This window comes from Chiloscyllium plagiosum, unplaced genomic scaffold, assembly GCF_037043375.1.
Source record: "Chiloscyllium plagiosum isolate Xiang-an unplaced genomic scaffold, Cpla_swu_hap1 HiC_scaffold_11, whole genome shotgun sequence".
NCBI lineage: Eukaryota > Metazoa > Chordata > Chondrichthyes > Orectolobiformes > Hemiscylliidae > Chiloscyllium > Chiloscyllium plagiosum.
This window is the reverse complement of record NW_028270149.1, coordinates 26,314,814-26,891,529: the sequence shown is the minus strand read 5'-3', so window position 1 is coordinate 26,891,529 and position 576,716 is coordinate 26,314,814. Positions and strand designations below refer to the sequence as shown.

The 576,716-nt window shown below is 41.2% G+C and overlaps 3 protein-coding genes and 1 long non-coding RNA gene across 8 annotated transcripts; 2 read left to right on the top strand and 2 right to left on the bottom strand.

Annotated features, from left to right (window-relative positions):
* Window positions 1-41,497: 41,497 nt before the first annotated feature.
* On the top strand, window positions 41,498-94,171 carry LOC122557355 (dolichyl-diphosphooligosaccharide--protein glycosyltransferase subunit MAGT1). 2 transcript variants are annotated; one of them, XM_043704984.2, is made up of 10 exons: window positions 41,498-41,604; window positions 52,762-52,931; window positions 53,033-53,150; window positions 58,738-58,878; window positions 64,968-65,108; window positions 65,777-65,866; window positions 77,395-77,458; window positions 84,847-84,921; window positions 87,063-87,153; window positions 88,851-94,171. In XM_043704984.2, exons 1-10 carry the CDS (start codon window positions 41,521-41,523, stop codon window positions 88,864-88,866), a joined length of 990 nt encoding a protein of 329 aa, XP_043560919.2. In that variant the 5' UTR covers window positions 41,498-41,520; the 3' UTR covers window positions 88,867-94,171. The 2 variants fall into 2 exon arrangements, with proteins under 2 accessions (XP_043560919.2, XP_087848046.1); XM_087991920.1 differs by lacking the exon at window positions 41,498-41,604 and adding an exon at window positions 44,655-44,674.
* Window positions 94,172-113,969: 19,798 nt separating this feature from the next.
* LOC122557357 (uncharacterized) lies at window positions 113,970-124,200 on the bottom strand. Its single transcript, XR_006313811.2, has 3 exons — window positions 124,094-124,200; window positions 121,904-122,000; window positions 113,970-114,160 (listed from the first exon to the last, which is right to left on the bottom strand). It is a non-coding gene; the product is annotated as an uncharacterized LOC122557357 (long non-coding RNA).
* On the top strand, window positions 123,057-361,085 carry atrx (ATRX chromatin remodeler). 4 transcript variants are annotated; one of them, XM_043704988.2, is made up of 35 exons: window positions 123,057-123,157; window positions 163,922-164,034; window positions 184,823-184,875; window positions 187,065-187,111; window positions 203,342-203,472; window positions 205,798-205,914; window positions 210,811-210,920; window positions 213,349-213,416; window positions 218,200-220,871; window positions 225,115-225,190; window positions 241,050-241,183; window positions 246,082-246,270; window positions 246,626-246,740; window positions 251,071-251,167; window positions 254,699-254,902; window positions 256,703-256,844; window positions 259,778-259,887; window positions 261,749-261,895; window positions 265,670-265,847; window positions 274,854-274,991; window positions 277,250-277,425; window positions 277,784-277,901; window positions 283,327-283,454; window positions 290,200-290,288; window positions 291,836-292,002; window positions 292,435-292,588; window positions 295,164-295,264; window positions 322,366-322,474; window positions 324,277-324,454; window positions 328,752-328,946; window positions 350,569-350,718; window positions 351,796-351,921; window positions 352,724-352,819; window positions 354,553-354,681; window positions 356,557-361,085. In XM_043704988.2, exons 3-35 carry the CDS (start codon window positions 184,861-184,863, stop codon window positions 356,854-356,856), a joined length of 6,906 nt encoding a protein of 2,301 aa, XP_043560923.2. In that variant the 5' UTR covers window positions 123,057-123,157; window positions 163,922-164,034; window positions 184,823-184,860; the 3' UTR covers window positions 356,857-361,085. The 4 variants fall into 4 exon arrangements, with proteins under 4 accessions (XP_043560923.2, XP_043560921.2, XP_087848044.1 ...); XM_043704986.2 differs by lacking the exon at window positions 123,057-123,157 and adding an exon at window positions 123,490-123,643; XM_087991918.1 differs by lacking the exons at window positions 123,057-123,157; window positions 163,922-164,034 and adding an exon at window positions 123,574-123,643.
* Window positions 361,086-391,179: 30,094 nt separating this feature from the next.
* Window positions 391,180-404,895, bottom strand: fgf16 (fibroblast growth factor 16). Its single transcript, XM_043704989.2, has 3 exons — window positions 404,136-404,895; window positions 401,547-401,650; window positions 391,180-391,604 (listed from the first exon to the last, which is right to left on the bottom strand). Exons 1-3 carry the CDS (start codon window positions 404,419-404,421, stop codon window positions 391,359-391,361), a joined length of 636 nt encoding a protein of 211 aa, XP_043560924.1. The 5' UTR covers window positions 404,422-404,895; the 3' UTR covers window positions 391,180-391,358.
* Window positions 404,896-576,716: the final 171,821 nt, after the last annotated feature.

Genomic DNA, 576,716 nt, shown 5'->3' with positions numbered 1-576,716 from the left:
ACTCTATGCTTGGAGACTTGGATTCAAATCCCATCTACTCCAGAGTTGTGTCAAATACAGCTGAATAGGTTGATTAGAAATATTTCCTCTGAGGAGTTTCTGCAGTGATGCTGAGATGATTGACCTCCAACCACAACTATGGTCCAATATGACTTCAGCCAAGAGAGAATTTATTCTCATTTACTCTAGTTGTACTTGGGGTCTTGGTGACAAACCCAGTCCAATGTGGTCTTGACATTAAGGAATGCCCCTCTCACCTCCCCTCTGGAATTCAGCTCCTTTGTCCATGTTTGAACCAAGGCTGTATTGAGGTCAGGGATTGAGCGGCCCTGGCGGATCACATACTGGGTGTCATTGAGCAGGAGAAAGTGAGGACTGCAGATGCTAGAGATTAGAGTCAAGTGTGGCACTGGAAAAGCACAGCAGGTCAGGAGCAGGAGAATCAACGTTTCGGGCATTATCTTTCCTGATGAAGGGCTTATAGCCTTTGCAGTGCCTTCAGCTGTTTCATGACATCAGGAAGAGTGAATCAAATAGACTGAAAACTGGCAGCAGTGATGCTTGGGACCTCCACAAGAGGCTGAGATGGATCATCCATTCTGGCTGAAGTTTATTGCAATGCTTCAGAGTGTCTTTTGCACTAATGTTTTGGGTTGCCTCATCATTGAGGATCCAACTTTTTATGGAGTCTCCTTCTGCAGTGCATAGATTCCTTGCCTACCATCATTCATGACTGGATGTGGCAGGACTGTAGAGCTTAGATCTGATCTGTTTGGTTGCGAAATCACTTAGTTCTGTCTATAAGTTGCTGCTGTTGCTGTTTGGCACATTAATAGAGTAGAAAGGAAAGGAGATGATGTTGACCTTGTGTTAGACACTTGTTAGACCTCAACTGGAGTATTGCGTACACTTTTGGGTGCCACATTATAGGGCGGATGTGAACGCATTGAAGTGAGTGCATAAGCGGTTAACAAAAATGATTTCAAGGATGAGGTGCTTCACTTCTGAAGACATACTGAAGAGATTGGAACTGTTCTGGAAGAGAAAAGGCCAAGAGGAGATCTGATAGAGGTTTTCAAAATTATGAGGAGACTACATAGAGTGAATAGGGAGAAACTGTTCCCAGTCATAAAAGAAACAAGAACAAGAGGGCATAGGTTTGGTGGGGGAGAATTTCAGGAACAGTGACGTTAATACCATAAGGTTTAAGTAACTTAGCAATAAAAATAAGAGTAGTCCTTGGGTGAAAGTACTAAACTGAGGGAAGGCTAACTATGACAATATAGGGGAACTGGGGAATGTAGATCGGAGGTGGCTGTTTGAGGGTAAATCCACATCAGTCATGTGGGAATCTTTCAAAGGTCTTTTAATTAGAATTCAGGTGCAGGATATTCACATAAAAGTGAAGGATAGGCATGGCAAGAATTGGATGAAAGAGAAAGTGTGAGCTTAGTCAGAAAGGGAAATGAAGCACAGAAAGGAAGACAGACAGAGACCTCAAGGAATATCGAGAAAGCAGGAAAGAACTTAAACAAAGAGTTAGGAGGGCTGAAAGGAGCCATGAAATGACCTCGACAAACAGATTAAGGAAAATCCCAAGGCTTTTTTATATGTATATAAGGAGCAAGAGGGTAGCTGGGGAAAGGATAGGTCCACTCAAGGACAAAGAAGGGAACTTGTGCATGGAGCTGGAGCATGTGAGTGAGGTACATAATGAATACTTTGCATTGGTATTCACAAAGGAGAAGGATATGTTACATGGTGAATCCAGAAAGGAGTATGTTGATATTCTAGGGCATGTCAATCTAAAAAAGGTGGAGGTATTGAGTGTTTTGAAAAAAATGAAAGTAGACAAGCCCCGAGGACCTGATGGGATCTATCCCAAAATATGAAGTGAGGCGAGGGAGGAAATTGTTGGGGCCTTGTATGAAATCTTTGTTTTCTCTTTAGTCACAGGCTAGGTCCCAGAGGACTGGAGAATAGCTAATGTTGTTTGTTAGTTTGTTTAGTAAGCACAACAGGGATAATCCAGGAAATTACAAGCTTGTGATCCCAAGGTCAATTGTAAGGAAATTATTCAAGAAGATTCTTAGGGGCTGGAAGTATTCACATTTGGAAATATATGGACTTATTGGTGTCAGGCAGCATTGGCTCGGCATGGGGAAGGTCGTGTGTCACAAATCTTTGAGGAAGTGACAAATATGATTGGGCAGAAGGGTGGCTCAGTAGTTAGCACTGCTGTCTCACTGTGCCAGGGACCCAGGTTCAATTCCACCCTTGGATGACAATCTGTGTGAAGTTTGCACATTCTCCTTGTGGCTGTGTGGGTTTCCTCTGGGTGCTGTGTCCAAAGATGTACAGGTTAGGTGGACTGGCCATGGGAAATGGATTACAGAAATAGGGTAGGGTTCTTTGGAATGTTGGCTTGTACTTGATGGGCCAAATGGCCTGCATGCACACTTTAAGGATTCTGTGAATGATGTAGGCAGAACTGTTGATGCTCTCTGCACAGACTTTAGCAAAGCCTTGACAAGGTCCCTCATGACAAACTGATATGAAAGATGAAGTCACATGTGATTTGCACTGAGGTAATAAGATGGATATAGAACTTGCTTAGTCATAGAAGACAAGAGTAGCAGGGAAGAGTGTTTTCTGACTGGAGATCTGTGGTTAGTACTGTTTGATAGGATCAGTGTTGAGGTCCCTATCATTGGGGATATGTATAAATGATTTAGAACAGGATGTAGGTGGTCTGATTCGTAAAGTTGCGGACAATGCAAAGGTTGAGGAAGCTGTGGATAATGAGGACAATTCCAGAGGATACAGCAGGATATAGATAGGGTGGAAACTTGGGCGGAGAAATGGAAGATGGAATTTAATGTGGACAAATGCGAGGTGATGCATTTTGAAAGGTCTAATGCAGGAGGGAAGTATAAAGTAAATAGCAGAACCCTTAGTAGTATCAAAAAAAAACCAGTGATCTAGGCATCAGGTCCACATTTTCTTGAGAAAGACAACATAAACGGATAAAGTGGTCAACAAGGCATATGGCATGCTTGACTTCATCGGTCAGGCATAGAGTATAAACATTGGTAGGGCACATTGCAGCTGTATAGAACTTTACTTTGGCCACATTTGGAATATTGCGTACAGTTCTGGTTGCAACACTACCAGAAGGATGTGCAGGCTTTGGCGAGGGTACAGAAAAGCTTTACTAGAATGTTGTTGGGTTCGGAGGGTATTAGCTACAAGGAGAGATTGGACAAACTCTATTTATTTAGACTTAAATGTTGGAGGCTAAGGGACGATCTGGTAGAAATTTACAAAATTATGAGAGACATAGATAGAATGGATAGTCAGGTCTTTATGCCAGGTAGAAGTGTCAATTACTCAGGCACATAGATTCAAGGTAAAAGGAGGATAAGTTGAAGGAGATGTGAGAGGTAGGTTTTTTACAGGGAGCATGGTAAGTGCCTGAAAATGTGCTACCAGAGGAGGCAGTGGGGGTGGATACAATAGCAACGTTTAAGAGGCATCTTGACAGATATATGAAAAGGCATGGACTAGAGGGATATGACCCAGATATAGACAAAAGGTTTTTAGTTTGGAAAGAAGCATGTGTTGGCTCAGGCTTCGTGGGCTGAAGAGCCTGTTCCAGGGCTTCAATTCTTTGTTCTTTATTCTTTGTTTAATATGTTCTACAAAAGAAGCCAATGTGAAGTGAAGAAAAGCATTTCACTCAGCATGTGGTTAGAGTTTGGAATGCAATGCCTGAAGTGTGGTGGAGGCATGTACAACTGAGGTATTCAAAAGGAGATTGGATGATTACTTGGATAAAAATGTGCAAGAGTATGGGGAAAAAGCAGGAGATTGGCATGAGATAATAACGCTCATTTAATGAGCCATTGATGGCATGATGTTTCCAAATGACCTCCTTCTATGCTGTGACAATTTTAGAACATAGAACAGTACAGCACAAAACAGGCCCTTCAGCCCACAATGTTGTGCCGACCACTGATCCTCATGTATGCACCCTCAAATTTCTGTGACCATATGTATGTCGAGGAGTCTCTTAAATGTCCCCAATGACCCTGCCTCCACAACTGCTGCTGGCAACGCATTCCATGCTCTCACAGCTCTCTGTGTAAAGAACCCGCCTCTGACATCCCCTCTATACTTTCCTCCAACCAGCTTAAAACTATGACCCCTCATGTTAGTCATTTCTGCCCTGGGAAATAGTCTCTGGCTATCGACTCTATCAATGCCTCTCATTACCTTTTTTACCTCAATTAGGTCCCCTCTCCTCCTCCTTTTCTCCAATGAAAAAAGTCCGAGCTCAGTCAACCTTTCCTTATAAGATAAACCCTCCAGTCCAGGCAGCATCCTGGTAAACCTCCTCTGAACCCGCTCCAAAGCATCCACATCTTTCTTATAATAGGGCGACCAGAACTGGACGCAGTATTCCAAGTGCGGTCTAACCAAAGTTTTATAGAGCTGCAACAAGATCGCACGACTCTTAAACTCAATACCCCTGTTAATGAAAGCCAAAACACCATATGCTTTCTTAACAACCCTGTCCACTTGGGTGGCCATTTTAAGGGATCTATGTACCTGCACACCAAGATCCCTCTGTTCCTCCACACTACCAAGAATCCTATCATTAATCCTGTACTCAGCTTTCAAATTCAACCGTCCAAAATGCATCACCTCACATTTATCCAGGTTGAACTCCATCTGCCACCTCTCAGCCCATCTCTGCATCCTGTCAATGTCCCGCTGCAGCCTACAACAGCCCTCTATACTGTCAACAACACCTCCAACCTTTGTGTCATCTGCAAACTTGCTGACCCATCCTTCAATCCCCTCATCCAAGTTATTAATAAAAATTACAAACAGTAGAGGCCCAAGGATAGAGCCCTGTGGAACACCACTCACCACAGACTTCCAGGAAGAATATTTTCCTTCTACTACCACTCGCTGTCTTCTGTTGGCCAGCCAATTCTGTATCCAGACAGCTATGTTCCCCTGAATCCCATTCCTCCTGACCTTCTGAATGAGTCTACCATGGGGAACCTTATCAAATGCCTTGCTAAAGTCCATATACACCACATCCACAGCTCGACCCCCATCAACTTTTCTAGTCACATCCTCAAAGAACTCGATAAGGTTTGTGAGGCATGACCTGCCCCTCACAAAGCTGTGTTGACTGCATTTAATCAAGCCATGCTCTTCCAGATGGTCATAAATCCTATCCCTCAGAATCCTTTCAGACGACAGGCGTGAGACTTACTGGTCTGTAATTGCCGGGGATTTCCCTATTTCCTTTCTTGAAGAGAGGAATTACATTTGCCTCTCTCCAGTCCTCAGGTACGACTCCAGAGGAGAGCGAGGATGAAAAGATCTTTGCAAGTGGCGAAGCAATTGCATTTCTCGTTTCCCAAAGCAGCCGAGGACAAATCTGGTCCGGGCCTGGCAACTTGTCAATCTTAATGTTTGACAAAATTTTCAGCACATCAGCTTCCTCTATCTCTATCCATTCCAGCATGCACATCTGCTCTTCAAAGGTTTCATTCACTACAAAGTTCGTTTCTTTCGTAAAGATAGAAGCAAAAAACTCATTTAGGGCTTCCCCTACCTCCTCAGATTCCACACACAAATTCCCTATGCTATCCCTGATCGGACCCACTCTTTCTTTGACCATGCTCTTATTCCTCACATAAGTGTAAAATTCCTTTGTGTTCTCCCTAATCTGTTCTGCCAAGCCTTTCTTGTGCCTCCTGGCTCTCCTCAGACCGTTTTTAAGCTCCTTCCTCGCCTGCCTGTAATCCTGTAGAGCTGAGCTTGACCCTAGCTTCCTCCACCTTACGTAAGCTACCTTTTTCCTTTTGACGAGAAGCTCCACTGCTCTCATCATCCAAGGTTCCTTTATCTTACCCCTTCTTGCCTGTCTCAGAGGGACATATTTATTCATCACTTGTAACAACTGTTCCTTAAACAGTCTCCACATGTCTATAGTGCCTTTACCATGGAACAATTGCTCCCAATCCATGCTTCCTAACTGGGATTCTGGGATAAATGGGCTTGTCATACAGTTATTAAGATGTACAGCATGGGAACAGACCCTTCGGTCCAACTTGTTGCAGCTTCAACATGTTGATACCTCATTTTTAGGTATACCTAGTGCTATTCCTCCTGGTGCCCTCCTGCACTCTTCATTGTATCAGGATTAATCTCTCAGCCTGATGGTAATGGCAGAGAAAGCCATTTGCCAGGTCATGAGGTTGCAAATTGTGTTTGTATGCAATTCTACTGCTGCCAATAACCCACAGTGCCTCATGGATACCAATCATGAGTTGCTACACCTGTGCAAGATCTATCACCTTTAGCATGGTGGTATTGCCATAGAACATTATTAAATTGGACAGGGTTCAGAAAATATTAGCCAGGATGTTGCCAGGATTTTAAAGTGTGAGTTATAAAGATAGGTTGGAACTTTTTTCACTGAAGTGTAGGAGGTTGAGGGTTGACATTATAGATGTTTATAAAATCATGGGGGGCATAGGTAAGGTGAATAACAAGGGTCTTTTCCCCAGGATGGATGCATTCAAATCTAGGGGCTATATTTTTAAGGTGAGAGGAGAAAGATGTAAAAAGGACATGGGGCAACTTTTTAACACAGAGAATGGTTCATAAGTGGAATAAACTGCTAGAGGAAGTGGTGGATGCAGGTACAGTGACAGCATTTAAAAACATGTGGACAGGTTCATGAATAGGAAAGGTTTGGAAGGATATGGGTCAAACACAAACAAGTGGGACTAGTTTGGTTTGGGGACATGGTTGGCATGGACTGATTGGACCGAAGGATCTATTGTCATGCTGTTCGAGTCCATTAGTCTATGACTTCATAACATGATGAAGATATCCTCTGTATAAAGAAGAGTCCACATCTCCATGAAGACTATGTGGTGTCATTCATGTCAATACTATCATGGTCAGATACAACAGCAGCTAGCAGATTAATGATGATGAGGTCAAGTTTTGTTTCCCTCTTGTTGGTTCCTTCACTACCTGCCACAGACTCAGTGTCTTTTAGGACTCAACCAGCTTGATCAGTAGGGCTGCTGCTATGCCACCTCTAGAGATGGACTTTCAAATCCTTCACTCAAAAAACAATCTGTGTCCTGTTCATGCTCAGTGCTTCCTCTAAGTATTGTTCAACATGGATGAGTACTAATTCATCAGCTGAAGTTGCGGGGCGGGGGGGTGTGTGTGAAGTGACAGTATGCGGTAATCAGCAGGAGGTTCCTTGCCTGAAGCTATGGTGTCCACAGTCAATGTTAGTCATGGATAATATTCCTCATTTCTGTGTATTGGAGGAAGAATTTCTTTGTTGCCATCTTAAATGAACAACTATTTCATCTGAGATTATGCCCTGCAGTTCTGAACCCTCCCACAAGAGGAAACAAATTACCAACAACCGCATCTACCTTGTCCAGCCCCCTAAGAATCTTGTTTGTTTCATAACAGCCACCTCTTTTTCTTCTGAACGCCAGTGAGTACAGGCTGAACCTACTCAACCTCTCCTCTATACAGGTAGTTGTCCTATAACGCACCTTGATTAAATGCAATTTGGCTGTAATGCGCTTAGTGATTTGCTGACCCTTTTATCGATGAAGCAAACTCCTGTTCGCTGTTATGCAATTCCACTCTTGGCACTTACCTAAACAGCAAAATGCAGACTCATGATCTCCCATCTGCAAAATGTGAATTCAGTGTGTTCAGCTGAAACAGCAATGCAATCAGCTCTGCAAGCCTTGAAACTGGAAACTGGAAACAGCTTGAAGCTGGGAATTGTAGTCTACATTGAGAAGGAACTTAATTTCAAACCAGAGGGAGAATCCTGAGGAGGATTGGACCTCTGCCTCGGCATCACGTGGTCAGTCAGCTTTGGGTGCTTTCTGGTGGAGAGCTTTGTGAAAGGTATAATGCTGTAGTCAATGATTTAGTGTTAATGTGTTACATTTACTGTATTATTTTATTAAAATATATGATTTAAAGATTCACTTATATTGTGCTATTGTTTGTGTTAGGCTAACTATTATTTTTGTTTTGATTTTTACTGATATTTTTGGTGGTTAGCCCCTAACCCGAGTTTTCTCAAAGGCCTCATTATTTATATTGCACAATTTTCAAAAACACGATGTTGCACAGGAATGCAACTGCCACATTATTGGAGAACTACCCAGACCACCTAGTGAATCATCCCTGGATTGCTTCTAATACCAGTATATCTGTTTAGATTAGATTAGATTACATTACATTACAGCGTGGAAACAGGCCCTTCGGCCCAACAAGTCCACACCGACCTGCCGAAGCGTAACCCACCCATACCCCTACATTTACCCCTTACCTAACACTACAGGCAATTTAGCATGGCCAATTCACCTGACCTGCACATCTTTGGACTGTGGGAGGAAACCAGAGCACCCGGAGGAAACCCACGCAGATACGGGGAGAACGTGCAATCTCCACACAGTCAGTCGCCTGAGGCAGGAATTGAACCCAGGTCTCTGGCGCTGTGAGGCAGCAGTGCTAGCCACTGTGCCACCGTGTCGCCTGTTCTTAGATAAGGGGACCAAAACTGTTCACAGTATTCCAGTCCACCTTATTCCTTGTATGGTTTGACAAAAAAAAACTCTCTTTTTTCTACCCCATTCCCTCTGAGATATAATCCAACATTCCATTTGCCTGCTGAACATATATGCTAGCTTTTTGTGATTTATGTGCAAGGGCTCCCAAATCCATTCCCTCCAATGCTTACTGCTGTCTTTCTCCATTTAAATAATATTCAGCTCCTCTAATGTTCAATTACCGCAGCATGCTCCCTGTAGGACTGTACAAGTTGTCACTCTGAAAATGCTGTCCTTATATCAACTCTTTGTTTTCTATTCATTAGTCAATCCTCCGACTATGCCAATACACGACCTCCAATATCATGGGCTTGTATCTTAAAAAGTAGCCGAACATGAAATTCCTTAACAAATGCATTCTGAAAATTCAAATATATTACAACCACTGCTTTCCCATTATCTACCCTGTTTGTTACTTTCTCAAAGAATTTAGCAGGTTTTCAGGTATGATTTCCCCTTCGTGAAGCCATGCTGACTCTTCTTGATCATATCATGTATTTCTAAATGCTCTGCCATTACATCCTTAATAGTGGACACCAATAACAGTGTTAAGCTCACTTGCCTATTTATTTGTCTTCTTCCTGATTTAAATAAAGGTGTTGCACTGGCAATTTTCTGTTCATCTGGAACCCTTGGGACGGCATGGTGGCTCAGTGCTGAGCACTGCTGCCTCACAGCGCAAGGGACCCGGGTTTGATTCCAGCCTCGGATGACTGTCTGTGTGGAGTTTGCACATTCTCCCTGTGTCTGACTGGGTTTCCTCCGGATGCTCTGGTTTCCTCCCACTATCCAAAGATGTGCAGGTCAGGTGAATTGGCCATGCTAAACTTGCTGATAGTGTTAGGTGCATTATTTAGGGGTAAATGTGGGGAATGGGTCTGGGTGGGTAACTCTTCAGAGTGTTGATGTGGACTTGTTGGGCCAAAGGGCCTGTTTCCATATTGTAGGGAATCTAAGGATTCTTAGAAGATTGCTATCAGTGCATCCACTATCACTGTAGTTATTTCTTTTAATATTTGATGAGGTCCGATTAATTTAATAGGCTTCAGACCCATTAGTTTCCTAAGTGATTTTTCTCTAGTGATAATTATTGTGTTTATTCCTTCCCTTACTTTTGCTCCTTATTTATCTAAAGATTTTGCAATGCTATTACTGTCTTCTACTGTTAAGACTGATGCAAAGTATTTATTCAACTCCTCTCCCTATTCCTGGTTCCTCATTATTATTTTCTTAGCCTCATTCCTTAAGGGCCTTGACCTAACTTTGGCCTCTCTCTTCCTTTTAGTATAATTAAAGAAGCTATTAAATTGATATGACAGCAAGTTTGTCCTCAAAGTTTATCTCCTTTTTTCTTTGGTCGCCTTTTGTAGCTTTTTAAAACATTCCCAAGCCTTTGGCCCATCACTAATCTTTGCTGTATTGTCTGTTTTTGTTTCTTTTAATTTGATGGTTTTAACTTCCCTGGTTAATCATAGTTAAAAATCACACAACACCAGGTTATAGTCCAACAGGTTTAATTGGAAGCACACTAGCTTTCAGAGCGACGCTCCTTCATCAGGTGATGATGAAGGAGCGTCACTCCAAAAGCTAGTGTGCTTCCAATTAAACCTGTTGGACTATAACCTGGTGTTGTGTGATTTTTAACTTTGTACACCCCAGTCCAACACCGGCATCTCCAAATCCTGGTTAATCATGGCTGCCTTAATCCCTCCCTTGAATCCTTCTTTCTCACTGGGACGTATCTTTTCTATGTGTCATGAACCACTTTCTTAACTGTGGTGCCATTGTTCCTCCAGCTAACTCTATTCTCATTCCTTTGTAATTATCCGTATAAAAGTTTAACATAGTTATTTCCAACCCATGTTTCTCCCTCTCAGATTGAATGCTAAATTCTACCAAATTGTGCTGACACCACACCTGAGTACTGTGAATAGTTTTGATCTCCTTATCTGTTAAAGGCCATGAGCGTGACAAAAGTTTACAGACTGATTCCTGGCTTGGCAGGATTGACATATAAAGAGAGGCTGGATCAGTTAGCACTATATTCAATGGAAATTAGAAGAATGAAGGATAACATGTAGAAAACTATAAAACTGGGACTAGACAGGAAAAACTCAAGAAGGATATTCCCGATGATCACTGAATCAGAACTAGGGTCATAGTATAAGGATATGGGGTAGGCCATTTAGGACTGAGATGAGACATATCTTCACCCTGAGAGTGGTAAGCCTGTGGAATTCTCTGCATAATTCTATATAAGCCACCGAAAGCAGTTGAAACATTAAATGTTTCCAAGAAGGACTTAAATATGATTCTTAGGGTTCATGGGATCAAAGGGTATGGGGAGAAAGTGAGAACAGGCTGATCAACTGTGGTCATATTGAATGGTGGAGCAGGATTAAAGGACGGAATGGCCTACCACGCTCCAATTTTCTGTTTCTATTCCCACCCCTTCCCTTTTCCACGGGTTTCAGTCCCAGTTATAGATTACTTGCCATTCCACCTCTCTGCTCCTATAGACTAGACACACACACACACGTCTAGGACCTCAGCAATTCTCAAGCACCAATGAATGTGGTGGGAAATCAACTAGTATATTGTAATCTCTTTATGCATTTAGATAAGTGAGAATGCAATTTAATTTGATTATTAAACTTTGGTTATGATAGTGTGGAAATTAAAATGTCTCTGGGGGAAAAAAAATTCTTCTGGTGGCCATGTGTCAGTGACATCATAATCGACATGGGGGATATTTACTCTGATTGTTGCCATGAATACATTAGTGGTTTCACTAGAAATAATGAACACAGGAAATCTCGCTGCTTTCTTTATGACTTTTCAACACAATGTGATTAGCAGAAGCTTTTCCTTTTACATTGGAAGTTTATATACTTAATACAGGACTTGCACTTCACTCCTAGTGCAATTAGAATTAAAGGTATATTTAGCAAACCTGAACAACAGTTACTTTGAGCATTTAAAACTAACATTTATATGTTGCAATTCACCCTAATAGTTTTCATTGAATTTCCACAGCTTCTGTCTCCTTTCTTCGGAGATCTAGAGTTGGAACTGTGTTTGGAGTAATACAATACTTCAGATTTGTATGAAGCGTGAGGAAGTTTCTCAAAGGCTTTAACCTTTTAAAATTGGAAACATCTGTAAACTTTCCACTGGGACAGCTGCTTTCATGGAGAATGATATGATCAGTCAAGATCATCACATACCTTTTCTAATACCAAACACATGTTCAAGCTTTTACAAATAGCCGCACTGGAACTGCGATAAAATAATTATTTGCTGAAAATTGCCAGTGAGTTTGTTTATATAACTTACAGGTATGAGACAAATAAATCATTCAAAAACGTGTGTGGTATATAATGTCTAAATTTCTAACTGCAATTCATCATCAATTCCAGTTTACTTTCACAGTGAAATCCGATAACTATTGAGAACATGGCTGGATTAAGTAATACATCAGCAAATGATGGCAATAATATCCTAACATTTTAACAGACAATTAATGCAATCATGAGTGACATGTTTATTGTAAAGGTAAAAACAATGACTGCAGATGCTGGAAACCAGATTCTGGATTAGTGGTGCTGGAAGAGCACAGCAGTTCAGGCAGCATCCAAGGAGCTTCGAAATCGACGTTTCGGGCAAAAACCCTTCATCAGAAATAAAGACCAGTATTAAAGGTCTGAATAATGAAGCTGTAGGCCATACGAATTGTTGTTCAGCTTTATACAATTGAAAATTCTCACAAAGGGGTAAAACATTTTTGCATGAAAATAAATTGCACAATAAAACATGGAAAATTCAAACTTGAGGTCAACATTTTCATGATGATTTTCATTGTAGGCTTTCTTAAAAGACATAAAAGGAAAGCGGGAATTATGGTGAAAGTGATTTACGTCATTAGTTAAGCCTCACCATGTGGTTAAGGTGGTGGAGTTGAAGTATGCAGGCTGCGGTGAGGGGAGTGATGGAGGAGAGTACCTAATGGGAATAGGACACCTTATCCTTCCCATGTAATTTCTCATGGCCATGAAGAATGGTTTGTTTCTTTGGCTCCAGGTCCTCTCACCCACCATATTTGTTGCATGAGACATACTCACTAGAGTCACCTTGGTGACAGATACATCAGGTAGACTTGCTATCACCATCCTCCTTTTAAGTTAGGACCTAAAGGATTTGACTGGTCCAGTGTGGGAGTGGAAAACCACTTGGTAGTCTAATAAGAAAACTCCTGTCTTAAACAAGAGATGGGTTATTGCATGACAGCAATTGGGTACAAGCTATATTTATTTAATAGTATTGTTAGAGACTGTGACGGAAAGTTTGATGTTGGGTCTGACTCCTTTGAGAATCCAAGGTTGGTCTCCTGCCTCAGCCCATCATTGTATTGAATAGGCTTAATGCATTTTCTTCAGTGTTAATTCTTTCAGATATTTACCAGCAGCCCATCCCAGACATTTTTAAATCAATCTGTTCAAAGATGTTTTATATACCTCTGGAGCAGGTGGGAATTGATCCTGGGCCTCCTAGATCAGAGGAAGGGACAGTATTACTGTGCCACAATATTGCTCCCTTTCTCTCCCATTTCCCACACTACACTATTATTTTTCATTTAACCTATTTTTCTAATTAACCTGTTCAGAGATGTTATTACACATTTTGGAGGAGGTGGGACTTGAACCAAGGCTTCATGATCCAAGGATACAAAAGGGGTCCCATACAACACTCTTTTTGAGCCTAAGTAGCAATAGCTCCACGAAATACAAGACTGACCAGTTAGCTTAGGGCCAGTCGCTACAGTGAGGACAATCCCTGAGACTCCTGTTTATTTTTTTCTCACTCACTGTTAGTGCCCACTATTAATGCTTTATCATCAACAGCTCAATATTGTGTGACCATATCTGAGATAACCTCTGAAATAACTCTACAATGGCCAGTATCACACACCAAGTCACCCTTTATTTACACATGCACAGTACATGGACTCTCACCAGGTAACTCAGAGTCAGTTCCTCAAATGAGGAGAATCCCTGAGACGTCTGTTTATTTTTCTGTTTTTAAAGTTGCCCACGCTACCACTGCATCCAAAGGGACCCGGCAGTGGTGCTTATATTTTCTCCAAATTACTCATGGCTGTGAGCGTATGTAAAAAAGACCCCCTTGTGCAAGGACTTTATTTTATAATCTCCTCCATCAGGAAAACACCCACGTAGCTAGTGAAGCATTAACAAACAAAGCCTAATAATGGCAACTCTTATACAACACTATTATGATGAAAGACAGAATGAGGCCTTGAACGAGACAGTTAACATTTGGCAGTTAAAGGGCTCAATAAGTCTAAGTTTGGGAAGGTGTTACAGTGGACAGCTTGGAGTAAGTGGGACAACAGTAGGCTAGACACTCATTCTATTTTATCTATCTATATGCGTATGGGGAGAAAGTGTAAAACCACCCCTGCATAGATTTTCTGGGATTACTGCATTGTCATGGCCATTCTTTTTCTTTTTAGTACTATTTCAATTATATTTCTGTATTTGCAGTGATTGTTCCTTAGAAGGGAGCAATAGATTTGAAACAGTACCAAAAACAGTTGCATGAAATAAACTAGTGTGGAAGATGTACCAAGAGTTGTTACAAAGAAACAAAAGCATAAATCCTCAAATGCTGGACAACTAAAAGGAAACCAGGAAATGCTGGAATACACAACAGGCTAGGCAGGATGTATTCATAGAAAATTAGTACTCACACTTCCAATCATTGATCTTTTATCAGAATTCAATTTACAAAGAACGTTGATTTTCCTTACGTCATTCAGTGGATGTGGCATTCAGCTGGTAGACATTATTAGCCGTGGCAAAAGTGAGGACTGCAGATGCTGGAAATCAGAGTCTAGATTAGAGTGGTGCTGGAAAAGCACAGCAGGTCAGGCAGCATCCGAGGATTAACTGTGCTTCAGTTGATAGGATGACCTCTTCTCAGTTAGAAAGTTGTGGGTTCAAGTCCCACTCTGGAAATTTAAGCAAAAAATTCTAGATTGAAGTCAAAGTAGAAAATGCTAGAAATACTTTGCAGCATTTGCACATTGCTGAAACTGCAAGCTTAGCAATGGCTAAGGTGGGACTGGAGAAAGTGAGGTCTGCAGATGCTGGAGATCAAAGTTGAAACTTTATTGCTTGAACAGCACAGCAGGTCAGGCAGCATCCAGGGAACAGGAGATTCGACGTTTCGGGCACAGGCCATTCCTGAAGAAGGGCCTGTGCCCGAAACGTCGAATCTCCTGTTCCCTGGATGCTGCCTGACCTGCTGTGCTGTTCCAGCAATAAAGTTTCAACTAAGGTGGGACTGAGGTGGAGAACATCATAGTTACCTTAGCCACTTAGATTTTAAGGATAGAGAAAATAACAGGATGGTAATAGAGTTTGAAGTTTAGTGCATTAGAGTCAAATCAAATACAGAAAAAAAATGAAGAGAGAAACAAAAAGATGAATTAAGACAAATGAAATATGATGAAAGACAAAAAAATCTGTAAAATGTAAATAATTTACAACAAATAATACTGGTAAATGGTTTATGGAAATAGAATGACAGGCCCAAGGAGATTGACTGCCATGGTAGGAAAATAACTTTCACCGCTTTAGAATATTGCACTAAAACTTTATAGTGAGTTTAATTGATAATTAATGCACAAATACAGCAATTTCATGAACTCATGGGGGCTAGTTAAGCGAGGTTATGGGCAAATGATCCAATAACTTGTGGCATCTGTTCCTTGGTAGGTCACCAGGTGATTTATACATTAATGACTTGTAGACATCAGTGTTGTATATGAGTTTGAAAGGGTTGGTACTGAGGAGAGCAATAGCTCCCACCCACTATGAAGATGTAATATGCACATGTGGCCAGAATAGCTTAGGATCTTGAAAGTGTGAGAGTTACATCTGGTCCTCCTCAAAATCTCAATAATAAAATGTGCTATATTAATGTAACCTGTAATGAGATGCTAACATCCAATAAATCATTTCTTAGGCGAAAGTGAGGACTATTCCGCATTCCTGATGAAGGGCTCCTGCCCGATACATCAATTTTCCTGCTCCTTGGTTGCTACCTGACCTGCTAAGCTTTTCCAGCAACACTCTAATCTTGTCATAAATCATTTCTTGTTAACTAAAAGAGATCCATAATATCCCTTTGTAGTCATTTCAGACAATGGGTTGCAGTTCCAAAGTGAGTGCTAAGCTAATTTGCAGTTAGTTCCAGATATGACCATGTCAAAAACTTAATGAGATATCCTCAAGCATATAGGAAAGCCGAATATGGAGTCAGGACAGCTCAGACACCATTGAAGGAGAGTACCAACTTCAACATGGCACTGCAAAATGATAGGTGCACCTCACTCCAATATGATCCAGAACCATCAGAGCTGTTAATGGGCAACAGCTAACAATTCGGTTCCCCATTCTACCAAAGAAGTTGACTCCACATTTGCGTCCGTGGAACTATCACATACTTACATAATAAGGAGCAGTCCTATCATGCACTTTGAGGCACACACTACAATTGGTTATAGCATTGCAAGACAGTTGTCATATTTAATACAGAGAAACCGGTGTGGATCAGTGATTGAACAGAAGAGGTATGATCAGCCAAAAAGCTGAAAACTAGTAGAAATTGGATTTTTTTTTATTGCCAAAGGGGTCAAGGAAACTGCAGGAAACTTGTCTGATTACTGGATAATTGCTCATTACTTGATTAATGGGATAAAGGAACTGAATAAGATACCCAAGAGACCTATAGATATCAGACAGTCAGGTAGAGAATGAAAAGCAACAATCTTCCATTCAGTAAACCACAGGGCTTTTCTCTAGGGTGGGGGAGTTCAAAACTAGGGGACATTTTTTAAGGTGAGGGAAGAATGATTTAAAAGGGATCCTAGGGGTAACCTTTTCACACAGCGGGTGGTTTGTATATGAAATGAACTGTCAGAGGAAGTGATGCAGGTACAGTTACAATATTTAAAAGACATTTGGATAGGTACATAAATAGGAAATATTCAGAGGGATTTGGGTCAAACACAGGCGAGAGGGACTAGTTTACTTTGGCAAACTTGGTCGGCATGGATGAATTGTACTAAAGGTTCTGTTTCCATTCTGTAAGACTCTATAACCAATGACCCCCAATCTTACCAATCCAAAGATAACAGGACTGATTAGGGATAGTAAACATGGTTTTGTGCATGGGAAATCATGTCTCACGAACTTGGTTGAGTTTTTGAAGAAGTAACAAAAAGGATTGATGAGAGCAGAGTGGACATGATCTATATGGACTTAGTAAGGTGTTCGACAAGGTTCCTCATGGGACACTGGTTAGCAAGGTTAGATCTCACGGAATACAAGGAGAACTAGTCATCTGGATACAGAATTGACTCAAGGGTAGTAGCGGAGGGTTGCTTTTCAGCCTGGAGCCTTGTGACCAATGGAGTGCTACAAGGATCAATGCTGGGTGCACTACTTTTTGTCAGTTATATAAATGATTTGAATGTGAGCATGAGAGGTACAGTTAGTAAGTTTGCAGATGACACCAAAATTGGAGGTGTAGTGGACAGCGAAGAAAGTTACCTCAAATTTCAACTGAGGTAACTTGATGGGCTGTTACCTTGATGGGCTGAGGAGTGGCAGATAGAGTTTAATTTAGATAAATGCATGGTGCTCCTTTTTTGGAAAAACAAATCAGAGCAGGACTTATACACTTTATGGTAAGGTCCTAGGGAGTGTTGCTGAACAAAGAGACCTTGGAGTGCAAGTTCATAGCTCCTTCAAAGTAGAGTCACAGGTAGATAGGATAGTGTAGAAGGCGTTTGGTATGCTTTCCTTTATTGGTCAGAGTATTGAGTACAGGAGTTGGGAGGTCATGTTGCGGCTGTACAGGACATTGGTTAGGCCACTGTTGGAATATTGCATGCAATTCTGGTCTCCTTCCTATCGGAAAGATGTTGTGAAACTTGAAAGGGTTCAGAAAAGACTCCCAAGAATGCCAGGGTTGGAGGATTTGAGCTATAGGGAGAGGTTGAACAGGCTGGGGCTGTTTTCCCTGGAGCTTTGGAGGCTGAGAGTTAACCTTATAGCAGTTTATATATCATGAGGGGCATGGATAGGATAAATAGACAAAGTCTCTTCCCAGGGGCAGGTGAGTCCAGAACTAGAGAACATAGGTTTAGGGTGAGAGGGGAAAGATATAAAAGAGACCTACAGGGCAACGTTTTCATGCAGAGGGTGGTATATGTGTGGAATGGGCTGCCAGAGGAAGTGGTGGAAGCTGGTACAATTGCAACATTTAAAAGGCATCTTGATGTGTATATGAATGGGAAGGGTTTGGAGGGACATGGACTGGGTGCTGGCAGGTTGGAGTAGATTGGGTTGGGATATCTGGTCGGCATGGGCAAGTTGGACCGAAGGGTCTGTTTACACCTCTGTGACTCTAGGACTAAATAGGTCAGGAGAATAATGAAACCTCCAAGTCAGCTGAATTTTTAAAGTTAAGAGATTGATTGGGAGAAGGGTCATGGTAAATGCAATTATGTTCACAAATGTCTAATAATAATAATGAGAAATAATCTTGGGGAAGAGATGTTTTATATGAATCTGAAAGGGTTAGTGCTCAGGAGTGCTTCAATAATCCATTATGATGATTTCAGATGGACTTGTGGGCAGATCAGCTCAGGATCTCAAAGCAGTCAGATCTAAAGTCTGCGAGGAGAAAGTGAGGACTGCAGATGCTGGAGATCAGAGCTGAAAATGTGTGCTGCGCTTTTCCAGCAACACATTTTCAGCTCAGATCTAAAGTCTGGTCCTCCTCAAAGTCTCTATAACAATTTCTATCATATCAATGTAATCCATAGCTAGTTGCTAACATGTAACAAACTGTAACTTGTTAACTTCAAGAGACCCTTCTCATTAGACCAGAAATTAGCTTTCCCACAGCACAGTCAGCCAAGCAGGCCCTGTAATTTCCTCTGCCTAAAGAGGACAGTGGCAGCAACCTTCATCATGAGCACAGTAAACTGGCATGGCCATACAACAATTAAGATCACACTCAATTTGGCAGTAAAATCTGGATCATAATCTGTCACTGCAATGGATAGGACCTTTGCTGCACCAGAGCCAGGTGCTGATCCAGCACATGAGGCACTAAAACCACATTGTGAATTTCCTTGGCAAGGTTATTTGATATTGCATATATTATCATGTGTAATTTAACATCAGTGCAGGGTGGTTGGCTTTTCAAGACCATTGGATCTCTTGATCACTGACTGTGTGGAGTTTGCACATTCTCCCCGTGTCTGCGTGGGTTTCCTCCGGGTGCTCCGGTTTCCTCCCACACTCCAAAGATGTGCAGGTCAGGTGAATTGGCCATGCTAAATTGCCAGTAGTGTTAGGTAAAAAGGGGTAAATGTAGGGGTAAGGGCCTGTTTCCACACTAAGTAATCTAATCTAATCTAATCTAATCTAAACTTGACACACTTGGGAAAGCGAACTCTCCCTTCCAAGCTGTCAAAAAAAAGACTCAGAATTACATATTTGTATAGCGATCACTTCTGCAAAGATTTGTAGTGCATGATATAACCAGGGTCTCCTTGGGTAAGGAGGACTTTCAATATCCCTTTAGTTACGGACTATACATAGAGGAGCAAATGTTTTATGTATAACACTCAGCAACATACAGGTCCTTCAGTAACTTCATAAGCTGGGACTGGTACCCCTACTTTAGCAAGGTAAAAACAATGACTGCAGATGCTGGAAACCAGATTCTGACAGCGATTTTACTGTTCCTCGGATGCTGCCTGAACTGCTGTGCTTTTCCAGCACCACTAATCCAGAATCCCCTACTTTAGCAGCTCCATTCATGAAGATATAGAAGAGAAACTTAGTATTCATAGGACAGCATGAGTTTGTATTGATTCCAATTCATCACTTCTGCTAACTCAGGAATCAGTATCTGAATCTGTATGTATCAATTAATAAAGGGTTACTTCAGCTGTGATCTTGGTTCAGTACAGTAGTACACCAGGACAGATCTCTACACATTTTACTTTAATTCTTTCACAATCACATCACCTGGCATTGTTTTTTGTTACGGTTGGCAGGAAATTTGAAATCCTGACTGCCGTGGACAGCCCGGAGTGCTGACTATGATTGATAACAGTGGGTAATTTGCTTGATATTTCTTCTTCCTACTTAATGCAAAGGCTCAGAAGTTTTAATACAGTGTCCCAACCTCACCAAATTTATGGCAGTACATTTACCATTGAGCCGCTGAAACGTTTGGCGCTCTTTGGTGCCATGCTCATTATTAACACGCATTAGAAATGTCCCAGTGCTAAGACAGCAAAATTTACTATTCAGCAGCAAGGACTCAACAGAGGATTCAATCGTTTTTTCAAAGTTTGTTTTTATTCTAAGTACGAATTGCAAACAAGACTTGAATCTGGTGGTATCTGTCATCCCTTTTGTTACTAGAAGCAAGATATGATGTGTGAGACATGTATTGAACATTTCTACATGTTACAGCACCCTCACCTGGCCAACAAGTGGTTTAACCCACTCAGTTTTATATCGAACATCCTTTCAAGGAAATTAGATTATGAGGATTATACTGTCCAGCTGACGCAGGTGCTCATAGTTTGCCTTCCAAAGCTTTACTAACTTATTACCTAAAATGCTTTCAATTCAGAACAGTTTATGATTAACTTTACATTCATTATTTGATGGAACATTTTTGCCCTTGTTAGTGAACAGTCTGAGCACTCTGGACAGTTAGGTATAGATTAAAATTGCCTTTGTACTAACCCAGCAATGTCTTTTAATCCCTAGGTCTGAAAAGCCCCACAATTGCATTTGTATGACATTTCTACTTCCCACAGCAGCTGTCCTGTTGCCTCTTTCAGTGATGCCCTGTTTATAGTAACATGTGTGAGTTAAATCTACCAAAAAATCATCTGTTGTTTGCTCCTATAAATGTCCTGAATTAACACCTTCTGAACCGCATTCAGATCAATGAAGACCGCCAGAAAAATGGCTTCAATCCCAGGATAGTTTGAAGGGATATGAGAGAGATCAGACCCATATAAACAGACAGGTGGTCTTTGTTCTTGGATTATTGGCGGCACCTTAACAAAATGATCACTGCGAATCCCTTGGCTAACTCCACTGCTTGCCCACCCAATCAGATTGCTTTCCCATTTTGGGTTTACTTTCACTATCCATGGGGAAAACAGTTATTACATTCCCATTCTTCATTTTTAAATATGTTTTTTTTTCATTCATTACATACAAATGCTTCACCTTCATTTGACTTTTAGCTTAATGTCCACTGCACTGGTACAGTCATCTTTGAATGAGAAAAGTGTAGAATTGAATCTTACTCAGAAACTTGAGCACACAATCCAGGCTGACACTCATGAGTGCTATGCTGACAAAGTCTTACACTGTCAAGAGTGCATCTTTAAGATGCAATGTTAAATGTGTTCTCTTGGGTGCGTGCAAATGATCCATGGTGCAATTCAAACAAGAGCAGGTAAGTTATTTCTGGCACGGTGGCTAAATCCACCCATCAAGTAGCATAACTAAAAGGGAACTTGCTGCATTCACAACAGTGAATGTATTTTTAAAGTAGTTTACAAGCTGCAAAATCCTTTGTGATGTCCCTGGCTCATGGGAGGTGCTATAAAAATTGTGAGTGCTTTCTTTCAAATTAGCACAGAAAGATTGAGAGAATGACTGGTTCAGCTAAACTGAGATATAAATGATGGGGGAAGGCAGACGAGCTCAGGAGGTCAAGATCAATAAGGATGATAGCACTAGCATTACTCATCCTGTGACAATGCTTGCAGTAGAATAAGGGTGATTTATTGAACCAATGTGTGAATCATTTGAGACTCAGATTGCGGAATCCTGTTCTGGGTTCAAGAACAGCATCTGAAACTCTTAGACTAATTTGAGATGGAACTAATCATATGCCAATTGAAATATTGTCTTACTGTTTTAGATTCTTGGAAATTCAGTTTGATCACCTTTATTACAAACTTAAATGGATAGCATTTTACATAGGCCAAAGTCAGTTCCTAACATTCCATCAAAGACTAGGATACAAAAACTTAGCATGTACTTAAATTCTGCCTTCACCAACATTTCAGAAACTGGTAGTTTGTGTTTAGAAAGATACTAGTGCTGAGAACTGTAAATGACAGGAAGGTTGGCACACGTTACCCGCATTTTATTATGAAACCACTGAATTAATGTAGTTAAGTGAATAAATGTACTAGAGGGACTCAGTTCCAGCCACTTATATGTCTTGTTTTATCTTGTCTTCTTCTGCCTATGCCCTTCTGTGAATGTCAGTATCTGCAAAAGCTGACATTTTTAAAAATAATGTATAATGTTCTGGAATTTTGAAACAAACATAAGAAGAAAATGTCTCTTATGTTTTAACTGTTGGCACCCATTCAGACTGAGTATAATCCACTACACTCTGTTTGCACAGATCAACAACTCTCACAGTTGAAAGATGAAAGTATGAATGGGGGAAGCAACTCAACACAGATAAGTTAAGCAAGGAAGTATTATAAAGTGATGTGCTTTTATTGAGTGCATGAAATGCCACTTGCTCATTCCTCTGCATAAACTTTGCTTGGTGGTAGGTGGCCAAAGAACACTGTCAACTTGTTCCCAAGCCTCTTAGCTGAACACTAAAATGCAACGAGGACTGACACAGCTACAACAAGACACTTGGAGTATTGACCCTTGACTGGTCTCTGTTGAGTAGCTCCTTGTAACTGTAGAGACCATCAATAAAAGGAAGAGGAATGAAAATACAATCATTCTTCTGTGGTACAAAGAATTGATTCCCAAAAGAACTGCATTTCCAACATGAAGTAGATTAGATTACTAACAGCTTACTAACAGGCCGTTCGGTCAAACAAGTCCACACCGACCCGCTGAAGCACAGCCCATTCCCCTACATTTACCCCTTCACCTAATACTACGGGCAATTTAGCATGGCCAATTCACCTAATCTGCACATTTTTTGGATTCTGGGAGGAAACCCTTGCAGACATGGGGAGAATGTGCAAACTCCACACAGACAGTCACCTGAGGCGGGAGTTGAACCCGAGTCTCTGGAGCTGTGAGGCAGCAGTGCTAACCACTGTGCCACCATGCCACCCACTTCATTAAAGCAAATTATTATGTCTCATTTGTTTCATGACTGAGACAAAACAAAGGACAATTTAGGACAAAGAAGACTGGGATTGGTGGTGTATGATCTGAAGAGGAAATTTTAATTCTCTGGTTTGTTTGAGTATTCCAATACTGACTCCCATCTCAGATTGTAAGAATGATGGTACTGGGGCCTTATATAAGTGATTCTCAGAACTGAAGTGAGTAAGGATTGACCATGGGGTGGGAGAGGGGTGCATTTTACAAGCCAAATACACTAACTCTGCTAACCAAGCAACTTGCCAGTGAATCCTACAGCCAGGACACTACCTTTCCTTCCCCAGTGAGTCCCAGACTTTTCAGAACTCAGTGAGGTTTGCAGTTACAATGACATGCCTGTCTCTCTGATATCATTAATACAGGAAGTTACATTTAAATTAGGCCTGTGTTTCTTTGAGATGAATGGTCATCCCACTCCTGAATCCCGGCAAGCTAAATCAGGATGGTGTGGATGCAGGAATGCTCCAAGAACCAAGCACATCATAAATATGTGCCCATCACTTGTATTCCTTTAGCTGGAAGGTAAGGAAGAAAAGTTCAAATCAGTTCTCCTGATACAAAGTACTCCACTTATATTTACTTCAAGTTGGTAAAGTTAACTGTTGTCCGCAATGTTTGTTTTTACTTTCTAACTCAAAATCTTCTTATTTCAAAAACTTCTTCAGAGCATAAACCTTACAAACTGGGGAAAAAAATTCTGAAAATCTTGACCAATGTCATTTTGATACAAAATCTCCACCCCATTTGCCTGATCACTTTAAAATTTAATCCAATCACTTCTTCAACTAAGATAAACAGTCCCATCATAGGGTTTACCTGGTAACTCATTCCAGAAGGGACTGACACAGATGTAATGTAGTCTTCTCTCATTCATAACCATGTAACGTGAATTCCTTTCCATCATTGATTGATTGTTGTCACATGTACAGAGTATTGTTTTGCATGCTATACAGACAGATTGTATCATACAAAGTGCATCAGGGTAGCAGAACAGAGTGCAGAATACAGTGTTATAACTGCAGAGAAGATGCAAACAGAGGGATTAGAATTAGCACTTGAGACGTCTGTTCAAACGTCTGATAACAATGGGGAAGAACCTGTTCTTGAAATTGTATTCAAGATCAATATTGAATCTTTCCCAAAGTAATCAAATTCTTGTCCATGCTACAAAATTATTTCCATTATATTGAAAACTTTAATTTGACAACTGTTGTTGGAAGCGATTACAAAGATGATACGTAGCTGAAATTGAAAGGAAAATGAAAGATGAAAGTAACTGCAAATAAATGTAAGCCCCTGAGGCTGTTTATTCTTATTATGATTAAAATGTATGCAGATTGTAACAAGGTGTGAGTTTTATATTAAAAACTAATTGATCCAGTGGTGTTGGTTGAATAATATGCTAGTCTTTAGCTTAGGAATACATTGTTGGAATTCCATAAATGAAATATTAATGAACAATCTTTAATCTGATTGAAATTGCATCTGAATCTTACTGTTACCCTGAGTAAATATTTGAATATAAACATGCACACAAGGTTCTAAGGATAATGATCAAACAATTATTGGCAAAAACTACAAAGTAACCAGGGAAATGTTCTTTTTGATGACCATCTGGGCATGTTGGCATATGTTTAATTTGAGACAGTTTACTGGCAAACATCATTACCATGGGCTTTTCCCAAATAATGATCTCACACAGCGAAGTCTCCTGTCTACTGTACATTTGCTGAGAAAGAGCAGGGAGGAATGCATTAAATTAGTAATTAACAATGATTCATTCTGGCTAATACAGCTGATTTCAGTGGAAGATTTTTCAAGCTAAATGAAAAAGACATCCAAAGCAGCATTTTTCTGTGACAAGGTTGTCAGCAAATTCTGAAGCTACGATAGCCATTTCTATTTGTATAATACATTTTTGTTTGCATACATCAAATGCACCAAATAAAAAATGCACAGCAATTTTAATGATTAACAGTTAGAGTCATAGAGATGTACAGCATGGAAACAAACTCTTCTGTCCAACTCGTCCATGCTGACCCAGTATCCTAACCTAATCTAGTCCCATTTGCTAGCACTTGGCCCATATCCTCTAAACCCTTCCTATTCATATACCCATCCAGATACCTTTTAAATGCTGTAATTGTACCAGTCTCCACCACTTCCTCTGACAGCTCATTCCATACAACCTCTGTGTGAAAAGATTACTCCTCAGAGCCGTTTTATATACTTCCCCTCTCACCCTAAACCTATGCCCTCTAACTCTAGACAACCCACCTCAGGGAAAAGACCTTGTTTATTTATCCTATCCATGCCCCTCATAATTTTGTAAACCTCTATAAGATCACCCGTCAGCCTCCGGCACTTCAGGGAAAACAGCCCCAGCCTGTTCAGCCTCTCCCTATAGCTCAAATCCTCCAACCCCGGCAACATCCTTGTAAATCTTTTCGGAACCCATACAAGTTTTACACCATCCTTCCAATAGGAAGGAGACCAGAATTGCACACAATATTCCAACAGTGGCCTAACCAATGTCCTGTACAGTCACAACATGACCTCCCAACTCCTGTACTCAATACTCTGACCAATAAAGGAAAGCATTCCAGAGCCTTTTTCACTATCGTATCGACTTGTGACTCCACTTTCAAGGAGCTATGAACCTGCACTCCAAGGTCTCTTTGTTCAGCAACACAACCCAGGGCCTTAAGATTAAGTGTGTAAGTCCTGATAAGATTAGCTTTCCAAAATGCAGCACTCCTCATTTATCTAAGTTAAACTCCATCTGCCACTCCTCAGCCCATTGGCCCATCAAGATCCTGTTGAAATCTGAGGTAACCTTTTTCGCTGTCCACTACACCTCCAATTTTGGTGTCATCTGCAAATTTACTAACTGTACCTCTTATGCTCACATCCAAATAATTTATATAAATGACGAAAAGTAGTGGACCCAGCACCATCCTTGTGGTACTCCACTGGTCACAGGCCTCCAGTCTGAAAAACAACCCTCCACCACCACCCTCTGTCTTCTACCTTTGAGCCAGTTCTATATCCAAATGGCTAGTTCTCCATGTATTCCATGAGCTCTAACTTTGCTAATCAGTCTTCCATGGGGAACCTTGTTGAATGCCTTACTGAAGTCCATATAGATCATGTCTACCACTCTGCCCTCATCAATCCTCTTTGTTACTTCTTCAAAAAACTCAATCAAGTTTGTGAGACATAATTTCCCATGCACAAAGCCATGTTGACTATCCCTAATCAGTTCTTGCCTTTCCAAATACATGTACATCCTGTCCCTCAGGATTCCCTCCAACAACTTGCCCACCACTGACGTCAAACTCACTGGTCTATAGTTCCGTGGCTTTTCCTTACCACCTTTCTTAAACAGTGGCACCACATTAATAATCACGCACACTTTAATAATCACCCACCTCCAGTCTTCCGGCACCTCACCTGTGACTATTGCAAGCGGGCATCAGAGCCGCCCTGCTTTTGCCACGGGACTATGTCTACATCAGGAAACGATAAGAATTCATTTTGTGTTTTAAACAGCAGTCGCAGCTTTAAACCCACAGAACTCAGCAGCTGCCGGTCCGCCCACGTGACCGGGAGATAGGAGACAGAGGACAGATAAAATCCACACTAGGCCAACACTACCCATGACTCATGGACCAAAACTCCGGAATTAATTAATATGGAAATCCATCTCCTAATCACATAAGAGACTGACTGAAACACACCCATACCCATCGATACGGAGCCACCCTGACACAAAGGACAGGCATCCACCAGACAGGAACGGACAGACCAATACACACCAACACCCCAAGGGAACAAAGGGGGGTGCTAGCCCCTGCCCTCACAGAGAGAGACAAGCAGATAATACCCGGACCCGTTTTACATAAACCAATTAGCACCCTAATGTGTGTGCCCTGTAACTCTCCTGGGACGGCAGGAAACATTCTATTTGCACCTACTCCAGTGATGATGGGGAACTATCATCCCATTCATCCTCAAATTCCACACATCCTGACAACTAAAAGTATATAATATGTAGCTGCGCGTGGGAACAGCAGAGCAGCCAAGATTCGGACCTCGGTTGGTCCGGCGTTACTGCAGTAATAAACGTTACCGATTGTTGAACCGCACTCTGGGCTCGGACTGATATCATTTCATCCGCGCTAACAATTGGGGGCTTCGTCCTGGTTAATGACAGCTGCTGGATCCCTGTGACGGCACTGGGTGAGTATCTTTACTCTTTTACTTCTCGCATAGCAGTCTCCCAGTGCCTCACAAGGGACTTCACTGCCGGCCGTTATCTGAACCTGTGAACAGAGTGAGTCCGGCAGTCGTGTAACGGTAGAGTACTCTTTAAAAGTGTGTGTGTGTGAGTGATCCTTCGCGGGTGGGCGATTGGGGTCGCGGAACACTAGTGAAAGTGTGCGTGATTATTATTATTGTCGTTTATTGTTAACGTGCTACTGTGATTGACGGACTATCCTTGGACCAACGACTTTAGGTACGAGACCCCGACAGATTGACCCCCCCTGTTTAAAAACCGACCAAACAAGCCTTCCTGGTTGACCTCTGCAGTGGGAGTTAGGAGACCCCATTGTACGTTGAGCCCGGTTTTAGCGCTTTCCTTGCGTACGCGGTAGAGGCTGTGGGCGGCACGGTGGCACAATGGTTAGCACTGTTGCCTCACAGTGCCAGAGATCCGGGTTCAATTCCCGCCTCAGGCGACTGACTGTGTGGAGTTTGCACGTTCTCCCCGTGTCTGCGTGGGTTTCCTCCGGGTGCTCCGGTTTCCTCCCACAGTCCAAAGATGTGCAGGGTCAGGTGAATTGGCCATGCTAAATTACCCGTAGTGTTAGGTAAGGGGTAAATGTAGGGGTATGGGTGGGTTCGCTTCGGCGGGTCGGTGTGGACTTGTTGGGCCGAAGGGCCTGTTTCCACACTGTAATGTAATCTGTAATCTGTAATCTAATCTGTAATCTGTAGGCTGGGAGGTCTACACGCGCTACTAGAAGGGAAGTCCTCCAAACCAGCCCGAGACGCGGGGCCTTTGGGCCAACCGGCGGTTATACGCTCTGCCCATTGATCTCGCGGTCTCGAGGTATTGGCCTCTGTAGGATCAGGCGCGGTTAGGTCTGACTTCACGCCCCCCCCCTTGCACTCGGGCCCCTGTTCACGCCCAGTGTTTGTGGGGTACACACGGCCGCTGAACGTCAGGCGGTGAGAGAGAGACTCACGGAAACCCGGGGTTGCGCGCTCAGGAATCGACACCGCCCCGTCTGTAACTATCCCCCCCCTGCCCAGGTTGACCCACAGGGCTGGGGTTCGACTTACAGGGGGTGGGCTCCCCGACTGGGAGATTAATAAGCCAGTGCCAGCGACATCCCTTAGCACACCTGCTAGCTTTACTTTAAATTAGCTTCTGTTAAGTTACACCCGCTGCGCCCCTACCATGGGTGGGAGCGCGGCCGAAGACCTAGATTGGGGGCCAGAGGGTTCCCTTATCCGTTTTATAGCCGACAAGAATAAGACACTTATTAAGGCTATGCTTCACTCAGGCTGGGAACCCGCTGACCCGCTGGATGTACAGCGCGAGTGGTGGGCCCGCCAGAAGAAAGATAGGTACGAGAAAGCTAGCGTCCTGGTGCTGCAGGCACACGTCAAGCTTGCTGGCAAGGTTCAGCTTTATGTCCAAGACAAGAAGCAGCAGGCCACGGAGCATCTAGAAGCCCAGGCGCTTGCTGCCCGTACGGTTTTACCGACCTTAACCGAAGCGCCCAGCGCCCCGCCGTCCCCCACCTGGGACTGGGAGGGGCTCACGGACAATCAGGACCCCCGGGAATCGTGCTCGGGCTATGCCCGTGCAGCTCCAGTAAAAGTTGAATATACCCCCGGTGGGGGGGGGGGGGGGGGGGGGAGGGGACGGGCCACGACCCTTGCCCATAACCCCCACTTTAAGATGACCTACTTCTCCCTGACCCCAGGCGACACCATGAAACTTCTAGACAGGCTCCCCGCCCTTAAGCCCCGGCACAATAACGCTGAATTTTGGCAGAGGCTTAGGGAGATGCAGATCTGCCACAACCTTCACAATAGGGACGTGGCCGGCCTGGTTCGGACCAAACTCCTGGAGAACCTGTGGTCCAGGCTCCGGCCCGCGCACCAGGCCGGGTCCTGGTGCGCTGACCTCAGCGACAACCGTCGCGAACAGGAGGTTGCCCTCGCCAACTTCAAGGCTGATGTCAGCGAGGTGCTCGGCCACACACCGGTCGACTGGAACGCCATTGTGGGTATCACTCAGAAGCCTGGGGAGTGCGCCCAGGAATATGGGGTCCGCAAGTTTGAGGCATTCCGAGCACACAGCGGGGTTCCCGACGCTGATAGGCAGAACCCCGCATTCATTCAATTATACAAAGACGGTCTGAGCCCCACACACCAGGCAGTCCTACAGACGGGCCTGGTGCCCTATGTCACCTTTGCGAAGCTTGAGAACTGGGCCATGTCCCTTGACAACCGAGTGGCGCCCGCTGTTGCGGCAGTTTCAACGGTCGGACTAGACGTTTGCTTCCGCTGCAAACAGCCGGGACACCGAAAAGCCCAATGCCCGCTCTCTTTCCGACGTCCCTGGGGCCAAAAGGAGGGCCGGCCACCCTCACAGCCGCACTCTTCACGCCTCCACGACCAGGAACGCTCCAGACAAGGGGTCGACAGCGACCCCGGACCCCACAAACCCCGCAGCCCAAGCCCGAAACCCACCACCCCCGGCTGGGATCAACTCAGTCGGGGCCAACTGATCGAGCTTTTACAGATGCTCGCTCGACACAAAGACTGAGTAGCGTCGACCCCCATCTCGGGAGCCGACCCCCGTATCTGGGTTTCCGCATCGCTAGGGGGCCGCCGATGCAAGATTTTGATTGATACGGGGGCGTTGGTCTCCCTCACCGACCTCGACCTTCCCTCAACCCACCACTCCATTTCCAATAAAGGGGTTGGGGGGAGCTCGGTTATTGCACGCCGAAGCGAGGGTGTCCTCTTAGAGGTAGACAACATTTTACTCCCCGTACATTTCTGGGTTTGCCCAAACTCGGAGGGGACGATCATGGGTATCGACCTCCTGGGCGAGCTGGGGGCGGTGGTGGATGCGTTCCACCGTCGCCTCCTGTGGACATCCCGCGATCTTCACAAGAGCTCCCACGAGGGGAGATGGGTGCCCACTAAATCCGTCGCTACACTTGCACCCAGTGTGCCCATCGCCCGGGACTGGGCCAAGGATGGTGCCTTCGGGGCCGTCTGCCAACTAGTCCCGGAAGTGTGGGCCATGAGCAAACAGGACTGCGGCATGCGTGCCACTGAGGCAATCGTTGCCGAACTCACCTGACACGGCGTCCTGCGCCCGACAGTGTCCACCACCAACTCCCCTATATGGCCAGTCCGGAAGCTGGATGACAGCTACAGGCTCACCATCGACTACACGGCACTCAATAGGGTCACCCCCAAAGAACACCCTATCGTAGCCAGCCCGACCACCATCTTCAATGGCCTCGAACCCTCACATCGGATATTTACGGTCCTGGACGTGGCAAATGGCTTTTGGTCCATTCCCCTGCACCGTGACTCACAGGACAAGTTTGCCGTCACGCTGCGGGACAGGCAATACACATGGACCCGCCTGCCACAGGGCTTCCACAATAGCCCTAACATTTTCCACAGGGTCATGAGCCGGACCCTGGAGGGGTGCGACCTTTCCCCCTTCTCGAGCACCCTCCTACAATATTTAGACGGCCTTTTGATCGCGTCCGCGGACGTCCGCCAACACCTGGGCACCCTGGCCGCCGTCCTGCGGACACTCGCCCGGGCAGGATTCAAAATAAGCCCCACGAAGGCTCAGGTCGGACTGGCTAAAGTCCACTACCTGGGACATGACATCAGCCAGGGGAGCAAGACCTTACCCGCCGACCACAAGTCGGCCATCGCTGACATGCCGCGGCCGGACACAGTCAAGGGAATCCGCCGCGTCTTGGGGCTTTTTAACTACTGCCGCCCCTTCATTGCACATTTCGCCACTATCGCCGAACCCATTCAGCGCCTGGTGAAGGGGGGCAGGCCGAGAGCGGAGAGGGTGGTATGGGGACCCGAACAGGACGGCGCTTACTCTAGGTTAAAGTCCCATCTCCTCAGCACCCCGGCCCTGCGCCTCCCCGACCTATCGAAGCCCTTCCACATCTTCTACGGACTCGAGGGGGGGTTTTACAGCGGTGTTATCACGCAAACCTCAGGCGACCACATGAGACCAGTAGGTTACTACTCCACAAAGGAGTCCCCGGTCGTGAAGGGCATGCACCGCTGTGTGGCGGCGCTGGATTGTGCCGCATGGGCGGTCCGGGTGTGTGAGCCGGTCACCATGTCTGGACAGATAATACTACACACTAGACCCACGATAGTTGAACTCCTGAACACGGGCCGCCTCCGGACGGTCTCGGATGCCTGCAGGGCAACTTGGGAGGTGGTTCTCCTCCCCCGGGACCAGTCCATTCAGATCGTTAGGGACACAGGGCCAAACCCCGCCGACGAGATTATTGCGGTAGGGGAACCCCACCATTGCCAGGCCGCCATCGACTCGGCGGAGGGGGACTGCATGGCCGACAGCCCGGTCCCTGATCCCGACCTGACCTTGTATGTGGACGGCTCACGTAGGCTTGTCGAGGGGTCCTGCCAAACGGGATGGGCGGTGGTCAACCATACCGGGACCACCCGAGCACAGGGAACGATGGGGGGGGGTGACACCTCCGCTCAGGCCGCGGAGCTGGTCGCCCTCACCGCCGAACTCCGCCTGGGAGCAGGCAAGCGGGTAAACATCTTTACCGACAGCCAGTACGGTAGTATGATTACATGGCAGCGTGGAACCGCCGGGGCTTTATCACGGCTGGCGGTGGTCAGATTAAACACGAAAATACAGTCCGCGACCTGGTGGCGGCCGCATGCCTCCCCCTGCTCGCTGCGGTGATAAAAATCAAAGCACACCAGCGGGCCACCACCGCTGAACAGCTTGGGGATCATTGGGCCGACCTGGCCGCAAAGGCCGCCGCGGGCGCAGCGCTACCGCCCGCACATGCAGCACCCGCTACTGAGGTCCGGGACGTGAATGTCCTGGACGTCCAGAATTGCGCGCAGCCCGGTGAGTTAGAGGACTGGCTGGCAAAGGGCGCAGCCCGCGACCCCGATGGGGTGTGGCGGCACGGCAACAGAGTCGTGGCACCCGCGGCTATCAGAACGACCTTGATGCAATTACACCACGAGCCGGACCACGCGGGACGTGACGGTACACTTGCTAGGCTCCAGACTGACTGGTGGTGGCCCGGCCTCGGCCGCGACGTGGCCAAACACTGCCGCCGATGCGTTGTCTGCACCCAGCACAACCCGGGGCGGCCCCTGCGCATCCCTCTGGTGCACCAGCCACGGCCCAAGAGGCCCTGGGAGAACCTCCAGGTTGATTTCACAGGCCCCCTACCCTCCAGCCGTGGCAAGAAGTATTGCCTGGTGATCGTTGACCATTTCACGCGCTGGATAGAAGCCTTCCCTACACGGGACTGTACATCCACCACCGTGGCCAGAGTGCTGGCCTTCAACATCTTCCCTCGCTGGGGGTTCCCTCTCCAGATTGACTCAGATCAGGGCACGCACTTCACCGGACGCGCAATGAAACTGGCCTGCCGCCTCCTAGGCATCAGACAGCGCTTCCACGTCCCGTTCCATCCCTAGAGCTCCGGGATGGTCGAGCGCATGAACCGGACCCTCAAAGCGGCGATCGTGAAGGCGATCACCGAAACAGGGCAGGGCTGGGTGGACATTCTGCCCTGCATACTGATGCACTTAAGGGCCACCCCAGGCCACTCCACTGGCCTCACTCCCTTCGAGCACATGACGGGGAGGGCCATGCGATTACCAGAGAACATCATGGTCAGGGGGAAAGACATGGCCCCCCTGAGGGACAGGATGACACGCTATATCAGGCAGCTGGACACGCACCTGCGGGCCCTTAGACAAACTGCGCACGACCAGCAGGACATTAGGGACCAGACAAAGCAGCAACCGCATCTGCCCGCCCAACCCCTTCCCGGCGTTGGGGACAAAGTCCTGGTCAGGGCCGCCCTAACCGGCCCGGCTTCGCCCCCCCGGTGGCTAGGACCGCACAAAATCATCCTCACCAGCGACACGTGCACCTGTGTCGACATGAAGGGAAAGGGCAGGTGGAAACACTGGTCCCAGCTTAAGCCCTACCCTTAAGCCCCGACCGGACAGACACCCCCCCCCCACGCCCTTGACTTGACTCTAACCGCCCCTCTTTCTCCTTACAGTGCAACGGGTGGACCGGTTCCAGGGAGACCTGCTCCTACACACACTAACCCTACACCCTTGGTAAGGGTGCCTCTCTCCCTTTCTTCCCACAGATCATGCTTCACCGGTGCACCGCTCTCCTCCCTGCTCTCCTCTTCACCCTACGACCAGCGCCTTCCTTCCCCGAAATACATGACAACTTCTACCGCCATGGTGTTGCTTTCAACGCGTCCGACGCCATCTGTATTCCTGCAAGGGACAAGCTCGATGTGATCGACGCGTTCTACAACGCCTGGCTGGAAGTTCTCCCGGGTGTACAGACACTCTGTTTATTCTGCACGTTGGAGCGCGACCCGCGGCCGACGTGCCTCCGGCGGGCTGAGGCGATAGACTTGGGGGGGTTGCATGTTCGGGACAATGTGTGCCATGCCAGAGGACCTCTCCTCTGCCCCAGCCTTTGATGCCTTTACTGTACGGGATCTGTCTGTTTGCGGATATTACGAGCCTACTGATGCCGTGGTAGTCTCTTTGTATTTGTGCTTTCCACCCGCCCCGACCACGACTCCCGAGATATTGCCGTGCCCCTCTCTGGGACCAGGGCCCGTGGGGAGACCGGTTTTGTGGGATGAGGGAGAGGGCCTTTATGACAACGTCCAACACGAGGTCGTATCTGTGCTGGTCAATATATCGGGCATCCAGGTACCGGACTATTGCACAGCACAGGTACGCAACCTATACGCCATGATGGGGAAGGAGGTTATAGAGAGGGCCATAGACGCCATGGGGGTAACCCACCACCGAAATGACATACATAACACGCACACATAACGACACAGACGGGACATAGTCAACGATGCTCTCACAGGACTCAACACGGGGACATCCGTAGTAAACTCCCTAGACATCCAGGGCCTTAACGAAAAGGTTGAGCAACTAAAAGGGATAATGAGGGACCTGCTACAGAGGTCTCTCACAAATCAGGTAGACCAGGCACGCCTGGGGGAAGAGGGAACATACACCCAGCTTGACGACACACGCCCACACCATTAACCACCTTATAGACCGAGAAAGAGAAAACATGGTCCATATCCACGAGGGGCAGCTGTGCCATGCTGGCCTGTGGATGGTAGCCCAGATCCGGCATAATCTTGACCAGGTCCAAAGGGGGGAGGTGCCCGACTGGATCGACAGCGCCAAACTGGCCTCACTGGCGAGGCACTCCGGTCCGCTCGACAGCCGGACTCTGAAGGGTATGACCAGAGTATACCCAGTGGTTCCCGACTGTGAGGTCAGTGAGGCGACAGGAGTCGGGATTGTCCTCCTGATCCCTGTGGTCACCCCAGAGTCGGGGCCATTTCCCCTGTTTCACATTGAGAACATTGGAGTCATACGGGAAAACGCTTCCCTCAAATATCGATTAGCTCACCACACAGCCATATCTCGAAACGGCGCTGTGTACGGGGTGCCGCTTACAGGCTGCAAGCAGCGAGGGGCGATTACCATCTGCCCTCACCCCTTACGAAGGAGTGAAACAGCGGACTGCGGGTTCAACCGGACAGATGGCTGCACCCTTGAAATCGTACCCACGGGCCCCCACTTCACTAGGGCGGGATATGGTGGGGGGGGGACGATATTGTGTCTCCACTCTTGAAACCTCATTTTGGTATAATGGACTGCAGTGCCTGATCCCCCAGCACGAGTTCTGCTTCACCCCCAGGCGCCCAGTCACGGTTGGGCAAGCTCACATCTCAGAGGTCCGACGACGGAACCCCGAGTCCATACAAATTACTGATAAATTCAGGGACACCCTCAGGGAATATCAGGAGCCCGAACAAGCCCCCATCCCACATTTGGCTGAGGTCTTACGGGAGCTTAGGACCCGGGTAGGACACTCAGTGAAATTGTATCACCAGTTGCAGTCGCATGTAAAGGACCTAGAGGAGGACACAGACACAGCTCTGCAGTCCCAGGGGTGGGCACAGAGGTTGTGGGATTGGGGCCTGAACGTAAACATACATCCCTGGATCCGAATCATCTTGCACACCATTGTAGGCATACAGTTACTGCTGGCTCTGGCCTGACTCCTGCTGGCGTGTCTTTCATGCCGCCAGCACAAGAAGCGAAAGGCCAGGAAGACCATGCTCCACGCCATCGACTCCTGGCGGGCGATCAGGCATCGTGAGCTCACAGGGCTCGAGTTAATGTGACCATCTCCTGGGACTATCCAAAGGCCCCATGACTGCAGCATGACGGCCGGCGGAATGTACCGGGCGAGGAGCCGACTTTTAAAATATCGGCATCGGGGGTGTGGACGTGTCCAACCCCTTGCCGAAAGGGGGGACTGCAAGCGGGCATCAGAGCGGCCCTGCTTTTGCCACGGGACTATGCCTACATCAAGAAACGATAAGAATTCATTTTGTGTTTTAAACAGCAGTCGCAGCTTTAAACCCACAGAACTCAGCAGCTGCCGGTCCGCCCACGTGACCGGGAGATAGGAGACAGAGGACAGATAAAATCCATACTAGACCAACACTACCCATGACTCATGGACCAAAACTCCAGAATTAATTAATATGGAAACCCATCTCCTAATCACATCAAGAGACTGACTGAAACACACCCATACCCATCGATACGGAGCCACCCTGACACAAAGGACAGGCATCCACCAGACAGGAACAGACAGATCAATACACACCAACACCCCAAGGGAACAAAGGGGGGTGCTAGCCCCGGCCCTCACAGAGAGAGACAAGCAGATAATACCCGGACCCGTTTTACATAAACCAATTAGCACCCTATTGTGTGTGCCCTGCAACTCTCCTGGGACGGCAGGAAACATTCTATTTGCACCTACTCTAGTGATGATGGGGAACTATCATCCCATTCATCCTCAAATCCCACACATCCTGACAACTAAAAGTATATAATATGTAGCTGCGCGCGGGAACAGCAGAGCAGCCGAAATTCGGACCTCGGTTGGTCTCCGCCGGCGTTACTATAGCAATAAACGTTATCGATTGTTGAACCGCACTCTGGGCTCGGACTGATATCATTTCATCCACGCTAACACCTTCCTTGCCTCTGTGTCCTTCTACCTTCTATGATCTATCATACCATCAATATCAGTCTATGACCTCTACTCACCTCCATGATCCTTCATCGCTCCTACACCAACTTATTGTGGTGTACCCACCATCCTGGCCTTTAAAACCCCATGATAATTTACATCAAATACTCATCACTGTCTCCTTTAATAGTCCTATGCCAAATTAGTGCAAACAAAACCAACACATACCATCACCACCATTTGTTCTCCACTTCCATGCCAACTCACCTAGTATTCACCATCAGCAAACATTAGGAGCCATGACAGCAATTATGGTTGTATTGGTGATATCATTATTTGAACACAATACTGTTTAATGAAAAATTTCAAGACAGTGAAAATCCTTAAACTCTTATGAAAACAAACATTTCTTACATACTTTGACAGCCCATCGACAGTTAAATGTAATAACAATGATAATGGCTGTTATGGTGTATATATTACAATTGACAGTGTGTGTATTTTTAGACACATGCTTGAATGTTTTTATCACAATTCCAAATATTACTTGATATCCAGGGGCACCCAACCCACTCCCAAGAGTGCTTGACAGCTCCCCCTCTGAAGGTTTCCTGGTGCCTCATGTGGAGTAGTAACTCACCTGCCCAAAGGAATACACTAGCTACTCAAAATATATTCTGCTCTGTGTACTCCAGATTCCAGATGGCAGGGATACCAAATCCAATCGAAATGAATGCTGGTTACATTCTCAAGCTGTCTCTGAGAACCATGCATGCCCGGAATCGAAATTGTCAACAAAGCTGTCCTCACAAAAATCAGAAATCATGCATGTCATGAGGGATTTCCAATGTTTGGGATTTTTAGTATTTTCACCAATATGGACAGTCTGATCATTACAGTGAAACTCTAGGCTCATATCTCCTAAAATAGTACTGAGCATTACTAAAGGATCAATGAGTAATAGTGTCTCCAAGTGCTTTAGTGAACCACATAGACCATGAAATTCCAGGGTAATACCTGAGATGAAGGTCAGATTTATGAAGAAAGGGCAGCTATAGTTCTGAAGAAGAATCACATAGAACTGAAAACCTTAACCCTGTTTCTTTCTCCATTGCTGCTACCAGATATATTGTTTATTTCCAGCACTTTCTATATTTTTTCAAGTAAACAGAACTGTATTTTCTTAAACTGCAAAGATTCAGAAAGAAGTTGATAGAATTATGCAAAAATATTAAAAAATACAAAAACTAAGATATAAATAGTTTACTATCTTTCAGTAAATATATCAAATGGTATTTTCAGAGATAATTTGAAGCCATAAAGCAATAGTTTCAATGTTAGTACATAAGGGGAAAGGAGAAATGGAGATCTTTAAAACTGTTCACAAGTTGGTAAAGTGTGGTGCTGGAAAAGCAGAGCAGGTCAGACAGCATCCGAAGAGCAGGAGAATCAACATTTCGGGCATGCATCCTGATGAAGGGCTTATGCCCGAAACGTTGATTCTCCTGTTCCTCTTATGCTGCCTGACCTGCTCTGCCTTTCCAGCACCACACTCTCTACTCTGATCTCCAGCATCTGCAATCCTCACTTTCTCCTACAAGTTGGTAAGTACAGATAAAGCAAGTTTAAGATCAAACAAAGAATGGGTGATATAAATGTGAAAAACACTGTCACATAGATTAGTTGAACAAAGTGACATTGAGTAAATAAGGACATGAGGAAGAATAGAATAGTAATGTGGTGGGAAAGCTAATTAGAGTGAAAAGAGACTTGTGTGGAGTATAAGCATGTTGCATTTAATTCATAATTTCTGTGCTATCTAAATTTTGAGGTTTTATAGCTCCTAAATAGAGTATCTAATTATTTTGACAGTAATCCTCACAAGTTCATAATTCTTAGAACCTAAAATTGAGATTTGCTCACTTTACATTTTTTTTTCCTGTTTATATTATTTTATTAAACAAATTACAAAAACAATTTACAACAAACAGTTACATTTCCAGCTGCATACAAGAGACAGCAATTTTACAAGGGAGAGGAGCAGCAAAGCCAGGCCCCAAACCCTACCATTCAAACAGTTTACAGGGACATGAGGACAAACCTAAAATCCCAGTTTCACAAAGATATAAAGAGACAACAGCAATGACAGTTGTACATTAGACAGTACTGTTACATACAAAAGTTGCTCACTTTACATTATGTGCCAAGTGATTTTCTTTTCAGCTTATTAGCATGCTTTGAGGTGGTCAGCATTAATTGCCCAGAGTTTCAGGCATTGCTAGTCTCTTACTTTTTCTGGGAAATGAAGAGGAAATATTCAGACATCTAGACAAGTTTATGTTTAATTTTATGTTTAAATATGAGAGCTTGTAGCCCTCTTACACTATCTGAAAGTGGTGTTCCTCAATGTCTGGCTATTCTTCAGCGAAATGTTCCTGATACTTGTCACCCAATGCAGATAGGAATGGGTAAAGGTTGGAGTATCTCCTCTGTGTTTCTTCCTGAACCTGGTTGAGGTGGTCAACTACTGGTTTGGATTGGTTGCGGCCTATAGTAGTTGTTGTTTTGGCTGATATTCTGTCTAATCTATACCTTGACAACACTGGAGATGTAGTATGGCTTATTAGTACACTCAAAGACTTCTGTAATTGATATTCCTGCAGCGAATGGGCTGTAGCATTAACATAATCATTTGTAAGTGTTCCTTCATTTTGTGAGTGAGTTGATCATTGTGCCTTTGAAAAGGGGGATAATTTTGTTGGGTTTTCTGTTGGTATCTCCTTATAGGTTAAAGAATAAAGAAAATTTACAGCCCAGGAACAGGCCCTTCAGCCCTCCAAGCTTGGGCCGATCCAAGTGCACTGTCTAAACCAATCGCCCAGTTTCCAAGCATCTGTATCCCTCTGCTCCCCACCTACTCACGCATTTGTCCAGACTCACCTTAAAAGAATCTACCGTGCCTGCTTCTATTACCTCGGCTGGCAATGTGTTCCAGGCACCTACCATCCTCTGTGTAAAGTACTTCCTGCGTGTACCCGCTTAAACTTTTCTTTTCTCACCTTGAATGCGTGATCTCTCATTGTTGAATCCTTCATTCTGGGAAAAAGCTTATGTCTATCCACCCTGTCAATACCCTTCATGATTTTGTAGACCTCAATCAGATTCCCCCCTCGATCTCCTTTTTTCTAATGAAAACAATCCTAACCTACTCAACCTCTCTTCACAGTTAGCTCATTCCATACCAGGCAACATCCTCGTAAGCCTTCTCTGCACCCTCTCCAAAGCATCCACATCCTTTCGTAATGTGGCAACCAGAACTGCACATAGTATTCTAAATGCAGCCAAATCAAAGTCTTGTACAATTTTAACATGATCTGCCAGCTCTTATACTCAATACCCCATCCGATGAAGGCAAGCATACCATATGCCTTCTTGACCACTCTATCCACCTGTGCAGCCACCTTCAGGATACAATGGACCTGAACTCCCAGATCTCTCTGCTGATCAACTTTTCCCAAGGCTCTTCTGTTTATAGTATAGTTCACTCTAGAATCAGACCTTCCAAAATGCATCACCTCACATTTGCCCAGATTGAACTCCATCTGCCACTTCTCCGCCCAATTCTCCAGTCTATCTATATTCTCCTGTATTGACAGTCCCCTATGCTTTCTGCCACTCCACCAATCTTTGTGTCATCTGCAAACCTACTGATCCTATTTGATGGTTTGATTAGTTGGTCTCTAATCTTCTGGGCTTGGCAAACCTCAGCTCATTCAAAATTCTGCAGTGTCCTAACTTGCTCCCATATTTGGCTCCCACTCCAGCAATGTCTGAATTTTAAAATTCTCATCCTTGTTTTCAAATCCTTCAATGGTCTGATCCCTTGCCATCTCTGTGACCTTGTCCAGTTCGATAGCTCTGAGGTATTTGCGTACGTTCAAACAATGACCTCGTGAGCAAATCCAATTTTAATTATGTCATGCATTGGCATCTCTATCTTCAGCTGCCAAGGCCCCAAACTTTGGCAGTATTTCCCCCAAACTAGTCTCACACTTCTCCTTCCTCCTTGACTACACTCCTTAAAGCTATTGCTTTAACCAAACATCTTGTTACCCGCCTTAATCTGTCCTTCTGTTAAAGAAAAACAGAGAGTGATTAGATTACTTATAGAGTTGAAGCAGGCCCTTCAGCCCAACAAGTCCACACTGACCCTCTAAGGAGCAACCCCCCCGACCCATTCCGCTACACCTAACCCTACAGGCAATTTAGCATGGTCAATTCTCCTAACTTGCACATTTTTGGACTATGGGAAGAAACCAGAGCACCTGGAGGAAACCCACGCAGACACAGGGAGAATGTGCAAACTCCACACAGTTGCCTGTGGCGGGAATTGAACTCACGTCTCTGGCGCTGTGAGGTAGCAGTGCTAACCACCGTGCCACCCACGGTGTGGATGCTGGAGAACCGAAACAAACAAAAACAGACATTGCTGCAGGTACCCAGCAGCATCTATGGAGAAAAAGCAGAGGTAAAGTTTCGCATCTAGCAATGCTTCTTCAGATCCTTGTGTGGTTTGGTGTCAAATTATGTTTCATCATGCTTTCTTAGAGTGACATAGTCGGCGAGTTGAAACGGTTCTATACTAAATCAGAGTTAAAAACCACACGACACCAGGTTATAGTCCAACGGGTTCAATTGGAAGCACTAGCTTTCGGAGCGCTGATCCTTCATCAGGTGGTTGTGGACCTGAAACCTGAAGGAGCAGCGCTCTGAAAGCTAGTGCTTTCAAAGACTATGACCTGGTGTTGTGTGATTTTTAACTTTGTACACCCCAATCCAACACCGCCATCTCCAAATCATACTAAATCAGGCTCTTGCTGCCGACGCCAGGCCTTGAATGGATCAAACCATGGCGCATGCTTAACCCTCTGAACCAAAGAGGGAAGAAAGGGCCAATCACAAGGCGCGAAACCGAATTCGACATGTTGTCGGGTGGGCAGGGAAGACTGACGCTAGCCGCAGTAGCCAATCACAAGATGCCATTGTGGGCTGATGGTGACGCGCCGTGCGCATCTGCGTCATGGCGTTGCCGGTACTCTGTAGTTGGGGGGACGCCAAGATGGCACCTGGGCGGATGTTGGCGGTTTTAGTTGTCCTGTTTGTGTGCTGCGGAATCCCATCTGATGGGCAGAAGAAGAAAGAGGTTTGAAACATTGGGGCGGGTTAAATCTAATTTATTAATTTAAAATAAATGGGTAAGGTGCCAGGGAGTGTGTCGTAAAGCGTGTGGGGGCAGATGATCTGAGGACGAGTAGTCTCAGCACTGTCTGATCACTGGAGAAGTGAGCGCTTCTCACTAATAACACTGATATAGTGACCCTTTGTACACCTTAATGACAAAAACCTATCCACGTACAGTTTACACAACCGCAGCATTTTCCCCGATCAGGTTTTTTTTTGTTTGTTAGTTTATTGAATTGTATTTTTAAAGCGGCCACCCTCACAAGCTGGGGAATCCATTTTTCCTCTTGACCAGGAAAGGAACTTGTATCGTTTCAAATTGACTAACAAAGCAGTAACCCATTTTAACGATTGAAGCTTGCTGTTTCTTACGCTCCGATGGGTTGAAATTAAAAAGGCAGTTGCGGTTTGAACTCGGCTCAATTTTATTTTGGGTGTGTGTAGTATTGCTATATTGGGTTCACAGTAATAATGTCACATTAAAATTGTGTAATGTCTGAACTGACATAATGGCATTCACGTGCTATACTGAAGTATTTCCGCTTGAAGAACTGTAATGCATTAGCGTCCTCTTGGAATGTAGAGCCAGAGGAAGTGGTGGAGGCTGGTACAATTGCAACATTTAAGAGGCATTTGGATGGGTATATGAATAGGAAGGGTTTGGAGGGAGATGGACCAGGTGCTGGCAGGTGGGACTAGATTGCGTTGGGATATCTAGCTGGCATGGACAGGTTGGACCGAAAGGTCTGTGTCCATGCTGTACATCTCTATGACTATGATCATAGTAGTGGTTATTAATCTTTTTAACACGGCTTTTTAAGTAACTGGGTTCTCACTAATTTTGACTTTCATATAATTAGTTTTTGCTAATGTAGTGATGTAGGTGAACAGAGTCTGGTTGAGAATAGACAGATGAGAAGTGATGGTTATTTCACAGATCATATATGTGAAGAACAACTTAAAGTTGTGTAGAACCAGAAATAGCTGATTTTGAAATAAGGTGGCTAAAATTCTACTTGACTCCAATACCTTTGCTGTCTATCTTTATGTTTTAGATCTGTTGATTTTGAAATCTATTGAAGTATCAATTCTTGATTACTGTAGAGTTCCAAGCTTCCATTCCAATTTGTTTATAGAAATGTTTCTTAACTTCAATCTTAATGCCTGTTTCTGATTTCTAAGTTGTCTCTAAGTCATAGATGCCCAGCTCCCTGACCCCATTCGGTGAAACTGAAGTATTTCTGTTTACCCCCATATGTACCCATTAGTCTCTTAAACTTTGATCAGATTTCCCCTTTACCTTTCTGAAATCCAAAAATTTCAAACGTAGTTTCAATAATTGCTACTCATGGTATGATGACATGATCCAGAAAGCATTCTGGCTAATCTATGTTGCAGTCTGTTAGTTTTTAAAATAAATTATTTATAGGCCATGGGTGATGCTGGCTGGCAAGCATTCATTGCCACACTTAGTTGGTGTTGAGAAGGTGGTGAGCTGTCGCCTTGAACAACTGCAGTTTGTTTGTCGTAGGTAGACCCATAATGCTGTTATGGAGAGTATTCCAGGATTTTGGCCCAGTGACAGAAAAACATCACCATTTCTTCACTAAGTCAGGATGGTGAGAGGATTAGAGGGAAACTTGCACATGGCATTGTCCTGTTAGATGGAAGTAGTCATGGGTTTTCCAATCTGACTAAGCATCTCTTGTGAATTTTTGCAGACTATCTTGTAGATAGCAGCAGTGCGTACTAATGGACATTGGTGGTGAAGGGAGTGGATGTTTGTGGATGAGATGGTAAGCAAGTGGGCTGCTTTGTCCTGGATGATTACAAGCTACAGTATTGTTACGGTTCAGGCAAGTGGGGAGCATTCCATCATATTCCTGCCTTGTACCATGTCATATTCAGGAGAGCCTGGGGTTGTTTTCCCTGGAGCGTTGGAAGCTGAGGGGTGACCTTACAGAGGTTGAAAATATCATGAAGGGCTTGGATAGGATAAGCAGACAGGGGTTTTTTCCCTGGGGTAGGGCAGTCCAGAACTAGAGGGCATAGGCTTGGTTTGAAAGGCGAAAGATATAGAAGGGACTTAAGGGGCAACTTTTTCACGCAGAGGGTGGTGCATGTATGGAATGAGCTGCCAGAGGAAGTCGTGGAGGCTGGTACTATTACAGCATTTAAAAGGCATCTGGATGGGAAATGCATAGGAAGGGTTTAGAGGAATATGGGCCAAATGCTGTTAAATGTGACTAGATTAGGTTAGGATATCTGGGCAGCATGGGTGTGTGGACTGAAGGGTCTGCTTCTGTGCTGTATATCTCTGACTCTATGTAGATGATGGATAGGCTTTGGGGCATAAGGAGTTACTCACTGCAGCCTTTGACCTGCACTTGTAGCCTCTGCATTTTATCTGGTGAGTCCAATTGAGATTCTGATCAATAATAATTCCAATAGTGTTGATTGTGTGGGATTCAGTGATTAAAAATGTGTTGCTGGAAAAGCGCAGCAGGTCAGGCAGCATCAAAGGAGAAGGAGAATCGAGTTTCGGGCATAAGCCCTTCTTTAGGCTTATGCCCGAAATGTCGATTCTCCTTCTCCTTTGATGCTGCCTGACCTGCTGGGCTTTTTCAGCAACACATTTTTAAGCTCTGATCTCCAGCATCTGCAGTCCTCACTTTCTCCCTGGGATTCAGTGATGGTAACATTTTTGAATTCCGGGGCAGTGGCTAGATTGTCATATTGAAGATAATCAGTGGTATCTGTGTGATGTGAATGTTACTTGCCATTTGTCAGCCCAAGCCTGGATATTGATCAGATCTTGTATTTGATCATGGACTGTTTCAGTATCTGAGGAATCCTGAATGCTGCTAAACACTGTGAAATCATCCATGATTGTCCCCACTTCTGACTTTGTGATGCAGGGAAAGTAATTTGAAGCAGCTGGGCCTAGACACTATCCTGAGGAACTCCTGTAGAGATGCCCTGGAGCTGAGATGACTGACCTCTATCAACCACAATCATCTTGATGTTGCCAGGTTTGACTCCAACCAGCAGAGAGCTTACCCTGTGAAACCAATTGATTCAAGTTTTGCTGTGGCTCCTTGATGCCATACTAGGTCAAATGCAGTCTTGATGTCACTCTCACTTGGAATCCTTCTTTTGTTGTCCATGTTTGAACCAAGCCTTTAATGAGATCAGGAGCTGAATAGTCCTGGCGGAACCTAAACTGGGCATCAGATTCTGCACATTGCACTGTTGATGATGCCATCCATAACTTTTCACCATTTATTTAAGAAAAGACCCTGGGCTATCCTTAATGAGTCCAAAATAGATAGATTCCACCAGGATTCTAAAGGAGACAATTTTGTCATTCTCGAGTGCCTTTAGTTTCTTTATCTTTGTTACTTTTACTTCTTTTTTGGTGAGACTGTGTACCTAAATCAATGTTAGCTTCCTTGTGAAATTTGATTTTGTTTTTATTAAGTTCATTCATGGGATGAGGCCATCACTGGCTGGGCCAGCATTTATTGCTTTTCCTTATTGCCCAGAGGGCAATTAAGAATCAATCACATTGTTGTGGGTCTGGAGCAGGGTTTTTGCCCAAAATGTCGATTTTCCTGGGCACGGTGGCTCAGTGTTAGCACTGCTCTCTCTCAGCACCAGGGTCCTAGGTTCAATTTCAGCCTTGGGCGACTGTCTGTGTGGAGTTTGCATGTTCTCCCCGTGTCTGCGTGGGTTTCCTCCGGGTGCTCTGGTTTCCTCCCACAGTCCAAAAATGTGCAGATTAGGTGAATTGGCCATGCTAAATTGCCCATAGTGTTAGGTGCATTAGTCAGAGGGAAGTGGGCCTGGGTTGGTTACTCTTCAGAGGGTCGGTGTGGACTGGTTGGGCCGAAGGGCCGGTTTCCGCATTGTAGGGAATCTAATCTAATCGGGTGCTGCCTGAGCTGCTGTGCTTTTCCAGCACCACACTCTTGACTCTAATCTCCAGCATCTGCAGTTCTCCTTCCGCCTAGTCACATGTAGACCAGAGCAGATATAAATGGCAATTTCTTTCCCTAAAGGGGTATCACTAAAGGACATTAGTGAACTGGATGGGTTTTTCCAACAATGGGCAATGGATTCATGGTCGCCATTAGATTCTGGATTCCAAATTTTTAATGGGTTCAATATTTCATTATCTGCTTTGTCAGGATTCAAATTCAGGTCCCTGGAACATTACCTGGGTTTCTGGACTAACCATACTATCATAATACCACTAGGCCATCATCTCCCGTCTCTGATCATGCTGACGTCATCCTTGACAGTAAACACTGGTAGAAAGTAATAGTTCAAATCTTGTCTGCCATTCCCTTATTTAATTGACAATATCCCAGTTGTTGGTTTATTATCCCTAACCGTTTTTCTTCCTGATATGATAAAGTGTCAATTCATCTTTTGGAACTCTTGTTTTGTGATTTTCTTTACATTTTATTTTTAAGTTTTTGAATTGACTGTCACTGATTATTTGTACAGTTTCCATGGCTGCATTTTTTGGAAGATAGTCCTTCTCCCTTGGACATTTAATTGGTTGAAAATCATCACATACTTTTGCTTTATGCCCTTCTCTGTTCTTGTTCTTTTACCCATTGAGAGATTTGTCCCCATCATATTTCTATCAGCCTTAATTAATTAACTGAATATTACCTGTTTTGCATTTCTTTCTTTCCCACACTACATTGAACTCAATCACTTTAAACCTTCATTAAAGGGTGTGGGAATTGCTGACTAGTTCAGCATTGCCCTTGAAATGGTGTGGTGAAGTCCTGCCATGGGGGTTCATTAGCTCAGTTGGCTAGACTACTGATTTGTGGTGCAGCGTGATGCCAGTAATGTGTTAAGTACCACCACCAGCTGAGGTTACCATGAAGGTCCGTCGTTCTCAACCTTTTCCCCTCACCTGAGGTAGGGTAACACTCCGGTTAAACCACAACCTCTTGCCTCTGTCTAATGAGAGAGCAGACATGGTCAAGTACAACTGTGGGGCTCCTGCCTCGAAGCACGGCATTCCATCTGGTGTAGGTGTATGCACAGTGCTATTGGAAAGAAAGTTACAGAATTTTCAACCCGTGATAATGAAGGACTGGTGACATAGTTTCAATTCAGGTTGGGGTGTGACTTGGAAGGGAACTTCCAAGTAGTGGTGTTCCCATGTGTTTGCTGCCCTGTTCTTCTAAATGGTGGCTGTTATAAATATGGAAGATGCTGTCAAAGGAGGTTTGGTGAGTGCATCTTGGAATGAGCGTTTGATTTTTTTTTTTGGATGGGGTATAACTCAAGTGACCTGCTTTGTGCTGAATGTTGTTGAGCTTCTTGAATGTTGGAGCTGTCTTCATTCAGGCAAGGGGAGAGTTTCACCACATTCCTGATTTCTGCCTTCTACATACAAGGCACGACATGGGCAGACAAGTGGTGAGTTACTTGTTACAGAGATCCAAACCTCTAATCTATCTTTTATTTCTAATTCACCTGCAGCCTGGAGAAGGAGCTGGTGAACTGTCCATTTGGTGTAGGTGCATTCATAGTGCTGTTAGAATGGGAGTTCCAGGATTTTGATCAGGCAACAGTGAAGAAATGGTGATATCTTTCCAAAATCCTGTTGAGGGGGTCTTGTCAGTGGTGGTGGATCCCTTATGTATCTACCAGATGGTAGAAGTTGTAGGTTTTTTCGGAGGCTTTGGTGTAGTGCATCCGATAAATGGTACACACTGCTCAAACTGTATTGTGGTGCAGGGGGTGAATGTGGAAGATGTTAAATGGGCTGTCAGTCAAGTGCATTATTTCAACCTAGATTGTGTTAAGCATAAACGTGGTTGATGTTGATTTGCCCAGACAAGTTGAAAATGTTCAATCACATTCCTGAATTATGTTTTGTAATTGGTTGATAAGTTTTTAGGAGAGGGGAGACTAGTTACTCTCTGCAGAGTGTCTATCCTGTGATCTATTCTTACGTCCACATTATTTATGTGGCTAACTTATTTCAATTTCTGATTACTGGTAATCTTAGTATTGACAATGGGTGTCTCCACTTGAAAAGCCAGTGAATGCCAAATCCAGAAATATGGTCTAGCTTAAAAATAAGAAACAGCTTACCTAAAACAGAGATGAGGAAATTTTTTTTGTTTGTTGAAGGTCTTTGGAATTTCCTTCGTGGAATGCCAGTAGATGCAGAATCTTTGAATATTTTCAAGGCAGAAGTAAATAGAATCTTGATTACCAAGGGGACAAAAGATTATCAGGGATGGCTATTGATGGGCAGTCTATCCCCCAAAATGGAATTAATCAAATAGTCAGAGATGGACCTGCTGGTAGTAAGACAAGGATGGAAATTAGAAGCACTACTAATGGATTTTTCCGAGTTTGAAATGAGACCAAGGCCTGGACCCATTACATTATTGGTTTATCAGTGAAAGTTGTGGGTCTGGGATCCAAGTAGAAATAGAAGAAATGTTTCACATACTCCTCAACAAGACAGGGAACAATTGGGAGCAAGGATTTGATTTGGAGAAAATCATTTTCTCCAAATCAAATCCTTGCTCCCAGTTGTTCCCTGTCTTGTTGAGGAGTATGTGAAACATTTCTTCTATTTCTACTTGGATCCCAGACCCACAACTTTCACTGATAAACCAATAATGTAATGGGTCCAGGCCTTGGTCTCATTTCAAACTCGGAAAAATCCATTAGTAGTGCTTCTAATTTCCATCCTTGTCTTACTACCAGCAGGTCCATCTCTGACTATTTGATTAATTCCATTTTGGGGGATAGACTGCCCATCAATAGCCATCCCTGATAATCTTTTGTCCCCTTGGTAATCAAGATTCTATTTACTTCTGCCTTGAAAATATTCAAAGATTCTGCATCTACTGGCATTCCACGAAGGAAATTCCAAAGACCTTCAACAAACAAAAAAAATTTCCTCATCTCTGTTTTAGGTAAGCTGTTTCTTATTTTTAAGCTAGACCATATTTCTGGATTTGGCATTCACTGGCTTTTCAAGTGGAGACACCCATTGTCAATACTAAGATTACCAGTAATCAGAAATTGAAATAAGTTAGCCACATAAATAATGTGGACATAAGAATAGATCACAGGATAGACACTCTGCAGAGAGTAACTAGTCTCCCCTCTCCTAAAAACTTATCAACCAATTACAAAACATAATTCAGGAATGTGATTGAACATTTTCAACTTGTCTGGGCAAATCAACTTCAACCACGTCTATACTTAACACAATCTAGGTTGAAATAATGCACTTGACTGACAGCCCATTTAACATCTTCCACATTCACCCCCTGCTAAAGGAGAAATTGTTCATCGTGAGAAGAGCTCATCCAAGACAAAAGATGGAAAATTATAGATCGATTAGCCTAACCTCAGTTCTAGGTAAAATTCTAGAATCCATTGTTAAGGATGAGATTTCTAAATTCTTGAAAGTGCAGGGTCGGATTAGAACAAGTCAGCACGGATTTAGCAAGGGGAGGTCGTGCCTGACGAACCTGTTAGAATTCTTTGAAGAGGTAACAATTATGTTAGACTTGGGAAACCCGGAGGATGTTATCTAACAAGACTTGAGGTGTCTCAAGGGAGGCCGCTGAGTAAGATGAGGGCTCATGGTGTTTGAGGTGAGCTACTGGCATGGATTGAGGATTGGCTGTCTGACAGAAGGCAGAGAGCTGGGATAAAAGGTTATTTTTCGAAATGGCAGCTAGTGACAAGTAGGGTCCCATAGGGTTCAGTGTTGGGGCCCCAGCTGTTCACTTTATAAATAAATGACCTGGATGAAGGGACTGGGGGCATTCTGGCGAAGTTTGCCAATGATACAAAGTTAGGTGGGCAGACAGGTAGTTCTGAGGAGGTGGGGAGGCTACCGAAAGGTTTAGACAGTTTAGGAGAATGGTCCAAGAAATGGCTGATGAAATTCAATGTGAGCAAATGTGAGGTCTTGCACTTTGGAACAAAGAACACAGGCCAGGCCTATTTATAAATGGTGAGAAAATTCATAAAGCCAAAGTAAAAAGGGATCTGGGAGTGCTAGTACAGGATTCTCTAAAGGTTGACTTGCAGGTTGAGTCCATGGTTAAGAAAGCAAATGTGATGTCATTTATTTCAAGAGGGTTGGAATGTAAAAACAGTGAGGCGCTCCTAAGACTTTATAAGGCTCTAGTTAGGCCCCATCTAGAATACTGTCTGCAACTTTGGGCCCCACACCTCAGGAAGGACATACTGGCACTGGAGCATGTCCAGCGGAGATTCACACGGATGATCACTGGAATGGTAGGCCTAACATACGATGAACGGCTGAGGATCCTGGGATTGCACTCGTTAGAGTCCAGAAGGTTGAGGGGAGATCTAATAGAAACTTGCAAGATAATGCATGGCTTGGAAAGGGTGAACGCTGGGACATTGTTTCCATCAGGTGGGGATGCTAGGACTCGTGGGCACAGCCTTAGAATTAGAGGGGGTCAATTTAGAATGGGAATGAGAAGACGTTTCTTCAGCCAGAGAGTGGTGGGCCTGTGGAATTCACTGCCACAGACCGCAGTGGAGGCCAGGACATTGAATGTCTTCAAGGCAGAGATTGATAAATTCTTAATCTTGCAAGGAATTAATGGATACGGGGAGAATGCAGGTAAGTGGCTTTGAAATGCCATCAGCCATGTTTGAATGGTGGACTGGACTAGATGGGCTGAATGGCCTTACTTCCACTCCTATTTCTTATGGTCTTATAGTCATCCAGACGAAAGAGGATGGTGAAGACGGGCAATTGCTTACATTCCTTTCATGTAGAAATAAAGAACCTTCCAACTATTGTGGTGAGACATAGATGTGTGTTTTTACATCCAGTCCACGGTGAAGAGGAGGCATCTAGGGCCAGGAAATTGTGGAACCCCTCCATAAAACATCAAAAGAATCCCAAAAGTAAATGGAAAGAGACTGCAAATTGGGTAAAAATAGTTGAGTTAGGAGTAAATACAGTGGGACTAAAACAGGCTGAACTGAAGGGTCTGCCATGATAGTCTGTGGATTTTGGAAAGAATGTAGACTGTGTGTAGTTCTGCTACTGTATAAGGTTGAAAGGGGTGATTCCCAGGAGTCAGTGACAGTCCTGGAAGGAACATCTTGATATTCAGAGGTAATGTCCTGTTGCGGACAAAACCAAATCTCATTCAAATATGTCAAGGATCGTAACCTGATCCTAGCTTTCCTTATTTAAAGTGATGTATAAAGTGCTATGTTCCAGATATAATTTGCTTAGTTACACTATTTGGTTTTAAGCAAAACACACTTTATTCTTGCATCCAAACAAAAGGAAGAAGAACTGGTATAACTGGTAAGTCAGTAAAATAGATTTTGACATGTGATTCTGGCAGGGTAAAAACAATAACTGCAGATGCTGGAAACCAGATTCTGGATCAGTGGTGCTGGAAGAGCACAGCAATTCAGGCAGCATCCAACAAGCAGCGAAATCGACGTTTCGGGCAAAAGCCCTTCATTTGTTCCTGATGAAGGGCTTTTGCCCGAAACGTTGATTTCGCTGCTCGTTGGATGCTGCCTGAATTGCTGTGCTCTTCCAGCACCATTGATCCAGAATGTGATTCTGGCAGCAGAGAGAAAAGTCTGGTCAAGAGGAGAGACCGTTTCCTTATCCAACATCAAAACTCCAACTACTGTTGAAAGTTAAAAGAAGCCCCTGGTTCTGTGGCAGCCTGACTCCATCCATGTCTGCTGCTTCTGCTGTTCCAACATTTTTGAAAAAAAAAACAAGGTGCCTCAAGCTGTTTATTTTATTGGCTTGGACGAGATAGCTTGGCACCCATTGCTTAAAACTTCTCTTTTAAGAAAAAAGGACAAAATGCATCTCTTAAAGCCATATCATTGTCACAGTACTACTTCCCCTTTATTGACTACAACTATTTCACCAATCATGTTTTGTTTCACGTTGGTTTGGCTGTTAGCAAAGCTGACACATTTTCTCCTAGTCATGTATGTTGGATGCTTTTTAAATGTTTCTCTTTCACCACCATTAACACTCCCTATTCCTTCAGCTCTGACACAATCACCATCTGTTTGATTTGCTCCTCCTTCCTCTATGTTAACAGCATAAAAATCACTGTTTTCGAGTGCCTTTCAGTTCTAAAGAAGTCATGTTGGATTCAAAATATCAACTATTTGAAAGATGTTCAAACCTATTTTGGAAATTTGGGAGCCTATATTTCTGTTTCTTTCTTCATTGCTGTAATTTGACCAATGAGCAACAATTTGTCAACCATCCAGCACCTTTGTTTTCTTTTCTATTGTGAATTATTGTGTTTTATTTTGAAATTTTTGCACCTTTGCATTTGTAATGATAATGACAAGATATAAAGCTTCAGTAATGTCCTTGTTTTTAGCAATATTCAAAATTGTGCACTGTTTTGGGTCTTTTATAAGTTGAAACTTTATTGCTGGAACAGCACAGCAGGTCAGGCAGCATCCAGGGAACAGGAGATTCGACGTTTCGGGCACAGGCCCTTCTTGGCCTGTGCCCGAAACGTCGAATCTCCTGTTCCCTGGATGCTGCCTGACCTGCTGTGCTGTTCCAGCAATAAAGTTTCAACTTTGATCTCCAGCATCTGCAGACCTCACTTTCTCCTGGGTCTTTTATAAGTCAAGGTAGAAACTAAGAACCAAGATGCAGTGATAAATTCCACTCACCTTCCATAGATTTTTTTTAAAGACGAATTATGTCCTTGGATTTCCTGATTGGATTAATTATTCTAACACTCAATTGAAGGGTATGATGTCAATTTATACATGCTGAAGGACAATCATTGACTATATTTGCACTTTAGTTTTTTTGAGGATGTTCTGAATCACCCATTTAAAAATACTTGATGATCTGCTACTTCATACTTCTCATGAATTAAACTGATAATTATCCTCTTAAAGTTTGAGGAAAGAAATGCCACTATATGGTTGAAATACCTTATTTTAATTATTTGCTTTACAATTGGCTAAAGTTGGTATGTAACTGCAGCTAGAAAAAGTCATTTCAAGATTCTTTGTCACAAGGGTTACATTGATTGTTGTTTCTTTGCCTCAGACTCTGCTGTCTGAAAAAGTTGGGCAGATGATGGAATGGGCAAACAGGCGAGCTGTAATTCGGATGAATGGCGAAAAGTTTCGTCGATTTGTGAAAGCTCCTCCAAGGAACTACTCTGTTATTGTGATGTTCACTGCCTTGCAGCCACAACGCCAGTGCACTGTTTGCAAGTATATAAACTAGCTTTTTTTTTGTGCTTAACATAAAATGTGATTTATGTTAAGTGTTGAATTGCAAATTTTCCTAAAAATCTTACTTTAACTCTGGATAGACAAGTGGATGAAGAATACCAAATTCTGGCTAACTCCTGGCGTTATTCAAGCTCCTTCATAAATAAACTTTTCTTTGCTTTGGTGGACTTTGATGAAGGATCCGATGTGTTTCACCAGGTGAGGCAGTTAACTTATGATTTAGATATTTGTAACGTTTTGCACTATTATTAATAGAATTAGTACATACAAGGGTAAATGGTATCTACTAAACAATTGTTTAGGCTAATTAAAGTTTAGGCATTGATTTTGTCTATGTCTGTCTTCATTATCTTCAAGATATTCTTTGCTTTATCCAATTCTTTCTCTAACTTGAGAGCCTGATATTCTTGTTGATCATCTAAAAAACATTGCCTGATATATAGGAACTATTTCACCTGGTGCCAGTATGTTTCACAAGCCAAGCTATTGTTGTGAATGTGTCTTACTAATCAAGTGAATATCCTAATAGGTTGTTGGAAGTCATTGTTTTTCCTTCTTTCTCAATTCCTAGGATGAAACCCATGAAGGCTGTTGATTTGGTTTCCACTGTCTTTGTTAATCACTATATTTTTTTGACAGCTTTTACCAACCATCTACCCATTCTGTTTTACTTCAAGGCAGTGCGAAATACCTCATTAGGTTCAACCTCTGCATGGTATTATGGTTGTGATGAAAGGTGTATGATTTATAAATTTTCTAGAGTTTAGAATTCAAACTCTTACAAATGTCTGTCGGTTACTTTTCATGAGCGGTTTAGAAAATGAGGTCAATCAGTCTTTATGGATCCATGATCAAATCCAGTATGTGTCACGAGCAGAGACCTCTCAAATGTTAATAGAAGCTTGTTAGTATGACTCTGAGCTTATGACTTGAAGTGTAAACATTTGAGGGCCATTAGCTTGTTTTTTTTTGATTTGGGATATTCAAGGGTTGATTTTGGGGAAACTAGAAATTGTCTGCTTTCATTTCTTTACTGTGACTTCAGAGATTGAATCAATTGAGTGGCTTTCTAGACAATTTCAGACGGCAGTTGAAAGATTGCTGTGGGCCTGTCACAAGGAGGCCAAACCAGAAATTAGAAATTTCTAAGCAGTTTTGTAGGAGATCTGACTGGGAGCAGAAGCGCAACTCAATTCTAGAAAGGAGTAGATAATAAAAGTAGTAGAAAGTTGAATATCTGATTAATTAAAAATGTTTAGTTTGTTAAAACACCAAGGAAGGAGTCTTGTGAATATTCATGTGACAAGACTGCACAATTCGAAGGCAAGAATTGGAGAAAAATCAGTTGAGTCAAACTTAAAGAATTGACATAGAGGGATAAAGTAATGGTGCTGGGGATTAGATGTAAACTGTTTTAAGATCTTTCAAACTGTGTTCTACAGTTGGTTTGTATGACACTTGACTACGGAAATTTTTTTTTTAGCATTGCCAGTCCACCTAACTGGTACATCTCTGGACCATGGAAGCGAACTGAAGCATCCCATGAGGAAGCAGTGCTAACCATTATGTCATCGTGCCTTTCAGTTTATGTTTCAGCAAAGTGTTGTCTGACATCAGTAATCTGCTGATAATGTCTGTGCACATTCACCTCTATTTAATTTCATTCTGCTTAAATGCCATGACAAATGGTTGAATTTGAATTCAATTCAAAAAATATCTGTCCATGTTTAAGAATCTACTGATGACTGTGAATCTATTGTCGATTGTTGGAAAGGAAAAAACCTTCAGGGAAGGAGATCTGCCACCTCACCTGGTTTGGCCTCCTTGTGACAGGCCCACAGCAATCTTTCAACTGCCGTCTGAAATTGTCTAGAAAGCCACTCAATTGATTCAATCTCTGAAGTCACAGTAAAGAAATGAAAGCAGATAAGCCACCTTGCATCAATTTAGATACTGGAAACAACAGCAGAATCGGACCTGTTGACCTTGCAAAGTCATCCTTGCTAACATCTGGGGCCCAGTGCCAAAATTGGGAGAGTGGTGTCACAGAGTAGTCAAGCAACAGACACAGTTTGTCAGTTATGATTCTGTGATTATGACTATGTCCCAGGCACCACCACCACCACCATCCTTGGTTAAATCCTGTCCCACCGGCAAGATCGACCCAGCAGAGGTGGTGGCATAGTAGTATACAGTCAGAAGAGAGTTCCCCTGGGAATTGATTCTCGACTTCGTGAAGTCTCATGGCTTCACATTAAACTTGGGCAGGGAAACCTCCTGCTGATTACCATGTACCATCCTCCCTCAGCTATGAATTAGTACTCCTCTGTACTTGGAGTACAGTACTTTGAGGAAGCACTGAGGGTCGCATATGTATTCTGGTTGGGGGATTTCAATGTCAACTGCTAAGAGGGGCTCAGCAGCAGCATGACTGACTATGTTGATTGGGTCCTAAAAGACACATTTGCTAAGCTGTGCAGGTGGAGATGGAACCAACAAGAGGGAGAAACGTACTTGATATTATCCTCACCAATCTGCTGGCTACAGATATATCTGTCCCTGATAGCATTGGTAAGAGTGACCACCGCACAGTCCTTGTGGAGACACAGTTCCACCTTCAAATTGCAAATAGCTTTGATCATGTTGTGTGGCACTATCATGTACTAAATGGACAGACAGCAAACAGATCTGGTGACTCAAGACTGGGCATCCATGAAGTGTTGTGGGCCATTGTGCTGGAGTACAACTCTATCAATCTTCAACCTCATGGTTCAGCATATCCTCACTTAACCATTGCCATCAGGTCAGGGGATGAACCCTGCTCAATGGAGAGTGCAGGGTGCATGCCATGAGCAGCATCAGGCAGAGTTGAAGATGAGATGTCGATGCAATGAAGCTCTTAAACAAGACTACATACATGCCAAACAGCATAAGCTGTAAGTGATAGACATGGCTAAGCACTTCAATGACCAAAATATCAGATCTAAGCTCTGCAGTCCTGCCCAATCCAGCTGAGAATGATGTGGACAATTGAACAACTCGCGGGAGGGGGAGGCTCCACAAATATCCCCATCCTCCATGATGGAAGAGCCCATTGCAAAATATTTGCAACAACCTTAAGCCTAAAGTGCCGAGTGGATGATCCATCTCCACCGCCTCCAGTGATCCCCAACATTATAGATACCAGTCTTCAGCCTGTTTTGATTTGCATGATATCAAGAAACGGTTGGAGACACTGAATATTGCATGTGATTATAGTCACATTCCTGATTATAATCAAATGACTTACTAAACTATGATTGAGATTGCTATCGTGAGTGAATGGAATACTCGTGGGTCATCGGTATGGGCCCTGATAACTTTCCAACAACTGTACTGAAGGCTTGTGCTCCAGAACTTAACTCCACCCTAGCCAAGCTTTTCCAGTACAGTTATAACACTGGCATCCACCCGACAATGGGAGAAATGATCCAGGTGTATCTTGAACATAGACGTATGGACAATTTGAATGCAGCCAATGACCACCCCATCAGTCTACTCTTTTTTTTCTTCTTTTTTATCAGTAAAGTGATGAAAGGTGTCATCAATATTGCTATCAAGTCACAGTAATACCCTGCTTAGTGACATCCAATTTGAGGTCTGCCAGGGCCACTCAACTCCTGTCCTCATTGCAGCCTTGGTTCATACATGGACAATAGAACTGAATTCCAAAAGTGAAGTGAACATTACATCCCATGACATTAAGCCCACATTTGACAAGTGTCATCAACGAGCCCTAGCAAAATTGGAATCTTTGAGTAATGGGGCAAACTCTCCACTAGTTGGAGTCAAACCTGGCACACAGCAAAGTTATTGTGATTGATTGTCCATCACCTCAGCTCTAGGACACCTTTACAGGAGTTCCTCAAGGTAGTGTCCTAGGCCCAAATGTCTTCAGCTGCATCATCAATGACCTTTCTTTCATCATAAGGTCAGATGTAGAGGTGTGTGCTGATTCCATAATTTTCAGCCCCATTCACAACTTCCAGGTACTGAAGCAGTACATCTTCAAATGCAAGAAGATCTGAACAATATCCAGGCTTGGGCTGACCAGCACAAGGAGGAGATAGTGAGGACTGCAGATGCTGGAGATCAGAGTGGAAAAGTGTGGTGCTGGAAAAGCACAGCCGGTCAGGCAGCATCTGATGAGCAGGAGAGGCGAAGTTTCAGGCATAAGCCCATCATTAGGAATGGGGCTTGTAACATTCGCACCAGACAAGTGGCAAGTAACATTTGAATCACACATGCCAGGCAATGACCATCTCCAATAAGACAATCTAACCACCACCTCTTGATATTCAGTGGTGTTACTGTCACTGCATTTCCCACTATCAACACTTTCTGGTCAATGATAATCCCAACAGTCAACTGGACTCCCCACAAACAGAGGCTACAAGAGCAGGTAAGAGGCTAGGAACACTGGTGAATGTTTCACCGTCTGACTTCCCAAAGCCTTTTCGTCTACAAGGCACAGGTCAGAAGTGTGATGGAATACTTCTCAGGAGACTGGATGGGTGTAGCTCCAAAACTACTCAAGTTTGATATTCCAGGATAAAGTAGCCTGCTTAAATTGCATCACATCCACTTCATCCAAAGATGCTTAGCAGTGTGTATTATCTACAAATTGCACTGCAGAAATTTATCATGGCCTTCCATACCTATGACCACTTACACCAAGAAGGACAAAGGCTGCAGATACATGGGAATGCCACCACCTACAAGTTCCCCTCCACACCTGACTTTGTCACTAGGTCGAAATGCTGGGATTTCTTCCCTAATGGCAGAGGACTAACCTACTGCGCATGGACTTGAGGTTCAAGAAGGAAATTCGCCACCACTTTCTCACGGGCAACTCTGGATGAGCAAGAAATGCTGACCAGCCAATAACACCCAGGTCCCATGGATAAATGGAAAAAAATACATGTACGATTTTAAAAAATGCCCATTTAAAATTACAAAATACTATTTTGCTTGACACTCTTTTTTCCATGTAAAAAAAACTTCCATTCAAGTCTTCTAATTTTTGTTTGCTCGCATTTAATTGCTTTTAAAAAGATTTGTTTGACACTTGTCTCTTCTACTGTGGTGTCTTTAGTGTCAGCTGACAGCGTACGTTTCAGTGAAAGACATGAACTGTCAAAATGAGTTTCATTCTGGGGTTAGGTTTGTTTATTAATAACTTCATCTGGGATCATAACACTGTGAGCTGTGAACACATTTCCTCTCTAGCTAAGTCAGCGAACCAAAGTCCAAGAGTGTGGGTGTTCACAGGCTGGTGTTTAGATCAGAGTGGTGCTGGAAAAGCACAGCAGGTCAGGCAGCATCTGAGGAGTTCACAGACTGGTGACAGGAAAACTGTCACATTCCTGATTATAGTCACATTCCTGATTATAGTCACATTCCTGATTATAGTCACATTCCTGATTATAGTCACATTCCTGATTATAGTCACATTCCTGATTATAATCAAATGACTTACTAAACTATGATTGAGATTGCTATCGTGAGTGAATGGAATACTCGTGGGTCATCGGTAGCAGCACAGACCATTTGGGCTGAATGCCCTTTGTTCTATGCAAATAACATTCTGGCATTTGTTGATAATAGCCACATGGATTTTAAAAATCTGGAGGACTGCTGGCACCTATAGAAGTTAACATTAAATCAATACAATAGGGAGAAACCTAGCGAAGAGGGAAATTAAAGAAATGTAATACTTTTTTTAACATTTGTTCCTTTTGAACAGCTCAATATGAATTCCGCTCCAACATTCATGCATTTTCCCGCTAAAGGAAAACCGAAGCGAGCAGACACTTATGAGCTTCAAGTTCGGGGATTTGCAGCTGAGCAGATTGCACGATGGATTGCTGATAGGACGGAGATCAATGTAAGTTGCTGTGTATGTGAATTTAGCATGTTAAATTCTCTATCAATTGTAGACAGGCAATTGTGTAAACTGTGAATTCAGTTATGTCCCTATAAATAAGGCATTTGCCTAAGCTCAGGTACTTGGCTTACTCTATTCTACTTTCATGAGCTTCCCTCTCCAGTCGGTTTGAACAGCCTTGTTTTTAATTTCAATGAGCACAGCAATTTACAACAGAAAAAGTGCATGAGCTGGTTTCCTTTTACCTTCCTTGTGTGTTTAAAAGAAATGTAAAGTCCTCTTCCCAAGTATCCTCCAATGATAAGGCGTTGTCCCTCAAGGTTCTGCGTTTTCCGTAATCATGATAGGCATTTCATTGGTTCTGCCATTGACCCTGTTCAGTATAGGACTCCTTCTTGGCCCTGGGATGCTTAACAAAAGGGCGTGATCACTCTTGAGATCTGTTAACCCCGCTAACTAATTTGTAAATGGTGGTTGTTAGACTAGGGTTTGCATACTTGTATTCTGTAATTCTGCAGATAATTTTTCTACTCTTTCATAAGCACTTAACTGTTGTTCTGTTGTTCACCAACAACATTTTTTGCAGAATATTGCAGTATCAATATATATATATATAGTACGGCTGGCTAGAAGTTGGAAACTAACAAAGAAATTCTGTTTGAAATCTTTGTGATAGTTATGCAAGAGAAATGGTGGGCAACAGCTGCCAGGATATGGCTATTCTGTTTTTAGAATCTGAACTATGAGATCAGTGGTGGCACGAAGTGTACGCAAAGCCAATGGTTTTGTGCCTTGAAGTTGTAAATTCAAAAGTGAAATATTTTGAGAGATTCCGATCACTTGGATAATAATGCAGGACTTTCTGTTCTTCCATGAAACTTGCGAGAAGCAAAATCTGTTAGATTCTTCTGAGGTATGGTAAAGCATTGATGCATATCTGAAACGTTTGGTCTTTCCACAGATTGCTCAATCTGTTGAAGTACAGTGAACTTAAGTTTAATTTAAATCCCTGCTTCATTAGTCATATTTGCATCAGTGGAGTATATAAATGGCACCCAGTATTTCCCGTGTCTTTTTATTTTTGCTCATTTGTAGACACATGTATCATTGGCAAGAACAGCATTTATTGCCCTTGGGAAAGTGGTAGTAAAACTGCACTTCACAAGGTGTGGATCCACCACCAGGATCCTGTCCCATGATGGTGAAGGAATGAATTCCAAGTCAGGATGCTGTGTGGCTTGATGGGTAATTTGCTAATATTATTGTTCCTATGCGTTTGCTGCTCATACTTTTCTAGGTAGTAGAGTTTGTGCTTGAAAGTAGCTGTTGAAGGAACGTTTGAATTGTGCAAACTAAGTTAGACATGGTATGCAATCCTTCCTTAATGGCAGTGGTAGAGAAACTGAGTGTTTAAATGGTGGATGGGGTGCTGGTCAAGCTACTTTATCCAGGGTGGTGGTGGGATTCTTGTGTTATTGGAGCTGCACCTCACCAACGTTAGTAAACACTTCTTGACTTGTATGTAATACAGGGTAGACCTGCTTTGGGAAGTCAGGAGGTGAGCCAGTCACTGCAGAATTCCTAAACACACTCTCTCTTTGTAGCCACACAATATTTGGATGACTAATCAATCAAGCTTGTTGGTTTGAGATTCAGCAATGATAATACTGTGGAATATCTAGTGGGGCTTATTTGATTGTGGCTTGTTGAATTTAATCATTGGTTGACATTTGTCAGATGAATGATACCTACCACCACCAGAATGTGGTCCAGGACTTGCTGCGTGTGGATTCTGGTATCGTAAGTATTTGAAGTTTTTGTGAATGACATTGAACAGTGCAATCATCAGCAAAATTTACACTTTGAGACCTTGTGTTGGAGGAAAGGTCATTAATAAAGCAGCTGAAGATAGTCCCAGGGCATTACTCTGAGCAACTAGAATGATTGCCCCCACAACCATCTTTTGTATTGCCATGCATGACACCAAACAGAGTTTTATTTAGCTTTTATTATGCTAGGGCTCCTTGATGCCACACTGTATGCCTTGCTGCAAAGTGTGCATTCTTAACTTGTGTTGGTTTCTCTGAAAGGATGAACATTTTGGATCAGTTTTTTGAAATCTAGAGTTCTGATGTCACTAAAGTGGAAGGACTAAAGACCGATGAATAAGGATGAAAATATTGTTAGCAAGTTCTGTTGTTCGTTTAAAACGAGAGAGACTTGGAACAGTTAAAATTGGCAAATGAATTCCAAGAATGCCCAAAGATCAGTTAATAGTTGCTTCAACTGTTAATCGTATTATTATTCAGTAAACTGCAAAGTGGAAAGGCGAGGTGCTTGAAACAACAAATGTTGAAAAGGATGAAATAATAACTCAAGCTTGCTCACATATTAGTCTTATGATGTATGTTAATTGTAGATTTCTTTTTTAATTGTGTGGTACTGGGCATTGCTCATATTTCAGCATATGGAGATTAACACGATACTACATTAGACAGCACAAGTTTAAGAATAATCTTGGTATTGACAATATATTGAAGTCACTATAGTAATATTTTTGAATCATGTAAAATAGCTGGAGTAAGTAGTAAGTCTCTAGGATGATACTTCTACAATTGAGCATACTTCTATGAAAAGGGAACCAATTACAGTACTTGATGGCAAATGATAAGGCAATTAATTTTGGAAAGCCAGTGGATCTGGAGTTCATCTAGTCCGGGACATGATTATATATCCCCAATAAAAGCTGGTGACAAAATATTATGGTCCCTATCAACTGGTTTGCAGGTAGTGTGAAGGGTGAAGGCCTTGAGTGGCCTGGTGGTGACCTCCTGAATGAATGGCGGTTTCTGTCTGGCATCTGTTTTCAGGCTGGATAGTGGAGTTCAGCAGAAGTGACATTGTTCAATACTTTTTTGTGGGGAAGTACACTCCATCAATGATCTTATTTCAACACCCCTACCCCACACCCTCAATCAAATTCTGCCCCCTTTGAGGTTTCTACTCCCTTTAAAGATCTTGTGAGCACCCCCATATTCTATGTCCTGGGACCAAAGATCTGTGGTCAGTCTGACTGGTCAGCAGCTCTTGAAGAATGGACTTCCTCCCAAGGGAAGGGATAAAGTTCCATTTTGAAGCAATTACAGCTCCTTTTAGCCTAAGTGGCTGTGCGGCTTTGGTGGGAGCACATTTCCTGCTGACTTTGGATGGTAGGGTGGGAAACTGTACTATTCTTAAAAATCCCATTGGCATTGGACAGCATTAGTGGTATCAGGTGTTAAGAATTGGAGCAGAAAAAGTATCTGAAACTGCATAAAGAGTTGCCCTTTTCATCAAATGATAAGTGAATGATGAAAATCATGATGAAAGATGAAGGTTTGGTGGTTGGAGTATATTTAATATTTGTAGAGATCAGAAAGGCAAATTAAATCTGTGTTTTGTTTAAGAAGTGGTATTGCAGAAATTCACCACTTTCTATTTATAAGCTTCACATTGGCCTGTGACTTTAACAAAGTAGTTGCTTTGGATCTCATGGTATGTGACCAAGATAGGAAATATTTTAATTCTGTATTTTGTAGATCTGGTGATTTTGGTCTTTCTGCCATAAAATTTAAAGATTAAAAACATTGATTTTCAAGAAGTTATAATCCTTGGAGCTAAAGGGATCAAAAGATATTGGCAGAAGGCAGATCAAGGTACTAAGTTAGATGATAAGCCATGATCATACCGAATAGCAGGGCAGGCTTGAAAGACCAAATGGCTTGCTCGTGCTCCTCTTTATTGTGTTTCTATCAGAAGATGGAACTTGGCAAATTGGCAATAAAATGTTTAAGGCTTCTTCCTAACAATGAATCCAAATTAATTGCAAAATACCTGGGCATCAGCTGAAAGAAGTAAATGAGACATCTGAGACCTCAGGTGCATCTGTGTTTGTGATGAAGGTCCTGAAGACCAGTATGGTGAGTCAAAGGCTAGGAACGAGAGTGGTCCTGATACACATGATGGATCTATAGCTTAATTGTCCATATTGGGAAGTCTCATCTAGTAAATGATGAATCTGATAAATGTGAGTTTTTAAGAACTGCTAGTGACGACTGTTAAATATTGGTTGTGTAATTAGGATGGTGGCTAAGAAGGCCAGCGGAGTGGAAAATAAGAAAGCAGGGGTCCAAAGCTGACTCGCGTCAGACAGCATCTACCCTTGGAGGTGGAGCCTCCAGTAGTGCAAAAAGTAGGCTTCTACTTTTTGAGAGAATTGTTTTTGGTCAAAGGGGCAGCAGATGTAGAAGGTAAACAACAGAAATTAAACAATTTTATCTGTGGCCTGAATGATGTTTCAAAAGTATGGTTGTTTTTGGTGAAGTCTTTTTCAGAAAATAGGTCATCTTCAACTAAAGGAAGCTCCTGCATTGCTTTATTGGGAAGGAAAATATACAGGCACCTTTTATGGTGAATATTGATTTCTTAAGAAGTGGTGTTATCATATTTGATATATTGTAGGATTACATTAAAATTTAAAATTTCATATTATATGCAGAAAAATCTGACAAAAACCAGAAAAGTCTCAAATGGGTTTGGCAAAGGGACAAATAGGGAAAACAACCTTCGAATAAAGACAAAATTCTGTGGATGTTGAAAATCTGAAGCAAACAGTGCTGAAGAAACTCCACAGATTGGCAGCATCTGTGGAGAGAGAAACAGAGTTAATATTGAGTCTGATGACCGAAATAAACCCATTGATCTTTTAAGAACTTCCACTGAGAATTTTTCTTTATTTGTTGTAAAGGTGTACCTAGCTTTTACTTAACAGTCATCGCGTTATTCCTCAAGATTGCAAAGTAGCTGGACAAAAATAGGATTTACATCCTAGCGTTATGATGCAGTGCCCAATATGTTCACTGACTGTAATAGAAATTATAAATAGTACAAGCTTCGAATTCTAATGTTTAAAACTGAAACTGAGACAGTAACTTTAGAACTATCATAAATCAAAAAATGATTTATTTTAAATGCACTTGGAACTTTTAAAACTATTTCAGCTCACTCTTTTTAATAAACTCAATGATTGAGCCTCCACAACTTTCTGTCAGTAAGAATTCCAAAAATTCACCCTTTTGAGTGAAGATATTCCTTCCCAACTCCAAACTAAATGGTTGACTCCGAATTCTAAGACTGCTTCTAGATCCCAGCCATCTAAAACACGAAGCAATTACAAGAATGAGACATTTCCATCCTTTTACAAGTATCTGACTTTTCTTTGTCTTGAATCTGTCATTTCACCTGTTCTGACCAAGGTTTAAAAAATTATAACTGTGCAGTCAGTGATCTTGGTAACTTTATTGAAAAGCTGTGTTTGGATGAAAAATCAGCATGGGTGAGACATAACTACTCCTCCAATCGTAGCTTCTGTCTAATTCAACAGGCTGCCTCTCTCCTGATTTTGCTGCTCCTTCAAAGAACAATTCTGATGGGATGGGCAGTCAAGGGTGGGAGAGAGGGAGCCCACGATTGGAGGAGCTGGCCTAGCCTAATGCAGAGACTTTAAGAAAAGAGATTGGAGAAGCAACTAGCAGCATTGTTATACTAAGGAGATAAAGGGAAAGAAAATCCAGTGAGTATTCTCTTTATTTTTTTGAGCACTAGACTGTGTACATTCATATGTGACTTTTATATTTGAATAATATCTCAGCATTTTGCAGCCAGTGAATAATTGTTTTAAAAGAGCAGCCACATATGTGGGCAAACACTGTAGCAAATGCATGCTGAGGAAGGTTCCTTAGGTCTGTTTTCGTGATGTTGTTTGAGGAAGAAATTGGCTAGGATACTAGGACTTCTCTGCTGTCAAAATAGATGGTTTAACCACGTCAGCATGTCAGATTTAATTTGACATTATGTATTGCAGATAGATAAAGTGAATAATGTTGCACTGAATAGCTCATTGGACTTTGTGTTTTTATTCAGTTAAAAATGAAGGTGTAATTTTACATAAGTGTGGTACAAAGCAATATTATCTGCATATAACTAAAATATCAACAGTTGTCATGCCAAAATTTTAGTGACTTGCTTTTCTTTTTGTTTTGAAAAACCAGATCAGAGTGATTAGGCCTCCAAACTACGCTGGTCCCTTGATGCTGGGATTTTTACTTGCTATAATTGGTGGACTTGTGTATCTTAGGCGGAATAACCTTGACTTCCTATATAACAAAAATGGCTGGGCATTTGTTGCTTTGGTAAGTGAAAATGCAATTAATTATTCCAAAGGTTTTTCCTGTTTTTTGTGCACTCCCTTTAGAATTATCATATCTCTGAAAATTATTTATCAAAAATAATTCATTGTAAATCAATAGTATTCGAAGTAGTGAGATTTGGAGTGTTGAGATTTTGTTTTTGAGTTGTACTTTAAGGGTCACACTTGGAGAAGAAGCCTGCAGTTTAAAATAAAATTTGGCACGAATTAAAAATGTCATTAATGACCAAGGATGTCTGCTGTTAGACATGTCTTGGGTAGATTTGATATTGGGGTGGTGATTCCAGATTTGAAAGGAAGATGATGATGGGACTTGTGGAAGTGAATCATTGACACTATGTCAACTTGGAGATGGAATGAGAAGAGAGAGAGAAACTAGAAAAGAAATTAGATCTGGTCTAGGAAGAATGGAAACCTAGAAATTTGACCTGATGAACAAGTAGGGAGGAAGACTGAGGCACCTTAGACGATGGCTGTAGTTTCTTTGCTAAAGGAGGCTATGAATTCATGTGTTGAAGCCAACAGTAAAGGAGACAAATTCAGTATTTTCTGGTTAATATATGTTTCAACCATGCAGGAGCAAGTCTGTCTAACTGATGTTGTGATTTGTCAAAACATGGTCTATTAATTTTCTGTTATATGTTCGCTCAGTGTTTTGTACTTGCTATGACCTCTGGCCAGATGTGGAACCATATCCGGGGTCCCCCATACGCACACAAGAACCCTCATACTGGTCAAGTGGTGAGTAATTCGATCACCTTTGATTTTCTAGGTATTGTATCCTTGCTTTAGCGAATTTTGCTGTTTTGAATAAATTTAGATATACTTTAAATGATTTAACTTTTGGTGTTGTAGAATATGAACTCCTAGTGACCAGTTTTTTCTTTAATGCCATATTCTTCAACAGAATCTGCGTAGGAGCACCTGTCTTCCACTCATCCCCTTATTTTAGTGTGAGGAAAGTATGGTACCATAATGTTCAGAGCTATCTCCTTGTCCAGCAAAAAGAAGCATAGAGGGATTTTTTTTAAGAAACCAATAATTCACATCCAGATGGTAGTTGGAGATAACTCCCACCTCCACTTCCTTTTCAGAGTTTAGCAACTGCCATTAGAAATAAAGCTGTCCAGTGGAATTTCATGTAACTATCAAGATTCATTAAGAACAATTCTTCAGGAAATGACTTAGAAATCAATATTTAAAATCTATTCTATGCATGGTCTTATTGCTTTTTTTGATCCGGAACTGTATGTACAAAATCTATTACATACAACTAACCCATAGAGTCTTACAGCATGGATACAGACCCTTCAGTGCAACCAGTCCATGCCAACCATGCTTCCAAACTAAACTAATCTCACTTGCCGGCGTTTGGCCCATACCCCTCCAAACCTTTCCTATCATATACTTATCCAAATGTTGTCATAAATGTTGTAACTGTAGAACTCTAAAGATGTGCTGGTGGTTTTATTCCACCATATATTGTAAATCATAATTAGGCTGGGGAGGAATATAGTGTCATTTTAAAGGAAAGTGGAGGAGTCTAGCTTTCCATCATCCTGTCATGTATCTCAAATGACTCTAGGCAGAATAGCCAAAGAATAGACTATGCCCCTTTTGAGTAGGAATTTCGAAGAGCAGAACTGAACACCTACATGAATATATAGACTATGATTATTTTGAGAACTAAAGATCAGTTTTTCTTAAAGTTATCTTCATGAAGTAATATCACTAAAGATCGTGACCTAATTTTAGCATTCCATTTAAGTTTCTAGCATGCCATTTTAGAAATCTGGTGATTGTATTTTCATCAATAATAGTAATTTTGACAAATTAGATTAAAATAAACATTTAAGCATCACTACAGTACATGTTGAGATTTGGTCAAGTTGCTGTCCTGTTTTCTGTTAATCTGTAAATGCTAAATTCCGTATCCTGGATTTATAAAAACTAGATTGATTGAGTGCTGCCAAATGCTGCTCATAAGAGGGTTGGACTGTCCCCTCTGGAGCAGTATTGAGGGACAAAGAGATAAGTAACAATAACGCAGTCAAAATTAAAATCTTTGAAACTATTTTGTTCAATCCTACTGAGTATGGTCCAAGATTGGATGCATTTAATTTCCCATAATAGTAATCTCATTTTTTCAATTTACATATTGTCAAATTTAAGGTAGAATCATGAGTTATTTCTGTTTGCAGGACTCAGACTATGCTATGATTGAGAACATGCTAGTTGATACTGCTGTAAAATAGACTGTCTTTGGAAACTAACTAAAGTGTGCACTTCTGTCATGGAGTGTCAGCTGTGACTCAGTTAATAAGCTTTCTAACTCCTGTATGGCAAGTTTCTTGTTTCAAGTCCTTCTCAAGGATTTGAGCCCAGAAAGGTTGACATTCTGGTGTGGTGTCAAGGATGTGCTGCACTGTTGGATGTGTTCTGTCTTTGTGATAAGATGTTAAACTAAGATCTTGTCATCTGTTCCGGTAGTTGCAAAGTTTGCCTGGTATCATTTTGACGAGCATGTGAGTTAGCCTTGGGGGTTCTGGCCAATATTGATTCCACGATTCCTGTAATTAAAATCAATGATCTGATCTGATCATCACAGTGGGAGTTTGCTATGTTAAAATTGTCTGTCATGTTTGTTGCAGTATGACTGTGTAGACCTCAGAAAAAGGTCATTGTTTATAGAGCACTACGTAAAAGCAAATCATTTTTTAATGGAGCCACCAGCTTACTCTCCACATGAGAATTAATGTCAACTTAATTCATGTGCTAACTTTTTTTATTGAATGTAGTTTAATTGAGTGTAGTTTCCACTCTGGATTTTGTTTTAACTTGCAAGTTAAAATGCTATTCAATTGTTCAGTTATGATTGAGGTATACTATTTGGCAATGATTGAAATTCCCTGGATTGATGCTCCTATGTGGTGTTATGTTTTCAGTCTGAAAATACTATTGCTGTATTTAAGCAACATTTCCAATGCATTCTGTTCCCTTGTGGCATAGATTTCTATTTAAAAAAATTTGGTACTTTTATCATAAAGCTCCCTAGTATTCAAAACTGAGGTCAATCTAGTGAACCCACTTTGTATTGGAAATGAGATTGAAGATTACCTGCTTACTAGGAGCTCTTATTTAGGAATGAGAGATTCTAATTTTATGGAACACTGGCACTATTACTGCAACAGGAAAGAACTGTATTGCTGAACTGAGTTTCACTTAAGTCCGTCTTCACGGTAAAGGATGCGAATAGTGTTCGAGATGTATGAAAAACATTTTCTAAATAAAAGGGTGAAAGTGGCGAGAATCCAGGTTGGTGTGAGTTATAGAGTTACTCATAGGGATATACAGCACTGAGACACAGACCCTTTGGTCCAACTCATCCATGCCGACCAGATATCCCAACCAAGTCTAGTCCCACCTGCCAGCATCCAACACACATCCCTCCAAACCCTTCCTATTCATATATACATCCAACTGCCTTTTTAACTGTTGCAATTGTGTAAGCCTCCACCACTTCCTCTGGCAGCCCATTCCACACGTGCAACGCCTTCTGTGTGAAAAAGTTGTCCTTAGGTCTCTTTTATATCTTTCCCCTCTCACCCTAAACTTATGCCCTCTAGTTCTGGACTCTTTCTTCCCCCCCCACCCCCCCCCCCAATTGTCACCTTTTTATTGAAAAATTGTCAGTCTCCTGCTAGCTAAGATGTTAGAGAACCATGAAAGTTACACATCTTTACATGTAATGTCAACCATGGGGGAAAATGATTACAATCTTATTAGAGACAGTAATTGAGCGTTTTGACAAATATATGAACTGATCAGAGACATCCAACCAGAATTTGTAGTGTTAAAATAGCTTAAAATATAAAGGTTGGGTAACATTTGTGGAGAGAAAAGTGTTAACATAATGGTGGTTGATCTTTTATTAAAACTGAAGAGTAGTAGAAATGTAAGAATTTTAAAGCTTATGAAGAGTGGGGGGTGAGGAATAAGAAGAAAAATGTCTGCAGTGAGCACACATTTTTCCCTGCCCTCCCCTAACAGCATTCTCCCTGCAAATCCTAGTCCTTGCCTTTGTCATCCCTAACATTCCCCCCTCCCTATTTTCTCCTCATTGTACAAGCATAGATGTATAACAAGTGCCCTGTCGTCCCCTTTCATCTCATGTCCAAGGCTCCAAAGATACTTTTTAAGGGCAACAGCAATTTACCTGTACTAATTTCAATTTAATACATTGTATTTGCTCCTCATGACTAAATGCACAGTGGATGACTGCTTTGCATAACACTTCCATCAGACCCTGAGGTTCTGATTCTTTGTTATTTTAATTCTTCAACTTGTTCCCATCTTGACCTTGCTATCCATGACCTGCAACAGTGTTCCAGTTAAAGTCGAGTGCAAGCTTAAAGAGCAAGACTTTCTTTCGAACTGCACATGGTTGCCTATAGGAATCCATGTTTAGTTCAACAATTTTGATCATAACCTACATCCAGTTATTCCCTTTTTTTTGTTTCAATAGGCTGATGGCCTTTACTTTCTTTATACCTTCCTAACACATGAAGATTTTTTATAGTAATTGTGCCTCATTTGGGCATCACCTTTGTTTATTAACTATATTTATAACTATTGCCAATTTTTGGTTGTTGAATCATGAAATATTTTAAAATTTTATTTCCTTTAGCCTCTACCCTGTCACAGACTTCTCCTTTGTTCTTCCTGTCTTCTCAGTTAACTGGTTTAAAATCTCTTACATTTCTGTTTCTCTTCAGTTCTGAAGAAAGGCATGGGCCTGGAATGTCAACTCTATTTCTCTCTGCAGAACAGTGTACTACAGGAGCAGGCCCCTTGGCCCAGCATATCTGTGTTAAACATGATGCGATTCTCAAGTAATCCCATATGCTGACACATAGTCTGTATTCCTCTATTCTCTGCATGTTCATGTCTGTCTAAATGTCTAATCCTAACCCTCTTAAACTTTGTGATCCTATCCGCTTCTCTTACCTACCCTGTAGTGCATTTCCGTGCCTCCTAAACTCCATGTAAAATAACTTCCCTCGCGTATCTCCTTTAAATTTTTTCCGCATCACCTTAAACCTATGTCCCCTAGTATTTGACATTTTCACCCTGGGAAAGAGATTCCACTATCTACCCTATCCATGCTTCTCATAATTTTATATACTTCTATCAGTTTGCCCCTCAGTCTCTGATGTGTTGCTGGAAAAGCGCAGCAGGTCAGACAGCATCCAGGGAACAGGAGAATCGACGTTTCGGGCATAAGCCCTTCTTCAGAAACGTCGATTCTCCTGTTCCCTGGATGCTGTCTGACCTGCGCTTTTCCAGCAACACATTTCCAGCTCTGATCTCCAGCATCTGCAGACCTCACTTTCTCCTCAGTCTCTGATGTTTGAGGGGAAAACATCCAAGTTTGTCCAACCTCTCTTTGCAGCTAACACAATCCAATCTAGGCAGTGTCCTAGTAAATCTCCTCTGCACCTTCTCCAAAGCTTCCACATCCATCATATAGTGCAGTGACCAGAATTGCGCACAATACTTCAAATGTGACCTGACCAAAATCTTAAAACCGTTGCAGCAACTTTTTCTCTCTGAGGGTAGTGTGTGTATGAAATTAGCTGCTAGAGGTGGTGGATGCTGGTACAACATTTAAAAGGCACGTTGTATGAATAGGAACAGTTTAGAGGGGGTACGGGGCTAAATGCTAGCATGTTGATCTAGATTAATTTTAGAGTATCTGATCAGGATGGACAAGTTGGATCAAAGGGTCGGTGTTCGTGCTGTTCATCTCTGACTCGAAAACATGTGCCAACATTTTTACTCCATGCTCCTACCAATGAAGGCAAGTGTGTAATATGCTACCTTTACCACCTTATCCATTTGTGTTGCCAGTTTCAAAGAGTTGTGGGCTAGGACTCCAAGATCCCTCTGTATATTAATACTCCTAATGGTCCAGCCATTTACAGCATACTTTCCTTTCCCATTTTGGGAGGTCAAATGGACCTCTTCATGTCCAGATTAAATGCCACCTACCATTTCTCTGCTCAGCGTTCCAGCTGATCTATATTCTGTTTCAACCTTAGAGATCCTTCCTCACTATCAACAAAGCCAGCAATTCTTGTATCATCTGCAAACTCCACAGGATTGATGCTTGTGAATTACAACAGATCACAGACCTTCAGTTAGAAAAACACCTCTCCACAGTTTCCCTCTGTCGTCCTGGCTGAGCCAGTTTAGTATGTAACTTGCAGAGTCACCAATTTACCAAGAGGAACCTTGTTAACTACTTTAAAGTCCATGTAGACTACACCCACTTTACTCTTATCAATCATCTTTGTCATTTCCTGAGAAAACTCAATGAAGTTTGAGACCAGAATATCCTTGCATAAAGCCTTGCTGACTATCCCTAAAAAGTGTATCCTAGGATGTTAAAAGAAAGTATTATGTAGTGTTATGGACCCAGACCAAAGCCTGTGGCCTCCTCTATATTGGAACGTTTGCGGAACGTTTCAGAGAACACCTCTGGGACACCCAGACCAACCAATCCAACCACCCCGTAGCCCAACACTTTAACTCCCCCTCCTACTCCACCAAGGACATGCAGGTCCTTGGACTCCTCCATCGCCAGACCATGGCAACACGATGGTTGGAGGAAGAGTGCCTAATCTTCTGCCTGGGAACCCGCCAACCACAAGGGATGAACTCAGATTTCTCCAGTTTCCTCATTTCCCCTCCCCCCCACCTTGTCTCAGTCAAATCCCTCGAACTCAGCACCGCCTTCCTAACCTGCAATCTTCTTCCTGACCTCTCCGCTCCCATCCCACTTTGGCCTATCACCCTCACCTTGACCTCCCTCCACCTATCGCAGTTCCAACGCCCCTCCCCCAAGTCCCTCCTCCTTACCTTTTATCTTAGCCTGCTGGATACACTTTCCTCATTCCTGAAGAAGAGTTTATGCCCAAATCGTTGATTCTCCTGTTCCTTGGATGCTGCCTGACCTGCTGCGCTTTTCCAGCAACACATTTTCAGCTCTGATCTCCAGCATCTGCAGTCCTCACTTTCTCCCCTCAAAACATGCCAAGGAGATACAATCTAGGCTAACGTTTTCTTATTTTAGTGTTGCAGTTCAGATGCAATTCGATTGATCAAACTGTCAGGCTTGAAACAAAATGTACTTTATCATACACTATAGTTAAAATACAGACTAAATAAAATAATTGACTTAAGTAGAAGTCAATTGAAATATTTAACAAAAAATAAACTACTAATTAACTATTCCAGTATAGTAACCTCCTGTAAGCACACCCTTGGGAAAGGCAAATTCAGTAACATTGTCTCTCGTGCAATTCTAGCAGCAGGAAGAGCATCCAAGCTTTTAGCTGTAGTAGAGAAAGATGTAGCGTCTTTCACAACCCCAATAGCTACTGAAAGCTAGATTAAAATTCTAGTTCTGTGATAGCTTGACCCTGCACATTTAGGTTGCTTCTATTGCTCCAATGTCTTTTTAAAAGAAAATCACCCAAGGTCTTGAGCTGTTTATTGGCTTTGAGCAGACTGTTTGGTCCCTCTGTCTAAACCTTGTTTTATTTTAAAATAAAAGGACAAAAACACCTCTTAAAGTCATAGTATTGTCACAAGAGATACTGGATACATTTGTAGTAATCTTCAAGTCCCAGAGGATTGGAAAACTGTTGATGTAACACCTTAATTTGAAACGGGAAAGAGACAAAAACAGGCAACTGTAGGCCAATTAGCTGAATTGTACGTTACTGGGAAAATCTTAGTCTGAGGTAAAGGACGTATTAGCAGAGCATTTAGAAATACATAATATGATCAAACAGAATCCGACTGGCTTCATGAATTGGAAATCATGCCTGATAAATGTATTAGAATTATTTGAGCAGGTAGCAAGTATGTAGATGAAGGAGAAACAGTGGATCTGTATATTAATGAGGTACGACACATTGGATTGCTTAATAAAACAAGACTTCTGTAGTGTTGACTACTATCTTGGCATGGATAGAAGAAAGACATTTTGAGATGAGGGCATTTTTCAGGATGACACCTCTTACTAGTGGTGTGCCACATGGATCAGTGTTGGGTTCAATTATTTACAATATACTAATTGCTTTGATGAGGAAAGTGAATGTACTGTAGCTAGCTTTGTAGATGACACAGGTGGGAACGCAAGTGATGATGACACAATATCTATAGAGGGTATAAACGGCTTAAGCAAGTGGTGAAAGCTGATAGAATACAGTGGAGGGAAAATGTGAGTTTATGCACTTTGGCATGTTATTTAAATGGAGAAAGATTTCAGAAATCTACAAAACAGGGGGATTTAGAAGTCACCATTCCCTAAATCTCTCCAGCTAGCAAACAAGTGCACTGGGTAGTAGGGAAAAAAAATGGAATATTATCCTTTTATTTTAAAGGGACTAGTGTGTGTGTGTGTGTATGTATGTATGTATGTATATATATATATATTTTATTTTTATATATATATAAAGGTTGTCTTGCTAAAATTATATAAGGCACTGGTCAGACTCCAGCTGGCATGCAATGAACAGTTTTCAGCACCTTACCTAAAGAGAGATTAAATTAGCGTTAGAGGCAGTCCATAGCAGGTTCATTAGACTGATACCAGGTATGGAGGGACCGTCTTTTGAGGAGGGGTTGAATGGATTAGTTCTGTAATTATTGGCATTTAAAGAATGAGAGGCGATTTTTAATTGAAATTCTTAAGGGACTTGATAATTTGGATGCAGGCTGAATGACCGCCTCCTCTAACCGAGATAATCTTCCTGAGGTGTTTACAACAATTAGAGGAGTTGGAAAGATATTAGAACACTGAGTACAGGAGCAGGAACGTTGTTGTGGCTGTATAGAACATTGCAGAAGCCGCTTTTAGAATCCTGTATAGTTTTGGCTGCTCTTCTGTAAAAAGGATGTTGTTAAACTTGGGGTTGCAGAAAGATTTATAAGGATGTTGCCAGGATTAGAGGGTTTGAGTTACAAGGAGAGGCTGAATAGGCTGGGGCCTTTTTCCCTAGAGCATCGGTGACTGAGGGGGTGACCTTAAGCGATCACTAAAACCATAAGGGGCATGGATAGAATGAATAGGCAGTGTTGTTTTCCAAGGGTAGGGGAGTCTAACATTAGAGGGCACAGGTTCAAGGTGAGATTTAAAACTGACGAAGGGGTAGTTTATCACGTAGAGGGTGGTGTGTGTATGGAATGAGCTGCCAGAGGAAGTGGTGGAGGTTAGTACAATTGTAACATTTAAAAGGCATCTGGATGGGTATATGAATGGGAAGGATTTGGAAGGATCTGGGCCAAATGCTGGCAAATGGGACTATGTCAGATTGAGATGTCTGGTTGTCGTGGACGAATTGGTGAAGGGTCTGTTTTTGTGCTGATGACTCCATGACTATTGACAATACTATGGCTTTAAGAGGTGTATTTTGTTCTTTTTTTAAATGAAGCTGAGATAGAGGTGATGGGTGGTCTGCTCAAAGCCAACAGAGTAAACAGCTTGTGACACCTTGGGGTTTATTGAATTTGGAACAATAGAAGTAGCCTGAATGGATGGGGTCAAGCTCCCACAGAACTAGAATTCGTAATTTTAGTTTTCAGCTGAGGTCTTGAAGCTGGATGTGGAAGCTCTTATTCCTCTGGCTCTCACAGCTAAATCTGGGGTTCTCTTCCTGTTGCTAGAATTGTATGTGAGACAATATATTCTAATGAATTTGCCTTTGCCAAGGGTGTGTTTTTGGGATGTTATTATATTGGAACAGTTAATTAGTAGTAATTTGTTTGTATTTTAACTGTATTATAAAAAGTGTGTTCCGGAAGTAGAGTAGTTTGACCAATCAAATTGCGTTTGAAAGGCAACACCTTGTACTTAAATTTTAAAATAAATAAAAGTTAGGATCCAGGCTATCATATTAAGATATTTTGAAGGGGTTTGGTCTGGTCCATAACACTCTGGTATGGTAGACAGAAACTTTGGTGAAGGAATCCATTGCAATCTTCAGGCAAGAACTAGATAGGTCAAAGGTGATATTAAAGTGTACTTCTTCACACAGGCTTGTGTAAAATATGGAATACTCTCCCTTACATGTTCAGCCATCGTTCCTTCCTGTATAAACCCCTGATAAAATCGATTCACCTTAGGTCATTGAAAAATTTCAGGACTGATTTTTTAAAAAACAAAACCTAAAATTAAAAACGTTGTGCCGGGAATTCATGGTGGGTCTGACAGCACGTGTGGAAAGAGAAAAAGTTAGTTTTTGGACAATGCCATTTCATCAAATTAGTTCTGATGATCACAACAGTAAACTCTATTTCTGTCCATTCTTAATAAAATTCCAACAACACACTAAAACACAATAAGATCTTGACGTCTTCCAGTACAATACAGTTTGATTGCTCAATCCACAACCTTGAATATTCACTTCTTCAGCACTAAAGGACAATGACAGCAGTGTGTACCATCTAGCAGTTGTACTACAGCAATTCTTCACGCTTCTTTGAATAGCATGCTCTGAGCTGAGTAGAGAGTGTGGCACTGGAAAAGCGCAACTGGTCTGTCAGCATCCGAGAAGCAGGAGAGTTGACGTTTCGGACATAAGCCTTTCATCAGGAAGCCCTTCCAGCTTTTCCAGCAACCCACACTCGACGCAGATGTTGGAGATCAGAGGTCCTCGCTTTCTCCCTGAACTGTGACTTCTAGGTAGAAGGACAAGAGCAGTGGATGCCTGAGAACAAGACTTAGAACATCCCCTCCAAATTGTACACTTATGATTTAGTACTTGATTGTTGTTTCTTCACTTGCTAGATTAAAATCCTGGAAGTTTTTTCTGATAGCGCTGTTGCTATATTTGCCCTAATGGACTGCACTGGTTCAAGAAGGGTGCTCATCAGCTTCTTGAGAAATTGGGGATGCACAATAAATGCTTGCCCAGCCAGTGATGCCCACATCCTGAAAAAGAGTAAAGTAAAATAATGTTTGTTTATAACACACTAGTTCAGCCTCAACTGGAGTGTTGTATTTAATTCTTGGCACAACACTTTAGAAAGGCTATGGAGACAGAAAAGATTTTCACCAGTTCAGTGAATGAGAGACTTCAGTTATTTGGATCGTGAGGACAAGGTTAGAAGGGGTTTTGATGGAGATGTTCAAAATTGTGTAGCATCAAGACAGATGAATGAGAGAAACTGACCCTGCTAGCAAGGAATTTGAGAAGTAGAACTTGACTTGAGTAGTTCAACAAATTACTTTGATAAGATGCATTTTCCTCTTGTGTGAAGAACTGGGGATCTCTACTTAAAAATTGGTGGCTGCATATTTAACCAGCAGAATTATTTAAGACCCCTTCTCTTTGAGGTCTGTGTTTTCAGCAAGAGTGTTCTTGATTTTTTTCTTTAAGGCCAAGGTAGATTTTTGTTTAGCAGGCTGTTGAAAGATCATTAGGGGTATGTGGAAATTAAGATTTGAGGTTGTATTCAATTTAGCATTGATCATATTGGAGAGTGGAGCAGAATTGAAGGGCTTAGTGGCCTTTTTTATAATTATCTTATAGGATGTGGGTGTAGCATTTATTGCCCATACCTAGTTGTCCTCCAGATGTGGTAAGCTGCTTTCTTGAACTGTTGCAGTCCATGTGCTATAGGTAAACCACAATGCCCAAAGGGAAGAAATTACAGGATTTTTGACCCAGAGACATGAAGGAACAGTGATACATGTCCAAGTCAGGAAGAGAATTTCCAGTTGATGGTGTTTCTTTCTCTGAGGTTCATCTGTTGTCTACTCTTTGTATGGTTTGTGTTTTTATTTTATTTTTATATATATATGTATATATCAATGACATGAAAATATTATACAGTTATAGATGGTTAGGATTTCATGTGCACAGCCTGTGTGTGGGATAGATTCAGATTCAACTAAGCTTTTGCACGCAATTTGGATAAGCACTTGAGGAAATTTACAGCACTACAAGGATTAGATGGGGAATGGGACTTGTACATTTGTTATTGTTGACAGCTGACATATCTGACTGTCTAAATTGTTTTCTTCTGTGCTGTTGTATTTTCATGATTTTGATTTTCTGCTCATGAATTTCTGCTAAGAATTCTGTGATGATCCTTAGTACATTGCACTATTTTGTAAACTACTAAAGCTGTAAGTTGCTTTAATTGTAACCTTGAATTAATAAGCCTTTAATCATTTGTTACTTTCTCATTTACAGAGTTACATTCACGGAAACAGTCAAGCACAATTTGTAGCTGAAACACACATTGTTATTTTGCTGAGTATCCTTTGGCCTTCATTGTAACACTTTGTTCTATATATTGAAAAGCTGAACAGAAAAGAAATATTAATGACCATTATTATTTACAGTTTATCATTTTTGGTGAGGCCCCTATTTATGTACATTTCTACTTCTGGTTTACTTGTTTATGAAAATGTAGTCACCTTGCAAGGTTGCCAGTCTGAAACGGAGTTTGGTTTGCTCGTTGACGGATGTGGACTCAGCTGCTAGTGATTGAACATGAAATCTGGTGATAAATCCAAGAATAGGAGAGCTGAGGCACGGTACCACAAGGAGAGGGTTTGGGACGGGTTCATGAATCAAAGATTTCTACACTATTTATGACTTATCTTGAATATTACTTGGCTGGAAGAAATGGTACAAAATGCTGAAGGAAAAGTAATTAGAATGGGACATGTACAAAGTATAAAGGTCAATGAGAGCAAAATAAAATTAAAATTGGCTTTATCTACAATTTCGGGGAAATCAATCAGATTTCAAAATCCTATCCTGATTCAGTACCAAAGGAAGCTATTCAGCCCATTAGGTCTGTGCTGTCTGTTTGTAGATCTGATGTGGAGGTGCCAGTGGTGGACAAAGTCAGAAGTTATAGATTGATTTGAAATCACAAGCTTTCAGAGTGCTGCTCCTTTGTTAGGTGAAGATTTCATCCAATGAAGGAGCAGCACTGTGAAAGCTTATGGTTTCAAATCACCCTGTGGGAGTATAATCTGGTGTTCTGTGACTTCTGTATTTGTAGTAGAGTGTGGGGTGCTGGAAAAGCACAACAGGTCAGACAGCATTTGAGGATCCTGTCCCCCTTAGTCTGTCTGTCTCTTGCGCTCGCTCTCTCTCACGCTCTCTCTCTCCCCACCAACCTCCATTCAAGGCCCCAAAGGATCCTTTCACATCAGACAGAAATTTACCTGTACTCCACAAATGTCCCTTACTGTATCCATTGCATCCGAAGTGGTCTCCTCTACATCAAGGAGATAGGACGCCAACTTGGGGATCGTTTTAGACAACATCTTTGGGACACCTGCACCAAACAACCCCACCGCCCCATGGTTGAACACTTCAACTCCCCTCCCACTCCAGCAAGGACATGCAGGCCCTGGGCTGCCTCCATCGCCAAACACCACCCAACGCCTGGAGGAAGAATGCCTTATCTTTCACCTTAGTACCCTGCAACCACACCAGGATTAATGTGGCTGTCACCAGTTTCCTCATTTATCCCCCCACCTTATCCCAATCCCAAGCCTCCAACTCAGCACCACCATCTTGACCTGTCCATCATCATTCCCATCTATCCGCTCCACCCTCCTCTCTGACCTATCACCTTCTTCCCCCACCTTCATCTACATATTGCATTCTCAGCTACTTCCCCTTCCCATTTATCTCATTTCCCCCCCCTGCCCACAAGCCTCATTCCTGATGAAGAGCTTATGCCCAAAATGTAGATTCTCCCAATTCTCGGATGCTGCCTGACCTGCTGTGCTTTTCCAGCACCACACTCGTGACCCTGATCTCCAGAATCTGCAGTCCTCACTTTCTCCTTCTGTGTTTGTAGACCTATCTAGTTAATTTACACATTCTTTACCTGTTGTTTTCTTTCTTTTAAGTATTTGCCCAATTTCCCGTTCCTTCAGGTGCTTTGCCAAACACTGTAAATCTATGGCGTTCATTTGCTAAATGTTCTACAATGGGACATGGTTCCTGCTTATTTGCTCAATTCAAACTGTGCATAAAATGTTTTTATCAAAACTCCTCATACCATCTCTAAGCAGAACAACTTCTACAGTCTTTCAACTTAAGTCGTTCATTTCTAGTAGCGTTCTAGGAATTTTCTCCTGCATCCTCTAAGATCTTGACTCATTTAACGTGTAGTGCCCAGAACTTCATCTGAAATGTTTTCGAAAGGCTTGGCATAAATTCCATGCTTTACCCCTTTTAATAGAGCGAAGCAGCCCATGTACTTTTATTTAAATAATTTTCTTCACTTGTTCTGATAGTTTTAAAAATTTGTGTACACACAGCAGTAATGTTACTGGACTAGCAATCCAGAACCCGAGGCAAATGTTATGGCGATGGTAAAATTTTAATTTGTGGAGTCGTCGAGGTCTACAGTTGAGAAAAAGCCCCATTGGCCCATTCAGCCTGTTTTCGCAAAAACCAACACCTAACTATTCTAATCCCAATTTCTAGCACTTGGCCCATAGTTTTGTGTACCTTGACATTACAAGTGTACATTTAAATACTACTAAAATGTAATGGGCATTTCTGCCTCTACCACCCCTGCAGGCAGTCCGTTCCAACTTCCCACTCCCTTATGGATGATTTTTTTTTCCCCTTTAAACTTCCTGCTTCTTACTTTAAATCTCTGCCCCCTAGCCATTGATCCTTCCATTAAGGAGAAATGTTCCTTCCTGTCTGTGCCCCTCATAATTTTACATATTTCAATCATATCCCCCCTTCAGTTTCCTCTGCAAAGAAAACTACCCTAATCTAGCCAATCTGTTCTCATTACAAAAACTCTCCAGCCCAGGCAATATCCTGGTAAATCTTCATTTTTATCACATCCCTCCCAATAATGTGAATTCCAGAATCGCGCACAATACTGTAGCTGTGGCCTAGTTAGCTCTCTATACTGTTCCAACAAACCTCCCTGTCCTTGAACTCTGTGTGCTTCAGCTAAATAAGGGAAGTATCCCATATGCTGCCTGAACCACTCTACCTACCTATCCTGTTGCTTTAAGTGACCAGGGAATGTGCACACTATGGTCCCTCTGATTCTGTGCTTCACAGGGTCCTACCATTCATCAAAGGTTAGGAGAGGCAGGGTGCTGGATCCACTACTTTTTTTTGTCACTAATATAAATTATTTGTATGTGGATCCAAGAGGTTTGTTTAGTACGTTTGCAGATGGCACCAAAATAGGTGGTGTAGTGGACAGTTTAGAAAATTCTCAGTTCAATGGGACCTTAATTAGAAGGGCCAGTGGGCTGAGGAGTGGCAGATGGAGTTTAATTTAGCTAAATGAAGTGTTGTGTTTTCGTAAGAACTTAATAAGTAGGTGCTGGCCAGGAGGATTTGAGCTATAAGCAGAGGCTGAATAGTTTGGGGCTATTTTCCGTGAAGTGTTGGAGACTGGGGTATTTATATTAAAAAAAACATGAGGGGCATGGATCGGGTGAAAAGCCAAGATCTTTTTACTCTGGTGGGGGAGTCTAAAATTGGAAGACCGGTTTTAGGTACTCGGAATGGTATATATATTAGAAAAGGGGATGACTGTGGGACTCCTGCACTACCTGCCTTCCTCGACTCTGGCTGGTGGTCACTCACGCTATTTCTGCCTGTCAGTCTTAACCTGTAGTGTGGCCATCTTGTTGAACATGTTATCCAGGACGTGCTCAATATCACAGATGATCCACAGTGAATTCACCCACAGCTCCAGCTTCAAAATGCAGTTAGCCAGAAGTTGCAGCTGGACGCCCTTCCGGCACATGTCGGTACCAAGGTCAATTAAAGCTTTCATGATTTGCCACGTAGCACAAGATGAGTATATCACATCTGTGAGCTCTGCTGCTACAACTTCCCTTAAACCCCCTAGTTACTCGCTTTCTGAAAAATAAAGTTTGTAAGCATACAATTAACTTATTTCCCTTGTCCCAATTTTGCTTTCTTATATTACAGAAGTATATTGGCCCCGATTTGTCATTTATTCCTGTTGTTTCTCAGTTAATTGCTTCTTTCAAAAAAAATCTCAAGCCCATTAACCCACCACTTTGTATTTGTATTTCCAAGCAACGATCCACTGAAGCTGCAACTGTTAACCAAACTCACTTCTATTTGCTGTCTCCATGTTAACCTCTCCACTCTGATCCTGAGCTCGTTTTATCTTGTTGCTGACTCTCTGCCCATTTGAAGATGAAGTGTTGTGCCCTTGATTCTGGACCTTGGTTTATCCTGTTTTTGACCCCCTTCTCTCTGCCCAGTTGAGTTCACTAAAACTCTGGAATAAAAAGCTAGCCAAAATGTGACCATGTAGTCACTGTCAATTGTTGTTAAAATCCATCTGGTTCACTAATGTCCTGTAGGCAAGGAAATCTGCCATCCTTACCTAGTCTGGCCTACTTGTGACTCTACCCCCATAGTAATATGCTTGACTGCCTTCTGAGCAATTAGAGATGGGTTATAAATGCTGACTTAGCAATGCATATATCCCAGAAATTAATTTTATAAAATACACCCACAACTTTCTGTTCTTGACAGTCTTTAAAATTTATCATTTAGTCTGTATTGCTCCCACCCATTCTTCCTATCTAAACATATCACTCCACACTTCTTAAACTTATTCTGCAGTTTTGCCTGTCTGACCATTCAAGTGCCTTATAACATTTAAATTTTCAAATTATGCAGCTGTGTCCAGGACCGTGTTCCTAACGTCAACCACTGAAGCATTGCATCTTTTTATCTTTTAGTCTTTATAGTTTTATGAACCTTTTACATTTGTCATTAACCACCTTATTCTATCTTGTGTTATTCAGAGAAATCTAGTTTTGGGTATCCTTTTCCTTTTTTCTCTTTCGGGCATGTACCTATTCTAACCTTCCGTTGTTGAGTCACTATTTAGTCTATTATTATAAAGGGGAGGTTAACCCCCAACCCCCACCCGAGAACTAAATCCAAAACCCTCAGTGCGAAAAGTGGTATAACCTGCTTTTTGGCAACTTCTAGTGGTTAAATAAAATAAAAACCCCTACACTCACTTTAAAGTCAACAAGTAGCAATCTACTTATCTAACTCTAACAGTGAACAAATTAACTAAACTCTTAATGAACCGAATAAATCCCTTCTAACTGTCTGAATAAAGCAAGATTCCAGTGTTATGCTGTTCCAATAAGTACAAGTCCTACTCATAAAAAGAATTTACACACTCAAAATTACAGCCAGGTTATGTCTTCCGGAATGTTCTGTGCCTCCTCCCTTAGTTCTTCTGTCCAGAATATTAACTAGCTGTGCCGTTGATACTTAGATGCTGCTTTCCCTAAGACACAAAGGAGGCTATGAGAGCTAGCGATTCTCTTGTGAGAGCGGAGGATCACTAGCTCTGGCAGATGGCAACTAGATCTGGGGTCTTTGTCCAGCTCCCCCTATCTTTTTCTACCTGTGGTGACATATCAATATTTCTTGTAATAGGATTTGGTAATTGAGTACCTGGCTCAAATTGGCTACATTTGAAATATTGTTGTCATGGTTTAAAAAAAACCTACTGCTTGGCCTGCTAACTGTACTGCCTTTTGATATAAATGTTTCAATTCGGTTGCTCTGTGTACTTGCAAACTTTCAAGCTGCTACTCAGAGACATCCATTTTAAATCTCTAAGCACAGAAAATGCACAATCTTTTAAAGGGACCACACAATGCTTTCTCCCAGCACTTTAGAATCACCAAATTCTAAGTTCTTGCCTCAATCTACAAGTACTCTATCCAACTTTGCAACACCGATCAATGTTTTGATTTTGATCCACCTTGTCTAAATCAATTTGTAGCTTCCTAACTGAAGATAGGTATCATCCAGTTAAATTTTTTATGCTTGATTATTTCTTGCCCTGTTCCAAATCTTCTGTAAACTTGATAGGATGACTTCACCTACATGATCCCACTAAAACATGTTGCGCATGCTCCTTACCTCATTCTTGAAATCAATATGCCTCCAACCAAATGTGGAAAGCAGTAGTGTTGGATCGAATTCTGGCGATTATTTCTCACAAGTTCTTAAACAAATTGCCACCTGTTATTCTCAATCTTTATTAAAATAACATTTCTTATTTTCACTAAGCGCTATATTTGTTTATAATGTGTCTATAAAATGTCTCCAAATTTCATGCCTTTGAATTGGGGGCCTTGGTGTATGTACTCAATGATATAACTGTTGTTTTGAAATGTTTGCAGAATCCTTCTCCAATGCTTTTACAGTTTGTCATTCACTCTGTTCATTCATTTTCTCGCCCCGTATTTCCAGAAGACCTTGCAACCAAAATGCTACATTCCTGGTCATCTTGGTTGATCCAGATATTGTTTATTATTATAGTCCGATATGACATTTCGTGCCTCATCACCAACTTATTTTTAATTGTTACCACTTTCTATGCATTCTCCAAACCCAAGTTTGCCTCACATTTTCCTCAACTGATCTTTCCTATTTCTAAACTATTTTACTCTAGAGCTACTTTACCTCTCCCTGTCATGTATCTCTTCCCTTTATCCCAGTGCTCATCCCTGCCATGTTAAATTTACATACATGTACCGAGAGCCATCTATTTGCAAAACAAATGCTGCTGCCTCCTTAATATAAAGAGTGCATAAAGAGTGGCCCAATTTGAACATCAGTCTGGCAGCATTCTAAGTGATCCACTGGAATGTAACTTTCTAAACTTCTAAACTGCTGCAGATTTGATAATGGAAACTATTGCCGAGCTTTTTCTTACACTGGCTCATAACAAACTTGAGAATTGAGTGAAATAGAGGTCAGACATTTATACTGTTTTAGGGGTACTTGTGAAGATCTGTTTTAAAGACAACAAAAATTCCTCAGAATTTGAGGAAATTAATAACATTGGTTTCTCGTATCAAAAGTTGACTTTCTCATTTTGATAACTCCAAAGTGATACACTTGAAATGTTACTAAACAATTAGACCAGGATTCCCTTGAAATGATCATTCCAAGATGTAATACAATTGGTGGTACTTTATATCATGAGAAAATATTTTGAGTGACCACATATTCCCTTGACACTTAACAGTAAGTTTTTAGTAAATGTGTGCACATTAAGTGTACACTTTAAAGATCCCCTGAGGTGGAAGTCCTAAAATGCAAAAAGGTAGATAAATCTCTGGGACCTGATTAGGTGTTTTCCAGAACAATTCTAGGATTCTGTTTTGAGTTGTCGAGAGAGGCTGAAAAGGTTGGTGCTTCTTCCCCTGGAGAGTTGGAGGCTGTGAGATGACCTTCTCGAGGTTTATGAAATCATGAGCATGGATAGGATGAATAAGCAAGGTCTATTTCCTGGGTAGGGGAAGTCCAAAGCTAGAGAGCATAGGTTTAGAGTGAGGGGGGAACAGATTTAAAAGGGACCGAAGGGGCAACTTTTTCAGGCAGAGGGTGGTGTGTGTATGGAATGAGCTGCCAGAGGACATGGTGAAGGCTGGTACAATTACAGCATTTAAAAAGGCATCTGGATGAATAGAGGGTCTTGGGCCAAATGCTGGCAAATGGGACTAGGTCAGGTTGGGATGTTTGATCGGCACAGACAAATCAAACTGAAGGGTCTGTTTTTGTGCTGCATAACTTATTTGATACATGATTTGTCTTAACTACCAAATGCAGATGCTGCTATAACATTAGGTATGGTACTTCTTCATGAAGCAGCAACATCTAAAATGGAAATAGGCAAAAGGAGAAGTAAGTACTCAATACATCTGTGGCTAGTTACTTGAAGTGGATTAGTTGAGAAGTATTGGTATGATTTTATTTATCTGAACATTCATTTTGCCAGTACTTTATTATTTTAAAAAAGCTAATAATAGCTTTTTAAAGAACTTCAATAAAACTCCCACACTTGCAACCATCCAAACATTTCAGCCAATTACCCCCTCCTTGAAGGCTTTTCTGCAAAAGCAGAAAGTAATTATTTAACTAGTTTATCTATTCCTCACGTTGACAAATTTGACTTGCATTGCAGCAACAGGAGTGGTTCATTTACTTAATCAAACTATTCAATCAGATGTCCCCACCCCCAATCCAACCCCCACTTCTGCTCCTAACTGATTCCTTGCACAGAGCACTAACATCAGTAGTGTGTGCACTGATGCTCCCTTTGGCCTGGTCTGTCCTGTCCTGTCTTGTCCTGTCATGCCCTGCATGTGGATAGTGGCCATGATGCATTAAGAATAATTATTCCATTTGTATTAATCCAACTGTCATCCATTTTGTTAGTAATCCATGGTACAAAGTACAGTAAGTTTATCCACCAAATAGACTTGTTACATTCTTATGTTGAATGGAAGGGTGTAAAGATGAGCATTTCTGTAAATTTTTCTTCACTTGATAATAGTGAGAAAGCTGTTCTGAATTTGTAGTGATTAGCTGTCAGTAAAGGTGTGTGTGGCATTGTGATTTAAATGTAGTACAGTATTGCATGCTTACAATTAAGGAATAGATATCAGCACATACATGGACAACACTTTTGCTATAATTAAGAGAACAGAAATAGAGAACATACACTGGATTATCAACACACGGATCTGATTTACGAGCGAGGAGTAAACCAACAATCAACAACTCCCATTCCTGGATGTGATGGTACAGTGAACAGAGAATGGTGAATGCACCACAAAAGTGTACAGAAAAGTCATACACACTGACCCAGGTCCTACATTACAGCAGCAACAACCCAAACACATGAGAAACTGCATTCGGATCCTGTTCAAAACAGCTACAACACATTGCAGCATTCCCGACCTATAAAGGGAAGAAAAAGAAGAGCACCTCTACAGAGTCTTTGCCAAGAACGGAAATCCCCATGACTTCATCCGTAGATGCTTAACAGACATACGATGCGATGAGGATGTGCCACGACCTAACTCACTAGCAACACCACCTTACATTTAAAAAAAAGTCTCAGAACTGACAGTCAGAGTTCTCTGACTACTGGGATTCATGACAGCCCATAAATCGACAGCCCACACTCAGATAATGACTCACAGGACAAAAGCCCTACACCCATCATATTCAAGACAAACTTAAATTTACAAAATTCCATGCAAAGACTGCACGAAACACTATATAGGACAAACTGGCAAACAACTAACAATCTGCATCCATGAAAATCAACTAGCCACTAAATGCCACGACCAGCTGTACCTAGTAGCCATATGCCTGATAACAGGGATCACATTCGACTGGGACAACACTATGGTCGTAAGATAAGCCAAACAGGACAGCCAGAGAATTCCTAGAAGCATGGCAGTCATCCACGGATTCCATCAACAAGAACATAGACCTAGACCGGCCAATACAACAAACAACCAACTGGAAGTAGCAGAATGGATCCAAATAAATTCCAGAAGAGACAGCATAGCAGCATTTCTTGGAGGTTTCAAAGCACTGAAGATGTCATCTAGACAGGGGATGGAACGTCTGCAAATCAACTTCCCGCCTCGGTGAATATATCCACAAGTTCGAAAACTGCTAGCATTTTCAATGCTATATATATTTTGGTAAAAATTTTATATTTTCAGCTGGTCCTCTTTCCAGTCTAAGATCCTACAGTTTAGTACCACGTATGCACATATTAGCATAGTATTCTTGGGGGGGAAAATTTGGTCTGAATTATTTCTACCTAAACTCTTTTTAACTAATGGTCTATTAAGGGAACTGGGGTGAAGAAGAAATAGTCAATATAACTCCAGGAGAAATTTATGCTAAAATGGACTTTGCGGAAAGGATAGTAAAGACCTGTTGAATTCAAATGTTCATGTGATTGTGGTAGACTAATATGCTGCAGTGGTATGGTGATTCATCTTTGTGTTTTCTCTTTGCAGTTTTGTGCGTGGCAGGACTAGGACTGGTTGGGTTTTTCTTCAGCCTGATGTTGTCCATTTTCAGAGCAAAGTACCATGGATATCCATACCGGTAGGTTATTGATAGCATATGCAGTTATGTTATGATGACTGAATACTTTGTCAAATGTAACTATATATTTGTCAGATGTGTATTCGGGCATTTTCCATTTCAAACATTGTAGCTCTTTATTTCTGTTAGCAGGGTTTCCTCTTTCAGTATCTGTTTAATCCATTTTAGTAGCTTGGTGGAATTTATGCACAGCTGTGATTAGCTACGTGGTTATTGCATTACACACAAATATTGGCAGTTGCGATAGGCAAGTTTTTTGAGGTCTGTCTCAAGTAGATTTTGTTCCTCCTCCTCTTTTACTGTTTTTTTACTTCATAAATTTTGATGTTACCCTGTTGTCAACAAGGTAAGCCAGAAGGTACTACCTTTCTAACCCCCCCTCTCATGCTGCTGCATCATTATATGGTCTGATGGCAAATTGATAACAATGAGAATCCTATTATTTAGGTTTATCTCTGCTTCTCTTTTCTAACATCCACTAGTTACCATTGGAGTTAAGGTACTGTACCTTGAAGGTGTTATGCTACAATCTCATTTTAATCTGACTGCTAAGTATTGCTCATTGGGCAGACTGTTTGGTTTGTTAATGATTTGGAAGAATGGGTCTCTGAGAATCCTTTCCATTCTTGAAAATAAATACCCCAAAAGGTCGGTTGATCTTATCTGAATGAGAACTGGGAAGCCTACACTTCTGCATTTCAATTTTAGCTCTTTAACCTCCAACAGCACTCCATTACATAACTTTTGTCAGTCTGAAGCTCTGCTTTTGGGAGGGGTGGCACAGTGGTTAGCACTGCTGCCTCACAGCACCAGAGACCCGGGTTCAGTTCCCACCCGTGTCTGCGTGGGTTTGCTCCGGTTTCCTCCCACAATCCAAAGATGTGAAGGTTAGGTGAATTGGCCATGCTAAATTGCCTGTAGTGTTAGGTGAAGTGGTAAATGTCGGGGAATGGGTCTGGGTGGGTTGCTCTTCGGAGGGTCGATGGGGACTTGTTGGGCCGCAGAGCCTGTTTCCACACTGTAAGTAATCTAATCTAAGATGAGTGAATATTTATATAGATATTCTTCAGGCAAGCGTGTTTATAGCAGTGCAGATTTCCTGAGCATTTTAAAAGATAATTAAAATGCTTGTCGTACATGTAGCTGAACAAAAATGCAGCTGGTTCAGTGAAAGAGCCTGAATTTCAAATGGAAACATATTTGAGTATGTACTTATATTAAACCCCACTTCTGATTAAATGGCAAGACTACTCCAGAGTAGATATTTACAGTTTGAAATGTTCCTTAATGTTGCATAAGGAAATACATTTTTCTTGGAATAACTTAGTTTATCCCTTGATATATCCAATTTGGAGACTCTTGGTTGAGATTTCCTTGCTGCTGGAGCAATTTGATGCTTCTGTTTAGGAAATGGCAGAGGCCAAGACACAGACTGGAGCTGTGGAATTCTACAAGTCCACATTATAACTTTTATAAAATAATGGTGAGTCTTCTAACATCTCTGCAAAGCAAAGGAACAATTTATATGATTTTAGTTTTGTGTACGAGTGGAACTGAAGAGCTGCTTTGAATATTTTGCTTGTTTTAACCTTTTTTCTAAAATGTATTAGTAAAGTTATCATATAGTTAACTTGTCCAGAATGTTTGCTAACTGAATCTCTTTTAAATTCTGCCACTTTATCTTTTTTGCCTTTTAGCTTTCTTATTAGTTGATCCTGGAGACATAGACAGAAACTAGAAGGACGGCACCATGGCTTGAGAAATATACACAAAAGAATACATGAAGTTAAGAGTTTTGTTGTGTTTCAGACTACCTTCCAAAGTTATTGCAATCAAGGTCTCTCAAAGGAAGACTTGAACCAAAGAGAGCCTACAGTGCCTTAGCAGATTTTTAAGTTTACTGTCGGACCTGAAAAATATTTTTAAAATGGAAGAGATTTCAAGGTATCCTGGGAAAAGTAGACAATAATTAAAATTGTTTGCAATTTTCAAAGAAGTATGCCAATTCTGTTGATTGATGAAAGTGCCTTAACCTGAATCATACATCAAAACCGAAGGGCTGATCTGCATACTTGTAAATTTATACTAGCTGGTGTAATGTGATATTGAAGTATCATTTTCAATAGTTTGACCCAATGTACACATTCTATTGTGTACATTGGGTCATTTTCTTCAACAGATACTGTGAAACTGGCTGTTGCATTTTGCATTTACAATAGAGAGCTTGATGACTGTGGTATCAATAACTGGGCGTAAACATTAGTCTGCAGTAACTTCTTTTGAAGTGCATTGATGCTTGTTTGATCATTTGGAAATATTTTAAAATGTGATTATTGATTCAAACTGTTCATGAAGAAAGTTTGGTGCAAAATATGAATGCAACTATGTTTAATTAAATAATTGGGAGTGCATGGTGCCTTGGGTCCTAGGTTCAAAATCAGAAAGCTATAAGTTGATTGAAATGCAGTGTAGAATGCTAGCTCAATGCCTTATTTTTATATTAAATGTAAATTGGATGAAAACTGAATTAAATATTGCATCTAATTGCACAGTTAGCGTTGATGTCTGTTTTTAAAATATTCTGAATGTAATTTTGTGCACCATTAAGGAAACAAATATTAATCACATTAAATAACATTGATTTCCAATATTTCTGTTTCAGATAATAGCCTAGTACAATTGCAGAGGTTATGCTGCTCCAGTTGTAGATCAACAAATCCTTAGTCAGAACCCCTGGATGAGGAAACTTTGCCAAAGGAGTAACCAATTTTGATCACAATTCATTGAGCACAGCTACAAGTAGGTTTATAAATGGAGTCTGACTGACTAAGCTATGTAGGCCTTGTGTGGAATAACCTCCAAATAGATATTTGGAAGTATACCCAAGCAAGATGTTGATGCAGTTAGAGAAGTAAAGAGGAACAATCAAGTGAGGAAAAATTGGGTAACCAAACTTTTGAACAAGAAGTAAAGGAGGAAATCTATTCTACTGAAGCTCTATGTTCAACATGTAGTTGTAATTGCTTTCCCTTTTATAACCAAACCTTTCAGTTCCCTCAAAGTTCGAAGACAATTTATATTATGTTTGAAAAACTAGTGTGTTGATAACATATTTTGGCAAATACTTTTCTTGTTTATATTCATTCAATTTATCATGGCAAATACATAACCAGATGTCTTTTCCTTCAAGTAAGTTTTTAATTATCTCATTTTTTGAGACACAATGAAAGTGTAATTGTGAAAGGTTATCTATTTGGGACCACAAGAGGATAGACCAGGGTACTTTGTAGAAATTAATTACAGTGGATGTTCAGAGAGACTTGGAAGTTCAGGTGCATCTTTAAAATGTCACAAACAGGTCAGGAAGTAATCAAAGCTAATGGAATGCTGGCCTTTATATTTAGAGGACAGGGGTATCAGGGTGCAGACGTTATGCTGCAACTATACAAATCCTGGTTAGATTCTGCCTGGAGTACTGAGAGCAGATCTGGTACCACATCTTAGAAGGGATATATTGGCCTTCAAAGGAATATATCATAGATTTATAAGAATATCTGGCCTTCGGGGTTATGTTCTGAGGAGAGACTACACAAATTAGGACTTTTTTTTTCTCTCTAGAATTTAGAGGGCTAAAGGGTCATTTGATCTAAGTCGTCAAGATATTAACAAAAGACGGGGTAGGTGAAGATAAACTATTTCATTGGTTGGAGATTCTAGAACTAGATTTAGGGTTAATTAGTCTATATTAGGGCTCGATCATTCAGGACAGATGTCAAGAAATATTAGTGTACATGAAGGTTGGTAGATATTTGCATCTACCTTTGCTAGATTAGTTGTTAATTGAAATTTGAGGATTTTTTGTTCAGCGAAGATTTTAATGGATAGAGCCAAAGTGAGAAATTGATGTTAGGCCATAGATCAACCATTATCCCATTGAATGGTGGGGCAGGCTCAAGGAACTGAATGGTTTACTTCTGTTCCTAGGTTCTTTGAAAACAAATTTCTATATCATCGCAGTGATTTGAGCAAATTGATTGCAAGTCCTTTCTCATGGGAAAGGATGTGCACATTGCAGCTATGTGGTGAATGTAGAACTTGAATAGAATTTTATTTTTCCTTCCTCTTCAAAAGATTTTTTTGCATTTCTTTAAATAGCATCATTTACAATCTGTTACCTTCAGAAAATTATAATACTATGCTATCTAAAGCCGATAATGTAAGAATGTGACTGCTAATCTACGGTTGCACAGTTCCATACACCCATTAGTAGGCTATTCCATTGCAGAAACTAACATAACTAAGTCAGTTATAATTGATATATTCATTTGGAGCATTGCTTACTATATTCTGATCAGGAATGAAAACACTTGCGAATTTTCCTGAATCAGAGGATTACATAGGTCATTCTGATCTATGTCTGAGAATCTTCAACCTTGCATTTGTATCCATGTCTCTTGAAGTGCAGATGTCTAATATAAGTAATGGCTGCAAATTATTTGTAATTCCAGTGTCAAAATGAACATGAGATTCTGTCTTGTTACAGATCTCAGTTGGATTGACAATGATTAAATTACCAATGCTGTTGGCCCCCCTGACCTTAAGAAGTGAAAGTAGTTAGGATTCCTACTGTTTGATACCCAACGGCATTTGCTATAATGTGTGTATAACCATTGGGTAAGGACCCAATTAAGCTGATATTTACTGCATCTTGTGTTTAAAATAGCCCATTCTCACAAAGAATGACTTTGGTCAGAGGGCATGGTATTTAAGGATGAGTGAACACTTTTTCAGAAGTTGAAAGATGTTTTTGGCTTGGGTTTGTTCAAAAGGAGCATTTGGGAGATGATCATCATTATGTTACAACACTTTGTTTAGAAATGGAGAGTGATGACAATTAAGGGCTTTTATCCCTATGTAATTCCTTATGTAGCTTTTGGTGCCAGGTTTTAAAAATGTCCTAATATATCAACTTTTATTATTATGATTTGGTTTATGTATGCTTTCTGGCTTCTCAGTGGTAGTTTATGGACAGTTTTGTTTTGTACGATCTGCCCATTATTTCTAGTCAGTTAAACAATTGATGAAATTATAAAAAAGTAAATGTTAGACTTGCAGGAAGTGTACACTGTTGACAAGATTGTGAATAGATAACTATGGCATTATGCAATGTTGGAAGATGCACTTGATTTGTAATGCCCCAACTAAATAAAGTTTTTGAAACCAGGAAGTGTCACAGAATTTAAGTGTGATGCTTATAGAAAGTACATTAAGTGCCCTCCCTCCAGTTGTAACATTCCTTTCCACTATTACCATATCATGACCTCACACTGACATGTCTCTACCATGGACAGAAATACACAAACATCTGCATGCACACTTTCCCCATCAATGCTAAAACCCATTACCAAATCACATTTGCCTCTTTAATAAAAAGAACCTAAAACTAAAATGAACAGTCAATTATCACTTTTTTGGCTTGGAAGCCAAAATTGACAGTCATTGAATTCAATATTCAATGTAGTAATGATCACAGATTATGTAAATCATGTACTGTGTATCACTTGGCAAAATATCCTTAATTCTATTAAATGACACATTCTGATAACTATAATATTGCGGGAGCCAACAGTGTATATAGTTACTTTATAACTAAATATTAAATGCTGGACCAATGCAGTCATGGAGATATTTTTGAATATCTGTTTGTCTGAGAAATTACCAGTTACTAATTGTGATAATTGAAAACTGGATAGTGCAAGCCTACTTTTCAATTTTCTTAAATATCCACAGTATCCTGTCGTCAATTTCTTGTATATTTAGATCTGTTTTTACATAATGAATTTTATTTTGAATTAGCTTATGCTAATTATGGGGTAGAAGTTGAGGGGCACATGGCTCTATCTGTTGTCATGGTGATACTATCTTGCTGGCAAATAAATATGAAGCTTTCTTGCAATGCACTAAAATAATGCTGGAAGTTAACCCAGTGTACCCACTACCATAAAATATTCATAAAACAAGGAACCAGATCAAATTCAGATTTGTTGCTTTTAGAGTACTGTCCAGGTTCATGAGCACAAATAGAATGCATACTGGATTAAGATTGATTCCAGCTTTGGTAAAGTGTGTTCTGCATTTCAGAAGATGTTTTTTGTGCTGTGAATCAGTTCATGGAATATTTTTCTAATATTGTGTAGTATTTCTTTTTTCTTGTCAGCTGCATTGTTTTTTTGGCTTACCTATGTAGCCTTGGCTTCAGCACATGAATTATTTTAACTCAATATCTTAATCTTTCAAGGCAAACCTAGACTGAAGCAATATTTGTTTTACCAATACACTGTCAAAAGCCCATATTTTCTCAACTTAAAATGACAGCATGTTTTGTGTATAATAGCTTTGTAATTATGCTACAACAATACCTTCACTGAAGAAGTGGTTGCTTCATATGGTACTATAATGTAATACCTCACTTCACATTAAAGACTGTGTTTTCTATTTGTTTACCCAAGTAATTACTTAATTACCAATTTGGCAGGTCACTTTTTATACAATTCAGAGACCATCTGCAGAGTTAACTTTCTATTTATTATCATATTAAGATAATTGAAAATGAGGAACAGTAATGAGTTTAAATTGTTCTCCAGGATTTCATTCATTACCTCAGACCAACCTGAAGTACTCCTAGCATATTGTCAATATTTCTCCATCTATGTTGTAATATCCCTTCCATGTGCCCTGTGAGGTGCATAAGGTTCTGTTTGTTTTTAGAATAAATATTTAAGTAGAATCTATATTCTGTTTATTGCAGTTTGAATATTCTAATTTCATCAGAATATTCAGTCCTATTTACAAAGGTACTGGTCTCTGAATTGGCTTGTGAAAGGTGACGTTTTTGAACGATGAAAGTGGTAGCCAGGCTTTTAGTTAAACAGTCTGAAGCAAGTTTGACTTTGATTCTGATTTTTTTTTGAAAAGCTGTACACTGAGCTACTACTCTGAATAAAATGCCTCTCATCAATATTGTATTTGTTTTGTTGAGTAAGAATCTTAAAAAAGCAGAAACTAATCACTGTGGTCAAGGATCTTCACAGCAAGCTATTGAGAAATGCGCAGTTTCTTTGTCCTGCAGAGAATGAATGCATTCCTTCCAAAAGTGACAATTTTTTTTTTAAAAAGTAAGCTGGCAAAAAAGGACTATTAAAAATCTAAATTCCTGTTTATCTAACATTGCTCCCAATGTCATCTCCTCTAAGAAAATCAGACAATGCAGTCCTCAAAGGGCCCATAAGTCTAGCTTTTTGAGCTTTGTATTTATTGTTCAGTAGTTTATTCTCATCAACGTTTGTCAGCCTGAAGATTCAGAAACAGCTATATTTGGCATAGGTGTACCATTTGATGGTTAAATCCTAAATCAATGATTTATATTTGTTAATAGCTTAACCTGTATGCAGTTTGGGTTTCCAAATGAATGCTCTCAAACATATAAATAGAAAGCAGGAAACATCAGCAGTGCTTCGTCCGGAGGCTTACTGAAGATGTTACCTAGTATGGTGATGAAACATCTGAAAACAAACCTTCCAGCTCAGCGAGCAAACCTACATCCAGCATTCATTTAAATAGAATAGAATAGAAGAATACAGCGCAGTACAGGCCCTTTGGCCCTCGATGTTGCGCCGATCCAAACCCACCTAACCTACACTAGCCCACTATCCTCCATATGCCTATCCAATGTCCGCTTAAATGCCCATAAAGAGGGAGAGTCCACCACTGCTACTGGCAGGGCATTCCATGAACTCACGACTCGCTGAGTAAAGAACCTACCCCTAACATCTGTCCTATACCTACCACCCCTTAATTTAAAGCTATGCCCCCTCGTAATAGCTGACTCCATACGTGGAAAAAGATTCTCAGTCAACCCTATCTAAACCCCTAATCATCTTGTACACCTCTATCAAGTCACCCCTAAACCTTCCTTTCTCCAATGAAAACAACCCCAAGTGCCTCAGCCTTTCCTCATACGATCTTCCTACCATACCAGGCAACATCCTGGTAAACCTCCTCTGCACCCGTTCCAGTGCCTCCACATCCTTCCTATAGTATGGCGACCAAAACTGCACACAATACTCCAGATGCGGCCGCACCAGAGTCTTATGCAACTGCAACATGACCTCAGGACTCCGGAACTCAATTCCTCTACCAATAAAAGCAAGTACGCCATATGCCTTCTTCACCGCACTATTTACCTGGGTGGCAACTTTCAAAGATCTGTGTACATGGACACCAAGATCCCTCTGCTCATCCACACTACCAAGTATCCGACCATTAGCCCAGTACCCCATCTTTTTGTTACTCTTACCAAAGTGAATCACCTCACACTTAGCTACATTGAACTCCATTTGCCACCTTTCTGCCCAGTTCTGCAGCTTATCTATATCCCGCTGTAACCTGCCACATCCTTCCTCTGACTTTCGTATCATTCGCAAACTTGCTCACCCAACCTTCTAGCCCCTCCTCCAGGTCATTTATAAAAATGACAAACAGCATTGGTCCCAAAACAGATCCTTGCGGAACACCGCTAGTAATGGCACTCCAAGATGAACCTTTACCATCAACTACTACCCTCTGTCTTCTTCCAGCCAGCCAATTCCTAATCCAAACCTCCAACTCACCCTCAATGCCATACCTCCGTATTTTTTGAAGTAGCCTACCGTGGGGAACCTTATCAAACGCCTTACGAAAATCTATATACACCACATCTACCGCTTTCCCCTCGTCCACCTCCTTAGTCACCTTCTCAAAGAATTCAATAAGGTTTGTGAGGCACGACCTGCCCTTCACAAAACCATGCTGACTATCCTTGATCACATTATTCCTATCCAGATGTTCACAAATCCTATCCCTTACAATTCTCTCTAAGACTTTGCCCACAACAGAAGTGAGACTCACCGGCCTATAGTTACTAGGGTTATCCCTACTTCCCTTCTTGAACAAGGGAACCACATTTGCTAGCCTCCAGTCTTCTGGCACTACTCCTGTAGACAACGAGGACATAAAAATCAAGGCCAATGGCTCTGCAATCTCCTCCCTTTGTTCCCAGAGAATCCTAGGATAAATGCCATCAGGCCCAGGGGACTTATCTATTTTCATCCTTTCCAGAATTTCCAACACCTCTTCCCTACATACCTCAAAACCATTCATTCTACTTAATTGTGACTCAGTATTCACATCGGCAACAATATCCTGTTCCTGAGTGAATACTGACGAAAAGTATTCATTCAGAGTCTCTCCAATCTCTTCAGTCTCCACACGCAACTTCCCACTACTATCCTTGACTGGACTGAACCGCCCCGTGGCTCAACATTTCAACTCCCCCTCCCACTCTGCCGAGGATATGGAGGTGCTGAGCCTCCTCCACCGCCGCTCCCTCACCACCAGACGCACGGAAGAAGAATGCCTCATCTTCAGCCTCGGAACACTTCAACCCCAGGGCATCAATGTGGATTTCAACAGCTTCCTCATTTCCCCTTCCCCCACCTCATCCTAGTTTCTAACCTCCAGCAAAACTGTCCCCTTGACTTGTCTGGACTTGTCTGACCTGCCTAGCTCCTTTTCCACCTATCCACTCCACCCTCTCCTCCCTGACCTATCACCTTCATCTCCTCCCCCACTGACCTATTGTACTCTATGCTACTCTATCCCCACCCCCACGCTCCTCTAGCTTATCTCTCCACGCTTCAGGCTCTCTGCCTTTTTTCCTGATGAAGGGCTTTTGCCCGAAACGTCGATTTCGAAGCTCCTCGGATGCTGCCTGAATTGCTGTGCTCTTCCAGCACCACTGATCCAGATCCTGGACCTATTCCTACCCTAGTCATTCTTTTATTCCTGACATACCTATAGAAAGCCTTAGGGTTTTCCCTAATCCTACCAACTAAGGACCTTTCATGTCCCCTCCTTGCTGCTCTTAGCTCTCTCTTCAGGTCCTTCCTGGCTACCTTATAACTCTCAATCGCCCCAATTGAACCTTCACGCCTCATCTTTACATAGGCCGCCCTCTTCCATTTAACAAGGGATTCCAATTATTAAACCACGGCTCCCTCACACGACCCTTTCCTCCCTGCCTGACATGTACATACTTATCAAAGACACTCAATAGTTGCTCCTTGAACAAGCTCCATATATCAATTACGCCCTTGCCTTGAAGCCTACTTTTCCAAGCCATGCATCCTAAGTCATGCCTCACCGCATCATAATTTCCCTGCCCCCAGCTATAACTCTTGCCCTGCAGTGCACACTTATCCCTCTCCATCACTAGAGTAAAAGTCACTGAATTGTGGTCCACTGTCCCCAAAGTGCTCACCTACCTCTAATTCTAACACCTGGCCTGGTTCGTTACCCAGAACCAAATCCAGTATGGCCTCACCTCTAGTTGGCCTGTCTACATATTGTGTCAGGAAACCCTCCTGCACGCATTGGACAAACACCGACCCATCTAACGAACTAGAGCTATAGCTTTCCCAATCAATCAGGAAAGTTAAAGTCCCCCATAACAACCACCCTATTACTTTCACTCTTCTCCTGAATCATCCTCGCAATCCTTCTACATTTCTAGGACTATTAGGAGGCCTGTAAAAAACGCCTAACAGGGTGTCCTCACCTTTCCTATTCCTAACCTCAGCCCAAACTACCTCAGATGGCGAGTCTTCATCCATTGTCCTTTCCACTGCTGTAATACGATCTTTGACAAGCAATGCCACACCTCCCCCTCTTTTACCCCCACCTCTGACCCTACTAAAACATTTAAACCCTGGAACCTGCAACAGCCAATCCTGTCCCTGTTCTACCCATGTCTCCGTAATAGCCACAACATCGAAGTCCCAGGTACCAACCCACGCTGCAAGTTCACCTACCTTATTTTGTATACTTCTTGCATTGAAGTATACACACTTCAAGCCACTTTCCTGTTTACAGGCACCCTCCTTTGAGATTGATGCCATGTTCCTAACTTCCCTACACTCCAGGTCCTGCACCCTGAAGCTACAGTCTAGGTTCCCATGCCCCTGCAGAGTTAGTTTAAACCCCCCCCCCCCCCCCCAAGAGCACTAGCAAACCTCCCGCCAAGGATACTGGTGCCCCTCAGGTTCAGGTGTAGACCATCCTGTTTATAGAGGTCCCACCTTCCCCAGAAAGAACCCCAGTTATCCAAATACCAGAATCCCTCCCAAACTTGAAAATGACCCTGAAACATAGGATCATCGAATCCCTACAGGCCATTTGGCCCAACAAGTCCACCCGATCCTCCGAAGAGTAACCCACCCAGACCCCTACCCTATTACCCTACATTTGCACCTGTCTAGTGCACCTAACTCTCTCATCCCTGAACATCATGTACAATTTAGCATCACCAGTTCACCTAACCTGCATAGCTTTGGATTGTGGGAGGAAACCAGAACACCCGGTGGAAACCCGCGCAGACACAGGGAAAATGAGCAAACTGCATACAGACAGTCACCCAAGGTTGGAATTGAACCCGGGTTCCTGATGCTGTGATGCAGCAGTGCTGACCAGTGAGCCACCGTGCTGCCCTATGAAGGTACCCAGCATAGGACATGAACCCACGACTCTGAGTTAAAGGGTTTGCACACTATTGTCCATTTAAGATCGTGCAGGTTACAAGCACACAATTTACTAACCATCTGCAGCATCTCTAGCAGAATGGGCAGCACAGTGGCTTAGTGGTTAGCACTGCTGCCTCGCAGCGCCAGGGACCCAGGTTCGATTCCAGCCTCTGGCGACTGTCTGCACATTCACCGTGTGCGCGCGTGGGTTTCCTCCCAGTCCAAAGATGTGTGGGCCAGGTGAATTGGCCATGCTAAGTTGCCCATACTGTTAAGTGCATTAGTCAGAGGGGAATGGGTCTGGGTGAGTTATTCTTTGGAGGGTCGGTGTAGACTTGTTGGGCTGAAGGGCCTGTTTCCGCACTGTAGGGAATCTAATCTAATCTAACTTAAACCATGTTTGACTGAATATATTGGTTTACAAGATTATATGACCCCAAATAACAGATTATTCTCCGGGATACCTGCACCAATCAACCACACCGTCCTGTGGCCCAACATTTCAACTCCCCCTCCCACTCTGCCAAGGACATGGAGGTCCTGGGCTTCCTTCGCCGCTCCCTCACCACCAGACGCCTGGAGGAAGAACGCCTCATCTTCTGCCTCGGAACACTTCAACCCCAGGGCATCCATGTGGACTTCAACAGTTTCCTCATTTCCCCTTCCCCCACCTCCCCCTAGTTCCAAACTTCCAGCTCAGCACTGTCACCATGACTTGTCCTACCTGCCTATCTTCTTTTCCACCTATCCACTCCACCCTCCTCCCTGACCTATCACCTTCATCCCCTCCCCCACTCACCTATTGTACTCTATGCTATTTTCTCCCCACCCCCACCCTCCTCTAGCTTATCTCTCCACGCTTCAGGCTCTCTGCCTTCATCAGGAATATAGGGCTTTTGCCTGAAATGTCGAATTTAATGCTCCTCAGATGTTGCCTGAACTGCTGTGCTCTTCCAGTACCACTAATCCAGACTCTGCAAATCTCTGCCTTTATTCCTGAAGAAGGGCTTATGCCCGAAACGTCGATTCTCCTGTTCCTTGAATGCTGCCTGACCTGCTGCGCTTTTCCAGCAACACATTTTTAGCTTTGCAAATCTCAGCCAAGCTGATTGATTAATCAAACACAGTGGCAAGGAGTATTGCAGATCTGCTTGCTTCAAGATTCCTATCACTAAAGATTAGCTCTGATCCCATTTTGTATCACTTAGTATGTCACTGAAAGACATCTTGCTTATTACTTAACTGATCACTGGAAAAAATATTTTGAGTATAATCACCCAAATGTAGAAATAGATGTGACCAAACGTCATAGAGATGTACATAGAAACAGCCCCTTTGGTCCAACTTGTCCATGCCAACCAGGTATCCTAAATTAATTTTGTCCCATTTGTAAGCACTTGGCCTATATCCCTCTAAACCCTTTCTATCCATATACCCATCCAGTTATCTTTTTAAATGTAATTGTACTCTCCTCCATCACTTCCTCTGGCAGCTCATTTCATACACTCACCACCCTCTGCATGAAAACGTTTCCCCTTGGGTTCCTTTTAAATCTTTCCACTCAACTTAAATCTATGCCTTCTAGTCCTGGACTCCCCAACCCCAGGAAAAGACCTTGTCTACCCTATTCATGCCCCTCATGATTTTATAAATCTCTACGTGGTCACTCCTCAGCCTCCGATGCTCCAGGGAAAACAGCCCCAGACTATTCAGCCTCTCCCTGTAGCTCAAACCCTCCAACCCTGGCACATCCTTCTGAATCTTTTCTGCACCCTTTCAAGTTTCATAACAGCCATCCTATAGGAGGGAGACCAGAATTGCAAACAATATTCCAAAAGCTGTCTATCCAATGCCCTATACAGCTATGCAAAGGCTAAATAGGTAGTTTCCCTGGGGTGAGGGTGTCCAGAACTAGAGGGCATAGGTTTAGGATGAGAGGGGAAAGATATAAAAGAGACCCAAGGGGCAACATTTTCACTCAGAAGGTTGTGTGTATGGGATGAGCTGCCAGAGGAAGTGGTGGAGGCTGGGACAACTACAACATTTAAAAGGCACCTGGATGGATATATAGGCCAAGTGCTGGCATATGGGACTAGATTAAATAAGGATATCTGGTTGATGTAGACAAGTTGGACTAAAAGGGTCTGTTTCCATTCTGTACATCTATGACTCATCACAAAAGTGATATTTGTCAAGCCAAATGCACTATGTTGTCAGTCATATGGCCAATCTGCTTTAGTCCAATAAATCTGCTGTGAAATGAATGTGTTGTATATGTAGTGTTATAGAAACAGGCCCTTCTGCCCACCATGTCTATGCCAACCAAAACTAAACCACACTAATCCTATTTACCTGCACTTGGCATACTATGCCCTGGCATTTTAAATGTTCATCTAGATGCTTCTTAAATGTTGTGAGAGTACCTAGTTGTACTACCTTCTCAAGCAATGCATTCCACATTTCCACTACCATCTGGGTGAATTTTTTTTTCTCTCAGATCTCCTCTGAAACACTTATTTCTGACCTTAAATTGTACCTTCTGGTCTTGGGCATATCTGCCGTGGGGAAAAGATTCTCACAATCTAATCTGTCTTTCCTCTCATAATCTTGTACACATCAATCGGATTGCCCTCAAACCCTGGCAACTTCCTTGTAAATCTTTTCTGCACCTTTTCAAGTTTCCAAGTATCTTTCCAATTGGAGGGAGACCAGAATTGCACGCAATACTCCAAAAGTGGCCTAACCAATATTCTGTACAGCTGCAATATGACCTCCCAACTCTTCCGCGCCTTTTAAATATTTAGATATTCTCTAAAATTTCTCATCTAGATTTCAAGCTTCAGTTCCTAATTCTGTTGTCCATTTCCTATACTAAACAAATCATGTTTAGTTCTTACACTTGTCCTTGCAGATCAATGTTGGCTCTCATTTGCTTCATTTCAAATTGTCATGAAAGTAATTTTGGATTACGTGTATCATATTTATTTCACAGCATGCATTAGTATAAAAAATGATCAAAATAGTTTGGATTGGTTAAGTTCCCTTTGTTAAATTACTAATTAGATCATTGCTGATATGGCAACATTTTAAAAAATGGTATGGGGACTGTGCAATTTAATAGAACTTTGTTGGCCTTGGTCTCTGAAGACAATTGGGTATCTTTGTCAAATAGCTTGTAGAAAATTACAAAACTGCAGCAAATATTCTCTGGTCCTATTTTTTCTTGGTTAAAGCTGAAAACATTCTGTGTTAATATTACTAGCTTCTTTGTCAACATGTATGCTGTTGGAACTCTCTTCCATGCTTTTAAGTGTTTAAATGATCTCCAAAATTTCTGATCAACATTTAAAGTTTCAGTTCCTAATTCTGTTGTCCATTTCCTACACCCAGTGAATCATGTTTAGCTATTACTCTTGTTATTGCAAATCAATGTTGGCTCTCATTTACTTAATCACAAATGGTCACGAATTGTTTTGGGTAATCCTTATTTTAATTACATTTATGCAGAGAATTTTTTAATTTATTCATGAAATGTCAAAAATTGATCTCTGGATCAGGATTTATTGCCAATCTTTCATCAAAAGAGATGAAAGTTTTTTTGTGACTGCCTTCAACCCTATAAGCTCCTCTTTCCAAGTGTACTCTGTGTTTTAACTCTAGCCTCTTGGGTATTAACAATCTGTACATGCTGAGCCTAAAACGCAACATGCTCTGAGGTGTAAACGTTCCCATCTTCTAGCAGAATACGTGACTACGGTGATACAAGTTTGTAATTATAATTTGGGAATTAGGATTTTAACATAAAAGTAAAATTGCTGTCAGTTTTTTTTTCAGTTCTGTGAAGGTGGCTAGTTTCTTTTACCAAAGGTGTGAACAAAAATTCAAACGTTGTTTTCATTACAGTATGTGCATTAAGGTAACTGACTAGAAAGTTACCTGGAAGGTTAATCAATGAAATATTTACTAAGTTGAACTTTTGTGATAAACAGAACCAGATTAGGGCCACAATTGGTCCAGTTATGATAGAGTTACAGCTAAAACAACTTGAACGTTTTTTTTAAAAAGCTAGAATTTCAAGGAACAGAGAACATTGGAATCAAAATAGATAAAAGTGGAAATGCAAAATTAATGACTTGAACTAGTGGAGGAAGAAAAAGTGACAGTGCTCAAGAATCTGCAACTTGAATTACAAAGGGAGGGGGAAAGAAAAACAAGGGGATACCAGCTTGGGAGGATTGGCAGTAAATAGAGACACCTCTGATGCAGAGCAAAGTTCTGAAGAGGAAAATTGTACTTCCAACCTAAACTTCAGTGAGGAAATATTTATGAGTAAAAAAAAGGAGGCATTTGTTACGTTGCTTGAAAATTAAGCAAAAAGAAGCATTTGTTACATTATTTGAAAATTAAGCAAAAGAAATTAAGTGATTGAAGGAATTCTGATTACGATTGATGCAGAGCAGGTTGAAAGGTAGAGCATTTGAGATTTATTCATCACTACATGGGAAGATTTTTTTTGATGGATTATGATGAATTAAAAAGTTTCATGATTGGTTTCTGAGGCACACAGGCAAATGTATTGAAACTTTAGGAAATAGTTTGAGTGGGGTAAAGAAAAGTAATTTTGAAAATAAAGATGGCCGTTAAGAGTACATGCATCACGTTGCTTTTAAGGAAATTATTTTAGAAGAACTTAAAAGTTCACTTCTTCCAGTAGTTAGTACCCGTACTAAAGCTGATTGTAACAGCTAAGAGGCAATAGTAATTGCTTATTAGGATGAGTTGATCCATAAAACTAAGCCTTTTATCCTTTACCCCCACTAACCTGAGGATAGAAGTGAGGGAGTAGAAGGAAGGCAGACCACCAAGTTAAAGAAGCATACCAAAACTTCGAGAGTTCGGGTCAGAGGTGAGTATGTTGGCCATTACTAAGAATAAAGTTCTGGGGAAGCTGAAAGATCTGAAGATTAATAAAGCATCTGGGCCAGAAGGACTACACTCCGGAGTTCTGAAGGAGATAGCTGAGATTATAGAGATGTTGGAATCAAGGAGGGACCTCGAGGAATGGAAAATGGCTAATGTAACATCCCTGTTTAAGAAGGGAGAGAGGCAGAAGACAAACCTATGGGCCAGTTAGCCTGATCTTTGTCATTGGTAAGATTTTAGAGTCAATTATTAAGAGTGAGATTGTGGAGTACTTGGTAAAATAGGACTGAGTTATTACAGATTTGACAGGGGAGGTTATGCCTGACAAATCTGTTAGAATTCTTTGAAGAGGTAACCCACAAACTTGATTGAGTTTTTTTGAAGAAGTAACAAAGAGAATTGGTGAGGGCAGAGCAGTAAATGTGATCTATATGGTCTTCAATAAGACGTTCGACAAGGTTCCCCATGGGAGACTGGTGAGCAAGGTTAGATCTCATGGAATACAGGGAGAACTAGCTATTTTGGATACAGAAATGGCTCAAAGGTAGAAGACAGGGTGGTTGTGGAGGGTTGCTTTTCAGATTGGAGGCCTGTGACCAGTGGAGTGCCACAAGGATCAGTGCTGGGTCCACTACTTTTCATCATTTATATAAACAATTTGAATGTGAGCATAAGAGGTATAGTTAGTAAGTTTGCTGATGACATCAAATTTGGAGGTGTAGTGGACAGCGAAGAAGGTTACTTCACATTACAACAGGATCTTAATCAGATAGGCCAATGGGCTGAGAAGTGGCAGATGGAGTTTAATTCAGATAAATGCGAGGTGCTGCATTTTGGGAAAGCAAATCTTAGCAGGACTTATACACTTAATGGTAAGATCCTTGGGAGTGTTGCTGAACAAAGAGACCTTGGAGTGCAGGTTCATAGTTCCTTGAAAGTAGAGTCTCAGGTAGATAGGATAGTGAAAAAGGCATTTGGTATGCTTTCCTTTATCGGTCAGAGTATTGAGTACAGGAGTTGGGAGGTCATGTTGCGGCTGTACAAGACATTGGTTAGGCCACTGTTGGAATATTGCGTGCAGTTCTGGTTTCCTTCCTATTGGAAAGATGTTGTGAAACTTGAAAGGGTTCAGAAAAGATTTACAAGGATGTTGCCAAGGTTGGAGGATTTGAGCTATAGGGAGAGGCTGAACAGGCTAGGGCTGTTTTCCCTGCGGCGTTGGAAGCGGAGGGGTGGTCTTATAGAGGTTTATAAAATCATGAGGGGCATGGATAGGAGAAATAGACAAAGTCTTTTTCTCTGGGGTGGGAGAGTTCAGAACTAGAGGGCATAGGTTTAGGGTGAGAGGGGATAGATATAAAAGGGACCTAAGAGGCAACTTTTTTACTCAGAGGGTAATGCATGTGTCGAATGAGCTGCCAGAGGAAGTGGTGGAGGCTAGTACAATTGCAACATTTAAAAGGCATCTGGATGGTTATATGAATGGGAAGGGTTTGGAGGGATATGGGCCAGATGCTGGAAGGTGATACTAGATTGGGTTGGGATATCCTTTTGGCATGGATGAGTTGGTCTGAAGGGTTTGTTTTTGCACTGTACATCTCTATGACTCTATGATGTAATGAGAAAGTTAGGCAAAGGAGAGCTAGTGGACGTGATTTATTTGAAATTCTAGAAGGCCTTTGACCAAGTGTTAAATAAGTTAAGAGCCCAAGGTGTTAGGGGAAAATTACTGGCATGGATAAAGGATTGTCTGAATAGGGACTGAGGATGGGAATAAAGGGTCTTTTCCAGGATGGCAGCCTGTGACTAGCAGAGTTCTGCAGGGGTTAGTATTGGGACCACAACCATTCACATTATACGTTAATGATTTGGAGAAAGGAACAAAGGGGTTGTTGCTAAGGTTGTAGATGACACGTGTGGAAGGACAGGTAGTGTTGAGGATACAAGGAGGCTGCAGAAGGACTTGGACAGGCTAGGAGAATTGGTGAACTGGCAGATGGAATATGATGTGGGAAAGTGAGGTAATTCATTTGGTTAGAAGAATAGAGGCATGGACTATTTTCTAAATGGGGAAAGGCTTTAGAAATCTGAAGCACAAAGGGACTTGGGAGTCCTAATTCAGGATTCTGGTCAGGTTAACATGCAGGTTCAGTTGGCAGTTAGGAAGACAAATGCAATGTAAGTATTCATTTCAAGAGGGTTAGAATACAGGAACAAAAGTGTACTGCTTGGACTGTATAAGGCTTTGGTCAGACCACATTTGAATATTGTGAGCTGTTTTGTGAGCTATATCTCAGGAAAGATGTGCTGACATTGGAGAGGGTCCAGAGTAGGTATACAAAAATGATCCTGGGGATCAAAGGCTTGTAATATGTGTACAAAGTTAAAAATCACACAACACCAGGTTATAGTCCAACAGGTTTAATTGGAAGCACACTAGCTTTCAGAGTGACGCTCTTTCATCAGGTGATAGTGGAGAGCTCGATCATAACACAGAATTTATAGCAAAAATTTACAGTGTGATGTAACTGAAATTATACATTGAAAAATTGATTGTCTGTTAAGCCTTTCATCTGTTTCATGTGTAAATCACAAAACCTTTTTTTAAAGTTGCATTCTCGGGTTAGCTGTTAACAATGGTGATAGCTTGACAATATGTTGAAGGTGTTGGCCCCCTGTGTTCTCTGTCTATGCCATGATGTTTAGATTGATTCTAATCTAAAAAGTGAGATAACAGAGTTTTACATAAATTCATGCAGTTTTTGAGCTCCGAGTTCTACATGAATGCATGCAGTTTTTGAGCAAAGTACAATGTAACTCTGCAAATAAAAATTCACCCCACAAAATATATGTGTGCATGTGGGTCTTTGTCTGTCTGTGTGTGTGTCTGTCTGTCTGTCTGGGGTGGGGGTTGTGAGTGTGAGAAAGTGTGTGTGTGTGTAGTGAGTGCAGAGTGTCTTAAGTCAGTGAGGGGGTGAGCGTGGGAGTGTGTGTGTCTATAAGGGTGTGTGTGGGTGTCTGTGTGTACCTGTGTCCGTGTGTATGTGAGAGTGTGTGTGTGTGTGTGTGTGTAGGAATATCTGTGTGTGTGTGTGTAGTGCATGGTGATCACCTGTAATGTGACATGAACCCAAGGTCCCGGTTGAGGCCCTCCCTATGGGTACCAAACTTAGCTATCAGTCTCTGCTCGGCCACTTTTCTCTGCTGCCTGTCCCGAAGTCCACCTTGGAGGATGGTCACCCGAAGGTCCAAGGCTGAATGTCCTGGACCTGAACTGAAGTGTTCCCCAACTGGGAGGGAACCCTCCTGTCTGTTGATTGTTGTGCGGTGCCCATTCATCCGTTGTCGTAGCCTTTGCTCGGATTCCCCAATGTACCATGCCTACGGGCATCCTTGCCTGTAATGTATAAGATAGACAACGTTGGCTGAGTCACATGAGTACCTGCCATGTACAAGGTGGGAGGTGTTCCCACGCGTAATAGTGGTATCTATGTCCACAATCTGACATGTCTTGCAGCGTCCACCATGACAGGGTTGTGTGGAGTTGTCCTGAGAGCCGGGTAGTTTGCTACGAACAATGATCTGTTTGAGGTTTGGCGGTTGTTTAAAGGCAAGTAGTGGAGGTGTGGGGAAGGTCTTGGTGAGGTTCTCATCCTCATTGATAATGTGTTGCAGGTCACAAAGAATATGGCGTAATCTTTCAGCTCCTGGGAAGTACTGAACAACGAAGGGTACCCTGTCAGTTGCAGCACGTGTCTGTCTCCTGAGGAGGTCATTACGGTTCCTTGCTGTGGCACGTCGGAACTGGCGGTCGATGAGTTGAGCATCGTACCCCGTTCTTGTGAGGGCATCCTTGAGTACTTCCAGGTGTCCGTCACGTTCCTCCTCATCTGAGCAGATCCGTTGTATGCGTAGGGCTTGTCCATAGGGAATGGCTGTTTTAATATATTTTGGGTGGAAGCTGGAGAAGTGTAGCATTGTGAGGTTGTCTGTGGGTTTGGGGTAGAGTGTGGTGCTGAGGTGTCCATCCTTGATGGAGACGCATGTGTCCAAGAATGGGACAGTCGAGAGTAGTCCATGGTGAGTTTGATGGTGGGATGAAACTTGTTGATGTCACTGTGTAGTTTAATCAGTGACTCCTCGCCATGGGTCAGAGGAAGAAAATGTCGTCAATGTACCTGGTGTACAATGTTGGTTGGAGATCCTGCATAGAGAAGAAGTCTTGTTCGAACCTGTGCATAAAAATGTTGGCATATTGTTGTGCAAATTTGGTCCCCATGGCTGTTCCGTGTGTCTGGATGAAGAACTGGTTGTCAAAGGTGAAGATGTTGTGATCAAGGATAAAGCGGATGAGTTGTAGGATGATGTTTGGAGACTGGCAGTTGTTGGTGTTGAATACTGAGGCTGTTGCCGCGATGCCATCATTGTGGGGGATGCTGGTGTAGGGTGCGGAAACGTCCATTGTGACGAGGAATGTTCCCGGTTCGACTGGTCCGTGGGTGCTGAGTTTCTGTAAGAAATCCGTAGTGTTGCGACAGAAGCTGGAGATGTGTGATTTTTAACTTTGTACACCCCAGTCCAACACCGGCATCTCCAAATCATTGTAATACGTGGAACAGTTGAGGACTCTGGGTCTGTTCTCAATGGAGTTTAAAGGATGAGGGAAGATATGATTGAAACTTAAAGAATACTGAGATGCCTGGATAGTGTGATTGTGGAGAAGATATTTCCACTAGGATGTGAGGGCACAACTTCAGAGCAAAGGGACAAACATTTAGAATGGCTGAAGAAATTACTCCTCATTCCAGAGAGTAGTTAATCTGTGAAACTCATTGCACAGAAGGCAGTGGAGGCTGTCATTGAGTGTATTTAAGACAGACAGGTTCTTGATTGGTAAAGGAATCAAGGGTCATAGGGAGAAGACAGGAGAATGGGGTTGAGAAGCACATCAGTCATGATCAAATGGCAGAGAAAGCTTGATGGGTCAACTGGCCCAATTCTGCTCCTTTTTCTTATGGCCTTAAGATCTTATAAACAGCAGGAAACATCCTGGGAATTCTTCAGGCCAGAAAGGAAGGTGCTGAAATCAAAATCAAAAGCCTAAATGTTTCCATTATCATAAAGTAGGTGACTTCATTCCTAATATCAGAATTATTATGGTGCAGGAGACTATTTAGCACATCATGTCTGCACCAGCTCTGATAATTACTGCCAACCTCCTGTCTCTTGTCCATTTCATCACCAGAGGTCAGAGTGATACCAGAAGCTGTTATTAACATATCCTAAGGTTTTCTTTAGAAATTGTTTTAAAAAAACCTGGTATGTTGTCTTTGATTGACTTCAGATCTGCTTGTTGAGCTGCAATTAACTTAGCATAATCAACCATCCAGAGAAGCTAAGGCTGAAGGAATTCTTAAGTGTTATTATGTTTAAAATGGAATTGTGATAAAGAAATGGATACATCCTTACAGGCCAGCTGACGAAGAGTGAACAGTTGCATATCAGATAATGGTACTGCCTAGATACCATAACGAAATACAATTTGGCACATGAAATTGATAAACTGTTTATATTTACTGGCTAGGACTTACTAACTTACAGGATAGTTCTATCTTCTTATTAAGAATAAATAATTAATACTTAATCAACTAGCGCTGTTAATACCCCCAGTACTAGTTTTTAATGAACCTCTTGATACCTTTTAATAACTGTATGGGACCCTTAATTGAGAGAGAATGGTAAATCAATAAATCCTTATAATATGGTTATGGTAACTTGATTTTAAGAACACATTCCTTTGAAGACAATTACAATAAAATTAGTGCAAAAAAATTTTTTTTTTGCTTGTTATGGACAATCAATAATACAGACTACCTTATAAAAACTTTTCATAGTGCTGGAAAATATCATAGTGCATCCACAATCAAGAATATGATACTGGAATAGAATGGAAGTTAAGAAGGTGACAAGAAATTGTATAAATTTTGGATAATGTATGAATGAAGATGAATTAATAGAATTCTGGGTTTTTGTGCTTCTAATGTGTATATGTTTTCAAGTCTGTATCATAATGAAACCCAATTGGAAATGGTGAAAGACGATACCCTTTGGACATTTTGGATTAAAAGGGGTTTTTACAATGTGACTTATTCAGGCCAACAGCTTAATAATGCTGTACGCCACCTACTGATTTTGTGGAAAGCAGATAAATAAACTTTTTAAGAGAGATGTGGCTTTAATTGTGGACAGACTAGTTTTGAAAGCCTTCGGCTGCAGGTTGCCTTGCAAAAGCCTCAACTGAAGTTGATGTATTTTCAGTAGAGACTTGGGTGTGTGGTCTGAAGAAACAAACCTCCAAGAAGCTTCACAGAAAAAGTAAGGTTGGTCTTTTTCCTGAGAAAGCAGAAATATTACAGCAGGACAAGCTGCACAGATTGCTGTCAGTGATATATCTTCTGGTAACCTGAAAAAGTTCCAAAAATTGGTGTTTCTTATTAACTCTCATTTGAGTCTGTCGCTATCAGCATTGTGGTCTCATTGACAGGAAAACAACTGGACTGGGAGAAGTTTTGATGCTTTGAGTTTAAAGACTGAGCACACCAAGGTGCTTTACCCATCTGTCATTTATTTTAAACTGACTTTATCTTTACAGAGTTGCATTGTCTGTCTGTATGCATGTATGTATAGGAAGCAGTTAAGTATCAAATCAAAGGTTGGAATAGTAATTCACTGAAGTTGAATGTCTGAAGAGTATGGGTTGAGAGTGTGATGCTGGAAATGCACAGCTGGTCAGGCAGCATCTGAGGAGCAGGAGAATCAATGTTTTGAGCATAAGCTCTTCATGCTCGAAATGTCGATTCTCCCGCTCCTCAGATGATGCCTGACCGACTGTGCTTTTCCAGCACCACACTCTTCTGCTCTCCAGCATCTGCAGTCCTCACTTTCTTCCTGTCTAAAGAATATTGCTGGGGGAGGCTTAATTGTTTGCTTTTAGCTGTATATGTTAAGATCTTTCTAAGTTGTCATATCTGTAGCTTTGCTTTTCTTCATTTGTGTATTGATGTGCGCTTTTTGTTCGAACAACATTGGGAGTCTTCTGTGTATTATTGGTGATTGACTACGATGAGTAAACTGCAAAAATAAAACTTAAGATTTATCCAGTCAGGTTTTACTCTGAGATTTGAATTGTCCAAAATTACCAATAGTGGGGATCATCACACTACTAAGGTCACAGTAACATCACATTAAACTCAGAGACACATCTACATATTCATTAAACCCTACCTTTACATTCCCCCCACCAATACTTTCTCAATTTTCAACATAATAAATAAAAAATATTTTCTTAACATTGTCAACAACACATTAAGTAAATGATTGCCATTTAATTTAATTCGTTTCCACAACATCAAACTCCAAAAAAGTCATTGTTTACAGGTACAAATCTCTCAGTTCTCTTTGGTCTGGTCATTCAAAATACTATAGGAGTGCAATGGCCAGAGGGCTCATCTGAAACCAAAATTTCAGGTGTTGGAAAAAACAGAATAGGATCAGTAATATCATCCCAAATCTTCCAGAATGAAAGGGATGGTTTCCAGTTATCTTCGCATCAGGACAAACCTAGGTCTGGCTCACACCTGACCAGTTGCCAATTAAGGGAACAGGAGATTCGACGTTTCGGGCACAGGCCCTTCTTCAGGAATGACATTCCTGAAGAAGGGCCTGTGCCCGAAACGTCGAATCTCCTGTTCCCTGGATGCTGCCTGACCTGCTGTGCTGTTCCAGCAATAAAGTTTCAACTTTGATCTCCAGCATCTGCAGACCTCACTTTCTCCTCCAGTTGCCAATTAAGACTTAACTCATTCATGACATCCTCCAATGAAAAGTAGATTTGACAATGAAATACTGCTGAATGGTGAAGGTACATCATGGAAGAAAAACTGAACAGTACCACAATTTAACTGCTTGAGCAGAACAATGACATTTTGAGTTCCTTGCATCAAATTCTGAAGAGTAGAGTCATAAAGCACAGAAACAGATCCTTCAGTCCAAATCATCCACACCAACCAGAGATCTCAATCTGACCTAGTCCCATTTGCCAGCATTTAGGCATATTCCTCTAAACCCTTACTATTCATATACTTATTCAGATGCCTTTTAAATGTGATTATACCTGCCTCCACCACTTCCTTTGGCACTTGTTTCATACATGCATCACTCTGCGTGGAAAAGTTACCCCTCAGGTCCCTTTTAAATCTTGCCCCTCTCACCTTAAAGCTATGCCCTCTAGTTTTGGACTCCTCTCCCCTGGAGAGTAGACCTTGGCTACTCTCCCTATCCATGCCCCTCATGATTTTGTAAACCATTATAAGGTCACCCTCTCCCTCCCCCCCCACCCCCCAGACTCTTGACACTTCAGTGGAAAAAGCCCAAGTCTATTCAGCCTCTCCCGATAACTCAAACCCTTCAATTCCAGCAATATCGTTGTAATTCTTTTCTGTACCCGCTCAAGTTTAACAATATCCTTCCCATGAAGAGAGGAGTGAATCATTGGGAAGACTGTACAATATTAAGGACTGCAACTGTATAAGGAAGTCTCATCAGAGATTGCTGTTTGTACCAGAAGATTTGCTTCAGGACTGTTGAGGGCGCATCTATAGTTACTGTGAAATACTGCTGTATAATAAAAGATTACATGAGAGGGAGTTTAACATCAACAGCTGCTATTTCAAATACTATGTTTGGGCCACTAGATGAAAATGAAGAATTTTCTGAGCTTTCATGATAGTAGAACAATATTCTAATAATTCAGGGTTGTCAAAGAATTTTCCTACATGGACAGCTTTTTGTGTTCTCTGCAATTTTGCACCCCCCATTTCGTCAGACACACATTATTTGTTGTTCATGGAGAGATCATTGTGACATCTAAAGTTGGAAGTATTTAAAGTACTCTCAAATATTCAGTAGACAAGTGGCATTTCTTCATTAACACTGCTGGTCATATATATTGGCATCATTATAGATGGCCCAGTGGTATTATCGCTACACTGTTAATCCAGAGACCAGGTAATATTTTGGGGACCTGAGTTCAAATCATGCCATAGCAGATGATGGGCTTTGAATTCAATAAAAATAAAGAATTCATAGATTTAAAATTGGATTTTATTGTCATGGGTATTCAAGTACAGAAGTACATGAGGGCAGTAAAAAGGTTAAATATTGCCATTCTCAGTGCCATCTCAGATACAAAGGTACCTAGATACAAAATCTTTGATAAAAAGCAGAAAAAAAGAAACAATATTAAAAATTAAAATATCACAGTGCTTCTTGGTATTAAGTAGAAAAATAAAGAAAATAATGTTAAAAATTCAACAGTCTTTAAGTGTGATGACGATGAAACGGTGTTGATTGTTGGGAAAAAAAATCCATCTGATTCACTAATCTATTTCAGGAACTGCTATCCTTAACTGGTCACATCCACAACAGTGTGGTTAAATGGTCACTGATTCTTAAATAAATCTTGACCTAGTCACCGATGCTAAAAATGTGTTGCTGGAAAAGCGCAGCAGGTCAGGCAGCATCCAGGGAGCAGGAGAATCGCGTTTCGGGCATAAGCCCTTCTTCAGGAATGAGGAGAGTGTGCCAAGCAGGCTAAGATAAAAGGTAGAGGGGAGGGGCGTGGAAATGCAATAGGTGGAAGGAGGTTAAGATGAGGGTGATAGGTCTGGCGATGGAGGAGTCCAAGGACCTGCATGTCCTTGGTGGAGTGGGAGGGGGAGTTGAAGTGTTGAGCCATGGGGTGGTTGGGTTGGTTGGTCACCCAACCCCCCCGTGGCTCAACACTTCAACTCCCCCTCCCACTCCACCAAGGACATGCAGGTCCTTGGACTCCTCCATCGCCAGACCATAGCAACACGATGGCTGGAGGAAGCGCACCTCATCTTCCGCCTAGGAACCCTCCAACCACAAGGGATGAACTCAGATTTCTCCAGCTTCCTCATTTCCCCTCCCCCCACCTTGTCTCAGTCCCAAGCCTCAAACTCAGCACCACCTTCCTAACCTGCAATCTTCTTCCTGACCTCTCCGCGCCCACCCCCACTCCAACCTAACACCCTCACCTTAACCTCCTTCCACCTATCGCATTTCCAACGACCCTCCCCCAAGTCCCTCCTCCCTACCTTTTATCTTAGCCTGCTTAGCACACTCTCCTCATTCCTGAAGAAGGGCTCATGCCTGAAACGTCGATTCTCCTGCTCCTTGGATGCTGCCTGCCCTGCTGCACTTTTCCAGCAACACATTTTCATGTCTGATCTCCAGCATCTGCAGTCCTCACTTTCTCCTAGTCACCGATGCCCACACCCAAAATAATAGGAGTATGTGAAGAGTTCTACTGACTATCATTTGGAAGAGCGTCAGAGGGATCTTGATGCACTGCAACATTGAAGAATCAGGTAAACAGGATTTTCTTCCTGAAATGACAAAATGTGGCCTGATAGTAATGTTATTAAGCTTTACCTCTGGGTGTCTTTTCAGTAACATGTGAAGGAAGGTCTTCACTCTATCATAAAGTTGATTGAACTCCTGGAAAAGCTGTGAAGAATCTTCACAAGATGTCATCCAATTTCCTTCAGATAAAAGTTTATATTCCTAGGGAGGTAAGGTAATTCTAAAGTGCACTGTAATCATCATAGAATGTCTTTGACCTGAGCTGGAATGCCTGCAAACCACGATATAAGACCTAGTTGGACACAAACTTTCCAAATCAATAAAGATTTGTCCTGATTCTGTAAGACATAAATAGGAAATTTGGCATTGTAGGTAATTGTTTCTTTAAAACAACCTTCAACTGAATAAGTGTGGCCTCCAATAAACTCAATATTAACTTTGATGGCCAAAGCCGAATCATGTCTCTGGCATTGTGCTTTGTATCCAGCCTGTCTCATACACTGGACTGCCTGTTTGAAATCAAATCTTATACTGACTGCAATAAACCAGGGAGAATGCCAACAAGAATTTGAACAAGCTCATTCCTCAATGTAGCATCATCACATGAATTGACCTTTCTGAGACAGCTGCCTGCTGGTACTTATGTTAGACCAGGCGCATCCAATAGCAAGGTTGTCAAGACTACAATAAACATTGAAGGATTTCAAGACTGACTGAAAGTCTGTTTAGATTTCATCAACAACTTGTCTGAAAGAGATCACTTCGTAGTGAAGTCTTCTGCATATTAGAACATAGAACAGTACAGTACAGGCTCTTCGGCCGTCGATGTTGTGCTGACCTTTTATCCTGCTCGAAGATCAAACTAATCTACATACCCTTCATTTTACTATCATCCATGTGCGTAGCTAAGAGTCACTTAAATGCCCCTAATGTATCTGACTCTGCTACCACTGCTGGCAGTGCATTCCACACACCCACCACTCTCTGTGTAAAGAACCTACCTCTGACATCTCCCCTAAACCTTCCTCCAATCACATTAAAATTATGCCCTCTCATGAAAGCCATATCTGCCCTGGGAAAAAGTGGCTAATCATTCTATGCCTCTCAACATTTTGTACAGCTCTATCAAGCCACCTCTCATCCTTCTTCACTCCAATGAGAAAAGCCCCTGCTCCCTCAACGTAAAACATGCCCTCCAATCCAGGCAGCATCCTGCTAAATATCCTCTCTAAGGCTTCCATATCTTTCCTAGAATGAAGCGACCAGAGCTGAACACAATATTCCAAGTGTGGTCTAACCAGGGTTTCAATGAGCTGCAGTATAACCTCATGGCTTTTAACCTCAGTCCTCCTGCTAATGAAAGCCAAAACACCATACACCTTCTAAACAACCCTATCAACTTGGGTGGCAACTTTGAGGGATCTATGGACGTGGACCCCAAGATTTCTCTATTCCTCCACACTTTCAAGAATCTTGCCTTTAACTCTGTAATCTTGTCTTCAAATTCAACCTTCCAAAATGAATCACTTTCCATTTTTCCAGATTGAACTCCATCTGCCACTTCTCAGCCCAACTCTGCACACTGTCAATGTCCCATTGCAATCTACAACAACCTGCCACAATTCCACCAAGTTACGTGTTATCGGCAAACTTACTAACGTACCCTTCCACTTCCTCATCCAAGTCATTTATAAAAATTACAAAGAGCATAGATCCCAACCAGATCCCTGAGGAACACCACTGGTCACTGAGCTCTAGGCTGAATACTTTCCACCTGCTACCACCCTCTGTCTTCGATGGGCCAAACAATTCGGTATCCAGGCAGGCAAATTTCCCTGTATTCCATGACTCCTTACTTTCTGAATGAGCCTACTATGGAGAACCTTATCAAATGCCTTGCTAAAATCTATATACACCATATCCACTGCTCTACCTTCGTCAATGTGTTTTATCACATTCTCAAAGAATTCAATAAGGCTTTTGAGGCATGACCTGCGCCTCACAAAGCCATGCTAACTATCTCTAATCAAACTATGATTTTCCAAATAATCATAACTCCTGTCTATCAGAATCCTCTCCAATAATTTGCCCACCAGTGTAAGGAGAAAGTGAGGTCTGCAGATGCTGGAGATCAAAGTTGAAACTTTATTGCTGGAACAGCACAGCAGGTCAGGCAGCATCCAGGGAACAGGAGATTCGACGTTTCGGGCACAGGCCCTTCTTCAGGAATGAGCAGAGAGTGTTCAGCAGGAGAAGATAAAAGGTAGGGAGGAGGGACTTGGAGGAGGGGCGTTGGAAATGTGATAGGTGGAAAGAGGTCAAGGTGAGGGTGATAGGTCGGAGTAGGATGGAGGCGGAGAGGTCAAGAAGAAGACTGCAGGTCAGGAAGGCGGTGCCGGGCTGGAGGAATCCGGCTGAGACAAGGTGGGGGGAGGGGGGATGAAGAAACTGGTGAAGTCCAAGTTCATCCCCTGCGGTTGGAGGGTTCCCAGTCGGAAGATAAGACGCTCCTCCTCCGACCGTCGGGTTGTTGTGGTTTGGCGGTGGATGAGTCCAATGACCTGCATATCCTCGGTGGAGTGGGAGGGGGAGTTGAAATGCTGTGCTACAGGTTGGTTGGGTTGGTTCGTCCGGGTGGCCCAGAGGTGCTCTCTGAATCGCTCCGCAAGTAGGCGGCCTGTCTCCCCAATATAGAGGAGGCCACACTGGCTGCAGCGGATGCAGTAGATGATGTGGGTGGAGGTGCAGGTGAATCTGTGGCGGATATGGAAGTTTCCTTTGGGGCCTTGGAGAGAAGTGAGGGGGGAGGTGTGGGCGCAAGTGTTGCACCTCCTGCGGTTGCAAGGGAAGGTGCCGGGAGTGGTGGTTGGGTCGGTGGGGGGTGTGGATCTGACAAGGGAGTCGTGGAGGGAGTGGTCTCTACGGAAAGCTGATAGGGGAGGGGAGGGAAATATATCCTTGGTGCTGGGGTCTGTTTGGAGGTGGCGGAAGTGACGGCGGATGATGCGCTGTACATGGAGATTGGTGGGGTGGTAGGTGAGGACCAGTGGGGTTCTGTCCTGGTGGCGGTTGGAGGGGCGGGGCTCAAGGGCGGAGGAGCGGGAAGTGGAGGAGATGCGGTGGAGGGCACCGTCGACCACGTCGGGGGGGAAATTGCGGTCCTTGAAGAAGGAGGCCATCTGTGTTGTACGTATTTTGAACTGGTCCTCCTGGGAGCAGATGCGGCGGAGACGAAGGAATTGGGAGAATGGGATGGCGTTTTTACAGGGGGCAGGATGGGAGGAGGTGTAGTCCAGGTAGCTGTGGGAGTCGATGTCCGTGTTGATTCGGTCGCCTGAGATAGAAACAGAAAGGTCTAGGAAGGGGAGGGAGGAGTCCGAGACTGTCCAAGTGAATTTGAGGTCGGGGTGGAAGGTGTTAGTGTAGTGGATGAACTGTTCAACCTCCTCGTGGGAGCACGAGGTAGCGCCGATACAGTCATCTATGTAGCGAAGGAAAAGATGGGGGGTGGGGCCAGTGTAGTTGCGGAAGATGGATTGTTCCACATACCCTACGAAGAGGCAGTCATAGCTGGGGCCCATGCTGGTGCCCATGGCTACTCCTTTTGTTTGGAGAAAGTGGGAGGATTGGAAAGAAAAGTTGTTCAGGGTGAGGACCAGTTCGGTCAGTCGAAGGAGGGTGTCGGTGGAAGGGTACTGGGTGGTACGGCGGGAAAGGAAGAAGCGGAGTGCTTTGAGTCCTTCGTGATGGGGGATGGAGGTGTACAGGGACTGGATGTCCATGGTGAAGATGAGGCGTTGGGGACCGGGGAAGCGGAAATCCTGGAGGAGGTGGAGGGCTTGTGTGGTGTCACGAACGTAGGACTAATGGGGACAGGACCGTGTCGAGGTATGCCGAGATGAGTTCGGTTGGGCAGGAGCAGGCTGAGACGATGGGTCGTCCGGGGCAGTCAGGTTTGTGGATTTTGGGCAGGAGGTAGAAACGGGCGGTGCGGGGTTGTGGGACTATGAGGTTGGAGGCGGTGGATGGGAGGTCCCCTGAGGTGATGAGGTTATGGATGGTCTGGGAGATGATGGTTTGGTGGTGGGGGGTGTGGTCATGGTCAAGGGGACGGTAGGAGGAGGTGTCTGCGAGCTGGCGTTTGGCCTCAGCGGTGTAAAGGTCAGTGCGCCAAACTACTACTGCGCCTCCCTTGTCAGCTCCTTTCTCAGCACCTGCCTACGGAACCGACAAGCAGCCGCGTTATCAAAATACACCTGTTGGACTATAACTTGATGTTGTGTGATTTTTAACTTTGTCCACCCCAGTGCAAAACAGGCTCTCCGTATCGATGTGAAGAAGGAGGGTGTGCTAGAAATTTTGAAAAACATGAGGACAGATAAGTCTCCTGGGCCAGACTGGATAAACTCAAGGTCACTACGGGAAGCAGAGGTAACAGATTGCTGCAACTTTGACAATGATCTTTGCATCCTCATTGTGGAATAGTACCAGAGGATACCCTCGGAATTACAGACCAGTCAGTCTTACACTGGTGAAACTTTATTGCTGGAACAGCACAGCAGGTCAGGCAGCATTCAGGGAACAGGAGATTCGACGTTTCGGGCACAGGCCCTTCTTCAGGAATGAGCAGAGAGTGTTCAGCAGGAGAAGATAAAAGGTAGGGAGGAGGGACTTGGAGGAGGGGCGTTGGAAATGTGATAGGTGGAAAGAGGTCAAGGTGAGGGTGATAGGTCGGAGTAGGATGGAGGCGGAGAGGTCAAGAAGAAGACTGCAGGTCAGGAAGGCGGTGCCGGGCTGGAGGAATCCGGCTGAGACAAGGTGGGGGGAGGGGGGATGAAGAAACTGGTGAAGTCCAAGTTCATCCCCTGCGGTTGGAGGGTTCCCAGTCGGAAGATAAGACGCTCCTCCTCCGACCGTCGGGTTGTTGTGGTTTGGCGGTGGATGAGTCCAATGACCTGCATATCCTCGGTGGAGTGGGAGGGGGAGTTGAAATGCTGTGCTACAGGTTGGTTGGGTTGGTTCGTCCGGGTGGCCCAGAGGTGCTCTCTGAATCGCTCCGCAAGTAGGCGGCCTGTCTCCCCAATATAGAGGAGGCCACACCGGCTGCAGCGGATGCAGTAGATGATGTGGGTGGAGGTGCAGGTGAATCTGTGGCGGATATGGAAGATTCCTTTGGGGCCTTGGAGAGAAGTGAGGGGGGAGGTGTGGGCGCAAGTGTTGCACCTCCTGCGGTTGCAAGGGAAGGTGCCGGGAGTGGAGGTTGGGTCGGTGGGGGGTGTGGATCTGACAAGGGAGTCGCGGAGGGAGTGGTCTCTATGGAAAGCTGATAGGGGAGGGGAGGGAAATATATCCTTGGTGCTGGGGTCTGTTTGGAGGTGGCGGAAGTGACGGCGGATGATGCGTGTACAGCGCATCATCCGCCGTCACTTCCGCCACCTCCAAACAGACCCCAGCACCAAAGATATATTTCCCTCCCCTCCCCTATCAGCTTTCCGTAGAGACCACTCCCTCCGCGACTCCCTTGTCAGATCCACACCCCCCACCGACCCAACCTCCACTCCCGGCACCTTCCCTTGCAACCGCAGGAGGTGCAACACTTGCGCCCACACCTCCCCCCTCACTTCTCTCCAAGGCCCCAAAGGAAACTTCCATAACCGCCACAGATTCACCTGCACCTCCACCCACATCATCTACTGCATCCGCTGCAGCCGGTGTGGCCTCCTCTATATTGGGGAGACAGGCCGCCTACTTGCGGAGCGATTCAGAGAGCACCTCTGGGCCACCCGGACGAACCAACCCAACCACCCTGTAGCACAGCATTTCAACTCCCCCTCCCACTCCACCGAGGATATGCAGGTCATTGGACTCATCCACCGCCAAACCACAACAACGCGACGGTCGGAGGAGGAGCGTCTTATCTTCCGACTGGGAACCCTCCAACCGCAGGGGATGAACTTGGACTTCACCAGTTTCTTCATCCCCCCTCCCCCCACCTTGTCTCAGCCGAATCCCTCCAGCCCGGCACCACCTTCCTGACCTGCAGTCTTCTTCTTGACCTCTCTGCCTCCATCCTACTCCGACCTATCACCCTCACCTTGACCTCTTTCCACCTATCACATTTCCAACGCCCCTCCCCCAAGTCCCTCCTCCCTACCTTTTATCTTCTCCTGCTGAACACTCTCTGCTCATTCCTGAAGAAGGGCCTGTGCCCGAAACGTCGAATCTCCTGTTCCCTGGATGCTGCCTGACCTGCTGTGCTGTTCCAGCAATAAAGTTTCAACTTATTTTGATAACATCAACTTGTTCGAGCATATAGCCTGTTTCACACTGTCCTCACAAATGACAAGGTCCCTTTTACTAATGAATACAGAAGCAAAGTATTCATCAACGACTTCCCCTACCTCCTTCGACTCCAGGCATAAGTTTCCTCCACTACCCCTGAAAGGGTCTATCCTCACTCTGGCCATCCTCTTGTTCCTCATGTAAGTGTAGAACATCTTGGGGTTTTCATTAATCCTACCCACCAAGGCTTTTTCGTGTCCCTTTCTAGCTCTCCTAAGTCCATTCTTCAGTTCCTTCCTGGCTACTTTGTAACCCTCTAGAGCCCTGTCTGAACCCTGCTTTTCAACCTTAAGTAAGCTTCCTTCTTCCTCTTGACCAGATGTTCCACATCTCTTGTCATCCAAGGTTCCTTCACCCTACCATCCCTCCTTTGCCTCAGTGGAACAAACCTATCCATCACTCACAGCAAGTGCTCCCTAAACAACCTCCATATTTCTGTTGTGCATTTCCCTGAAAATATCGGTTCCCAATTTATGCTCCACAGTTCCTGCCTAATAGCATTGTATTTCCCTGTCTGCCAATTAAATACTTTACCATACTGTCTGCTCCTATCCCTCTCCATGACTATAATAAAGGTCAGGGAGTTGTGATCACTATCACCAAAATGCTCACCCACCGAGAGAGCTGACACCTGACTTGGTTCATTGACAAGCTCTAAATCCATTATAGCCTCCCCTCTAGTTGGCCTGTCTACATATTGAGTCAGGAATCCTTCCTGGAGACACCTGAGAAAATGTGCTCCATCTAAACTATTTGCACTTAGGAGGTTCCAATTAATATTTGGGAAGTTGAAGTCACCCATGGCCCTGTTACTTCTGCACCTTTCCAAAATCTGCCTCCCAATCTGCTCCTCTGTGTCTCTGTTGCTATTGGGGATCTATAGAAAACTCCCAATAAAGTGACTTCTCCTTTCTTGTTTCTGACCTCCACCCCTACTGACTCAGTCGACAAACCGTCCGCAATGACCTCCCTTTCTGTAGCTGTGATACTATCCCTGATTAGCAATACCACTCTCCAACTGTTTTACCTCCCTTTCTATTCCTTTCAAAACATCTAAATCCCAGAACATCCAACAACCCTTTCTGCCCGTGTGATATCCAAATGTCTGTAGTGGCAAGAACATCGTAGCTCCAAGTACTGATCCATGCTCTAAGTTAATCACCCTTATTCCTGGTACATTTTGTGTTAAAATTGGCACACTTCAACCTATCACATTGACTGCAACTTTGCCCTATCAACTGTCCTTCCTCACAGACCGTCTGTATGCTGTATCTCCTGTTCACCAGCTACCCCATCCTCTGATCTGTAGCTCCAGTTCTCAAACCCCTGCCAAACTAGTTTAACCTCTCTCAAAGAGCTGTAGCAAACATCCCACCCAGGAAATTGGTACCCTTCCAGTTCAGGTGCAACCCGAAAGTACTCACTTTGAACTGTTGTTTCCAATGGACACCTGAGGCTGTTCTTGTGGAACTGCGTCTTGCACAATAGACATCCAGGTGCTGCATCAGACCACCCACAACCCTTTGGAAAGAACAGGTCCTGTTAAATGTTTGACTGGCAACAACAAGCTGCAACTTTAGAGTTCGCCTCATTTTAAGTCACTCAGTCACTATATTCTTTGAGAAATCAGAATTTTCAGGACTTTTTGCTTTGCTTATCCTCTATTTTGCATATTGGTTCTTCTGATTTCTTTGAGAAAAAACATCATCCACCCAGAATTGTTGCTACCAAGTTTTAACATGGGCCAGGTGTCAGCTCTCTCGGTGGGTGAGCATTTTGGTGATAGTGATCACAACTCCCTGACCTTTATTATAGTCATGGAGAGGGATAGGAGCAGACAGTATGGTAAAGTATTTAAGCTCAGGCCAAGTAATATATATATATATATTTGTCTGTATATGATTGTTAGGCTAAAGAACAGCATGCACCTGTACGAGTTCCAACTTCCTAGCCTGACAACTGGTATCAAAGTTACAAATGTTATCTCAGAGACCAACCAACATATTTATTAAACTCTATTTCTACAATACTATGGTGCTGTGGAGGCAGATGCTCGTGAAAATAGGGGCAAATGTATGGATGCCAAATGTTACACTGTAATCTTATGACATTTTGCACTTTTAAAAAATATAGCTATCATTAGCATTATAAGTGGATATGTGGAGAAGGAATAGGATATACACCTAACATAGATCATTAACAACATTTATTTACAACTATTTAATTGCTCTTTTGCCTGTCCTACACAGCACCATTAATTAGATCATAACCGTGAAGAAAATGATGAACATTCCAACCACAGCGTCTGTTCTCCATAAAGTCAATTAAATTTTCAATATCTGATTTCCCCTAAATTATATTTTCTAGTTGGCTTTCTCCCTGAACATCCCAATAGCCATAGCAACAGTTACCATAGTAACGTCACTACCATCCAATCAATATGTAGAAGCTGCAAAAGTAGCCAATAGCATCAACGTTTACTGCCCGGGTTGATCTTTCCATGACGTCGTGTGTCAACCCGCGAGCCAATTGGATGAGGGGGCGCGGCACATGACCTTTGCGGCTGACAGCCTCGGTCACCATAGGAACTACCTCCTTTTCTCGATGGCAATGGCGATGACTCGAGGTGGGAGGACAGGCCGACTCACGATGTAGTCGGGCCGGTGAGCGGATGACAGGTGGGCATTCCTTGTTTGGAGAATGAGACGAGGGTCTGGGACGGGAGGAAGGTGGAGGTTGTCTCGAGGTATCCTTTGAATTTGATTGTGTTTTCTCCTTCTCGGCCCGTCCTCATGTGAAATGGTAGGCCCGGGGCTCCGGGTACCTCCGGAGCGACCAATGGGCGCAGAGGATACTGGAAGCATCGGGTCCAATTAGAAAGTGGGGAAGGAAGGAGGTGGGTGGAGGGTTGTGCGTCGGTGAAGCGAACGGAGAAAGAGAGCGAGAGCGCGCCATGGCGCGGTATTGTCTGTTCGGGGTGTAGGCGGACAAACAGCCGGGAGTGGGGGGAGGGGAGGAAGAGGAGAGCAAGTAGCAGGCCGGAGGCTTTGAAGAGTGACGCGGCGGGAGAGGGAGAAAGGAGGGAGAGCCATCGCCGCCGATGAAAGGAGCAAAGCCGCACCTTCCACGGGAGCCGCGGGAGAGATGACAGCAGAGCCGCGCAGGTACTCCTCCGGGCGGGAAGGAGGGAAAACCCAGCGGTGTCGGCCCCGGGGCTGAGACGGGCGAAGTGCCTCCATTCGGCCCCCCCGCCCCCGTCCCCGTCTCCTCCCACAGTTGATGACCGCCCCGGCCGCTCAACCTCACACCCCTCCCCCACCCCTACCCCTGTCCGATCCCCGAGGCGCTCGCACTTGTTTCCCCCCCCCCGATCACATTCAGTGAGGCTCCAGAAGAAGGCCCTTTCCTTAAAAAAAATGGCGGCCTTGTTGCCTCCGGTGCACGTAGGAAACCCCCCGCCTCCTCCGTTAGCGCGCTCTCTGCTAAGCTGCATCGAGGGGGTTCACATTTAGGAAGCCGATTATTCTCCCCAAAGGAAATCCCCAATTCCGCGTTAGGCTCCCTTTCAAGGCCGCGCACTGATCATTGAAGTTTCGTATCATAAACACACATACATATACATTCGTATGTAGCGGGTCTGGTGTTCGTCAGACGCTGTTGCTTCCTCACTCGATGAGGAGTGGAGAGAGATAGTGATGCAAAGGCCAAACGTCACTTTCACTGGACAGCTTTTTCTCGGATTCTCCATTTTGAATCTAGCACTGGCTTCTGCCAAGTGGGTTGTTGGACCCGTGCAACGTTGCCGTTAGGTTAGCGAACGAAACTTAATTGCAGTCAACTGTGAGAACAAAAAAAAGTAACCTTCACCTTGGGTAGAATACTTTTAAATTATTAGTAACATTTCAACTGAATGTATTTTTAGGCGCAATGTTAAAGGTCTTGAAGGCCTTCACCCTACGGAATAGAAGCATACATCGTTTCTTTTCAGTTGGAGTCCATGAAAGTTCACTTATTAACATATCCTGCTTCTGAGTTGTGGAGTTTGTTTATTGATATCAGAACACCAGACTCTGAGGAATTGTTTACAAGCTGTTTCAGAAGGATCAACTAAATGCTTGCTTTTATCTTTCTTTTAGTCATTTGGGAATGTTGTTACTGATGTGTATTCCTTGTATGTTCTTGCATATTTGAATATTATTCGTTTGTGTAATCTAGTTCATCACCAAATATAGCTACCTAATGAGAGTGAAAATAATATACTTTAGGTGAAGTGAGGGGTGTACTTGTATTGAAGGTTATGTTGGCATAATGCTGTTTATGAGATTGATGTTGATGACACATTGTCGGATTGAGAGAACTGGAAAATGGAAGCTTTAGTTGCAAAAGATTTGCCGTGTAGTTTACTAGAATGCAAAAGCTAAAGGAATATAGAATTATAAAAAAATCTGAGCGACTTTGGGAGAAATGCTTTTACACAAGCAACAAGAGGATGTTTAATGGAGTAAAATTGGTAGGCAAACAAATGGAGCCAGATGAAGGGCTTTTGCCTGAAACGTTGATATTCCTGCTCCTAGGATGCTGCCTGTCCTGCTGTGCTTTTCCAGCACCGCTCTGATCTAAACAGATTGAGCCCCATCCAAAACTCTGAACATTGTCTAATAACAGCCTCTGGTCTGAGTCAGTGTGTTTTTGTAATATACGATGAAATTCAATACATGAAGTAATTATGAATAGTTGGAATAAGCTGGAAAGGGGTAAAATGTCTACCCCTTTACTCCCTAGATGGCAATATAGTCTTTTAAAGGGAACTAGTTGGAGAAATTTTTTAAAGTACTGTGTTTGCTGATAATCAGAGCTCTGTGGATCACTATGTCTGATCTCCTCATACACTCTGAAAGGTGAACTGTTAACTCATTAAAAGGATCTGTGTCCATTTGGCCTGCCACCTGGCTGACTGAAATATGATCCTTGGAGAAAGTGGATTGCAGATGCTGGAGATCAGAGTTGAGGATGTGATGCTGGAAAAGCACAGCAGGTCAGGCAGCATCCGAGGAGCAGGAGAATCAGCGTTTCGGGCATATGTCCTTCATTCCTGATGAAGGAATATGATCCTGTCGACAAGAAACTGAAAGAACTCTGAGAAAGCAATCTATATTACTCTTAGTTTGGACTCCTATTCAGCTGCGTTTATGCCTGTATTTCCATTCATAATTTCTGCGCAGAACTGTTGTCTTGTCCTGTGGGTGGGGGAGAGGGGTATGGAAGAGTTAGTACTTTTGTCCTGCATGATAGTTTGGTTGATAACCAGTTTGGCCGATAACCAGTTTGGCCAAGTGTTTAAAGCATAGGCTCTTGGTTTTAATGAATTGTATATTTTTAAGTTTATTGAAGCAACCTGATGAAAGCTGCTTATTCTAGGTAGCAATGATAAATTGAGTATTTTGGATATAAAATTGGACATTTATACTTTAGGTATAACTCATTAAGTAGTGAGGTTTAATCTCCATTACTCGTCTCTCTTCAGAGTTGTAGAGTTATAAGGTTGCCCCAACTCACTGAACCAGCATGCTGGATATGAAAGCTCACTATACCCAGTCAGGACAAATGTAAAGATTTAATGAAACTACCAAAATACCCAAGTTGCCTCTGACTAACCATTCCTGAAGAAGGGCTTATGCCTGAAACGTCGATTCTCCTGTTCCCTGGATGCTGCCTGACCTGCTGCGCTTTTCCAGCAACACATTTCCAGCTCTGACTAACTGTTACCTGGAATAAAAGTGAATCATACTTTGTAATAGTAAAAACAGCTCATTATTTTTTGAGGGTTATCGTCAAAAAACAGGCTTTGAAATTTATGTACCTTTAAACTTTACCTGTTTTTAAAATCACTCTTAACTTCTCTTGTGTTTATATACATACACAGATAAGCAAACACAATATGAATGGAAGGGGAGAAAAAGTCATAAATAGAACTAAGTTCTGATTCACCAGTCCAAATCGCAAACGTAGATAGGTTGGTTTTATGATTCTTTGATGCCTGACATTATCTGCACAGTGATGAGTGGACTTGCTGTTTGCTTAGTGGCTCCGAGATCTTTCCGGTTGTCTTTCGGTTTAAAATGACTTTTTTTCAGTGTTTATCTGCTCTTCCTACAGAAAACTGTACACAAACTTTATAGCCGAAAGGGAAGATAGAAAGATTGATATAGCTAGCTTCTGGAGGTCTCTTTGCTTCTCTCTGTTTCATTCCCCGTGGCATTTTAATGCATTCTGACCAATCAGAGGCTTGTTACTACTCAGAACTCTCCTGAACCTATCACAAATGTGCAATTTGTCTCGATGTAATGTTCCTGTTGTTTCATTTGCATCAGTTAGCTTTGTTTCTTTCTCTAAATTACAAATGACTCTTTGTACGTTGATAAAAAAATGATGAAAGTGCTGTGGCTTTGAACAGTGTCATGTTATGAGGTATGATTTTAATGTTTATAATATAATTGTAGAGTTTGGATTTGAACTGTCATGAGTTTTGTTATCTGAAGGGGTTTAATGATTAACTTGCCATTTTTATAGCAATGAATTATTTCAGAAAGTGAGTGTAGTTTGTGGAGGTTAATGGGAATTTGTCTACATTAGTATTTAACAGCAAGCATTAGGTTTTCAGTTTAGAAGGTCAGATTGATTTTTCTTTGCTTTTTGTTTCAGAGAAACACCTGTAGCTTGGAAAAGCTTTGTTTTTGCAGAAGGCTTGGCTGGAGCTGGATGTATGAGAAAGTTGCTCCTAAAGAAGGGAGATTGTTTAAAGTTAAGAAATGGATTAGCTCAGTGTAAGGATTTTAACATTCCAGATCAGCATTTGGAAAAACCCGAAGGGTTATTTGGAGCCCAGAAAGTCTACACTGTTGTATGAGCGCTTGAGAAAAGGTGATTGGAAATTGCAGTCATTTGTCAGATACCGTGGAAGGGAATTCTGTCTGACGTTTAAGTAAGCAAAGTGCTGCTTGAATTAATAGAATTGTAGTTTACCATGTGTTTCAAAATTTGAGCTTCTATACTAAACTTAGATTTGGTTAAACAAAATTACAACATTATGTGCTTGTGTGTCAATGATATACCACCTCATTCAAACAGAAAAGAAACAACTATGATATTTCAAGCCAAATTCCTGATTGGGATTTCAGTTGTTCAGTAATAACATCAGCTGAGATTGTTGCATTTAGTATTTCTTCACGGTTGTAGATCTGGAAAACCTCCCATGGATAATTGAAAATTGTGATAGGATGAACTTTAAATTAATTACCATCACTTTGGAAAGGTACAAGGAAAGCTGTTGGACCTAAATACTGATAAGTCCCCAGATCAGGTTTGCATGCATTTTAGGATCATTAGTAGTGGTACAGATTGTAGATGTATTGATAATAGTCTTTCAAAATTCCATAGACTCTGCAACATTCTAGAATTCATTATTAAGGAGGTTATAGCAGGATGCTTAGAAAATATGGTCAGGTAGAACCGGAACTTAAGGGAAATAGTTTTTAACTAATTGATTTAAGCTTTTTTGCATGCATTAACATTCATAGTAGGTGGAAGGGAATTTATAGATGTGGTTTACTTTGAGCCTAAAAGGAAGGATAGACTGGGGCTATTTTCCACGGAGTGTCAGCGGCTGAGGGAGTGACTTTATAGAGGTTCATAAGATCATGGTCTTTTCCCCAAGATAGGGGAGTCAAATCTACAGGATATATGCTTAAGGTGAGAGGGGAAAGATTAGAAGGGACCCGAGGTGTAACTTGCTCATGCAGAGGTTGGTGAGTGTATGGGATTAGCTGTCAGAGGAAATGATGGAGGCAGGTACAATTACAACATTTGAAAAGCATCTGGATGGGTATGTGAATAAGGTTGGGGAGGATGTGGGCCACATGTTGATAAATGGGACTAGATTAATTTAGGATATCTGGATGGTGTGGACAAGTTGGATAGAAGGGTCTGTTTCTGTCTTATATAACTGTAACTCTACATCACCGCATCAAAAGTTAATGCACAAGATAGCCCATGGTTCAGCAGTTAACATATTAATGTGAATCAAGAATTGATATACTAACTGGAAGGAAGTTGTAAACGGGACGTTTTTGGATGGCGAGTTGTAATTATTGGAGTACCACAGAGATCAGTGCTGTGTCTTCACTTTTTAAACCCATATTGACGATTTGGAGATGAGGGGGTGGAATGTATTGTAGCTAGATTTAAAGTGAAAACCAAGGTAGGCAAAGTAAATTATCGGTAGGAGGTAAAGAGTCTTCAGAGTGTTGTGGACAGTATTATGATCATAGCTATTGTTTATAGCTGGCAAATCAGATTCTGGTCTAAAATCTGGTTTGATAGATCTTATTCTATGGGTTTTTTCCTAATTTTAATGAGGTTTTCTTTTACTGAAATACAAATACTGGGTGCTGCAGGTCCAGTTTTAACAGTACAGAAGTCTCCTGTGTAGAAGAGATGATAGAGTAGAATAAACCAAGTTTTTTTGCATTTATCACAACTTAAGACCATAAGACGTAGGAATGGAAGTAAGGCCATTCGGCCTGTCGAGTCCACTCCGCCATTTAATCATGGCTGATGGGCATTTCAGCTCCACTTACCCGCATTCTCCCGGTAGCCCTTAATTCCTTGTGACATCAAGAATTTATCAATCTCTGCCTTGAAGACATTTAGCGTCCCGGCCTCCACTGCACTCCCGCGGCAATGAATTCCACAGGCCCATCACTCTCTGGCTGAAGAAATGTCTCCGCATTTCTGTTCTGAATTTACCCCCCTCTACTTCTAAGGCTGTGTCCACGGGTCCTAGTCTCCTCGCCTAACGGAAACAATTTCCTAGTGTCCACCCTTTCCAAGCCATGTATTATCTTGTAAGTTTCTATTAGATCTCCCCTTAATCTTCTAAAGTCCAATGAATACAATCCCAGGATCCTCAGCCGTTCCTCGTATGTTAGACCTACCATTCCAGGGATCATCCGTGTGAATCTCCGCTGGGCACCTCCAGTGCCAGTATGTCCTTCCTGAGGTGTGGGGACCAAAACTGGACACAATACTCCAAATGGGGCCTAACCAGAGCTTTATAAAGTCTCAGTAGCATAATGGTGCTTTTGTATTCCAACCCTCTTGAGATAAATGACAACATTGCATTCACTTTCTTAATCACGGACTCAACCTGCATGTTTACCTTTATAGAATCCTCGACTAGCACTCCCAGATCTCTTTGTACTTTGGCTCTATGGATTTTCTCACCGTTTAGAAAGTAGTCCATGCTTCTATTCTTTTTTCCAAAGTGCAAGACCTCGCATTTGCTCACATTGAATTCCATCAGCCATTTCCTGGACCACTCTCCCAAACTGTCTAGATCCTTCTGCAGCCTCCCCACTTCCTCAGTACTACCTGCCTGTCCACCTAACTTCGTATCATTGGCAGACTTCGCTAGAATGCCCCGAGTCCCTTCATCCAGATCATTAATATATAACGTGAACAGCTGCGGCCCCAACACTGAACCCTGTGGGACACCGCTTGTCACCGGCTACCATTCCGAAAAAGAACCTTTTATCCCAACTCTGCTTTCTGTCAGACAGCCAATCCTCAATTCATACCAGTAGCTCACCTCGAACACCATGGGCCCTCGCCTTACTCAGCAGCCTCCCGTGTGGCACCTTATCAAAGGCCTTTTGGAAGCCTAGATAGACCACATCCACTGGGTTTCCCTGGTCTAACCTACTTGTCACCTCTTCAAAGAATTCCAACAGGTTTGTCAGGCACGACCTCCCCTTACTAAATCCATGTTGACTTGTTCTAATCCAACCCTGCTCTTCCAAGAATTTAGAAACCTCATCCTTAATGATGGATTCTAGAATTTTACCAACAACCGAGGTTAGGCTAATTGGCCTATAATTTTCCATCTTTTGTCTTGATCCTTTCTTGAATAAGGGGGTTACAACAGCGATCTACCAATCATCCGGGATTTTCCCTGACTCCAGTGACTTTTGAAAGATCTCAACTAATGCCTCCGTTATTTCCTCAGCCACCTCCCTCAGAACTCTAGGATGTAGCCCATTGGGGCCAGGAGATTTATCAATTTTAAGACCTTTTATCTTTTCTAGCACTTTTCTCTTTTGTAATGGCAACTATACTCAATTCAGCCCCCTGACTCCCTTTAATTGTTGGGATATTACTCATGTCCTCCACTGTGAAGACTGACGCAAAGTACTTCTTAAGTTTTCCAGTTATTTCCTTATCTCCCATCACTAGGCTTCCAGCATCAGTTTGAAGTTGCCCAATGTCTACTTTTGCCTGTCGTTTGTTTCTTATGTATTGAAAGAAACTTTTACTATCATTTCTAATATTACTGGCTAGCCTACCTTCATATTTAATCCTCTCCTCCCTTATCTCTCTCTTTGTTATCCTCTATTTGTTTGTTTTTGTAGCTTTCCCAGTGCTCTTGGCCACTTTATAGGATCTTATAGGATCTCTCTTTTTCTTTAATACATTTCCTGATTTCCTTTGTCAGTCATGGCTGTCTAATCCCTCCCCGGATAATCTTTCTTTTCTTGGGGATGAATCTCTGTACAGTGTCCCCAATTATACCCACAAACTCCTGCCATTTTTGCTCTACTGTCTTCCCCGCTAGGCTCTGCTTCCAGTCTATTTTTGTCAGTTCCTCTCTCATGCACTCATAATTACCTTTATTTAACTATAACACCATTACATCCGATTTTGCCTTCTCTCTCAAACTGCAGACTGAACTCTACCATATTATGATCGCTGCTTCCTAAGTGTTCCCTTACTTTAAGATTTTTTATAAAGTCTGGTTCATTAAATAGCACTAGGTCCAGAATAGCCTGCTCCCTTGTGGGCTCCATGACAAGCTGTTCCAAAAAGCCATCCTGTAAGCATTCCATGAATTCCCTTTCTTTGGATCCACTGGCAACATTATTTACCCAGTCCACCCGCATATTGAAGTCTCCCATGATCACCGTGACCTTGCCTTTCTGACATGCCTTCTCTATTTCCGGTACATGTTGCGCCCCTGGTCCTGACCACTGTAAGGAGGTCTGTACATAACTCCCATTATGGTTATTTTGCCTTTGTGATTCCTCAATTCCACCCACACAGACTCCACATCATCCGATGCTATGTCATTCAGTGCCATAGATTTAATTTTGTTCTTAACTAACAAGACAACCCTGCCACCTCTGCCCGCCTCCCTGTCTTTTCGATAAGTTGAAAATCCTTGGATGTTTAACTGCCAGTCCTGATCCCCCTGCAACCACGTCTCTGTGATGCCTACCACATCATAATCATTCATGATTATCTGTGCCATTAGTTCATCTGCTTTGTTACGAATGCTACGAGCATTCAGGTAAAGTGCCTTAATGTTAACTTTCTTATCATTAGAGATATTGGAAGTCATAAGATGTCCTAAGTTATCCTTCCTTTTTGCTGCATTCCCAGTCTGCCTTAAGTTTAAATCCGCCTGCACACATGCTATCCTACTGCTTATCTTTCCATTTAATTCCATACTCCCTGTCGCTTTCACCCCCCCTCCAACTCAAAAGTTTAAAGTCCGACTGACCACCCTAGAACATTGGTACCTGATCGGTTCAGGTGGAGACCGTCCCAACGGTACAGATGATCCCCCCCCCCCCCCCCCCCCCGTTCCAAAACTGATGCCAATGCCCCATGAAGTGGAATCCCTCTTTCCCACACCAATCCCTTAGCCCCGTGTTTACTTCCCTAATTTTCTTATCCCTATGGCAATTGGCACATGGCTCGGGCAGTAATCTGGAGATTATGACCCTTGAGGACCTGTCCTTCAATTTCCTTCCTAGTGCTTGATAATCCCCAAACAGGTCCTCCACCCTGGCTTTGCCTATGTTGTTAGTCCCAATGTGGACCACAACAACTGGATCCTCACCCTCCCGCTCCAATATCTTTTCAAGTCAGTCGGAGATGTCCCGCACCCTGGCACGGGGCAGGCAACACACCATGTGAGACTCCTGATCCGGCTTGCAAAGGATACTATCTGTCCCCCTAATTATAGAATCCCCTATAACAACTACTTGTCTTTTTGTTCACCCCTCTTGAATGGTCTTCTGCACCATGGTGCTGTGGTCAGCTGGCTCATCCTGTCCAGAGCCCTTTTCCTCATCCGTACAGGGAGCAAGAATCTCATACCTGTTGGACAAGGTCAAGGGTTGAGGCTCCTGCACTTCTGAACTCAGGTTCCCCTTACCTGCCTCACTTACAGTCACACTTTGATGTCCCTGTTCACTAACTTAATCTCCCAGGTGTGACTGCCTCCTGAAACAAAGTGTCCAGGTAACTCTCCCCCTCCCGGATGTGCCGCAGTGTTTGAAGCTCAGATTCCAGATCATCAACTGTTAGAAGATTTCTAAACACAGTAAACACATTCCCCTCTTTCCTGATGGTTTCCCTTTACAGTACTCAAACTCCAGAGTTTACATCTCTGCCGTCCTCCCCGCCCCCCCCCCCCCCCCCCCCCCCCCCCCCCCCGGTCGAAGTAAAATGCTCTGACGTAGTATGGCTTTACCACCTTCATCTTTATTCCAGGCCCTGCAAGGAGAGAACAGTTGCCTATGTGCACAACATGAGTTCGTGGTCTTCTCTCTCGAACAGCAGTTTCTCAATAAATTATATAGTCATTTTGCAGGGAGGAACATCCAGATAAGGCGACAATCATATCGATTGAGTGACCGTTACAATTAGCGAGTGTCAATAGTAAAGATGAAGCCATCTGCTGTTACACAATGAATGTACTTAACCTTCATTGGCTTCACATAATGAATATTTTTCACCTCATTACACTCACCTTACGTACTGAATGCTTCCAACATTGTTAAATGTCTGTACGTAATGAATGCTTTTCCACCATGTTAACCCAGTACCCTTGCCTCCAGTACCCTATTGTTAAGTGCAAGTACTTATCTGATCTGAGTCGTGTTCAGCTGGACCTCTTGTTTCACAAAACTCAACTCTTGCCCTTCACTCGTTCTTAAACCATGTTTGTTGATTTAACTTAACTGTTTCTTTCAGTTTGCAGTCTTGACAGTGTGCTAGCCTCTTTAATGATTAGAGTCAAAGAGTGTGGTGCTGGAAAAACACAGCCATTCAGGTAGCATCCGAGTTGCTGGAGAAATCGACATTTACGAGCATAAATCTATGCTCTTTGGCTCTGATCTCCAGCATCTGTAGTCCTCACTTTCTCTTTATTAGGCATAGTTTCAGCGGAGGTCTTGGAAACTTTTGAGGGTTAATCTCCGTTTTTTAAAAAAATCTGTTAAGCCTTTTGCATTTAAGGTTTACTGTTTTGGTTAATTTTGAAATCTGAAGTTTGTTTCAGGGTTAAACAACAAGCTATCCTCAGTACAGCGCTTACTTATGTAGTCAGAGGACTTATCATGGGTAATATGAATACGGCCTGCATTGAGTCCAACTAGCACATAGTGGAAGGCTTGTGAGTTTGGTTTCATGGCTGAAGGTGGTGTACTATTTGCTTTTCCTTTCCTAATACAGAGGGACCTCAATTATCCAAACGAGATGGCGGGCCCTATTTCGTTCGGATAATTGATTATTCGGTTAATCGATTCATTGCCTTTCTTCTGGGGATCGGAGTTTTCTATTAAGTCTGCTCCCCGGTCAGAAGACTAGCAGCAGCACAGCGTGCGCAAGCCCCTGCCTACCCCCAAAACTGCTCCCTGCCTGCCCCCGTCCCCTCTCGGGGGCAGCCGGACTGGACACCAACAACAAGACTGCTGCTACTGCCTTTTGGGGGGGTAAGTTTCCAAATTGTGTGTACACACGCACACCAACTTTTTACTGCAACCTTTGACAGATTCCACCTTTACAGGACAGTGTTAGGAAGATTCTGGGGAAGGGGGTTTACGGTACACGCCTGTGTAGAAATCCAGGGAAAGTTGGGGGGGGGGTGTGGAGAGAGGGCGCGGGAGGTCAGTGATTTAGAGCTTCCATCAGTTCTGGACTGTTCTCAGCAGCACTTGTAATCACTGTAAACAAAAGATGCGATCAATGTTGGACACACAGGTCTTTGTAATGTTTCTGACGGGACCTCAAGATCTCCTCCAGATAATCTGATTTCTGATAATCGAGGTTCCCCTGTATATTCTTGGAGTGCACCACTTCGTCTGCTTGGAGCCAGTACACAGGCAGTTTGACAAAAAAGTGACATCATGGTTTGGTAAGCTGATTGGCCAGCAAGTGCTTGCAAAAAAACTTTTCAGTTCTTAGTGATATCAGCATTTAATGCATACAGTAAAGCTGCAGTAAATAATAGCTATTAAATGTTAGGATGTAACATTCTTTAACTGTATTGAAGAGGTTTATTTTTGACAACCTGTGTCCAACAAGACTAGGCTTAATTCTAGATTTAGTCTTACAAAGTGATGTTGGCTAAGTGGATGAAGTAATAGTGGGTGACTGTGTTTTAGGAGATTATGATATTAAATCTAATTGCATTATGACGATTAGGTAAAAGTGGACTGGTTGGAACTAATTGAAGGGGAGTGATTAACAATCATTTGACGGTGTTTGAAAGAGATTCTACAGGTATAGTGTAGACATGTCCCTACAAACTAAGGGTGATACTGTTCTGGTTATTCAGAACCCTAGAGGTTAAAAAAGCAGCAAAGCAAATCTTATGGCAGCTCAAAAAGTAATGCGTTATTAAGTCTGGAGGAGTATAGAAAGGGAGATTAGGGGAGAAAAATTGAGGAACATCCATATGTTTTACCAGTACATTAAGTGTAAGGGATGACTGAGGAATGCAGGGTAACTTGCGCATTGATGTGTAAAATGGGGACTTGGTTCTTCGAATGCTTTCCCTTTGTTCACAGAGAAAGGAGATGATGCACACATTCTAGTTACTGAGAAATATTAGATAATGAAAAGGAAAGTACTGAAGGAGTTGACTACCTCTAAGGTGCATAAATCACCAGGGCCAGATGTATTGTATCTTAAGCTATTAAAGGAAGCCAGGAGGGAAATAGCATGTTTTTTTAATTCTTTCTTGATGCATGTGAGGTATGGCAGGACTTGGAGGCCTGTGAACAGAGGCCAAATAATTAGAATCATTTAGTACAGAAGAAGCCCATTGGATCTGCAGTGACAAAAAAACCTATAAATCAACAGTAATCCTATGTTCCAGCACATGTCCCATAGCCATGAATAGTATGACATTTCAAGTGCTCACCAAAGTCGTTTCTTGCTTAACAAATCTCCCAAGCAGTGCATTCCAGATGCTCACCATCCTCTGGGTGAAAAGATATTTAGCAACACCCTCCCACCCACATCTGCTCTTCAGGTTAAAGTTATGTTGTTTTATTATTGGCCCTTCAGCTCAGGGAACAGCTGCTTTATATTCACCCTGAGCATCCTGATCATTATCTTATAGACCTGGCTTCATTTAACAGCCTAGGATAAATTCATCTGGTTACCTGTAAACTAGGAGGCCTGGGTTCAAGTACCATCTGCTCCACAAGTGTGTAATAACACCTCTGAAAAGGTTGATTAAAAATACCTGATATACAAATGACGTGGTGATTTGTCCACCTTTTTAGAGGTGGTCTGTCAGTCCCTCTAGTATTTCCGTATTCAGTGTGTTTTTATGTAATATTTGTTACTTTTTAATTAGGTGGTCAGTATTACTGGAGTATAGACGAGATCACATGACCAATCTGTCAGTAAAATGAAAGACAGATACAGAGGATTGTGGCAACAGGCAATAAAGGATAATGGTTGCTGGATGTTTTTGAGAATGTATAGTGGTTTCCAGTGGTGTTCAACAGGGCTCCATATAGGGTCTTTTGCCATTTGTGGTACATGTATATAATTTAGACTTAAATGTGGGAGGCATGATAGGGAAATTCGCAGGCTAAGTGCTTGTTTGTGAAGAGAATGACTAGGGTGATATCACTGGTTGAGTGGATGGAAAGTGGCAAATATACCTCTAAAGATTGAGCATAAAGCTTATATGTGAGGTCACAAAGCAATAGAATATACATTAATCAGAGTATTGAGAGAGGTAGCTGAAACGGTGTCCACCTGAGAATGTTTATCGGGTATGAGCTTTGACTGAGGGGGGATCGAGGCAACAATATTGGCGTAGTTGGCAGGATCCAAATGAATAGTTACGATTGAATGGTGTCAGCGATCGCCCAGAACATTAGGTATTTCGAGATGGCGGGGCGCACAAGGTAAGATTTTAAACCTTGGTCTCTCTCGATAGTCTGGTGTGCCGGAGACAGTCTCCTCGCTCGATCACACTCTATTCTGCGGATTCCTCAAATGGTAATTAGTTCAGTTGCGAGATACAGTTTCGCGTGCTGGCAGGCAGAAGTTCCAGACCTCTGCGCTGCATTGGGGGAGGGGAGAAAGAGGGTGTGATTTGAGGTTAGAGTGCTCTGTGCAGTACTGGGGTTTGAGTCTCCTGGGTGGGTTTCAGTGAGGCTTGAGCCCCCATGCAGAGTAAAGTGAGAAAGGGGTTAAAGTCCCCTAATGGTGAAATTTGAGACTGTGCGAGTCTTTGTTCTGGGGAAGTGTGTGTCTTGGATTGCAGTGCCATGTGGTCCGCTGCGAGGACTTTCTCTCTTTTATAAGGGTAATTTCAATGAGAGGATGGAAAATAAAATGAGAAACACTGAAATTAAGGTTGTACTAATACTTGGGTTGGAAAAGGAAAATTTCAATGTAAATTGTGCCATGCTGAGAGTTTTTGATGTTTAAAAATTTTAGTTTATTAAAATACTGGTTCAGAAACACTTTTAAGTAACTGTTCTGCCTTATTTGAATTAGGAACTTAATTCTGAGAGATTTATGGGCTATGTAATGGGCAGATTTTGTTTTTACATTGAAATTGTACAACGTTATGTCCTTTTTAAAATTATCAAACTTGTAACCTTAAAACAAATTGAGTGCCTTGAGCCCCTGATTTGTTTGAAATTCTACAATGCCTGTTTAAAAAAAACAGTTGGGTCTGTGGTCATGTTTTAACCAGATGAGAGTATGTATAATAATATCTTTGCTTTTAATGCAGAATGTTCGCAAAAAGCAGAATGCATATTGAGTTTGATGTTTTAAGATTTTAGAGAATGTTAAAGCTGGAGGCTGAGCGGTTTCAGTTCTGTTAATTATTGTTAAGGCTTCATTGGCCCCCTTCGTATTGCAAATTCAAAGAATGTTGATCTCTACCAAATTTCCACTGTCATTCTGACTGTTCTATTTGGAGAACATATTTTAAAATATTCAGCATTTGTTTCCCACGAATATTTGAGATTTAAATCTGAACTGAAACTGCCTCTTCAACTGCTAAAGCACATTTTGATCTTTTCTTGCTGTTCCAGACTTCTGAAATACTTTTCATGACAGCTTTCACATAGCCAAGTATTAATTTGTGAAAGGAAAATAATTTTTGAATAACCTGAATGGGGTCCCCCAGGTTATAATTGACTGAATTGTTTAGGCAGTACAATTTAGAAGTTTATGGATTGTATAAAACTTGATAATTTCATAAATAGTGAACAGAGTAATAGATTTCAAGAATTCAAAGAATATCGAAGAAATCAGATTTCTCCATGGTGTGATGCAGAAGCAGACACCAATTTAGTGTCGTTAACTGTAACTGTCTTCATACTGATAACCACCTTGGCAAGGAAGGAATGAAAGAGGAAATGCAATAATATTTTCAGTAGCTAACATGGTCTCGAGAGTTTCTCCATTCACAGGTAAAGCACACTTTTGGACCACCGCCCACCCCTCCACAACCTGATCCAATGGATTCAGTCAGCTCCCTGGTCATGAGCACGAAAAGTGAAGACGCTAACAACAGTGAAGAGGAGGTCGGTACACTTTTTGTCAGTGACCTCCCTACGAACATTAAACCACGTTAACTGTACCTTGTAATTTAAGGGATATGAAGGTTCACTGATCAAGCTAACATCACAATAGCCAGTTGGCTTTGTTACATTTAACAGAAGGAGCAAAGAATGCTGTGTTCACCTAGCCTGCTGCTACAGTTGCTGCACAATCAGATGCACTGGTATCCTCCATCTGAAGCATTCCGGGAGGATGGAAGTCTCATCAGCTTAAGTATTCAAAGTTTGTGAGAAGATTTGTATTTAACTGCCCATATGAAGAAATCGGATTTCTTCATGGAGTGATGCACAAGGACAGACTGAATTTTTTTTCAGGTTGGACTTGAGATTTTTGAGAACTGGCTCATTTCTACTCCACTTGGAGGGGATGGAGTGGTCACTAAGGACTGTGGATTTAAGAACTTTCTGCTGAATTATTTTTTCACGTGGGAGGATTCTTCAAACTTTAATTACTGTAACAGACTAGAATTTTTTGTTATAATCATTGTATGCTGTGTATCATAACTTAAATACTGGCTGTCAGAATTTTGGAAAATCTGGTAATGCCATTGGTTATCATGAAATGATAAAAAGAGGGAATGAGAATGTGTGTAGGGAAGGGAGTCAAGTTTTGAGCTTTGAAACGAGATTCAGCTGAGCATGACTCAGATCAGGTAAGAACTTGCAGTTAACAATGGGGTGCTGGAGGCAAGGGTAATGGGTTAACAAGGTGGAAAAAATTCCATTATGTAGAGCCATTGAACAATTTTGGAAGCATTCAGTATCTAAGGTCAGTTTAAGAAGGTGAAAAGTATTCATTGTGAAGTCAGTTAAGGTTAAGAACATTCTTTGTGTAACAACAGATGGCTTAATCTTTACCGTTGACACTTGCTGATTGTAATGGTCACCTAATCAATATGTTGCCTTATCTGGATGCTCCTCCCTGTAAAATGACTATTTAATTCATTAAGAAACTGCTCTTCCAGAGAAGACTGAGAACTCATGTCTCTGCACATGGGCGATCGTTCTCTCTCCCTGCAGGGCCCGGAATAAAGGTGCAGGTAAAACTACACTGTGTCTCTGAGCGTTTTGCTTTGTCTGAGGGCGGGGGGGAGAACGGGATGACACACCAGTCCCTAAAGGACAGATAAGATAGTAGAGAAGGCATTTGGAATGGTTTCTTTCATTGGATGAGGTATTGCATACAAAAGGATGTAATGCTGGAAATATGTAAGACACTGGTTAGGCCATGGCTGGAATTTTTTAATAGAATTCTGGTCACTGGGTAGCAGGATAGATATAATTCCTCTAGAGAGGGTACAGAGGAGATTTACAAAAATGTTGCCAGGGCTTGTAAATTATAAATATGTGGCAGGATTGGAACAGCTAGGATTTTCTTGTCTCCTTTAGAACAGAGGGGGCTGAGGGATGATTGTAAATGAGCTGTACAAGATAATGGGAGACTTGGATAGGGTGACAAGGAACATCTGTTTCTCTTAGTGGTGTGGTCAGTTATCCGGGACCACAAATTTAAGGTGATTTGTGGAACGATTGATGGGGAGATGAGGAAAAACCTTTCTAGCCAGATGTAGTGATTGTCTGGAATTCACTACTTAATATTAGTTGAGCTAGAAACTGCAGTTCATTCAGAAAGAACCTGGAAGTGTACATGAAGCTGTGTAAGCTGCAAAGCTATGGACCAGATATTGAATGCAATTAGAAGGGGCAGCTGTTTATTTATGGTGCAGATATGGTGACTGGACTCTTTCTGTGCTGTGCACTTCCTATGGCTTCTGATTTATGTGGTTAGTAAGATACAGACTGATATGTGCATTAGTAAGGGAGGTAATATATTTGTAGTGTGGGAACCTCAACATTTGGAAATGTCTAAGATTGAGATTTTGCACCGTGTTGATGAAAGAAAGGTCTGTAGAATGAAAGAGCTGGTTGGTTAGACCCCTAGGATTGTGAGGTCTTTCAAGTTTTGGGTTGAGGGGGGAAATATAGGGAGAGTATAAATGAATATATTCGTAGTCAGGGATAGTTGAGAGGAATGGATGCTTCTGTACAGCTGCATGAGTGCCAAGACATTGCTGAGGACTGAACAGAAACTTGGGTAGGAGCAGATCTAGCTGTCATGATTTAATGTCTGTATCAGTGACATAGGTACGATAAAGAATGTGGTTCTGCTTAGTTTAAGAAGCTAGGCGTCATCATTAAGAGGAGATCCTCAGTCATAATCTCTGGATAATTACTTGAACAATGTGCTCATTGACAGGTCACAAGATTAACACTTTTCAAAGATTGTAGGCAAAGTAGATTTGGGTACTTTTGAGTACTGGGGAATGTTGGTCACGATGCTGTCGGGGCAGCCTACCCTTGAACCGTGCTGGGGTTAGTGTTCTTGATAACTGTGTACCTAAGGAAGTAGAGACTGGTTTAAACTAACAATGGGAAGTGACCAAGCTTTGGTATATATACCAAATCATACATGGTACAATCCAGGTTGGAGAACAGTGTATTATAGGAAATGATGGTCAGAAATAACAATGCAGGTAAATAGAGCCCATTTGGTCCTTCAAATCTAGTGTAACCCAATAAGGTTGTGATAGATCTGTCCCAGGCCCAATTTCTTGCCTGCCTTTGTTAACCAAGTTCGTCCTCCAGTGACCTTTTTGACCAGAATAAATTTTGGCAGAGCGTTACAAAATATCTGATTTAAAAAGTCTGCCCCTGATCATCTACTGACCTTCCCCTACTGTCTTAAACTTCCATTTTAAACTTCCTTCATACCTCTGTAATTGCTCTTATTTGAGAACACTGCCTTAAGACATAGGTTGCTCTCCCTCATACTGAACTTGACATTCTGCTATGTTATGACCACTATCCTGAGAGGATCCTTAACTGTGAGGTCTCATCTTCATCCTTGCTCATTACAAATTCCTAGATAAGTGGGCGGCACTGTAGCTCAGTGGTTAGCACTGTTGCTTCACAGTACCAGGGACCCGGATTTGATTCCAGCCTCGGGTGACTGCCTGCGTGGAGTTTGCACATTCTCCCCATGTCTGCATGGGTTTCCTCTGAGTGCTTCAGTTTCTTCCCACAATTCAAAGACATGCAGATTAGGTGAATTGGCCATGCTAAATTGCCCAGAGTGTTCAGGGATGTGTACGTTGGGTGCATTAGTCAGGGTTAAATGTAGAGTAACAGGGAAGGGGAATGGGTCTGGGTGGGTTACTCTTTTTGGAGGGTTGGTGTGGACATGTTGGGCTGAAGGGCCTGTTTCCACACTGGTAATTTCAAGGTTCCGGGGAGATTACACAATGTACAGCTGTAAGAAACCAATCCCTGATGCAGTCTGCAAATTTGTCTTCCTTGTTGCCCTTGCCCACTACAACTGCTGAAAGATTTGATTTCACCAGTAAGAATGCCAGTTCAAATCTCTCACCAGTTGTAGTGGCCCATTGCATACCTCCATTATTTCATGATTTATACTTTAATTTACAATGAAATAACGTAAGGACAGAAGATTCAGATGTGAGGAAAACCGTTTCGCCCTGTTGTGGTGGAAATCTGGAACTCACTACCAGTAAGGATGATGAGCAGAAACCCTCTAAATATTTAGATGTGCAGTTATAATGCCAAGGTATGCAAAGCTAGTAAATGGGATTAGCATAATTAGGTGGTTATTTTTGACCGGATACAATGGCTCAAAGGGGCTTTTTTCTCTGCTGTAGATCTCTACAACTGTATAGATAACTCCCAACAATGACTTAATTTTCTTGTTATTCCATATTTCCATCCAGCTGAGAGTAGTATCCATTCCCTTGTCTGTGCTATCCCTGATTACTATATTTCTCTTTTCCACCCCCTACTTGAATGGCACTTTGGTCAGTTTGCCTATAATTCCTGTGTTTTGTGCCTTTTGTCCACATAAGAGGCATGGGTCTTGCACCTTTAGGGCAATGGCATTGGTTGAGATTCCTGTAAGTCTAAATTCTGGAGTGTTGAAACTTTATTGCTGGAACAGCACAGCAGGTCAGGCAGCATCCAGGGAACAGGAGATTCGACGTTTCGGGCACAGGCCCTTCTTCATAAATTCTGGATCCCATTATCTGCTTCACTCAGTTTCATCCTTCTGACCCTGATAATGATCAAATTTGATGCAATCAATCTGAGGAGTGTGACTCTGCTGTAGTGGTGTCCAGATAACTGTCCCCCTCTCTGAGATATTGTCATCTAGGCATTTCTGAGCCCAATTAATTAACTGAGCCAAAGTTTCTTAAGCAGCCAGCATTTGAAGATGTCACCATGGAATCAGAGCAGTGTTTGGTTTCAGTATACTTCAGCTGCAACTGCCCAGCCATCTCCCTTTAATTAGGGTGTTAAATATTTTAATTGAGTATCCTAACAGTACTCTTCAACAATAAAGTCAGCTGATTTAAACCACTTGGCCAATCAAAAGAGACAGAAGAGATACCCTTTGTCAATCATCTGATTCCCTGTGATGTCACACTCTAGCTCAGACAGATAGAAACAGGTTGAATTGACTCTCTGTTGCTGTTCTATTGAGATGGACCTGTTGCATGGTCCTCCCAGTTTGCATTAAAGTTATTTATGTATAAGGTGCCAGTCCAGATATATTTAGGGCATCACTTATCACTTTCTGCCAGTCCAAAGAGCTTCTACAAAATTTGCGTTGTAACCATCTTTCAAACCATGGTATTTCATGTTTCCGGACTCTGTAACCCCTGTCTGTTGCTATAATGTTTTTGTGATAGCTTATTATTATGGAGCAGGCCAGACACCCTCAAAACATTTCAAGAAAGTGGCCCAGACCAAACATTTCTAGTTGTTTTAAGCAGGTGTATTGTGGATATTTCAGGAGAGATACAGTTGGTCAAACTGCTTAGTTTTAAACAATTTATTTACAAGATTACTGAATGAAACATAAACAAAAGAGAACGGAATACAACCTAACAACTTGTTGAAACCCAATAGATTATTCAAGTTTAATGATGCTGTTCCAAATACTTGCAACAATCCCCATAAGCACCCCTTGGCACAAAAGGTAAAATCAAACACTGGGTCGTATTGGAGAGAGAGAGAGAGAGATGACAGCATGGAACACCCTCTTCCATGTAGCTATTTCTTGGATTCGTAGCCTCAAAACGTATTGGTTTTAGTGAACAGCCAGACGATTTAAAACCAAACCAAACCAGAGAAAAGCTGAGCTGGGAGAACTGGCCACTCAAGTTTCCTTTAAAAACTTGAAAGCCTTTTGCCTGAGGCAGTATCTGCTAGCTATAATAAAGTTGGCTCTAAAACCCATCCAAGCCAGACTTTTCAGAATCGCTGCTTTTACATTTCTCTGGAAAAAATAGCCAAGGATAGCATAACCTTGTTAAAGGAGGAACATTATCAGACTTATCAAATATTTTCTGAAATCAGTTTGCTGCATTCGTTCCATTGCATCTAGTTACTCTCTGCTGCTTTAAATAATTCTGCAAGGTTGTTTAATCATATTTCAGAAATTCCCAGTGACTGTTACATTGTTTTTCAGATGTTTGGCTATCTGAACATTTTCCAAAAATATTAGTGTCTTGTTTTACCTAGAATGTGTAGAGGGTATAAGCAGGCAGGGAAACACAGTTAAGTTCTGTGTTTTGTGAAACAAGAGCTTCAGCTGCGCATGACTCAGATCAGATAAGACCTTGCAGGTAACAATGGGGTGCTGGAGGCAGGAGTAATGGGTTAACAAGGTGGAAAAGCATTCATTATGTAGAGCCATTTAACAAGATGAGGTAGCATTCAGTATGTAACATCAGTTAACAAGGTGAAAAGTATTCATAATGTGAAGATAGTTATTCATTGTGTAGCAGCAGATGGCTCAGTCTTTACAATCAACGCGTATCAATAGTAATGGTCTCCGAGTTAATATGTATGTTGCCTTATCTGGATGTTCCTTCCTGAAAAATTACTATGTTCATTGAGAAACTGCTGTCCCAGAGAAGACCATGAACTCTTATCCCTGTGCACATGGGCATTTGTTCTCTCTCCCTCCAGGGCCCGGAATAAATATGGAGGTAAAACTGCACTGTGTCTCTGAATATTTTGCTTCAACTGAGGGTAGAAGCAGGATGACATTACCACTGATGTCAAGCCAGTGGTTCTGTAATTTCCTTAATGAAAATCCAAGTTAGAATTGTAACCTCGTACTGAATTACAGAAGTTTCATTTTACAGTTAATGAATGCAAGCAAGTTCATTTCCCGTTCTGTATTCTGTTTGTACTATAGTCTTTTGCTGGACTAATCTATAGCAAATATGGTTATGAAGGTAAGGTAAATATAGTCCAGCTGGACTACAGGGCTGCTGTCTCAATAGAGATGAGGGAGATGTGACTGGTGATGGTTTAACTTGAAGGTCACCACACCTCAAGCAAGGGAAAATGTTGAGAAGGAAAGCCTTTCATGGTAATCTCCAGAAATTGGCATAATTCTGCATGCTAGCCATCCAGTCAAGTGAGTTTGCCGACTGACTAGAACCCTCTCTCCCCCCCCCCCCCCCCCCCCCCCCATTTGGAAAAGTAAAACATTATTACACCTGTTCTTTGGGTGTGGTTAAAAACTACTGGTGGCAAAAATCATCTTTATCCGGTTAAACGTGTTGGTTTCTGTGACCTCCATTCCATTAAATAAAGTTGAGAAAAGGTCAGTCACTGAACTAGGTGAGTCGTTTTGGGCAGACACTGGACCATGCAACCTGGTTTTCTGGGACTGAAAATTCCAATTAATAACCAATTAGATATGACCAGAATCAAAATCTCTAAGCCTGAAGTGATATTATGGCAGTATGGTATTGTCCATACCTCTGGCTGAGAAAGTCAGACTTCAAGTCCCAGCAAGTCATGGCCACAAAGGTATATTATAACACATACAAGCAGGATTTACTTTATTTTGAAATAAAAGTCTAGTTTGAAGAATACATATAATTCAAATACTTATAAGGCAAAGAACTAGCATGGGCATAATGGTTAAAATAGTCCCTTGTTATATTATTTTATATATTGAAAACTATAAGTTCCAAGAGCGAAAGGATACAATACCAGTGATTAATGCCAAAGCCCTGTTGCCTGTGGAGGCGGTGATGTTTGACTTTCTTGTACAGCTGCAGTTTGTGTGGTGAAGGTGCTCTCACAATGTGGTTGGCAAAGAGACATTATAGATTATTCATTCAGCAACAGTGATGATTTGAAGATAATGTCCAAATCAAGAACAGTTTGTAGTTTTATTATCATGCTTATAATTTCACAAAAATATTATTGGGAACTTTAGACATATGGCCAGAAAAGGAGATATTAGGTCAGGTGACCAAAAACATTGCCAAATAAGCAGGTTTTGAGGAATGTCTTAAAGGAGGAAAGCAGACCTGTGAGGTTTTGGCTGCGAATTTCACACATTGTTGCTTTGGCAACTGTAGAAACAGTCACATAGGTGAAGTAATGAATTAGTTGTGGGCGGCACGGTGGCACAGTGGTTAGCACTGCTGCCTCGCAGAGCCAGAGACCCGGGTTCAATTCCCGCCTCAGGCGATTGACTGTGTGGAGTTTGCACGTTCTCCCCGTGTCTGCGTGGGTTTCCTCCGGGTGCTCCGGTTTCCTCCCACAGTCCAAAGATGTGCAGGTCAGGTGAATTGGCCATGCTAAATTGCCCATAGTGTTAGGTAAGAGGTAAATGTAGGGTATGGGTGGGTTACGCTTCGGCGGGGCGGTGTGGACTTGTTGGGCCGAAGGGCCTGTTTCCACACTGTAATGTAATGTAATCTAATCTAATCTAATCTAATAACCACCCTATTATTCTAAATGAAAGGATATTATTCCGCAAGGCATTGGAAATCCTTGCATTCAAATGGAAATCCCAACATTAAAGGTCATGTCGAGATGACCAAGCCACTAACTGATCTAGTCTCGATCAGAATGGGTTATCGAGGTCTCAAAGGGTGTGTGATGTAGTGAGCTAGGAATTAAATCAAGGGTGAGAGTTTTAAATTGTGTGTTGGCAGGTGAGACCGGGATGTGTGTTGGTAGGTGAGACTAGATTGGGTTGGGATGTCTGGTCGGCATGGATGGTTTGGATCGAAGGGTCGGTTTCCATGCTGTACATCTCTATGGCTCTATTAGTAACTTGATTTGAGTTACAGCAAGGTCATCCTTTGTTTAACTGGAATGCTGGAATATCTTCTGCAATACACATTTCACCCACAGGGCGGTGCATTGTGCAAAAACTGCTTCATAGCACTACCCAGTGTATTAAGATTATAAGTAGCTTAATTGCATTCATCATCATTAGATTTCAAGGAGACATTTCTAGTACTTGGATTGCAGGAGCAAAGTTTGAAAAGATAGCTTCACAAAAGGACTGCAGAATAAAGAGTTATTTTGTTGCAAGGCTACATTTCTGGATGCCTGTTGCCGTTTCATACGATCATGTAGGTGCCCATTTTCCTGAGCCTGGGAAGTGAATTTATGCTATTCTTCAACCACCTGAATATTAAGAGCACCATTATACTGAACTTGTACATGTACCCTTTTACACTGAGAAGTCTTGCACTCAAGTTGTATGCTCAATACTGTGCTTGAAATTCCCCCTCCCAATCATTGAATTTGCTGAGAGTTAGTAATCTTGTTGGCTTTTCATTGTTTTCATGTTATTTAATTGACTTTGATTTTCAACTGTAAACCAGGATCTGAGAGCTAAAGATGGCTTTTGAACTGTGGGTAATAGCCTGTGTTGAAAGGGAAACCAACCAAACAAGCTTCTGTTTATTCATGAGAGCGGGCCTGGGTGTTAACTGCAGATCCTATTCAAAAGATTCTGCAGCTGCTTCATCGCTGGGGAAGAGCATTGTTTAAACACATCTTAAAAGTTGGCTATTAACGAGGTCAGTACCTGGGAATTGCTTCCAGTAAGTCTGGTAAAGACCTTTGTGCTCAAGCAGATGACAAATGTTGAATTGTAACTGCGACATCATGGAGGAGATAGGAAGTCTTCAGGTAGTGGTCAGAATTTGAATTGGGTTTGGGCTTGTGGGTTTTTTCGAGATTCTACCTGTTGATGTTAAAGCATGAATGTTTAACCTTCCATGAGTAGCTCTTGAATGCTCAGAGTCGTTTTAAATACAGTATTATTGACTTTATCTAAATGAACTGAAAAAATGACCCAGATCGACATTTCAAGAAAATCAACCAAAAAAAAATCATCTCTGCCTATGGCACAACAGATTGTCAAAACTACTTAAGTAAAGTGGACAGGTTTTTTTATTTTAACTGTTGACATGAATGGATATTTTGCATTTAAAGCATAGACCAATTAGATTATTTTGCTTAATTTAACTCTGCTACAGTTACTATCTTTTTAATAAATTGAAAAGCTTTAAGGTACAAACCAGTATTGGAAATTGATTATTCTGTAGTTGGCTTTTCAGAAGTCTGGTTGGGAACCATTGGATCAATTTTGAAGATTTTAATTTAGTTGCTGTAAGTACAGAAGTAGGCTGATTTGGTTCCATTCTGCATGTTGTAACAGAGTCCGCTAATTTAGCACAGTGAGTAAAAACCAAAAAAACTGTGGACGATGTAAATCAGAATGAAGACTGGAAGTTGCTGAAAAAGCTCAGCAGGTCTGGTAGTATCTGTGAAGGGGAATCAAGAGTTAACGTTTTGGGTCCAATGATCCTCCCTCAACAGTTCTGGTCTGTCTACCTTCTCTCATTGAGTTTGAAAGTTCGGGGTTTGCTCTTGGATTTGAGGATGCAATCAATGCACTCTGGCGCAATACTGAGAAAGTGGTCCACTTTTGAAGCTTTTTTTTTATATACCAGGATGGCCTGCTTCAGATGAATGCAGATCACTTGGCACTTTTCAGGAAAGGTGGAGTTTTCCGTTGTTACTACCATTCACCTCACTTATTTGTGGGAGCTTATTAAATAACTAGTTGTCTTTGGCATTTTGTGATATTTCCAGAGACCAGAAAATGCAAATTCTCTACATTCAGTTCCATTTTGCCTTTAGTGCAAGAAATTTGTAGTCAGACCTTGTTATCGTACAAAATTGTTTTGTGCTGTATGAGAGCAAGTTACTTGTGATGATTTAGTGAAAAGGTACTGATACTTTATTGGAGAAGAAAATCAGAAAACGGCTTTTGTATGCAAAGTTGTGGTCATGGACCTGCTGTCACAATTAACATCAATGTTTGCAGATTGATTTGACTCTTGAATATGTTGCAATCCTGCTACTTCATGTTGCATTATAATGGAGCAAGGCAAATTGCAAAACTGTCTACCCTTTTTGTTTGATTTTCCTCACTCGTAATGCCTGATGCTGGTGTTTCTTGGTAGATGGCATAAGGTCTGCAATCTTGTTTCAGCACAGACTGCTTATTGACTTCCTCTTTCTATTGTACCAATCCATCCCAGTGTGTCACAATAGTTTGGAAGTAGAGTCCTACAGCACAGAGACAGACCCTTTGGCCCACCCAAGCTGGTCCGTGCTGACCAAAATGTCCATCCACCCTAACCCTATTTCCCCGGACTCTGTCCATATCCTTCTGAACTATTCCTATCCATATATTTGTGCAAATGCCTTCGAAATGTTGCTAATGTACCTGCCACAACCATTGCTGTTGGCAGCTCATTCCATTTGTGTGCCACCCTCTGTGTAAAACTGTTGCGACTCCGGTTCCCTTTAATACTTTCCCCTCTAACCTTAAGCTGATGTCCTCAAGTCCTTGATTCCCCAACCCTGGGAAAAAGACTGAGTGCATTCACCCTATCCTTGCCTCTCGTGATCTTATACACCCCCTCAGACTTCTGGACTCTAAAGAAAGAAGTCCCAGCTTGTCCACTTCTCCCTACAATTCAGACCATTGAGTCCTGGCAGCATCCTTGTAAATTTTTCCTTACTCTTTCCAGTTCAATAACCTCTTTGCTATAGCAAAGTGACCAAAACTGAATGCAATACTCTGTGTGGCCTCACCAACATCCTGTACAACTGCAGCATAGCTTTCCAGCTTCTATGCTCAATGCCCTGACTGAAGGCAAGTATGCCAAAAGCCGCTTTCACTGTCAAGTCTATATGTGACTCCACTTTCAGAGAACCGTGCATCTGAACTCCCTCTGTTCCACTATGTTGGACTGTCCTGTCTACTACTAACTGGTTTAGTGCCTGCCTTTTGTAATGTGCTGCAATCCAGTGCTCCACTGCTCTCTCGCTTGTGGTTCGGTGACCAAAGAGTTGTTAATTTGAGCAAAGGAGGAGAAAGGATTGAAGTAACAGGTGAGTAAATTTGGTGGTGAGTGAGTGAACACTTAAGCATTTGGGACTTTGAATAGAATGCAGTTGGGGTAGTCTGAAATGGAAGACTCCAAGGGAAGCAGATGCGGATTGGAGATTGATGGAGGGAAAAGATTGTTACAGATGTGAAGCAGTCATATTAAAATTGGTTGAAGGAAGGGTAAATGTTAAGTTAGGCTGCAGGTGTTGCTAAGGGCCTGAATTGAGAGACACTGCTAAAGTAGACGTTATGCTGAAAAATGAATTTGAGTGAATAAGCATGTCACAGATGTGGCAGGGTGCTGGAAACCTGGATTAACATTGGGTCAAAAGTGTTCCATCTCATTAAAAGGAAAATATGTGGGGAAATGAGAGAAGACAGTAGTGATAAAATGCAAAGAGAGGGCACCATGGATATGAAGTGATGCAAAACAGTGGTAATTAATACTTGCATTGAAGAGAAGAAGGGGGAGGTATGAAATAAAACCAAGGCTATGACACAGGTGATTTGGAGCATGTACTATCTGTTTTTCGCTGTGCCTCATGTATCGCCTTGAGTTCCCAGAGCTCATTACAAAGCTGTCTTCATCTCAGCTGCCGTCTGTAAACCTCCTATCACTTTGGAACCAACAGATAGCTGGTGTCCAGAAAAGAGTAATAAAGGGCAAAATGACCAAGGAAAGTGTATATGTATACATCAGCATGCATGCTGAGTGCACATATTTAAGATGCAGGTTGTACTCTGTGACTTGCCCTGACAAATGCCAAACAAAATATTATTTGATCTCCACTACGTCACATCTCTTTCTTTATATCAAACTGTTCCCTCATGTACCTTGCTATGTCCAATTCTTAAATCTTTCCTCTCCACCAACATGACTTCAGCAGCAGTGGCATAGGAGTAAAAGCAATCATTGTAATTGAACGTTGTCTTTCATACTTCAGATAATGCACCAAACTGGATTTTGCATTGAGAGCAATTGTAAAACTATCATGCTTCATTGTTTTGAGTCTAAATGTGTGAACTGAGAAAATTTTAGACGTGAAATTTTGTCCAAATTAACTTGCGCCTTCACAGTCTGTAAATTAACTACCGCTTTTACAGGTGGTAATAGTACTTTTGCCAATGGATTCAAGTGAAATCCAAATGAGTAGATTTTGTTGTATGGCAAACCTTTATTAACTGGTACCTATGGGACGAAGAGTGTACCAGTTGATCAAGAGATCCACATAATCAGTGTAAAAATGAGCATTTAATAGTAGAGACATAATATCGGAGGTCTGCATGTCACTGTTATACTTGACTTTACAGCATAAATCACTTAAATATGAATGCAACTTTGCCTGAAATAAAATTACCAGCAGAGAGCCTTCTCGCTTGTCTCCTCAACTGACAACTCTGCCTTGCAGATCGCAATAATACAATAGACTTCTGGTACCTCAGGTCATCGAGTCACAGAAATGTACATGTATAATTTTTGGCAGTTTATTCAGTGTTGGTTCTTGAGTTGCTGATTAAAACAACATTTGCTGTTTGCCCACTAAAGACACGAGCATATGGCTGCTGTATTCATGGCATAAAGGTCTTGCGTTAAAATTCAGATAACTGAATTTTATTTCAATATGGAGTCTGATTTCTTCATAATCTTAACTGTCTTCAAGATTCAATTTCTTTTAAACTTGAGTCCCTTTCTCTTTTGTTTTGTGTATGTTTAATTTGACATGGACTAAAATCTTACTCATAATTTCTAGTTTGGTCTGCAGTTTGTGAGGGTTTTTGCCATCTGATTGAACTGCAGTGTTTGCTTTCTGTGGCTGTAAATCCCACAGATCCTCTGTAGAGGGCAGTCTTTTGAAAATGACCTCAAAATACTAGAGTCCTGCACAGAATCCAAAAACGTGTGGGGAACAGGCAGTGAGATGAATGATAAACATTGACCCAGCATATGAACAAACTCTCGTGGGGAATTAACTTGAAATTTTTTTTCAATTATGCTTTACTGAAGATCATCATTACATTTTACTTTATGTACTTCGGTTGTTGTGTGTTATACTTTTAGCTCTAACATGTCTGTGCTTCTAACAGATGTGCCAGTTCATCATTAAATTAGCTGCTATTGGATTTCTGGATACTGCATACATTGCCTATGTTTGGTGTTAAATCAGGCATTCCTGATAGTTACTTGGACATTTTTTTATTTTTAAATTGTCCTAAAGATGTGTAGTATTTCATATTTGCATTAAGCAAAATAGATTGCTGAGCAGAAAGCATGCTTTTGTTTTCAGGAATTCGATGTACAGTTAACTTGGATTAAAAAGCACTTTTTGTGAAATCCAATTACATGATACAAGATTTGTAGTTTTGGAAAGATAAATCCTCTAAAAGCAAAATCTCTCTTTTCTTTTCCTCTCTGCTTAATATGTTATGAACTCTTGAAATCTTTTTACATAAAATTTTGTTCAAAATTCTTGGTCTTATAACTATTTTCTGAGAGGTTTTTGTCATTCAGTGTAGAAGGATTTCATTTCCTAGTCACTGTTGTTGCTGGTTATCTGATGTTGCAGTTTTGTTAGAATCAACAAGTTCCTGTAAGAGCGCACACTTTTGTATGTTCAGGTCTTGGTGTTAATTGTGTTGTGTTTATATTTCAATCATTGCCAGTTGTTTTAATTTCTTCTAACCGCTTTCTGCTTCACACCTTTTCATTGTAACCAAGATGAAAACGTCTGATGGTTTTTTAGGAAGTGTTTCTCCATTTAATGTCAAAAACAACTTGAAACCAAACTGAGATCTTATCCCTTAAGTGTCTCTTCAGTACTTTTTCCATTGTTGTATTATGATGACTTCCAAAAGACTAGATTAGATTAGATTACAGTGTGGAAACAGGCCCTTCGGCCCAACAAGTCCACACCGACCCGCCGAAGCGAAACCCACCCATACCCCTACATTTACCCCTTACCTAACACTACGGGCAATTTAGTATGGCCAATTCACCTAACCTGCACATCTTTGGACTGTGGGAGGAAACCGGAGCACCCGGAGGAAACCCACGCAGACACGGGGAGAACGTGCAAACTCCACACAGTCAGTCGCCTGAGTCGGGAATTGAACCCGGGTCTCTGGCGCTGCGAGGCAGCAGTGCTAACCACTGTGCCACCGTGCCGCCCACTAAACTAGTGTTGATTCGGGATTGTTGTGGTGGGGTGCAAGTTTAAAAACATTGCAATGGAAAAGACTTGGACTTAATTTCTCTTGTCCTCTTGTGGGGTAATGGATAGCAAATCTCTGATCCTAGTCCTTTGTCATTTTATTTGGCTCATTCCCAGGTGGTGTCCTGTTCTTGAAGTCTGCCCTTAAATGCACTTTATCAAGTCTTTTCTTGGCAGGTCCCTTCTTTGGCTATTGTCAGATTGGCATTCTGCCTCTCTGATGTGGGGTGCATCTGAAAGAAGAAATGTGTCCTTCCAGTCTTGGTCTTTTCTCTCTCACTCGTGATGTCCCACAGGTGCTGCAACCAGTTCATAGCAGTTTGATGCTGCGTCTGTGATGGCTAGGATCTTATGTAACCAAATGGTGAAACTGTTGATGATATAAGATGCCCAGATCATGTGGAGCCACTGGAAAGTATGTACTGCTTTACAGATTCTTGTGCGGATTTTGATCACTTTGTTTTATGTGGGTATAGATACAGCACCTCACCTGAATGTAATACAGAAGTGAGAGTGTAGAGTGACCCAGCAGATAAGCCAGAATACAGCCACACCACACAAATACAAGTGTAGGAAGAAGGATGAGAAACTTTGACAGTTAGTAGGAAAGAGGTAACCACAAGCTTGTTCTGTCCAGTCTAAGTGAGAAAGTGTTTCAGGTATGAGCAGGGAGGGATAAAGTTAAGTTTAGGATTGCTTGACAAAAGGCTCAGCTAACATGACTTGGATCAGATAAGAACTTGCAATATACAATGTGGTGCTGGAGGCAAGGGTAGTGGGTTAACAAGGTGAAAAAAAAATTCATTATGTAATTGAACAAGATGAAGAAGCATTCGTTATGTAAAGTCATTAACAAGGTGAAAAGCATTCATTATGTGAAGCCGGTTAAGAACATTCATTGTATGATGCCAAATGGCTTAATCTTTACTGTTGATGCTCGCTGATTGTAACGGTCACCCAATCAATATAGAAGTATTATTTGGATGCTGCTACCTGTAAGTGACTATATAATTCCTTAAGAATCTGTTGTTCAAGAGAAGATTTAGAACTTGTGTCTCTGTGCACATGGGTGATTGTTCTCTCTTCCTCCAGGGCCTGGAATAAAGATGGAGGTCAAACTATACTTTGTCTCTGAGTGTTTTGCTTCGATTGACAGTGGGATAGGGAAATGGGATGACAGAAGGAATGACCGTAATTGTGATTTATCAGGATGCCATATAAACTAAGTCCCCTCAAATTTCTCGTGTCTTAATTGGCCACCCTTTTTAAACAGTGACCCTGTGTTTAAGATTCTCTCTGCAAAAGAAGCTACCTTTTCACATCTACCTATAAAGACCCCTCGCAATCTTGTATATTTCAATCAGATTGCTTCTTTTCAACTTGAGTGGATACAACCACGTCTGTCCAATCTTTCCTCGTTAGGCAATCCACTTGTTCTAGGTAATAGTCTGATAAATCTTCTCAGGGTTTCTTTAAAACCATTCTTCTTTTTGAGTAGACTAATACTGGACCTAGTATTCAGGTTTGGTTTCACGAGTCGTTTGTATTACCCACCTCTGTGTTTAATTCCCCTTAATAAATAACGTTCTGTTAGAGAAAAGCAAAATACTGTGGATGCAGGAAATCTGAAACAAACACTATGGAGAAACTAAGCAGGACTGACAGCATCTGAGGCGAGGGAAACTTTTAAAGCTGAGTCAAGTATGGCTTCAGAACAATACATTCTATTAGCTTAATTACTTGTCCTATCTAAATCTTTGAGATTCATGCTGTAGGACATACCGTTACTTTTGCAGTGAGGTCCACATTAATGTTTTGGATGAGGAATGTGAATTCAGTAGCAAAGTTTGTGGATGACACAAAAGTGGATGGAAAGGTACGTAGGATGAGTATAAAGTCTGTAGAGGTTCGTGGACAAGTTAAGCAAGTGGTGAGAAACTTGGCTGGTGAAACATGATGTGGGAAATGTGAGATTATGCACAGTAACAAGAATAAAGGGACTGAATGTTATTTAAATGGGGAAAGATAATTGTAGAAGACTGCAGCACAGATGTTTGGGAGTCATTGTGTATGAATCTTCAAATAATAGGGAAGACCAGGGTCACGTTGGCTTTGGGAGTCTTTATTAAAGCTAGACTATAGGTGGAATACTTGGAGCAGTTTTGGTTCCCTTATCGAAGTTAAGATATACTGGCATTTGAGGCAGTCCAGAGAAGGTTCACAAGGCTGATACTGAGCATGGAAGAACGGTCTTGAGGTGAGATTGAGTAGGTTGGATCTGTATTCATTGGAATTTAGAATGAAAGGAGACCTTTTTAAAATACAAAAGATACAAAAATGCAAAAGAAGGGGCGGCACGGTAGCTCAGTGGTAGCACTGTTGCCTCACAGCACCAGGGACCAAGGTTCGATTCCTGCCTCGAGCGACTATCTGCATGGAGTTTGCACATCCTCCCAGTGTCTGTGTGGGTTTCCTCCAGGTGCTCTGGTTTCCTCCCGCAATCCAGAGATGTGCAGGTTAGGTGAATTAGCCATGTTAAATTGTCATTGGGATATGTGGTTTAGGTATGTTAGTCTGGGGTAAATGTAGAACAGTAGGGGAATGGGTCTGGGTGGGTTACTCTTCGGAGAGTCGGTGTGGACTTGTTGGGCCGAATGGGCCTGTTTCTGCACCGTAGGAATTCTATATCTATACTTAGGGACTTGACAGTTAGATGTGGAGTCTAAGCCCAGAGGGCATAATCTTAGAATAAAGAGTCATCCTTTTTAAGGTTAGAGACGAGGAGGAATTTCTTCTGATGAGTAAATAAATGAAATTATTTACCATATTAGAAGGGCTGTCGAATATATTCACAGCTGAGATACAGGAGGTTAATCAGTACGGTAATTGAGGATTGTGGGGAAAGGTCAGGAAAATAGTGTCGAATGGCGAAGCTGACTTGGTTGGCTGGCTAACTAGCTTGCTTCTGCTTTTACATCTTTTGGTGTTAATGTATTTTATTCCTGCCAAAACATCAACTTCATAGTTTGCCTCATTATACCATTTTGCAGATCTTTTCCCCATTCATTTAACCTATGGTCTTCTGTAGCAACCTTTTTGTCCTGTTCCCATCTTACCCCAATCACTTTCATATTATCCGCAAATATAGCAACCATAGCTTTCTGTCCGTTCATGTCATTGTACATTGTAAATTGTCAAAAAAAAAGACTTTAGGCTCCAGCACTGATAACTATAGCACACCACTTGTTATGTCTTGCCAGTCAGAAAATAACACGTCTCCTGTGTTTCTCATCATCTTTTCAGGTCATTGTTGCCTATGAACTTTTTTTTGTCATAATATCTGTGGCATCAAATATCTTGTAGATTATCTCTGTAATTCAGTGACTCCATTTAGGCGAAGTAGCATGAGGTGTAAGAGTAGATCATTCTCCACTTTATGCTGGTACCACTTTCAGCAAGGTCATGGTTGAACAACCACTTTCATATGCAGTGTCCAAATCCCTGAATTGCCGAAAGATCTAAAAGTCTTAAGTATGCTTTTGGGCATCCATAGCTTATTAGTACAACTGTCCAAAGATTCCTAATTATGTGAGCAACGAAACTTCTGGTTCACAGTCCTAAATATCTGACATCATATTTGAAGATTTATGAGCCCCCGTTCTAGACTCATCAGCTAGTGGAAACATTTCTTCTAGCATCTACTCAATTTCTTGTATCTAAAAATAACCAATGCCCTCATCCCAGGAATCAGTTTTGTGAACCTTTATATTCCTTTTTACTTTGAATATGTTCTTTTGGGAAAGGTGACATAAAGATATGGTTAGTATTCCAGAATGTGGCCTCAAAGTCCTGTCAAAATATTTTTTGCTTTTGCTCTTGACCTTTGCTACAGAGAAGTTAGACCAAACATCAAAATATGCTTTGCTAATTCTAAATGTGAGTGCAGATAATGTTTTTGCTGTTTTCTAACAAGTCAAAAGTATTTAACAGATCTCAATGTAGCTTGGTACATTGGATATGACTTCGAAGAACTGATTAGTTTTTGGAGATGTAAATTTAGATTCTGTATATCTTTAAAAAATCTGTTAACATGGGATGTGGTGAATTGCCTTTCTTACAGAATATGGCTTGAGTCAGCTGTTCTAGTGTTAGGTTATTTTTTTCTTGAGATTCTTACACTTGATGCAACTGTAGACGCCAATTTCTGTGATGACCAAAATTTTATTAAGCATAGTACAGTACAAGCTTTCTGGAGAAACCCTTTAACCCACTTCGCAATGCTTGCAAAGCCATGTCAAGGGATCTCCCTGAACAAAGGAAACAGTCCTACCTGTATTCAAAATCTTTACATCACAGTCAGTAATGCCTGCAAAACAATCCCAGTCACTCCCCCATAGTCACATGCCACTCAAGACACAATGTAGTGGCCACATCATTTACAGAAACAGTATAATGTAAATCATCCCCTAGTGGTCAAATCTGTTGTAAATCGATTTTTTTTTTAACTACAGGGAGTAGTCAATATTCCAACTGCGCTGTTCTTATTGATTTTAAATAGGATGATGATGCAGTCTTTTTACTCTGAATAACTAGGAAATGACCATGTAAATGGTTCTGAGTGGCAAGGGATGGGAATGTAAATTCCTTACAAACTACCTGTAAGGCAGATACATCCCACCTTAGCCTCAGGACATCCAACTTCCATTAATATCTCACTGGTGCAAATTGCAGTTTTAAAATGTGAGCAGTGTCTTCAGAATGGGTTTAGCTTGAAGTAGCTTCAGTAGAAGGGAGGCTTGTAAAACATTTGTAGTGGAGAATGTGGGCCTATTAAAGAGTTGTATTGCCTGTTAAATTTATAACTTTATAAATTATACTTTGTATGCAGTTCTTGTCAGGGGACAAAATCATAGTGGGCGGCACGGTGGCACAGTGGTTAGCACTGCTGCCTCACAGCGCTAGAGACCCGGGTTCAATTCCCGACTCAGGCGACTGACTGCGTGGAGTTTGCACGTTCTCCCCGTGTCTGTGTGGGTTTCCTCCAGGTGCTCCGGTTTCCTCCCACAGTCCAAAGATGTGCAGGTCAGGTGAATTGGCCATGCTAAATTGCCCGTAGTGTTAGGTAAGGGGTAAATGTAGGGGTATGGGTGGGTTGCGTTTCGGCGGGTCGGTGTGGACTTGTTGGGCCGAAGGGCCTGTTTCCACACTAAGTAATCTAATACTCCACTATTGTATCCAAGGGAGGATTGGTTAATGTGTAAGAAAATAGTAATGAAACATAATGGTGCTTTCAGGGTACAGGTCTTCAAGATCTAAATTTTCATGTCATTGAGTAAATTGTATAAGCACTGGTTATAATTTTCTTGTACACTCTAGATATTGGAATTGTGCAGTTAATTTGGAAAATTGCAGAATTCACTTTCCTTCTAAAGGAAAGGTGGGAGATACCAGGTGGCTACAAATTCACCAGTTTAACTGAAGTTGTGGGAAATTGAATTATGTCCAAGTGCTGTGCTGATTAAAGTAATAATTTAACAGAGTTAGCATGACTTTGGTGAATATTCTGATGTAATATTTTGAACTAGTCACAAGTGTTTGCTCACAAATTTATCATTATTGGGGGAAAAATTGAAACTTTAGGTTTGACAGATTTACATTTGGGATTTTTTGTATGGATTCCACTGAGGAAGAATGATAATGCAGATTTCTAAAGAAGGGTTATTCAATGCTCTGAGTTGATAAACTGGACTCTGAGCTTAGAACATTGCAATACATCAGGGAATGGGAGAGTTACCTGGACTCTGTGTCTCCAGGTGACACTCACACCTCTTGGATTAACTATCTCAAATTTGGCCATGCAGTTAGGACAGGAAAGTGTCACTGTGAGCGAGGCAGCTGGTGGGACTTAGGAGATAGTGTTGCAAGAGCCTTAGTCATTGAGTTTGTCTTAACAGGTTTGAGATTCTTGCTGACTGTGAATTAGAGTCAGGAACTGGGGCTATAGGAAGGATGAATATACTGAGCACAGCACCATGGCACAGGGAGCCATTCAAGAGGGGGAAGAAAATAGAAATGTAATTGTAATTGAGAATAGTACTGTCGGAGAAAAGATTCTCATCTGTGCAGCAAGGATCAAGAATCCCGAAAGTTGTGTTGCCAGCCTGGTGCCTGATACCTTGCCTCATCTGGGCTGCAGAGGAACTTAGATTGGGAAAGGAAAGATTCTTTTAAGTCCATTTAGAAACCAGAAATTTAGGAAGAAAGATGGAATATGAGAAGCTTGTGGCTAAATTAGGTAGTGTACCAAAAGGTGGTAATTTCAGATTATTATCTGAGCAACCAGCTAATTGGCCCAGGGTCAACAAGATTTATGGGGTAAATGTGTGATTGAAAGATTGGCAGGGAGAAATGGGTTCAGATTCACATAAAATTGGCACCAGTACTTGAAGGGGGAGTTGGTGGTGGTGGTGGAGGGGTGAAGAGTTTATTCTAATGGAATGGTCTCCACCTCAATCATGCTGGGACCAGAGTCCTGACACATCACATGGTTAGGACTGTAGATTGGGCTTTAAACTAAATAGATGGGGCTTCAGTTGCATGGGGAACTTTTAAAATCAAAGGCGAAGGTACTTGATGGGGCTGATTGTTAGCAAAAATTAAAAGGATGGGACAGAATGCGAGTGCCATATTTATACTAAGCAGCCATAAAATTGTAAGGAAGTTCGATAATAGAATAAACTTAAAAGTCTTAGTATTTTAATGCACAGAGCATTTGGATTAAGGTTGACAAATCGGTGGCACAAATAGAGGCAAATGAATATGATTTCAGCCATTACAGAAACATGGTTACAAGGAGATCAAGAACTGGGAGCTGAGCATTGAGGAGTATTTCTCCTTTTTTGGAGGGACAGGAGGTCTGTAAATGGTGGTGGAGTAGCACAGTTAAAAAGAAATGAAATGAGAGTTGAGAGAGACATTATAAGCGCGGAGTCCATTGGGGTAGAGGTAAAAATCAGCAAAGGAATGTAGACATTGGAAGGAGTAATGTACAGACTCCAAACAGCCACTTTGTGGGAAAGGCTATGAATTAACAAATAACGAGTATATAAAAAGAGTAGCATAATTATGGTTGACTTTAAACTGCTTTTTGATTTGGGTTAATCAAATTAGAAAAGGTAGCTGCGACAATGAATTCAAAGAGTGCATCAGGGAGCAGGCTATATTTGGATCTGGTAATGAGGCAGGTTTGATAAATTACTTATACTACTTCCAGGAGATCTTTCACTCATAACATGATAGAATTTAATACTTAGAGAGTGAAAAACGTGGCTCAGAAATAACTGCGTTTAACTTAGGGTAAATATTAAATGAAATGAGGATATAAGAATGTGTATAGGGTACAAGCAGGAAGGGGAAGAGTTAAGTTCTGAGGTTTTTTTAAACGAGGTTCAGCTGAGCATGACTCGATCAGATAACTTGCGCTTAACAATGGGGTGCTGCAGGCAAGGGTAATGGGTTAACAAGGTAGAAAAGCATTCATTATGTAGAGCCATTTAACAAGATGAGGTAGCATTCAGTATGTAATGTCACTTAACAAAGGGAAAATATCCACTGTGAATCCAGTTAACAAAGTTAAGAACATCCCTTGTATAACAGTAAGGGGCTTGGTCTCTGCTATTGATACTCGTTGATTGTAACGATCACCTAATTAATATATGTTGCCTTATCTGGCTGCTCCTCCCTGTAAAATGACTATATAGTTCATTGGGAAACTGCTGTTCTGGAGAAGACCATGAACTCGTGTCTCTGTGCACATGGACGATCGTTCTCTCTCCCTCCAGGGCCCGGAATAAAGATGGAGGTAAAATTACACTGAGCGTTTTGCTTTGACTGAAATGGGAACAGAGAGTTATTGATAGATTAGCAGAAATAACAGTAAGAAGCATTGGTTGACATTTAAGGACTGAGCAAAACATGTACATTTGACAAAGGAGGAAAGATTCTAATTAACTGTAGCGAACCAAGGAAGTCAGAGTATAAACTTGAAAGAAAAAACATTAAGGAGGCCAAATTCAGTGGTAACCCTGAAGATTGGCATAATTTCAGAATCCAGCAAAGGAAGATTAAAAATATAATTAAGATAGAAAATAAACTTAAGGCAAATTAGTGAGGGATATACAAACTAACAATGCGGCACGGTAGCTCAGTGGTCAACACTGCTGCCTCACAGCACCAGGGACCCGGGTTAAATTCCTGCCTCAGGAGTATGGAGTTTGCACATTCTCTCTGTGTTTGTGTGGGTTTCCTCTGGGTGCTCCGGTTTTCCCTCCTCAGTCCAAAGATGTGCAGGTAACGTGAATTGGCCATGCTAAATTGCCCATAGTTAGGTGCATTAGTCAGGGATAAATATAGGGAATGGATCTGGGTGGGTTACTCTTCGGAGGATCGGTGTGGACTTGTTGCACCGAAGGCCACACTGTGTAGGGAATCTAATCAAATCTAATCTAATACATAAGAAGCAAGATGGGATCAAAGTGAACATCGGTACCTTAAATGAATCTGGAGAAGTAGTTCTGGGGAACAAGGAAACGGCAGAGGAGTTAAACAGGGATTTTATGTCAGTCCTCTCAGTGGAATATACTCCAAACATCCTATTAATACTATTGAATATGGGGAAGAAAGTAAATACCATTGCCACTTCTAAAGAAAGAGTATTACATAAACTAAAGGCAGAAATGTCCCCTGACCTGGATGGCTTGCATCCTCAGATCTGAAAAGAGGGAGCTACAGGAATAATGTGCATTAATTTAATTTTCCAAAAATCCTTGGTGTGCTGGATAAGTGACACCCTATTTGGCCGTGAGGTAGAAAGTGGCTAAGTAAATGCCGATTAGCCTAACATCTATTGCAAAAGCTTTGAACCAAATACGAGGGAAGTGAGAGCACATTTGGAAAATCACCTAATCAAGCAGTCTGGCTTCGTGAAAGGAAAATCGTATCTGACTATTTTATCAGAAACTTTTGAAGTCTCAACCAAAGTGGACATAAGGAAACCAATAAACGTATTCTGACTTTGAGAAGGTGTTTGACGAGGTACTTCACGAGAGGTTAAGGCAGAAGAGCCCATGATAGTATGTTGGCATGGATAGAGAATTGGCTTGTGGGCAAGAAACAGTAAGTGGGGAGAAGGAGTTCTCTTTCCCGGGTTGATGGCCGTTGAAAAGTGGGGTTCCGCAGGGATAAGTGTTAAGACCACGGTTATTTACATTATGAATGATTTGGAGAAAGAAGTGAATGTAGTGTTGCCAAATTTGCAGGCGATAGAAAAATAGGTGGAAAAGCAGTTGGAAGAGATGCAAACAGTTTCCAGAGCAATATTGATAAGTAAGTGGGCAAAAAGTTGTCAAATGGAGGACAGTAGGGGAGAATGTGAAGTTGTGCATTACAGAAGGGAGAACAAAAGAATGATTGATTGGGAGAGCAAGAAAGAAGGCAGAACAAAAAGTCCCTGGGTTATGAATGAGTTCTGTTTTTAAGTCCGTTCATATGTCGAATTTGTATGGAAGTCGGAACAGTTGCATACAGTTCACATCTAGAGTCAGTTCGTCAAACGTTTGTCAGAGTATATATTTTGCCAAAAACATCTTAAATATAATACGTAATGTAATTTCAGTACAGTATTTATAATTGAGAATATATGTGTATAGGTATAAAAAACCAAACTGGCCTGTCCATTGGTATGAACCATTGTATGTAACTTTATTTTTAAAAAAAAATAGGCTTTACAGAGGTCGGTTCGACATCACAGTTGGGACCAGTTACCTTAATTTTATTAGTTTTAAAATAGTTCTGGAAAAGGAAAGGCCTGATCCACAAGTTAATGTTCTAAATTGGGAGTAGACAAATTTTGATGGGATTAAACAGGAAGTTCCAAAAGTTGATGGGGGGCGGGGGGAATGCTGTTCACAGTGGGAGTCTTTCAAAAGTGAGAAGTTCAGGGCTAGCATGTTCCTGTTAGTGTGAAGGGGAAGGCAGGCAGGATAACTTTATGTTGAGGCTGTAGTCAAGAAAAAGGAGGAGGCATATGCCAAGTATAGATAGCTAGATTAGATTTAGATTACTTAGTGTGGAAACAGTCCACACCGACCCGCCGAAGCGCAACCCACCCAGACCCATTCCCCTACACCTAACAGTTTGGGCAATTTATCATGGCCAATTCACCTAACCTGCACATTTTTGGGTTGTAGGAGGAAACCCACGCAGACACGGGGAGAATGTGCAAACTCCACACAGTCAGTCGCCTGAGGCGGGAATTGAACCTGGGTCTCTGGCGCTGTGAGGCAGAAGTGCTAACCACTGTGCCACCGTGCCACCCAGAATCAAAGTGAATCCCTTGAGGAGTATAAGGGCAGTAGGAATAAACTTGAGGGAAGTCAGGATGTCATGAGATTACTTTAGCAGATTAGGTTAAAGAGAATCCAAAGTGATTCCACAGGTATATTAAAGGCAAAGAATAACTAGGGAGACAGTAGGACCCCTTAAAGATCAACATAGCTGTCTGTATGGAACCACAGGAGGTGGGTGAAATCCTAAACAAATATTTTGCATCAGTATTTACTGTGGAGAAAGGTACAGAATCTATTTTTTTTGTTGTTTGATGGAAAAATTAAGTTTGATTTTTATGACCTTTGCAAAATTTCATTGCAGATTTTGACAGTTTTCATGGCATCATGGTTGAAAACCGCTGACGTACATTATACACTATTTTCTGATCACTTGGGCAGGCATATTGTCTTTCTGAAAATCTGTGATGGTCCTTTTTGTTGTTGGCTGCCAGAATAGTTCTTTTTTAAAATGCCTTTCTCCCCTCCTAATTTGCTTATATTGGGAATCTGTAGCTGCACTCTGAAGAAATGCAAATACATTGGACAACATAGTACTTTATAAAAATATATATAACGCTTCCTTTTACAGTGAAAGCAAGCTGAATACATTAGTGCAGAAGCTTCATGAATATTTGGCTCAATCAACAGAACAAGGCGAAGAAACTGTATCCTCTCCAAAGCTCTGTCTAAATCAGTTTTCAGGTAACTTTTTTTCATGATCAATCAATAAGATGCAGTGGATCCTTTTTGCTAATTATGGTCTATGATGTGTGTTTTATATATATTTTAATGTCATTTATTTGAGTTTTAATTTTTAGTTAGTGGCTTATGGATTTTTGTATGAGGGGGCTTAATGATGGACTCATCAGTATCTGTGCAGCTTTTTGTTTTGAACAAGTATGCGGGGAGTTGCTGAAGTGGTGTTAGGCATTTACATTGAGAGAATTTTAGGATCCAGAACGTAACTAAGGAAAGATAAATTAGCATTTGTGGCAGTCAAGGATGCTCATCCTGGATTTGGTGCTTTCTTAGAAGTAGTGGTTGAGTAATTTGGGCTTATACTCATTTGAGTTTAGGAGAATGAGAGGAAACCTTTCTGAAACAAGTAAGATTCTTAAGGGATTCACAGGGTAGATATGGAGCGGGTTTTTCCTCTTTGGAAGAGTCTAGGGCAGGATGGCAGAAGGAAGAACTGTCAAGTTGTCAAGACCAGGAATTGAAAATAACAGTTTAAGTCAGATCTAAAGCTGTGGTAAAGAGAATTCTCTCTGGTGTTTGCATAATATAGTATGACGTTGGGTTAGATGCAATATTGTGCTCTTGTTTGGAAATCTTTTAAATATTAATAGTTTTTTGTTTTATTTCTTTTGTATAATAAACTTCTGTTTTGTTCTTAAATCAGATCTTTCCGTGCTTGTGTTTCAGTGAACCATGACCTTGTTTAATAGATTGAAATAACACCTATCAAACCGAGCTTTTATCTGGAATCTGACTTGACCAATCATCATATCAGATGGGATCATAATATAATCAATCAGGAATGTTGATGAATTTACCATAGTTGCAGAATAGTTTAGCGAAGACTTTTCTCACTTAGTTGACCAGTGATTAATTTAAATTCACTTTTGCATGCTTAGATAATGAGGCTGGTGTAATTTTTAATCATGAAATACAGTACCTTAAAGAGATTATGACTGCACAGAACAAAAAGAGAATGCTTGTGGAACAAATAGCATTTGCATCTAATTTCTGTGCTTAAAAGAAAAATAACTAAACTTACATTTCACATACAGATTTTGCTCCCAGATTTGCAGTGAAAACCTTTTAAGGAGTTTCACAGTGTGGTATCAAATTATGAGAGCATTTCCACTTGCTGACTTGCATTAGGTCTGATTTAAAAGTTGTCATTCATGACAGCACATGGTTGTTGTGATGGCTGATGTGTAGACATTTTATTCATTCTTGAAGTAGTTTTTGTATTACTGTTGTGAGCTGGTTGATGGTGGATCTCCGTGAATGCTGCTCCTTCAATTTTTAGCACCAATTAACACTGGCAGATTTACATTGCTCAGGCTTTGTCTATATACACCTTTTTTATAAACATACCAGCATTAGCTGGGCTTCATTCTTTTAGATTTGCAATTTCATTAGTTTAATCTTTATCCCCAGTTCAAATCTTTTGAAGGTCATCCCTGAGTTTTTTTGCTCATGTTTGAATCCCCTGACTAGTTTTTCTTTTGTTGAATTCATGTTGATATAACACTTGTGTTCCTTTGGTAATTTGATTTTGATTTCTCTTTTGCTTACTGATCTGTTGTCAACTTCTGTCCCAAGTTCTTTGTGTGCCCTTTTGAGCTCTCCTATTTCCAAGCACTACTGAAGTGCGTGGGCACTAGTGGATGAACTATTGAAACTTCTGGGTTCATATCTTGTGATTTATGGACCTTACTTTTCAGATTTGCATCAGGCCATGCACCTTTGCTGTTTTTTCTCTTCACTGTGAAATGAATTTGCTGATTGGGAAAATTGCTGACCTCCGTTGCCTGCGTTTCCTATACGTTACCTGAGGTAATTAAACATGAGTTAGTATTCCCATTTATTCTGTCACCTGGATGGTTGTCAGTCGAGGTGGTTGTGACCACACCAGTTCTAATTACCAGAATTCTAAGTTTGATTTGGCTATAGCATTCTGTGGAAAGCTTTTCATTAACCAGTTCATCACATTGAGCCTTATTCTATCAACAGCTTCTGCCTATTGATGCATGGCTGAGAAGAGAGACAGTGCAGTAATTCTGACTATGGTTGGATAGGTAGAGTAGACCAACTAAGATAACCTCTGAGCTGGATGGTGCAGTAGATTTACATAATTGTTAGAGGCTGTAGAGAATTCAAGGAGGATAATGACTCAAGGATACATGGCAGTGCTATTTGCAACTTTTTGTTCACTCATGGATGTTGGTGGCATGCATTTACTAGTTGCCCTAGAGAAAGTGGTGATCTGCTTTCTTAAGCATCTGCAATCTTTGGTTTCGGTACATCCACCATCTCATTAGGAAGAACTCCCAGGATTTTGAGCCAGTGACACTGAATGACCAACAAAATATTTAGGATAATGCATAACTTAGGAAATCTGTAGATAGTGGTGGTCCCATGTACCTGTTGCTCTTGTCTTTCGAAATGAAAGTGACTGTGGGTTTGAAAGGTGATGTTCGAGGAGCTTTTATTAAACTTCTCCAGTGCATCTTCCAGGCTGTACATTGAGTGCAGTGGTGAAGGGAGTGAAAATTTATGGCTGCAATGCCAGTCAAATAGGCTGCTTCATCCTGCATGCCATCATGCTGCTTGAGTGTTGTTGGACCTGCACTCATGCAGGCAAGTAGAGTATTTCATCACTTGATTTGTGCCTTCATAGATGATGGGCTGGCTTTGGAGAATCTAGTGGTGAATCACACACTACAGAATTCCTTGAAGCTTCGGAGTTTATTTCGCTATTTCACTTCAATTTGTGCCTAGTAGTAACCCCCAGAACGATGATTATGCCATTACATGCTTAGTGTTTGTGATGCATCAACGTTATTTGCCACATTCACGGTTAAGATAGAGAGAAATTCCTGACTGAAGCCGCAGAAAATAGTTCAGCCTAGTATGCTGCCCATGTATGGAGCTCTTACAGAGATGTCCTGAAGTACAGATGACGGACCTCCAACTGTTAGGTTCCTTTCTTGAGGTTCTTACACGCTTGCTGCAATTGCAACTTTTGTGAACAGCCACGATTTATTTCAGCAAGTACAAGCTTTTGGAGGAGCACTTAATACTCTTTGCGATGCTTGCAGAACATATCAAGTGAGGTTCTCCAAACAAAGGAACCATCCTCTCATTATACAGGGTTTTGCATCAGTCAGTCATGCATGCATGCAAGACACAACCTCTACCACTTCCCCATAGTTGCATGCCACCCATGTATGAGATGAAGTGGTCCTTTCAGGCAGCACGTGAGAGATGAGGTGGTCCCATCAGGCAGTGTGTGAGAAGGGAGGTGGTCCCTTCAGGCAGCGTGTGTGTGATTGAGGTGGTCCCTTCAGGCAGTATGTGTTTGATTTGAGGTGATCACATCCTACCTGCAAAACAGAAAAACGCACCACCCAGGACATCCAATTTCTTACATGTGAGCAGAACAAATTAACCCTTTAACATCTTACAACAACCATGATTTTTGTGCCAGTTGGGTGTATTCCTGCATTCCCATTGACTCTAATTTTACTCTGGCTCCTTGGGTGCCACACTTTCAGATGTAGCCTAACTTGTCAAAGGTTTTGGTATTTCGGGAACTGGTTGGAGGGGGTGTGAGTAGTGAATTGCAAGGAAGATCTGAAAGGGAGATTAAGTATCCATAAACGTGAATGGAAGGGTTGAATATTTAGTGAGTATGGAAAGGGTTGCTTTCCAAAGTAAGGGCTAGATAGATGAGAAACTATTTTATAATCCTGGTGAAGTGGAAGCTCTCAGAGGGAAATAAATTGCCTAAGAGTTACGTTAGGAAAGGATTGAGGAAGCAAATTAGATTCCTGGTAAGGTTAGTTTGGAAAGGATTGAAGTAGAAACAAAATAAATTGGTTAGAGAATGGAATAGCTTGGATATTTTGGTGGAGTTTAAGTTTATAGTGAAAGGAAGTTAACCACCAGGGTCTCTGAATCTGTTCTGCTAAATGGCCTTCACTTTGAAGGAATCCTGTAATAAATCTAGATCTGACCATAGCCACCCTAATTTGGCCTATTGTCATTCCAGAGTGAGGAAAATCTCCTCCTCTTGGACTCTCAAAGACACACGAATTGCTAACTCTTCTGTTTGATTTGAATGTTTTGTAGAAGGGCACCACTTTATTTAATTATATCTTCCTTGGGTGTGTGGTGTTCAATTTGATGCAACATTAAATTTGCTAAGGTGATTATGTGAATAAACATTTCTCCTCATTTATATCCATAAAATTCTGCTACAGGTAGTGTTTAAATGTGCTTTGGGAACTCGTGTTGTTAGGTTCTTTTTCTTGAGATTCTTACACACTTGATGCAACTGCAACATGCCAACTAATGTGAACTATCTAAATTTTATTAAGCACAGTACAGTACAAGCTTTCTGGAGAAACCCTTTAACACACTTCGCAGGGATTGTGGAGCCGTATCAAAGATCTCCCTGAACAAAAAGAACCTGCCCTTTTATAATGAAATCTTTACATCACAGTCAGTAATGCACATGACAATTCCCAGCCATCCACTCTCAAGTCACATGCCACTCCAGGCGCAATGCAGTGACCTGATCATCTCCAGAAACAATGTAATGTGAATCATCCCTTAATGGCCAAGTCTGTTGTGAATAGTCTTTTTAACTTCAGGGAGTAGTCAGAATTCAAACTGCAGTGTTCTTATTGGTTTCTGAATAGGGGATGATAATGTAATTCTTTTATTTTGAATAACTACGAAATGGCCATGCAAATGCCTCTGAATGGCAAAGTAAATTCCTGACATTCTATCTGTAAGACAGAGACATCCAACCCTTGCCTTGGGACATCCAATTTCCTGCAGATCAGCGGAGCAAATTAATCCATAATGCCATTTTATCATGCTATGATAACCACCTAGATGGATTAGATTTGATTACATTACAGTGTGGAAATAGGCCCTTCGGCCCAACAAGTCCACACCGACGAAGCGAAACCCACCCATACCCCTACATTTACCCCTTACCTAACACTACGGGCAATTTAGTATGGCCAATTCTCACATCTTTGGACTGTGGGAGGAAACCGGAGCAACCGGGGAAAACCCACGCAGACACGGGGAGAACGTGCAAACTCCACACAGTCAGTCACCTGAGGCGGGAATTGAACCCGGGTCGCAGGCGCTGTGAGGCAGCAGTGCTAACCACTGTGCCACCGTGCTGCCCCGATGAGAAAGGCACTACCATCTTATTCCTAAGAATCTTACAGCCAGTACTTAAACAAGTTATTGGCACACAACATACAATGATTTATAACAACAAAAATCTCTAGCCCATGCAGTAGATAGGATCCTCCCTGTAGCCATCGTAGCCAACCATCTTAGCCCTTGTCTAAAATTATCCAGTTGGTTCTGAATAGACTGATTGGCATGGGTTATGTTATATGATTCATCCGTAACCTGGGTGATGCATTTGCCCCCCACTGTTGTAAATCCCCGCCTTGTTGGGCCAATAAATAGTCTGAGGAGAAAGTGACTCTGCAGATGCTGGAGATCAGAGCTGAAAATGTGTTGCTGAAAAAGCGCAGCAGGTCAGGCAGCATCCAGGGAACAGGAGAATCGACGTTTCGGGCATAAGCCCTTCTTCAGGAATGAGGAAAGTTTGTCCAGCAGGCTAAGATAAAAGGTAGGAAAGAGGAACTTGGGGGAGGGGCGTCGGAAATGTGATAGGTGGAAAGAGGTCAAGGTGAGAGTGATAGGTCAGACTGGGGTGGGGGCGGAGAGGTCAGGAAAAAGATTGCAGGTTAGGAAGGCGGTGCTGAATTCGATGGATTTGACGGAGACAAGATGGGGGGAGGGGAAATGAGGAAACTGGTGAAATCCGAGTTCATCCCTTGTGGTTGGAGGGTCTGGTTTGTTCTGCGTAGTGCCTCAACTCCGCCAATTCTCGATTAACTGTGCCTAGTGCCCTCATTGTACTGTTTCTCAGGATGGTTAACCCACAAATAAGATAATTTTGGTTTTTTGCTGTCATTGTTCCCGCCAGTCTTCTGAGGGACAGTGCCCTCAAGAACCCGTAGCCTAGAGTCACTGGGTCCTTCCAATCTGCACAAAGCTCCAGATTAATAGCTGGGTTACTATTTTGCAGCAGGTCGGTGCCTTCTCTGGACATGGGACAGTGAGGAGTCCCTACAGCGAACAGGACAGGAAGAGTCAGGCTAGCTGTAGTAAAGGCTGCACGTTGGATACTGCCTGAACTGCTGTGCTCTTCCAGCACCACTGATCCAGAATCTGGTTTCCAGCATCTGCAGTCATTGTTTTTACCTGGCTGTAGTAAAGGTCCCGTTGAGAAGGAACACAAACCTTCTTTTGGCCCGGTAGAATTTCACCGCCTGGCAGTTGCAACCTGTTTATATCTCCAGTTTCTCTCCTGACTGGAGTTTTCTCCTGATCAGATCAGATGGTCATCATAAAAAGGATACAACCAAAAGGCTGAGCGTACATGGATTCAGTTGCAATGCCCACAAATGAACTGCCTTCCTGCAGTAACATTTAAGCATCTTTCCTTGTCAGAGATTAGATTACCTAAGTGTGGAAACAGGCCCTTCAGCCCATCTAGTCCACACCGACCCTCCGAAGAGTAACCCACCCAGACCCATTCCCCCTAACTAATGCATCTAACTCTATGGACAATTTAGTATGACCAATTCACCTAACCTGCACATCTTTGGACTGTGGGAGGGAACCAGAGTACCCGGAGGAAACCCACGCAGACACTGGGAGAATGTGCAAACTCTACACGAACAGTTGCCCGAGGCTGGAATAGAACCCGGGTCCCTGGTACTGTGAGGCAGCAGTGCTAACCACTGAGCCACCGTGTCGCCCTGGTGCAGGTGAATATTCCACTGCTCGCCTGGTAATGCCTGCGGGCACATTGTTTTTGGGCACAAGAGGTATTTGTGGGACCCAAAGTGTAGGCACAGCCCCACCTCTACCCCCGTACTGAGAAGCAAAGTGGATAGCTCATGGGATCATAGCAAGTTGTACCATTTCTTTCCATGGGCAGCCAGGGGGCTGAGTCTTATCTGAATCTATCAGCTCTACGCACAGTTCCGATTACATCCTTTTAAACTTCCCACTCTGACCTACACGGGTGTGTGAAGTATCTATGATGTATAGGTTGAGGGGGTTCCACCCAAGACTGGCTACAAATAATGCTTCTACTGACTGGGTAAATGGGTTATACACAGTTCACTTACCATGCAAAAGTATAAGTCTTATAAAACAAATTGTCCTCTAGGCCTAATACTGTGACGGTGGCCATGATACCGTAGAATGAGAGTGCAGTCTTCAGGCCATCTGAAAGGCCCGTTGTTTACAGTTACACAGGTGGAGCCAGAGACTCTGTCCTTGAGCTTTGACTGCCATTGGTGTCTTCAGGAGCATTTGGAATGGTCCTTTCCATCTGTGTCTCAGTCTTTGGTCAGTACGAGTTCTTCTGTTTGTACTCTGGGGCGGCTCACTCTGGTCTTCTGAATCTTGATCCGTCGGTGGTCTGAAGGCATGCTTTCCCTATGCGAGGAGAGACTTTAGGGACTATATTAGCTGCTGGCAGTATCTATGCATTTCCTCTCCCATAATAGTTAAATCCACATGGGTGGGTGGGTTTGAGTTTGCATCCCAAGGGGTCCTCCTGGGTTGGCCATAAGTTATTTCTGCTGCCTATCGTCCAGTGGTAGAGTGTAGGGTAATGTGATGCAGGGCTAAAGGCAAGACCTTCAATCAGTTGAGGCAAGTTTCATTGACTTAGTTTAGTTATAGGAATCCCATTTGCCCTTTCCACTATTCCTGCTGCTTGAGGGTGGTAAGCCCAGTGGAATTGCTGTTGGGTATGCAGAGCCTCACAAAGTTTGATGTTCGTTTTTCCCTACAAAGTGGAGGGATTTTGTCTGAACTAACTACCAAGGCACTCCAAACTTCGGTATGATCTCTGTCAGGAGTAATGTTACCATCGTTGAGGCTTTATTGGTGGTCGGAAAGGCTTCGATCCATCTACTAAATATGTCAATAATAACAAGTCAATACTTATAACAATGTACTTATGGCAGTTCAGTGAAATCAAGCTGGATACATTCGAATGGACCACATGGGAAGGATGTTCTCCCTGTTACACACTGCACCCCTGACTGGCATTATTTTGCTGACATGTTAAACATGATTTGACATGCTTTTGGGCTGCCTTGGCCAATCGGGGATGTCATCAGGTACGCAATATGATATCAACTCATTCCCTTCTTGTCAAGGTTGGTATTAGTATGAAGACAGCGAATCAACATTGGTAACAAAATATCAGGTATACAAACTTGACCAGCTGGAGTGATCCAGAGGCTTTTTGATGCAGAGTGCGAACACTCATGCATCTTCAATATTTGTTTTTGAGTCAGCGGCGTTCTCCCTGCAAACACTGCACAGTGACAATGTCTGGTATGCCTGTTGTTTTCAAGGTAGGTGAATGATTTAGTGCCTGCCAGTTCCCAGAGGACACGAGAGAATTGCGACCCATTGCTGTGTCTTTGTCAGCTCTGGCATTGCCATTGCTGGTATCATTGCCTCTATCAGCGGCAGTTAACTAGGCCTAAGAAAGCACACATTTGCTTGGCGCTTGTAGGCAGAGGAGTCACTAGGATGGGTGTGATACATTTTGAGGTTAACTGTGTCAGTCAGAAGCACTGCGCAAGGCATAAGACATGGCGCTAGGTGCGCTGCACTTTGCTGGCTGGTATGACATACCCCCAAGAATGGAGGGTGTTCTGGAGACAGTTGTTATCTGTAAAGCTAGCAGTTTCTGAAGGACCAGTTAGGAGCAGGTCATCAACATAGTGGACAATGGTGGAGCCACCCAAAATCTGAAACTTCGAAAGCTACTTGTGCAATACCTGGCAGAATAAAGTAGGCAAATGGACAAATCCCTGAGGGAAGAGTTTCCAAAGTGTACTGCTGACCTTTGAAGGTAAAGACAAACAAATATTGGGAATCTGCTGCTAGAGGGAGAGTGAAGAAAGCATGCTGTAGGTCAACCAGGGTGAAAATGCAGGCGCTAGTGGGGATGCTGCTGAGAATCGTTGCAGGGTTTGGCACGACCAGGTGTAAAGGCTGGGTGATTCTATTGGTCTGCCTGAGATCCTGTACTAATTTCCATTCTGAGCATCCTGGCTTTGGGACAGGTCGAATGGGGGTGTTGCAGGGTGATTGGCAGGGAACTAGAATGCCTTGTTGGAGGAATGACTGTCAATATTGATATCTCTTCTATTGCTTCTGGTCTTAGGGGCTACTGGGATATTGAAGGCGGTTTTGCCCCGGTATAATTTCGATATCTATAGGCTCCACGGGGGTGTATCCTACTTCATGCTTAAAGGGTGACCAGAGATGGAGAAAGGGTTCTTTCAAGGGATCATGTCGGGGTTGATGGTGGCAAAGTATGCCTGCTATGGTGAAGGGGCTTGGAAGAAAGTTAAATTCCCCCTCAGTCAGCTGTTGGGGGTATGTCAGTGACACTCAAGTCTGATTGCTGCTGTAAACAGTGTGCTAAGAATCCCAGGCCTTTTTCTTTAATTCCATTCTTCACAAACAGTGTAATATGGGGAGCTCAGACTTTTTTCATTGGAGAAAAGGAGGAGAAGAGGGGACCTAATTGAGGTAAAAAAGGTAATGAGAGGCATTGATAGAGTCGATAGCCAGAGACTATTTCCCAGGGCAGAAATACGAGGGGTCATAGTTTTAAGCTGGTTGGAGGCAAGTATAGAGGGGATGTCAGAGGCAGGTTCTTTACACAGAGTTGTGAGAGCATGGAATGCGTTGCCAGCAGCAGTTGTGGAAGCAAGGTCATTGGGGACATTTTAAGAGACTCCTGGACATGCATGTGATCACAGAAATTTGAGGGTGCATACATGAGGATCAGTAGTCGGCACAACATCGTGGGCTGAAGGGCCTGTTCTGTGCTGTACTGTTCTATGTTCTAAATCAATCCTGGTTGATGCTATAGGTGGACGGGAGCTTCCACCAGGAGGGCTGATCTCTCCTTACCACAGATTCAATCAATAAGCACATCGACCTGGACCCAATATACCGGCCACTGCAGCGGACAGCGGGAACTGACAACCGGAAGCGGCAGATACAAATCACTATAAATGCCGGAGGAAACATCACAGAAGCGCTTCACAGGCGGCTCCCAAGCACTGAGGATGTCGCCTAGACAGGGGACGAAACATCTGCAACACAAATTCCCAGCTCGGTGAACAGAACCACAACAACGAGCACCCGAGCTACAAATCTTCTCACAAACTTTGAATTAAGCCATCTGTTACACAGTGAATGTTCTTAACCTTAACTGACTTCACAATGAATACTTTTCACCTTGTTGAACTGACCTTACATACTGAATGTTTCCAACAATGTTAAGTGGCTGAACATAATGAATGCCTTTCCACCTTGTTAACCCCTTACCCTTGACTCCAGCACATTGTTAACTGTAAGTTCTTATCTGATCTGAGTTGTGCGCAGCTGAACCTCTTGTTTCACAAAACTCAGACTTAACTCTTTTCCTGCCTGTGTATACCCTATACACATTCTCACTCCCAGCAACCAAATTTCATTTCTCACCTTCGTTATTTTAGCATCCTGACAGGTGCCTAAACCTTTCCTCATTTTGGGGGTCATCCAAGCAAAGGGGTCCCGACCCAACTTATCTAATATTTGTCCCTTTTTTTTAAAGGTCTGAACTTCCTACTTATTTCTATATACTAGTCTTGTGCCTTTTGTCTCCATACCCATTTCAGGGCCCTGATTTTCACATAGGAGATTTCCCCTCTTTACAACTGGTCTAAGGCACGGCGGTAGAGACAAGCACAGCAGTTATTTTTTATATTGCACTCTGTTCTGGGACCTCAACCCGAGTCCAGTGCTTGTAATCTTCACATCCACTTAAGGGTCCTGACCTGTGTGTGGGAGAGTTTCCACCCTTAACAACCAGTCTAAGACAGGGTGATAGAAACAGACACAGTGCAAAAAATAAAAAATTACTATGCTCCTGAGCCTCAAACCTCACCAGTAGAGGACTCTCCTTCCTTTTTCCAGGGGAACTGTAACCTCCTTTCCCAGTAACTTGTGATTCTAAAGGTGAACTCGTTGGCGTGCAAGTGCATAAGTTACCTCAGAGATTCCGTCACTACAGAGTCCAAGAGGACGAGGGGCCAACTGAGTGGTAGGTTAAGGAGAGAGATCAAGGTAAATCTTATCTTGTGGGCCCATCCGTCTCATGCAACAGGCACTCAGACAATCACTTATTTAGTCCACCTAGAAGCTCGGTATATGTTGGAATCCCATTGCTGCCATCAAATGTTCTTTTTATTGAGTTTCTTAACTTGATGCAATTGTAACCTGCCAACCTTTGTGAACAACCAAAATTTTATCAAGCACAGTACAGTATAAACTTTCTGGAGAAACCCTTTAACACACTTCGCAAGGCTTGTGTCGTCCCGTTCTCTCTCTTTTTTTCTTCCCCCCGCCCCCCATCAGTCGATGCAAAAAGCTCAGAGACACAGTAATTTTACCTCCTTCATCTTTATTCTGGGCCCTTGAGGGAGAGAGAACCATCGCCCATGTGCACAGAAATGATTTTGCTGTCTTCTCTGGAATAGCAGTTTCTCAATGAACTATCTTATCATTTTACAGGGAGGAGCATCCAGATAAGGCAACATCCATATTAATTGGGTGATCGTTACCATTAGCAAATGTCAGTAGCAGAGACCAAGCCCTTTTACTGTTATACAATGAATGTTTTTAACCTTGTTAACTAGATTCATACAATGGGTACTTTTACCCTTGTTAGCTTACCTTGCATACTGAAAGCTTCCAGTATGGCTCTACATAATGAATAGTATTCACCTTGTTAACCCAGTACCCTTGCCTCCAGCACCCCATTGTTAACTGCAGGTGCTTATCTGATCTGAGTCCTGCTTAGCTGAGCCTCTTGTTTCACAAAACTCAAACTTAACTCTCTTTCCCTGCCTGCTTATACACATTCTCGCTTGTGGAGCTGTGTCAATATCTCCCTGAGCAAAGAGAACAGTCCTTCCTTTATACAAAATCTTTACATCACAGCCAGTAATGCCCACAAGACAACCCCTGTGCCCCCCAACAGTCCCATGCTACTCAAGGCGCAATGCAGTAATCTGATCATCTTCAGAAACAATGTAATGTGAATCATCCCTTAATGGCCGAGTCTGTTGTGAATTATTTCAACTGCAATGTTCTTCTTTGTTTCTGAATAAGGGGTGATAATGTAATTATTTTTTCTGAATAACTAGAAAGTGGCCATGCAAATGGCTCTGAATAGCAAGGAATGGGAATGTAAATTCCTGACATTCTACCTGTAAGACTGAGACATACCACCCTAGCCTCGGGACATGATTTCCTGCAGGTCAGCGGAGCACATTAGCCCTTTAATATCTGTGTCAGTCTCTCCAAAACTAAGCTGCACTAATTATAGATGGTAAAGAAAGGGAATGGGGATTTCAGTTTATCTCTGTGTGTAACACCTAAATTGATCAAGATAGTTTTGTCTATGGATGACTAAGCTGGTTGTGTGCTAGGTATGTGCAACATGTGAGAGTGACGACTGTACTAATAGGCAATGATCTGAATGGTAGATATTGGGGCTGTACATCAAAGAAGGGGCTGAGTTAATGGATGAGTAAATCTGCAGCTATGCCACATGGGTGGACAACATTTTGGAAGTTTGATTGTGATGGTGAGTGAGAACATTTTCAAGGGGCAGACTCGAAGGAATTGAGTTCAAAGGAGAATAATGGAATGTGACCATAAAGGTTGTAGAGTGGAGAAGCTATTGTAAGTGAAGTTGATTATATGATCATGAATATGGGCAGAAGTGTTTTTGTGCAGAATAAGATGGACATTTTGAGAGTAAAAAGCTACAATGATAATAGGAGTTACTTCAAATTGTTCATGACAAAGGCAACTGAATAAATGTCTCTTAGGAACTCCGTTGTACATTGGGAACATGATAAATTTGATTATTTTTAAAAGACAAAGAGGATTAAGGGTGGCGGGGGGGAGGAATGTTTTTCTGTCTTCCAGGCAGGATGTGACAATCTAATCATACTCTGTAAATGCTGCAGTTTGAGAAATAACCTAATCACGCACAGTTTTAATGAATAATCTAATCACATCTTGTTTCTGGAAATAATCTAATCACTTTACATTATTTTTGGGTGGCATGTGACTATGGAGAATGGCAGGGGTTGTGTCTTGTTTGCTTGACTGACTGTGATGTAAAACCCTGTTTAAAGCATGGACGGTTTCCTTGTTTGGAGAGCCCCACTCGACACACTCCGCAAGCATCGCGAAGAGTGTTAAGTGAACCTCTAAAATCTGGTATTTGCTGAAATAAATTGGGACTGTTTACAGAAGTTGGCGTATTGCAGTTGCATAAAGTGTGTAAGAATCTTAAGGGAACCAAACATGCCTTACCCTCGGCCTGGCAGATCACCTGTCGTATCCTGTCGCTGTTTTCTTTTTAGAAAGTTTGGTTCTGCCACAGCAAGGTGCAGAAACAATTTGCCTACTCATGTTTCTTTTAGCCTAACTATTGATCTGCAGCATTGTGTTGGATCGTTGCTGATCTTCCTCTGTGCCACTTTATGTTGCATTACCTCCATAACCCTTGATGTAATCAATTTTCAGTAATCTATTAATTTCTATCTTGAACATTATCAATGATTTGAACTTCCACAGCCATCTCTGGTAGGCAATTTCAAAGATTCATCACCTTTGAATGAAGAATTTCTTCCTTCTCCAGGTTGAAAATAACTGTCCCTAGTCTAGACTCACTAGCAAGCGGAAGCATTCTGTCTGTCATGCTGTCATTCTTCAAAACTAGAGAATACAGACTCAGTTTTCTCAATCTCTCCTTAAGAGACCGTCATCCATCCCAGGGATTACTTTATTGCTGGAACAGCACAGCAGGTCAGGCAGCATCCAGGGAACAGGAGATTCGACGTTTCGGGCACATGCCCTTCTTCAGGAAGGGCATGTGCCCGAAACGTCGAATCTCCTGTTCCCTGGATGCTGCCTGACCTGCTGTGCTGTTCCAGCAATAAAGTTTCAACTTTGATCTCCAGCGTCTGCAGACCTCACTTTCTCATCCCAGGGATTAGTCTGGTGAACCTCCTTTGTACTGTATCCATGGTCTGTATATTCTTCCTTAGACCAAAACTCTGCACAGCACTAGATGTGCAGCCTTAACAAGTTCTATAACATTTAAGATATGTTCTGCACTCAAATCCCCCTTGTTTTGAAGGCCAACATAAAATTTACCTTCCTAATAGTTTGCAGCATCTGCATGCAAGTTCTTTAAATGCTTGTTCACAAGAGCAGGTTGCTTTGAAAGCTAGTAAGACTGCTGTATTCCCTTTTTACTATGTTGCTTGTATTTTCTTTAAGTGCTAGGGTCTTGCTTTCTTGCTCCACAAATGCTTTGGGCAGTTTAATGTACACTCAATACCTATCTGAAAAGTACTAATGAAAGATTGCTCCATTCTTTGTAGCCCTCTACTTATTCTGTAAATTTCAAGAGAATCCTGGACTAAGACTCTCCAGTCGCTTCAGATTTGCAAAGTGTTTCCCATTTAGAAAATAACCTGCACCTTATTATCCCTACCAAAGTACACAGCCTTACATTTTCCTACATTGTATCCCATCTGCCATTTTTTAATTTTTTTTTAGATTACATTACAGTGTGGAAACAGGCCCTTCGGCCCAACAAGTCCACACAGACCCGCCGAAGCGTAACCCACCCATACCCCTACATTTACCCCTTACCTAACACTATGGGCAATTTAGCATGGCCAATTCACCTGACCTGCACATCTTTGGACTGTGGGAGGAAACCGGAGCACCCGGAGGAAACCCACGCAGACACGGGGAGAACGTGCAAACTCCACACAGTCAGTCGCCTGAGGCGGGAATTGAACCCGGGTCTCTGGAGCTGTGAGGCAGCAGTGCTAACCACTGTGCCATCGTGCCACCCACTCGTCTAGCCTGTCCAAGTTTTTCTGCAGCCTCACCACTTCGTCAACACTATCTGCTCCTCCATCTATCTTCGTGTCATCTGCAAACCTTGCAACGAACCCTCAGTTACTTCATCCATTTTGTTACTATATAACTCAATAGTTGCAGTTTGAACAGTGCTCCTGAGGAACAATCACCGTTGCCGTCCTGAAAATGGCCCCTTTTATTCGAACTCTGTCTTCTGCTAGACAGCCCATCCTCTATCCATGCCACACTTGCCTCTGACAATATGGGCTCTTATCTTAGTTAACAGCCTCCTTCTATAGCACTTTGTCAAAGGCCATTTAGAAATCTAAATCTATCATACTCACTAGCTGTCCTTTATCTATCACCTCAAAGAATTTCAAGAACCTGCCCTTCAACCCACCAAGCCTATAGCAATTCTAATCCTTCTTCAGACCTTATTGCTCATGTGCAGTTTCTATTAATCTGTTCACCTCCCATTCATGTGTATCAAGATACACCTTCCACATTGCTAACATGCATGTATGGAATGAGCTGCCAGAGGAAGTGTGGAGGATGGTATAGTAACTGAGGAAAAATCAGTTTTGTTTTTACAGTATATAAGAATTATTGGAAACAGTCTTATTACACTTATAAGAAATAGATTAAACTTTTTACCCTCAACCTACTTTTTCTTCTATACTGTTATCTTATTTTACTGCATATAAGCAAATATATAGACAATCTTGTATCATGTTCAGAATTCGTGAATCTAAATCTTACCCTTCATAACTCACGTGTGGATATACGATTGAAATTCAAAGCAACACGCTTCCATCTACTTTAGCACTTAAATTGCCAAATAATATTGTGCCATAAGTCTCCATTGCAAGGTATAGAATGATGGAGGTTTTTCCAGTATTTTACTAATCTTTGATCTTTTGGATTCTGGGTAATCCAAGATGGAGGTTGGGGAAAAAATTTAGATGTTGGAGGTGATTTCCTTAAATTCAAGGAGCAACAATTACTGTTTTATATGCTCTTGCGTTGTTTTGGAACTTTGGAGGAAAAAAAGAGTCAAAACAGCAGCACTTTTAAAAGGGAAAAGAACAGACAAAGAAAGCACATGGTGAGGTCAGTGCGAGAGAGAGAAAGAAACCCACATTGCTAACTGATATGGTTAGCAATTACTGTCTCTGCTGTTGAATTCTTGTATCGCTGGACATCGTAGTGCATCTGGGAAAATTTTTTAAAAAGTGAAATTCATAACTGATCTTGGAGGAATCGGTGTGGGAGAGGTCACAGCACAGAATCAGAAGTGGATTATAAGCATGGCATTAAAATAAGCCTGCAGCAGTGAGTAGAGTGGGTTCTTTCTTGATTTATATGTTGTATTGAGTTATCTCTCTTGATTAAACATAAAATATAAGCCATAAGTATTAATTTAACCTGGAGCAGTGTTTTGTCGAAGAATAAGACAGTGCTATTTTAGATTAGATTAGATTACTTACAGTGTGGCAACAGGCCCTTCGGCCCAACAAGTCCACACCGCCCCGCCGAAGCGCAACCCACCCATACCCCTACATTTACCCCTTAACTAACACTACGGGCAATTTAGCATGGCCAATTCACCTGACCTGCACATCTTTGGACTGTGGGAGGAAACCGGAGCACCCGGAGGAAACCCACGCAGACACGGGGAGAACGTGCAAACTCCACACAGTCAGTCGCCTGAGGCGGGAATTGAACCCAGGTCTCTGGCGCTGTGAGGTCTGTAGATTGAAAGAAGCAAAAATGGCCTTTAGAGTGATCTGCTCTTGTTGGATGTGGGAGTTCAGAGAGAGTTTACAGGTTACTGCCGTTGGTTGCGAATCCTATCAGATCGAATGGATTGGTTGTAGAGGCAGAGGAATTTATAAAGGTAAGGGGATGTGATGGATGGCAGTTATAGGAAGGGGGTAAAATCTCAGATACAGTCACATAGATGGGTTAAGTCCAGGAAAGGTAAAGGGAGGTAGCAGGTAGTGCAGGAATCTTATGTGGCTATCCCCATTTCAAAAATGGTGGGACCCAAGGAGATAGTGAGGAAAGATTTCAATCTGAGACTGGTACAGTTGACAACAAGGTTGAGCCAAACAGAGAACAAAGTAGGACTGATAAATTAAATGCATTTATTTCAATGCAAGAGGCCTAACATGGAAGGCAGATGAACTCAAGGCATGGTTAAGAACATGGGACTGGGATATCATAGCAATTACAGAAACATGGCTCAGGGATAGGCAGGACTGGCAGCTTAATGTTCCAGGCTACAAATTCTCCAGGAATGATAGAAAGGGAGGCAAGAGAGGAGGAGGAGTGGCGTTTTTGATAAGGGATAGCATTACAGCTGTACTGAAGGAGTATATTCCCGGAAATATATCCAGGGAAGTTGGGTGGAACTGAGAAATAAGAAACTGATGATCGCCTTATTAGGACTGTATTATAGACCCCGTAATAGTCAGAGGGAAATTGAGAAACAAATTTAGAAGGAGATCTCGGTTATCTGTAAGAATAATATGGTGGTAATGGTAGGGGATTTTAACTTTCCAAACATGGACTGGGACTGCCTTCTGTTAAGGGTTTCGATGGAGAGGAATTTTTTTTGTCTGTACAACAAAAGTTTCTGATTCAGTACGTGGATGTACCTACAAGAGAGGGTACAAAACTTGACCTACTCTTGGGAAATAAGGCAGGGTAGGTGACTGAGGTGTCAGTGGGAGACCATTTTGGGGCCAGCGACCATAATTCTATTAGTTTTAAAATAGTGATGGAAAAGGATAGACCAGATCTAAAAGTTAAAGTTCTAAACTGGAGGAAGGCCAATTTTGATGGTATGAGGCGAGAATTTTCAAAAGCTGATTGGGCTCAGATGTTCACAGGTAAAGGGGTGGCAGGAAAATGGAAGCCCTCAGAAATGAGATAACGAGAGTCCAGAGGAAGTATATTCCTGTTAGGGTGAAAGAAAAGGCTGGTAGGTATCGGCAATGCTGGATGACTAAAGAAATTGAGGGTTTGGTTAAGAAAAGAAGGAAGCTATATGTAAGATATAGACAGGATAGATCATGTGAATCCTTAGCAGAGTATAAAGGCAGTAAGAATATACTTGAGAGAAATCAGGAAGGCAAAAAGGGGATGTGAGACAGCTTTCTCAAATAGTTAAGCAGAATCCCAAGGGATTTTACAAATACATTAAGGACAAAAGGGTAACTAGGGAGACAATAGGGCCCCTCCAAAATCAGCAAGGCGGCCTTTGTGTGGAATCGCAGGAGATAAGGGAGATACTAAACAAGTATTTTGCATCAGTATTTGGTGTGGAAAAGGACATGGAAGATGTAGAATATAGCGAAATAGATGGTGACATGGTGAAAAACATTCATATTCCAGGGGAGGAAGTCTTGAAACTCATAGAAGTGGATAAATCCCCAGGACCTGATCTGGTGTACCCTAGAACTCTGTGGGAAGCTAGGGAAGTGATTGCTGGGCCTCTTGCTGAGATATTTGTATCATCGGTAGTCACAGGTGAGGTGCCGGAGGACTCTGGGTTATCTAACGTGCCACTGTTAAAGGTGGTACGGAAAAGCCACGGAATTATAAACCAGTGGGCCTGACGTCTGTGGTGGGCAGGTTGTTGGAGGGAATCCTGAGGGACAGGATGCATATGTATTTGGGAAGGCAAGGGCTGATTAGGGATAGTCAGCATGGCTTTGTGTGTGGGGAAACTATGTCTCTCAAACTTGATTGTTTTTTTGAAGAAGTAACATGGAGGATTGATGAGGGCAGAGCGGTAGATGTGATGTATATGGACTTCAGTAAGGCAATTGACAAGGTTCCCCATCGGAGACCGATAGCCAGGTTAGATCTCATGGAATACAGGGAGAACTCGCCATTTGGATACAGAACTGGCTCAAAGGTAGAAGACAGAGGGTGGTGGTGGTGGAGGGTTGTTTTCCAAACTGGAGGCCTGTGACCAGTGGAGTGCCACAAGGATTGGTACTGGGTCCACTACTTTTCGTAATTTATATAAATGATTTGGATGCGAGCAAAAGAGGTATAGTTTAGTAAGTTTTGCAAATGACATCAGAATTGGAGGTGAAGGGGACAGTGACGAAGGTTACCTCAGATTACAATGGGATCTTGATCAGATGGGCCAATGGACTGAGAAATGGCAGATGGAGTATAATTTAGATAAATGGGAGATGCTTCATTTTGGGAAAGCAATTCTTAGCAGGACTTATGCATTTCATGGTAAGGTCCTAGGGAGTGTCGCTGAACAAATAGACCTTGGAGTGCAGGTTCATAGCTCCTTGAAAGTGGAGTCGCAGATAGATAGGATAGTGAAGGTGGTGGTTTGGTATGCTTTCCTTAATTGGTCAGAGTATTGAGTACAGGAGTTGGGAGGTCATGTTGCGGCTGTACAGGACATTGGTTAGACCACTTTTGGACTATTGAGTGCGATTTTGGTCTCCTTCCTATTGGAAAGATGTGAAACTTGAAAGGGTTCAGAAAAGATTTGCAAGGATGTTGCCAGGTTCAGAGGATTTGAGCTATATGGAGAGATTGAATATGCTGGGGCGGGAATGTCGGAGGCGGAGGGGTGACCTTATAGTGATTTATAAAATCATAAGGGACATGAATAGCATAAATAGACAAGGTCTTTTTTCTGGGTTGGGGGAGTCCAGAACTAGAGGGCATAGGTTTAGGGTGAGAGGTGAAAGATATAAAAGAGACCTAAGGGGCAAATTTTTCACGCAGAGGGTGGTCCATGTCTGGAATGAGCTGCAAGAGGAAGTGGTGGAGGCTAGTATGATTGCAGAATTGAAAAGGCATCTGGATGGGTATATGAATAGGAAGGGTTTGGAGGGATATGGACCGGGTGCTGGCAGATGGAACTAGATTGGGTTGGGATATCTGGTTGGCATGGGCAAGTTGGACCGAAGGGTCTGTTTCAGTGAAGCATCATCTGATACTAAAGAAGTGCATGCCCTTTTTTATGTCTCTTTTTGGAGAGCTCAGGAGAGGAGCAATTGGGATAGTGGAACCGAGGGCACAAGCAGTTTTCACCTTTCCACTTGTATGAAATTTGGGCTTTATTTCTGATCAGTTTAATGGTCTATGTTGCTAATTGCATAAGAATTGAATAAATGTTTCTGTACTGTTTTTAAGCAACAAGCCATTCTAACATAATACATCAGGTGTGTATACTTGAGGCCATCACTGTACATCTAGAAAACAGACTTTGCTAATAACTCCATGCAAGCTTTCAAGTTAGCTTTCAGGCCGGAATGCACATGCTCCATGCAAATTGTATTCCCTCTTTTTTTTTTAGGGAATGTTTTTAATCAATCAACTTACTCATATCTGTTGCATAAGTGACAGTTTTATCAACAAATTGTTTGTACACCAGGCATTTTAAGGCAAGTGAAATACAATTGTTGTTAACATGGTGTACAGATTAAATCATTGAGTTAGTTACTATTACTGACTTTATAATCTCCCCCAAGCAATTCTTTTAAAATTAAATTTTGAGTTAGCGAACTTTATTTATCAAGTACCTTCTCAAAGGTTGCTTTAGTTTTAGCAAATTTATGCATTTTTAGCAAGTCTTCTGACTGAATGTTAATTGCTTTTTGGTTTTTTTTCCCCCCAGGTAAAGGGAACATAACTGTAATTTCCACTTCATCACATATGGAGGATAAAGAGGTTTGTTCCAGTTTTGCTCTGCCAAAGAAATGCACGTAAAAACTTTATTGGGCAAATCTCCCAGCTTCTAGTTGAGTATTGGATTTAAGTTGTCGTTTCATCACTTTCAGATTACTTACCTAGCAAACTTTAGGTACATTCAATTAATCCAAAACTTCATCCCATACTTCTGAATCAAAATGAATGTCAATATAAAATGGTACTTAATTTTATTCCACAGAGTTTTTGTTTTATTTGTGTAGGAATGAATTGAATAATTTTTCTTTTTTCCGCACCGTCTGCAATGTTCCGGGTCATCTGTTGGCATCATGCTGATAATTTTAGTACTGTCTCTGTGTGCTTTTTACATAGTGTAGTTACTTTATGGATATTCTCTTTGCAGACAGGTCCTGTGAATTTAATGATTTTGTTTGTTTAGAACTTGTGGTGCCATTTTATTTCAATTAATTAATTTTCTTTTCTCTTGCTCTTTTGCATTCTATTAGCTTCTCCACATCTGTGGTAATAAGACTAAAGTTTTAAGGCACATTTAAGTTCTTGCCCATTTAGTTGACCCATCTACCTTGTATCTTAAATAGGAAAAGTATAAATTGTGGAAGACAAGATCAATTATTCTTCCCTTAGACTTGCTGCTTAGGACAGAATAAAGGGTTTCCCTGTTTTGTAGAATTGTATTCCTTTGTGGCAAAGATTAAGATACATCCTGGAAAGTTAGACAAACATATGTAATATTTTGAATGTTTTGCAAAAGACTTTCCACCCTATCTGCTCGAAGCAAAACACTCTGCAAGGCTGGGTTTTCAAAATAAAAATCTGGCATGTTAGTAAGCAAAATTGAATAAGCTGTCTCTGTATACATTTTAGCAAAAAGGAGCTCTATCTGAGTCATAAGGGTTAAGGTATAAAAGTCGAAATGGTTCCAAGCTTGAAACAGTGATCCCACCCCTCCCACCACTGCTACTCTCATCTTGGGCAGTTGGGGGCAAAGTATTATTTTGGGAGAGTTATTCCTGTTTTTAAAAATACATATCAAGTTATACCATTGCTATACAATCTGAGTTTGTTGGAATTTTTGGTAGCAATGTTATTCACAATTGATAGAATTCCAATGCAGTGAGCGTTTACAATTTCTATCTGTGCTTTGTTTTCATTTGGGAGTCAAAAATTAACTGTGTGGATATTTTGGTGAATAGTCATATTGCTTAATTAATAATAGAGATATCAAAGGACACTCATCCATTCACTTCCTTTTCTAAACAGTAACTATGAGAGACTTCATGGTTGGTTTGTGTGCACTCTTGATTTTTGCATTAGGTAGGGTTAGGTGTCAGGAGAATTGTGTGGGGCCAACAGTAATAATTTCATTTGCAAGAAAATTTTAAATTGATGATTATTGAATGAGCTTGAAAAATCTTAATTCATAAGTACATTTTTTGTATATCAGTATTTCTGCAATTTTTCAGCAAGACTCAATGCTTGAGAAAATTTATTAATAGCAACTGCTGGCTTAGATAGCCTTAGAGAAAGATATGGGGAATCATAATCTCTGAGAAAAGATGGATGCCATAATGTGATCTAGAGGATTTAAGTAACTAAACATTTCCTATGAATATAGCATTGGCCTCTGTTTTGTTTGTTTCTACCATTTATAATACAAAGCTTTGAAAAGCGTCTTGATTGAATTCTAAAAAAAATTCTTCAGTTTCTTCCCAGAACTTTGGAATCTGTGTCCCATGAGAGCCCTAACACATTGTATTAAACAATCCTCACCAGCTCTAATGGACTTTCCTACTCTGTCACGATTGCGAACTTCTCCTGTTTGTGATTCAGTTAGAAATAAATATTTTTGGATTTTTTTTCTTTAATGGGCAGATTAGAAGATTTCTGATGTGTTGTTAGTGTGATAAATTCCGTGAAACTTTCTCATCCTTTATAGGTTATCTAGAATTGATGCCTTTTACTTTACATTCTCCACGTGGAGTCTTGTTTTAGCAGAGCAATGCTTTAGCTATCATTAATCCATATTCACTTCTGAGAAGCAGGCTTGTTTTTTTTTTAAAATACTGAATATTACAATGTTTTTCAAATTTAATTCAATTTAATTTTTTAAAAACCTGCATTTGTTCTTATTAATTACTTTGCAATTAAGCATTTGAAAGCCTAAATTTAGATTTTTTTTTTGTTTAAAGGCCTCCAGTCAAAAATCGAAGTCTTCGGGAACATCCCGTTCAAGAAGGTTAGTATTTTTGGAGTATAGTGCATAAAGCAGTGTGGTGCTGTTAATGTTGGGCACCAGGATTAACTTTTTGCATTCCAGTAAACCCACAAGCTCAAATCCCTAAAGTGCTGTACTACTGTGAAGTGATGCTTTAATCATCGAATAGTTTTATCACCAGGCTGTTGCTACACGTCTCTTTAGTCTTCGGCTAACACAAGCATTTTGAGGGGTCTGTTGCAGAGTGTGGTTCTGCATGAACTGTAAAATAGAAAATATTTTGTCATATTTGCTATTTCTAATTGCATTACCTTTAGCCAAATGCTAAAGCCAGAGTACAAATTGTTTTTTTTTTGACAATCTTGGTTACTGAATCGTAATAGTTATTTATACAAATGTATATATGTAAGGGATATTTGGTTGTATTGTATACGAAAGCAATTTCCTACGAGTCAACGTGGATAATGTTGCCTCCATAGCCATACTTGTTTCAAGTCAATGATGTTTATTGGACAAGGAATTAAAACCCGAGGTGTTCATTGACAGGTGAAATGTTGGAGGCATTTGTTTTCACCACATGCTGTCTGTGTAACAATAATGCATTGGCACCCTTTGCAGGTCAAGAATCTTTTAGCTACATCCCTAGTTTCTTATAGTGCTGGCTGTGGACATATTAGATCTGTCCAAAACTCTGCCAGCGTGAGTTATTGTAATTTTCATGATGTTCAACTCTGAACTGAATATAAGATGAATTGGTCAATATATGACAGGGTTTGTAATTGATATGTGCACCAAAGGTCAAGCTCTTTGCTGTAGTTTAAATCAGAAATGATCAGGTACTTCAATATTTTTGAAGAGTTTTTGGTGATAAGTCACTTTGTCAGATGCATTCATTGAGTCATACAGCCTAGAAACAGACCCTTTGGTCCAACTAGTCCATGCCAACCATGTTCACAAACCAAACTAGTCCCACTTGCCTGCGTTTGGTCCGTATCCCTCCAAACCTTTCCTATTCATGTACTTATCCAAATGCTGTTTAAATGTTGTAACTATACCTACATTCATCAATTTCTGTGTCAGTTCATTCCACATATGAATACCTTTTTTTTTAGAAAAACAAGTTGTCCCTCATGTCATTTTTGAATCTTCCTCCTCTCACCTTTAAAAATACGCCCATGAGTTTTGAGTTCCCCATCCTAGGGAAAAGACCATTGCTATTCGCCTTATCTATGCACTTCATGGTTTGATAAGGTCACCCCTCAAGCTCCTATGCTCTAGTGAAAAATGTCCCAGCCCAATGTTCCAGGATACTCTTGGGAAATAAGGCAGGGCAGGTGACTGAGGTGTCAGTGGGGTAGCACTTTGGGGCCAGTGACCATAATTTTATTAGTTGTAAAATAGTGATGGAAAAGGAGAGACCGGATTCAAGACTTAAAGTTCTAAATTGGAGCAAGGCTTAATTTTGATGGTATTAGGCAAGAGCTTTCAAAAGTTGATTGGGGGCAGATGTTCTTATGGCAAGTCTTCAGAAATGAGATAACCAGATAGTATATTCCTGTTAGGGTGAAAGAATTGGCTAGTAGGTGTAGAAAATGCTGGATGACTAGAGAAATTGAGATCTTGGTTAAAAAAAAGAAGGAAGCATATGTCAGGTATAGACAGGAGAGATAGTGAATCCTTAGAAGAATATAAAGGCAGGACGGTAAAGAATAGGGCCCATCAAAGATCAGGGCAGCTTTTCTGTGAAGCCAGGAGATAGAGATGCTAAACGAGTATTTTGCATCAGTGTTTACTGCGAAGGACATGAAAGATACAGAATGTGGGGAAATAGATGGCGACATCTTGAAAAATGTCCATAATACAAAGGTGGTGGTGCTGGATGTCTTGAAATGCATAAAAGTGGATAAATCCCCAGGACCTGATCAGGTGTACCCCAGAACTCTGTGGGAAGCTAAGGAAGTGATTGCTAGGCGCCTTGCTGAGATATTTGTATCTTCGATAGTCACAGGTGAAGTGCTGGAAGACTGGAGGTTGGCTAACGTGGTGCCACTGTTTTTAAAAAAAGTGGTAAGGACAAGCCAGGGAACTGTAGACCTGTGAGCCTGACATTGGTGTGGGCAAGTTGTTGGAGGAAATCCTGAGGGACTGGATGTACATGTATTTGGAAAGGCAAAGACTGATTAGGAATAGTCAGCATGGCTTTGTGCATGGGAAATTATGTCTCACAAACTTGATTGAGTTTTTTCGAAGTAGTAACAAAGAGGATTGATGAGACAGAGCGGTAGATGTGATCCATGTGGACTTTAATAAGGTGTTTGACAAGGTTCTGCATGATACACTGGTTAGCAAGATTAGATCTCATGGAATACTGGCTATTTGGATACAGAACTGGCTCGAAGGCAGAAGACAGAATGGTGGTGGAGGATTGCTTTTTCAGACTGGAGGCTTGAGAGTAGTGGTGTGCCACAAGAACTGGTGCTGGGGTCACTGCTTTTCATCATTTATGTAAATGATTTGGATGTGAACGTAGGTAGTATTGTTAGTAAGTTTACAGATTACTCCAGAATTAGTGGACAGTGAAGAAGGTTACACCCGAGTACAGTAGGATCTTGATCAGATGGGCCAATGGGCTGAGGAGTGGCAGATGGAGTTTAATTCAGATAAGTGTGAGGTACTGCATTTTATAAAAGCAACTCGGGGCATGACTTAGACATTTTAATAGTAAGGTCCTGGGGAGTGTTGCTGAACAAAGAGACCTTGGAGTGCAGGTTCATTGTTCCTTGAAAGAAGAGTCACAGGTAGGTAGGATAGTGAAGAAGGCATTTGGTATGCTTTCCTTTATTGGTCAGAGTATTGAGTACAGTAGTTGGAACGTCATGCTCAGGCTGTACAGGACATTAGTTAGGCCACTTCTGGAATATTGCATGCAAATCTGATCTTCCTATCGGAAAGATGTTGTGAAACTTGAAAGGGTTCAGAAAAGATTTACAAGGATGTTGCCAGGGTTGGAGGATTTGAGCTATCGGGAGAGGCTGAACAGGATGGGTCTGTTTTCACTGGAGCAAAGGAGGCTGAGGGATGACCTGAAAGAGGTTTATAAAGTCATGAGGGGCATGGATAGGATAAATAAACAAAGTCTCTTCCCTGGGGTGGGGATAGTCCAGAACTAGAGGGCATAGGTTTAGGGTGAAGGGGGAAGGATATAAAAGACCTAAGGGGCAATTTATTTTCACACCGAGGTTGGTGTGTGTATGGAATGAGCTGCTAGAGGAAGTGGTGAAGTCTCGTACAATTACAACATTTTAAAAGGCATCTGGATGGCTATATGAATAAGAAGGGTTTCAAGGGATATGGACCAAGTGCTGGTGTATGAGACTAGATTAATTTCAGATATCTGGTTGATATGGATGAGTTGGACCAAAGGGTCTGTTTCTGTGCTGTACCTCTCTATGACTCTAACTCAATCTTTCTAATGTAAACTTTGCATTCCTAGCAAAATCCTGGTAAGCCTTTCCTGAACCTTTTCCAATTTACTAATGTCCTTTCTATAGCAGCGCAACCAAAACTGTACAAAGTACTGCAAAAATGGCCTCACCAACATCTTGTACAACCACAACATGACATCCCAACTCCTATACTCAAAGGTCTGAGCAATGAAGGCAAGCATGTTAATCGCCGCATAACTGTCTGTATACCTTTGATGCAAATTTCAAAGCATTAGGTACCCATTTTATCTAGTGCCTTATCATTAACTGTATAAGTCCTACCCTTATGACAATCCTGATGAAGAGCTAATGCTCAAAATATCAACTCTCCTGCTCCTCAGATGTTGCCTGACCTCTTGTGCTTTTCCAGTGCCACACTTTTTGACTTGGCTAAGTCCTGGCCTTGTTTTACCAAACTGATTCAACTATATGTTGATGAGTAGCTTGGTTGCATAGCACTTGTATGCCCCTGCCACTTAGTCACGGAGATAGTGGAAGACTCCTTGACCCAGGAAACTACTTTTACTCATTATTTCAATAATTCTGGCAATTGATCAGAATTTCTCTCTCCCTTTTCCTCACATTTTTTTACACTAGTCATTTCCATATCACTTTTAATTCTGAGGGCATTGATTCTTTCTTTGAATTTTGGTATCTTTTGATACCTGGTAGCATTGGCCACTCACCATATGAGCCAAGTGGTGAAGACTGATTGAGAGAACTATATTGACCAGTAAGGTAGAATTCTCACCTTTGCCTACTGAGTTCGTTGATTATGGATATGGTGGTGATGGGATAATTGGAATAATTCCTTGAATACGGAGAGAAAATCTTATGTCTGAGTGGATGTTAGGGATAAGATTTAGTTTAGTTTTGATTGTTCCTCTGGCTTTCCGTCTACCAGCACTTGCTATTTGGATTCATGTATGAACATTGCCACTTCCAGATCCAAACGAATCTGGATTTTGTAAATCTCTGCTGTCACAATTAGTTGGGTCTCACCAATGTGGAAAGAATAAAACTACATTTGGTATTCAGTGGGTGGAAGGTATCAAGGTATCAATATGCAAATCTATTTGGGGATAGTCTGCTAAAGAATACTGTTAATGGCATTGAGTAACACTGCTGGAACTACCCCACCTAATATCTCTGATCCAGAGTTGAATCTGGGATTTTCTTGATTTTAGCAACTTAGCTGCTGATTGGTTTAGCTGGATAAACCACTGAAGCATTGGCAGAGTTTCTTTTGATACAGAAATAATTTAGCATCTGGAGCGACATTTCACGGTGTTCATGTGAAGGGGCTAATGTTTGACAGAAAAAACTTTCTAGATCAACCTCTGCTTGTTTAAAAGAGTATCTGAGTAGCTGTTGACTCTACCTCGGTTCAAAACCTTTTGGCTGACCGTTAGTCTTCACATGCTTTTAATAAAGGTCCCCAGACGGTTAATTGTAAAGTATGTTCTTGAGGGCTCATATATTGGGTTTTATAACGTATAACTTTTTCTGGTTTTTTTTTTTGAAAACTGATCAGGAATGGAGCATAGAGAAGAGCTGTTGGAAGGGGGATCCAGCTCAAATGTGTTATCTGCATGGACAGCCTACCAGCATCGATATATGGCATTGGAACTTATCTGTCAGTATTAAGAAAGTTGTCTTCAAGAGAATTTCCCCACAATTTAATCATTTGACCTTTGGTCTTTCTTGCTTCATTGGGCATTTTCTACTGAACATTAGAGCTTAAAGTTGAGCCCTGTCTCAGTTTTTAAAAGCTAGTTGAGAAGTTCATCCTAAGGATGATCTTATTTTTCTTTTGTTTTCCTGTACATTGTTTTTAAGTTTTTCCCTCTAAGACTCTGAAAACCTTTTTTTATATATAATAGACATCTTTGTTTCTTGACTTTGGGTTAATTTTACCTCTTAATTCACTTGCTGCCTTTAGTGATTGCAGACTGCATCAGAACTTTTCACTTACGAACCTAGATCACAGTATGAGCAGCTACTTTGATACTTAGCATTGCTTTCTTTTATTTTTAGTGCCCTGTCTTCTGAACCCTTCCTAATCCCATTTCCCATTTTATCATCAATATTAAAATTGATTGGAGAAATGATAGAATGCAATACACAAGCAAAAGTTTTTGATGAGTAATTGGTATGGCTGCATATTGCATCTTGAAGAAAAGTCTTAACTATGCATTATTCTTCCCTGAATACATTTGGGGGATAAAAACACAATGTTCCTACATTCTTGTTCATATCGTAAAAATGAAGCCAGTTTCCAGCTTAGCAACTTTGAAATTCTGTATAGTACAATAGATTTTGGAATATATGATCATTCACCATTTGGGCTACTGTTTATAAAGATGATGAAATTCAATTTTTGACTAAGGTCACTTAGTGACCTTAGTTGGCATCATCCAAATGTGACAATAAAATAAATTGCACGTAGAATACGACATTGTAAAGCCAACAAAATTCCCAGAATATCAAAACTTAGTGACCTTAGTGACTCTGTCCATTCCCTTTCCACGTGGTGAATCTTGTTAAACTTAGCAAATTTCAGCTGTCCACATTTTGGACATTTTCACTGTTTGTGGTCAATTGATAAAGTGCAAAGAAGGTGCCATTTTTCTAATGGTGGGAAAGAAAGGTCCATTGCGTTTGCATCAAGGATACTAATTAACACTAAGTATTACGCACAGCAAGGATTGAGCATAGTGTTTGGCATTGAGAATTTCACTGTTTCCTTTACAGCAGGCACTGTGCTCCTCATAGACCACAGAACTCTTACTTCCATTTTTGGACCGTATATGGGGATACCGTCAATGGCAGCAGCGTGCTTGCAGAGTTGGGAACTGACCAATTCATATGCGGTCAAATACCACTGTTAGAGAAGCATGGCAATGCAGCTGCCCTGTCAAGGCTGCCATACCAGGGAATAAAGTTGTTCCCAACTAGAACCACAAAATTACGTATTTCGCCCAGGATGATAAAATATTGATGTCAGCAGATCGGGTGCAGAACGTTACTCGGAACCACCTAGTTTTGAGTCGTATGGTGAACTTAATCCTGAGGGAGAAGCAGTAATGGGACAGCCCGGAATTACACCCTTACCTGTCTGGGAAGTGGGAGTTCTGTGTTGGAGCATTGTTTACTGTGGGGAATGAGTGTTGTTATTCCTCCCCCCATTTACAGGAAAGTTGCTGGAACAAGGGCACCCCAATATGGTGTGAATGAAGGAGACAGCCAGGAGATATTTTCGGTGGCCAAATGTGAACTTTCAGGTTGAGGAGAAAGTGGGATCATGTGAAACACTCACTTTGGTAAGAAAGATGCTGCCATTATTGCTCCATTACCCATGGGGATAACCTTAAACACAGTGGCAATGGATTCATATCTATTTCACAGGACTGGTAGAGAGACAGAAGCTACAAGTGATCATGGATGCCCATTTCAAGTGGCCCATGTTGATGGTCTTTAAGTTGATCTTGGCGGAAGCAATAATACTCTGAGTGGATGAAATATTTGCCAGGCTTTGGAGCCCCAAACAAGTTGTGTGACAATGGTTCGATTTGTTGTGCAGGAGTTTGAGGACTACCTGGAAAATCACCAGAGTCAAATGTGCATTCGCCCTGAGGCAAAGGGCCAGTTGGAAAGATTTGTGCAAATCCTGAAGCAGACTTTCAAGGCTTCAGAAGGTGAAGGGTTGCTAAGACATTGAATTAAGTTTCTCAGCATGTACAGGACCAAACCACATTCAATGACTGAATGCGTCCTTAATACTCAACTGCCAGCTGAGAACCATGTTTAACATTGCAGCTGGAAGAGACCAAAGAGGTGATAGTGAAATCAAGAAGGACAAATGGTCAGAAAGGTGAGAACTGCAAGTTTGAGGATATTCCAGAGAGTGGAGAATGTGCTAGCCTGGAATTGTATGTCTGGGGATAAATGGATCCCGGTGGTGGTGGTGGCTCAAACAGGATCATTGTCACATATAGTACAAACTTGGGATGAGCTAGTTTGGAGGGGAGGCATTCAGGTAAGCTTGTCACCATCCCTCACCAACAGGGGATGTCCCTCTGAATACTGAATTGTTCCATTTGAAACAAAGGGTGTCGACTGAGCCATGTGTCCCCGAGCCAGAGTTGCTCATAACCAGGGAGGAGGCAACAGTGTCACACAGCAACAAGAGTGGACCAGAGAGGGACGTATCTGCAGAGCAGCAGGGGCTTCCAGAAGGCTGGAAGACTGAACTAGATGAGATTCCTGATACTAGGAGATGGTCGTCAAGGAATTGCTATATCCGAAACTCATCATATCAACATAGTCTACGGACAGAATAGCTTGTGTGTGTCTGGGTGGGGGGCAGCAGGGGGAGGGGATCACTTTTCAAAGATTGCCATGTTTTTGTAAGTAATCCTGACTATGTACATATGCTGGCTGCAATGCCTGTACATATGCTGGCTGCAATGCCTGTATAGTTTATAATTTTATATGTTTATTAATGGAAGCTTTCAAAATAAAGGGGAAAGAAAGGTGGTGTTTATGTAGTTGGAGAGCTGGTCAGGTGTCCTGGAGGGGAAGAGCTTGATCGTCCAGAACCAGCCAATATAGGTGTAAGCAATGTCAATAAAGTCGTCTTATACAAATTTACCATTGGTCTATCATGTGTATAATTCCTGGTTCCAAAGGAAGTACCAATCTAACTGTTGACCCATGTTTTTCCCTCAAAATTCATGCTGGCTACTTTCCTTGATCTAGCCAGTGCCTTTCTTGTGAAGATTTATCATGTTCTGCAAAATTAAATTTCCTGCTCACAATTGAAGTTAAGTAGCGTATGGTCTTATCCTCTTTTTAAACAATACATTAGCAGTCCTTCTACAATATGGTCAGAACCTCCGCTGTTTCATTTCTTCTTTTAACAACCTTAGTTATGTATCATCTGGATATTCTGATTATACAAAATTTGAAAGACATAAAAAAAACTGCGAGTACTACTTCATTTCAAATGTTCACCTCCTCTATTTGTTTTAAATTCCCTTCTTCCTTTGATATGTTGTCATTTACATAACTTTAAATTGGCAAGTACTTAAACTCAGAGAGCCATATAATATAATGCTTAAACTAACATAACTTTCACTTAAAGTGCTTTAGTTTCACTTTGTTCTCAATTGAGGCAGTCATACTAATAAAGAACTAGTTTTTTGTGCCGTTTTTAATTTTATAACAAAGTAGCATAGACAAGAAACACACCATCCCAATATTTTTGAACACTTGAGTGACAGACAAATGCAAATGCTTAACTGATCCTTAGAATGGAGAGTTGTTAACTATTCCTAATGTCAGAAGTTCTAACACTATACATAGCCTCCAAAATTAGATGAGGCAAGACTTGATAATTAGGGAACTTACATGCAACCTGATTGAAATAAACTGTGGTAGGAGTCTATCTCACAACATTAATGTTTTAATAAACTTTGTTCGGTAGGTGGCACAGTGGTTAGCATTGCTGCTTCACAGCGCCAAGGACCCGGGTTCAATTCCCGCCTCAGGCTACTACTGTGTGGAGTTTGCACGTTCTCCCCGTGTCTACGTGGGTTTCCTCCAGGTGCTCCGGTTTCCTCCCACAGTCCAAAGATGTGCAGGTTAGGGAGATTGGCCATGCTAAATTGCCCGTAGTGTTAGGTGCATTAGTCAGCGGTAAATGTAGGGGAATGGGTCTGGGTGGGCTACTCTTCGGAGGGTCGGTGTGGACCTTTTGGGCCGAAGGGCCCGTTTCCATACTCTAACTAATCTAATCTAAAAAAACAATTTAGCACTGTCTGGCAGTACTTTTAATTGATAAGATAGTGTCATAGAGACCTATAGCACGGATACAGGCCCTTGGACCCAAACTGGTCCATGCTGACCAAACCACTCTCAACCCATTTCCCTCCACTTGGCCCATATACTTCTAAACCATACCTGTCCTTGTATTTATCCAAATGCCTTTTAAATGTTAATGTGCCTGCCTCGACCACTTCTGCTGGCAGCTCATTCCATGTACGTATCATCCTGTTTTTAAAAAAAGTTGTCTGTCAGGCTCCTTTTTATTCTTTCCCGTCTAACCTTCAATTGATGCCCTCGTGTCCTTGATTCCCCAATCCTGGGGAAAAAGTGAGTGCAATCATCCTATTCATGCCTCTCGTGATCTTGCTTCTATAAGATCCCCCCTCCTATGCTTTAAAGAAAAAAGTCTGAGCCTGTCCAACCTCTCAAATAACTCAGGTCATTGAATCCTGGCAACATCCTTGTAAATGTCTTCTGTACTCTTTCCAGTTTAATAACTTCCTGACAAAAACAATATTCCCAGTGCAGTCTCACCAACGTCCTGGACAACTGCAGCATAACTGCAATCTAACCTTCCAGAGCCACCTTGTGGAACCTTATCAAGAACCTTACTGAAATCTATATAAGACTGCATCTACCACCCTGCCCTTGTCAACCTTCCTGATCACTTCATCAAAGAGCACTCTCTTCTTAAGTAACTTGCCTACCACAGATATCAGGCTTACTGGTCTTTAGTTCCCAGCATTTTCCTTGCAGCCCTTCTTGAATAATGACACAGCTTTTGCTACCCTCCAGTCGTCTGGGACCTCACATGTGGCTAACAGTGACTTTGCCCTCATTTAATTCGTTGAGTTAAATTTTAAGATGTTCGAGGATCGAGCACAGGTTTCTGTGGATGCATAATGTCCTGCTAATCTGAAGAAGCCTAATTTTGTTTTCTGTTAGGCTACCAATCTTCCACCTTGCCAGGATATTATCCCCCATACTGTGACCTTTTTATTTGGCACATTGTATTTTATGTAAAACCTAATCTGATGTCTTCTGGAAATTTAATTTGATGTTCTCCTTAACTTAAAGTGATAGATTTATACAGCACAGAAACAAACCCTTCAGTCCAGCTCTTCCATGCTGACCAGGCATCCTAAATTAAGCTAGTCCCATTTGCCTGCATTTGGCCCATATTCCTCAAGCCCTTCCTATCCATGTACCCATCCAGATGCCTTTTAGATGCTGTAATTATATCAGCCTCCTCCACTTTGTCTGGCAGCTCATTCCATGCAAGCACAACCCTCTGCATGAAAATGTTGCCCCTTAGGTCTCATTTAAATCTTTCTCCTCTCACCTTAAACCTATGTGTTTGGGATTTGGACTACTTGATCCTGGGAAAAAGACTTTGGCGACTCCCTCTATTCGTGGTCCTCATTTTTAAGCCTCTAAGGTCACTCTTCAGCCTCTGTCACTCTAGGGAAAACAGCCTCAGCCTATTCAGCCTCTCACTATAGCTCAAATACTCGAACTGTGGCAACATCCTTGTAAATCTACTCTGAACCTTTTCAAGTTTCACAATATCTTTCCTCTAGCAGGGAGACCAGAATTGAATGCAGTATTCCAAAAGTGGCCTAACTAATGTCTTATGCAAACATAACATGACATGCCAATTCCAATAGTCATTGCACTGACCAATAAAGGTAAATGTACCAAACTCCTCCTCCGCTACCCTATCTACCTTTAACTTCACTTTGAAGGAACTATAAACTTGCACCCCAAGGTCTCTTTGTTTGGTAACACTGCCCATGACCTTACCATTAAGTGTATAAGTCTTGTACTGATTTGCATTTCCAAAATACAGAACCTCACATCTAAATTAAACTCTCATCTGCCACTCCTCGACCCATTGGCTCATCTGATCAAAGTCCTGTTGTACTCTGAGGAAACATTCTTCACTGTCCACTTCACCATTTTTGGTGTTATCTGCAAACTTATGAGCCATACTTCCTATGGTCACCTCCAAATAATTTGCTCCAAATGACAAAAAGCAATGGATCAAGCACTGATCCTCGCAGCACATGACTGGTCACTGGCCTTAGGGTTGGTGCGCCCCTTAAAATCTTTCTTAAAAATTGAGATATACTGGTTCTAAATATTCTGAAATATCCCTTTAAATAGTGAGTTTTGAGAGGATTTGTAGCTCAGGTTGAGATTCTGGATGTAGGTTTGCTTGCTGATCTGGAAGGTTCATTTCCAGGCATTTTTTCAACTAGGTAATATCTTCAGTGGGCCTCAGATGAAGCACTACTGATAAGTCCTGTTTTCTAGTTATATGTTTGGGTTTCTTTGGGTGGGTGAAGTCATTTCCTGTGGTGAAGTCACTTCGTGGTCCCGTTGGAATGCCATGCTTCTAGGAATTATCATGCATGTCTTTAGCTCATCCTAGGATTGATGTGTTGTCCCAGTCGAAGTGGTGCCCTTCCTCATCCGTTTGTAAGAATACTAGTGTGAGAGGGTCATGTCTTTTTGTAGTTATTTGGTGACCCTCTCTCGCTAGTATCCTTACATACGGATGAGGAAGGACAGCACATCCATCCTGGACAAGCCAAACCAAGACACGCGTGAGAATTCCAAGAAGCATGGCATTCCAACCAGAACTCTACCAACAAACACCTCGAGTTAGACCCCATCTACCATTCCCTGAGAAAAAGAGCAGGAAGTGACTTTGGCATAGGAGATGACATCACCAACCCAAAGAAACCCAAGCATATAAGTAGAAAGCAGGACTTACCAGCAATGCTTTGCCTGAGGCCCACTGAAGATGATTACAGAGAAGGGTGCTGAAATGTCTGGAAATGAATCTTCCAGCTCAGTGAGCAAACTTACATCCAGATCCCTTTAAGCATGTTCCACTGCCCCTCTCTTGTTCTATCTCCTAAAATAATATCTAGTTCACTTTAGCTAACTTGGCTTTCCTCTCATGTAGTTGACCATTAAGATGCCCATTTTAAACCCCCACTTTCGAACTGGGTACAAAGACATAATCATATTGTGATTACTGCTACCTAGAAATGCCTTTACTCTTGAGATCCTTAATTAATCCTGTCGTATTAGGCAGTAACAAGTCTGGCCTGTGGTCAGCTTCAGAGTGTGCTGCTCTGTGAACAATTTCAAAAGCATTCTATGAGCAATTCTTCGAGGCTAATATTATTATGAATCTGATGTTGCCAGTTTTGATGTAGGTTACAAATATCCATTAGTGAAATTCCTTTTATTGCAACTGCCAAATATTTTTGCTTGTTTATTGCACCCCCCTCTCCCTGGAACTCTTCTCGGGTTCCAATACCCCCTTTTCAAGCAGGAAACTTGAGTGGGTTGTATTTCAAATAGATTCAAAATTCAATCTGGGATACAGAGGTTTAACAAGTCATTAAATCTTTCTTGCGTATCCTTGTGTATCTGTTTTAAATATTTCACATAAACAGTGAGGTCATTGTCCTTCGGTTCCTCTGTGTTTGCCTACAGATTTAGAGATTGTAAAAATTCTTGACGTCCCGTATTGTGCCAATAGACCAAGTTTCTGAAGGAAAGAAACAATGGCTTCCTTACAATCTGAGTTTATTGTTTTTGCCCTGTAAGGTCTTGCTTAATTAAATTTCAGAAAGATATCTGCCAGATAAAATATGTCCGCCTTAGCATCCAATGAGTCTTTCTCCATGCTCTTTATCAGACGTGAAGGAAACTATGGCGTCCCAGAATGTAACAAAACGTTGAAGACAGTTTCCCTTGGAAAACCACCTCACCTCTATGCAGCAACGGCATCCGGAAGTTGTCTTAATTTTCTTCACATTGCTGCAGGAAAAGACAATCCTGAAGAGCCTGGGATTTGATGAAGTTTACAGTCTTTATTTCAACTGAAAGCAAAAGGTGGAGACATCCTCAAGTTTTTAGCTATTAATTGCACCCTGTAAATGACACCATGAATAGTAAAGACAAAAAGTGTAACAATGAATCCTCTGTATTGACCAACCACAGCAACAGCACCATCAATTGCACAAGCAATCATATTCTCCATTGTTCTCGCTTATGTAACTTCTTCAAAAATAGACAGTTCCTCAGTATCTGTTCTAATTCTCCTGGGAAACAACATCTCTTCCATTAGTTTGTTTCTGTTCTAGAATCTCTCAAGCCATGATAAGAGTGCCGTTACCTTCTAATTGTAAAGAGAATTTCTTGGATTGTATTGAACTGACAGATCCCTCTTCAATGTTCCATGCCATTTCATCGATTCTTCTGGCAACAGTAGAATTACTGAATGGAATTGCCTGAGTTGCGTCTTTGGCACTCAACTTCATGACATGAGATTATTATGGACACTGAAAGCAGGATAAGCGACTCACCAGTATTGAGAGAACTTTCGGTTTTAGCAATCAGTTTACTAATTTTGGGTAATGCAAAAACACCCTCCAATTTCTGTGATGTTTGAGTAAGTATTTGTTTCAGCATTGGCCTTCTCTTAGAGATAATGTTAAGGTTTTTGAAGAAATCTAAGGGGCTTATCCTCCTCATCTTCGTGCAAGATAGCCAAATGTTTTCTTCAATTTGCTTGGCCTCATGCTTTCATTTAACAATGTAGCCATGCTGTCCAAACATGTGGCCAAAGATGGGTTTTGCAGAGATGCGATAAAACCATACGATAAGTATTCCACTGAATACTACTGATGGTTTTTTTCGCCAACAAATTCATGGGTAGAATTATTTCTGAAAATAATAAAAATAATCATGAAGCACTTCTTAGAAGGAAAATAATGAACTAGGATAAAAAAGGCCTAACAAGAGACACTGTTATTTGGATAGTGAAGTATGACGATAATGGATGAGAGATTGAATATGTTGCAGTTTGATTTGAGACTGACTCTGAAGTGAGGCTGTGTGGGAGGAGCTTAATCCATTAATTTACCAGGTGTGCCTATTTCAAAGAGTGTGTTGGAAAGATATTATAAGTACGAGGGAAACTATTGAAGGTTGTTGCTTGGGTATTTCATTGGTTCAGTTACCAGGGTCCCCATAAACCGTGGGGGTTCCCCTTCTCTCAGTTTTCAGTCTGTGGTCCCTGTTGAGAATGGTTGCTGTAGCTCACTCCCAATAGTGATTTCTTTGACCAACCATTACTCAGCTCCCTCAAACCTATTCAACATTCTGATCTTCTGAATCAAGGTCAGCTCTAACAATGCAACAATACTTTGATTAGGAGTCCCACCCCTCTGCCTTTACCTAGCTTTGTTTTTTTAAAATCAGTGTTTACATCCCAATATTCGGAAGCCAATAAGCCAATCCTTCTCACTCAGCACCCCCACCCCCACCCCTGTCTTAAGTTTGAAGCCCTCTTATTTTCTTAGTTTTGCAGCTTGCAAAAACACCAATCCATTGCTGCTCTGGTATAGACCATCCCATTGGTATAGATTGTACTCCCCCAGTACTGATACCAGTGTCTCCCAAGCTGGTCTTTGAACTATGATAAGTCAGTTTTCACCTGAATTAATTTAAAAGAACCTATTCCACGTATAACAGTGGATATTACCTGGAATTTAGAAAGTTAAGATGGTATAACTTAATTGAGGTTAAAAACAATGACTGCAGATGCTGGAAACCAGATTCTGGATTAGTGGTGCTTTGAAATTGACGTTTCGGGCAAAAGCCCTTCATCAGGAAACGTCAATTTTGAAACTTCTTGGATGCTGCCTGAACTGCTGTGCTCTTCTAGCACCACTAATCCATAACTTAATTGAGGTTTCTAAGCGATGCAAGAGCACCAATATGGTTGATATATAGAGAGATCTTCTTGCTTGTTGGGAATTCTGGAACCAGGGAGATGTAGTCTAATAATCAGGGCTGGACGTTTTTGGTGCAAAAATAGCAAACTGTCCACGTGCTGAGAGTGGTAGAACTTTGAACACCTGCAAGTACCAGTTGAAATGCAAAGCTTTGTTAAATTTAAAACTGATTTTTTTAAATGAATCATCAGGAGATCAATAGCAAAGCTGGATATGTGTAGTTCACAGAATACCTAGATTTTATTCAGTGGCATCAGACTTGAATGCACATTACCGTTCTTGAGTTCTTTTATTCCTAAACCCCTTGTGTTAAGGCAGGAAACATCAGCCAAGGTTTTTACTTCTAAGACCATTCAGCCCATCAACACTTCTCCACCATTCAGTGGCTTGTCTGGTGATCCTTAACTCTAGTTTCATGCCTTTTCCCCATAACTCAGTTTCCTCACTGATTAAAAATCTGTCTATCTCAACCTTGAATATGCTTAATTGCCTAATGTCTATAGCCGTCTGCGATAAAGAATTTAACAAAATCAAAACCTCTGAAAGAAGAACTTTCTCTTCATTTCTGCCTTAAATTGGCGACCCCTTCTGAGATTATCCCTTTTGGCCCTGGTATTTCCCACAAGGGGTAACAGTCTCTTCTCATTTACCTTGTCAAGCCCCCCTAAGAAACTTGTGTTCCAAAAAAGATTGCCTGTCATTCTTAATTGCAACAAATTCAGATCCAACTACTCAGACTCTTTGAAAATTGTTTGTTGATACCTTCATCTCTGCTGTAAAGAGATTTAGCTTAAATGTGATGCACTCAGTGACATAATAAGTTTATTCAAGAATAGCCACTTAACCTGAAGAGCTGTTGTCATCTGTAAAGGCATGATCCAGCAATTTAGCATTAACAGGAGTGTATGAAAGAAAAAATTTGAATGGAGGCGAGAGGAATTACTAAAAATGTTCAAGGTTGCTGGTAGTTTAACTTGTTCATAAAAGGTAGAACACTCTGCCTATTTGAAACAAAATAATGTAATGCCAAAATGTAATGTGATGCATGATGGTATATTGCTGATTACAATCAAAAGTTTACAAATCTTGAATGTAATTTAATTGGGTTTTATTAGGAAGCCCTCCTTTGTGACAAAACATGTTATATCAGATGATGAAACGTCAAATGAGAATACCTCAGACGGTGAAAAATTGACTTCAAAGACTGAGGATACAAATGACTTGGATGTGAATAGTCTGCCTAAAGGTAGGTCAAGTGAAGGGTGTAATTCTGCAGGTTTCTTTTAAATGTTTGGAAAAGCTGCCATATATAGATCTGCATTTTTGTAATTGACTATAAACGTGACCTGATTTTTAAAATAACTTCAGTTAGAAAGGCCTTTAAAAAATGTGAATGCAATAAGTAAAGAATAGCTGGCTCTGAAAGTCTTAGAACACTGCAAGTGTATTGTTGTCTGCTGTTTAGGATACTGTAAGAAATAATGTAATGCTAGTTGTGTTGCAACTATCACATTAGAATGATTAAATTTACTCTGAAGACAAAGTCATAAATGTTTTTGTGCACAAATGTTCTTTTGACAAACTGCTTATTCTGTTCTAGTGAGCATGGTTTCTGTGAATTAGAATGTGCTTTGGAATAGTGGAATACAATTTCACTCTGATGAATCAAGACAGAATGGGGATATATAAACCAAGCTTTATTTTTGCAGAACGCAAACATGAAGCAGGTAGTCTGTTGTTTGTACCTAATATGTGACTGTACAGAGCTGGTTCAGTGTAGTACAAATATTTCACTAAGTAATTGGCTTCTTCTTCAGACTTGGGAACAGAAATGGCCATTTGGCCCATCAAATCCACTCTGCCATTCAGTGAGATCATGGTTGATCTGGTAATCTTGAACTCCACTTTATTGTCTTTACCCCAAAACCCCTGGATTCCCTTAATGATTCTAAATTTATTTCTCAACTTAGAATATGCATAATGACCCATTATCTGCAGCTCTGTGTGGTAAAGAATTCTGTGGATTCGCAACACGCTGAAAAAGTTCCACCTCATATTTATCTGACATGGGCGAATTGTCGCTCTCCGATTATGCCTCCTGATCCCAGGCACTTCCACAAAAGTGAATAGCCTCTCCATATCCACCTGTCAAGTACCTGAAGAATCTTTTTATGTTTCAATAAGGTGTCCTTTTATTCTCCTAAGCGCTAATAAGTACAAGTCCAAGTTACTGAACATCCCATTGAGTTTTCTTCCATAACTGGTACCAACCTAGTGAACATTCTTTGGAATGCCACCAATGCCAGTATATCTTGATTAAATGGACCAGAACTGACCGGTTGTCTGACCAATGCCTTGTATATTTTTACAATACTGTCCAATTTTTATAGTTCATTTCCTTTGAAATAAAAAGCCAACATTTGCCTTCACTATTACCCACTGAACTTGGATGCTAACTTTTAATGGTTCATGCCAATGACCCCCAAATCCCTCTATGCTGCCTATTTTTCTTGATAGGTATATAATATTTTTTAAAAACTCTTCTATTCCTCCTGCCAAAGTACATGACCTCACATATTCAATCAGCTAAGGTTTTGACCACTCGCTTCACCTACCGAAAGCCCCTATAGACTTTGTCATTCTTGTAAATTCCCTTTACACCTGTTTTTGTCGCCTGTAAAGGTGGTAGTACATTCACTTTCCTTACCTAACTCATTAATATATGCCAATAATTGTGGTCCCAACATTAATCCTAGGGAGATTCTGAGATATAGGTCACCATCCTGCATAATGACCCATTATCTGCAGCTCTGTGTGGTAAAGAATTCTGTGGATTCGCAACACGCTGAAAAAGTTCCACCTCATATTTATCTGACATGGCGGCACGGTGGCACAGTGGTTAGCACTGCTGCCTCACAGCGCCAGAGACCCGGGTTCAATTCCCGACTCAGGTGACTGACTGTGTGGAGTTTGCACATTCTCCCTGTGTCTGCGTGGGTTTCCTCCAGGTGCTCCGGTTTCCTCCCACTGTCCAAAGATGTGCAGGTCAGGTGAATTGGCCATGCTAAATTGCCCGTAGTGTTAGATAAGGGGTAAATGTAGGGGTATGGGTGGGTTGCGCTTCGGCGGGCGGTGTGGACTTGTTGGGCCGAAGGGCCTGTTTCCACACTGTAAGAAATCTAATCTAATCTAATCTAATCCTGAAAATGCCCCCTCTGTCTTATCTACTTTCTATTAGTTAGCTAATCTAATATCCATAATTAATGTACTTCCAGCACCATGGGCTCTTACATTAAGTAATTTGGATGCGATACCTTTTATTGCATGATATTTTTTGGAAATCCAAATATATCACATCTACTGATTTCCCTTTATCTACCTTGTGTGTTTTTCTTTTACCCCTTCAAAGAATTGTAATACATTTGTCAGGCATGGCTTCCCCTTGATGAAGTCATGCAGACTCTGCTTGATTGCATTATAGTTTTCTGTTTCTCCTTTTCAGTAGATTTTGCACTTGTTATAAATCTTTTAGTGTATATCCTACAATTTCAAAGCCCTTTTCACCTTTTAGGCACAATAGTGGTACAGCCTGAACCAGCATGGAATGAAGACAAAGATAACTTTAGAGGCCCTGAATTTAGAAGCAGAAATCCTAAAAACAAAATGGAAACGGCAAAAAAACGTGGAGGTAGGTATATTGTTGAGCATTTGTAACTGACCAGCTCCTCAGACATTGTAAGATTGCTCTCCGCAGTTAACTAGTTGCATTTGTTAGTCATAACAGGTACAGTGCTGAAGAGGGCATGATTTTAATTGATTATTTTTCCTAATTGTGCACCTGTAAAATGTACTGTAACAAATAAATGGAAGATGATCGAACAGGTTTGGATGTGAACAAGAATATGAGAACTGTAAAGTCAGCCTTTCAGGCCAGTTCTATATTTTACTTCCCTCCATTGTAATAACCAGCAAAAATCTATCAACCTCAGATCTAAAATTTATTAATTAAATTAGCTACTGGTCTTTTTTCTTTGTAGGAAAGATTTCAATATCTTATGTTGAAGTAGTATGTTCTAACTTTTGAGAGGCTGATACTGATTTTAAGATTTCATCTTGTTCTAGGCTCTATTGTCAGTGGGAAAGGTCTCTGACTTGATTTTTTAAAAATCCAAGATCCAAACACCTCAATCAAGTCACCCCTAATCTTCCTTATTCTGAGCCGTGCAACTCTGGCGTATATAATCTATCACTCCCCTGAGGCCAAGTGTACCCTTTCTCAGATGGAATGTATGGAATCCAGATATGCTTTAATTTCTGCTTTATGCAGAGAACTTCGCTCTCCAATATATTCCAGTCCTCTAATTATAAAGGCTAAAATTTAATTAGTTTTTGTTCCTGATTTAGTGATTTACTTTAGTGATTTGTGTACATGGATCTCTAAGTATGTTTGAACTGCCAGTGTTCCTAGATTTGCACCATTTTAAATATTATTTAGATCAGGTGAGGATAGGCCCAAGCATGCGGATTTCACCTTTCTCTTTATTGAAATTAGTTTCCCTTAGTCATTAAAGAAATTCAGATCTACTTCATTTTGTTTCATACCTGTCTATTTTGTTTGAACTTCAGGATGAAGCTAATACTGTGAGGACATAAAAGAAGGCAGACTTATCACGTCCTAATTTTTAAATATTCTTCATATATCATTGATAACTTGGAACCCTTGGAAAAGCTTTGCATCAAAGATCTTGCAATTTAATTGGGTTTAAAATATGGCTTGTGATACTAATAGTTTTACCTATTGAAGTTCTGTATAGCTTGTAAGTTCAGTATTAAGTCACTTTGATTTTGTTTGGGTTTGACTCAGGAGTAGATTTCTTAGATCTGAATCACAGGATTGCAGGATAAATCTTTACTTACAGTTTGATCACATTCTAAAATGGCGCTCACTGTTGTCCTGTTTAAAATGTGGTGTTTTGGATCAATTGAACTAGTGTCTGCTTTTTTAAGTTACTGAAATATCTTGTAGCCTCGTAAGAATAACAGGATCATTCTCCCAATGTTCTGTCCAATTTTTTAACCTGAAAGTCAGCAAAACAAGGCCAGGTGGGATTATACTTGGAACCTTGTATTCAAATCTGTTGTTGTTTACTGCACATTGATTTAATTTTGAAGAGTTTAAAAGTGTCCTGAGGCCAGGAAGGATGTCTCTTGCCTCAGAATGATAGAAGAATTATGCATCTTTTGCCTGGATCAATCTGGCCAAAAATAAAAATGCCCTTCATAAGCTCCTTTAGATTCACACTGATTAAAAACTTGATGAAGATAAGCAGGTTTGCAGATTCTCTCTAGGAGAAAGTGAGGACTGCAGATGCTGGAGATCAGAGTGGAAGAGTGTGGTGCTGGAAAAGCACAGCAGGTCAGGCAGTACCGGAAGAGCAGTAGAGTTGACGCTTTGAGTATAAGCTCTTCAGAAGGAATGAGGGAGTCTGGGGGCAAGGTAGCTGGGAATGTGATGGGTAGATGAAGATATGGGGGAAGGTGATAAGTTGGTAAGGAAGGTGGAGCGGGTAGGTGGGAAGGAAGATGACAGGACAGTTCAAGAGGGTGGTGGCGAGTTGGAAGGTTAGATGTGGGGTAAGATGGGGGGGGTAGGGGAAATGAGGAAACTGGTGAAGACTACATTGATCCTTATTGGTTGGAGGGTCCCAAGGCATTCTCTCTCTATGCGTTGGGTGGTGAGAGTTTGGCAGTGGAGGTGGCCCAGGACTTGCACGTGCTTGGCAGAGTGGGGGGATGGAGTTAAGCAGTGGCCACAGATTGGTGGGGTTGCTTAGTGCGTGTGTCCCAGCGATATTCTCTGAAATGTTCTGCAAGTTAGCATCCCGTCTCCCCAATGTAGAGGAGACCACATCGAGAACAACGGACACTGTAGATGAAGTGTATGGAAGCATAGGCAAATCTCTGGATGTGGAAGTATCCTTTGGGGCCTTGGGCGAAAGTGAGGGGGGGAGGTTTGAGTGCAGATTTTGTGCTACTTGCGGATTCACAGAAGGAATGGTCTTTCCAGAGCGCAGATAGGGGTGGGCAGTGAAATATATCCCTGGTGATGGGGTTTGTTTTTAGGTGGCAGAAATGGCAGAGGATGATGCAATGAATGTAGTGGTTGGTGGAGTGAAAGGTGAGGACCAGGAGCGTTCTGTCCTTGCTGTGATTGGAGGGGTGGCTTTCAAGGACAGATGTGCGAAGTCGATGAAATGGGCTTGAGAGCATCATCAACCACACGGGAGGGGAAAAAAAAGAATACAAGCATAGAGAAAATTCATAAAGCCAAAGTACAAAGGGATCTGGGAGTGCTAGTCGAGGATTCTCTAAAGATAAACATGCAGGTTGAATCCGTGATTAAGAAAGCGAATGCAATGTTGTTATTTATCTCAAGAGGGTTGGGATATAAAAGCAGCGATGTACTACTGAGACTTTATAAAGCTCTGGTTAGGCCCCATTTGGAGTACTGTGTCCAGTTTCGGGCCCCACACCTCAGGAAGGACATACTGGCACTGGAGTGTGTCCAGCGGAGATTCACACGGATGATCCCTGGACTGGTAGGTCTAACATACGAGGAACGGCTGAGGATCCTGGGATTGTATTCATTGGACTTTAGAAGATTAAGGGGAGATCGAATAGAAACTTACAAGATAATGCATGGCTTGGAAAGGGTGGACGCTAAGAAATTGTTTCCGTTAAGTGAGGAGACTAGGACCCGTGGGCACAGCCTTAAAATTAGAGGGGGTCAATTCAGAACAGAAATGTGGAGACATTTCTTCAGCCAGAGAGTGATGGGCCTGTGGAATTTATTGCCGCGGATTGCAGTGGAGGCCGGGACGCTAAATGTCTTCAAGGCAGAGATTGATAAATTCTTGATGTCACAAGGAATTAAGGGCTACGGGGAGAATGCGGGTAAGTGGAGTTGAAATGTCCATCAGCCATGATTAAATGGCGGAGTGGACTCAATGGGCCGAATGGCCTTACTTCCACTCCTATGTCTTATGGTCTTAAATTGCGGTCTTTGAAGAAAGAGGCTATGTGGGGTATTCTGTGGTAGAATTAATGGTCCTGGGAGCAGTTGTGGGGGAGTTGGAGGAATTGGGAGTAAATGGGAGTAAAGGATAGTGTTTTTTACAGGGAGGAAGTGTAGTCCAGGTTGCTGTGGAAGTTTGTGGGTTGGTAGTAGATGTCGATGTTGAGTCAGTCTTCGGAAATGGAGATGGAGAGGTCCAGGAAGGGAGATGTCCGAGGTGAACTTGAGGTCGGGGTGGAAGGTGTTCAAGAAGTTGATGAACTGTTCAACTCCTTGTGGCGATACAGTAATCGAAGTAGCAGAGGAAAAGGTGGGAAATGGTGCCGGTGTAACTGCGGAAGATGGACTGTTCCACGTTCCCGATGAAGAGGCAGACACATCTGGGGCCCATGCGGGTGCCTATGGCTATCCCTTTGGTCTGGGGGAAGTGGGAGGATTCGAACGAAAAATTGTTGAGCGTGAGGACCAGTTAAACCAATTACATGAGTGTGTCAATAGAAGGGTATTAGTTGGGTCGGCAGAAGAGGAAGGAATGTAGGGTTTGGAGGCCTTCATTATGGCAGATGGATGTGTACAGGGACTGGATATCCATGATGAAGATGAGGGGTTAGGGAGACAAAACCCCTGTAAAAATGCTATCCCTTATTCCCAATTCCTCCGCCTCCGTCGCGTCTGCTCCCAGGAGGACCAATTTCACCATAGAACATCGCAGATGGCCTCCTTTAAAGACCACAATTTCCCTCCCACACGGTTGTCGATGCCCTCCAGCGCATCTCATCGACTTCGCGCACCTCCGTCCTACATATCGATCTTCCTTCCCACCTGTATGCTCCACCCTTCTCTCTGACCTTTCACCTTCACCCCTACCTTCATGTACCTATTGGCTTCCCAACTATCTTGTCCCCCGCCTGACTCATCTCCCATTTATCTCTCAGCCCCTTTGGGCTACCCCCTCATTCTTGATGAAGAGCTTATGCTTGAAATGTCGAATCTCCTGCATAAACTCTGCATTCAAAATAAAGTAACAGCAGTAATTGTGATGCATGGCTATCTCCATCTTACAACCTTCACCTAATAAAGAACCTGTGCTCTGAAAGTTTGGGATTTCATAAACCTTTTGGACTATAACCTGGTGTCATGTGACTTCTGACTTTGTTCACCCCAGTCCAACACAGGTATTTGCACACCTTGGAAGCAATCTAGAATATCTCAGGAGAAAAATGACTTACTAATTTACGCCCTTCAATTAAAACAGCATTATGATTATAAACAGCATAATTTGTGTGAATCCGAAGGAGCTTATATTTATTTTTATGTTTTGATTAGAGATTGTTCCAAAGGTGTAAAATGCCAATTCTAATTGGGACAGGGAATGAATTGCCTTATCGAGAGTGCATTGTGTCCATTTAGATTGCATTGAAATTTTAATAGTGTACTTGAAATCTAATTTTGTTAACTGTGTGAAACATTGAACCAACATAAAAATAAAATTTTTTTTTGTTTCGTTAGATGAGAATTTGCATGGAATTGTCAGCTGTACTGCTTGTGGACAGCAAGTGAACCATTTTCACAAGGATTCAGTCCAGCGGCATCCGGCATTGAAAGTTCTCATTTGTAGGGTATGAGTTGTTTATATTTTCCATTAAAAGTTGCGCATGTTGCCATTTGTAGCAGTATTATTGAACATTAACAGCAACATATTCCTTACATAGCAAGTTTATTGTACTGAAAGGATCAGTGGTGTTTCACAGGTTCTTTGAGCAAATTTGAAATTGAACCCCATAAGGCAATATTAAGATAGATTGGACAAGTTTTAACCATCTTATTTTTGGAAGAAAGATGGGAAAAGATAGTGTTATAGTTTGAATTCCAGAACTTGATCTTGACCTGCTGCGCTTTTCCAGCAACACATTTTCAGCTCCAGTCATCTGAAGGCATAGTGACAAGTATTGAAGCTTCAGAGTGCAATGTTGGATGAGTATTAAGCTGGAGCAGTTCTTGGTGAGGTAGGTGCAAGGCCAATAGGTACACAAAAACGGGCATTAGAGTTTTAAAATTGAGGCATAAATGCAGCTGCCAAAAATGGTGGAAAGACGATGCCGATACTTTGAAAGTTTCCCAATGTACATTACAAGGCTGGAGTTAAGATACCCTTGACATCGGAGCTGCATTGGACAGTGTGACATCAGGGAGCCTGAGCAAAAGCAGAATTAATGGAATCCGAGGAAAATCTTTTCACCCTGATTAAAATCAAGTAGCATAAAAGAAAGTGGTGGTGATTGGTGATCAATCATATCAACCATGGAACATCTCTGCAGTTCTTGGGGTGACTTGGTCTAACTGCCGTCAGCTGCTGTTTCAATGACCTAACCTCCAATATTAGGTCAATAAGTTGGGATGTGCAATCATCTGTGTTCACCACCATTCGTGATAATTCTGATATTGAAGCAGCCTGTTCAAGTGGAGCAAGCCTTAGCCAACATTCAGGCTTGGATTGGTAAATGGCAAGTAACACTCATCCTACATGGTTGTCAACAGTGACCATCTCCAGTGAGAGAGAATCCAATAATCCTGATGTTCAATGGCCTTACAATGGCCTTGCCCATCAATATCAGCATTCTGACCAGAAACTGAATGGGACCAGTCAAGTAAGTAGTGTGGCTACAAGTGTAAGTCAGAAGCTGGGAATTCTATGGTGAGTAACCTGCTTCAAATCCTATCTACCAGCTGCAAGGTTCGAAATGAAGCACAGACCATTTGACAGGATGATTGCAACTTCAGTAAAATTCTGGAAGCTTAACACCATCCAGGACAAAGCTGCCTTCTTTATTGGTATAGTATTAGCACCACAAAGCCCACTGGCATCTTTAACATTCACTCCCTCCACCACCAATACACAATGGTAACATTGTATGCAATTTACAAGATGCACTGTGCACCCCTCCAGGGCTATTTTAACAGTACCTTCAAAGCACACATCTAGGAGGTCAGCGAAAACATATGCATGGGTATGCTGCCACTTGGCCAGTTTCACGACATACCACACACCATCCTGACTTGGGGTTATCTTACCTTTCTTTCACTATTGCTGGTCAAAATCCTGGAACTCATTTACACCAGTGAGTCTACTGATATGGTATGCACCTGCAGCATTTAAGAGGGCTGATTGTCATCAGCTTGAGGACAGTTTGAGATGAGCAATACTTGCTGACCAAACCAATGATAACCATTTCCCATCAACAAATGTAAACAAAGTTGTTATTCTTTAAACTGTGATACCATTATGCTGCATATAACGTTAATGACGATGAGACAGAAGGGTAATTGCAGGGGTGGCAATGTTTTTGTTTAGAAAGAAGGAAAAGCAAATTTAATTAAAAGGTGAATGCAAAAAGAAATCATGAAGTGTGCAAACTGAGTAGTTGCCAATAATTATTTAAAATGTGACTTAAAAACCTGTATTTGCAGGTCATGTCTAACTCTTAAGAACAGTTTAGTGAAAAGAGCTTCCTGTACCCAGGAGGGAGTTGTAGTGTTCATTGAATCCTTGGGCTAAGGGACCTTTGATACTCCGCCCTTGTTATCCTGTTGGTGTTTAGAGCTTCTAAAACTCTTTCTGTAGGGTGTACAGTAGACTTGCTGTCTGACCTGGAATGTGGTTGCTAATGGTTGCATATTTAACAATGGGCATTGCTACTTTGGGACTCCAGGAAAGATGATGGGAAATGCTGTAACCTTAAAAAGCAGTACTTGAGAGAGGTGATAGTTACCTGTCTTCAGCATGCATTGTATTCTTGGATATATACATATTTTAATGCATTGCTCCTACCCTGTTAAGTATTTGAAGGTGCTTGTTGGCATATCCCTCTTTAAAAAAAAAAAATCCTCTGTTTAATGTGGCACCATGGTAATCTAATACAATTGAGGATGGTCAACATACTAAAATCAAAATTTTTACTATGTTTTATCCATGGTCATTTTTGTGTCTATTACCAACAATGATCTAAACTGGTTTCTAAGATTTTTAATGTATTTCTCCTTTTTTAGAGTTGCCATAAATACTATATGAGTGACGATATTAGCCGAGATGCAGATGGTATGGATGAACAATGCAGGTGGGTAGTGTATTTTATTTTCTAATCCTTTGTTTCTCATACTATCATTTCACTAACATTCGTTTACACTTCACTTGAAAGGGTAGGATTCATTTAAATAGCTTTCTGGTCAGTATCATGCCAATTCAGTCTTTTATAAAAAGGTGAAAATAAAACTGACATCAGTTAAGTATTGTTAAAGAAAAAAAAATTACTTACCAACTGCCCAAAACTATGCCCAGGGTTAATGCTTGAAATGCTTGTCCTGTAGGGACTTGATCTCTCCTCAGTTGGTACCATTACTCAGTATTTATTTGGATCTGTCCAGAGATTTTCTTCTGTGGCTGGATTTCGCAGCATCATTGTTTCTAAGTTTGCAGCATTCTGTGCGGAATGGTTTCCTTGTTTAATTGATGGTAGAAAGTTGCCATTGGTGTGCAGAAATCCTCTGTGAATCACAGGGTACATTTGGTGAAACTGAGCTCTGAGGAGAATTTTTTAATATGCAGCACCTTGAAAGAACTTGGGTGTTTGGAATTTTATCCTGAAGCTTGATGTTGCAGATTTTAAGCAGCAAAGGTGAAATTTGTTTTTGTGATGCAAGTAGTTTGTCCATGCCTCTCTGCTATTGGGAATGTAAAATTTCCATCTCTTGATGCAATTCTGGCTTTTTGATTCTGGAATTTCAACTTTTCAAATGTCTTCCCAACCTCTTCCGTCAGCACTGGATTTCAAATATATATCATAGTTTAACTATTTTTAATTAACTCAATGTGACTCATTTTCTGAAAGCATCAACAGAAAGAGCAGACTTGTTTTTGATTCTGGATGAGATGGATGTCTATGCAGTTTACCTATTCTTGGATGTCTGTGAGATCTATTGATTTGTCAGATGCGTCAGAGAGAATGTTGCTGCCAGTTTATTGGATGTATAGATCAGTTAGTGGCTTGGTCATCTCGACATGACCTTTAATGCTGGGATTTCCATTTGAATGCAAGGATTTCCAATGCCTTGCGGAATAATATCCTTTCATTTAGAATAAAAGGGTGGTTATCGTAAGGGATTTTAACTTTACAAACTGACTGGGACTGCCATAGTGTTAAGGGTTTAGATGGAGAAGAGTTTGTGTGTGTACAAGAAAGTTTTCTGATTCAGTATGTGGATGTATCTACTAGAGAAGGTGCAAAACTTGACGTTCTCTTTGGAAATAAGACAGGGCAGGTGACTGAGGTGTCAGTGGGGGAGCACTTTGAGTCCAACGACCATAATTCTATTAGTTTTAAAGTACTGATGAAAAAGGATAGACCAGATCTAAAAGTTGAAATTCTAAATTGGAGGAAGGCTAATTTTGACGGCAAAAACTTGAAAAAACTGATTGGCGGCAGATGTTTGCAGGTAAAGGAAAATGGGAAGCCTTCAGAAATGAGATAACGAGAGTCCATAGGCAGTATATTCTCAGGGTGAAAGGAAAGGCTGGTAGGTGTAGAGAGTGCTGGATGACTAAAGAAATTGAGGGTTTGGTTGAGAAAAAAAGCATATGTCGGGTATGAACAAGATAGATTGAGTGAATCCTTAAGTATAAAGGCAGTAGGTATACTTAGGGAAATCAAGAGAGCAAAAAAGGGACATGAGATAGCTTTGGCAAATAATTAAGGAGAATCCAAAGGGTTTTTAAAAAAAACATTAAGGACAAAAGAGTAACTCGGGAGAGAATAGGACCCCTCAAAGACAAGCAAGACAGCTTTTGTGTGAAGCCACAGGAGATGTGTATTTTGCATCAGTATTTACTGTGGAAAAGAACATGGAAAATGTAGAATGTGGGGAAATAGGTGGTGACATCTTGAAAAATGTCGATATTATAGAGGACGTGGTGCTAGATGTCTTGAAACGCATAAAAGTGGATAAATCCCCAGGACCTGGTCAGGTGTACCCTAGAACTCTGTGCGAAGCTAGGGAAAGTATTGATGGGCCCCTTGCTGAGATATTTGTATCATCGATAGTCACAGGTGAGGTATTGGAAGAGGGGAGGTTATCTAACTTGGTGCCACTGTTCAAGAAAGGTGTTAAGGACAAGCCAGGGAACTGTAGACCAGTGAGCCTGGCGTCAGTGGTGGGCAAGTTGTTGGAGGAAATCCTGAGGGACAGGATCTACGTGTATTTATAAAGATAAGGACTGATTAGGGATAATCAACATGGCTTTGTGCATGGGAAATCATGTCTCACAAACTTGATTTGAGTTTTTGAAGAAGTAACAAAGCAGATTGATGAGGGCAGAGCGGTGGACGTGATATATATGGTCTTCAGTAAGGTGTTCGACAAGGTTCCCCATGGGACACTGGTTAGCAAGGTTAGATCTCATGGATTACAGGGAGGATGATCAATTTGGATACAGAACTGGCTCAAAGGGAGAAGACAGAGGATGGTGGTGGAGGGTTGTTTTTCAGACTGGAGGCCTGTGACCAGTGGAGTGCCACAAGGGTCGGTGCTGCGTCCACTACTTTTCATCATCTATATAAATGATTTGGCTGTGAGCATAAGAGGTATAGTTAGTAAGTTTTCAGGTGACACCAAAATTGGAGGTGTAGTGGACAACGAAGAAGGTTACCTCAGATTACAACGGGATCTTGATCAGATGAGCCAATGGGCTGAGAAGAGGCAGATGGAGTTTAATTTAGATAAATGCGAGGTGCTGCATTTTGGGAATGCACACTTTAGCAAGGCTTATACACTTAATGGTAAGATCCTATAGACTGTTGCTAAACAAAGAGACCTTGGAGTGCAGGTTCACAGCTCCTTGAAAGTGGAGTCGCAGTTAGATAGGATAGTGAAGAAGGCATTTGGAATGCTTTCCTTCGTTGGTCAGAGTATTGAGTGCAGGAGTTGGGAGGTCATGTTGCGGCTGTACAGGACATTGGTTAGGCCACTGTTGGAATATTGCGTGCAATTCTGGTCTCCTTCGTGTTGGAAAGATGTGAAACTTGAGAGGGTTCAGAAAAGATTTACAAGGATGTTGCCAGGATTGGAGGATTTGAACTATCAGGAGTGGCTGAATAGGCTGGGGCTGTTTTCCCTGGAGCGTTGGAGGCTGAGGGGTGACTTTGTAGAGGTTTATAAAATCATGAGGGGCACGAATAGGATAAATAGATAATGTCTGTTCCCTGGGATGGGGGAGTCCAGAACTAGAGGGCATAGGTTTAGGGTGAGAGGGGAAAGATATAAATGAGACCCAAGAGGCAACGTTTTCACGCAAAGGGAGGTGCATGTATTGAATGAGCTGCCAGAAGTAGTGGTGGAGGCAAGTACAATTGCAGAATTGAAAAGGCATCTGGATGGGTATATGAATAGGAAGGGTTTGGAGGGATATGGGCTGGGTGCTGGCAGGTGGGACTAGATTGGGTTGGGATATCTGGTTGGCATGGACAAGTTGGACTGAAGGGTGTGTTTCCATGCTGTACATCTCTAGACTCTATTTCAAAGTAGTTTTCATTGTTATCTTCTGAGATAGCAGCACAGACTTCAGTTTTCTTTCTCTGTATCTTGGTAGAGTTTTCTGGCTGGTTGTGTAAACGATGGAAAATTAATCTTTGTTTTCTGTTTAATTGTAATTTGTTTTCCCTACTGGAAACAGTTATGGCTCTGTTGTCCTCCAACTCAAATCTGGTCCTGACCTCTGTACAGCAAAGAATAGTCAGAGTTTTGAGTAGATTTATAGCTCAGGTTGAGGTTCTGGGTGTAGGTTTGCTCAGTGAGCTGGAAGGTTTGTTTTCAGACGTTTCATCACCATGCTAGGTACCATCATTAGTGAGTCTCTGGTGAAGCACTGGTGGTATGGCCTGCTTTTTATTTGCCTTTTGGTTTCCTTTGATGTCATTTCCTGTGGCGATGTCAACACATTGACTTGGATTCCATTTATCACTCCAGAGAAAACGGACAGGAAATGACATCACTGACTCAAGGAAACCTAAAAACAAATAAAAAAGTGGGCCATAGCACCAGTGCTTCACGGGAGGCTCACTGGTGATGATACTTAGTATGGTGTTGAAGCGTCTGAAAATGAACGTTCCAGCTGAGTGGGCAAACTTAAATCCAGAACGAGTAGTCATTTGTGAGATTGAAAGATAGTAATGGGGGGTGGGAAGAGAAATGAGGAAGCTGTTGAAATCCACATTTATCCCGTGTGGTTGCAGGGTTCCAAGGAGGAATATGAAGCGTTTCTCCTCCAGGCGTGTGGTGGTAATAGTTTGGAGGTGGAGGCGGCCCAGGAACCTGCATGTCCTTGACTGAGTGGGAGGGGGAGTTGAAGTGTTCAGCCACGAGGTGGTGGCGTTGGTGGGTGCGGGTGTCCCAGAAATTCCAGCACCAATCTCTTGATTCTGATCTCGAGCATCTGCCGTCCTCACTTTCTCCTGGTCCATAACAACCATCTGAGTGGCTGTAATCTCCAAAAGGTGTATAGATATACAGCACAGAAACAGACCCTTTGGTCCAAAGTATAGCAATGTTGGCCAACAGGGAGCTGAGTTTGAGGCAAAAGTATCCTGATACCCTGCCCTTTCGAGCCAGCAGCTTCAGTCAGGAGACAGATAAAGATGTTTTTAATGAGAATTCATTTCCAACATCTAAATGAGTTCAAAAAGAAAAAAATAATTAGGTGCTATTCACTAAAGTGCTGTGTAGATGATGTGGATAGATCTTTCTGCATTGTTCTACCTGTTGCAATTGATAGCTGAGAAGATCCAAAACTCTGGTTCTTTCTTGATGTATATGCTTTGTTTTTATTCTTCATTTCCTTCTGTATTGCAGATGGTGTGCTGAAGGTGGAAATCTGATTTGTTGTGATTTTTGTCACAATGCATTTTGCAAAAGCTGCATCTTGCGAAACTTGGGCAGGAAGGAACTATCCAATATTATGGATGAAAACAAAAAGTGGTACTGCTATGTATGTAACCCAGAGCCTTTATTGGATTTGGTGACTGCATGTGACAGTGTATTTGAGTGTCTTGATCAGCTGTGGCAACAAAACAGAAAAAGGAGAGACTTTGATAAATTTAAATTGGACAGTGATAAATGCAAATCTCCAGGTCCTCATGACAGTGACAAGTCTATGGATCATGAGTATAAAAATACTCAGAGAATTTCCAGTAAAGGTTGTAACGGTCAAGAAAAGGATGAAGACACGTTAACAACCCTTCCTCCAGGTTCTGGAAGCATTTTATATTCTTATAAGGCACTGAAAGTGCCAAAAGAAATTCTGAAGAAGGCTCGCAAGTTAATAGATACAACAGCTAACTTGAATATGAGTTTTGTTAATTTCTTAAAACAGAAAGATTTGAATGAATCTGAGCCTAATGTAAGCATGAGACAATTGAAAGCTTTTAAGTCTGTGCTTGGAGATCTAAAGAAAGTTCATCTTGCATTGGAAGAAGTTGTAGATAAAGAGATTCAGGACTTGGAAAAGGAAAAGAGTAAGAAACATGCTGGATCATTGCAAGATTGTGTTAAGAAATTTGAGGTATTGGATTCCACTAACAAGGAGAACGATTTATTACCTGATCGGACAATTGCAGAAAACTCTGTTTCAGCTGAAGATGAATCTGATCAGATGGAAGTATCCTTAGTGCCAAGTGAACCAGACAAGATTACTGAAGAACAACAAATGTCAGTCGAACAAATCAGTCCACTAGTACTGGATTCAAGAATGCCTAGAATTGAAACTGATTGTATATCAAATGAAGATCTGTTGGTCAAAAACGAAGTTGTTGCTAATACTGAAAATACAGGTCTTGTATTAGAGTCCGAGATGGGTGAAGCAACATTGCTTAACAGTTTAGATGAAGCTTTAGATATGGGTTCTGTTGCTTCATTAACTGAAGGTTTGTTTGGGGCAACTGACTCGTTGCTACCAGATCTGGATGCAATGGATAATTCTGCTAGTAATAGCACACTGTTAGATACTACATCAGCTAAAGCACCTGCTGAAAATCAGAATTCTGAAAAATCCTCAGAGTTTGACTCTGATTCCAGTGCTAAATCTTCAGCTAAGTGTGAATCTTTAAGTAAGTTGACCCCAGCTTCACTTAAGGGAGCTAAAAAAAGTGCAAAAGATGCAGGCAAGAAAAAAATGTTTAAGGATAGACAAGGTGCTGCAACAATAGATGATGCTGAAGGTGTTGCTGAGATGGAGGATAATGGGAGGGACACTACTGAGGCAGAGGATAATGAAGTTGCTGAGGCAGTGGCTAATGGGAGTGATGCTGCTGAGGTAGTGGATAATAACGATGGAAACAAAGGGCATGTGGTAGAGAGTGATGCAGGCAGTGATGGCGACAACGATGGAAATGAAGCTGATGGCGATGACACTGGATATGGAGTGGATAGTCATGACGACGTCGAAGGTGGAGAAAGAATCAGTGCTGCAGAAGATTCCATTAAAGACAAAAAAGTCAGGAAAAAAATTCAAAGCGGAAATTTAAAAATTTCAAAAAAGAAGAAAAAATCAGATGAAGTAATTGAAGATGATCTTGAAAATGATCCTGTAAATGATACTTCAGTTCTATCAGAAGATGCTGATACCAGGCGATCACCTCGCATAAAAACTACACCCCTGAGGCGTCCTGGTGGAACAGGAATTGTGAACTCCAGATCTGAAGAAGACACTGATAGTACTGGTGGTGATAAAAAGCGTAGAAGATTAAAAAGGGAAGCTAAAGGTAAAGACAAAGTTGACTCTTCAGGGAAAGTAAAATCTGGCCAATCAAAAACGGTCAGCAAAAGTCTCAAGTGCGAGATGCAAGAATCTGATCCTAATAAGTCAGATACACCACATCAAGCTAGTGTGCAAACTACCTCTGACTCAGATGAAATCCCTGAGGTATTGAAAAAGGCTGCAGTGAAGTGTGGGAGTTCCTCAGAGGTGGATAACAAAGATAGTGATTCATCCCAAAAAATTATTAAAAGGACTAGTTTGTTTGGCTTAAGAAAACGAATGCCACAGTCTAGTAGTCTTAAACGGAAAAGGAAGTGCTCATCCTCAAGCTCAGATTTTGGTGGAAAAGAGAGAAAAAGATCCAGTAAAAGGATAAGTGTTGCTAACAAAAAAAGACAGCATCGTTCAGACTCTTCGAACTATGATTCTGACCTAGAAAAAGAAATAAAGAACTTGAGTAAAATTGGTGCTGCTAAAAAATCAGCTTCAAAGAAAACAAAAAGACAGATAACCAAGGATGATAGGGATGATTCATCAAAAGATGAGAAAGTTCCCACAAATTCTGCTCCAGAAAAAGCAAAATTGAAACGAAAGAAACGAGGTGTGGAGAAAAAGCAAAGCTCTTCTTCATCGTCAGATGACGATGAAGGAACTGAACAAGAGGACAAGCAGGACATGCCTGGAGAACGTAGCAGTGATGAACAAAAGATACAGCCTATCATGGAAAACATTGTTCTCACTACAGGATCAGGTTTTTGCCAGTCATCAGGTAGGTGTGCTTCTATTAATGTGATTTTCTTTTCATTAGTCATTTTTCAACGCATCACATATTTTCAAAGATTTGTAAATTCCTAGTGTGGAAGCAGACTGTTCAACCCATTGACCCTCCAAAGAGCGTCCCACCCAGACCCACCCCTCTACCCTATCCCAGTAACCCTGCATTTCCTATGGCTAATCCACTTAATCTGAACAACATTGAATTGTGGAAGGAAACCAGAGCAAACATATGGAGAATGTGCAAACTGCACACAGTCGCCCAAGGGTGATCCCTGATGCTTGAGATGGCAATGCTAACTACAAAATGACTCTGTTGTCTACTTTGTGGACTTTTTCAAATAACCTTATCAAACAAATCATGTCTTTTCTGAGCTCTTATTGATTGGGTTATCCTAGCAAGGCAACAATCAAAACAGTTAACCTCAATTGCATTATAGTATTGACCTAATGTTTTTGATGCTATTGCAGTTGCTGTCTGCTGAAGATGGAAATATGCTACACCAGGCATTTATTAATGCATGTATTTGTTCACATTAGCTGAAACATTTGATGATTTATTGCACATATAAATGAAAATAATTCCCTTTGAACGTCCTCTTGGCCAACTTGTCTTTGGAAATATTTAATCCCTGGTTATGGACTACTGTCACATGAAACCAGTGTTGTCATTGTGGATTAACAAGACTGCTGAACTTTGGCATATTCTAGAATTAAGATTTGTCACAGAATCTCAGAATTATTAGGGTGCAGGAGGCCATTCACCCTTGTTTGCAACAGCTCTCCGGATGAATAGTTCAGAATTCTATTCCCTGGCTTCTGCATGTAACTTTAAACGTTCTTCTGAGAACTGATTCCTTTTTGAATGCTTTGATTGTATCTGCCTTCACCACCCTCTTAGGCAATGCATTCCAGACCTTAACCAGCTGCTGTGCAACATGAAGAAAAACTTCCTTTGTTTGCATGTTACTTTTAACTTTGTGTGCACTTGTTCTAAATGTTTTCGCAAGTAGAAGTTTTAATTGGCTTCATTTGTGACGGTATCATCTCACTTCATTGCATGGAGTATCATTGTACTGACTTGACAGTAGCTCTAATTTTAAAACCATGTATGGTGGAGACTGAATTGTTCTGCTGCACCTGTGGGGATGGGTTAGGGAGGGTGGGGGAGCGTGGGTGAGGAGTACGTATAATATATGTAAAGTATCAGGTTATTTTGGAAGTACTAGCTTTCAGAGCGCTGCTCCTTCATCAGGCAGCTGTCCAATAGCTAGTACGTTCACAAAAACCTGTTGGATGATCAACCTGTAAAAGATGATCAGAGGATTAGATAGGGTAGACAGAGAATGACTTTTTCCTATGATGATGACATCATCTTGTACGAGAGAGTATAACTACAAATTGAGGGGTGATAGATTTAAGACAGATGCCAGAGGCAAGTACTTTATGCTGAGTGTGGTAAGGGCGTGGAATGCCCTACCTGCTAAGGTAGTCAACTCAGCCGCATTAGAGAGATTTAAACAATCCTTAGAGAAGCACATGGATAATTTTGGGATAGTGTAAGGGGACGAGCTGAGAGTAGTTCACAGGTTGGCGCAACATCGAGGGCCGAAGGGCCTGTTCTGTGCTGTATTGTTCTTTGTTCTTAAAATAACATGGTATTGTGAGATATTTAACTTTGTCCATCCCAGTCTAACATTAGCACCTCCATATATATATATATATATCATATATGCTGAGATACTGTAGCATTTTCTGTGTTTGTTTCAGATTTCCAGCATACTCAATATTTTGCTTTTATTCTGGCTTTGTAATATGCCAACAAGTATCGTGACCTTGGATTAATGATTTTACCGGTTCATTTTTTTTAAATTAGCAATTTGCAGAAAACAGAATTAGCCTATCCTAATGGTTGCCACAGGTTGGTAAATATATATTAAATTATGTCACATTTCTAAAATGGGGACCAAAATTGGATGCTCCACACTAACTGAGGTCCGAGCAAGGTATTGTAAGAGGGTAGATTAGCATGCTTTGCCTTTTAGTCAATTGACTTATCAATCTTGTTGCTTTAGCCATTACTCCACAGGCGGGCTTGTAAACCTTGAGAGAAGTAACACTAGAATGACCAAGTCTCTCCCACTTTCTTAAACCATTTTTGCTTTTTATCATTTAACCTGTTTTTCTAATCGACCTATTGAGAGATGTTATTACACACCTGTGAAGCACCTAGAACTTTAACCCAGGCCTCCCTGGTCCAGGGTCAGGGACACCACCACTGCTCCACAAGGTGGCCCTATGCTTTATTGCTTTAGAGCATTTATTCCGTCCGCACATACGGTGTAGTACCTCCTACATATTCAGCATAATTTGCTGGTCAAGCGCAGTCACCCAGCACATCACAGTCGACTTGAAGTTAGCAAGCATCATCTAGATTCTTTGGAACTCCTTGCCACAGAGTGCGATAGGGGAGAGTCCTTAAGTATATTTTGAGGCTGAGGTAGATTCTTGGATCAGTTGGGGAATCAAGGGTTACATGGAAAGGGCCAGAAAGTGGATGTAAGGAATGTCAGATCAGTCATGATCCTATTTGAATGGCAGAACAGGCTCAAGCAGCCGAAAAGCTTACTCCTATTACTGTTTCCTACAGTCTTGTGGAATGATTCCAAGATCACTATTAACAACAACAGTAATGAAGAGTAATGGTCTCAACCTGAATTCCTGATGGATGTCTCAAGATTGTCTGTTTAGTTTCCAAACATTACTAGAGATACATGCAACAAATGCTTCCTTGTACTTTCTGGCTAATTTTCAGTTCAGTTCAATATAATTGCCACTAATATCACTGACTCCCATTTTACAAAGAAGCCTTTCATACATTAGCTTGTCAAAACCCTTTTAAAAGGCTTCCCTCATTCCACACTTTTGCAAGTAGTGCCCATTGCAAAACATCATTGATTATGTAAAGTATAACTTTTATCAGTATGTATTTTAAAAGAAAGCTTGAATTTTTATTCATCACTTAGTAGCATTAGCCAACTAACTTGTTAAACTCTGTTCCATTAATTATTGGTTTCAACATCTTTTTGGGTTGCAATCCCTTTGTCTAGAACTTCTCCAACTGTTGTGCCAATGTCATTTTTTTCAGTATAGTTTGTGCCCAGCACAATGTCAATATAGTCTCTTGATGAGACATTAACACTGAGTTATTACACAAGTAAATTTTCTGTTCAATGTAATGTTTTTATATTACATAAAATTTTAACAGCTTCGGAGAAGTTTTTTGATTTTACTGTTGAAGTTACATTAAACTCTAATTTCAGTGGCTAACTAATTAATAAAATTTATTTCATTTACCTATTGCTGAAGGGAAGAAATGCACTGTTGAAACTTTTTGTCTTGATGCATTGAAGCAAAACATGACTAAGTTTCAAAGGGAACAGCAGTGTATACTGAATGAGAAGAGGATGCAGATTGGCTGGCAAGTGAATCTTGGTAGGGAAGTTGCCATTTGACAAAATGCTGAAAACTGCAGGTTCTTCCATGTAATCTTGGAAATAACTGAACTTCAATTCAAATTTGAATTGAAAGGTTTTATGGGCACCCAACTAGGTTTTGTTTTGAATTTGCATAGCCAGCGCAGGCTCCACTCCTTGCTCAACAATGCTGTTGAGTTATGTTGCCCAATTCATATGTGGAACAGGCCTTGTGCCGCACCTGACATTCTGGGTTACTTCGCAACAAGATGAAGGGCCACAAAATAGCTTAGATTAGTGATTAAATTCTCCGTTCTGATATTCTAATGCTAGAAAAAGAAAATTAGGAAATAGAAATGAGAAGTTGAGGCATTTAGGTTAATTTTAAGATTGGACCGTAATTTTCAACCTGTCTTCACTTGCCAACGAAGACAAAATTCTGCAGATGCTGGAATCTGAACTTGGAAACCTAACTCATCAGTTAGCAGACATCATTGTGGAGGGGTGGGCAGAATGCAATATTTCAGTTGAAAGTTCTTGTACTGTAACTGGAATAAAACTTAAGCCTGTTGTACCTAAAAAAAAAAATGCAGTTGGAGGTAGGAGAAGGGAAGGGACAAAAAATCTATGAACGGTAGAGAATAAAATTCCAAAAACGTTGCTAGATTGTCGCCGTGTAATAGAGATCGCTCTGTTTTTAAATTCATGAATATTCTGAAAATATGGGAACTCTCAACTAAAATGTAGCCTTTATCATTACAGGTGATGAAGCGGAGGGAAATTCAAAAAATATTCCCCCATGTACCAGTGATGACTATGACGATGACCCTGAGAATAGGTAATAAATTCCACAGTGCGGACTTTACACAGACTTATTTATCAGAAAAGCATTTTGTGTAGTCACAAAAATTTCTTTAAATAGTTCAACCTGTTGGTGCTAACATTTGCTGCTTTATTAAAATATATGATGAGTCTTTTTCTGTTTGTAAAAGATTTTTAAACAATTTGAAACATTTTCATGTTTACAATTTATGCAGTAAATATGATTTTATGAAATTACCCGGTCCTCAGCATTTTTTTTTCTTGAAACTATTAATGATTCAAAATGTTATGTGGATTTTGAATCTACCAAATTAAAAATGTCTAATTTTAGTTATTTCATGTTTATTCATAATGTCATTGCGTTCTCTGGACGTGCTTAATTCAATATGTAAGCAGACGACAAGATAGTTTTGCGTTTAGTTTGTACATGATGTTTTTCGGCTTATGATTAGAAGCTCTTCCAGTGCAGAAGCTAATTGTTTGTAGAATTGTCCACCTTCGACTGGAAAAGAGATTCTTGATCAGTTTCCCTTGTGGGAAACTGTGTGGAATAATGTAGAGGATGAAAGAGAATTGAACATTAACATCTTGTCAGGTGACCTTGATTTTAAAATTAAACATTGGAATATATATTTAAAATGTTGGATTATCATTGCAACTTCTCATTGAAACTTAACAACATTTTTAAAAGGGTGAGACAGAATGGGTGCAGAAATTATGCTTCCTCAGTCAGAAAATGTGTAAAACCAATGGATTCAGTCTCAGAATAAGGAGCACGCCTCTTAAGACTGAAATGAGGAACGTCTTCACTCGGGGTTGGAAGTTTTTAGAAATCTCTGCTAGAGGGCTGTGAAAGATCAGTCATTATTTTCTAGACAAATGTTAGATTTCTAGGTACTAATGACATTGACAGATTTGGGGAAACTAGGGAAATGTCACTGAAATAGATGGTTATCCATGGCCTAGGATGGTATGCTGGGCTTGGGGCTGAATGAATTGTTTCTGCTCCTATGTTCCTATATTCCGAAATTGCCTTGATGGAAAATCGTGTCGTAATGTGGTAGCCCATTTTAGGGAAATGCCTGGATCTCATTGTAATTTTTTTAAAACTACATTTCCAATACCTGAAATATATATTGTCCTAGGACCATAATTTTAGAAAAGTTTATGGAATACGAAACCCACAAATAAAAATGTATGGTAGGGGGTATCTTGTGAAACTTATTAAAATTATTTCAAAAAAGGGGTTGAATCTGTAGTATTTTCTGATTTTGATATTGGTTTTGAGTTAGTTCGTACCCTCTGGTATATTCTGATATCTCATCCAGATTTTTGGGTAGAATTGAACTTGTCTATTAAAGGGATGTGGGAAGTGATTACTTTGCAGTTGTGCTGTCTTGTACGTTGGCCAGAAGAGGAGGAGAAAGCACTTTAGTTTTAAGGCTTGTCTTGTCATTGATTTTGAAGTTGCTATACAGAATTACTGAACAGGGGATAGTCAGAAAATCAGAATTCTTATGTATGGCCAGCATGCCATCATGCATTGCTGTGTCCTTTGCCTATCCTCTTATCCTGTTCCCATAAACCTCAGTAAATTTGTGTGGTTAGCTTATTGACATTTGTATGTGTTGCTTCAGTGGTAGCTGAGGGTCTGTTTTCATATGCTTTTCCACCTATATGCTTTGACCAAGTTGGGCGGGTAAATAAATCACTTTTTTTTCACTCCTGAAGTTGCTTAGAACATCTTGAATTTTTAAAAGCATGACATTTCTCAGTTTTCTCTTGATTTGTCCATGTGTAAAACTATATGAAGAAATAAGAGTGACAGATCTTTTAAGATGACAAAAAAATGCACTTTTATTTGTAAACTTGGTTAAGTTTCAGTCGTGTTATAGTTGACAGTTGGCACACTGGCAGAAATCCATGTTAATGAAGGGCTTTTGATCTCCGTGTCAAAACTTTTAAGAACCCATTCAATTAAATGGAATTTTCAGCATCTTTTTCATTATGGGCTTTGTTAAGTTTCCTTCATATTTGGCAGTTTCTACACACACGGTGGCTGTTGCGTATTGTTCATGGGTATTTTCCAGATAGCTCAAACAATAGCAAATGTGAAATTCTGCAGGAAATCCAGCCAGAGATGTTTATTATAACCCAATTGGGAGGCTTTATTGAAAATTAGCATCTCTTCTAGACCACATGACTTCTGGAGCTATTTTAAAATCGTGTTATAGCTCATTTTACTGCAATCATGGTCCCTGATGTTAAAAACTCTTGGTGTTCAAAATTCCAAGTTCATATATTACAACTTCATGTCTTTTATATTGATCAGTATGCCTAGGCTCTGCAGGTTCTTTGACTTTAATATCAAAAAGAAACCTACTTCTGGAGCTTTTTGCATTTCATCCCTCCAGACAAAAAGCCAAACCATCACAGCATATACTGGCGATGACAAGGGTGCTGCATTGGTTGGCATTTGGATTCTGACTGAGGCATTTCATGGGGAAAGCAACAGGAGCTTTAAGCTCATCAACTCTTGGTTTCCTGATAATTACATTAAAACCCAATTTAAATAATCAGTCAAGCAGTCAGTAAAAGAATGTATTACTGTCTAGAAAGCAACATAATTTCATTGGCAGTTCTTTGCAAAGAAAAAGAGAAAATAGTCAAGTCTTGTGCCTTTCTTGAATTAGCTCAGACCTTGATAAACCAGCAATTCCTGTTTCTTTCTCCATGACACATGGCCAGTTCGTGTCACCTTATTATCCAATTAGTAGTGTTTGCCTGTAGTAAAAATTATGATAATGTGAATTTGGCATTCTTAGGTTTGTCTTGAGTTCAAGGTAAAACGCTTTGACAACAAATTCTCTCTTTCCATCATATTCATGATTTATCACTTTTTTGGGGGGGGGCTGATGTAGGACAGTGTGCAGACAGGAATTTATTGTAACAGCTATGGTTAGCATTAAGGGATTTGGTGTTGGCACACCGTGGCAGAAATTTTGTCATCATTGTTTCAGACGCAAAGTGACTCTGTCCTAGTGATTTATGATGCACTATCCAGTTGGAGGTATCAGATCCTACCATGGCAGATTGTGAAATTAAATTTTTACAAATCTGCTAATTTTGTTCATGAGTAGGATTAGAATATATTCAGGATGTATCCTCACCACTACCCACAATGTTTTATGAGACATTGATGGAACAGCTGCCACCATCATTTTCCTGGTAGGCATCTACAGGCTTTGCTTCGTTAATGAGATAGAGGATGACTATTCGATCTGAAGAGAAAGGTCTCTTGTCTGAAACAAGATGTAGTTTATTGTATGATCACCACTAAGTACAAATTACACTGATGTGATAGCCATTGTTATAGAGACTGAGAAAGACTCAGACCCAGATGGTGGATCTTACTTCTATTACTGTTCCAAAGGAATTCATAGTCCAAAGCTGTTTTCCAAGTCCATGCAATGACATCATAGTGGGTGATGTTTAAGGTATTCTTTGACATTAATTCTCTTAAACCTTTTGCAGTTTTTATACAATTCTGCTGAAAAATTGCTTGTATCGATTGCATTCATGCCCACCATTAATACATTGAATACTTCTAAATGCATGCTTGTGGTTAAAACATCGTTACCTAAATTCAGTAAGGCCAAAAAGAAAAGTTAAAAATCAGATTGATTTATTTTTAAAATGTTAAAAGCTACGTTAGGGTGGCAGAATGGCTCAGTGGTTAGCTGCCTTGCAGTGCAAGGGATCTGGGTTTGACTCCAACCTTGGGTGATTGTCTGTGTGGAGTTTGGACATTTTCCCCATATCTGCATGGGTTTTCTGCAGGTGCTCCAGTTTCCTCCCACAATCCAAAGATGTGCAGGTTGGGTGAATTTGCCATGCTAAATTGCCCATAGTGTTCATGGATGTGTAGGTTAGGTACGTTGGTTAAGGGTAATTGTAGAGTAATAGAGTAGGGGAATGGGTCGGTGTGGACTTGTCGGGCCAAATGGCCCGTTTCCACATTGTAGGATTCTATGATTAGAAATGGAATCCTGTGATTTTGAGCTGGTTTATCCAGAGACCTGTAGAATGTTGCTATCTGGAAAGATAGGCCTCATATGTAAATTGCGAAGCTCGTGATTACTAAGTGTACAACAACTTGCTTTCGAATAATCTCAAATAGTTTGTTGAAGTCTATCACAGAAACAGAGGTGTGTAACATTTCATAATTTTAACTGGTTTTAAATCTTGAAAGAATACGCCAGTTTAACCAGTATCTGTTTCCTTGTATGCTAAAGTATTAAGCACCTTGGTTAAGTATTAAATATTGTATTTTTGTTATTGGAAATCACAGTAATGAGAAAAAACTATGGGCCATTTGTTTAAAACTAATTTTCTTTTTGTGGATGTAAATTTAAACTGTTATGGCAAAAGGATGGGTTTACCCAGATTTTGATGGACCTAGAAAGAGTTTAAATATTTTTAGATTTGAGAGGTAAACTACAATTTTATGACCAAATGGACTGATTAGCATTTCTAATAAAGAATAACATTCAATAAACAGTTATTAATTATCTAATTTATGGAGTCAAGCACAGCAAATCTTCAATAAAACTTAAACTAATTAATCGCTGAACTTTACAAAATATCTTTTGTGACTTTCGAATATCAAGCATATCAATATTTAAATGTTTTGCAATTGGGACTTTTCCAATGCATGTTAACACAGCACTATTGTAAGACCATATGTTCCATGAGTTCATAATGTTGATATTAAATTTTTAATTTTTTTGTTGAGAAAATTTTAGTATCATGGAGTTTTTAAAATTTACGACAGCTGTGGGGGATAAAAGGGATGGTTATGGTTTTTAAAAATGGCAGTTTTTTTTTGATATTGCAGATTGTATTAAAGCTTTGTCATTGTGTTATACAGGGTGCAGTGAATCTGCTGGAAGTTTTTGTTTAGAAGGGAACTGGGAGTACATGAAAGCAGTAACTTTAATGTGTCTCTATGGGATCATGAATCCTGCTATGCATGGTTGAACAAATCCACATTTTAGAATATCACCCTAGAGATTTTCCAGTGTTCAGTTGAATTGCACCTGTCATAACATGAACCAATAACTATGTACAGTAAAATAGCAGTAAGCCAAATACAGGACACCTGTCCACAAATTTGTCAATTGGAGGTTTAAGATAGCTAAGCAAGTCCTGACAGATGCAGTGTTGAAAATAAAACAAATAGAAGTGCTGTGGTAAAAATGTGAAAAATACCTTAGTTTTCAATTTAATCACACCTTACAATGATCTGACCATGTGTAGTTAAAGCCATTGAAAACTTTTTGAGGGTTAGCACTAGGAAGATTCAATCTTTTTCTGATTAACAAGCTGTTTTTAGATGAGCCCATCATATTATGCATGCAGTCAACTGTGTGCTCATGCTACAAAACAAAGCCAGAGCATCTCTGGCATTGGTGACTTAAGTTTTGGAAATGGGCAAGTGAGCGTGTAGTTAGTTTTTGGTCTGTTCGGGATATTAGGGTGATAATTTTCCTTGTCCATTGAATCATTCTGTACATTTTCCTGATCAGTGCCCCTCAGATTGACAGGCATCAGTTTATTTTGTTCTTCTCATTGTGTGGTTAGTGCTTTGACATTTGCCAAAGCAAAGTGATGACTTGGACTATTCAATCCCAAGAAATAGCAGCTTTTTGATACCATCCTTGTTATTACAGATATTAGCAATGACATGTGTTTATCTTTGTTTTCAACCATTATGCATTTCACCTTTAAAATTAGCGAACACTTTGATAAAGTGGTAAAGCAGTCTAGTTTCATTTGCATTAAAGATGTCTTGGTTCGTACATTTCTTTTCAGGGTTTGGACAAAAGCATTTGCAGATATTACTGCAGGCTTGTCCCAAAATTTGCACTCTGGTGCAGTTGTACAACAGTGCAGAAGTTTACCTAATCTGGAATTACTGCTCTGGAACTGACTTTTTATGGGTATTCTTTTATTGGGTTTCCTTTTGGCAGGGATGGCAATAACTTTGCCACAACTGGGATTTAGGGTTATTTGAATTTGACTCTGTGATTTTATGTAAATTCAAGCTTTTGTTTGAACCTTCAACAGTGTTTGTAATAAATTAAAAATCTTCCGGAGCATTCACAACCGAATTTTCATTAATGTTTCTATGTGGACTTGATAGATCAGTAGCAGCACTTTCTTGCTAAGTTGAATTTGGAAAATAAAGCACGAGTCATTTCCTTCTCCTCTTGTGTACACTTTAATTTACTGTGTCACAGACTCTGCAGATTTCAAGATCATGAATATCTGTAAGAATGTTATCACTTTCTCTGGATAATTTAAACAAGATACCAAGAAAAGGACCAGCTATAGGCTGATCAGCCTATTGTGCCTGCTCCACCCATAACCTCAAATCCACTTCCCTGAGTACCCCATATATCCTTCCAACCCCTTGCCTAACAAGAATCTATCTACCTCTGCTTTAAATTATTCAAGGTTTCGGTTTCCGCCATCATTTGAAGAAGAGAGTTATAAAGACTCAGGACCTTTTTGAGAGAGAAGTTTTTGCCTGATGTGTTTTAAATGGTAAGCCCTGTTGTTTAAACAAGGTAACCCCTGGTTCTGGATTCTCCCATTTAAGAGACATAATCTCTACATTTATCCTGTCATCCTCTGGATCTTTTATGTGAGCTTTACTGCTAAACTCCAAACAGTATAGGAGTGTCCAACCTCTGCCAACCTAACCACTCCAGTTGAAAATTATTTAACTTTGTGAAGTTAACAACTTAATTTTGAATAAGAGAACCATTTTTATCAAAACTTGTAATAAGCTCTCATTTTAACATCTGTGAAAAGAAAGGATGTTCGTATCAGATGCAGTTTGCAACTGATCGTGCAGATGTTCAGATTTTTGGAGCCCTATACTTTACTTACTGTTCTAACTGATATGTAGGGAATGTCTTAAATTTGGGCCAAAAAAACTTCTTCCTTTGCTATTTGAAGTGATAGTTGATTTGGTACCAGTGTAGCTCCTGAAATGTTCAGAATAGTTGTATTTGACAGTTTTACTGTATTTGCAGGTTTTTCTCATTATTCAGCCTTTGTACAGCAGACTGTTGCAATTCTTGCAGGCAGTTAAAGTGAAACATTGGTTAGTTTCTTAAGAGTTTCTATTTTGTGATCTTGTATGTCTACTCTTAATGTTTTTGTACTGTCAATGATGAATCCCTATTTTTCAGGCCCTACCATGTGATATAGATTTATTATTGGTGCAGAATTTGTTTTTGATGAATGCAGTCTCAGATTTTGGAGAAAGTTATGATCTTCTGATGTTGCTGGCAGTAAAAGGAGCACAGCATTTAGACTTCATGGTTGGCAATGTTTTTATTTCTTCACGTGTAAAATTGTTAAGAGTCCCCGCAACTGAGCGTTTCTCCACAGTGCTGCAAAGCAATTAGATTGTTGAAAAGCACAAATGGTTGAAATCCAAAGCCAATGTCTGTTGGTGAATAATCCTTCCTTTTTATGACTGGAAGTATAATCTAAAATGATGAGCAATATTATGACTTTGGCTTTGTGTGTTAGCAGATAGGGCAACATTCATTCATCTTTCACTTCCCCTTCAACAGTGCAAGTATGTTATGTTTATATTAAAGTCAAATCATATACAGAATTAACACAGGACTTTGTGGATGAACAGAATGCAGGAATTGATGGCTTCACTATGAGTAAAATTGATCTACTTTATTGATGATCGATTTGGATGTATTTCAGTTAGTTGTTAACTCCGTCAAAAAGAACTTTTGTGGCAATATTTTAATCTGTTCTTATCAGAACTCTAAAATGGTGTAGTGGGACATCTGCCTGTGTCTAAAAGGAAGATTTCTCTGCATTTATTACAGCTTTTGTTAGAATAAGTTGGCAAAGCATTAGACTATACTGATAGCCACATGCAATAGAGCTAGATCACTACAACCATATACAAATCTATTTAGATATTAATGCCAGCAAGACTAGTTTGTTAGCAAATGGAAGCTAAAATTCTGAATTTTTTTTCTTTTTTGGCATCTTCCATCCCCCTCTAAACTAAAGATATTAAGATCAGTTGCAGTGTCCCTACTTTAGTAAAGTAAATTTGCAGTATGATGAGAGAGGAGTGTGTAAAAAAAAAAAATAAAAAAATAGTTTGCTTCTGCTTTCAGATTGGGATGTTTTACTCTGGTTTTGAAATGATGCTCAAATTTTGGTTCAGATTATTCAGCCTTGTGTTCATAGGACAAGCACCTCATCCCAGGGGCCAATATCGTAAACCTATGCTGTACTGCCTTCAATGCAAGTGTGCTTTTTTTTTAATGTGAAGTACAAATCTTGCCCAAAGTATTCCAGAGCTATTACCAAGCTCACCAAGCTATTACAACAAGTTGGCAGAAGACTTTATTTTTCTACTCTAATTCCTTGCATGTACTGCCTTAATTGTTTGCTGCACCAGCACCTTTCAGCATTCCTTATTATGAGCCCGCCAAACTTCTTCAAACATCAGCATTTGAACTTTTCACGTGAATCTTCTCTCTCCTTACCCCACCCCCAGTTTACACTCAAAGTTAAGGCCACTAAATTACACTGTAGTGATTCTTCCAAGGATTCTGACAGTGGCTAGGGAATGCAAAAGAGGCTCTGACTCCCTAACTCTGGAAAACCTTTCTTGTAGTGACCTGAAGGAGCTTTAATTAAATAATTTTTATCATCTTATATTGAGAAAATACTGGAGTCCATGATATGGAATGAAATGCTTGAGGACAGAGAATGATGAATTGTTCAGGTCACTCAACTTAGAGTGTCACTTGCCATGGCTGAGGGACTACTGTTATGAGATTTAAGAAATAGAGTCTCTTGTATGATTGGGGAAAAAAAAATAGCTGGCACGGTGGCACAGTGGTTAGCACTACTGCCTTACAGCGCCGGAGACCCGGGTTCAATTCTCGCCTCAGGCGACTGACTGTGTGGAGTTTGCGTGGGTTTCCTCCGGGTGCTCCGGTTTCCTCCCAAGTCCAAAGATGAGCAGGTCAGGTGAATTGGCCATGCTAAATTGCCCGTAGTGTTAGGTAAGGGGTAAATGTAGGGGTATGGGTGGGTTGCGCTTCGGGGGGTCGGTGTGGACTTGTTGGGCTGAAGGGCCTGTTTCCACACTGTAATGTAATCTAATCTGTAATGTAATGTAATCTAATATGTTGATCAGGATTTAAGTGATAAAATTGTTTTCATTGAAGGTGTAAGTTGAAGCGAATCACAATTGAAAAAGAGTATTAAGAACAAATATTTTTAGTGGTTGCAATGCTGAATTCCCTGATACAAATTAGAACTGAAATAGTATTCTTAAATTCTTTTAAGTTTGTTAGTTGCTGATATGTTAAAGGGTTTTGGACTGAGCAAGAGGTTAGACTTAGCCTATGAGGAGAAAAATTCCATCTTGCACTTGAGCTGAATGGCTTGCTGCTGTCCTATTAACATTTCATGACTCATTGGCAGCATGAGCTGTGATTGCCAAAGGCTCGTGCTTGAAAATAGATCGTATTCACTTTTATTGATAACTATATACTACTTCAGTGGATGTATCTATCTGCCAAGCCGTCACATGAACTTGGGCAACTTCTAAAAAGGAGATGTTACCAGATGATGATCTTTCATAATAGAGACTGTATCTTGTTTATGGAGAGGTAGAAAGGTCGGCAAACAAACATTTTGCTCTGCTCTTCCTGCTTGAACTTTGTTTTGAAATCATGAAATACAATAAAGGAAAGTAATTGTCAGCAGAAAAGAAGAATTATTCTTAGAGCAACTTTTTCTCATCTAGAGTACGATGACATGTTAATCGTTAATGTTGTCCTTTCAGCGTACACTTCACCTTTTACTGTTACTTTTAGAGATGTATATTTGAGAGATGCCTAAAAGTAATCCCAGGATTTTGTCTATGAAGATTTGATGTCTTCCTGTGAAGATCATTGGAAGTTTCTGAATAGAGCTGTAGAATTTAAATGCTAAACTACTAGATGTTGAGATGTTTGGTTTCTAATGCAGCACCAGATTTTCAGAAGTTACGTTTGTAAGTTAACTATTGAAATAGAGCAGAATTGTTTCACAGTAAATATGGCACAGTAAATATGGGCTGACAGAAAGGCCAGCATTGACACATGAAAAATCTAGTTATCACCCCATGATACCTTTAAGAACCAATCAAAACATCTCTTCCTTGCTCTTTTAGGAAAGATATATTGCTGAAAATGTACCACTTGTTATGCTTTTCAATTAACGTTTTGAAGCAAGCTAATTTAAAATGCAAACGTTATTTCAGTTATCCTACCTTTAGTGTAGAGCTCAAAGATCTGGTTCTCTGAATTATCACATAGTAGAGGAGGAAATGTTTTGTTACAACTTTTGCAGAATTTATTGTGAGCCGTGATTTGGTTTCCCTTTTTCATTTATTTAGCAAAATGATATTGTTCATAATCTTTTGTCATGCCTTGAGCAGGCAACTTTATTGTGCTTGAGTGTTCCTGGCACTGTTTGAAATTGGATGAGCTAATTTATAAATTAAATTAATGTGTGTATTTGTTAGACAAAATATATCAAATCTTATGTTTTTGTTATAATATTTTTTTAAAATTGTCTTGTGAAATTGTGGTTCCATTGTAACCACAGGGAGCTGCAGCGCACTTTTTATGATTTGGAATATTTGGAAGTTGTTTGTTTTTTTTTATTAATACTGCGTGAAATTAAAAATCAGTTGAAAATTGTCATTACAAATATTTAATGGAATGCGAGTTTTCCATGAGGTAGTTGTAAATTTGAATTGTATTTATAATATGATTGTCAAGTAATGCTGGTGAATTTATTTTGTTTTTGTGATACTTCAAATCATTTTGTATATGTTGTATTTCTAAGACTCGAATTACAACTTTTTTTTGTTTCTAAATTATTGTTTTGAGAATGGATGGGCAATGAACTTTTGAGCCTGACCTGAATCGATTTTTTTCTGCCAATGTGAGGTAACTGCATAAAATGGATTCAGTTTCAGCCTTTGATGTAAATGAGAATGCAAAACATTGGCATCAAATGAAATTGTTCCTATGCCCCTTCAGCATTTGTAGGAAGAAATGTTCTCTACTTCGTCTGAGTTAAAGTCTGTACATTTTGAAGTTATGTAGTTGAAAGGGGGAGGGAGCAACAATTCCATCATCTTGCACATTCGGCTTTTGTGAAATGAACTTGATGAAAGGAAACTGTTTAAGGAAAGCTACAAAAAAGAATTTATACAGAGTCAGAGGCCTTTGAACACTCACTTGATGCACAGAATGAACCTGCAACCAACTGGTGGAAGATGTTTGGCTCAACTGACTGAACAGTGACAGCTAACGTTTGTTGCCCCAGTGTATGCCTTGGATTGGGTTCTGAACTGCTGATTAGTTGACTTGACGTGAAAGTTCAGTCTTCAGTCTGGTGGCCATCTCCGGATTCGGTGTGCTCCAAAAGACCAGAAGAACCTGCACATCACACTATTGATACACTGTAAGTATATAGAAAGTGTAAGACAAAGGAAACTCAACTATTTACCTTCAGGTGAAAACTTGTGCTAAATAATCAGACCTATCTATGATTAAAGATATTGCATGCAATTGTTTCTTCGTTTAACTATTCTTGGCGCAGTGATCAGAATCAATTTCTGTATTTCTCTGCAATGGATAGTCTTTGCAAATCTTAAATGTTTAGATATTAAATTTTAATTTCTTTACCTAATTTTGCTGAAGTATCTGACAAATTCCTGTGTCACATTTAATCATATTAGCAGCTAGTAACAAAAATAGAAGACGTTTTGAAAATGCTCAGTAGATGACATTCTTTGAAAGCAAGATCAGTTAATGTTTCAGAAGTCTATTCTTGGACACTGTAATAGGCCCAGGTCTGAAAGTTAACTATCTATTTACTTTACCTGTTGTCTGAACTGATCATTTTCAATATTGTTTCCTGCTGGCATTGCAGGTTTCCACATTGCTGTAATTTTTCTTACTTGAAGAACATTTTAAGTGGTTACAAAGTTTTCAGAATGATTTACTTTCTCATTCTTGAAGAAAATATTTTGTCTAAAGGCAAAATGATATTTGAGATACAGGAATTGAAATATAGAACCAAAAATGGCATCATTCATAATTGCTTGTCTTTCAGTAAAGCAAAATAGTGGTCATGTGAAATTCTGTTTACTTGAATTTTGGAAGCAGCCCTGTGTATGGGGAAAAAAAATTGATTGCTGGACTGTATCTAATATTTATGGTGTAGTCCATTTGAATTAATTCACAGTACTGCACAAAAAATATAGCGAGAAATGTTTCTTGATTCCCATAATATATGGTCAGATTGTTGTGGTCATTTAAGCCAGTTGAGATTGCATTCAGATGTTGAACAAATTAAATAACTTGAGAGAAAATGTTCTTGCTATAGAACAAATAGTAACAGAAGCACACAATTGGCTGCCTTTAACATTTATTTTCAATGACCATGAAAATGGTAATTAAGGATGACCATAGTATTTCTATTTATTTATGAGCACATTGATGGAAAGTTGGAGTTTATTGTCTAGCTCCATTTGCCTTTGTTGGTGGTGGTGAGCTACCAATAATTGAGTGGCTTGCTATTTTAGAGGATTCTTAAGACTACTGCATTGCTGTGTCTGAAGCTACACATCACCAGGCCAGGTAAGGATGACAGATCTCCTTTTCCTAAACAATGTGGGTGAGCCAGATTTTTTTTAAAAATATATCTTTTGGTAGTTTCTTGACCATTGCTTTATTCCAGATTTGTTTAATTATTTAAATTTAATTACCCAACCATCGTGGGACTTAACTTGTGACTCCAGATTATTAGTTTGGATTCCAGGATAATTAGTCTAGCAGCATAATAACTCTGTTACTGTAATCCTGGAGGTTGGTCAGTTTAATTAGATGGAAGGCTATTTTATGATGCTGACAGCGTTGGTTGAATTCCCATACTGGTAGAGGCCTCCATGAAGGATTCTTCTTTTCAACCTCACCCTTTGCCTGAGGTGTGGTGACTCTCTGGATAAACTCCCCACCAGTCATTTCTAATGAGAACACAGCACTATAGTGAACTTGATCTTTCAAACCTTAATCCTGAACTTGGCTGAACATAGTTTCTAGTTCTGTGAGAAGTATCCCTATAATGCCTGGAATGGTAGTGTGAAATGTGTTTTAATAAAAGCGGGTGCAGGTAAGATTGAATAATTTGGAAACGAAGCTTGGTTTATAAGGAAATTGTGTGGTTTTTTTAGTTTGAATTGCTACCTTAATTGTTTGCTACAGCTTGTAATGGTCTAAATAAAATGGTCTCTAATTAGAATGTGGAATAAAGGCAGTTGTCTGCTTAAAGTGATGATTTTGGCACTCCTCCATTGTTTGTGAGGATTATGAATCTTAGCTTTTCATTGGTGAATAAACTTAGTGTGTTAATCTAGCACTTAAATCTGCAGTGTTATGCGGCCATACAAGTTTATCGACACGAAAAGTAAGTAACAATTCTGTTTTTTAAACAATGATGGGGTAGAGGGAACAAGAGCAGTATTTGGCACAAAGGAGAAAATCTGCTGTCTTACAGGGAAAATGCACAGCTTTTAGTACCAGTTGAAGTTCAAGGAAACGACTAGCATTAACTACACAAGTGTAGTCAAAGGCAAGATGAAAGCTGTTGAGCAGGCTTGCAAGAAACATAAAGGAGCTATTGGAGTAATTGAAAACAAATTTTTCCTGTATTTATGGGAGACCAAAATGATTCACACTTTCAAGAGTATTGGGAGAGGATGCTGGAGATTTAAAGCTTTTGCATTGCAATCTGGAGAAATTTTCTGATGATGGGTTGATGGGTAAATTAAGAGAAGTAGAGGGTAACATTGCACACTTAATGCATTAGTTGAAAATATTGCTGTTGTGGAACATATTGAAAAGGTGCTAGCTTGGTAGCTAAATACCGTTTGTGGGTGGTCATGTAACAACTGGTTTGGAAGTGAGGGTCTCTGATCCTGTCTGAAAATCACAGGTGATAACAAGTGCAAAACAAATTCTCATTAGTTTGCTATTACATTTATTTTTTGACTGTTACTGTATTTTGATATCTTGTTAATTTATATACACTTTTAAATTTAGGTGGTACTTAAAAAATTATTTAGTGTGAAGCAGTTCTAATGCTGAAGTTTCCCACTCCTTTCTGTTGACCCATCATTAACTAAGTAAGATAGAGTCCTCTCCCTTGAGTCAAGGTGATGAGTTCAGGCCTCACTCAGACTTGAGTGCAATATGGTTGGTACTTCAGTGCAGAATTGAAGTTAGCTACATTGTTCAGGATACTATTATTTAAGTGAGAAATAATAAGAACACCTCTTTATCCAAATGTATGTAAAGATCCTGTAATATTTTAAATGCATAGTTTGCTCACTTCTTCTGGCTACATTTCACCCTCAATCTGCATCAATAAAAATAATTATGTCCAGTCATCTGATTTGTTTGTGATATTGCCTTGCTGCCATATTTTCCTATGTGCAAAATTAATTGTTTGTGCAATATTGTGTATCCTGAAGATCTGATAAAGATGTAAATGTGTCACTTGTCTTCTCTTTTACCTGCTCATGGTTCTTCCTTCCCTCCACCAAATGACCTTGCTTTAATTCTATGCTTTGGTAATCGAAGTTAAATTTGTTCATTTCAGCTTTTTTACAGAAGAATTAGTGAAGGAATAGGATTTATAAAATAATTTGTGGTATAGATAAGGTGAATAGCAAAGCTCTTTCCCCTAAGGTGGGAGATTTCAATAATTGGAAGCATGTTTTTAAGGTGAGAGGTGAAAGATTGGAAAAGGACATGAGGGTCAACGTTTTTACACAGTGGTTACTGTGTGGAATGAAATGCCAGAGGAAGTGAATGATGCAGGTACAGTTACAATGTTTAAAATAAAAATAATTAGAAAAGATTTGGAGGGAGGTGGGACTAGTTTAGTTTGGGAACATGGTCCCATGCACTAGTTGGACCAAAAGGTCTGTTTTTGTGCTCTGTGTACTCTATAAATAGATTGCTGATTATGTAATTCTTGGGTATATGATGCATTCATAGCCACTGTTCAGAAAATTGCACACTTCAATCAGTAGCAACATGAGCTTTGAAAGCAATAGCTTATTACTAAACTAGATACATATGCATGTACATGTTTTGTAATGTGTTTACACTGTTGTGAATTTATAGTACTTTACCAGTATTGATAGCCACATATTTGAAACAACTTGAAATAAAGCTTTAGAAAATTTGTCCAAGATAATATTTGAAGGTCCTTGTGTATGCAAGTTCTGTTTTTGTATGAAAAAAATACAAGATTTCATAGCAACCAAAATAATTGGTGCATATAAATTTGGAAAAGTTTATAAACCAGGAAACTTACATGGGACCTATGCATGTTTTGTCCTTTTATTCCTGCCAACTACTGTGTGTAAGTAATACAAGAAAGTTGTTACTAATGGTTGCGAAGCAGAAGAATAGTAGAGCTTCTAATGTAAGGGATTTCTGTATTCTATAAATACTAAGTGAATCTATATTATTTGGCGTAAATTGTTACAATTCATGTCCCGAATTATTTTTTCTGAGAGACTTAATTTTGTGCAAAATATGTACAACAAAATGTAATTAGTGAAGAAACTTTTCTTTGCATAGACAGCAATGTAAAGTATCCTTTTTTTGGTACTGATCATTAAATGTGATGTTTTCAAGTATAAATAGTTTTTTTCAACAGTTTTTCTTTTTTGCCAGAATTGCTAAGAAGATGTTGCTTGCTGAAATAAATGCAAATTTGTCATCTAATGATGATAAGTCTTCAGAAGAGGAATCTGAAGAAGAAAAGAAGAAATCAGACCCAAAAAGTGAGGCAGAAGATGATGAAAATGGTAAGGAGGAGCAGGCTTTGTTTAGTGCAAGAGGACAATTTATTTAACCCATTATCCAGGGTAAAGTTTTTACCTGTAATATTACATACATCAAAACTTTTGGACTTTTTTTTAATGGAAAGGAATTGTAGATGTTTGCTAAATTTTAGTTATTTCTTAAAGGGCCTTATTTCTAGTCAAATAAGATTTTGAAGTTGTGATTTTTATTTCCTCTCTCACCCTAGGTTTCTTGCCTCCCCCCCCCCCCCCCCCCCCCACCCCCCAAACCTCTTGCCACTGTAAGCACCATATTGGTTAATTCATCTGCAGGAGATCATAGCTTTCAAGGTTTGGGGGTTTGTGAAATATGCATGATAACTGAGGTGAGAAGGCAAAATAATTTGAGTTGAGAGCAAAAGTTAGCTAATCGTTATATTTTAAAGAACAAATTTGAATTTATATAACATTCCCTTGAGTCTCAACTATCTTCATGGCCTTAGAATTGTTATTATATTTGGAAAGCTGAGCATCCAATTTGAATGCAGCAAGGTCCTATAAAAAGTTTTGAGATGAATAATAGGATAATTTGCTTGTGATGTTGATTAATAGTTACATGTTAATCAATATATAATTGAGTAGTGCCATGAGTTGTCTTTTATTCATCTAGGAGCAGCTGAATCCTCAGTTACTTAATGAAAGGCAGTACCCCTGGAATTCTAAAGAAGAGCCATGTTGGACTCTGTTAGCTCTGTTTCTCTCTTCGCGTGTATTATCAAACCTACTGAGTTTCTCAGCACTTGTTTTTATTAGCCCAAGAGTCAGTGATTAATCTTTCCAGACCATGTGCCTATCCTTGGAGTGGGTTTTGGAATCCACAGCCTACTGAATCAAAGATCAGAATGATATCACTGAACCATTGCATGTCTGGGGGATGAAATGACTCAACAGAAATAGGCTATTCAGCCCATCAAGTTGCTCAGGCATTGAGAGAACATGGCTGTTGTGATAATCCACAACTCCACTTGCCTGCCTTTTTTCTTAACCATTAACTACCTTATTGATTAAAGATTTATCTCAGGCTTGAATACACTTAGCAATCCAGCCTTGGCAGTGTTCTGCAGTAAAGAATTCTTTAGGTGAGATGCTGGAATATTGGGCGTGGCTAATTTGGTGCCATTATTTAAGAAATGTGGTAAGGAAAAGCCAGGGAACTGGTGAGTCAGTGACTCTGACAACAGTGGTTGGGTAAGTTTTCGAGTCCTACAGCAGGAAGACAGGCTCTTTGGCCCAAGCTGGTCCATGTCCATCAATGCTAACCCCATTTCCCTGCACTTGGCCCATGTCCTTCAAAACCTTTCTTATCCATGCATTTGTCCAAATGTGTTTGAAATGTTGTTAATGTACCCACCTCAACTACTACTGCTGGCAAGTCATTTCATATTCTGTGTAAAAATGTTGTCCCTCAGGTTCCCTTTTATTCTTGCCCCCTCTAACCTTAAGCTGATGTCCTTGTCCTTGATTCCCCAACCATGGGAAAAAGACTGAGTGCATTCACCCTATCCTTGCCCCTCATGATCGTAAACACTTCTATAAGATCCTCACCCCTCTCAGTCTCCAACACTAAAGAAAAAATGTCCTAGCTTGTATAACCTCTCTCTATATCTCAGACAATTGAGTCCTGATGACATTCTTGTAAATTTCTTCTGCACTCTTTCCAGTTTAATAACATTCTTCCTCTAGCAAGGTGACCAGAACTGAACACCATACTCCAAGTACAGCCCCACCAATGTCCTGTACAACTGCAACATAACTTCCCAACTTCTATACTCAATGTCCTTATTGAAGGCTAGTGTGCCAAAAGCCTCTTTCACTGTCCTGTCTACCCTTGGCTCCACTTTGAGGGAACCCTGCACCTGAACTCAAAGGTCCCTCTGTTCCATTACACTCCTTAAGGCCCTACCATTCACTATGAAAGTTGTTGGAGGTGATTCTAAAGGACCTGATTTACTTTTATTTAGAAAGGCAAGAAATACTTGGGGATAGTCATCATAGCTTTGTACGTGGGAAATAATGTCTCACAACTTGATTGAGCTTTTTGAAGACGTGTCAAAGAAAATTGAAAGCAGAGCGGTGGACATTTGTCTGTATAGACTTCAGCAAGGCATTTGGCAAGGTTCCGCATGGTAGACTGGGTAGCAAAGTTAGATCACATGGAATCCAGAGAGAGTTGGCCATTTGGATACAAAATTGCTTTGTGGGTAGAAGGCAGAGGGTGGTAGTGGAGGGTTATTTTTCAGAATGGATTCCTGTGACCAGCAATGTGCCGCAAGGATTGTAGCTGGGTCCACTGCTTTTTGTCATTATATAAATGATTTGGATGGGAATATGAAAGGAATAGTTAGTATGTTTGCAGATGATGCCAAAATAGGTGGTGTAGTGGACGGTAAAGATGATTATCTCGGTACAATGGCACAGTGATCCGAAGGGTTCAGGAGTGACAGGTGGACCTTAATTTAGGTAAATGTGAGGTGTTGAATTTTGGTAAGGCATATCAGGGCAGGACTTATACACTTAATGATAGGGTCTGGGAAGTATAACCGAAGAGATCTTTGGGTCCAAGTTCACAGTTCCTTGAAAGTGGAGTCACAGGTTGACAGGATAGTGAAGAAAGCGTTTGGTACGCTTGCCTTTATTGGTCAGTGCATTGAATATAGTTGGGACATCATGTTACAGCTGTACTGGACATTGATTAGGCCTCATTTGGAATACTGCATTCAATTCTGGTTGCTTTGCTGGGGAAAGATGTTAAACTTCAAAGGTCTAAGAAGATTGACAAGGATGTTGCCAGGGTTGAAGTGTTTGAGCTACAGGGAAAGGATGAATAGTCTGGGGCTATTTTCTCCGGAGTGTCGGAGGCTGCAGGGTGACATTATAGACGTTTATAAAGTCATGAGAATAGATAGGATGAATAGCCAGAGTTTTTTTCCCTCAGGATGGCGAGTCCAGAAATAGAGGGCATAGATTTAGGGTGAGAGGGGGAAGATTTGAGACCTAAGGAGTAACATTGAGAGTGATGCATGTATGGAATGAGCTGCCAGAGGAACTGGTTGAAATGGGTACAATTACAACACTTTTTAAAAGGCATCTGGATGGGTAAATGCATAGGAAGAGTTTAGAGGGATATGGGCCAAGTGCTGGCAAATGAGCTTGATCAGTTTGGAATATCTGCTTGGAATGGAATGAAGGGCCTGTTTTCTTGTTTCTATATTTACGACACTCAGGAGAAATTCCTCCTTTTGTGTACAACCCGTTATTGAGATTGTCCTCTGTCCTCTGGTCCTGTATTCTCCCACAAAGGGAAACAGGCTTTCTATATCTACCTTTAGGTTCCCTAAAAAATCTTGTGTTTCAATAAGGCTGCCTCTCATTTTTCTAAATTCTGATTACAGCCTCAACGTCTTTTCCCCATAAGATAGTCCCTCCACAGCGGCAAATAGACTAGTGAACTTTCTCTGGGTTGATTTTATAGCCAGTTCTTTTCCTTATATAAGGAGCTCAAAACTTTTCAGCTTTGGTCTGATCAGTATCTTGTACAGTTTTAGAAAAACCTCTCCACTATTAAACTCTATTCCCTCTGAAATAAAGGTCGGCATCCTGGTTGCCTTCCATGTTACTTGTTGAACATGGATGTTAGCTTTTTGTGCAAGAGAACTCTCCAAATTCCTGTGCTCTGTAGCTTTCTGCCGTCTTCCTCTGTTAGATCAGTTTGTTAGACTGCTGGTTTGGAATACAGTAATGTTGACAGCACAGGTTCAATTTTTGCATGTTTTAAAGAGCCTCACCTTCTCAACCTCGCAATTCACTGGGGGCATGGTGGCTCTCAGGTTAACTTCATCTTCAGATGTTTCTGAAAGAACTGCCAATGGTCCTTACGGGCTATGAAGACTCATTTTTGCAGCTTTACTAAAAATGCATTCAAAATGAGGCACTTTCGAATGAATTATTTACTTTGCAAATGTTGTACTAGTTGGATAATATGTCAAGGGAAGCCAATGTTCTTATCACGAATTTAAAATTGTGGGTAAATGCTTTGGTTAAAATTAAGATTTCTTCGACTAAGGTACAAAAGGGCTTTGACTTTTGGGGGGAGAAAATTGGAATCCGAAATGAATAAATAAAACCTTGGTTCAAACTACCAGTTAAATATCCTTATAAACCAACTGATTCAGCTACTTAGATGTACATACACCACAGAAACTTGATGCCACTGATGATCATGCACTACACAAATTACTTTGTATTGTCAGGCAGGACACCTGCCATTCCTTGCCCAGTCTAACCTAGTGTGAGGCAGCAATACCTCAACAATGTGGGTGACTTTTTTATCCCCTATTTTGCAGGTTCTTCTCTTCGTTCTCTTTCTCTCTGCTCATGATTTACATTTCCTCCTCTCCGTGAAATGTATATTATCTCACTGACTGAGGTTACAATAAAGAGTCGTCCTTCTCAACCTCCTCCTCTTGTCTAAGGGCATAGTGATCCTCAGGTTAAGCCTCGACCAGTTGTCTCTCTTTAATGAGAAAGCAGCTGATAATCTTGTAACACCATGATGATTTATGTTTCCTCAACATTTCTTGAGTTGATAGTGAAACAAGAACTGACATTTCATGTGTAATGATCCTTCTTTTGATCATGTTGCCATACCTATTGAGTTTCTCTACAGCTTTTACTTCTGTTTCAAACTTTTTTTGCTTTTCTGATTTACAACCAAAGTATGTCTGAAACAATACTTAACAACTGAATAGAAGTCAAATAATGAGCTTGTGTCTTAGTTTCATATGTCCAACCTAATATTTTAGACCAAGAATGCTACTTTTTTGTAAAGGCTTTAATAAAACAGTGCTGAATTATTTAAATAGATGAGGAAGAGGATGCTGAACCAGATTCTGATTCAGATTCTGACTTTGAAATGACAAAGAAACCACGCTATAGACATCGACTTCTGCGACACAAGCTCACAATGAGTGATGGTGAATCTGGGGATGAAAAGAAGGGATCTAAAGTCAAAGAGCAGACAAAAGAAGGCACACGAAAGAGCAGAAGAAAAGGTAATGCAGATATTTTGATATGTTTTGTTTAAACAATGGCTGCCGATCCAGTTGTGATGTTGAATTAGGGTTAGCTCAGTTGACTGGATGACAGTGCAGAGTGACACCAACAACGTCCTTATCCCTTGCCTGAGGTATAGTGACCCTTGGATTAAACTCCCCGCAAGTCATCTCTGAGGGAGTAGCCCTATGGTCCAGTGGAGCTATGGTGAATTTACCTTATTTTAGGAGAGTCCTTGGAAACCAATTGTGTTTCAACGTGATGTTATTGATACAAACATTAAATCTCCTTTTTTCAGGATTGTCTTTGTATTTCCTCTGTAAATTTTTAAAATCACTTTGATTTTCTTTTCAGCAAGTAGTAATGAAAATACTACTGAGCACGAGAGTGATTCTGATTTTCAGGAGTCAGGATCGAGTGAGGAAGAGGAAAGTGATTCTGATGATAAACGGAAGCGCCCAAGAACAAGGTATAGGATCTGTTCATTAAAACTCCCAAAATGCACTATGCCATCAACAATAATAGGAAATTAGAGAAGCAGATGGGTGTTTTTGTAGCTGTAGACATCACTCTTGGGTGGTCTGTTATCTCCCTGGTATCAAGGACAAGGAGGTCACTGACTGTGGGACATTATTCTGTGGGCACATAAACACCCAGATGTCGTAGTCCATGTCGATATCATTGTAGATAAAAAGGGGGATGAAATCCTGGAATGAGATTGAAAAATATAATCTTGAAAACAGTAACTTCAGGGTGATCTCTAGTTCCATAATTTAATGAGTGTAACAAAAAGAAAATTGAGCTGTAGAACTGGTGTGGGAGGGAGGCATTAAAAATTGGTTCGGTGTCATGTGAGGCCATTGGACGTTGAATACGCTGCGTCTTAGGACTGGGGCTGACGTCTTCATGGAGATTCCTTTAGTGCAGTTGGGAAGCATTTAAACCAACTTGGTAGGGGTTGGAAGCATGAGCAGTGATTCAAGGAAAGTGAAACCAGTAAAAGGAAGCAGAAAAGTAGAAATACAGACAAAGCATAGGTAAGCATCACATCAGATCAGAATATAGTATTGTGTTAGAAAACTAGAATTAAAGACATTCTTTTTGAATGTACATAACATTTGCAAAATTGTTGCTGATTACAATGAGCAGTTTGAAGTAAATAGATGTTATTAATTGCCATAATTGAGATGTGACCACAGATTAGTCGAGACAAGGAATGGAATATCCAAATATATTCCACATTTAGGAGGAACAGGCGAAAAGGAGGTAGAGGAACACTCTTAAGGAACAAGATCAGTATTCCTGAAAAAGAGGATCTTGGATCAAAGGAACAAAAAACAGAATTTTTTGGGTGGAGCTATATTTTTAAAAAGTGGGGCAGCTTACATAGAGAAGTTATTTATTGGCCATCAAAGTGTAGTGGTAATGTTGATATATTGTGACAAATAAAGATATTAAATTGTGCATGTAGCATGGGTAATACAGCAGAGCAAGTGGTTAACCAAATCCGCACTAATTATTTAGAAGGTAAATTTCCTTGAGTGTTTACAAGGTGAATCTATGAAACCAACAGGGGATCACATTATTTTTGATTTAGTATATAATGAACAAAGTCTAATTAAAATCTTGCTATAAAGGAACCTTTAGAAAATAGTGATCATAATACAGAATTTTCCATTTAAGTTTGAATGCAATTTAGTTCATTCTGAAGCTAGAATCTTGGCACAAAGGAAGTTATGAAGGATAAGATAGCTATGGTATGTTGCGATAATGCAGCAGAAGATGTGGCAGTAGATAGGCAATGGTTCATTTTTTTTCAAGAAATGTTTCACAGCCTCAAACAGGCATTCTTTTGAGGCTTAACAACCATCTGTAGCTAATGAAAAAAGTTAGAAGGACATTACTGAGGATTAGAAAATAGTAAATGTAACCCTACAGTTTACGAAAGGAAGAGGAGGGAGAATAGAGATTTGCAGACCTGTTGGGTTGACTTTGAGTAGAGAAATTTTATGATTACTTATAAAGGATGTAGTAACTGGACATTCAGGGTAAAAAAATGATAAAATTGGGCTTAGTCAGTGTGTTTTTTATGTTTGACAAACCTGTTGGAGTTCTTTTGAGGATTTGCTTGTAGTATTCATAAATGAACCAAATGACTATGCTGTATTTGGATTTTTTTTAGAAGGCTTTGATAGCATCCTGCGCTAGAGGTTAGCAAATAAAATTAGAGTGCACTGGCTTGAGGAAATCCAAGCATGGATTGAGAATTGGTTAATAGTTAGAAATTAGAGTAGGAATAAATGGATTATGCTCAGGATGGCAGACTTGTTACTGGTGAGGTACCGCAAGTTTCAGTGCTAGGTCCATAGCTATTAATGATCTGTGTTAGTGATCCAAATCTAGAGACTAATTGTTATGTTTTCAAATTTGCTGTTGGCACCAAATTGGGTGGGAATGCAAGTTGAGGAAGATGCAAGGAGGCTTTGAGGTTTTGGACAAACTGTGGTGGGGTTAGAGTATGGCCAGTGGAATACCATTTGGGTAACCTTTCATCTTTGGTAGAAAAATCAAAAATGCTAAGTATAGGAGCGGAAGTAAGGCCATTCGGCCCATCGAGTCCACTCCGCCATTCAATCATGGCTGATGGGCATTTCAACTCCACTTACCCGCATTCTCCCTGTAGCCCTTAATTCCTTGTGACATCAAGAATTTGTCAGTCTCTGCCTTGAAGACATTTAGCGTCCCAGCCTCCACTGCACTCTGCGGCAATGAATTCCACAGGCCCACCACTCTCTGGCTGAAAAAATGTCTCCACATTTCTGTTCTGAATTTACCCTCTAATTCTAAGGCTGTGTCCACGGGTCCTAGTCTCCTCGCCTAACGGAAACAATTTCCTAGCGTCCACCCTCTCCAAGCCATCTTGGAAGTGCTGGTGTCACAAGAGAACCTGGATGTATTTGTTCATGAATCACTAAAAGCTAACATGCAGGTGTATTTCCCTCCCCTCCCCTATCAGCATTCTGTAAAGACCACTCCCTCCGTGACTCCCTCGTCAGATCCACACCCCCCACCAACCCAACCTCCACTCCCGGCACCTTCCCCTGCAACCGCAGGAGGTGCAAGACTTGCGCCCACACCTCCCCTCTCACCTCCCTCCAAGGCCCCAAAGGAAACTTCCATATCCGCCACAGATTCACCTGTACCTCCACACATATCATCTATTGCATCCTCTGTACCCGATGTGGCCTCCTCTATATTGGGGAGACAGGCCGCCTACTTGCGGAGCGTTTCAGAGAACACCTCTGGGACACCCGGACCAACCAACCCAACCACCCTGTAGCTCAACATTTCAATTCCCCCTCCCACTCCACCAAGGATATGCAGGTCTTTGGATTCCTCCATCGTCAGACCACAGCGAAACGACGGTTGGAGGAAGAACGCCTCATCTTCCGGCTAGGAACCCTCCAACCACAAGGGATGAACTCGGATTTCACCAGTTTCCTCATTTCCCCTCCCCCCAGCCTGTCTCAGTCAAATCCATCAAATTCAGCACCGCCTCCCTAACCTGCAATCTTCTTCCCAACCTCTCCGCCCCCACCCCAATCTGTCCTATCACCCTCACCTTGACCTTTTTCCACCTATCACATTTCCGACGCCCCTCCCCCAAGTCCCTCCTCCCTATCTTTTATCTTAGCCTGCTGGACAAACTTTCCTCATTCCTGAAGAAGGGCTAATGCCCGAAACGTCGATTCTCCTGTTCCCTAGATGCTGCCTGACCTGCTGCGCTTCTCCAGCAACACATTTCCAACATGCAGGTGTAGCAAACAATGAGGAGAACAAATAGTACGTTAGCATTCATCACAGGATTTGCATCCAGAAGTAAATAGTCTTTCTAGAGCTCTATGCAACCACGGCACTGTAGCACCTGAGGTGTTGTGTATAATTTTGCCCTCTCTTGTATGAGGATGGCTAAACTTGTCTTTTGAGGAAGCATAACAATGGTTCACCAGATTAATCCCTAAAATGGTGGGGTTGTTCCACTGGGGAGATTTGAGAAGACTGGGTCTGAATTCCCTAGAGTTTCAAAGAATGAGGGCTGACCTTATTCTAACTTAGTTCTTCCTGGGGCTGACAAGATTGATGTAGATGAGGGGTTTCCCTGGCTGGTGATTCTAAAACTGAGGTATTATCTCAGAATAAAGGGTAAACCATTTAAAACCGAGTTGTGGTGATATTTTTTTCATGCAGAGGATGCTGAATCTTTGTCCTCTGTAATTGAGAATTTCAGTGCAAGCTTAATCATTGATTGCATACAAGACAAAAATTAAAAGTTTTCTGGAAACTAATGACATTATGAGAAAGTGGCATTGCTGTGGATGATCAGCCATGATTTAATTGAATATGGAATAGGCTCGATAGACTGAGTGAGTGGCCTACTCCTGTTCCTATGGTTTATGTAACGTCTCCACGTTTGTCCTTTCGATAGTTGATCAGTGAATGCTACTGAACCATAGATGGTATTAGCCCGTAGTTTCAAAACCTTTTTTCTTAACTTTGATAATTTGGATGGTATAGGCATTCTGGATATTACTTGCCTTATACTGGAAAAGATCCCATTTCAAATTTATGAAATTCTTGTGTTTTTACCAATTACTATTGATTCAACCAATTTTGGCACACACTTTCCACTGGAGGAATCAGTAGAGTAATTGTCATTTGGGAGCAAATATTTACCATTGTAACTCTTAAAGTAGAGGTTTGAGCAAAGTTAAATATGTAATTTTACATTTTGTATGCAGAGCATCTAAGAAAGAGGCAGAGGAAAATCAACGTAGCTACCTTCAGAAAAAGAAAAGAAGGCGAATTAAAGTTCAAGAAAACTCATCAAGTGAAAAGGTATTTTAAGAGATCCTAATTGTGACACTAAACCCTGTTCCATTTTATTTTGGACTGATGGCTACTCAATTTTGGTTTTGGCATTTAGAGTTTAAAAACAACATCCTGCAAGTTCCCCATTGTAATAGCCAAATATTGTTGTTTCCTTGATACAATCCTTTGGAGAGGAATCAGTTCAAATTTTGAAACATTTCTAATTTCTTCACTTGTAGACATGACAGCCACTATTCCCATTTAAACTAAATAGTAAGGGGTCCTGGAAAGAACCATTATTTGGTGAATGCAATTCAAAATAATTTATAGGGACATTACTGTTGTCTTTGTGCCAGTCCCTTCTCTCATCCCTCTGCCTTATCACTTAGGATTACATTGTAATTTCGTCATCTTGCTCAAATCTAAAAATTTTAATCATCTATGCTTCCGATTTCCAGTTGTCATTGTTTTCATGCGGTCCTTTTCTGATTCATTCCTTTTCTTCTTCAACTTCTGTCTTATTTGCTGTCAGCTTTCAGCTGTTTGGTGGTACCATCTTGATACCAAAATTGCCTATATGGCTTCCTTCATCTTGTTTCCTCCCGAGTCTTTCTCCTCTTACCCCCACAATAATTGGCAAAGCCTTTTTTATCATCTTCATTTGCAGGATGTGGACATCACTGGCTGGCCAACAGTTATGGCCTTTCCTCGCTTGATGTTGAGACTCATAGAATCCCGACAGTATGGAAGCATGCCATTCAGCACTGACCCTCCGAAGAACATCCCACACAGACCCACCCCCTACCCTATCCCTGTAACCCTGCATTTCTTGTGCCTAATCCACCGAGCCTGAAAATGTTGTCGAAGGATCTTGGACAAATGTCTGCGGTGTATCTTGTATTTCGAAAATATTGCTGCTACTGAGCGTCGCTGGTGCAGGGAGTGGATGTTTTGGAAAATAGTCTGTTCCATTTCCTGCACACTGCTGTCACTGTTTTCCTCCCATCTAGAAACATGAAGTGGTTTCTCTTAGCCCAACAGACTGGTAAAAGCACAAAAATATGTCATTCAGCCAATCATATCAGGTCAGCCGGTCCACACTCTTACACCCCAAAAAAATTTAGTACTGTAATTACACTACTTCAGATATTTATACATTGTGCTCTCAAAAGTCACAATTGCTTTTCATCTTCTCAGGCAGTGCATTCCAGACCTCCTTTCATATTTCTCCCACCTGTTTTGGTTCGTTCTTCATTCTGCTTAAACTGGTGTCCTCTGCTAGGAGCAAGCAGGACTGCAGATGCTGGAGAGCAAAGTCGAAAAGGGTGGCGCTGGAAAAGCACAGCAGGTCAGGCAGTATCCAAGGAGCAGGAGAGTCAGTGTTTCAGGCATAAGCCCTTCAGGAGACGCTAATGAAGGGCTTATGCCCGAAATGTCAAATCTCCTGCTCTTCAGATGGTGCCTTACCTGCTGTGCTTTTCCCGTACCACACTTTTGATTTTTTTGATTCTGGTGCAAAGGTGAACAGTTTCTTCCTATCTACTCTCTTCTGACCAGTTGTGATTTTTAATATAAAACCAAAAGAACTGCAGATGCTGGATATCAAATGAAAGCAGAAATTGCTGGAAAATCTTAGCAGGTCTGGCAGTATTTGTGGAGAGAAGTCAGTTTTGTGTCCAGTGACCCTTCAGAATCTTTTTTCCAGCAATTCATAATTTTTAACACCTATATCAAATCTCCAATCAGCCTTCTCTTTCTTGAGAATAATCCCAGCTATTCCAATTTATTCGAGTCATACAACACTGAAACTGACCCTTCGGTCCAGCTTATCCTTGCTGACCAGATATCCTAAATTAATCTAGTCCCATTTGTGTAACTTGGTCCATATCCCTCTAAATCATTCCTATTCATTCACCCATCCAGATGCCTTTTAAATGTTATAATAGTACCAGCCTCCACCACTTCCTCTGGCAGCTCATTCTATACAGGCACCATCCTTTATGTGAAAACGTTGCCCTTAGGTCCTTTCTAAATGTTTCCCCTCTCACCCTAAACCTATGCCCTCTAGCTCTGGACTTTGCAACCAAGGGAAGAGATCTTGTCTATTTTACCCTATCCATGCCCCTCATGATTTTATAAACCTTTATAAGGTCATCCCTTAGCCTCTGATGCTCCAGGGCAACAGCCCCAACCTATACAGTCTCTCCCTACATCTGAAACCCTTCAGCCCTGGCAACATCATTGTAAATCTTTTCTGAACCCTTTCAAGTTTCGCAACATCCTTCCGATATGAGGGAGACCACAATGGCACGCACAATTCCAGAAGTGGCCTAACCAATGTCCTGTACAGCCGCAACATGACCTCCCAACTCCTTTGCACAATGCTCTGACCAATAAAGGAAAGCATACTAAATGCTGCCTTCACTATCGTATCTAACTGAGACTCTACTTTCAAGGAACAATGAACCCGCACTACAAGGTCTTTGTTCAGCAATACTCCCCCCAGGACCTTACCCTTAAATGTATAAATCCTGCCCAGATTTGCCTTTCCAAAACGCAACGGCTCACGTTTATCTAAATTAAACTCCATCTGCCATTCCTTGGCCCATTGACCAATCAGATCAAGAATCTGTTGTACTTTGAGGTAACCTCCTTCGCTGTCCACTACACCACCTTGTAATTAACTGAAGGCCTTAGCCCCTGGAATTGTTCTTGTGCATCTTTTCTGCACCATTGAAGAAGCCTTCAGATCCCTCCTAAATTGTGGTACTGAGAACTGTACGCAGTACAGTTGAAGCCAAGCCATTTTGCAAAACCGTAAAGCATTTATACTCTGTCATTATTCCTAAAGCCCAGGATATTTGCCATTTTGTTCTGACCTTGCACTTCAACTTCTGAATTCAACACAAAATCACTTTCATCTCCTTGTTTTGTATTGGGCAATTACTAGGCTCCTGTCAGGACTAAAGAACATAGAGGTTCGTTGTTTGCTGAAACCCAATGGGGAGGCTTTATTCCGAAACCAAACACTCTGTAGGATTCCGAACTAACTAATGAAACTGGCTAATGTCTCATCAGTGTGATTCACCTCTTAAATGGACACTGTCCCAACATAACATATCCTAAATGTAACATATAATGTTCTCCATCGTGATTGTAAATATATCATTTTATCCCTCCTCTTCCCTTTGTTTATGAAGGAACCTTCCCCATTGACAACCTGAGCACTCTTCAATTACCCACCATTCCTACCTCTTCCCACAACAACTCACTGTAAAAGTGCAGGAAATGTTACCCCTTTACTACCTACTTTCTCACCATCAAGGGCCCAAACACCCTTCCAGTTGAAACGATGATTGTACTTCTAACAATCAATTGTACTTTTTAATATACTGTGCTTGCTGCTAATGTTGTAGTTTCCTGTTCACCAGACATTCATTAGGTCATTAGTTTTCAGAACATTTCCATTCTGTCTGTTACCCAAGTGTATTTCATATGTTGTCATTGTTCTTATATATGCATATCAAATTAGATCCTGTTCTTTTTTTTATCCTTCAGCAAAGTAACTCAGAAGATGAGGGTAACAGTGATAGTGATGACAATGATATTGATTCCAAATCCCCTGGAAAAGGTCGGAAGAAGATTAGAAAGATTTTGAAAGATGGAAATTTACGTACAGAAACTCAAAATGCCTTGAAAGAAGAGGAAGATAGAAGAAAACGCATCGCTGATCGAGAAAAAGAGAGAGAAAAGTTGCGAGAGGTATTGAATTATTTTCTATATGCACGTTCATGTAATTGGCATAGTTATGGATCATTGTAAGATAGAAGGGGCTCCAAAGCATTGCTTGTAATTAATTTCTTGTTTTTGTGCTGCCTTAGGCTATAAATTGCCGTGCATTCAAAGTTTTTTCACTTAGTCCAAGTAAATAATAATTTAGGCATTAAAGACATCTTATTGCAGAGTGCCACTGCATACTCTTGTTAAGGAATGCAAGTTAGTCAAGATCTAGAAGAAACTTTTCTATTTTGAATTAGATGCTTAATTGTGAATATTTCATTGAGCTGTATTCAGCTTAACAATTACTGGGTTCTTAAACAAAATTCACTTTACAGTTATTGATTGGTTGAAATGGGGGAGAAAAAAAATGAAGGAATAAAGTTTAACCAACTGTTTCTTGGCTTGTATAAATAAGTTGTAATTTATTAGTCTAATAGGAAGGTGGTACAACTTTATCTACTTTTTTTTAAAAGTACTAATCTTGTATATTGTCATTGAGTAACAAACTAGTTCTAGGTACTGTGGTTTGGTTTTTTTCAATTATAGGGAGGAACCATATAGAAGTAAGATGAAGTGTCTGTTTTCAGACATATGGTAGATTATAATGAAGTTAATTTTAAATATGTTATGCAAGTGTTAACTAAGTGGCTTTGGCGGAAGAACTGCACAGTTGAACTTGCCTGTCTTGAAATTATTCGTATGAAATTATAAATTGTAGTTCCAAGATGTAGACAGCTAAGAGTAGATTGTCATCAGTGATGTGGGTCAAGTGTTATTTTAAACTTTTCTTTGTGAAAGACTTCCTACAAATATTGATACTGAGATCCCTTTGGTCAAGAAACAACTGAAACATCATCACTGGTGGGTGCTGCGACTTGCCCAAATACACCTCTTATTGCCTGTCGGTAGATTTTAACATGTATGAGTTACCAACTTTCAAGATCATAACTGGCACATGGAAGAGACTATGCTGTACACTTGATGATCACTGCATGAGTGTGAAGTTGAAATCCTGAGGAATATATAGCAGTTCCATCTATAGAAATACAAGATACTTGTGAAAATAGTTTCCTGACAAATTAAGCTCACTCGATTTAAGAGTGTGCAGCATTGCTTGCCAAAATGAAGAGTAAACATTTTCTCTAGTAAAGCAGCTCACAACTGAGCATGCTGACTGCAATTAATGGTATACTTATATTACTGTACATCCCCTTTTGAATTTAATGTGAATGGGATCTCATTATCTTTGAATAACTAGTGGGCAAAGTAAATTCACTTGAGGTGATTGCAAACAGCACTAATAACTGTCTGTGTTTTAAATTTGCATTCAAAAATACTGGATTCATTACCTTAATTCAAGAAATTCCCATGTTTAATCAGATTGAAAATACTGCTCCAGGAGGATATTTCGAAATAACTGACAAAGGAAATTTCCTTCTTTTTTGGTTGCAATGTGTGTGTTAGCTGAAGACTTGTATCCTGCCAAATCCGGTGAAGGAATATGAAAATGTTGCCACTGCTGTAGAAAGCTTTGAAGGGCAAGTTGGTTTGTCTATGATATAACCCTTCACCTTTTGTGGGGAGAAAGTTAAACAGTTTGCTTGCATGTGTATTATTAAATAACGTGATCCATAAGCCCTCCAATATTGCTTCTGGGATTATAGCTACACAATTCTCAAACAGGTTCACCAAAGACCTTTCATTGTGAGCAGCATGCAAAATGATAATTTGTGTATGTTCTCCAAAATTAAGAATTGTCCAAATTTCATTTAAAATTTACAGCAGGTTGTGTCTGAAGATATGTCACCAATGCAGTGTCCAATAACCACTAAACTAGTCCTTGATGAAGACAAGGAGACAAATGAATCTATTGTCCAGGTCCATAGAAATTTGGTGAGGAAGCTGAAGCCTCATCAAGTCGATGGTAAGTCAAGTATTCATATCCTGCCTAGCAGTAAAACCTCAATTGATAGTTTGTGCATGGACCTAATTTTATAAACTGAAGGACTAGCTCTTCCTATCACTGTCTAGGTCATTGTACAATTGCATTTCTATAGTACTGGATCCATCCATGTTACAATAGGCATCAGCCAGTATAAAATTCATTGCACAAAATCAATGAATATAATGTTTTCCACAAAATGAGTGGGGCTGAAACATTATCTGATGGGTAGAAAAAAATATTTAGCAAATGCTAAAGGAAGACCACTTTTTTCTGCAAGACAGGGGAGGTGCAAAGCATTGGATAGAGCTCCTTGTGGTCTGTGGAATCACCACGTGTTTGCATTTGAATCGGCAGAGATGACATCATTTGTCAGAAACCCACATGCAGACGAATTAGTGTGTTATGCATTGCCTATTGCCAGTGAGGAATTGTCATTCTGCTCTTCTGCATTCTTGCCTGTACAGTTTGGTGCTGACTTCCTACAAATCTTGTGGGTCAGGCCTCTTCGTTCCTGAGCTCATTAATAAATAGGATAATGATCATAGGTGCAAAGAATCTATTATACAATCTAAATTGTCATGAAGTAATTCATTAAGATAAATAATGCACAAATAGATGATTTGTTTATGCCCCTTGCTAGGTTGGTAAATTAGGTAAAAGGGTCTAGGTAAATTGTCTACTGTTGTGGTTCTGTTCGCTGAGCTGGAAGTTTTTGTTGCAAACGTTTTGTCCTCTGGCTCGGCGACATCATCAGTGCTTGGGAGCCTCCTGCGAAGCGCTTCTTTGATGTTTCCTCCGGTGTTTATAGTGGTCTGTCCCTGCCGCTTCCGGTTGTCAGTTTCAGCTGTCCGCTGTAGTGGTTGGTATATTGGGTCCAGGTCAATGTGTTTGTTGATGGAGTTTGTGGATGAATGCCATGCCTCTAGGAATTCCCTGGCTGTTCTCTGTCTGGCTTGCCCTATGATAGTAGTGTTGTCCCAGTCGAATTCATGTTGCTTGTTGTCTGTGTGTGTGGCTACTAAGGATAGCTGGTCGTGTCGTTTCGTGGCTAGTTGATGTTCATGTATGCGGATTGTTATGAACTTTGAAAGTTCATATGTAACTAAACTATGAAAGTAACCACCCAAACGCACACAAACGAAGCTGCATCAGGACACTATTCAAAAGGGCCACAACACACTGCAGTACACTAGGACTGCAAAAAGAAGAAGAGGAACACCTATACAAGGTATTCGCCAAAAACGGATACCCGCGCAACTTCATCAACAGATGCTTAAGAGAAAGACCACGGAACGAGGACATACCACAACCAAAAGGACTAGCCACACTACCATACATCAGAAGCATCTCGGAACTGACTGCCAGATTATTGCGACCCCTAGGACTCATAACACAAACCAACAGCCACGCTCAGACAACAACTCACCAGAACAAAGGACCCGATACCCAACATGAGCAAGACGAATGTAGTGTACAAAATATCATGCAAGGATTGCACTAAACACTATATAGGACAAACAGGAAGACAGCTAACAATCCGCATACATGAACATCAACTAGCCACGAAACGACACGACCAGCTATCCTTAGTAGCCACACACGCAGACAACAAGCAACATGAATTCGACTGGGACAACACTACTATCATAGGGCAAGCCAGACAGAGAACAGCCAGGGAATTCCTAGAGGCATGGAATTCCTAGAGGCATGGCATTCATCCACAACCTCCATCAACAAACACATCGACCTGGACCCAATATACCAACCACTACAGCGGACAGCTGAAACTGACAACCGGAAGCGGTAGGGACAGACCACTATAAACACCGGAGGAAACATCAAAGAAGCGCTTCGCAGGAGGCTCCCAAGCACTGATGATGTCACCTAGCCAGGGGACGAAACGTTTGCAATAAAAACTTCCAGCTCGCGAACAGAACCACAACAACGAGCACCCGAGCTACAAATCTTCGCACAAACTTTAAATTGTCTACTGTATACAGCACAACTTTGTTGCCAAAAACCGGGTGAGGGCAATGGGCAGCAAATCCAAATGAAGACAAAGATGTAAAAGATGGAAGTTATGATCTAACAACAAGATCAGCCTGAAGCTAATTCCAGTAACTAATGCCTTCTGCTTAGCACTTTCATATATAGTTATAATATACTGAGCTGTGGGAGCTTCAGCACCAACATATTATCTGTTTACTCTGTCCGGTTGTCTGAGGTTCTCGACAATTTATCTTTGCAAGCAGCATTGGAAGAACATTTTAAAGAGAGAAATCAAGTTTCATAGTTTATTTGCATGTTGAAATTATGACACTCTGTACACCTGTCTGTCTCCTTCATGACAGTTTGTGCTTACTCATTTCAACCTACGTTTGCTATGGGATTTCTTGGATAACTGGATTCAGTTGACACTGTAACATTTAGATCCTTGTACATTGGCAGTCAACCTGTTGGTGTCTGCTTGCTCTTGAGACAGTTGCTGAGACTTTTCAGGATTGTAGGAGGGTAGTGGACATTTTGACAATTGACCACCTAATTGGACTGACCTAAAGCTACATGAATGAGTCTAGGCACGCAGCTGGGTTTGCTCTACTGTATGAGAGCAGTCTAAGGTGTGCTTCACGTGCTGAAATCTACTGTCACTGATCTTTCCAAACAATCTCATCTTGCTGACCCAATGGTAGTTAATTTTGGAATTGAGTGCTTGAGTCATCTTCTGTTGATGCTTGAAACTGTTGTGTTCCACAAATGGTCTCTCCCTGTTTTGAGACACATTTAACAATAGCTGCAGATTCAGTTACTTCATATTACAATAAAATGCACATTTTCCAAAATTGACATTTTGATAACTTTTCACTTTTGATTTCAAGTTATGTAGATATTAAAAATTCATGTTTATTTTGCAGGTGTGCAATTCATGTGGGATTGTTGCTGTGAATCGGTGAGCAAAGCCTTGAAGGAGAATGGGTCTGGGTGCATTTTGGCACACTGTATGGGACTTGGAAAGACACTACAGGTGAGGGTTTAGCCTGCAAAGAACTTGAGCACAGAAGCTGATGATACATCATGTATGCTTGCAACTTTTTCAAACTTTTTGGTTCCTGCAAAAAGTGTAAAATTCCTAAGAATCTCATTATTGATATTATCAAGGTTGCTGTGGGTCCATGGCGTACTAAATGTTTTGTAATATGTCTTTTAACATGGAAGTTTGCTGCTGTAGCATTCCCACAGGGAAATATTATCTTGCAGCTAAAAAATGAAACATGAGTTAATCTGCTTTAACACACAGCAATGTTTCATATTGGAAGTGTGCACTCAATCAAATTGAGTTCAGGCATCTAATGTTGAAATCAGTATGCGCTGTTTCAGTGAAAAAGTGTTCATAATCATAACATTATGAGTATAAAATGAAGTGATTTATTTCTTCAGACAGTGCATGTAAGTGCAGAATGGTAGATATTGGTTACAAATTGAATGAATTCAAAATTCCTTTTGTTTATGCCAAAAACATCAGAATTTTTTTAAATATTTCTAGATATACTAATAAAGTGGGTCAGCCACAGAGAAGCAGTGAAAGGGCAGCAAGAAACACACTTTAGTAAAATAGCAGACATGGGGTTGAAATACCACATTCACTGTCTTCCTCTGAAAAACAGACAAATATTTGATTTGTGGCAAATTGGCCAAATTTATTCAGAACAAACCTCCGTTCACTATTGAAAAGGTGGTTTTCTCTCTGCCTCCTGACAGAAGTGGTGTACTGAAGCAACAGATGAAGGGGGAAAGAACAGCTTTAGTTATGTGGAACCGCTCATCTGTTGTGAATAAGGTTCGCTTTTTGCTGTGAAAAGTGGGGATGGACCTTAATATAAACGCACGTTAAAAAATTAAGTTCAGATATGTTAGAATTGAACAGTTCAATCAATTGCAATTTACAGGAAAGATTTTTTTTTGCTGACTCTTACAAATCTGAAATGTAATCAGGTCTACATTCAAAATAGAATGTCAGTGTCAGCACCCACTTCTCAATCAGTTGTCCAGTAATGTTGAAATATGTCTGGCCATGCTGTTATGATCCAGACTTTTCGATAGTATGGGTAGGCATATATGAAGTAATGAACTGTGATCAGTTTGCTTTACAAGTGTGAAAGACATTTTTTTTTTGTCTGTATGGATCTGAGCTGCTGAAGCACATAACTGTCCACTCTTGACGAAAACTGAAAAATTGGTGCATTGTAGTGGCACACACAACCAGAATATATCATTGAGTGAATGGCGAAGGTCTTAAAATTCTGCAGAAGAATGCATTTCATTGAATTGTTCATTAGACTGTTCAGTGAAGTGCTTTGTACTTGGTTGGGATTCCAGAAATGCTGCTTGTCAAATTGCCTGACTATTCTTTCTGAATAGTCTGTTTCTCATGGTACTACAGTAAGGTGTTCAGTGATTCTTCAGATTATTAACTGATACTTGAATGTGTAAGTATAGATTTGTACTTTAATATACATTGCCCTCGGCTCCATAATTGTGTTCTGTTTCCTGTGAGATGGACTTTACCAGAAACTTAATGTGATTAAATTACAGCCATTTCAACATATCAATTTAAGTTTTGAAGATCTACTTAATGTTTTGGGTTTCTTAACCCATACCTTTTGAACTTTTTTTTAAGTTCTTTTCAACCGTTTTAGGAAGTTAGTATCCATAATCTTAAAGATAATTGCTCTACATACACGAAAATGGCCTGTTAGTAAATCTGAGCCTTATGGTGTAATTTGTTCTGTTGTCTTTTTGTGCACTTAAAATATGTGTTGGTATGAAAAACAATTACAAAGATACAGTAAACTTTTGAAATACAACTTATCATGTTTTGGTTGCAGGTGGTGACCTTCTTGCATACCATGTTGTTGGCTGAGAAGCTGGACTTCAGTACTGCCTTAGTCGTTTGTCCACTTAATACAGTTCTTAATTGGATTAATGAATTTTCCAAATGGCAGGAAGGACTGGATGATGATGAATGTTTAGAGGTACTGTATACTTGGATTTTTCTATCAAGCTTGGGTTTTTGAAGTTATAGTTTATAGGCTCTACCTGTACATCAAATTAAAATGTATAGTGAGCCCTACAATAACCTGGTTTAGTTTTATTGTCTTCTGACCTCCATCACTTAAGCTGTAGCCATGTTATACCTAGCCTACTGCATCTTCTCTCTCTTGTTTTTGTCACCAAATATTGGTACAGCTGCAGGTCATTCAGTCCTTCAAGACTATTTTGTGGCAGGGTTGGAAGACAAAAAGGTAATGGAGAGTCTAAACTTTTTTAAAAGCAAAACGTAGGTGACGAAAATTTGAGAATGGAGTGGAGACTTTTATCTCTATTTGAACTATGAATGGCGTTGGCAAGGGCATCATTTGACACCCATTCCTAATTGCCTTGAACTGCTTGGTTGCTGCTCTTAGAGAAGCCATATAAAGTTGCCCTGTTTTGTATCTGGGGTTATGTAGGCCAGTCGAGGTAAGGCACATTTCTTTCCCCAAAATACATAGTTGAACCAGATGACATTTTGGAATCTATCGCTTAATTATAATGGTCACCATTACTGACTGACTTTCAATTCCAGATTTATTTGTTGAATTTGTGCTATGGTAGAATTTGAGCACATGTCTCCAGAGATTAAACCTAGGCTTCTGGATTGCTAGTTCACTAAGCCACCATCTCCCTATCTAATGTCTGTTAGAAGCTTAAGTTATGGTGCTGGGAGTGAGAAATATAGTGATACAGGCTGCTGTGGCATGAGTTTGCTAAATTAGTTTATGGTGTTTTAAAAACCAGGATAAAACTTCTAAAATCAAACTATTGGAGGCTGAGGGATGACCTTATAGAGGTTTACAAAATCATGAGGGGCATGGATAGGATAAATAGACAAAGTCTCTTCCCTGGGGTGGGGAAATCCAGAACTAGAGGGCATAGGTTTAGGGAGAGAGAGGAAAGGTATAAACGAGACCTAAGGGGCAACTTTTTCACGCAGAGGATGGTACTTGTACGGAATGAGCTGCCAGAGGATGTGGTGGAGGCAAGTACAATTGCAACATTTAAAAGGCATCTGGATGGGTATATGAATAGGAAGGGTGTGGAGGGATATGGGCCAGGTGCTGGCAGGTGGGACTAGATTGGGTTGGGATGAATGAATTTAGGACATCTGGTCGGCATGGATGAATTGGACCGAAGGGTCTGTTTCCATGCTGTACATCACTATGACTCTATGATGCAAAGCAAGCAAATGTGGATCTAATATTAAGTAAATGTTATAGATTAATAGAACTCTACAGCATAGAAACAGACCCTTTGGTCCAACATGTCCATGCCAACCAGATGTCCTAAATTAATCTAGTCCTCTTTGCCAGCATTTGACCCATATCTTGTTCCCATCCAGATGCCTTTAACATGTTGTACCAGCGTCCTCCACTTCTTCTGGCGGCTCATCCCATACACACAATACCCTCCATGAAACCATTGCCCCTTAGGTCCCTTCTCAATCTTTTGCTTTTCATCTTAAACCTACGCCCTCTAGTTCTGCACTCACCCACCCTGGGGAAATAACCTTGGGTATTTACCCTATCCATGTCCCTCATGATTTTATAAACCTCTATAAGGTCAGCCCTCAGGCTCTGATGCTCCAGGGAAAATAGCCTCAGCCAATTCAACCTCTCCCTATAGCTCAAACCATCTAACCCTGACAACAACATTCTTGTAAATCTTTTCTGCACCTTTTCCAATTTCCCAACATCCATCCTATAGCAAGGAGTTCAGAACTGAACGCAGTATTCCAAAAGTGGTCTTACCAATTTCCTGCACAGCTGCAACATGACTTTCCAACTCTTATACTCAACGCACTGACCAATAAAGGCAAACATACCAAACACTTTCTTCACTATCCTATATACCTGCAACTCCACTGTCAAGGAACTATGAACCTGCAGACTCTTTGTTCAGCAGCTCTCCCCATGACTTAGCATTAAGTGCATATGTCCTGCCCTGATTTGCCTTTCCAAAATGCAGCACCTCGCATTTATCTAAATTAACTTCCATCTGCTGCCACTCCTCGGCCCTTTGGCCTATCTGATCAAGGTCCTGTTGTAACCTTCTTCGCTGTCCACTACTCCAATTTTGATGTCATCTGCTAACTTACTAACTATATGTTCTATGTTCTCATCCAAACCATTTATATAAATGATGAAAAGCAGTGAACCCAGCACTGATCCTTGTGGCACACCATTGTTCACAGGCCTCTGAAAAGCAACCCTCCACCACCACCCTCTGCTTTCTACCTTTAAACCAGTTCTGTATCCAAATGGCAATTTCTCACTATATTTTGTATGATCTAACCTTGCTAACTAGTCCACCATGAGGAGTCTTGTCGAATGCCTTACTGAAGTCCATATAGATCGTGCCCACTGCTCTGCCTTCATCAATCCTCCTTGTTACTTCAAAAGAACTTAATCAAGATAGTGAGATATGATTTCCCCCACGCACAGCCCCCTGTTGCCTATCCCTAATCAGTCCTTGCCTTTCGAAATACATGTCAATCCTGTCCCTCAGGATCCCCTCGAGCAACTTGTCTATTACTGATATCAGGCTCGCTTGTCTGTAGTTTCCCAGCTTTTCCTTGCCATCTTTTTAAAATAGTGGTATCGCGTTCGCTAACCTCCAGTCATGGCACCTCACTTGTGGCTATTGATGATACAAATATCTCAGCAAGGGGCCCAGCAGTCACTTCCCTGACTTCACACCGAGCTCTAGGGTGCACCTGATCAGGTCTTGGGGATATATCCATCTTTGCATTTTGAGACCTCTGTAATACAGATGTTGTTGTTAACTTCTAATTAATACATGCAGCACAAAATCAGTATTTTTAAAAGTTGAATTATAACCAGCCTTTTGTCTATTACCAGCTTTCTTTCCTCCAGTACTTGTCTGGCATTACACCCCTAGCTTCAGCTCAAAACTCTCCAATAACTGCTCCAGTCGTTCTTTCTCTCTCCATTTGTATGTATGACAAGACAAGTATTGCTACCAGTTTCCTCAGCCTTAATCAACACTGACAGTGGAAAACAATTATTAGATACTTAATACATTGGTTTGAGAGCATATTGAGCGTTAAAAAAGCCACTTGCTATAGATCAGGTAGTCTGTCTGTCTGCACAGAATAACTATTGTAGTTACCATGGTTCTATCAACGTTGCAGTTCTAAAAATGGAAGCCTGTTGAATAGATTTAATTTTTTTTATTCATTCATTCATGGGATATGGGTGTTACCGGCTGGAATTTATTGTCTGTCTCTTGTTGCCCTTGAGAAGGTGGTGGTGAGCTACTTTCTTGAACTGCTGCAGGCCTCCTGGTGTGGGTTGACCCACAATGCCATTCGGTATAGAATTCCAGGGTTTTGATCCAGCTTTAGGAAATGATTGGCAATATATTTACAAGTCAGGATGATGAGTGACTTGGAGGGGAACTTACAAACGGTGGTGTTCCCATGTATCTGCCTTGTCCTTGTCCTTCTAGATGGAAGTGTCATGGGTTTGGAAGGTGCTGTTTGTGGATATTTGGAGCATAAATGATCATTCATCCAAAAAAGTCTTCTGCAATTGAAGATGTATTTCAGCTCATTTGTAAAGATGTCCTTTTGGACATTGTTGTTCAGAAATGCTATTTTAAAATTTGCTTTACACCCCTTTTGAATCATTGATTTGTTGACTAAATTCAGAAATATAGTTCTGTTCGTGTTGTTTTCTGTTCTAAAGGTAAATGAATTAGCAACAGTTAAACGTCCTCAGGAGCGGGCCTACATGCTTGAAAGATGGATGGAAGACGGTGGTGTCATGATTTTAGGTTATGAGATGTACCGTAATCTTGCACAAGGCAGGAATGTGAAAAGTAAGAAATTGAAAGAACTATTCCAGAAGACTTTAGTAAATCCAGGTGAGCTGTTCCTTTTTTTTTCCTATGGCTTTAGTACTCTTTGGAAAATTGCAAATTTAATTACCAAAAATGGTGATGTCCATAATATTACTGGGAAAAAAATCTATTTGAAAATTTAAGAGAATTTGGCACAAAATTAAACATAGTTTGCCATTAATTCATTTTAAAATGATCAATTATGGAAGAGATTCATTCTCAATAAGTCACCCTTGTGTAAAGAATTAGAAGTTTCATTTCAGTAACTGAGTATATGAGATTTGTGATGTATCAACACAAGTATTTTTAAATTCCAAATTAAAATACTGAAAATATACTCCCATAGTCTTTTGTTATTTGTGTTATCTTAAAAAGAAAACTTCCAACAACTCAACATCCAGGAGTAAATGTTATAATGTGAAACTCCTGAAAATCGATATATAGTACCTGAAAATCAAAGCAGTCCTGAAAAATCTGAGTCTTCAATTCAAGAAGAAAAGTTGATTGCTGCTATGGGATGCATAGGTATTTTGCTGGGACAGCCTTTCTAGTTTTGTAGTTTCCTCCCCTAGCAACTCTGGTCCATCTCCAGAGTAGGACTTTTTTTTTGAGGTCAAGCATTCAAAAGAAAAACTCTAAAGTTCTGCAATTTGAATTGTAAATTCTACTTGTATATTGATGCCCACTCATAGATGGAAATCTTAGTTGGACCAAGTTATTTTGATAAATTGAATAAATACTTGAATTAAATGTCTGCCATTCTTCCATAGAGTACCTGAAACTCCTGGTACATGTAGTTTGATTTTGAGTACCACATCAGAACAGACAAGAGGTGCTTTCACAATGTTTAGATGAAAGTTGGAAGCAAAAAAGGGTCTCGATTCTGTGAACATTTTTTCGAAGAAACATCATTTTTACCATGACTGAGTACCCCTCATTTGCATACTGACCTCAACCAAAAAGGAGCCCAAAACCACTTGATCGTTCCAGCAAGTTTTGACGGTCCTACTCTTGAATGTTTCATTCATTCATAGTTTGCAGAGATGATTACTTACACCTTGTTCCACATAAAACTGAAATGACGATTTAATCGAAATTTAATTCTATAACACAATAGTTTGTACCATACATCAAATAGGGCGACACGGTGGCTCAGTGGTTAACACTGCTGCCTCTCAGCAGCTGGGTCCCAGATTTGATTCCAGCCTCAGGCAACTATCTGTGTGGAGTTTGCACATTCTCCCCGTGTTTGTGTGGGTTTCCTCCGGGTGCTCTGGTTTCCTCCCACAGTCCAAAAATGTGCAGGTTAGGTGAATGCTAACTTGCCCATAGTGTGAGGTTCATCAGCCAGAGGGAAGTGGGCCTGGGTGGATTACTCTTCAGAAGGTTGGTGTGGACTGGTTGGGCCAAAAGGCCTGTTTCCACACTGTAGGGAATCTAATCTAATCTAAATTCCCTTGTGTAGAGTGTTTTAAATTTGCATTTAATGTTCTGTCATTTTTGAGTATTACCTTTGAAAGTTAAAATATGAGTTACTTGGATGATGCGCAAGATTCTATCCTCTCTAAGAACTTTCTAGAGCAGGTTAAAAGAGAATGCTCTATCTGTTTACTTGTTGCTGTAGCTACCTTTCTCAGACACACATCAGGGAGCTATCTATTTGACCTCATTTCAGTCCATAAGAAATGAAAAGAGAAAAGTTGGTGCTGAAAGTTGTTTGAGAGCCTGGAAAACATGTTGCTGTCCATGATACTGACCAAGAAACATTATTTGGCCTGCCAGTGGTGGTAGTAGGGTGATGGTTTACAGCAATTAATTCACAATCGCAAATAGTTACCAGCTTGCAGCAGCTAATTTAATGACCTCTTCATCTTCAATTCCAACAAGTTGAAAGATCAGGTTCTTATCTTGAAGTTTCGACTGTACACAAAGGCAAATTTTTCCCAAAACTTTAAACTCTTTAAGGAAATTGGTCTTGTTAAATGTGGTTGCTTTGATTACTTTCCTCTATATTTTAACTGCTATTTGTTAGATAAAAGATGTCTGATATTTTTTGAAATGGAGCAGTAGTTTTGGACTTTACTTGTTTTTAAAAAAATGTTCCCAATCCATATCCTTTCAAACACTCTCTATACCTGTTTTCCCACACATGTCTCTTCCAGCAAAGCAAACAACTAGCTGTTTGTATGAGTTGCTCACTGCATCATTATGTCTGACCCTTTATCCCACTTCACTTCTTGATGTTAAATATTATTTTAACCAGCCCTTGTAAGGGGAAAGAAAAAAGCCATATGATTATATTTCAGTAAATGATAAGGAGCCACTGCACCTAGTCTAGTGATTACTACAATTATTCAGCAGGTTTATTCAGTGAGTACTGCAGCTAAGCTTAACAGAGAATAACTCAACATGGAGCTAATGTGTAGCCTCTGCTGAATTATTTAATCTAAACCAGAATGTTACTCAGATTAAAATGAACTGAGTAGTTGTTATTAGTGAAGAAAATCAAAATTGCGTCATCTAAGGATTTATCTTACACTCCCTCCTTTCCTCTCACATGATTTCTTCCCTTGAAAGCAGCACATACAAAAATGTAAACTGTTTTCAAGTGCTGATGAGAATCCAGTTCTAACTCTGCAATTTTGTCCCCAGAATTGCATAATTTTTGTGGCACAGATGAACCCCATTTGGCCTATCTTATCTGCACTGCCACTTCAAATCAGCATGATAACTTAATACTATTCTTTTTTTCCCTCTATTGCCTTGCACATTGCTTCTATTTAAATACTAGCCCATTGTCCTTTTGAATGTCTCAATTGAACCCTACTTCCAGGCATTCCAACACAAGCCACTTGTGAAGAAAAGAATTTTCTCCCATTATATTTATTTCTTTTGCAAATCACTTTTGAATTGGTTTCCTTTTGTTCTTAAACCTTTTAGAACTGTTTCTAAAAGTTTTAAGACGAAAAGGAGACCAATTCAAAAGTTTCTCCTCATTAACTCTTTCCAGCCCCTTATGATGTAAAGTATCTTCTTAGCTGCTTTCTTTCTATGGAGAACACTCCCAACCTGTCCACTCTCCCTCATAACTGCAGTTTCTCAGCTTTGGAATGATGCTTGTTGCGCATCTCCAGTGCAGTACATCCTTTATACAGTGTGGTATCCAGAACTATATACCCCACACTAGCTGAGGTCTAACAGGTGTCTTCTCCAAGATCATCAGATACATTTTGAAAAACTAAAGCTAACATCCTCACCACAAACTTCATACTTTTTTTGTTGGTACAAACACCCTCCACCAATGTTTGTTTGGCTGAATCAGACAGTTTGTAACCTCTTTGTCCAAGCTTTGATCTGAATTTGTTAGCATATTTCTATACCTCAAAGATGTCCTACATTGCATTTCCATATCCTCTGCGTCTGTATCTCAACATGTTTGCCATTGAAGCACGTCACTCTTTTGTCATCTTTTACAAATGGCAATGGATGCAGAATCAGTTGTTAATTTTAAGTCTGACATACTTAAATTTTGTTAAGTGAAAGTATTAAGGGATATTGGTCGAAGGCAGGTAAGTTGAGTTTGAATGACAGAACAGGCTTGAGAAGTTGATGGCCTACTCCTGTTTCTATATCCCCCTATACTCTTCCAATGTTTATCTGACTGGCCTCTCCTGTCAACTTTACTTCATTCAAAGATCTAGTACCTAGAAGTGGTCCTCACCTATCACTCCTGTGCCTGCTGACTTGTATTGGTGCTGCATTTATCATTCTCATTCTGTGTTTAAAAACTAGCCTTGTTCAGCACTGTAACTTTGCCATTTTCCCCTCTATTGTGTCCCTCTGAATCTTACAGTTTTGTGCATTTTCTGCTTCCCTTGCCCCATCATAGATGGCAGGAGCTTATATTGACAAAGCCCCATATGTTGAAATAATTCCTGAAACATTTACACTTTTTTTCTCCCTCAGTCCTTTTTAAAGATTCTCCTTATATTCTGCTTCAACCAAGCATTATTCTGGTGAATTTTTTCTGCATGTTGTCTGCAGAAAGCTATGATTTCTTTCAAACTATGAAAAATGTCGTTATTAATCTCAAATCAGTTTTAATACTGTATAGGTAGTGGTATGAATCCAGTAATGGTTTATAACTTGTTTATTTTGTTTATACGCATAACATAGAAATGCATGTTTATTTTACCTGGTGATGGTGCATAAAAGTACAACTATATTCATGAAAAGCTGCATACTGTTTGATATAAGAGGTGAGCATGTATTCATAAGACAGTGGTTCCTTTCAAAACGAAAGCAAGTTTTGAAGAAAGAAATGAAAGTTACCGTGAATAAGTGAAAAATACTATTCCAGGCTAAACAGATGATAGAAACTGGTCAGTCAACCTATTTTGCAAGTTTTAAAAACACTTATGTATTTATTAAAATACTAAATTTACTCATTTTAATTAGAAAAGTTATTTGCAAGTCATATAGTAGACAAAAAAAGTTAAGTGGTAGTGATTAGATAAGGTTGCAGAAAACTTAGTAAGATGGTGCAACAAATTTTCATTTTGTTGCTACAAGTATACAGAGCAAAATTAGTGAACCCAAGGTGTCATATTTTGTGCTCAAGATGAAACAAGGGCCCTGGCAACTTAACTGATTTTTTTAACACTGAAATGGTTTAAATTAAAACAGTATTAAAGGGGAGGTGCTGTGTTGCGTGAATTGATACACTTCTAGATATTCTGGTAAAATTTGCTTATTCTGCAACACATTCGATTCTTAATTCAAAAGTTGCTGCTTCATATAATTGTGAGCCGACACCAAGTTTCTATTTGCCTATTGCTTGATTCAAATTATTGAATAACTCAGCCTCTAATTTAAAGCATGAGTTTTATCAGGGTAGTTTTATCATATGCTTTGGGCACAGGTATTATTTGGCAATCTTCGAACAATAAAGTGATCTGTCTTTAGTGGTGAAAAGATACCTGTTGGTCAAAGTTCAGCTTTGGTACATCAAATGGCAACAGTTAAAATTGAGACATATAAGTGTGCAATGTTTTCCAGAATTGTCTTGGGAATTATAGGACAACTTACAGTCATAGAGTCATACAGATGTACAGCACGAAACAGACCCTTCTATCCAACCCGTCCATGCCGACCAGATATCCCAACCCAATCCAGTCCCACCTGCCAGCAGTCGGTCCATATCCCTCCAAGCCCTTCCTATTCATATACCCATCCAGATGCTTTTTAAATGTTGCAATTATACCAGCCTCCACCACTTCCTCTGGCAGCTCATTCCATACACGTACCACCCTCTGTGTGAAAACGTTGCCCCTTAGGTCTCTTTTATATCTTTCCCCTCTCACCCTAAACCTATGCCCTCTAGTTCGGGACACCCTCACCCCAGGGAAAATACTTTGTTTATTTATCCTGTCCATGATTCTCATGATTTTTATAACACTATATAAGGTCACCCCTCAGCCTCCAACGCTCCAGGGAAAACACCCTCTCCCTTTAGCTCAAATCCTCCAACCCTGGCAACATCATTGTAAATTTTTTCTGGACCCTTTTAAGTTTCACAACATCTTTCTGATAGGAAGGAGACCAGAATTGTGCGCAATATTCCAAAGTTGGCCTAACCCTTGTCCTCTACAGCCGCAACATGACTTCCCAACTCCTGTACTCAATACTCTGACCAATAAAGGAAAGTATACCAAACACCACCTTCACTATCCTATCTACCTGCGACTCTACATTCATGGAGCTTATGAACTTGCACTCCAAGGTCTCTTTGTTCAGCAACACTCCCTAGGACCTTACCGTTAAGTATATAAGTCCTGCTAAGATTTGCTTTCCCAAAATGCAGCACCTCACATTTATCTAAATTAAACTCCATCTGCCAATCCTCATCCCATTGGCCCATCTGATCAAGATCCCGTTGTTATCTGAGGTAACCTTCTTCGTTGTCCACTAACCCTTCACTTTTGGTGTCAACTGCAAGCTTACTAACTATACCTGTTATGCTCACATCTAAATCATTTATATAAATGATAAGTAGAGGACCCAGCACTGATCCTTGTGGCACTCCAGTGGTCACAGGCCTCCAGTCTGGAAAAACAACCCTCCATCACCACCCTCTGTCTTCTCCCTTTGAATCAGTTCCGTATCCAGATGGCTCGTTCTCCCTGTATTCAGTGAGATCTAACCTTGCTAACGAGTGTCCAATGGGGAACCTTGTCGAACACCTTACTGAAGTCCATATAGATCACATCTACCGCTCTGCCCTCATCAATCCTCTTTGTTACTACTTCAGAAAACTCAGTCAGGTTTGAGAGACATAATTTCCCACGGATAAAGCCATGTTGACTATCCCTAATCAGTCCTTGCCTTTCCAAATACATGTACATCCTGTCCTTCAGGATTCCCTCCACAACATGCACACCACAGATGTCAGGCTCACTGGTCTATAGTTCCCTGGCTTGTCCTTACTTTCTTAAACAGTGGCACCATGTTAGTCAACCTCCAGGTCTTCCGGCACCTCACCTGTGACTATCGATGATACAAATATCTTAGCAAGGGACCCAGCAATCGCTTCCCTAGCTTCCCACAGACTTCTAGGGGATTTATCCACTTTTGTGTTTCAAGACATCCAGCACTTGCTCCTCTATAATATGGACGTTTTTCAAGATATCACCATCTAGTTCCCTGCCCTACAGTCTGTATCTTCCATGTCCTTTTCCACAATAAACACTGATGCAAAATACTCATTTAATATTTCCCCCTCTCCTGCAACTCTGTACAAAACAGCCTTGCTGATCTTTGAGGGGCCCTATCCTCTCCCTAGTTACCTTTTATCCTTAATATATTTGTAAAAACCCTTTGAATTTTCCCCTTTTTGTCCTCCTGTTTTCCCTGTTAAGTATACTCCTGTTGCATTTATACTCTTCTAAGGATTCATTCGATCTATCTTGTCTGTACCTGACATATGCTTCCTTCTTTTTCTTAACCAAACTTTCAATTTCTTTAGTCATCCAGCATTCCCTGCACCTACCAGCCTTTCCTTTCACCTTAACAGGAATATACTTTCTCTGGATTCTCATTATCTCATTTCTGAAGACTTCCCATTTTCCAGCCGTTCCTTTACCTGCAAACATCTGCCCCAATCAGATTTTGAACATTCTTGCCTAATATCATCAAAATTAGCCTTCCTCCAATTCAAAACTTCAACTTTTAGATCTGATCTATCCTTTTCCATCACAAGTTTTGCACCAACTTAGAGTGTTGAAAATCAGGTTGAGCAGAGTAAGAAATATGGTGGGACAAAATGTGGCAGGTTGTTCTAGGACCTTTTGGGGACAAAGAAAAGCAATTAAAAGGTTTATTTCGAGGGTTTGCTGGTTCACAAAATTGTATCAACATGAATGCTAAGGCAATTGTTGTGCTCAACAGTGATGCTTAGTGGCCAACATGTGCAACTACATGCAAGCACCTTTGCTTCATTCCATGTAAGTAAAATCTCTAGGAATCGCTTCCAAGTTCATTAAACTGAGCTTCGTGACAGCTGAGGTAGCCTTGGTCCCACATGAACCTCTATGTAACCTGATATATCTACAAATTCAGATTCTGATAAACAACGATAAATGTGGAAAAAATCTTCTCTTCAATTTTTTTAAATTTACAATGTCCTGATCTTGTAAAAGGCTTTTTCTGAAGTATCTGCAATCCTCCTCTGCTTAGACTGCTGCTTTCAGGCATGTGCTGTACAATTAAATGTGTTTTCATGACGCAGCATGAAATTCTCTAATGTCTACAGTCTTCATGATCTTGTCTAGCGAAGCACATTTTCAAGGCCATTACTTCCATTGCCTCCCTGGCTATGTTAAAACACAAAAGAAAATCCTCTATCATGCCAGGTTTCAGTCAAGTTTGACTTGTCCAGTAATAACATCAGCTGGGATCATTGCACAATCTTAGGAGTATCCTCTCCAATATTTGGACATGCCGGTGTTGGACTGGGGTGTAACTGATTAACAAAATCAGCCATCATTTGTTAATAGCAAGCTCAGTATTTAGCAAGCTCATTTATATGTTTGGGAAACGAATGAATCTCTTGACAAAGTTCAAAGTCTCCAAGGCAATGGACCTTGCATCACTTTTCTATGGGTGCAAGACTTGGGCAACCCACTGGCAGCACACATAGTACCTGGAGACACTGCATCTTCTGAGTCTGAGATCTATTTACAAAATCAGGTGGCAGTACAAAATCTCCAGCGCCCAGGTTCAAGTTCACATTGTGATGGTTATGTGGTTCACGTGGAGAGTTCCTGAATATCGACGTATACTTATCACACTGGATTGCATCATGGGACATCCCAAACTGAGATACAAGCACAATATGACTTTCAAGTTGGATCCCAATGCATGAGGGGGAAAAATACAACTTTGAATAGATCCAAATGGAAACATCTGTCATCAAATAACTTTAGCATTTTGAGAACAAAGTCAGGTGCCTTCAGGACAAGCAAGCATGGCATCAAGGCAATGGTTCCATTCATTCCTTTTTGTATGCAGTACTTGTAGATGGTTATGCAATTTGTGAATTGGCCAAACCTTTCATGAGACATCAACCTAGACTTGTAGACCATTTTTAAACTGAACGCTCATTTGTCAAAGCAGCTGAAGAATTTGATGGAATTGAAGTACATTTATCTATAATGCATGTTTTTTTTAATCCTTCTGTTCTAGCTTTAGGGCACCTTGTCTATCAGTATGTTATTAATACTAGGAAATTCTATGCATAAAAAATGAATTTTATATGTAAAGTATGTCAAGAGTTTTTAAATTAATTAATTAATTAATTAATTAATTAATTAATTAGGATTAATTTCTACCCACTGAGTTGTTTTGCATTCCACCTTTGCACTTTATCAAAACTGGAACTCTATGATTTTAACATCTTATGGACAAAGTGATTTTTACTAAGGTTTTTGAGTTTCTTTTTGTATTTTTACAATGACTTTGTTTCTTATGTAGGTCCAGACTTTGTTGTGTGTGATGAAGGCCATGTACTTAAAAATGAAGCTTCAGCTATATCAAAGGCAATGAATTCTATTAGAACAAAACGGAGGATTATTCTTACTGGAACGCCATTACAAAATAACTTGGTAGAATGTAAGTATAACTTCCACATGGTTCTGCCATGAACTTTGAATTATGAAGGCATATTACTAACTGTTTTGATTTTAAGTAATGTAGAACAGGGGAGCAAGTGGCAGACCTATGCAATGTTGGCTCCTGTCCTTCCAGACCTCTGAGCACAGCTTTCTAAGCCTTTCTCTATCTTAAATGTATCTATTTTGAGTTGACATGTTTTCTATAGTTATTTATAGCTCACTATATGATGTGTGAAGATCAAATACAGCAAAAGTAGTCTTGCAATAAATACCAAGCCAGGTTGTACCATGAAATCAAAATTTCATCTGACTGCCAAATGCACAATATAGTGAGATTGTTTGATAAAAATGCTGCAATCCATTATAATTTAGTCCTTGTAAAGATTTCTGAGTGCTGGTTAGGATGCTTGTAAATTGAAAAAGTATCACCAAATGCTGATTTGTTCTGAATCAATTCCATCTTGTATTCTGGTAGCATCTTGTCAACAAGTTGGGGGGGGTTACCCTCTGAATGTTTGGATTTCATTGCCATAAGGACTATGCATGGTCATTCGTATCAGTGATGTCATGGACAGATAGTCTCTGACAGGTAGATTGGTGAGGAATGGTTCAATTGAGAATTATCCCTTTTGTTTTTCCACCATCTGTTGTAGTCCCAGTCTGGAAGATGTGTCTGTCACGACTTGACCAGCTCAGTCATGGGATGGACGTTAAAATCGTCCACCCAGGTTATGTTGTGTGCCTTTGCTACTTTTATTGCTCTTCCAAGTGGTGGTCAGTTTGCAGGGATAGTGTTTTGTTAGCTGAGGAGAAATCACATGTTGAGGTGGGCTTTTTTGCCCATGTTTGACCAATGCCATGAAGCTTCGTGGGTCCAGGGTCAATATTGAGGATCTCTGGGCCCATTTCTTTCGAACTCTGTACCATTGTGTTGCCACCTCCTGATTATTGGGATAGAATGTGCCCAGAGTTAGTAATGGAAGAGTCTCAAACATTGTATTTATTGTATAACTTGAGTGTAATTTCTGGCTGTTTCTCAACTATTTGTGGTGCAGCTAGGCTCGGCAGGTTGATGCAACAGTGTGATTATGTGAGATCGCTTGGGTGACAATTCAAAGTCTGTCACATTAAGCTGATCTCATATCAAGCCAGATCAGGTCAGGACAGTAGATTTCCCTCCCTGAAGGATGTGAGGGAACCAGATATGTTTTCAAGACCATGTGGTCGTTTTATTAGCATACTAAGACAAGTTTTTCAATCCAGATTTGATGATTAAATTCCTCCAGCTGTTGTAATGAAATTTGAATTTCAATATCAACAGCATGAGTCCAAGCTTTTGGATCAGATTTATGATCATTGTTCATGTTAAATCTTTGATCTGGTTTCCATCTTTACTTTCACATAAAATGGATGATGCACTGTCATCCTCCTTTTTGACCAGTCTTGTGCTTTACGTTTAGTAGACTACATCATTGACTGCATCACTGTCCAACCTTTCTTCTGTTGTTCGGCTGAGTCCAATTGTCTTTGTCGTTTATGTTTTTAGCTATCTAGTTATAGCTGTTTCCTGCGATGTCTCTCCATCACACCACCTTAGCACAAAATTAATTAATTAAGGCCACAAATAGAGGCAAATGGGAATCCTCTTTATAGCTATCATGGAGAGATGACCTCCAGGTCAAGTCTTCAGTTAAACTTCAGAAAAGACTGAGGCTATTATCTTCAGCCTTTTCTGTAAATTACATTCTCTCAGTCTTTTAACTGAGCAACCCAAGTGTTCAGTTTATCCATGAGCTAAACTCATGGTCTCATACCTTTCCATTACACAAATTATTTATTTACACCTCGGTTATATTACCTGTTATGTCGCATTTCAGCATATCTGTTGAAATCCTCCTTTTGTGCACTGTCTACAACCAAGCATTGACAGCCATGAGCTTAAGTTCTTAAAGCCCCTTCTGAGATTTCAGCACTGCTATACCTTTCCCTTCATTAAACTCTTGAAACGTGCAGTTTCGAAAAAGATTTTGGTCACCTTGTGATTGTTTTCTTTTGTTGTTTTGTATGTTTACTCCTGTTGGTCACTATACAAATGCAAATAGAGGGAATTTTGGTTATACGATAGAAGTAACATTCAATTCTTTACTACAGCATGGGGAAGAGCAGACTATTGTCTTATTGTGTTTCCATATATATGGATTAGATGAATTAGTCCTGTTGTGAAAAGATTAAATGCTTGAAATATTTCTCCTACAGATCACTGTATGGTGAATTTCATTAAAGAAAACCTTCTTGGTTCGATAAAAGAATTCAGAAACAGGTTCATGAATCCCATTCAAAATGGCCAGTGCGCTGATTCCACTTTAGTGGACGTGCGAGTAATGAAGAAACGTGCTCACATCTTGTATGAAATGCTAGCAGGCTGTGTACAGGTATTTACCATCATCATTGGAACAGTTTCTGTTTTAGCTCCTCTACCTTCATACTTTTGGCTGCTAATGTTCTTCTGTTTCTTCTTATTTTGTGCAGTTAAACCTGCATTGCTTGTTGCTGTTTTGCCTTGGGTTTTCAACCACTAATGCTCTTAACTAGATGTAATAATCTAAGGTTGGGGACGAAGGGTTGCCATTTGTGTCCTAATTCTTCTCCTGATAACTCTGTCTTGTTTATATTAATTTTAAATATTTGGTTTTATTTTCAGAGTTTTGGGGGTAATTTTCTCTACCTGTACATGTCTGTCCAACCCTCCAATTCTGATTATAAAATTTTATACTTTTTTGTATCAAATAGCGAAAGGATTACACTGCGCTTACAAAATTCTTGCCTCCGAAATATGAGTATGTTCTTTCTGTGAGAATGATGCCAATTCAGTGCAAACTTTATCAGTACTACCTTGATCATTTTACAGGTATGTAACAAAGTTTTTTTTTAATGAACGATAATTGCAATTCATTAATATCAGTTAGGGCTGTTGTAATTTCGTCTAGTTATTGTCTTAGAACTGTAGGAAATAGCTGAATCTGATCATTTCCACATGTTATTTATAAAAGGAGTGGGTTGTACTAGAGGAAAAAAAAAATCTCTGGGAAGTACAGTATGGTTCCCTATCTGTGTTTTCAGAGTGACAGAGGAATTGCATCGTAATGTGTGGTAATTTGGAGTTGGGTCTTCCTGCTGTCTAGACATTGCAGAGAGTGTACTGGAATGTGGATGTAGATCCAAGAGTTATTCTGTTTCTGTTGCTGGCTATCAGTTCTTTCTCCCTGATTTATTGGTTTGCTGCAAGCTGTATCTTTGAACCATGTCTTAAGGCATCTCTCAATTTCACAGAAACATCCTAAAATTGAAAATGTTTTAGATATGTCAGCCCTCTTTGAAAAAAAACAATTTAAACAATTTCAAGGAGGTGACCTTTGTGTGTGATACAGTGAGCAGACTGTGCCTGGTCACTGCCGAAAGGAGTCAGCGATACTTGGTTGATTTTCATTGGCCTTCATTATAATTATTATTGGTGAACTGCCAGGGTGGAACATGATTCTATAAGCAACTTGCCGATTTTGAAGATGGATTGGTGCAGCTGCTTGGGTGTGTATTTAATGTTGGCAACAAAAAAGAGTGGCACTGAAGCAACAATAGGTATGAGTTCAGAACCTACAGATTTAGATGGGAGTTCTGATTGTGAGGGTGTAGATCTGTCCATAGTCTGTTCAAAAGAATAAATAGAAAAGTGAAGAGACGTGGGAAAATATGTAGAGACAATGAGACAAATCTGCAACATGGAGGGAGAAAATGAAGTCATCTGAAAGACTGAGAACACCGTTTGTGTATTTGTATTTATGCAGGGCCATTAATATAAGAAATCACCCAAGGTGTTCCTTAGGAATATTGTATTACGAAAATGACATGGAGCTGCATGAGACCTTGACCAGATGACCAAATGCTCAAAGATTTAGTTTGAAGAAGTATCTTAAGGAGCAAGGTGAGGTAGAAAGGTGGTTAAGTTGGGGAGGATATTCATAGCCTAGGTAACTGATTGCACTGCCACCAGTGATGAAGCAATTAAGATTGGGGATGCTGAGGAGGCCAGAATTGGAGCAAAACCTGTCTCATGAGGTTTGTGGCATAGTTGGCAGTTATATGGAAGGACAAGGCTTTGGAGTGATTTGAAAACCAAGGATGAGGTGGTGATGGTCATCTAGCATGAGTGATAAGCGAGTGTGATCTGATGTGACTCATGGTGCTTGCGATCAATTATATAGGAGGCTGGACAGAGAAGTAATTTTCAAAAATATAAGCTAAACACTGGCTGAAGAGAATCTTCATTCACAGCAGTGTCTCAATATTGAAGAAATGTAAAGAGAGGGTGAAATGTATTTAGTACTCAAATAGTGTTCCCGGAGAATTGGTAACAAGTGTGTGCATTAAGATGGCACAACTCTGCAACTTGATATGAAAGTGATAGGGTGTTACTGAATCACTAGTTTTGAACTCAAATTTGGATTCCTGCAAAATAACTCTTACTGAAATACTGCCATGTTGGTAGAGATCTAACCGTTTTGTTATCTGTTTGTGATAAATCCATTTTAAACTTTCAATGATTAGCCAACAGCTTAGACTTGTATAATCAGTGAATACTTGTACCACTAGCCCCAATTGCCTAATCAGAATAACTTGTGCAATATTTCACCAAACACTGGCAGTAACCACTAAGATCTGTTTTGTAATCTTAAAGAACCATGAAGCATTCAACCTGTGGCTTTTACTTAAGTGATGTTTCATAATTATGATTGAACTTTTTTTGCATTCAAGTATATTATAATATAACTGTGGGCATACTGGGGTTACACTATGGTGAACGTAAACTAAACATTTTTGGCATGAAATAAGGAAATACATGCCTAACTGATCTGCTTAGGGCTATTTCGGAGAGGAAATGCCAGAATTTAGAAATTATTTTCTTGGTACAGTCCCATTATTTAATTTTAAATGATTCAAAACGAATACTGTTTTGTTCTAATTTTTGGGAGATTATTGAAACTAAAAATCTGTGTGCTTGTGATTCCAGTTGGAATTGCATCTGCTGGCACCCTTCAGCTCCTGCTCTACTGAAGTTTGCAATGATTCAGGTTACTTCATTTGCATGGTTGCACTGCAGCTGTTGTACAATGAATGATCTTGCATTGTCATTTTCATTTAGTGTCTGCAAACCAGCTGAGAGTTGTTTTCTGGTAATCATTCGGGCTGCCTCTGTTTAAAAGAGACAGACTGGCCTGTTATTGTCCAGGCTGGATCTGTTCTCGAAGTGGCTCTTCGAGGTTTCAGTTTTGGCTTAAAATAAAACAAAGAACTGCAAATGCTGGAGATCTGAAACAAAAACAGAACTTGCTGGTGAAACTCAGCAGGTCTGGCAGCATCTGTGGGAAGAAAGAGTTAATGTTTGGAGTCTGGTGACTCTATCTCTGCTTTCTTCCCAGAGGTGCTACCAGAGTTTTGCTAGCAATTTGTTTTTCAGGTTTAGCTTCTGTCTATCTCTATCCTCACTGATTTCATTAGCATTCTCCCCCCCCCCCCCCCCTTTGTGACCGTGCCCTGGCCAGCATTTATTCTTCAGCCAACATGAATAAAACAAATCATTGGTCATTATCACCTTGTTATTTCTGAGTCATTACTGTGCACAAATTAGAAAAGTCATGGCATGGAAATGTAATGGCATTTAATTTTGAAAATTATAAAACAATTTGAGGAAGTAAGTAGTCCAAGATAGCTTCCAGTGATTGGCAAAATGGTAACAAATTACACAAGTCTAAGGATTAACACTAGAAGAACAAGGAATAAAGAAGTCTCTCCACACAAACATGGTACACATTAGGACTGGCGATTTTTTTTTGAACTAGTGGGTATAAAATAATTTAAATCCAACTTGTTTTTAAGTACAGTATTCAATGAAGATAAAACTAAAAAGTAAAATGTGTGAAAGAGCACAGCTGATATTAAATTGATTGCAAATCCAAAAGCTAGCACTGGTACATACATGAATTTATAAGGGTCAACTTCAGGCTGAATATCTGTGAAATCCCCTTTTTTTTTTTCCTTTAATTGCTCAAGCAAATGTAGCAGAGAACGTTCATTTTTACTGAGTGGGGCTTGTGTCGCTAGTGTCGCTACCCTGCTGTCAAAAAGAGATTTAATTTAGAGAATAAGAACTGAATTTCAAACAATGACTCCTTAAAGACATGATGTGGAGGTGCTGATATTGGACGGGTGGACAAAGTTAAAACTCTCTCAATACTAGATTATAGTCCAACAGGTTTATTTGGAAGTACAAGCTTTCGGAGCGCTGCTCCTTCATCAAGTAGCTTGTGGGGCAGGATCATAGGACACAGAATTTATAGTAAAAGATGAACGTGTCATAGAACTGATGGGATGTATTAAACAAACCTAGATTGCTGTTCAGTCTTTAATCGCTTAGAATGGGTTACAGGTTTCGAATCATTAATATGTAAATCCCAGAACTACTTTCAAGTCACAGTTCCAAGATAACTTAAGGTTTTATATTTTAAAATGTGGTATCTCAGCTCAATGCATTAAAGATGTGAGGTTAGATTCTGTCAGTATTGCAACTTTGAGTCAGACCGGTTCTCTTTTCAAAATGGGAATGTATAAAATGTCACACCTGCGGATCGTGTGCCTTTTGAAGTACAAATTCACTCCATAGAGTTGTGTGTGTGCATGTGAGGGAAAGTATGTGTGAGAGTATGATCATGTGTAAGAGTGTTGTGTGTATGCACACACAACACTCTTACATGATCACACTGTTACAATCACATGACCTCATACACAAGTTGTCCCCCATCCCCAACACACGCGTGCACAAGTCTGTGGGTGAATTTGTATTTGCAGATCATTCTATTTTGTTCAAAAAGTTCACAATCTGTAGGCAGACAGTCCGGGTGGCATTTTATAAATTCCTTCTTTGGAAATAGAACCGGTCTGACTCAAGGTTGGAATACAGACAAGATCTAATCTCCCACCTTTACTGCATTGTCTGAGCGGAGATGTCACTTTTTTTAATACAAAACCTTTAGTTGTTTTGGGAATGTGACTTGAAGTTCTGGGATTTACATATTAATCAGATTAGATTACCTACAGTGTGGAAACAGGCCCTTCGGCCCAACAAGTCCGCACCGACACTCCGAAGAGTAACCCACCCAGTCCCATTTCCCTCTGGCTCATGCACCTAACACGATGGGCAATTTAGCATGGCTAATTCACCTGACCTGCACATTTTTGGATTGTGGGAGGAAACTGGAGCACCCAGAGGAAACCTACGCAGATATGGGGACAATGTGCAAACTCCACACAGACAGTCGCCCGAGGCTGGAATCGAACCTGGGATCCTAGTGCTGTGAGGCAACAGTGCTAACCAATGAGCCATCGTGCTGTCCCAAATCAAATGCAGGCTGCACACTTGTCAGCAATCTAGGTTTGTTCAATACATTGCATCAATCTTATGATACTTTGATCTTTATTATAAATTCTGTGTCCTATGATCCTGCCTCACCAGTTATCTGATGAAGGAGCAATGCTGTGAAAGCTTATAAATCCAGATAAACCTGTTGGACTGTAGAATGGTGTTGTGTGATTTTTAACTTTGTCATTAAAGATAGCTCTAATTTGAGCACGTGCACACCCTCACTCCCTAACCCCTTCAAGTTGGGACTCAAATGTGTCGATATGGCTTTTTTAGTGAAATGTTCAGCTGTCCTTTTAAGACCAGCCACTCTAGAGGTGGTAGAGATGCAGATTGCCTACCTCAGGAGTTCCCACATTCACACTTATTCAATGTCATAGCTTAAGGAGGCAAGTGCACATGCATGTAATCAAATGGGAAATCTAGCCTTTTGAAGCCTAGAAGAGCCACTCGTCTTACCTGAAAGATGGCAGCTCTTATAAAGCATCATTCCCTCAGTGTTACACTAAAGTGTCATTACTGAAATCTCTGTAGTAATACCTAGCTTCTCAGCTTTCTCATTCTGAAGTTTGCGATACAGAAATACAGGATACAAGATCAGTATAGGATTTTAAAAATTTTTCTTATTGAATGAGTTGTTGGTTTTCTTATGAAAATAGTCTTACTTTAAAATATTTTGTACTTGAATACCACTATCGGTTAACAGATTAATATGTGCATGTTACAAAAGGCTTTGTCTAACTGCTTAGCTGGATGTTATTTTTGCTAAAGCTGAAAACATTTTGAGGTAAACTAGCTTTCTTACCTCTTCAAAGGAGTGTACAAGATTTCTCAATCTCAAGGTTACAGCTTTTACTTTCAGGAGTGGGGACTAATGAAGGTGGAAGGGGGAAGACAGGAACAAGACTCTTCCAAGATTTCCAGATGCTGAGCAGGATATGGACCCATCCTTGGTGCCTGCAGTTGGACTATATTAGCAAAGAAAACAAGGTACTGTAAATTAATAGGGAGGCAAAGGCCTAGTGATATTATTGGACTGTTAATCCAGAGACCCAGATAATGTTCTGAAGAACCGGGTTCAAATCCTGCCATGGCAAATGTGGAATTTGAATTCAATAAAAATCTGGAATTAATTACCTAATGATGACCACGAATATGTTTCCACTTGTCAGGGAAAGTTCCAGTGATTCACATAATGTCCTTTTGAGGAAGGAAGCCGTCATCTTTACCAAGTCTGGCCTACCTGTGACACAGACCCACAGCAATATGTTTGACTTTTAACTCTTTAGGCAATTAGGAATGAGTGAAGCCTTAATCCTTTGAATGGGGGGGAAAGTGAATATTAACTATTTCAATTTTATGTAAAATATTCTGATGGATAACGATTTTGGCTGAAGTTTTTTTAAAAAGAACAAATCAATTACATAAGACAGTTGGTGGTCATATGTTTCAGTTAACCCATGAATCTTTCTGGTTTGAATGGAATTAATCTTGCAACATCGCAGCAGACATTTAAAAGTGGTGTTGGGGGAAAAAATGCCGGTGTTGGTTATCTGCTTTCATTAGCATTTGGGTTTAGTAACTTAAACAGTAACATCAGAAACCCATCAATGATGTTTAGAATGGCCTAGAGATGCTATTATTTTTTGACTATCTTTAGGTAAATTTGGCTGAAATCACTCAAACCAGTAAAAAAAAATGGAATTTCAAATGCAAACTGAGTTTGCAGTCTTTTACAGTACTTTGAAAATCATTGCACTGGAAGCCCACTCCATTTAGTAAGTTGACCATGTTCTTAGAATGGACTAATTTGAATATTTGCTCTCAATACCCATTTGTAGATCTCATAAGGGCGTACAGTGACCATGACTCTAGCTGTGATGGACTGAATGTGTATCTCTAATGCTATAAATCCTTATGCTTGTGAATCGCTTGTCCTGTCTGGCTATAGCTATGTCTTTTGAAGATAGTGGCCAGAAGTCAAATCTTTAACTGATTTTTAAAAATATATATCTTTATTGCCGAAAGTTAATTTGTTTTAATAAAACTATTCACAAATTTACAGGAAAACAATTTAAACTCACGAATAAATACTTTTCCTTTGCAGCTATTTAATTTTACTTCTAATTCATTTGGTGATTAATAAACATTGCATCATTCAGCAGTATTCAATCAAATGAAGCATGTAAATGAAGAACACAACATAATCAAAACTGAGTTGACAGTAAAAACCAATCTGGAAGTTCTCATGTGAAGGGGAACCAAGTTGAAGGTTCAAGTCCATTAACTTTTCTGATGAAAGGTCATTGATCTGAAGCGTTAACGCTTCTCCCCACAGATTCGATCAGTTTGCAGTGTTTTCTGTTTCTATTTTAAAAACATGTAACTTGCTGTCAAGACTACAAACACTTCACGTATGGAAAGTTAAATTTTGGTCTGTTGGAGGGATTATTTTCAGTTTGAAGTATCACTCCTACCTGCTGGGAGATAATGTTAGTTTAATAGGAAAGGAAAAAATCTCCCTAATGGCAGTTACGTACATGCCACCTCGCAGTAGTCAGGATGTGGGGCAGAAAATAATTCATGTGATAGGCAAGGCACTATTACAATAATCATGGGGGACTTCAATATGCAGGTGGACTGCTAAATAAAGTTGGTAGCAGATTCCAAGGAAAGGAATTTGTGGTATGTCCATGAGATTTTTTTTTGGAGCAGCTTCCGGTAGAGCCCACTAAGGAACAGGCCACTCTCGATGTAGTGATGTTATGAGGCAGACTTGATTTGGGAGCTTAAGGTTAAGGAACACCAAGGGGGCAGTTACCATAATATGATAGAATTCACCCTGCAGTTTGAGAGTGAGAAGTTGGAATCCAATGTTATGGTACTACAATTGATTAAAGGTAACTGTAGATATGAGGGAGGAGCTGGCCACAGTTGATTGGAAGGAGAGCCTAGCAGGGAAGATGACTGAACAGCAATTGGAGGAATTTCTGGGGAGTAATTTGAGAAGTACAGGAGACATTCAGCCTAAGGGAAAAAAAGGCATACTAAGGGGAAGACTAGGTAATTGTGGCTGACAAGGGAGGTCAGGGACAGTATAATGTAAACAATGGTATGAAGATTAGTGGGAAGCCTTTAAAAACCAGCAGAGGACAATTTTATTTAAAAAAGCAATATGTGATGGAGGAGATAAAATATGAAGACAAGCTATTTAGTAATATGAAAGAAGATTGGAAGAGTGTTTTTTTTAGATATATAAAAGGTAAGAGAGATAGGAGTGGACATTGGACCACTGGGAATTGAGGCTACAGAAGTAGTAATGAGGAACAAATAACAGGAACTAAATACATACTTTGCATCAGTCTTCATGGAACACACCAGCAGCATACCAGACCTTTGAGAGTGACGGGGCAAAGGTGAGAGTTGTGAACATCATTATGGAGAAAGTGCTGGGGAAGCTGAAGGTAGGTGAATCACCCGAATGACTTGGACTACACCCAGGGTTCTGAAGAAGATAGCTACGGAGATTATAGAGGCATGGGGTGCTGATCTTTTAGGAATCATTGGAGTTGTGCAGAATCCCAGTGTATTTGAAAATGTCTAATGTAACAACCTCGTTTGAGAAGTGAAGAGACCAGAGATGGGATATTATGGGTCCATTAGCCTGACCTCAAACCTGGATCCCCAGAAAATTACCTCAGTCTCAGAATTAACAGTCCAGTGATGATACTGTAAGTAAGAATCTGTGGTGTTGAGGGCAAGGTACTGACATGGATAAGAAGGTAGGCTGACTGGCAGAAGGCAAAGAGTAGGGATAAAGGAGTCTTTTCCAGGATGGCAGCTGGTGACTAGTGGAGTTTCACAGGTTGAGTGTTGGGACCACATCTATTCACATTACACGTTAACAATCTGGATGAAGGAACTGAGAGCATTGTTTCTAAGTTTGCAGATGATGCAAAGATTGGTGTAGGGGCAGATAGTATTGTGGAATGAGGGAGGCTGCAGATGCACTTGGACAAGCTACGAAGTGAGCATAAAAGTGTGAGATGGAATATAACATGGGAAAGCATGAGGTTATGCTCTTTGTTAGGAAGAATATGGATATAGATTATTTTCTACAAGGAGAAATGCTGTGAAAATCTGAAGCACAAAGGGAAATTGGAGTCCTAGTTCTCAGAATCCTCAAGGTCAGCATGCAGATTTGGTTGGCAGTTAAGAAGGCAAATGTAATGCAAGTATTCATTTTGAGAGAGCTACTACAAGAGCACATTTTGAGAGAGTTCGAATACAAGAACAGGGATGTACTGCCCAGGCTGTAGATTAGACTGTGTTTGGAACTTTGAGAGCAGTTTTAGGCTCTGTATCTAAGAATGAATTTGCTGGCTATGCAAGGAGTCCAGAAGAGCTTTACAAGAACTGTCCTGAGAATGAAGGGCTTGTCATACAAGGAACAGTTGAGGACCTGGGTCTACATCTGATGGAGTTTAGAAGAACGGGTGTGGGTGGGGAGGAAGGAGAAATCTCATTGAAATTTAGAGAATACTGAGAGGCCTGATATAGTCAACGTGGAGAAGTAGTTTCCACTAGTAGGAGAGACTAGGACCCAACGAAGTAGCCTCGGAGTGAAGGAACAGCCCTTCAGAACAGAGATGAGGAAGAATTTCTTCAGCCAGAAGGTGTAGTCAATCTATGGAACTCAGTGCTGCAGGAGACTGTGAAGGCCAAGTCATTGTGTGTCTTTAGGACTGAAATAGATAGGTCCTTGATTGGTAAGGGGAACCAAAGGTTCTGGGGAGGAGGAGGAGAATGGGATTGAGAACCCTATCAGCCATAATTGAACAATGGAGCAGACTCGGCGAATGGCCTAATTCTGCTCCGGTATTGTATGGTTTTGTGGTCGAATAGCTCTTGACACTCATTGGCACCTGCAATTTTAAAATTTAGCTGTACCCTGGAGCAGACCAGTTCGTTCATTAGATTCGGCAAAAGCTGTAGTTTTCCTGAGAGATAAATAGTACAGGTAACAATTTTGTTCTAAGGGCACTTCTTGCATTTCTTCCCCTCCTCACTTCACTGGTGGCTGTCATGCTTTCAGGATCATTTGAGAGATATGAATTTCACCATCTAATTCAAATCTGCTGCTCAAAAAAAAAGGCTTGTAAATGTAAAGTAACTACCAAACCTCATTAAATTGAATCTGGATGTTAAGTGGAATAAAATATATGACAGTGTCCTTGGTCTTGGCCTTTGCCTTGAATGGTCAGTAGACTGGATTCTCTCCATTTTAAAATAGCAAGGTTATATGATTAATATATTTGATTTTTGTTTTGCTCTCCAGACATTGTATCTTTGAAATAACCAATTTTCTACAAACTGTGCCTTGTCCAAATAGGAATTGGATGCTTTGTTAACTTCAGCATTATGTTGCATCTCTGGAATTTATAGGCTATATTTGTTTCTTTAAAAAACCCTTTAATGCAAGTGATTTCTACTTTTTTAAATAATGAAATCTTCGGTTTATTTGCTAGTTCTGATTTAAAGAAGTCATAGTCTTGGAGTCATGCAGCATGGAAACAGACCCTTCGATCCAAGCAGTCCATGCTGACCATGTTCCTGAGCTAAACTGGGCCCACCTGCCTGTGTTTGGCCCATAACCCTCCAAACTTCTTTTTATTCATGAATTTATTCAAATGTCGTTTAAAAGTCATAACTGTGCTTGCATCCACCACTTTCTCTGACAGTTAGTTCCCCCTTGTCTTTTTTAAATCTTACGTCTCTCGCCTTAAACAAAACTCTTAATTTTGACCTTCCCCATCCACAGAAAAGTCCCTTGTCATTCACCTTAGCTATGTCCCTCATGATTTTATAAATCGCAATGAGGCCACCCCTCAGTATTTTTCACTCCAATGAAAAATGTCCCAGTCTTTCTGGTCTATTTTTACATCACAAAACCTCCATTCCTGGTGCCATTCTGGTAAATCTTCTCTGAACCCTTCCCAGTTTAACAATATCCTTTCTACAGCAGAGTGACAAAAACTGCAGAAGAGGCCTTACCAGTGTCCTGTACAAAATTGACATGATGTCCCAACCTCTATGCTTACAGGTCTGAGTGAAGAAGGCCCCAAACGCCATCTTGGCAAGATGCAAATTTTAAAAAATTATGTGCCTCAACGCAGAAGTGTTTCCATTCTACAACACTACCCAGTACCCTGCCATTAACTGTGTAAGGTCTGCCCTGGTTTGTTTTACCAAAATGCAATGCCTCACATTTATCCAAATTAAACTTCGTGTTAGTCTTCAGTCTATTACCCAATTGATCAAGGTCTCTTTGTAATCTTAGATAATCTTCTTTACTGTTCACTATGCCACCAATTTTGGTGACATCTACAAACTTGCTAACCATGCCCCCATACAAAGGAACTTCGATTATCCGAATACCGATTATCCGAAAGAGATCTCGAGGTCCCGATGGAAATTTTACATCAAAGACGTGATTCCAACAGTGAGCGCGTCTTTTGTTTACAGTGATTAAACAAGCACCGTCTCCAAATGACTGACTGCCCGCCCTCTCTCTCTCTCCACACTTTCCCTAGAGTTCTACACGGTGGTGTACCCTAAACCACCACCCCCCTTCCCCCACATAATCTCTCCAACATTGTGCTGTACAGGGCAAAGGTGGAACCTGTCAAAAAGATGTTTGTGTGTGTGTATGCGCACATGTGCGCGCTATTTGGAGACTTACCTCACATAGACAACTGCAGCAGTAGCAGTCTTGTTGGTGTACAGTCCGGTTGCCCTGGAGAGGGGGCGGGGGTGTGTTGGATGGGGTTGGGGGCAGGGTCTAACACGCTGTGTGCTGCGTGTTCCTGAACTGGGAGCAGACTTTAAAATCTCTGAGCCCCCAAGTAAAGGCATTTAATTGATTAACCAAACGCAATAGTGCCCCCCCCCATCGGTGTTCAGATAATCAAGGTTCCACTGTACTCTCATTCAAATTATTTATGTAAATGATAAACAAAAGAGGACCTAGAACCTATCCCTGTGAAACATTATTGATGAAAGACCTCCACTCTGAAAAGCAACTTCTACCACCAATCTGTCTCTTGCCATTAGACCAATTATATATCCAGTTGGTAAGTTCACTTTGAATACAGTGTGACCGAACTTTAATAATTAGTCTACCATGCAGAACCTTGTCAAAGACTTTCCTAAAATCCAAATAAACAATGTCTACCAATTTGCTTTCAATCTTTTTGGTTACCACATTCAAAATTCAATCAAGTTTGTAAATCGCGATTTTCCTTTCACAAGGCCATGCTGGCTATCCCTAACCAATCCTTGCCCTCCAAATAAATGTAAATCCTGTCTTTTAGAATCACCTCCAACAACTTACCCATCATTGATGTCAAACTCATAGGTCTATATTTTCCAGGTTTCTCCCTACAGCCTTTATTATACAATGCGAAAAAAGTTTTACTCATTCAAGAGATAAATGTGACATTGGCTAGACCAGCATTTATCATCCATCCTAATTGCCTGGAGGAGGTGGTGGTGGTGACCTGTCACTTTTTGGCCTTTTGCAGTCCTTGGGAAGGTGTATTGTCCATACCCTGTTGAAGTTGATTGGAAAGTCATGCAATGGCTATATTTATTTGCATTACACTTCAGTGATGATAACTTGAAGCAAAATGAATGTCATGTGCAACAGTAGATTATTAATCTCTCTCCATTTTAGGGATACTTTGATGAGGATAGTATGGATGAATTCATTGCATCAGACTCAGACGAAACCTCAATGAGTCTTTCCTCTGAAGATGAGAAAAGGTTTTTGTCTTTTTTTTTACTATGTTGGCTGAAAGAATGGGTTATAATGTATTGTGTAAAGACATAAAAGTTGTTTCTTGTACATAAATATATGGAAAATTGTTTACCAACGATTTACTACTACATAATGTTGTAGTGCAACATAACTCTGTCTCCTTCCATCATCTACTGTTGTAATTCTAACATTCAACCCCCTCATATAACAAATGAGGCTGAGGATATATGTGATTGAAACACCAAGAATGGTATGTTTTCATTCATCAGCTGAATGCAGATTTGGCATTTCAATCCTTTTTCATTACTTTTATGTACAGTCTTGAAACAGTGTGGTTTTGAGTTGGGAGATTTGTTTATATCAATTGTGAGGCAACTAGTAATATGTTGGGGGAAAAAATTCCACTTGTTTGCATTAATGAAACAAAAACTGTGGAAACTGGAGATCTGAAACAAAAACAGAAACTCAGCAGTGTCTGTGAAGAGTCACTGGACTTGAAACATTAACACTTTTCTTCCCAGAGATGCTGCCTGACCTGCTGAGTTTCTCCAGCAATTTGTTTTTACTCCACTTGTTTGTTTCCAGCCTCTTTGAAAGTCACTTGGGGCAATGGGCAATGTTTAGGTGCTCTTTGTACTTCTGTCAGTCATAATTAAATTTTGTTAGAGCTTTATTTCCACATTATTCCTGGAGTTATTCTAATCCTGAAATACTGAACAGTGAATAATTGAATATTAAATTTGCATTTTGTGAAATCACCTTCACTAGTCAAAAGTTTACAGTGTATAATTTTCCCTTTGCATTAGAGAGAGCTGGCCAGGATGAGAAGGGGGGTGGGCAAAAGGCCAACTGAGTTATGAAGAGTCTTTGCTTATCCGTTTTCCCCCTTTCCTATATACTGTACACTTCAAGTCAATATTGTGGGAGCAAGTTCCATATTCTAACCACACTGGGAGTTTCTGTTGAGATCTTTGTGAATGTATTGGTAAAACTGTTGGCTTTCCCTTTTGAATTAGCATTCATGTGAATTGTCTTAATAAGTGCAAGATAAAAACTTCATCAGAATGTATGAATCTTGATTGCAGGAATTGATTCTAGCACATTCCTCCCCACCACAAAGTGGTGAATGGGCTTTTCCTACGAATTGTACTTTTTCATTCCACATTGTGACATTAGTGTTGGGAGCAAATGTGATTCACTTTTGGAATAGAATACTATTATAATTTCACAACCATCGGCATGAATGGGACAATCATACTCCAAATGGCCTTTTAAATACATGCATTAGTTTAAATTTGATTTGATTTATTAATTGTCTCACATTAATTGTCTCAAGACTGTTGGTAAGATTTGACATTAAATCATTCATTTCCTTTTTTTTTTAAACTGTTGGGCAACAAAATAACTAATATCAGCTTAATTAATTTACATTTTTGTATTGCCATTGATGGCTTAGACTCGGCTGTTTACATGAGATTGTCAACAGAGTGGAACAGTTGCAGGAAGTAGTTGTAACATTGAGAAAAATTACATCTAAACCTATTAATTTTAGTAAAAAGAGAAAAAAGCGTGGAAAGAAAGATGAAAGCAGCTCAAAGGAGAGTGGCAGTGACAATGATGTGGAGGTTATCAAAGTTTGGAATTCAAGATCGCGTGGTGGAGGAGAAGGAAGTACAGAAGAGAAACCTGCAGAGTCCAGTGCTGCAAAAGCAGATGATGGTAGAAATTTAATTCTTTATTGGGCTTGTTCATATTTTTCTATTTGCATTTTTGAATAATCCACATAATCCATACTGTGTACATTTTGCAAAGGGCATTACGTTTAATGCATAACACCTTTTAGTGCATTTATGTTATTACAGTTGCTTTGATGTGGTTTATTTTTAACTGCCACAGAACTGGCCGATCATAGTCATTCTGTATTCCTTTTTTTTTAACTGATATTCCTAAAACGAGCTGGAACTTGAGTGTTGCAATGTAATGATCTGTTTCCTAACCAGTAGTGTGGTTAATGTTGTATTTATGAATAAAATTTATGTAATTATAAATGTACTGTTTCATGGCTTGTATTGTATTAATGCCGTTCTATGCGATGTCTGATGTTTCTTCCCTTCCCCCCCCCCCCCCCCCCCCCCGTCTCATTCCTGACAGCAAAGCCTTCTACTGGTTCCAATCCAGGTAGCCCAGCCGCAGATTGGTACAAAGAGTTCATCACAGATGCTGATGCAGAAATATTGCAGCATTCTGGGAAAATGGCCCTTTTGTTTGAAATTCTATACATGTGTGAAGCAATTGCAGAAAAAGTGTGAGTTGACATTTTTTTTCTTGGTTTAAGGAGAGGTTTTTGAGTTACTAATTGTCGCATATATCTAGAAAGATAGTGAAAAGTATTTTGGCTCTACAAACCGGTGGCATTTTGAATTACAAAAAAAAATTACATAAATAGAATTCATCTTCTGTACAAAAGGTCTTCAAATCCCCACATGTCCTGGGCCTTCTGCAGGGTCTCAAGCAGTCCCTGCTCTGGGTACAGGAATGTTAACCCAGCCAAGAGTCCACATTTCAGGCATACCGCAGTCCTCCCTGCTCTGGCCTCCGCTGCAGCAATCTTGCTGTTATGAGTCCCCACTCCAGGTACTGCCACCGCTGCAACTGATGCCTCCCACAAGACTTCCCCTTGACATCAGAAGATGAGGGGAAAGAAGGAGAATGAAAAGGGGGAGAGAGAGAGAGAGAGAAAAAAATGCGGCTGGCTGAAGTGAACGAGCTCACAAGCCCGATCACTACCTACCATGTTGGCACTGCCATCTTGCCTGCCTTGAGTTGCTTTTGAGAAAAGCATCAATTAATTGCAATTTGTTTTAATGCCACTGCACTTCAGCTATGAAAGTTCTTATAACCCATGTTAACTTTGAACACTTCCTAAATTTTTGGTGCATTTAGTTGGGAAAGAGTTCTGTTAATCCTTAACAATTCAGACTGCATTAATCAGGGTTCCTTCTAACATTACCTTGTATATGTTAATTTGTTAGGAATTTCTGTGTCGAAAAAGTTAAATTGCCAAACAAACAACTTGATGCAGTGGGGATGGGGATATCTAAGGATTTAACTACAATTGCAAAAACATCGAAAAGAGAGTGAAAATTGCTTTCATACTGTTTGTTTACATCAAGGTTAATGGAAAATGTCCAGTGTATACCTACTGAAATTCACATTTCTAACTGCGCTACCAATATCCAGTTGGGATACTGGGGGACCGTAAAAGAGGATATATTTCAATGTAAATGTATAGGGATATGTCTAATATCATGCAGCAGTATTTAACAGATTAGAGTCAATTAGAATAAGGATCAAAAATTTGTAGTCTGCTTCATTAGGTCAACTATTTTTCTGAAAATTTCAAGAATGGAAACATGTATGGACTAGTTCTGTTCAGTGTCTTTCTTGGCCATTTTATTTCAACAGAATGATGACATTTATATTTTTGCATATTGGTTTAATGTGAGCTCAGTAATTAAACCTTTTGAGTCCTTTGCAAGTTTCAAGATGTGCAACAGTTTACTGTCTTCCAAGTGCATCTGGATTTTCTGTACATTTTTGTACCTACTGAATTCATTAAAAATGTAGTACGATGGCCCTCAGTTTCCATTCTTTGGACTGGTGATGGAAATGTCTTACCTACCTTGAAGTAATGAAGGTTATTGATGGCTGTTCCATATAATCTAAGAGAAACCAGATGACTGTTCATTTTAGCACCTTACGTCCCAAGATGGATTATTTTGGGATGATGTGACACTATACATCATGGGCTGGTGAAGACTTTGTCAGAGCATGTTCTCGGGCAGCAGCAACAATGCTCAAGTGACAGTCTGTCCTGAACCTCAGGTCCCTAGCCATAAGATTAAGTTGTGCAGTTTCCAACCTTTTGAATCAATTTAGTTGCAATTTATTTGGTCCAGCTTTTAGGGTTGAAAATCATGCTGCTTTTCCCTGTGGGTTAATTGAATGCATGTTTATAGATTGAGTTCTTTGTAAAATTGCAGCTATTATACATATTGCCTTGTCTAATGTTTTGACTATTTTGTTGTGGCAAACCAGGGCATGGCTTATATAATTAATGGTAGGGCCCTGAGGAGTGTTGCTGAGCAAAGGAACCTAAGGCTGCAGGTACATAATTCCTTGAACGTGGAGTTGTAGGGAGCCAAGGTGGTGAAGAAGGCGTCTGGCATGCTTGCCTTCATTGTGCAGTGCATTGAGTATAGGAACTGGGCTTGTCATGTTGCGGATGTACAGGAATTGTTTAGGCCACTTATAGAATACTGCATTCAATTCTGGTCTCCCTGTTACAGGGAAGATATTATTAAACTTGAGAGGGTTCAGAAAAGATGTTGCCGGAAATGGAAGGTTTGAGCTATTTGAGAGACTGAATAAGCTAGAATTACTGGCCAAATATTGGGACTAGATTAGTTTAGGATATCTGGTCAGCATGGACGAGTTGGACCAAAGGGTCTGTTTCCTTGCTGTATACCTCTATGACTAATTGTCTAAATTGAAGTTCAAGTCATGTTTATTTGAAATGATTTTAAAAGCAGTCATGACAAATGAGTTATTGGTGGCAGTAAAGATTATAGTATGTTGCTTGATACAACATTCTGTTTGCCTAAGGTGCCAAACCTATTCAGTAAAATAGAGCAGGAAAGCATTATTACCGGCAGGTTTCCAGAAGCATCACTCAAATCAGACTGTGCTAAAGCTTTTCTTTCTTCTCTTCCCATCTATCCTGTACCCTCAAAAAATGGCATACAGTCACAATTTCCTATTGAACTGAGTAGTGTTGGCATTTTTGTTGAATTTCATAACATATGTGTATCCAATTTCAGACTTGTATTCAGCCAATCCCTTATATCATTGGATTTAATTGAAGACTTTCTGGAGATGGCAAACAAAGAAAAGTCAGAAGATAAATCTGAGATTTATAAAGGTAAATTTTAAATTCATTGTTCTCTTGAATTAGAGTTTAGATGCCATGCATGTAATCCTTTGGGCTGGCTTGAATTTTGTATTCAGAATTGTGGAATTAAACTATTAATCGAGAAATTTTATTTCTTTAGAATAAGACATAAGATTACATTTGGGACTGATATTGAAGATGTGCTTCCTGGGCAATTGTGTTGAGTTAAACTTTCATGTGTCAGTGCTTCAGTATTTTATTTGACATCCACTTTGGTTCATGTTTTATACTTTCTCGTTTGTTGTGTTTCTGCTCATGACATGAAAGATTCTCCTTCTCTCCCACTCCCCTTGCCTAAGATGTTGTGATCCTTGAGTTAAGCCACCATCATTTGCCCCTCCCTCTCTACTAAGAGTGCAGTCCTGTGACCTGATAAGATGATGACAACCTTTACCTTACCTTAAGCACTAGCTTTTAACCTAGAGATTTGATATTTTCTTACACAACACCAGGTTATAGTCCAACAGGTTTAATTGGAAGCATTAGGTTTCGGAGTGCTGCTCCTACATCAGGTGGTTGTTGGACTATAACCTGGTGTTGTGATTTAACTTTGTACACTTCAGTCCAACACCGGCATCTCCAAATCATGATATTTTCTTCTTTTGCTTGAGAGCTTCCATTTAAGTATGACGGAATGGGCAAATTTCAAGCATTAGTTACAGTAATGTGAGGTGTGCAGTTTAATTACGAGAAAAGGCTGAGGGACTTGAGGCTGTTTTTGTTAGAGAGAAGAAAGTTGAGAGGTGACTTAATTGAGACGTACAAGATAATCAGGGTTAGATAGGGTGGACAGAGAGCCTTTTTCCTCTGATGGTGATGGCTAGCGCAAGGGGACATAGTTTTAAATTGAGGAGTGATAAATATAGGACAGAAGTCGGAGGTGGTTTCTTTGCTCGTAGTAGTACGGGTGTGGAATGCAGTGCCTGCAACAATAGTAGACTCGCCAACTTTAAGGGCATTTAAATGGTAATTGAATAGGCATGTGGAGAAGAATGGAATAGTGTAGTTTAGATGGGTTTCGGATTGGTTTCACAGGTTGGCGCAACATTGAGGGCCAAAGGGCCTGTACTGCACTGTAATGTTCCATTATATAAATTTATTCTGGATTGTAGATTTTGACTGGGTGTCAAATCGCCTTCCATTTGTATTCGGGGGGATTTAATGTCTGTAGTTTTCAAGCCATGACTTCCTTTTAATAAACTAATATATGAGTGTGTGTCCTTGTGGTAGTGATGGGAATTTGTTTCCATTGTGGGAGAGATTTATGAATGGACAGACTAAGCAAATTAATGCACAAATGCTTACTGTTTCGAAGTAACAGGATTTAGCTATTGCTTGAGGTAAGAACAATTTGGAAAGCTCGTATTTTCAGTTCATAAAAATTCTAATTTTAAGTTAGATGTACAAAATAGATTTTTGGGAAAAAAATGAGTTACTTCCAAACAGGCTACCTGAGTGTAAAGATTTTAGTTTGAAATTTTCAGACCTGAGATGTTTGGTTAGAGCCCTGAAGGGGTTATTTGAAACTGAGGAAGTTTAAAGTTAGTTGTGTATGAATCCAGGAAAAGGCTACCAAACTCTCCTGACTGGGAATTGAAAGAAACTGTTAAGCTAAACTTATGATAGAGAGGCAAAGTCTGTCTAGTATTTGATTCTGAAAAGTGCTATCAGGATTGTATTTTTGCTCTTTCAAAATTTCAGTTGTTATAAATTGATTTGTTCTATTTTATTTTTCAATTTTTATTTTATTGTTAAAATCAAATCTGCAGCATTGTATGTTTGTTTTCAGTGAAAAACAATTTTGTATTTAAAAAAAGATTATCAAGCCAGATTTCAGTCTGGCATCTGACTTTGTCCATTACTGACATTAGCTGAGATCATAATGCTGCCGTGTGTTATCAATTGTATGTGGTAAGTTAGTAATGTAAAACACTTTGTAAGGCTTTGGTGAAACTTGATTGGATAATGCTTCTTAGACTCACCCACAGTTTGTATAAACTATGATCTGCCTTTCCTAGCACCATAAGAATAGGATTGGTGATTAAATCCCTTGAGTTTGTTCACTCTTCAAAGAAGAGAAAGTGAGGACTGCAGATGCTGGAGATGAGAGTCCAGAGTGTTACTGGAAAAGCACAGCAGGTCAGGCATAAGCCCTTCATCAGGAATTCCTGTTGTGCTTTTCCAGCACCACACTCTCAACTACTAGTCAGCGAACTCTGGTTGAACTCCACATACCTTCAGCCCATATCTCAAGGTTTTGAACAAAACCACTAGGTTTAAATAAAACATTGCTTTACAAAAAGAAGTACCAGTGGAAGAGATTTCCAAATTTCTGCAACCTTTCTAGTTCCAAGTTTTAGACAGTGCCCCATTCTAGATAATGAAACTGGGGAATTAATTTCTTCCCAATTACATCATCAATTTTTCGTAATATTTTGACAGTTTCAAATTCTCCCTGAAATCTGTGAACTCCAAGGAATGTGAACTCAGTTTTTATAATGTCTTCTGTTATTTAGTCTTAATCATCCTGTAGGTGTACACTATACTCTCACCAAGGCCAGCCATAACTAGCCTGAGGTACTCCTCCCAAAATTGGTCTAGAACTTTGCATAATAGAAGTATGACTTTTACTTCCTTGTCTAATGTTAAGATACAAAGCTAGCATTCAGTTAACTTGATTGATTTGTTTTGTGGCTGTTAAGAACATAGGAATAGAAGTATGTTATGCAGCCCCTGGAGCCTGTTCTGCTATTCAATGCAATCATGGCTGATTTGTGGTGTAACTCCACATGCCTTTGGCACATAAGCATGTGGACCTTACACAATTTCTAGCTTTTCATCAAGTCTTCTCTCCTTTTTCTTATGTCCAACATGCATAAAATTCTAACTGCCTAAGTTGGAATTTATTTGCCACCTTTGTCTATTTTCAGTCTTTTTACATCTGTGTAGCTTTACGGTTATATCAAGACTGCTTACAATACCACTTATCCTTGTCGTCATCAAATTTGGACTTTTTTTATTCCATTATCTGAGCCATGATAAATATGGTAACTAGTTGAGTTCTGAACACAGATGTCAGTGAAGCACCATTCGTTACATACTTCCACTTTGTACTTACCCATTATCTCTACTTCTTGTGACCTCCAATTTTCTAATTAAGGTAATAATTTGTGTGGAGTTCTTCGAATTTTATTAGCAGCATTTAGAAGTTATAGGAACGAGAGTAGACCATTCAGTCCCTTGAGCCAGTTCCACTGCTCACTGAGATCATGGCTAACATATAGCCTAAATCCAGATATCTGCCTTTGATCTATAACCCTTAAATATTTTTGCTTAACAAAACTTTATCTGTCTCAGATTTAAAGCCAACAACTGATTCTGCATCCATTGCCGTTTGTGGAAGAGACTTCCAAACATCTACCATGTAGTGTGTCGAAGTGCCTCCTAGTATCCCTCCTGAATGGCCTGGCTCTAATTCTCGGACTATGCCTCCCTAGTTGTGGAATCCCCAACGTGGAAATAGTTTATCTTTTATAAACCCTGACTTTTCTTACTAATATCTTGAAGACTTTCATCAGATCACCCCTTAACCTTTCAAATTCTAGAATGAGCTTCCTAATTTATCTAGTCTCTCTTTATAACTTAATCCCTGAAGTCCAAGTATCATTCTTATGAGTCTGTGTTGTACTCCATCGAAGGCCACTGTATCCTTCCTCAGATGTGGTGGTCATATTTGTTCACAGTACGCCATGTAGGTCTAACCAGGCTTTTGTATAACCGCAGCAATAACATCTGCATCCTTCTAGTGCAGTCCTCTAAATATAAAGCTCAGCATTCCGTTAGTCGTCATGATTAGTTTCTGCACATTTGAGATATATTAAAGATCCATGCACCTGAACCTCCTAGTTTCTTTTGACATCCACTGTACTTTACCATCCTTTTTCAATCCAAAATGGATAGCCTCTTATTTGCTGACATTTTCTACATCTGCAGCAGTTTTGCTCATGCACTGAATCTACCAATATCAATTTGTAATTTTATGCTCTTATCTACATTGGTATAATTCTACCTAATTTTGTGTCATCAGCAAATTTGGAAAAATAACTTTGTATAATGTGAATAATTCAGACCCTAACACTCATCCCTCTGTGACGTCACTGGTCACCTGTTAATTTAAGTACCTACCCATTATCCCTACTTTGTCACTTGCCACTCATCTAATTTCCCAGTCATGTCAGTAATTTGCCATCAATTTCGTGGACTTCTACCTTAGCTAGCTCTCTGTTATGTGGGACTTCTATCAAATGCCTTGTGAAGTCCATATGAACAGCATCCATAGGCATTTCCTAGTCCACTACCTTAGTTACCTCTTCAAAAACTTCAGTGTGGTTTGTCAGGAATGACCTAGCTGTTACAAATCCATGTTGGCTCTCCCTGATTAGCCAGAAAATTTCAAGGTCTTCAGTTAAACCATCCTTGATTATCAACTTCAATTATCCCCACTGCTGATTTTAGCCTAACTGACCTTAATTCCCTGGAGTTTCTCTTCCGGCCATCTTCAATAGAAGACTGACACATGCACTTTTCCAGTCCAGGGGATCAACTCCTGTGTCTAGAAAATTCTGAAAGATTATAGTTAGGGTGTCTCATGCCCTTGGATAGAAACTGGTTTGTCACCCTTCAATTCCATCAATCACCTGATGAAGGAGCATCGCTCCGAAAGCTAGTGTGCTTCCAATTAAACCTGTTGGACTATAACCTGGTGTTGTGTGATTTTTAACTTTGTACACCCCAGTCCAACACTGGCATCTCCGAATCATTAATTTCCTCATTACTGATATTTTGCTTGTGTTAATTTGATTCAGCCCCTGTTCCTGATCCACTACTAATTTCCTCAGGGCTTTCAACAAGCTTTTCTACTTTTAAATACTGAGGAAAAGTAATTATTCACCATATCAGCTATTTCCCCATAGCCAGTGGGGACTTTCTGTCTTTAGTGGGCCAAAATTGCTTCTGCCCACCCACTTTCCTAGGCACCATTCTTTTCATAATTCCTTTCAGTATTTGTTATAAGCTACTTTATGGCCCTTTGGTCTTTCTATCTTTTCCATTCAACAGGATCTGTGCCATTTCTTTCCATTTTTCTAAGTCCTTGTAGTTTTAAACTATCCCTTATATCTTTCTTGTCCAATAATTTTCTTCTGTGAAGCAGAGATTTTCCCTCTTGGAGTATAAACTGGTTTTATATTGTTAAATGTTTCTTTAAACATCCTTCACTGTTCTTCAGTTGGTTTACCTATGAGCAAATTTACTCAGTTGGGTGTCTGTCTTACCTAAATCTAAAACTCTAGCAACCGATTCATCCTTTTCATTTTCAAGTGCTAAAGTTAAAATTCCCCACTGATACTATCTGGCTTTGCTACACATTTGCCTAAGATTTTCATTTATTCAATCTAGCACTTCAGAGCTGCTACTAGGGGTCTTGTACATAATACTTTCTGCAGTTTTATATCCTTTACTGTTCCTCAGTTCCACCCAAATGGTCTGCACTGAATTCTTTCCTCTCATTATATCCTCCCTTACCATTGAATCAATTTTGTTTCTAATCAGTCAGACTACTTCACCTTCTGTGCCACTTTCCTTATCTATCCTGTAACCTTATAACCTGGTTTAATTAAATCCCAGTACTGATCATCCTGCAGTCAAGACTTAGTAAAGGCTACAATGTCGTTATCTCCAATTTGATTTTGTCCTTGCAGTTCATTTAATTTATACCGTTCTGTTCCTTTATTTGGGCCAAACACTGTAACCTGTCCTTCAGTACTAATGCTTTCTTCACATGTTCATTATTTCTTTCCTTCGGTTTAATTAATATACACTTACAGATTTGTCATTGCCTGATGTACATGAAGTAGGATTCCTGACTTTTCCTTTATTCTCTGACTTGTTACTTGCTTTTGAAACTGTATTGACTTGCCCCTCCGTCTCACCTCACTTCTCCCTGTTTCTCCCTCGCCCCGAACTCGAAACCTTAACTCTGCTTTCTTCCCACAGATGCTGCCAGACCTGCTAAGTTTCTCAAGGAATTTTCTGTTTTGTTTCAGTTCTCCAACATCTGCAGTTCTTTGTTTTATTATAATACTGTGAGCAGTTTTGGTCCCCTTAGTTATTCAAAGATATTTCATTTGAGAAAATTCTAAGAAGGTTCACAAGGATGATCCCGGGTATGGAAAATGTGTCTAATGAGCATAGATTAAATAGGTTGAGACTCTATTCATTGGAATTTAGAAGAATGAGAGGTGATCTCATTGAAACGTGGCAAATTCTTCCATGTTTCTCTCATGGGAGAGTCTAGGACCAGAGGGCATTGTCTCAGACTTAAGAGGCAGCAATTTAAGACTGAGATGAGGAATTTCTTCTTGAGGGTTGTAAATCTTTGGAACTCCTCGCCACAGAGAGCTCTGAGGGCAGAGTTCTTGTGTATATTTGAAGCTGGATTAGATTGTTGATCAGTAGGGGAATCAAGCGTTATGGAGAACATGCAGGAAAGTGGATGTCAGGAATGTCGGATCAGCCATGATCATATTGAATGGTGGAGCAAGCTTGAAGGGCTGAATGGCCCGCTCCTCTTCCTTTTTTGTTCTGTTATGTGGAAGGATAAAACAGCAGCTGTAGGAGCATGCAAAAAATCAAATTCTTTGCTGAATTAAGTGTGAAATTAGTTTGAAGTGAGTTGTAGAATTATCTAAAAGCAACGAAGAGGAGATTGTGGTTCAGAACGACTTGGAGTAATACTAATGAAATGCAAGGATTATGGTTGAGGAAAGGTTTGAAAGTGAAAGCTTGTTTACCCAACAAATCGCATTTTTCTCATTTTTACATGCATTCAAGTGATTGACTTTTGGCTGTGAAGAAATGTTTTCTATTTTGGGCATCCAATGTCAAGCTAATTAGGCACAGAGAAACAATTCCTACTCTGGCCTGACCACAGCCTGCATTATGAAGGATAATTCCATCGTCTGTGCCCATTCTGGGAAGTTTCAGTTAGTGCTATAATAGGGATAGTTCTGTTCTTTGTGCATACTGGCTATTAATTTGATTAGGCCATTTGGTTATCTAACATCAAATGAAAACTGATGCAAGAAATGAGACTATTCGGTAAACCGTATTGTTATAAGCTTATAATCTTACTCTTGTGCCATTGGAATTGCTGAGTTAAGAACTTCTCTAATATCACGCTTCTAATCTGCTACGTTCTTGGCAAAAATAACATTTAACATTGGCTATTCATGTCCTGGATGAGACTCCTGTGGAAAGCAGACAAGAATATGCTTTTTGCTTGCAAGCACAACTCAATAATTGTGGAGCCCAAGGAATGTTTCAAACTTCCCTCCTTGAACTCATAACCCCGAAGGGATTCCTGATGAAGGGCTTTTGCCCGAAATGTTGATTTCGCTGCTCCTTGGATGCTACCTGAACTGCTGTGCTCTTCTAGCACCATTAATCCAGAATCTGGTTTCCAGCAACTGCAGTCATTATTTTTAACCCGAAGGGAACATTGTACTCTCACCCTTGCGTAATGTACCGTCATCACCATCTCTGTTTTCATAGAATTCTTTGATCTTACATGTTCCTCAGGCCAATTTCAGTGAAATAATAGTATCTTACTGGTGTTCAAGAGATTTCTATGTCTCAGGATTCTACTATTCCGATCCCAATTTCACTGTGATGCAGGGAAATTCCTGCCATTCCCACCAGATGGAATTGTTTTCGATTTCTTGGCTCCCACCCAGAATAAATCTGGACAGTTGTTGGGTGGGAGACTTTTTAAATTACTTCATGGGATGTGAGTATCGCTGGCTAGGTGAATATTTGTTGCCTATCTGATATTGCCCTTGAGAAGATGATGGTGAGCTGCTATCTTGAACTGCTGCAGCTAGTATAGTACAGGTATACTCTGGAGAAAGTGAGAACTGCAGATGCTGGAGATCAGAGCTGAAAATGTGTTGCTGGAAAAGCACAGCAGGTCAGGCAGCATCCAAGGAGCCGGATAATCGAAGTTTCGGGCATGAGCCCTTCAGGAATGAGGAGGGTGTGCCAAATGTCCTGTATGCTGTCTTAACTGCCCTATTAACCTGTCTTGCTGCCTTAAGGGACGACGCTGTTTCTCTGAGCTTCCTAGTGTCTTGCCATTGGAATGTTCCCTTGTCTTGTTACTTCCAAAATTCAATACCTCACATTTACCACAGTTAAATTGCATCTGCTATAAATCTGCCTATCTAACCAATCTGTCTATAGTCTCCTATAACCTTAAACATCTTCCTCACTGTCAACCACCGAGTCATCTTTATGCCATCTGCGCATTTTCTTCTAGATTATTGATATATGTCACCAACAATAAGGAACCCAGCACTGATCCCTGGCTTCCAGTCTCAAACACTGCTCTGCTGCCACCCTCTGTCTCCTTCCGCTCAGGCAATTTTTGATTCAACTTACCAAATTACCTTTGATCCCGGGTGATTTTACCTTCTTGACAAGGTCTCACAAGGGAACCTGTTGAAATCCATATTAACTCCCATCTTGTGCACAACCCTTGTCTACGTGCTAGAAGAATTCAGCTGGATTTGTTAGACATGATCTCCCTCTGACAATGTCATACTAACTACCCCTGATTAAACCTTACCTCTCTAAATGAGGATTAATACTCCCTTTAAAATTTTCTCCCAACAGTTTCTCCATCACTGATGTAAGACTCCCTGACCTTTTATTCCCTGGTTTATCTCTACCACCCGACTTGAAAAGTGGATCACATTTGCGGTCATCCAGTCCACTGGCACCTCTGCTGTGGCCAGGGAAGAATTAAAAATTTGGGTCAGGACATGTCTGATACTCTCTCTCATCTCTCACAACAGTCTGAGATACGACTCATCCGGACCAGGGGATTTGACAGCTTTTAAGTCTGCAAAATCTCTGGTATCTTCTCACTTACAGTATCGACCTGCTCAAGAATCTCAGTCTACCTTCCTGAATTCTGTACCTACCTACTTCTCCACCACCTACTGAAGACAGATGTGAAGTACTTGATTAATACTCTACAGTATCCTCTGGTTCCACGCCCCCATTTCCTCCTCAGTCCTTAATGGGTGCTACTCTTTCCGTGGTTGTTATTTCCAGTGATATGCATGTTTATATAATTAGGGTTGTCCTCAGTCTTGCCTGCCAGTGTTTTTTTTAATGCCCTTTCTTTGCTCTCTAATTGCTTTCTTTAGTCCCTTCGTGCACATACTGTACTCCACTAGGGCCTTTGTGAATTTCTTCCCTATTATCTGCCTCTCATTTCCTTTTTATACAGTTCTGAATATTCCTAGATATACAGGTTTGCTGGGTTTGTTGCTGCTACATTTCACTCTAAAAGGAACAGTTGGACCTGTACTCTTTCCCAATTTCTTTTTATATCCTCCCACTGTTCTGTTGTGCATTTACCCTGAAGTAGCTGCTGCCAGTCTATTGTGGCCAGATTCTGTATTACTTTGATAAAATCTGCCTTCCCCCCCCAATTCTTTTGCAAGCCATCTTTCTTTATTTTCTTGTCGCAAGCCATCTTTTTTTCTGTGGCCTCAGAAATACCTGACTGTTCCCCTAACAACAAGTGCATTCCCTCACTATCACTCCTACTTGCTTCCTTCCTATACAGGCTGCTTTTGATGTCCAGAAGCTTGGCTTTGTTTGCACTCATGTTAGGAACTGACACGCTCCTCTTCCAAAATAGAAAGCAGCTTTATAAGCAGGACCCCTGGGGTCTCCAGCATTACCTGCTGAATTCTCTTGAACTACCTGGTGATCACTCATTTGTTTCTTCAATCCCTTGACCTGCAGTGTAACCACCTCCCCAACCATGCCATCCACTAACTCTGTCTCGAGGATGTGCCATATTGTGTCCACCGACTGCTTGAGCTTTGAAACCTGGTGCTCATCTTTCTGCTGTTCGGAGTGCTTTCTGCACGTGTGGTCATCTCAGATGCCAGTAGGATCCATGACTTCCCTCGTTATCAGGTCAAGCATCTCACTTGGCTGACCTCACCTGCAATGACTTGAACTTGCTTTGTCTTCCTTGCTGACTTTTTGAATTGTAGCAAACTTATTATTAACCAGCACCTGTGGGACCAGGAATGTGCCGGTTGATCAAGAGGCCCACATAATCTATGTAAATATGTGCTCTAGAATATACATGACTCTTCTACTTGATTTACAGCATATATGATTTAAATAATAAAGCAGCTATGCCTTAAATAAACTTACGGCCAGAATCCCTCCTTTCTTGCACCTTCACCTGATTACTTCCACATCACAGAGATCGTGATAATACAGTAAACTTTCAGTGTTTGAGGTATATATTCTTTGCTAGTTTCAGAGTGCCAAGTTCAAAAGATGCCAGATAAAACACATTTTGCTGTACTTAATCTTAAAAATACTACATTTGGCTCAACTTTAATCACCTTTTATTTGCCCTCTTTTTCCTTGGTGCTTCTTGGGTAATCCTGTAATAATCTCCCAGCTGTTCGGTTTTGGTTCACTCCTGCCGTTACTAATCTGTGAAAGTAGTTAGGAAAACGACAGCAGAGAAAAACAAAATAAACATGCCTCTAACTCCTTCACGTACTAAAATATGATGTAACTTCACCAGATTAATTCATTTTAATGTGCCTGATATTGTTACTGATATTCTTTCTGCACTTCTACAATACCAGGATCGATTTCCTGACTTGGTGGTAATGGTTGAATGAGGGAACTTATTAGGGCAAGTGGTTACATATTGTGGTTCAGTGCAATTCTGTTACTTGTAATGGCCCACAGCACCTCATTGGTGCTCTGTTTTGAGTTGATAGATCTTCTCTAAATCTAAGCCATTTAGTTCAATGAAGGTTTTCCACAAATGGTGGCCTTCATCTCCAAAATGACTGTGTGATGATCAGTTAATAACAGTGCAGATTCATCTTGGACAGGTAGATTGGTGAATATGTAGCCATATAGTTTATTACTTTTTATTGGTTCTTGCAGACCCAATCCAGCACCCATATCTTTCAAGACCTGGTCAGTAATGGTACTGTTGAGCCACTTTTGGTGATGGACAGTGAAGGCCCTCATCCAGAGTACATTGTGTTTTCTACCCTCAGTTCGTCTTCCATTTGGTGTTCAACATGGAGATGTTCACCATCAACTGAGGTGAGGGCAGGGGTAGGGTGGTTTCCTTGCCCTTGTTTAATCTGGTGCTACAAGGCTTCATGGGGTCCAGAGACAAGTTTATTATTCAGAGGGAAACTATCTCCTGACTGTGTGGCACAGTAGTACACACCCTCTGGGGTTACCATGCCAGTGGCGCAAGACATAGGGGGGTGTCTGGGATCTTGTCTTTAAGAAATGATTTGGTGATTTAGATTTTGTCAGGCTGGTGCTTGACTGGTCTGTGGGGCAGTTGTTTTAATTTTGGCACATGCCCCTGGGACTTTGCAGGATTGCCAGGGCTCCGTTTGCCATTATTATTTGTTGTCTCAGTTCATGCTGGGTCATTCCTTTTTGACTTTCCATAGAGGTTTGGTATAGCTGAGTAGATAGCTAAGCCATTTGAGAGGGCACTTTTGAGACAACGTCAGTGTTACATCTAGGCCAGACTAGATAAGAATGAGTTTTTCTTCCCAAAAGGGCATTAGTGTATCAGATGATTTTTATAACAATTGATAGTTTTATGGTCACTTATCAGAACTTTTAATTGCAGATTTATTTATTGGACTTAAATTCCAGGGCTTACTGTTGTAGCATTTGAATCTTTCCCCAAATCGTTAGCATCAGCCTTAGGATTGCTAGTCCAATGACATACCACTGTACCACTGCCTCCTCAACAAAGCTCTAGGAGCATGCACCAAAACCAAAATAGCTGTTCCACAGGAGAAAGTGAGGACTGCAGATGCTGGAGATTAGAGCTGAAAATGTGTTGCTGGAAAAGCGCAGCAGGTCAGGCAGCATCCAAGGAGCAGGAGAATCGATGTTTCGGGCATGAGCCCTTCTTCAGGAATGAGGAGTGTGTGCCAAGCAGGCTAAGATAAAAGGTAGGGAGGAGGAACTTGTGGGAGGGGTGTTGGAAATGCGATAGGTGGAAGGAGGTTAAGGTGAGGGTGATAGGTCGGAGTGGGGGTGGGCACGGAGAGGTCAGGAAGAAGATTGCAGGTTAGGAAGGTGGTGCTGAGTTCGAGGGTTGGGACTGAGGCAAGGTGGGGGGAGGGGAAATGAGGAAACTGGAGAAATCTGAGTTCATCCCTTGTGGTTGGAGGGTTCCTAGGCGGAAGATGAGGCGCTCTTCCTCCAGCCGTCGTGTTGCTATGGTCTGGCGATGGAGGAGTCCAAGGACCTGCATGTCCTTGGTGGAGTGGGAGGGGGATTTGAAGTGTTGAGCCACGGGGTGGTTGGGCTGCTTGGTCCGGGTGTCCCAGAGGTGTTCTCTGAAGCGTTCTGCAAGTAGGCGGCCTGTCTCCCCAATATAGAGGAGGCCACATCGGGTGCAGAGGATGCAGTAAATGATGTGTGTGGAAGTGCAGGTGAATTTGTGGCGGATATGGAAGGATCCCTTGGAGGGAAGTAAGGTGGGAGGTGTGGGTGCAAGTTTTGCATTTTTTGCGGTTGCAGGGGAAGGTGCCGGGAGTGGAGGTTGGGTTGGTGGGGGGTGTGGACGTGACAAGGGAGTCACGGAGGGAGTGGTCTTTTCGGAACGCTGATAGGGGAGGGAAATATATCCCTGGTGGTGGGGTCCGTTTGGAGGTGGCGGAAATGACGACGGATGGTATGATGTATATGGAGGTTGGTGGGATGGTAGGTGAGGACCAGTGGGGTTCTGTCCTGGTGGCGATTGGAGGGGCAGGGCTCAAGGGCGGAGGAGCGGGAAGTGGAGGAGATGCGGTGGAGATCATGTCGATCACGTCTGGGGGGAAATTGCGATCTTTGAAGAAGGAGGCCATCTGGGTTGTTCGGTATTGGAACTGGTCCTCCTGGGAGCAGATCCGGCGGAGACGAAGGAATTGGGAATATCCACAGACCAGTCAAGCAAAGGCTTGACAAAACCTAATCACCAAATCATACCTAGGTAGCTTTGAAACCCTGCTGTTTTTGATCAGTAGTATCTCCACATTTAGCTTCATTAATTGACTTATGGCATTATCTTTAGCAAAGTAACAATATTTACCATGTCATCTTGTACGCATGCACAAATATCTGTATTTTCCAAGTGAGAATAAATTGGTTTGTCAGCTTTTCTTTATTCGTTCCTGGGATATGACATCACTACTTAGACCAACATTTGTCGTTTATCCTTTATTATTTGGAAGCTGGTGGTGGTGAGTGCCTGTCTTGGACTCTTTGGGTGCTGTTTGGAAGGGTGTTCAATGATAGTGAAGAAACAAAATAGCTCCAGGTCAGGAATGTGTATGGCTTGAAAGGGAACCAGCAGGTTATGGTATTGCCTTGGATCTGCTGCTCTTGTCCTTCCAGATGATAGAGGTTGCAGGTTTAGAAGGTGTTGTTGAAGGAGCCTGGGTAAGTTTAATACAGTTTATCTTGTAGCTGGTAAATGGGCCACTTTGACCTGGATGTTGTTAAAGCCTCGCTTATACAGTTAAGTGGCCACTATTCAGTAACACTCCTGATGTGTGAACTGGCTTTGGGGAAACAGTCCATCAGGTACTTTTTGTAGAACTCCATAAGACCACAAGAAGCATAAGCAGAAATTGGTCATTCTGTCCATTGAGTCTTCTCTGCCATTCACTGAGATCATGGTTGAGCTGATGGTCCTCAGCTCCACTTTCCTGCTCTTCTCCCCCAATAATTCTTGATTCTCTTGCTAATTAAAAATCTCTCTTAGGCCAGATGTACTTAATGACTCAGCCTCTACAGCCCTCAGTAGTACCAAATTCCACAAACTCACTACCACCTGCGAGAAGAAATTCTCTCCTCTCTGTTCTAACTAGTCAACTCCATACTCTAAAATTGACTTCTGGTCCTAGACTCTCCTACAAGGGGAAACATGCTGTCTGCATTAACCTTGTCAAGCCCTGTAAGAATCTTGTATGCTTTAATAAGGTCTGAAAATGTGTTGCTGGAAAAGCACAGCAGGTCAGGCAGCATCCAAGGAACAGGAGAATTGACGTTTCGGGCATGAGCCCTTCTTCAGGAATGAGGAAAGTGTGCCTAGGCGGAAGATGAGGCACTCTTCCTTCAGCCGTCGTGTTGCTATGGTCTGGCGATGGAGGAGTCCAAGGACCTGCATGTCCTTGGTGGAGTGGGAGGGGGAATTGAAGTGTTAAGTCAAGGGGTGGTTGGGTTGGTTGGTCCAGGTGTCCCAGAGGTGTTCTCTGAAACGTTCCGCAAGTAGGCGGCCTGTCTCCCCAATATAGAGGAGGCCACATCGGGTGCAGAGGATGCAGTCACCTATCGTTCTTCTAATCTTTTCAATGAGTACAGGTCTAGGCTCTCCTCAAAAGAAAATCCTTCCATATCTGGGATCAACCTAGTGAAGGGGAACCAAAACTTTCTGACTAGTGCCTTGTATAGCTTTAGTAAGACTTCGCTATTTTTATATTCAACTGACTTTGAAGTAAAGATGACAATCCATTTGCTTTCCCTATTACCTGCTGAACTTCGATACTCGCTTTTTATGCACCAGTATCCCCAAATTCCCCTGTGCTGCAGCTTTGTGAAATTCTTCACTGACCAAATAATATTCAGCTCTTGTGTTATTTTTGCCAAAGTGCATAACTTTATTGTATCCCATCTAAGTTTTGCCCATTTGCTTAACTTGTCTATATCTCTCCATTAATTCTGTCATCCTCCCTATCTGCCTTCCTACCTATTTTGTCATCTACAAACGTAGCGATAATGTATTCATTTTTAATGTATATTGTAAATAATTGTAGCACCAGCACTGATATCTGTGATAGTGCACTAGTAACAGGTGAAAATGCCTTTTATATTAGTTAGCCAATCCTCTATCCAAGTTAATGAGAGCCTTTAGTGTCGGGAGAAATTTATTAAATACCCTATCATATGGTATCTGTCAAGCAGTTCTTGAAATACAAATATATTACATCTACCGGTTCCTCTTTATTTAGCTTAGCTTTTACCTTATCACAGATTTGGAGGGCATGATTTTTCTTTTGTGACGCCATGCTGATTCTCCTTGATTTATCGTGCATGTTTCTAAATGCTCTGCTATTACATACTTTGTAATAGACAGTAAGATTTTCCCAATAATTCCAAATTTGACCAAGCTCTTGCAGGCTACAGTATTTAAATAACTGGTCCAGTTCAGTTCTGGTCAGTGGTTACCCTCAAGTATGTTGCTATTGAGGGATTCAATGTTAGTAATGCTTTTGAATATCAGTTGGTGATGGTTAGGTTTTGTATTGCTGAAGATGGTCTTTACTTGAAAAGAGAGAATCTACTAACAGTATTTGAAAGACAAAGTGACCTTTCACTGTCATTGTAAATAGAATATGAAGTGCAAAAGTAGATGGTATGTTTGGTTTCTTTCTTGTTTTTCAAGGAGGCAGTTTCGTTTTAAAATACTGCTGTGTTCAGCATAATCAATTTGGTGATTTGCCACCCAAAAGGAACTTAATACATTCTGCATTCATATTGAATAAATAAACTTTAACCCAATGAATTAAAGGTTAGTGAACCATTGCCTTCCAGCAATCAGCTGTACGCCTTTTGTACATCTGGCATTGGGTAAATGTTGTTTCGCAGCATAATTAAACTACAGCTGTTCTGCATTTCAGTTCTTTTGTGATTAGACCTTAGAAGTTTGATTCCTGAAAGTATTACTTTGGGGATGCAATTTGTCTGAGAGATTGTTGTCCAGTAATTGCATGGAAGGAATAAAAAAAAATAAGGTTAATGCAGTAATTTGGAAGGTTAAATGTGTTTTTTCTTTTGAAATTAGTTGTTATATAAAGACAAATATAAAAGGATAGTTACTAATTTGAAAAATTATGTCCTGTTTTCCCATTTAAGTCCCTTTTGATTGCAATATTCGGCATGAAACTTTAAGATTTGATGACTTGAACTGTAGTCATAAAGCTTTTAGTGGAAGTCTGGTTGTGAGATATAAAGGATGTGCTAGGCACTTTCTCAAATTGTGGCTTGCTATTTAGAGTTTAATTTAGTGAAAAGCTCTGATGATTTGACATGACTAATTATTACTGAGGTTCTTTGTTCATACAGTTTTTATTTGACTGCTTAACCTCTCCATTTGAATTCAGTTCAAAAGTAGAGAGACCGTAAAGGCAGAACAGATATTTCGATGGTTGCTAACAGTATCATTCAAGAAGCCTTGTAATAGATAGGAGGGATGTTTCTTCATTCACTCTTGAAGTATAACTTAAGGGATTTGTATTTGAAGCTGTAATTCTGTGTGGTACTTAGTCCTCATTTTCCCTCTCAAAATTAACAGAGCTGAAGCACCATCGGAGACTCTATTTGCAGATTATTTTGCTGATTTAATTGAATGAAAACAATTGGAAATACAAAAGGATTTTCTGTCTGTTTGTTCTTGGAATTTAAAGGTTCTGGCCTGTCAATTGAATTTCAGCAGGATGCCATGACTTTGGAATGACTAGATGTAACATAGAGCTGTCAGTATGGTCTAAAATTGAAGTCCCATAATTATTGTAACTTGTCTGGGACTCTGCAATCATTGCAGGTGCAACTTGCTAGCAAGGCAGGCTAGTTAGGCTGGCCTCTGCTGATGTAAAACATTTTAAAGTACAGTTGGTTCTGATGTAACAATAGCAATATTCTCACGCAATCCAGCGTTATAAGAAAATCTGGCAATAGCTGTGCCATTCAAACTAATGGGGCCGGAATTGCATTATAGCCACGATAGAGTCATAGTCATAGAGATGTACAGCATGGAAACAGACCCTTCGGTCCAACCCGGTTCGCATTCTACAAATAACAGTCGAAACTCTTCAATTGCGCTAAAACAAATTCATGCTAAAGAAACATGCATTACAGCAGTACAGACTGTATTGATTTGATTTATCGTGAAAGTACAGTGAAAAGTTTTGTTTTGCAAGCATTACAGGCAGATCATAGCAAACAAGGACATACAGATGTACTTGGATAGAATGTTTTCTGTGGTGCATCTGTAAAAGTTGATGAGGGTCATTATGGACGTGCAGAATTTCATCAGCTGCCTGAGGAAAAAGAGGCATTGTTGTGATTTCTTGATCATCATATCTACATGGGAGGTCCACGACACATTTTTGGTTATTGTCACTCCTAGGAACTTGATGCCGTTGACCCTTTCCACCTCAGCTCTGTTGATCTAGATAGGGTCATCTCTTGTCTTCCTGAAGTACAACTATAAGATATAGGTGCAGAAATTAGGTCATTCAGCCCATTGAGTCTGCTCTGCCATTCAATCATGGCTGATACGTTTCTCAACCCCATTCTCCTGCTCCCCATAGCTCTTGATCACCTTGATCCCAAGAACCCATCTATCTCAGCCTTAAATATACTCAATGACCTAGCCTCCACAGCCATCTGTGGCAATGAATTTTATAGATTGACTGCTCTCTGGCTGAATAAGTTTCTCCTTATCTCTAAAGGTTTTAGTCTTTTGTCTAAGTCAGAGTCTTAGCCTTTAGTCTAAGACTATGCCCTTGTGTCCTAGTCTCTTCTACCAATGGAAATATCTACCCTTTCCAGGCCATTTAGCATTCTGTATGTTTCAATTTAGATCTCCCTTCATCCTTCTAAACTCCATAGAGTATAACCCAAGAGGCCTCAAACATTCCTCATATGCTAAGCTTTTCATTCCTGAGACCATTCTCATGAACCACCTCTGAACACGCTACAGGACCAGTACATCCTTCGGCGATATGGGGCCCAAAACTGTACACAATACTCCAAATGTGTTTTGACCTGAGCTTTAGCGCTTCAGGAGTGCATCCATGCTTTTATATTCAAGTCCTCTCAAAATAAATGCAATCATTGCAATTGCCTTCCGAACTACTGACTCAACCTGCAAGTTTACCTTGAGAGAATCCTGGACTAGAACTCCCAAGTTTCTTTGCATTTCTACTACTGAATCTTTTCCCCATTTAGAAAATAGTCCATGCCTATATTCTTCCCACCAAAGTGCATGACCTCGCACTTTCCCACATTGTACTCCATCTACCAGTTCTAGCCCACTCTCCTAACCTTCTGCAGCATCCCCACTTCCTCAATGCTACCTGTCCTGTTACCTATCTTTGTATCATCTGCAAACTTAGTCAGGATATCCTCATTCCTACATCTAGATCGTTAATGTATAAAGTGAAAAATTGTTGTCTTAAAACTGACGTTGGCGCGACACTACTTGTCACCGGCTGCCATCCTGAGAAGGATCCTTTCATCCCCACCCTCTGCTTTCCACCAGAATGCCAAGCTTCTGTCTATGCTAACACTTTGTCTCTGACACCATGGGTCCTTATCTTACTCAGTAGCCTGCAGTGCAGCACCTTGCCAAAGGCCGTCTTGAAGTCCAGGTGGATAACGTCCATCAGCTGTTCTTGGTCGAACCTGCTAGTTACTTCCTCAAAGAATTCTAGTAGGTTTGCCAGGCATGACCTCCCCTTGATGAAACCATACTGACTTTCTGTATTTTGCCATATACTTCCAAGTATTCAGAAATCTCATCCTTCACAATGGATTCCAGGATCTTACCCATGACCGAGTTTAGGCTAATTGGTTTGTAACTTTACATCTTTTGCCTTACTCCCTTTTTAAGTAGGGGTGTCATGTTAATATTTTCCCAGTCCTCTGGGACCCTCCCTGATTCTAGAGATTCCTGAAAGATCACCCCGATGCCTCCACTATCTTTTCAGCTATCTCCCTTCGAACTCTGAGGTGTAGTCCATCTAGTCTAGGTGATTTATCCACCTTCAGGCCATTCAGTTTTTCTAGCACCTTCTCCTTGATAATGGCCACTATACTCAATTCTGCCCCCTCACTCTCTCGAATTTCTGGGATATTAAGCATGTCTTCCATAGTGAAGACTGACGTGAAGTAATTATTCAGTTCCAAAGCCATTTCTTTGTTCCCCATTACTATCTCTCCAGCATCATTTTCTAGCAGCCCAATGTCCACTTTTACCTCTCATTTGCCCTTTATGTATCTAAAGAAACTCTTACAGTCTTCATTTATATTACTGGCTAGCTTACCCTTCTATTTAATCTTCTGTCTCCTTATATTGTTTTTTGCCCTCTGTTGGTTTTTGTAAGCTTCCCAATCCTCTGGTTTCCCACTACCCTTCACCACATTGTATACCTTCTTTTCTGCTTTTATGCTATCCCTGACTTCAAGTTAGCCTTGGTTGCCTCATTCTCCCTGTACCATGCTGCTTTTTCCTAGGGATGAATCTTAACTCTGTTTCCTGAATTACTCCCAGAAACTCCTGCCATTGCTGTTCCACTGTCTTTACTGCTGGACTCCTCTCCCAGTCAATTCCACCTGCTCCGTCGTGCCTCTGTAGTTGCCTTTATTCAGCTGTAATACCGTTACCTCTGATTCTATCTTCTCCCTCTCAAATTGCAGAGTAAATTCAATCATATTATGATCACTGCCTCCTGAAGGGTTCCTTCACCTTAAGCTCCCTTATCAAATCTGCTTCATAGCACAACAGTGAATCCAGTGTTGCCTGTTCCCCAGTGGTCTTGACCGCAAGCTGCACCAGAAAGCCATCTCAGACATTCCGCAAATTCCTTTTCTTGCAATCCACTACCAACCTGATTTTTCCCAATCCATCTGTATTTGAAATCCCCCATGATCACTGTAACTTTTCCTTTCCTACACATCTTTTCTATCTCCTGGTGTATCTTGCGCCTCAGCTCCTGACCACTATTTGCAGGCCTGGACATAACTTCAGCTTTGGTTCTTTTACTTTTACAGTTCCTCAATTCTACCCACACAGATTATGCACCATGTGACCCTACTTTGTTTATTACTATTAATTTAATTTCATTTCTTACTAATAAGGCAACCCAGCCATCTTTGCCCACCTGCCTATCTTTTTGAAAGCATGTATATCCTTGAATATTAAGCTCCCAATTCTGATCCCCTTGCATCACGTCTCCATGTTGCCTACCACGTCATATCTACCAATTTTGATCTGCGTCACATGCTCATTTAACTTTTGTTATACTACGTGCATTCAGATATAATTCCTTCAGTCCTATATTAATTGTCGCTCTTCTCATTGTCATTCATTTGTCCAGTGTGCTTGAAGTTTGATTGTTAACTCTTTCCATACACTGTCCTATTTGTGTCTGTGCTGGAGATTTTAAAACTTCTCCTGAGTTCTGCACTCTTACCACCACCTTTAATTCAGGTTTTCTAATTTCCCCTGTAACTGAGCTCCTCCCGCACCATTTAGTTTAAAGTCCTGTCTATAGCCCTAGTTGTGTAATTCTGCTAGGACTGTAGTCCCAGCACGGTTCAGTTTAAGACTCTCCCATCGGAACAGCTCCTTTTTTCCCCAGTACTGGTGCCAATGTCCCATGAATTCAGTGTTTGGCAAGTGTTCTTTTCAAAAATTGAGGTGTTTCATTAAGATGAAAGTAGCTTTATGGACAGGGAAAGAAATGGATAAAAACTAGGATATAAAGTTAACTAAACATAGATTTCAGACAGTCCGAGGGCGATTACTGTGGAAATATGCTTGATGCAAATAATGAAAGGCAAGATTCCTAATTGGGTGGAACTGTGTAGAGACTTCGCTTCAGTTATGTGCCGTAGTCACATGGACAGAGCAAATGATATTCTCTTGTCACATGTTGTTACAATGCAGAACAGGGCCATTTGGCCAATTGTATCTGGTTCAGCTCTCCAAATGAGCATCATGACTTGGTGCCATTCTGCTCTTTTTTTCTCATACCCTTGCATGTTGTTTCTTTTTTAGATAATCATCCAATGCCCTTTTAAATGCTTCACTTGAGCCTGTCTCCACCATACCTTCACACCTGAACCACGCATGAAAAAGACTTTTCTCGCAACACAGTTGCTGCTTTTGCAAATCATTTTAAATCTGCCCCCCCCTCCCCCTTAATTCTTGATATTTTTACAAGGGGGAAGAACTTCTTGCTATCCACCCTATCGAGCCCTCTCACAAGTTTGAAAATTAGTTCTCCACTTAGCCTCCTCTCCATAGATGTTCCCAGCATTTCCAATCTGTTTCCATAACTGCAGTTTCTCATTCCTGAAACCATTTTCTTAAATCTTCTGTGCACACATTCCAGTGTGTTTATATCCTTCTTACAGTGAGGTGCCAAGAATTGTATGCAATACACTAATTGGCGTTTAACAAGAATCTTATGGGGGAGATCCAAGATGGCAGCGACTCAGCAAGTCTGAGTCTATAGTGCTCCTCCCAAGACTTGGGCAAAGTGGGCCACCCCCCTCCACCACACTCACCAAATCATTTAAAATAGTTTTTACTTAATGTAATTAGTTGTTCAGTACTAAATTTAACCGGTCTGGTCTCCTGTAAAAATGACTAGGGGGAAAGGAACCCGCAGTTCTCAGCAGGCAGGAGCCCCACCCTCCCCAGCTGCAGCACAGGTGTCCGCAGCCGTCCTGGGGGACTTACCTACGGTGGCGAGCCTCGTGAAGTAATCTCTAAACTCGATGCGAAGATCGATGCCTTCATTGAAGAGTCCCAAAACTGATGGAATTCACTCTCGGCCGCGCTACAAAAGCACGGCCGAGACATCGAGGAAATCGAGCGCTGAGTTGGAGGGGCGGAGCTAAAGGCCGCGACCTTTGAGACCATAGCAGAATCGGCCGTGGATCGGGTCCAGACTCTCGAACAGCAAGTCCGGACCTTAGAGAATCACATTGACGACCTCAATGTTTGCTGGGCCTTCCCGAACAGGAAGAAGAAGGCCAGCTTAGTGTTCCTTGAGCAGTGGCTTTCACAGCTGTTAAATCTGGAGGCTGCATCAGGCCAGGTAAGGGTGGAATGGGCCTACCGGGTTGCAGTGCACGGGCCCGACTCGAACCAGCGCCCCTGCCCAGTCCTGTTCTGGCTGCAGAGCTACAAGGAGTGGCAGATGCTCTTGGAAGCTTCCAGAAATCTTGGGAGAGATCCCCAAGCCATGATTTATAAAGGATCCAAGATTGTTATTTCAGGACTTTTCCCCAGCTTTGGTCAGAAAGAGGAAGGTGTTCGACGAAGCGAAGAAGCATTTAAGGGACTTAAACATTCAATACTCCTTGTGCTACCCAGCTATGCTACGCTTCAGCCATGAAGTGTATAACTTCGGATCACTGGAGAAGGCCAAGGAACTTTTGGACTCTCTTAGATAAATTGTAAGAGTTAATTGATGTTGTTCTGCCCACCCCCCACCCCGGTTTACCCCCTTGTTTTTCCTTTCATTAGCTTAGTGTTTAATATTATCTCTGGAGGGTGGGAAGAGGGGTTTATTTATTTATTCTTAGTGATTTTCTTCACCCCCTTTTTTATATACACACATATTTAGGCCAGGGGGTCTAGTAGATGGGGAGAGGGTGGTTACCTTATCCTATTTTATCTGTCCTTAGGAACGAAGTTGTCTTCCCCTGTTATTTTGTATTACTATATTTAATTATTATTTGCTGAGACTGTAATTTTACAGTTATATATGTTCATGGTATTAACTTTACCAAATATATCCAGGTGTTGGTGTGGGGGGTAGGGTACTCATTTCCTGAAGAAGGAGTTATGCCTGAAACGTCGGTTCTCCTGCTCCTTGGATGCTGCCTGACCTGTTGTGCTTTTCCAGCAACACATTTTTCAGCTCTGATCTCCAGCATCTGCAGTCCTCACTTTCTCCTACTCATTGTTAACTCTAGCTCAGTAGTATATTTGAATTTTCTTTATCCTATCGTAGGGTGCCTGGGTCAAGGGTGGGGCACTGGTTGGGAGAGGTTATGATGGATTTTTGGGAAGGAAGTGATGCCCCCTGGGAACAAGGGGGAAGATCTCCGTTTAAATACGTTTTATAGTTTTTTATTTAGAAATAGTTTTTTATTATATTGATCTGAGTGTATTAAAGAGCCTTTATTTTTGTAAATTTTATATGCTCTATGCTCGGGATGTTTTGGATAGGGTTACTTCTCCCGAGGGTTCTTGGACTTGCCTGGACAATTATGGTTAATCAGTCGATTAAATGGTGCACCTGGAATGTCACTGGGAGTAATTCACCAATCAAAAGGAAGAAAATATTATCAAGCCTCAAAGAAAGAAAGCGTTGATATAGCTCTCCTATAGGAGACACATTTATTGGATAAAGAACACCTGAAATTACGACAGAGAAGAGATTATTTTCTATTCTCTCTTTCTGTGCAAGGAAAAACATTTTGGTAAACTGGGTGGCTGAAGGCCCTCATGGACTTTCAAATTGGCACAGAATAATTATGGAATATGCTCCCCCTGACTTCATTACAAATATGGTGCACCAAAAAAAAGCCGAATTACTCCATAAAATATGGCAGCCCTTCTTGAATTACACAAATACAGATATCTCGGTCATCCTAACAAGGGCTTTTACTTAATTGAGAGGGTGAACCTAGCTGGTCCGGAACCCCTTAGGAGAGGAATCCCGCACGAATATGGGTTTTGTTATGATCTGATGTTAACACATTCCGAGCATGTATATCACGACTCAATTTCTGTGTTATCAGTTTTTATCCAGTTATCTCATCCAGTTCTGCCATCTTGTCAACTTTTAAGAACTAGCTGTCTAAAAACGCTTCTTCCATAGCAATTTTAAGCCCATTTTCTGTTTGTCTTCTCCTCTGTCATCAAGACATAGATTGCATCTACCTTTGGTGAAGACAAATGTGAAGAACTCATTTAATACTTCATCCATGCTCCTATTAAGATTTCAAGTTTTCCATGAGGTTGGCTGACAGGCTTGTCACATAATTCATCTTTGCTTCCCTTCACCTGCTTTTGACCAGACCTGGAAAATTCAATTGACTTTACATCCATCTTCTGCCATTCTTGCCCTCATGCAATTTTAATCCAAATTATTTTCCTCTTTGAGTATTTAACCTCTAAAAATGGAAGTAATAAGCCAATATACCACTTATTTTCATGTTTCCTTTGACCATATTTTTCACACCTTGCCTACTATAAGGGCGACTGCAATCTGTTTCATGGTCTTGTCACGACATCTTCCTTACTCCGTAAGCAAGAATTTTCCCCACTGGCTGGTAGACCTCTTAGTATTTTCCCCTCCCTCACGGACCCATTGCGATTATATGACCATGCGATATAGGAGCAGACTTAGGCTATTCAGCCTGTCAAGTCTGCTCCACCATTCGATCATGGCTGATATATTTTTCAATTCCATTCTCCTGTTTCTCCTTGTAATCTTTGATCCCCTACCTAACCAAGAACATATCTATCTCTGTTGTTTCTCTCTTCCTCTTGTCCTCTTTTTTTTTTCTACCCCACCCACCTCAATATTGAACTGATGTTCTGGATGTAGGTTTGCTCACTGAGCTGGAAGGTTCATTTCCAGACATTTTGTCAGCCTACTAGATAACATCTTCAGTGGGCCTCAGGCGAAGCACTGCTGGTAAGTCCTGCTTCCTATTTAAATCTTTGGGTTTCTTTGAGTTGGTGATGTCATTTTCTGTGGTGAACTCACTTCATGTTCTTTTTCACAGGGGTGGTAGTTGGGGTCGAACTCTGTTTGTTGATAAATCAGTCAACGAACACATTGAGTTAGACCCCATCTACCACCCCATCACTAGCCCAAAGAAACCCAAACATATAAATAAAAAGCAGGCCTTACCAGCAGTGCTTTGCCAGAGGCCCACTGAAGATGTTACCTAGTAGGGTGACGAAATGTCTGGAACTGAATCTTCCAGCTCAGCAAGCAAACCTACAACCAGAACCTCAACCCCCACCAAGCTACAAATCTTCTGTGACCTGATGTTCTTACATCACTTCCATCATGATGCCACCACCAAGCAATGTTTCCTTTCGGTCCCTTTTCAACATTCTGAACAGGGTTCCCTTTGGTGTACTCTGGTCTGCTATTGTTCACCCTCAGCAACCCAACCTTTTCTGAGAGCACCTTTTCATATGATTGCAGGAGATTTAACCTGCTCTTGTATCTTCTGCCTTCTCACTGTAACGCACCTTACAAGTGCAGTTGTGATTTATTTTGTGCATCTTTGCACTTTTTGTTACAGTATTGTATTTTCTGCTGAGGGTGTAGCCTCTTCGACAGTGAGAGACCAAACACAGGCTGAGTGACAACTTTGCAGAACACTTATGTTCAGCCCATTATCATAACCCCAAGGTCCTGCCATGTCACTTCAATTTTCCATTTTGCTGTCCTTGGCTCCTGTAATGTTCCACTGAAGGTCAACTAAAGGAGCAGCACCTCATCTTTCAACTGGTCCCATTTCAGACGTCTGGACTTAACAAGTTCAGCAGGTTGTAAGTTTGCTCGCTGACCTGGAAGGTTTGTTTTCAGATGTTTCGTCATCATACTGGTAGCATCATCAGTGAGTCTCCAGTGAAGTGCTGGTATTGTCCTACTTTCTATTTGTGTCTTGGTTTCTAAAGGTGGGTGATATCATTTCTGGTTGTTCTTCTCAGAATGGTAGATGGAGTTCTGGTTAGAATGCCAGGCCTCCAGGAATTTCCGTGCGTGTCTCTGTTTAGCTTGTCCTAAGATAGATGTATTGTCCTAGTCAAGGTGGTGTCCTTCCTCACCCGTGACTTTGACTGGGACACCTCATCTATCATAGGATAAGCTAACCAAAGACACGCACAGGAATTCCTAGAGGCCTGGCATTCTCATCAGAACTCCATCAATAAGCATATCGATTGGACCCCATCTATCATCCCGAGAAAAAGAACCGGAAATTATATCACCTGCATTGAGAAACCAAAACGCATAAATAGAAAGCGGAACATAACACCAGCATTTCACTGGAGGCTCACTGATGATGTTACCTGGTATGGTGACTAAATATCTGAAAACAAACCTTCCAGCTCAGTGAGCAAACTTGCAATCTGAGCTAGAAATCTTTCAAAAATTGCTCACATGTTGAGCAATTTTAGATTGGAGCCTTTGTCCCCATCTTATGGTGCTTCTCTCACTGCATTGGATTTTTTTTTTAGTGTCTCATTTACTTGATTTGCTTCTGCCATTTATACCATCTCTGCAAACGTTTTTTTAAATTTCCTTTATATCCCATATATTCCCTTTGGCCTTGCACTATAAAAACTTCTATACTTTGATCCCTCCTGCTTTCCATCTAAACACAAACCTCCTTTAGTTTTTCTTTCTAGCGTGCTCCCTTTCACTTGTTCAACCTGTTGTATTTTTGGCTGTTCAAATAACGCACATCCCATATTTACTCTCTTTGCTAGATGCCACCTGAGTAAAAATTTTCATATTATGTTTTTTCTGTAGATTTCCATATTCTGTTGTGACCAGTTATTGCTTCCTAAATGTTTAGGGCTATTTTTGCCTTTTTTATTTTCATGTTCCAAAAAATATTTATGAATGTATTCTGTAGTTACAGCAGCACTACTAATTGCTAGTCTCCCTTTAAAGTGAAAATATAATTTGACAGGTGTCAGAATTTTTTTTCTTTGGTAAATCTATAGCTTGAATGGTAGTGAAAACCCAGTTGAGATTTTTTTTTAAACTGTCACCCAGGTCCTTTTGCCTGATGGTTCGAATGCAGCAACTGTAATTGAAAGTGCCTGTGACTGCTGACAAGCTTTTTTAGACTCCACCCCTTTTTTCCCCCATTTGCACACTCGACCACTGATGTTTACCACTCCACAAGGATGAATAACAATGCAACAATTGTGCTATTATTCTATCCCTGGATCACTACTTCACCTGGATTACCACTTCACCTGGATTTCTGGATAATTTGATTCTTGAAGAACCAGTGCATTTTAATTTTATCAATGTATTCCTTTATCGAAAGATTGTTCATTTACAAATGAGTATTTCAACTTGCAGGTAGTGGGAAATGGTACAGAAATGTAGATTACTATCGAATGGATGGCTCTACAAGTGCGCAGACAAGAAAAAAATGGGCTGAAGAATTCAATGACGAGAGTAATATCAGGTAATTTACACTAAAATAGTTATGAAGCGTTTGCTATTTTTAAAAAATCTGAAATCCCAGAACTGACCTAAATTCGCTATGACATAGAAAAGGAGAAAAGGAGAAAACTTTAGTTCTCTAAAGTAATGGGGCAGGTTATAATAACTGATGTTTAGGATAGTGATACATTTGAGCATGATTTGAACAGGTTGGAAAATGCCCAGTTTTTAGCTAATTCTCATACTAATTCAAAGGTGCTGCAGAAAACTCAACCTGTGCAGTGCAGATACGAAGTTAGCATGCGTTGAATTTTAGATTTGTTGCAACATTGAGCTTGTTGGTATATTTTAGATAAATAGCTGTGTTTATAATGGCTGAGATCTTGTGGTCTCAAGTTAGCAAATACTAAGAGGCTCACTGTTATTGAGGGCTTCTATGGAGTCCCACTTACAATCCAATCTGGAAGTTATGTTGCACGTGAAAGAGCCAGTGCTGATGTTTCCTCAGGGATCTGCCATGCATGACTAGGGCTGGTTGCCTAGTTCTTTCATCAATTTTTGTGTATTTTTTTTTAAAGTGCTACTCCTAGCAGGTATAGAACCAGCTAAAGTGTTTAGGTATTTATATCAATAGAATGTTAATTTGGCACCACCAGTTCCTCTTCTCTTGGCTTTTCCTCAGTTCTCTTTAACATCTCTGGCTTCGTTCACCCCTGTATCTGTTACACTGGAATCAACACTTCATAAATTGGAGGAGATGATGTCAGGGGGCTACAGTTACAAACACATCAAGTAAAAAAAAAAGAGACAGACAACAAGAAGTGTGACTTTAGCTTTTGACATCCAAGGGGGCTTGGCTTCATTGACTATTTGCCACTGGGCCACTCCAACCAGTTTGGTTCTGGATGCCAGCTACAGCTAGAAACGTAAGTCCCTATTGCCATTTACAGGAGAGGTTGAGTTTCACAATCAATGGCACATAACTGAGGGGTCTGGGCCAACATGTTTAGCCTGGACAGTTCTACGGATTTACAGAGTATTACGTTTCCAAGATGTACCATATAAGAAATTCCAAACAACTCTGCACACAGCAAATTGCCCACATTTTACAGTAAGCAGTGAATAAATGGTAGGTTGAATCCTGACTGATGAATGCAGAACCTATTTAAAAATCTTAGTTTGAATATTTAATTTGATGTAAAGGATTAACTGGACATTAAATGTTTAAAAACTATTTTCTTGCATTTTTAAATCCCCAATGATGAGTAAACTCTGATGGAATAACATTCTACTTTTGTAAAATTAATTTCAGTGCCTGATTGATTAGTTGGCAGTATTGAAGACCTGGTATGCCGTCAAAAATTTTACTTGCACTTGAGTGGACAGCCCTAAAAACTTAAAATATATTCAGTGCTTTCTAATGGATAAATATTCAAAATTCACTCTACTTTCCCATACTAGAAAGCCTAATTTCTCACTGAAATTTCAGTTTAGCAGCTTGCTGATTTCCACATTTGCTGCACGTGTGCAGGTACAGGTACTCTTAAAATTTTTCAGTATATTTTATAACAAGTTTTGGAAACTTCACCAGTGGCCAAGATTTTGAAGTCTGTATGGTTTGCTAAGGACGTAACTTGAGCAAAATCCATTCAACCATCTTCGTAGTGCAATTTTCTAAAGTTAGTACAGTTTTGGTGGTTGTATGGGGAAGAAATAGAACCACTGTCCTGGTGAAAGAAATGCAAAATGTTTGCCGTATTTTTGACTTTATTACAAGTTTTAATGTCTTGAATTTTATTGATTGTTAACATTTGTTCTTTACAGAGGCCGTCTGTTCATTATTTCCACCAAAGCAGGATCGCTGGGGATTAATCTGGTCGCTGCCAACCGTGTTATTATTTTTGATGCCTCTTGGAATCCTTCCTATGACATCCAGAGCATCTTTCGTGTTTACCGTTTTGGACAGATAAAGCCAGTCTTTGTCTACAGGTTCTTGGCTCAGGTAAAATGATGACTTCCTTTTGTATCTGGAAGATACATGTCTGTGGTTTTTTTTTTAAATGCTAACACACAAATTCTCAAGGGAAAGTAAGAGGCTAAGTTATCGAGCCATTTTGAAAATTTCTCCAATCCTTATTTTGTTAAAACTAAAAGTTGAAATGCAATAGGTGCTCTTCTGCCTTTTTTTTAATTTAATGTGTAAGATTGCTGTGAAGCTATCTGAAGTACAAATGTTCTTATTTCTTTGAGTGAACAAGTTCTACACTTGAATTGCTATGAAAACACTTGATTGTTGTTCCTTTCTGCTTACGCGATGTATCAAACATGGATGAATGGAAGTAAATTTTTTTATCTTGCCTTCTGGTTTACCTTTTCACAAAAGCTGTGGATGCAGATTTCTTTTTGGTGATAACAAAATATCCTCATTTTGGTTGCCCTGTCTAACATATGCACAAACATTTAACAGTTTTGAAGTTTAAAATGAACAGTTCTGAATATTTTCACATTTTTCATTCAATGTTTAAAGTTTTCCTCCATTTCTGATACCATGACTTCCTCTGAATATGGAAATAATAAGCATAACCTGTTTGATTAGATTAGATTACACAGTGTGGAAACAGGCCCTTCGGCCCAACAAGTCCACACCGACCCGCCGAAGCGCAACCCACCCAATACCCCTACATTTACCCCTTACCTAACACTACGGAGAATTTAGCATGGCCAATTCACCTGACCTGCACATCTTTGGACTGTGGGAGGAAACCGGAGCACCCGGAGGAAACCCATGCAGACACGGGGAGAATGTGCAAACTCCACAGTCAGTCGCCTGAGACGGGAATTGAACCCGGGTCTCTGGCGCTGTGAGGCAGCAGTGCTAACCACTGTGCCACCCATGGTGAATTTAGTATTTGGTTTGAGAGGAAAGAACTTTGGTAAGAAGCAACTGTACTAAGTTTTAAAGAAGGGTAATTACAAAGGAATGAAGGCAGAGCTAGCTGCAGTGGATTAAGAAAGGAGTTCAGAAACAAAGGCTGTTGAGAGAGAATGGCACACGTTCCAGAAAATTGTTCATGGCTCACAGCAAAGTCATGTATTCCAGTGAGGAAGAAGGGCCCCAGGAATGGGATAAACCAACTATGGTGAGCCTTGGGATTAAGGATAGCATCAAATTAAAAGAATAAAATCATACATTGGGGCCAAAATTGGTCATAAGAAAAGGGATTGGCAAAGACACCAAAAATGACTAAAAAAAAGAGGGTGAATATAAACTGAGGGCCACTTGCAAATAATATCAAGATAGCAAGAGCTACATTAAATATATATAAATGAAGAGAGAAGCCAAAGTGAGCATAGGCTTCTTAGAGACTGAGGCTGGGGAAATAATGGGGAACTAGGAAACGCAAAGTTATACTGCAACAGGCTTATTTGGAAGTACAAACTTTCGGAGCACTGCTTCTTCGTGACAAAAACTAGTGCTTCCAAATAAATCTGTTGGATGATAACCTGGTATTGTGATTTTTAACTTGGTCCATCCCAGTCCAACACTGGCACCTCCACATTATGGGAACCAGGAAATGACAGAGGAGTTGAATAAATATTTTGCAGCAGTCTTCACGACACAAGACACTAATTTCATCCAAAATTATTGAATATTTAAGAGGCAAAAGGAAAAGAGGAACTAAATACAATAGTTACTGGAGAAAAAGTGCTTGGGAAACTAAGGTGTCTGTAGGCCAATAAGTATCCTGGAGCTGATAGGATACATCCTAGGCTACTGAACTAAGTAGCTACAGAGATAGTGGGCACACAGGTAGTAATGTTCTGAAATCCTTTAGATTCTGGAGAAGTCCCAGAAGATTGGGAAGTTGTCAAGATTACACCTTTATTTGAAAAGGGAAGGAGGCAAAGAACTTAACATTTGTTATTGGTAAATGTTAGAGTCTATTATAAAAGATGTAATAGTCAACAAAGCATTTAAAAATGTGTATTGGGAACAAACAGAGTGGGCATGGCTTCATGAAGTGGAAATTATACCTGACAAATTTGAGAATTCTTTGAGGAGGTAACAAGCAGTATAGTTAAAAGGAAAATATTGGATGTAATGTATCTGGATTTTCAGAAGGCTTTTCATTTGGTACCACACATTAGGTTACTTAATATGTGGAGAGCTAATGGTATTAGAGATAATATATTAGTATGGATAGAGAATTGGCTAACTAATAGATAAGGGGACATTTTCAGAACAGCAACCTGCTAACTAGTGGTGTGCTACAGGGATCAGTGCCACGGCCACATTATTTACAATATATATTAATAACACGGATGAGAAAAGTGAATGTGTAATTGGCAAGTTTGCATATGATACAATCTTAAATGGGAAAGGCAAGTGTTGAGGGATGCAGGCAGGTTAGGTGAGTGGGCAAAAACTTGGCAGATGGAATGTAATGCAGGAAGTGAGAGGTTATGCACTTTGGCATGAAGCATAGAGCATCTGAATATTATTTGAGAGAGAGAGACTGCAGGAAGCTACGAAACAAGGATTTTGGAATCTTCATGAATGTCAGAAAGCTAAAGATCATCAGATCAGCCATAATCTCATTAAATGGTGGAGCAGATTCGAGCTAAATGACATACTTCTGCTCCTATGTCTTATGGTCTTGCGGAATGTTCCGAATTCATGTATTTCACATTTTGTCATTGAATCATTCCCTCCACTTTTTTTCCAAGATCTAATAAAGAATGCAGTTTTCATTCTGTACAAGTAAGCATGAATTTTAAAAAAGGGGAATATAATATTGTGATTTCACGAATGGATTTGGGTAATAATTTTGGTTTGCTTTCTCATTGGATACGAGCATTGCTGGCACAACTAGCATTTGTTGTCCATTCTTAGCTCCCAGTGAAAGGTGGGTGGTGAACTGTAATCCAACTTTCTGACTTTAGTTCAAAGTATTATGCAAATCTTTAGGACTACAGTCCCCTGTTCTTGCAATTCAAGTTAATGTAATAATTGGAGTATACATTTTTTTCATCCCGTGGAATATTTTATGTAGCTTCATATGATTAAAATATTTTGATATTTGCAACAAGATTTAGTAATGGTTAATAAAAATCAATAAAGTTGAAAAGCAGAAAATATTCAAAATATGTCAGTTCAGTTTTCTAAATTTGTGTCCCTTTAAATTCAGATAGTTGCTAGGAATCTAGTTTTGCAGTTGATTTTTGGGTAATTCTCTTTAGATTATGAGCAAATAATAACCAGCAGAGTACTTAAGCATATGTAGTAAAGGAACTGAATTGATGTAAATGTGGATCATTTTTTTAACTAAACTGCTTCAATGTCAACTAAATATAAACCTTTTCCTTGTTTAGTGAGTTTTAGTAACCTTTGAATGTTTCATATCTTCAGTATTAGTTGTTTAAGTACTCAATAAGCTGATGGAAACAGAAAAATGTTTGGTTATTCTTTGATTTGTATAATTAAAATTCATAAATTTTAGTGCAGTTCTTGTATAGTTTCTGTTCCTTGAGGGGATAATACAAGATTATATCATGTCCTATGGTTGTCAACACTTTGTGGTAAAACAATTTACTAAAGCTTTTGTGGGAATGCAGTAATTTTAAAAGTTTGATTCTTAATCTGAAACATCTTGCTGTTGTAGCTTTTGGTACCATGTATTAGGAAATATGTTATTGAGTTAAATATCGCTGTCTCTCAGATTAACTGCTGAAAGCATAACTGTTCTGTCAAAGACTTAAGGGTATAAGGTTTGCCCAGTTCTGATCTGCCAGCCAGTTGTGATTTTTGAACTAGCTGCTACTGGCTCACAGGCAAGACATGACTCCATAGGTAGGAATACCACTGTAACCAGTAGAGATCAGGTAACAGCAACTGCTCCAAAAAGCATTTGTCTATCCTTTGATATTTGTATAGAGAAACAAATTCAAAGTTATTCAGCTGACTGGCATTTCTACTTAACGCTTAACTTATTCAGTGGTGATATTTGGAATAATTTCAGCAAATTAGGCTTGATGTTCACTGCTATAAATTGCTGTGCCAGTGATTAAATTGATTTGACAATTTGGTCTGCTGTTCAAGTTATATAATCACATCATTTCAGAAGTTAATTATCCAGTGGAAATCTTGTATAAATCCAGAGAGAACAAACTAGTCTATTGTTCACTAAGGATGATCTGTGAAATTTAATTATTGGCCATTATGGTGGGTGATTGGACAGGATTGGCAGGTGACATCTGGCAAAGCACAAATTCTAACATTGTGTTGTTTTCAAATACAGGGAACTATGGAGGAAAAGATTTATGATCGTCAAGTAACAAAGCAGTCACTATCATTCCGTGTAGTTGACCAACAACAGATCGAGCGACACTTTACAATGAATGAATTAACTGAGCTCTACACTTTTGAGCCAGATCAACTGGATGATCCAAATTCTGAAAAGAAGAAGAAGAGAGATACTCCTCTGCTGCCTAAGGTTTACCACTTATGCTTGTCAATAATTTTTTTTTGGATTGGTTGCAGTCTCAAATGGATGTATTTCAATTAGCAATTGCAATGCCATTTAGACCAAATAACATTAGTGATGTCTCATTTTGATCCCCCCCCCCCCCCCCTCCCCATCCCTCTGTTCAGTTTCATTTTTAAGACCAGTTTCTGTATAATTCCAGGAAATTTTAGCATTTTATATTTGAAAGCAAGAAAGGAAAGAGAAATTGAGGGTAAAGGTGGAAGGTGAGGTGAAAGATAAGGTGGAAAGGAACAGGAATGAGGAGGGATCAGGCAGTTGAATGTTGGAAAGTGGATGAATGATACAATGGGGCCAGTGATGAGCTGGAGGAGAGAAGAAATTGTGAAGTGGCCAAAACAGAAGAGTAAAACTAAGTGGAGAAGGTGGAGATTGAGGTAGCAATGGTAGAGAGAGAGATTGATTGGGTTGGAATTAGAGAGAATTGGAATAGAGCTTAGGGATGTAGGAAAAAAAGTCATGGAAAGATCGAAATTGATGCACTACAGTGTTAGATAAGGGTGTGGGGACACATGATTGCAGATAAAAAGTGAAAAGCATTAAATTTGAAAATAGTGAAATGTCAGTGATGGAAAAGTCTGAGAGAATTGAGAACAGATGCTGAGATGGAAATAATGGATGGGGGAAGATGAGGCACCAGGAAATAATAGAAGTGTTGGTTAAATCTGCAAAAAGAGATGGACGATGAACGTGGATGAGAGTTTATTATTTGCAGATGCTTTCTTTTGGGAGCTGTGCCACTTGCAATATTTCATAGCTGAAGATTGGTTTTTTTTTGGTGGTCCAAAAGTTGGGGGGAAAAAATTAATATACCGCTCCATTGCTGTCCTTTTCATATTTTGGTTGTGTTACCATTGACTGCCAGTAAAGGACTGTACACTAAAGGAAAATGTTACACAAGATACAATGCAATGTTTGAGTGACAAGATATAGTTTCTGTATGATTTTTCTACAACATAGAGCAACTGGTGGCCTCAAAACTGTAGACCCCTTTTTAATTATAACAAATTCACATTGATCCATTGGACATTAGCATTGTGCTCATACTAACTAGCCATCTCATCCAATGATTTAAATTTAGGATTAGAGATTAGAAAACTGGGTAGTTTGAATATTTGCTTCTTTGTCATCGGTAGTGAAATTGTAATTATAATGTACCTTTCCAGCTGGAACCTATGAACTATTAATTTGAAAATGAAGCAAGATCACACTCATAATCTGAACATTGTTTTACAATAACTCTACCTAATAAGTGTGCCAATTGGGTTGTGTTAGGAGATGGAGGAAGGGAATGTTTAAGCAGCTGTAATTGATACCAGGCAAGCATGCATATAAGTGGGTGGTTAAAGGCTAGATTTCTCCATATGAGCATAAAATAACTTTTTTAAATGGCTTTGATAAATAGGTACGCAATATTTTGAGTATCCCAGTCATGTGACCTTGAACAAAATGAGATTTTTTAAAAATTGCATTCTCAGCAAAGCAATTCAACAGTGATTTGCATACACTTTCAGGTAAAGTTTGTTTACCTGAATTGGAGCTTTAAAAATAGATTTTCAAATATTGTTTTGAGTGCTTCAGTTTACCAAAACTGTAAGAAAACTGCAAAGACTTGCGTGTTGTGCTTCATTTAACTTTGTCCTTCACGATCTTGATTTGTTTAGACCACCTACATTATATTTAACAGATATCAAGATGGCAAAATGCTGTCATTCTTTGGTTCTGCTTGGCAACCCTGAAAGAAACTATTTGAATTATTTTGAAAATCTGTGTAATGTGAAATGCACAACTAATGATTTCATTGGCATGTAATTAAAATATTATGACATTAGTTGGATGTTGGGCAACTTGAAAGGGCTCTTTAAAGATTTACAAGGATGTTGCCAGGGTTGGAGGGCTTGGGCCATAAGGAGAGGCAGAATAGGCTGAGGCTATTTACCCTGTAGTGTCGGAGGTTGAGGAGTGACCTTATAGAGGTTTATGAAATCATTAGGGGCGTGGATAGGGTAAATAGACTAGGTGGACGCTAGGAAATTGTTTCCGTTAGGCAAGGAGATTAGGACCCGTGGACACAGCCTTAGAATTAGGGGGGATAAATTCAGAACAGAAATGCGGAGACATTTCTTCAGCCAGAGAGTGGTGGGCCTGTGGAATTCATTGCCACAGAGTGCAGTGGAGGCTGGGACGCTAAATGTCTTCAAGGCAGAAATTGATAAATTCTTGATGTCACAAGGAATTAAGGGCTACGGGGAGAATGCGGGTAAGTGGAGTTGAAATGCCCATCAGCCATGATTGAATGGCAGAGTGGACTCGATGGGCCGAATGGCCTTACTTCCGCTCCTATGTCTTATGGTCTTATGGTCATTTCCCTGAGGTTGGGGAGCCCAGAGATAAAGGGCACAGGTTTAGGGTGAGGGGAAAGATTTAAAAGGGACCTAACGGGCAACTTTTTCTCACACAACGTGATGTGTGTATGGAATGAGATGCCACAGGAAATGGTGGAGGCTGGTACAATTACAAATTTAAAACTCATCAGGACGGGTTTGTGAATGTGAAGATTAATTTAGGATATCTGGGTGGCATGGGTGAGTTTGACTGAATGGTCTGTTTCCATGCTGTATGTCTCTATGACTCTCGTCCCAAATAGATTTTGTGTATTATGACAATTCCATTTGCAGTATTTTGTATACGTGCAATGCAGTATTAATTGGACCTGCTAAGCTCAAGATTTATGATAAGTTTATAAATAACGTATAGGCACTTTTTACTGAAGTACGGATCAAAACGTAGAGTTTGTTTTTAATTCTATTTTTGACATAATTCCTTTTTCTAATATAATATACACATTTTAAACTATTGTTTGCGAAGAAGGAAAGTTATTTCCAGCTAAGTGTCGCTCATTTCAGGAACTATTATACTTAACAAATTCTGCATCTAAAGTAAGCGCCTTTGTAAAGCAAGAATAAATGAAAGTATTGAGGAATTAAGTTTGACGACTCCCAAGGAGGAGATTTGATTTCTCAAATGAGTCTTCGATCTTGTCTCTCAATCTTCCAAATTACTTAATTTGTTCCATGTTTTACAGCACATTTACCAAGCACTTTACAAGAGCTATTAAAGCATTTTCAACTTTTGGGATATTTTGCAGCTTGAAAAGCTGGATCATTCTGCAGTAAAATTACTTTAGTTCTACTTTTAATGCAGTGCATCAATTATGATTTTATGGAGATTTTGATTCTCTCGCCTGTCAGGCAGAAATGTTCGCATCCTAGAGCTACTCTACTGGAATTTTTTGTGAAGTTTATCGACCTTGTGGCACAAATTCAAGTTGGAACATTTTGATGCCAGTGAAGGGAGTCCTTTCATTTATATATATTTCACCTTGAGAGACATTTAAGAATCTGACACTTGTAATATTGAATATAAGTTGCCTTTTTGGAAGTTGAGTAGAACGTGAAGAGCAAACAGTTTTCCCACACCATTGAATAATGTATGGGCATGTTAAAGCTCAAACAAAAAGGTATGGGAACCTTCAAAAGTGGATATCCTGAAGAAAAAATGCGTTCTGCTGTAGTATGTAAATTTCAACATGAAAAGCAACTGGGTACTTGTCTATAAATGGTACTTTTGGATTTATTTTGTATAGCACAAGTTTTATTTTAAACCTAAGGATTATTGTTTTAAATTTTTAGCACAAAATAAAGTTAAAAGAACTTGTATTCGGTAGACTGTCTCTAATTATAGGGAGAAGTGGGTACTGCAGATGCTGGAGATCAGAGTCAAGATTAGAGTGGTGCTGAAAAAGCACAGCAGGTCAGGTGGCAGCTGAGGAGAAGGAGAATCGACGTTTTTAAAGGGCTTTTGCCCGAAACGTCGATTCTGCCACTCCTCAGATGCTGCCAAACCTGCTGTGCTTTTCCAGCAGCCCATTAATCTTGACTCTAATTACAATAGAACCTCCTTTATGTGTGGCTTGTTACCTATTATGTCTTTACAAGCAAAAGTCTAAAACAAGCTGCTAACATCAAAAACCAATCAAAATATTAATTCTGGTTATATTGTCTGTCTCTTAATTTGTGTTTTTGATATTGTTTTACTGTATTCACAAGATGGAAAGTTGGAATTTTTGAATCATCTACCACTTTGCAATATCCATTTGAGTTTCTTCCATTATGTAATTGATGGCAAAGTTGTGAAATTACCTTCAGTCACTTAAATGTAGGAATTTGTTTTAATTGTTGTGCTGCAGTAATTAAAGCATGAAAGGGGCATAATGAGATTTTGTTCAATTAATTTGTTTCTACACTTGGTTTTATGATTAGATTAAAAGACATGAAAAATGGAAGAATTTTAAAATTTATTCAGTGAAGAATTGATTTAGTTTAACTTGCTTTTACTATGCTGAATTACAGATGATATAGTTGACCTCTGAAAGAGATTATTGTCTAACCATAGTTTGTGGTATTTGCTCCAGCACTTACCAAAAAGTAATTTATATTTTGGATATAGTTTCAAATTTCCTGACTCCAAAAGATGTGGTTTACTCGCAATATAACACTTAAACAGATGTTCCATGTTCTTTTAGCCAACACTTGATACAAGATCCTATGGCTCATTTTTAACCTCATTTAACATTTGTTTTGACAGTGTTGTAAGTTATCTCTGAATTGCTGAGAGGATCAGTCAGTAACCTTTCCCTTAGTGGTTTGAGGATTTTGCAGTAGATTTGTTTTTGACGTTCAAATCTCTGTGGAATTACTGACAAATTCTCATTTGAAACCATTGTCAGTATAAGTGAAAGCTTTTTGACTTTTGGATAAAATTCCCAATAGTGGCCTTGTCTTGAATAGGTAAGTAATTGTTGTCTTCTCAGTATGCATATGAAAACCTCTGGTGACTTCATGTCCATTAGAGTTCTCAGCAGGAAAATTAACACCCAAATAGCAAAGCTGTAAGCAAGCACCCTCTTTGCTGCTCACCCTGGTGCAACTACAGTGATTTATCCTGTTGATGAATGGTACAAAAAATAGCAAAATCACATTTATATGTGCTTTGTTTAATATTCTGTTGGAAGCAAGAAGTGTGGAAGTTGAAAGAGTAGGGAACATTTTGGTGAAAGGATAAATAAACTTTTTGTAATCTTTTTGTTTTACTGATTTTTATTTAACCAATCTTAGATATTGGCGGGTATAGTATTTTAAGTTCATGATTGAGTTCTGTATTAGTCAAAACTGGAATGCTTCTTCCTATGCATCAAAAATTTCTTGTTAGGTCAGTGATATGATTTGGTTGATGCATTTATGCTGATCTCTTAAGTTACCGGATCAATGAAGAGCACTTCAAAGGTTAAGGGAAGGCCATTTAAGCCATTACAGTTCTCCTGTTTCGATTAGAAGAGTAGGAAAATACCAGTGACATCTGTCAAGTAAAAATGTGAATGGCAAGGAAGTTCCTGCCCCTGACACTGTTCTCTTTAAATGATGCAAGTAATTGAGAGTTCAATCCAACAATTTGTTTCCTGAGAAGTAATCTGCATCACAGAAGCAATATTATGCTCAAGACAACATGAGGAAATTCTCTAGGGACTTTGCTTCCCTAATTACAAAGAGTTATTTCCTTTACACTTGGTACTTGCAATGTCTTAGTCTTAGATTATGAAATGCAAAGTACCTTTTAAGGCTTGACCCAGACGATTTACTTCGATATAATATTGTAGTAGAGGTGAATCTCCACATCTTGCATTAAATATCTACTAAATATCTATCTAATAATTAGTTTGTTAAGTAATTGATTCATGAGGGTAATTGATTTGTAGACAAATATTTTAATACTGGGAAAATTCCCAACTGTGCACCTTAATGGAAAAATCTTTCTGCCGAAGCATTTTTGAAGCAATTTGTGAATGCTATTCAATATCTATTCTCTGAAGTTCCTGTGCTCCTTTGCAAAAAGAACACAATGGTTTAAAACTCTCTTCCTCTCTCCTAACACCTCCCTCCACCCACCCCACTTCCCACCTCACTACAAACTGTCAAGTAGACAGATTAACTGCCATCTTCTGGACAGCAGTTAGGGCTAGAAAATAAATGCCCTTGCCTCCAAAGCCCTTGTCCATAAATATGGAAAATAATATAATTTTCAATGGGAATAGTGAGAATAAGATGCAGTTTTTTTTACAACAACATTTAAATCTAATCTTAAATCTTCCCAAAAGGACAGAGGCCTCCAACTCAAATAAATCACTGGTGCCCATTGGGATCTTCAAGTCCCAAAATGCGCAAGGTTGTGACATGTACGTGGAAAGTTTATTACTAGTTTTACCCTTACTGCATTGATTGATAAGTCCTATAGCAATGTGATCACTTGGCTAGAATCCAAAACTTGTTTATGCTTTACTTAGAAGAATTTATTTGGAGCTTTTTATAACAGTTGTAAAACAAATGCAACTTGAGTAAATCAACTCGTGTCAAAGCACTCCACTCATCAGACGTTGTGTCCATCCTCTCAGACAGATCCTGAGAGATGTATCTTCAGATCGTGATGAGAGGAGGAGATGTGGCTGTCCTGGAATTATACTTGAAAATTAACCTTCCAACTATGTACACAAGTTCATCCCTACTGCAGCAAACATCAGAAGGTGGAAAGGCTTCAGTGTAAATGGACAGATTAAGTCACAGTCAGCATCAGATATTGCTTCTTCAATAGTGAGTGGAAGACCTGGGCCTCTATATCTGGTTTTAAAATTGAGATGGCTTAAACAATGCACTCATTATTAGGTTTAGTTTCATTAAGGTGTGGTGGATTCCGGTAGTAAATGAAATGTATTTTCAGACAAAACTCTTTTAAAACCTCATTCACCCCAAAATGTGTAAGTTTGGTTTTACAGTTAAGGGGAATTGGTCAGTGAGGTAAAATCCAGTCATGATAAAAAAAAACTGTAGGTATGGCAAAATTGCTCAAAGATAATATTTCAAACTAAATGTTTTCATGATTGACAGATACATCAAAAACTAAAAGTAAGGAGAAAATTTCAATGATCTTGATAGCATCTATCTGGCAATTGAAATCATTAGGTGTTGAAAAGAGGTTGTTGATAGCATGTTAAAGTTTTACTTTTAAAGAAAATGTCTCCATGCTATTCCCCTTTCCTAAAGGGAAAAGAAATCTGCAGCCTTTTAACTGTACAGCCAGTCATCTTTATTACGTGTTCAGTTTGTTTGAACCATTGTTGTATATTTGTAGGCCTTTACTGCTTTCAGAACTTACTGTTTTTGGTTTTAAAGTAGCTCATGTTGAACAAAAAAGTTTGCTTGCAAATGTCAGAATCATAAGCACCTGAATTAATTGTTATTGAAGCCAGATGTATTCATTTTTATATCATGGAACACGTACAGTCATATAGATGTACAGCACGGAAACAGACCCTTCAGTCCAACTTGTCCATGCTGACCAGATATCCCAACCCAATCTAGTCAACACCCGGCCCATATCCCTCCAAACCCTTCCTATTTATATACTCATCCAGGTGCCTCTTAAATGTTGCAATTGTACTACTCCACGACTTCCTCTGGCAGCTCATTCCGTACATGTACCACCCTCTGCTTGAAAAAGTTGCCCCATAGGTCTCTTTTATATCTTTCCCCTCATACTAAACCTATGCCCTCTCATTCTGGACTCCCCAACCAGGGAAAGGACTTTGTCTGTTTATCCTATCCATGCCCCTCATGATTTTATAAACCTCTAAGGTCATCCCTCAGCCTCCAACGCTCCAGGGAAAAGAGCCCCAGCTTATTCAACCTCTCCCTGTAGCACAGATCCTCCAACCCTGGCAACAACCTTGTGAATCTTTTCTGAACCCTTTCAAGTACCACAACATGGGGGCAGCACGGTGGCTCAGTGGTTAGCACTGCTACCTCATAGCACCAGGGACCCAGGTTCGATTCCAGCCTCGGGCAATTGTCTGTGTGGAGTTTGCACATTCTCTCCCTGTCTGCATGGGTTTCCTCCGGGTGCTCCGGTTTCTTCTCACAGTTCAAAGATGTGCAGGTTAGGTGAATTGGTCATGCTAAATTGCCCGTAGAGTTAGGTGCGTCACTTAGGGCAATGGGTCTGGGTGGGTTACTCTTTGGAGGGTCGTTGGACCGAAGGGCCTGTTTCCACACTGTAGGGAATCTAATCTAATCTAATCTAATCTAAAATATCTTTCTGATAGGAAGGAGACCAGAATTGCACACATTATTCCAACAGCAGCCTAACCAATGTCCCATACAACCGCAACGTGACCACCTGCCTCTGACCACTAAAGGAAAGCATACCAAAAGCTGCCTTCTCTATCCTATCTACTGCGACTCCACTTTCAAAGAGCTGTGAACCTGCACTCCAAGGTCTCTTTGTTCAGCAACACTCCCTAGGACCTTACTATTAAGTGTATAAGTGCTGCTAAGATTTGCTTTCCCAAAATGCAGCACCTTGCATTTATCTGAATTAAACTCCATCTGCCACTTCTCAGCCTACTGGCCCATCTAATCAAGATCCTGTTGTAATCACCTTTGCTGTCCACTACACCTCCAATTTTGGTGTCATCTGTAAACTTTCTAACTATACTTTTGTGCTCACGTCCAAATCATTTATATAAATGATGAAAAGTAATGGACCCAGCACTGATCCTTGTGACACTCCACTGGTCACAGGCCTTCAGTCTGAAAAACAACCCTCCACCACCATCCTCTGTCTTCTACCTTTGAGCCAGTTCTGTATCCCCAAATGGCTAGTTCTCCCTGTATTCCGTGAGATCTAACCTTGCTAACTGTAATACTATCCCTTATCAAAAACGCCACCCCTCCCCCCGTCCTCTCTTGCCTCCCTTTCTGTCCTTCCTGTAGTATTTGTATCCTGGAACATTAAGCTGCCAGTTCTGTCCATCCGTGAGCCACGTTTCTGTAATTGCTATGATATCCCGGTCCCATGTTTCTAACCACACCCTGAGTTCATCTGCCTTCCCTGTTAGGCTGGTTGCATTGAAATGAATGCAGTCTTGTAGTTGAACAGACTGCCACAATTACAATCTTTTTGCTGTTTGACATTTTCCCGAAGAGGGAAGAAATCAGTAGCTATGGGTTGGGAGTTTTGTAGGTTGGTAATACCCCATTTTGACAGCATTGAGGCAGTTGAAGAAATGGTTGAAAGGTAGAGATTGGTATCGTCATGTTTCAAAACTTATACCATAACTGTATGGTTCATGTTGCTGTGTGTCGGCAAGGTGATGAATAAACAGGTTAAGATGAGATCCTGACGGTAGCAATGCAGTGGAAAAAAGATGGTGTTATCAAGTTCTGCCTCATGAGTAACGATAATCCATCAAGGTTGTAGAATGTGACTTATCATTAACTTGAGGTGCTTTGCTACTAAATTGGGTTGAAGCAAAACTAATGGATTCAATTTGGGTGGTTCTGGGCAGAGACCCCAGCTGTGGGAGAATAACATTTATGGACCTTAAGGGAAAATGGTATTTGTGTTGAAATAGATTGAAACACAGTTTTATTACATCACATACTTTTCCTCAAATGATTTGTCTTTTGCTTCCTCTCCTGTACCCAGAGTCCATGATGAACATTCTGACTTGATTCCTAAGTTTTTCTATTTAGCCTGTGCCTCCACTGCCTTCTAAAAACGTTTCATTGGAAGTAAATTCTAAAATTAATGTTTCAAAGTAACTCCTTATTTTGTAGAGCTCCAATATCATTTGTGGCTGGCAAAAAAAATGTTTCATTCGGCTTTTTTCTGTACATCAATCCCATGATGCTGGACATCAAACTCATAACTTCCTGTGATTGTACTGGGGCTTCCTTATCTGTGTCTCAGTTGCTAGAATAAATTATTGCAACAGTGCTAGAATTATCTTGTGCAGAGAGAAAGAAGAAACTGCACTAATATCACACCTTTCATTACCCCTGAACATCCCAAGAATCTGCATCACCAGTTTAATTATTATAAAGTATATCCACTGTTGTAGTGAAGGCAAAATGTCCCACGTTGCTACAGTGACAAATGGCAAAATCAATGCCGAGCAAAAGGAGGAAAGGTTAGGGCTCAAAGCTTGTTCCAAGCACGATTTTTAATTTGGCTTTAACAGAGGAGAAGGAACGAGGGGATTCCAGGTGTCTCCACAGCTGAAAGCACAATTGTCATCCTCTAGGAATGTTCTGGATTATCCAAGAATAAAAGATTAATCCACATGCTGCCATGAGAAACCTAGGAGATTGATCATAGTGGCATTTAAAATGGATTTTGTCTCATTTTCTTAAAACTATTATGTTGGGAGTTCCAATGAGAGATGAACTGAAGTAGGATAGAGGGATGCAAAACAAAGACATTACTGGGATGGAGAGAATATGGGGTATGAAGCTTACCTTGGAATTGGACTGGAAACAGCTTGCAAACTCTAATTCAGTTTAAAAATTGCTGGAATGAGGCTTGCAGTTAATGGAGAAGGTTTGTTTGTAAAAGTAAGTTTGCAAACTTAGTTTGAGAAAGATTTGTTCTGACTGTTTTGACTATCTAGTACAGCATTTGCTCTGTCAATCAAGATCTCTTTTCTGATTCACCCTTAACTATTTTAAAATATTTATCAAATCCTTATGTTGCCCCTTTTTTCTCCTCTCTGCAGCTATTTATACTTGTCAGTATTAAATTTCTCCCCTACTGTTAGCCGATGCTGTTTCATCCAACTTTTTAGTTTGCAAGTTGTTTCCTCAATCATCTGCCTGTTTTAGCTTGGTGTTTTGTGAATTTGAGTAGTTTCTACGAGGTTCCTGATAACCATCAATGGACATAAATTAACAATTGTTCAGTCTCTCATTTGATGGCTGCACCCAAAATCTCTAATGAGTAACTTTTCTCTGCCCTTATGATTTCTTAAGCTCCTGACAAGTATTGTTTCTTAATGAGTAGCAGCAAAGAAAATAAATGAAGATTTGGCTAATACAAATGAAATGAATAAGAAAACACTTTCGAAGTATCAAATATTTTTATAAAAAAACAACACTTTGAGTTGTGCCACAAGCTGTGAATTTAAATTGATGTCTTGCATTTGAGAATTTTTTTACTGGCGATTGTCAGCCTTCCGTGGGAGATCATTGGTCAGGTTATTTGATGACTTCATGAATTATGATTGAACCGGGAAGTTGGGTAGGATCCAAGTGTGTCATCATCAAATCACAGTGAGGCAGACTGGGAAGAATGAACAGCAATCAGCTTGCAGTGAAGAGTGGTCTGATGTGGGAGAAGTCAGTTCTGAGTTAGAATAGCATTGGCACCAGTACTGGGGAAAGTCTCTTACCTGTACCATTGGGATGGACTACATTGAATAATACTGGGGTTGGTGTTTTTGAAAACCACGTAATTAGAGGAGTTAGAGCAGGTTTTAAATGAAAAGTGGAGGCATGGGCCAAATTTGTAACATTAGTGAATCAGATTAGGGAAAACTCAACAAAGGAGGGAAGCCATGTGGGAAATGATAAACAGATAAAATGAAAGGAAGGAACAAAAAATGCAAATCTAAAAAGCAAATCCGAAGATTGCAAGTTGCAAAAATAAAAGATAAAGGGCAGCTGAAAGCACTGTATTTGAAACAAAACAAATGAAATAGTAGCCCAAATTGAGAAAATAAGTATGATCTAGTGACCATTTCTGATGTGTGGCTGCAGGCTGACTTAGATTGGGTCCTGAATATTGAAGGGTGTATGACTTTCAGAAAGAATGGGAAGTTATGAAAAGATGGAGAAGTGACTGTCAATTAAAGATGATATCATCATCATAGACAAAGACAACCTAAAAACAGAAGATTAGGATATGGAAGCAGTCTGGTTAGAGTTTCAGAACAATGAAGGCAAGAGGTCATTTGTGGATGTTGTGTGTAGATCTCCTAACAGTAAATACGTGGTAGGGCAGGATATCAAGGAAGAAATAATAGGAGCTTGTTGAAAGGACGCAAGTATTATTGTGGGGGATTCTAACCTACATACAGACCATGAGACACAAAAGCAGAATGAAGCGATTTGGCCCTTCAGGTCTTCACTGTACTCATTCGTGGCTGCTGTTTCTCAACCCCATTCTCCTGCCTTCTCCCCATAACTCTCGATGGCCTTTCTCATCAGTAATCAGATGAGAAAAATCACACTGGAAAAAGTAGTCTAATTGAGGAATTTGTAAAATGTTTTTGGGACAATTTCTTAGAAATTTTGTGGCACCAGCCAGAGAGCAGACTGAACTAGATCTGGTTTTGACCTGGGTAGCAGTAAGCATAATAAGTTTTAAATTTGAGGACTGTTTAAGGGAGAGAAATGTAGATCCAAGGCTGTTGTTTTGAATTTAAACACTGGCAATTACAAACATATGAAAGTAGAGTTAGTAAATGTGAACTGACAATGAGTATTAAGGGATATTATTATTAGTAGAGTATTGTGGCAAATATTTTAAAGGATATTCCAGAAAGCACAGAATCGATGCATTCCAGCAAATAAAAAGACAAAGATCAGAAAATTAGGACATAGAAGCAGTCTGGTTAGAGTTGAGGAACAATGAAGGCAAGAGGTCACTTGAGAATGTTGTGTGTAGACCTCCTAACAGTAATCACGTGGTAGGGCATTTTGGGAAAGCAAGTCTTAGCAGGACTTATACATTTAATGGTAAGGTTCTCTGGAGTGTTGCTGAACAAAGAGACCTTGGAGTGCAGATTTGTAGCTCCTTGAAAGTGGAATCGCAGGTAGATGGGATAGTGAAGAAGCTGTTTGGTATACTTTCCTTTATTGGTCAGAGTACGGAGTACAGGAGTTGGGAGGTCATGTTGCGGCTGTACAGGACAATGGTTAGGCCGATGTTGGAATATTTCGTGCAGTTCTGATCTCCTTCCTATCGGAAAGATGTGAAAGTTGAAAGGGTTCAGAAAAGATTTACAAGGCTGTTGCCATTGGAGGATTTGAGCTATAGGGAGAGGTTGAATAGGCTGGGGCTGTTTTCCCTGGAGCGTCGGAAACTGAGGGGTGATCATATAGGGGTTTATAAAATCATGAGCATGGATAGGATAAATAGACAAAGTCTTTTCCCTGGGGTCAGGGAGTCCAGAACTAGAGGGCATAGGTTTAGGGTGAGAGGAGAAAGGTATAAAAGAGACCTAAGGGGCAACCTTTTCACGCAGAGGGTGGTACGGGTATGGAATGAGCTGCCAGAGGAAGTGGTGGAGGCTCGTACAATTGCAACATTTAAAAGGCATTTGGATGGGTATATGAATAGGAAGGGTTTGGAGGGATATGGACTGGGTGCTGGCAGGTGGGGCTAGATTGGGTTGGGATATCTGGTCGACATGGACGAGTTGGACTGAAGGGTCTGTTTCCTGCTGTACATCTCTATGACTCTAAATAAGAAAAATTCCAAAGGCTGATGCTGCCACTTATAATTAACTAAAAAGACAAAGATATTATCAGACACATTGATGTCAAAAAGATCAATATAATTGCAAAGATAGGTGGCAGATCATAAAATAGGCTAGAGTACATAAACAGTAAAGAGTTACATAAAATAAATCAAAAAAATTAGTACAACAGAAAATTAGCCAAAAATTTCAAAACAGATAGAAGTTTCTTCAGATATTTAAAAAAAAAAGACAGGTTAACAAAATAAGTGTTGGTCCTTGAAAAAAAGAGTCTTGGAAATAGTGATGGAGTAGAAAGAGGTGGCAGACAAGTTGAACAAGTATTTTGTCAGTCTTCCACAAATCAGGAATTTACTTTCCACCTTTTCAAGAAAATTACAGTTACAAGGGGAATTGAAACTGAGTTCCACTGTGTTGCTGATGGCACTAGACAACACGTTATCAGTGGCTCTATAATTTTATGCTCTGTGAATAGGCAAAACTATGGCAGAATGAGTTCAGTGTATGAAAGTGAAAAAGGACACTTTCTGAATGGTATGAAGTTAAATGCAGGGAATATCCAAAGAAACTTGAGGGATTGGTGGTTTAGGTGCATGATCTTTAAAATGTCACAAACAGGTACAGAAAATAATTGAGTTAACTAATGAATGCTGGCCTTTATATCTAGTGTATGAGAGTACAAGGCTATAGAAGTTATGCTTCAGTTATGCAAAACCCTGGTTCGAACCCATTTGGAATACAGTGAGCAGATCTGGGAATCGTACCTGAGGAAGGATATATTGGTGCTGGAGGAAATGCAGCATCAGCTTACAAGATTGATACCTGGTGGATTTCAGGAGCTATGAGGAGAGATTATACACATTAGGCCTGTTTTTTCTAGAATTTAGAAGGTTAAGGGGTGATCTGATTAAAGTCTTCTAGATGTTAACAGGAAAAGAGGGTTGATAAAGATGAACAAACAAATTATTTCCACTGGCTGGGGATTCTAGAGCGAAGGGTCAGAGCCTGACAGTTTAGGTCAGACTGTTCAGGAGAGATTTTGGGAAATCTACAAATGGTGATATATATTTGGAACTCTGTACAAATGGCACTGGATGCTGAATCAGTTGTGAATTTGAACTCAATTTTATTAATCAAAGGTATTGAGAGATATTGGCCAAGAGCAGGTATATGGAGTTAGGCCACAGATCAACCATGATCTCATTGAATGATGGAACAGGCTTGAGAGGCCAAATGGTCAACTTGAAACAGGAATGGACAAGATCTCAGGTGCTTGCTCTGACTAGCATGAAATCAGAATAGGTATCTTGTCATTAAAGAGGAAACTGCAAGACTTTATTAAAATGAAATTTATTTTAACTGCGTGTTATGATCCCAGCTGATATTACTACTGGACAAGTGTGATCGCAGAATTTAATTTGGCAAAATGAATTTTTAATTTAATGTGGTCATTCATAAACATAAAAAGCATTCATGACACCTTGTGCAAGGCTGTAGATTTTCTTTAACAATAAAACAGTAATTTATTGATTAGGAACAAAAATTATACAAAACAAGCTATCTAAATACGCATCAAAATGTAGAAAGATCTTAAAATGCCAGCAAAACAGTTTTCACGGAACTTTCTAACGCCACTTTACAGAAAATTTTATTGAGAGATTACCCTTTTACTTCAAATATTTGTTTGACTTCTCTGATCCTTCCCAGCTCTTTATTGTGAACTGTGAAGTTTTCCTGCATGTATGCTTACAAAACTGAAAGCCTGGACTTCCTCCGTCTTTTAATAATCTGCAGATTTATAACCAAAAACTCTGGTCCAGAAGTTTCACAAACAAAATTTCTGCGAAGATAAATTATTTCTGGAGCTGTTCAGAACTCCTTTCCAGGAGAGAACAGATATTGTGCTTCTGACCCCTAATCAGGACTTTAAGCTGTTCTAAAACATCATCTCTGGGTTTCCTAAGCTAAAATCAATCCTCCATAATTATTCTAAAACAAGCCCTTGATGTTTACGCTGTTTGCTAATACTATTTGATAGGTTTATAACAATCTTACATGAATATTTCAGGGGTCCCTGCTTTCGCTAACATATACTGTATTAGACCAATATTCTAGAAGAACAAAATGACCCTGTTATTTGTAAAAGCCTTTCAAAAAATAAGTAACCAACACACAAATTCTCAAGATTATATTAAAAGGTATGTCTGTATAGGGCAAATACCCTTGCTATAGAATCAGTATTAAGAAAGGTTTATCAGAGAAATGTAGAAAATTTACAATTGGCTGGTTGGTCAATATTGTTGACTACTTAACCTTTCTTTGAAAATTGTAACTAAAAAGCACATTTTCCTCATCAAAAGTACAGAGCTTTGTTAAAGTGATATGCAAACAAAGCAAGATATGAGGAATAAACTTGTTTGCAGACCGTAGTTAGTGTATCAAATCCACTGCCTGGAAATGTGGTAAAGGCTGGCTGGAGGCATACAATACACCATTGGATGATTATCTGGGTAGCAATTATGTTCAGGGATATAGGGTAGAAAGCAAACAGTAGTCAGTAGAATTGGCTCAAAAACAATGTAACTGACTGGCCCCCGCATGCACCATAATGATTCGGTGATTAGCCATTCTTGCTGTGGATTAGCTATGTATTACAATGCAATTGATTGACATTTCTGACTTCGTCTTCTGTTGTAATACCCTTCAAAGTAGCAGTTCTGGAAGTTAAAAGTATGACCCAGAGCATTTGTCTCAGCTTTACATGATTTTTTTTTTAAAATTACCTTCGGGCAGATGGATTCCATCTGGGAATGCAGTCCATTTTCTGAAGTGTTGGTGGTAAAGCCTAGATTGCTTGAAGTCCAAGAGATGATTTGTGCTAGTGGCTCTGTTTTGAAAGTCAGTTTTACAATAAGGCCATTTGATCAGTCCTGGGTTCTTGATTTAAAAACATGAGTTCCAAACAGCTTTTGAAATATTTTTCCACATTGTTTCTAGTATGAAATTCTCTTCAATTGTTCTGATTAACAATAAAGCTAGAACAAGCTAGAATGCAGAGAGTTCAACCAGTGACAGCCACATTCTGTGATTGAATATAAAAAAGTGAAACTTTGTAGTCATGGTGAGTTTCCAGTAACTGTAGACTAGAACAGTGATTCTCAACCCATTTTTTGGCCACGACCCTCCTAGGAGCTCTTCTCAGGTTGCAAGGCCCCATCTCTCTCTCTCCACCCCGCCACCCCCCCCCCCCCCTTCAAACAGGGGTACAGCACGAACAGATAAATAGAAATTACTCAAAGGAATTGCCTGAATTGCTGCTTTGGCATTCAAATTCATGACATGAGATATTATTATGGACACTGAAGACAGGATAAGCGACTCATCAATGTTGTGAGCGTTTCAATTTTTAGCCATCAGTTTACTAATTTTGTGTGATACAACACAAGACCCTTCTCTACTTTCTGTGATGCTTGAGTAAGCATTTGTTTTGCCGTAGGTCTTCTCTTGAAATGATCTCCAAGGTTTTTGAAGAAATCTAAGGGCTTATCCTTCTTATCTGGATGTGCGGTATCCAAATTTTTTTTCAATTTGCTTGGCTTCATGCTTTCATTTGACAATGTAGTCTTGCAGTTCAAATACATGGGCAAAGATGGGTTTTGCAGAGATGCAGTGAAACCATACAATAAGTATTCCACTGAATACTGCTGACACTTTTTCGCCAAGGAACTCCTGGGTAGGATTATTTCTGAAAATATTATAAATAGTCATGAGGTACTTCGTACAAGGAAAATAACGAACAAATGAGCTAGGATACAAAATCCTAGCAAGACATGCTGATCTTCGGATAATGATATATGGTGATAATGGACGCGAGAATCCTTGATTCAATACGTTGAGCCGGTGTAGTCTGATTTCCGACTGACTCTGAAGTCAGGCTGTGTGGGAGGAGCTTAAACAATTAATTTACCAGGTGTGCCCAATTCAAACTGTGTTGGAACGATATTATAAATAGGAGGGAAACCATTGAGTTCAATGAAGTTTGTTGCTTGGTTATTTCATTGTTTCAATTACCAGGGCTCCCATAAATCCTTGGTGCTCCCCTTTTCTCAGTTTTCTATCTGTGGCCCCCTTCAAATGTGCCAGGCCCCCTAAGGGGGCCATATGGCCCCCATTGAGAATGGCTGGACTAGAAGGCAGTCTTAACCTACTCACTGAAGTAAGGGAGAGTTATCAAAAAATTCCTTTGCACTCTTCATACTCATTTGCATAGTAATGTTTACCTTTTTTTGGCAGCAATGTTAGCCAAGGAAGTTAAATAAAAATTAAATCTTGATCCGTGCAGAAACTTGGAGCAGTTATGCAAAATGGAACTAAATGTGCCTGTATATCACTCCATTTATACTGGACCAGTCGGTATGGAGGGCCAAGGTGCCTGTCTCCGCGCTGTAGGACTCTATGACTATGTTGTTGATTAAAAAAAATTGTCCACTGTTTATCGAAACGCTGTGTGAATGAAGTATGGATCTCCAATTTTGCAACCAGCGTTCTAGGTTGGCTTACAGATTTCAAGAAAATTTGTTATTAGCATATCAACCCAGATGCTGTGGTGGTCATGAAATTGTTGGCATTCACCTTATTCCTGTGAAACAATCAGTTTCTGCAAATGCTCTGATTAATAATGATTAGATTACTTACTTAGTGTGGAAACAGGCCCTTCAGCCCAACAAGTCCACACCAACCCTCTGTAAAGCAACCCACCCAGACCAATTCCCCTACATTTACCCCTTCACCTAACATTACGGGCAATTTAGCATGGCCAATTCACCTAACCTGCACATTTTTGGACTGTGGGAGGAAACAGGAGCACCCGGAGGAAACCCACACAGACACAGGAAGAACGTGCAAACTACACACAGTTGCCCGAGACGGGAATTGAACCTAGGTCTCTGGCGCTGTGAGGCAGCAGTGCTATTCACTGTGCCATCGTGCCGCCCACAATAATGTTAAAGTTGACTTCAGTGATTCTGTTTCTCCAGGAGATGCCCCCGCCGCTTCAATTTGGGGGTTCTTTGGAAAAAGCTGCACCTTTCTCAATGCAATGAAACTGAGGGGTTTTTATTTAGTGGTGTATGAACTTCATAATTGCTGCTAAATCCATCGCTGGCCTTGTGAAACCATTTTATCGAGTGTTGAATTACACCCATTTTTTAAAAAAAAATTCAAACTGAAAGAACTTGAGATAGAAACTAATGATTTTAATTATAGAGATATCCCTCGCTTTTTGAAAGTTTGCTTTACGCCACTTTTACAAAAAAACCTACATTGGTACCTGTTTTTGCTAGAGAAATTAAGAATTATGGGACTGGGTGGGTTACTCTTCGGAGAGTCGGTGTGGACTTGTTGGGCCGAAGGTCCTGTTTCCAAACTGTAGGTAATCTAATCTAATTGAAAGAAATCTGAAGAGGATTTTTGCTTTTGCGGAGAAAGGTGACATTTTTTCCATATAAATTAATGCTGCTTTGCTTTGCGCCTTTTCAGCTTATGAAAAGCCTCAAAGGAACGCTCTACTTTTGGATAGTGGGGGATACCTATATGAACATTGAAATTAAAATTAACCATATTAAATGTCTGTCATTTGCTTTGTTGTCTGTCAGTAATTTCATGTGATAAGTTACATAGTTGCATGCTGACATGACTGCACCTGCTTCCACTTGACTTGTACCCAAATACTGGGGGGGATCATTCAATGGTACCAGTCCTTAAGATTTGATGGACAGGGTTCCTTTTGTTTCGCAAGTCTTTCAGTTTCCTTTTTAGAGGAAGATCGATTCCTCCTTAAGTTCTTTATTGTAGCACAATCCTCAAGCCAATTCAGACCACAATCAAGAATAAAATAATAAAAAAAGAATTTTTATAGTAACCTGAATTGTTTTCATCCTTTGATTATTGCATTGTGGAAAGGGATTTGTAAGCAGTGAGTCCTTTCTGTGAAGAATTTGCATTTCAGTGTCTTGCTGTTCCAAAATGAATTAAGAATTATATTTGTTTGAAGGGGCTTTCACCTTTTCATCACTTGCATCTGTTAAATGAGCAGTAAAGCTTAGACAAAGAAAAGCAAACAGAGACAATTGAATGTAATATGCATCATATTTCAGTCACTTTACTGCCTGAATAGTATGTATTGCATTCTAAGACATTGTATTCAATAATCTTGCATTGGTTGCAATGGTACTTTTGACATTTTATTTGTTTAAAAAAAAAAGCACAGCTTTACCTATAACGTATACAAACCCTACAAGCAAATGATTTTATTTTCCCAGCAAAAATGTATTTGAATCACCTAATGGGTGAGAAGTTGGTTTTATTTGAAAATATGAAACATTTAAGTCACTTCTTGAGCTGGATGCCTTATCCATGTTTCCACAGTGTGACTTCGGTGATCTTCTCACTCATGTCGTTGGTAACGTTAAAATTTTGGGGAACATACATTGAACCTGTTTGACAAACAGCCACCTTTAGGACAGAATTGTTGTTCAGTGCAATTTTCATTTGCACCAGTTTGAATTACTAATTTGGAACCTATGGCTTGTATATACCAAGGACCGCAATTTGGCTTTTTTGTAAAATTGTTTTAACTCATACTTTTTATAAGCACAAATCAATGTAACAGTCCCAGGAATTGAACATAAATTATCCCTGCAAGCTAATGGTTTCTAACTAAATAGATTCTCATTTGCAAGGTAGGAAAACAACCATCATTAAAGACACATACCCTTTTTAAAAAAGGTTGTCTTTTGTTTTCTGCATCATCTAGGACACGTCCATCAGTTAAATTCTGCATTGAATAAAACCCCTCCAGTGTGGAAATAGATCATTCAGCCCAACAAGTCCACACCAACTCTCTAAAGAGTATCCCACACAGACTGTCACCCCTATCCCTATAGCTCTGCATTTCCCATGGCTAACTCACCTAACCTACATATCCTTGGACACTGAGCAACTTACCATGACCAGTTCACCAGTCTGCACATCTTTGGACTGAGAGGAACCTAGAGCATCCGGAGCCACACAGAAGCAGGAAGAATGTGCAAGCTCCACACAGGCAGTCACCCAAGGCTGGAATTGAAGCCAAGTCCCTGGCAGTGCTGTTCACTGTGACACCCCATTTCTCTAAGACTGATCTTGCAAGTAATTTATAAGAATGCATCTTTATTTAGATTTATCAGTACTGTACATCATTCACCAAAAATCGGTTTGTGACAATTAGTGTACTGCAGCCAGCTAATAGTGACTGGTACTTTAGAAGTATAAAACTGGTAGTTATTCTGATTATGGACATATATCTAATACTTATGTCTTTAAATTCTTGATGCATCTTTGAAGAATTATTGAAAGGCTTATGTCAATTAAGGAGAGTCAGCCCGGATTTGTGAAATCAGATTGTTTGACTAATCCAGTGACATTTTTGGAATATGTAACAGAAAAGGTTGATGTAGCTAACACATTGCTGTCCCCTTGGCTTTTATGATAGTGTTGGCAGAGAACCACATAAAAGGGTGAGTGAACAAAGTTGATACTCCCAGTCTTGACTGCATGGATTTTTTTTTTGAAAAAAAGACTGAAAACAGTGAGTTGTTTTCCAGACTTTGTGATTGTAACCAGTGGATCAGTGACCATTATCTTAACAAATGACTGTTGAATCTTGCTGACTGGCCTGTGTTGTTGCAAGTTATTGTGTTAACTCTTCGAATTATTTTAATCAATGTCTTAAATTTTCAGGATAATTCATGAAATATTTCTGAATTTGAAAGATGTTGAATATAATTATAGATAATAGTATGCTCTGGTTCTCCCAAGAGTCAACTGACTGGTTTTTAAAAAAAGTTCAGAAATGTGATGCATGTTGCCAACTACTTACTGTATCTACTGATTTCAGCTAGGATCACAGAATTATTGAATTGAACTCTTCTTTTTCCATAAAGAGCAATTTAAAACATGAACGAGATGTTAGTAGTTTATTGTTTTAGTAGTGATCTTGAGATTGACCGAAAGTGCAGGATTGAGTTTTATTTTAAGCAAAATATTCTAATTATTGCTAGCATTGCTTTCGCAGCTATAATGTTTGCATTTTTTTTTAAATAGGATCACATTTTAGCAGAGATACTTCAAAACCAGAAAGATTTCATTGTGGGCTACCACGAGCATGACTCTCTCCTGGACCACAAGGAGGAAGAAGAGCTAAGTGAGGAGGACAGAAAAGCAGCATGGGCTGAATATGAAGCAGAAAAGAAAGTAAGGAACATTAACTGCAATGTAATGTCAAACATTTAAATTCCGATAGAGAATAATATATCTGGCCTAAAATAACAATTCTGTGCAAATTTAAAAATAGAGGGAAATCACCCTAACGTTGATAGAAAAATTGGATTAATATGTATAGAACCATTTAGTTTATTGGCACAATTAATCTTGAAAAAGTTTTAAATCCTATAACCAAAATGTAACTGTTACTATTGGCAACATTTTTAAACTTGAACATTTAATTTTCTTGTTTCTATTTTGAAATGATTGGAACTTGGCTTTTGTGGGAGTTTTATTGAAAAATATGGAGGAAACCATTTTGTTACCAAATGTAAACTTGTACTTGAATGCACTTACTTATGCAGATCATGTTACAATAAATCATCTCAATAAAATCTCATAGGCCCACCTAAAAGGAATAGTAACTTAGAAAAGGAGGAATCCAGATACCATGAAGCTCGCTAAAATAGATGGAATTTGAAGACCTTTGTAGCACAAATAGGCTGTCAGACAGCAGTGGTGGGGGGAGGGTTTGTGGTTTTCTTTAAAACTACAGATTCTTGATTGTTTCATACCGTTGCAGTCATAGGAAATGTACAGAAAGTTTGGATATAAATTGTCAGCAATCTGGGCAACTTCAAGTGTGGGTTCCAACTGTTTGCTGTTTCACAGCTCCACAGGATATTCTAAACCTACATATACCTATAGAGCTCTATGAATGCCAATAATATTAGAATACTATTCAGTCTGGCCATGACCACATGCTTTCTGATTTAAGCACACAACAGAAATTAGTCTCTATCAAGTTGGTCAGGTAATCAGAGGGAAATGATCGAAATGACCATCTTTAAATTCCTGTTTAAGCTGAATAATTAAAATGCAACAATGGAGATAACAGGAAAACAGTGAAGGAAGTTTCATTGTTCATGGATAGTTGGTTTTAAATTTCACTTTATTACAATCTGAATAAGAAGATATTGTCGGGCTGTAAGATAAACTTTTAAGTTTTCATGCCATTGGAAGGTTTTAGAATGAAAAACATGACTTTTTTTAAAAATCTCCTCCCAGGGTCTCTCCTTGCGGACTAACGTTGCAAGCGGGATTAATTTCCCTGCTGTCAATTTCGGCTTGCAGGCTGCACATTTTCCGTTCAACATAGCAACTTTGTCCACGATGAGTAATCAACAGCTGGAGGTGGGTAATATGATCTACATCTTAACTAGTGATCTCAATACCTTAATAGTAATTAGGTTGGCTATTTGAGGCTAAAAGCACTCTGAGATTAATATGTTCTAATACAATATAATACTATATTGTAGCGTTACATCTCTGTTTGTTAATTCTCAGTGGAAGGGCACTTGTTTCGAGTTGTAAAGTACATAAACTTAACTGCATTTACAGAACTAAGCCAGAGATGTTGCTGTTTCTTAAATTGCTTTTGAAGTTTGCTTTGGTAACTAGTATTCTATATAAAAAGATGTAACTTTACAGTTATGTTTGATTCTATTCATAGATATTGTGATTTGGTGTGTGATTCCTGGTTGACTTGATTTTCCTTCCTTCCCTGCTCCAAAAACTCAACAGTTGATCAGTCGTAATGCTGACATTTTGCACACAGCCGGTTTACTGTGTTTCAGTAGTAATTACATGGTCAGTATAATTTGCATGAATGATGGCTGTGACAATTTAATTTTAAAGGTGAGATGGATGATTGGCACTCCTACAGTCCTGTTAGGAAGGGAATTCCTATATGCAATATATTTTGGTCAGCATTCAGAAATCACTTCAATTTTCCTGATGCGAATAATAAAAAAATGCCCAAATTAGTCTGTCCTCCTGGTTCACACTTAGAGCAAGACATGATTGTAAGGATTGCTTCAGTCTTATTTTGTTGATCATATAATGATTAAGTTATTGCAAGTAAAATTTAAGTATATTGTATATATGTGATCTTTGCTGTACTCCTTCTTATTTGAGATTTTTCTTTTTTCTTAAGGATCTTATCAATCAAGGCAGGGAAAAGGTCGTTGAAGCCAGTACTAGTATAGCAGGAGTGAGAGCAGAGGCTCTTGAAGACCTAATTGCACAAGTGGTAAGGCATTTAAGCATGCATCCCTTGAAGGAAAAAAAAGAGTAATTTATTTTAATTAGCAGTAGACTGTTCAAATATATCTGCATTTTGTTGCTGCTATCAAGTTGATCTTTTAGTAGCAGTACGTAGTTTCTCACCATCAAAGCCGTTTTTTCATAAAACACATTACATCATTTTGTGGTTTATAACTTTGCATTGATCTGAGACTCAAAAGTGCTGTATGTTGGAGCATTTTGTAAGTGCTTCGGAACATTAAACACAGAAAAGGTTATAAAAATGTTTAATTAAAAACAAAATAATTCACCATTTTAATACTGTTAATCTTGGCTTTTGTGCTGGCTATTTTAGAGCAGGCTGATTGTTCACACATGGTTTTGGTCAAAATAAAAGATATTTGGCTGAATTCCTGTAGGTTTTTTTTAAAAATCATTATTACTCATTAAATACTGAAGGACTTGTAATAAAGACAGTCAATCTCTGGTGGAAAATCTTTTTTTTAGATTTTTTTAAATGTAAATTGAGGAAATTGCAGAGTAACGATTTAAGAACTCTTTCAATTGGAATGCAAGTTAGTTGTTCCTTTTTGATGGAGTGTTTGTCACACCTGTAAGACAAACTAAGCTTTTTCCTCAAAAGAATTCTTCAGAAAAATCTGTTTCTTGTTTAGTTCTTTGCCTACCGTAGGAAACTTCTGTCATGCCAGACACCTCTACTGCCTCTCCTCATGCCATGCTTTTAGTCTAGGTTTCAAAGTCTTCATCGGAATTTGGAGGCACTGTGTGGGTTTGGCCGAGAATGCTAACCTCGTGTTTTGCATGAAAAGGAGACAAAGTTGGCTTGTCTTAGTCTTTTTATTGCTAGACAAAACCAAAATTGAGCGGCTTTGTTATTTAATTAATTATGCTTTAGACCCAATTCTGTTTTTGTTAGTTTGAAAGTTATTATTTGATTAGAATAGCTTATGATCTCAACACCTTGACTAAAGCATAAAATGCAAAGAATTGTCTTTATATATAATTGTGACAAATTAACCCTGTTTAAGCCACATCTGTAGGCATAAGAACAGAGTTTAAAAATTCATCCTGTCAAGTCTGAAGATTTCCATTATGTTGTGGTTCTGTTCGCCGAGCTGGGAATTTGTGTTGCAGACGTTTCGTCCCCTGTCTAGGTGACATCCTCAGTGCTTGGGAGCCTCCTGTGAAGCGCTTCTGTGATGTTTCCTCCGGCATTTATAGTGGTTTGTCTCTGCCGCTTCCGGTTGTCAGTTCCAGCTGTCCATTGCAGTGGTCGTTGGGTCCAGATCGATGTGCTTATTGATTGAATCTGTGGATGAGTGCCATGCCTCTAGGAATTCCCTGGCTGTTCTCTTTGGTTTGTCCTATAATAGTAATGTTGTCCCAGTCGAGCTCATGTTGCTTGTCATCTGCGTGTGTGGCTACTAAGGATAGCTGGTCGTGTCGTTTCTTGGCTAGTTGGTGTTCATGGATGCGGATCGTTAGCTGTCTTCCTGTTTTTATTGACAAAACGTGAACTAGTTTCAGATAAATTTGTTCTCTGTTCATGTGCTTTGCAAATATGTAAGCTGCAAGTTACTTAGGAACTTGTTTTCAGCCAGAATTTTCTGGCCACTTGTAAAGAAACCAACCAGGTTGAGATTAACTTTTAATTCCGCAAGTCTTTTTTGCTTGTTTTCCAGGTTGGTAGTCATTTTAACAGTTGTTTCTTTTCTTTAGTGGAAAGAGAATCCCAACCTGACTGAGGAACAAGTTCAAGCAGTATCACTGACGAAACAAGCCAGTCAAGAACTTGAAATAAAACGCAGAGAAGCCATGTACAATGATGTCCTTTCAAAGCAGCAGATGGTAAGAACTATACTCCTCCTGTGACACAGTGGTGGTGTCCCTACCCCTGACCTGGAAGGCCTGGGTTCCATTCCCACCCATTCCAGCATCGCTGAACAGCTCGTGTTTTTTTTTTAAAGACTTGTCATAGTAGCCCTTTTTTTCAATAAACACTGATGTCAAAAGTCTAAATCGCAAAAACATTTGCTATCTTTATTCAGTTAACTGACTGGGTAAAGAAGAGTTGGTTTTTGGGGCACATCTGTCTTTGCCAATTTCTTCATTAAAATTGAAAATTCTTCATTGTTCAACTAAGGTTGGTTTGAAAATGTTTTTTAAAAATGTCAATTCACAATTTCAAAAACATAAACCCTTTAGATTGGAAACAATTAGATAAACAAGCTTATCCTGTTGAATATATTTATTCTTTATCACTGACTTTATATTTTTATATTGAATATTGATTGAAAGGATGCATACAATTTTCACGTTTCTATTCTAATTGCTAGTTGTTTATGCAAAATGTGTTAACCGAATTAATGACTAACTTTCAGTAACGTGGTCCACTTAGTTGCTATATAGGTAAAACTTCATGTAGCTGACATACAGCAGAGATTTGAGATATAAATACAATTTTCAGGAGCTCCACAAGGCCACTTAATTAATTACATTTCTTAGTAGAGCACATTTGCACAAGTTACTATGGTGTCATTAAAATGTACAACTTGTATCAAGGGATTAATTTCCTATGAAGACCTGTGTTAAGACTGGTTACAAATTCTGAAGTTACTGTTTAAGATTATAAATTATCTTCTGGAAATTGTCAAGTGTTTATATTTTTTTATAAAACAGTATTATCAAATTGGTAAAAACAATGACTGCAGATGCTGGAAACCAGAGTCTAGATTAGAGTGGTGCTGGAAAAGCACAGCAATTCAGGCAGCATCCGAGGAGCAAAAGCCCTTCATCAGTATTATCAAATAGTCAAATCTTTTTAATAACTATAATTCATTTTACTGAAAATTGTACAATTTAATTCACTAACTCAATTTATTTACTTACGTATTACACAAATTGATGTTTCCTTCTCAAATGAGCTTTTCTTGGAAATATCCACCTTTCCAGTTCAGGAACTGTCATCCAGAAATTAATTTCTGTACCACATGCAAAATAAACCTCTTGCCACAGGAATAGGAATCACTGTTTGAATAGCTTCTTCTAGAACAGTTTGTATCCAAATGAGTATTGAACATCTGGATAAACTGAACATCTTTGAGGATTCCATTTAGCAGTGTCTAAGCAACTTTATTTTCGAAGATCTGAGTTGAAATTGGGTACATCCTTGTGGGTGGAAAAGCATTTTATGTAATGGTTCCCCAAGCATTCCTTCAGTGGTGATTTGACAGTTCAGTACCATTAAAGTGGTTCTTTGCAGATAGAGATAAACAAGCTACTTTGATTACTGCAGCTGTGTTAACTGATATAGGTTTGGCCAATTGGACATTCTAATTTTAATTTAATTGGATAGCACCTACTTTGTACTGTAATGTGTGAACAAGTCAAAGTGAACAGGCCAGTGTATTCAGGTTTTGATGTTATATCGCACTAACCTAACTTTTGATGACATCTTTTTAGGTATTCTAGGTCACAAGGTTAGGAAGTAAACTTTTACCTACGCTTACTGAGTTCTGTAGCTCGCACTACTCTCTCAATTAAACCTATTCTTCTCCTGAGAGAATATCTAGCTTCTACTCCACACCTTCCTCTGACAATGGTAAGATCAGAACTTCTTAGCATAGGGATCTGAGAAATGCTGTGACTGAAAGAATTTAGAGTCACGTTGCAGGTTGAACCCTGTATACATATTCTGTTCTCACTTCTGCTTTTCTTTCACAGCTGATAAGGTCTGTGCAACAAATATTAATGAGCCGAAGGCAGCAGCAGTTCACCCAGATGACAGCACAGCAACAGTTTCCAATGAACCCACTTTTAAACCAATTTATGACTTCAAGAAATCCTAGTTCAATGATGACTTATCCACACATTGGTTTAAGAGGATTACCAATGTATCCACAAACTCCACCTGGTATGCGACCTCCTCCTTTGCAACGGGCACCACCTGCAGCCATGCAGATGAAGGGACAGTCTCCTGGACCCCCACAGCTCAAACAAGGAATAAAAAATTCAAAGAAATAGTCATTGCTGAAGAGATTATAGAAATGTAGTTTTGTGCCTTTGCTACGGTAGCAAGCACATTGCTGAACTGAAAAAGAAAAGCTTCAAGTGACCAATGTATAACTGTAGCTTGCAGTTGGGACACTACTTAAGTGCATAGAATCGTGCTGAAATCATCAGAGGTAATATTGTCATAGGAGATTCCACGGAATCTTTAAACATTGTATATAGCCTTAATAAATATGTGACTGGTAGGGAGAGAACATGTTTTCTTCCAAGTTTTTTGTTCTGCCAATTATTTTGTTTAATTCTGATGTATGTGAAAATTTTAAAAAGTTTTTTGAGGAGATGAGAAGTTGAGAATCCAGGACTCGTCGACCATTGAAATATAATTTAACAAATGTTATCTTTGCCACATTACTTAATGAACTTCAGATATAAGACCAGTTGATAAAGGAACAAATGATGTTGCACCTTCATGTATTTCTGTTTTGGTGATAACTCCTGTGTCTCAATCTAACAAATGAGTACTTTTCCACAATCTTTGGTAGTTGAGTTCCTCCATCTATTGAACCAAAAGAAAATGATTTTCAGAACTGCTGAAATGTAAAGGGTAGACTTAGTGGATAATATCATTAAATGCTGACTGGAAGACTTATTTGGTGTCATCTGGTGATGAGGGTCAGTCTCGTAAATGTGTGGATTTATGCCTTCAGTCTTGATAAAAGTAGTTAGGTTCATCCTTTGCAACCCCTCTGCAATGCATTGATGTACTGACAGTGTTTCTTCCTCTCAACCTCCATATTGCATTCAAATCGTTTTTCTTAATTTAAGCCCAATTCGAAGTGAGCTGAATGTTGCTTTTCATATGCGCTAGACAATAATTGGATGCGAAGAAACTCTTTGTTATCTATTTCATCAATTTTAGGTATACATCCAGTGATGATCTGTTATGGGAGTGCTATTTGCCTTCCCTAGATGTTGATTTGATTTAATCCATGTCATTTGAATTTCTTTACTTTCCTGGAGTTGGTTTCTATCCAAAATGTGGATGTTCTAATTCCACAAGTAACAAGACAGGAATTTCTATATTTCCTCTGGTCCTTGTTTAAATGCACTCATAGAGTTACTGTTCCAAGGATATGTTCCAACTGGACAGAACCTGTCATTTGGTATGATGTAAAGATGTCACCAGAAACATCATTGATCCTTGAACTAGCCACGTACTTGTCACAAAAATGTTCTTGTGGTCTTTATAGACAGTGGGTAACCTCAGTTTAAGCAAAGATCGCTAGCTTTGTCATCATTGGTCTAAAGTTATTGTGGCTGTTAATCCAAGAGCAGCAACATTTTTATTCTACCAGATGGACATGATTGCATAATTATATATGTTGTCCCCTGGAATTACTCAGCAATTTCAGTTGCACCAATAATTTGTTCCGTCACCTCAGTTGTTGAGCCATTTACTGGTAACTGCTGTTGGTCCCTGACAGGCTGGGAACCCAGCATGCAACTCTTGCAGCTTGCTTGGAAATTCAACTTCATAGCTTTTTTAATATAAATTCAAATAATCTGTTCTGGAAACTGACGGTTCATCAACTTTACATGATCTGAGCTAATTTCTAGGCTGTTCTTTTAAAGAATTTGTGCAGTTTAATTGCAAGGAAAGATTTACCATTTGGTCATCACCAATTAAGATGGAAATAGATTTTAATAGACGAATGCATAGAGAACCTAGCTTATATCTATAAACCTAGACAACATGCATCTGCTTAGGCATTTAAAACACGTAGCTGTTTAATGTGTTCTATGTTATTGTCCATGTGGATAGAAAATAGATTCTGTGAAGCCAACCAAATCTACTTCTATTCTTGAGGTCACTTTATGGAATATCTGCAGAGTTGCACTGTCTGGCAACTAGTGTAATGAAAAATTGGTTTTCAATCAAGTAAGTCCTGAAATTCATAAGTATCCTGAAAGGTGTTGTATAGACTGCAAGGGCATCCAGCTTGGGCAAGATTGGATCAAGTTATTGAATGTTATGGTTTTCATTGTATGGAAGGTCATTGCATTATATATCTGAAAATCTGCTCCTTTTGAATGGAAGCATTTCCATGTAACAGAATCGCACAGAATTAATTCTACTTTTGAGAGTTGCTGCTTATGGAATTTAGTATTTTGTTTTCTAGTTTTGACCCTCAAAAAATTGCCAGCTTGCAGTGAAATCCTAATTGTTACTTAATTTTGTTAAAAGTACTGTATGGATTGAATTCCTCCTGGGAATCTTGGCTTCCTCCTGTGGTTTGTGGTGGATACTTCTGATTAAAGACTGAAGAACCCTTAGAGGACAAATGATATAAAATTTAGAAGCCTGTCAGGTTGTTTCTGTTCATATTATGTAGTTATATACTTTATTTAATTTATAGATTTACAGTGTTAACCATATTTTGTGCTAATCCACATTTTATTTTTCACCAATACTGTCAGTCTGATGTAAACCAAAAATAAAGCTATTCTGCACTCTAGGCTTCAACATTTATTTTAAAATCTTCGCAGTTCATGGCTATTTTGATATTGGGGTGATTTATGAAATATAAATGTTTTCTAGTCTTCAGGCCTTGTAAGACTATATTCAGATGATCTTATTTGGAATGTGCAGTGAAATTAACTGTTTCTAACTTTTTTCTGTTGTGTAATGTTCTGTCAAATATTTCCATTGATTTAAGTTTGTCTAATTGAAAGGTAAGACTTTTAGTCGACTGCTCATTTTTTTTAAAAACAAATCCATTTGCTCAACAGTTATTTGCTTTCTAGTAAATTTCAGTTGACAGACTCTATTTTTCCCATTGTGAAATCTTGTCAGTCATTTTTTCCCCACTGCCTTTCTAAGATTGTGCCAAAGCAGTGATTTGCTAAGTTATCAAACATTCTCATAATGTTAAGAATGGTCTAATACAACCAAATTTCTGTCCAGATCTTTAAAAGGTACATAAGTTCTGTTGTACCAGACACTTCACTGTTCATTCAGTGGGATGATGTTTTTAGTTGATTTGTGTCATAACACCTTATTTTCAAATTAGAATTTGACTTTTTGTCAACATGCTTTAAATCAGTTCCCATTTTCATTTTACAATTGGATGACACAAAATTAAAAGATAACATAATATTGTGCACTTGCAGAGGCATTTAGATTTAAAATTTAAATCTTTAGCAATTTGATTTCCATGTGTTTAAGAACCCAGGAGAAATAGTTTCTGAATGTCTTTCAGGTAAAGGCATGATGGTGGGGCCATGTAGCAACAGAGGGCAGCGGATGGAATTTTAAACTCCAAGGCTGCAGCAGTTTATGGTTTTTATTTGCCATTGCTGTCCTTCACTTTGCTTCGTTTTATCTTTTAGAATTATTATTTTGTAACAAACAGTACTGCTCAAGATCTCTTGCAGTGTAAAAATTATCAGCAATTGTTTTAGCAGGTATTCTAACAATATAAATCAAAGGTGTTTGCTGGTCTCATTAAAACAAAAGGTGAAGCCATGGGTAGCACAATAGTGGTATAAGGCCAATGCACAGAGTCAAACTTTTGAGACGAGATATACAACAACAATTGGACTTCTCCTATGTTTCACTTTAAATTTTGGGTTTTTTTTGTTTATATTCTATCAGTGCTGTATTTAGCACTGAATTTGACCAGGAAATAGTTTTGAAACTATAATGGTTGTGGTTGAAAAAAAATTTAAATCACTCGAATTGTTCATTTTTATAAAGTTAGATGTGATTTACATAGTTGCTGTTGCTTAACCAATAAATATGTTGCAGCTTGTATTAAGACTGAAAATGGTAAATACCATATTTTCTAACTCGTATTGTCCTTAATTTTGGATGTAAGGCATTCTTTGCTTAGTAATATGTTTTTGTATCAAACGTACCCTAGTTGATTAGCAAAAGGAGAGCCCAAAAACCATTATTTGCTGTTGAATTCTAACAGCTTTGAAGATGTAACAGTCTTGCTTGCTTTCTATATATTTTAGAAATTGTTTCAACTGTATTTATTCACTACCGTAAATACCGTAGAACTGATACAATTTCATCCCATAGGGATCATCGTGTGTAAAATAAACTGGCAGTGTGTTTTGATAGAAATTGTAGTGGATGAATAAGTACGCACACTGTTGTGTTGTTACCTTTGCAAGTGGTATCAAATCATTTAAATTTTAATATTTAATATTCAATAAAAATGACAAAATTGAAATTATGCCTAGATTATTTATTAATACAAATACTTCCTAGCAATTGCATTAATTTAGTCCCATGTATAGTATAGGTCGTTTCTCCCCTTCTGTATATAAATAGCCTTTTCATATCTGCCGTCACAGTACAATCTTCCTCTGCCTTTGCTTGTGTATAAAGCACCTTTGAGAGTTGCACTTGTTTTTGCCATCGCTGAAGTTGGTTTTATTTTTGACCCACTCCGGTCGGTAAACAAGATCTGAAGTTTATTTTTACAATCTGTTCCAAGTTCTTGTAGTTCTGCCTTGACGTGTTGGTTGTGGACAATGTATGTCCAGAAAAACTTACATCATGGTATTTAGGTGAAAACATTCATTGAGCTGCTGTTTGGCCTCTGGTCACCTCTTTGCTGGTGGTCAGATTGAATTATCACACATATTGTAAGCAATATGTGTGATCTTATTTCAACTAGGTCTCCAGAGGTCAGCTTTTTCCAGACTGAGAGAGAACTTGCTAGTAGCATTTGACATTCTGAAGGTAATCTCTGAAGAAACTGTTGGAAGAGTACAGCAGTACGTAGTGTAGATGGTACACACTTGCTTCTACTTTGTCAGTGGTGGAGAGAATGAATGTTGAATCTGGTGGATATGGTGCTAATCAAATGGGTAGCTTTGTCCTGGAGGGTGTCAAGTGTAGAACATAGAACGTTACAGCACAGTACAGCCCTTCGGCCCTCAATGTTGCGCCAACCTGCGAAATTAATCTGATGCCCATCTAACCTAAACTGTTCCATTATTATCCTTATGTATGTCCAATGACCATTTAAATGCCCTTAACATCAGCAAGTCTACTACTTTTGCAGGCAGGCCATTGTACGCCCCTACCACTGAGTAAAGAAACTACCCCTGATATCTGTCCTAAATCTATCACCCTCAATGTAAAGATTAGATTAGATTACATTACAGTGTGGAAACAGGCCCTTTGGCCCAACAAGTCCACACCGACCCGCCGAAGCGAAACCCACCCATACCCCTACATTTACCCATTACCTACCACTACGGGCAATTTAGCATGGCCAATTCACCTGACCCTGCACATCTTTTGGACTGTGGGAGGAAACCGGAGCACCCGGAGGAAACCCACGCAGACACGGGGAGAACGTGCAAACTCCACACAGTCAGTCGCCTGAGGCGGGAATTGAACCCGGGTCTCAGGCGCTGTGAGGCAGCAGTGCTAACCACTATGCCACCGTGCCGCCCACAAAGCTGTAAAGCTATGTCCCCTCCTGTTAAACCTTCACCATCTGAGGAAAAAGTCTCTTACTCCACCCTATTTAACCCTCTGATTATCTTATACGTCTCGATTAAGTCACCTCTCAACCTTCTCTCCAACGAAAACAGCATCAGTTTCCTCAGCCTTTCCTCGTAAGGCCTTCCTTCCATACCAGGCAATATCCTAGTCAATCTCCGCTGAACCCTTTCCAAAGCTTCCACATCCTTCCTATAATGCGGTGACCAGAACTGTATGCAACACTCCAGGTGTGGCCTTACCAGTATCTTGTACAGCTGAAACATGACCTTGTGGCTCCGAAACTGAATTGCCCTACCAATAAACACCAACACACCATATACCTTCTTAACAACCCTATCAGCCTGGGTGGCAACTTTCAGGGATTTATGCACCTGGACACCCAGATCTCTCTGCTCATCTACACTGCCAAGAATTTTACCATTAGCCCAGTACTCTGCATTCCTGTTATTTCTTTTGAAGTGAACTACCTCACACTTTTCTGCATTAAACTCAATTTGGCACTCCTCAGCCCAGCTGTGCATTTTATCTACATCCCTCTAACCCACAACGTCCTTTGGCACTATCTTCAACTCTGCCTACCTTAGTGTCATCTGCAAATTTACTGACACATCTTTCTACGCCCACATCCAGATCATTTATAAAAATGACAAACAGCAGTGGCCCCAAAACTGATCCTTGCAGCACACTACTGGTAACAGAGCTCCAGGATGAACATTTCCCATCAACCACCACCCTCTGTCTTTCAGCTCGCCAATTTCTGATCCAATTCACTAAATCACCTTCAATCCCGAAATTTAGTATTTTTTGCAATAGTCTATCGTGTGGAACCTTATCAAATGCCTTACTGAAGTCCATATACACCACATCACATGTTTTACCTTCAGCGTTTGAATATTGTTAGAAACTATATCCTTCGAGGCAACTGGAAAGGATTTCACTGCGTTCCTGTCTTGTACTTGGTGGACAGGATTTGGGGTGTCAGAGGTGAGTTACTTGCTGCATAATTGAAGCCTCTGACCTGCCTTTGTAGTTGCCATATTTATATGGTCAGTCCATAGTCCTTGCAGTATCCAACACCCTCAGCCATTTCTTGATATCATGTGGAGTCAATTGATTTGGCTGATGACTGGAAGCTGTGATAATGGAAGATTCGGAAGAGCAAGAAGAATCATTATTTAATATTTCTTCCTGAAGGTGATTGCAGATACTAAAGTCTCTCCTTTTGTATTGCTGTGCTCCCCCAGCACACTCGCAAACCCTGGGATGGGAATAAATGGGGATAGTCCTAAAAGTTGTAGATATTGTTTTTTAAATAATAGACTAGACTGGTGTGTCATAAATGAAATATCTCAACTTTTCTGACTCCTCGCACCACAAGTTACCAAATAAATTCTTATCAATATCAAACAAATCATTTGAATGCTGACCTTTTAGCTGAGCTGAAAGATCATATTATGAATGACTAGTACAATTCACTGCAGAGACTCCCATCATGTTTTGAACCTGTTTGTTTTTGTTGACAGTTTGCTTGATGCATTCTTATACCTGTCAGATACATTAGGGACATTTAAGCGGCTGTTGGATAGGCACGTGGATGATAGTAAAATGAAGGATATGTAGGTTAGTTTGATCTTAGAATAGTATAAAAGCATCAAGGATCAAAGGGTCTGTACTGTTCTGTGTTCTGTCTTGTGTACTCAGTGCGTGAATTATCTGAGATAAATAGATATTCTAAATTTTTAGATTCATCTGACTATTAAGAATAAACCTCTTCTTGTATTTGTGATGCTTCTAAGTAGATACAATATCTGACTGTCGAGTCTGGGAAATCCAGGACTTGGTGAAAGCAAGGGCAAAGAAGTGACAGATTCGCTTGTAGACAGTGTAGATGAATGTGTGAAGTCGCACACACCTCTTTTACAAGCTCAGTTGCTTATGTACTAATATGCAAACCTAATATAACTTTGTCTATCTGCTGTTAATGCCTTTTTGAATGTGAAGTATCTGGTTTGCACTTCTGATCATATTTGATAGCACATTTAATTACGAAGTTTAGGGCTGTCATTTAAAGCTGTCAGCAATGGCCTTTAAATTGAGATATTTAAAGAGGCTTTATAAAACAAGTTGTATACTGATGTGGTCAGATTTAGTTTACAAAGGATTAATTCAGAAAAATGAAGACAATATCCAAATTACTGATTATGCTAATTAGATGAAATCTGTTCAAAAAGCCAATAAATTTTCTAGTTCTGCATGTCCCTTTGGTTTTAGACTGAGAAATTCAGTACGATCATAGTTGTTTGTATCACAATTTTAAAATGGGTTTGTATTCAATATAGGAAGATAGTTGGGTGGGCATGTGTGAACAGCTGATTTAATTTCTGTGCTCCCACACTGAAGAGTTGTAACCACTCAGGAGACCAACCCTTGTTGCATAGCTCAGAGTGGAGTAGGAGATCTTACTCCTTTTTCCTCATTGAAGATATGAGGCCACTTGGAGATCTGGTTTTGCTTTCATAGCCGGTCTAAATAATTGTGGATGCCTTGGAGCATTACTTCACAATGTGCTGTTTAAATGTTCCATATTTAACATACCTATATAGCTGGCACCTTGTGTGTTCCAGGTAGAAGATAACTCATCACCTATAGTTTGGTATCCAGAGATGAGCTTTTATAATAATGAGCTTTTATTATAGCAACTGATGTTTTCCTTGTGCAGCTAGGAATTCTGTCTTCAGGAGCATAGATTAAACATGCATAAATACAAATCGTGCAACTGATGCATAAATGAACTTGTGCTTCAAGCAGTTTATTTGCCCCATTTCATAAATGTGTGATCAAGACTGAAATGATGAGAGGAATTGTTATGGAACGTTATGGCCAAGTCTGGCCTACAAAATGTGTATAAATTTGGGTACAAGGCTGGATGAACTAGAATGGAATCAGGGTTGAAAGGCACCTAGATAGGATAGTGAAGAAGGCATTAGGTATGCTTGCCTTTATTGGTTAGTGCATTGAGTATAGGAATTGGGAGGTCATATTATGACTGTACAGGATATTGGTTCGGCCATTATTGGAATACGGCATGCAATTCTGGTCTCCTTCCTAACAGATGGATATTGTGAAACCTGAGAGGTCACAGAAAAGATTTACAAGGATGTTGCTAGGGTTGGAGGGTTTGAGCTACAGGGAGAGGCTGATTAGACTGGGGCTATTTTGCCTGGAGCATCAGAGGCTAAGAGGTGATCTTATAGGGGTTTGTAAAATCATGAGGGGAATGAATAGAGTAAATAGACAAGGTGTTTTCCCTGGGATGGGGAATCCAAAACTAGATAGCATAGGTTTCAGATGAGAAGGATCCAAGGGACAACCTTTTCATGTAGAGAATCCCTAAAGTGTGGAAACGAGCCCTTGGCCCAACAAATCCACACTGACCCTCCGAAGATTAACCCACCCAGACCCATTCCCCTACCCTATATTTACCCCTGACTAATGCACGTAACCTACACATACCTGAACCCAATGGGCAATTTTAGCATGGCCAATTTACCCCTCCTTGGTTTGTAGGGGGAAACGGGAGCACCCGAAGGAAACCCACGCAGATACGGGGAGAATGTGCAAACAGTTGCCCGAGGTTGGAATAGAACCCGGGTCCCTGGCACTGAGAGGCAGCAGTGCTAACCACTGAACCCCTGTGCAGCCTCCAGGTGTGGTGCATGTCTGGAAGCTGGTATGATTACAACTTTTGAAAGGAATCTGGATGGGTTTATGAATAGGAAGGACTTAGAGGGATATGGGCCAAATGCTAGCAAATGGGAGTAGATTTATTTTGGATATTTTGGTTGGCATGAATGAGTTGGGTGACAGGTCTGTTTCCATGCTGCATATCTTGTGGCTCCATAACTACTTGGATTGAAGTTGAAGTTGTTCTCATTTCATTGCGTAAGGTGAAGGATAAACTTGAAAGAGGTGTCCAAAAATTGTGTATGTCTTGGATAGTGAGGAACTGTTTCTAGTAGCAGAAGAATTAGTAACAAAAGGGCACAGATTTAAGGCAATTAATTAAAAGAAAATTGGAGGATAAGGAAATACTGTGTTAATACTCCTGAATACACTATCTGAATTTAATTGTAAGCGTCAAAAGGGAATTGGATTAATGCTTTATATTTCGAGGGTATGGGGAAGGAGTTGGTGAATGCAGCGACTTGACAATTCTTTTCAGAGAGACGTCAGAAAAATGGACTGCCTTGGGGACTGTATTTATTTGTCAGAATTACGACTGACCCGTAGGTAAATGCTAATGGAGGCTGGCTGGAAAGCCTGATTCAGTATTATACTTTGTAATTCCACATAATTTTCTTTTTTTCTCATGTAATTGATGTATCTTTAATTGCAAGCCTTGCTGATTTTATATTAATCATCTTCCTAAAAGTTGCTATAATTTACCACCTTTCCCTAGTGATGAGACCAGGCAAATATGTGATGGTTAACCAGATTTGCTTTCCTTCTATTGTACCTGCCTTGGGACCTGATTTATTTTTTTCCACGGGCTTATGGTTGATATTCTGAATCTGTGGCTTTGTGGGTGCTTAAGTTCCTAACTTCAAAATCGTATTCTTGTGCATGGTTCAAGAGGAAGAAATGTCAGTGAAATTGATTGTGTCAACATCTGGAGGCAGAAAAGACTCATGTTCATGTTTCAGGTAGCACCCTTCTTCACAATCAATCTAAATATTTCCAGAATTTTCTGTTTCCGTTTCAAATTTTCCAGCATTTATAGTTTATTTTTATTCATTCCTTTGTAGTTGACACATCTTATTTTATTTGGCTCCTATATGGTGGCAATCCCTAAATTATATCCATAAGGAGATTGCAATGCCTGAACTGTTATGCCCCACTTGCTTTACTTGCCTTCCTCTCTGTATCTTACTCCCCTAATCTAACTCTCAAACTCATGCTCCCTCAATCGGTTTCTCATTCTTTCTTAATAAAGCTATTCAAAATAAAGCAAGACTAACGGAAAGAAAAAATATAGCAAGTGTAGTGGAAATCAGAAACGGTCGCAATAAAATTTCCTCTAATTCTGTGCTATCCATGGTTTCACCATCTACTTACCACATCAACTATTTGCTTTCTGAACCATATCTAATCTTTTTCATATTCCCATTTATGTTCCAGTGTGTACCTTATGCAGCATTCTAAAACTGCTTATCTTTTAATAGAGCTATTGGCGTGGTTGTACTTTCACTGGACTATTAACCCAGTTTTGAATCCTGCCATGGCCCTGGAATTGATGACCATGAAATTGTTTCTGGTGGTCAGGAAAAAACCACTTGCTCCACTCATGCCCTTTTATGGAAGGAAACTACCATCCTTACCTAGTCATAATGTTGGACCTACAGTAATGGAGTTAACTCTGAACTGCCCACTGGGCAATTAGGAATGAACAATAAATGCTCTCATCCTGTAAATGAATTTAAAAGTTAGTGTCAAACACTTTTTTTCCTTTAATAATCTCCAAGTTGAATTAGGCTAGTTAGATATGACATATCTTTTCCACCTGACTGCCAATCATTAATTAATGGTCAATTGTAGGCTTCAGTTAGCAGATATTTCCCTATACAAGTTGGAAAGTCAGATGGAACAAACCTAAAACATGCTGTGTTTGACCTGACTGAACTTGCGCGTAGTTCTGGTTTCTACGATCCACCAGTCTAGATAAATTTCACCCCCACTCCCCCCATTTCAGTTGAGACAACGAGTTCTCTGATTCAACATAAATGCATGGCACCTCATGCTTCAGTTGGAGCTTATTTTCTAAGAATAAATATGGAAAGATGTGCTGTTAGTGAGTTTTGAGAAGACTTATAGCTCAGGTTGAGGTTCTGGATGCAAGTTTGCTCACTGAGTTGTTTTCAGACGTTTCATCGCTATACTAGGTAACATCATCAGTGAGCCTCCAGTGAAGCATTGGTGGTATGGCCCGCTTTTTATTTGTGTTTAGGTTTCCTTGGGTTGGTGATGTCATTTCCTGTTCTTTTTCTCAGGGGGTGGTAAATGGGATCCAAGTCAATCTTACAAAGTCCCTTGCAAGAACTGTAACAAACACTACGTTGGACAAACGGGCAGAAAACTAGCCACCAGGATACATGAACATCAACCAGCCACAAAAAGACATGACCCACTCTCACTAGTATCTTTACATACAGATGAGGAAGGACACCACTTTGACTGGGACAACACATCCATCCTAGGACAAACTAAACAGAGACACACATGAGAATTCCTAGAAGCATGGCTTTCCAACTGGAACTCTATCAATAAACACATTGACTTGGATCCCATTTACCACATATGAAATGACATTACCAACCCAAGGAAACCTAAACACAAAAGGTGGGCCATACCACCAGTGCTTCACCAGAGGCTTAATGATGTTACCTAGTATGATGACAAAACGTCTGTAAACAAACCTTCCACCTTAGTGAGCAAACTTTCATCCAGAGCACCTGTTGTTGTTTTGGACAGCTACAATGCAGGTAAACAAATTGGCTGGATAGGCTGGGACATTTTCCACTGGAGCAAAGGAGGTTGAGGGGGACCTTATCAAGGTTTATCACATCATGGGGGGGCATGGATAAGGAGGAATCGCAAGGGTCTTTTCCCTAGGGTGGGTGGTTCAAAACTAGGGAGCATATTTCTAAGGTAAAAGGAGAAAGTTTTAAAAATGACAGGAGGGGCAACTTTGCTTTTGCACGGTTCGTGTGTGGAATGAAGTGCCAGAGGACCTGGTGGATGCAAGTACAATTACAAAATTTAAAAGACATTTGGATAAGAATAAAGATTTGGCCCATTTCCATCCAAACACAGGCAAGTGAGTCTACTTTGATTCAGTAGCATGGGCTAGTTGGCCAGAAGGGTCTGTTCCCATGCTGTATGACTGATTATAATGTGATTGATCTTTCCTCCGCCTACAAAGCACAAGTTAGGAATATGATTTAAGGCTCTCCATTTGCCTGAATGAGTCTAGCTCCAGCAATACTCCAGAGGTTTAACATCATCCAGGGTAATAAAGCAGCCCAATTGATCTGGAATGCATTCACCACCTTAGATTTGTGTTCATTCCTTCCATCACTATAATAATGTGCAATATGAAAGAGGTGTGTACCAGCTTCTAGTGGTAACAGCATCTCCCTAAACTTGCGACTTCTCAGCCGAGAAGTTCCAGGTAGCAGCCTTATGGATGTACTATCATGTGGGGGCCTTCCTCCAAATTTCATATTAATTTGAAATGTATTATTCAACACAGGTTCTGGAATAGCATGGTAGGTGTATTTATTCCTTGTGAGTTACAGCATTTCAAGAAGGCAACTCACCACCACCACTTTCTTAGACAGTTAATCTAAGAATGGACAGTACTGATTGGATAGGCAATAAATGCTAACCTTGGCAGCGGTGCCACATTTTGAAAATTATTCTTTAAAGTTAATCAGTTGTGAATTCAGTCAAATAATTACTTCAAATAATGTGATTTCAATTCCCATGGAAACTGTTCACCCTGCACCACAGTCCCAGTTAAATCCGAATGTGTGCTGCTTTGTGACAGGTTTAAACTGGAGATACTGTACATTTTATTTTTATTTCACTTTGAAATGCTAGCTGTAAGTTTGATACATCTGACACGCAAAGTGGATGTCCAGCTGGAATCATGAATGTCTCACATTGTTCTGTTCGGCACAGAAAAGGTCTCGGCAAGCATTTTGAATTCTGCTGTGTTTCCTTTACACACAAAATGGAGCATTATACAATGTTCTGAATGCACTCCACTGTGTAGTAAGTGCTTAGAAAGCAGAAATAAAGAAGAATGGTTTTATTGGCAGCTTTTATCTTTCCAGGCAAAGTATCCCCGTGTCAAAGCTTGCACTTTATTTACATTTCATTCATTCTTTGCTCCCTACATATTGGCTGCCAGGGCAGCCCCTTAACAGTGGAACTAAAATCCAAACAATAATAACCAAAATTCAAAGTGGTGAAATATTGGTGCTGTATTTTGCACATGTCGACAATGTTGGCTGGAATGGTTGGATGATTTTCAATCAACTCATTTATTAGTGAAGTGGATTTGGGCAATGAGAACAGTCTTAGAAATTTTGTTTTATCCAATATAGAATACATAAAACATTGTGTGATATTTGTTGATATTCTTGCATGACATAGTTTAAAATCTTGAAAGGGCTATTATCATGAAATTATCACTATTTTGAGGAGTAGGGTTACACTCTTGGTTGCCAAGCGTAAAAAAAAAACTGGGCAAGCATACAAGGGAAGAGTGGTGAATGATGGCTTCTGAGCTTTGCCTTGCTGCCAACAAGTCTCCACAGAGGTGAGAAAAGTGATGTTTATCAACTGGAATACTTTTATGGTATATTTTTTCAACATGTAACGGGGAAATACTTAGAAAAATTCTCAGTAAAGACTCCTTTCCTGTTAACTAGTTGTTAGAATTATTGATATTTTCAACACTTATCTGCACACACACATTGGAATGCATCTAAAGCTTTCCCAAATGTCAGCTGTCATGCAGTTTTTACACCATGGGCCTTGTTCACCTGACATTTCATGGTCTTCAGTGATCCACCTTTTGGTCAAAGTAGTGGTCAAAGTGAATACTGCAAGTTGACAGAGGATATATAAAAGGCAGCAATTTATTCCCACACACATTTTCTAAAAAGTCCTGAGAATTGCTGCTCTTACCAGCTGAAAAACGTAGTACTAAAAATTGTGGCATAAAATGATGACTTTGCAAGAAAATGGGTGGCACGGTGGCTCAGTGGTTAGCATTGCTGCCTCAGACCCGGGTTCAACTCCTGCCCCTGGCATTTGCCTGCGTGGAGTTTGCACATTCTCCACACGTCTGCGTGCGTTTCCTCTGGGTGTTCCAGTTTCCTCCCACAGTCCAAAGATGTACAGGTTAGGTGAATTGGCCATGCTAAATTGCCTGTAGTGGTAGGTGCATTAGTCAGGGGTAAATGTAGAAGAATGGGTCTGGGTGGGCTACTCTTCAGAGGGTTGGTCTGGGCTTGTTGGGCCGGTGGGCCTGTTTCCACACTGTAGGAAATCTAATCTAATCTAAAAATAACTAGATTAATCTATGTGATCATTTTTATGCATTTAAAATATCTTTTTAAAGAAAAAGTTCTGTTTGAGGTCTGTCAAAAAAGATTTGGACTTCAAAAACTACAGACATTCAGTCACAGACTTGATCTTTCAATATACTGATGTTTTTAAAATCTCTCTGCATTACTTTTTTAATTTGAATCAATTTTCTGGAGTATTTTTAACAGCCCAAAAAGGGGCAGTGTTTGCAAGGATACATAAGAGATATATAAAGCAGATAACAATGCGGGGGGGTGCAAGTTGAGGAAATTATACAGCTGTAGGCCATTAGGAATCAATGTTGGAAGCACCACTGTTTTTGATTTTAAATTAATGAAGCTGGTTACATAAGTTTCAAGACTTGAAAGCAACTGAACTGGGGAAGGTAGATAAGGCAAAGAGTATGGTAACAAATTCCACAAGGGCATTGTATGTTTGGCTATGCTTTAAAGCTAATTTGACATTAAGTCTTTCATGTATTGTGTATGCAGTACTGGTACACCAGCTTACAATCTGCATATTCAAACTGCTGTGATTCCAGCTTCATTGTCCATGAAGTACCCTTCAAATGCTTTTTAGCTAGCTCGCATGTTTTGGTCATTTTTCTCTGAAATTTTGAAAAAAGTAAGCTGGGAGCATAATCTGAGTTGTGACTAATCAGATTTTCTTTAAATCATCCTCTTGCCTCATGTCCATTTGCATTTAAAGGTCTAATAAGGGAAGGATATGCACAATTAATGGTAGGTCCTTAAGAACAATGGGACCATGGTGTGCAAGGGAGTGGAGGTAAACAGAATTGAGGGGCATAGATAGGATAGACTGTGAGAATCTTGTCCCCATTGCAGGTGTGTCTACGGCCGGAAGATTAAAGTTTAAGGTTAGGTATAAGTGATTTTAAGGAGATCTGAGAAAAAGGTTTTTCTCCCAAGGGTAGAATGTGCTGCCTGTGAGAGTGGTGGTACTGGTGGCAGGTGTTATTACAACATTTAAGAAGCATCTGGATGAGCACTTAAAATGCGGAGGCATGCTAGGCAATGGACCAAGTACAGGTAAGTGGGATTAGTATGGTGGTAAGCATTGACTTAGTAGACCAAAGGCCTCTTTCAATGCTGTCTAACTCTGGGACTCTAAGATGTAAATCATTTTATTCCCAAAATGGTCATAATTTCTTTGAATATTTGTGACATACAATCAAATCAAAATTCATTTTTAATCCATATATTAACATACAAGAGAGGGCTGAAGGCGGTGTACTGTTCTGTCGACCTTTTATCCTACTCTAAGATCAAACTAACCTACGTACCCTTCATTTTAATGTCATCCATGCATCTATCCACTTAAATGTCCCTAATGTATCTGACTCTACTACATTGCTGGCAGTGCATTCCACATACTCACCACTCTCTAAAGAACCAACCTCTAATGTCTCCACGAAATCTTTCTCCAATCACCGCAAAATTATGCCCTCTCGTGATAGCCATTTCTGCCCTCGGTAAAAGTCTGATTATTCACTCTGTCTATGCTTTTCATCATCTTGTACACCTCCATCAGGTCACCTCTCATCCTCCTTCGCTCCAATGAGAAAGGCCGTGATTCCCTCAACCTTTCTTCACAAGACATGCCCTCCAGTCCAAGCAGCATTCTGGTTAATATTCTCTGCACCCTCCCTAAAGCTTCCACATCCTTCCTATAATAAGGCAACCAGAACTGAACACACTATTCCAAGAATGGTCTAACCAGGGCTTTATAGAGCTGCAGCATAACCTCACGGCTCTTAAACTCAATCCCCTGCTAATGAAAGCCAACACATCATGTGCTTTCTTAACAAACCTATCAACTTGGGTAGCAATTTTGACCGATCTATGGACCTAGATCCACACTTCCAAGAATCCTGCCTTTATCCCTGTATTCTGCATTCAAATTTAATCTTCCAAAATGAATCACTTCATGCTTTTCCAGGTTGAACGCCATCTGCTACTTATCAGCCCAGTTCTGCATCCAGTCAATGTCCTGTTGCAACCTACAACAGCCCTCCGCACTGCCCACCACTCCACCAACCTTTGTGTCATCAGCAAACTTATTAACCCACCCTTCCACTTCCTCATCCAAGTCCTTTGTAGAAATCACAAAGAGCATAGGTCCCAGAATAGATCTCTGTGGAACACCACTTGTCACCGAGTTCCAAGCTGAATACTTTCCACCTACTCCCACCCTTTGTCTTCTATGGGCCAGCCAATTCTGTATCTAGACTGCTAAATTTTACTGTATCTCATGCCTCCTTATTTTCTGAATAAGTCTACCATGGGGAACCTTATCAAACATCTTGCTAAAATCCATGTACACCACATCCACTGCTCTATCTTCATTGGTGTTTTGCCACATCCTCAAAGATTACAATAAGGCTTGTGAGACATGACCTGCCCCTCTCAAAGCCATGCTGACCATCCCCAAAGCAAACTGTGGTTTTCCAAGTAATCATAAATCCTGTATCTCAGAATTCTCTCCAATAATTTTCCCACCACAGATATAAGACTGACTGACTGTTCTATAATTCCCAGCATTGTCCCTATTCCCTTTCTTGAATAAAATTGTAGGAAAAAAATTGCATGAAGGTTTCCAACACCGTTTGCTTTACAGTAATTTTTCCTAAAAGTGCTGCCTCAGGATATCTTGTGGAAACATGATAATCTTGTGGAAACGTGATAATCATTAAAAAATATTAATTCCCATTCTTTGGTTTTATGTAAGAATCCTACACAATCTATTAAGACCAGGGCTTTATAGAGCTGCAGCATAACCTCACGGCTCTTAAACTCAATCCCCTGCTAATGAAAGCCAACACATCATGTGCTTTCTTAACAAACCTATCAACTTGGGTAGCAATTTTGACCGATCTATGGACCTAGATCCACACTTCCAAGAATCCTGCCTTTATCCCTGTATTCTGCATTCAAATTTAATCTTCCAAAATGAATCACTTCATGCTTTTCCAGGTTGAACGCCATCTGCTACTTATCAGCCCAGTTCTGCATCCAGTCAATGTCCTGTTGCAACCTACAACAGCCCTCCGCACTGCCCACCACTCCACCAACCTTCGTGTCATCAGCAAACTTATTAACCCACCCTTCCACTTCCTCATCCAAGTCCTTTGTAGAAATCACAAAGAGCATAGGTCCCAGAATAGATCTCTGTGGAACACCACTTGTCACCGAGTTCCAAGCTGAATACTTTCCACCTACTCCCACCCTTTGTCTTCTATGGGCCAGCCAATTCTGTATCTAGACTGCTAAATTTTACTGTATCTCATGCCTCCTTATTTTCTGAATAAGTCTACCATGGGGAACCTTATCAAACATCTGAAGAAGGGCCTGTGCCCGAAACGTCGAATCTCCTGTTCCCTGGATGCTGCCTGACCTGCTGTGCTGTTCCAGCAATAAAGTTTCAACTTTGATCTCCAGCATCTGCAGACCTCACTTTCTCCTCTGTCAAAATTAAAGGCACAGGTTTAATTTCTGGTTGGGCTTTCCTCTCTACCTGCCACATATGGCATGTCTCGCAATATTAGACTGTATCTTTATATAATCCTAGACAATAAAATGTTTTATATTATATCCTTGGGTTTTTTACTAATATCCAAGTGATTTTCAATGGAATGCTATGAGACAATTGTTAAATGATATTCAGCTGGGACTACTCTCTGATGAACCAATGCTGATTCCTCATTAGCTGGAAATAGTTTCCATTTCCTCATTAGTAACTTGGCTTTCAAGTAATAAAATTTCAGTATTACTTCTGATTAATTTTGAGTAGTACGGTAAATTATGAATCCAGTTGTTACATTAGCCCATCTTCTGAAATAGTAATCACATAAGCCTTATTCTCTTTATATTCATCTTTTTAAGTTAAATTTTCAAAAATTGCATGAAAACTGAATTTGAAATCATTTCCTGTTTCATAGACAGCCCCTCTTCCTGTCTAATTCTGTGTCTGAGATCTAGTCACAACGCAGTCAGGGGAAAAATTCAGGATGTTCCTCCTGTGACATTTTAGTTTCTTTTTATCACCATTCTTGGTAAGGCTGATATTCTTCAACTTGTCCATCATTTCCCAAAATAAAGGCAATTCTTTAACTTGTTTCACTCCTCCATTACAGCATCTTCATTTACAAGTCACTCTTTAACCCAACTTCATGTAATGAGACTGGTTTGTAACCTGCAATTGATATTTTCTCCTTCTTTAACCCATCTAGAAGACATAGTATCATTGGCCAGGATCAATGACTAGCTTGCTTCAGTATCTCTTAATACCTTTCATGGTTTATCTCTTGATTTAAAGCATAAGTAAAACCCTCCCCATTTCAGATAAAATACACAGAACATCCAGTGGTCAGATTTCCCTTGTCAATATTCCACAAAAAACTGAGACACTGTCCTGAGCTATCTCTTCCTCCGTCGTACATTTTAAATATGTTCTCTTTATATTGCCATTACAGTTTTAATATCTATTTCCCTTTCTGATGTCGTTTTCTGAAAATTCCTTAGACGTCCCTAATACAACAATAGGTCTCTGATTTTACCTGCAGCAATTGACTTTGATATGTCTAGTCTAATTATAATGGAACATGTTAACTTCTTTGTCACTTAGTGATTCCAGACCCCTTTTTTACCTTGGCATCTTTCTGTCTATTCCCTAAAATAAGTATCTCATCCAACTGGAGAGTTTCTATTCCTCAAATTTCCCTATAGATTTCTGTATGACCATTTCTCCACCTCTGACTGTCTATGCATGATATATCAGGTATCTAGTAGTACTGCTACTTCTTTGATCTTGATTTCTTAATGCTTATCTACATAAAATTTTACATTTGCTATAAAGCTACATCTGAAATCTTTCATGATCATCCTCAAATTTGTTCTCTAGCTTTAGTGATCTAAACCACTGATCACACAATTCTTTTTCCCTTGCAAATTTGACACGTTTGAACAGGTTTCTTCATTGTCATCTGAAATTTGGTTAATAATCTTCAAGGGAAGGAATTAAGTCCCATCACCATCACTAAAGTAATAGTATTAGACAAGCTGATGAAGCTAAAGGCAGATAAGTCCCTTGACCCTGATGACTTGCATCCTAGGATCGAACAAGAGGTATCTATAGAGATAGTGAATGCATTGGTTATAATTTTCCAAATATCCTTGGAATCTGAAGTACTAGAGGATTGGAAAACAGTTAATTTTAAGGGATGGAGGCATAAATGGGTAACTATAGGCCGATTAACCTAATGCCTATTGTTGGAAAAGTATTGAATCAATTATTAAGGAAGTAAAAGCAGAATGTTTGGAAAATCATAATCTAAACAAGCAACATCAGCATGGTTTCATGATAGGGAAATCAAATCTGACTAATTTTTTTGGAACTTAGAATTTCCCCCCTCAACGCAAGGGAAACAGTCGACCTGTGTGGATATGTAGAAAGTGTTTGTCAAGGTACCTCACAAGAGGTTGAGTTATAAAATAAAGCTCATGGTGCTGAGGTAGTATATTGGCATGAAGAGATAATTGCTTAATGGACAGGAAGTAACAAGTGGTAACAGTTCTTTTTCAGGTTGGTGACCTGTGACCAGTGGGATTCCTCATGGATCAGTGCTGGAACCATAACTCTTTACAAGATAAATGACTTCAAGGAAGGCAGTGAATGTACTGTAGTCAAATTTGCAGAAGAGACTAAAATGGGTAGAAAGGCAAGTTGTGAGAGAGATACAAACAGTTTAGAGAGAGATATCGATAGATTTAATAAATGGGCAAGAAGTTGACAAATGGAGTATAATGTGGGCAAGTGAGATTCATTTCGGAAGCAAGAATAAAAGAACAGATTATTTGAATGGAGAAAAACTGCAGAGAGCTGCGACACAAAGACTGGGGGTACTTGTGCATGAAACAGAAAGGTAGCACATACCTGCAGCAGGTAATCAGGAATGTTAATGGAACATTGGCCCTTATTTCAAGGGAGTTGGAATATGAGAAATGGAAATCTTTCTTCAACTGTATAAGTTGCTGGTGAGATCACGTATAGAGTACTGAGAGTAATCTTGGTCCTTTTTTTTAAGGCTGATATCATTTCACTGCAAGCTGTTCAGAAGAGGTTCACTATAATGATTCCTGGTATGGAGGGATTGTCATATGTGCAAAGGCTAAACAGATTGGGAGCTCCACTGCCTCAAATTAAGAATGAGAGGTGATCTCGTTGAAACATATAAGATTCTTAAGGGACTTGACAGGGTAAATGTTGAGAGGATGGGATAGGTCTCGGACTGGAGGTCATAATCTCAGAATAATTCTCTGCATACCTTTTCTTGACTCTCTGCTTTCGTTCTCCTCGCTTTCACTTTGTTTTCCTGTTTCTTCTAACTTGATACTTTTCAATTTTAACTGTAACTTGGCTTATTCTATCTGTGACATCCTAATTCAGGTTTCCTTTCATCCAGTTCTAAATATTGGGATAATCACTTCAAGTGCCTTATCCTCACAAGATTCTGTTTTTACTTTGACCTTCAATTTAACTGCTAATTCTCTGAATAGCTTTAGTCAAAGATCTAAAAGAATCCACTGTGGTGTCTCCCACTTTCAGAAAACACTTGAAAACATTCAAAGCTATCTTCAAATTCCATTCAATAAACTTCACTGGTCTATCGCCACTTTATGTCCAGAACCTACTCATTCCCATTGCTTTTTAAAAAAAAGGATGCAGATCCCTTTTTAATCCTGCAAATTCTAATCCTGCAAAGGCTCCCAATTGTTAAAATCCCAACTGTTGCTATTACTGGCTGAAACCTGACTTGATGGATTGTATTTTGTGGTGTTTGATCTAACAAGGTGGTCTTTCACTGAAACACAAGCAAACAATGCTGTTGGTTTTAACAATCGAGCAGAAGGTTGCTATTGAATAGCAAAAAGCAAACTATTTACATATATCATGATTTGAAAGATCACAAAAAACAGACCTTTCTATTCCCAATACCATCTGTTTATACTACCGTAAAACACCAGAATGATTTCCCTCTGTCATATCAAGTTCAATTTATGGAATCAATGCAACTTCAGAGAAGCAGCAGACTATTCACAAACACTGGCAGAATCAAATATGAAAGAAAGGAACATGTTCTGTTCTTTTGAAAAAAAAAGGCACGAAAATCTCTGCCCTCTGCCCCGGAGAGGAAAATGAAAGCTCAAGGGGGAAATACGACTACCAGCTCAGGGCAAGTCAAAATTTGAACATTACCTTTGTGTAGGATAAGTATTTGGAGGATACCTCTACTTGGCAAAGTTCAATAAAAAGCTGAAAGGAAAGCAGGGTGAGCTACTCTGAAAAGGTTCCTAATTTACACAAAACTGGGGAGAAGCTCATATGTAAAAGTGATTAGACACAGCAGAAACAGCTATTGAAACGTCATCTTGAGCTTAAACCAACACTCCAGAAAATGATTGTGCAGACTGTGAAAACGGGTGGAAATGCACAGCACACTTTAAAGAGCTGCAAATTACTTGAGATAGTTGTTTCATAAATAATGTTCAGATGAAAGAACACAATCAGGATATAGAGAAACCCAAATAACCACTAAAACAAAATGGAAATGGTCCAAGCTTAACAAAGGGGAAATTGTTCTTGATAAGTTTATTACAATTCTTTGAGAAGTAGGATAAATCGGAGGAAACAGCGTCAGTAATACATTTGGATTTATATAAAGTGCTGAATAAGTTATCACACATTAGGCCACTTAACATGAAAGTTCAATGTGCTTGACTAGCATTAGCATGGCAGAAGTGGATAGTGCAGATACTGGAAATTAGAGTCAAGATTAGAGTGGTACTTGAAAAGCACAGCAGGTCAGGCAGTATCCAAGGGGCAGGCAAAGTGAAGTTTCGGGCAAAAGCCCTTCATCAAGAATAATGATGATTCCTGATGAAGTGCTTTTGCCCGAAACGTTAATTTTCCTGCTCCTCGGATGCTGCCTGACCTTTGCTTTTCCAGCACCACTCTAATCTTAACATCAGCATGGATTAGCTAAACAAATGCAGGATAGAGAGTTAGGATAAGGTGACATTTTCAGGGTGGCTATCTCGAACTAGTGGAGATTAGTGCTGGAGTCACAATTGTTTACAATGCATTTTCATGACTTGAATGAAGAAAATAAATGTAATATTGCCAAGTTTTAGGATGACACAAAAATAGGTGGGAAGGCAATTGGCAAGAGGTGAGTCTATTGCTGAAGGATATAACTATGCTAAGTGTGTGGTCAAAAAATTGACAGATGGAATTTAGTTGAGAAAATGTGAGGTTGTGCATTTTGGCAAGAGGAAAAGAGGAGCAGAATATTATTTGAATAAAAAAAGCTACAGGAATCTACAGTACAAAGGGATTTGGGAGTCTCTGTGCACAAATCACAAAAAAGGTTGCATATAGATTTAGCAGATAATAAGAAAGGCAAATGGAACGTTGGCCATCATTCCAAAGGAGAATGTGAGGACTGCAGATGCTGGAGATCAGAGTTGAGTGTGTGGTGCTGGAAAAGCCTTGGGACCCTGCAACCACGCAAGAATAATGTGGGTTTCACCAGTTTCCTCATTCCCCCTCCCCCCACTTTATCCCAGTCCCAAGCCTCCATCTCGGCATCACCCTCTTCACCTGTCTGTCGTCATTCCCATCTATCTGTTCCACCCCCCCCCCCCCCCTCTCTGACCTATCACCTTTTCGCCACCTTCATTTACCGATTGCATTCTCAACTACCTTCATCCCACACCCCCTCCAATTTATCTCTCAGCCCCCCAGTCCACAAGCCTCATTCCTGATGAAGGGCTTATGCCCGAAATGTCGATTCTCCTGCTCCTCGAATGCTGCCTGACCGGCTGTGCTTTTCCAGCACCACACTCTTGATTCTTTGTTTCAAAGGCGATAGCATATAAAAATAGGGAGATCTTGCTGAACTTACAAGGCACGAGTCAGTACACCACTGGAATGCTGTGACATCATTGGTCCTTTTACCCAGATGTACTGCCACTGTCCCGAGAAAGTTCACTATTCTGATCCAGGTATGATGGGAATATCTTATGAGAAGCCATTGACTAGGTTAGGCCTGTACTTGATGCAGTTTAGAAGAATCAGAGATGACTTTATTGTAACATAGAAGATTCTTAGGGGGTTTGACAGGTTAGGTACAGAAAGATTGTTTCTCATTGTGGGATCATCTGGAACCAAAAGGTATAATCTCGTAATAAACGTTTGCCCATTTAAGATCAAGATGAGGAGGAATTTGTTTATATACACACTGGTGTATCTGTAGAATTCTTTATCGCAGAGGGCTATTGAGGTTTTGTTATTACATATATTCAAGGCTGAGAGAGACAGATTTTTAATCAGTAAAAGGAAGCTTAAGGGGAAAAGACAAGAAAGCGGAGTTGAGAATGATTAATCAGTCATGACCTCATTGACTGACCTGCTACTGGTCGGTGGCTCAAGGTCTTATTATTGAAAGGACTATCATTTGAAGAGGAAAGGAAGAGAGCATTAGATGATCCAAGGTGTGAAACCAGAAGCTTCAAACTGAGCTGGTAACTTACAGAGCAAAACAGAGTTGGCCCATTTGAAACAGCTTATGGAATGGTCACAGTCAGTGGTTTGGCTGCAATGCACCAAAATTAACAGCAATCATAGTCCGTGAAAGAGAAGCCTAACAACAGAAACATTAAAAATTTGACTGTCACTGTTAACCAAGGCAATTAATGATGCATCCAAACAAAGTCACCATCATGATATCTGGACATGTGTCCAATACTTCTAGAGATTGATAGGCTCACTTGTCATTGGAAATAAGTAACAATTATTTTCAAAAGAATAGGGTTGTTACAGATACACTCTGACTTTGAGAGAGTTTCTCTTTAAATAGTTCCTCTTTAAGGACTCTATGTCTTGTTATGTGTACAATGTTGTGACATTATCTTGGAGTTAGTCTGCTTTAGGTCTGCAAGCTGCGCGCACACAATTTTCTTGGTGTGCTGAAATGTCTTTCATATTCACTGTTTTAAATCAACTCATTGATGTGTGGGTGATTATTAGGTAATTATCATTGACACCATAGACATGGACAATTAGTGACATATGCAGATACAGGACAGATGAAATTTAACCCAAAGATGTATGAAATGGTTTGCATCAGTAAGGAGAGACAAAAAAAATGGAATAGTATGATCTTAAAGGGGGTGTGGAAACAAAAAAGCACTTGGAATGTAAGTATCAAATCTTTTAAGGAGGCAGGGCAATAGTTTCCTTGGCTTTAGAAATTATGGTATGCAGTACAAAGCAATGGAGTGAAATCTTTGAAAGCACTGGATGTGTCCAGTTACAATATTGTGGCCAATTTTAGAAGCCATGCTTTAATAAGAATGTCCAAGCCTTAGGATGCAGAGGAGATTTATTAGAATGGTACAACAGGTGAAGTACTTCAGTTCTATGATGAATGGAGATTAACCCAATTATTCACCATTAGGTAGAGAAGTTTAGAATGAGATTTGATAGAGACAGTCAAAATCTTTAAGGTTTAACGTAGGTGGGGCACAACTATTTTCAGTGGAAGGAAGGTCAGTAACCAGCAGTTAGAGATTGAAATTAATTGGCAGAAGAACCAATTGAAATGCAAAAATATTTAATTTACAGCCTCTTCAATGCCAATAGAAGATGTTAATACTTTGGGTGACCGATATTGGGCAGTTGTGCTGCTTACTGAGCAACACACCCCACCCCCACCTCATCAAGGAAAGAATACCCTGCGTTGCTGTCACTGATGGGCTCTAACCCTCTGAAGTGTAATCTGGCCATTCAGTTGCTTTGCTGGTGGGCGGAGCAGCCGTAGTAATGGGATGCCTCAATCCTGAAGAGTTCCATTAGGTTGGTCACTCTCTGGGGTAACCCACCCCCAAACAGACATGTACATAAAACAGTTAGGTAGTCGGATGTTAGTGAGGTCACGTCTCAAAATCGCAGTTTCACTCTCTGTGACCACTCTGAATTGGATTAGCAACTGAATGCATGGTCTGCAAAATTCAACCCTGTAGCACCTGGCTTCAGATGCTGTCTTGGTTGCAAACTGGTGTCCCTGGCATGTACATACCCTACCAGATTAACCTGTTTGAGTGTCAAGTAGTGAGAGATTACAAGGGTGTAAAATGAAATGCAGAGTCGGCAGATTGTAACACTGACTCACACCAGCACTGCCTTTTTCAATTTCACCACTCAGGCTAATGCCCCTTCTTGACCTCAAGATTAGAATGATGATGGAAACGCACAGCAGGTCAGGCAGCATCTGAGGAGCAAGAAAATCAATATTTCAGGCAAAAGCCCTTCATCAGGAATCAATCCTTTGAAGAGTATAAAGGCAGTAGGAGTATACTTAAGAGGGAAATCAGGAGGGTAAAAAGGGGACATGAGATAGCTTTGGCAAATAGAGTTAAGGAGAATCCAAAGGGTTTTTACAAATACATTAAGGACAAAAGGGTAATGCAGAGAGAATAGGACACCTCAAAGATCAGCAAGGTGGCCTTTGTGTGGAGCCACAGGAGATGGGGCAGATACTAAACAAGTATTTTGCATCAGTATTTACTGTGGTAAAGGACATGGAAGATACAGAATGTAGAGAAATAGATGGTGACAACTTAAAAAATGTCTATATTACAGTCATAAAAGTGGATAAATCCTCAGGACGTGATCAGGTGTACCCAAGAACTCTGTGGGAAGCTAGGGAAGTGAGTGTGAGGCCTCTTACTGAGATATTTGTATCGTCGATCGTCACAGGTGAGGTGCCAGAAAACTGGAGGTTGGCTAATGTGGTGCCACTGTTTAAGAAAGGTGGTAAGGACAAGCCAGGGAACTATAGACCAGTTAGTGAGCCTGACATCGGTGGTGGGCAAGTTGTTGGAGGGAATCCTGAGGGACAGGATATGCATATATTTGGAAAGGCAAGGACAGATTAGGAATAGTCAACATGGCTTTATGCATGGGAAATTATGACTCTCAAACTTGATTGAGTTTTTTGAAGAAGTAACAAAGAGCATTGATGAGGGCAGAGGGGTAGATGTGATCTATATGGACTTCAGTAAGGCTTTTGACAAGGTTCCCCATGGGAGACTCATGAGCAAGGTTAGATCTCATGGAATACAGGGAGAACTCGCCATTTGGATGCAGAACTGGCTCAAAGGGAGAAGACAGAGGGTGGTGGTGTAGGGTTGTTATTCAGAGTGGAGACCTATGACTAGTGGAGTGCCACAAGGATCGATGCTGGGTTCTTTCATCATTTATATAAATGATTTGGATGTGAGCATAAGAGATATAGTTAGTACATTTGCAGACGACACCAAAATTGGAGGTGTAGTGGACAGCGAAGAGGGTTACCTCAGATTACAACAGGATCTTGACCAGATGGACCAATGGGCTGAGAAATGGCAGATGGAGTTTAATTCAGATAAATGCGAGGTGCTGTATTTTGGGAAAGCAAATCTTAGCAGCACTTATACACTTAATGGTAAGGTCCTAGGGAGTGTTGCTGAACAAAGAGACTTTGGAGTGCAGGTTCATAGCTCCTTGAAAGTGGAGTCGCAGGTAGATAGGATAGTGAAGAAGGTGTTTGGTATGCTTTCCTTTATTGGTCAGAGTATTGAGTGCAGGAGTTGGGAAGTCATGTTGCGGCTGTACATGTCATTGGTTAGAATATTGGAATATTGCTTGCAATTCTGGTCTCCTTCCTATCGGAAAGCTGTTGTGAAACTCGAAAAGATTCAGAAAAGATTTACAAGGATGTGGCCATGATTGGAGGATTTGAGCTATAGGGAGAGGTTGAATAGGCTAGGACAGTTTTCTCTGGAGCGTCGGAGGTTGAGGGGTGACCTTATAGAGGTTTATAAAATCATGAAGGGCATGGATAGGGTAAATAGACAAAGTCTTTTCCCTGGGGTCGGGGAGTCCAGAACTAGAAAGCATAGGTTTAAGGTGAGAGGCGAAAGATATAAGAGAGACCTAAGGGGCAACCGTTTAACTCGGAGGGTGATACTTGTATGGAATGAGCTGCCCGAGGAAGTGGTGGAGGCTAGTACAATTGTAACATTTAAAAGGTATCTGGATGAGTATATGAATAGGAAGGGTTTGGAGGGATATGGGCCAGGTGCTGGTGGTGGAACTAGAGTGGGTTGGGATATCTGGTCAGCATGGACAGGTTGGACCGAAGGGTCTGTTTCCATGCTATGCATCTCTATGACTCTATAATGAAGGGCTCCAGCCCGAATCGTCAATTTTCCTGCTCCTCAGATGTTGCCTGACCTACTGTGCTTTTCCAGCACCATTCTAATCTTGACTTTAATCTCCAACATTTGCAGTACTCACTTTCACCCCCTCTTGAGCTACCCAGCTGAGCACATGTGCCACCAAGTTCTGCAGGAGACCGGGAAGTGTATCAGGCAGTGTGGCAGCATGTGTTGGAGGGAGGTGACTGTATTGGTTAATTTTTTTTATTCTGTAACAGGATGAGGGCGTCGCTGGCTAGGCCAGAATTTATTGCCATCCCTAATTGTCCAGAGGGCAGTTGATAGTCAACCACATTGTTGTGGGTATGGAGTCACATGTCGGCCAGACCAGGTAAGGACTGCAGATTCCTTCCCTAAAGGACATTAGTGACCCAGATAGGGTTGTCTGACATTTGGCAATGGATTTATAGTTGTCATTAGCTTCTTAATTTCAGATGTTTATTGAATTCAAATTGGAGCCTGGTTCCCCAGATCATTACCTAGGTCTCTGGATTAACAGTCCAATGATAATACCACAAGACCATCGCCTCCCTTAAATAGGCAACAGTTTGAGCAAACTGAGTGGCAGAGGCTTGCAACTGTGCTCCGTGTAAGACAGTGATGTTAAACTGTGACTGTTGGGTTGGTCTGTGTTGATAGAAATTGTTGGTAGGTCAGGAAAGACTGTGCGTTGCGTGGACCAGTATATGAGGCTGTTGGTTCAGTTGTAAGGATACAGGCTTGGAATTTCCAGTCACTGGATAGTCATTATTCCAGAAGTAGCACATGAGAATCCCCATTGGAGCAGACTCTGAAGGAAGTGCCTAGAAAATTGAATAATCCAGAGAAAAATTCATCTCTATCTGAAACCCTCTGGAAGTCTCTGAACCACTGATGTTCTCCACAAAAATTGGAGATTTCCAAGGGTTCTGATAAGATTAAGTAAAATATTTCCTCAAGTAAAGTTAGACTATTAAATATACAGTCAAAACTTAGTAACTATTCAATAGACTCCATATTTAGCTCATCCACCCCAACTACACCTCCCCCAGATCGCATTCATCTCCAAGATCCTAACTCAGCATCCTCCAACCAGGGTTGACCCCTACCCCTACTCCGTCCCAACATCCCCCATGTTCCCCCACCTGCACTGAAGCTAAACTGAAGCAACAAAGCCCTGCTCCCCCCCCACCTGACCTGACCTGACCCCCACCACCAGACCATAACACCCACTAATTGGCACCCATCCTCCCTTCCTGCACCCCATCACCGTTCCCAATTTCTCTCATCCACCCTGTCTCTGGCAGCTCACCAATCTGGCATCTGCCAGCTGGCACTCTACTTACCTGAAAACTTTGTCCCTACCCTTTTAGGATCGTAACCCTGGCACCTTAACCCATCCCCAACTGGCATCCTACCCCTCTACCCATTGGATATTCTACCCCGATGACCTCCCTATCCCCAGCTGGCATTCTACTTACCCACCCCCTTTGGAACCCTGCTCTCTGTGTGTTAGCACTACAGTTACCTTGTACTTAACGGTTTGACAGCAGCTGTCAAATAGGCTGTCACGCTCTTTGCGTTTCAGAAAGTGACAGTTGCCTGCTGTGCAAAGGAGGTAATGTTTACCTTCCTCATAAAGTCTGTGCAATGAACAGCTGTCCCAATAGGAGTATCACTCTGCATTTTTGAGAGAGACCTGATTCGAATCCACTCTCAGAAACGCAGAGTTTTCTTCTTTTGGTAAAAGGGGGCAGAGTAGCAAACTCGGTAGCAGAGATTGACGCTCCTCAGAAAATCCATCCTATTATTTTTGAAAATGCATTCACTCATCTTGAACACTCAAGTGAGGTCACTGAGGTTCTTGCAATGTGACATTCAGGTCATTAGGTGTGGGTGGCTAGCACGTCCCCCATTACCTTCTGCTTCCTCAGTCATTGCAATGTCTTCCTTGGAAAGTCTCCTGATGGAGAAGAGGACATCTCTCCTCTTGTCCGGTCTCTGCAGCAAGCCCACCACTCTGAGAACCTCAGATTGTGCTCTGGGCCCTGTTGGCAGCTTAGTTACATTCTCCTCGCTTAGAATGCCTTTCCCATATGAGGGGTGATAGGTTTAAGACAGATGTTAGAGGCAGGCTCTTTACTCAGAGATTGGTAAAAGCATGGAATGCCCTGCCTACCAATTTGATTGAGTCAGCCACATTTGGGGCATTTAAACAGTCCCTGGATAAGCATATGGATGATGATAGGATAGTGTAGGGGAATGGGTTTAGATTAGTTCACAGGTTGGCGCAATATCGAGGGCCGAAGGACCTGTTCTGCGCTGTATTGTTCAATGTTCTAAAACCTTCCAGCACACACTGCAACCAAAATCCTCTTCTTCTCTAAGAGATCTTTAAGTGGTGTTACAGAAAATATTATACAAAATGAAGTTCCCTACTGAGGTGTGCTGCAATTCAATAGATTTACAACCAGATGATAGGCGCCTATCATTTATATTCAAAGATTGCAAAACCTTGCTTAGTGCCTGTGTTGGAGGCACCCTCACCCAGAGCAACACTCATTCTCCTCTTTACAACATAGCTTCTGTCTCATGATGACAAATGACACGAGATCTGCTAGTGTTTCATTAGACGTGATTTTGCCTCATGTTGTTTCTGACATGTTTGCAATATACTACATAATATATTTTAATTCACTAAAAGTATCTAAATGATTAAATTGTTCCATGTGAAATAACCAAAATCACTGAAATTGAATTCACAACCTTATCTCCAATGTCATTTCTTCCTAAGAGTATTGATTGGATAGGTAAGCTGTTCTTACTTTGTGTTGGTATAAACTTGTAACACATTTCCTTTGATTCGTCGTTGTCAATGTTCTGCAGATTCTTCCAAGCTATCGAAGAAACTGAGATTTCTTTTACAGCTGCACAGCTCTCTGGCACTTTTTGCAAGGGTTTTCTGGTTTTGTCTAGTTTGTGCAGTCTGTTGCTGTGGCATTTATTGGTTCTATCAAAGAAAGCCCAGCGAGGACCACTAAGGGTCATTCTGCAATGTGCTAAAAGTTCATTATACCACCTCAATTTACTCAATCAGATTACAGTGATAACCCTCCTCAATAATACTGCTGATGGGATTGCTCATTGTACATTATTCATAAAACGTGAACCAGTGGCTCTGGGGTTCTACTTCATTGTCAAACAAAAGCTTTGTTTTCTTGAGCAATTTGATCCCCTATTAAATACTTATTGATTTTCCTGTCTTTTTTCATTCTATTTCCTGTTTGAATATTGCTATTTGTAATCTACTTTTCTGCTTTCCAATTCTATTTCTGACCTTCCTCAAAATGCTTTTATTTATTTCAATTGTTACCTTTTTTCTTTTATCCCATCAATTAATAAGTAAAACCTGAAGCATATTATATTTTCTCCATAAATTTAAATGTCTCTCTACCCATTTATTTTTTTCATTTGTTTTGTTTGTCTCGACTTTGAAACACCACTTCCAAGAACCCACTGGAATTACTGGCCAGAATATTAAGTGACAGACCAAACTTTCACCTCCAGGAAGGACTTCTGTCCCAGGGCTCAACCTGTTCCCTGTGAATGTAGATTTCGCTTAAGGTGCTGTAATTACAAACCCCTACCTAGTGAGTTCAACATAAAAGGTACAGGATATTCTGCTATTACATGCCAGTTGTGTTCCTCTCTAACCTTACGTTAGAAAATTGCACTATGGAAAACTGCTATAAAAAATCATGCTGTGGAAGATTGCTAGTAGAAAATCGCTATACCCATTCAGTAGAAAGTTTGCGTTATCCAAACAATGTCCACAAGTCATCAATTCCGTTATAAGCAATTTGCCCTGAGGACCCCAACGTGCATTATAGTAGAATAACCTGCAGCAATTTGGCTCATATTTATAATCTCCTTTCGTAGACCCCAATGAATGTTGGTGTATGGAATATGAAAAGTCACTCTGTACTTTAATTAGTATTAGGTTGAAGGGTTATAAAGCATGAGAAGGAAAGTGGAGTTGAGGCTGCGATAATATCAGCCATGATTGTATTGAATGGCAGAGTAGGCTCAAGGGACGAACATGCCTGCTCCTGCTCCTCGTTCTCATCCTCTTATATTCTTATGGTTACAGGATTAAAGGCACATTTCTGGGAGGGAAGGTGAGGAGCCTTACTCTGCATGCACTCTGGAATGTTTCATGCTACCACCAGGTGCAAAATTGGAAAGTGTTTCATTTCCCTTCATTCCGATAAGCACAAACATGAAATCATTCTGGGTTGTCTGAAATCTCAATTCCCTGGTAAAACACTGTCGCCCTTATCCTAAAAGACCACTCAGTACCTTGCTGCTATTCTGAAAGTTTAACCAAACTCTGCTAAGTAACACAAAACATTGGAATATATCTGTGATACGTGAACTTGCATTTTGACCTGAGAGTGCAATTTTTTTAATGATAGAACACTCTGGCACTATTAAATATCGTAGCTTAGGGTCTGCTGCTTTGTGGCAGGTGATATCGGTTACTGTGAACATCCTCAGCTGTTTCAGCGATTGTGTAACCACATTAAATAGATTTCAATTGCAACCACCAGCATAGCATTCATACATGCCATTATGGAAAATTAGCAAAAGGTGACCAAACCACTTCCAAACATCTGACCGCTCCAAAAGGTCTTTCAGCAAAAAGCCTTTGAATACATTGTTCCTTCATTCTTTAATGACATGAACACCAAATGGGGTTATGAGTGTTGGAGGCAGAATATTTCCTGGGGAGGTTTAGGGGGAATGGTAACTTAGTAGTTTTGAAGTCTAACAATTAACTTGGTGCATTTTCAATATTTTCAAATCTACTACAAACATAGAGTTTGCATTTTTATTTTTAAGTAGACAGAATTTTTATCTCTTAAAAAGGAACGTGCATTTGTTTCCTATTTTAAAAAAAGGTTATTTGACGATTTTTCTTCTTGTGTTAAAATTCCTTCCTCTTTTATTTGTATTTTTATTTGTAATTTGGTCAGGGTCTTGCCAGCTTAAATTGCAAACTTGTGTCCCACTGAGCCTGTGTTGTACAACCAAGACAGAAATTGCTGGAGAAGCTCAGCCGGTCTGGCAGCACCTGTGGACAGAAAACTTAAGTTATTGTTTTGAGTCCAGTGACCCTTCAATGCACTCGAAACATTTACTTTATTTTCTCTCCACAGATGCTGCTGAATCTTTCTGGCAGTTTTCGTTTTTGTTTGTTTCAGATCTCTAGCATCTGCAATTCTTTGTTTAATCTTATACAACTAAGACTTGTTTCGTGGGTCAAAGTACTTTAATGTTTGACTCCATTTGACTCCATCTGAAAAATAGCTGAATCCTGTGAATGATTATACAGGGCTATGCACCAAAAAATTAAAACATCAAAAATTACTGGAAACATGGCAAGTCCTTCACTTTTGGAAATGAATAAAGGTTTGTTAATATTTTACTTAGCATCATGAGCTCATTTACATTGGAAAGAGAGTTTATTTCTGAAACTGGCCCAAAGAGGAGCAAACAAGCAATAACTAAAGGTAACTGGTCAAATATGTTAAACTACTGGTATAAAGAAAACTTGCAAATTATTTTAAACAAATATTAACATCCCGCTTGTCTAACTTGGTGGAAAATAAGAGTTTTGCAACAACTGATTTAGAAACATGTTTGAATATTTGTTACATGTTAAATTTAAATCATGATTTCTTTTTATTAAGAGTGAACAAGCAACATGTTAATTGTACAATATAAGTTTTGCTTTGAACAAAGTGTTTTATTTATGGTCCATAATCTTTTGAACTCAACATTCATAGATCTTCATAACTTAAAAGTGGTCATTTACATTTCAGTAGGATCTAATCCTTCCAGACTGCAATCTGGTCTATACATTGTCATTAAAAATATAGTCTATGTAATAAATAAATATATAAAATAAATATAATATTGACATTTCTATAAATAATATTATGTCCATTTGTACAGTGTCCATGTCATAATTTTAGCCCATTCTAAAGACTGGGAATCTTATATCTTGTTGGCTCTTCTCTTCCATGTCGCATAGTAAATATCTGCTTTCAGCAGTGTGTCATCCACAGATCGGAAATATATCAACTTTTGATAAATATATAACTTTTAGCTCAAAGCTTCTTTATTTGCAGCAGCGTTTATCACCACTTCGTGGCCTTTTGTTTCTTTCCAGCAATAAAAGTGTCCATTGTCTCCAAGTCTTTTTGTTCCTTGCCTCCTTAACAAATATCTAGAAGCAATATTCAGTGGAGAATATAGATGTGTGAGTATTAAAAAAAAAATCCTGGGACTGTGCACTTCACAAAGGCTTGATAGTATTAATAGTGGTAACGAATTCAACCAAAGTGGTCGTCTCTGAAATGGCCACGAGTTCCTTGTTGGCACTGCTCCCCAGAATAGCTAAAGCTCCCGCGTATGTACAACACATGCAAGGCAGCAGAGTTTTATCAACTATAGTTCAAGAGGTCTCTGTATAATGTTGGAACTTTTTCAGGTTCCACGGGTCTAGGTAAAAAGTGAGTAAATTTTTGATGCCGTTTAGTCCTGTATCCTTCCCGTGGGGAACCATCTTTATTCAAAGCCACGTAATAATGTCTCCCAGTATCTGTGTGTCTATACAAAGTTGATGCATAGGTATTATACCAGTTCTCTTCAAATTGTTCCCGAAATACGCATTCAGATGTTAACTTTTTCTGAAAATAGAGAAAAGATATTAATTGGAATGTACATTAGATGCATTTAGATGCTAAGTATTGTCATTATTCTACTTAATAAATTGTTGAACTTATTTTTCTAATAGGGATAGGCAATAAGTGTTGGCCCAGCCCAGCCCAGTGATGCCTGTGCCCCGTGAGTGAATTAAAAAATGCTTCACATCTGATAGCAATTAGAAAAATGAATTAAAATCTTACCCATTACAAGCCTACCTACCTGCACAATTAAAATTAGACCCAAAGTCATTCCAGGCAGGTGAGACTTCATAGAAAACCTAAGATGCCTATCATTTTAATTTTACACTATTCAGTTTTAACATTTACTATTTGAGTGAGATGTCAGATAACTGGGTTCCTTCAATAGAGAGCAATCAAACAATGGAGGGTCAGGTAAATTGCAAAAGTACACGCTGTTTTACATATTCCAAACAGCAGTGATATTTTCTGCTATAACTTTAAGCATGCCAGCAGAATTGTACTTTATCTAACACAGAGATCATTGCTTTTCAATAGCATAGGGAATCTTGTTATTTTTGGCCAAGTCTGAGTTGCATGGGTTTTTTAGAGGGATTATTGTGAACCTTTCACTGTATCATACCAAACTCATTAAGAGCTTTCCCCATTGTATGGTGTCAGTCATGTCTAATCTAGCAACATGCCAGTCCCAGAACAACTCACCACCCAGCAGTATCCACATAGAGACCAACTTCCATCTGGCAGAGGAGGCCATACACCAGACTCTGGTAGCCTGACTGGAGGTTGCCACCTGGGTCTGTGCCCTCTCCAGAATGCCAAGGAATGGCCAAAAGTGCCACATGAAGGTCAATGACCTTCTCTCCTGCACTCTGGTAAGTGTCACACACTTCTCTCAGCTATGTCACACTCACTCCATCCCCACTGCTGAACCCACTTCTCACCAAGGCTGAGGAGGATCAAGAAGACTTTTGGCATGTCTGGCCTGTCCAGATATAAGTGTCCATGGATCATCTGACCAAATCTCCAGGACTGATGGGTTCTCATGCAGAGCAGGCACCCTCCAGCCCAGTTATGGAATCAGGGAGTACACTAAGATGCAGTAGGAAGGAGAGGAAGAAGAAAACTTATTGAGTGAATTTTGGTGGGTAAGGCCTTTACTCTGTCATTGTCACTGTTATCTGTAATAGCTTCCATCACCCATTTCCCCTGTCCCACCCCAATCACCTACGCCACTAAATCAAAACCCAAAGGACTGCAGATGCTGTAAATCAAAAACAAAAACAGAAATTGCTGGAAAAGATCTGGCAGCATCTGTGAAGAAAAATCAGAGTTAAGGTTTTGGGTCTGAGCAAGGGTCACTGGATCCAAAATGTTAACTCTGATTTCTCTTCACAGATGCTGCCAGAGCTCTGAGCTATTTCAGCAATTTCTATTTTTGTACCTACACTACTTGCCCTGCATGCCCTCTGTGTTACCTACTCACGCCCTCAGAACAATTACCACCTTCCACCATTGCACCATCACTAATAACTATGCCACCCATTTTCATCTCACTCATTCCCTGTCCTTCTCTCATTACAGGAGGGAACAGCCTGAAACAGGGCAGAGAGGGCGCCATTTGAGAAGAGAATCATGTCCCTCTCCAGAGGAGAGTAGGACAGTTCCCGCAGTGATGCTGAAACATCCATGTCCTGTCGACCATCTAAGGACCATTCCCCTGCAACTCTTACTCTGCTGTCACTGACATCCATTGCACACCTCCTCTAACCACTGACCGTAACATCATCCCTCTTTTGTATACGCATGTATCACCAGCATTTTCACCATCTCTCTGTGTAACAGCCTGCTCCAGCCAGCTCCCCTAGAAGACGACTCAACTTCTAGAGGATGAGGGGTACCAAGACCTCAGAGGAAGCATTGACAATCACCCCAGATAGTGGGAGGTTGGGGTGGAAGGGGGGGGCGTGGGAGCATTAGGCCTGAAAAATGTGGGAGCACAATCTGGTGAGCACCTCAGTGTGAGGTCAGCATGTGGCCATGGGAAAAAGGAGTCGTGGCAGAGACCGGGCACCTTTTCAACCCCAGGTAGGCAGGCTGCTTCCATGGACAGGTTGACAGTTGCCATGGAGACCCAGCTCTCTCAGGTTCTGTTGGAGAGATACACTTGCATTCACTCCATCGCCCCAGTTATTGGTCCTCAGGCAGAAGGCATGGTGATGGAGGGGCAAGGAACCTGGCATGCGCTCCAGATGCCAGGAGTAATTCGCCCAGAGGAGGAACAACTTGAAGACCCCTCAGCAGTCTCCTCTGAGGACACTGCAAAGGCAGCTGGGCTCTCCAACTCCACCATGCCTGAGCCCCTCTGGCCCTTGGAAGTTCTTGCATCTGGCCAGAAGACCCTTGACGTGTCTAGCCCATCAGACACAAGTGCCCCCAGCTCACCAAACCAGCCCGTCAAGGTTAATGGGCTCCAGTGCCAAACAGGGCAGAAGTGAGGACTATAGATGCCGGAGATCAGAGTCTAGATTAGAGTGGTGCTGGAAAAGCACAGCAGGTCAGGCAGCATTTGAGGAGCAGGAAAATCGACGTTTCAGGCAAAAGCCCTTCATCAGGAATCCAGTACTAAACAGGTCCTCCACACCAGTTGTGGAATCACTCAGGAAGTGCAGCATTGACACAGGTTCTATCTTTCAGATGAATTGTATATTACTGCTCATAAAGAGCATTAGGACTGAGTACTTGAAAGACACCATCGATATGCAAGCTTTATCTTTCTTGCACTGGCAGGCTTGCTGAAGATGCTTATAAATATGCTATCTGTTAAATTATCACTTTGCTTGTTTGATAAAATAATGGAATGGAATTTCCAATATGCAGTTGAAACAGTGAAAAAACTGGTTGACAGTAAATGCTCATCATCACTCCTACTGCCTTTTGTTACACTTTGTTGAGGATGGTATGTTACCACATATACCTAAATAGTGAGGGGGAAGACTTTAGAGACATGGAAACATAGGAAGTGGGAGCAGAATTAGGCCATTTGGCCCTTCAAACATGCTCCAACATTCAATATGATCATCTCATCCAACTCAGAATCAGGTTTCTGCTTTCTCCCTGTACCCCTCGACTTCCTTTCACTCTAAGAACTATATCCTTCTTGAAAACTGTCAGTGTTTTGGCCTCAACTGCTTTCTGTGGCAGAGAATTCCACAAACTCATCACTCTCTGGATGAAGAAATTTCTCCTCATCTCAATCCTAAATGGCACATCTTGTATCTTAAACTGTAACGCCTGGTTCTGGACTCCCTAGTCATTGAGAACATCCTTGCTGTGTTTACCCTGTCTAATCCTGTTAGAATTTTATAGATTTTGATAAGGTTTTCCCACCCTCTGGCACCAACAACCATTCTTCTAAACTCCGGTGAACATAGTTCTAGCTGAACAAATCTCTCTTCAGACATAAGTCATTGCATCCCAGGAATCAGTCTGGTAAATCTTCATTGCACTCTCTCCATAGCCAGAACATCCTTTCACAGATAAGGAGACCAAAACTGCACACAGTATTTCAGGTATGGTCTGACCAAGGCCCTGTACAATTACAGCAAGGCATTCCTGCTCATGTATTCGAATTCTCTCCCTTTGAAGGCCAACATATCATTTGCGTTCACCATATTTAGCTCAATTTGGTAAAAGTACATCTAAAACACACAGGTACAATTCTACATGTTCTGAGTGACCCAGTCTCTGACGGCAGGGACAATTGAGCACTGTACCAAGGCCTATTGAAGGGAAAAAGTCAGCAGCATTCTCTATTTAGTAGATGTGAAAGGCAGACAAGAATAAGAGCAAGTGCATTTATGATACTTCTTGAGAATAATATTTGCTAACACTTGTTGGCAACTTTCATATACTCCATAATGAACAGTTTAACAAGATGGCTGTAAGCTGAGTTTTGCCATCAGCACTGAGTAGAGTAAATTCCCAGCTCTGCTAACTTAATTTTGGAGAGTGTGACTGGATTTTAATTCTGGGGGTGGGTGTTAGCAGGAAGTGGGCCTGCAGCTCCTTGAAAGAGTTCAGAGGCAGCTATAGGGACTCTCTACCATCCCCCTCCCTCCTGACAATAGGTTCCCCATGCCCAATCTATGTTGCCCCATGCCCCTCATATCCTCTTCCCCATTTCCTGACCCTTCATACCCACCATGCCAACCTATGCCCCTGTTTATTGCTTCACCTTTTATAGCACCTATACAGCTCCCTCATGCCATCCACCACCACACTTTGCCCTTATAATAAATCCCCCATGTCAACTCAGCCAGTATCCACATGCCCAGGCTCAGGATCCATGTTGAGGGGAAATAAGAATATTTTTTAAATGCATTGATGAATTCATTATTTGAAATTATACCCTCATTGATTAAAAATCCCATTCATGACATTTTCAACTAGTTAAAACATTATAAAAACAAACATTTCTGTTCATAGTGGCACTAGAGCACGTAGAACTGTTAATCAAATTTTGGATCACAGGAACCCCACTGTTGTTAATAATAGGTTGTGAAATCGGTCCTGCAACGTAACTCCTTTAATGAGGGTAAAATAGTGCAGGAGAAACTGAGGACTGTAGATGCTGGAGATCAGAGCTGAAAATGTGTTGCTCGAAAAGCGCAGCAGGTCAGGCAGCATCCAAAGAGCAGGAGAATCGACGTTTCGGGCATGAGCCCTTCTTCAGTGCAGCACAAACAGCAAATAGTAAGCAATGTTTTTTTTGTTGGATGTTGCAGTCTTCTCAAAAGATTAAAGGTCAGGAGAATTAAGCAGCTTGAGTTTTCTCAACAGCTGGACCATTCCAATGTGTTTGTCCATTTTTTATGTACATGTCTACTTCTAACAATCCCAAAGAGCACTTGATCTCTCCCAAATTGTCATTGGGTCTGTCCAAAAGGCTACCTTTTTCTCTTCAAAGAACTCAGGCAGCTTTAGTCCTTATCCTGAAAGGTCTAAAGTACACAGGTCATGTTTTGGACAACTGCACAGACTACTGGACCCAAGTGAAGACAGCTGCACTGATAACATGTTCTTTCACCTCTGTGAGCTATGGATGTGCAAAATGCAAACCATCCCAGATCCAACCCTTGCTGGTGAAAATGCCGAGGATGGGACTGCCAGAATTAGTGCTCCCATAGTGTTTTGGCTAACCTGGATACCCTCACCGTCATTGTGAAAATTCAGATCTGAGTGTGACAAACATTAATTTCATCTTTATGAATAGGAAAATTGTAGAGGCAAGGATCATCAGGGCGATTCCAAACTCCTTTATTTGTTATAATTTGACATTTATGATTAAGGACAGAGTGTAAATTTTTTTTGGATAACTACGTTTTAGCAGGCCATGTGACAAAGATCGTGTTAGGACTGCATGTGTTACCTTTAACAAGAGTGTCCAACAATACGACTGATATATTTCTACTCTAGGCATTCATGGTGTCCGAAGAGAACTAGAGCAAAACATTTTCAGGCAGAAGATTTTGTTTTCCACTCCCAAAATATGAATACACAAAGAAAATTGCTGCGGAATGTTATTTTTTTTTTAACACAGGTTGTTGCCTTTCCTCTCCACAGATGCTGCCAGATTAGTTGAGAGTTTCCAGCATTTTTTGCGTTTTTTGATATTCGTACTTGCCTGCTCCAGTTTGGATGAGTTCAATTGGTTCACTAACAGCACGCTAGAGGGAGCACTGCGTACACCGTCCTGGGATGGATCGTTGTGGTGGGGGAGCAGGAGAAAGAAGAACTGGTAGGACCAGTCCTATTCAGTGGAAACCTGTTGCCTTTTGAACAATCGAGCTTGTATTAACAATAGACCCATCCTGTTCTGATGGGAGCAGGAAGCAGCCGTACAGACACCAGACGGTGGAGAACTGCACAAGGCGGAGGGGGTTGGGAAGCACAGCCATCTCAAGTCTCAGACTGACACCGAAGCTTTTAATTAGTTGTTTTCAAACAGTCAAAAAGAGCTTTAAAAAAAACCTGTTCTAAACCTAAATGTATGTCCATCTAAAATGACTGTCTCCTGTTTGATGTGAAGAATAGTAATTGACAAGTACATTGATGAGGTATTCACCAGGTGAGCAATGACCTTATCATTCTGTGAACTGCACAACATCAGATAAACATTTCATGTGGTGGACTGAGCCAATGAGGCGAATATGATTGTTGGGGCAAAGTTTATGTTCATTGCATTGAATGATACATATAATCTGTATTTTTTAATGATAGATGGTAATTAAAGAAAATGCTGAAAACAAGTAAATTCATATTTTTGTATAATGTTTATAATTACACAGGAATGTCATTATTAAAATCCTGCTGTTACAAAGCTAGGTTTATAGAAGCACTTGTCCTGACACAAAATCCACTTGAGTAAGCTTGGGAGTTCATAGACTGACTAAAAGTAACCCTCTGCCAGTCTCACTGAATTTATAACAATGGTAATACTTCATTAGATTAGAGACTCTTTAAACTGGAAACCCAATAACAAAAATATCAGTTGTGTCCTCTACCTCTTTGAATCAGATGTTACAAGCAGCTGTACTATCTGGGCTCTCTCAGTTGTTCCCAGGAATGCATGCCAAGACAAACATCCACTGCACCTAGAGAACCATCAATTCCTGAAAAAAACTACCTGAATCTTGCTGGTCTTCCAGTGTAAAAGAGTTGCTCTTTTCTTTACTGCAGATTAGCCCATTCCAAGATCCAGGGCTCTTTGCCAAGGGAGGCACTAAAACTTGGAGTAGCTGCCACAAAGGCACAGCTGAGAGAGGTGGACTGTTTAAAGCATTTCAGCATTGGATTTCAAGGGACTGGTGACTTATAGAATCCCTATGACTGTATACTTGTTACTAAAAGCATATAATAAATGTCACATATATTACAATTATCTAATTTACAAGTTTTCATCACCTTCATATACCATTCTTTATAATTTAATGCTAACCCACTGCTGAACCCCAGCTAACATCTGATTAGTTTTAGTTGAAAGGATAGATGGCTGTTGAACCCTCTGTAATAAGTTGGTCCTTCTTTCACTGAATATCTATTGTGCAAGTGAAAAACTATGCACTCACTGTAGGAACAATTCTTGTCTTACAGAAGCAATCAGATCACTGGAAATCTGTAACTCCCTTTGTATTTGAAATTAAGCTATGAAAGGGATGCGAGGCCGATTCCAAGAGGATTTCTGAAATCAAGACTACTACAATTTTAAAAAACAAATTCAAATTCTAAAACCTGTAGCTTTGCTTTTATTTCTAAAAAGTTTCCCTAGCTTTTGGGATACAAAGTATGTTCTTTAAAAAAAACTCTTGCAGATAATATGAAATATGTTGAGAATTGTGTCAGGCAAACACTTATCATCTTTATATATTCCTCCCTGCCACTAATTAGATCCTGGTTCACATGATTTCCTTTCCTAAATCTCACTCTTTGATTTTCTTAGCTGTTTAATTCCTGTCTCTGGACTGTCTTCTGCTCTTGGATCCTGCTGCATTAGAAAAATATGATCAAAATCAAATGTGATTTGTCCCATCTCATTTATTTACAGCAGCAGTTAATGAAGCCAAGCCTGTGCTGTGAGTTACCTCCTATCCAAACTGATATTCTTTTTCAACTCAGGTACACTGTTAAGATTTCATGTTAAGATTTCAACAGCTAAATGAATAGCAGACATCAATGTGGAAAGTGTGAAGATGAGGAATTCATTTGTTCTTGTTTCCACTACATTGTTTTCTCTTTTTTTAGCTGTGGTGCAATGAAACCTATTGATCAGAGTGCGAGACTGAGCAGGTGCTACCGTTGAGATTAGAGTGGCACTGGAAAAGCGCAGCAGGTCAGGTAGCATCTGAGGAGCAGGAAAACCGACGTTTCGGGCAGGAGCCCTTCATCAGGAATGAGGATGATTTTCCTGCTCCTTGGGTGTTGCCTGACCTGCTGTGCTTCTCCAGCACCACTCTAATCTTGACTCTGATCTCCAGCATCTGCAGTCCTCACTTTCGCCCAGGTGCTACTGTTGGATATTACTCTGAATCTCACTGCTAGAAGCCACAGGAATGGTCATCATGGCAAAGTAAACTTACCAATATACATCTTAACACTGCAGAGAATCGCAATTGTGATTCCATAGTCTTGCCCTTCACTCAGTAAAACCAAAGGTTAGTGCTCCAAAATGCCTGAGAGTCATTTTATGCCACTATGCTCCAGACCAAAATTGAATGGTGCTTATCTTGACTTAATGGTACGAGTCAATTGAGTCAAAGCAATTCTCTCCAATGACTTGAGCACATAATCTAGCTTAACATTTCAGTGAAGGTGCTGAAGATTGTTGCACTATGCACAGTGTTGTTTTCCAAATGAAATGATGAATCAAAGTTCCAGTTTGCCTCTGGGCATAAAAGATTCCTTGGCACTTTTTGAAGAAGAGTAAGGTATCTTCAGGTGTCTTGGCTAATATTTTACTCAACAACTCATTACTCAACATCACTGAGACATATAATTGTTGTTTGTGGGATCTTGCTGTCAACAAATTGGCTGCTGTATTTCCCAATTGGCAATAAGCCAATAGTATTTCATTGGCAGTGGATCATTTCAGAAAGCTGCTACATGAATGCAAGTTCCCTTTCTACTTATATATTTGTGTGTATTGCAAAACTCCTGCACAATAAAGTGCTTCCTGGTTCCAATATAAGCCCCATACAATGTAAGAGTTAATTTATCAAATATAGGGAGATTGCAAGAATGGGGTGCAATTTCCATTGCTAACATACTTAAATAATACAATAATTTCATGTCACCCGAGAGAAATAAATGTTTTAAGCAAAACCTTCAGCAATAATCACCTTGTCTGTCAAGAAGAGTGAGTAATATAGGGATATTCTGCCCTGTGAGACACTGAAAAATACCAGAAATATATATTTTGGTTCTCCTGAAATACCATTACAGTTGGTGTTTGACAACAATGAGCAACTTCTAAGGGAAGGGACAAGTCTATACTGCTGTTCCTGATTGATATGTTGAGTTAAAGGGCGTTATTGCTTTTAATAGTGGGTTTACTATTAGACACAGGTCTGGACCAGCCAAGAACAGCAGGCTTCAGAATTCTGCTTGATGCGCCACAGTATTGGGAGCCATGGCAAGATCACATTGCAACAGATGGTAGATCTGCACTGAATAAATATTTTCAATGAACATTTTAGGGAGGTTATCTTAAGTAACCCCAGCACCTTACAATTGAAAACTGCCTCATGTAAAACTGATTGGAGAGACAAATGCAATGGGATTTGCTTCAGTAGACTTCCACAGTTAACAACGTCAACTCGAAACAATTGCACTTTTCTGCTGTATGTTCTTTCAAAATCACAAACATAATTTTCATTACTGGCTGCAGGACACCTCGAGGCGAGACCAAGAGGCTCAGGGAGACAGAGGGATTGGTGGCTCAGCTGTTTGAGTGCACTAAAACACTAAGGTAACTTGCCATTCGGAACAGCAACTGAGCAGTACCTTCTGAAGTTTGCCTGTAGGAAATCCTCAGTTACAGTACAGCTGGGGTTATATTTAATTGCATCTTTCGAATATGAGAATGGAAATAAAAACCACTTGTGGGAAAGTAGGTACGTGGGAAATAACGAATGATATGGAAACACAAGTCCAGGTCCATGATGGCAATTGAAATTGAGACACAAATCGCCTTATTTTGCCTTACAAGCAAAGCAAACTTTCCTGTACGGCGCTTCAGTTAGATAATACACACATATCACACAAACCAGTTGATTGACACAGAAACAAGTAGGAATCAGTTTTTTTCCTTATATTGCAGTCTTTAACGCCTGCTGAAACATTGCTTGGTTCTCGGTGTGAAAAGGATATGGAAAACGATGTCGAACTTACCGACCCATAGAGTTCGCCTCTCTCGTTCATCCCCAGGTAAAGTCCCGAGTCCACCCCACGAATGCTGACCAGTCCCACCGCTAGGCTTATGAACTCCAGGATCCCTGCACAACACACCAGACAGTGGAAATGGTCAGTGATCATACTCACCCAATTTGTAAGTACGTTCTGCCCGAAGGCACTGTAAAAATGAGTACTATGCATATTTTATTGGACATTCCTGAACCCGGGACAACTTTCCAGACCAGTAATAGTCAAACAGAACAGCTGATGCCAAAGAGACCAGAGGAGAAACTAGTGGCCAACAAGTCTTCCTTCAATTCACTAAGCAGCGTGACTAGGGTTCAGGAGGGAAGACTGTTAGGGCTTTCTTTGTGTTACAGAAGTTATGTAGTTGTCACCAAATAGTTGAAAAAGTGTGTCGGTGATGATTTTTTTTAAAAGACGAACGTGTTTAAGACTGAAATGTAGGATCAGATCCCAGGGTCTGGTTCTAGTTATAAAATTCGCTATTCTTTCAGGTTTCATTTCTTACTTTGATTTGATCGACCTTCAAATAGCTCGTGCAATGTCTGCTCGGAAAAGCAGCATTGCTTCCGAATGACAGACGGAGGAAATACTGAGAAAATGGGATTTTTAAAAAAGATTGTCTGGCTGTGCTTGAGAATAGTTGGGGGGGGGGGCACTTGATTTGGGCCGGGTCAAGACAGCCTGGCTGCTCTCTGTGAACGGGGGGGGGGGGGGGTGGATTTGGGGCGGGGGGAGAGGCACTTGCTCTGGGACAGCCTGGCTGCTCTGTGAACGGGAGAGGGGTGGGTTTGCGGGGAGGGGTACTTGCTCTGGGACAGCCTGGCTGCTCTCTGTGAAAGGGAGGGGGTGGGTGTGGGGGGGGGGGGGGGAGAGGCACTTGCTCTGGGACAGCCTGGCTGCTCTGTGAACGGGAGAGGGGTGGGTTTGCGGGGAGGGGTACTTGCTCTGGGACAGCCTGGCTGCTCTCTGTGAACGGGAGGGGGGGGTGGGTTTAGGGGAGAGGCACTTGCTCTGGGACAGCCTGGCTGCTCTCTGTGAACGGGAAGGGGGTGGGTTTGGGGGGAGAGGCACTTGCTCTGGGACAGCCTGGCTGCTCTCTGTGAACGGAAGGGGGGTGGGTTTGGGGGGAGAGGCCCTTGCTCTGGGACAGCCTGGCTGCTCTCTGTGAACGGGAGGGGGGTGGGTTTGGGGGGGGGAGGCACTTGCTCTGGGACAGCCTGGCTGCTCTCTGTGAACGGGAGGGGGGTGGGTTTGGGGGGAGAGGCACTTGCTCTGGGACAGCCTGGCTGCTCTCTGTGAACGGGAGGGGGGTGGGTTTGGGGGGAGAGGCACTTGCTCTGGGACAGCCGCTACAAGTCCGCGGAGGACGGAGCTGTTTCTTTCCTGTGGATGAAAGACACCAGTTTCAGCCAGTGGAGAGAGAAAGGAGAGGTGGATGGTGGAAAAAGAGGGAGGGAGGAGAAAGGCCCGGGGATAGAAACGAACGTGCCTTCCCAAGCGGGGGGAGAGCCTTTTTTACTCCGTGTATTTGGCATCCCGCTCAGTCTGGGGGGTGCACTTGGTTTCCATCGCCCTGTCTCTGCAGCTCCTGCCGACGCCTCTCCCAGTCCATGTGTGTCAGTCTGGGTTGGCTCCTGTGTGTGTGTGTGTGTTGCACTTCTCTCGCAATCTGTTAGTGTAAAGTTCCCTGTGGTGTAAAAGCCTTCCCCCTTGACTCTTTTCTCTCCTCTTGCCTCCCGCTGTCTGGGTGCCTCCTCCCCTTGGCTAAGTCCATGCACCCCAGGCGGGATGGGTGCATGTTCCTCGGGGTTGCTACACTCTCCCCCTCTCTAACTCCACATCAATTGAGGGAGATGAGGTTCCGCTCCCCCGGTGTCCACTCGCTGTGCTTCATTGTGAACACGGTGCGGGCGCTCAGAGGCACTATCTCCCAAACACACCCAGACACTGTCCACATATAGTGCTCCAAACCCCGACCGCATCACACATACTGTCCGGGTTTATAAACGCATCCGTTTTGTTGGGTAGGATAGTGCCGTACACTAGGAAACAGTGCGAACTGCAGATGCTGGAGATCAGAGTCGAGAGTGTGTTGCTGGAAAAGCACAGCAGGTCAGGCAGCATCCGAGGAGCAGGAGAATCGAACAGTCCTTCATCAGGGTCATCCTCCGCTTGTTCGTTTCTATCCCCGTACCTTTCATCAGGGATGAAGGGTTTATGCCCGAAACGTCGATTCTCCTGCTCCTCGGATGCTGCCTGACTTGGCTGTGCTTTTCCAGCTCCATTCACTCTCCACCCAGTAACCGTGTTACTGTCTGAGGTAGTCCGGCTGGTGTTGTACGTGTGGGAAACAGAGAGAGAAAGTTTTACAGAAGTGGGATGTTTTAGAGTTGAGGAACCATTTTCTGCTGCACCGTGAGGGTGAAAGACTGAGCTGTCCATACACAGACTGAAGCAAGCTCCCAGACCTTTGCCTTCCATTAGTCAGGACTGGCTTCACCCACCTCCCCAGCCCTCCCTTTGTTTATCAATACTGGGAGCTCCCCCCCCCCCCCTTACCGAAGCGGCTGTGATCCCGCCGGGTACCGTGCACCGTGCCGTTCGGGAAGATTTCCAAGTGGAAGCCGGTCCTGCAGTACAGCTGCCTCCGCCGGAGGATGCCTTTGAGGTGGGCGAAGTCTGTGGGGGTTCCCCTCTGGAGCCTGCCTTCGATCTGGCCGAGCCTTTCGTTCAGGAAGCCGGGGGAGTCCGCCTGGGCAAGCACCGGCATATTCCCAAGAGAGACGGCGTGTATGTCTGTGTCCAGGGCTCCCAGGTAGCTGCCGACCTCGGCCATCAGGGTCATGGGGGATCAGTGACACTCTCTGCTCACAGTCAGCTTCACTGACTTGGGGAACCGCGCCCGATGCAGCCCCTCGTGTCAAATAACAGGCGAGACGACTCTGTTTTGACTGCTCCGTTTATAGAGATCCCGGCGCATTAATCTCCGCTTAAATTTCATTACTGAAGTCCCGGGGAATCAGATGAAAGCAGCTGTTTATATACATACTCGCACATTGACATATTCGATACTTAAATAAGCCCCGCCTGGCATGCCTACGGCTAATCGCCTCTCAGATTGATTGGGTTCGACCTGCGAGAGCTACAACCCATTGTTAACTGTATAAAAACACACACACACTACAGGGGAAAAAAACCCAGCAAACTCCACTGATGCATACCAGCAGTTGGCAACTCCAACCCCTCCTGATGAAATCACCCAACTGCAGCCGGCTCCCTCACAGCAATAATAACACTCCCGGTTCCCATAAGAAGGTGCAGCTGCCAACGTGGCTCGGGAGAGTTTTATTTAAGAAACGTTTCCAGTTATACCATGGTAGATAGTGACAGAGAGAGAGAGGAAATTTAACGAATGCCCCCCCCAACCCCACACACACACACACACCCACCCCCCGCCCCCGGGATGGGGTAATTGTTTACCAGACTCTCTGGACAAGCCTGGGGAGTCTGAGCAGGGGCTGTTCCCCGCTAGTTCGTGCCCCTCTCTTCTGTTTGACAGCAGCTGGTTAGTCTGTGCCAGAGGCGAGCGGGTTCCTCAGCATTGAGCATCCCCCATCTCACCCCCCCCCCCCCCCCACCCCAAACCCCGTCCACCAGCAGGACTGATCCCACTGAGCCAGGCCGGCCGGCCGGCAGGAAGTGTCCTGACTGAACGGGGCTCCTAGCCCTGGGTTCAGCAGCTCGATAGAAGTCGCTGTTGATCACCTTTTTAATTCCTTGCTCCCCACCCCAGTGTACTCTCTGGGAGCTGCACATTGAATTTCTACTTTAGTTAAAACGGAGCAGAGCAATAGGGCAACTGCTTTTTATATAGATCAGAACCCCTCCCCCTACACACACACACACACGCATCTTGTAGGTACTTAAAACGCCATACAAATTAGTACTTGTGACTACAAAGTGGAAAGGCGTTACAGGAAAATGCATTAAAAGTGATTATTCACAGCAATTGTCTTGTGTGTGTCTGGGGGGGGGGGGGGGGCAAGTCAATGGTTTTATTTGATGTGGGGTTAGGGACGAGAACGGGATAAATCTGAGTATCTTTTTTCTGTTGCTGAACGCACTTGCTTTGTGAGTAAACCCAGTTGTGAGGTCAAGTTCCCTTCATGTAACGTGTGCAGATTTTGACTCACTGTTGTGAAGTGGTTTCGGTTTGGCAACAGTTCAAAATCTATGAGATAGGAGCCTGTTTTTGAACACAAGGGTTGGACGACCTCGGCTAATTGTAGCTGCTTCAATGTCTTTCCCGCGGCTGTAAGACAACCTGTCCCGCAGGTGAGCTGATGCTGTGCCGACGGCCCACTGAAATATGGGACTATGAGTTTTAAATATATCTTCCCCCTACTAGCTGAAGTGAGCCAGGTATCCGTACAGCGGCATGAGCTCAAACCCGTGTAAGGTGAAAAAAACCCAGTGAGACCCGGCCATGCAGGTACCTCTGTGAAGAGTGGGGCCTTGAGTGTACTCACAGTTAGATAATGTGCTGCCAGGATTGTTTTTTTTATCGATGGAAAGTGAGATGAACTGAGTGGCCTCTCTCACCTGCTCGCCATTCCCCTGCCATCTGGAAGGGTTAAGCTGAGCCAACCTTCCCAATCTTCTTCCAGCCTCCTGCTTGCCTACCCTGTATTCCAGCATCTACAATTCCCTCCACCTCCTGCTGCTGCCTGGCTTGCTGTGTTCTTCCCAGCCTCTGACAAGCTGGAAGTGGGGAGAATCATTTCTGAAGATCACTTCCCACAGAATGAATGGAACGGCAAGGCTGGTGGAATTGTTATGAAATGGGTCCTGCAGGAGGGAGAGATGTCCCATATGAGTGAAATGACAGGACCCAGTGACAAAATAAAAGCAAGTTACTGCGGATGCTGGAATCTGAAACCAAAAGGGAAAATGCTGGAAAATCTCAGCAGGTCTGGCAACATCTGTAAGGAGAGAAAAGAGCTGACGTTTCGAGTCTAACTGACTCTTTGTCACAGCTTTGACAAAGGGTCAGTTAGACTCGAAACGTCAGCTGTTTTCTCTCCTCACAGATGCTGCCAGACCTGCTGAGATTTTCCAGCATTTTCTCTTTTGGACCCAGTGACAATGTCTGCAATGTCAGCCGCTCTATTGGAGGAAGGCATCCCGGACCTAAAAACTCCAGCTTTGGTTGCTAAAGTGATAATATAAACTGACTTCGGATGCAGAGCCACCACTGACCATAATAAGAGTTCAAGGCTGTATTACCAATTGTATAAACAATATCTCCAGACTGCAGAGAACTGAGAGGCGCTGGGCCACAGTTTGGACAGAGTGTGGAGCCAACGCTGGGAGAGTTTCGCACTCTCCTCCCAGAATCCTAAAACCAGGAAATGTCGAGCCACTTGATTGTCAAAACATTAGTTTTCAGTGGATGTTATTTGCAGCAGAATTATTTTGCAGATGTTGAGCGCTTTCGCCAGAGCATTAAAGGCCCCGAGCCATTAAAGGCAGCGATGGAATGATCTAACATTGGCTTTCCTGCCGGTTGTGTATGTGGGGGCGGGAGGGGGAAGGGGGTGCAATCTGAAAGCCCTCGACAAAACACACACAAAAGTCCCACGTTGTGCTTCTGTAACACGTTAAGGTATTCTGAAAATGCACAATGTCCCTCTTTCGGCAATGCGATCACATTTTTTTGTTTCTGAAATGCAGTGACCACGAGCTATGGCGATCCAAATAGAGTTCATTGCCCTATCTGGCGTGTTGACTAATTGGTGCAGAGCCTGACATTATGCTGAGCCATTGTACAAAAAAGGGCTGTGTGTGTGTATGTGTGTCACATGTGAAAAGGGATATTGCAGTGCTACTGTTGTGAAGGACAGGTTTATCGTTAGCGTTGGGAGAATTGTCTCAGCTCGTTTTACCACACTGCCTGAAAACAACGGCCTTCTTATTTAGTCTAATCCGCCGAATATAAATGTGTGTGAGAGAAGAGGAGAGAGATTTACAGATTTTACATAAAACACATTTGGACATTTATCCTGGTTTTATGACAGTTCCCCAGTGTATAATTAAACTACCTGTTTTGGGACTCTGCCTCCACAGAGCCACCTGTCGCCATGTGTTTCACATTCCTTACCCACGAGCTGGAAGTTTGATATTAAATCCAGATTTATATTGTCATTTTATGAACCTTGATCATGATTAGATGGAGGGGGGTGGGGATGGAGCGAAACTAAAATGGTTCCTGCTCCTGAGTAAAGGACATGGGTTTTCCAGTCAGGAAGATTTCTAAGCGAGGCACTTTTAAACTGAAAGAAACTGAAATACATTCTCTGTTTCATCAAGGACTTGGTCTTACCATGTAAACCACCAGTTCAGCCTCTTCTACATCTCAGCCATTGCCATTGCCAGTCTATATCAATTCAAAATTACACTCGAAGAAGATAACGATTTCAATTAAATTTCAATTCAAACACATCGTGTTTTATGCACAAACTTCCGTTTAAAGATTGCACTTTAACAAAACTTATTTTTATTTCAAAAATATATTTTCTTCATAAAATATCTTTTTGTCCATACATCCTCACTAAAGCGGTTTGATTCTGTAAATAGTATATGAAGAAACAAACATTGGAGCTTGACTCTATCCAACAAACAAATCAAATGCATTTCTTACCTATGTATGATTGTAGTTACATATTTTTGAGGCCTGGGGTCTGATAACTGAAGGGACCCCCACTACTTCAGCAGAAAGACCTGAGACAGTGGTCTTTCCCCACTGCACCCTGGAGGCAGCTGCCCCATCCTTTAGTGTGCCCCTCAGCATGCAGTCCTGGACCTTGGAAGGTGCCAGTCTGCAATACTCTGTCCAGGTCAACTGTTTGCTTTGGGAGACCAACAAGTTTCAGGAAACCAAAGAGCATCTTTCATGATGGATCTCCTGGGGCAGTCAATGGTTGTCTTATTGTCCACAGGGGGAACAGATCGTATAGCACAGAGAGCTATGTCACTGAACTGCTCCTGACTCATCTGAACCCAAAAAACCATTGAGTATTTCTCCAGACTTCCTTTAGGAAGGCACATTACAGCAGTAGATGTGCTACAATCTCTACCCCCTCCCCCCACAGCTACTATGGGTAGTCTGCAGTGGCACAGAGAGTCAGGGTGTACATAAAGGATCTCACAGGTAGTCCCTTCTCATCACCAGCCACTCAATGTCCTGGTGCTTGTTGGAAACTTTTGGTGATGAGGCATTCTGCCAAATGACTGTGACAGTCTGCTCAGAGAACAAACTGACAGAATCCACCCTCTCCTTTTCCCACACTTCCTGATGGACTAGTGGTCTAATGAGGAAGGACAGATGAAACAGAAGGATCCAACTACTTCCAGGGCAATGGGGCAAGAGCCATCATTCACAACACTGAGGACAGGTAGAACCTCAGTTTATGGTTACACCTGGCTTTTTGCATACACAGGGCCTACACACAGCTTGATGCAGCCACACACTAAGATGGCCATCAGGATGGGGGCAGCCTTGGGTACGTTCTTCACCCCCATTATCCAGAGTTTTGTACAAGGTGTCCTCCAGGTGAAGTGGGAGATGGATTGGGTGACTGCAAAGGTGCAAGTTCAGGGAATGGGTCAGACCTGCGCCACATACAACAGAGTAACCCACACAAAACTGTCCTTACGCACTGCTACTTGTCGTGATGGGGCTTGTCATCTGCACTCAGCCCCGAACCCGTGAACTCTTGCCTGTGTGAGACTGACTCTAGTACAGAAGTACAGGCTGAAGGGTCATGTTCAGTTTAGGATGGTGGTTGGTGCCGGAAGTACCCGAGTCATGTTTTTGAAGTTGGAGTGTTGTGAGAAAAGCACGAAGCGACTCCTGTACATTTGGAATGTATTGTGTAAGCTTCCAGGCATGGTTCTTATACTGCACTCCCACTGTTCTGCCAGCACTATCCCCATGACGGACTATCCAGAGAGGTTGACTGAATAACATTAATGTTGACAGCTTTGTCTGGTTGGTGGAGCTCTCTGTGGGACTGTAGGGATGAGGGAAATGCGCCTTTTCCTGGCCATCACATTAGTGCAGGAAGGCCATCAGGAAGGGGAATGACCTTTAATTCGAAATGAAATAGACGGGGCCCCGCCTACTGAAGCCGAGCGGGTGACTACCATCGGCACACATTCATTCCTCAACTGGGGGAGCCCTGATCCAGGCGATTTCATGAAACGATTCCTCCAGTGCCTGACTGTACAATGCATTTATTCACCGCGCAAGAATGCTGTTTGAACACATTATTTTTCAACTTGCCAGTGTTGCTTTCTGAGCAAGATGGATGACTGCAGTTCCAGAAGCAAATGCCAGTTGCTGTACTCCAAGCTGAGAGCCGTGGACACTTACATCCAACCTGACTGTGGGTTGGGGCTAATTGCAAAGGATTTAGTGCCCGGGTTACTGGTAGTACCTTTTAGGGCACTTTCACTTCACAGCAGCTCGTGTCAATCCTTTTCAAACATACATAACCTTTCTGCTTCTCCCAAAAAGATTTGTCCCTGGAACGCCTTCACTCAGAAGAGGCTGTTCCCCTCCCCCTTTACCGTGCTTTGTGTTTAAACGTTACAGACAACTGAATGTTCTGGTCTTTTGATTGGATGTACAAATCCAAGCAGATTGCCTGAAAGTTGCTGCTAGGTTTTGATTAGAGGAGATTATTAAAGCAGGACATAACGCTGAAACCCATGTGTGTTGTGAATACGAAGTGACTCACATTTGTCCCACACTCTGCTTGCATCGTAAATCCCGAGTTGGCTCCTCGGCTCTGATTAAAGTGAGATTCGCCAGATTTGACGCGGCAGGTTAAATCCCGTGTAATGTCAGAAGAGCTCGTTTGCAAAAAGCTCCCGAGTTTTATTTAACTGGCTCTCGCCGACTGTTCGCAAAATCTGCTTTATCTCAAAGATTCCATGAGCAGGGATTCTCCCCACTTTGTTCTGTAAACATTTATATTTCTAACAGAATGCTCTGTGAATGTATGCGTCCAAGTCATCCTTCTCTTTCAGGACAATTAAGAGCCATAAATAAAAACAGAAAGTGCTGGAGAAACTCAGCAAGCCTGGCAGCATCTGTGAAGAGAGAAACAGACATTTAACAGTTACAGCCCTATATGACTCTCCTCCAAAACTTAGGTTCGACTCCAGATTTCTATCATCCACAGTCTTTTGGTTTTGCTTAAAGAATTCACCAGGCTGGAGCTAAACAATGTCGAAATGATTCTGTTATGCTGAAACTAATACTGGTCTGAGATCAGTAACCAGAGTGTAAATACATCATTAAAACTGCTAGCAGGTTATGGAAATTAATGTGCCCTGGGATGAACTGTTTTGAAACACATTTTCAGGTTTGAATTCGATGACCCTGATATGGCTAGTATTACCAATGCTGCTGCTCCAGTGTTTAATGTTGTACCCAATGTAGTGTCACTTTGTGGCGTAGCTCTACATTTATTTACCGTCCAACCCAACATGAATTTTTCTATTGTATTAGAGAGGCACTAAAACAACTCCAAAAGATCAACATTATCAAGAGACAAAGCAATATGTTACACAAATGTGTCAGAACGTATACAGATCATTCGCCAAAGGAAAATTGGGTGCTTTTAGCAAAGTGGCATTGTGGTTGCAGCATTGTAGCCTACAGAAAACAATATCATGACCCATTCGGACTGTAGACTGTCAGGTTCTTGCTGCTTTCCTCACAGATGGTATGAAAAATTCATTTGTTACTCAAATGAAAAAAAAAGAGCACAGTTGGGAAAAACAATGATCTAGGCACTGGTATTTTAGTTTTGGAATCTGAGTTCAAATCTGACTGAGTCATCACATAATGGGATAGAATCTTCACTTTCCAATATCAATTAGGTTGGAGTTCCAATCCAGCAGTCACTGAAGGAGAACCTGATGCTAACTCTGAGGCCCAAGTGTGCTGCCAATATTAAGTGACTCATATTTGTCCAACACTCTGCCTGCATCATAAATCCTGAGTTGATTAAAATGAGCTTTTCCAGAAGAATCCTTTTTTTCAATGCCTATGTTTGAGCTCCACTCAAACATCATCCTAGATTTCATCATCTAAATGTACTGTATCATCATAACCCTCTATCCCATCTTCCTAAAGTGCTTGGACAGCTAGAATAAGAAATGATTGGGGATGTGATTGGGTGCAAAGTGGTGCAATGGAGGATAGTCTTCAGAAGTTGAGGCTAAGGCATATGAAGAGTTTCAGGGAAGTTGCTTGCATCATGCATATGCCTTGGAAGAATGTACTGCAAGAACAGGGCCTTCATACTGGTTGGGGGAAGCAAGGGGCATCTATGTCTGCATATTCTGGATGTACAGGCCAGGCTGAACTTGGAAAAAGTGTCTAGATTAGAGTGGTGCTGGAAAAGTACAGCAGGTCAGGCAGCATCCAAGGAGCAGGAAAACCGACATTTCGGGCAAAAGCCCTTCATCAGGAATTCATTCAGTTGATTTTCTTGCTCCTTGGATGCTGCCTGACCTGCTGTGCTTTTCCAGCACCATTCTAATCTTGACTTTGATCTCCAGCATCTGCAGTCCTCACTTTCGCCTGAACTTGGAAAAAGTTCAGATGCAACCACAGGGGCTGCGGGGTGAGAAGGGAGGCTGTTTAAAAGCCTCGATGCTTTGGGACATAGTCCTAGTTAGACTGAAAACAGAGAGGTCCTCAGCCTGCACACATTTTTCATTTCAATACATGCTCATTCTCACTCCCTCAGATCCCGATGCTCCTCGATGACAGGTTCTGCCCTTCTACATACCTCTTGGCTCCTCGTATTTCCCATACTGGACTATAACATTTCCTTTGTTTATTTACTCACTACAAAATCTTTATCAGTCATCAACCCTGAAGTGACAAATGAATGTGGGAAAAAGCTTTGAAAACACCAGTCATTCATTGATAACTTACCACTCTTTTCTCTGCAGACCAATAAAGATGTCAACCATCTAGACCCTTTAAAGTTTCAATAGTTGAAACCACAACACCCTTGAAACCTCTCACAATGTATAAATAAACATTGCAAAATTGATAACAGATGCCAGACAGCCAAAGCTATCAATCAAGCTGGGGTTCTGGATTTTCAAGAGACTAATGGATTTCTGGGCACTCAGCTCTGAAGAAGTATTCAACTCAATATATTAACTCTACTTCTCCTCCTAGAAGATGCTGCCAGACCTGTTGTGTATTTCTGCCACCTTTTCACTTTGCTTTACTTCACTTTATTATTCAAAATAAAATGAAAGCTTACTCTTTTGTAGCTCTTCTTCTGATGACAAGGATGTACTTTTTAAAATGTTATGATTGCTGTAATGTTGGAAACATAGCAGCTATATTTGCTTACAACAAGCTCCCATCGACAATAATCTGATAATGATCAGAATGGTGATTGAGGGTGAGCTTTTTCCTCGGACACTAGGGCTAACTGCTCTTCTTCATAATTTTCCATGGGATCTTACAAATTAATTGAGCAAGCAGAAGGGAACTTGATTTAACATCTCACCCTAAAGATGGTACCCCTCAAGCAGTGCAATGCTGTACTGGAATGTCAATGGTGGTCAAACCTTGAAGTGGGACTTGAACTTAGATGCAAATGTGCTACCAACTGAGACACAAGTGATGTGCAGGAAGTTCTCCAATTTGTATAGTGTCTTTAAAATAATAAACATTACAAAGCCCTCCAAACAGGCATAATAAGGCAGGAAGATATAACCAGTGAACATTTGTCATTATGATATTACTACAACAATTAATTAGGCCATTCATTTGTTTGAGACAATTCCACTGTTCAATTAGATCATGGCTGATTCGTGTCTTCACGTTACTGAACCAGCCAAAATGCAGCCCTGGAAGTATCAAGCAAGTTTTGTATATATCAGGGGTATCGCCTTCCCTATGATTCCAGTGGAAAGGAACACCAGCTGCAAAGGATGAACAGTATTGAATTGAATTGAATTTATTGTCACGTGTACCAAGGCACAGTGAAAAGCTTTGTCTTGCGAGTAATATAGGCAGATCACATAGTTAAGTAGTATAGATAGTAAATAATAGGTAAACAGCAGCAAAAACAAAAATACAGGTACAGGCGAATGCTCAGAGTTTGTGAGTCCATTCAGTATTCTAACAACAGTAGGGTAGAAAATGTTTCAAAACCGGTTGGTGCGTGTGTTCAGGCTTCTGTACCATCTCTCCGATGGTAGAGGTTGGAGAAAAACATTGGGTGGGATGGATCTTTAAGAATGCTGGCGGCCTTTCCTTGACAGTGGGCCTGGTAGATGGATTCTGTAGATGGGAGGTTGGCCTTTGTGATTGTCTGGGCCGAGTTCACCACTCTCTGTAACCGTCTCTGATCTTGAATAGTACAGTTGCCATACCAGGTAGTGATACATGATATATCCAGACATAATGCTCTCGATGGTGCACCTATAAAAGTTGGCAAGGGTATTTGCCATCGTGCCAAATTTTCTCAGCTGCCTGAGGAAGAAGAGACTCTGTAACCAGTGCGCCTACATGAAGAGTCCAAGAAAGCTTGTTGTGGATGACCACTCCCAGGAGCTTGACATTCTCCACTCGTTCCACCTCTGTGCTGTTAATGTGTAGGGGGGCATGAGTAACATCCCGCTGAAAGTCAATAACGAGTTCTTTGGTTTTGCCGGTATTAAGAACTAGGTTGTTCTCAGTGTACCTTTCTTCCAGATCTTCCACCTCCTGTCTGTAGTCTGTTTTGTCGCCATCTGAGATTCGACTGACTATGGTGGTGTCATCAGCAAATTTGTAAATGACATTAGTCTGGTATTTGGCAACGCAGTCATGCATATACAGTGAGTACAGTAGGGGGCTGAGTAAGCACCCCTGGGGGGCTCTAGTGTTGAGTGTTAGTGAGGATGAAATATTGTCCCCAGTCTTCACTGATTGTGGCCTGTGGGTCAGGAAACTGAGGATCCAGTTGCAGAGAGTGGGGCTTAGTCCGAAATCACTAAGTTTAGTAATCAGTCTTGAGGGGATAATAGTATTGGAGGCTGAACTGTAGTCAATTAGTAGGATTCTTATGTAGCTGTTCTTGGTGTCAGGAGTGAAAGGCAAGTGAAATGGCATCTGACGTGGATCGGTTCGTCCAATAGACAAATTGGAGTGGGTCAAGAGTAATGGGGAGGCTGGAGTTGATTAATGCCATGACCTGTTTTTCAAAGCGTTTCATGACCACCGAAGTTAAGGCCACTGGGCGGTAGTGTTTTCACTGGTTCATAAAATTCCCTCAGCTTTAGGTTTGGGTGTGGTTTAAAAGAAGATCGGATATGGCTGTATAGATGAGAAAGAATAAAACATATCTAATGATGCAAATAAATATAGGAAAGAAGCTATCTCTATGATCTTGAAGTAACTGAGTTAGTGCTTAATGCAAACCAATGGTGGAACTCAACTATTTTTATTCTTGCATGGATTGTTGATACCACTAGTGAGGTTGGCATTTGTTGAAAATCCCGAACTGTCCGTGAAATAATTGGCTGTCTAGACCATGTCAGAGAACATTGCTGTGGGTCGAAAATCACATGGAGGTCAGAACAGGTAAGGATAATAGAATGGCCAGTAGTGAACATAATTATATAGCGCAACTGGTAGAACTGCAGGCTCAGTACAATGCTAACATATTGTCAAAAGACAATACCACATGCAACATTGAAATATAGATGTGCATTTTTAATAACTCTGATAAGCAGGCAGATTTAAAGAAGAATCTTAAAGTAGAAAAAAAAGAAATATAAATGTATAGGGATAGAATTCTGGAGTTTGTCACCGAGACAACTGAAGGCATAATCACTGCTGGTGGTGAAATTAAAATTGGGGATATTAGAATTAGATGAGTGCAAGTTATTTATTGTTTCATGGGATGTGAGCATCATTGACCAGCATTTATTGGCCTTCCTGAATCACTGCAGTAGGTACACTCACAGGGCGAGAGTTCCTGGATTTTAACCCAGTGACAGTGAAGGAACAGTAACATAGTTCCACATCAGGATGTTGTGTGCATTGAAGGGGCACTGAGGTCCTATGTATTTGCTGCTCTTCTCCTTCCAGGTGTTAGAGGCTTTGCATTAGGAAGGAGCTGTTGTCTGAGCCTTGGTGAGTTGCAGCAGTGCATCCTGAAGATGGCAAGCACTGTATGTTAGTGGTGAAGGGAGTGAATGTTAAAGGTAGCGGATGAGGTGACATTCATGCAGGCTACTTTGTCTTGAATGGCGCAAAGTTTCTTGAGTGTTTTTGGAGCAGCACTGATCCAGGCAAGTGGAGCATATTCTATCACACATCTGAATTGTGCCTTGTAGATGGTTGACAGGCTTTGGGGAGTCAGGATGTATGCTCCTTGATGTAGCATTACCACCTCTGACTGGCCTTTGGAGCCACAGTATACATGTGGTTAGTCTAGTTCGGTTTGTAGTTAATGGTAACCCCAGGATGTTGTTCATGGAGGATTTAGTAATGGCCATGTCATTGAATGTCAAGTGGTGATGGTTAGTTTTTCTCTTGTTGGAGATGATCATTGCCTGGTATTTCTATGCTTCCAATGTCATTTTCCACTTAACAGCCTAAATCTGAATATTGACCAGGTTTTGCATATGGACATGGGCTACTTTGAGAAGTCACAAATGGCTCTAAACATTGTTAATCATTGGTGAACATCTCCACTTCCGATCTTATGAAGGAGGGAAGATTATTTATGAAGCAACTGAAGATGGTTGAGCTGAGGACACTACCCTGAGGAGGTCCTGCAATGATACCCTGGGACTGTGATAAGTGATCTCCAACAACCACAGCCATATTCCTTTGTGCTCAATATGCCTCCAATTATTTGTCTGATTTCCATTGATTTCAGTTTTTTTCTCGGGCTCCTTGAAGCCGTATTCAACCAAATGCTGCTTTGATGTGAAGAGTCATCACCTCACCTCTTACACTCAGCTCATTTGTCGATATTGGAACAAGGTTCTCAGAGGCTTGTGGGGCTGGAGGAAATTAGACAGGGAGGGATGAGCCTCTGTAAGGATTTGACAACAAGGATAAGCATTGTAAGAGTCAACGTAGGTCAACAAGCACAATGTTGATGTCTGAATGGCCATGCTGAAGGTTTGTTGGGTGATAGGTGGAAGTCTGTGTGCTGAGTGATGACACAAGTATCTGATTGGATGCTCATCTCAGATACACATCAAAATTGCAAAGATTGGTTTAGTTTCTGGCTAATTCCAGGGAGAGGAATGGAGGAATATCTGGGGAAGAATATTTGAGACAGGTTACAGAAAACAGGCTTCAGTCTTCCCTACAATGAATTGGAGGAAAGTTGTACCTATCCAGTCCTGGATTTTGGATTAACTGAGAATTTAGCAACGGTGGAGGAATAGAAAGAGATAGTGATGCAGTAGAACTGGGTGTCACCAGACCATACATAAAAACTGTTGCTGCACTATCAACTGATGTGCCTTGTTAGGGTTGATGAGAAATAAGCGTTGAGTGGGGGATGATGGCAAGGATAGATTTTTGGAGAATACCAGAGGTAATGGCTCAGGACCAGGAAGATAAACTATTCTAAGTGACAGTTTAAATACAATCAGATAGATTAGAATGGAATCAATGTGAGCATCTCCCCTCAGTTGTAGTATATTGCAAAGGCAATGGAAGAGGATGGAATAGTCAGCTGTGTCAAAGACAAGACAGGTGGGTCAATAGAGCTCATTTGCAACTTTGATAAAAAAAATTGATACTTTGGCAGTGGGAGAAACCTGATGGAGGAGTTCAAAATAGACTTTTGAGAAGGATAAGCATGAATTTTGGAGGGGATAATATGTTCGAGATCTCTTTGGGGTAAGGATGGGACACAGATGGATCAGTGATTTTCAAGCATGATGGGTTCAAGGGTTGGTTTTTTGGGGAGGGGATGATGATAGCAGGTTATTAGCAAAAGCAGCAGAAGGAGAACTAATCAAAATATCCAAAAACATGTTGGCCAGGAGTTGAAGTTGAGATGTCAACAGTTTAGTGACATAGTTGATAGACCATGGGGTGGATCATGTAAACAAGTTGATTGGAGAAGGCATGAGCGGGGATAGAAGAGAATCTAGAGAAAGGTGTAAGTTCAGTGCCAGGGTAAAGGGGATCTTTAGAGAATATGGGACTAGCAGAGGGTAGGGCAATGATAGGGACAGCTGACTGCATGAGCTCCATCTTAGTCACAAAAAAGGCCATGAACTCTTCGCATTTTTTTGTTGGATATGAAGAAGGAGGGAACAGGAGAGGAGGGTTTGCAAATAGGTTATACAATAGACAAAATAAACTAAGGGTTATCTTTGCATTCCAGAAAAGAGAAAAATGCTTCAGATTTGAAAAGAGGAGATCCCGGTGGAGTTGGTAATTATGGAGGAATTACAGAACTGTTCATAATTTTCAACAAGTATTGCAAACAAAAACTGCTCTGAGAAATTCTAGTTCTCACAGAAAGCTGATCTGGCTCAAGGGTAGGCAAATCCACACGGCATGCATGTTTCATATTATGCAGTGATCTAAAGCTATATCAGCAAATCCAGGGGTTTAGTCTCCTTGTTTCTTTGCTTTATTTAAAAAAAAACTGCAAATTTAACCTATAAATTGTGCAATGAATTATTGAATCTTTACAGTAATGTTACCTGTCATAGAACTTAAGCTCAGAATTCTGTGTCACATAAAAATGTGATTAGCTGTTAGTTCATAGAAATAAGATACTTTATAAACAGTTAAGCGTATTCCAGCATCTTAAAAATATGACAGTTGACCGCACCTCCTTTAGCTTGGAAAAGGAGGATATTAACTATACAAACTGCTGACCCATGTTCAGTGGCACCTGCCGGAAAGTCCATAAGGTGTTTTTGAGTTTGTGCAATCAGATAAAATGAATGACAGTAATTTTGGAACCACTCCACTTCCATTGAATGCCGGAATAATATAAATGGGCGACCAATTTGCTATCACTCAGTTTACAGCATTCTACAAAATCTATGCCAGCATAATGAAACAGACTCATTGCGAACTGGCGGCTATTTGGACTGATCTTTCTACTGAAGTTCACCAAACAATAGTTCAATCCTTTTTCGGAAACTCATTTTCCAGTCACACTGTCACTTTTACTTGGTTTGCAGTAAAGATTTTTCTGTGCCATTTTGCAAGCCAATGGCAAATTTTAAAAAAAAGTGCACTAAAAATTCAGCTGCTGATTCACTACAAGCTTGTTTTGTACTGCTGCATTCAGACCAATTTCACCCCCAAAATGACTCCCAATGTGCAGAATCTGGCACAGCATAGGACTGGCCTTCAGTTTTAAAAGGGATTGGATATACTGGACAAAGGAAAAGAATTGTTGGACCATGGGGAAAGGAGAGGGTGTGTAGGATTAATTGGATGGTTCATGAATTAAACAGTCAGTACAGATGCGATGGGAAGATTCAATTTCTTTTGTGCTGCAAAAATAATTCTAATTGTGATGCTGCCCATGTAACATTGCTTATTATTAATTACTGTTGTCTTAGCTCATGTATTAAGAAGGCTACTTGGGCGAGGTATCATGACTTGTTTCCACAGTGGAATAACACCTGGGTTTTTTCAACACCTTCATGTAGGGATGAGTACAGAAAGTGGAATCTGGCCAATGTGCTTTGCAGTGAACAGGACAGGATAATAATTGGAGTGAGATGGATTGGTAATCAAAGTCCCATACTGTACATGATAATTAGTTGTCATAAATACTTGACTGAAACAATACAATGTTGTATGACTTGTGCATTATTACACATTATTTTATAAGTTCAGTCTGACATTATTATAAATCCATAAAACAAAATGTCAAAGAGTTAATAAAGTATGGTTTATCTCCAGTAATACACCATTGCAAAAGGTTCCACTGGCATGGGTTCAAGATTTTCATTGCAGTCACCTTAATTGCATTTTTACCGACATCACACCATCTCAAAATTGCTCAACATACTGCTGCTCATAACACCAGGAAATCTGGAAGAAATGAACCAATATACACCAAATTATAAAGAAAAATAAAAAGCTGCCAGTGAGTTTAAGATAGTAATACAATCCTGGTGTTGTGCGAATGTTTATAAATTTCTTGAGCTTTATTCTTGTACTTTATGATGTCATCAGAGACACTTGGTTGAATTCCTTACCTCTATTTCACTGTAGCCTATCCATTGTCCTGTATTCCAAATCCCTCCACTATATTAACAACAGAATTGTCAACATACTGATTTACACAGATGGTGCAATCATTAGTTCAACATCTTGTACAGATTTGCAAAGGTCATAGGGGAAATGAGAAAGTTATACATGCCACCCTCACTATAGCATGCTGTTGAGCGGAGCATATTTTGCATTATGGCAAAGTACGAAAGTGGATTGCTAGTTGTATATAAATTTGATCTTGAAATAGTGATTTGTTATGAAGAGTGCTGAAAATTATGTTTGCATGCCTGAATGACGTCACTTATTCAACCAACGAAGACAGCACCATCTGCAATTTACTTTCACAAGAACAGCTGAAAAATATTCTGTTCATTGGTTGAAATTTATGCAGTGTTGGTTACTTTTTGTGGTCATGTATACAAGGGATGCTAGCTTTGGAAAATTGAATCATTGCTCAGGTGGTACTCAGATTTTGGTTTTGCTATATATCAGAAGAATTGACAACCTGTTTCACATCTCTTGCTGTTCATGGCATATAGCAATAACACTAACAATTTGGATTTACCCAGCACCTTGCAGTAGTAAATATTTAAAGGCATTTCACAGAAGTGTAACCAAAAAAAAAATTGGCACAAGTCCTTTAAATTTATACCTGATGAGCAAGCTTGGCCACTGAGCTAGAATATAAGGAATGGCTCAAGGGAGTTAATAAAGACGGAGAGGCAGAGAAGCCTGCGATAACTGTAGTACTTTGGTCTTAAGCCACTAAATGCACTGTAGCCAATTATGGAGAGATGACTTTTAGATATGTTTGGGAGGTTGGAATTGGGTGATGGTGGAGCAGTGATTCATGAAGTGTCGGTAATTGTGGGGAGTTGGGGTTAGACAGAACCCTGAAATTGGGATTAACACTGAGGGAAGGAGAGAATATGGTTGCACAAACATTTGGGAGGTCCATGAGATTGGTGGTGGGAGTAGAGGCAACAGCACATGTTGAAACTGATGGAGAGAAGGCAGCAGAGGATTTGACGGGAGTTTGGGTTGACATTTCCAAACCATTACACCCAGCTTGAGATTCCAGTTGGTCTGTTGAAAACAATCATGTCTTAAATTTTGAACTTTAAACTTTTGTGGAGATGTTGGCATACTGGTAAGCAACATTCTCTCTAATGTTTTTCTTCTGTGAGGACTTCCAGGGTCTGTATGCTTCTAGAACTATAAGTCAATGCTACAAACTGTGTCAGATCGCTGATCATAAACGTGAACTTCGGAGTGGCTAGATGAAACATTGGTGGTAAACAGATGGACTAGTATAACCAGAGTCCCAGGCTAAAACTCAGGCGATGGCAGCTAGTAGAATTTAAACTCAATTAATAAAATCTGGAATTGAATGCTAATCTCAGTAATGGTAAGCATGAAACTATCATTGATTATTGTAAAAACCCATTTAGTTCACGAATGTCCTGTTGGCAAGGAAATGACATGAAACTTGGAAGTATTGTCAGCTGTGAAAAGGGCAGTGCAGAACTCCAAAACAACATCAACAAGTTGGTGGAGAGTATGATAAGTGGCAGATGAGTTTCAACGCACAGACATATGAGGTGACACACTTTGGTAGGGAGAGCATTGATAAATGATATGAAGTAGGGGTTACAATTCTAAAGGGCATGAAGGAGCAGAGGGACTGGGGTGTATATTTACACAGATCATTGAAGGTAGCTGGACACGTGGAGAGAGCAGTAACTAAAGCAGTTTTTCTTCTGGGTTAAGTTGGACCTCTACAAATGGGGCGGTCTACACCTGAACCAGAGGGGTACCAACATCCTGGGGGGATTTGCTAATGTCCCTCAGGAGGATTTAAACTAATTCAACAGGAGGATGGGAACCTGAATTGTAGCTCCAGTGTATAGGAGGTTGAGAGTATTGAGGTCATGAATAAGGTTTCAAGGTCGCAGGAGTGTACCAACAGGTAGAAAGGTGGTTTGAAGTGTTTCTACTTCAATGCCAGGAGCATCCGGAACAAGGTGGGTGAACTTGCAGCATGGTTGGTACCTGGGACTTTGATGTTGTTGCCATTTCAGAGACATGGGTAGAGCAGGGACGGAATGGTTGTTGCAGGTTCCGGGGTTTAGATGTTTCAGTAAGAACAGGGAAGGTGGTAAAAGAGGGGGCATTGTTAGTCAAGGACACTATTACAGTGGCAGAAAGGACGTTTGATGAGGACTCGTCTACTGAAGTTGTACGGAATGGGTTTAGTAACAGGAAAGGAGAGGTCACCTGTTGGGAGTTTTCTACAGACCTCCAAAAGGTTCCAGAGGAGGAAAGATAGGATTGCAAAGATGATTCTGAATAGAAGGGAAAGTAACAGGGTGGTTGTTATAGGGGTCTTTAACTTTCCAAATATTGACTGGAAATGCTATAGTTCGAGTACGTTAGATGGATCAGTTTTTATCCAAAGTGTGCAGGAAGGTTCCTGACACAATATGTAGACAGGCCAACAGGAGGTGAGGCCACATTAGATTTGGTACTGAGTAAAGAATCGGACCAAGTGTTGGATTCAGATGTAGATGAGCACTTTGGTCATAGTGACCACAATTCGGTTAAATTTACTTTAGCAATAGAAGGGGATAGGTATATACTGCAGGGCAAGAGTTATAGGGGAAAGGCAATTATGATGCGATTAGCCAAGATTTAGGATGCGTAGGATGGGGAAGGAAACTGCAGGGGATGGGCACAATTGAAATGTAGAGCTTATTCAAGGATCAGTTAGTACGTGTCCTTGATAAGTATATACCTGTCAGGCAGAGAGCAAGTGGTTGAGTGAGGGAACCATGGTTTACTAAAGAAGTTAAATCTCTTGTCAAGAGAAAGAAGGAGACTTGTGTAAAGATGAGATGTGAAGGTTCATTTAGGGCGCTTGGGAGTTACAAGTTCACCAGGAAAGGCCTAAACAGAGAGCTAAGAAGAGCCAGGAGGGGACATGAGAGGTCTTTGGCAGGTAGAATCAAGGAAAACCCTCAAGCTTTCTATAGGTATGTCAGGAATAAAAGAATGACTAGATTAAGATTATGGCCTGTAAAGGACATTAGTGGGAAGTTGTGTGTGGAGTCTGAAGAGATAGGAGAGGCGCTAAGTGAATATTTTTTGTCTTCACACAGGAAAAAGACAATGTGGTTAAGGAGAATACTGAACTGCAGGCTATTAGACTAGATGGGATTGAGGTTCATAAGGAGGAGGTGTTAGCAAATCTGGAAAGTCTGAAAATAGATACGTCCCCTGGGCCAGATGGGATTTATCCTAGGATTCTCTGGGAAGCTAGGGAGGAGATTGCAGAGCCATTGGCTTTGATCTTTATGTTGTCATTGTCTACAGGAATAGTGCCAGAAGACTGGAGGATAGCAAATGTGCCCTTGTTCAAGAAGGGGGGTAGAGACAACCCTGGTAATTATAGACCAGTGAGCCTTACTTCGATTGTGGGTACAGTGTTAGAAAGGATTATAAGAGATTAGGTTTATAATCATCTGGGAAGGAATAATTTGATTAGGGATAGTCAACATGGTTTTGTGAAGGGTGGGTTGTGCCTCACAAACCTTATTGAATTCTATGAGAGTGACTAAACAGGTGGATGAGGGTAAAGTGGTTGATGTAGTGTATATGGATTTCAGTGAAGCATTTGATAAGGTTCCCCACGGTAGGGTGTGGCAGAAAATACAGAGGCATGAAATTGAGGGTGATTTGCAGTTTGGATCAGAAATTGGCTTGCTGAAAAAAGACAGAGGGTGGTGGGTGATGGGAAATGTCCATCCTGGAGTTCAGTTACTAGTGGTGTAATGCTTGGATCTGTTTTGGGGCCACTACTGTTTGTCATTTTGAGAAATGACCTGGATGAGGGCATAGAAGGATGGGTTAGTAAATTTGTAGATGACAGTAAAGTCAGAGGAGTTGTGGACAGTGCAGAAGGATGTTGCAGGTTACAGAGGGACATAGATAAGCTGCAGAGCAAGGCTGAGAGGTGGCAATGGAGTTTAGTGTGGAAAAGTTTGAGGTGATTCACTTTGGAAGGAGCAACAGGAATACAGAGTACTGGGCTAATGGTAAGATTCTTGGTAGTGTGGATGAGCAGAGAAGATCTCGGTGTCCATGTACATAGATCTCTGAAAGTTGCCATCCAGGTTGCTAGGGTTGTTAAGAAGGCACACAGTGTGTTAGCTTTTACTGGTAGAGGGATTGGATTTTGGAGCTATGAGGTCATGTCGCAGCTATACAAAATTCGGGTGCAGCCACAGTTGGAGTATTGTGTGCAGTTCTGGTCGCCGCATTGTAAGAAGGATGTGGAAGTATTGGAAAGAGTGCAGAGGAGATTTACCAGGATGTTGACTCGTATGGAGGGAAGATCTTATGAGGAAAGACTGAGGGACTTGAAGCTGTTTTTGTTAGAGAGAGGAAGGTAGAGAAGTGACTTAATTGAGACATACAAGGTGAACAGAGGATTAGATAGGGTGGACAGTGAGAGAGCCTTTTTCCTTGATGTTGATGGCTAGCACGAGGGGACATAGCTTTAAATTGAGGGGTGATAGATATAGGATAGATATCAGAAGTAGGTTCCTTATTCAGAGAGTAGTAAGGGCGTGGAATGCACTGCCTGCAACAGTAGTAGACTTGCTAACTTTAAGGACATTTAAATGGACATTGTCACAACCACCTGATGAAGGAGCAGTCCTCTGAAAGCTAGTGCTTCTAATTAAACCTGTTGGACTATAACCTGGCGTTGTGTGATTTTTAACTTTATCCTTATCTGCATTAGACTACAGTTGACTCTCAATGAAATGACATGGCAGACCATTCAGTTCAAGAGCAAGGACAATGAATACTGGCTTTATCAGTGGTGCCAGTATCCAAAGAAAAAATAAAGGGGGAAAAAAACAAAACAAACATAAAAATATTGAGAAAATCCATTAAATAGAAATGATTTTGCCAGTTAATTGCATTTACTGAATTTTTTAAAATTCAGTTTAGGGTGGCACGGCGGCTCAGTGATTAGCACTGCTGCCTCACAGCACCGGGGTCCCAGGTTCGATTCCAGCCTTGGGCAACTGTCTGTGTGGAGTTTGCACATTCGCCCCGTGTTTGCATGGGCTTCTTTCGGGTGCTCTGGTTTCCTCCCACAGTCCAAAGATGTGCAGGTCAGGTGGATTGGCAATGCTAAATTGCCCATAGTGTTAGGTGCATTAGTCAGAGGGAAATGGATCTGGGTGGGTTACTCTTCGGCGGGTCAGTGTGGACTTGTTGGGTGGAAGGGCCTGTTTCCACACTGTAGGGAATATAATCTTAAATGCTAGATCAAGTTTGTTAAGAAGTTAACAATGGAATGAACATTGGATTGCAATTACACTGCAGCAAAAGTAGTGGCATGTGCTGTATTTCAACACAGCAAAATACATTTGTGTTTAGTAATTTCACTTTGGGAAACTTTAAGCCAATTTGGAACTGCAATGCATTTTGATTTATCTTCTCTTAGCCAGGCTGCTACTATTCATGGAAAACCATCACATTGCATTGTAAAGGGTTTGTACACCACTGTGGCATGGACATGTTATGAGCTTCAAAGCTTGAGCAATTAGCACCTAATGATGCAGTTTTAACACTGAAACAAAAGGCATTGTCATATAGATTGCACAATGTGTTTGAACTGCCAACACCTGATGAAGTGAAAAGGGCTTGGAAATCATTGAATTGCTTGCTAGACATTTTTCACACCAGCCAATAAAAAGTTTAATGTGTTGATTGCCAAAAGGACATTCATGGTGCAATAATACTTAAATAAATGCATTCAAACATTTGCAATTCATTTGAACATTTTATTAATCTAATTACTAATTTATCAAAGGAAAACCATTATTGGAAGGTGATTTGTGTGTGCAGATTTACTCTCCTAAACCTTTTATTCTTTTCTCAGCCACCAGGTACCAGTTAGGTGGGTTTAGAATAGAATATTCTTTATTGTTACATGTACTCAAGTACAGAATACAGGTTTGGAGATGCCAGTGTTGGACTGAGGTGTACAAAGTTAAAAATCACACAGCATTAAATAACCTGGTGTTGTGTGATTTTTAACAGGATACAGGAACACAGTGAAAAGTTTGCAATGTCGCCTCTCATGGCACTATCTCAAGTAAAATGTACCTAGGTACAGATCTTAGATACCAAAGAGGAATAAAAAAGAAACAAAGAATATTTACTAACCAGAATGTGCCATTTGTAATGTATATGTTAATTTTTGTCTCAAAAAAAAGTTTGTACTAGGAAGTAAGCTTTTTGCAAAATTATTGCAAATTGCCTAAAGCTACCACTGGAGTAAAAAACAGAGTTAACATTTCTACAGAAGTGTGAAACTGGAATTGAAACCTCTGTTTCTTCAAGCACAAATACAGTCAGACCTGATGAGTTTTTGCCATGTTTTCTGATTTGATTTTAGACTTCTAGCATCCACAGTATTTGGCTTTACTGGAATGGCCTGGAAGACTAAATTTGCTTTTGATTACGTGGAAACAGCAAAAGAATTTTTTAAATGCAAGGAAAAATGTCTTATGTCAAAATGATAAATAGACATTAAAAGAGTACATTTCCCATGTTCATGGTAAATTTCAAATGCTAGAAAATGCACTAATTAAAATGTAAGTACAATCAACAATTTCAAGCTGAGGACATATTGGCAGAACTCTTTTAAAAAGTAAGTCTTGTGTCTTCAACATTTTCTTTCTTTTTAGAATTTCACAAAGTTTAAGTGAAGCATTATTAAGTATGCCCACAGCTGAAATGATTAAATCCATGCAAGTTCCACGAGATTTCCCCTTCACTTTACATTTTTCTTTAATTCAGTTATCAAATGAATTATTTCTGTCATATGTCACTGCCTTTATTAGCACTGTTTTGAGTTGTCAGCTCTGTTGAAATTGAATACCCTTTGCAAATTTCTTGGTTAGCATGTACAGGCTGACGGTAGTTTGTTGATATTTTCGTGGGTTTCCACACCATAAAATTGCTTCCAAATCTCTGGGTTATGTAAACATTGGCAATATGTGTGGTACAGTGCATTCTGCTTGCTTGCTGTGGTACGGTATGAACTAAATTCTTTCATTGTAATGAGATCCTGACCTCAGTCACATTGGTAAATGGGTCCTGTATGTACCAAGCATGGGTGAGAACTAAAGGACAGTGGTGTGGAGGCAAAGATCATAGATTACTTTTATAGAGTCATAAAATCGCACAGCATAGAAACAGACCCTTTGGTCCAACAAGCCCATGCCAACCAGGTTCCCAAACTAAACTAGTCCCACCTGCCTGCGTTTGGCCCATATCCTTCCAAACCTTTCCTGTTCATGTACTTATTCAAGTTCATTTTAAATGTTATAACTATACCCACATCCATTTCTTCCTCTGGCAGTTCATTCCACACACCAACCACTCGCTTTGTTAAAAAGTTTCCCCTCAAGTCCTTGTTAAATCTTCCTCCTCTCACTTTAAAATTATCACCCTAATTTTGAATTCCTCTAGCTGAGGGAAAAGATCCTTGCTGTTCACCTTCAGTGAATTTTATGATTTTATGATTCTCTGCAAGGTCACCCCCCCCCCCCCTTACGTTTCAGTGAAACAATTCTCAGTCTATTTTTATAACTCAAGCACTCCAGTTCAAGCAACACGCTAAACCCTCTCTAATGTAATAACGCCTTTCCTATAACAAGGTGACCAGTGCTGCATAAAAAATCAATGATTCAGCTTGTGACCTTTCATTGCTACAAATACACCATGAAGTATTGTTGGCAAAATAATGTTTCCATCTTTAGTTTCCAAGGAAACAAAAGATCTAAAATAATAAGAAATAAGAGCCCAAGTCATTCATTTAGACCATCAAGCCCTTAAATAAGACCCTGGCTGATGTAAAAGTTGTTTTGACTCCACTTTTCTGCCTTATTCCCCATAATCCTTAATTGTTTTATTGATCAAAAATCTAACGATATACAATGATGCAGCCTCAACAGTTCTTTATTATGCAGAATATCAAAGACTAATAAACCTCTGAGAAAATAAATTTCTTATCATCTGTGTCTTGAATTGGCAACCCCTCATTCTCCCCGTGTCTGCGTGGGCTTCCTCTGGGTGCTCTGGTTTCCTCCCACAGTCCAAAGGTATGCTGGTCAGGTGAATTGGCCATTCTAAATTGCCCGTAGTGTCAGGTGCTTTAGTCAGAGGAAAATGGGTGGATTACTCTTCAGAAGGTTGGTGTGGACTTGTTAGGCCGAAGGGCCTGTTTCCACACTGTAGATAATCTAATCTAATCTAATCTAAAATGTGTCCCTCTACTTCTGTAGATGTTAAGAAGAGGAGTCATCTTCCAACCATGTATCCTGACAAACCATCACAGGAACTTGAAAAATAGGCATACCAATATTGCTTCACTTTCCCTGTCTTTTCAGGTACCTTGCCCGAGGAGGGTATTGATGACCATGTACTTCCACTGGGCCTATGTTGGTCCATGATTATGCTTGGAAAAGTTTTACAGTGTTTTGCTGTTCCATTCTGCAATCCGTAAGTGCACTTTCCACATTCAAACGTCCTGAAGTGGGACTTGAATCTGGAACCTCTGGCTGGTAGATAGTGTCACTACGCCACAAGATTTTCCTCTTCACTTTAAAAACATGAAATTCTGAAAAAAAAAGAAATACAATTGTTGAAAGCACTAGATTTATTTCCTAAAAGGACTCTGAGGATATGCTCTCTAATAGAAAATGTTGATTATTAACAATTTAGTCGATGCATTTTCCAGTATTTTAGAATCTAAAATGAATTTGGGAAATGTATCACTTTCATCTCCATTTGATATTCAGACATGAATTATTTCTCCTTACATTTTAAAAATGCTTTCTGGTATTTGTACATAATCAAATACAAACCTAATCTCATGGACTGAAGGACAGTCACCCCTTATCTGATTCCACCTAGTTTGAGTGGTTGATTTCGGTTCAAGGCAGGAGACATATGGCCTTGGGAACAAATAAAATAGATGGCAATGTGCCTATAAAATATTAGAGCAAAGTGCAAGAATCACCAAATGTCAGCTTACAGGAACAGCAAGTAAGTGGGAAGGCAAATGGAATGTCAGCTTTTTTGCAAGGCGGGGGCAGAATGGAGTATAAAGATAGGGAAGTCAACTGCTGGATGACACGTGTAGTACAGTGTGCGGTTTTGGTCTCCTTAATTAAAGAGTGATCTACTTGCTATAGCAACAGTTCGGAGAAGGTCCACTCGATGAATCCGAGAGTGAAGTGGATGTTTAATGAAAAATTTTCGGCAGGTTTGGGTCTATACACATTTGCGATTAGAAGAATGAGGTAGTGCCCTTATTAAAATGTATTGGATTTTGAGGGAGTTGGACAGGGTGTATATTTGGGGAATGATTTCTCTTGTTGGGAATCTAGAACTAGAGAGGCATAGTTATAAAATAGTGATCCTCCCATTCAAGACAAAATGGAGTAGAAGTTTCTTTTCTCAGAACATTGTTAGTGTCTCGAATTCTCTTCTTCAGACAGTAGTTGAGTCATTGACTATATGCAATATATATTGAATTAGACAGATTTTTGATCAACATGATCATTAAAGGTAAAGGGAGACAAGCAGAAAAGTAAAGACAAAAATCAGATTAGTCAAGATCAGGTTGTTAGACTAAATTACCTGGTCCTGCCGTGATTTCTGATGATCTTAGATCTTCTAAACCCTAAGGGTTAGGTTAGCCTTGCTGACTGGCTGCCTGCCTGGTTTGGGAAGCTGAGTGATGCAGTATGGGTTTAATTCCTGCACTGGCTGAGGTTACCATGAAGGTATTCTCCAGGTATCACTCTTGTAAACTTGCATTGTACTCCCTTTAAGGCCAATAAATCCTTCCTAGGGTGTGGTGCCCAGATCTACTCACAGTACTCCAAGTGGGCTCTAATCTGGGTTTTTTTTATTATAGATGTAGCATAACTACTGCATGCTTATACTCCTTTCTCTAAATATAAGGGCCAACATTCCATTTTTTTTGATTATTAGTGATATTTTAATGATCAATGCATCTGAAGACTCGGGTCTCTGTATTTAGCTTTATACCATCTAGAATTTGACCATGCTAAATTGCCCATATTGTGAGGTGTATTAGTCAGGGGTAAATGTAGGGAAATGAGTCTGGGTGGGTTACTCTTCGAAGGGTCAGTGTGGACTTGTTGGGCCGAAGGGCCTGTTTCCACACTGTAGGGAATCTAATCTAATCTAATCGATCCTTTTACAGTTCAAAGTGGATTGCTTAAAGTGAACTCTATCTGCCACAGTTTTGCCCATTGTCTTAGCCTATCAATACTTCTTTATAATTTTAAGCTATCATCTACACTCCCTGCAATGCCTAATACCTGGCTTTCTCTTAATTCAGGAGGAAATCGGCCCACAATACAACAGTAAAAGCCAAGGGCTGCTCACCTCTTGTGTCATAGAATCATAGAATCTGTACTGTGTGGAAGGAGGCACTTCAGAGCATTGAGTCCACACCAACCCTCTGAAGAGCCGACCATCCAGACCCAACAGTGGAGAGCATTCTGATTCTGACAGCACCAAGTGGCTAACTGATCAGATCCCAGCTTCTGGACTGCTATTTGAGGTGTTTTATATGTTGGGATCCCCAGAGTGAAGGCTGTCTTTCTTAATGACTGAGATCTGCTGACAACCTGACTTTGTGGCTTTGCTCAATGGCAAGATAAAACAATAACAAAAATGTGAGCCTGGTATCTCTAGCTGAGGGGGGGGGCAAAGAACAAAAAGGCAAGGCAAAGCACTGCAAGGCAGGGATACTGTGCACAGTCATGCGTTGGGTGTGTGTCCCTGAGCACAAAGTGCTTATAACCTCAAATAAAAATATCAGAAAATGCTGCAGATTCTCAGTGGGTCTGGGAGCATCTGTGGAGAGCAAAACAAAGTTGCTGTTTGAAGTCTAATACTTTGAGAGTCATGTCACAATCGAAATGTTAAATCTATTTCTGTCTCTAAGATGCTGACAGACCTGCTAGGTTTCTCCAGCAATTACTCTTGTTATTACAGAAAAAAGTCTTTGATGGTAATCTGATGTCTGAAACAGGCAGGTCACAGTACTTCAGAGCAATTTGCGCCAGCTTCATTTACAAATGACATATGGAGAAGTGGACCTGTGACATGGGATCAGAACTTCTCCCATTTCAGTCCAGATAACCTTGAAAGCCAATGCCTTCAGAGGTTGCAACATGGCCCTTGCTGGACAGGCAAGTCTGTAAGTTTGGCTCTGCTTATCTGCGCCTATGATTTGGGGGTGCCGGAGTTGGACTGGGGTGGACAAAGTTAAAAATCACACAACACCAGATTATAGTCCAACAGGTTTATTTGGAAACAGGCTGACAACCACCTGATGAAGAAGCAGCGCTTTGAAAGGTAGTGATTTCAAATAGACCTATTGGATTATAACGTGGTATTGTGTGATTTTTAACTTTATCTGTGTGTAAGTCTTCTAGAGCTGGCTGAGTGAAATCTGTTTCCAATGAAAGAGTAGTACGTTATATAGTGGTATCTTGCTCCCTTCATAAAGGACCAGCCAGGCAGAGGATCTTAATTGTTCAGTTCCATGGCCACTGTTAAATTTGTATTCCACTCTATTTCAGAGAAAACAGAGCTCTTTTGATGGATTTAGATTTCTAAGTTACTTACTTTGAAACTCGTTAACATAGCAATGGGTTTACATATGTGTCAGACATCCAGTTGACTAAATTAAAGATTGTTTCACACCAAACATGAGATACACAAGTCTAAACTCAGTTTGACTGAAAGGTGGAAGTAACATTTTAGCCGTTTGCAGGTAATCTTCCACCTGAAAAGAAATATTATTTCCTCTGTGTGTGTGTGTGTGAATACTTGTTCAGCTTTGTTGAAATGGGAATCTTATACAGATAACGTGGTAAATGTAATGAATGTAAGGGCTAAATCAGTTTGTTATTTTAAAACCAGAAATATACATTACATTTATGTTGAAAGACTTAAAGGAAATTAGCAAGTAGTGACACAATCAAGGCATTTAGATATTGATAATGTGTGTCATTTCTTGAATTCAGTGATTGTGTTACTGTATGTCTCAACTTACCTCTGTATCATCTTCTGCATTGCTGTTGAAGAGATTGGTGATGTATTTTTACACCAATCTATCTTGTACTTGTCTTAAAGGTGATATGCTATCTATCCCTGGCACCAGTCCCATGTACCATAATCAGACCCTGCTTTTCAAGGTTTCCCTTCTTTTATTATACAGTGTCTTTGCTCTTTTAGTCTTTATTTGTCACATAATTTGGTTTGACATATGATCTTGTCATATTGGCTTTGGGGTTTGATGACGGAATTTTGTTTCACGTAATTCAGCCTTTCGCATCTATGGTTTGGCATCAGGAAGAATGAGTACTCACAAGTCTCCCATTGTCTCTGCTAGGTCTTCAGTGTGCTAAAAGAAATTATTCCAAATTGTCATGGCTATAAACATTTTTCTTATTTTAGTTAATTTTCTTTTGCTTGTTAAGAGAGCATTTTAATACTGCAAATATTCACTATTGAAACATCAAGCAGTCTGAGGTCACATGTTTGTTTGATAAATAAAAATTTGTTCATGGAATGTGAGCTTTAGTGGTGACACCAAGCTTTATTGCCCATTTCTAACTGCCCCTGAGAAGGTAGCAGTGAATCACCTCCTTGAATGATTGCAGTCCGTGTGGGAGTAAAATGTCGTTCAGTAACAGGTTCCAGAATTTTGACCCAGCGATGATATTCCCATGTCAGACCCACTTAGCACCTGACCTCATTACCCACAAAAGAGTTGAACCCTTCAAGCCTGCTATGCCATTCAACATGATCATGGTTGATTATTCAACTCAGTACCCTGTTACCACTTTCTTCACACAGCCTTTGATTCCTTTAGCCCTAAATGCTATATATAATTACTTCTTGAAAATATATAATCTTTTGGTTTGAACCATTTTCTGTGGTAGAAAATTCCACTGGTTCACCATTCTCTGGGTGACAAGATTTCTCCTCATCTCAGTCCTAAATGACCATCCCACATTCTTAGACTGTTCTGAATTTGAATCCGTTTCCAGTCAAGGTCGACTTGGGACTTGCTCACCTCACCCTGTTCCTGAGAGTCAATGGCAGACCACCACAGGGAAATAAACAACCACTGGGAACTGCTCAGAATTAATTACCAGCTGACAATCAGCCCAAGGCTGCCTTTTGGACAGAGCACACCAGAATGGATGATTCTTTCCCAGTATTTGGTGACCTTTCTCAGGGCTTCCCAAACTAGGGATTGGCACCCTGCTAGATGACCAACTGTCTGTTATTTTAGGGGATTGACCCTTTGTTTAACTATTTTCATTAAGGGATACCATTGTCCTATATTTCTAGGACAGTCTGTAAAGTGAGTTGGAGTGTGAGTGAGTCAGTCAACAGAGAGATGTCATGACTCTAAAACAAAAGTTGCCTGTATTAGTTGATTTTAACCTCAATCCACTCCCATGGCCCATCCCAGCTAATATGGTTGCAAGACCATCCCCACCCTAACCCCTTTCATGTTGAAACTGCCCACTCTCATAGGTACAAGCACCACCAACTCACACCTAAACCCTAACACTTCATACTCTGGTCAAAGTGTCCCTAACATTATAACATGATGTTGGTCACTTTGCTTCTCTTTTTTCTTAGCTCTGACCAAGTAGATGCTGTACAGGTACTGGACTGGGGTGGACAAGATTAGAAGTCACATGACACCAGGTTATAGTCCAACAGGTTGAAATCACAAGCTTTTGGAGCGCTACTCCTCCTAAAGGCCCCCACCTTGTACCATCTTTCCAGCCATTTATTCATTTGCTCTACTTGCTAACTTTTTTATGTATCCAGCATGTTCCAAAACACTTTCAATGAATTATGCTTTTAAATTGAATAAGTTCTGCCATTGGAAACTCAATTTGTGCACTAAAAGGTCCCACAAACAACAAAGTGACATCTATTTTTAGTTAAAATCACACAACACCAGGCTATAGTCCAACATGTTCATTTGGAATCAGTAGCTTTCGGAGCGCTGTTCCTTCATCACGTGGTTTTTAGGTTATTCTATTTTAGGTTATATAACTGGTTAAGACGTTTGGAAGAACTCTCAGCTTTTCTCTGAACGAGTCCCATGGACTTTTTTCCCACCAACAGTAGTGGACAAATTGGACCTTGGTTTAATGGTTTATCTGAAAGAATAACATCTCATACAGTGCATCTTGCTTTCAGTACTCTAGAGGGTAGAGAAAAACCTTCCTTTGCTGTACTTGAGAAATGTGCCTTACTCTTAAACTGAGATGAATACCAATTGTTATTTCCATTTTCAATATCTCTTTTTTAATATTATTTTATTGGAAAATGAAACCTGGTGAAGCCTGTGCAAGCCAAACAACATAATCAGCAAGTGATAGAGCTAAGTGATCCCACAACCAATAGATCAAATCTAAACTCTGCTGTCTTGCCATATTCAGTCATGAATAGTAGTGGACAATTAAACAACTCATTGAGGGAGGAGACTCCAACAATTATCGCCATACTTAATGATGGATGCGCCCAGCACGTCAGTGCAAAAGATAAGGCTGAAGCTTTCACAGTGATCATCAGCCAGAAGTGCCAAGTGGATAATCCATCTCAGCCTCCTCTAGTAGTCCCTATCTTTACAGATATCAGTCTTCAACCAATTCGATTCATTCCATGTGATATCAAGAAACAGTTGGAGGCACTGGATACTACAAAGGCTATAGGCCCTGACAGCAGTCTGGCAATAGTATTGAAGACGTGCTCCAGAACTTGCCAGTCCCCTAGCCAAGCTGTTCCAGTACAGTTACAACAGTGGCATCTACCCGACAATGTGGATAATTGCCAAAGAATGTCCTGTACATAAAATGCAGGACAAATCCAACCTGGCTAGGAGTACTGCAGCAAGTAACTCACTTTTTGACTCCCTAAAACCTATCCATCATCTATAAGGCACAAGTCAGGAGTGTGATGAAATAATCCCCACTTGACTGGGTGAGTCCAGCCCAAACACTCAAGAAACTTGACATCATTCAGGATAAAGCAACCCACTTGATTGGCAGTGCGTCCACGAGCATCCACTCGCTCCACCACTGATGCTCAGAAGCAGCAGTGTGTACTAACTACAAGATCCACTGCAGAAATTCACCAAAGAGCCTCAGGTAACACCTTCCAAACCCACAAACACTTCCATTTAGAAGGACAAGGACAGCAGATAAATGGGAACACTACCACCTTCGAGTTCCCCTCCAAGCCACTCACCATCCCGACTTGGAAATATATTGCCATTCCTTCACTGTCACTGGGGTAAAATCCTGGAATTCCCTCCCTAATGGCATTGTGGGTCAACCCACAGTAGGTGGACTACAGCAGTTCAGGAATGCAGCTCACCACCACCTTCTCAAGGGCAACTATGGACCAGTCAGCAATGCCCACGTCCTACAAAATGAATAAATAAATTTTAACAAGGATGTGGTTGCCCACATGGTGGAGAAGGTGGTGATGAGCCATTGTCTTCAACTGATGCATTCTATCACGTGCAGGTACTCCTACAGTATTGCTGGGAAGTGAATTTTGTACCTTGACCCCTCTATTGCATGTTTGACTCATTTATCAAGGCTCTTTGAGGAAGTAGCAAGCAAGGTTAAAGGGGAAACCTGGTGGTGCACAGGGATTTCCAAAAAACATTCAATAACCACAAAATAAGAGCCCATAATGTAGGGCATAGGATATTAACATGAATAGAACATTGGTTAGCAAACATGCTAAGAATGGAACAAAAAAAATCATTTTTGGTATTATTAGTGGGATAACATAGGAAACCATGCTAAAGGCTCAACTATTTATGATCTATATCAATGACTAGATGAAGGGAATGAATGCATGGTAGCTACATTTGCTGATGACACAAAAATAGGAAGAAAAGTAAGTTGAGAAGAGAATGTAATATATCTATAAAGGGATTCATAAAGGTTAGTACGTGGGCAGGTGGAGAATGTGAACTTCGCTTTGTTAGAAAGAATAGAAAACCAGCATATTCTTAAATTGAAGAGAGACTGCAGAACTCTGCAGAGCTGAGAGATCTGAGTGTCTTGATGTATGAATCACAGCAAGTTGATATGCAGATATAGCAAGTGACAATTGGAAGTTTTCGCATTTAGAGTCATAGAGTCATAGAGATGTACAGCATGGAAACAGACTCTTCGGTCCAACCCATCCATGCCAACCAGATATCCCAACCCAATCTAGTCCCACCTGCCAGCACCTAGCCCATATCCCTCCAAACCCTTCCAATTCATATACCCATCCAAATGCCTCTTAAATGTTGCAATTGTACCTGCCTCCACCACTTCCTCTGGCAGCTCATTCCATATATGTGCCACCCTCTGCGTGAAAAAGTTGCCCCTTAGGTCTCTTTTATATCTTTGCCCTCTCACCCTAAACCTATACCCTCTAGTTCTGGACTCCCCGACCCTAGGGAAAAGACTTTGTCTATTTACCCTATCCACGTTCCTCATAATTTTGTAAACCTCTATAAGGTCACCCCTCAGCCTCCGACGCTCCAGGAAAAACAGCCCCAGCCTGTTCAGCCTCTCCCATTTATTGCTAAGGGACTGGAATATAAAAATAGGGATGATTTGCTATTGTATGGAACATTAATAAGGCTATATCTAGAGTACAGTTTTGGTGTACTTATATAAGAAAGACATAATTGCATCAGAAACAGCACGCAAAAGATCTACTCAACTGGTTCCTAGAATAAGTGAGTTATCTTATGAGGAAAGTTGGAGCATGTATTCATAAGAGTTTGGAAGGGTCAGGAATGATCTGATTGAAGCACATGAGAGGATTTGACAGGACGGATCTGGTGAACATGTGTCCCCTTGTGGGGGAGTTTCATCAGTGGGTTGATTCTTTTGGAATTCTCTTCCACAGAGAGTTATGGAGGCAGCGTTGTTAGATATATTGAAGATGTGGAGGAGCCGGTGTTGGACTAGGTTGGACAAACTTAAAAATCATACAAATGAGGGGAGAGTGATAGCTCTTGACATCTTGCTCCTTCATCAGCTGCGCTCCAAAAGCTAGTGCTTCCAAATAAACCTGTTGGACTATAATCTGGCGTTGTGAGATACATTCAAGAGTTTTGACAATAGTGTCAAAGGTTTTAGGCGGGATGTTGGGAGGGTTGGGGGGGTTGGTGGGGAAGTGGCCACTTCACTTCAGGCAAGATCTTATTGAAAAACAGAGTAGGCTCAGAAGGAGGCCAAATGACTTATTCCTTTTCCTAATTGTTGAGGTTTGTGCCATTGTATTTCAACAAAAACAGAATTCCCACTCCAAGGAGATCATTAGGAAGCCTCACCCAGCCACCAGCAGTAGCTTTGACAGTATGGTTGATGATCATTGGGATTTTTGGTGCCATCTTTTGTTCATACGCTGGCCACCAGGAAGAAGTTTAATTGTGGTAAGAGTGCTGAAATAATAAAAAGAGTGATTGAGCAGAGGGCGGGAATAACCATGAACAAGTTGTTGACGAACAATCTTGGACTTGTTCACAACAGACTTTTGGGAAACAGAGAGGCTAGTTTGTTACGGGAATAAGTTAAGAAAGCCAGTACAAACTAGCAGCATGGACAGGAGCCAGATAATAGAATACTGAAAATAAGTTCAACAGAATTGGCCTGTAATATGGGTGGGAAACAAATACTACAGAATTTGATTGCAAGGGCAGGAACTATAATCTAATGTACAAAGAGAAACAAATATTTAATAATGTACAAAATCTCAACATTGTTTAGGGACTGTATAGTATGTGTCTTTATGGTCTATGTAGACAGTGGCAGAACATACAGTCTTTTCACTTTGAGTTCAAACAAATCCTGATGAATGGGAAGAAAGTCCTGTTTTTCTCATAACTGTAAGGCAGTTATGGGAAAGATGTTTGGAAAGTCTCCATTGGATTTTTAATGTATGTTAGTTCATGGCAAAAAAAACCTCAGGTTCACTCAATTCACCTTGACCTTGTAAAGGTGAAGTCCTGCTTTCATACTGAACATATACTTCATTGTCAACACACCACAATCCTGAGGAAGGGTCACTCAACCCGAAACATTAACTCTGATTTTTTTTCACAGATGCTACCAGACCTGCTGAGCTTTTCCAGCAATTTCTGTTTTTATTTCTGATTTACAGAACCTGCAGTTCTTTCAATTTTCATATACTTCATTGTGTTGTGTGAATGCTATCCAGCGTGTTAAATGTAATAGTCAGAAACAGCTCTAATAACACAAGGGGCAGTATAGTGGTTCAATGGTTAGCACCAGGGACCCAGGTTTGATTCCACCCTAAAGTGACTGACTGTGTCTTTGCACATTCTTCCTATGTCTTCGTGGGTTTCCTTTGGGTGCTCTAGTTACCTTTCACAGTCCAAAGATGTGCAGGTTAGGTGAATTGGCCGTGCTAAGTTGCCCATAGTGTCTGGGCATGTGCAGGCTAGGTTGATTAGCCATGGGAAATGCACGGCTACAGGGATGGAGGTAGGTCTGGATAGGATGCTTTTTGGAGGGTTAGTGTGAACTTGATGGGCTGAATGGCCTGGTTCCACACTGTAGGGATTCTATAAACTCATAACCAGGCTGCTGTGAGGTTCTGCGGGCATCAGTAGTAGCAAACATGTATTCAACCACAATGTGTAACCTGATGGCCTGGCATATCCCTCTCTCCACCATTAACATCAATCCCTGTTTTAGTGAAAAGTCATTAGGGCAAGCCAGCAGCAGCACCAGCCAAGTCTAAAAATGAGATGTCAACCTGGTGAAGATATAACACAGGACTATATGCATGCCTACGGGAAAGCATCATTGAGGCTCCTTGGATGGTCAAGTAGTCTGTATGCAGCAAGTGTCAAAATCTGTAGTGCTGGAAAAGCACAGCAGGTCAGGCAGCATCTGAGGAGCCCGAAACATTAACTCTCCTGTTCCTCGGATGCTGTCTGACCTGCTGTGCTTTTCCAGCACCACGGATTTCGACTCTGACTCTCCGGCATCTGCAGTCCTCACTTTCTCTCTATGTATGCAGCAAGACCTAGATATCATCTAGACTTTGTTAAGCAGTAACGAACTACTGTAATATGCTGCATAAGCACTAGACAATTAAGAGTGAATTAAATCATCTCCCAGTGACAATCATTGGCACCACTGAATCCCCCGTAATCAACACCCTGGTATTACATTGACCAGTATTACTCTAGGGCATGAACTTGAAGCAGGACCAAAATATGCAGTTCTAAACTCTGCTTCTGCCATTCAATTAAATCACGCCTAATCTTCAAGTTAAAAGTCCACTTTTGCCTCATTATGATTAGATGAAGAGGAGTGGTTTGGTTCCCCTCTTTTCAACCCCCATTTGTTAGTAGGCACAAAGACTTTATGTTCTTTTTAGCATGAGGCTATACCTCTCCCTGGTAAAATCATTGTTACCCAATGTCTATTGTACCAATAAGGAGCCAAATATAAGATTTTTTTTGAGTGAAAGAAGGTGCAATTTCATTATCTGAGAACCCTGAGATAACTAATAAACATGAAATGTTAAATGTATACTCAGGCACACAATGAAAAAGGGGTAATGCCAAGTATAAAAAGATGATGAAAGGAATATATAGTTCAGTCTTTACAGTTTTCCTGAGTGGTACAGTTTTAATTTGAGACCACAGCTATTTAATTGATGTTTGTACCATTAGCACTAGCAAATAATTTATTTGCTTGTTTCTCAGTATTCTTGTGTTTCTTTTTAATAATTTCTGTCATTTTTGGGAGCCCAAGAGTGTGCACTATCTCTAGCTGTTTCCACTTACATTCCTCACCTCACTTGGCCAAAAGCAGCTCCCTGAAATACAAACTGGTTTGTGTGTGTCAGTGTCTGAATTTATTGTTTACAAACTCAATAATTGCAGGTGATAGCTTTCACCTGAAATATGTGAAACTGATCAAACATTTTCAATTCAAAACAAGAGATGAGGTCCTAACTGTGTTGACTAGTTTAAATGCCTTTTGACGGAAGTGTTAATTTCAGTTCAGACGACTTTATATATTCCATGTTGTTTTCACAAAGCTTGGCTGACCTGTTCGGTCAGCTTGATTGCTGTGATTAATTTAAGTCAGTGTTTCCCCTTTCCGAAACAACTTCAGTCCATGAAAGTCCCAGCTGTTAAAATCAGTTGAAGGAATTTTAAAAACGAAAGTCCATAATTTATCATTATTGTGACATTCTTTATTCCCATATCTCTTCATTCCTTTAGTGATCAAAAAGCAGTCTGATTGGTGATTATATGGCCCACGTAAAGTTCATTTGGTCCTTGTGGAGTTACTTGCATTGCAAAGTTAAAAATCGCACACACCAGGTGATAGTCCAACAGGTTTATTTGGAAGTACAAGCTTTTAGAGCACTGCTCCTTTGTCAGGTAGCTAATAGGGCAGGATCATTGGACACAGAATTTATAGTAAGAGATCAAAGTGTCATACAATTGATGCGATGTATTGAAAAATTCCAAAAGCAACAGAGGGATCTATGCTTTTTGTCTTTTTGTTGTAGGATATGTACAAGCCACTTTTGTCTGTGCTCCTGTTAATGAGAAGTTACTGAGGAGGTAACGGGAATTGACTAGTGTTGTTGGTCCAATGACTTCACTGTATTGTGTCACTTTGCACATAATGGAGCTGCGAAAGTGCAAAGAAACTTGCACATGCCTCTGTATTTAGTCTAAAATTTTGTGCTACTTTTTCACACAGAGTGTGGTGCATGAATGGAATGAGCTGCCAATGGAAGTGGTGGAGCCTGGTACAATTACAACATTTAAAAGGCAGCTGGATGGATAACTCAGTAGGAAGGGTTTAGAGGGATATAGGCCAAATGCCGGCAAACGGGACTAGATTAACTTAGGATATCTGATCGGCATGGACGAGTTGGACCAAAGGGTCTGTTTCCGTGCTGTGCAACTCAGTTCCTCTATGACTATATTGTAATGAACCCCATGGAGACCAGAAAACATAAAGAACTGATTTTACTGAATGAGCCTGAATGAAGCAATCAACAAGGTTACACTTTTTATAATTTTTACTTTAAAAATCAAACCAAAATCAACATAAATTAACACGCAGATTGTGGTCGACATAAATGTTAAAATACCCATTAAATAACAACTGCAACTCGACAGTCCACTTAGCATATATGACGTAAAGTTGGAGCCCTCCTGTGGTTCAGTGGTAGTGTCTCTACTCCTGGACTGGGAGGCCTGGGTTCAAGCTCCATCTGCTCCAGAGGTGTATAATAACATCTTTGAACAGGTTTATGAGGAAAATAGTTGAAGTAATAACATATGGTGCACCGTCCTTCAAAACTCTGAACTGGTGGCGTTCCAATTCCTTTCCTTCGACTTCAGTTCAGAGCAACCTGAGCTCCATCTCTTTACCACAGTGATGCACTTTTCGAAACCTTCTCAGCTTTATTGATGACAGTCTTGATAGCGTGAATTCACATAAACACCTCTATACCAAATAGTAAGAAATCAACATAGTCTGCTTTCCTCTTGGAGAGAGGGATGCCTAGTGATGAGTTTAATCTGAGGGTCAGCACCCCTCAGGCAAGAGAGGAAGTAGAGAATACAGGACCTTCATGGTAACCTCAGCCAGTGCATGAGCTGGACCCATGCTGGTGGCATCACACTGCATCATAGAACAGCTAACTAAGCTAAACCTGCATAGTACAACCAGTACTGGTCAGTCCCTTAAAATGAGTGAAGCGGCAGCAGTAATCTTATTTTCCTTTATCTGGGTTTTCAATTCAAGCCGTTGTGTTCCTCAGCCTGCCTGCTATACAGGATCATCTGAGCTCAGGTGGCCCTGTGTTTTTGTAACTGGTTGCAACCAACTTCAGATTCAGCTGCTGTTTTCGTTTTCAGTTGTGTTTTAGTTTCCCCGGAAACCTGAAGTTGCAGTTTCCCTTTCGTTTAGGATCTGACTATAAAAATAGAAACCAGGGACAGGGCATCCACCAGAGTATTCGAGAAAAATGACTGAGATGTCAGTGGAGGAGCACTTTGGAGCCAGTGACCATAATTCTATTAGTTTTAAAATACTGATGGAAAAGGATAGACTGGATCTAAAAGTAAAAGTTCTAAATTGGAGCAAGGCCAATTTTGATGGTATTAGGCAAGGACTTTCAAAAGTTGATTGGGTGCAGATGTTCGCAGGTAAAGGGACGGCTGGAAAATGGGACACCTTCAGAAATGAGATAATGAGAGTCCAGGGATGAACTCAGATTTCTCCAGTTTCCTCATTTCCCCTCCCCCCACCTTGCCTCAGTCCCAACCCTCGAACTCAGCACCACCTTCCTAACCTGCAATCTTCTTCCTGACCTCTCCGCCCCCACCCCCCACTCCGGCCTATCACCCTCACCTTGACCTCCCTCCACCTATCGCAGTTCCAACGCCCCTCCCCCAAGTCCCTCCTCCCTACCTTTTATCTTAGCCTGCTGGACACACTTTCCTCATTCCTGAAGAAGGGCTTATGCCCGAAACGTCGATTCTCCTGCTCCTTGGATGCTGCCTGACCTGCTGCGCTTTTCCAGCAACACATTTTCAGCTCTGATCTCCAGCATCTGCAGCCCTCACTTTCTATCGAGGAATATGGGCCATGTGCTGGCAAATGGGACTAGATTAACTGAGGATATCTGATTGGCATGGACGAGTTGGACCGAAGGGTCTCAATGACCCTCTGTGACTCTAAGACAACTGTTCAAACGGCAACTCATATTCGTTCCTCCATTCATCACAAAAATCACTGATTCCATCCCAATTTCACATCCGCTGATAATTCGGTGTGTGAGATTATTTGTAATAGATGAGAACCAAATCTATAACAAGTCTCTTTATAATAACTGGAACCAAAGCTATTGGACTTTTCAAGGTTGTTGTCAGGATTTTTGTTCCTCTTCAAGACCATTAAATCAATAAGACCTTTTGCCTACATTAAACACTTGTCATTGTGGTTTAAGTGTCTAAACTGTAAATGTAGAAGACTTTGGAAAAAGATAAATATCATGTGGCATCAATAATAAAGCATTGTTGTATCAGGGTGAATAAGAACATTAATCTTAGACTTCACGGCAGAATGATTGCTCATCTGGGAATATGACAACCTTTGACTGTCATTTGAGAAAGAGACTCTGATATCATTTTGGCACAAGCAGTTGTAAGCAGATTAAGTACTTCACTACATGAAAATAAAATATTACTTGTGCAAAAAATGTACTTCGAGTTTGATAGCATTAGCCTGGACAGAATTTTTTTCAACATTAGAAAGGGAACTTAGAAACATAGCTTCCCATTGCAAATGGGGGTAGATGAGACTGCCTATGTTAAAATTCCCCGTGCCTGGTATTCCCTAGACATTAAACTATGAGTTCAGCTATGAAATTTGAAACATCACAGGCCTGATTAGCTACTGATTATATCTATCTCCAGATTCTCTGTGAGATATTGGATATTTAACCTAAACTCCACATGTTAAACATAGCCTAAAATTTGTCACATTTTTACACTCATTACACTGTTGTCTTTAGGATGCCTGCATGTCAGGGAGATGGAAAAGACTGTATAGTTTTTCTATGAGCTCAGGACTACAGAGAGTTTGGTGAACTATCAAACAGCATGACGCAGAGGTCTGCTGATGAAAAAAAATATTCATTTTCCTTGTGTTTAATGAAAAGAAGTAGGTAAATGTGTGTGTAGGATTTTATGGAGGATAATGTTATTTCCCTCATCTTTCAGTTTGTATGTGATAACACATTTAAATTAGGGTTACAGTGCTTGGAGTCAATATGTTCTCCACATTGGTTGCATTCTTTTATTTATTGTGGACATAAATTTAAATTTTATACATTCAGGACTGAATCTCACATTTTTTGGCTGAGTCTGAGTTGCTTTGAGATTTTTGGGGGGTTTCTTGCCACAAGAACATGTAAAGTTTCTCCCTGTACTTTACCACACCTGCCTCATTACTTATCTAGAGGAGAAAGTGAGGTCTGCAGATGCTGGAGATCAGAGCTGGAAATGTGTTGCTGGAAAAGCGCAGCAGGTCAGGCAGCATCCAGGGAACAGGAGAATCGACGTTTCGGGCATAAGCCCTTCTTCAGGAATGGGGAAAGTTTGTCCAGCAGGCTAAGATAAAAGGTAGGGAGGAGGGACTTGGGAGAGGGGCGTCGGAAATGTGATAGGTGGAAAGAGGTCAAGGTGAGGGTGATAGGTCAGACTGGGGTGGGGGGCGGAGAGGTCGGGAAGAAGATCTCAGGTTAGGAAGGCGGTGCTGAATTTGATGGATTTGACTGAGACAGGGTGGGGGGAGGGGAAATGAGGAAACTGGTGAAATCCGAGTTCATCCCTTGTGGTTGGAGGGTTCCTAGTCGGAAGATGAGGCGTTCTTCCTCCAACCGTCGTTTTGTTGTGGTCTGACGATGGAGGAGTCCAAAGACCTGCATATCCTTGGTGGAGTGGGAGGGGGAATTGAAATGTTGAGCTACAGGGTGGTTGGGTTGGTTGGTCCGGGTGTCCCAGAGGTGTTCTCTGAAACGCTCCACAAGTAGCCGGCCTGTCTCCCCAATATAGAGGAGGCCACATCGGGTGCAGAGGATGCAATAGATGATATGTGTGGAGGTGCAGGTGAATCTGTGGCGGATATGGAAGTTTCCTTTGGGGCCTTGGAGGGAGGTGAGGGGGGAGGTGTGGGCGCAAGTCTTGCACCTCCTGCGGTTGCAGGGGAAGGTGCCGGGAGTGGAGGTTGGGTTGGTGGGGGGTGTGGATCTGACGAGGGAGTCACGGAGGGAGTGGTCTTTACAGAATGCTGATAGGGGAGGGGAGGGAAATATATCCTTGGTGGTGGGGTCCGTTTGGAGGTAGCGGAAATGACGGCGGATGATGCGCTGTACATGGAGATTGGTGGGGTGGTAGGTGAGGACCAGTGGGGTTCTGTCCTGGTGGCGGTTGGAGGGGCGGGGTTCAAGGGCGGAGGAGCGGGAAGTGGAAGAGATGCGGTGGAGGGCATCGTCGACCACGTCGGGGGGGAAATTGCGGTCCTTGAAGAAGGAGGCCATCTGGGTTGTGCGTTTTTGGAACTGGTCCTCCTGGGAGCAGATGCGGCGGAGTCGAAGGAATTGGGAGAATGGGATGGCGTTTTTACAGGGGGCAGGATGGGAGGAGGTGTAGTCCAGGTAGCTGTGGGAGTCGGTCGGTTTGTAGTAGATGTCCGTGTTGATTCGGTCGCCTGAGATGGAAATAGAAAGGTCGAGGAAGGGGAGGGAGGAATCTGAGACTGTCCAGGTGAATTTGAGGTCGGGGTGGAAGGTGTTGGTGAAGTGGATGCACTGTTCAACTTCCTCGTGGGAGCACGAGGCGGCGCCGATACAGTCATCGATGTAGCGGAGGAAAAGGTGGGGGGTGGGGCCAGCGTAGTTGCGGAAGATGGATTGTTCCACATATCCTACGAAGAGGCAGGCATAGCTGGGGCCCATGCGGGTGCCCATGGCTACTCCTTTCGTTTGGAGGAAGTGGGAGGATTGGAAGGAGAAGTTGTTCAGGGTGAGGACCAGTTCAGTCAGTCGAAGGAGGGTGTCAGTGGAAGGGTACTGGTCGGTACGGCGGGAAAGAAAGAAGCGGAGGGTTTTGAGTCCTTCGTGATGGGGGATGGAGGTGTACAGGGACTGGATGTCCATGGTGAAAATAAGGCGTTGGGGACCGGGGAAGCGAAAATCATGGAGCAGGTGGAGGGCATGGATGGTGTCCCGAACGTAGGTGGGGAGTTCTTGGACTAAGGGGGACAGGACCGTGTCGAGGTATGCAGAGATGAGTTCGGTGGGGCAGGAGCAGGCGGAGACAATGGGTCGGCCGGGGCAGTCAGGTTTGTGGATTTTGGGCAGGAGGTAGAAGCGGGAGGTGCGGGGTTGTGGGACTATGAGGTTGGAGGCGGTGGATGGGAGATCCCCTGAGGTGATGAGGTTATGGACGGTCTGGGAGATGATGGTTTGGTGGTGGGGTGTGGGGTCCTGGTCAAGGGGGCAGTAGGAGGAGGTATCTGCGAGCTGGCGTTTGGCCTCAGCGGTGTAGAGGTCGGTGCGCCAAACTACTACCGCGCCTCGTCAGACCACAACAAAACGACGGTTGGAGGAAGAACGCCTCATCTTCCGGCTAGGAACCCTCCAACCACAAGGAATGAACTCGGATTTCACCAGTTTCCTCATTTCCCCTCCCCCCACCCTGTCTCAGTCAAATCCATCAAATTCAGCACCGCCTTCCTAACCTGAGATCTTCTTCCTGACCTCTCCGCCCCCACCCCAGTCTGACCTATCACCCTCACCTTGACCTCTTTCCACCTATCACATTTCCGACGCCCCTCTCCCAAGTCCCTCCTCCCTACCTTTTATCTTAGCCTGCTGGACAAACTTTCCCCATTCCTGAAGAAGGGCTTATGCCCGAAACGTCGATTCTCCTGTTCCCTGGATGCTGCCTGACCTGCTGCGCTTTTCCAGCAACACATTTCCAGCTCATTACTTATCTATCCCATCCCATGGCACCTCATGTCCGATTTCCATCCTATCTTACCATGCATTATTCCCAAGACAACTTGACACTCAATGGATATCCCACCGTTGTGATAATTAAAGTTATCTTCACCATCTTTGAAATGCCATTGGGGACCCAGACAAGAATAGGAAGTCTGGAGCTGCCCTGCACGATTGCTGACATTTGCCCCATGCACGATAGGAGGGAATTATTGCCCTGTTTTGCGGGCAAACGTCTGGAAGTCTTGATGGATGGGGAGGTGTGACATGGAGTTTCCTCTTGCCCCAGGACCAGCATTGGAGGCCTGGAGCCCAGCCACAGGACCAGCATTGGAGGCTTGGAGCCCAGCCACAGGACCAGCATTGGAGGCCTAGAGCCCAGTCCATGCCAGCCTGAAATAAGTTGCCACCTGGGTTAAAGCAGTCTCAGCTGCCTAGAATCTTAGAATCCCTACAGTGCGGAAGCAGGCCATTCAGCCCATCGAGTCCACACCGACATTCAAAACAGCATCCGATCCAGACCCCCACCCTATCCCTGCGATCCTGCATTTCCCATGGCTAATCCACCTAGGCTGACCGTCTATGGACAGTGGGAAGAAACTAGAACACTCGGAGGAACATAGGGGGAACGTAGACACAGGGAGAATGTGCAAACTCTGGCTAATTGCCTGAGGCAAGAATTAAACCTGGACCCACCACCACTGAGCCACCATACCTCCCAGCTGGTATCAGAAGGAAGAAAGTAATGATCCTTCACTTCTCCACCAGGGTAAATTCCACCATCTTCTCTCCAACACCTCACACTTATCCTATCTCTACTGCTGCACCCTCCTTCCACCAAGGCTCATGCACTGCCACTCTCACTATTGTCTGCAACATCTTCCCTCATTTGCTGTTACCCACACCAATCCCCAGTGCACTAACCCTGCATGCCCCCTTCACTGCCTACCCACTCATCCCGGACACCTCCCCACCTGCACCAACAATAACAGCTGTGCCACCCAGTAACATCTCCTGAAGTACCTGCCTCTTTCTCATTCCATGTAGAAAACAGCTCACAATATGGCAGAAAGAATCAAAATGACTGGTATGATGCCTGTCATTCTGTTCCTCACCCCTTATGAAGTGAGGATCCTGATTCGGACTGCCCTGAGTAAGATCTGGACTGGCATCAGAAGCAAGAGTCTAGATCAGAGCGGTGCTGGAAAAACACAGCAGGTCAGGCAGCATCCGTGGAGCAGGAAAATCGACGTTTTGGTCAAAAGCCCTTCATCAGGAATAGAGGCAGGAAGCCTCCAGGGTGGAGAGATAAATGGGAGGGGGGAGGTGGGGCTGGGGAGAAGGTAGCAAAGAGTACAATGGGTGAATGGGGGTGGGGATGGAGGTGATAGGTCAGAGGGGAGAGTTGAGCGGATCGGTGGGAAGGGAGATTGGCAGGTAGGACAGGTCATGAGGACAGTGTTAAGCTGTAAGGTTGGAACTGGGGTAAGGTGGGGGGAGGGGAAATGAGAAAACTGATGAAATGTTCCAAGGCAGAAGATGAGGCGTTCTTCCTTCAGGCATCGGGTGATGAGGAAGGAATGGTGGAGGAGGCCTAGGACCTGCCTGTCCTCAGAAGCAGGGAACCCCTGAGCAAAGAATTTCTCTTTTAACTTGACTGTGGCCTATTGAAAACTTCTTGATTTTGTGTGTGCTAATGTAAGATATCAGGAATATGAATCTGGTATCTCTGGCTGAAGGGGCAAAGCATAAAAGGCAAGACAGGGCAATACAATACAAGAGAGGGATGTTGGGTAGGCTCAGAGTGAATGAACGTTAATGAAGTTAAAAATCACATGACACCAGGTTATAGTCCAACAGGTTTATTTGGAAATACAAGCTTTCGGAGCACTGCTCCTTCATCAGGTAACTAGTGGGGCAGGATTATAGGACACAAAATGTATAATAAAAAATCAAAGTGTCATAGAACTGATGCAATGTATTGAACAAACCTAGACTGCTGTTAAGTCTTTAATCACTTAGAATGGGGATGCAAATTTCAATTAATTAATATGTAAATCCCAGAACTTCTTTCAAGTCCTTGCTCCTACATTACAATGATGGTTGCCAGGGCAGCTTTGAAGTGCAGAAGCAGTCTGTAGGTGGATTGGAGAAGTGACCTATTTTTTAATTCTTCTACCTGTCCTATAACTGTCTGCCAGATAACTTCTTAGATGGCCTCTTTCTAGGATGAAGCCTGAGCACAGGCCTAAAATCCAAACCTTAACAGATTTTCTTCATATCTCAGACTTTTGACTCAAGGCTTCTGCCAGGTGACTCTCCTCTACATTTCCTTCAACGTGTGAATGACCAGGGCTTCACAAAGTGGGGGTGGGTCTCCAAGTGGAGTTGCGAGCTCAGAGGCAGCAATGGCTGCCCTGTAGATCCACGCCTCTCTCCCTCACTCTCCCAGGTTTACTCTACCCCACCCCCTGCTTTCGTAGGTCTCTCCACACCCCACAACCTGTCTCTGAGCTCTCACTGTGCAATCATGACAATCTTCAAGCCTCAAAATGAGGTCACAGTGGGAAAGAATTTGGAAACGCCAGACTTTCCTCTACCTTATTGACAAGAATGTTTACAAGATTGCAATCTGAGAGGAGTGCTGTATCAATTAATTGTGAGAGAATAAAAATCCTGAGTTTGAAAATTCTACATAGAACTAGTTTTTAATAAGTGTGAATGACAATGTAGGTCTGACATAATGGAGCAGCACCATAGTGTCTATCCCAAAATGTTTAGTCATTTTTGTCTATGTAACCAAGAACAATAATTTAACCAATATAGAAAACTCCTTGTCATATTGCCTGATGTCGGAACACTGTCTGTGAATTTCTGATTTTATTTTTCACTTTATTGCCATTTGATATCAAGGGAAATTGCATGTGGCACTACCATTTCCAAATAGATAATATGAACAGGGGACAAAAGTAAGCCATGCAGCCTTTACAGCCTGGTCTGCCATTCAAGAAAACCATGGTTGATCTGATTTTAACCTCAACTATTCATTCTTGAATGCTCCCAATTATATTTCAATCTCCTTAGAAACCATGAGTCTGCCATTTTGAGCACAAACAACTCATAAATAATAGCCTTAATAAAGAATTTTGTAAACGGTCTGAATTTATCTCCAGAAAGGGGTTTGGCCTGACGTGACAATGTTGGTGTTATCTCCCATAACAGAGAAACTGGACGTGGCTATTGTGTATTGAAAAATCCAACAGACATTTATTATAACAAACTACTATGTACAAGCAGGAGGCATATAAATGTCTGGGCTAGTGACAAGCTATTATCTTATAAGAGACAAGCATGCTACCACTTACAGGCTACTTTGGCAGCACTTTTGTACTACACCTCAGGCTGTGCTTGTGATTTGGGGTGGATTGTGTGTGGAATGATCTTCCTGAGGAAGTGGTGAACGTGAATACAATTACAGCATTTAAAAGACATTTGGATGGATACATGAATAGGAAAGGTTTAGAAGGAAATGGGCCAGGGGCAGGCAAGTGGGACTGGTTTAGTTTGGGATTATGTCTGGCATGGACTGGCTTGACCAAAGGGTCTGTTTCTGTGCTGTAAGACTGTGATTCTTTTACGTTGCAGCAATGACACTGTGCTCCACGTGTCATGCTTCAAGAGGCCTGAGATAAAATGAATTGTGAGTCTTTTATACATTGAGGTAACATGCTATGATGCAGTCTTGATATAAGCATGACTCTTAAAGCTACCCTAATATTTTTCTGAAATATAACTCGAGAGTGATGACTCCCAAAAAGTAACTTGAAGATGTAGTCTAGGCCACCTTCCAACATTTAGCAGATCATGTCATTTAACAAAGAAACTGGCCTCATGTTAACAATGTAACTTCACTTATCACAAAAACTCATCTAGTTCACTAATATTCTTTAGGGAAGGAAATCTACCATCCTCAACTGGTCTGGCCCACATGTGATTCCAGACCCACAATAATGTGGCTGACTCTTAACTGACCTCTGAAATGGTCTAGCAAGCCATTCAGTTCATGGGCAAAAAACGTTGGCCTTGCAAGCAATGTCCATATTCCATGAAAGAATAAGTAGAAAGGTCTTCAAACCAGATTCAGATGTGCAAACTCAGATGTCAAAACCATCCATTTATTTTCCTGGTTGTAGTCAACACTTCACAATCTCAAACAATTCAAGGGAATTCAAGTAAATTTTGAATTCATCATATGATAAATGTTTTGCCAGAATCCTTTAGGCTTTTCATACATTATCAATTAAATGTAAGTTTCTTCTTGCAGTTTCAGATTTTGATGTCTTGCTGCCTGAGGGAATCATAACTGTACAGCTAGGTCCTAATTCAACCTTCACTCAGTCTCTGCATATTGAAATCAGCAATTTCCTACATATGCTTGGCAACCTGATGTGCTGACAGATGCTTGCTATTGGGAACAATTTTTAGTTCAGTGTTACTAACCACATTAAGATAATAAAAAGCAAAAAGCTAGTTGGCCCATCAAGCTCATTCCTTCCATAGACCCCATTCCTTTCTTTTTGAAACTCGATTTGAATCACCCAGGAGTAGGTTTCACATGTGATGGTAGTACTCTCCAAACGTGCTTAAGACATAACAAGATGGTTGTTTTGGCCACTGGCTTTGCAAGTTAGGTTTACATAGACTGGATGAGTCCACCACGCATCTTTGAATAGATCTCAGGGGATTGGTTAGCTGGTTTGGCTGGACAGCTGGTTTGTGATGCAGGGTGATGACAACAGAGTGGTAACCTGCTGAGGTAATCATGGAGGAATTGTGTTCTCAACTTCTCCCCTTTACTGAGTTGTGTTGACCCTCAGGTTAAACTACCAGCAGTCTAATGAGAGGTCAGTCCTATGGTCTAGTGAGACTATGTGTTTTAATTAGTGAAACTCTTGCAATTTTGTATAACTAATTGCTTTTCTTGGCTCTAGACTTTGTATTTGAAGCAGACTTTATTTTTTACCATCTACCTCTAAAAGGAGTTTAAAAGTGTCTACTAAATGTAAATGAGATAAAGTCACACCAACTTACATCTGTTAACAATTCTAGTTCAGTCCATTGTTTTTCTGTTCACCGAGCTGGGAATTTGTGTTGCAGACGTTTCGTCCCCTGTCTAGGTGACATCCTCAGTGCTTGGGAGCTCCTGTGAAGCGCTTCTGTGATGTTTCCTCCGGCAATTGTAGTTGTTTGTATCTGCCGCTTCCGGTTGTGTTTGTTGATTGAATCTGTGGATGAGTGCCATGCCTCTAGGAATTCCCTGGCTGTTCTCTGTTTGGCTTGTCCTATAATAGTAGTGTTGTCCCAGTCGAATTCATGTTGCTTGTCATCTGCGTGTGTGGCTACTAAGGATAGCTGGTCGTGTCATTTCGTGGCTAGTTGGTGTTCATGGATACGGATCGTTAGCTGTCGTGCTGTTTGTCCTATGTAGTGTTTTGTGCAGTCCTTGCATGGGATTTTGTACACTACGTTGGTTTTGCTCATGCTGGGTATCAGGTCCTTTGTCCTGGTGAGTTGTTGTCTGAGAGTGGCTGTTGGTTTGTGTGCTGTTATGAGTCCTAGTGGTCGTAGTAGTCTGGCTGTCGGTTCAGAAATGTCTTGATGTATGGTAACGTGGCTAGTCCTTTGGGTTGTGGCATGTCTTCATTCCATTGTCTAGTTCAGTCTGTCATTTCCCCATGAATAAATCCTGTTGGACTTTCACCCTTGTTCTCTGGCGGAGATAGTCTGGTGGCATCCAACTAATAGTATCAGGTCTGAGTCTCTGCTGAAGTTGTTTAGTCTTTGCCAAAGTTTACTTTCAATCTTTTGTTTGTAGTTTTTCACAGGGCTCCTCTATCTTGAGATTCCTTTTTTATATTCAGTCATGGGATATCATGTTTGCTGGCTGTCCAGCATTTATTCCCTGTCCCTAGTTGCCCTTAAGGTGCTGACAAGCTGCTTTCATGAATCGCTGAAGTCCAGTGATCCACAATGCCCTTTGGGAGGGAATTCCAGATTTTGACCCAGTAACAATGAAGGAACTGGGATATATTTCCAAGTCAGGATGGTGAGTGTCTTGGAGAGGAACCCTGCAGGTGGTGGTGTGCCCATATATTGTCCTTCTCGATGGAAGTGTTCGTGGGTTTGGAAGGTGCTGTCTGAGAATCTTCGGTAGATTTCTGCAGTGCATTTTGTAGAGAGTACACACTACTGCTACTGAGCATTGGTGGTGGAGGGAGTGCCAATCAAGTGCAATGCTTTGTCCTGGATAGTGTCAGGTTTTTTCAGTGTTGTTGGAGCTGCACTCATCCAGCAAGTGAAGGGTATTCTATCATACCTCTGACTTGTGCCTTGTCGATGGTGGATGGGTTTTGGGGAGTCAGTAGGTGAGTTACTTATCACAGTACTCCCCTCCACCCCGATCTGCTCTTGTAGCCACTGTGTTTATCTCATTGAGTTTCTGCTCAATGGTAACTCCCAGGATGTTGATAGTAGGGTATACAGTGATGGTAATGCCATTGAATGTCAAGGGACAGTGAGTAGATTGTTTCTTAATGAATATCATTGCCTGGCATTTGTGTGGCACAAATGTTACTTGTCATTTTTCAGCCCAAGCCTGGGTATTGTTCAGGTCTTGCTCCATTCAAACATAGATTAATTCAGTTTCTGAAGAATTGTGAATGGTGCTGAACATGATGCAATCATCAGCGAACATCCCCCTTCTGACCTTATGATGGAGGGAAGGTCATTGATGAAGCAGCTGGCATTAAGAAACTCATATCAAGCTGATAAACATAAAATATAGTTTGCTAGTGACTGCTACAGTCACTATGTGTGTGTATATTATATATATATTCCATATATATAATAAATATTAGACTTACCTGAATATTACTGTAGATGAATGTAGACAATGCATCAAACTCTCTTCTGTGAATATCAAGGATCTAGAACGTTCTGATATAAGGTTCCACCTAAATGTTATACCATATATTTCAGAAGCATACAATTTGAAAATTGCAAATTTACCAGCTATCTGCTTGGAACTCAGGTTTTGCACATTTTGGCTGGGATTGGGGAGGTTCCTTATATTGCAAGGACCTCAAAGGTGTTGACAGCTCTCAATCAGACAGACAGCTGCTGTTGGCACCAAGGCAAATTAAGGTCAATTTAACACTCTTTACATAAAACTGCAAAACATGTTCAAAATTTCAGAGGGAGAGAAATAATTTCAGTGCTGTAATCTGTAGCTGAGTTTCAGACAACAGCTGTGAATGGCTTACACATTGTTCCCCTTGTCCCGTGATATACTTTTGAAGCACTTGATAGATCATTGCAAAGTTACTCTCAGGTATTCAGAATTTGCACAAGGCAGCAGCAAATATTGTAACAGAAAATTGATTCAGGTTTATCACCACTCTGTTCATGAGCCTAGCAGTTTGTGAATAGAAAGGAAGAAAAGCATTTATCTCTTTGTATTCCCATCAAAATGGGGCTGTTCAATCTTTCTAGTGGGGTGGGGGGTGGGGAGCAATTGAATTTTTTCCTTACTTGGGGACGGGGGGAGGTTGGTTGATAAGCAAATTCCAGAAAAATATGGTTTGGCACAAGCGTAAACAACCTTTTTTTTCCAAATGTTCGAAAGCAATAAGATAAAACTTCCAAAGGAGGGTCACTGGACTCACAACATTAACTCTGCTTTCTCTCTTCAGATGCTGCCAGCAATTTCTGTTTTTATTTTGTTTGAATTGATAATTAGATGAGTAATTGAGAAAAATGAGCATTAAAAAGTGCCAAGCTGCAGAACATAAAGCAAACACCTCAGTTAGGAAGCAGAGCTAAACAGAAAGACAGGGTCTTGGGACCCCAGATGGATTTGCAAGTTGAAATGTTGGTGTCGTGAACAATGGCCATTGCGGAACTTTGGCAGAATTTTAACAGCTGCAATCAGATCAAAACTATAACTCACACAACACCAGGTTATAGTCCCACAAGTTTATTTGGAGATACAAGCTTTCAGAATGCTGCTCCTTTGTCAGGTAGTTACGTGATGAAGAAGTAGCAGTCAAAAAGCTAGTACTTCCAAATAAACCTGATGGCCCATAACCTGGTGTTGTGTGATGTTTTAACTTTGTCCAGCCCAGTCCAACACCGGCATCTCCACATCACAGATCAAAATTGACTGTTCACAACTTCCATATCCTATTTGACCAAGAGCTCAGCTGCCATCACAAGGTCTCTTGGTTCCAACTTGGTGACAGACAGTGGCAAATCTGTGAAACTCATTGCCTTACAGGACTGTGGAGGCCAATGCATTGAGTGTATTTAAGACAGAGATAGATACGTTCTTGATTAGTGAGGGGAAACAAGGGTTACAAAGACAAGGCAGAAGAATGGGCTTGAGAAACCTATTAGCCAGGATTGAATGGTGGAGCAGAATCAATTGACTGAATGACCTAATTCAGCACCTATATCTGATGGTCTTGGACTCAACTCAACTCCCTCAGTTTCCATATGGGTCAGCACCTCAGACTCTACTCCACCCCTCCAACCCCACCTTCCCGATCCCAAGATCAAGTTGAAGAGAGGGAGAGCTGTGGTGTGCTGCTGGTGGCATGGATTTCCAGACTGGACTAGACTCCTTCTGCTGGGGAGGCTCCTGGCCCAGATATTCACACATGCTGTGACAGCTCAACAAAGACTGCTCCTGTTCTCACTAAATGCAATGCGTCAAGAGCTCAAGCAGCGTCTATGGGTGAAGGTACAGTTGATTTCTCCTTCTCTAAGCCAAAGCCCCAGAGTCTATTGTCATTGAGGCTGACTCAGGTAGAGCGTAATTGAAGCCAGTACCTTCTTATTCTGTATCACCTGCCGAACAATTGGGAGCACACTTGTCCATCTCATTTAAACTTTGATGACATCCTATACTGTAAGTGTTTGTCTCAATTTCTAATCTAAAATATAAAAATAACTATAGATTATATATGCACTGCATCTTAAGAACTGAAGTCCTTAAAACATCATTTTCTCTCCAATCAATGATTCTGAATCAGTTATACTTTGACATTATTAGTGGTGGTACGGTGGCTCAGTGGTTAACACTGCTGCCTCACAGTGCCAGGGAACTGTGTTCGGTTCTTCCTGCAGGTGATTGTGTGGAGCATGTACATTCTTCCTGTGATTGCTTGAGTTTCCTCCCACAGTCTAAAAGTGTGCAGGTTAGGTGGATTGTCCGTGCTAAATTGCCCAAGGTTCCAGAGGTGTGTAAGCTCGGTGGATTAGCCATGGGAAATACAGGGTTACAGGGATGGTTAGGAGTTGGGTCTGGAGTGTGGGTGTGATCTCGATGGGCTGAATGGCCTGCTTCCACACCTTATGAAGTGTATGTTTTCTTGTCTCTCCAGTGGGAATATTAATGTGCAGGATTGTAATACTCTGTAACTGGACTTTATGAAATATGAAAAAGAACTTCAAAAGCCATGGACACAGTGCTGCAAATAAAAGCTAACCCTCTAACTGTTGCTCAGCATAAAAGATTCAACATTGTCTGATTGCTCAAAATGGGACAATGGTCCAAGAAAATGCCAATATCTGCCACTTCTTGATGCAATCACCTAATAGGAGAAAGTGAGGATGGCAGATGCTGGAGGTCAGAGTCGAGAGTGTGTTGCTGGAAAAGCACAGCAGGTCAGGCAGCATCCAAGAGCAGGAGAATCAATGTTTCAACTTTATCCCAGTCCCAAGCCTCCAACTCCGCACCGTCTCCTTGACTAGTCTGACCTGATCATCTTCCTTCCTTCCCACCCATCTGCTCCACGCTCCCCTCTGACCTATCACCTCCACCCACATCTTCATCTACCTGTCACATTCCCAGCTACCTTCCTCCCAGCCCCATGCCCCTCCTCCCATTTATCGCTCAGCCTCCCACCTCGTCCACAAGCTTAATTCCTGATGAAGGGCTAATGCCCAAAATGTTGATTTTGCTGCTCCTCAGATGCTGCCTGACCTGCTGTGCTTTTCCAGCAATCACCGAATACAACAGTAATGAAACCTGGCCATAGCTACCAAGGCGAGTTCCCTTTTTGAGGAGGGAAATTCAAACCGTTGTCCATCTAGGGGCAAGGTGTTGTTGCCATATCATCTCCAAACAGCAGGAGAGATTGTGAACTAATCATGTTGGCTGGCATGTGGTTTTTCATGGAGAAAAGCTGAATTGTTTCTGTGATCCCAATCAGCTGGACTATGTGTGATATACTCAATGAGGATAAGCTTGCAGCCATCCTAGTCAACATATCTGATGTGGTTGTGGGCGCAAAACTGAAACAACGTTGCTGCAGTTGGAAGAAGGGTCAGGTTAGTTCAGACCTACAATCAATGCTGGATGGAGCAGCCATGTTGAAGATTGGAAGTGTTCCATCCAAATCAGAGTGAACCTGACCTTGAGGAGTCTGCAGTCAGAAGCAGGGTCAGGACATTGACTTGGCTCATGGATGTACAGTTCTCACTGGAAGGAACAACTATGTAGAGGATTGTAAGCTATCAGCTCAATCTGAGGAACATTGGAGCTTTGAGCTTCAGGTAAACTAAGGGTAACAACCAAATCCATGCAGTTTGGGACTGAATTAAGTAGGGTTTGGGCAGAAATGTGAGGTTTTTGCCAGTGGCTTTCTAATAAATGCATTTTCTTAATACATTGTGGAGTTTGAGCGAGAGCTGAGGATAAATTGTGGAGGGATTTAAATCAGAAAAACCAATCAAGGTATCATTTAGACAAACATGAAAGCTCTGCATCAGAAAATTAGGAGATTTATTTTAATAAAAATATTTTTGATTGAGCCAAATCTTGCGTCTGTCTGATTTTGTTCTTTATAAAATCCTAACTTCCACCACCATTGTAAGGGCAGAATATGAATGGTAAAACCATTTACAATTGTCATTTTCTGTTCCTGTTAATATCATTTAGTGTAATGTGTTTAAGTGTATCTGTTTTTTAAAGAAGACAATAAAAGATGAAAACTTTTAAAAATTATACCACTATACTGCTGTTTGATTTTAGATTTGACAATTCAAAAAAAATTGTCTTTATTTCAAATAGGTGTTGTTGTCAAATTTACATCTATAGTGAAAGTAGCAAGCACTTTTTGTAACAATATTACTTCAACAAAAAGTCCAGTAAGATATCCAATTGGCGAGGTTTAAAGGGAGATTGACAAGGATGTGAAACTAAAATTTACTGTAGTCCGCTAATACAAAGAAAAGAAATCTGTAACTGAGAGCTGCTTTTTGCAAAACAAATTATTCTTGATTTGGAGATGCCGGTGTTGGACTGGGGTGTACAAAGTTAAAAATCACACAACACCAGGTTATAGTCCAACAGGTTTAATTGGAAGCACTAACTTTCAGAGTGTCGCTCCTCCACCTGATGAAGGAGTGGTGCTCTGAAAGCTAGTGTGCTTCCAATTAAACCTGTTGGACAATAACCTGGTGTTGTGTGATTTTTAAAATTATTTTTGTGCAGGGTAACTCATTCACATGAACAACTGGTTCAATCAGTCCCTGAAACATTGATCAAACCAACATTGAATAATTAATACAAGAAGCACACAGTTTGAGTGTTTTATAAAGTTGTTTTTTGAAACAGTAAAATCTCTCTGACCCTCAACTAACGGTAATATTTGACAAGTCAGGTCCTAAAATGAACTATAGCTTGCTAAATTATATAGTTAATTTTTGTAATTTGTTAATATAGTTAGTCACTGGAAAATATTTCGCATAAGGCTACAGATATTCTTTAAAAACAGCGCATAAGTTTATTACACAAGGCAAGAAAAAAACGAACATATGTATATACAACAGTTAGAAAGATCTTGAGCAAACATCAAATCAAAGGTTTCAATCTGCTGTTCAACACCATCCATTACAGAGAATCTATCCCAGAGAAATATCACTCCATCGCTTTTTGAAGTTTTACTTAACTGATGCTCTTAGGTTTCTTTCCCTTGGACAATTGAGACCATGTTTTTACAATTCCTTTCCAGAACAGTTGGCATGAAACTTTCACAATTCTGAAGGCCTAAACTTTCTCAGTTCAACAATGTGAAGACTCCTATACAAGCTCTGGCTTGGAAATTCCACAGACTAGAAATTACTTCTCCTGAGGTGACTGGTTCCCCTGAAATGAACTATACTCTTGCTTCCACTTAACTGAACTCTGAGGTCTCTGAATATAACTGTTGAACCTAATTTCCTTACATACAGATGAGGAAGGACACCATTTCGACTGAGACAACACATCATCAATCCTAGGACAAGCCAAACTGATACACGCGTGACAATTCCTAGAAGCATGACATTCCAACTGGAACTCTATCAGCAAACACATTGACTTGGACCTGATTTACCATCCCCTGAGAAAGAGAACAGGAAATGACACCACCATCGGAAATGGCATCACCAACCCAAAGAAAACCAAACATATAAATACAAAACAGGAATCATCAGCAATGCTTCGTCTGGAGGTTCACTAAAGATGTTACCTAGTAGGGTGACGAAACATCTGAGCATGAACCTTCCAGCTCAGCGAGCAAACCTACATCCAGAATCTCAACCTGAGCTACAAATCTTCTCAAAACTCATTGAACCTTCTGTTCCAAAACCAAAAGGTAGCGGAGCATAGGTTGGCATTGAGGGTATGATAGACAATAAAAGGTGATTAAAGCACAAAAAAAAAACGACTGATTGCACACGCTAGGTATATAGTCGCTTCAGTATAATTTAATTCTGATGTTCAAAATGGTTAAAGCTTTGATGGGATAAATAGATAAAGCAGGATGCACAATGTTAAAGTTGCCGTTAGATTGTTCAAGGGTGATGTCAGGAAAACTTCAATGGTGGAAATCTGTAACTGTTTCATCAAAAAGCTGTCAAGGCTGGATTAATTGAAAATCCTTGCTGGGCAAGGGTTTTAAAAATTATGAAATCTAGAAGGGTAGATGGAATTAAGGTTTAATTAACCAAGCCCAGATGAATGATCAATTGTAACAAAAACAGACGTTGCTGCAAAAGCTCAGCAGGTCTGGCAGCATCTGGGAAGAACTGGACCTGAAAGGTTAACCCAGATTTCTTTTCACAGATGCTGTTAGACCTGAGCTTTTGCAGCAACATCTATTTTTGTTTCTGATTTACAGCATCTGCAGTTCTTTTGGTTTTAAATTATCAATTTGTCTTGAATTATTAATTAAATTTGGCTGCCTAAGATCTTACACCAGGTGGCACTGTTATTGACACACTCCAACTGTACTGTGCTCTAGTTAACTGGAAGAATGGTCGATGCAGCCTCCACTCCTGGGTAGATGTGTGTAAATAATCTTCCTTTCATCATTAACAACCAGATGTGGGCAGCACGGTGGCACAGTGGTTAGCACTGCTGCCTCGCAGCGCCAGAGACCCGGGTTCAATTCCCGCCTCAGGCGACTGACTGTGTGGAGTTTGCACGTTCTCCCCGTGTCTGCGTGGGTTTCCTCCGGGTGCTCCGGTTTCCTCCCACAGTCCAAAGATGTGCAGGTCAGGTGAATTGGCCATGCTAAATTGCCCCTAGTGTTAGGTAAGGGGTAAATGTAGGGGCATGGGTAGGTTGCGCTTCGGCGGGGCGGTGTGGACTTGTTGGGCCGAAGGGCCTGTTTCCACACTGTAAGTAATCTAATCTAATCTAATCAGATACCTGCTGCCACCCTTCTCTTCTGCATCTGAATGTAATAGTTATGAAATTTGACTGCTCCTAATCTCAGTGATCATTAAGTACCATATTAATCCATGCAATGTCAACACTTACTGAGTAAGGTATTCCCTCAAACTTGAATATTTCCTGGAAACTAACAGAAACCAAATGGTGACAATTCCTGTCATGCAAGTCAAAATGGTTACCTGGCAACAGCAAAATGCCTCTCAGTTGTTCAGGCCTTCATCCAACTTTGTCTTCGTCAGAATGTCCCTGCATGCCCCATGGACATTGTCCTCCTCTATCTTTTGTTCACTGAAGTTGGCATTGGACAAACTCGCACACCACTTCAGCCATTTAAGACTTCACTTTGGAGCTCAGGGACACCTATAATTTTCATGGTTCTGCGTGCACACACACATACATCACAGGCATCTGCACAGAATGCACCTTATGGCTGTCACCTTTATTTATTGGCGCTAACTCACTTTATGTTTCTTGTGACTTGCATGATTTTTCACTGCATAGGAAGAGGTGGCAGCTTGTCATAGTTTGGAGCACTGAACACTCACTGAGGGGATATGTCACTGTACGGTAATGTCACATTTATACCAGGCACCAGCAGCTTACACAGCAAATGCATTGCATGGGCTTCAAGCCATATGTTAGTGTCAAAGAGGGTTTGTGTTGGTGGCATGGTGGTTCAGTGGTTAGCACTGTTACCTCACAACGCCAGGGACCTGGGTTCAATTCCACCCTCGGGTGAATGCCTGTTTGAACATTTTTCCCCGGGCCTCTGTGGGCTTCCTCTGGATGTTCTGGTTTCCTCCCAAAGACCAAAGATGTGCAGGCTAGGTGGATTGGCCAGGGGAAATGCAGGGTTATGGGGATGGGGTGGGTCTACGTGGGATGCTCTTCACAGGATCAGTGTGAACTTGCTGGGCTGAACGGCCTCCTTCCATACTGTATGGATTTTGTGATTCTAGTCCTTAGTAGGGTCAAGGAGGTCTGTGATCAGTCAAGGTATAGCACCACATTCAGTCTGGGGGATTGTCTGGTTTAGGCACAGTAGTCTGGCAATCCTGGGACTGGACCATGGTCAGTCCTGCAGATCAAGTGCAACCAGTCTGGGATTACAGGTTCATCAGGTGGGTTATCATGGCAATATCTGTCCTGTGCAGAGTTGTAGAGATATATAGCACAGAAGCAGACCTTCAGCCCAATTCATCCATGCCAACCAGATATCTTACATAAATCTAGTCCCATTTGCCAGCATTTGGCCCATATCCCTTCAAACCTTTCCTATTCTTAAAACCATCCAGATGCCTCTTAAATGTTGTAATTATACCAGCCTCCATCACTTCCTCTGTCAGCTTATTCCATGCATGCACCACCATCTGAGTGAAAAGTTCCCATTAGATGCCTTTTAAATCTTTCCTTTCTCACCTTAAACCTATGCCCTCTGGTTTTGGACTCCCCCACCCCAGGGAAAAGACCATGTTTATTTATGTTATCCACACTCCTCATGATTTTATAAACCTCCATAAGGTTACTCCTCAACCTCCGAAGCTCCAGGGAAAACAACTTCAGCCTACTCAGCTTCTCCCTATAGCTCAAACTATGGGCGGCATGGTGACTCAGTGGTTAGCACTGCTGCTCCGGAGTGTCAGGGACCTGGGTTTGATTCCAGCCTCTGGAGACTGTGTGGAGTTTGCACGTTCTCCCCACGTCTGCGTGGATTTCCTCTGGGTGCTCAGGTTTCGTCCCACAATCCAAAGATGTTAGTTGAATTGGCCATGCTAAATTGCCCAAAGTGTTCAGGGATGTATAGGTTAGATGAATTAGTCAGGGATAAATGTAGAGTAATGGGGAATGCATTTGGGTGGGATACTCTTCGGAGGGTCAGTGTGGACTTGTTGGGCTGAAGGGCCTGTTTCCACACTGTAGGGATTCTAATTCTAATTCTAATTTCAAACCCTCCAAACCTGGAAACATTCTCGTGAATCTTTTCTGAACCCTTTCAAGTTTCACAACATCCTTCCTATAACAGGGAGACCAGAACTGTATGCAGTATTCCATAAGTGGCCTAACCAATGTCCTATACAGCTGCAATATGACCACCCAACCTCTGTACTCAATGCACTGACCAATAAAGGCAAGCATGTCAAACACCATTGGCCATTTTTATCTGCAGTGAGACAAGGCGAGGGCCTGTGTATTACAGTGGGTGGAAGAGCAGTGTGTGGCGGTGCAGGAGCAGGAAACGTGGCGAGGTGTCCCCAGTGAGTGAGTAGGATGTGCGCAAGGCAGGGAGGGCTGGTAGTTTGGGAGGATGAGGTGGATGAAAAACATTGAGTGGACATGTTGCACACTATAGTGAGAATAGTGAGGACCATGAGACTTGGTGAGAGCAAGGTACAACATTGTTCTCCTGTCCACCAACACCTCAAGGTCCCTATCATTGCACTGAGTAGCTAACAACTTTCTAGGCCATTTCCTTGTGGTAGCACTATGTGACCACAGTGTGATAGACAGTTCCTGCTGTGCAGTGTCTGAGGTGCTGTGGAGCTGGGGTTTAAATGTAGTCTGTGAAAGCCCTACTCTGGAGCCAAGAAGCATAATTAGTGAGACAAACAGCAGAAAGTTTGTGAGCAAAGTTTCCACAGGCCCATGACAGACAGGGCATCATGAATCTTACTCGAGAAACTATTTTGGCAAAATATGGGATATTACAGCCCATTAACTCTGTTTCCATTTCGACAGATATGACCTGACCTGTTGAATATTTCTAACATTTTCTGTTTTCAGTCAGCCTAAATTTCTTGCTTTTTTAACAGCCATCTCAACTTATCCTACTACTTTCAAAGATATGTATATGTGCACCCACAAGCATCTCTAATTCTATACTCTGTAAAATGTAACACCTCATTCTTCCTGTCAAAATGTATCACTTGAGTGTACTATAAGCATTGAGCTATCATGCATTGAACAGCCTGAATATTTCATGAAAGAATGCAATCAAATTAGTGAAACAGGATTTTTCTTTATTAAATCTGCTCTGACTTTCATTTTGAGCTACATTTCCAACTCTCAATTGATTCTGTTCTGATTATCTCTAAAGATCTTCATACCATTGATGACAGGCTACATTTATGTAGTTTCCCCCCTCTTTGTTACCCTTTGCAGTTCTCCAGCATCGGCCCATATTCCAAAGGGTTAGCAAAAGTGTATTCAGCCTTTGTAATTTCTAATCTTATTTCCCTCATTATTATTATCCTATCCAGAGTGAGTGACATTCCTAATTTAAGGACTGTCCATCTTTCATGTTCTCTTCATTTTTATCTCATTCACAATCATCACTATCTCCTCTCATGCAGTTGATTCAAAGTACAGTCTCACACAGGACCAAGCGCCAGCCTACCTCTGGTCTCATATTCATTTGGTCATTCTTCGTGTGTGAACAAGACAACTAATCAGCTAGTAGTCAGAAGGACAGACTTGCTTGATAGTGAGGAGGATGTAAAGAAGTTGAGGAAGGTAATAGACAGAGTCAAAAAGTATGGCGCTGGAAAAGCACAACCAGTCAGGCAGCATCCGAGGATCAGGAAAGTCGACATTTTGAGCATGAGCATAAGCATAAGCATCAGGAATGTGGGGGGGGGGCCCAAGGGGGCTGAGAGACAAAATGGGAGGGGATGGGGCTGGGGGGAAGGTAGCTTGGAATGTGATAGGTAGAAGAAGGTGGGGGGTGATGGTGATAGCTTGGAGCAGAGGGTGAAGCTGATAGATGGGAAGGAAGATGGACAGGTAGGACAGTTCAAGACGGCGGTGTCGAGTTGGAGGGTTGGATCGGGGTTAAGGTGGGGGGACGGCAGATGAGGAAACTGGTGAAATTGAAATTGATCCTGTGTGGTTGGAGGGTCCCAAGGCGGAAGATGAGGCGTTCTTCCTCCAGGCATGGGTTGACTAGGATTTAGCGGTGGAGGAGGCCCAGGACTTGCATGTCCTTGGCGGAGTGGGAAGGGGAGTTGAAGTGTTCGGCCTTAAGGGTGGGGGGTTGTTTAGTGTGTGTCTCCCAGAGATGTTCTCTGAAATGTTCCGCAAGTTGGCATCCTGTAGATGAGGCCACATTGAGAGCAACTGACACAGTAGATGATGTGTATGGTGCAGGGAAATCTCTGACAGATGTGGAAGGATCCTTTGGGGCCTTGGATGGAGGTGAGGGGGGATGTATGGGGCGCAGTTTTACACCTCTTGCCGTGCCATGGGAAGGTGCCGGGAGTGGAGGGTGGAGTGGTTTGTGGGGGAGGGGCATGAACCTAAAAGGGAGTTGCAGAGGGAATGGTCTCTGCAGAATGGAGATAGGGGTGAGGAGGGAAATATATCTCTGATGGTGGGTCTGTTTGTAGCTCGTGGAAATGATGGAGGATGATGCATTGTAGACAGGTTGGCTGAGGCGTCAAGAAATAGAAAATGGAATACAATGTAGTGAAGTTAGGCCGTGTGGCAGAAATGTTTAAAAAATTATTCTTGAATAGTAAGAGTTGAGGAATTTGTTTATTAAGTTATCAAGCAGATCCAGAGAGTAATTAAGAAGGCAAATGATGTATTAGCATTGGTTACAAAGGAATTACAGGACAAGAATAAAAATATCTTACTGCAGTTACATAGGATATTAGTGAAGCCACAACTCTTTGCAGTTTGCAGGTCTCCTTCTTAACTGAGGAAGGCGATACTTGCACTTGAGGAAGGGCACTAAGAGTTCACTTGATTGATTTGACTTATCCTATGAGGAGAGATTGAGTAAACTAGGTCTAGAATACTCAACATTTAAAAGAATGAGAATTGAAACATATAAAAATGGCAAAAGGAAAGCTGTTTCCCCGGCTGGGAAATCTCAAACATGAGATTGCTGTCTCAGAATAATGGACCAGCAACTTAAGAATTTAGATGAAGAAGATATTGTGCTCTGTTTGAATTCTATTTTGCGGAGACCTGTGAGTGCAGAGTTGGTGAGCATTTTCACACAAGTTTGATAACGTTTTTGGGGGATTTGAGGGAGAGAGAAAATATGAGAGGACGGAATTTAGTTAGAATTTAGTTAGTGGAGGTGCTGTGTTGGACTGGGATGGACAAGGTCAAAAGTCACACAACACCAAGCTATAGTCCAACAGGTTAATTTGAAATCACAATCTTTCCAACCTGACAAAGGGGCAGCACTCTGGAAGCTTGCGATTTCAAATAAACTTGTTGGACTATAATCTGGTGTCATGTGATTGCTATTGGAACAGGCAGATGAGACCAAAAGGTCTATTCCTGTTCCAGTCTCTTATGTTCTTGTGTGCTGTTTTATGCAGCCCTACCCTGATTCTGAAAGCACCTCTGCTCATAATAACCTCCAGCAAATGCTGTGATTAAACTTACAACCCTCTTGATTCAAATGACTCAGTATCACATCACATAATATAGTGACCCAGTGAGTCAGTTTCCATTTACTTCATTCACATTGTTAGTTGGTTAAGGATGGCAAACCTTAAATAGCAAAGCCTAAAGGTTTCCTCTCAGATACAAAAGGGAAGTTATGGATTGTAACTTTAAAAAAAATGTTTAGAATGAATGCAAAGAAACAGCTGGATTATTTTCCTTGACCAAAGGAATAAAACAATAACTTTGAAAAAATGTCTTTGAAGAATTTTAATAAGGTAAAATTTAGAGCCTCAGGCTAACTTGATATGTTGTGCTAGTCAGGCTGCTGACCATTAAAGATTCTTTTGACTGACTTAGTGAAAATTCTGTTGTCATTGACATGAAGAATTTATTTTTCAAATCTAACCAAATGTTGTTAAGAGGTGCCATATATAAAGTAAACTTGTCATCAAATGTAATTAACTTACATATAATACTTGTCAAAATTAGTCTGTGCTTACATTTGATGTTTAATTAAAATAAAATTGAAAGAAAGACAAAAACATACATTTGTATAGCGGCATTCCGATCCTCTGAACTATACAGTGTGCCTTACAGATGATTAAGCGAGGTGCATCTCAAATATAGGCTGGAATCTTCAGGGTCTGGAAGTGGTGAACTTATTTAGGATGGACGATGCTTATCCCTGCTTATATCCAGCTTTGTCTGGACTAAATTGTGGATAGAAAGGACCATAAGACCATAAGACGTAGGAGTGGAAGTAAGGCCATTCGGCCCATCGAGTCCACTCCGCCATTCAATCATGGCTGATGCGCATTTCAGCTCCACTTACCAGCGTTCTCCCCGTAGCCCTTAATTCCTCTAGACAACAAGAATCTATCAATCTCGGCCTTGAAGACATTTAGCGTCCCGGCTTCCACTGCACTCCGTGGCAATGAATTCCACAGGCCCACCACTCTCTGGCTGAAGAAATGTCTCCGCATTTCTGTTCTGAAATGACCCCCTCTAATTCTAAGGCTGTGTCCACGGGTCCTAGTCTCCTCGTCTAACGGAAACAATTTCCTAGCATCCACCTTTTCCAAGCCATGTATTATTTTGTAGGTTTCTATTAAGTCTCCCCTTAATCTTCTAAACTCCAACGAATACAATCCCAGTATCCTCAGCCGTTCCTCATATGTTAGCTCCATCGTCTACCTCTCTACTAAATGAGGCCAGTTTGCAATCATTTAGTGATCATTTTAGGGCCTCTTTTCCATTATTTCAGATCCAGGTTGTATGAGAAGGGGTAGGCCCATCTGATTGGTAACCACTGGTAAGGAGGGTAGGGACAGGATTCCTCAGTTCATGCTAATTTGTTTACAGTCAAGGGACTGGACTGAGGGTAGGAAGGATGTCAGAATGTCTGGTTGTCATAGAGTCATAGAGATGAACAGCATGGAAATAGATCCTTTGGTCCAACGTGTCCATTCCGACCAGATATCCTAACCCAATGTAGTCCCACCTGCCACAACCCGGCCCATATCCCTCCAAACCCTTCCTATTCACACACCCATCCAAATGCTTCTTAAATGTTGCAATTGTACCAGCCTCCACCACATCCTCTGGCAGCTCATTCCATACACGTGCCACCATCTATGTGAAAACATTGCCCCTTAGGTCTCTTTTATATCTTTCCCCTCTCACCCTAAACCTATGCTCTCTAGTTCTGGACTCCCCGACCCCAGGGAAAAGACTTTGCCTATTTCTCCTATCCATGTCCCTCATAATTTTGTAAACCTCTATAAGGTCACCCCTCAGCCTCCGACACTTCAGGGAAAACAGCCCCAGCCTGTTCAGCCTCTCCCTGTAGCTCAGATCCTCCAACCCTGGCAACATCCTTATTGAATTGTAAATCTTTTCTAAACTCTTTCAAGTTTCACAACATCTTTCTGATAGGAAGGAGACCAGAATTGCACGCAATATTCCAACAGTGGCCTAACCAATGTCCTGTCCAGCTGCAATATGACCTCCCAATTCCTGTACTCAATACTCTGACCAATAAAGGAAAGCATACCAAATCCCTTCTTCACTATCCTATCTACCTGCAACTCCACTTTCAAGGAGCCAAGAACCTGCACTCCAAGGTCTCTTTGTTCAGCAACACTCCCTAGGACCTTACCATTAAGTGTATAAGTCCTGCAAAAATTTGCTTTCTGGTTGTCTTTCTCATTGTCATAGGTCACAGGTTTTCTTCCTCCAGATTCTCGTGTGAGTCTGAAAACATCCTGGCTATGGCCATTGTTGTCACACAGATAAATCTGACGGACAACATTGTGAAAAATGAAGAGGTAATCTATTCTGTGATATTCATTGAGGGATAAACTGATGGATAGGACACTCAGGGAACTCCAATGCTCTTATTTGAATAATCTAGGTTTGTTCAATATATTGCATCAGTGTATGACACAATGATCTTTTACTATAAATTCTGTGTTCACTGATCCTACTCCACTAGTTACCTGATGAAGGAGCAGCACTCCAAATGCTTGTACTTCCAAATAAACCTGTTGGACCATAACCTGGTGTTGGAGAAAGTGAGGACTGCAGATGCTGGAGATCAGAATCAAAACATGTGGCACTGGAAAAGCACAGCAGAACATTCCTGATAAAGGGCTTACGCTCAAAACATTGGCTCTCCTGCTCTTCTGACGCTGCCTGACCTGCTGTGCTTTTCCAGCGCCACACCTTTTGACTATAACCTGGTGTGTGTGATTTTTGACTTTGCCCACCCCAATCCAACACCGGCACCTCCACATCTTGAATAATTTTGTAATACATATCACAGATATTTGTCAGGGCCAAGGTTAACACCTCACCTAAAATGCAGTGAGACTGTCAGTAAAGCACTGGGTGTCAGACCAATAGATGTACTAAAACCTTTCCAGTGGAGTTTCAACCCCACCTATCTACCATAGAGATGCAGAGGCTGAAGACTAAGAGCTAATTATCCTTCTATTTAACTCAAGGATACAAGGCAGAATTGTTCCCTAAATGTTCATGTATGGCATTACCTTAATTGTAAAAATTCATGGTTGCTAACTTTAACTTGTAACAGATACATTTAGGGCCAACTCAACCATGTAGGCAAGCTAACTAAACACCTATGGCACCAGCATTTCAGAGGCACCAAATTAGACTTTACTTTGGCAAGTAAATAACGATAACATTTTATTCTAGACTTCTCAATTCTCTTTATATTGAATATGGATGTGAAGAACAAAGTCGTAGATTGCCTAAGGTTCCAAAAACCCCTTGGGCAGCCCTGTATAGATGCAGGATCAGTTCCTGCGGATTGGAGGGTGGCTAATGTTGTACCACTTTTTAAGAAAGGTGGGAGAGAGAAAGCAGGAAATTATAGACCAGTTAGTCTGACCTCAGTGGTGGGAAAGATGCTGGAGTCTATTATAAAGGATGAAATTATGACACATCTGGATAGTAGTAACAGGATAGGTCAGAGTCAGCATGGATTTATGAAGGGGAAATCATGTTTGACTAATCTTCTGGAATTTTTTGAGGATGTAACTCTGACAATGGACGAGGGAGATCCAGTAGATGTAGTGTACCTGGACTTTCAGAAAGCTTTTGATAGGAGGTTAGTGAGCAAAATTAGGGTGCATGGTATTGGGGGCAAAGTACTAACTTGGATTGAAAGTTGGTTATCTGATAGGAAACAAAGATTAGTGATAAACGGCTCCATTTCGGAATGGCAGGCAGTGACCAGTGGGGTACCGCAGGGATCAGTACTGGGACCGCAGCTTTTTACAATATATGTTAATGATATAGAAGATGGTATTAGTAATGACATTAGCAAATTTGCTGATAATACTAAGCTGGGTGGCAGGGTGAAATGTGATGAGGATGTTAGGAGATTGCAGGGTGACCTGGACAAGTTAGGTGAGTGGTCAGATGCATGGCAGATGCAGTTTAATGTGGATAAATGTATGGTTATCCACTTTGGTGGCAAGAATAGGAAGGCAGACTACTACCTAAATGGAATCAATTTAGGTAAAGGGGCAGTACAGAGAGATCTGTGTGTTCTTGTACACCAGTCAATGAAGGTAAGCATGCAGGTACAGCAGGTAGTGAAGAAGGCTAATAGCATGCTGGCCTTCATAACAAGAGGGATTGAGTATAGAAGCAAAGAGGTTCTTCTGCAGCTGTACAGGGCCCTAGTGAGACCACACCTGGAGTACTGTGTGCAGTTCTGGTCTCCAAATTTGAGGAAAGACATTCTGGCTATTGAGGGAGTGCAGCGTAGGTTCACGAGGTCAATTCCTGGAATGGCTGGATTACCTTACACTGAAAGACTGGAGCGACTGGGCTTGTATACCCTTGAGTTTAAAAGACTGAGAGGGGATATGATTGAGACATATAAGATTATTAAAGGATTGGACACTCTGGAGGCAGGCAACATGTTTCCGCTGATGGGTGAGTGCCGAACCAGAGGACACAGCTTAAAAATACGGGGTAGACCATTTAGGACAGAGATGAGGAGAAATTTCTTCACCCAGAGAGTGGTGGCTGTGTGGAATGCTCTGCCCCAGAGGGCAGTGGAGGCCCAATCTCTGGATTCATTTAAGAAAGAGTTGGATAGGGCTCTCAAGGATTGTGGAATCAAGGGTTATGGAGATAAGGCAGGAACAGGATACTGATTAAGGATGATCAGCCATGATCATATTGAATGGTGGTGCAGGCTTGAAGGGCAGAATGGCCTACTCCTGCACCTATTGTCTATTGTCTATTGTATGTAGCGTGTTATATATGATGCAAGCTGGATTAGCCAATGATTTGAAAATAACCTTAGGGAATTCCAAGAAGTGTAAATACATTGATGATTTGTTGGTGTGTTGGTGATTTCCTATTTAATGCTGCACAGTGAAACTGGAGTTATTGGATTAGCCGCACAATAAACATCTCGCTCCATTCATTTATTTAAAATGACAAGTGTGTAATTGCGTAAAAACCTTGTTGATCTTGGAGAAAATGATTGTGATCTTCCCAGTTTGTTGGCAATGTACATTCCAATCCAGCACTGAAGCCAGGGAAGACCGTGTAAGTGTCAAACATATTTCTTAGTTTTACAAGTAAAGGTGCCCTTACTTGAGGAGGGATGTAGCTGCAGCAGATGCAGGTCAGAGGAGGGTCATTAGACTGATACCAGAGCTTAGGGGGTTTTGTTTAATGAAGAGAGATTGAACAGTTTAGACCTAAACCCTTTGGTGTCTAGAAGAATGAGAAGAGATATAATTGAGGTATGTAAGATGCTGAAGGGGATTGACAAAAGAAGCACAGAAAGGATGTTTCCTCTTGTGCGGCAATCTAGAATGAGAGGTCATAGTCTGAGGATAAGGTATATAGCAGATTTAAAGCAAAGATGAGTAGAAAATGGGGAGGTGATGGTCTATTGATGTTATAGCTAGACTATTAAACCAGTGACCCAGGGTAATGTTCTGGATTTGAATCCTGCAATGGCAGATGGTGGAATTTGAATTTTAAAAGATCTGGAATTAAGATGACCATGAAGCTGTTGTTGATTGTTAGGAAACAAAACCATCTGCTTCATTCATGTCCTTTAGGGAAGGGAACTGCCCTTCTCCTCTGGTATGGCCGACATGTTACTCCACACCTATAGCAATGTAGTTGACTCTGAAGTGACCTCTGGGCAATAAATGCTGGCCTAGCAGCGACAACCACATCTATGAATGAACAGGAACAGAAAATCATTTCTCTTCTGGTGTTGTGAATTTATGGGTTTCACTGCCCCAGAGTATGGTGGATGCTGGGACATTGGGTAAATTTAAGGAGGAGGTAGACAGAATTTTAATTAGTAACAGGTTGAAGAGTTATGGAGAGCAGGCAGGGAAATGGAGTTGAGGCAGAGATGAGATCAGCCAAGGTACAACAGTCTCAAGGGGCTGAATTGTCTCCTCCTGCTGCTAGTTTTTATGTGATTTGATTTTAACTATCTACTTAATATTATTAATATTAGGTACATTTATATCCCACTGCTATTCTATTCAATTATTGCAGAACAAACTTTTATTAAAGATATAATTTTCAAATTACCAGAATAAACTTTTTTTATAGCAAGGAATCGAATGTTATGCCTCAGCACAGGACAGTCAATTCATATATATTCAGTTAATCACAGCTAACAATACGATTGGTTTGTAGCTGGTAGTTGTACAATTCAAAATAAATTCTGCAAGAATTATAGTTTAAAATATTATCCTGTCCTCAGAACAAACACATCTTTGGAGGTCCACTCCCAGAGATTATTTTAATGGGTGAGAATAAAAAGGAAAGGAAGACTTCCATTTATATAGCATCTTTCTTGAACACCAGATGTCTCTAGCATTTATAACCAATGAATTGTGTTTTCAAGTGCAGCAAACATGATAGGCAATTGTGCAGAGCAGCAAACTCCCAAAGACAGAAGTGTAAAAATGACCAGATAATTTATTTTTGAGATGTTAATTCAGGAATGAATGTTCAGCAGGATACAAGGGTTAATTCCACAGTACTTCCTCAGGACTAGCACCGTCAGTGACACAGAGCTCCTTCAGTATTGCATTAGTGGATCAATCATACCATTTTAGATTTTAGGTCCTGGATTTTCAACCTCCAGAATCAAAGGTGAGAGGATCACCAACTAGGCCAGACAAAGAAGAGTAAATAAAAATGTCTGCTTTTTCAAAAAGAGGTGTGTTTTAGAAATGCCATTTCTAGGTCACACAAGCAGTCCATAGGCACAGAAATTTCACCTAGCAGTGTTATGTCACTGCCAATCCACAGGTGCAGTATCTTCCAACTGGGAGGACAGTCTATTTAGCCAGCTGTAACATGTGGTTGTGGGGCTTTGGAGGCATTGTAAGTATGAAGCATCAAAGATGGGTCCAAATGTGGAGGGTATAAAATGTACCTGCAGGCCTTGAGGGATTAAATGGTTGCAAAGAAGGAAGGTATAGGTGGTCTGATTAGCAAGTTTGCAGATTACACAAGTTTAAGATTGGTGGAGTAGCAGATAGTGAAGGGTTCTGTCAGAGAATGCAGCAGAATATAGATAGATTGGAGAGTTGAGTGGAGAAATGGCAGATGGAGTTCAATCCGAGCAAATGCGAAGCGATGCATTTTGGAAGATCCAATTCAAGAGCGAATTATACGGTAAATGAAAAAACCCTGGGGAAAATTGATGTACAGAGAGATCTGGGTGTTCAGGTCCATTGTACCCTGAGGTGGCAATGCAGATGGATAGAGTGGTCAAGAAGGCATGTGGCAAGCTCTCCTTCATCAGGCAGACTATTGAGTATAAGAGTTGGCAAGTTATGGTCCAGTTTAATACGACTTTGGTTCAACCACATTTGGAATACCGCGCACAGTTCTCGTCGCCACATCATAGAAAGGATGTGGATGCTTTTGAGAGGGTGCAGAGGAGGTTCATCATGATGTTGCCTATTATGGAGGGTGCCAGCTATGAAGAGAGGTTGGGTAGATGAGAAAGACGGAAGTTGAGGAGGTACCTGATTGATGTCTACAGAGTCATGAGAGGTATACACAGGGTGGATACCAAGAAGCTTTTTCCCAGAATGGGGAACTCAATTACGAGGGGTTATGAGTTCAAGGTGAGAGGGAAATTGTTTAAAGGAGATATGCATGGAAAGTTCTTTACACAGAAGGTGGTGGGTGCCTAGAATGCATTGCCAGCGGAGGTGGTAGAGATGGGCACAATAGTGTCATTTAAGATGCATCTAGACATATACATGAATTGGCAGGGAGCAGAGGGGTACAGATCCTTGGAAAGTAGATGACAGGTTTAGATAGAGGTTAAAAGCTTTGACAAAGGGTCAGTTAGACTCGAAACATCAGCTCTTTTCTCTCCTTCCAGATGCTGCCAGACTTGCTGAGATTTTCCAGCATTTTCTCTTTTGGTTTCAGATTCCAGCATCGCAGTAATTTTCTTTTAACCGATGTAACCAAGCCTGTTTGCATGTACATGGGTGTTTGTTTTGATGGTCACTTGGGCAAGTTACTCCATCCTCAAAAACTCTGCAATAGGATTACGAAATAGCCTGAGCTACCCTCAAGATTTCCACATAAACCTGAGGTGTCATGAAAAGAGGCTGTTAATGCTTGGTTTCAGTGTATCATATTTCAAAGAAAAGTCAAGCGAGCTAACCAAGGGGTCTCAGTCAATATTTACCTTTCAACTAATGCCATTAAAGCAGAGAGCTGTTTATGGAAATTTGCTGTTTGAAAATTCAAACTGTAAACAAAGGTGCGAGCTTTCATGATGATACCAATCAACCCTGTAAGAAGCAAACTCCAAGAATTCAAAAAGCACTTCTTAAATATACATGATCTTGTTCCTCAGTAGGTACAGCATTAATGAATTCTGAAGAAGGGACACTGGACCCGAAACGTTAACTCTGCTTTCTCTCCACAGTTACTGCCGGACCTGCTGTGTTTCACTAGCTATTTCTGTTTTTGTTACAGCATTAATGGAATATGTATAAGGATGGAAAGATTGATGCATCATTTATCAACTGTGCTTTTCCCATCTCTTTAACATTTTTGCAATGTCTCCCACTTTGGCACCTTTGTACACTTTTCACTGTACTATACTTCTGTACTTGAGTACACATAACAATAAAACCTAATTCTAATTCTGACTAACAAATGAAAAATCAAAAATTGCTTGTTAACAAATTCTTAGCACACACTTTAACTTACCATTCTCATGCAGATGTTAATCCATTTACTCACAAAAGATGTTGACGTAGTTTCAGAGCTATGTGATACAAATGCATTAAGCATCTGCCTCTAAATTATCCACAGTACATTAAAATATTGTACATTCAGATTGTGAGTTACTCACCACATGCAACATTGTGTGTAATCTTAACTGTGTGTAAACTCATCAGATTGAGGAATTTACCCTCCATTTTCTGTCTAACTTTGCTCCTGTACTTCTTTCTGAGGGTTAGGCCAGCCATGGACTTCCAATGAAACCAACAGCATACATCTATCGGTAATGTACTGCAGTGATTTGCTAACACCTTCTGCAAAATGTCCAGCCAGGAAACACTCATGTCCTCACCACCCATCATCAAGTGTATTGGAAGATTTTGCAGGTTGAAAATCAACATATTTGGCTATAATTAAAGAACACCTTCATGTCCAACTAGTCCTAGAATGGGTCACAGCTTCTGTTCCAGAGATAGGGACATCACCTCCACAATCTCCTCCCCTCCATATCGAATTGTCTTTAAACTAGCCAGCCTCTCGTTTTCAACATAGACTTGAAAGATAGCATCTCACCTTTCTTACAGGCACTTTATAACATCATAGATTCAACACTGGGTCCGTCAGTTTTTCAGTTTTTCGACCCCTCATTTTGATTAGTCTTTCTTTGCTGATTTGTATTTTTCTCTCTTATTTTTATATTTTTGAATGATGTTTATTCTGGATCCTGCCATTCACACCTCCTCTAGATGCATATTTTTTATTATCTTATTTGTCCCATTAATATTTCCTTTGACATTTTCATCGTAGATGTTTTCTTGTTTTATCCATCTTGCCCTTTGTCCTATCATGGGGCTTTATTCCTGACTCAAACTCCTTTCATTTGCTCAAAATGGATTACATTTCTCATTTTTCCCAGTTCAGAAAGGCTACATATCCAAAATGCTAACTCTGGTTCTCTCCCTACAGGTGCTGTAGACCAACTGAGCATTTCCAGGCTTTTCCATCTTATTCCAGCATTTCCAGCACCTGCAATACTTGTTTTGTGTTTCATACTATTTTCTAGAGTCTGTAAACTTAGGATCATTCAAAATCTTCCTCTGTGCTAACAATTATAAGATGCGTTTATACCTATGTTTATTAATCTCTATTCACTCTGCTTTTGCATCACCATGATCTAAAAATTCTCACTCTTGTTTTCAAAGCCCAGTCTTCTCCCTCCCTACCTCTGTAAACTCCTTCAGGCACATAATCTTCTTGAGATCACCCAGTTTGTCTAATTCTGGTTCTTAATTATCCTAAATTGACATTGTTCCACCACTGGTGGATATACCTTCAGTTGCCTCAGCCCTAAGTTCTGAATTATTTCACTACATCTATCTATCTCTCTTTTTTTTCCCCTTTACGACATTTCTTTAAACTTATTTGTTTGACCAAACTTCTGGGCATTTCTCTTCATATCTTCTTTTAATAATTCGGTGCTACGTTTTGCTTAAAAATAAGCTTGAGATTTTTTAAATTGTTAAAACTGCATTATAAATGTAATTTACTGTCATTTCTGATCAGGGTAAACTAAGTAAAGCAAAATGGTCATTACAAATGAGAGAAAAAAAAACATTTTAAGAACACAGGATTAGTCCAATCTAGAATTTGTTTTATTTTTCTGCATAAATGTGACAGAAATCAGATATATGATGCCTGAAAACTGCCCACTCACAGCACTGCGAAAGCAAAATACTACATATGCTGGAAATCTGAAACCAAAAATGGAAAACATGGGAAATGCACAGCAATTCTATGGAGAGAGAAAGCTAGTTTACATTTCAGGTTGGTTGGAACTGGAGGAGACGATACAGTCCCTGAAACCAGTTTCACCACAGTAATTGGGTATGACTGATCTACCACCTCAACTTCACTTTTCCACATTACCCCCACACCTTTAATTCCCTGAATATCCTGAAATCCATTGTTTTCAGGAACAATTCGTGAACATATTCAATACCTATGAGATAGAAAATGAGATAGAATTTAGCTTCCAGATCCTTCCAGGTTACCAAGGGAACATTAGGCATTCTGCAATTAATGCTTGAATTAAGCAACATCAAATTGGGGCAGCTTTAAATGCAGTAAATTTCCCTGACGTATGTCACATAAATACTTGAGCATTATTCAGACAGTGATATTTAAGCAGATGATGAAAAGCTTAGCAAAAGCAGGGGTTTTAAGGAGCATCTTAATGGAAGAAAGAGACATAGTGAGGCTGTGGCAGGAATTCCAGCGTTTAGGGCATTGACAGGTGAGGGTACAGCCACCAGCAGTAGAATCATTCAAATCAGGGATGCTCAAGGAGCCAGAATTAGAGGAACACAGAGACCTCAGAGGGTGAGGGATTGGTGAAAATTTCAGAGATTAAAGAACAATAAACAAAGAACAGTACAGCACAGGAACAGGCCCATTGGCCCATCAAGGTGTGTCAATACATGATGCTTTTCCAAATTAAAACCTTTTTGCCTCTATATGGTCCATATCCCTCTAATACCTGCCTATATATGCATCTGTTACATCCATTTCTACCACTTCCTCTGGCAGTGCAATTCAGGCCTTACCACCCTCTGTGTAAAAAAACCTGCATCACCTATCTCCTTTAAACTTTCCCCCTCTCACCTTAAACCTATGTCCCCTAGTAATTGACATTTCTAACCTGGGAAAAAGACTCTGACAATCCACCTTATCCATGTTCCTCATAACTCTGTAAACTTTTGATTGAGGGCTGGATTTTATTAGAGGACATATTGAGTCAAAAAGTGTGGTGCTGGAAAAGCAGAGCCGATCAGACAGCATCCAAGGAGCAGGAGAGTTGACGTTACAAGTGTAAGCTTTTCATCAGGAATGATGAAGAGCTTATGCTCAAAGCATCGACTCTCCTGCTCCTTGGATGCTGCCTGACCAGCTGTGCTTTTCCAGCACCACACCTTTTGACTCTGATCTCCAGCATCTGCAATCCTCACTTTCCCCTAGAGGAATTGCTTGTTCTTCGATGGGAAAGTTGGTGCCAAGCCGATTGACTGCAAACAAGGCTACCCCACATCGATCTTACTCTGCGATGGCCTTAGCAGGGTAATGATGGACTTCTACCCTCAGGCAAGAGAGGTTCTATCTGAGAGAGCTGCTGGAAATCAGCTGTTACCAGGAAATACAGGGAATCCTCAGAAGAAAGAAAAGGGTAACTGGACTTAGCGAATTCTTGGCTGGGGAAGGCACAGAAACCCCCAGGGAAAGGTGGGCAGGATTTAGCAAGTGGAACGGGAGTTGATCACAAAGTGGGGAGTAACATCGTTGATTGCCCAAGCAGGAACAGGGCACACCCAACTGAAATATGCCACACCACCTCTTCTGCCTGCCCTTTCACCTAGAAAGTATAAGGCTAAAAATCACACAACACCAGGTTATAGTCCAACAGGTTTAATTGGAAGCACTAGCTTTCGGAGCGCTGCTCCCTCTTCATGTGGTTGTGGAAGACACAATTGTAGGGCACAGGATTGTCTTACAATTGTGTCCTCACAACCACCTGATGAAGGTGTAGCTCTCCGAAAGCTAGTGCTTCCAATTAAACCTGTTGGACTATAATCTGGTGTTGCATGATTTTTAACTTTGTACACCCCAGTCCAAAACCAGCATCTCCAAATCAAAAGTACAAGGCAGTTATCTTCCATTCCATATTGCCCGGCTGCACATATTGTTTTAGCAGAAAGGGAAACAGGACTTTAACTGGCCATTGACTGGTCAGTTAAGAGCATCTGTAAAGGAAGGTAAGTTATTATGAGGACAGCCCAGGAGTGGGCAGGAAGGTGGTGGTCCTGTCACACGCTCCATTTTCCATGTCCATCATCCATAAAGATGCAGGCTGGGGGTGGCAGGCACCAAGTCAACTGAAAACAATGATGCGAGTTTCAAATTGAGGCACTATTTCACTGGGGACCAAGGTAAGTGAGCAAACAGAAGGGTGATGGTTGAGAGGGGATTGGTGCAAATCAGAATGAAACCTGGAAAGGATTCTTGGAAACTTTGTCGGCATGGACAAGTTGGGTCAAAGGGCCTCTTTTCATGCTGTCTACCTCTATGATTCCAGGTTCAAGGTGCATTGCCCATTCAGAGAGCTGGCACAAACCAGATGGGTTGACTAATACTACACTATACTTCCCTATTATAATAAGTCTGTGAACAGCTGGGCTTTTAATGACGTCAGCATTGCCAGAGGCTGATACTACGTTTATTAGAACAACATTTCATCTTAGGAAAGGGAAGGACACGGTGCTGGAATGGTTATCCCAAATTATTGACCAATATGACATTCCAAATTGTGAGTACTATTTCCACGGTGATGTTGATCTGCTGCTTATTTGAGATTGAAATTGGGGAGAATCTATTAGAGGACTTGTTGGTATGTCATGCTTTTGAACGTTGGTTATGGCTTTAATCCATTTCCATTCCAGGTATACTTGAGCACAAATACAGGGAATCCTCAGAAGAAAGAAAAGGGTAACTGGACTTCGAGGATTCTTGGCTGGGGAAGGCACAGAAACCCCCAGGGAAAGGTGGGCAGGATTTAGCAAGTGGAATGGGAGTTAATCACAAAGTGGGGAGTAACATCGTTGATTGCCCAAGCAGGAACAGGGCACACAACCTCTTCTGCCTGCCCTTTCACCTAGAAAGTATAAGGCTAAAAATCACACAACACCAGGTTATAGTCCAACAGGTTTAATTGGAAGCACTAGCTTTCGGAGCGCTGCTCTGGAACTTTGATTTCAGCCATCTGTAAGGGAACGGATTATCACCTTGTACTTCACTTCTGGGACTGGGAGTTCAATCGATTCAGACTAATGGATTAAACAGCACTCCTCATTGCTGGCTGTAAGCTTCTACATGAAATTAGTGTGATCACTTTAAATACAATGTCTGGGAAGCACAGATCCATGGCACAAGCTGCCCATAATTCGGAACAAATGATCGATTTCACACTCAGATGGAATAACAATGGGTGCAGTGGGAGCAGCAAATACAGACTGAAGCAATATTTCCTTGAGAGCACTCTTCTGAGAATGCAGTGCAGAGGAAGCATAACATTAGGCCAAGTAACACTTGATACACTTGATCTGTGACTAATAGATGTTGACATTTCAAAATATATTAAGTGAAAATGTGCACCATTCCTTCACACTCAGTCCACACCTTTGCAAGTACCAAAATTCACTAAATACTTAGAATTTAAATTGGGAAGCTTATTTTAATAATGGGCAGAATCTTGTACGAGCTATGGTGAGGTATGTGGTAGGATTGAATAGCGGTGGTGAAGTCTATCTTGATGTCGGGCGCAACTTGCCCCACCCTTCATGCTTTTTACAAGTAGTGTGGTGTGATTCTCATTAGCAGAGTGGAACTGTCAATCATTGGCGATTACTGCTTGTTGAATGCCTTGTTAACAGCTGAACTCACCTCATTGGCATTCAATCTCACAACTTTCAAAACTCGCAAACATGTTTGGCATTGGGCAAAATCAACACGGAAACCAGAGTGCGTCTTTGGTACTCTTATCTCACTACTTGCTCTGAATGACCTCCATGTTGGAAACTGGGCACCAACTTCACAGGGCACACTCCATGGGCACCAACCACACACAACCCACCTCCACAGACATTGCCAGCTGATACGTGCTATCCTCGAAGAATGAGCTGAAAATGTGTTGCTGGAAAAATGCAGTAGGTCAGGCAGCATCCAAGGAGCAGGAGAATCGATGTTTCGGGCATGAGCCCTTCTTCAGGAATGAGGAAAGTATGCCAAGCAGGCTAAGATAAAAGGTAGGGAGGAGGGACTTGGGGGAGGGGCATTAGAAATGCGATAGGTGGAAGGAGGTTAAGGTGAGGGTGATAAGGTGAGGGTGATAAGCCGGAGTGGGGGTGGGGGCGGAGAGGTCAGGAAGAAGATTGCAGGTTAGGAAGGTGGTGCTGAGTTCGAGGGTTGGGACTGAGACAAGGTGGGGGGAGGGGAAATGAGGAAACTAGAGAAATCTGAGTTCATTCCTTGTGGTTGGAGGGTTCCTAGGTGGAAGATGAGGCGCTCTTCCTCCAGCGGTCGTGTTGCTATGGTCTGGCGATGGAGGAGTCCAAGGACCTGCATGTCCTTGATGTCCTTGGTGGAGTGGGAGGGGGAGTTGAAGTGTTGAGCCACGGGGTGGTTGGGTTGGTTGGTCCGGGTGTCCCAGAGGTGTTCTCTGAAACGTTCCGCAAGTAGGTGGCCTGTCTCCCCAATATAGAGGAGGCCACAGCAGGTGCAGCAGATGCAGTAAATGATGTGTGTGGAGGTGCAGGTGAATTTGTGGCGGATATGGAAAGATCCCTTGGGGCCTTGGAGGGAAGTAAAGGGGGAGGTATGGGCGCAAGTTTTGCATTTCTTGCGGTTGCAGGGGAAGGTGCTGGGAGTGGAGGTTGGGTTGGTGTGGGGTGTGGACCTGATGAGGGAGTCACGGAGGGAGTGGTCTTTTTGGAACGCTGATAGGGGAACACCTCTGGGACACCCGGACCAACCAACCCAACCACCCCGTGGCTCAACACTTCAACTCCCCCTCCAACTCCATCAAGGACATGCAGGTCCTTGGACTCCTCCATCGCCAGACCATAGCAACACGACGGCTGGAGGAAGAGCGCCTCATCTTCCGCCTAGGAACCCTCCAATCACAAGGGATGAACTCAGATTTCTCCAGTTTCCTCATTGCTCCTCCCCCCACCTTGTCTCAGTCCCAACCCTCGAACTCGGCACCACCTTCCTAACCAGCAATCTTCTTCCTGACCTCTCCGCCCCCACCCCCACTCTGGCCTATCACCCTCACCATAACCTCCTTCCACCTATCGCATTTCTAATGCCCCTCCCCCAAGTCCCTCCTCCCTACCTTTTATCTTAGCCTGCTTGGCACACTTTCCTCATTCCTGAAGAAGGGCTCATGCCCGAAACGTCGATTCTCCTGCTTCTTGGATGCTGCCCGACCTACTGCACTTTTCCAGCAACATATTTTCAGCTCTGATCGCCAGCATCTGCAGTCCTCACTTTATCCTCTAAGAATGCACTTGTCACATCTCCAATCCATCTGTAATATTCTTCTGCACTTCAATGCTTTTCCTCGGGCTGCCCTGGCAACACTCACTGTTATACTGCAACAAGGACGCTGTGTGCTTAGAGATACACACCCAGCTCAGGAGTGGACCAGGCTGCATCTCTGTGTCCTTCAGTCCCTCTCACAGTGCTCACTCACTTGGAGCCGATCTGGATGCAGACAGCTGTGCATTGCCTTGCCTTGCCTTTTTACAGTTTACCCTTCAGCCACTAATACCAGGCTCATTGTACCATTGTCTTGCTCTGCCATTTAGTAAAGATAGGAAACCTTGTGGTAGTTGTTATACTTGTTATGGTTATCAGCAGGCCTCAGTCAAGTCATGGTGAAAGCCTTCGCTCAGGGGGTCCCAGCGCAGTAAGTCAAAGCCAACCTCGAATACCAGTCCAGGGCCTGCTTGGATTGTCAGAGTCAGGATTCTCTACTCATATGGATAAGGAGCCAAAGGTGAGTCGGGAGGTGGGCTGGTTGGGCATTCCACCATTTACCTTTACTCTTTCTGCCCTATTGAGGGCTGTTTTCCTCATTGAATGAGCAAGTGGCAGGTATTTTGCAAGATGAAAGTGGGTGATGCACTATTACTGTTGGATCAAGTGGGGAGGTGTCCCGAGTGAGAAGTAGGTGACACAGAGCGGATATAGGGTTAAAGGTGTTGGAGTTTCAAAGAAATACTCTGGGATCTTTTACATCGCCACAAGCAGGAAGATGGGGGGAATCCAGGCTTAATAGCACATACAAAGAAGGAAGGACAAAGAAAACTACAGCACAGGAACAGGCCCTTTGGCCCTCCAAGCCTGTGCTGATCCAGATCCTCTATCTAAATCTGTTGTCTATTTTCTAAGGATTTGTATCCCTCTGCTCCCTGCCCATTCATGTATCTGTCTAGATGCATCTTAAATGATGCTATCATGCCCTCCACCGCTGGTAACGCATTCCAGGCACCCGCCACCCTCTGTGTAAAGAACTTGCCACGCATATCTCCCTTAAAATTTTCCCTCTCACCTTGAACTCATGACCCCTAGTAATTGAGTTCCGCACTCTGGGGAAAAAAAGATTCTTGCTATCCTCCCTGCCTATACTTCTCATGATTTTGCAGACATCAATCAGGTCCCCTTCAACCTTTGTCTTTCTAATGAAAATAATCCTAATCTACTCATCCTCACTTCATAGCTAGCGCGCTCCATACCAGGTAACATCCTGGTGAACCTCCTCTGCATCCTCTCCAAAGCATCCACATCCTTTTGGTAATGTGGCGACCAGAACTGTACACAGTATTCCAAATGTGGCAGAACCAAAGTGCTATACAACTGTAACATTCTAAAAGGCATTAAAGTGCCAACTCTTGTACTCAATACCCCGTCCGATGAAGGAAAGCAAGCCGTATGCCTTATTGACCATTCTATTGACCTGCGTTGCCACCTTCAGGGAACAATGGACCTGAACATGTAGATCTCTCTGTACATCAATTTTCCCCAGTGCTTTTCCATTTACTGTTTAGTTCGGTCTTGAATTGGATCTTCCAAAATGCATCACCTTGCATTTGCCCAGTTGAACTCCATCTGCCATTTCTCTGCCCAATTCTCTTATCTAACTATATTCTGCTGCATTCTCTGACAGTCCCCTTCACTATCTGCTACTCCACCAATCTTAGTGTTATCTGCAAACTTGCTAATCAGATCACCTATATCTTCCTACAGATCATTTATGTATATCATAAACAACAGTGGTCCCAATATGGATCCCTGTGGAACACCACTGGTCACAGTTCTCCATTTTGAGAAACTCCCTTCCACTACAACCCTCTGTTTCCTGTTGCCCAGCCAGTTCTCTATCCATCTAGCTAGAACACACTGGACCCCATGCAACTTCACTTTCTCCATCATCCTACCACGGGGATATTTATCAAATGCCTTACTGAAGTCCATGTATATGATATCTACAATCCTTCGCTCATCAATCAACTTTGTCACTTCCTCAAAGAATTCTATTAAGTTGGTAAGACATGACCTTCCCTGTACAAAGCCATGTGGTCTATCACTGATATGCCCATTTTCTTCCACATGTAAATAGATTCTATCCATCAGTATTTTCTCCAGCAGTTTCCCTACCACTGATATCAGGCTCACCAGTCTATTATTACCTGGATTATCCTTGCTATCCCTTTTAAACAAGGGGACAACATTAGCAATTCTCCAGTCCTCCGGCACCTCACCTGTGTTCAAGAATGCTGCAAAGATACCTGTTAAGGCCCCAGCTATTTCCTCTCTCGCTTCCCTCAGCAACCCGGGATAGATCCCATCTGAACCTGGTGACTTGTTCACTTTAATGCCTTGTAGAATAGCCAACACTTCCTTCCTCCTGATGCCGACTTGACCTAGAGTAATCAAATATCTATCCCTAACCTTAGCATCCATCATGTTCCTCTCCTTGGTGAATACAGATGCAAAGTACTCATTAAGAATCTCACCCATTTTCTCTGACTCCACGCATAACTTTCCTCCTTTGTCCTTGAGTGGGCCAACCCTTTCTCTAGTTACCCTCTTACTCCTTATATGCAAATAAAAGACTTTGGGATTTCATTAACCCTGTTTGCTGAAGGTATTTTATGACCCCTTTTAGCCCTCTTAATTCCTTGTTTCAAATTGGTCCTACTTTTCCGATATTCTTCCAAAACTTTGTCTGTCTTCAGTCACCAAGACCTTATGTATGCTTCCTTTTTCCTCTTAGCTAGTCTCACAATTTCACCTGTCATCCATGGTTCCCTAACCTTGCCATTTCTAACCCTCACTTTCACAGGAACATGTCTGTCCTGCATTCTAATCAACCTCTCTTTAAAAGCTCCCCACATTTCAAATATAGATTTACCTTCAAACAGCTGCTCCCAATCCACATTCTTCAGCTCCTGCTGAATTTCACTGTAGTTGACCTTCCCTCAATTTAGCACTCTTCCTTTAGGATCCTCTCATTTTTGTCCATGAGTATTCTAAAACTTACGGAATTATGATCACTATTCCCAAAGTAATCCTTGGCTGAAACTTTAACCACCTGGCCGGGCTCACTCCCCAACACCAGGTCCAATATGGCCTCTTCCCGAGTTGGACTATTTCCATACTGTTCTATAAAACCCTCCTGGATTCTCCCTGCAAATTCTGCTTCATCTTGACCTCTAACACTAAGTGAATCCCAGTCAATGTTGGAAAAATTAAAATTTCCAATCACCACCACACTATTGTTTCTACATCTTGCCATAATCTATTTATATATTTGTAGTTCTATCTCATGCTTGCTGTTGGGAGGCCTGCAATACATCCCCAACATTGTTACTGCACCTTCCTATTTCTGAGCTCTGCCTATATTGTCTCCCTGCTCAAGTCCTCCATAGTGCCCTCCTTCAACACAGCTGTGATATCCTCTCTGACCACTAATACAACTCCTCCACCCCTTTTACCTCCCTCTCTATCCCGCCTGAAGCATCTATATCCAGGAATATTTAGTTGCCAAGCATGTCCTTCCCTCAACCAAGTCTCCGTAATAGCAATAACATCATACTCCTAGGTACTAATCCAAGCCCTAAGTTAATCTGTTTTACCTACTACACTTCTTACATTAAAACAAATGCTCCTCAGACTACCTGTTCCTTTGCTTTCATCATTTGCTCCCTGCCCACTCTTCCCCTTAGTCACAGTGACTTTATGATCTAGTTCCTTACAGGCTTTAGTTACTACCTTCTTACTGTCATCTAACCTCCTCATTTGGTTCCCATCCCCGCCACGTTAGTTTAAACCCTCCCCAACAGTGTTAGCAAAAGCACCCTTGAGGACTTTGCTTCTAGTCTGGACCAGGTGTAGAGCATCCAATTTGTAATAGTCTCACCTCCCCCAAAACCGGTCCCAATGTCCCAAAAATGTGAAGCCCTCCCTCCTGCATCATCTCTCAAGCCACACATTCATTCTGCCTTTTCTTTCATTTCTGCTCTGACTTGCACATGGCACTGGTAGCAGTCCTGAGATTACTACCTCTGAAGTCCCACATAAAAGCAGCAACTCCAACAGGGCAGTTTCCCTCATTACTGTATTGGAATTGATTTTTACTGCATTCATTTTTGCGCTCATACTTTGGCATGTGACATGAACACAGACCTTATGACTCAGAGGCAACCAACTGAACTACAGGATTGGACAAATAGTTACATGCTACTGAAAAGCAATTTCTTTCAATCAAATGGGTGGTATCACACCATACATATTATAGCATTCACTAAGTACCATTGGACACCCAACAGATGTGTTACATTTTGTGGCGAACTTTCTAAATGATGTATCACTTATTATGAAGGTGATATTGTCCATTAGATCTCATGGTCAGTGTGACAGTATATGTTTAAGACACATGCTCACTATGCCATCACTGTATCACGATCTGAGGGTATAAAAGTCTCAGGCAGTAACTTGTTAGAATCACTAGATGCATCACTGATGAAGCTGTAAATGTAACGTGTAAAAATTAGAGTTAGAATAAATGTCCATTGGATTCTTCAAAAACCACATTATCTATTGCTAGTTTCTTATGTTGTGAAGGTTAACATAGTACTGCTGCATCAGATAAAATAATCTGCTGGAGGCACAGCCAACATCAGTTATGAATGAGTAGAACATCTGGAGAGCAATTACCCCTAGCAGTTCTAAGCAACATCTTAGCATCTTCTAATTGGCAGAAAACTTGGATGGAGGACTCTGTGCCTTGCTTCCAGCTTTAAAAGGTGCAGGTGCACCTACAAGGAAACTTCAATAGATAAAAAGAGAAAACAGCAAATCAAATGGATAAATGTATATATTCATGGAACAAATTTGAAACTTTTTGTCAATCCAGCTATTATAAAATTGGACCATTTCCTCATAGTAAATGGATCATCATTTCTTTCTCCATAGATGTAAATATTTGAATTACTCTCACACTGCCATCACTAAGCAAAAGTTTGAAAATCACATTCCACACTGATGAGATAGCTCTCCAGAGGGAAAACTCCCACCTATCTGACATCAACCTGCAATTCCTCTTCTGTTATCTTCTTTCATTTCAGCGCATCTGGTTGAAATGGTTCACTCCAAGAATTTTTTAATAGTTGGCAATTATTTTTCATTACCTCATCAATGAAACTGTCTCAAAGAAAATGTTGCCCCATAAATGATTCAATTCCTCTGTATTTGATGCTTTTAAAAAAAGTTTTCTTCATCACCCCTTCACCAAAATTAAGAGACATTTCACCTCATGGTCTTCAATTTATCACCTGCTGTTTGCCCCTTGTTCAGATGAATGGGGTCAGTCATTGTCTTCCAACAGAGATTGGATCGGTTGAATAAAAAAATGAGTTGCTGTGGTCAGTGTTATTCCTACTTTTTGGATTATTAGAATATGTTGCTTGTACCAAGGTTTTCTTATACATTTTCCCATTGGGACGCATTTTCAGATTTATCCCAATAATTGCCAACATTTGAAAATTTTGCACAGGAAACTCCAAGTTTGATTGCTTCAAGTCATCCTTTTAATAGTATTGTGCCAGATTTTTTCTTAATTTAGGAACTAAGTTCAGGAAACAGGTGGAGATATTACGAATTTCTTCGTAAAATAGGGAATGGTGGCAGGTATCAATTGCCTCTTTATATTTTTCCCTTAGAAACCACATTGTGCAACCTTCAACAAGTGATGTGTGAAATGTGAGGTTACAAAAAAAAGTCCTCATTTTTCTGTATTCATTTTGATCCAGCTGAAAGCAATTTAGTTTAAAATTGTGGATTTTAGAAATTACCTCTTAATTTTTACAAAGCAGATGGAACTATTCAGCATAGTTTCTCATGAAGAAAATAAATAAATTAACTCAGTCTTTGAAATTGATATCCAAATTAAACATATATGTTCATAAGGCACTATTACCTAATTGAACGTGTGCTGAGCTGTATCACTTAGTTACATCTGTTTTCCTGCCTGCTCTATCCAGACTTAACTTCAGGGGAGACGTAACCTGTAGCACTAGTATAAAACTGGCAAACTTGTGAGCCTGTGAATGGTTACAGCAATAAAGTAATAAAATAAATGTGGCCTGCAAATTCTTCTCACTGGGGGAGCTGGCTTATATGAAAAGTAATGCATCTTGGGTCTAAATTATTTTTGAACTAGTTTTTGCATGGTTTAATAAAATCTAAAATGCTGGATTCTTTCTTATTGAATATGGCACTGTTCAGGAAGGTTTATCTAGCTGATGAATTATAATTAGACAACAACAGGTATAGTCCAACGGGTTTATTTGGAAGCACTAGATTTCGAAGCGCTGCTCCTTCATCAGGTGGTTGTGGAGTATAAGAACATAAGGCACAGAATTTATAGCAAACATTTACAGTGTGGTGTAACTGAAATTATATATTGAAAAAGGCCTGGATTGTTTGTTAAGTCTCTCATCTTTTAGAATGAACATGTTGGTTTCAGCTCTTTCATATGTAAGTCAAACTTTTAAAAAATGTTACATTCTGAAGTGAACTTTAACAATTGGTGTCATGTCAGGACTTTGGGTTCATGTCACACTACTGCACTACACACACACAGACACACACACACAGACGCACACTTACAGACAAACACACACACACAGACACACAAACACACACACATAGACAGACAGGCAGACACACACGCACTCCTACAGACCCATACACTCACGCAGACCCTCTCTCATATACAAGCTCTCTCTCATATGCACACACATACACTTCCACACTCACACGCACACATGCACCTTCTTATAGACTTATACCCTTTTACACTCATACACACACTCTCTCACAGATACTCATAACTCCCCCCCATACACACATCCACACACATATAAATTTGTGGGGTAAATTTGTACTTGCAGAATTACATTTTATTTTGCTCAAAATCTGCATGTATCCATGTAAGATTCTGTAAATCCGTTGTTTAGATTAGAATCAGTCTGAACATTGTGACACAGATAGTCTCACACAGGGCACCTCACACCTCAATTGTTAAAGTTCACTTGAGAAGGTAACTTTGAAAAAAAGTTCTGTGATTTACATATGAAAAGGCTGAAACCAACATGTTCATTCTAAAAGATGAGAGACTTAACAAACAATCCAAGTGTTTTTTCAATATATAATTTCAGTTACATCACACTGTAAACTTTTGCTATAAATCTTGTGTCTTATGATCTTATATTCCACAACCATCTGATGAAGGAGCAGCGCTCCAAAAGCTAATGCTTCCAAACAAACCTGTTGGACTATAACTTGGTGTTGTGCGATTTTTAACTTTGTACACCCCAGTCCAACACTGGCATCTCCAAGTCATGATTATAATAAGTGCATTACCTCCTGTCTCTGAATACCACTGATGATGCAGGTCAGCAGAATTCATACTTTGTGACCTTTTTTTATATTATTAATTTACTGCTATCTACATTTCTAAATGTTTGCTCCTACAGAGTTAATTTGTATAAATAAATAAAATGGTAGAAATAATGGGATATGTTGACGTAACTCACCTGTATGTGAGATTTATAAAGCCCTTAGACTTCAAGCTTAAGTGCTCCTTGATCTTAACTCCCGAATATATTTTCCTCATTCTTTTACGTGGACTTTCATTTTCTTCAGTATTTTTGAGTCACCAGTCTTCTTTAAGATGTTTGTTTTATTCATTCCCTGCTATTTGTCAATACCCTCACCCCAGTCACTAGAGATATTTCCAGTCAGGAAGATGGTGGGGAAAGTGTAAATTGAGGTTCCACTACTTCTTCCATTGATATGAGACATTTTCATCAGCTATTCTCTAACTAAGTTAAACATTGTTTCCATCTGTTCCAAGGGCTCGATCAAATACACTTCACAGCTAACATCTAAGGTTTATATGAGAAAGACATGGATGTATTTGCTTTCTTGATTTTTATTTTCCTCTCTTTGAGGATGTGCCACTCAGACAGGAGGTCAATTGAAGTCAGAGGCATATTGTTAAAATATGCAATTCTAATTGTTAAGCTACTGCAATCACAAAGGAATATAAGATTAATAAAGAACTTGCCAAGTCACTGGATGGTGCTTCCACCTCATTTTGTACTGCTTAGCTGAGTCTGGGATTGCACGACCTGGAAATGTTTCCAGATGGAGTCAACAACCCCATAATATTTAATAAATATTTAGCGGGTAAGATATATCCATCAAGAATAAAACCTCCCAGAGGCCTCATTGCATGAAGTCCCACATATGAACATAAAACAGCAAAAGGCATGGCATAATAGAGCCATTGAGGTCTACAGACCAGAAAAAGCCCCTTCAGCCCATTGAGTCTGTGCTGGTCAAAAACAATAACCTAAGTATTTTAATCCCATTTTCCTGCACTTGGCCCATAGCTTTGTGTGCCCTTGGCATTGCAAGTGTATATCTCAATGATACTTAAGTATTATGGGGATTTCTGCCTCTACCACCCCGACAAACACTGAGTTCTGGATCCCCACTACCCTCTGTGTGAAAAATGAAAACCTTTCACCAAGGGCAAAGTTTATTCCCATCTCCTCCATCTATGCCCCTCATAATATTATTCATCTCAATCTTGGTCCCCCTCAGTTCTCTCCGCTCCAAGGAAAACAACTCCAGTCTACCAAATCTCTCTACACAACTAAAACTCTCCAGCCCAATTAACATCCTGGTAACTCTCCTCTGCAGCCTATCTAGTGCAATCACATCCCTCCTATAATGTGGATTCCTGAATGGTACACAATAATCCAGGCAGAATAGAATTCCTGTAATGATATTTATTGAAATTACAGGAGGTGTAGAATTAAAGGAATTACTGTTTTTCATCAGGGAAAAGAAAGCAAAGAGATAAATATTGGGATGGTAAAGGTACAAACTGGACCAGAGGGTTGATACACGAAAGGTTCAAGAGACAAGAATAGCCAACATGTATTCAACAAATCGAGAGGCAAGTAAATGGAATGGTGGGGAGGGTGGAAAAGAAACAAAGGTCAATGTGAAGTAGAAGGCAGGAGAGATGAAATATATAAAGGGGTGATAATACAAGGCAAAATGAGTTTGTAATGTGGCAAGTCAAGAAACTAAAAGAAGAAACTGAAGGAGTAAATAGAAGTAGCAGAATCATCACCAGCTTCTGCATAAAAGAGTCTAGTCGGTGCGACCTGTAATTGTTGGACTCAATGCTGCTCTGGGAAGGCTGTAAATATGTTTTTCTTTCAGATTTCCAACATCTGTAGTACTTTACATTTGGGAACTTATTTAAAGGTTCATAAGACTGAGATCTTTACTCAAAGTACTTCAGCCAGTCCCACAGACTATCCGATACCACTTCCATCGCAATGTCTAATTGTCCCTTTGGCAATCCTTTTCTTAACCTTTCTCCCTGTCTGCATCTGCTCTCGGCATTGCTTGTATAAATATTCTTTTACCTTTGTATTCAAGTATTATTTTTGACCATTTTTAAAGTCCAGAACGTGAAGCGTGAGCAGGCGAGAGCTGGAACTGCTCAATGGGTGGAGCTGGACAGCTAACATGCAAATACTCCTCTCGATAATAAACTGTTTTATCTTAATCACTGAAGTGCAGTGCATATTATTCTTGATGTTATTGCTGCTGGTAAAACAATAAACATTTCTAAAACCTATTCTTGTTATAATAGCAACAAAGGTTAAACACTATCTTTTATTTATCAATGCAGCTAAGGGTTTCTGTATGTCAAAACATTTGTTAAACAGTGTCACATGAATGGCAAATAAAGCAAGATTTTGAACTACAGAACACAAACTTTGCATAGAAAACGAGGAAAAATGTGGGATCACTCAGGTTCTGAAAGTCATAGCCAATGTAAACTACACTACTCTTTCAGACTAAACAATTGTCTTTCTTATAATTTTCTTTGAAAGTCATACCCTCTTGGTCAGTGATCAAACCCTATTATTAACTTGGTTCAACATGGCCATTTTTTTTTCCAGAAGTTTTTCCAAAATTTGTTATCCAGGCAGATTGGGTCCAATTAGTTTCCATCAGATATTTGGTTTTTAATATTTGGCACAAGGGAGAGCGAAAGAAAGTAGGTCACCAGTAAATTTTATTTCAGCAACTCCATGGGAAATATTGGTAGTCCATGCTACCAATTTTCTGTCCAGAAGCTATAACCATGATGCAAGCCAGATACTAATTCTGATAAATTAAATTTTGATATAAAAGCTCTGCTTTAGCTTTAGGAAATATTTTTCACTGTTCCATTTCCAGCAAGCCACAAACAATCAAACTTACTGAATCATACCAATAGCCTTTCAAATGAAGAAAACAACAACAAGATTTCATTTTTTGCAACCTTTATTGAATACAAGCCAGAACCAAAGTGCTTTCAATAAAGAAATAAGTTTAATATTAAACTGTTAATATAACCAAGATAAACCGAGATATGACATATACAATCATAGCCACCCCCCCGCACACACTTCCCTCACATAATATGAAGTTCCAAAGTTGTCTATTACAGCCTCTCATTCTTAGACTCACTTTTTCTCTCAATCAATTCAGACCTCATTTTGTAGTACCATGCATTAAACCAGAAGACATTGGAGCAGAATTAGACCATTTGACCGAGTAAGTCCACTCTATTATTCAATTATGGTTGATATGTTTCTCAACCCCATTCTCCTGCCTTCTCCCTGTAACCCTTAACCCCCTTACTAATCAAGAACCTATCTATCTCTGTCTTAAATACACTCAGTGACATGGCCTCCACAGGCCTCTGTAGCAATGAGTTTCACAGATTCACCACTCTCTACTGAAGAAATTCCTCCTCGTCGCAGTTCTAAAGGGTCATCCCTTCACGTGGCCTCGGGTTCTAGTCTTTCCTACTAGTGGAAATTTCTTATCCGCATCCACTCTATCTTGACCCCTCAGTATTCTGTAAGGTTAAATCAGATTCTCTTTCAACCTTCTAGAGCCCGAGTCCAGACCAAGAGTCCTCAACAGCTCCTCTTGTGATAAGCCCTGCATCCCCGGAATCATTCTTGAGAAACTCCTTGAGGCCCTTCTCCAATGCCAGCACATCCTTCCTTAGGTATGTGGCTCAAAACTGCTCACAATATTCCAAATGTGGTCTGGCCAGTGCCTTATACTGCCCCAGCAGTACATCTCGACTCTTGTATAGTATTGTATGAATTTGACAATTTCATTCACCTTCCTAACTGCCAACTGAACCTGCATGTTAACATGAGGACAATCTTCACTAGGAATCTCAAGTCCCTTTGTGCTTCAAATTTCTGAAGCCTTTCCCATTTCCGAGTACAAAGTGCAGAACCTCACACTTTTGCACATTGTATTCCATCTACCGCAATCTTGCTTACTCTCCTGGCTTATCCAGGTCCTCTTCAGCCTCCTGGCTTCCTCAACACTCTTTGTCCCTCCACCTATCTTTGTGTCATCAAGACATAGCAACATCGTCCTCAGTTCCTGCATCCAGATCATTAATGTATAATGGGAATAGCTGTGGTCCCAATATGGAGCCCTGCGGAACTCCACTAGCCACCAGCTACCATCCTGAAAAAAGACTCCTTTATTCCTAGAGACAGAACTGAAACCAACATGGTCATTCTAAAAGATGAGCGACTTAACAAACAATCCATGTCTTTTTCAATATATAATTTCAGTTACATCACACTGTAAACTTTTGATTAGATTAGGTTCCCTACAGTGTCGAAACAGGCCCTTCGGTGTAACAAGTCCACACCAGCCCGCCGAAGAGTAACCCACCCAGACTCATTTCCCTCTGACGAATGCACCTAACTCTATGGGTAATTTAGCATGGCCAATCCACCTGACCTGTACATCTTTGGACTGTGGGAGGAAACCCACGCAGACACAGGGAGAATGTGCAAACTCCACACAGACAGTCGCCCAAGACTGGAATCAAACCCGGGTCCCTGGTTCTGTGTGGCAGCAGTGCTAACCACTGAGCCACCATGACACCCCTCTTGCTATAAATTCTGTGCCTTATGATCTTATACTCCACAACCACCTGATGTACCCTTCTTTATATAAAGAAGGAGACAAATATATTGGAAACAGTAGAGAAGGAATACTAGACTAATAACTAGAATTAATGGGTCGAAAATTTAAACAAACATGGCTATTAATTTGAGTTTGAAAAGGTAAGAAGGGATATATATCTACATATATCTTGATGGATATATGTAGATCCTGAGGGAGCTTGATTGGATGGAAATGAAAAAATGTTTCTCCTTTTGGACGGATCTAGAATGAGGGGGTCACTATTTAAATATAAATGATCACCCATTTACAACGGAAAGAAGGAGAATGTTTTTCTCTCAGATGGTATATTTGCAACTCGCCTCCTTAAAGGCAACGGAGGATTTAAATATTTATAAGACATTCTCGGTAAGCAAAACGGAGGGGGGAGGGCAGGGGGCAGTGAAAGGTTATCTGGATAGGTGGGGATTCGAGGTTACTATCAGATATTATTCAATGGTGAAGCAGGCACAAGGGACCAAATGGCTAACTCTTGCTCCTAACTCAAATGTCCAATTGGAGAAACCAACCTTTTTGGCAAAATGGCAGGATTTTTAGTATGTGCAGTTGGAATGTGATCCAGAAATGGAACCTTAGGGACTAAATGCAAATAAACACAGCTGCTTTAAGGCCAGGAAGCGATATTACCATAATATCCCTACAGTGTGGAAGACATCATTCAATCCATCGAGTCTCCACAGAACCTCTGAAAAGCATCCCACCCAGACTATCCCCATTACCTTGCATTTCCCCCAGCTAACCCACAGAGCCTGCACATCCCTGGTCACTGCAGGCAGTTTGTGGGGGCCAGTCTGGAGGAAACCCACACAGACATGGGGAAGAATGTGCAAACTCCACACAGCCACCATGGGTGGATATGAACCCAGATCCCTGGTGCTGTGAGTCAGCAATGCTGACCAATGAGCCACGTTGTCACCCACAAGCTGCAGGAAAATGATTAGAGAAAAGCAGGAAATGACAACTAAAAACTGATGACAGAAGAAAAAATTACAGGTCTTGTATGGGGACAGCTATGGCTCTGTAGAAATTGACGGAAGACAGACATTCTGTAAGAATGAAAAATTATCTTCTACTGAAAAATTTGAAGGTAGATGATTGGTGTGAATTGTTACTGATGGTGCTGCAATCAAAACTTATAAATTTACTTAAAGGAGAGATTTTTTTTCAGTTTGCAGAATGATATCCTGGAAAAACAAGCCTTTACTAATGTTAGAGATTGACAACAGAATGGTAATCATGACTTGGAGGTGACCGTGTTGGACTGGGGTGTACAAAATTAAAAATCACACAATACCAGGTTATAGTCCAACGGGTTTATTTGGAAGCACCAGCTTTCAGAGCACCGCTCCTTCATCAGGTGGTTGATGAAGGAGCAGCGCTTCCAAATTAACCTGTTGGACTATAAACTGGTGTTGTGTGATTTTTAACAGAATGATAAGGATCTTTTAAAGAAAGAATTAGAAGGAAATGTGACAAAAAACATGCAGAGGTTAAAACAGAAAGCAAAACTAGCAGGGAAGTGAGCAGCAACTTAAATGCCCTGTTATTATCCAATCTTCAAGCCAGTCTGCTAACATTCCTTTGTACTGAGGAGAAGCCCATTATCTTATTGTCCTATTCTATTCTATTGTCCTATTTTATTTTATATGTCCTGGATTTCTTCTGACTTCCAAGTGCGCCAAGACCTCAAGATAGTGCAGTGGTGCTTTGTGCTCAGTGCTATCTCAGTTTGTATCTTGGGAAACTGCAAAAGTGTTCCATACAGCCAGCTCATGCTCCAACCGAGGAGCTCATAGATGTTTCACTTTCTTCAGATCCTGGTGATATTATCCCAGACAAACCACTTTGTGGCAATTGTCCACAGTCTCAAGAGTGTGTCCTCACTTTTTCCTGACATTCCAGGATCTCCATTATCCTTTGAAGTGCAACCTTGGATTTAGCAGTCCTCACACTGTTGACTTCCTAAGGATCCAGTATTGTTCATGTCCCATCTAGTTGATGAACACTTCACACTCTTATGATTGTCAAGGCAAAGAGAAATCCCTATTCTTTATCTGAGAGATCATCCTCTATTGTAGATTAGTCTCAATCTCCTGAATGTTGAAAATGTTACCTTCAGTAACTGACGCATCCATCTCAAGATTCCCACGATAGAGTTCCCTTTTCTGACCACAGAGGGAATCAATTCTTTCCCCATGATTGTTCTTTTTATTATTTTAGATTCCATACAGTATGGAAACAGGCTCTTCAGCCCAACAAGTCCACACCAATCCTCCGAAGAGTAACCCACCTACACCCATTTTCCCTCTGACTAATGCACCTAACACTATGGGCAATATAGCATGGCCAATTCACCTGACCTGCACATCTTTGGACTGTGGGAGGAAACCTGAGCGCCTGGAGGAAATCCACGCAGACACGGGGAGAATGTGCAAACACCACACAGACAGTTGCCCGAGGGTGGAATTGAACCCAGGTTCCTGGCGCTGTGAGGCAACAGTGCTAACCACTGAGCCACCGTGCTGCCCCTGATGAGTCAGAATTTAGGACTTGCAAATTCTCTGTTCCTCAAAGCCATGGTTAATGTTTCCCATTAGATTCCAGTGAAAAATAAGGAGAGGGCTTGGACTACAGCATTTAGGTCTGGCACAGTACAGAGAACATGGATTAGATTGCATGTCCAGCCTGCTCGGGATTCTACCTTCGAAGGTGCAGAAGGTGAACCAGTGATGTCCACCCTTCCTCAACACTGGCAAACAACAATGGCAGAAAGAGACTTTGAAGGGAAGAGTGGAGCTAAGGGAAATGTTAATGGTTAAATAGTAATTACTAAATTGGTGGAACAAAAGACAAGTGGAGAGGTGTCAAATAATGGCTAAGTCCCATTATGCTAATGAATTGAATGTGTGATGGCCACTGATGTAGAGGGCACAGACAACCAGGACTGAGCGTGCAGGCTTGTAACAATGCTCTCTCCGACCTCAACAACCATTTGGATACAGAACTGGCTGAAAGGTACAAGACAGAGGGTGGTGATGGAGGGTTGTTTTTCAGACTGGCGGCCTGTGACCAGTGAAGTGCCACAAGGCCACAGTGCCACAGTGAAGTGCTGTGTCCTTTACTTTTTGTCATTTACATAAATGATTTGGATGCGAGCATAAGAGGTACAGATAGTAAATTTGCAGATGACACCAAAATTGGAGGTTTAGTGGACAGCGAAGAGGGTTACCTCAGATTACAACAGGATCTGGACGAGATGGGCCAATGGGCTGAGAAATGGCAGATGGAGTTTAATTCAGATAAATGCGAGGTGCTGCATTTTGGGAAAGCAATTCTTAGCAGGACTTTCCACTTAATGGTAAGGTCCTAGGGAGTGTTGCTGAACAAAGAGACCTTGGAGTGCAGGTTCATAGCTCCTTGAAAGTGGAGTCGCAGGTAGATAGGATAGTGAAGAAGGCGTTTGGTATGCTTTCCTTTATTGGTCAGAGTATTGAGTACAGGAGTTGGGAGGTCATGTTGCAGCTGTACAGGACATTGGTTAGGCCACTGTTGGAATGTTGCGTGCAATTCTGGTCTCCTTCCTGTCAGAAAGATGTTGTGAAACTTGAAAGGATTCAGAAAAGATTTACAAGGATGTTGCCAGGGTTGGAGGATGTGTGCTACAGGGAGAGGCTGAACAGGCGGGGGCTGTTTTCCCTGGACCATCGGAGGCTGAGGGGTGACCTCATAGAGGTTTACAAACTTATGAGGGGCATGGATAGGATAAATAGGCAAAGTCTTTTCCCTGGGGTCGAGGAGTCCAGAACTAGAGGGCATAGATTTAGGGTGAGAGGGGATAGATATAAAAGAGACCTAAAGGACAACTTTTTAACACAGAGGGTGGTACGTGTATGGAATGAGCTGCCAGAGGATGTGGTGGAAGCTGGTACAATTGCAACATTTAAAAGGCATTTGGATGGGTATATGAATAGGAAGGGTTTGGAGGGATATGGACCGGGTGCTGGCAGGTGGGACTAGATTGGGTTGGGATATCTGGTCAGCATGGACAGTTGGACCGAAGGATCTGTTTCCATGCTGTACATCTCTATGACTCTGTAACAATATTGCATACTGTTTAATGAATGTTCTTTGTTGTGAGGATCCAGTCTCAAGTCATCTATGAAGAATGTTACAACAAAACGTTGCTATCTCATTGCGACAGTGATATGTCTGCCAGGGCTCTGGGTGTCCCTTGCGCCAACCTCCCCCTCCCCATCCCGTGAAATTTAGTCTGAAAGTTTGAAAGGCTCCACAAAATGCTTGTCAGTTTGACAATGAAATAACCTGAATTTCATGCTGGGACAGATTATTGGGCTGTTCACTAAAAAGCGATGAATACTTTTCCTGCTGAGTCTAGGTACCATGGCACTACATACAATTAAATGAATGTTGCCAGTATGCTTGAGGTCCAATGAATAGTATAGGTAGTGGAATTCCTTTGCTCCAGATGGGGCCTGAGAAAGGGAAAATTCATCAGTACTTCCCAGTATCAGACTGATCTTCATGATTACCTTGCTCCAGGCCTACATGCAGTATTTGCACATAGATAGAACATCATTGTTCTTTAGTGGATTTAGTGAACCCAATATTCTTGATCAGCGTCTTATCTTACTGCACAGTATAGGATGGTAATTTAGTGTCACATGTATTTATTAAAATAAAGTAAAATATGTGTTAGTCGCCATAATTTGGCACCATTTTAATTATGTAAATTATAAAAAGGAATAAACCGTACAAAGTCAGGTCAAATTTCATTTTGCTTGTTCCATCCATGGCTTCTTGATTTCCTAAGTGGCTACAGGATGCTATCACACTCTGCAGACGCCAAAGCTGACCCTGAGGCTGCAACACCAATGAGGAAACTCCCTGAAGCAGCCCCCACTGCCCCTGACTGGACCCAGTATGCCACCTCTGCCAAGGCCGCCTCATCACCACCAATACTTCAGCTGCTGCTATGGCCAGGAGATTGTCCCAACTCTTGAGGACCAGGGCCCATCTCGACTTCCGAGAGCCGAATGACCATCCAAATTAACTCCCAAGGACGGAGAGATCATTCACTCCACCACCATTGCAGACACTGCCAAAACTTCAGAGGGAAATAAGGACCCCAATTCATCAACGCTGCTCAAGCTGCAACTGCCATGGCAAAGAGGAATGGACCGGATCCACTACTCAATAGTTCCCTCCACCAGCACAGCCACAGAAGGAAGAAAACATGAATTTCATTCAAAGGTTTAATGAAGAAAATAAAAGTTAAATAAAAGGTCATGGCTGGGCATGGGAAAGGGAACTGATTGGCCCGGGAGTCTGAACATGTCCTACATTGTCGCCTCCGCCACCTTGAATGTTAAGGCATTGTTTTTTCAGTCATTCACAGGATGTAGGAATCACTGGCTGGGCCAGCATTTATTACCCATCCCTATTTGCCCAGAGGGCAGTTCAGTATCAACCACATTGCTATGGGTCTGGAGTCACAAGCAGGCCAGACTAGGAAAGGACATTAGTGAACCACTTGGGTTTTTCCCTCATCAATTGACAATGGTTGCATGGTCATTATTAGACAAATGAGTTCAGACATTTATTGAATTTAAATTCAAGGTGGTAGGATTTGAACCCGGGTCACCAGAACATTATCAGCTTCTCTGGATTAATGGCTCAGGATAATACCACAAGGTCATCACATGCTCTATCCAGTTGGCTTCTGACAATAAAATATAATTATTACTATAAAATAAAATGTAGTACACATGAAACTCGTTGTTCTCTGGTCATAGAGCGATTTAGAGCCAACAATGAAAATGTGATCTGTCAGAACATGAATGCATTTGACTGGATTAATCTTATTGTCACTGATATTCAAAGACAAGTGAAAAAAGACAAATTAACAGTCAAACCAGAAGGTTATGTGATATTGCAGAGATAGCAAAAACTCAGAGCATGGAGGTGAATGTACATAAATTATGCTGCAATATAGGGAAATAAAAGGTTGGCATATTTTGAAAACAGTAGTACAGTTTAAAAGGACTTGGATTATAACAGTTTTGCTAAAGAGAGGTATGGAGATATAGAAAGATATAATACCAGGGGTGATCACAATGCTATAATTTAGTTGTAGTACTCAGAAAATATGATAAATTTCAAAAACCTTCTTTTCTTTTATTGATTGTTTTGATTCATGATCAAAATTCTGCCTTGAAACTATTTGATGACAACTTTATTCCGGCTATTTCTTTGTTGTTTTATGAGGATTTATGAGGTTGGCTTTTGCTTTCATGGTACGGTGGTTGTTGGCACACAGCATACTTGTTGATCCACAATAGCAATCACTTCAATGACTTTATTTACACATGGTTCGTAATGTTAGATACAGGCCTCACTATTTGTGAGGCCCCTGTTTGATTCCCTCCATCATTGTGGAATTAGCATTCTTCAGCTGGAGTGTCTGTAAAGGGAGATGTCATTCATTTCAGGGTTTCTCTTCCTAACCATAGCTTTCTGACGAAAAATGTGCATGGGTGACCACAGGATCAGATTTGACTGCAAGAGCTCTGAATCTCCTGCTAGCACACAATGTATGTGTTCACACAAGAGAAACATATTGAAGGTTGACAGAATCCCTTTCTGAAGACACTGACTCACAATAGAGTATAATTTCAGGGATTTTGCCAAACCTTGCCTGTATCTTGCCTGAAGGCTGGTGTTTAGATCAATGCATGTACAGTGGAAGACTAAGGAACATCATCTCTCACACTTCCCTAAGACTCTAGCCCTTCGAGCCCTTCTACCCTTTCATGAGGCTGCTCACCCTCTTGTGCCAGCATTCCTGCCTCCCCAACATGATGGAGTGGTTGTCGTGCTACCATGCAAGCTTTGGTTGCTGCTATTGTTCTCCTTTCTCCTTTCCTGCACAAAGAATAGGGCACCAACAGCAATATCCACAATAAACTCCAGCAACCTTCACAGGTAACCTTATAGGTAAGTCAGTTATCATAGTAACTGGAGTTCATTGATTTAATTCTGGACTCTAATTCAGAAATACATAATATAATCAAGTAGAACTAGCATTAATTCATGAAGGGAAAATTCTAATTCTTTGAGGATGAATAAATGGGAATCAGTAGATGTAATATATTTGGATTTCCATAAGGCATTTGATAAAGTATCACCCATTAGGCTACTTAATAAGATAAGAGACCATGAATTTGAGGATAACATGTTAGCATTGATAGATGATTGGCTAACTAATAGAAGAAAGGGTGTTGGGATAAAGGATTTAATGTCAGGATGGTGCTTGTAACTAGTGGAGAGCCACAGGGATCAGTGTTGGGGAAACAGTTATTTACAATATATACTAATAATTAAAGATGACACATACAGTTTATAGATAGAAAGGCAAGTCTTGACAATGACACAAAATGTCTGCAGAGGGAAATACACAGTTGACTAATGAACCAAAACTTTGCAGATAGGATATAATGTGGGAAAATGTGAGGTTCTGCACTTTGGCAAGAAGAATAGACGAGCTGATTATTACTTGAATGGGGAAAGACAGCAGAAAGCAACAGTACTGAAAGATTTGGAGGTCATCGTGCATGAATCACAAAGAACTAGCATCCAAGTTCATGGGTTTAGGGAAGGCAAATAGCTTTTATTGCTGAAAATGTGTTGCTGGAACAGCGCAGCAGGTCAGGCAGCATCCAGGGAACAGGAGAATCGACGTTTCGGGCATAAGCCCTTCATCAGGGCATATGCCTGAAGAAGGGCTTATGCCCGAAATGTCGATTCTCCTGTTCCCTGGATGCTGCCCGACCTGCTGCGCTGTTCCAGCAACACATTTTCAGCTCTGATCTCCAGCATCTGCAGACCTCACTTTCTCCTCCAAATAGCTTTTATTTCAAAGAGAACTTAGTGTAAAAATACGGAGCAAAAGTAGAAAGTGCTGGAGAAGTAGAACAGCAATGTTAATGCTCAAATCCTGTGATCCTTCGTCACCCTTTGTCTGATCAAGGGTCACTGGATTTTAAAATGTTAACTCTGTCTCTACAGATGCTGCTAGACCTGATGAGCTTCTCCAGCATTTTCAGTTTTTGTTTCAGATTTCCAGCATCCACAGTTCTTTGTTTCTGTATAAATAGGGAGGTCTTGCTAAAACTATACAAGCCACTAGTCAGACCATAGCTGGAATATTGTTAACAGTTTTAGTTCCCTTTGTGATGATGCTGCTCCTTTAACAAGGCTGTGTTGTCCTTGGTCTTTGTTCGGAGGAGTCGTAAACACAGAGACTCTGGGACATCTAGGTTTGAGGGGTTTTAAGGCCAATTTGATTATAGCTAACAGGTATTGCCTCAGGCAAAAGGCAATTTGGTTTGGTTTTAGCAAGCAGTCAGTTGTGAAGCTTCTGGACTCAAAGGAGCAGGTCCATGCTGATCCTCTCTCTCTGACATCTCTCCTGGAAGACCCTGGGTTTGATTTTACCTTTTTTTTAACCAAGGGCATTAATGGGGATTGTTGCAAGTATTTGGAACAGCATCATTACGTTGGGATAGCCTGTTGGGTTTTCAGATTGGTTAAGTTACTCTATATTCAGTTCTCTTTTGTTTGTGTTTCATTCAGTAATCTTGCAAATGAAATCTGTTTTGTTTTAAACAAAGTTTGACCAACTGCATCACTCCTGGAATATCCACTTTACACCTGTTTAAAACAACCAGTAAAGTTAGGGTCCGGGCTACTTTCTTGAAATGTTTTAAGGGGCTCTGGCCTGGTCCATGACACCTTATTGACGGGATGGTTACGAGATGAAAATGGTTACTAGGTGATATTATACAAAATGCAGAGGAATGGAATTGTGGGAGACATAGCAGTTTGGATCAGTAATTGGCTTGCTGAAAGAAAACAGAGGGTTGAAGTTGATGGAACATGTTCATCTTGGTGTCCAGTTACTAACGGCGTACCGCAAGGGTCCGGTGTTGGATCCACTGCTGTTTGTCATTTTTATAAATGATCTGGATGAGGGCTTAGAAGGGTGGGTTAGTAGATTTGCGGACGACACTAAGGTCGGTGGAGTTGTGGATAGTGACGAAGGATGTAGTAGGTTGCAGAGAGACATAGATAGGATGCAGAACTGGGCTGAGAGGTGGCAAATGGAGTTTAATGTGGACAAGTGTGAGGTGATATACTTTGGCCGGAGCAATCGGAATGCCAAATACTAGGCTAATGATAGAATTCTTGGTAGTGCAGATGAGCAGAGAGATCTCGGTGTCCATGTACACAGATCCCTGAAAGCTGCCACCCAGATTGACAGTGTTGTTAAGAAGGCATACAGTGTTTTGGCCTTTATTAATAGAGGGATTGAGTTCCGGAACCAGGAGGTTATGCTGCAGCTGTACAAAGCTCTGGTACGGCCATGCTTGGAGTATTGTGTACAGTTCTGGTCACCGCATTATAAGAAGGATGTGGAAGCTTTGGAAAGGGTGCAGAGGAGATTTACTAGGATGTTACCTGGTACAGAACATAGAACATAAACATAGAACAATACAGCACAGAACAGGCCCTTTGGCCCACGATGTTGTGCCGAACATTTGTCCGAGCTTAAGCACCTATCTATGTACCTATCCAATTGCCGCTTAAAGGTCACCAAAGATTCTGACTCTGCCACTCCCACAGGCAGCGCATTCCATGCTCCCACATCACTCTGGGTAAAGAACCTACCCCTGACATCTCCCCTATACCTTCCACCCTTCACCTTAAATTTATGTCCCCTTGTAACACTCTGTTGTACCCGGGGAAAAAGTTTCTGACTATCTACTCTATCTATTCCCCTGATCATCTTATAAACCTCTATCAAGTCACCCCTCATCCTTCTCCTTTCAAATGAGAAAAGGCCTAGCACTCTCAACCTATCCTCGTACGACTTATTCTCCATTCCAGTAAATCTCCTCTGCACCCTCTCCAAAGCTTCCACATCTTTCCTAAAATAAGGCGACCAGAATTGCACACAGTACTCCAAATGTGGCCTAACCAAAGTCCTGTACAGCTGCAACATCACCTCATGACTCTTGAATTCAATCCCTCTGCCAATGAACGCTAATACACCATAGGCCTTCTTACAAGCTCTATCCACCTGAGTGGCAACTTTCAAAGATCTATGAACATAGACCCCAAGATCCCTCTGCTCCTCCACCTTACTAAGAACTCTACCGTTAACCCTACCGTTATTCTGCATTCTTATTTGTCCTTCCAAAATGGACAACCTCACACTTGACAGGGTTGAACTCCATCTGCTACTCCTCAGCCCAGCTCTGCATCATATCTAAGTCCCTTTGCAGCCGACAACAGCCCTCCTCACTATCCACAGAAGGAATGTCTTACGAGGAAAGGCTGACGGCCTTGAGGCTGTTCTTGTTAGAGAGAAGAAGGTTGAGAGGTGACTTAATAGAGACATACAAGATAATCAAAGGGTTAGATAGGGTGGACAGGGCGACCCTTTTTCCAAGTATGGGGACGGCAAACACGAGGGGACACAACTTTAAAGTGAGGGGAGATAGGTATAAAACAGATGTCAGAGGTAGTTTCTTTACTCAGAGAGTAGTAAGGGTATGGAATGCTTTGCCTGCATTGGTAGTAGATTCGCCAAGTGTAAGTGCATTTAAGTCGTCATTGGACAGGCAAATGGATGTACATGAAATTGTGTAGGTGGGATGGACTTGGGGTTAGTATGACAGGGCGGCGCAACATCGAGGGCCGAAGGGCCTGTACTGCGCTGTAATGTTCTATGTTCTATATGATAAAGGCTACCATGCAGACTTCCTCTTTCTGCATCCCTTGCTAACTTGGCCAATGGGGTCCATCACAATCCCACAAGACCTAACAAGGTCCAGAGCTACGCTACCAAGCTTCAAAAGCAAAACTTTAGATTCCTTCTTGAGTTTTACAGCATGCGGCAATATACACTGCTGAGAGGCTGACAATTAGTTGAGGCCCTCAGCAATATTGAATTCAATGGAATAATTGATTGTCACTTGCATTTTACAGTGAACAATTCAGTAAAATACAGTAAAATGCTTCAACTGTTGCCACAATCCAACATCATTTTGAATAGTTTAAGAATAAAAAGATATTGCTGAAAGAGAATCTATCTTTGCTCTGCCATCTCCGCCAAGAATCCTGAGGCCTGAGCCAGCTCACCAACAACATCTGCGCTTCCATCCCCTCCGCTGCTGCCTGTGCTGTTTCTACTAACAAAGGAGTTGCCACTCTTTAGGGGACCATCTCTTTGTCACCAGACCCATCCTGCCAACGCCGACAATGCCCATGTCGGGTCCCATGCTGAACCCTCACTCACCCAGCAACCAGGAGTCCCCAGCACAGCTGCAATATACCCATTTAGCTAAACAGCGAGGATTGCAGCTACAGGACTCTTCAACTGATGACTAACAGCTGTCCGAGCGAGAGGCTAAAACATGGAGAAGAAAGGCACCAACAGGCTTTCAGAGAGAATGTAGCAAGGGACAAGAATGCTGCTCTGTACTAATAGCCCTGGAAACTTCAGTCACCACTCTGTTAATCCTGCATTTCCCAACATTGAAATCATTCTGCCAATTTTCACATTGATGAATTCGTGATGAGGCAAAATCTTAAACTACTCCACAAACGCACAGTAGACCAAAGCGCCAAAATGCTGAAAATTTTTAATATGCATTCAACTACAAATCATAAATCCATCAATCAATACACGGTGATTTCTGTAAAAGGTTTACTCAATGTGTCAGATCTATAAACTGCTCCTGGTGATAACAGGCTGCTGTGAATGATGTCAAGACTGTTGAGATGCTCTTGGCTCATGATGACCTCTCGGCCCCTGAGCTCTTGAGGTCACAGCTGCAGCTTGTGGTTCCTGAGCCTCTGAAGGGTGAAACTAGTGCAGATGGTTTTCTGACACTATGGTACACGGGTGATGAGACAACAGGAGAAAGTGAGGACTGCAGATGCTGGAGACCAGAGTTGAAAAATGTGATGCTGGAAAAACACAGCAGGCCAGGCAGCACCCGAGGAGCAGGAGAATCAACGTTTAGGGCATAAGCCTTTCTTCAGCTCATTCCTGAAGAAGGGCTTATGCCCGAAACATCGATTCTCCTGTTCCTCAGATGCTGCCTGGCCTGCTGTGTTTTTCCAGCATCACATTTTTCAACTCTAATGAGACAACAGACCTACTCTTTATGATTAAATTTATTGTTACCACCCACTGGAGTGATGAGCTGGAAATCATTATTCCAAGGGTTGTCATGAATGTGAAAAGATTTTTGTAAAACAATCCAATTTACCAGATTAACAAACTCAAAAGAATAGGTGTCACCAGGTTTGTACACTTAACCAGAAGAAAATGACTTATTATGAACAAATTGTCTTTAACTGAGATGCAAAAAATATGAATTACTAACTTATGGGATGATTAGGAGATGCTGGCGTTGGACTGGGGTGTACAAAGTTAAAAATCACACAACACCAAGTTATAGTCCAACAGGTTTAATTGGAAGCACTAGCTTTCGGAGCATTACTCCTTCATCCAGTGGTTATGGAGTACACAATTGTAAGACAGAATTTATAGCAAAAGTTTACAGTGTGATGTAACTGAAATTATACATTAAAAAAAACCTTGATTGTTTAAGTCTCTCATCTTAGCGTATCTTCAGATACTGAAGCAGTTCATATCCAAGTGCAACATGATCTGTATAATATGCAGGCTTGGGCTGACAAGTGGCAAGTAACATTCACACCACACAAATGGCAGGCAATGCCTATCACGAATAAGAGACAATCCAACCACCACCCTTGTCATTCCGCTGGAATGTTTCTTCCTCAACCAACTGTGAAGATGTCACACTCAGTAGTTTGTTCTCCCATACTTTCCAAAATTAACATTACCCCTGAGGTATAAGAATCTGAGTTTGGGGCGGGTGCAGGAGACAGTCTTGCTGATGCTTCCTCTGAGTCTAGGAGGTGGCTTTTGGGGCAGCTGGCTGTTTCACTGTGGAGGTGGAGGACATACTGACAGTACCTGCAGAACTATCGTGTCTAGTGGTGTGCAATGGATGACACTGCCAGCAGGGTTAATGTGAGATTTAGACTGTAATGAAGACTAATGTTTTCTAGGGGTGCCAAGCCTATTAGTTTTGGTGCAAGGGGGCAAAGGTCAGTGAGGTGTGCCCAGTGATTTAGTAGGCTGAACAGAGGGCATGCAGGGCTAGTGGTGTGGGAAGCTGGCATGAGTGAGAGAAACTGAGGGAAGATGTTGCAGTCTATAATGAGAGTGGTAGAGTCTGAGTCTTGATGGGAAATGGGTACAATAATAGAGTTAGAGAAGGGGTAGGGTGACAGAGAGAAAAATATGATACTTATCCCAGTGCAGCAGAGAAGGGGCATCTGGCAATTCCTCCACTCCCGTGAAGATAGCGCAGTTTTGAACATCAAACCTTAGGTGAGGGGTCATTATGTCCTCTGCCAGCTCTTTGGAAAGAGGACTCCTCTCCTTTGCACCATCCCCTCAACCAGGACCTCAAAGTCCCATGTCGGAGAATCATGGTGTCATCTTCGTCTTCTCTGACATCTTCTGGAAAAACCTTGTCTGAACAGGGCAGCTTTAAATTGTCAGCTCATTCGGGTAGACAGCAACCTTTGAAAGATGGCACAGGCACTAGACTTGTCCATGTTACGATGGATATTCAGTGAGTGGTGAGTTAATCTGCAATTAACATGTGGTCTGTGCTGGAATTGGATTTGAGAGATGCCATAGGGGTGGAATAGGTAGTTAATGAGGTGAGAAAACTCATCAAAGGTGGAGCAATAAAAATTGGGCAGGAAGAAGAAGCCAATATTAGAGAACCACAAGAGTTCAGCAAGTGGTGCACTTGGTGTAATATTGCTCATGGGCTTCAGTGTTAAATAAGCTGAGGTTAGAGGAGGGTGGAACAAGAGTTACCAACCAGGAGAATGCTGGGGTAGTCAAATCCAGAGATGACAAAGGCATGGATGTGGTTTCTAGTGAAAAATGGGCTTAAGCGTGGGCAGTGGCAGGTAATATTGTAGTCCTGGTTATGGGAAATCTTTGTGAGGGACAGTGTGTGGTTTTATAAGCTCAGCTCCAAATCAATTTAGACATCAAGGTTGTGAACATTTTGTTCAGACTGAAACAACAGCCAAAGATAAAAATAAAGTTTGTGGCATTGGCACAGAATATGCGACGGAGGCCAAAGACGGTGGTTTTGATACTCCCGATAACTAACAGGTGCAAATTTCTTCTTAGCCAGAAGTGGATGTTTGACAAACAATCTGACAGCGCAAGATTGTAAATGGTCATGGGGAAGTCGAATGAGATTGAGCTATAAATCTAGCAACACTCTCAAAATCTAGTGATTTAAATTATTGATTAAATGTAGCTACCTCCGTTCATTCATTGATTATGTCTGTGACAGTGACAAACAGTAGAAACCTTTATATTAAGAAGGTACATATTAAAAATTCAGTATCACTGCTCAGGCCACAATTAGCACTTTAGCTTTCTTCCGCAAGATAATGTGTTCAATTCACTCCCCTGAGTTCTCTAAAAATGAATAATGAATTTTAGTGGCTATGCTGAGAGAAATCACATGTGGAAGTATCCAAATTAAATAATATGGACTTAGTGCAGAAGGTAAATAGCAGTGCGGCTTTTAAGTAACGTTTTCCTATACTTCTATTGCCTGACTTAATGGGCTGAAGTTTAATTTTTGGATTTGCTTGCAGTTTTTTGGAGGCGAGCAGTGGGAGGGAAACCCAAAAGGTGGTGGAACATGTTTGGTCATGGCTTAGTTACTTCATCAGCATTGCATTTCTCACCCTCCTGACCAACTGGGGACAGGCAAATCCTGACCTTTGAAGTGTCAGGATTGAAAGGGACCAGGTAAGGGACAGAATGGCTCCATTTGACAATGATTAGAGTGATGCTGGCAACGCACAGCAGGAGAGACAGCATCCGAGAAGCAGGAAAATCGATGTTTCAGCCAGGAGCCTTTCATCAGGAAGCCCTCCATTTGACAATTGTCCAGAGAGAAAAAGTAATGGAAGTCTCAATGTGGGACAGCTGCCCTCACCTCCTGGTTCTCTGAGGTATCCCTGAAGATTATGTTTCATGTTGCAAAGCCTGCAGAAAACCGAAGTTCTCCATATGGAAAGGAGAAAAAGGTCAATTTTTGTGAACAATCAGGCTGCAAGTCAGGAAGTCAGCACCAGGAATGTGGTCCTTTACTCATGGACACAGTGTCAAAGACCAGGGATGGACTATTCCTCTCCCTGCTATATTGAGATTAATGATGAGCAACATGATTTAATTGAGTGAGTAAGATGAAAAACTTGACACCAAGAAAATATTGACCGCTTACATCCTCATGTCAGTGCATGTTAACAGCAAGTTCAGAATTTTGATCTCAAGTGGCAGCAAACCCAATTCCATATATTTCCATCTCATTAATATCCCTTCCTACCATTTTAGCACATGCACTTCTAACATTTGCCTCCACTTTGACAAACCAGACAACACAAAATAATACAGAATAAGGACCTTGTGAGTTGTCTCGTCAGCATCCATTCAGCTTGTGCAATGCCTGTTCTGGCTACCTTGCTTCTCTTTACAAGGAACAGATTCTACTGCACAAGGTCTCTCCAGAGTCAATGGACACATCCTTCCTGGATCTTTCATCCATTCATCTTGGCATTGGCAAAGTACCAGCCCAACAAACATCATTATGCCTGCTGTCAGACCAAGTTCGCACCAATTCAGGGCTTCATGCATTAACTTTGAATCTGAAGGCAGCCATGGTTTACATGCCTGTGTGGGGTTGGTTTATGGCTGAGGGACATCCATCATATACAGGATTTTTAGTGCTAACATGGAGACAGGTAACCTCTGCTTTTTAGTACAAGGCTTTTAGCACTTACTTCGAAGCAGACATCTTAAGTAATTGAACTCGCCTTTAGTGAACAAGGGGAGGCAGGCAGCTTGTGATAGTTCAAAGCACTGAAAAGTGAACATCTCAGTCAGACAGGAAGTGGTCATGATTCAGTACAGCCTGACACTACATCAAGGTCAGAGCTGCAGCACGTGCCAACAGCGTATACAGTAAACACAGCATGTGCACTTGAAGTTATAGCAACATGAGAAAGTCAAAGGTGGGGGGGGGGGGGGATGAGTGGGGAAGCTCTTTTCTTCACCTGTGTCCCTTCAATGCTTCACAGACTGTTAAGTTATCTTGATCTGTTTGAACATGCTCTGATGTTATGTTTAAACTGTGAGAGGTGCTTTATGAAGATCTTTGCAGCAGTCTGCTGCTCTATAAGAGATTGTGGACACGTGAGCTGCTCATTGAACATCTCCCATCCTTGAATGTCACTGCACTCCCTTGAAAGGTACAAACATAGGAGCAACATTCCTTGACTGAGATGCTGGCTCGTTGGTGTCGGGGGGCAAAATTGTGCCCCTTTGTGATAGCCATTTCCACCTCTGGTATTCCCTCTATCTATGCTTCTCATCATCTTGTACACCTCTATCAAGTCACCTCTCATCCTTTTTTGCTCCAATGAGAAAAGCCCTCGCTCCCTCAACCTTTCTTCATAAGACATGCCCTCCAGTCCAGGCAGCATCCTGGTAAATCTCGTCAGCACCGTCTCTAAAGCTTCACATGTTCTTCCTATAATGAGGCGACCAGAACTGAATGCAATAATCCAAATGTGGTATGACCAGGGCTTTATAGAGCTGCAGCATAATCTGGTGGTTCTTAAACTCAACCCCCTGCTAATGAAAGCCAACACACCATACGCCTTCTTAAAAACCCTATCAACTTGGTCGGCAAATGTTCTATGTTCCATGTTCTATGTGTGAAATCATCACTGACTCCATATTCTTCCTCATTGGGTGTTGAATGATGTGGACACACTACACCTTGACACTTTCCCTGGACAGTGTTTGGTCTCAGTGATGATCACATTAACACACACATTGGCTGCAGTTTGCACAGTTATGTTTGAAGGATTTCTGATGGGTGAGGCTATCTGCAGTTAAAAACTCTCTTGCTTATGAGCAAAATGTGGCCATGACAATGTTTTATGTCCTTGGGGTCTACAGAGAGTCTCCCTATTTTGAACATGGATGTGATTTAACCAGCTCCCATAACAAAAATAATACTGCCACAGACCTTGTAACAATGCAAGTGAAAACATAGTCATACAACAGCTTCTGCAGCAGAAGTGATTTTGTGTTTCCAGCAGATTCTATCTCTGGCACAGATTTGGGGCGGCATGATGGCTCAGTGGTTAGCACTGTTGTCCCACAGCGCCAGGGACCCAGGTTCAATTCCAGGCTCAGGCCACTGTTTGTGTGGAGTTTGCACATTCTCCCCGTGTCTGGGTGGGTTGCCTCTGGATGCTCCAGTTTCCTCCCACAATCCAAAGATGTGCAGCTGAGGTGAATTGGCCATTCTAAATTGCCCATAGAGTTCAGGGATGTGTTATTTAGGGGTAAATGTAGAGTAATTGGGCAGGGGATTGGATGTGGATAGGATACTCTTTGGAGGGTTGGTGTGGACTTGTTGGGCTGAAGGGCCTGTTTCCACACTGTAGGGATTCTATGATTCATGGAGAAAATGTGCAGGTTAGGTGAATTGGCCAAGTTAAATTGCCATAGTGTTAGGTGCATTCGTCAGAGGGAAATGGGTCTGGGTGGGTTACTCTTTGGAGGGTCGGCGTGGACTTGTTTGGCCAAAGGGCCTGTTTACACACTGTAGGGAATCTAATCTGATCTAATCTAAAAACAGCGGAGGTAAATTTAGGCCCAGTACAAGACCTGGCAGCACTGGCAGTGGCTGTATTGGTGAAGTGGGCCCAAAGTGGACTCATGGCAATGGCGGTGTTGAGCTTGGGCTGGAGCGGTACCTGGCAGCATCCGTGGCATCTGCATTGGCGAAGTCCAGCAACAACTCATCGAGGCGAGGTTGTCGGCGGAGACGAGGTGGCATGCAAAAGTGGTGACTTTCATTCCAGCAGCAGCAGGGTGGCGAAAGAAACTTGTGCCTGGACACCAGGCCCACGGCCCATGATGGAGCACTTTACAAGAAGGGTTGTAAAGTTGCACATTGTTTCTTTATTTCTTTACTCTTCTACCTTTATATCCTATGTTTTGACTTATTTTCTGTGTTTTGAGATGGCTCCAGAGAGTGGTGGCACTTTGCAACACTTTTCACTGTATTTTGTAACCAAATATGTGATAATAAAGAATTCAAATTAAACCAAAACCCTGTTAGATATGTGCCTCAATATGCCTTCTTCTTCACATTCCGAGTTTGTCTAGGTATATTCTTGACCTTTGTAAGTGTGGTTGAGTGAGCTTCGTGCCCTCTACAATGCGTTCTGTTGACCTGCAATGATTGGATGGTTATCCCCTGTTGCCTTTGGGTCTAAAGGGCCGGAGTTGCTGAAATCTGCCCAGCAGACACAAACTCGCCCTCTTTGCCTCGAGCTGCTGTAGACTTTCGGATCAGAGGTGCAGGGCTGAGGAGGAGCGTCTTGAGAAGACGCTTCTTCCGGCCTTGAGAGTCACTCCTCTTCTCTGGGCCTCCCTCAGAGGAAGGAGCACCTGGCGTCAGATCGAAATGCTTTACCCATCTCACCTGGTCATTGATAATGAGAAGGTTCACTCAGCTGATTCAGTGCGGAGGGATTTATTTTTATGAGAGGTTTTGTAAGTTGGGCTTGTATTCAGTGGAGTTTAGATGAATGAGAGGCAATATTATTTAAACATATAAGATTCTTAGAAGGTCAGTGCAGAGAGGTTGTTTCCCTTTGTGGAAGATTCCAGCACCAGACAGCATAATCTCAGATTAAGGGATTGCCCATTTAAGATAGATGAGGAGAAATTTCTCCTCTCAGAAAGTAGTGAACCTGTGGGATTCTCCACCACAGAGGGCTGTCAAGGCTGAGACATTAAATATATTCAAGGCTGAGATAGACAGAATTTTAATCAGTAAGGGGTCAGAGATTAGAAGGAAAAGGTAGGAAGTTGGAGTCAAGGATGATCAGATTAGCCACAATCTCATTGAATGGTAAAATTGCTGGAGAAACTCAGCAGGTCTGGCAGAAACTGTGTTGTGAAAGCAAAATCAATGATTCTGAAAAAGAGTCACTGGACCTGAAATGATAACTCTGCTTTCTCTGAACAGATTCTGCCAGACCTGCTGAGTTCCTCCAGCAATCTTTGCTTTTATTTCAGATTCTATTCCTTTCTCTGATAACTGGCTGAGACTGAACAAGAGAGTTCACAACATTGGCATTGTATTTCACCATGTGCTGAGGCTTCCAAACATGCATGTACACATAAGGCCACCTATTTGCACCTCCATAACATTATCTTATTGTGTGCCTGCTTCAGCTCCTCTGCTGCTGAATCTATACCTTTGTTCCATCTAGGCTTGATTATTGCAGGGAGGAGGATGTTTGGTTTATAAATATACATATAATTTTTAGAGCTTGGATTTTAAAATTATAGCATGTGGAGTTTGTTACTTTTCTAAAAGGTTTAAAAAAATTAGCTCAGATAGTCCTTCTGGAACTGTGACATAATTCAGTGTGCAAAATCGTTTTTACTATGCTGGTTTATGACAGGGAGTATGTAGCAGCCTCCTGGCTGCTAAAACACAGGTAGATTGTTAACTTGGTCAAGCAGCAAGGGATGTTGGGTACATTGGTCAAGTAAAACTCTGAAATCACAAAACCCATACACACCAGACGCACTGCAAACATAGCAGCCAGGTGCTGACGACATTAGCATAATGTAGAAGGCAACAGCTATTCTGGAGAGACACCCCAACAACTTATCCACTAAACAAAGGAGAGTTCTGACAGGAAGACACTGGGTCCTGCTACACAAAGAAACTAACAATAGCCTGCTATCTAAATGTTTGACTCTTTCAAACTATGATGTTGGAGGTGCCGGTGTTGGACTGGGATGGACAAAGTTAAAAATTACACGACACCAGGTTATAGTCCAAGTTTATTTGGAAACACTATCGTTTGGAGCGCTGCTCAGTCGTCAGGTAGCTGGTTGAGTAGGATCATAGGACACAGAAATTCTGGTCAGAAATCCATTCATAATATTCTGATCAGAGTCGTCTCAATTGTTTTAAGGACAGACAAAGGCAACAAGATAATGTAACATATTTCTAATTTAAGGAACCCAGATATTGATATTTTCAGGCAATTCAGAGGAGACCTGACTGGTATTGGAAGGAAACATACTTGCTCACTTAGAAGGGAATAAAGGATAGTCCTGAGAAAGCACAATTGTTTCAATATAAAGGCCTAGTTTATGAAACTTCCAAACCAGGAGAAAGTGAGGACTGCAGATGTGCTGGGTATCAGAGTTGAGAGTGTGGTGCTGGAAAAGCATAGCAGGTCAGGCAGCATCCAAGGAGCAGGAGAATCAATGTTTCGGGCATAAGCCCTTCATCAGAATGGCCGAAACATTGTTTCTCCTGCTCCTCGGATGCTGCCTGACCTGCTATGCTTTTCCAGCACCACTCGCTAAACTTCCAAACCAGGAGTGTTAGTTAGAAATTTGCAGATTATTGGAGGCTGAGAAAGTCTAAGATTTCAGTTTTCTAAGTAGTTAAGTAAAACAACTTCACACTTTACTGGTGAGAAAATAATTAAATCAAGTATAAATATTTGACACACAAGAGCAATTTCTCTGGGTTTTAATAGCAGCAAAGTGACGGCATTGGAGAACAGGTTGAAACATTGTACTGCTGGCCCATTAAGATTTGTTGAGTTATGTACTATATTTAGTCATCTTGGTTTATTTGTGTTCCTCCATACAATAAACTTATTCTGTCGTTAATGAAACGCTGCAGCCTTTGTGTGACTATACTTCTGTAATTGACCACCACTGTAACTACAAAACAAAACCTGATCTATTGAGCTAGATTTCATTCTGGGATGTCACTTGTCCAAGCTTACTATCAGCTGGAATTATACTATTCTAACACACTCCCGACCAATCTCTCACCTCTATCTTCTAGAGGGCACACAAACTCTGCTGTGCTCTGCATAAATTCTCATCCTTGGTTTTCAAATCACTCCATGGTCGCAATTCAACCTAATCTGTCTCCTACAGCCCAGAATCCTCCATGATATTTGCCCCCTCTGATATTTGGTCCACCTGTTATTTGCACCATTAAACTGAAGATACACAAAAAGTTAAATGCTAAAATTAAATGAAGAATATTAATAATGAATATGTTAGCATTAAGCTCCTTTGCCTGCAGTTTTATTAATGATATTAACCAATTTAAAATAAGCAGGTCATTAAAATAACATGAGTTCATTTATCCAAAACTTGCTTTCATTTTCAAAATATTAATGCCCTCTGAAACCAGAAAGAATGATGAAATCTTCATAGAGTTATAGAGTGATAGAGATGAACAGCACGAAAACAGACCCTTCGGTTCAACTCGTCCACACCAACCAGATAACCTAACCTAATCTAGTCCCATTTGCCAGAACTTGGCCCATATTCCTCTAAACCCTTCTTATTCATATACTTGTCCAGATGCCTATTAAAGATTGCAATTGTAAAATCCCAGTCTATGTTTGGAAAGTTAAAATTTCCTACCATAACCACCCTCTTATTCTTACAGATAACTGAAATCTCCTTACAAATTTGTTTCTCAATTTCCCGCTGACTATTAGGGGGTCCTCTGTGCCTTCAAACCTTTTCTCAGCCACCCAAAATAGGATCTATGTATGAACATGTGATAAGGGGCAGGATAGACCACTTGTCCCTTTGAGCTTGCTCCACCATTCAATAACATCAAGCCTATGCTGCTCAAACTACATTTCTGCCTGCTTCTGGTAGCCGTTCACTCCCTTGTTTATCAATAAGCTGTCCACTTCTGACTTAAGCTGAAAATGTGTTGCTGGAAAAACGCAGCAGGTCAGGCAGCATCCAAGGAGCAGGAGAATCGACGTTTCTGGCATGAGCTCTTCTTCAGGAATGAGGAGGGTGTGCCAAGCAGGCTAAGATTAAAGGTAGGGAGGAGGGACTTGGGAGAGGGGCGTTGGAAATGCGATAGGTGGAAGGAGGTTAAGGTGAGGATGATAGGCCGGAGTGGGGGTGGGGGCGGAGAGGTCAGGAAGAAGATTGCTGGTTAGGAAGGTGGTGCTGAGTTCGAGGGTTGGGACTGAGACAAGGTGGGGGGAGGGGAAATGAGGAAACTGGAGAAATCTGAGTTCATCCCTTGTGGTTGGAGAGTTCCTAGGCGGAAGATGAGGCGCTCTTCCTCCAGCCGTCGTGTTGCTATGGTCTGGCGATGGAGGAGTCCAAGGACCTGCATGTCCTTGGTGGAGTGGGAGGGGGAGTTGAAGTGTTGAGCCACAGGGTGGTTGGGTTGGTTGGTCCGGGTGTCCCCGAGGTGTTCTCTGAAATGTTCCGCAAGTAGGCGGCCTGTCTCCCCAATATAGAGGAGGCCACATCGGAGGCAGCAGATGCAGTAAATGATGTGTGTGGAGGTGCAGGTGAATTTGTGGCGGATATGGAAGGATCCTTTGGGGCCTTGGAGGAAGTAAGGGGGGAGGTGTGGGCGCAAGTTTTGCATTTCTTACTAGCGCCCATACCTCCCCCCTTACCTCCCTCCAAAGCCCCAAGGGATCCTTCCATATCCGCCACAAATTCACCTGCACCTCCACACACAGCATTTACTGCATCCGCTGCACCCGATGTGGCCTCCGCTATATTGGGGAGACAGGCCGCCTACTTGCGGAATGTTTCAGAGAACACCTCTGGGACACCCGGACCAATCAACCCAACCACCCCATAGTTCTACACTTCAACTCCCCCTCCCACTCCACCAAGGACATGGACTCCTCCATCGCCAGACCATAGCAACACGGAGGAAGAGCGCCTCATCTTTCGCCTAGAAACCCTCCAACCACAAGGGATGAACTCAGATTTCTCCAGTTTCCTCATTTCCCCTCCCCCCACTTTGTCTCAGTCCCAACCCTCGAACTCAGCACCACCTTCCTAACCAGCAATCTTCTTCCTGACCTCTCCGCCCCCACCCCCCACTCCGGCCTATCACCCTCACCTTAACCTCCTTCCACCTATCGCATTTCCAATGCCCCTCCCCCAAGTCCCTCCTCCCTACCTTTAATCTTAGCCTGTTTGCACACTCTCCTCAATCCTGAAGAAGGGCTCATGCCCGAAACGTCGATTCTCCTGCTCCTTGGATGCTGCCTGACCTGCTGCGCTTTTCCAGCAACACATTTTCAGCTCTGATCTCCAGCATCTGCAGTTCTCACTCTTTCCACTTCTGACTTAAATATATTCAAAGACTCTGCTTCCATTACATTTTCAGGAAGAGTTCTGCAGACTCAAAACACATTTTAACATTCTTCTAATCTCTGTCTTAAATAGGTGGACCATTATTTTTGAACAGTTTCTCCTAGTCCTCGATTCTTCCATAAGAAAATATCTTTTCCACATCAATTCAATTGCACCTTCATTGGCTTCCCCATTGTCTTCTGCTTCCTTTATTCCATCGCTGTGGCAGAGAGTTAAGGCAGTGCACCCTTATCCCTGAAGCTCCTTCAGCATCACATTTACTTTGGCAATTCCTCTGATCATTTTGCGCAACTGTACTTTGATTTGCTTCACATTCTCTGCCTTCCCAATCTGGATTTCTTGATGGCTACGCCTCATTCTTGCAAAGTACTGTGAGTGATACTACTGCATCTCAGCAATATTGTAAAAACGCTGCTTAGTGGATCAGTGTTCACCATGCAGTGCGTCCATACACAAAGTCAATGAGAGAACTATAGTTAATCTCTCTGTAGTTAATGGTGAATGGGAGTCAGAGGAGGGCTGAATGTGACAACACTGCACTGCCACAGCTTCGTATAATATCATCTAATTGTGTAAAAATATTGAACATGAGATCTTCTTTAACTTTCACATTGCATTAAAGACCAACCTTTTTTAAACCTGGAGTTGTGAAATACGGAGCTCAATCTTGATGGAAAACATAGGAGCAGAGTGACAAATTGACTGGGATTGCACTCCTCAGAACATCTTGGGCCAACAACCGTAGATTAGCAGTCACATTCTTACATTATTGGCTTTAGATAGCATAGTATTATAATTTTCTGAAGTAACATAGATTGTAAATTATGCTATTTTAAAAAAAATTGTGCTGAAGAAAGCATGGATTATAAACATAATTCTCTCCAGACAAATATATCTATATTCTAATTACTTTCACAGATTTCCCCGTATAATCTAAACCAAATACGCAATTTCTTTTGCAGAAGACACTTCCAGATTTATAGATCCTAAAGCAGCTTATCCTGGAATAATGCTAGTTTTTCAATTAACTGCTCTAAACAGTTAATTGGTCTAATTTGCTAAACTATAACTTTTATACTGGGTGCTGTAACAGTAGGGTACTCCTTCCACCCCTTCAAGCTAGCCTCCACTGTCGCAAGTGCACTGTAAGCTGAAAGACAAAGAAAAACGCCTGCTTATTAAGAGACCATAACAAAATGTAATGCCAGCCTTACTTTGTTAGAATACCCTACACCAACAAGTCTGGGAACGTATGGAATTTGAAACCACAGCTGGACAACTCAACTCATTTAAATAGTTGAAAAGATAGGTAAAGAAAGAGATCTGGGCATGGATCCAAAAACACTAAAGCAACACTCCTGACATCTGTTCAAGGGTGGACTCCAGTCACTATTTCCTCATCAAGCTGTTGTAAAACCCACTGTTGAACTTATGCACACAAAAATGTTATTTTTTCATTACAAATTGGTTCATAACTCTTACAGCTCATTACTATAGTAACCTACTTAGGCTGATTAGGTGAGTAACGGGGCAGTATTGAGCGTGACCACCTGGAATTTTCCAGTGTGCACTATGTTTTGATAAAAATTAACAAGAAAATTAATTTTAATGGTAAAATAATTCCAATCCTATCGAGTTAATCTTGTTGTCCATCTAAGAGTCAGAAGAATGATGTTTATACAGTCAGTCCTACCAATGAAATTCCACATATTATTTAATCTACTAGAAGACTCTTATTTATATAGAGGAAAATACTTTCATTTATTCAAGAATCCACACAAATCATGAGAATAATAAACCAGGCCACAGCAATTCCTATTTAATTAAATGTGCTCCACATTCACGGCTGCACATGATCAAAAATATCTTTCCAATACCTTTGTAAATTTTATATTTATTTATTCAGTTTTTATTCCCTGTAGCAAAATAATGAAAAGAATCTGTATGGGTCGGGAAGTGCCAGATTTGCACTAGTAATCAGTTCCAACAAATGGAAACAAATCTTAGATCTTAACCAATGTCTCTAAAATAGCTTGTTTGGTTGTCACCACATTGTTGATTATGGGATGTTGGCTACCATCGACTGTACACACTTATTGGGTCTCCAACATTGTGAAGATCCATCTTTCTTTCGTCTAAGAAGAACAGTATTGTTTCTCCAAAAATTCTGGTTTCACCAACATCCCCGTCATCTATCAGAAAACAATTGCTGGCCATACCTTCAGGTGCTTAGAGTGTAACCTCGCAATTCCCTCCCCAAGCCCCTCTACCTCGATCTATCTATCTACATTGATGACAGCCACTAAACCTATTTGAGTAACCTTTTTGGTCAACTGTGCTAACATCTCTAATTGGCTCAGTTTCACATTTTGTTTGGTGAAATTCCTGTGAGGCACCTTGGGATATATTACTACTGAAGGCAAGGATTAATGAATGACCTCATGATGAAATAGCCTCTAGTAAGAGGGATTATGATAGAATTTTACATTCCTTTTGCGTAAGAGAGATTTTGGTCTGAAATCACTGCTTTATGCTGAAATAAAGGTATTAAAAAGGGTATATAGACTGAGTTGACTCAGGTGGAATGGATAAGTAGATTAAAAGGCAATATGCAATGGAGAAAGAAAGCATCAAGGAGAAGTGGACATCAACTGTTGGTCACTGCCAAGGTTTAGTTTGAATCAATTTGAAAAAGATGTATGTTGCAGTAAAGATTAGGGTGACCCAGAAGATTGGAAGAGGTTTAGAAATCTGCAAAGGGTGACTTTAAAAAAGGGGTGAAGCTAGAGCATAAGAGAAAAGTACTGGAAGTTATAAAGAAAAAGACAGTGAAAGCTTTCACAAATAAATAAAAAGGAAGAGAGTAGCAAAAGTAAATATTGTTCCATAGAGCATGAAATTGGGAACTAATTGCAAGAATAAAGGAAATGGGGGAAACCTTGAACAATTATTTTGTATTTGTCTTCAAAATAGAAGATACAGAAAAATTGCCAAGAATTGCAGAAAATAAAGAAACAAGAAAGTGTAGATGAAGACTTGTGGGATTGAAGCCTGACAAGTCCCCAGGATCTATAGGGTTTGGGACATCATATTGAGATTGTACAGGACATTGGTAAGGCTTCTTTTGGAGTAGCAACTTGACAAAGGTGCAGTGCTCTGAAAGCATGTACTTTCAAATAAGCCTGTTGGACAATAACCTGGTGATGTGTGATTTTAACTTTGTCTACTCCAGTCCAACACTGGAACTTCCGCATCATCGTTATTAAATTAGAGAGGGTTCAAAAAACCTTTATCAGGATGAGGCCGGGACTGAAGGTTTGAGTTATAAGGAGAGGTAGATAGGCTGAGATTTTTTAACTGGAACATGGGGGTTGAGGGATGATCTTATAGAGGTTTATAAAATCATGAGGGACAGAGATAAAGTGAATGGCAAAGGTCTTTTTTCACAGGGTGGGTAAATTCAAACTCAGGGGTGACAGGAGAAAGATTTAAAAGTGACTTCACTCAAAAGACTCAATCAAATTTGTTAAACACAATGTCCTTGCACAAAACCATACTGGCATCCCTAATCAGTCCTTGCCTTTCCAAATGCATGTAAATCCTATCTTTCAGAATCACCTCCAACAACTTACCACCACCAATGGTAGTTCTATAGTTCCCAGGCTTCTCTTTACAGCCATTAAGGCACAACATTAGCCAGCCTCCAGTCCTCCGGCACCTCAAACGTGGTTATAGATGACAGAAATAATTCTACTGGAGACCCTGCAAGTTCTTCCCTAATTCCCACAATGTCCTTGATATACTTGATCAAGTCCCAGTGAGTTATCCATCTTTATGTTTTTTAAGATCTCCAGCACTTCCTCATCTGTAATGTGAACTGTTTTCAAACTATCAATAATAATTTCCCCAGGTTCTCTAGCCTCCATTTCTTTCTCCACAGTAAATACTGACATGAAATATTTATTTCCTATCTCTCCCAACTAGATGCTGGTACAGTTACAACATTTAAAAGACATTTGAACGGGTACCTAATAGGAAAGACTTAGAGGGATATGGGCCAGCACTGGCAAATGGGACTTCTTGGGACTTGTTTAGGAAATTTGATCAGCATGGATGAGTTGGACTGAAGGTTCTGTTTCTGTGCTATATGACTCTATGGCTCAATGATGGCTTGCATCTAGAATGCTACAGAAACAGTGGATGCAGGAATTATAATCTTCCAAAGTTCCTTAGATACTGGAAAAGTCCCAACAGAATGATAAACTACAAAGGTAACATCATTGATAAAATAAAAGGAGGAAAACAGGAATAAGTAAACAAGAGACCAATTGATTCAAAATCTGTAACTGGGTAATTGGTAGAATCTATTATTAAAGAGGAAATAACAGGGCACGAGGGAATCACAACAAAATCAGGCAGAGTCAACATGGTTTTGTAAAAAGGAAATTGTGTTTGACAAATTTGTTAGGGCTCTTAAGATATAACATACATTTGGGATAAAGGGAAGTCAATTGATGTCGTGTATTTGAATTTCCAAAAGGCTTTTAACAAGATGCCACCTAAAAGGTTGCTGCACATGGTGCTAGGGCAATATAATTGTACAAATAGAGGATTAGCTAACTAACAGGAAATGGATTATTTTCAGATTGACAAATTTTGAAATGAAGTGCCACATATATCAGTACTAGGGCCTTAGCTACATATAGAACACAGAACATTACAGCGCAATACAGGCTCTTCAGCCCTTGATGTTGCGCCGACCAGTGAAACCAATCTGAAGCCCATCTAACCTATAATATTCCATTTTCATTCTTATGTCTATCCAATGGTCATTTAAATGCCCTTAAAGTTGACGAGCCTACTACTGTTGCAGGCAGTGCATTCCACGTCCCTACTACTCTCTGAGTAAAGAAACTACCTCTGACATCTGTCCTATATCTATCAACCATCAATTTAAAGCTATGTCCCTTGTATATGATCTATACCAATGAATTTGATGGAGAAACAGACTATATTCCACCCAAATAAGACAACGAACTGTGGATGCTGGAGATCTGAAACTAAAATAGAATTTGATGGAAAATCCAGCAGTTCTGGCAGCATCTGTGGACAAAAAGCAGAGTTAACATTGAAGCCATTCATTTCATAACTTTCATTCATCACATTTCTTTTATAGAAGTAAAAACTATGATTTATAGTAAAAATAATGACAATTCTTAAAACTACAAGTTATATTTTAAAAAAAAAGCTACAAACTGCATGGACATGAACTGGAAGTTGGTGACTAAGGATACTGCAGTGAAAGCAATTCTGAGAATGGTCAATAGGCTGATTTCTGGGATGAAGGCATTGTTCAGAGAGGGACAGATGCAAAGATTGGTCTATTTTAATTGAAGTTTAGAAGAATGAGAGGTAATCTTATAAAATTCTGAGGGGGCTTGGCATTGTAGATGCAGGGAGGATAAGTCTTCTTGTGGGGCAATGTAGAATTTGGGACACAGTTTAAGACAGTGAGAAGAAATTTATTTTCTCAGAGCGTTATTAGACTTTGGATTACTCTTTCATAGCAAGTATGGCTCATTAAATATAGTCAAGGTCGAGTTTCACCCGTTTTTAATTGATGTGGAGTCCATGCTGATAGGACAAGAGGAAAGTGAGTTAGAGCTACAATCACATCAGCCACGATCTTAACTAATGGTTGGCTTTTCCAGATGAGCTTCTGCGGTTCTTTGTTTTATTTAAATGTGGGTGTAGTTCATTTCTCAATTCTCTCAAAGGATGTCATGTCACTTTTCTTGATTGAAATTGGGAAGGTGATGGTGAGCTGCTTTTTTGAACCACTGTGTTTCACGTGGTGCTGGAACATCCATTGTGCTGTAAGGATGGAGTTCCAGCATTTTGTCCCAGCAACAAGGAAGGAATGATTAGATTAGATTAGATTAGATTACTTACAGTGTGGAAACAGGCCCTTCGGCCCAACAAGTCCACACCGCCCCGCCGAAGCGCAACCCACCCATACCCCTACATTTACCCCTTACCTATTACTACGGGCAAATTAGCATGGCCAATTCACCTGACCTGCACATCTTTGGACTGTGGGAGGAAACCGGAGCACCCGGAGGAAACCCACGCAGACACGGGGAGAATGTGCAAACTCCACACAGTCAGTCGCCTGAGGCGGGCATTGAACCCGGGTCTCAGGCGCTGTGAGGCAGCAGTGCTAACCACTGTGCCACCGTGCCGCCCATAAATGGTGATGCATTAACAAATCAGTTGGTACCTGATTGGAGGAGAATCTGCAAATGATTGTAGTTCCACATATGTGCTGTCCTTGTCATCCAGGTGGTCATGGATCATGGATTTGAAATGTGCTCTCAAACAAGATTTGATGGGTTGCTGCAATACATCCTATAGATGGTAACCACTTCTGGCACTGTGTACCAGTGGTAGAAGCAGTAAATATTTTAGGCAATAGATGGGGTACTCGGTAGTGGATTGTTTTGTCTTGGATGGCGTTGGACTAATTGAATGCTGTTGGAGTTGCACTTATCCAGCTGAGTGCAAAGTATTACATCACACCTCTATTGTGCGATATGGATTCTGGGCTGATTTTGGGAAGTCAATGAGTGAGATACATGCTAGAGTATACCCAGCCTCTAACCTGCTGTTGTAGCCACAGTATTTACATGAAATTATCTTGAAGATAGGAGACAGAGGGTATTGGTAGAGGGTTTCTTTTCAGACTGGAGGCCTGTGACCAGTGGCGTGCCATAAGGCTCAGTGCTGGGTCCACTGCTTCTTTTCATTTATATAAATGATTTAGATGTGAATATCAGAGGAATGATTAGTAAATTTGCAGATGACACCAAAATTGGTGGTGTACTGGACAGTAGAGAAGATTATCTCAGAGTACAACGAGACTTTGATCAGATGGGCAAAGAAATGGAAGATGGAGTTTAATTGAGATAAATATGAGGTGTTGCATTTTGGTAAGGCAAGCAAAGGCAGGATTTATACAGTTAATGGTATGGGCCTGGAGAATGGTGCCAAACAAAGAAACTGAGGAGTGCAGGTGGATAGCTCCTTGAAATGGAGTTGCAGATAGACATGGTGGTGAAGAAGGCATTTGGCATGGTTGCCTTCATTGATCAGAACATTGAGTTGGACATAATGTTGCAGCTGTACAGGACATTGGTGAGGCCACTTTTAGAATACTATGTACAATTCTGATCACCCTTAAATAAGTTAAACTTGAGAGGGTGCAGAAAAGATTTGCAAGGATGTTGCCTGGACTGGAGGATTTGAGCTATAGGGAGAGGCTGAATAGGATGGGGCTGTTTTCCCTGGAGCATCAGAGGCAGAGGGGTAACATTATAGAGGTTTGTAAAGTCATGAGGGACATGGATAGGGTGAATAGCTAATGTCATTTCCCTGAGCTGGGAGTGTTCAGAACTAAACAGCATGGGTTTAAGTTGAGAGGGGAAAGTTTTAAAATCCCCCTGAGGAGTAACTTTTTCACATAGAGGGTGGTGTGTGTATGGAACGATACAACCATAGGATGTATGTGCTGGAGGAAGTGGAGGAGGTTGCTACAATTACAACATTTAAAAGGCATCTGGATGGACATATGAATAGGAAGGGTTTAGAGGGATATTGGCCAAATGTTGGTAAATGGGAGTAAGTCAGATTAACATTTCTGGTCAGTGCAGACAAATTGGACTGCAGGGTCTGTTTCTGTACTGTATGACTCTATGAACCTAATTAAATTTATGGTTAATTGTCACCCCCATAATGATGTTGGAGAGTGAATTCAATAATAGGACTGTTGTGGATTATTGGAAAAAATAGTTAGATTCTTTCAGGAATCTGCAGACTGACAATGAAGAGGGTTACAAAGCTCCCTGTGCCATAAGGCCATAATGGCATGATTAGCAGATGGAGGCCTGCACAAACTAAGTTTTCAATATCTGCAACTGCTCAGAGATGCAGTAAAATATACCTCAGAGATACTCCTGGAAAATGTCAGATTCCTTGACAGTACTGATGCAATCATTGAACATCCTCATTGATCTTGCTTCTGTTACTAAGGCCAAGAGAAATCCAAACATTTCCTTTTGATCCCCCGAACAGAATGAAGTCCTTCACACCTCAGCAGGGCATTTCCTATCTCTTATTCTGAGAATTTTCCTCTTGGCTAAGGGCACTCTAATCAGGGATAAGATCGTTTCCACCCAGACTCTGCCGAGCCCAGCCACATTGCTTCATTACTCAGATTGATCATCCTTTGCATTGTCCGTAATGTAATGTCACGATGCTAGGCACAGTGTCCTCACTCTGACTTCATGGAACAAGGTCACTATTCTTAAAATCAATCTCAAGATACATGCCTGCAATCCCCAAAGTCTGAACTGTGCACCCTTGGGTCACAAAAACAACAGTAGACAGAAACAATGCTGATGATGTGAGATAAAAGGTATCCCTTGGAAGACCAGCATCTCCGTATGATGAGGGAAGATGCTCCAGTTTCATTTCACACAACCACAGAAATACAAAATGTTAGCACACAATTACAACAGGCAATCAGAAAGGCTAATAGATGGTTGGTCCTTATTTCAAAGGGGTTGGAGAATAAGAGTAGAGGAGTCTCGCTGGGACTACATCTGGAGTGCTGGGACTACATCTGGAGATTTGGTCCCCTTATTTAAGAAAAGATATCATTTCATTGGAGGCAGTTCAGAAAAGGTTCACTGGAATAATCCCTTCTGTAGAGGGATTGTCATATGAGCAAAGGCTAAACAGGCTGGGATTCTGTTCACAGCAGTTTAGAATAATGAGAGGTGATCTCATTTAAACCTACAGGATTTTTAAGGGGCTTGACAGGGTAAATGCAAAGAGGATGTTTCCGCTCATGGAACAATCTAGGGGCATTGTGTCAGAATAAGGGGATACTAATTTAAGACTGAGATAAAGAGAAATGTCTTTTAGAGAGTTGTGAGTCTTTGGAGTTCTTGTTACAGAGAGATGTGGGTGCAGAATCCTTATGTATATTTAAGGCTGGGGAGGTGGGGTGGTGGTGGATGCAGATGCGGCTTGGGGTCCAGCCCTGCTGAGAATCTCCTGGATGCACCCTCCCAAGCCTAACCTGCTGGAGGCGTTGGGTCACTGCCCGAAAAGGTGAAAGAGTAACATCTCTGTAACATCTTGAGATGAAGCTGCAGGTTAAGGTTGCTGGCAGACCTCCACTCTGTCTCCTTGGGAAGAAGTAGCACCCAGAGTGAAGTAGCACCTCATTCCCTCGCTTGCCTTGTCATTGATGCTTTGCACCCATGGCTACAGCGATAGTCATGTTAGATCACCTGTCTGTTAACCACTGATTGTTCTGCGGGATCTGGGTATCAGAAGAGGCCACCACTTATTCCACGGAGGCAACCAAATACTCACACGCTGCAGCCACGGACAGAAGACAGAGTTTCAGCAGAGTCTCCTTGAGCTTTCCCTGTGGTCTAGTAAGAGGTTCCAGCATCACTGCCTGATGTTTCCCTCCCTGTCTCTGCAAGCTCAATGTTTTGTTTATGTCTGAGAACTGAGGTATGTGCTATATGGTGTAAAACGTAGACCACTGATTTTCAATTCCGTTGTCTGATTTTTAACAACTTTTAAAGAAAGAAACTATTTTTAAAAAGAGGCCAAAAACATTAACTTAAAATGGCCACAGGCATCACCTGACCACACAGTAATGATCCATACATTTAATACAATACAATACAACACAGCATAGCAATTGGTCCTTTGGCCCACCAAACCTGTGCTGATTCATATTCCTTATTTAGACTCATTACTTATTGTCCATGTGCGGTTTCTATCCCTCTGTTTGTGTCCCATTCATCTATGTCATTACGCCTTAAATGTTGCTAACGTGGCTGCCACCACCACCTCCACTGGCAGAGTGTTCCAGGCACCCCACTCTCTGTGCGAAACGTTCTCCCCAGACTTCTCCCTTAAATTTTCTCCCTCTCACATTGAGCCTGTGCCCTCTTGAAGTTGGACTTTCCACCCTGGGAAAGAAACCTCTGACTATCCACCCTCACAATTTGTACCTCTCACAATTTGTAGACCTCTATCAGGTCACCTCTCAGCCTCCGTCTTTCCAATGAAAACAATCCAAGTTCAGCCAATCTCTCACATTAACTAAAACCTTCCAGACCAGGCAACATCCTGTTAAGCGTTCTCTGAATTGTCTCCAAAGTATTCACATTCTTCTGGTCATGTGGTGACCGGAACTGCATGCAACATTCTAAATACAGTCTAACTAAAGTTGTAACATAACATGCTAACTTTTATATTCGATGGCCCAGCCAATAAAATCAAGCATGCTGCATGCCTCCTGACCACCTTATCCACCTGCGCTGCCACTTTCAGGGATCTGTGGACCTGTATGCCCAGATCCCTCTGTATGTCAATGCTCTGCAGGATTCTCCATTCATTATATAATTCACAATGGAATTTGATCTTCCAAATTACATCACCTCCCATTATCCGGACTGAATACCATCTGCTATTTCTCTGCCCAAATCTGCAATCTAATTACATCCTGCTATATCTTTTGACAATTCTCCTCACTATCTGCTACTCTGCCAATTTTGGGGTCATCCACAAACTCACTAATCAGAGCACTTACATTTTCCTCCAGAGCATTTATATATATTAAAAACAAAGAAGCAGCTGAGTGAGCATTTGAAATGCATTCATATACATGTCTACGGCCCAAGTGCTAGAAAATGGGAGTCAAAAAGATTGACATTTGATGGCTGGCATGGACATAATAGGTCAAAGACTTTTCTTCAAGCTGTAAAAATTGTATTCACTATGATACAGGTTGGCCAAGTTTCACAAAAACAAAGTGGATTAGACAAGAGACAGCCTGAACTGAAATTATTAACATTTTACCCAAAGGCAATGAAAGCTCTCAGCCCCACCCTGGGGGTGTGAAAAGGTCCTCATCTCCCCTATGATCTGCACCATCATGTTTTTTGACAGGTTAGAGAGGAAATATCACCTTCAGACAGAACACACAGCCAGCTTGTATTTCAAGGAACTTTTTACTGAATGTAAACTGATGTCAGACACTGTCTGCACATCTGGGAACAACAATTTGCAAGATTCCTCACTGGCATTCCCGTCTCCCCATCTGCACAGGCCCTGGTCTTAGGTAGTTCTGTGGCCTTGGTCTGCTCCCACCTGCAATGGACAATCTTGTCCCACAAAGTAAGAGAAGGACTGAGTGCAATTTAAAAAAAAATTGTTCATGGGATGAGGGCATCATGGCTAGGCCAGCATTTATTACCCATCTCTAATTGCCAAGAGGGCAGTTAATAGTCAACAACATGGCTGTGGACCTGGAGTCACATGTAGGCCAGACCAGGTAAGGATGGCAGATTTCCTTCCTGAAAAGATATTAGCTTTCCCCAACAATTGATAATGATTTCATGCTCATCATTAGACACTTATTTCCAGTTTCTTTTTAACTGAACTCAAATTCCACCATCTGCCATAAGCAAGATTCGAACCCCAGTCCTCAGAACGTTACCTGAATCCTGCATTAACAGTCCAGCAGTAATACCACTAGGCCATCACATCCCCCTGTTTTGGGAAGGGTACATGAGTACTGTACTGAGCACACATCGTTATACAGATCCTGAGCCATTCCCAGTCAGTGATTAAGCAGCACACACTGCCTGGGAACTATTGGAGCATAATGTGGCTCTCAGTCATTCAGTACCCGTCATTAATACAGTGTTGGAGCTTGATCATTTATGTGCTATCCCTCTGCACTATCATTAGATTGAGTGATGATGCCCAATGATTATCAAAATTGATGGTGCCATTTACCTTTGTGGAACATAGGAGAACATTCATCCTCTTCCTGCACTAGACCGAGTTCATTTGTTATGGGACATGGTCACTGATCTTTCCTATGTCCAGGATACTATGATGTCAAGGCTTCCTTCTGCTGGAGGACATTCTTTCATAGATTCCTGGTCCATGAGTGAGATGTCATTAGAACAGTGACCAGATTTTGTTTGGTGTGGAGGTTCATGTCAGAGTGGGGGCAGTAGCTTGTGCAAGACTCCAGAGATGCTGCAGGCTTGCAGTAAGTGAAAGGTTGTCCAGGTGGCCTTTAAATATGGTGCCTGGACTTTCAAACCTTGAAGGGGCAAGAACATAAGATTTATCGGTCAACTCGTGGCACAACGTGAATATGTATGTACAGAGTTGAAAACCTGCAGGATCGCATGAGGAAGCAGATTCCTATTCTGGGAAGACGTGTTAGTTAGTGGACAATCACTAACATGCCCAGTACCATCCTTAGATCACATAATTGAAATTTTCATCTTGCAAATTTAATGGATGGTACTGCAGAAAGAAGTACAGATGGATCATCCTGTTGGTATTCCTGGCTGGATGCCATTGTAAATGCTACAGCTTTATTTTTTCAGTCATGGTGGGGATTGTCTACCATCACTAAGAACTAGGATTGTATTACTTTCATCTGATCTGTTGACTGTGGGATTGCTTTGATCTACTGCACATTGAATCTTCTATTTAAAATGCATGTAGCTGCATTTTAAGCTTCACCAGATTGGAACTTGGTTTTTAGGCACATGTGGTGTCACTCCAATAAATTTCTCCAATATATCTCATTGAACCAGGGTTGATCTCTGGCTGGATGGCACAGTAGAGTGAGAACAGGAGTAGGCTATTCATCCATCAAGTCTGCCCTCAATTCAAGATCATTTCTGATCATTTCCTCAATCTCATTTTCCTTCATTATCTCATGCAGTCACAACTGGCATGCCCCTTATTCTAAGATTTGTCCCCTAGAGTTACAGTGACCTGCAAGGAGAAACTCCCAATCTATATCCACACTTGACCCACATTTGTTCGATGTGGCATCAAGAAGCCCTCACAAAACTGGAGTAACTAAGAATCGAGGGCAAATTCTCCATTGTTTCGAGTCATACCTGGCACATAGGAAGATGGTTGTTGTTGTTGGAGATCAATCTTCTCAAGTCTAGGACAACTCTGCAGGAGCTCCTCAGGATAGTGTCCTGAACTCAACCATCTTCAGCTACTTCATCAATGACCTTCATTCCATCATAAGCTACAAGAGCAGGTCAAAGGCTCAGAATACTGCAGTGAGTAACTCACCTCCTGACTCCCATCTACAAGGCACAAGTCAGGAGTTTGATGGAACGCTCCCCAATTTCCTGGATGGGTGCAGCTCCATCACCGTTCAAGAAGCTTGACACCATCCAGGACAAAGTAGCCCACTTGGTTAGCAGCACATCCACAAGCATGCACTCCTTCCACCACTGATGCTCAGTCACAGTGGTGTGTGTACTACAACATACACTGCAGAAATTCACCACAGACCCTTACACAATACGTTCCAAACCCACAACCACTTCCATCTAGGGGAAGAGAAGCAGATATATGGGAACACCACCATCTGCAAGATCCCTTCCAAGTCACTCGCCATCCTGATCTGGAAATATATCACTGTTCCTTCACTGTCGCTGGATAAAATTCCTAATGGCATTGTGAGTCAACCATAGCAGGTGGACTGCAGCAGCTCAAGAAGGCAGCTCACCACCACCTTCTCAAGGGCGACTAGGGATGGACAATAAATGCTGGCCAGCCAGCAATACCAACGTGGCATGAGAGCATTAATAAAAAAATTGTCATGTACTTTAAGAATTTTGTAAATCTTAATAAGATATGTTTTTGAAACGCTACAGACATTCCTCTGCCAGAGATGTGTTATTACAATTGTGATTTCTGCTGATGGCCTTCAAAGCCCCCGAATGTTGTTTTGAACTGCTAAATCTATTATGAATTTATATCATGTGTCATCACTCTACAGATGAGATTTTGACACTTCAAATACTGTGTAATGTACACTCTTGTCATGGATAGATGTACCTTGTTAAGGACAGGGTCAAACAGGTTTTATCATCTTGTTGGTTCTCTGCCACAGGCAGATATCTTCTGTTAGCTATCTTCTTCTGATCCTGGACAGCCTCAGCTAAACGTGCTGCCATCAAGCCACTCTTAATAATAAGCATTGAAGACCTCTTACCCAATATACAATCTGTACTCTTGTTATACTTAGTGCTTCTTTTAACTGATGTTGAATGTGAAAGTGTGCTAACTCAACCGACGCAGGGCTGAAGCTAGTAATTAACAGGCAGTTTCCCAGCTCTTATCTAAACTGACACCATAAAGCTTCATTGAGTTGCCCCAGCACTTTCTTGTTTTGGAAACCATGATGTGGAGGTGCTGGTGTTGGACTGGGGTGGACAAAGTTAAAAATCACATAACACCAGTTTATAGTCCAACAGGTTTATTTGGAAGCACTAGCTTTCGGAGCGCTGCTCCGCTAGTTACCTGACGGAGGAGCTGGGGTCCAAAACCTTGTAATTTCAAATAAACTTGTTGGACTATAACCTGGTGTTGTGTGATTTTTAACGTGGTTTTGGAAAGTGACACTGGGCTGGATTACTATATTTCAGCTGTACTGATAGAATGAGTCAAATGACATTTTTCTGTGTCATAAACTCTTAATGTTCTTAGGCTAATGATGTCTGGGCATGATGTGAGAATTGTCCTTGGAGATTTTAATGGAGGTGGCAACCCTTAGGGTAATAGCCTTCTATTGACTGCAACCAATACTTCCTGCTGCCTCATGAAAGTAACCATCATAATCAAAGACTCCTCCCACTTTGGTTTTACTCTCTTCCATCCATTTCCGTTGAGTAGAAGACATAAAAGTTTGAATACACGCACAAACAGATTCAAGAACTGTTTCTTCCTCACTATTATCAGACCTTTGAATGGACCTCTCAAGTGTTAATTCTAATCTCTCTCTCCCTCCACCTTCTCTGCAGCTGTAGCACTGCATTCTGCACTCTGTACTGCTACTCTGATGCACTTTGTATGGTACAATCTCCCTGTAGAGCACACAAAACAACACTTTTCACTGTATCTTGGTACACGTGACAACAATAAATCAAACTCAAATTCAATTTTCTGGACACATCAAGCAAGCATGGCTGGCAGGAGACAATAATCATGTGAAGCTTGTCTTTTCAATGCTTCACTAACTGGAAAGAGTGAGAAAAACGTATCATTGGACTGAGGAAGAATGTCTACATGGGAAATGATAAAGAGCAAAAAGGACAGAAATTGTTGGAAAAACTCAGCAGGTCTGGCAGCATCTGTGGAGAGAAATCAGAGTTACTATTTTGGGTCTAATGACCTTTCTTCAGAACTGTTCTGACATGCTGGAGTTTGAAGAAACAGTCTGAAGAAGGGTCACCGGATCCAAAATGTGAACTCTGATTTGTCTCCACAGAAGCTGCCAGACCTGTTGAGATTAGCCAGAAATTTCTGTTTTTGTTTCTGATTTCCAGTTCTGTCATTTTTTTTAATGGTAAAGAGCTCTCATTAAGAGCAAGGACATGTCTTTAATATGTATGCACCAAGTATTGAGTAAACAACACGTTGCTATGTCTGCAAAGTTGGCTTGCCTCTCACTTCTTTAACCTTCCTAAATACTTGAAGCTGCACTTTCAGTTCATTACTGCCAAAGGGATGGGCTCATTTTCAATCCAGTGTCTCTGGCATTCTCGCCCTAGAAATACTTCCATGATCTTCACTTCTTCTTTTGCATCAAGTGCAATACAGCTGACTCAATAAGGCGCTTCCCAAACCGCCATATGTCAGTTAGTTCAGTTGGCTGGATGGCTGGCTTGTGATAGAGAATTCCTGTACCAGCTGAGGTTACCATGATGGGCTCTCACTTTTTTAAACCTCTCCCCTTACCTGAAGCATAGTAACCCTTAGGTTAACACCAGCACCAGTTATTGTTCTAATGAGATGAGCATCCATTTACTTTTACGTTCTTCTGGTCAAGTGACATTTTCCCTGATCAAATAAGAAGGCTGTATACAACCATCAGTAGCAAACTAACAACTGTATAAAAAATTGGTGATGATATTTTAGAATGCCTGTCAATAATACAAACTGTCTTTTGCTGCCTGTTGACTGAAATGTAAACCTATAACTTTATAGAATCATTTTTTGAGTCTGACTCTGGAATATATCAATAACATTTGTCCAGCTATTGTGTTCTGCTTTAGAACAAGGTCTAAGCCATGTCTCCTGACTGAGTCATTTGAAGCACTTATTGATGGAGTACTTTCTTCTCTGTTGCAACCAAGTCTAAGGAGCTCCACCAATTCAATGGATGCAAGTATCTCTGACAGATATCAACACCATACTCAGACTGGGTCTTCTTGTTTCCACTTACTGTAGCTTGCAGGACTGGATCTAGAGCATAACCCTTCTGCCTCATGGGCTGGGGCTGGTGATCACTCCTGAGTCATTTATAAGTCACAGAAACTCAACCCAGTATCCCAATCTTCACTGGCCAGGGCTATCTGGGGTGCAAGGCATCGAACCTTTCATGTTATCACTAAGAATATTCCCACAATGGCACAGGAACAATTTGAAGCAATGTGACATTCTCTAGAGTACCATCAAACTCAGCTTGGCCTCAACATTACTTTAAATATAACTTCAGTGTTATGTGAATCTACATTTCATAAAGTTTATCTGACCATTATCCCTCCTGAACAGTTCATCAGCTTACTACGAAGTATTGCTTAACCAAAAACTACAACAGCAAACCACGGAAAGCTCATTCAGCTAAATAATCCTCTTAATGCAGAAAAATGAAAAGCATTGCATTTATACAGAGCAATTCATGAACAACAGGCAGCCATTGAAGAACTTTTGAAATGTAACCGCTGCTGTAACGTAGAAAACTGAGCAGCCAGTAAGTGCTCAGCAAACTTCAGAAGCAGAAACTCCTGCACTCTTCTTTACATCCACCTGAGCAGGCTGATGTGGCTCTCAGTTTAACTTTGTATCGAAAGGACAGCACCTCCAAAAGTGCAGTGCTCCCTCAGTACACACTGAATTGTCAGCCTTGGGTTTTTGTACTCAGGTCCTGGGGGGGGGACTTGAACAGAATTTTGTGACTCAAAGGTAAGAGTGCTACTAATTGAGCCATGTGATCTGCAAAATTTAGAACAAGAAAAAAAACACATTTTTGTCCCTGCTTCTTGCTTATGGCAGGGGACAAGATCTTTCCCCAAATTGTAGTAATAGGTTCTGAGGAAATAAAACACCCCTGTAGAGACTCCAGCAAAGCCAATACACATTCAGAAATACTGAGGCCAGAAACCTGCTAGGGTTCTGATGTGGCACCGCCATAGAAGCCGTTAACAATCTGTACATTTGCATAATAGTAAATATGTTGCCAGCTTAAAATATACATAGTTCAGAGAATTGGTTCACTGACAGTAGCTATGAACAGATTGTTAATTGCATCACATTTTACCTGAAAATACCAAGGCTTGATAGTTTGATAGCACATGTAACAAAAGCAATACCTAGCAAAATATACAAGATTTGGACATGAAAGATCTTGTTATGTATATTTGGTCCTTGTAAAATCTGTGCATAAACACAGGAGTAGGGACTGGAATGTGAAAGCTTAGAACAGTAGTGTTACGTAATTTGTCCCTTATTAATTCATAAATTGAAAAAAAATGTGTGGGACATTTTTGGCTACTCTGAATCTCCAAATGAAAGCAATTTCTGAGAGGTTGTTAGCTATTCATTTTTGTTGTAAAATAGAATGCTATAAAAGGTTTTGATTTGTTTCGGGATTAGCTCCAGCAAGAACAAATTCCAGAAAACTTGTTATCACTAGAATAGGATTCAGACAAAGGAATTCTGAATAGATTGTAGTTTTCATGTTTGCTGCACTGGTCTATATGCTCTGCCTATACTTGGAATTTCTGAAATGAAATGAAGGTTCATTGTACAGTTTCATCGTGCATTTGTGTTCAGTGGTAAGCACTGCTGCATCACAGTGCCATGGACTCAGTCTCAATTCCAGCTTTGGGCAACTGTCTGTGTGGAGGTTACTCATTCTCCCCATGTTTGCGTGGGTTTCCTCCGGGTACTCCAGTTTACTCCCACAGTTGAAAGATGTGCAGGTTAGGTGGATTGGCCATGCTAACAGTATGCAGTGTCAATCGTGTCCACTGCTGTGCAGGCTAGGTGTATTAGCCATGATAAATATGAGGAAAGGAGTCAGGGTGGCAGGCTGGGTCTGGGTGGGATATTTTTCAGAGGGTCAGTGCAGACCAAATGAGGCAAATGGCCTTTTCCACACCATAGGGGTTCTAAGTACAAAATTGTAGAATTCTTTACCTGTCTTGGTCTTGCCTCCCTCCTATTACCAACAGTTTTCACTTGGCAAGATCTAATCACAAATATTTGATTATCTCTTCCTCATTCACCTTTTTGGCTCTGGTGATTATTTATTTTATGGGACTTAACCTTTTATCTAGGTTCACCAACTGAAGAACAAGACATATGGATAAAATAGTAGATTCAAACTCTAAATGCTGATTGTTTTCCAGAAGAAAGGAAACAAACTATGAAGAACAATTATTTCATTTGCCACAGCTAGAATAAACAATATATTTCATTAAATGCATTGACTGTTCAAAGTTCGATAACATTAAAGAGTACAGTTTTTGATCCAAGGTAAAGCTCTGTAGAACCTCGAACTTACAGTTAGGTTCTTTAACCACAAAATCATACCTTATCTACTGTTAAGTACAGTTGCTGTTGTGTGGATTAGACCAGATGGAATTTAGGGTCTTTGCAATTTTACACATTTTATGACTCCTTCGCTGCTAAAAAACGTAACTGGTTAAATTGACTAAAAAGGCTAGGGAAAATATCTGCATTAAAGGACGGATGACCATGAACTTAACAGAAGCTAGTTTGTTAATACCAGTAGATGGTGCTAAAATGTATATTTTAAGAAAGCATTTCAAATATTTTTGAAATCTTGAGCTGTCACAGGAAGATAAATTGAGATGCATTAGCTAATTGCTGAGTGGAACAAACACAAATATATTAAAATCAGGGTGTTTTCTTTAAGATGGAATTACTATAGACTAATAGTATGAGTGATCTTATAATTTGGCATTGCAAATATTTTGCTTTCCACTCACATAGAAAGAAGGAAAGAAAATAATTGCATTTATATAGTGCCTTTCACAACCTCAGGCCATCCCAAAGTGCTTTGCAGACAATAAAATACTTATGAAGAGTTATGTTGCAGGTATAATTTAAGGCAGATGCTGACCAGTTGAGTTGCTAAAGTATTATATAATTAATTTCTTTGTCTAGAAAGCCTGACTAAGGTATTTTCATTGCAAAGTAATTCTTTAGCATTACCTTTACAATTTCTAATGTTTGCCAATTATTGAGAAAAAAAATTAACAAGGTTGAACAAATGTATTTTTGCTGGGAGTGTGTGGTGGGTAAGTGAGCAAACTTTCCACGCATCTTGAGAATATGGCTCCAACTGGATGATAGGAGATGAGTTGCCATTTTAAATTAAAAACAAGACTGGGGTTGGAAGCCTAAGATTTGCCACCTTACAATAACAACATTGTGCCGGTGGCTTAAACAAGCAGAGATGATGACTTCTGTCCCTCAGAAGCAGGGTGTCCAACCTTGACTGCTGTCAAACAGTCTGACCAGCAGTTCCAACAGTGTCAGCGCACTGTTCTGGCCACTGAGGGTACTGCAAGCAGTCTCAAAAACAGGAGCACAATGGATCTTGAATTCTGATCTGGGAGTTATGGGTAGAGAGGGAATCAGGCACTTTAAGGAGTGACCATTGCCCATTCCTTTGCCTGTCCAACTGTGGTTCTCTGACTCTGGGCTCCATCTCTACCTATCATTTACTCCTCTCCTCCCACTGATCTTCAGCATATATATATATCACTTTTCTTAGCTACAGTCAGTTCTGAAGAAAGGTCATTGGACCTCAAATGTTAACTTTGCTTTCTCTCCATAGATGCTGCCAGATCTGCTGAGTTTCTCCAGCAATTCCTGTTTCTACTTTAGGAAGTGGCTGAGTTTTGGAGACTAGGAAAAAGTGGGATACTATTTTTGGGGCAGTGCCTCCTTCGAAAAGACTGCCCCCACTCCCTGCCCCACTTCAGATGATGACAAAGCAGTTGCCTGCCTAACCACATCAATTACATTATAGCAGCAAGTGTAACATTGGAGTTTATTGGCTTGTTAACGAACTCTGTTGACCATTATTTTCTATTTAAATGATGGGCAGGCGATTAATTTTAGGGCTCACCTATCTACTGTGTTATAGAAAACAGGTATTTTGACATTAAGTTCATGGCATGACAGTATCACGCTGAGCTTTACAGGAATCAGAAAATCTCATGTCAGGGTGGCTTCCTGATGCAACCCAGTCTCCAAGCAATTTGGTTGGCACTGGTGTCTGTTCAATGGACCATAGCATTTCCCTCCCCTCTCCACAGCGGCAATTAGATAATTATTATCAATTAAGTGCATGCTTTGTTGTAAATTAGTGATACTTTCATCATCCCCTGTCATAGCCATGATTTAGCAGCTGCACTACACTTTTGACAATTGAAAAAGTCTTCTGAGAGTGTCTCCATGTTGTGATCCCCTCACCATCTCCCATCTCCATCAGCAGTACTCACCTTTCAGCCAGCCACTCGGTGCCTCCTGTGGTGTAATTGGCCTTCCCTTCCATGGAATTTGCCTGGCATCCCTAATTGGAGAGGACTCCTAAGAAGGCCAAATGCAAATTTGCCAGCTCACAGAATGTGAAACTCAAACCACTTTTGGGGTCTGGTTTTAGAAATGTGCCTACTTGCTGAAGGTAACGCTCCAAATATGGCAAGTGATCCAAATATTCAGCATCCTTTAAGATAAACCTTGTCAGTTAATTTCTTTTGAAGGTACAATGCAGCACTGAACAACACTTACTAAATCAGGTTTGCTGGAACATTCATCCAGCTGATGGAAATTTGTGGCATTCCGTAGAACTTACTGTACAAAACGAGACCATTTGGTCTAACTAGTCTGTGTTGCATAGGAAAGAATGGCATTAGATAAAAATGAGGCAGACCATATGCTTGTCATCTCCTATGCTGGCCTATGTTGGTGTTTGAACCACATAAGCCATTTTTCTGCAGCTAACCTAATAGAGTATCCTTTCATTCTCTGCTCCCTCACGTACTCACCTTCCTCTTAAAGGAATCTACTGTTATTCACCTGAATGATTCTAATTGATATGGCTTTGTGCATGGGAAATCATGTCTCACTAACTTGACTGGTTGTTTTGAAGAAGATTGATGAGGGCAGAGTGGAGGATGTTGTCTATTTGGACTTCAGTAAGGTGTTTTATCAGGTTCTGTTGATAAACTGGTTAGCAAGGTTAGATCATATGGAATCCAGGGAGAACTACCCATTTGGATACACTTCAGCTTCAGACTCAAAATGTTAGCTTGCTCTCTCTCCATGGATGAGGTCTGATGTCCAGCATTTTTTGTTTCTATTTGGATACAAAATTGGCTCAAAGATAGGACACAGAGGGTAATGATGGAGGGTTGCTTTTTAGACTGGAGGCCTGTGACCAGTGGTGTGCCACAAGGATCGGTGCTGGGCCCACTGCTTTTTGTCATTTACATAAATGATTTGGGTGTGAATATAGGAGGTACGGTTAGTAACTTTGCAGATGACACCAAAATTAGTGGTGTAGTGGACAGTGAAGAAGGCACCTTAGAATACGCGGAACTCAATCAGTTGGGCAAATGGAGCGAGGAGCGCCAAGTGGAGCTTAATTTAGATAGATGTGAGGTTCTGCATTTTGGCAAGGCAAATCAGGGCAGGACTTATACACTTAATGGTAAGGTACTGGGGTGCGTTGCTGAATAAAGAGACCTTGGGGTGTAGTTTCATAGTTCTTTGAAAATGGAGTTGCAGGCAGACAGGCTTGCGAAGAAAATGTTTGGAATGCTTGTCATTGGTCAGCACATTGAGAATAAGAGTTGGGAAGTCATGTTGCACCTGTATTGGTTAGGTCACCTGTGGAATACTGCGTTCAACTCTGGTTTCCCTGTGTTAGGAAAGATTTGAAAGGTTTCAGAAAAGATTTACAATAATGTTGCCAGAGTTGGAGGGTTTGAGCCATAAGAAGAGGTTGAATAGGCTGGGGCTATTCTCCCTGGAGCATCAGAGGCTGAGGGGTGACCTTATAGAGGTTTGTAAAATCATGAGGAGCATGGCTAGGATGAACAACCAATGTCTTTTCCCTGGGGTCGGGGAGTCCAGAACTATAGGGCATAAGTTTAAGGTGAGAGGGGAAGGATATAAAAGGGACTTAAGGGGCAACCTTTTCAAGCAGAGATTAGTGTGTTTATGGAATAAGCTGCCAGAGGAAGTGATGGAAACTGGTACAATTGCAACTTCATAATTCCTGGGAGTCCATGATAACGTTGGACTGTCTCAATGATGGTCGTCTCAACATTGGCTTCAATGTTTTCCTATCAATGAAGTTGTGAAAATCAGGATCCTTTCCTTTTTGCCTGATTCCGTGCAGTCAGGTAACTTGCCAATATTCATTATCCAGCCTTTGTGTGAAGAATATATCCTGGCACCTTCCCCTGCCACCGCAGGAACTGTAAAACCTGCGCCCACACCTCCTCCCTCACCTCCATCCAAGGCCCTAAAGGAGCCTTCCACATCCATCAAGGTTTTACTTGCACATCCACTAATATCATTTATTGTATCTGTTGCTCCCGATGCGGTCTCCTCTTCATTGGGGAGACTGGAAGCCTCCTAGCAGAGCGCTTTAGGGAACATCTCCGGGACACTCGCACCAATCAGCCACACTGCCCTGTGGCCCAACATTTCAACTCCCCCTCCCACTCTGCCAAGGACATGGAGGTCCTGGGCCTCCTTCACCGCCGCTCGCTCACCACCAGACGCCTGGAGGAAGAACGCCTCATCTTCCGCCTCGGAACACTTCAACCCCAGGGCATAAATGTGGACTTCAACAGTTTCCTCATTTCCCCTTCCCCCACCTCACCCTAGTTCCAAACTTCCAGCTCAGCACTGTCCCCATGACTTGTCCTACCTGCCTATCTTCTTTTCCACCTATCCACTCCACCCACCGATCTATCACCTTCATCCCCTCCCCCACTCACCTATTGTACTCTATGCTACTTTCTCCCCACCCCCACCCTCCTCTAGCTTATCTCTCCACCCTTCAGGCTCTCTGCCTTTATTCCTGATGAAGGGCTTTTGCCCGAAACGTCGATTTTACTGCTCCTCGGATGCTGCCTGAACTGTTGTGCTCTTCCAGCACCACTAACCCAGAATTTGTGTGAAGAATGGCCACCAGCAGGAGCTCATAGAATTCTGTGCTGGGTCTTTGAAAGAGCCTTTCAATTAGTCCCAGTTGACAGTTTCTTCCTCACCATGTTTTTCTTTTTCAAATGTATGTCCACTGTCCTTTAAAACGTTACGATTGTACCTGCTTCAAACAGCAGTAGATTCCATATCATCTCAAAATATTGTGTTAAAAATGTTTTCTTTATCTCCGCTGTTATGTTGTCAATTATCTTGAACCTATGCCCTTTGGTCATTAACTCTTCGGCTAGAGGAAACTGTTATTCCCTATTTGCTCATCGATATCCTCATCAAGTTGAGCATCTCTATAAAACTTCCTCTGCTCTTAGGAGAACAATCACATCTTTTATAGTCTCTCCACATAATTGAAGCTAATTAAGCAATCATTAACTATGTAAGATAAAGCTGAAATTAACAATTAAATTCATGGAGAAATTTGCCTGAAAGGAGATATCGGCTTGCATGAATGGGTTAAATACTTATATGTAACAAATACCTTTATCATTATTTCATATAAAAAGACATTGTCTAACAGGGTGGCTTCAGGATGCACAGGAAACAAATTACTCCTGGCCACGTGATTTGATTCATTGTTACTTTTAGGAGCTAAAACAAAAGACCTTCATTATATTGGAATTTGACTGGAAAGGAAACACTGTAATCAGTTCATGCTAAAACGTACCAGTATTACTCCAGTTGGGAAATTACCAGGCCTCTCAATTGTATATCGAGTAATGGATCTAAAATTTTGGAAGGGTACTATGGAAATTATAATTATTTAATTGGAGTTATTAAAAGTACAATAAACATGCACATTTCAGTTGCAACGGCTCCCCAAAATTTGGCCTTACCTGCATTCAGTGCCTTGAGATAACAACCACGCATTCATTATTCCACTTTGTATTTTTGAAAGGTAAAGATATATTTCATAATTTACAGAATTTTAACCTAATTTTTACATAATTTCCACTCTCATTGGCCTCCCATATCATTTCCAGATGGAATAGCTGGGGTTGTGATCTGTTTTTTACTATCTGCCAAAACTGGTTTAAGCTCTTGCCAATTCTCAGTTTTGATTTGATCGCTCGGAGGTGTGGAAACGTGGCTCCTGTGTGAGCACCGTTGATTTTCATTTTTTAAATATGGAACATCCAATCATTCCTTGAGCTGCTGTACTATTAGTCAGGGTTAATTATGTGCATCTTCCTCCACTGTCTCTCCTTCAAATGCACTGTTCTCCACTGACTCCACTTCTACTAGCAATAGGCTGTCAGTTTGTCTCCAAGGGTTTCTCCTTCTCGGCTCCAAGATTTCTTGCTAGGCCACCACCTACTCTCAGCCTATACACCAGCAATGACATCCTGCCTCTTTGATTTGTTAAACAGAACTGTACTATCTAAATATCTGAAGCCAAATTGTACACACGTTTCCCCAGCTACCATCCAATTGGCATAATGCAAACCATGCATCTCCTCTCACAAGCTTTCCATCTCAGGAACTAATTCTATCTCCTGTCATTGCTGAGCCCAAATTGTCTTTCCATTACCACTTACAGAGTCATGGAACCATATACCATAGAAACAGACCCTTCAGTTCAACTAGTCCATGCCGAACATAATCCCAAACTAAATTCAAGTCACCTGCCTGCTCCTGGCCCATTTCTCTACAAACCTTCATGTACTTATCCAAAAAGTCTTTTAAATGTTGTGATTGTGCCCACAACCACCATTTCCTCAGGAAGTTCATTCCACACATGAACCATGCTCCATGTAAAAAAAATGTGCCCCTCACCTTACCAGACATTCAGCTAACTAAGAGGAAATGTTTGGAATCTATAATCAAGGATAGAGTAACTGAGCACCTCAATATTTTCAGTTAGTCAGGGAGAGCGAGCATGGATTTATAACAGGCAGGTCAGACTTGACAAACTTCATTGAATTATTTGAAGAGGTGACTAATGTAGTGGACTGGAGAATATCTATGGATGTTGTTCATGTGGTCTTCCACAAGACATTTGATAAAGTTCTCTATAAAAAGCTGTTAACAAAAGTAGACACCCACAGATTTGAGGGCAAATTACTGACATGGCTGGGAAATTGATTGATTGGCAAGCAACAGAAAGAAGGGATAATGGGTAGGTACTTAAACTGGCAGGGGGTTACCAGTGATGTCACATAAGGATGTGTGTTACAGCCTGAATTATTCACATTATTTATTAACAACTTGGATAATAGCATAGAAAGTCATATATCTAAACTTGCTGATGATACAAAGTTAGGCAGCATTATATCAATGTGGATGATATGATAAAATTAAAAAGGGATATTGATAGACTTGTGAATGGGCAAAACGGTGACTAATGGAGTTTGATGTAAGCAAGTGTGAGGTTATCCATGTTGGACTGAAAAGAGATATATCAATGTACTTTCTAGATGATATGAAGTAAAATACATGGATGCCCAAAGAGACTTGAGAGTTCAGCTGAATTGATCATTAAAATATCACAAACAGGTGGAGAAGCTAATCAGGAACACTAATGGAATTGGGGCTTTCTATCTAGAGGACTAGAGTATAAGGATGCAGAGGTTATGCTGCAGTCACACAAAACCCTGAGGAGAGATTATACAAAGAGACCTGTTTTCTCTAGAATTTAGAAGTTTCTTTTCTCATTCATGGGGTGTGGGTGTCACTGGCTGGCCAGCATTTATTGCCCATCAAGCTGCTTTCTTGAACTGCTGCAGTCCATGTCCTGTAGTTGACCCACAACATTGTTAGAAAGAGAATTCCAGTATTTTGACCCAGTGACAAGGAAAATCGGTTTATTTCCAAGTCAGGATGGTGAGTGGCTTGGAGGAAAACTTGCAGGTTCTGGTGTTCTCAAGTATCTGCTACTCTTGTCCTTCCAGATGGAAGTGGTCATGGTTTGGAAGGTGCTGTCTGAGGATCTTTGGTCAATTTCTGTAGTACATCTTGTAGATAATACAGACTGCTGCTACTGAGCATTGTAAGACCATAAGACTATAAGACATAGGAGTAGAAGTAAGGCCATTTGGCCCATCAAGTCCACTCTGCCATTCAATCAAGGCTGATGGACATTTCAACTCCACTTACCCGCAATCTCCCCATAGCCCTTAATTCCTCGTGAGATCAAGAATTTATCAATCTCTGCTTTGAAGACATTTAACATACTCGTCTCCACTGCATTCCATGGCAATGAATTCCACAGGCCCATCACTCTCTGGTTGAAGAAATGTCTCCTCATTTTCATTCTAAATTGATCCCCTCTAATTCTAAGGCTGTGTCCACAAGTCCTAGTATCCCCATAATAGAGGGAATGGATGTTTGTGGATATGGTGCCAATCAAGCAGGTTGCTTTGTCCCGGATGGTGTCAAGCTTCTTGAGTGTTATTAGAGCTGCACCCGTCCAGGCAAGTGTTCCATGAACTGTGCCTTGTAGATGGTGGACAGGTTTTGAGGAGTCAAGAAGTGCAGTATTTCTATTCTCTGACCTGCTCTTGTAGGTACTGTGTAAATTTGGCAAGTCCAGTTGAAATTCGGGTCATTGGTGACCCCAAGAACCTTGATAGTGAGGGATTCAATGATGATAACGCCAGTGAATGTCAAGGACAGTGCGTGTGTATGATTGTCTCTTATTGGAGATCATCTTTATCATTTGTGTGGCGTGAATGTTACTTGCCAGTTATCAGCCCAAGCCTGGATAATTGTCCAGATCTTGTTGCATTTGAACATGGACTGTTTTAGTATTTGAGGACATGGGAATGATGCTGAACATTGTACAATCATTGGCAAACATCCCCACTTCAGACCTTATACTGGAGGGAAGGTCATTGATGAAACAGCTAAAGGTCATGGGCCTAGAACACTACCCAGAGGAACTCCTACAGAAATGTCCTGGAGCTGAAATGACTGACTCCCAACAACCACAATCATTTTCAAATGTGCCAGGTATGACTCCAACCAGTTGAGAGTTTTCCACTGATACCCATTGAATCCATTTTTGCTAGGGCTCCTTGATGCCACACTCAGTCAAATGTGGCTTTGATGTCAAAGGCTGTCACTGTCATCTTTATCTCTGGAATTTAGCGCATTCATTCAAGCTTGAATCAAGGGTTTAATGAAGTCAGGAGCTGAGTGGCCCTGGTGGGTCCCAAACTGGGCAGAACTGAGCAAATTATTGCAATGCAGGTGCTGTTTGATAGCACTGTTGATGACACCTTCCATTACTTTACTGATGATTGAGAGTAAACTGATGGGGTGGTAATTCTGTGTGGAATGGTCTGCCCCAGAGGGCAGTGGAGGCCCAGTCTCTGGATTCATTTAAGAAAGAGTTGGATAGAGCTCTCAAGGATTGTGGAATCAAGGGTTATGGAGATAAGGCAGGAACAGGATACTGATTAGGAATGATCAGCCATGATCATATTGAATGGTGGTGCAGGATCAAAGGGCAGAATGGCCTACTCCTGCACCTATTGTCTATTGTCTATTGTAATTGGCTGGGTTGGATTTATCCTGCTTTGTGTACAGAACTTACTAACATATCACATTGTTGAGTAGATGCCAATATTGTAACTGTACTGGAAGACCTTGGCCGTGAGAGTGACACGTTCTGGAGGGACAACTTCAGTTCTGTTGCCGGAATGTTGTCAGCCTTTACAGTATTCAGTGTCTCCAACCGTTTCTTGATATTACATGAAAACTGGTATCTGTAATGCAGGGAATTACTGGAGGAGGCTGAGATGGATTATTCACTTGGCACTTCTGGCTGAAGACTGCTGCGAATGCTTTAGCCTCAGTTTTTACCCTGATGTGCTGGGATCTTCCATTATTGAGGATGGGGATATTTGTGGAGCCTCCTCTTCTAGTGGGTTGTTTATTCACCATTCACGACTGGATGTGGCAGAATTGCAGAGCTTAGATCTGATCCTCTGGCTGTGGGATCAATTAGCTCTGTCTATCACTTGCTTTGAAAGTTCATGCCTAATACCGTCAAAGTTAGTCTTCCTCCAATTTAAAACTTTTAATTTTTAGATCTGGTCTATCTTTTTCCATCACTGCTTTAAAACTAACAAAATTATGGTCACTGGCCCCAAACTGCTCCCCTGCTGACACCTCAATCACCTGCCCCTGCCTTATTTCCCCAGAGAGGGTCAGGTTTTGCACGTTCTCTAGTAGGTACACCCACATTCTGAAGCAGAAAATTTCCTGGAACACACTTAACGAATTCCTTTCCATCTAAACCCTTAACACTATGGCAGATTTTTGAAGTAGTAACAAAGAGGATGAATGAGGGCAGGGTGGTAGACATGATCTATATGGACTTCAGTAAAGCGTTCGATAAGGTTCCGCATAGTAGACTGGTTAGCAAGGTTAGATCTCACGGAATACAGGGAGTACTAGTCATTTGGATACAGAACTGGCTCAAGGGTAGAAGACAGAGGGAGGTGGTGGAGGGTTGCTTTTCAGACTTGAGACCTGTGACCAGTGGTATGCCACAAGGATTGGTGCTGGGTCCATTATTTTTTGCCACTTATATAAATGATTTGGATGTGAACATAGCAGGTATAATTAGTAAGTTTGCAGATGACAGCAAAATTAGAGGTGTAGTGGACAGCGAAGAAGGTTACCTCAGAGTACAATGGGATCTTGATCAGGTGGGCCAATAGGCAAAGGAGTGAAAGATGGAGTTTAATTTAGATAAATGCGAAGTGCTGCATTTTAGAAAAGCAAATCCGGGCAGGACTTATACACTTAATGGTAAGGTCCTGAGGAGTATTGCTGAACAAAGACACCTTGGAGTGCAGGTTCATAGTTCCTTGAAAGTAGAGTTGCAGGTAGATAGGATAGTGAAGAAGGCGTTTGGTATGCTTTCCTTTATTGGTCAGAGCATTGAGTACAGGAGTTGGGAGGTCATGTTGCGGCTGTACAGGATATTGGTTCAGCCACTTTTTGGAACTTTGTGTGCAATCTGGTCTCCTTCCTATCAGAAGGATGCTGTGAAACTTGAAAGGGTTCAGAAAAGATTGACAAGGATGTTGCTAGGGTTGAAGGATTTGAGCTATAGGGAGAGGCTGTATAGGCTAGGGCTGTTTTCCCTGGAACATTGGATGCTGAGGGATGACCTTATAGAGGTTTATAAAACCATGAGGGGCATGGATAGGATAAAGAGACAAGGTCTTTTCCCTGGGTTGCGGGAGTCCAGAACTAGAAGGCATATGTTTAGGGTGAGAGGGGAAAGATATAAAAGCGATCTAACGGACAACGTTTTCATGGAGAGGGTGGTACATGTATGGAATGAGCTGAGATGGAAATGTGTTGCTGGAAAAGCGCAGCAGGTCAGGCAGCATCTAGGGAACAGGAGAATCGATGTTTCGGGCATTAGCCCTTCCTCATGGAATGAGCTGCCAGAGCAAGTGGTGGAGGCTGGTACAATTACAGAATTTAAAATGCATCTGTATGGGTATATGAATAGGAAGGGTTTGGAGGAATATGGGCTAAGTGCTGGCAAATGGGACTAGATTAATTTAGGATATCTGGTCGGCATGGACGAGTTGGACTGAAGGTCTGTTTCTATGTTGTACGTCTCTCTGACTCTATGTCTTGTGGCTTATGCTGTTTGACATGCAAGTAGTCCTGTTCGGTAGCTTCACTAGGTTGACATCTCATCTTCAGGTATGCCGGTGATGCTCCTGGTATGCTCTCCTGTACTCTCCATTCAACAAGGATTAATCCATTGCCTTGTTGGTAATGATTGAGTTGGGGATATGTGGTTGAGTGGGTAGATAAAGATGAACTATTTCCACTAGTTGGTGATTAAATTAGATTAGATTCCCTACAGTGTGGAAACAGGCCCTTCGGCCCAACAAGTCCACACCAACCCTCCAAAGAGCAACCCACCCAGTCTGACTAATGTACCTAACACTATGGGCAATTTAGCATGGCCAATTCACCTGACCTGCACATCTTTGGACTGTGGGAGGAAACCTACGCAGACACAGGGAGAATGTGCAAACTCCACACAGACAGTCCCCCGAGGCTGGAATCGAACGTGGCTAACCACTGAGCCACCATGCAGCCCCTAATTCTAGAGCTAGGGTGCATTGTCTAGAAATTAGGGCAAGACCATTCAGGAGAGATGTTCAAAAGCAATTCAATATACAAAGGAGGTTAAGGTTTGGAACTCTTTTCCACAAATGGAAGTGGATAATTGTTCATTTGAAATCTGAAATTGATTAAATTTTGTCTCTTAACAAAAGGGACATAGGTCAAGGTCAGGGACATGGTGTTCGCTCATTGATCAGTCATGATTATATTGAATGGCAGAGTATGCTCAAGGGCTGAATGGCCCACTCCTGTTCCCATGTTCCTATGAGCTGAGCCTCAAACACCACATTCTTACAACCATCCAATAGGATTTTCTAAGCTTGGTTTACAAATGTTTAAATTATATATCCATTGAAGAAAATGCAGTAAAGCATTTAACAAACATTTAAATGCTGAATATTCTAACATAGAATGGGAGTGATGTATAGTTTTATAAGATCCACTCCCGTTATGGGTTGAGGTGAGGATGAAAATCAGCCAGGTTTCCTGTTCTTGCAAGAAAGTGAACCCATGAGGATATTGATGACTGCAGGAGCTTGGAGATGATATTCACCCTCTCTCTCCAACTGAGATATGGGGACTGTCAGTTCACATAGAAATGCAAGAAAACCCTGGATTCAAGTCTCACCTATATCAGAGGTCTGCAATTCTGGTCTCCTTCCTATCGGAAATATGTTGTGAAACTTGAAAGGGTTCAGAAAAGATTTACAAGGATGTTCCCAGGGTTGGAGGATTTGAGCTATAGGGAGAGGCTGAACAGGCTGGGGCTGTTTTCCCGGAGCATCAGATGGTGAGGGGTGACCTTATAGAGGTTTACAAAATTATGAGGGGCATGGATAGGGTAAATAGACAAAGTCTTTTCCCTGGGGTCGGGGAGTCCAGAACTAGAGGGCATAGGTTTAGGGTGAGAGGGGAAAGATATAAAAGAGACCTAAAGGGCAACATTTTCACGCAGAGGGTGGTATGTGTATGGAATGAACAACCAGAGGAAGTGGTGGAGGCTGGTACAATTGCAACATTTAAGAGATATTTGGATGGGTATATGAATAGGAAGGGTTTGGAGGGATATGGGCCGGGTTCTGGCAGGTAGGACTAGATTGGGTTGGGATATCTGGTCGGCATGGACGGGTTGGACCGAAGGATCTGTTTCCATGCTGTACATCTCTGTGACTCTATGACTCTATGAGCAGGTTGTCCAAAAATAAGAAGTAGTCTTGTGATGGACTGATAGTCTCCATTATCTCTGGGCTAAAAGATTTGGGCTCAAGAGTATGTCATAACATGTCTGAACAGTTTGATTAAAGACTTTTTTTTAATAGCCAAGTGGAGAGGAGAGCAGACACACGAGCTATTAATATGTCTAAAATAGCAATGTAAATTATTCAAATGAGTGGAGTAATTGGAATCAAAAATAAGAATGAATTTAAACACTGCATTTTTTGGTGTATATTCTAGGTTTGCTCTTGGATCCTGAAAGATGATGCCAAATTATCTAAACACGTGACAAAATAATATTTTTCTCAGACTTTCACAAAATCCCCATTTATTCTAGCAATGAGTTGTACTCCATTCTATCATGCACTTGATGACATCCACATCGATGGCTGAAGAAAAGTTCTGTATAGTCTCTTTATATCTTCAAGCCACCACAAAATAATACATATAGAAAACTGCTGCAATTATAAATAAAAACAGAAATTGTTGGAAATACCCAGCAAGTCTGACAGCATTCCTTCTGTAATTATATTGCTTGAAGACGCTCAGAGCTATACCTCATCGTTTATTGGCGATGTGTGAGTCATGTTGAGTTTGTTGAAATGTAGAGTCATAGAACCATAGAGTCATACAGCACAGAAACAGACCCTTCAATCCAACCAGTCCATGCTGACCATAATCCCAAAATAAGCTAGTCCCACCTACTTTCATTTGGCCCATATCCCTTCAAACATTTCCTTTTCATGTACTTACCTAAATGTGTTTTAAGCATTATTCACCATTTCCTCATGAATTTCATTCCACACACAAACCACTTCCCATGTAAGAAAATTGCCTCTCATGTCTTTTTTAAATCTTTCTTCTCTCACTTTAAAAATATGCCCACTAGTCTTGAAATCACCCATCCACATGAATAGACACCCCTCATTATTTTATAAACCTCTATAAGGTCACCTCTCAACCTTTTACACTCCAGTGGAAAGATTTCTCAGCCTATCCAGCCTCTCCTTATAACTCAAACCCTCCATTCCTGGCAACATATTGGTAATTCTCTACTGAACCGTCTCCAGCTTAATAATATCCTTCCTATAATGGGCTAACCAGAACTGGCGTTTCAGGCATAAGCCCTTGTTCAGGAATGCCCGAAACGTCGATTCTCCTGTTCCTCTGATGCTGCCTGGCCTGCTGCGCTTTTCCAGCAACACATTTTTAAGCTCTGATCTCCAGCATCTGCAGTCCTCACTTTCTCCTAACAAAAACTGGACACAGTACCCCAGAAGAGGCCTCATCAATGTCCCGTACAACCTCAACATAATGCCCCAGCTCCTATAGTCAAAAATGCTGTCTTAACTATCTATATGTGATGCAAACTTCAAAGAATTATGTACCTGAACCCCTCAGTTTTTCTGTTCTATAACACTGCTAAAAGCCCTACTTTGTTTTACCAAAATGTAATACTTTGCATTTATCCAAATTAAACTCGAATTGCCATACTTCAGCCCATTGACTCACTTGACCAAGACCTCTTTGTAATGGATGTAGATTTGCTCGCTGAGCTGTAAAGTTCAGTTTCAGATGTTTGGTCACCATACGAGGTAACATCATCAGTGAGCCTCCGGATGAAGCACTGGTGATATGGCCCACTTTTTATTTATGTGTTTAGGTTTCTAGCCATCAGCTAGCCACAAAAAGACATGACCCACTCTCACAAGTATCTTTACATACAGATGAGGTAGGACACCACTTTGATTGGGACAACACATCCATTAGAGGAAATGCCAAACAGAGACATGCGTGAGAATTCCTAGAAGAATGGCATTCCAACATGCTTCACCATTCCATTGAACCATGATGATCTGACATTCTTCTTGTACACTTGCCTGCCCTTTCCCCATAATCTCTGATTCTCTGGCTGATCAGGAATCTATCTATTCCAGCCTTAAATATAACAACAATTGTGCCCCTCAGCTCTCTGTGGCATAGAATTCCAAAGACTCACAATCTTCTGAGAGAAGAAATTCCTCTTTGTCTCACTTTTAAATTGCCACTCCTTTGTTCTGAGACTATGCCCTGTGGTCATACAATCTCCCATGAAGGGAAACATCCTCTCAGCGTTTACCCTGTCAAGCTCATTAAGACTCCTACATGCCTCAATGAGGTCATCTCTCATTCTTTTGGACTCCTGTGAGTAGAATCCCAACCTGTTTAACTTTTGCTCATAAGCCCTCCATTCCAGGGCTCATCCCGGTGAACCTTCTCTTAACTGCTTCCAATTAAATACCATATTTTATATTATCTTACTACCTTAATATTATCTCAGATAAGGGACCAAGATTACTCACCATTTGCCAGATATGGTCTCACTTGCACCTTGTATACTTGTCGAGAGTGTTGTGATGGAAAAGCGCAGCAGGTCAGGCAGCATCTGAGGAGCAGGAGAATCGACGTTTCGGGCATAAGCCCATCATTCCTGATGAAGGGCTTATGCCTGAAACGTTGATTCTCCTGCTCCTCGGATGCTGCCTGACCTGCTGTGCTTTTCCAGCACCACACTCTCGACTCTGAACTCCAGCATCTGCCATCCTCACTTTCTCCTTATACTGTTATGTAAGACTTCCTTACTCTCCATACTCCAACCCCCTTGGAATAAGAGTTATTATTCCATTAGCCTTTCTGATTACCTGCTGCACCTGTCTGCTAGCTTTCTGTATTTCATGCACAAGCGCCTCCCCCACAAGTCCTTTTGCATTGCAGCTGTCTGCAGATTTTCTCTATTTAAATAATATTCTGTTCTTTTGTTCTCCCTTCCATAATGAAACACTTTGCGTTTTCCAACATTATACTCCATTTGTCAATTTTTTGCCCACTTGTTTAAACGATCAATATCTCACTGTAAACTATTTGTATCTATTTTGCAACCTGCCTTTCCACCTATTCTTGTATTACCTGCAAATTTGGCTACAGTAAATTTGTTTCCTTCCTCCAAGTTCTTCATATAGTAAACAGTTGTGGTCCCAGCACTGATTCCTGAGAAACTCCATTGGTCACCAATCTGGAAAAGAACCCCTTATCCCCACTCACTGTTTCCTGCCTATTAACCAATTCTCTATCCATATCAATATACTATCTCCGACACTATGGGCTCTTATCTTATGAAATACCTAGTCAAACTTGTTCTGGAAGTTCAAATACAACACATCTACTGGTTCCTCTCTATTCACTCTAATTGAGATTTCCTTGAAAACTTCTAATAAATTAGTCAGCCTTCATTTCCCTTTCATGAATCCATGCTGATGCTGTTTGATTGGGTTGTGATTGTCCAAATGCTCTGCTATTAATTCATTAATAATTGATTCTAATACTTTTCCAATAATGGACATTAGGTGATTAATTACCCATTTCTGCCTCCCTCCCTTTTTGAATAGACGTGTCACATTGGCAGTATTCTAATGCTCTGCTTCTGCTCCAGAATCCAAGGACTTTTGGAAAATTACAACTAAAGCATCCACTATCTTTGCAGCTACCCCTTTTAGGATTTTAGGATGCAGGCCATGAGGACCTATGGATTTAATTGTTTTTGGCCCCATTAGTTTGTCAAATTACTACTTCTCTAGTGATGGTGATGATGCTTAATTCCACCCCTGTATTCTTTAGTATTGATTTAAGTGAGCCGAGATTGTGTATTCAAGTTTCTGATGTGAGTTGCCAACTCTGAATGGACATATTCCGGGAGACATCTGCATAAGCCGCTAGTGTGTCCAGGAAATGTCACCAGTGGGCGATGGGAAGCATCATGAATACCCTCCGTTCTCTATGAGGTCAACAAGTTTTTTTTTAGATTAGATTAGAATTAGATTAGTCAATCTGGGAACACAGTTTTCAATGTTTAGATTAGATTCCGTAGATTATGGAAACAGGTCCTTCGGCCCAATAAGTCCATACCGACCCTCCGAAGAGTAATCCAACCAGACCCACTCCCTACCCTATATTTACCCCTGACTAATGCACCTAACATTATGGGCAATTTAGAATGGTCTGTTCACCTGACCTGCACGTCTTTGGATTGTGGGAGGAAACCCACGCAGACATGGGGAGAATGTGCAAACTCACACAGACAGTCGCCCGAGGCAGGAATTGAACCCAGGTCCCTGGCTAACCACTGAGCCACCGTGTCACAGAGTTTTAAATGCCAAAATTCTGCCAAAGTTAACTTACTCAACAATTCCCGATTGAATTGTTTTGAATCTAACATGATTTGCCATCATTGTGACTGTTCTGAACCAAGTCAATCAAATTTGAACTATAATCTCTATTTGCAGCACAGTCCAAATTTATTTAATGTTAGCTTTATTCCTGGCAAGAGTAGCTGTCTTGTTGCTTACTTAAATGGTCACGTTTCATGGCTGAACATTGGTAGGGAGCATACAGAAGATGTTTGACAACCATTCTTCCTGCATAACTGTAATGGGAGCCTCAATTGACTGGGGAATACAAGTAATTAATATAGCAATAGAAACTAGGCAGGAAATAAGTGCCAATGATCCAGTAAATATACTGGTCTGACTTTTAATATCTCAAAAAACTGCTTAGACCAGGCAGGTGGGAATTAAAATTCCTTTGAGTGATTGGGAGTTGAAGTGTCAGAGCTCTGTCTATTCCTGATCCCATCATACTCCTCTCCCATCAATCACACTTGGGCTAAAGCTCATTTCCTGTACCAGATCCCTTTGTGAAATTTAAACCAGTCCAGGCATAGACAGCCAAAAGCCTAGCCAAAGAGCTCCTGGCTTCTTCTGCCTTAATGCTTGAATTTGATTGAGTGGGGTTGCATAGGAAATGATGTCACATCATATTAATGCCTCGTAATAGAGATTGTAGTTTCTTCCTTTCCTGGTGGTTGATGATGGTGATTTTTGTTACCGATCCAGCTCCATCAGAGTTCTTTCTTCAGTCATGGGGAGACAGAGGCCGATACAAGCAGACATCTGGCCATTCCAGGAGGGATAACAATCCCAATATAAAAATCCCACAAATTTCAGAGACAGAGCTGGAGTGCAACCACATTCTGCACTTCTGGTCCAAACAAACCTCACTTCCCGTGGTCACAAGTTTTCAATAATGCCTTTATAGAAATAATCCAATATTGATAGTCATAATGCAAACTAATTCTAATTCCCAATGTCACTGGTGGACTGCCATGATCTGCCTCTCTTTTTTGTTTTATTCCCTCATGGGATGTGGGTGTCTCTGGCTTGGCCAGCATTTTTGTTTATCCCTAATTGCCCCAAGGCCAGTTAAGAGTGAACCACATTGCTGTGGGTCTGGAGTTATGTGTAGGCCAGGCCAGGTAAGCATGACAGATTTCCTTCCCTATAAGACATTAGTGAACCAGATATGTTTTTCTGAAAATCAACAATGGTTTTATGGTCATCATTAGAGCTTTAATTCCAGATTCTTTATTGAATTCAAATTGTACAATCTGCCACGGCAGAATTTGAACCAGGGCCGAGTTCCTGGGTTAACAGTTTAGAGATTATACTACAACGTCATTGTCTCCACAATCTATCCATTAAATAACACTATGAGGTTCCTTCTCTGCCCAGCAGCCAATCTTTTACTCAATAAACATAGGATAGGCCTGATATGAAACCATTAGCAGAGGTGAGTGGACACATACTTTCATGGCACCTGTCTACTTGCTGGTTTGCTAGCTCTGTCCCAGGCCCAAGCCATTTTGGAGGAGGTTGTGTTGGGGCAATCAGTCAAAACAATTGAAAGGCTAATCGAGACAATTGATCAGAGACTGACTGGATAGTCAGCCTATGGGTTCCTGGTGGTGTTGACATTGCTGTTGGAAGAGGCCTTCTGGTAGCAGACTGGCATTGAGAACAATGCCCTATATAGACTATGGAGTCTGCCCCCCCGCATTCATCTAGTTAAAGCTGCGTTTTCAGGCAAACTTGTGGATAGGCACATCTGATGCTGCGGTGGGCCAGAAAGTGTGAGCCCATTCTTTTATTCACATATTTGATTAGATTATCTACAGTGTGGAAACAGGCCCTTCGGCGCAACAAGTCCACACCGAACCCTCTGACTAAAGCACCTAACACTATGGGCAATTTAGAATGGCCAATTCACCTAACCTGCACATATTTAGACTTTGGGAGGAAACTGGAGCACCCAGAGAATGTTCAAATTCCACACAGACAGTTACCCAAGGCTGGAATCGAACCTGGGACCCTGGTGCTGTGAGGCAGCAGTGCTAACCTCTGAGCCACCATGCCATCCCCGATATAAAGTTGTTATGAGTGTACCACAAAACACAAAATCCTGCCCCGAGTTCCTTCCATTTATTTCTGCATTTGAACTTTCTCCACATTCTCTCTCATTTAACAGCAATTTTTATAGCTCTTTATTTGCAATTTTTGCATTCCTTCTGAGTCTGAGAAAGGTGTTCCATAAACATAAGTATTCCTTCTCTTTCAAAGCAGAGACATTCAGCATTGAACATGCAGAAGGAAATCTTACAGTCTGTGATCACTGGTGTAGACACGCAGCCCTTACACGGTAGTGGCCCATCCTTTCATTCAGATTTAATTAAGTTGCTGTGAGTGTGCCTCAAAATCAAGGCGATCACAGGTGTCATCAAACGTGAAGATTTTACAAGCCTCTGGCAGTAATCTTAGTCAGAGGTTTCAATTATGTTGGGACCTGAGGATTTCACCCAACAGGCATAGAATCATAAAAGAATTATAGTATCCCTAGAGTGCAGATGGAGGCCATTCGACCCATCAAGTCCTCACCAACCCTTCGAAAAGCTTCCCACCCTATCCCTAAACTCCACATTTACCATAGTTAACTAACATACCCTGCGAATCCCTGAACACTAGGGAGCAATTCATTGTTAAAAAGATCTTTTCAGATCCATGATTGGCAATAATTCAGCCAACATCTACCTTTCCAACAGGAATATTGAATACAGATACAAGTCACTGGAAAAACGATGAATAATAGACAATTGGTATGTAGTACTTCAGGGAGAGTTGTCTGAATTTCCTGGAGTGTGTGGAGACAATTTGAAATGTAATATTCAAATACTGATGAGTATTTGCAGATCACCTTGTTTATACTTTGATACTTCTGATACTTTGTTTATTTATTGCTCCACATCTTCGGGCTTATTCCTGAAATGTCGACTCTCCTGCTCCTTGGATATTACCTGACTTGCAGTGCTTTTCCAGCACCACATTTTGTGACTCAGTCCTCATTTTCTCCTTTATGAAGAGTGAGGTAATTATAGATTGAAGAATGAATATTATTTTAAAGAGGCAGCCATTCTGTTCCAACACACATGTTGTTTGGTCTGTTTTAACAGGGGCACAGTTGACTTTGATCTATGTTGGGTTACAATCGGAGGTGGAATGGAGATCACATTTTGTCAAGTGACTTCATACTTGAGTGGATTGAGGTCCTCCTTTGGGAGGCATCTTAAAAGACTAAGGAAACCCTTGAAAGGCTTTCTATTTTTCTCCATAAAAAAATGTTTATCAGATTGGTTGCTTTATACTTCTAAGTTTGAACTTTCCTCTTCATGAACATTAATGTGTTGTTGCCAACAGAAAATAAAACTTGTTACAAGAACCACCAACAGTTTAAAATATTTGGATAAAATATTAAAATGGCCAAAATGAAACTTTACTGCCAGAGAAACTAAAAGCAAGACAACTCCAGCAGTAATGCAAGGCCAGAAAATCTGTCATAGTAATAAATCTGAGACTGGGAATCAGCAAGCAAATTCTTTTGTTGCATTCAAATGCCTTGGTGTCTTTTGAATTCATGGTTGAGAGAGAAGGACTCCAACTGTGCTTGAGTAGACAGCCTAGTTTAAATAAAAAACAAAACAAAACAGTGTACATAGTGGTAGGATAAAAAGGCCAAGTTCTTGTGGAAAATTCAGAGACAGCCAAAAATCCCACAGCCCCGGCCTGATTACTTTACTCTAGTACAGCGTTAACACAAGTGGAACATTTCCTTTATCTGGAATAAGTTGTAACTTTTTTTATTTACTCATGGGATGAGGACATCACTGACTAGGTCAACATTTATTGCCCATTCCTAATTGCCCAGAAGGCAGTTAAGAGTCAACCATATTTCTGTGGGTCTGATTCACTTGTAGGCCAGTCCAGGTAAAAATGACAAGATTTCCTTCCGTAAAGGACTTCAGTGAAACAGATTTATTTTTCCTGACAATCAACAATAGTTTCATGGTCATTATGAGACCATTAGCTCCAGATTCTTTATTGAATTCAAATTCCACCCTGGCAGGATTTGAATGCAGGTCCACAGAGCATTAGTTGAGTTTCTGTATTAATCGGTCTAGTAATAAACCCCTAGACGATTGCCTCCACACATAAACTGCCCTCAAACGTCCATGATGCACATTGTTATCAAGATATGTTATCTGAATATTAATTCAGAATATCATTTATTGAATGCTGTATCTTGAACTTCTTGGAAATAACATTTTGCAAAGCGGAGAAGGAGACTAGTTTCAACAAGGTAAAATGTTGCATGTAAAGACAAAAACTGCCTGACTGGAGAGACTAGACTATAATACTTTCAGAGAGATATCACATCATCCAGATTGTGAATGCAATAAGGGTATTGGATTTGAACATAGACAGTCAGACAGGCTGGAAAGAAAACAGCCTTTAGCCTTTCTCCCTTTCTTTCTCTGATAGTCCACTCATCAAATTTTGAGTGTTGAAAACTCAGAAGAAAATCTCATCACATCCAATCAAAAGGTTCCTTAAAGTATCTCCAGAAAAATAATATTTAGCCAGCCGTAATGAATCCAGGAAGAAATGACAGTGCCAACTGCTTGTATGCAAAGTGACTTCGGCTGCAGGCCAACAGTTGGACAATCTGAATAATTATTTTTCCTGAATTCAACTGTGCTAGGTTAAAGTACTTTTAAGATAAAATCCCTTTTTTCCACAGATATGGATGTTGTGTGTTTTAGTTTTCAAGAAGAGAAGTTGCATTTATTTGGACAGTTTGAAATGTTTGTTGATAATCTTTATGTCATTTCTTGAGTCATTTTTGTTTGCAATAAACTTATTCATTATTCGTTACTCAGGGAACCTGGCTAACATTCTTCTGATGCTGAGTTATATATAATCTGATGTATGGAATTGTCAATATCATCTGTTTTTTAAAATTTCAGCTTTGTTGACAAGTGGAGGGGTGGAGAAAGTGAGGACTGCAGATGCTGGAGATCAGAGCTGAAAATGTGTTGCTGGAAAAGCGCAGCACGTCAGGCAGCATCTAAGGATCAGGAGAATCGACGTTTCAGGCACAAGCCCTTCTTCAGGAAAGTGGAGGAGTGGGACAAGGAAAGGAATAGTTTCACTCCTCCAATCTCAGTCATAACAATATCCTTTAAAGGGACAACATTACCCACGCATTTGAGCAGCACAACTTCTATTATCAGATTTTATAGAGTTTAAAGTGGATTGTAGGTGTGATGGTTAACGAACCATGTGGGGGTAGCAGTTCTGTTTGCACGTGTTTACCCTGCCATTTATTCTCATTTTGTCAACTCGAGGGTTATTCCTTGAACTTAAAAGTCCGAAGTGTTTTAAGTTTAAGTGAAGAAATATTTGATGTTTTCATTGTTAGGAACAACCAAACCCGGGGCCAAGAAATAAATCCTTTAAACTTAGTGATTCTTCAAATGACATTTTATAGGAAGGGTGTGGAGGGTACTGACTGAGAAGACCAACAAACGCAGTGTCCCATCCCATTGCCTTATTCCAATCCTCCAGAATTAAGCCTTTACTATGTGGAAAAGATTGAAGCAGAGTAATGATGTGACAAGATCTGGTTTATCATCCATTTAGGTTTTCGGTTACAAATTTGACCCTGCTTAAAGTATCCTCTACTTCCTCTTGTCCTTACTACAGCAAATACCCACCCCCCCCAACCTGTCCTTTTTTAATACTGGCTGAATTGTGCTGTGTTCTGCAACCATGAGTGACCTGGACATCAGTTTCAGTGTACAATATTGCATGAAGTCAATGAGAATACTTCTTGAAAAAAAAGTAATGATTCATAGACAATCAGATTTTATATTTTATTAGATTGTTAGTTGACAATGTGACCATCTCACTGTATTGCTATTTACATCCTGGAATAATTTCACTGACATTAGATTAGATTAGATTAGATTACTTACAGTGTGGAAACAGGCCCTTCGGCCCAACAAGTCCACACCGACCCGCCGAAGCGTAACCCACCCATACCCCTATATTTACCCCTTACCTAACACTACGGGCAATTTAGCATGGCCAATTCACCTGACCTGCACATCTTTGGACTGTGGGAGGAAACCGGAGCACCCGGAGGAAACCCACGCAGACACGGGGAGAACGTGCAAACTCCACACAGTCAGTCGCCTGAGGCGGGAATTGAACCCGGGTCTCTGGCGCTGCGAGGCAACAGTGCTAACACGGGTCTCTGGCGCTGCGAGGCAGCAGTGCTAACCACTGTACCACCGTGCCGCCCACATGTGAAGGGAAAAATGACATCAAATGGTTCACAACTTTTGATAGGCTTGCTGGATGGAATTTAGGGATTCTTTAGACTTGATAAAGAAGGTAAAGTTTTCAATGAGGGTGAAAATCTCCACAGGTTGAAAAGGAAATTGTGCATGGTTTACAGTCCCCTCTGCAACCCAGTCCCCTCACTCACATCCTGCAGTTCCAAAGTAAAGATGTTTCTTTCCTAATATAAATCACTTGTACAATTTGGCTCCCAAACGTCAGCTCACTGCGCATGATCTAGGATACTGCAACATCCAGTGTCGACTTGTTAGTTCCAAACATCATATATTAAAGACGCAAATGGGCCTTTGTGTGAAGAAGCTTTCCATTCCTAGTCAGGACTGTTTTCTTTTGCACTCTTTCCAATGCTTGAATACTGTAACTACTTTGAATCGAGTGATTTCATCCAGCTGCTCAACTATTAGTGTATGTACCTACTTCAGCTCTACATTTTTGGAAACTCTCTTCCATTTCCCAAACGGACTGATGTTAACAATTTATAACTTAATGACTCTTTTGCGTAATGTCTGAGTGTGAACCTGCTAAACACTGTGCCACACAGCTGCTTGATTCATGTCCCTCCTCCTCTCTTGAGCGTTTATGATTAATTTCTATACTTTATATGCATTTGCAAAATCTATATAGATCTTTCTGTGTAAAAAACATTGTTTGGCCTTGATGATTCAGCATAACTGAACACTAAGGTGTTCAAACATAGATATTTTTCACATTGTAATTTAAAACTGGTGATAGTTAACGCTCCTGTGCATATTCAAAGCCTTGAAATGGCCCATTTTAGCGACACATCTTTACTTTTAAGAAAGCTGTTCAGTAGCAGGACATACTCTATGTTCTAAAGTCTTCACATTTCTGGATTACCTCTTTGTTCCTGTAATAGAGTCATGAAGTCATAGAGATGTACAGCATAGAAACAGACCCTTCGGTCCAACCCGTCCATGCCGACCAGATATCCCAACCCAATCTAGTCCCACCTGCCAGCACCCGGCCCATATCCCTCCAAACTCTTCCTATTCATATACCCATCCAAATGCCTCTTAAATGTTGCAATTGTACCACCCTCCACCACTTCCTCTGGTAGTTCATTCCATACACATACCACCCTCTGCGTGAAAAAGTTGCACCTTCGGTCTCTTTTATATCTTTCCCCTCTCACCCTCTAGTTCTAGACTCCCCGACCCCAGGGAAAAGACTTTGCCTATTTACCTATCCATGCCCCTCATAAGTTTGTAAACCTCTATAAGGTCACCCCTCAGCCTCCGACGCTACAGGAAAAACAGCCTCAGCATGTTCAGCCTCTCCCTATAGCTCAGATCCTCCAACCCTAGCAACATCCTTGTAAATCTTTTCTGAACCCTTTCAAGTTTCACAACATCTTTCTGATAGGAAGGAGACCAGAATTGTACACAATATTCCAACAGTGGCCTAACCAACATGACCTCCCAACTCCTGTACTCAATACGCTGACCAGTAAAGGAAAGCATACCAAACGCCTTCTTCACTATCCTATCTACTTGCAACTCCACTTTCAAGGAGCTATGAACCTGCACTCCAAGGTCTTTTTGTTCAGCAACACTCTCTAGGACCTTACCATTAAGTGTATAAGTCCTTCTAAGATTTGCTTTCCCAAAATGCAGCACCTTGCATTTATCTGAATTAAACTCCACCTGCTATTTCTCAGCCCATTGGCCCATCTGGTCCAGATCCTGTTGTAATCTGAGGTAACCCTCTTCGCTGTCCACTACACCTTCAATTTTGGTGTCATCTGTAAACTTACTAACTGTACCTCTTATGCTCGCATCCAAATCATTTATATAAATGACAAAAAGTAGAGGACCCAGCACCGATCCTTGTGGCACTCCACTGGTCACAGGCCTCCACTCTGAAAAACAACCCTCCACCACAACCCTCTGTCTTCTTCCTTTGAGCCAGTTCTGTATCCAAATGGCTAGTTCTCCCTGTATTCCATGAGATCTAACTTTGCTAATCAGACTCCCATGGGGAACCTTGTCGAACGCCTTACTGAAGTCTATATAGATCACATCTACTGCTCTGCCCTCATCAATCCTCTTTGTTACTTTTTTAAAAAATTCAATCAAGTTTGTGAGACATGATTTCCCACGCTCAAAGCCATGTTGACTATCCCTAATCAGTCCTTGCCTTTCCAAATACATGTACATCCTGTCCCTCAGGATTCCCTCCAACAACTTGCCCACCACCAATGTCAGGCTCACTGGCCTATAGTTCCCTGGCTTGTCCTTACCACCTTTCTTAAACAGTGGTATCACGTTAGCCAACCTCCAGTTCTCCAGCACCTCACCTGTGACTATTGATGACACAAATATCTCAGCAAGAGGCCCAGCAATCACTTCTCTAGCTTCACACAGAGTTTTCGGGTACACCTGATCAGGTCCTGGGGATTTATCCACCTTTACCCATTTCAAGAAATCCTGCACTTCCTCCTCTGTAATCTGGACATATTGATAGCTGTCACCATCTATTTCCCTACAGTCTATATCTTCCATATCTTTTTCCACAGTAAATACTGATGCAAAATATTCATTTAGTATCTCCCCCATTTTCTGCGGCTCCACACAAAGGCTGCCTTGCTGATCTTTGAGGAGCCCTATTCTCTTCCTAGTTACCCTTTTGTCCTTAATATATTTGTAAAAACCCTTTGGATTCTCCTTAATTCTATTTGCCAAAGCTATCACATGTCCTCTTTTTGCCCTCCTGATTTCCCTCTTAAGTATATTCCTACTTCCTTTATACTCTTCTAAGGATTCACTCAATCTATCCTGTCTATACCTGACATATGCTTCCTTCTTTTTCTTAACCAAACCCTCAATTTCTTTAGTCATCCAGCATTCCCTATACCTACCAGCCTTTCCTTTCACCCTGACAGGAATATACTTTCTCTGGATTCTTGTTATCTCCTTTCTGAAGGCTTCTCATTTTCCAGCCGTCCCTTTACCTGCAAACATCTGCCTCCAATCAGCTTTCAAACGTTCTTGCCTAATACCATCAACATTGGCCTTTCTCCAATTTAGAACTTCAACTTTTAGATCTGGTCTATCCTTTTCCATCATTATTTTAAAACAAATAGAATTATGGTCGCTGGCCCCAAAGTGCTCCCCCACTGATGCATCAGTCACCTACCCTGCCTTATTTCCCAAGAATAGGTCAAGTTTTGCACCTTCTCTTGTAGGTACATCCACATACTGAATCAGAAAATTGTCTTGTACGCACTTAAGAAATTCCTCTCCATCTAAACCTTTAACACTATGGCAGTCCCAGTCGATGTTTGGAAAGTTAAAATCCCCGACCATAACTACCCTATTATTCTTACAGATAGCTGAGATCTCCTAACAATTTTGTTTGTTGAAACTTTATTGCTGGAACAGCGCAGCAGGTCAGGCAGCATCCAGGGAACAGGAGATTCGACGTTTCGGGCACAGGCCTGTGCCCGAAACGTCGAATCTCCTGTTCCCTGGATGCTGCCTGACCTGCTGCGCTGTTCCAGCAATAAAGTTTCAACTTTGATCTCCAGCATCTGCAGACCTCACTTTCTCCTTAACAATTTTGTTTCTCAATTTCCCTCTATTAGGGGGTTTATAATACAATCCCAATAAGGTGTTCATCCCTTTCTTATTTCTCAGTTCCACCCAAATAACTTCCCTGGATGCATTTCCAGGAATATCCTCCCTCAGTACAGCTGTAATGCTATCCCTTATCAAAAATGTCACTCCCCCTCCTCTCTTGCCTCCCTTTCTATCCTTCCTGTAGCATTTGAATCCTGGAATTAAGCTGTCAGTCTTGCCCATCCCTGAGCCATGTTTCTGTAATTGCTATGATATCCCAGTCCCATGTTCCTAACCATGCCCTGAGTTCATCTGCCTTCCCTGTTAGGCCCCTTGCATTGAAATAAATGCAGTTTAATTTATTAGTCCTACCTTGTCCCTGCCTGCCATGACTGTTTGGCTCACTTCTGTTCTCAGCTGTACCCTTCTCAGATTGATCTCTTTCCTCACTATCTCCCTGGGTCCCACCACCCTACCTTACTAGTTTAAATCCTCCCGAGCAATTCTAGCAAATTTCTCTGCCGGTATATTAGTCCCCTTTAATTTAGATGCAATCTGTCCTTCTTGTCCAGGTCACTTCTACCCCAAAAGAGATTCCAATGATCCAAAAATGTGAATCCTTCTCCCATACACCAGCTCCTCAGCCATGCATTTATCTGCTCTATTCTCCTATTCCTGCCCTCACTAGCTCGTAGCACTGGGAGTAATCCAGATATTACTACCCTTGAGGACCTCCTTTTTAAATTTCTGCCTTACTCTCCGTAATCTCCCTTCAGAATCCCTTCCTATATCGTTGGTTCCAATGTGTACAATGACCTCTTGCTTCCCCTTCTCCCCCGTGAGAACATTCTGCACCCTCTCTGAGACATCCTTGATCCTGGCACCAGGGAAACAGCACACCATTCTGCTTTTTCTCTGCTGGCCACAGAAACGTCTGTCTGTACCTTAGACGACAGAATCCCCTAACACAATTGATCTCTTGGAAGCCGACGTACCCCTCGTTGCATTAGAGTCAGTCTCAATACCAGAAAATTGGCTGTTCGTGCTACCTTCCCCTGAGAATCCATCACACCCTACATTTTCCAAAACAGCATACCTGTTTGAAATGGGTATATCCACAAAAGTCTCCTGCCCTAGGTACCTACCTCTCTTACCCTTCCTGGAGTTAACCCATCTATGTGACTGTATCTGAGACTTTTCCCCCTTCCTTTAACTGCCATCCATCACATACTGTTGCTGTTGCAAATTCCTCATTGCTTCTGACTGTCTCTCCAACCGATCCATTCAATCTGATAAGATTCGCATCCAACAGCATTTATGGCAGATATAATCTGCCGTAACCCTTAAACTCTCTTTAAGCTCCCACATCTGACAAGAAGTACATATCACTGCAAAGGCCATTTTTGCTCCTTCACAATCTAACGACCCAAAAATAACACCGTCTTATTTCTCTACAAAACACTGCACCAGGTTAAATTAATAGTTATGGCTTATATTTTAAGTTTAATCAGGAGTCTTATCTCCAAAAACACATAATCAAGAAAGAACCCACTGTACTCACTACTGCAGCCTTTCTATTGGACAGACTTAAAACAAGGATTAACTTATCTGATTCTGTGTTTGCCCAAACAGTCATCTTTCTGTTCTTTCCAGTCCAATAAGATACCTCATGGTTAGCTCAATTCAATGGTTTGGGCAGCAAGAGACAAGATGATTAGATGAATAGATGGCAAATTACCTTTGATAAAGCAGAGAGGAGAGGTCAAAAATAGTTACTTAGACTGGAGAAAACACAAGAACCAACTGTTGTCCATAATTTAAATGAACTGATTTGGCTTTAGGAATATGTAATCCAATTTCAAAATTTGTAAATAATGCTCATCTGGATAGAACATTGAAAAAGAATGCACCATGATGGAAGAAGGTGTTGGGCCAGATCTTTCAGTCTGTGGCTATGCTATATGCACTGCTGCTGACTGCACAGATTAATCTGAGTTTACCATTTTTGTGATCATTCAACCAGGAATTTCCATGCAATTGAAAAACTAAACCTCAGCAAAGTGATCGAGGAGAAGACTAAAAAAGAGGAGCAGCCCAGGAGACACATCCCAGTTTTACAACTGAGTGGGTTGAAGGAGAAGGGTTGAGTGAGTGAGTGTGTGCAGTGAGAGAGCGAATGTGGTGATCAAGTGGATCGAGTAAGTGAGTGAATCAGCTATGCCTGTCTCTTTGTTGGCTACGTAGAACAATCGATCTTCCGTAATTACACCAGCACCATTCCCCATCTCTTCCTCTGCTACATCCTCTGGCATTGGCGCCACCTCGTGCTCCCGCGAGGAAGTTGAGCAATTCATCAACTTCACCAACACATTCCACCCTGACCTTAAATTTACCTGGACCATCTCTGACACCTCCCTCCCCTTCCTGGACCTTTCCATCTCCATTAATGACGACCGACTTGACACCGACATTTTTTACAAACCCACTGACTCCCACAGCTACCTGGATTACACCTCTTCCCACCCTACCTCTTGCAAAAATGCCATCCCGTATTCCCAATTCCTCCACCTCCACCGTATCTGGTCCCAGGAGCACCAGTTCCACCACAGAACACACCAGATGGCCTCCTTCTTTAGAGACCGCAATTTCCCTTCCCACGTGCTTAAAGATGCCCTCCAACGTATCTCGTCCACATCCCACACCTCCGCCCTCAGACCCCACCCCTCCAACCGTAACAAGGACAGAACGCCCCTGGTGCTCACCTTCCACCTTACCAACCTTCGCATAAACCAAATCATCCGCCGACATTTCCGCCACCTCCAAAAAGACCCCACCACCAGGGATATATTTCCCTCCCCACTCCTTTCTGCCTTCCGCAAAGACCCGTTCCCTCCGTGACTACCTGGTTAGGTCCATGCCCCCCCTATAACCCACCCTCCCATCCTGGCACCTTCCCCTGCCACTACAGGAATTGCAAAACCTGCGCCCACACCTCCTCCCTCACCTCTGTCCAAGACCCTAATGGAGCCTTCCACATCCATCAAAGTTTTACTTGCACATCCACTAATATCATTTATTGTATCCGTTGCTCCTGATGCGGTCTCCTCTACACTGGGGAGACTGGACGCCTCCTAGCAGAGCGCTTTAGGGAACATCTCCGGGATACCCGCACCAATCAACCACACCGCCCTGTGGCCCAACATTTCAAACCCCCCCTCCCACTCTGCCGAGGACAGGGAGGTCCTGGACCTCCTTCACTGCCGCTCGCTCACCACCAGACGCCTGGAGGAAGAATGCCTCATCTTCCGCCTCGGAACACTTCAACCCCAGGGCATCAATGTGGACTTCAACAGTTTCCACATTTCCCCTTCCCCCACCTCACCCTAGTTACAAACTTCCAGCTCAGCACTACCCCCATGACTTGTCCTACATGCCTATCTTCTTTTCCACCTATCCACTCCATCCTCCCCCCCGACCTATTACCTTCATCCCCTCCCCCACTCACCTACTGTACTCTATGCTACTTCTTCCCCACCCCCACCCTCCTCTAGCTTATCTCTCCACGCTCCAGGCTCTCTGCCTTTATTCCTGATGACGGGCTTTTGCCCAAAACGTCGATTTTACTGCTCCTCGGATGCTGCCTGAACTGCTGTGCTCTTCCAGCACCACTAATCCAGAAGCGAGTGAATCAGGTGATCGGGAGAGTTGGGTCAGTGATTTGGGTAATCAAGTGAATCAAGTGAGATGTGTCTGGTGATTGAGTTGGTAGAGGATGAAAGTGATTAGTTGGGTTGGAACTGGGTATTGCTGCTCTGACTGAAGTGTCCGGACTGCTGTAGAGTGTCTGGATATGGCCATTCCATGTGGCTGTGTCCCGGTGGGTCCTTTGACTGGGTCACTTCAGCAGTGGCTGAAGAAGACATGAATCCAGGCCTGGAATTTCCTTGAGGCTTCTGCAGTGTCTTCACAGCAGCATGGATGGTCTGGCATGGCCTGGAATTTAGCGGTTTGGGTGGCTGTTTTCATCGATGTTGGTCTGGGTCTCTCTCTGATGACTTCAGTCAGTCTGTGACTCCATGTGACGTTTTCTTCGGCATCGTGGTGGGTCCAGCCTGGGATTCCAACAGAGGGGTTAGGTCCTTGAGCCCAGAAGCATGAAATTCTCTTTTTAAAAATTTCTTCTTTTTCGTTATATTATTGTGGAAGGACTGTTATTCTGATTTTTTTCTCTTTATTTTTCTAATTTATTACTATGATTTTGTACTTTTGCAAGTCTGTAATGCTAGACATTTTGTTTCTTTATTTTCCTATAGTTTTTCCTTAGAATTTGTACTCAAGAATCTGCACCTAGGTACCTTTGTATCTAAGATGGCACCATAAGAGGCAGCTTGTAAACTTTTCATTGTACTTATATGAGTACATGTGACAATAAAGCGAATACATTCATTATTTGGGACAGGGATTAGTTGAGTTGGGGATGTTGGTAGGAGGGATTCTTTGAGGGGGCTTCAGAGGGTATTCCTGGCAGTGAAGGGTGAATTATGCCATTAGTCACTGAGCCTCACCAGAGATTAAACAGAGTAACAATTCCAGAGTAAACTGCTGTGAAGATAGTGCCTATTGATCCCCTATCTCTAACAATGAGATCAGTGTAAGAGACAAACCACAGAGCTGTTCAAAGGCTGCAGTTACCAGGACAGCAGCCACACTCTAACTTGCTGGAACCAGTTAAAGCTAACCAGGAATTTTTCAAGGTGGGGAAGTAGGGATGGAGGACTGTAGCTGGAGCAGAAGCTGACAGCCATTTCAAGAACTGGACCAGGGCTGGTACAGTAAAGAATACCACAATGTGATAGAACAACCTGCAAGTTTTTTTTTAAACACTGCACTGGAGGCCTTCTGGAATGGGTGGAAAATACAAGAGGTGTTGTATTAGCAGGGAGCAAGGAGACCATCGATAAACATGGTCAACAGGTAGTGAGAGAGTATAGCTGCAGAATCTACTGCTGTTCCTGGAGTCAAAACACTAAAGACATGATTCATGGCCAAACCATAAGTTCAAAGTTCACCCATAAATGGTCATCTTTAAATGCATTTTTGGAAAGGGCATCCTACAAGGAACACAGGTGAATATTTGTGGCAAAATGCCAGGTACATCGAGATGCCGTCAGAAAGGCCTCAATTGAGAATGACGAACATGGAGGAATTCAGCACTAAACTGGCAGAGGGCTTAGTGGAGAGTTCGGAACTAATCCTGGCTAGCGAAGAGCTTGTAGAGTCAACCATGAGAAGCATCTGATAACCAAAGTCATTGCTTACATTTCAGCAAAAGCAATCACCCTGCACCCCAATGTTTGGCTGCTACACTGAAAGCTCAGACTGCTGCCGTCATGACTGTGTAGTTTGTAAAGAAGTTTCAAACAGCAGTCTGGCAGCATTCATTCTCCCACCACTGCCTCTGCGCTTATGCTCTTTGTGTTACCTGTCAGCAGCCAACCTGTGAAATGTTCACGATGTCTTTAAATAGCTGTTCAGCTCTGCAAAGTGAATTTTGACAAATCTTTGATCTCATCAATGGCACCACTGGCATGAAATCAGTGTAATCTGATGATTGGTGTCACATGCTGCCTGTTTTGTTTAGTTCCAGCACTTCTTCACTGTAGATGTGTTATTGTCCTTACAACGTGGTGTCTGGCATGATGCATCCTACAAGTAAGCATGTAGTGAACCACAGTCGTCAGTAAACAAAGGGGAAGAGAGTGTGACAGGACAGACCAATAACCAGAAAAGAAGACAAAGGGAGACTAATGTAAAATTATGTAGAAAAGACAGCTCAAATAGATTCCTTTTGCCCAACAATGCTGGAGTTTATATTCTACACATGTCTCCTCCTAATCTAATTATCTCACAGTCTTTCAGCATATGCACTATTCTGTTTTCTCTCTTGAACTTGTCTAGTTTTCTTTCAAAAGCATTAAAGTTATTGATCTTAACCACTTTATTATGACCGTTTACAGTGGAGATTTACATTCTAGCCACTGTGCCAGGGTCAGGGATGTCTCAGAGTGATGCAGAGGCCATTCTGAAGGGGGAGGGTGAACAGCCAGCAGTTATGGTACCTGTCGGCACCGATGTCATGGGTTAAAAAAAAGAAATGAGGTCTTGCAACAGGAATTTGGAGAGTTAGGTAGTAGATTAAAGGGGAAGGTTACTATGGTTACAATGTCTGGATTACTTCCAGTACCACACACTACTAAGTATAGCACTAAGAAGATAAATCAGATAAACACGCTGCTCAAAGGATGGTTTAGAACGAAGGTCTTTAGATTTTTTTGATCATTGGGAAAGTTTCTGGGGTGGGTGGGGCCTGTGAGAGCTGAACGGGTTGCACCCGAGCAGGAATAGGTCCAATATCCTTGTGGGGCGGTTTGGTCGTGCTATTGGGGAGGTTTTAAACTGGGGATGGGGGTCAGAATAGATTAAAGTCAGGAGCAAGGTCCACTAGCAAGTGGAATCATCATGGGCATGGTATGGCACATGGACGATCTGCAAAGCTAAATTATATCACTTTTAATTCAAGGAGCTTGACTGTTAAGGCAGATGAACTGAGAGTGTTGATCAGCACATGGGAATATGAAATGTTGCAATCCCTGAAATTGTTAAAGGAAGGTCAGGACTAGCAGCTCAACATTCCAGGGTATAGGAATTTCAGGAGTGATGTGGACAGATGTAAGAGAGGTGGAGGCTTTGCATTATTGTTAAAGGTTGTATATTGGAGAAGTGTTGATCAGATGTTCTAGCATCTCGACAAACTGAGCATGTACACCTTACACTCCCTGGCACGGCAGCAGTGAAGGAAGTTGACATGACCTCATTGGATGATTTGAACCCAGCTCATGACCACATTGGCCAAAAGCCATAGAACATTCTGGAAGGTTGGGGTGAGGGGTACAAAACACACACACTGGAAACCATCCCCTCAGCAAAGATCTACTGCAGGGCTAGTGGCAGAAGACCGTACAGCAACTCAAGAAGATCCAGGAGAATATCCATCTTGACCTGTGAGACCCACCTTCGTGGAAGTGAGCCAGCCTACATCAGCGAGGAAGGTAATTCCAATGGCCAGATGGATCATTGTGGATATACCATCCCTCAGACGGGTAGAACTAGATAGAATCTTAGAATCCCAGATAGAGAGTCAATATTATGGGAATTTGGGAAATTCTCACATAGTGTTTTTAATAATAAATACATTGTTATGAAATGGAATTGAACCACAAATGGAATCCTGCGTCTCTTTGTCCACCTCACTGACAAGGGCCATTGGGTAAAGTGTTTTTAATACATAACTGGTCAAAGTGTCCAAAGCAAGGACAACACCTGTCTGTTCTCCATAACCTTTAACCCATTACTCATTTAAAATCTATCTCTTCCTTCAATTTATTCAGAGTCCCAGCATCCATTGCTCTCTGTGGGGTAGTAAATCTCACAGATTTGTGACCCTGTGAGTGAAGTTTTAAATTTGTCACCCTTATCCTAAAACAATGACCTCTTATTCTAGATTGCCCCACAGGAGAAACATTCACTCTACATCTACTTTGTCAATCCCCTTTAGTGTCTTTTATAGCTCAATTAGAACTCCTCTCATTTATCTAACTTTTTGTCACTACTGGCCTAAACTGCCAAATCTCTCCTCATAAGACCAGCCTTTCATCTCTGGAATTAATCAGCTGAAACCTTTCTAACTCTTCCTCGGATGACGATGTCTGCTTGTACAAGGGGCATATCTGCAAATTGAGGGGTGATAGATTTAAGACGGATGTCAGAGGCAGGTTCTTTACTCAGGGAGTGGTAAGGTCGTGGAATGCTCAGCCTGCCAATGTAGTCAACTCAGCCACATTAGGGAAATTTAAACAGTCCTTGAATGAGCATATGGATGATGATGGGGTAGTGTAGGGTGTTGGGCTTAGATTAGTTCTCAGGTCGGTGCAACATCGAGGGCTAAAGAGCCTGTTCTGCTCTGTATTATTCTATGTTTTATGATAATGAAATAGTGTAGGATAGATGGGCTTCAGATTAGTTTCACAGGTTGTGCAACATCGAGGATCGAAGGGCCTGTAATGCGCTGTAATGTTCTATGTTCTAACTGCCTCCAAAGCAGTTACACACATCCTCATTTAAAGGGACCAAAACTGTATGTTGTTTATGAAATTAAGAAAATGTGAGTTGGAAGGATTTGAAGACAAAGCTGGAAATCTTATAATTAATGTATTCCCAGAGTAGAAACTATATTCCAAAAACACTGGTTAAAATACTTTGGGACTCCTCATGATAGTAAATGGTGCTATATAAATGCAAGTTTTTTTCTGTTTTGTCTCTTTTATTTGTATAAGGTGTGCTGGTTGGTAGGAAACACAGACAGGAGACACAGAAGAGTACAGTTGAACACATGATGCATTGGACTGACAATGGTAAAACGAATGAGGAAGGAATTGGAAGACATATGATCTTGTCCAATATTATTGTGGAAATACAGAGAACATGCAATTTAATACATATTGTACTGACAATAATCTCAAGTAGTATTAAATTTTTCTTCTATAGGCTTTCATGCTCAACTATTTGTTCTCATAAGATATAAAATGTATTGGCATGTTCAAAAAAATCTTCAGCACACCATGCTTGATATCTGATAGGTAATCCTTCTCTCAGTTCCAGTCTGTGATCTCAACCTAACAATATTTTGTTTTCCTCTATCATTTTGTTTATTGCTGATAATTATCTATTCTTCATTCAGTTGTTTCCTGACTCTGTTGTCATCAAAACACATAGTTGAATCTTGTCCAATCCTAGCTTACTCTTCTTTAGTCACCAAAATCTGTGAAATCCTTACTTTCCTCAGTTTTTCCTTCCTCTTATGCTCTGCAGAGTTTAGAAATTTGCTATCACTCAACCTCTACTTATTGACTTCCCTATTTTAAATGGCTTGTTACAGTTGGGAATTGGGGTTGTGATTTGAGTTCTTAAGAAGAAAAGAATCCCAAAAATAGTAAAAGGTACTGCAACTTGTAACAGACTGTGAATCCCTAGTCAATGCAAAATAAACAACTACAGGCAGTCCAGAGTTTCATTTAGATTCCTCTACATTGTGGAAACAGGCCCTTTGGCCCAACAAGTCAACACTGACCCTCCGAAGAGTAACCCACCAGACCCATTTCCCTCTGACTAATGCACCTAACACTATGGGCAATTTTGCATGGCCAATTCACCTGACCTACACATCTTTAGACTGTGGGAGAAAACCAGAGCAAATCCATGCAGTCATGGGGAGAATGTACAAACGCCACATAGACAGTCGCCTAAGGCTGGAATCAAACCTGGGTTCCTGGCGCTGTGAGGCAGCAGTGATAACCACTGAGCCATTATGCTGCCCTTTGAGAAGGAAGTGGTGAGCTGCCTTCATGAACTGTTGCAGTCCTTGTGCTGTAGGCTGAATCACAATGACATTAGAGAGGGAATTCCAGTTGTAAATGCAAGCATTTGTAAGTCAGATGATCATAAACTGGGAATCACTGTACATGTTTACATAGTACAACAGCAGCATCAACAATAAATTGTACTTTATCTAGTACCTATAACGTTATAAAATATTCCAAAGTACGTTAGTGGGAAGTTCTAAAACAAACTTGACATCAAACCACAGAAGCAGATATTAAGAAAGCTAACTTGGTTAAAATGTTGTTTTAAGGAATGTCATAAAGGAGAACCAGAGAGACAGAGAGGTGGATAGGTTTAGAGATGAAGTTTTAGGGCTTTGAATCTGCAGTGGATCAGTTAAATTTGGGGATGCATAATAGTACAGAATTAGAGGGATGCAGTGATCTCAGAGGGCTGGAGTTTACAGGTTTAGGGAAGGATGAGGCTTTGCAGGAATTTGAAAGTAATGATGGAAATTTGAACATACAGGTGTTGACAGAGCAGGAAACAATATGGGTCAAAAGCACTGGGGTGACAGGTAAACACAACCTGGTGAGGGCTAGGACAAGACCAACTGAATTTTGGATGAGCTCATGTTTATGTAGTGTTGAAAGTGTGAGACCAGCCAAGACTGCATTGGAAGATTCATTTCTGGAGGGATGAGGCCTGCAAAAGTGTTACACCAGCAGATGCACTGAGGTAAGGCTGAAAATGAGGAATATTTGGGACTAATGGAGTCGACAGCTAGGGAACAGAGCTTGAGGCAGTATGTAAAGACAATGGGTCTTTTCGATATTTGGATGGAGAAAACTCCTGCTCATCCAATGTTAGATGTTGGACAAACACAGCAACAAATCATAGACAGTGGGGGTCTGAGAAGGCATAGTTCTGGATGCTCTGGATGCTGTCAGCATACTTAGGGAAGAGAAAAACAGTCTAACATGAGAAACAGCTTCAAGAGAATGATTGTGTAGGCAAAGATTAATTCATGATATACCCAAATGGGAAAACCTGCTGGTTTTATGGAAGCAGTTTAGCCTTAGATTACTGTTTTATGAGCATGATTCTGAGTCACTGCTGCAGCAGGTCTATTACTACATCTGCAAATGGAAAGTACTCTTAGCAAATGAAGCAAAGCAATGAAGAATGAATAGATTTTGCATAGTTTCCTGCTTTTTCTGTTCAGTACATCAAGTGCTATGGAACTTGAAGGACTAGTTCTACACCCTCTTATCACCTAATAAAAAAAAACTCTTAAAGTTGGATTAATAACTTTAATTCTGAGGTATTTACAGGATGCAACATTGCCAATTAAAACAAATTCTTGCTGTGTCCAAAGTACTTACTCCAAAGGAAAGTTCGGACAAGTGAATTGTCTGTTTAGTATCCCACTTTGAGGCATTTGCTATAGTGATATATAAATTGCAGATATATATACATTTGAATGGAAGGGGCATTAAGGTGCATTCTGAGATCTTCCTAACAGCAATGATAATGTGCCGACACCAGATGGGCCGTCGCAACCAAGAATGTGTCTCAACACCATCTTCTGAAGGGCAATTAGGGATCAGCAGCATATGCCAGCCTTGCCAGCAATAGTCATAGAGTCATAGAGGTGTTCAGCACGGAAACAGACCCTGCGGTCCAACTCGGGCATGCCAACCAGACATTCTAAATTAACCTAGTCCCATTTCCCAGCATTTGACCCATATCTCTCTAAACCCTTCCTATTCATATACCCATCCAGATGCATTTTAAATGTTGTAATTGCACCAACCTCCTTCACCTCCTCTGGCAGCTCATTCCAAACACGCACCACCCTATGTGTGAAAACGTTTCCCCTTAGATCCCTTTTAAATCATTCCCCTCTTACCCTAAACCTGTGCCCTGTAGTTTTGGACTCACATACTCTGGGGATAAGACCTTGGCTATTGACCCTATTTATGCCCCTCATGATTTTATAAATCTCTGTAAAGTCACCCTTCAACCTCTGATGCTCCAGGAAAAATAGCCCAGCTTAGTCAGCCTCTCCCTATAGCTCAAACCCTCCAACCCTAGCAACAGCCTGTAGATCTTTTCAGAATGCTTGCAAGTTTCACAACATCCTTCCTAAGCAGGGAGACCAGAATTTAATGCAATATTCCAAAAATGGCCAAACTAATGTCCTGTACAGCCACAACATGACCTCCCAACTCATACTCAATGCACTGACCAATAAAGTCATCCGATGAAAGAACAAAAAGCTAAAAATGAAGCACAATGCCACAGCATGCTGTCCCTCATTTATTTTGTATACGTATGTGTATTTCTTAACTGTTATTATTTAATGACTTGCCACCATTCATGGGGAGTTATAAATCATTTAGACCCAGGGATCTGATGATCTCCCTGTGAAGTTACTTCAGCAATTGAGAGATTCCCCAAAGAAGGTCTTAGTTTGTGTTTCTTCAGGATAATTAGCCCTAAAGTTTGTGATCATTCTGTCCTCTCACACAGATCTTTTATAAGACCATAAAATATAGGAGCAGAACATTGAGTCTGTTCCACCATTCGATCATGACTGATATGTTTCTCAATCCTATTCTCCTGCCTTCTCCACATAATCCTTGACACCTTTACTAATCAAGAATCTCTCTCTCTTTCTCTGTCTTAAAGACATTTAATGACTTGGCCTCCACAGCCCTCTGCAGCAATAAGTTCCATAGAGTCACCATCCTCTGGCTGAAGAAATTCCTTCTCATCTCAGTTCTAAAAAGGTTGTTCCTTCATTTCAAGGCTGTACCCTCAGGTCCTAGTCTCTCCTACTAATGGAAACATCCTCTCCACATCCACTGTATCCAGGCCTCTCAATATTCTGTAAGTTTCAATGAGATTGTCCCTCATCCTTCTAAACTCCATTGAGTATTGACTCAGAATCCTCAAATGCTTCTCATTTGACAAACCTTCCATCCCTGGGATCATTCTTCACAGCGACATGGCACTGCTGTCTCTGAAGAAGAAGGAGGGGATCCCACAGGCTGCAGTACACCCCGACACAGTTCACCAGCACAGATACTTTTGAATATTTTCAAGGTCACAACCTGGTCTGAGGAGCTCGTGGTACTTGCCTAGATGTTGGAGGCTGTGACAGATGAGGCCATTGACAGTAAGTGGAATGTGGGAGGTGAGGCTAATGCTGAGCTTCTGGTGGATGGTGAGGCTGTGAAGTTGTCCATAGGGTGAAAGATGCTTTACATTCAGGGTGAGATGAGTGGTAATCTGCAGAGCATGCAGGGAATATCTATGACCTGGCTTGGGGAGTCTATCCAGATGAGGAGTGTTGCAATCTCCCTCACTTCTCTGGTCTGGTCTTCTCCACATTGAGAGATTGGTGAGTCTCATGGAAAGCCCATTCAATAGGACAGTAGGAAGCTGGTGATGTTCACAGATCTGCATATTAATGCTTTGAGTTCAAAGGAGCAGTGGTGAGAGGCACCTGCAGTCTCCATCAATAACTCATGCTTCTTAGGTTAGCAGGGAGATAAGGTGTGCTTTGTGGGGGAGGAGGAAGACCATCTGCCTTCCACATCGGAGGACTCCTCATGTCAAGATCCTGAGTTCCTCAACCATTAACAGGAGCACCTGAAGTTTTGACAACAGCAAGGGAAGCTTCTGCATTCACAACAGAGCCTGCCAAACCTGAGGCAGCCAGAGGATCACCGCTGAGAGGATCCCAGGCTCAACACAGCAAAATCAGCAGCTTTAATGACAGTCACTGGCTAGCCTACCAGAACCTTGATGGTCCCATTTTGTTACATTCCTTCATGGGCGGTGGGTGTGACTGGCTGGGCCAGTAGATGTTGCCTGTCCCTCATTGTCCTTGAGAAGGTGGTGGTAAGGTGCCTTCTTGTACTGCTGCTGTCAATTTGATGTTTGTACATCCACATTGCTGTCTGGGAGGGAATTCCAGGATTTTGATCCAG

Excerpts from the sequence above, each read along its gene's own strand:
- LOC122557355 (XM_043704984.2), top strand. The coding sequence starts at position 41,521 with ATGGCACCTGGGCGGATGTTGGCGGTTTTAGTTGTCCTGTTTGTGTGC. Across the intron at positions 65,867-77,394 it reads ACCCTCATACTGGTCAAGTG|AGTTACATTCACGGAAACAG; the intron begins GTGAGTAATTCG and ends TCTCATTTACAG. Across the intron at positions 84,922-87,062 it reads GGAAATAGGCAAAAGGAGAA|TTTTGTGCGTGGCAGGACTA; the intron begins GTAAGTACTCAA and ends TTCTCTTTGCAG.
- atrx (XM_043704986.2), top strand. The coding sequence starts at position 123,624 with ATGACAGCAGAGCCGCGCAG. Across the intron at positions 205,915-210,810 it reads AACGGCAAAAAAACGTGGAG|ATGAGAATTTGCATGGAATT; the intron begins GTAGGTATATTG and ends TTGTTTCGTTAG. Across the intron at positions 354,682-356,556 it reads TCCTTTCAAAGCAGCAGATG|CTGATAAGGTCTGTGCAACA; the intron begins GTAAGAACTATA and ends TTTCTTTCACAG.
- fgf16 (XM_043704989.2), bottom strand. The coding sequence starts at position 404,421 with ATGACCCTGATGGCCGAGGTCGGCAGCTACCTGGGAGCCCTGGACACA. Across the intron at positions 401,651-404,135 it reads GCGGGATCACAGCCGCTTCG|GGATCCTGGAGTTCATAAGC; the intron begins GTAAGGGGGGGG and ends TGTGTTGTGCAG. Across the intron at positions 391,605-401,546 it reads GAGGCGAACTCTATGGGTCG|AAAAAGTTAACATCTGAATG; the intron begins GTAAGTTCGACA and ends CTCTATTTTCAG.